We start from the raw sequence: 555,028 nt of genomic DNA, 5'->3' as shown, positions 1-555,028 counted from the left end.
CACTTCATAGGCTCTTGATGCTGTCAGTCCAATTACATCCCATCTCCCTTCCATACCTCACAGCGGCCTGGCTAAAGGGCGGGCACGTACGCAGCTGTAATATCCCTGCTCTCATTGGGCTGCATGCCTGCCAATCACTCCTCCGAAGGGACGAGGCGAAGGAGACGGCGAGAGCGAAGTCGGCTTTGACAAAACAAGCAAGCGTTTCCCCCCACCCCCAACGGCAGAGCGCTCTGCCCTGTGATTGGCTGCGCGGGAGGTGGAGAGGGTGGCCTCCCCAGGTAGCTGCAAGGGGAGACAGGGGTCGGAGAGGTGATGAAAAATGCCCGTATGTGCTCGCCCATTACATCACCGCCAGCCAATCAGCGAGCGAGCGGTTCAGCCTCCCACCGCAGCGGGGGGAGGGAATGCGTTTTGGTGCTTCGCACCTCGGGTGCCGCTGGGAGTACAAGCGGGGGCAGGGGCAGGGGCAGGGGCAGGGGCGGAGGCCCCCGGCCTCGAAGGAGGGACCGACCGCCGCAGCGCAGAGGCGGGGAAGGCCAGGGCTTAAGGGAGAAGGCGGCTGGGGCCCTGGGTACCCGTCATGCGGTCCAGCCCAGTGGATCATTGGCCTGCACATTGTCCGGCAGAGCAGGACTGGGCCCTGCCCCGGTCCCCGCCCTCGGGGTCCCGCGCTGCAGGCTGAACCCAGGGCTTTGCAATTGCAACAAGGACGAGGCGGACAGGGGAGGTACTTGACTGATAGCAGCTGCAACCAGTGGTTTTCAGTAACAGGACAGGGTGTGTCCTATGCCCAGTGAGCACGCCAGTGCCACCCTTTTAGACCATATTATAATTGTGCAGCTAGTATACAGCCAACGCAGCTGTTAATTTAACTCTCTCCTTTCAAATACAAAGTTGCCTCCGAAATATCTTTGGTAGCAGCATGTGATCAGCACAGTGTCCTGAGGCACCTGCCCTTCGCACCTCCCTCCTTTTTTCCATACTCCTTCTGGTTAGTGGCTCCAGGCTACCAGAAGGTTCTGTTGAATTTAGGTCTCTTTCTGCAGAAGAACCCATTGATGCTGGTATTTTTTTTAACCTCTGTAGTGTCATAGTCTTGTAGGAGTATTGTTGCCTATAATTTGACATTAGCCCTATTCATCCATTTTAATCAGAAAAGGAAAACAAGGTACATTCTCCCTCCTCCCACCCCCCATCATGTTCTTATCTACATAAATGGTGAAATCCAGGTCCCGCTGAAATCAATGACAAAACTTCTCTTGGCTTCAACTAAAAAAAGTTGACCCAAACTTCACACAAAGTTGGTGTTTTTCGAGTGCCCATGCTGTAATCTATTATCTCTACAGTAGCATAAAATATTTCCTTTACTAATAGTTTTTAGTGATGTAAACAATGTGATGCCCCGTCCCCTTTCATTAAATTGGTTTAAAGTTGCATTTCCCCCAAATTATATGCATCACATTTGTCAAGAACAGAACTCGTGATCATGGGCATAAAAGTCAGTTTACATGGCATTTTCCTTTTGTTCAGGTCTAAAAGAGTGGCTGCAATGGCAAAAGTTCATGAACAGTCCCTGGAAAAGGCTTTGATTTTTCATTATGGGAGAAGGCTATTCTCTATTAATCTACTTAAGTACGTGCTTGTAAAAAAGTGGACTCACTGCTGGAGTGTTTCCTGGTGGGTGGGTGTGGTGTAGCAGCTACCCTCTCCCCCACATCTGGCACCACATGATCACAGCCACTCTGGTTGTCTTGTTGTGGTCCGCCTCTTCCCCTGACTTGACCCTCTGGCCTGGTCACATTTTAAGTCAACCCCTTCTGGGGTATTAAAGTCCAAAAATAAAGGAATAGTATGAACTGTAACAACAAAATGGCAGATGAAATTCTGTGTTGATAAATCCCAAGTGATGCGCATTGGAAAACATAAACCCAACTGCACATACAAAATGGCAGGGTCTAAATTAACTCTTACCACTTAAGAAAGACATCTTGAACTCATTAGATAATTCTCTGAAAACATCTGCTTCAATGTGCAGTAGCAGTCAAAAAAGCTAACAGCATGTTAGGAACCATTAGGAAAAAGGATAGATAAGACCGAAAATATCATAATGCCACTATATCAATCAATGGTATGCCCATACCTTGAATACTGCAGGTAGTTCTGGTTGCCCCATATCAAATAAGATATATTTAAAATGGTACGGAGAAGGGCAACAGAAATTCTTAGAGGTATGTAACAGCTTCCAGATGAAGGGACATTAAAAAGACTGGGACTTTTCAGCTTGGAAAAGAGACAATAAGGGGGGATATGTTAACGGTCTATAAAATCATTAATGGTGTGGAGAAGCTTAATAAGGAGATGCTATTTACTCTTCACATAACACAAGAAGGAGGGGACACCCAATGAAATTAATATGCAGCAGATTTAAAACAAACATAAGGAAGTACTTCTTCACACAATGCCCAATAAAACATATATTGTCTCTTGTCACCCTAACATCATGGGACCAACATGGTTACAACTACACAGCATACAACAATAGAAGAGATCTCATTTAGCCAGCTGAAATGGAATCTTCACAACATGAAAAAAAGGAAGCAAAACTTAACAGCTACATTTACTCCTGGGAAAATGCAAAAAACAAAACATCATCCCCAGCAGTCTCACCATATATAATCCTCTGACCAGTACATACAACTCCAGATATGCTGAACAGCTCTGCAGACAGACTTCAGAGAAAACTGAGGAATCATTTACTGCACCTAACACACCCCAGAAGTGACCACCTCAAACAAGAAATCATCACATGCTGCCACACACTGGAGGAAAAAAAGGGAAAGTTAGCTGGAAATCATGCAAGAAATTAAAAACAACTAGAAAAAAACCCCTGATGACAGCCGTCCAACATGAAAACAAAAAGTGGAACCAACAACAACTACTCGACAACCCACAGAACACCACCTCCAGGAGAAACCATGGTACCAGTACTCACCACATGGACACTGTATGATACCCAAACATCATCAACTTAATCAAGACTACCTCTCACTGTCGTTGAATTATCTGTACTCTCAAAGTCTCAGTCTACGGGACTGAACTTCTGCCTCACTACAGAACCTGATACCTGCTAACATGTGGAGAACTAGAAGAATTCTTTCACTGTCGCTGCCTCAAAGAATTCTTTCACAACAATGATGACACCACTCACAATACCACATTCCCACCAACAGTCATAAGAAAAAAGAATCATCTGACTGGACACCACAGAATGGACGAAACCACACTCTTGATCATTACGTTGATTGCTTCAGGGGAAAAAATTGACTATGAAGTCCTTAACAAACATCGCATTCACCATAATCTCTCCACTACCAAGAAGACAGCCATATGGTCCCTGAAATCTAACCACCAGATAGTGATCAAACCAGCAGACAAAGGGGGCGCCATTGTAGTCCTCAACCATGATGACTACGGTTAAGTAGGCCAACTGACAACTCTCTGACACCACCTACTATAAAGAACTTAAAGAAGACCCCACATCAGAATTTATCCATGAACTTAAAGATATCATCAAATCCTTTCCCAAACAACTCCAAGAGAAACTCTACAAACTTATCCCCCACAAACCCACCACACGGACCTTCAACATGCTTCCCAAGATACACAAAAAGGGATCTCAGACAGACGCATCATATTTGGCCACGACACTCTTACTGAAGGAATATCAGGACCAGTGTTCCCTCTAATTTTTCCCACCCATGTGCAGAATGAACTTTGTTATGTACACGAATATGGAGGTGATGTGTGACATATTACCTCCATATTGGTGCGCATAAAATTCATGTGGTGGGGTAGGGCTGAGGGGTTCGTAGTGTGGGAGGGGGCTCAGGGCTGGGGCAGAGGGTTGGGGTGCTGGGAGGGTGAGGGCTCCAGCTGGGGGTGCAGGCTTTGTGGTGGGGCTGGGGATGAGAGATTTGGGATGCAGTGGGGCTCCCCCCCCCAGTTCTCTCTCCTTGCAGCAGCACCTGGGCTGAGGGGGAGGGGCACCAGTTCCCTGGCCGCAGCAGGTCCGGGGCTAGGCTGGGGAGGGGCCCCTGGCCATGGCAGGGTCGGGCTGGGGAGGGGCTGGGGGAAGGGCGCCTGTCCCCCAGCTGCGGCAGAGTCGGGCTGGGGGAGGGGCTCCTTTCTCCAGTCTGTGGCAGTCCAAGGCTGGGTTGGGGGACTGGATTGGGGGAGCGGGATGCCACAGCAGGTCTGGGGCTTGGGCATCTCCCCCCACCACAGCCCTGAGCACCTGCACAGTGCTTAATAGGCAGCTGGACAGCCACGCAGTTTAGAGGGACCTTAGATCAGAACTCATAGAAACTATCCTCAAACCACTCACCACACAAAGGTCCAGCTTCCTCCAGGACCACAACTGACTTCCTCCACAAACTCCACAATATTAACAACCTCACTCAGAACATCATCCTTGCCATGGATGTCGCTTCCCTATATGCTAACATCCCTCACAATGATGGCATAGCTGCCTGCCTCAAATATTTACAAGACAATAGACAACCCTCAGGTATCCAGCCCAAACACTTTGCCAGACTCATCCATTTAATCTTCACCCATAACAATTTTACACTGAACAACAAACATTGTATCCAAACAATGGGAACAGCCATGGGTACTAGGATGGCTCCCCAATATGCCACCCTCTTCATGGGCCATCACAAATAATTTCTGGACAAATGCACCACAAAATCAATCATATACCTGAGATACATAAATAATATTTTCATCCTCTGGACGGACAGCTCATAGATTTCCACCACAACTTCTAAACCACCACCTGTCCATTAAACTCTCTCTGAAACATTCCTACATTAACATCAATTTCCTGGACACCACAATCAGCTTCAACAATAAATCCTATAGATAACTCTATACAAGAAACTCACAGATCACCACACCTAACCTTCATAGATCCAGACCTCAAACACAATAAGAAATCTGCTATCTACAGCCAGACACTCAGATATTGCAGAAGCAAGGAGAAAGTCTGGGATATACACCTTAACACACTTAAATCTGCTTTAATCAAACAAGGACACTCCGCCAGAGAAGTAGATCACATCTTGGAATGGGCCACCCAAATACCCTGAGAGAACCTGCTTCAATACAGAAATAAACCCCCCTCCAACTACCACTCCCAGCTGTCACCTACCACCCCAGGCTGGAACTCATACAGGGTATCATTAAACAACTATAACCCATCCTTGATGGGGATCCCATCCTGAAAGAAATCTTTCCTAAACCCTCACTTCTGGCCTTCAAACAAACCCCCTCACCCCTCCCCAACCTTTCCAAGGTCATCAGAAGCAAGCTCCCCACAGACCAGGACACACCAACTCAAAGCAGCACCAGACCCTGCTAGAACAACAGATGCAAAACGTGTAGACTCCACTGCTCCAGGGATCAACACACCTTTCAGGGTCCATGGGTCCTACACAACATGTGGTGTACCTCATCCAGTGCACTAAATTTCCCAATAACAAATATGTGGGTGAAAACAAGATAATCACTGCACTCTCAAATGAACTCACACAGGAAAATGATAAAAGACAAAAACACCCTATCACCTGTGGGTGAACACTTTTCACAAAGCGATCGCTCTGTGTCTGACACACCTATATGTCATCCTCAAAGGAAACCTGCCCAACACTTACAAAAGACCCGCTTGAGAGTTTAAATTCATAACTCTGCTAGACACTAAAAATCATGGACTGAACAGAGACACTAGATTTATGGACTATTACAACCATCCGTTACCCACTAACCCCCTCTTTTTGTCTCTGACTGCAGAGGTGTTAACGGGGCCCTTCTACCTTGAATGGTCACTTAGAGTATGTGTTAGCTATTTATGCTAAACAATGTGTTCCACCTTGCATTTAGCTGTGACGCTCAGAGTGCCTTTCCCAGATGTAAAGAAGAGCTCTGTGTGGCTGGAAAGCTTGTCTCTCTCATGAACAGAAGATGGTCCAATAAAAGATATAACCTCAGCCATCTTATTTAGCCAGGGTGGCCTTTTTTTTTGGTCCTCTTACTATTTTTTTATTTTTATTTTAGTCTCTATTATGGTGTTTTTAAAAAGTTTACATGCAGCTTGCAGGCATTTCACTCTTGTGACTGCTCCTTTTCATTTCCATTGAACTAGCTTCCTTATTTTTCAGTAGTTTCCCTTTTGGAAATTAAATGCTACTGTGGTGTTGCTTCATCCTTGCCTGTATAGCACTTTGCAGGGTTTGTCGTTAATCGAGCCTCCCCTAGGGACTGGAGGACAGCCACTACCTGCTTCAGGTGTCCTCCCAATTCCAGCTATAAATATCATCAATAGAGGCTGAAGCATAATCACCATGGGGTTGAATGACCCTATCCATCAGCCACTGAAAAGTCACCAAAGCACCACTGAAGCCAAATGGTATGTTTTGGAACTGATATAGCCCATAAGGGGCTGCAAAGGCTGTCTTTTCTCCTAGATTCAGGAGTGAGAGGGATTTATCAATACCCCTTCATAAAGTCCAAGGTGGTAACATACCAGGCCTAGCCAAACCAATCCAGTAATTTGTCTACTTGGAGTGTGAGATATGTATAAAATTTTGAGATAGCATTGATTTTCCTTATGTCTATAGAGAAGCAGCTTGTACTATCCTGTCTGGGCACTGCAACAGTTGGGCTTCTCTAGTAACTATGATACTCGTCAGTCGCTCCAAGCTCTAGCATGGCCTGGAGCTCTTGCTTTATGATTAAGGCTACGATTATGTCCCGGAAGTCATGGATTCCGTGACTTCTAGCGACCTCCATGACATTTTTTGCCCAGGACTAGAGCTGTCAGCCAGTGGAGCTCTGCAGCTCTCAGCTGTTGCTGGCAGTGGCCCTGCCTGCAGCTGGTAGCCGCTGGGCAGCAGGCGGAAGCAGGAGCTCCCAGCCGCTGCCCTCCTCCCCAAGCTCCCAGCCACTGAGGGTGGGGGGAAGACTCCGCAGCTGCCCATGCAGAGCAGGCGGCAGGGGGACCCCCAGAGCTGCCCAGGCACTGTGCAGGGGATCCTGGAGTTCCCACTCACTGCAACAGCAGCAGGGAACTCCAGAGCCGCAGCAGTGGTTGGTGCTGAACCTGCCTTCCTCCCAATTTTGTCAGGGATATTTTTAATGAAAGTCAGGGACAGGTCACAGGCTTCCGTGAATTTTTGTATGTTGCCTATGACCTGTCCATGACTTTTACTAAAAATATCTGTGACAATATCTTAGCCTTATTTATAATCTCTCTCATCTTCCTGGGATGCATATGATGGGCTAAAAAGACTGTGTAGAATGTAGCTGCCAGTTGTCACGCTTGGGTCTTCTGGCATCAGATTCTCCCCAACACACATGGTCCTGATGGTCCAAGTGTTGTGTATCTGAGAGCCCTGTTCTGGCTCTGGAGCACAAGGGGCTATAAATAATCCCTTCTGAGCTTTCCATGGCTTTAAAAGGTTGACATGGTCGATCTATTTAGTCTTTCTTTTATCAGGTTTTCTAATTTCTTAATCTACTGGTCCTATCTGCTGTATAATTCATCAGACCAACGGTGTTGACTCTGTGTTAGAGAGCAATAGGGGCATCTATTCAGCAGGTTTGAACACTCTGATATGGGCTCCTTTATTATATGCACTCCAGTGCTTACCTTGTAATGAAAGAGGTGTAGGCATTCAAGAAATGACATGCTGGGGCTCAAGAATTTTTTTTACTTTCATAACTGATGCAGCAAGCCCAGAGGTGCCAGGACTATGAACTTCCGAGCCTAGACATGCCAGGGCTCAGCCCTGACACAAATTAAGCACTGACACACTCTCTTTGGCATTCAAAAAGCTCTCCCTTGCAAAGGAACTTAGACCTTCAAGCTCGTTGCGAAGTTTAAGTACATAGGGGACAACATTTTCAGTTTGAGAGCCCTGTTCCTCCCACATCTCCCTCACCAAGCCCAAAATCCTTTGAGGTTGCCTCCCATAAGAGTTCAAAGAGAAGCCTGTAGATGGCTTGGCACCTCTCATACTCCAAACAGGAGGGGAGTGAAGCATCTGGTCCACATGATGAAGATATGTGGTGATGAACGTCTTTAGCATGTTCTTCAATATCTGATTAAGACATTCCACCAACCCATCCATCCAGCAGTGTAAAGAGAAGTTCTGAGTCTTAATTTTTATTCTTTTATACACTTATCACATAACCTTCAATGTAAAGCTGGTTCCCTGGTCAGTCAAAATCTCCCCGGACAGTGCTATCCTGGCAAAGACCTCCATTAACCCCCTCCTTGCCTGCATGAGGCTTGTATGCCCTATCACAGCCCTAGTTTTATTTTTCCATTCTCCCCCCATAGGGCTTACGTAAGATACTTTCTAACAGACCCAACTAGTCCTTTTCTGCTTTCACTTAGGCCTGAATCTGGCAGTCTTTTAAATACAATTCATATATTATTCAAGTGATGGCACATCTGGCTGAAAAATGCTGTGTCTTTTGTGTGGGCCACTATAAAAATCATTCAGTCCTGATAATTCTTGCACCATACTTTGAATTGTGGCAAACAGAAACACTAGGATTGGGGGCAGGAAGGGATTGGTGGCTATCTGATTTTGCGACCATTTAAGCTAATGGGAAAATCTCCCATTGGTTTCAGTAGAAGCAGAATCAGGCAGATTGTCTGTAAAAACAGAGACATGATAAAACTCAGATTCCGCTTTACTCCATGGTTGCCATGGGATAATGACTATGCTCAATATGACTGAGGCACACTTAGCTGCTACTGCATCTTCCATTTATCTTCTTCCAGCATGCATTCTTTCTACAGTGAATATTACACCAACACAGCCATACAAAGCCAGGAAATCACTAGTTGAATTTTAAACCACCCCTGGAAATCTACAATCATGATTTTTGTTTTTTTCTGCCCAGATCAACCCCCACAAGGCTCTTTCCTTCATCTCCATACAAAACATGAAACCTTAACTCCAGCCATAAACATCAGCTTTTGAAAGAGACAAAAAACATCATACTTCCCCATTACATCACCTGAGTAATACTAGAAACATTGCAAACAGTAACTTCCCAAAATGATAAACACTACTACAAATGCTTTCCACTTTCAAATAAAAAGTTTTCTTCTTTATCATCTAACATAACCCACCTAAACATAACCATCATCTAAAAAGCAAGCACATTAACCATCTAACTCAATGCAACATCACTTCACCATTCCAAACAATTAGAAAATATAAATATCTAGCCACTCCACATGGCTTAGAATTAAAATTTGCACAAGAGGCATGTGTGGCAAGAGGCATTTGTCATTGTGGTGGCGGTGGAAGTGGATGAGGTGATAAGAAGGTGAAATAATGGCGGGATGTTGCAAGGGGAAGCTAATGACTTTTTTGTGTGTGTGGTTGGGCTATTCACTTAAGAGGTTTTCAATGAATTTTGTTTTAAAGAAAAACATTTTTATATATAAGAATATCAGTGTGTATATACATATAAATGCACAAACTACAATGTCCAGACTCCTTTTCTGGTCAGGAAAGTAAAACAGAATAATTAAGCAAAAATGAAAGCAAATTCCTAAGTGATCTATACAAATGCAACTGAATAGAAGGTTTGAAATGGACTCTATAGGACAAAGTTGTAAATACAAAGTCAATGGGTCATTTACAAGAAACTTCTATTTGATGCTGCTCTAAAAAGGATGAAAGGATGTTCTTATTAAATGGATTTTTCTAAGTCCCCATTTTGTATGTTCTTTTGTTATTGTGAGAATAGATTTGTCTCTTCAGTGATAGCTGTTGATGGATCGCCTCAAGAATTAAATCTGCTTCATGCTCAAGTCAACGAGCTGTGAAATAGGTCTTGACAAAATAACATCAGTCACTTCAGAAAGATACTGAAGCTGACAGCACTTTTACATTATCATCTCACCTTTTACCTTTGGTTTCTGAGCTCTGAAAATGTTAGCTGTTCACTTGAAACGTGTCTGCCTAACGTGTCAAATGGACTCCATCCTAGTTTCATCACAAGAAGCAGATACTCCAGTTTCACAGAACAGCATTTTACAGTCACTGAAAAGTAACATTCTTGATACAAAAATAATCAAAAAAAGAAAAGGAGTACTTGTGGCACCTTAGAGACTAACCAATTTATTTGAGCATGAGCTTTCGTGAGCTACAGCTCACTTCATCAGATGCATACTGTGGAAACTGCAGCAGACTTTATATATACACAGAGAATATGAAACAATACCTCCTCCCACCCCACTGTCCTGCTGGTAATAGCTTATCTAAAGTAATCGTCAGGTTAGGCCATTTCCAGCACAAATCCAGGTTTTCTCACCCTCCACCCCCCCACACAAATTCACTCTCCTGCTGGTGATAGCCCATCCAAAGTGACAACTCTTTACACAATGTGCATGATAATGAAGTTAGGCCATTTCCTGCACAAATCCAGGTTCTCTCACTCCCTCACCCCCCTCCAAAAACCCACCCCCATACACACACAGACTCACTCTCCTGCTGGTAATAGCTCGTCCAAACTGACCACTCTCCAAGTTTAAATCCAAGTTAAACCAGAACATCTGGGGGGGGTAGGGGGTAGGAAAAAACAAGAGGAAATAGGCTACCTTGCATAATGACTTAGCCACTCCCATTGGTCAAACTGGACAGTCTCTACGTAAAAGAATAAATGGACACAAATCAGATGTCAAGAATTATAACATTCATAAACCAGTCGGAGAACACTTCAATCTCTCTGGTCACGCAATCACAGACATGAAGGTCGCTATCTTAAAACAAAAAAACTTCAAATCCAGACTCCAGCGAGAAACTGCTGAATTGGAATTCATTTGCAAATTGGATACTATTAATTTAGGCTTAAATAGAGACTGGGAGTGGCTAAGTCATTATGCAAGGTAGCCTATTTCCTCTTGTTTTTTCCTACCCCCTACCCCCCCCAGATGTTCTGGTTTAACTTGGATTTAAACTTGGAGAGTGGTCAGTTTGGACGAGCTATTACCAGCAGGAGAGTGAGTCTGTGTGTGTATGGGGGTGGGTTTTTGGAGGGGGGTGAGGGAGTGAGAGAACCTGGATTTGTGCAGGAAATGGCCTAACTTCATTATCATGCACATTGTGTAAAGAGTTGTCACTTTGGATGGGCTATCACCAGCAGGAGAGTGAATTTGTGGGGGGGGGGTGGAGGGTGAGAAAACCTGGATTTGTGCTGGAAATGGCCTAACCTGACGATTACTTTAGATAAGCTATTACCAGCAGGACAGTGGGGTGGGAGGAGGTATTGTTTCATATTCTCTGTGTATATATAAAGTCTGCTGCAGTTTCCACAGTATGCATCTGATGAAGTGAGCTGTAGCTCACGCAAGCTCATGCTCAAATAAATTGGTTAGTCTCTAAGGTGCCACAAGTACTCCTTTTCTTTTTGCGAATACAGACTAACACGGCTGTTACTCTGAAAAATAATCAAAGTTTTTTTCTCCAAAGAAAACAAGCTGCTTAGTCTTTCCTATGCTCCTTCCCACAACCTGCTAAGTAATAGCCACCTAATAACCCATTTATTGAACAAATAGCATTAATAAAATTCATCACCCTTCTGCTGGGCAGTCCCTTCTTGATACACTACACCCACTATGTGGAGTGGAAAGGAAAGAAAGGTCTACAATTCTCCACTACTGACAGAATTCCCAGGTAGGTGGGAGTTCTATTTGAGACTTCCCTGCTGTATGACCATAAGAGAAGAAACCTTTCATAAAGGTTAAATTTATTTGCTGGTATTAATGTATCAGTTACAAAAGATCCCCCACTGTACTAAAGAAGATGGAATATCTAAGCCCCCTGATCCTGCCATCAATTTTGTGTGGGTGGACCTTTGTGGCCATGCAGAGTCCCATGGGTCCATCCACATGAATCTGATGGCAGATCTGGGGCCAAAAACAGTAACAGCAGAGTTTTTAAATTGTTGCAGATGTGCATCAGATTGCCTTCTTTACCATTAGATAAATTAAACTGCGAAATTTCTTAACTTTAAGTGACTTACAACCTCCTGATTCTTATGAGTAAGATTTTAGATTTATTTGAACAGTGTTTTACTGTAGTTCTTCCTTACATATGTGGAATAGCTGGCACATGATACTCCTCCCTGCGTAGACCATCGTACTAAGAGATTTGTCATCACCATGTATAAAATATCTTGGCTTTAGTAAAAAGCAAAATTCCCATTGATATCAGTGGAGCCAGGATTTCACCCCATTGATCTACTATTTACTTTATCTTGTACAGTGACAAATTATTGTACCAAATTCAAATAATATCACAAGCATGGTTAGTGTGTAAACTTTAACACATTTAACCTATATTTCTAAAATATGAATTTGCCCAATAGTCGAGCTAGGCAAATAATTTGTAAGAATTGGGGTTTTTTTCAATTAATTTTTTGGCTTATGATTTGTCTCAGGGCAGATTAATTTAAAAAAAATGTGAGAAAATAATTCACCAATTAATATTTTTACATAATTCTTGATTTTTAGATTGTTCATATGCATTTCATTCAGAGTATTTGAAATAGGAACAACGCAGGTTAATTTTGGTTGGACACAGAGGTCAGTTGTCATGTTTCTGTTCTGTGATTGGATGACTGAGAATCACGTCTTCAGTGTAAATATTTACTTTTATGAATGCAAAAATATGCTTTCCACATGTACTCTCCTATAGTATGTATGTAGAATTCACTTTTTCTGCAAAGAGTCCTACCAGTAAATTTGCTAGATAGAACGGTTGCAGAAAGCAAACACAAAAGGGATATGAATAAGCTCAAACCAAATTAGTTCAATTTTTAATTCAATTTGTTTTATTCAGCTCTGCCAAACAGTATGTTATATTGCCCACTGATACATAATCATATTATGAATGCTCCTAGTACACTGGAGAAAGGGAGCCTTAGCAATGAGGGCCAGATATTCAGCTGCTGTAAACTGGTGAAGCTCCATTGACTTAATTGGAGCTTTGCTAAGTTACATGAGCTGAGGATTGGGCCCTGGATTTCTTGAATGTTGAGTATTTAAACATCTCAGACTTAACTGTACATTAACATAGTATTTTGCATGGAAAATATGTATTTCTATGAGCAAAATAACAGAACAAAACTGTTGTTCACCTATACTTGAGTAGCAGTCATTAAGCCAACATTTATCATTATCACCATGAGTTGGCTTAATGTGCCCTACTAAACATTTGGGAATAACCCAAAGTATGTTTAAGATTGGTAAGTATTGTTCTAGATGGGGGTTCTGTTATCATCAGAAGGGACAGACATTGACTTGGGACTAAAGCCTTCTTACTGAAAAGTCATTTAAAACCAAAGATCAGAATCCAACCAAAGATGCTATGGTATACCAATTCTTTAGTTTAAAATAGTAGGCCAGATCCTCAGCTAATGTAAATCAGTGTTGTTGCACTGCTCTTGTTAGAGCTGTGTTGATTTATATCAGCCGAGGTTCTATGCCAGTAGAAGACACTTGCCTTAATCTTTGGCTAGTGCCATGATAGAGACATACCAAGGTAATAAATTTATGGGTTAAGAATATCCTCTACTAAGATGACTGAGATGAATCAAAAGGTGTTAAATCCACCTGCTTGAGTCAAGGCAGACTCCAAACTATCTATTACACACACAAAAAAAAGGAAAATAGATAACACAAGTAAATAGAATATATTTACAATGTTTTAAATTATTAACTAGATTTATGTGTGTCCTAGTTAAAATCTGGGTACCTCCGCTCTTCAGACTGGGCTCCATAAGACTTAGTGTGAGAATAGTTCTCAATAATATTAAAATAAGTATCAACTGTATTATGTAGATGGGAGAGACATCTTATAAAATCCTGGAGAACCAGTACCAACTGTTTGCCTAGGTAGTTGTATAGTTCTGCACTACTTCTGATTCACCTGCAGTAAATGTCACTTCTAGTTTCCTTTGTTAAGGATCCATTGAATAAGTTGCAAACAAAAATGAGGGAACATTTGGGGTAACCTCCCATCATCCATTGTCTCTGTAATCTCTCAACTTCCCATTCCAACTTACACTAACACTGTCACCAGCACCAAGGCAGAAGTTCTGCATCATTCTGAGAAGCAGTGGCCTACATTATTCAATGTTCGTTATGAATAAAGTTAAAGTAACCTATAGTCATAAAACTCACAGAAGTGTCAGTGCCTAGATAGGTTTCAGAGTAACAGCCGTGTTAGTCTGTCTTCGCAAAAAGAAAAGGAGTACTTGTGGCACCTTAGAGACTAACCAATTTATTTGAGCATGAGCTTTCGTGAGCTACAGCTCACTTCATCGGATGCATACCGTGGAAACTGCAGTAGACATATACACACAGAAACCATGAAACAATACCCCCTCCCACCCCACTGTCCTGCTGGTAATAGCTTATCTAAAGTGATCATCAGGTTGGGCCATTTCCAGCACAAATCCAGGTTTTCTCACCCTCTGCCCCCCCACCACACAAACTCACTCTCCTGCTGGTAATAGCCCATCCAAAGTGACCAGAGTGGTCACTTTGGATGGGCTATTACCAGCAGGAGAGTGAGTTTGGGGTGGGGGGTGAGAAAACCTGGATTTGTGCTGGAAATGGCCCAACTTGATGATCACTTTAGATAAGCTATTACCAGCAGGACAGTGGGGTGGGAGGGGGTATTGTTTCATGATCTCTGTGTGTATATAATGTCTACTGCAGTTTCCACGGTATGCATCCGATGAAGTGAGCTGTAGCTCATGAAAGCTCATGCTCAAATAAATTGGTTAGTCTCTAAGGTGCCACAAGTACTCCTTTTCTTAGTGCCTAGATAGAAAGTAGGCCATGGTTTGGCAAGTATTATAATGACATCTCCCCTAGCCTCAAACTACAAACAGTATTAACATGTTCCCATATTCTGGTTGTGACAGTCCCATGGACAACTATACAATTACTACTTACAACAAGAACCATCTGCTTAAGGGACTACACAGAGGCCATGGTATAGTCTGGGGGAGTAAGTATAGACATACATACTTTAACCCACTGGTTTGTGTGACTGCTGCCATGTTGGCCAACAAAGTACTGTTGTCCTATCTGACATCCGTGTCACCCCTCTACGAAGTACTAGCACTTGTCTGGGGCCTTGCAGGTCATCTTCCCAGTTGAGAAGAAATCAATTACATGGAGTCAGGGCATATACTAAATATAACATGGTTTATTTACACACATACACTAGTCCTGATATGAAATGGTCACATAGCATGCAGGGCAATTCCTTTGTTCAGGAATCTCAGTCCAACACCAGTGCCCAGTTCCCATGGAGTACCTCTGCCTCAAGAATTTACTTTAAAGAAAGCTCAAGGCAGAGAGCAAACTCTGCTGCTGTTTGCTCAGCACCCTCTCTCCCAAAGCTACCTCTACACAAAACCTTGAATAATTGACAACAAACAACGCTGCATGTCTTTCCAAGAGTCAAAACTTGTTTATATGCTAAGGAAAAGAACTCACAAGATTATGCGTAACAGTACATCCTGGTGATACATGCCATAACAATACAATACGCTCATCCCATTAAGCCCATGCAGTAATTGCCTTCCATGGCTTCTGTTGCAGAGGACCTACTGGAGTGGCCTCTCTGCAACATTCCTATGAGACTGTAGGCTGGTCTACCAGGCAGGGGATAGGCAGACAGCCACACCCAGATTAGGTTTCTGTCCCTTACTTCAGGGCTCTGTTTATTGTCTTCCCAAACAAAGCAAGAAGAATATACAATAAGCAGACTACACAGTCTGGTTAGGGGTTCAGACTGGGGTCCTCTGGCAGCTACCAGACAGAACCCTTTCTGACCCAGGGGCACTCCACAGGGCCAGACAGCCTGGCTGCAGTCTCCTGCTCTATTCAGCAATGTGTAGTGGGAACAGGAGGGGAGGAGGGGGGTCAAGTGCCCCCCCAGATTGGCCTGCCAGGGGCTGGGAGGGAGAGGGGCCTCTATCCTCCTTTCCCCCGGCACGTTTGGCCGCTCTCCCTGGCAGGTGAGTACGTGTGTATGTCAGAGCGAACCTCCCAGCCAGGCTCTCTCAGGCAGAAGTGGCTCCATCCCGCTCCCTGCCCAGCTGCCAGGGAGAGTGGCTGAAAGTGCAGCAGGGGAGGCATAGGGAGAGAAGGACAGAGATCCCCCTCCCCACAGGTAATGTGGGGCGGGGAGAGCATTGCAGCCCTGGGCGGGGCGCAGGGAGGGAAGGGTCACTGAGTGGGGAGATGTGGGGCAGTCACATGTCCTTCCTTTAGCTTGTGCCCCCTCAGTATGGGGAGGTGCCACTTGTCTACTCGACCAACTGCATGGCTGAGCTCTCCTTTATATTCCCGCTGAGAGTTTGAGCAAATCATGAGGTGCTGATCAGCTGTGTCAGCTGATTCCCAATACCTGTCTGCTGGGCTCCTCTCTGGGGTAGGGTCAGCAGATGCTCCCTGTCCCCCAGCCCCTAGGCTATTAAAGGGGCAGATCACCCTGTAACAGGGACCATAATAGGAGCCACCAATGTCCATTCTGTTTCCTCAGTGCTGATATTTCAGTATGCACCTTGGTGTAGTCTTGGTACTATAAAACTGGTTAAAAAGTAGAAGCTAAGTTGTCATAAAGCTTTGATATTTTCTTAAAATTCTTTCTACATATCTGCCTTTGCTAAGAGAGCATTAGTTTGATGCCTAGTTTACAGAAATGTGTAAGACACAACTAGATAAGTCAATGTACAATATAAACAAGTTTCTTACCTTTTCAAATCTGTGATCTTTGCAAATACAGCTAAAGAGGTGTTCAGCTAAGGTCATACAAGTGCAATTTTGGCTTACTGAATTAAAAATAGATCAACTCTGATTCAGCAACTACTATAACACCTGAAACTCCTATTGAGTAAATCCAGATACTTCAGTGGTGCTATAGTGCTCAACTTTCTGATAAAACTAAGTCTTAGTATTCAAGCAGCATATAATCAGATATAGCTACTTTGAGTATAAATCATTTAGGATCTTCTGTTCAGCCACAATATGTACGACTTCTGTGGCATGGAATCCCACTCCAGAAGTCTATTTTTTTTTAGTGGGGAGCAGATGTTTGATGGAGATAAAAGATTACACCTCATGAGAAGTCTCCAATGTCCTAAGAAGCTGCCTCTCCACCCCTTCTGTAGTCTGGTGCAGATTCACTTGGGTGGAAGAAACAAATAGATTTCAGTGAAAGAGGGTTGAGGCCTAACTGTGGTGAAAAGTTAGCTACGTGTACTAATCCAGTCTATCTGTAGTGGAGTATGTTTGGGAGTATGTTAGGAGTTTTTACTGCAATTTGACTTCTGCAGAGATGAGACTGAACAACAAAGTTTGGATCATAATACAAAATATGGGTGAGCGTTCCACATCTGGGCTTTTGCTCAGACCCCATCCTTAATGCTACACAGTTATTAAGGAACTTGGAGCACAGATACATGTCCAGTGTCACACGCTCCACAATGTCCAGGTACAATAGGAATGGGAACAGTATAAATGTTTAGATTGGTTTCTACATCAGCCCATTTGATACAAAGAGTTGCCTGCCACCCATTAGTTATTATGCTTTATTTCTTAGCAGTCCATCTTTGGCTTTAGTCAATGTTTCCATTCATCCATTTCTAAAACTTTCTAACATTAGTAGCTAGATTCGCTGGTTTGCCAAGTTCACTTTGTCCTGTTTATGCAGCACAAAGTGCACCAAAGCAGTCAGGGATTTCCCCTGAAGAATTTCCCTCATAGGATAAGTCACCTCCTGCACCACAATGCCTCCCTGTCCCAGAATAAGGGGAGAGAAGTGCACCTGGTTTTTCACTAGTGTAAGGTCCCTGCGGAAACCTATGTCAGTGGTGTAAACTCAAATTGCTGCCCTGAAGCTTTAACCTGCACTGGAGCTGTGCTGCTGTGAATCATGGAGCTGCAGTCAACTCCCTGACAACCCCTCCTTTCCACTGGGTTTGAGCAGAGCTTGGGCACAGTGGAGACTGAAGCCCTAGAGCAGGGATTCTCAAACTTTATCGCACCAAGACCCCCTTCTGACAACAAAAATGACTACATGACCCCAGGAGGGGAGACCGAAGCCTGAGCCCACCCAAGCCCCACAGCCCAGGATGGGGGAGTCAAAGCCCAAGCCCAGGCTCCACCATCCCGTGTGAGGGAGCCAAAATTGAAGCCCAAGGACTTCAGCCCCAGGCAGGGGGCCTGTAACCTCAGCCCCGCCACCAGGGCTGAAGCCCTTAGTCTTCGGCCCCAGATGGTGGGGCTCAGGCTTCAGCTTCAGCTCTGGGCCTCAGCAAGTCCAAGCCAGCCCTGGTGACCCCACTAAAACGGGGTTGTGACCCACTTTGGGGTCCTGACCCACGTTTGAGAACCGCTGCCATAGAGACAGCAGAGACCCATTAGTTCATCATCCTGCCAATTCAGGATTATCCTCTTCAGTACATTTATTAATATATTGTCCATTCTAGTTCTATGTCTCCCTAGGAAAGTAGCTTCCAATGCTTCCCTACTCCACAACCTTGTAGATTACACTGGACTAGATTGTGCAACTTTAACTCACATTAGTGAGCACTTATTCACACAAGAAGTCCCATTGAAATCAGTGAGAAAACCTTCCCCTGCAGTTTATCAAAACTTTATTTCATCCCACTACTATTCCTAGTTACATCCCTTTGTACCATGCTGAATAATTCCTCTTCTTCTTTGGTGTTGATACCCTTCAGATGTTTCTAGACAGTTATGTCCCACATCTTCCTTAGTCATATGGTGAAACTATGCATATGTTTAGCTATATTAATCCTGTCTCAAATCATTCCCTCTCATCCCCTGATCATTTTTGTTGCTTTTGTTTGAGCTCCTTTCCATTCATTAATTCCTTTCTGGAACTGAGGAGTCCAAAACTGAATGCACTATTGCAGCTATGGAGACAGAAAAGCTACATTAGCTGGACTTTTACCTCTCTGCTCCATGACATGATGAGTCTCAATTTCCAGCCCAAAATGTCACTGGCCTTTTTCTGCAATTCCTGTTTAGTTTTCTATCCACTATCACTGCTAGCTCTCTTTCAGCATTACTGCTGTCTTGGTTTCTCCCTCTTTGAATATCTGGACTTTAGATGATTACCCCTTCCCTTCAAGACAATTTTAATTCATTTTGAGTGTAACACTTCATGAGAAAATCATTCAAAAGCTCAACTGTAACCAAATATATTGCACCTTATTGTGTTCCTTTTCTCTTAGTTTTGTTATTTTAACCAAAAGCAATCAAGTTTGAGTAGCAAGGTCTGTTATTTAGACCTGTGCTATCCATTGCACTTGGTTATATTATCCTGTTAATTTTCAGACATTTTATTTTAATATTTGTTCCCGTATTTTGCTAGGAAGAGAAACTACAGTTATCAAAGATAGACTTCTGGCATACTGTAAAACTTATTTTGATTGTCGTCCCAAACTGACTGGCTGATGAGGATTCTGAGTTGTATAATTATGACAGCAACTGAGTCATAATAAGACAGTACATTAACAATAACTTTTAAAAAACAGTGATACTACCTGCTGTGCGATTAATGTGTCATACATTGGAGACTGCTTAGGTGAAAATCTGGTAGAGTGTGATTTTTAAAATTTTTTTGCAGCAAATTGCAAATCATCTTTTTGACACTTCCCAAGCAGTCGTCCTCTAAAAGAAAAAAATGTAACAGAATCATTGCCCTATTCTCTCACCATTTTAAAGTGAATTAAACAAGACCAAATTAGGGCCACTTCAATTGTGAAGGAGAGTTTCCATGCAGGGGTTTAATGCAGTTTAACTGAGCCCCTTTAAATTCACATGTTCAGTTAATTTGGATTAACTTTCTTGAGTGTCCCCTTGTAGACAAGCCCTAAAGATGTGATTTTAAACCAGTTTAGTTAAAACGGTGCAAGAGGCAGCATGGACACTCATATAATTATAAACTAGATTAAAATAATAATGATTAAAATAATAATTATTGTGGTTTAGCTTAATTTTCGTAGGAATTAGTATAAACTAAACCACAATAAGCCACTTACAAACCAAAATATGTCAACACATAGATTTGCACGTGTTTAACTAAGCTGTGTTTTTGTTAAATCACACTTTTAGTTAAGCTGATGCAATTATGTCATGTAGACAAGGCCTAAATAAACAGTACTAAGAGGTGGGAGAAAGGAAATATTGTTTCCATTCACGCTATACTAATGCTAATGATTAAAGAAAGTGCAGGGTAACAGTTAACTGGGCTGTAAAATGTATATTGTAAGGACAATATTTTTATTCGGATCTACAGACTTACAGCTCTTGTACCAAAAAAGAGTTAGGTAATGCCAAATAAAGGGCAATATTACATTAATTAACTTTATACCTACAGTATCCTGCAATGCTATTCAGTTATTTGTTTGGTGTTTTTGTTATTGCACTAAGTACATTTAAGTATCAGTGGCTTGCATGAAAACATTTCACATGTAGCTATAATAATACTAAATTGCAATCATGTAGCTGGTTCTATCCAGATCTGTCAGAAACGTCACGTCACATTACTAGGCAGCATTATCACTGTTTTACAGATGGGGAAAAATGGGGTCACCAACTTGCCATGGATCATAGAGAAACTTTATCAGAGAAGGAAGAGAAAAGTCCAGATCACCTCACCCATAGTACTGCCAGGAACTAGATGACACTCCTTCCAAATTGCCACTCTGGCTAGTGTGCACTAATGCACTGACATAGTAAAGGGAGGTATGACATCAAAATAGCCATAGAAGCTGTGGAAGCAACCTTCAATTTTCTGCTCTCCTCTCCTCTCCTCTCCAAAAAGGTCCACTTTCTCCTTCTGACCTCTTTGCTTTCTTATTAATACAGTAATTCAGAGAAAATGCCAGGTTCAAATTCACCATCACCTGACCCAGTCAAGAGCAAAAATCTTTCATGTGGAGAGTTTCTGCCCAAATTCAACAGCATTTTTAAAAAATAAAATGAAAAGACCGTCTCAAAGATATAACAAAAAAACAACAAATAGATACCCATACCCTGGTGTGTCAGTATGCTTATTCCTAGTTTACATTATCATAGAACAACTTCAGTTCTTCCATCCTTTACCCTCCATTGACACAGTTTTATGGAGTTCCCAAGTGTAAATCCTTAGCCCCTGATTGGCCTCAATAAGTCCTATTATGTTATCCCAACCCTTTCTGTGTGTGGTTTTGTCACTAGAGATTTGAGCAGGGAGTTAATTCTTTTCATGCTAGGTCCTCTGCATCCAGTCACAAAAGACTGGTAATTCACAATCTGCTTCATCTGCATATCTCTAGAGACTTATCTATGCCTTTCAGGGTTGGATCATGATTTCTTTAGTAAGATTATAATACCATTTGGTCTGTTCTACACAGGTAAAACCCAACGATATCAGAACATGATTAGGACACAAGCATGTTGCAAACAGGTTCCCTGACATAGCAGTAGTTGTTGTATATATACAAGACCCTGCAGGCTGTTTATATCACTGCTTGAGGAAACTGAAACAGCTTTAACTGGCTTTTTCTAATCTAAGAGTTAACCACAAAATGTTGTGTTTTTTTAAATTTAATGTAAATTGTTAAATCTAAATTTAACTATTTTAATGATTCACAGCAAATTTGATCTTCAGTTCATGAAGAAATGCACACGGTTCGTATGGATGTTTACAGCATAGAGGCAGAAGACACGGGGTTACAAGTTGTAAGCTATCTAATAAGGATCTTTTTTTTAGTAACAACAGCCAGTTTTCAAATACCTAGTAACAAGTTTCATAAAGATGCAATCACACCAACGTAAATATGCCTTTAATCTATTTTTTAAAATGCTGCTAAATCCCTCTTCACTTTATCCATTAGTTAAATCTTCCCTCAAGGGGACTGTATGTGTGCATTTCTAATTAGCATGTCCACATGAAGAATACTCATACTAAAATATTTCATTAATATAAACTATTCTTCTGGTGTTTATAAATGACATTAGTGTGGCTGGACAGATGAAATACCAAGATACATTCTCACCATGGTGACCTACAAGAGAACTGTCATAACAGAGGCGGCTGTTGCCACTACAGCTTCCAGAACTCCTGCTGTTGATGCTGCTGCTTAAGGAAAATCTGCTGCCCTTTTCTGCAGTTATTGGCTGAGCTCTGTCTGAAGATCAGATTGCAGCTTGAGGGCAATGTTCACTCCTTACTGTACATCAGTAGCAAAGGGAGCATAGGAGCAAACAATGTATGCCAACTGTATCAATGGCCCAAATCTGCAATGTGCTGAGCACTCCCTGGGAGGTGCTGAGTGCCCTGACCACCTTCTGTCTTCAGTGGGAGATGAGAGAATGTAGTACCCTTGCAAGATCAGCCTCTACAGGTTCCGTTCTGCTCTCGTTGCTCAGAACAAAATCTCCTGGCTTCAGCAGGAGTATGATCCATATAAAGCATGCAGGATAGACTCCAAAAAGGAAAATCCAATGGGTTTTTTTAAAAATGGGAATGAATGAATGTCACATGAAATTTATAAAATAAACAATGGGGATGTTGTTCCTCTGCACATTTAACAATGTTAATTCTGTTCCCACACTGCAACCCAGGGCACTGCCAATAAGATATATAGATGTACACTGTAAGGACACCTGTGCACCAATTTCAGAAGAAGAAAATGCATTGCATATAGTGCATCCCTTTAACAGGCTATGGCTGCAGCTACTCATTACCTAATTGAATAAGTGAATTTTAAAATTATTGGTAAAGATATATGTATTACAGGAGGGTCTAAGGCAAGTCTCAAGATGGCATAAGGTTATTTTTTTTCTTTTAGATGCATGTTAGGCTGAGAAAAAGAGCATGAGAGGAGCTGCTTTCCTGAGGTCTTTAGTCTGCAATACAAATGTGCAACAAGAAGAAGCCAGTCTCTCTGGAACAAGGGGGTCAGAATTATAGGACTTTGATATTTTAAAAGCAACATTTTTAGAAATGGAAGGGACCCCATAGGAGATCTGACTAACCTGGCCAGTACCAGATGCTATTAAATCTCTTTCCGAACCCAGAGGCGGTGAGTTATATAGGTCCGTGGTACCTGGGCTCCAGGAATATTCAAGGCCCGGGGGCCTGGCTCCACCAATTTTCGGAGCCAGGGCTTGTGACAGATTTATGTTACCAATCTGCCTGAGGCATTAGGTGATTAGGCTGAGGCCACAGGATTGTTTGGGGAGGGGATGAAGGAGCACACCAAGTGTCTAAGTTTTAAAACTTTATTAATAAAATAATAAAATAACAGCAGTGAGTGTTGGGACAGCTCCCACGTTACTTAAAGGAAGAAAGAAAGCATTAGTATCCCAGCCCTAACCCACTTCCATACTCACACACGCACGACCCGAGGCTGGCCAAGCCTGGGTGTAAAGTAAGAAGAAAATGGGGGGAAGGGTGGATGGGAGTTCTTGCCCCGTGCACGGGTCATCCACGGTCCGCTGTGATTTTCAACTTGTTGTGGCTTTTGGGAGGGTTTTTAAGTCCTGAATTCTTTTGGGGTGTTTTTGTTTGGTGGCTTCTGTTTTTGGTGCTTTTTGTACCAGTTTAAAGCTTGCTGTGGCCTCCTCAGCTTTCCCAAAACACACCGGCTCCAGATACTTTGTTTCCCCCCCCCCCCCATTGGCCTTTGCCATTTTATTTGTTTTTATTGTAATTTTTGCAGCCCTGCTTTGCTTAGTTTCTTTTTTTTTTTTTTATGGTTGGTGAAGGGGGTTGGGTAAGATGTAAATGCAGCTAATGACTTATCATCGAGCCCATGACCTTAAACCGGGGCCAGCATCTTATCTTCAGACAAAGCTAGCTGAAGTGTTAAGTTAACCCATTCTCTGCTCTCTTCCTTCTCCCCCTTTTGGCCTCTCGCAACCTGCAAAGAAATCTTCCACTCCATACTCACGCCTTTAATCCCCCCCCCAAATCCTTTCACATGCATATGCCTATATAGGCGTCAACAATATACAATGCTGGTGCTTACCCAGGGAATCCATAGGGGGGCAATTTTACTGTAACTGGAACATTCCCATGGGGCTATTTTATTGTAACTGTAATAGTCTCTCCCCTGGTCCTGCCTGCCGCCCCCACATGCCTGCTCTGGAGCATCCCCCGGCCCCTGTCTGCCTCCCCCACACACTTCCCCTGGGTCTTGGAGCATCCCTGCCTCAAGCGGATGGCTGCCCTGCAGCTTCACACTGCTTTCTTGCCACCGCCGGCGGCTGCTGCCTACAACACAAGAGCGGCGCCGGCGGCAGGCTGAGGCAGCTACTACACCTGCAGAGAGAGAAGGGGTGGGAGGGGCAAACATGGTTGGCAGCCCTCCCCTCCCCTGCACCCACCGGGAGGCGATGTCAAGGGGGCTTCCAGGAGATGGAGTCTGGACCTCATCTGAGCAGCTGTTGAGGCTTGGGTGAGTGTCTGACCGTATTATCTGTGTTCCCCCCCACCACCACTCGCAGCCACCACTCCTGCTCCACGCTGGGCAAAGGGTAGCCCCATCCCCCATGAGGCAACGGTGAGGGGCAACAGGCTGCAGCAGGGGAGGAGGCCACATGTGATGGCAGCCCTCTCCTCCCCCCCCAGCACCCACTACAGGGGAGGCGAGGGGGCTTCCTGGTCCTGAGAGGGGCCCGGCCCCTAGGAGCACATGCAGTGATGGTGCTGGATGAGTGTGCTGCCTGGGGGAGAGGGCTGGGGGACTGGGGAGTCCTCCTCTCTGGCCCCAGCTCTGTGGCAGCCTACCTGCACCCCAAACTCCTCATCCCCAGCCCTGCCCCACCCCAGAGCCCACCCCCACCCCACAACCCAACCCTCTGCCCCACCTGAGCCCCCTCCTGCACCGTGAACCCCTCATCCCCGGCCTCACCTCGCAGCCCTCACTCCCACACCCCAACCCTCTGCCCTAGCCCTGAGCCCCTCCAACACTCCAAACTCCTCATCCCCAGCCCCACCCCAGAGCCCGCACCCCCAGCCAGAAACTGTTTAAAAGGGAAACTGTTAAATGCTTACTGTTTCCAGTCCATTTTTACATTATTTAAAAATATATATTTCGGCTTACAAGACAGGTGCGTGTTGGGGGTGGGACTTGCACCCGTTCTGGGCACCATCAAAAATTATACAAACCTGCTGCCCCTGCCCACACCCAACAATGAAACAATAGTGATCTAGTGAAAAATCTAGCAGGAAATCTAGTGTGAAAGGGGGGTATGGACTGAAAATAATTAAAGAGACTTTGGGATTCTATTTTTCTAAAAGAAAAATAAAGCAATTTATATCTAAGTTACCAAGAAGTCAATGAAGCAGAAACCCACCATGGACTAGCCAGCACTTTTGGATTCCAGATGGGACAAGTCTCTGAGTCAGAGAGATCAAAGGACAGAAACATAGATGAATCACCGCAGGATAGGAGTGTGATCCATGACTGACCACAAGAGCAAGAAAAATGAAGCATGTAATCCAGAACTATAAAAGCACCATCAAACTTGGCATACTAAAGAGAGAAGTCGCAGTTTCCCAGAGAAGCTGCTAGCCTGGAGAAGGAGTGGGCAGCATGAGGGTAGGTAAGAATTGTTTTCTCCAAAGATATGAACAGTGTAGCAGAACAGTTTCTGGAGCCCCCTACTGACATGATGAAGTGCTTGATCCTACTCCTGTTGGGAGAAGGATCATTTTGTAGACCTGATTTTCTGTTGCCTGTGACTTGGGTAGTTATATACCACAAGAGGTTAAAAAGCAAATGGTTCCAGAACAAGTCCAAGCAACACAGAAGTCTAGACCTGTTCATTTTATACACTCTCTCCCCCCTCACCCCTTTTGAATAAATACTTGTAGATTCCTTACAAAAAATAAATAAATTACCTTGAAAGTGGAGAGCTGGCATGAAACCATTTATGTCATCATGATTTAATAATTATACCCAACTGTAGGGAAGATCAGGAAATTACAATGAAGTGGAATGCAGGGAAGTACCACTTACTTTGTTTCAGAGAGAGTTTCCATGGCATTCCCCTTTTTATGCCATTGCAATATTTGTACTGTTACAACAGAGAACTACTTGTAGGCATATACCAGCTCGCTACTGTAGATTTTCAGAATTACATCTAAACATGAGAGAGAGATTGACAATGGACTTAATATTCTTTCCTTTGAAGTCAATGGCAAAGTTCCCATTGACTTCCACTGGGCTCAATATAGTCATAGCAACACTTATTAGGAATTTATTGGACTTGATTCTGATCTCACATCAATTTTTATACCACTTCACTGGAGTGACTCCTGATTTATACAAATGGAAATGAAATCAGAATCAGGCCCATTATTGTCCATTCATTAATTATTTCAGAGTGCAAGACTAGAAACGTTTCACAACTGCGCCCTGCTTCTGCTCCCATTGAAACCATGGCAGAAATCCAACGGTAAAGTTTAAGGCCTTTGGTTTCCATAAACATCAGTAAATTATCACTGCTTATGCATAACTGGAACATGTATAAACAAACCTCTATGGCTGGACATAAGAATAGTTATGTCTATCCACACCATTTTAAAAGCTGGTTTGGAAATAATAGCACAAAACATCTTATGAATACACATTGAATAAGACAAAAATAAATAAATAAAACTAAAATCACAGAATTGTATGTGTCCCTGTGGCAAAAGCATGCTAAATTAAATTTTAAAGAAATCACTCTGGAAATCATATCACTGTAAGCCGGTATAGAGACTAAGTAGCTGAATGCTCACTTACTGAATGAGTCAGCATGAGTCACTGGCAGACATGCAGTCCTGTGGATATGTGAATCTTCAAGGTAAATTTAGAAGCATTTCATGGCAACAAAATGATGTCATCCTACTGCTTTTTGTCTAGCTGACATTTAATGATGGTCCCAACTTTCCTGGAGAGCAGTAGATATTCTTAACTTAAACACATGTAACCTTTTTTCCTTCTCTTTCTTCATTCTGACCTTTTAATTAGACAAAGCTAACACAAGTATGAAAGCACATAAGGAAGCCTCTGGTCGTAAATAAAACTGTTTCTCGCTTGCATTAAACTTACAGAGTAGAGCAACATTTCCTTTTAGAGTTTGAGTCCTGATTGCCTGATCAGATCAGAAAAGGTGGGTTTTCCCCCCTAATTTTAATTGTTTCCACTTAAAGTTTAGAAATGGATGAGTTGCTATAACAAACAAGTTTACTTGGCTGACATTACTCCATATGTAATAAGCAAAGAGGGACCATTTTGTTTTGAAGGATTTATTTTATTTGCTAGATTTTTCCAATAACATTTTGAGTGCTATGTGGAAGAGCAGGGAAGCATTTCTGGGGGCCCACCCATTCTTTCCGCTCTACTGTTATGTAAAATTTCAGCTGAGAAGCATCTGTTCTCCCCTACCTATTTCTCCTTAATTTTCCTCTCTTCCTGCTATTTATTGTATAAAGTACTTGTCCTGCACCTAGTTAAGTGCATGGCAGGACTCCTATTGACTTTAATGGTGCAGTCAGGTCCTAAGTTCAACTCTGTACATTGTTTAGAAATATAATTTGTATTTAAGACACTATACAAAATAAGCACCCAATCCTGCTCTCCGTGACATCAATTGGAGTTTTGCCATTTATTTCAATCAGAGAAGCATCAGGACCTAAAATGTATAGCTAAGTCCAATGCCCTACTAAGATTATTTTTGCACAGCTCTGGCATCACAAAGCAGCGGTAAAGCAGGTATAACTGGCCATTTGGGGGTCTCCTGAGTGGTATAAGGCAGTTGTGCCACCCCCTCTCAGTTTAAGGAGCATGTCTTGTGAAAAGGAGGATGAAGTTTAGGTTGCCCTTGCAAGCTGGTGATCGCCAACTTTGGGAGTGACCCGCAGGGGCCATTGGGAAGTAGTGCAACCCAGAACTGCCCTAAAGCTCCTTTAAGATGCTTCTCAGGACAAATTCAGTGGCCCCAGGATTGGGAGGATATAAAGGTGGCATAAAATCACCTTTACTTCCACCCTGAGCTGTGCCAGGTGACAAACAATGGAAAGGACTGCACCGTGCTGCCACATCTGCATCACTGGACGTCTTTTTTTTTCAAAGGAACATTTGTAGTTCTTTGTGACTGGCATTTTGTTTATTACTATATGTTTGTACAAAATGTAATAGGCTAGGGCTCTGGTCCCTGACTAGTGCTGTTATAAGAGAAACAGTAAATAACACTAAAAATTAGAGGAAGAAGAAAATTACATTTTATGCTCAGAAAATATGAAAAGGGATAAACTCTCTATAGTTGACCAGATGTTAAACCCCACATCTCCCTGCAGTGTAAGAGACCTGAGGATTTATGAAGGGCTTTGATCTCCCTTGTTTTCAGTCCCTCTGGCATTTCCACAGAATTTACAACGGCTCTTATTGCTCTCTGTACTGGTAAGATATTTCTTTGCCAGAACATCTTAATTCACTTTAAATATCCATTAGCAACCAAGGCTGTGCTCTATGTTCCTCCAAGGCTGATATAGTCTTATGAAACCCTAATGACATAACAAGCTTGCACATTATGAGCCAGGATAGAATCTGGTCCACAAGATTTAGAAGGAAGTTTTAAATTCTTCAACACTGACTGCATAATTTAAATATTAAAAAGAGACGGTTTCCTACATGTACAAAGCCACAGTAAATAAAACCGTCTTTTCTTATGTTTCATTCTGCCATGGGTGAAGATTTAATCTGATCTCTTCACAAGACAAAAAAGAACAACTAAAGTAAACATGCTCAGATGGAAGCGTATGTCCCAGAAAGAAAAACCTATTCTAAATGCAATATATCCAAAACGTACCAACTCCCATTTAAATCAATGGCAAAGCTCCCATTGACTTCATTGCAGAAAGGCTTTGGCACATAGTAAGTAAGCGGCTAAAAGATATTTTTTAAAACTGAGAAAAATAAAGCTTGTTGATTCACTTTCTGAGGGTTAACAGGCCCAATCAAGGGTAAGAGCCACAGAAGATTCATGTGAATCTGAGAGCTGCCTACCTCAAGTGTAATATCAAGGAGTATTCCATGCAGGTGCCTATGAGACTCTTTGGTTAGCTTATCACATTTTCCAGCAGCTATTAATGCTGAAATATCTTAGTAAGTACATATTTAGACAGCTGAAACAGACATTTCTGCCTAGGGTGGCCAGGCATCCAGTTTTCGACTGGAACGGCCAGTCGAAAAGGGACCCTGGTGGCTCTAGTCAGCACCGCAGACTGGGCCATTAAAAGTCCGGTCAGCGGCGTAGCTGGGGCCTGGGGCAAAGGCAGGCTCCCTGCCTGCCCTAGCTCCACGCGGCTCCCGGAAGCGGTTGCCAGGTCCTTGTGGCCCCTAGGCACATGGGCAGCCAGGGAGGCTCTACGCGCTGCCCCCACCCCAGTGCTGGCTCCACAGCTCCCATTGGCCAGGAACTGCGGCCAATGGGAGCTGTGTGGGCAGTGCCTGTGGGTGGGAGGGCAACGTACGGAGCCTCCCTGGCCGCCCATGTGCTTAGGGGCCTCAGGGACCTGGCAGCTGCTTCCTGGGCAACACGGTAAGCGCTGCCAGGACCCTGCACCCCAACCCCCTGCCCCAGCCCGGTGAAAGTGAGTTGAGGGTGGGGGAGAGCAAGTGACAGAGGGAGGGGGGATGGAGCAAGCAGGGGAGGGGCTTCAGAGTAGGGGCGGGGCATGGCATGACAGGGGTGTTTGGTTTTGTACCATTAGAAAGTTCGCAACCCTATTTCTGCCCTGTAACAAAGTGCCTTGCCCTACGGGCTGAAAGGCCTGCAGCCAGCCAACCCTGATTACTGAGGAGCCACACCTGGGTGAGATCAAGTGTTTGCCCTAAAAAGAGCAGCAGGAAGATGCTGGGAGAAGGGGAAAGTTCAGGAAATGGTATGAAGTGTTCTTGCTGTGATGAGCCTGAGTTCAGGGTTATCCTAGGCTGATCTGTGAGAGACCTTGACTAAGTAGGACAAGTCTATAAAGGCCTCAGGCAGGAAGAGACACTGTTGTGTTGTGTGGACTTTTGAATGGACTATATTTTGGGATTTTTTAGTTTTACATGGTTTATTTTGTGTGAGTTGTGTTTGTCCAGTCCCCAAGGAGGGGTGTCTTTGACCCCCCAAAAAAGCCTGGATGAAGTTTATCTGAATAGTGCAAAGGGGGAAACAAAAGTGGGGTGCTGTAGGGTGACCTCTGGCTATGAGGGCGTGCTTGAATGGTGGCTCATCCTTTATGTTCACTTTTTGTCATGGTATAGTTTTATGTCTCAGAAGATATGGCTTATGTGGGATATAATGGTGCATATACCATCTGCTGCCTTTCTGCAGAAAGGGTGGATATCACCCATAAGAAAAACTGAAACTTCATTTACTGTTAAAAAATGTTTCTGATTTCCATTGCCTCATGATACGCAAAGTTGAACAATAAAAAAGAATAGGCAGAAACCTCTGTTTGTGAGAAAGAGTAGAACCCTTGGCAGGAGGAATTCCCAAGCTAACTGTTCTTTGATCATTGTGTTTTATCCTCTGTTGGATGTATAACTTCCTAGTCTGTTTGTAATTTTGAACAGCTACATAGAAAATGCATTCTGTCTGCATTTCTTGTACTACTGCTTCAGCATCTGTTTATCTCTGATGTTTCTTGTTTGTTTTATAGAGTCCCATTAAAAATCTCAAATCAAATAATGCTGTCCTTACTGCTATATTTTGTGTTAATGCACAATAATTCTGCCCTTTTTCCAGTGTTATGAGCATCCCTAGAGATGTTTTCCCTTTTTATCCACTACATCAATAGCTGCATGAAAGAATAACAGGAGTAACAAATGTAGATGCTGAACCCAAAACAGTTACTCAGATGTACTACATTCACTGGGACTGCTCATCTTCATCCAGGACTCTACAGATGAAAAACAACAACAATTGTGCTGGAAAAGCTAAAAGCCATTTGAAAACTAAAACCTAAAATGTTCAGGTTTAAACTTCATAAATCACTTTCCTTAAAAACAAAAACTTCAGCAGCACTTAGCCTATTACCAGAGTGTGCTAATGTGCATAATCATCATTGCATGTTCCTTTAAGACCCCTAGTGGTTCTGCTCAGGGAAACGCAGCAGTGCAACAGCCAGGCAGTGGAACCTCTGCAAACTGTGGAGTGGGTCTCTGCTCCATCTAGGGAAGGTGAAGGGAAGGTCATAAAGTCGAAAGTTATGCAGATTCAGTGGACCTTATGCCTGTGCAAATGGTAGTGAGGTTCTGGAGCAGTGGCTGAAGAGCAAAAGCTGCCATGGATTTGCTATTGTGTATCCATCAACAATACAGCCAGAACTAGGATTTTATCCTTCAATGTCAAATAGGAAGATCCTGCATCAAGTGTTATCTTAGTGGATAGAATATGTTCCATTCAACTGGTTTTATATTCATTTTAATACCTTTGGTGACAAAGGTTAGAAGCGAGTTAAACAAATACAGAATTTCTCAAGCCCAGTTCTTATCTCCATTATCACAATGTCAATGGAGTTACTCCAGATTTACACAAGTGTAACTGAGATCAAAATCTGGCCCTTTGTCCTCATTGCTCCTATAATTTACCCATGCTGTATTAAACACATTGTATATTAAATCAATAGAGATTTTAATAGTTCATTGCCAAAATGTACAGTATATTGAACTGGAGTAGTCCATTAAAATTCTTTGTTCAGAGAGGAAGAAATTCATTAGGCTCTTTTGCAATTAGATAAGTTACTGGCAGATTTGTCCTACTTTTACCTATTTCCCTTTTTTTTTTACTTTAGGAAATCCAGAAGTGCTTTTTAAATAAATTTGCATACCATTTAATCTGCTGAGGGTATTGTTGCTACCTAGCTATTTTATTGAAGCAAATCTTTCAAAAATATGAAAAGCGTGGGTTTTATTTCCTTTCACATCACTGAATCATCGTCTGCTTCCTCCCCCAAGATGTACAGTACATCTGGATCAAAGTGAAGGAGTTGTCAGTCATATTTCCAGCTAATCAATGACCTACTTTATTAATACATTCCAAGCCTGGCTCAAAGAGAGGCGTTTTGCATTGACTGCTGGTCTGATCAATAACTGGCATGAAGGACATGGCAGGGTACAGTGCAGTGGAACAGAGAATAGCTTTTACTAAATGTCAGTTCATGACACCTCCCCTTGGTGGTCCAGTCTATTTTGAGTACAACAGGATGTCATAATTCAAATTATTTTTGAAGTACAGATGTGCAGATTGTGGAAATATACTGAGTGGTGAACTGCAAACTTTTCAAATAAATATTAGCACATCACAAAAGAAAACAAACTTTATTTTTTGTTCCTTGCCATTTTGTTTTATGCATTCTCCCAGCTACACTTGAAAGTACAATACAGTTTGGCTGGCCTTAGAAAGACACACAGTATAATAATTTTTAAACAAATTATTGAAATAGCATTACCATGTTATTGTTACATTATAAGAATGGCACCATCTTTCTCAACAGATCCGCTCCTTCTGTGTGCTCTGAATCATGTCTGCTTATTTTAGTGACAAAAATAAATGCTTACTACTTTTACTCCAGTTAGCACTGTAGAATCAGCACAATTATGGGAGAGTGAGCTGGATTCTGTTCTGTCTTGTGTATCATCAGCAGAATTGTTGAGTTCCTGCTGAAGCGCCAATGTTTCCACACACTTACACCTGTGCTACCTCTTTGGACCAGTAGCTTCAATGGATTTACTCCCAACTTACACTATTCTAACCAAGATCAGAATCTGACCCATTGGGGTTGCACAGATATAACTGAGGGAGGAGAATCTGACCAGCAGAATCCTTATTATGAGAGATAGTGCATGAGCCAGAAACATCACAGCTTGATTTTTAGATCCAGATTGAGTTTGTAGAGTTGATGACTAAATCATCTCTAAGTGCACGTATGGAGTGGTTCTGAATCTGAAGGAAAGGCCTTGCATTTTCAGTTTGTTCTACAATAAAAGGTAAAATTTACCTTAAAAGATCAGTGTGTGTGTGTGTGTAGATACATAGATTATAGTGATCAAACCTGTTCCAGCCTCACTTCCATGTTATTTTTAGGGACCATCCCTCAAACTAATAGATTCTTTCAAGACTTTAAGTGCTACCACATTAAATGTAATCAGAGGGGATAGGTGCAGGAGAAGCTGTGGTGAAACTGCCTCACATACAATGGGCAGGGAGAGTTCAAAAATCAAAGGACAGAACAAACATGAGGATTTTTTATAAAAAAAAGTCATGATTTTGGGGCCTAATTTTTGCACTTTTGAGGTTGGCAATACTGTGAAAATGGATTTTACTCATATATGTCAGACCTGTCCAGCTATTCAGGGTTATTTTGGGGGAAATCTGATTATAAATTGAGTGGCTGGGGTGGGGAGGCACAAGTTTTCAGAAGACTCCCTAGTAAATCTCAAGCTGATGGTGCTCTTCAAGAAAGCAGTGAGTTAAAAGACCTTTTACTCACAGCTGAATTGCTAAGTAGCTAATCATTATCCAAAGGAAGTCCTGTTACCTTAAATGGAAAAACTGAGTCACTAATTATATACCTAACTTAGGAGAAAAAAATACTATCACCAGCTATGCAATATTCAGATATGGTGAAATGCACTCTGTGCAGAGGGGTGCCACAGGGCCTAAAGTCTCACATATGCCCTTAAAATAGGGTTTAAATGGGATTTAATTGCTGCATACACCTTACGTCGCCCCCTGCACAGAAGTGAGTATCACCCACAGAGAACACTTGCCATCAAAGAAGCCAAAACATTTAAGAAACTTCAATGTTTATTATGCCAAATGTAGGTGCCTAAAATCAGGCACCTAAACCCATACATAAATACCTCAGTCAGTGGCCTACTTTTCAGAGGTGCTGAGAAACCACAACTCCTATGGACTTCAGTGGGAATTGCAGGTGCTTGGTGCTACTGAAATCAGGTCACTTATTTTACGTACCTAACCTAGGGTTGCCAGGCGCCCGGTTGAAAAGGGACCCTGGCGGGGCTCCAGTCCACACTGTCGACTGGACCGTTAAAAGTCCAGTTGGCGGTGCAATTGTGGCCTGGAGCCAAGGCAGGCTCCCTGCCTGCCCTGGCCCCATGTGGCTCCTGGAAGCGTGTGGCTCCTTGCAAGCCCCCCATGCATCTAGGGGTTGCAGGGATTTGGCAGCCACTTCCCGGGAGCCCATGGTAAGTGCCGCTGCAACCTCGCACCCCGAACCCTCTGCTGCACCCCAACTCCCTGCCCCAGCCCGGAGTCCCCTCCTGCACCCAAACTTCCTCCTGGAGCCTGCACCCCCCCAATACACTAACCCCTTGCCCCAGCCTGGAGCCCCCTCCTGTACCCCAAAACTCTCATCCCTGGCCCCACCCCAGAGCCCACAGCCCCAGCCAGAGTCCTCACTCCTGCACCCCAACCCGCTGCCTCAGCCCAGAGCTCTCTCCCGCACTCCAAACCCCTCATCCCCAGTCCCACCCCAGAGCCCACACCCCCAGCCAGAGCCCTCGCCCCTCTCCTGCACCCAACCCCCTGCCCCAGCCCAGTGAAAGTGAGTAAGGGTGGGGAAGAGCGAGCAACAAAGAAAGGGGGTCCCTTCTGACCTAAATATCTATGAATCTATGAGTGAGAAGGGGCGGGGCCTCAGGAAAGGGGCAGGGCAGGGATGTTTGGTTTTGTGCAATTAGAAAATTGGCAACCCTAAGTTAACCCTAGGGATCTACCTCGGCAAGTTTGGTCTTAGTCTACAGAGAAGGGCTAGGATGTAAAAATGCACCCATGACTCTCTAGTAAATGTGCTGTTGATGCAGAGCACTCTAGGCAGTGTTCCACGGCTCTGTGAAGGATGCATAGCTGATTGTTGCGCAAATAGGAAATAACCCTTTAAACCCCTTGATACCAAAAAGTTCATTTGTATACAAACAACCTGTGCTATTGGGAAATTCACATTATGTCATTTTTAAAATGACATTTCTAACAAACTCATATAAAAAAGAACTCATTTCTTTCTTGCAAAACGAATACAGTTGGTATAGAAATGAATAAGCACGGAGCCACATGATGCTATTGTTAGTCACTTTAAGGATAGCCTCATTTGAAGGACCCAGCTAACTTGATAAAAGCAAGGACATTCAGAACTGAGTCTAATAGCGTTAACAAAGCAATAAAGAGATGTAATGGCCAAAAGAGATCCACCAGAAATCCACTCCCATATCATATAGATCTTTGACAAGACATTCAGAAATTGACACTATCTGCTGGGTCCCCCTCATCCCTGACTGCTTAGTTAGACCCCCATTCCACACTGCTGTGGATTCTCCTAGTACAGAGCTAACGACCTTGGGAGGGAACTAAGGCCAGTCTGCCTGGCATTAATATCTATACCAATTTGCCATGGACATTTGGACCCCTTCCTAGGAAAACAAAGTTGTTATTTAGTTGCTCTGCAGAAGTTAAATCTTAGATTGTTGGCTCTTTGGGGCAGGGAGCCTCTCTTTGTTCCATATCACAAGGGTAGCCATATCATCTGACGAAGTGGGTATTCATCCATGAAAGTTTATGTGCCAATACATCTGTTAGTCTATAAGGTGCCACAGGACTCTTTGCCTCTCTTTGTTCTGTGTTTGTACAGTGCCGAGCACAATGGGGCCCTCCTCCATGACTGGGACCCCTCAGCAGTACCGCAATACAAATAATAACAAAGATGTAAAGTGTCTATTCCCTGATTTTGCTGTGACACAGATCACCTAACCCCCCAGGAACTTAGGGAGCCTCTCAACATAGTATCGATGCAGTAAGGCTTCGGTGGGTTTGGGGTCCTGTTCTGGAGACTCATCAGACCCATCTGAACAGCTAGGGGATATAAATGAGGACCCTGTTGCATGAGGTGGCTAGGGATCCAGAAGTGGTTATGAGTACTTTCTCCTATGGCTGCAGCAGAAGGCTGGAAGAGGGTAAGCAGGCCCTGTAGACAGTCCTAGAATGGAGAAGCACCTGACTGCTAAGCTGCTGGAGGCTAGAGAGCCCCACAGTCTCGGTTGGGAACAGGACTGTTACTTTGTGTTATTGTTCCATGTTTTCTCTTTTTATTTTGGAGACTAAACAGAGCTCTGAGGTTAGGGCTACAAACTGAACCGCACATGTCTGATTGATTGTCCCAGGCTAGTGCATGGATCCATTACCCTGTAAGGTACCTGCCACAGAGCCGCTGTTCCAAAATTCCTTCCACGCTCCCTGCTGCATTTCCATGCACTTTTGCTCCTCTGCCCCATGTAAGTAAAAGGGAATGTCTGTCTCAAAGCCCTCAATAAGAGCTTCATCTTGTAAGCTGATGAGCAGCTCCTAGAAGCACTCAGCACCCCCAACTCCCACTGGAGTCAATGGGCATTGAGAACACTCAGTATCTTGGAGTGCTGAAACCTAAATCCTGTCTTAATCCCTCAGTACAGAAAGAAACACATCTCTTTCCTGTACTACTAATGGCTGCACAATGCAGCTTTTCTGAGCTTCTGAGCATTAAATGGGCTCCAGCTTTGACAAAGACAGGTGGTGCGTGTACTATATGTGATATATCATGTGGTGGTGGTTTTTTTCCTGCTGAATCATTGTTCTGTACCTTCTCCCATTATGCATGAACATTCAGCTCTAAGAGGACAGGCACTTTTTCACACATCACAGCTCCATTCTGAACCAATTTCCAGATAACTTTATTTAATTACTGGGATGAACAAGCAGTATATTCACCGATATTGACTTACACCAGGATATTCACCAAGTCACAGAATACAAAGCACATTGAAGAGGACTGAGGTGTTTCCTCCCCCCGCCCTTATTTAAAAAAGCACTAGTGATTTGCTTTTGGAGTGGGGGATGGGGAAAATGTTAACACTTCCTAATTTTTAATCAACTGGGTGTGGAAACATTTCCATGCTGTGGCAATGTGCTCAGAGCCCAAACTAGCTGTTTATTTTTGTTTGTATCCTGGAGCCCACATTGCTGAGACAAGCCTGTCAAAAATAGCAAAACCTTTTACCATGTGTTTTTAATTGCTTTATTCTATGGAAATTAAATAACTTTTGAATTCTGATATAATGGTCTAAATCCTACTTTCCTTCCTCATGTGCAACCAAGCATTGAGCCTGATTCTCCTGTCCCAGTTTTATACTGATGACTTTCAGCAGGATTATTCCTGATTTACACAGGTGTAAATGAGGGGGGAAATCAGGCCTACTTGGGAAAACCAGGTAAGTGAAAAGTACAGGATCTGCCTTTTTATGCAAAACAGAAAGTCACTTCCATGCCCAGCAGAGGTTAATGGGGATAGATAGAACACAAGATATATCGAGCTTTTGTTATGGTTTATAATCAGCTGTGAGAGTTGAGGCCGTTGCTTTTGTAGCAGAAACATCAGCACTCCATTACTGAGTTTCACTCTGGTTGCTCTTACTCCAGTTTTATGCCAGCACAACTCCAATGAGTCGGGCTCAATGAGAGGAATTCACCCCAGTGCTGCAGCCACTTTGTTTTAGCTATTCTAGCATAAAGTGGCCACAAAGAGTCCAGAAGCCTTGCCCCATTCCACATAGGAAGCCTCCCTGGTAGATGAAGAGTGGACTCTGGGCTCATTCCAGAGGAGCCTGCACCGTGGAAGGGACATTCTAGGCTGCCAGGAGGAGAGTATGTTGGGAGGGTAGTAAGTTGGGCTGCTGGGATATTCTTATACTCTGGCTATTCCCTAGCTGCCACAAACTCAGAGGGGCCATGACAGCCAGGGGCACAAACTAGGGCAGTTTACCCTAACCCGTGTTGAGAACCTAGCCAAAGATTTAGGAAGCATAAGTTCCCAACAGAGTTATAATGGTGTAAAACTGGAGCAAATTAAATCAGAATTAGGACCTTGAGATTCTTTCCCGGGTGAGCTGTTTAAACCAAGAACAAAAGTAGCCACCACATTTTTAAAGGAGGATCACTGACCCAGGGACCAGTCAAGTTGGGATTCTGATTAGCTTGGGCTTATATCTGTGAAAGCTTCTAGGTGAAATTCATTCTGTGTCACTAGAACAATTCTACTTGATTTTGATCACACCCATCATAAAGTGATTGCAATACAGCACAATGAAAGGGGAGTTTTCCAATGTGTGAAGGCAGCTAAGGCTTGAGGCAGAGATTAAAAATGTAATTGGTTGGGGTGTGCTGATGATCTCCAACAATATCCCAGAATTAGAAACGGCATAAAGTAATACCAGGAGCCAGAGGTCACTGGATCTGTGTAACTGTGGACCCAGTGGCCCTGACCCAAAGCCCCTCTGAGTTGGGCTTCTTGAAGTTAGTCTGAAGCCTAATTCTATCACATGCCCACCCATGCACCCACCAGGAATGTTGCAGATCTTCTGTTGCCTCTGAGTCCATGGGTGGATTTCATCCTAGGTTGTGGTTTTTCTCCATGTTTTCCTGTTTTCTGAGAGGATTCTTTGATGCTGGAATAGGTGTGAGCTGGAAACAGACCTAAACATTTGAGCTGAGCTTTCCAGTATCTCACAGAGGCTGCGATGCTTTGTGATTAGAGCTGAGGTGAATTGGTGAAGATTTCAAAGAGCCTTACAAGTTTCATGAGCAATTTGTTGATCAAACATAGCAGTTCAACAGCCTGTAATGCTTGACTGCTACTTCAGAGTGAGATGCTAGATTTGTGAGAGATAGGTTGGATGGGTTGGAACCAAATTGAGCTGTCACTTCAGATAATTTTCTATTAGGAATGAATCTTTCCAGAGATTCCTTTAACTTAGTTTTTCAACAAGTGTATTTGCTTCATTAAGACAATTTTTCATCTTTTCAAAGAACATAGCCTGGGTTCTATTCACAGCTCTGCCATTGGCTTATTCATTGACACTGGGCAAACCATTTAATTTTTCTGCTCTTCAGTTCACCCATTTGTAAAACGATCTTCCCTTTCTCACATGGATTTTGAGACTTAACTGATAGTTGTAGAGTGCTTAGAGATCCTTGGACAGACAGCATGTCATAAGTGCAATGCACTGGTAATAGTTATTTACTATGCTGTTTCTCATACAGATTTTAGTCAAATCATATACTTGTAAAAACCCTAAAAATATCTAAAATTGTCCTCCTCCATGCTGACAATTAAGTCCCCTTCTTTGTCATCCCCAATCTGTTCCACCACCCTCAGTCTCCTCCAGTCCTGCTAGAGGAGAGGATTGCACAGGCTAAAGTAACTCTGTCATCCCTGAATCACGCAACTGAGCCCAAGATGACCAGTTCTGATCTCAGAACTACAGCCAAATGTTAAGTAGCAAAACAAAAGATATCTGGAATTGCTTGCTTGTTTTGCTTTTTAAATCAGACATGAAGATTTTTTACTTCCTCAGTAAAAGCAAGCTATTGTTCACAGTTACTCATTCAAAAAACATTCAGAGGGAGACCCCTTATGACGTGTGTACATCAAGTCTGTTCTGACATTGGACTCTTGGCCCACCAAGCCCTTGCCACTGCATAGGAATGGATCAAATGGCAAACGATCGTTATGGCCAACCATTCAGCTAAGCATGGAAGAGCTGTGGGTGTACAAACATGGCTGTGACACAGACGGAACCATATTCCTTGTAACTCATCAAGGGCACTGTATCTCTACCTGTTTATAACACTATGGTTGTAGTTGTGTGGACAAAGTCTTTGCATCAATGAGCAGCAGAGTATATGTGAGGGGGTATCAAGTCTCATGGACTGTAAGTGCATAATATTTGAAAATGAAAAGGAATGAATAGAAATGATACTGCCATCAACCATGGGTGAAAACAGTTCCCAAATTCTGCATTCATGTACGTCTGTATGAACCCAGAGCAATTCCAGTGTTCTCAGTAAGATGATTCCAGAATGACACTGGTAGGCATGTGAGAGCACAAGCTGACCTAGTATCTTTAATGCCCTTTCCCTGGAATCACATGACTCAAATCCCAAAGAGCTTCTAACTGTAGCATTATTGTTGCACTCAAGCAAACTGAAATAAAAGGCTTTTGTCCAGTCATATAAAATATCTTTAGATAGAGAGAGAATTAGTTCACTCCCCTTTTTCCCTTTATCTTTTGTCCTAGTTCAAATATTGCTTTTTCTATACATTTCTTCCCCCCCCTCCCCATACATTCCCTGCTCCTTGGGCCTATATAGACATTCAGAATTATCAAAGATCCACAAAACAGGATAAAAACATACAAGGGATATAAACCCATATGCACAGGGCATAAACCAATCATTAATTAAAATAAGTTAGTGAGAATTTTCTCTTAACAGAAGGTTATTCCAGAACTGTCCATTACAGAATTTCTTGCATCTTCTTTTGACGCATCTGTTACTGGTCAGTGTCAGAGGCAAAATATCACACTAGGTGTAACTACTGATTCGATACAGTATGGCAGTTCCTATGTTAAACACAGTCATAACATTTTTGCACAGTTCCAGTGTCAGACAGGCATGGTATCCATTTATAATATTTTATGTTTATAAAATAATACTAGAGGGATCACAAACTGCTTGATAATTAGTGCACATACAGAAAGCATCTCTGAAAAGCTACCTCCATTAGGGAGAAAGACAACAGCTAACTGGTGCTAGTAAATGGAGCACCCTCCATTACAATAAAAAGGAGTGGCAATTCTGGCCAAAGACTTGCGGCAAACTCTAACTCACGCAAAAATGGACATCAGATTTTTAGTATTCATTCGTAGTAGACCTCACTTCAGCTCTCATCTGGGACCCCCTTATACAGTAAACTGTAGAGTATGCAGGTTATCTACCTTTGAAGGATGAAAAGCTGAGTTTATAGCTAAAGACTTAGGCATGTATTCACATCCAGAAGTCATGGAGAATTTGTGACTGCTGTAACAAAGCTGTTGCAGCTGCAGCTGAGAGCTGGTGCAATAAGACATATAGCTGAAGGAAAGAGGAGTATGGAGCGTATAAAATTGCAGAGCTAAGTTCAGATGTATTTGTGGATCCGATCTATCTTCTTATATCAGTGCCCATAAGATAGTATTTGGTCTTCCTGTTTAACCCCAAGGAAGGCTCAAATACCTGCAATAGTATGTTTAGTAAAGGAATGGTGGAAAGGATAACTTAAGCATTGGGCACTTTTAATGAACTGTTATTTGCTGGTTTGGAGTTTGTTTGTTTGTTTGGTCAGAAATCAGGTGTTTATCACCAGCCTCAAGCCAAGTTACCTGAAAACAGCCAGAACTGCAATCTGGCAAGGATAACTTAATACAATAACCTTATTCATAAGCCTTTTCTGTTTTACTACTGATGTTATGATTTTCCCTGCTTTCAAGCAGAGCAGGTAGAGTATTTAACTAGAGATGGATCTGAACCAACCTCCACTTCTGAACACTTCCAAATGCACTATTCACCCAACTATCCTTATCTGTATAATTGTTTTCAGGTACTTGTTCAACTGTCATATCAATTATCATATAACTCAGGTCTGTCATTTTCTGTCTCTTATCTTTGCTTCAGAACCCAGTTGTAATATTTGACTAATTGTCTCAGGGGCCTGATTTTCGGAGACATCATGTCTATAGCACAGTATATGTGCTTGCAATTTACAGAATACATTGACGCTGAACAGCTTGTAGTCTCCTTAAAAGAATGTGATGCACAGGACAACAGTTTAGGCATGAGAAAGTGCAGAGACATTGTTGGTGAAGAGATCTCAGGGAGATTTTTTTTTCTTAGCAGACAAGGTGTGTTTTAAGGAGGGATTTGAAGGAGATGAGTGGTGTTTGCGGCCACGAAGTGGAGTGGGCATGGAAGAAAGTGCAAAGTCACATGTGAGAGAAAAAGACAAAAGGAAAATTTAGCAGAGAACACATGGAGGAGCTCAGGGATGATGAGTCATATGGCTCACAAGTCTTTACTTCACTGGAGGGCTGTCATAGAAATCTCTTTGTCATATGGATAAGTGACTCCTACATTCATCCTGCACAACTAACTTCTCTTCCTTCCCTCCCAATTTACTGCCATGAAAGTCTCAAATCTTCTCCCTTGCACAAAGCCCAAATACATGAGCTTTGCATAGGGAAATACTGCAGTGGGAATCTGCTGTGCCTCCTCGTATATGTAGGGCTACTGGGGTTGGCCAGGTTATCCATGCATTTATGTATTAATTGACCAAACACTCCACTCTTCTCCTCACCCTAGGAATCACCAACCTCTCTTGGCTACTATAGATAGAATCCCTGAAGAGTACAGATCCTGAGCAGGAGGGGATCTGTAGTGGGGTGGCTACCCCACTCCTAAAATAGAAGGGGTTAAAAGCAGCCCTGGAGAGGCCTGTGGCTGTGGCTGGCTGATTGGGGAAACAGCTGCAGCTGGGCCACGCCCCATCAGGCCCCAGCTAGCCTGTATAAAAAGGCTGTGAGCCAGTGGTCTAAGGAGTCTCTTTCTAGATTAGAAGAGAGCAAGGCCTTCTTGATAGGGTATTGTGGGTGGTGTAGTGCTGGGGAAGGAACAGGCTGAGCAGGAGTGCTCTGTGGAGGCTGGCAACTCCCCAGGCTATAGGGCCTGGTCCAAGGCCTGTAGAGGAAGGCAACAGGTCTGAACCCCCTGGCCTATGGTGAGTGGCCTTAAGACTGTAGTCTACCCCAGGGAGCAGGGGTTTGGTGATGACTGGCAGTAGCCCAGAGTGAGGCAAGGTGGGGATAGTGGGCTGGGGGTTCCCCAGGAAGGGGAGACCCAGAGGCAGAGTGTAGGGGTATTGCCAGGGGGCAGAACCCCAGAGAAAAGGGCACTGGGGTCTGTAAGGGACATGGGGGCCAGAGCTGTGCAGATCACTGGCCTGCAGAGGGCATGCCAGGCTGGAAAGGAGATAATTCCCAAGGATGACCAGCAGGAGGTGCCAGAGGGGTGAGCCTGCTCCTTTACAGGATCATATTCCTGCTCACTGCATAGGTGCACAGGGAATGTCTACGCTGCAATTAAACACTCACAGCTGACTCAGGCTTGAGCTATGGGGCTGTTTAATGGTGGTATAGATATTCAGGCTCAGGCTTGAGCCCAGGCTCTGAGACCCTGTGAGGGGGGAAGAGTTCAGCCCAAACCCAAACATCTACATAGCAATTAAACAGCCCCATAGCCTGAGCCAGCTGACATGGGACAGCCGCAGGTATTTGAGTGCAGCGTAGATATACTCTCAGTGGCCAACTCTGCATCCATCCCATGCAGAATAGCCACAGGGATTCTGTTGCCTTTCAGACTTCATGTGCCCTTAGAGGGGTGTCAAGTTTGGGGATTTAGTAAAAGAAGGTAAGGCAGTTGCAGTAGAGTTCTTAAATTAAACTTCGTACAGTCTGAAAACTTTGACATCTACCAGAATGCAATGCTTGTTTATTCAACTTCAGTTTACATCTCCTTCAAATCTAGCCATCTGCTACACTTCAGCTGTTGTGTTTTGATGCCAACCTTCTTGTAAGCAGTCTTACGTTGATTAAATTCCACCCAGCATTTTAGCTGCCCTTCTGTGAAAGGTTACCTTACTGCTCCCTCTCCTACTTCCCCATGTAAACATAAGGTTGCCATTCTGAGCAGGAATCTATCAGTTGCACTTGTCTATTCAATTACAGAAAATTCATATTATATTCCTTCATCTTTCTATGCCAGTTACATTGCTTCAGAGTATCATGGTAGAAACATTCAATACGTGCATACGTATGACAGATTTAGCAACTAGTACACATTGGGATGCATGCATTCCTTTCTTGCATCTTTCACTGGCATCCATCATAACCTATACAGAGGAGTCATTGGCTAAATTAGGCCTCTGTTACAGAATTATTTTTCTTGTTTGTACAGAGTTAAAAATGAACTAATGAAGACCTAGAAATGTGAATTGTTTTCCTTTTTCCCCTTTGTTTTTTCAGCTCTAGTTCTTGTTATACAGAGATTTTAAACACGTTAAAAAAATCACTAAATATGTGGCTCATACAAGAACATTATTGTGTATACCATATAAAAATCATGCAAAGAATTTGAATGAGGGGGAAGAAGAAAAGATAGGTATAAGAAGAGAAAAGCTGTATGAGTAAAAATACGTACTTTTGATATTCCTCATGAGACAGGTATGATCCCTACAAACAAACACATATCATGAACCATTTTTTATACTAGGTTTTAAGTCTCATTTCTTGGACCTTGAAATTATTATTCATTCATACGGTCATAAAAACTCCCTAAATACTCCTTGTAGATTATATGCATCACATAATAGAAACCATTCAGAAATACCAGGTATTCTAGGACTGGAAATACATTCACCTTTCTTTTGTACATTTTATCCATCTCACTGCCTTTCAGCCATTTAATGTGTTCTTTGTCAGCTCTGCCCTGTAGCGTGTGGGTGTTAACATTTAGCATATTGTAGGCCCATCCACAATACAAGTAAAGGGTACGACTGGGCTAGATTCTGCCACCCTTACTCACACTGAGTAGGCACCTACTCATCAACTTATGATGTCAATGGGCCTAAAACCCTAAACCTGCAAACACTTACACACATGCTTAACTTTACTACTATGAAAGTCTAATTGAAATCAGTGGGGCTACCCACAGCTGTTCAACACTTGAATAAGCATTTACAGGATTAGGGCCCAGATGAACAGAAAAGTACTATTCTCTTGGCATAAAGGTGGCAGAATATGGGCAATATGATTATTATTCATTACTCCTATTCAAAGAAGGTACAAAATCCTGTTCCTCTGAACACAAAAGGACTCAAATAGCAGAAAGCAGATTTTTTATCTTAGAGCACTTTATCTTAGAGCACTCTTTTCAACCTGCATCCCTGACCCAAAAGCCTCTCCCCAAATTTTCTGCAGGGTTACCCACCATGCTTTCAGCTGCTCCTTTGGGTTATGTCTCTGTCTTTCCCCACCACCACAATAGGCGCTCCTAACAAGACAATACTCAGCAAAAGCTCCTTGTTGGGTACACATACTCCTTTAGTCTTAGGTGGGGACTTACACTTCAGTTAATATAACTGTAAGGATAAGTGTACTCCTGTCAATCTCAGTGAAGTTTTAACTCAACCCATAACCAGGTTTAGGCCAGGTTGTATTGTTTGTAACAATACAAACTAAGCAACTTCTCCTGGCCTAGGCTTGAGCTTTTAGGCCATTTTAGGTTCTCCCGCCACCTGTCCCTTCCCACACAGCAGGAACTACAGACCACCTATCTCCTTAAACTCATCCCTGAGGCTGACACACCCTCTAGATGTAACAAAGTGGGGCAAATAGGGCTTTCAGACTCTAGTTAACCCCTTCTCAGCTGATGTGTCACAGAAGGCAGGGAGGAAGATTTCAGCAGCAGTAGAGTGAGGCAGTGGTATCCCAGAGTGTCGCAGATCATAATAGGCAGATTGACAGATGAGTGACATCAAAGTAAGAGAGTTTAGAGAAAAGGATGATGCCAAGATTAGACAGAGGAGACAGATGTAAGGCTTGAGATGTAAAAGGGGGTAATGGAGATGGGAGTTCTGGGTTACCACAGAGGTTGGCCTTCAGGCAGGATGTGAATGAGGAGGGGTAATGGCCTTGTGACAAAGGAACAACAAAGATAAGGAGCAGTTGGCCTGAGCAGTGGGACCTCCCAAACCATTAATGGGATGCTCACAGATAGGAGGATTGGATGTACAAAGGTCAATGCAGACTCAGGATTAATGAAGCTATTTCGTGGATTTCCTGGAGGGTTTGGGTGGGGGAGGCAAAAATAAGCATCCCCCTGGCTCGTCGCTGCTCCCTCTCCCCTTCTTGCATGGGATGCCCAGACCCACCATGCGACCTCCACAGGGTATGGAGGCAGGCTGGGGTATGGTACTATTTGCAGTATTGGGACAGGTGGATTTAGGCCTACCAAAAACTAAAGGCCTGACCCTCAACTAAAGGGGAGGAACCACTAAGCCCAGGCCATTATTGAGTACTGGAGCCAATGAAGGAGAAAACAGGAACAGAAATGAGGTGGGCTGGGGCACGGTCCTTGGGGACTAGGAATATCTGCATGCAGAAGGTGACCTAAGGTCACAAAGCCTGGTGGAATAAATCCACCTCCCCCTCTTCTTTGTATCTTCCCTGATAGTGCAGATCCTACATTTCTGCTGAAGGACTGAGAGGAATGTAATGCAACATGGCAACTGATTCAGAGGGATTCACAGTTTCTCAAACAGATCCAAAACTGTAATCCCAGCTATTTTTCAGTTAGCATTCCCTGCCTGCAAAACTCTATTGGCAGAGCCTTCACACAAACATTGCCTTTAAATGTCTGCATCTAGACATAAAAAAGGCATTTTGCCAAAAAGAAATTGAAAATCATTGGCCAAATTAGAATCGGGTGATCTTAGCTTTAAAATTACCTCAGTGCTTTATAAACAAGATTACGCAAGTGTTTAGAGGTATGTGAAGCAGTTTAATAGTGCCATCTTGAGGGAGGCTCCTAAATGTTACATGTGATATCAGAACAGAGTAGCTTTTTGCAGGTTTGCCCATAAACCTTGATTAAGTGGAAATCAAACACAGTGAGATACCAAAAAGGACAGTAGATTCAGAAACACATTACAATGTCCCTTTATTTAGCAGAAAAACATGCCAAAATCAACACTAACAATCTTCTATTACTATGGAAATTCTAGCCAGGAGTGTAATACTGAAAGAATGATTTGCGCTTCTGTAAGTCTCAAAGCCACTTACAAATATTAATTTAAGCCTCACAAAACTTCTGTGATGTAGGTTAGTATTGTTACCTTAATTTCACAGATGGGGAAACTAACGCCTGTACCTTATGTCCAAAGGTCCCACAGGAATTCTCTGGCAGAGTTAGGAATAGAAACCTGATATCCTGGCTCTTAGTCTGATGCTTTAATCTTTCTCTCTTCAGATCTGTACATTTTTGTTATTTGTATTCTCATCTGGTGTGCTGAATTGGATCTGTTTACTCCTGTCTGATTTTCAGTACAATTTTAAACTGTAGCTTGCATTTGAATTAGGTTAGTTTACAATATGACAAACGAACAAGACAGGCAAAGAGCATCCTTACAATAAAACTCCTAACAGCTTCATTTTCCACTGAGAAGCATTTTCCCTGTTGAACTGGTCTGTATATGCCATACAACAGTCAATAACTCATGATCTGTAAATATCAAAAGTGACTTTCATCTTTGAGCTCAGCCAGTTGGTGAGAACTGGCATGACTTAGAGGTTATGCACATTTCTTACTGGGGAGGCACTTTGTTTACTTCACAGCGCTCCCATGATTATGAGGATCCCTTAGCAAAGCCACAGGTGGTGGCATATAGTGGTTAGTAAATGCAGTTGCCTTTGAATTTCTTTATTCAGTTTCCTTCTTCTGGGACAAACAGATGGAATTTTCTTGCAGTTACTATGAACTTAGGATAATAGCTCTTAAGTCAGCACTGAGGAGGTAGAAAGACACAATAACAAACACGCAATCTGTAAGAGTCTGGACACTGACATAGACATGTGACTTGACACCTCTGACATGCAGAATGACCAGAACTGGCATATAATTTATTGATTACATCCTCTGATAAGATAGGCCAGTGAAATGGCTCATATTTTCAAAAAACATTTTGGCATTTCTTTAAGTATCAATATTAATGCAGCAATATCCAACATGTGACTCTACAGTGAAATACAATTGCTCTGGGCTCTCTACCCTATTTCTTGTGGAATCCTGGTGCTCACATGTGAGGCAGTATAGGCCACTGCCCTAAACATGTAAGTCCAAGCCCCCATGAGTTTTCCAAGCAACCAGGGGCCTGAGCTGCAAGATGCTGACCAATCTTCAGTGGCAATTAAGGGCATTCAGGACCTGCCACGAGATGCTAAACACCAGGCAAGATTGGGCCTCAGGAAGGAAAGAGAAATAGGGAAAGAGTATGAGAAGAAACACCCTTTTTCCAAGAAACAAGGAAGGGGCAGACAAAAGAATGAATATGTTACTGAATGGAGTTGCTGATGGTCACAAAATAAATGCAGAGTGGTGTCCTGACACTGCATTGTGATATCTATGTCACAATGCTGTGTCACAGCATGGTGTCAGTATGTTGTGACAGTGCAAATGCCATCTAAATGCAGTGACAGGACAGCTCTCTGATTATTGTGTGTCTCTCGGAAGCTCCATTTGATTCATAGATATTTTAGATTCATAGATATTTAGGTCAGAAGGGACCATTATGATCATCTAGTCTGACCTCCTGCACAACGCAGGCCACAGAATTTCACCCACCACTCCTACAAAAAAAAACCTCACACCTATATCTGTGCTATTGAAGTCCTCAAATTGTAGTTTAAAGACCTCAAGGAGCAGAGAATCCTCCAGCAAGTGACCCGTGCCCCATGCTACAGAGGAAGGCGAAAAACCTCCAGGGCCTCTTCCAATCTGCCCTGGAGGAAAATTCCTTCCCGACCCCAAATATGGCGATCAGCTAAACCCTGAGCATATGGGCAAGATTCATCAGCCAGATACTACAGAAAATTCTTTCCCAGGTAACTTGGATCTTACCCCATCTAAAACCCATCACAGGCCATTGGGCCTATTTACCATGAATATTTAATTACCAAAACCATGTTATCCCATCATACCATCTCCTCCATAAACTTATCGAGTTTAATCTTAAAGCAAGATAGATCTTTTGCCCCCACTACTTCCCTCGGAAGGCTATTCCAAAACTTCACTCCTCTGATGGTTAGAAACCTTCGTCTAATTTCTAATCTAAATTTCCTAGTGGCCAGTTTATATCCATTTGTTCTTGTGTCCACATTGGTACTGAGTTTAAATAATTCCTCTCCCTCTCTGGTATTTATCCCTCTGATATATTTATAGAGAGCAATCATATCTCCCCTCAGCCTTCTTTTAGTTAGGCTAAACAAGCCAAGCTCCTTGAGTCTCCTTTCATAAGACAAGTTTTCCATTCCTCGGATCATCCTAGTAGCCCTTCTCTGTACCTGTTCCAGTTTGAATTCATCCTTCTTAAACATGGGAGACCAGAACTGCACACAGTACTCCAGGTGAGGTCTCACCAGTGCCTTATATAACGGTACTAAAACCTCCTTATCCCTACTGGAAATACCTCTCCTGATGCATCCCAAGACGACATTAGCTTTTTTTTTTTGATGGTGTGGCTCTGCAGCTCTGCATGGTAGGGTTTATTATTGTATCAATACAGCGTGTAATAAATCAGTCAGTAAATGATAAAGTATGTAATTATGTATCACACGTGATCTGACTGTGAGTAAATAAATAAACAGCAGAATATTCATGAGTAAAAACATAAAACTAAAAACTGGTAAAAGATTAAAAACCACTTGTAAGGTTGCATCAATGAATTTCCCTGGGAAAGCAGAATAATACTTTTGTGTAAAGCCTTCTGAGAATTTGTACCAGGTATGCTGCACAAAAAACAGTTAGATTGTATTCCTGGAAGAATGAACTTTAAAGTAACTGCTGAATTGAGCCTTTAACTAAATCTTGCACACAGAGGCACAGATCCACAAAGGGATTTAGGCATTGTGACACACAGCATCTCAACACCTAACTTTTAGGCCTGGTCTACACTTAATTAGATCAACCTAGATATGTCACTCAGAGCTGTAAACATTTCACACTGTAGTTAGGTTGACATAACCCCAACTGTAGACATGGCTATGTTGACAGAAGAATTCTTCTGTCGACCTAGTTACTGCCTCTTGGAGAGATGGATAACCCCTTCCGCTGCTGTAAGAAGTGTCTACAGTACAGTGCTGCAGCATGGTAGCTGTGCTGCTGTAGCAATTGTAGTGTAGGACATACCCTTAGTCTCCTAGAAAATAACAATGGCAGTTTCCACGGTATGCATCCGATGAAGTGAGCTGTAGCTCACGAAAGCTCATGCTCAAATAAATTGGTTAGTCTCTAAGGTGCCACAAGTACTCCTTTTCTTTTTGCGAATACAGACTAACACGGCTGTTACTCTGAAACCTAGAAAATAACAGGAAGAATTGCAATCCGCACAGCCTGAGTTATTGTATAGGAAGCCTAGTCTCCCTATACAGTGAATGGGGAGAAATGGGTGCCTTAGAATCCAACTCACAAAACCATCCATGCTAGGCAGCTGTCTGCCTAAACTTGCCAATGGGAGATGTCGTCTAGAGGGGTGTGTCCTAAGCCCTGCCCCTCTCATGGAGAAAGGTGCCTATCTCTGCTAGCAATCCATAAACTGAGGGAAGATAGACATTCCTCCGCCTAAGTCACATGCAGAGGCTAAGCCAGTAAGCATGCTCAGAGGCCACGTAACTCCACACACAAAGTCGGGAGAAGGGGGAGGGTATTCTTTTAGCCCACTGGTTAGGGTACTTACCTGGGATGTGGGAGACCCCAGTTCAACTCCCCCCTCTGCATGCTGAGGAAAAGGGATTTGAACCCACCTTTCAGGTTAGTGCTCTAACCACTGGATTATAGAATGAGTCTCATTCTTTTTCGGGCCCAATGTAATTATGTAACATGGAACAACATCAACAGGAGAGATTGAGGGAGATCCAAATCAGAATATCCCATAGTCCAGCACATGCCATCGTCAGGAGAGGGGTTCCCAGTTGTGGATTATTAGCAGAGATAGGTACCTATACCCATGAGAGGGGTGGAGCCTAGGACACATGCCTCTCTTTGGTATCTTCCATTGGCTAGCTTAAATAGCTCCCCCACATAGTGTGCTGGCTTTTGTGCTTCCCATTCTGAGGTACCTCTCTCTCCCCATTCATTGTATAGGAGTATAGGCACCTAATTTAGGCTTTGCAGTGTCACAGTGTTGTTCCTATGATTTCCTAGGCTCTTAAAAGGTAGGCACTGTGACACTCACCTTTGCAATGCAAAGTCATTTTGTGGATCTGGGCCTCTATAGGTATGTCTATACTGCAATTAAATACCTGCGGCTGGCCCATGCCAGCTGACTCAGGCTCACAGGGCTCAGGCTAAGGGGCTGTTTAGTTGCAGTGTAGATGTTTGGCCTCAAGCTGCAGCCCAAGCTTTGGGACCCTCCCATCTTGCAAGGTCCTAGAGCCTGGACTCCAGGCCAAGCCCAAATGTTGCCACCACAATTAAACAATCCCTTAGCCCAAGCCCCATGAGTCTGAGTCAACTGGCATGCGCCAGCCACAGGTTTTTAATTGCAGTGTAGACATATCCTTAAACTAAGCTCAGACCTGCTGGGATAAACACAGTGGATTGCAGGGGGACTGCAAGCCTACATCCCCAGTCTGGAGGAAGAGGGATATAGGTCCCCACCCATACAGAGGTGATGGTTGGAAGCATGAAACCTAAACTGGCACCCTCAAGCAGACCACAGAGGCGACAGAGGTACAGTTAACCCCAGAATGTGACCAATCACAGTGTGGACCAGAAACTTCCCAGCACAGCTGTGAGAAACATCTGTAACAAACTGAATTTTGGGGGGTTTTTTTTTTTTGCCTTTCCATATGGAAATGAGTATATTTGAGAAAAGGGTCATGAACATACACAATATTTCTGAGTCAAAATGAGTCCAGTTTTCAAGCAAAAATGGCTTTTGTCTTGAAAACTCAAATGTTTCGCACATTTTCATCGCGAAGACAAGTAGTGCCACCAAAAATGCCAACAGACAACACTTGCGTTGGAAAGGGAAATGATGCAAAATAAAGTTAAAAATATTTTCATACAGAAACAAACAAAACAAAATTGTATATTTTGAAAGAGCTATCCTTCAGTTTACATTGTTTCTTCCAGAAACATCCCCCCATACTGCCCTGATGAAAATGAACAACATTATACCCATCCATACTAACAAGAGACTAACACATTTGACTTTCATGTAGAAATTTCTTTTTCTTCCATTTCCAAGGTTATCTGTCCATAGTTTAGCTGTTTCATTCTGCTAGAGTTCTCAACCTCTCCAGAAAAGCTAGTAGTAGAAATAGATCTTGCAAGAGCAGCAGGCTGTGTGTACATCAACTCCCGGGGGGGTCCTGTTTACCCTCCCATTATAATTTATTTGTAGTTTGAAAATTCCACTTTCAAGAGCAGTGGTTGGAGTGTGAATGAGCAGCTCTTAGCCTCTATAGACTGATTTCACATTAATTCAATTGCTAGTGTCTCAGAGTTCAATTGTGTGTCTGAGAGTTCACTTGTTAGTGGTTTAAAAACTGTCTGGGTCTCACTGACCTGCATCCCATAATCACTGCATGAAGGCCAGTGGTCACGTAATTTATAATTTTAGTTGCTACTAACACAGCGCTATCTCTCAGCAGCAAGTTCTGTAGTTATTTTAATTCCTCTAGGCACCAAAATCTGCATTATTCCATGAATAAATCAATTGAACAAAAAATAATCAAACACTAATTATATCGTAGAGCGAAATACTTTGAAGTCGAGAATTAATCCAGAAAAATCATATCAGGCTAGATTCACCATTAGTTTATGCCTGGACAGATTCCCCATTCTGCTATAGGTTTCCCATGTGACACAGCAGAAGTCACTATTTCTTTCTGTGCCTCAATTCACCAACTGCAATATGGCTATAATAATACTTACCAAATTCACAGAGATGTTTTATGACTTAATTAATATTTGTAACAAGTGCTGAGATCCTGCTGTAGGATAGAAAGCATGATACAAGTATTGCACTGAACTGGCTTGTGTGAACAAGTACTGCTGTTCTTCTCTGGGCAGCATCAGAACAGCTCAGCTGTATGTTATACGGCTTATATTGCTGCTAGAGACGATCTATTAGCCCAGATGGTAGGGTCCTATGCTTCGGAAGTAGGAGGATCATCTTACCATGATGTTCCAAGCAGCCAAGGTGTACATTGCTGTAACAGTCATAAGGTTTCTATAGTTGACCTCAGATTTATTATTTTAACCAACCCTGCAAACTCTTTTTGTAATATAGCAGAATTTTGTTTCAACTGTTATCTACAATAGAAAAAAGCTATTGTAAAGTTGTATTAGGACCTCCCTTTTCCTCCCAAAAGAGAAGAAAATTCCAGCTAGCACTGTCATTCTGTGCATTTCCATTATTATTTTTTGCCTATGGGGCAAAAATTCACACTCAGTAAGCAGGAAATTCACTTCCTTGTGTCGTTGTGCATTGCAAATCACCACTGCGGTGTAATTATGACTTTCCCCTTAAGCCTAGATAGCAGATTGCTTGCTTTAGAATGCCTGCTTCCATAGAAGTCTAGTTTTCCCAGCCCTTGCCAGTACTGTGCTTTACAGCCATTCAGAAAAAGAACTGGGAACAGATTTCAGAGCTGCACTATAATCTGAACCCTACTATGTACTCTGTTCCTAATGAAGTGAGCAGCATCTGAATGACCAGGACAACTTCTCAGGTCCTCACTTGTGTCACACTTTATCTGCAAAAAACAGAAACTTCAAAAGATTTTCTTTGTATCCCTAACAACATTTATGAAGAGACATCATGACTCACTGTAGGGAATATAGTAGACACAGGTGTATATAAATCTGAACAGCAAAATTACACCCATTTAACTGAAGACTTAATTAGACAGTGTTTTAACTATGTGTGAAATACTGTATGTATTTGATTTGTGACTAGATTTTAACATCAGTTATTTTTGACGCTACATACATTAGAGCCTTACTCATTCATGGCTGGCGACAAACTGGTAAATGTCAATGTTAAAACTATTTTCACGAAGTCTAAGAAAATGGGGCCATAATCCTTATTTGCGCTTCTAGTGGCTACCATATGAGGAATCATAATGGAAAGTTGTATTCTTTTATATCAGAGATCACCAAGCAGGATTCAAGAGACAGAAAGGGGCACGTAGCAGAGAGCTGGTAATCTGCCCTTCTGTGTTTTTTCTCATTTCCCTCTCAGCTGCTTCCAGAAGCAGAGGGGAGCATTTGTGAAGTGTGTGGCTATGTAACTAGAAGGCTGCTTTGTATGCATGGCACCTTCATGGGAAAAGTGATTCACCCAGCACTGCAGAGGCACTCTCCATGCGTTAGTCCAAGCTGGCTGCTCCTGCAGAAACACGTAGACTGTGCTGTCGCATGGAGGCCTTGAGGCAGATCCTCAACTTGTGTAAATTGGCATCACTCTACTGGCTGCAGCGGCAGATCTGATCCCTTATATTTGTTCTTTTCTTTCTTTACTCTTTCCTTCTGGCAAAGTTGTCCATACCGAAAGTAACCTGTTCTTTGTTTACGGAATAAACAAAAAATAGTACTATTTACCTCTGAAGACAAGGTCCTTCCTAGCCAATAGGATGGTGGTACCCAGATAAACTAAAGTGACAGTTTAGAATGCAAAAGATTCGTTGCTTTATATGAAAAAGTCAACAGACATCAAAACAAAGTTATAGCAAAATCCGCACTACAATTCATTAATTTTTTGTGACAGACTGATTAGTATGTTTCACGTGGATTTTGATCATTTCCCCTCCTGGTAAATCTTGACCTTAGACCTTGGCCAATACATAGTTTCAGTCACTACATCTGGGGATTGACCAAAAAGTCCACGTGAAATCATAGGAGTTAGAGCCAGAAAAGACCCATTAAGACTCGTCCATCCTCATGTAAATGTAGGATTATTCCCCATTATCTACGATTAATCTATGCAATCTAATTTTGACTGTCTCAGGCAAGTGGGCATTCACCACTTTCTCCTGTTATAATTTTTTCATACTGTACATCTTCTACTTCAGTTCGTTAATTCAACCACATTTTCTAGTCTCACTTTTAAATCAAAATTGCAGCATTCATATGTCAAGCTGCTTAAGTTATTTTTTTAACGGTAACATCTGTTTTTGAAAGGCACTATGGGCAGTTGGCAGCAGCTTAACAGTTCCCTCTCTGTGTAAATGATCAAGTGCTGATGACTGCCTAACATATGTTTGCTAGGAAACAAAGTCACTTTTCCTTGACTTGATTTAACTGCAAGCATGTTTATGTCTAAATTTGGGGAAACCTGCATGGTGAACAAACTTACTTGTTTTCACTATGGCAATTGGCACCCCTCCACCTTCCCTGCCCGCAGTGGGTGGGAGGCCCCAGAGTGGGTGTTAGAGCATGAGTCGACTCCCCACTCACCCTACAGTAACTTTTGTCCCACAGGGCTGGCGCAGCTCCCCCCACGCCAGCCCATTGGCTCTCACTCAGGGAACAGGCAGGGCCCTTCCCCCAAAATGGTCTGCTCCTCCCCCTTGCTGATCCTGGGTTGGTTTTGTGTGTTTGTGTGTGTGTTTGGAGGGGGGGTGTTGGGTTTCTCCTGGTAGTTGGAAGCCCCTGTGCAAATGCACCAAGTGCACATTGGTTAATCTGGGCCTGTGCTCAGCCCTCCTCAGTATTCAGCCCTGAAGTCACAATAAGGCCATCCGCACTTTCAGGATCAGGCCCTAAATGCTGTGATGCTCTACACCACCATAGAGGATAGCTGAGTGTGGAAGGTGGCAGGAGCATTTGTAGCTTTCCAATGAGCAATTCTGTGATATATTTTGGTTTCTTTGTTTACAAGATGCAAAAGCTGATCTATCTCCTGGGTAGACCAGAATCCAGCCATTTCCAGTCTATGCAATTCAGAAGGCCACAGAGACATTGTGCTGATTAGGAATCTAAAATGTAGTATTGTCACATCCACACTAAAGAGTAAAAGTCTTTTAAAAATTAGCTTTTTTGGCAAGTTATTTTGAAATGTTATAACCACTTTGGTGAAGGGAGAAATATCAGTGTACAGGTAGTCTGAGTAATTAAAAAACAATAAACAGGTCTGGCTTTAAAAAAAATCAAGCAGTGTTTACTCCTGGGGGAATTCTGAACCACTGCGCAATGCAGAATTTTGCAGAAATTAATGTGCGCACAGCATTTCCTTCCCTCCCCCCACCGTGAAATGGACTGCAGAGATGTTAGCCACCACTAGGGGCCACTGGACCTGGCAGAGCCCAGCTCACAAATAGAAGACAAGGCTGGGAGAAGGGGGAGGGAACTGGAGGGTTCCCAATGGCTGTAGTTCCCAACATGCCCTGAAGAAAGGAGGCGGCAGCATGTAGGAAACTCCATGCAAGCCTGGGATCCACTGTTTCTTCCTCTGGATCCCTGGGCTCTGGGCAGGGTAGACGGTGTGAGTGTCTTGGCTGGGGAGCCCCCCAGCTGGCCTCTGGGGGGTAGGGAATGTGATTGTCTGGGCTTGGGGGGTTGTGGCTAGGCTCTGGGGGGAGGGGAAGCTGTGGCAGCCATGGTTGGGCTCTGGGGAGTGTAAGTGTCTGGTTCTTCGGCTGGGCTTTGGGGGCAGAGAAACATGAATTGGATTGTCATAGAGGTTTCTTTAACTGTCTACTCCTGGGGGAATTTTTGTGTGTCTATATTGTTACAAGAAAAGGAGTACTTGTGGCACCTTAGAGACTAACAAATTTATTAGAGGATAAGCTTTCGTGAGCTACAACTCACTTGGCTGTAGCTCACGAAAGCTTATGCTCTAATAAATTTGTTAGTCTCTAAGGTGCCACAAGTACTCCTTTTCTTTTTACGGATACAGACTAACACGGCTGCTACTCTGAAACCTGTATTGTTACAGACATACTTGCTGACAGGTATTTTGAAATAAATTAACAAAATAATAGAAATTATTACATAGTGTTATTCTAACAAATAAAATGTGCAGAATTTTAAAATATTGTGTGCAGAATTTTTAATTTTTTGGCACAGAATTCCCCCAGGAGTAAATGTTATTTAATAAACTGAATGATATATCAGTATGATATGACCACCAGAGTAATAGATTTTGGTAGTGATGGACCCAAACAAATAAACAAACTGAAAACCACCAGCCCAGCTCTAAACTCTAAGTCAAGGTCCAGGCTCAGATTTGAGTTTGCAGCAAACGGTTCTCTAAAGGAGGCTAATTTGAACACCATGAAATCTGGGAAAGTTCAGAACCCAATGTGGAATTAAAATCTTCAAGCGTGAGAGAATTTGGATCTGGAGTTTTGGCTTGACCTACTATAAGTATAGAAAGTTTGGTCTGGATCTAGATCTCAGGTCTGGAGTTCTGTTTTGCCTCAGTCTAATCTTCAATTTCATATTCAGTCCCAAATGCACTAAATATGCAGAAAATAGGTTTGTTTGCTTGTTTTTGAAAACTGATAAACCTCATTAAGGGGGAGATCCTGCAAAATGCTGAGTGCCCTCAATTGTGGGGACTTCAGTGGGAGTTGAGGGTGCTCAACACCTCACAGGATAGGGCCCTAAATATGTTTGCCATAATTAGCTAATCTCTTCAAATGAAGTGCTGCTAATTTCTCTCTTTTCCTTGTAGCCTGGGAGAGCAGAGTGCTGCAGCTGTGCACGTGGGGAGCATATTAACCATTGCAGTGGGAACTATTTCCACCTGTTTACATCACTGTTCCCCTCTTAATGCCATCTTAAACTATGCTGAACAATGGAGGGAACATGCTGTGCCTACTGTTGTGAGAAAGGAGAAAAGAATGAGCAGGAGGACAGTAGGAAGCTCAAGGATGTGTGAAAATGAGAATATGACTAAGTGACTTACCATTCAAATAGCCTTTCACCAAATGTGCGTAATCAATTCAAGCGCAGTGGGGATGGTTAACATTACAAAGGGTCTAATCAGGGATTTGTCCAATATCATCTTTTCCAAGCAGTAGCCTCTGATGTCTGAAAATCATATTCATGAATTTAGTAACAAAGAGTTGAGGTTGGACCACTTTGTCTTTATAGAATGATGTGTATTCCAGATTTGAGGTGTCCCTGCCGTGGTGATTGGGTTCACAGGGAGCAAGTGACTTCTCAATACTGACAAAGCTATGCCTATGAATTTGACCGAATACAGTACTTTGCCACAACTGGGATAACGATATTAAATGAATTTCATGTTTTTTCATGTTTGAGTTTCATATGGAATGTAAAACATGATACTCTCCGTATGTTCTGAAAGGAAATAAAACAACATTTGGAAAAACCACTTTGAAAATGCACTATTCCTTTCCAAATAAATTCATTTCCTTTGCAAACATGTATAGGAAAGGGAACTGCTTAAATTTTTAGCAAAGAGACCACATCCTGCAGTCCTACTCGGGTATGCCTGTACCCCTCCAATAGAGTAATAGATTCCAAGGCCAGAAGGGACTATTGTGATCATCTAGTCTGATCTCTGATGTAACACAGGCCACAGAACTTCCCCAAAATTATTCCCAGAGCATAATTTTTAGAAAAATATCCAAATTTGATTTAAAAGTAATCACTAATGGACAGTCCTCCACAATCCTTGATAAATTATTTCAGTGGTTAGTTAACCTCACTGTTAAAAATGTATGCCTTATTTCCAGTCTGAATTTGTCTAGCTTCAACTCCCAGCCAGTGGATCGTGCTATACCTTTCTCTGCTAAACTGAAGAGCCCATTACTAAATATTTGTTCCCCATGGGGAACTGATAGACTGTAACCAAGTGACCCCTTAACCTTCTTTTTGTTAAGCTAAATAGATTGATCTCCTTGTGTCTATCACTATAATGCAGGTTTTCTAATCCTTTAATCATTCTTGTGGCTCTTCTCTGAACCCTCTTGTATTTACCAACATCCTTCTTGAATTGTGGACACACTATTCCAGCAGCAGCCATCCCAGTGCCAAATATAGAGATAAAATAAATGTTCTACTCCTCCTGGAGATTCTCCAGTTTATGCTACCCAGGAAATAGACGTATGGCCTGATTTTCAAAGGTGCTGAACATCTACAGCTCCCATCAACTTTAATGGGACTTATAAGTGCACAGCATCTCTGAAAAAGAAACCATCAGGCTCTAGTAGACCAGTGCAGAAAACAAATGCTAGAACTGAGAGCCCTCCACAGAGGGCTTCTCCCACTCACAATCTAGGTATAATTAGCTGGGGTACCTTAGCTGATGTAAGTGAGACAAGTATTAGGCCCTCATGGCATAAAGTTTAAAACATCATCGTACACAAGCATTTAGAGGAGAACTAAAAATGTAAATGTGGTAGGTGTAGAGCCAGAAAGAACTAACATAAGACCAAAAACAAGCCAAACAACAACCAAAGAAGGATGAATATAGTGTCACAAAACCAACCTAATAAAGTCAAGCACAGGAAGTTGTTCAGTAATAATAATTAAAAGGAGGACTTGTGGCACCTTAGAGACTAACCAATTTATTTGAGCATAAGCTTTCGTGAGCTACAGCTCACTTCATCGGATGCATAAAGTGGAAAATACAGTGAGGAGATTTATATACACACAGACCATGCAAAAATGGATGTTTACCATACACATTGTAAAGAGAGTGATCACTTAAGATGAGCTATTACCAGCAGGAGAGTGGGGTGGGGGGAGAGAAAACCTTTTGAAGTGTTAATCAAGGTGGGCCATTTCCACTTCATTGGATGCATAAAGTGGAAAATAAAGTGAGGAGATTTATATACACACAGACCATGCAAAAATGGATGTTTACCATACACATTGTAAGGAGAGTGATCACCGAAGATGAGCTATTACCAGCAGAAGAGTGGGGGAGGGGGGGGAATGGGGGGAGGAATAAACAAGGGGAAATAGTTTTACTTTGTATAATGACTCAACCACTCCCAGTCTCTATTCAAGCCTAAGTTAATTGTATCCAATTTGCTAATTAATTCCAATTCAGCAGTCTCTCGTTGGAGTCTGTTTTCCAAGTTTTTTTGTTGAAGAATAGTCACTTTTAGATCAGAAATCGAGTGACCAGAGAGATTGAAGTGTTCTCCGACTGGTTTATGAATGTTATAATTCTTGACATCTGATTTGTGTCCATTTATTCTTTTACGTAGAGACTGTCCAGTTTGACCAATGTACATGGCAGAGGGGCATTGCTGGCACATGATGGCATATATCACATTGGTAGATGTGCAGGTGAACGAGCCTCTGATAGTGTGGCTGATGTTATTAGGCCCTGTGATGGTGTCCCCTGAATAGATATGTGGGCACAGTTGGCAACGGGCTTTGTTGCAAGGATAGGTTCCTGGGTTAGTGGTTCTGTTGTGTGGTGTGTGGTTGCTGGTGAGTATTTGCTTCAGGTTGGGGGGCTGTCTGTAGGCAAGGACTGGCCTGTCTCCCAAGATTTGTGAGAGTGATGGGTCGTCCTTCAGGATAGGTTGTAGATCCTTGATGATGCGTTGGAGAGGTTTTAGTTGGGGGCTGAAGGTGACGGCTAGTGGCGTTCTGTTATTTTCTTTGTTAGGCCTGTCCTGTAGTAGTAATAATAATGGAATAGGTGCAGGGATACAATCTGGTCCTGGGTGAACAGAGGGTTAATGTCAGCTCAACTTTTCCCTCTCCTTGTTCTGGGGGAACTATATGACTGAGAGATAGACAGTAGATCCTTGGCAAATTCCCTGTCAGTGACTAGCTGCCTTCTTCTGAGGAAGCTGATATAGAAGCAAACAAAAAACAGCCTCTGGCACCACCTGTTAGCTGCCAATATCCTAGATCCTTCTCCCTCAGACTTCAGGACAAGGCATGGTACAGAAAGAGCACTTGTTGCTTTGGTGGATGACCTCCTTCTGTCCACATGCGACAACTACTGTCATGAGCTGTCACTGGAGCTTGAATGTGGGGCTTCCAGCACTAAAAGCATGAGCCTCCACCAAACAGATTAAAGGAATAAAAGCTTCCTAGTAGTAGCAGACATATTTTCTGTGGATTAGTCACTAGAGTGGTACATGTAACACTCACTGAAAATGGTTACAAATAAAACAGAAGTATAATTGTGGTTCCTGGTGACCAAAACACAACCCAACAGGCTACAGTCTTGACTAAGATGAGCAACCTTTCAGTATCACCCAGTCCACATAGGTGGGAATCCACTGTTCATGGAATGCAAAAAGGATTGACCTCTTTGTGCCCTCAGTGATGGATAAGAAAGGTCTCCCCCCTTATAGTCCTGTAAATGTTTGAAATGTGTTCTTTTGAAATGTATCCCTAGATAAAGTTCTTCTCTCCTGCTGTTTGTGCTCCAGTGAGCTGATGCCAGGCTGTTTTCTTATCCTCCCAATAACTTGCTATTTCTGTTGACTTAAAATGCAAATGAAGCATCTTTTGTGTTGGTTTCACAATACTTGATTCACAACAGATATCTAGGCATATCTAGGTAAATCGACATTCCTTGATGTGGGGAAGACTTGTTTATCACCCTGCTTGGTTACATGGTTTTAAAAGTATTTTTAGTATAAACATACAACTTTTTAATTATCACCCATACATACCTCACACAACACCTATGATGACCTGTACAACGTAAGTTTTCCTTTGCTATCTTACACAACATTCTTTATAGATAAATGTAGTGGGGTCGTTGCTGCACTGCAGCAGAACAGGGGTTAAAAGCAGCCCTGGAGAGGGCTGTGGCTGGGATAAAAGGAGTGAGAGCTGCTGAGTAGCTGGCCACAGCTTTGGTCAGCTCAATCAGGGTACAGCTGGCCCTGATAAGAGGGCTGTGAGGCAGGAGCTGAGGGAGTCTTACTCCAGCTTGGGAGTGGGAAGGACCTAGCTGCCTGCAGGGTACCTGAAGCAGGGCAGTGCTGGGGAAAGGCAAGAGGAGCTGGGGAGCTCCAGCCTGGCAACTCCCCAGGCTGAGGCCTTGTTTAAGGCCTAAAAGGGGTGTAGCCCAGGAATACACAGAGGCAGCTGGTCCTATCCCCTTGCCAATGATGAGTGGCCATTACCGACTGCAGTTTGCCCCAGTGAACGGAGACTAGATGATGACTGGCAGTAGCCACTGAGGCAAGGTGGGTGTAGAGCAGGGGTGGCCAAGTTGTGGCTCCGGAGCCACATGCGACTCTTCAGAAGTTAATATGCGGCTCGTTGTATAGGCATCGACTCCAGGGCTGGAGCTACAAGCGCCAACTTTCCAACGTGCCGGGGGGCTCACTGCTCAACCCCTGGCTTTGCCATAGGCCCTGCCCCCACTCCACCCCTTCCCACGCCCTCCCCTGAGCCTGTTATGTCCTTGCTCCTCCCCCTCCAAACCTGCTGCATGCCATGAAACAGCTGATCGGGAGGGAGGGAGAGGCGCTGGGAGTGCGGGGGGGGGAACTGATGGCGGGCTGCTGACGTATTACTGTGGCTCTTTGGCAATGTACATTGGTAAATTCTGGCTCTTTCTCAGGCTCAGGTTGGCCACCCCTGGTGTAGAGGGTTCGGGGTTCCCCTGGGAGGGGAGATCCAGAGTGAGGGGGTACTGCTGGAGCAGAACACTGAGGTAAAGGGCACTGGGGTCCAGGAGGGACATGGGGGCCTGAGGCAGGTGAGACACCAGCCAACAGGAGGCGCTCCAAGTGCTGAAAGAGCTAATTCCCGGAGGACCAGGAGGAGGTGCTGCGCCAGTGAGTGCTTGATCTGCTACAATAAATATCATAACAGCAATGTGTGAGGTGCAGGGAATTTGTCAGGTTTGTTAGGAGTTGCTGTTACATGGCAGTGGGCACTGAAGGGCTCTTAGGGAGGGTTATAGGTCTAGTGAGACAACACAGGGTGAAGTGGCAGTAGTATGTTGATGGTATCCAACTGTACACTTCATAGAATCATAGAATATCAGGGTTGGAAGGGACCCCTGAAGGTCATCTAGTCCAACCCCCTGCTCGAAGCAGGACCAATTCCCAGTTAAATCATCCCAGCCAGGGCTTTGTCAAGCCTGACCTTAAAAACTTCCAAGGAAGGAGATTCCACCACCTCCCTAGGCAACGCATTCCAGTGCTTCACCACCCTCTTAGTGAAAAAGTTTTTCCTAATATCCAATCTAAACCTCCCCCACTGCAACTTGAGGCCATTACTCCCACTTCCTTGACATCGAACTTAAACAGCATCTCCCAGCTCTCTCAGTGCTACTCAAAGTGAGCGTGTGGATGAAGAGCAGCTCGCTGAACCTAAATATAAGACTGGAATGATGCTAATAGGAAGAAAAAAAGCACTTCAACAAACTTGCCTTTTCTGTAACATCTTCTTCTATCCAGGGCCAGCCCTCAGATTTCTAAGTCAGTCTGTAACCTTGGGGTTCTTTTAGGCCCCGTCTACACTGGCATGTTTCTGCGCAGTAAAGCAGCTTTCTGCATTGTAACTCCCAAGGTGTACACACTGCCAAGCCACTTAGTGTGTAGAAACTGCACAGTTGCAGCATTTTAAAAAAACCACCCCGACGAGAGGCCTACAGCTTTCTGTGCCAGGAGTACAGCGCTGTGGTGCCAGCATGGACACCCTGGTTGATTACAGCGCTGTGACTGGCCTCTGGAAGGTGTCCCACAATGCCTGTTCTTGCCTCTCTGGTCATCAGTGTGAACTCTACTGCCCTGCCCTCAGGTGACCAACCATCATTCCCCACCCCATAAATTCCATTGGAATTTTGAAAGTCCCCTTCCTGTTTGCTTGGTGACACATACAGTGGTCTCAGCGCATCTTTCCAGGTGGCCATTCCTGTTCCACGCACCAAGCTATCCCCCACTTGGAGCACTGTTGAGCTGCTGGACTTCCCAGCATTTGGAGAGAGGAGGCTGTCCAGTTTCAGCTGTGCTCCAGCCGTAGGAATTATGATACCTATGGACAGAATTCACGACGCATGACAGAAAGGGGCCATGACCAGGACACATTGCAGTGCAGGGTCAAAGTGAAGGAGCTGCAGAATGCCTACCACAAGGCACCAGAGGCAAACCACAGCTCTGGTGCTGTGCCCACGAGCTGCCAGTTCTCCAAAGATCTGGACGCGATACTTGGTGGTGACCTCACCTCCACTGCGAAGGTCACTGTGAATACTTCGGTGGGTCGCATGCCAGTCAAGAGTGGACTGAGCCAGGAGGAAGAAATCTTGGACGAGAATGTGGAGGGGGAGAGGATGACTCAGGGGTCAGAGATGTATGCAGCCAGGAGCTCTTTTCTATCCTGGAGGAAGCTAGCCAGTCACAGCTGTCAGATCTTAGAGAAGCGCAATCAAGAGAGGAGGCCCCTGGTAAGTGGCTTTGATTTTGGAAATTGCTGAAGTGAGTTGTTGGGGGCAGGAGGGTTGCAGAAAGCAGGCTTGTGTCTGTATCATGCAAATACCACCACATGCCTAGTCTGAGTGGCGGAACAGGCTGTTGATTGACTTCCTCACTTCACGGGAATCTGCCTCAGAGATCTCCAGGAAACTCTCATGGAGATACTGGGCAATCCGCTGCCACGGGTTCTTTGTCAGAGCTGTTTTGTGTCTTGCCCCATTAACGGTAACTTTCCCATGCCACTCTGCCGTCACGAGGTGGGAGGGACGACACGACCAGTGCTGCAACACAGGTGAGCCACATAAGGGCCAGGGTGGAAACCACAGTTTTGGAGAACACCCTCCCTGGATTCCCTGCTCACCCTCAGCAGCGAGATATCTTCCATAATGATCACAGCCTGTGGAAAATGTGGGGACAGAAATGATTATCAGGCCCTCCATACAGTGCTGGCTTTCCCCAAGAGCCATGTGCCCAGTGTACAGAAGGTCTGGGAACACTGATTTACCCTGCCCCTGAGGCTACTCACCATTTTGTGGGTCTTGCGGCTCATATGTGCTTGCCTGGGATCAGCCAGTTAGTGACAGGTATGTGAATACAGATTGTGTTTTAAATCACTGAATCAGTGTTCTGTGTATTGCAAACAATACTGCTCCTATAAAATGTTGCGTTTTGGTTTCACTGAGATGACCTTGGGAGCCCAGCCTCCCTCTTTGTTACTGCCAGCTAAACGGCTGTGCAGAATTAGAAAGCCACGAAGAACTAAGGAGGACTTTCTGCATGTTGTCATGATGCACTCCGCGGCCGAAAAACAGGAATTGAAGGAGTGGCTGAACAGCGAGAAGAGGGACCAAAAGGAGAACACAGCACGCCAGAATGAAGCCATGGAGTGGCTCTCAAACGTTATGGAGAGCCATGTAGACACACTCCAGGCAATACTAGCTCTTCAAACTGAGCAGCTCTGTGCCTGCCCTCCCCTGCAGTCACTGGCACAAAACTCTTTCCCATGCTCCCCCCAGACACCACCAACACACTCTTGTCAACCTCCTGGCTCCAGTCTGTACCCGAGACATTCCACTCCTCCCCTGTCACTGTCCCGCACTGCAGACTGCCAGTACCCACTGCACTCAACACCCATCCCTCCGCAGTTTGTCCCTGCTGAAGTTCAGTTCCCACTGCACTGTACTCCAAAGTTGAAGGTTGGATATGATCCCTGGACATACACAAATCTTTAGCCATCCTGGGACCCCGCCTTCTCCTGGGACCTTCCCTTCCCCCAACCCCTCAGTGTGGATGTGGTTTTTTGTTTGTTTGTTTAACTCTTTCCTCCGGTTGTTGTTTTTTAATAAAAGAATTGTGTTGGTTTGAAAGCAATCTTTATTCTATTAATTGAAAGCAAACAGAGCCCTGCAAAGGAACAGACAATTATCTTAAACCTTCATATTGCATCGTCTGCACCAATCATAATCACCTCCTAGCATTACAAGCACTGCACTCCCGAGCATAGCAACAAATATTAGTGGCTTTCAGCTTCAAATTACTGCCTTGCCAATAACTTGATTAAGCACCTAGTTAGACAGAACAGATTGAAGGCCTATGAGAAGGATACATGCTAGACCTGAACAAAAAATGTGGTGGTGGTTTTTTAAATCAAGAAAAAAAGGGACTTTTTGGTTTTTCAATGAAAAGATAAAATTTTCTATTAAAAGCAGATGTTTTCTATGAAAATTTTTGTTTAATCAAATCCCCAATTTTCCATTGGAAAACAGTTTCAATGTGTAAATTTTTGACCAGGCCTACGGCACACCCTATCATGGGACTGTCTTGAATTCCTGTGACTGGAAGATTTTTGTATACTTTCTGATTGCGTTAACTTATTTGAATTCTACTCCTTGAAGAAAAGACCTTGCAGACTGCATCTGTTCTTTTCCACTGCATCATTCCACCAACCTATCGGAGTTGAAAATGAGATACGCAGGACTTTCCAAGCAATGAAAGAGCTGCATATGATCATTCTGCCTGCTGATAGCTAAGTATGCCGAAGAGAAAAGTGCTTTAGAAATAAGCTATTTTTTTGGAAGGCAAAAAGTAATGAGGTTGACTGGCCATAAAGAATATGTACATGGTAAAGGCTGATTTATCTGAAACTTAAAATTTCAAAGATTTTGCCCCCTGCACTCTGAATTAGACACATCAGACTTTCCGTTTTATCAGTATCAGTCTAGATCAACTCCAATGAAGTAAATGGAGTTATTCCAAATTGGCATCAAAATGAGAGCAGAATTTGAGAGCCGTATCCAGGATTGCTTCTGAGTTTCAGCACTTGCCACCAGCAATACATTCAGGGATCACAGCTCTCTTACACCAGTTTAAAATAAATGCAGTGCAAACTCTTATTTGCAGTTGCCTTAATAATTTCCAAGACTGGGGGGAAAATTAAAAGGATCTTGAGCTCCTTTTATGTAACCCTAATATTACCCTTCCTTTCATTGCCCTAAGTATGCTACTTTCCATTGGTGTACTACAAAAGAAAACCTCTTTAGACAGCTCACTGCTGACTACTTTCTTTATCTGTAGATGCACTCAGTGACTTGTTCACATATCTTCTTTTTTTTTCCAAGAAAAATAATCTTATATAGTCTCAATGAACCTGACAGTGGAAAGCAGTAAAGCCGGACTGCACAAGGTCAGATCACAGCTTATTGAGAAGCATACAGCCTCCAAGAGGAGATAAAATGCAGGCAGCACACAGGTCCAGGATGGCTCCTGCTTCAGTCCTGCCTGGAGGTAGCATCTCACAAGTACCCAATTCCTTTCCATTTCAGTAATCTGTCTTTGTATAATATACTTTTTGTTTACGGCCATCAAGTAACGCATGCAGCCCTCATCCCATTACTATTTTAGCCCCTGGTTAAGGCTTATTTTTCTTATCTACAAATAAGATATTCGGAAGCAGAACACATACACATAGCTCTCCATGGGTTTATTGTGTTAGTCCAACGCCCTGTCAATCATGCCATTTCTTTTTTGTTATCATATTTTTTAGCTTAGCTCCGTCACCTCAGGCTATGATCTCATCAGATCTCACAAGCTAAGTAAGGTCAGGCCAGGTCAGGATTTGGATGGGAAACTTCCAAGGAAAACTCAGATGGTTGCAGGAAGGGGTAGTGCTTTTTCAGTAGGTGACACACACTTCAGTCTCAGTCTGTGGTACAGAACCAGTGCCCAAGAACAGGGTTGGGACTATTGCTCTGTCGTCTTTCAGATAATATATAAAACTGTGAACCTGGCAACTTGTAGTCAAATATTCCACGGCTGTTTGGGTAGGAACAGAAAAGTTAACCCCGATATCCTGGACAAATTGTAGTTGGGTACATTCTAGCTAAAACCACCCCTGTAATTTCAATGGGACATTTTATTCTTCAGTTCCTGTCATTAACTAATATTGCGTTGCTTTGAATTGTTAAACAGCTGCCAAGTCCCACCTCTGAGGTGTCTGCATTTCTATGGTAAATAAAGTAATTCCCACAGAAGTATTCTGTAAAGTAACTAAGTAGGGACCCTTCTGAATGAAAGGCAAGTAAATTATTATAGTCATTAGTTTAACTGTAACACATTTTGCTTTGTGACTGTAAGTTACTTTTCTCATCTACGTAATGTTTTACTAGGTGAGGGCCCCACTGCGTGATTGGGTGGAATCAATAAGTCATGTGCCTTTCCTGGGAATTATGAATATCAAACTCTATCTCTACATTTCACTGTTCTGGCTATAACAGGGTTTGCTTCCGTTGTACCTTTCTACCTCAGCAGGACTAATTTAAGAGATGTTATGGTTTGGTCATTCTGTCTGAAGGAACCTAGGGGGAATCAAGAGAAAATCACTAGTTAAACTGCTGCTGCCACACCATTTACAAGATTGCTAAGGCATCTTGTGAACAGGCAGCTTGGTCACAGAAAATAAACTGCCTTCACAATTAGCACTCCACATGGCATATTAGCAAGGCCAGACAGCTCACCAGCTGACCAACTGAAAAGCTAAGGACATTGTTGACATTTAGCAGCAGGTTCTCTCTTTATTTTACTCTCAAAGAGTAGTATCTTATTCCGCCAGTTATCCCACTGAAATCAATGAGAGTACTCAGGCAGTAAGATACTATTCAACATGAATAGGCCTTCATGTACATCAAAATTCCCAAAATCTTACAGGGCCATGCCATGGAACAGGGGTTGGCTGACCCCTAGTCCCTACTACATTTAAAGAACACAGACCAGCCCTGTTACTTCTAGTGATAGAACAGGGAACTGGGAGTCAAGACACCTAGGGTTTTTTCTGTATTATTTAACAGCTCCTTGTGTCACCCTGGGTGAGTCACTAAGAGTATCAGATTGTGAACCCTTTACTCCCATTGGTCATCAGTTACTCACAAGTAGTCACTCGTGAGTAATTGTTCACCAGTCGAATATACTACCAACCACCTGATCAGGATGGTGATGGTGATTGTGAAATGTTCAGGGAGATGAGAGAGGCTACAAAAACAGAAAATTCAATAATACTGGGGATTTCAGCTATCCCCATATTGATTAGGTATATGCCACTTCAATGCAGGAAGCACAGATAAAATTTCTAGACACCATGATCAACTACTTCTTGGAGCAACTAGTCCTGGAACCACAAGGGGAGAGACAATTCTTGATTCAGTTGTCAGTGGTGCACAGGATCTGGCCCATGAAGTGAACGTAATGGAACCACTCAGTAATAGCAACCAAAATGTAATTAAATTTAACATCCCTGTAGTGGGGAAAATACCAAAGAAACGAACCACAGTAGAATTTAACTTCAAAAAGGGGCACTTCACAAAAATGAGGAAGTTAGTTAAACAGAGATTAAAAGGACCAGTCACAAGAGTGAAGTGCCTGCAAGCTGCATGGAAACTTTTAAAAAAACAACATAATAGAGGCTCAAACTAAATATATACCCCCAAATTAAAAATAAAAAAAAAACAGTGAGAGGACCAAAAATAGAATATGCCACCATGGCTACACAGCGGAGTAAAAGAGGTGGTTAGAGACAAAAAGACATATTTTTAAAATTGGAAGTTAAATCCAACAGAGGAAAACAAAAAGGAGCATAAATTGTGGCAAGTCAAATGTAAAAGTATGATTAGGCAGGCAAAAAAGAATTTAAAGAGCAACTAGCAAAAGACACAAAAACTAACAGCAAAAAAAAATTAAAATAAAAAAAATTAAGTACTTCAGAAGCAGGAAGCCTGCCAAATTATCAAAGGGGCCACTGGACAACTGGGGTGCTAAAGGAGCACTCAAGGAAGACAAGGCCATTGTAGAAAAGCTAAATGAATTGTTTGCATCGGTCTTCACTGCAGAGGATGTGAGGGAGATTCCCACATCTGAGCAATTCTTCTGAGGTGACAAATCTGAGGAACTGTCCCAGATTGCGGTATCAATACAAGAGGTATTGGAACAAATTGATAAATTAAACACTAATGAGTCACCAGAACCAAGTGGTATTAGTGAAGTGAAGGAACTTAAATATGAAACTACTAACTATGGTATGTAATCTATTGCTTAAATCAGCCACTGTACCCAGTGACTGGAGGATAGCTAATGTAACACAACATTTTTTAAAAGGCTCCAGAGGCAGTCCTGGCAATTACAGGCTGGTAAAGCTAACTTCAGTACCAGGCAAAATGATTGAAACTATAGTAAAGAACAGAATTATCAGACACATAGATAAACAAGATATGTTGGGGATGAGTCAACCTGGCTTTTATAAAATGCCTCACCAATCTTATTAGAATTCTTTGGGGGTATCAAGTAACATGTGGACAAGGGTGATCCAGTGGAAATAGCGTACTTGGACTCTCAGAAAACCCTTGGCAAAGTCCCTCACCTCTTAAGCAAAGTAAGCAGTCATAAAATAAGAGGGTAGGTCCTCTCATGGATCAGAAACTGGTTAAAAGATAGGAAACAAAGGGTAGGAATAAATGATCCATTTTCACGTGGAGGGCAGTAACTAGCAGGTTCCCCAAGGATCTGTATTGGGACCAGTGCTGTTTAACATATTCATAAATGACCTGGAAAAAGGGATAAACAGTGACGTGGCAAAGTTTGCAGATGATACAAAATTACTCAAGATAATTAAGTCCAAAGCAGACTGCGTAGAGTTACCAAGGGACCTTACAAAACTGGATGACTAGGCAACAAAATGTCAGATGATATTCAATGTTGATAAGAGCAAAGTGATGAATATTGGCAAATATAATCCCAATTATACATATAAAATGATAGGGTCTAAGTTAGCTGTTACTACTCAAGAAAGAGATCTTGGAGTCATCGTGGATAGTTCTCTGAAAACATCTGCTCAATGTACAGTGGCAGTCAAAAACACTAACAGCATATTAGAAAACATTACAAAAAGGATAGATAATAAGACTGTAAATATCATAATACCACTAAATCAACTCATGATACGCCCACAAATTGAATACTGTGTACAGTTTTGGTTGTCACATCTCAAAAAAGCTATATTATAATTGTAAAAAGTACTGTGAAGGCAACAAAAATATGTATGGATATGGAACAGCTTCCATATGAGAAGAGATTAAAAAGACTGGACTTGTTCATCTTAGAAAAGAGACATCTAAGGAGGGGAGGAGGAGATATGATAGAGGTCTATAAAATCATAAATGGCATGGAGAAAGTGAATAAGGTGGTGTTATTTACCCCTTCACATAACACAAGCCCAGGGGTCACCTGATTAAATGTATAGGCAGCAGGTTTAAAACAAACATCAGGAAGTACTTCTTCACATAATTCCCAGGCAGTCTGTGGAACTCATTGCCAGGGGATGTTGTGAAGGCCAAAATTATAACTGGGTTAAAAAAAGAATTAGATAAGTTCCAACCATCAATGGTTATTAGCCCAGATGGCCAGGGTTGCAAACCCTAAGTCTCTAACTGCCAGAAGCTGGGACTGGGCAACAGGGGATGGATCACTTGATAATTGTCCTGTTCTGTTCATTCCTTCTGATGCATCTGGCACTGGCCACTGTCAGAAGACAGGATACTATACTGGGCTAGACGGACCATTGGTCTGACGCTGTATGGTTATTGTGGTGGTTCAATACAAGACAGGACACGGCTTTAGGCAAGCAAGCAGGCTGGTCTGCTGACGGGATCGCCCCTGTCAGCTTTTCCACCTCTCTTTTATTTCTCTCCCCCCTGCGCATTACATACTCCGACCGCAAAAGGCATCAACAAAGGAAAAAATATGACTTTGATTAATATTCTTATTTACCAGCCTCTATCTACTACAATCTTTGTTCTCAGGCCTTGAGCCCAGGCCAAGGAAGCTTCCCATGGTTGATGTCCTTTAATTGACTTCCCAATGGTCCATGTTCCCGTGGTCCATGTCCTTGGACAGAGCAATGTGTGCATTGCTCCTACACAACAGTCCGGGTGTGCCCTGACTGTTTTCAGGTGCATGAACGCTACATGAACCCTTCATCCCCGCTTTTTTTGTTATTTGTGCTCGGCCATCTCATGGTAGCCATCAATTTGCTTTTGCAAGCGATTTAACTCCCGGACAGACAAGGACATAACTCGGGGAGCCTGCCAGGGCGGGTCTCTACAAAGCCTTAGCAAGGAGGGAATACATTATATACAGGAGCAGCAAAATATCAGCCCAACAATCACAAACACAGCATAACCGAAAAGTTGTTGCAGCCATCCTAGAGAGGGCAGCCAACCTGTAAGCCAATTCCAAAAGCCCTCAAACCCCAGATCTTGGCGTATGTGTGCCATAAGATTGGCCAATTCGGCCAGTCTAGTTTCTGTGGAGCGACTATTATCAGTTAAATTAAAACAACACATATGCCGAAACGTGGAACAGCCTAGATGGTGTTTCAAGAGCAAAAAATCAATGGCTGCTCTGTTATCCAAAATTGCATCCCTTAATTCGTGTTGCTCTGTGTTAAGTAGGGCAATTGCCTGGGATGTTGTATTAATTGCCTTTGCCGCAACACACGCCAGGTTATTTAAAGTTCTGGATGTATAAGTGGCAAGCCCGGGGACTCCAACAATAGAGGCCGCTAAGGCGGTATACTCAGCGTGGCTGAAAAGATCGACATCTGCAACACAGTCTTCTGAAAGGGGTACACCTCTTTTACTGTGCTTTTGGCTGGCAAAAGGCAGAATGAGTGTCATTCTACTGAGGCAGCAAAGGGTGCCATTGCTTAAATTTGCAGGAATATAACTAAAGGTGCATGAGCCGCAGGTAAAAAACTCCCTGATGGTAGGATGATATGGCCATAATTGTACGAAACATTCACAGCGTGGGAACAATTTAAAAGGGGTTGAGAAATTTGCCAACAGCCCAAGGGCACCTTTGTACTAGTGCAGTTAACCACACGCGCACAGGTGACATTGTTGGCCCCGGCCGGGTACAGTGTGTGGAGGGATATGGCCGTGTGAGGCAAAGTATAGTTGGCCGGGCCCCAATTAGCCATGCCAGAGTACTGGGAAGAGAGATTCGCGTAAGCAGTGAGCATCATCTCATTCCCTATTTCCTCAGGGTGATGACATACTGGAATAAGGCATGTACCTAACAATTCTCCGGCTGCTACAGAATCAGATAAACAAAAATGGGTAACATTTGCTATTGAAGCCAATCTTTCCCATAGGTTATATGTCATTCGGGCCCGTAATGGAGAAAGCGCTCCCGAGCCAACCCCTACAGGAAATAGCAGGCACAAAAGGCATACAATCAATACAGAATTAGCAGTAATTTGGGCGAGAATTGCCACAAACAAAGTCTCAGGAGTCTCTGGCTGTTGGTTTGCTGCCAGTTGTCGTTGAGCCGCGGCGACCAATGCTTTTACTGCTCCCCATGTCATGGGCTGGCTTGGGACGCTACGCCTCTTCCATTTCCGTCCTGTCATTGTTGACCCGGGAGGCACCGCGATCTCCTCCAGGGTCAGCTGAAACTCCGGTATGGGGTTCGATAGTCCCTGGAGCCACGCCATGCTGCTTCAGTGCCGCTCGCACACACCGGGCCGGAACCCACAACGGTCCTGCAGGGAGAGACACAGCAGCATATCCCCGACCCCAAGTGATTAGAGGTACTGGGCCCAGCCATTGCGGATCAGGCAGCTGATGGTAATAGACACGCGGTCTTTCCAGTACCTCGGATTTATGAAAATGCCGATCCGCGGGGGTCTGCTGATCAGCGTTCAGCGTTAAATTATTCAAAGTGAACAAAAGGATATGCAATTGCTGCTGAATGTCTCCTAAGGTTCGGAGACACAGCTCCCCTTGTTTTAATTGTTTATCAAGCAAGGTTTTCAACGTGCGATTTGCACGTTCAACAATAGCTTGGCCCGTGGAATTATATGGGATCCCGTGTTTTAGACGGACGTCCCATCGGGCACAAAAACTGGAGAGGGCTGTGGAGCAATAGGCTGGGGCATTATCTGTTTTTATCTGGCTCGGGCGACCCATAACAGCAAAACAGGCTAGCAAATGGTGAATAACTTTGGGAGTGACTTCTCCACGCTGTGGGGTCGCCCAGAGGAATCCCGAATAGGTATCAATGGAAACATGTAAAAACGAATAGGGGCGGAATTGTGGCACGTGAGTGACATCCATTTGCCACAGCTGATTACTGCGGTACCTCTGGGGTTAACGGCATAAGAAAAGGTAGGGGCAGCAGCGGCACAGTGGGGGCAGGAACAAACAATAGAACGTGCATCATCAGCAGGAATGTGAAACTGCCGGGCCAAAACAGAGGCAGACTGATGAAAAAAGGCATGGCTTTCGATGGGGTCAGAAAAAAGGGAATTTACCTCACCACGTAACGCGTGATCGGCGCGCGCATTGCCCTCAGTGAGTAGCCCAGGCAGAGGGGTATGACTGCGAATATGAGCAACAAAATAAGGGAAATTATGAGTGGTGATGAGATACTGTAAAGACAAAAACAGGCGAAGGAGGTCTGCATCGATCTGAGGGGTAATGAGGGCTAGGGGTAAATGATCAATTACCTGATAAACATAATGGGTGTCCACAATCAAATTAAAGGGACAATCAGCAAAAAGTTGAAAGGCCAAAACAACAGCAGCCAGTTCTGAGCGCTGCGCAGAACGCTGAGGCAGCGTAAAATGAGAATGCCAACGAGGGGGGTCACCTAATTGATAGGTGACCACACCTCGACGTGGAGAGCCATCAGTAAAAAGAGTGACAGCTGAAACAATGGGTTGAGAGCGGCTAAGACGATGTACGATTAGGGGCACCTGTTGGGTAATTACCAATCGGGGATCTTTTGGGGGATTATAAGAGATCTCTCCCACATAATCACAAAGAGCAACCTGCCAGGCCAAGGAGGCGTGGCACAAGGAATCAAATTCACTATGGGACAAGGGGAACACAATGACAACTAAATCGGTGCCCGTGAGTTGCACTGCACGGTGGCGGGCTTTACGAACAAGATCAGACAGGGCATCTAAATAAGGATAAATGTTCCGAGGAGGAGTGGATGACAAATATATCCACTCTATGATAGAGATGGCTGTGTCCGTACGAGGTACAAACAGAGCCGCAGTAGGCGTATGAGGGGTGGCAAGGAGAACCAACCGCCGGGGATGGACCTCAGTGAGTCTATCCACAAACTGCTGACTCAACACTGCATTGATCTGTTGAATGCAGGCAATGTGCTCCTCAGTGATGGCAATAACTGCGCCTGGTGCCCGAGCTCCACATAGGAGCTCGAACAACGGCTGCAGCATTGAAGTGGGGAGACGGAAGTAGGGTCGAATCCAATTTAAATGACCCAAAATCTGTTGTAATTTAACGAGGGTTAGAGGTTGAGGTAGAACCAATTCTGGGAGAACAGGGGCGGCATAGGTTTGTAAAACCTTATGCCCGAAGTAGTGGTAGGGATAAGAGCGCCGGATTTTTTCTGGTGCCACTAATAGGCCATTTTGGCCGAGAATCTGGGACAAGGATTCAAGCTGTTCTCCCGTGACCTGGGGACCACTAAGCAAACTGTCATCCATATAATGGTAGACCTTTAGTGTGGGGTATCGGGCACGAAAAGGGGCGAGGGCCCGATCCACAAAGAGCTGACACAAGGTCGGACTATTTTGCATTCCCTGGGGCAAAACCTTCCACTGATACCTATGAGAGGGTTGCTGATTATTATATTGTGGCACCGTAAACGCGAATTTTTCGCGATCTTGTGGGCAAAGGGGGATGGTGAAAAAACAATCCTTCAAATCTAACACACAAAGCTGATCGGTTTGAGGAATTAAATTTGGGTTCGGCAAGCCAAATTGTAAGGGGCCCATGGGTTGTATGCATTTATTTATTTCTCTTAAATCATGTAACAGCCGCCTTGCACCAGATTTTTTCTTAATAACGAACACCGGCGTGTTCCAAGGACTAGTGGAACGTTCCAAGCGCTGTGCATGCAAATGTTGTTGCACAAGCGAATGAAGCGCTTTCAGCTTCTCTGAAGGGAGGGGCCACTGGTCAATCCATACGGGCTCTAAGGATTGCCATACCAATGGTAACGCGGAGGGCAAGGTGGGTGCAGGAGGGTTTTGGGCCATTATATATTAATATCGAGGGTGGTGTCCAGCTTTGTAAGTAAGTCACGGCCCCAAATATTGAGGTGGACAGGGAGCACAAAAGGGCGGATCGTAGCAAGGGCACGGCCTCCTGGTTTAGAGACCGTGACCCAAGACAAACTTTGGCGTCCGGGTTTACTACCCCCGATCCCCCACAACTCTTTAGAAGGAACTGTTGGCCAACTGACCGGCCACTCCGGATTGCGAATCACCGTAATGTCAGCTCCAGTGTCCACCAGCCCTGTAAAAGGAACATTATTTAAGAGAAGTGTTAACTGAGGTTTCGAGGGGCGGACTGACATTGTTAGAACAACAAATGGAGAGGACATGTTGTGAGATGGCGACTGAGCCAGTGTCGATCCAAAGCCACCTCCGCCCCGGGCTCGATCCTCTGCAGCTGGCACCTGATAGGGGACTAAAATCAATTGCGCAATTGACTGTCCACGCGGGAGCGAATGTGGAAGATGGGTCCATACCTGAACCTTAATAACGCCGGTGTAGTCGGCGTCAATGACCCCTGGGATGACAAAAAAAACCCTGTTTCCCAGCGTGTGAGTGAGGGAGAACCAGACCCACAAATCCAGCAGGGAGAGGTCCCGTCACCTGGGAAGGTATGGCGCAAACCTCCCCCGGCAACCGAAAGTCAGCGTCCTCCTGCATAATCAAATCAAGCCCTGCACTTCCGGCAGTCGCCGCCTTCATGGAGTCTATGGGTTTTAAAGCAGAGGAACAGTTGTCTGAGTGGGAAACACCCCCGTTTGGCCCTGGGTTCGGGGGGGACCCGCTGTGCGGTTTCCCGACCCGCTATGGCACTGATTAGCCCAGTGATAGCCCTTCCGACACTTGGGGCACTTCTTTGAGGGGCGAGCGGGCGCCGCCAAGGAGCGGCACTCCCGCTGAAAGTGACCCTCCTTACCACAGTGGTAACAACGCTTCCCCTCCTTCCCGCTTTTCCGCAGGGCGGCGGCCATAACCCCAGCTTTATGTGCTTGGGTTCCGATGTTTTGGCACGCCCGCAGCATGTCCGACAGCTCTAGAATCCCAGAGGCTTGTGCCGCCTGGAGGGCACGGCGGCAATCCTCGTTCGCATTTTCAACTGCCATTTTTAACAGGATCTCCTGAGCTGCTGCAGGGCTATCCACCTGTCGGAGGATAGCCTCCTGCAATCTGTTGGTAAAATCCATAAAGGACTCTGACGCACCCTGACGGATACTGACAAAGCTTTTGGTAGGCTTGCCTGAATCCGGGACCTTCCGGAAAGCATGCTGGGCGCAGGTGGAAATAATGGGGAAGACGGCCGGAGGGAGTTGAGACTGCAGCTGGACAGTAGCAAACTGGCCCTCCCCTGCTAACTGCTCATAAGTGACACCTTGTGCTCTATATACCTGGGCTTGGCGTTCCGCCATCTGCCGATACTCACTAAGCCAAATAACATACTGACTGGGCGTCAGCATCATGTGCAACAGCGCCTGCCAGTCTTCAGGGACCAGAGAGTACCCAGAACCTAGCCCTTCAATGAGACCACGCACATACGTGCTAGTCAGGCCGAACTCACGAATCGCTTTCTTTACCTCTCTGATCACCGAGTAGGGCAAACTGACCCAGTTTGCAACCGGGTTGCCCTGGCCATCATCCTGCCAGGTCACTGGACAGACTGAGACCAGCTCAGCCAGCTCCTCTGCTGTAAGATCTGAGCGAGTCTTCGCTGCGTGAACCATTTGTTGCCCCAGCGAAAGCCCCTGAGCAGACGCGGATGACCCTCCGGGGGGCCCCGGAGCATGGGACCCCACAGGGGGAGAGTGATCACACACCGGCTCCGGTGGGGAAGGCCAGGGAGGTGGTGGTAATAGAGGCACTGGGGGCGAAGCAGGGGGAAGGATGGCTGCAGGAGCGGACGGGGGTGGCGAGATCGGCAGCCCCTCTGTTGGTGCGGGAGAGGGCCTTTCCGAGGCGACACACTGTGTCGCATCGCTAGGAGGGGGATGGCTGCAGGAGCGGACGGGAGTGGCGAGAGCATCAGCCCCGCGAGGGAGGGCCTGTCCGAGGCGACACGCTGTATCGCGTCGCGGCAGAGGTGCCAGGCATGTAAAGCCTGCACGGGCGCCCGAGGCTCCTTGTGCAATGTCTGGCCCAATCGTTCCCAGTCCGCTAGCTTAAGGGTTCCAGCTTTAGGGTACCACGGGCACTGGGCACTCACCTCCTGTAGCAGGAGAGTGAGTTCTCGAGTGGGGCAGTCATGCTGAGCCTTACGCAGCAAATACTGTAGCTCACAGCGGTGTTGCACTTGCAAAGCAGAGCGGGAGCTTCCCATACTTACCACAATGAAAAATACTCACTGGGATCCGCGAAGCGAATGAGTGACGCATCTGAAACCCTTGCCGGGCGAGGTGAGTGCTGAGGGAATAAGTGGTCAGTATCTGTGTCAGTGATTGGGATGTGAGCAGTCAGGCATAGTGGTTAGATCACAAGTCATGTCAGGCATAGTGGTTCAATCAGGAGTCAGTAGCCAGGAATAGGAGCATAGAGTCAGAGCCAGAGCCAGAGTCAGAAGCCAGGCACCAGAGCCAAGGGTAACAGCTGGAGTCAAAAGTCAAGAATCAGCACCAAACGTCACAGCCGGGTTATATGGAGTTAGGGAAGGCAGGAGCAGGGCTGGGTCCAAGGCTGGGAACAAGCAGGCACGGGAGCTACCACAGCCATAGGCAAATACTTTGAACAGCCACTGAACTCCTGCTGCTGGGCTTAAGAGCCAGTCTGCTGACTCTTCCAGCTAATCAGGTGGCATAGCCAATCAGGCAGCCTACTACACACCAGTTGCACACTTGTGAGGTTGCCAAAGACTGGCTCTGCTGCATGCCCTGATTCCTGCCAATCTGGCCCATGGGGCTCAATACTGTCACCCTTACTCATGAAGAGTAGTAACTTCTATTGATTCATGGGATACTCATGGGGTAACATAGCTACTCATTGTGAATAAGGGTGGCAAAATCAGGCCCTTAACTTTTGTGTGCCTCAGTCACCCCATCTATAAAATGAGGCTAACAGAACACCTTTACAAATTGCTTTGAATTCCTCAGACTTAAGGTACTATGTGGTCTGGTTTGTAAGTATATTATACCTTCACTGAGTAGACTCTTATCCTTTGAACATCCTCGTTGATTTCAGCTGAAAGAAAGTGGGACTCCATGCAGAGTAAGGTTCTATTTAAATGTGCAAAAATTAGACCAAAGAGATTAAGTGACTTGCTCAAGGTCACACAGAGTCAATGGCAGAGCTGGGACTAGAAGCAGGAGTCCCTTGATCTAAGCACTAGATGCTCTCCTTCCCTTTGAAGTTCATTTTTTGTTGGATTAATTTTCTTTTTCTTGACTGTGGAGTGAAGTCATACTGCTGAAGTTTCTTCAGTGTACAATCCCACCTAAGAAGTTGTAGCCTATTTACAATATGCTTTACACCAAAATAATGGAACTTTGCAACACAAATGACAATAGCATTAAGAGACACAGAAAGAAATGCCTTGGTTGGGATTTACAACTATCCTAAATTGTTATATACAAGTCAGTTTCAGAATAAACATGTCAACTTTTATCTATTAATAACTGTTGACTATTAAAAGGTGTCACAGCTGCTGGTAGCTTGCATGTTGCAAACATGCTTCCTCCTTTCATTGAGAAACTGTTCTAGATAAGAACATGTGGCAGATTATTCTGTTTCTCCTGTTCCTTCATCCTTTCTATTATTGATCTCAGCCTGTAGCCTTCATCTCTTTATAGCATTTCACAAGATCCTCTATGTGATGCAGAATTTCCACTTTACATGGAATAAACTACCCCATGACAATCCTCGAGGGACAAAATTCTCATCAGTTGACAACACTTAAACGTGAGACGCAGAATGGAGAAAACTAATACAGCTTCTGTCTTATTTTCACAGCTGGATTCTTACGATTTTTTGGCCTCAGTGTGTTAGACATTAACAGGCCTGATTTTTGTTTCAGAGTTTAAGCTTCACTTTGCTTTTTATTCCCACTGCCTGATGACTACCATCTTTCATCACACTATGAAAGTTTACCAGTCACAAATCTCCATAATATGGAACCTTTACAATGCTTTGATTTACATTAATCTGGTCTACCAACAAATGGACTCACCTGTTTTATTCTGACAAACCTGATTTATGTTGACTTTTGCACTGCATTTTCTTTATTGGGTTTCTGCCTTTGTGTCAGCTGGATGATGCTCTTTTGTGCGCTCTCTTTTCTTCTTTTTTTTGCAGGGAGGTATTTTGGAGGGTATTTTTAAATTGGTGCCTACTCCTGCCCCACTGATGTTAATGGAAGATTTGCCATTAACTTCACTAAGAACAGGATGAAATCCTTTATTATTTTTCTAAAATACTAATGGCTTAATTCTGCTCCCATTTACACTGGTGTAAATCAGAAATAACTCTACTGAACTAATTTATTGGAATTACACAGTGTAAAACTGGTGCATTAGAGAAAATCAGTGCCTAATTATTCTAAAACATTTTTGGGGTAAACACAGGTGTTAAGTGGAGAGAATAGGATTAGCACTCTACTCATAAACCACGTTCACAATCCCAGCATGCAACACTGGTCACACCCACCTTGTCAGGCACTCTTATGTTTATTAGAGATATACCAAGTCTTGCAAACTGAACTTATGTAAGTAGTCCTATAGAAGTCTAAGATGAGCAGGATTTGGCCCATGGCATATTATGAAAACAAACAGTTGAACGCAGCACACATTAATTTCATACATGAAGTGGTGAGTGGAGAATGTATATACCCAAAAGTATAAAAAATAAAGTTTTTTAAAGAATCAAATAAATGTAACAAATGAGTATTTTTATGGTAAAGAATTCTACTGTTTTAAACATTACAACAGGATATGTAGAAGATAAAACATTATATGGAGGGGGAAAAATACAGGTTTTAATGTTTTCATTTGTTAAAAATTGGTGCAACTAATATTCATTGTCCACTGCTTGTAAATATAAAATAAAACATTTGCATTTTTTTAGCTTCTCCATATACAGTCTTCCCTTCCTGTTTCCCACTATAGATATCACTGAGCCTCTAAACACTTTCCTGTGCCCTGTTGTCTGGCTCTGCTCCATGCCCATAGTCCCCTCCCTTGCACAGTTCATATCCCATCTCACCAGCCCTTCCCATATGCACATTGATAAAAGACCCAAGCTAGCTTGATTCTGCTGAACATTTCACTCAGAAGTCATGTGGCATCAGCGGTTGGTTAGTGTGAGTAAGGCCTGCAATACTGTGTACTGTCTGCTTCTCTTTCCCTCCATGGGCATTTGTACACCCCCACCCACATCACCAAATGCCTTTCCTGGAATGGCTTATAATGGGTTAGTGCCTTGTTTTTTCTGCACATTAGTTCATCCTCTATCCATCTCATTGCTAAATTAACTGGGTCTCAGTAAAGTGACCTGGAGTAGAGTCCCAACAGACACACTTTTCCCCTCCTCAGTTGTGCAATTGTGGAAAAGTAGAATTATTCATTGGCATCTTTTATATCAGAAGAGAACTTGGTCTGTCAAGTAGCTGTCACAGAATTGCTGCTGCAGTTAGAATCTATTGTGCCTGGAGACAGCTGGCAAAGCCTATTTTCCTATGTGCCCCTCTCTCCAAATTTCACTTTGGTCTGTACCCTTCAATAACAGGAGCTCAGCATTTTATCACCATAATTGAAATGTCCTCTGTTGACTATCTGACTCCTTTCTCTTTTTCCTGTGTCTCTTCGCCACATAGCCATTTATCTGTCTAGTTCTTAAATAAAAATCTAGGCATTCTTTACTCGAGGGCACTTGATACAGGTGAGTGATTAGTTGCTAGGTGCTCTTTCATAACACGTTGCTGCCAGTTAGCAAAAGTATCAAATCCCTTCTCTTCTAGCCTATTGCTGACTGGATTTAATCCAACCGGTGATGAAGATGTTTAGTTTCTACCAAGAGCCAGCATCTTCTCAATTAATGTTATCATTCCTGCACTCTCCTTATGCCGGAAACTCCCTCCTTATGCTGTGCCCCAAAGATCTTCCTTAAAATGCACTTCTGCAAAGCCTATCAGATTGAATCCACTTCAGAACTGAAAGTTATGTTACATATATTAAAAAGACATTTACATCAGCAGGCTCATACTGGGCTGTTGGACAACGGGGCATTTGCTTGGAGGGCCTGTCTCAGGAATGTACTACAGAACTGGTGCACAGCCCTTCTACGTAAGGGCAACAGAAAGTTGCACCTCTGCTGGTACAGCACAGATAATGTCCCAACTCTTCTCTCCTGTTAATGGTAAAACCAAAACTAACTGGGGTCCTCCTTCCCACCTCCCTGCCAACTGTGGATGGCAACAAGCCTTGAGCAATTCTGCCTCCCTCCCCCGCTTCTGCTGCTGTAGCTGAGGGGCCGGACATGCCGGCCACTTCTGGGAGCAGTACAGAGCCAGGGCAAGCAGGGAGCCTGCCTTAGCCCCACTGCACTGCCAGCTGGGAGCAGCCTGAGGTAAGTGCCACCCGGCTGAAGCCTGCACCCTAACCCCCTCCCAGACTCCGTCCCCCAAACCCTCTACTCCATCCCTGAGCCCCCTGGTGTACCCAAACTCCCACCCGGAGCCTGCACCCCCTCCTGCACCCTAATCCCTCCGCCCCAGGTCAGAACCCCTTCCCAAACCCTCTCTCTCAGCGCTCACACCCTGCACCCACTCCCACATCCCAACCCCCTACCTCAGCGCCCCCCTGCACACCAAACCTTTCATCCCGAGCCCCCCGCCCAGAGCCCGCAACCCCACTGGAGCCCTCACCCCTTCCTGGACCCCTGCCCCAGCCCTGAGCCCGCTCCCGCGCACCAAACCCCTTGGCCCCAGCCAGGAGTCCCCTCCCGCACCCTGAACCCCTCATTTCTGGCCTCACCCCAGAGCCCACACACCCCCAACCGCCTGCCCCAGCCTAGTGAAAGTGAGTGGGGGTGGACAAGAGTGAGCAACAGCGGGAGAGGGGCAGGAGTGAGTGGGGGATGGGACCTCAGAGAAGGGGTGGGATAGAGGCAGGGCAGGGGCGGGGCAATTAGAAAGTTGGCAACCCTCAGTGGATGAGGCACAAATACCACAAACGTGCATGGGTGCCTGATACCAGTGTAGAAAAGAGTGAGGCAAAGAACTGGCAGGGACCCTTTAGAATTAAGACAGGTAAGGGAGGGAGTTCACAGAAGCCTCTGTTCCCAATAGCATGGTGCACACACTTTCCTAGAGCTGGGTGACTGACTAGTGAAGTACAGAAAAACCTGCAGCTTGTGATCTGTCATGGCAGAGGGATGCTAATGTTGATGGTAGCAGAAGAAAAGCAGTTCTTCCAAGAACCTTGTGAGCGCTGTTGGAGGAACAGTTCATAGGCACTTTTCAGGCACAGCCAGCAAAGACTATGAACAAGTTTTCAATCAATGATTTATTGAGAAGCAACTTCGATAAAAAGGGCTGTAGTGCACTTCAGAGGGAGAGGAAAGACTGCTGTTCTCTCAAGTTAGAATAAAGTTCTACCTACATGCAATTGGATAGTGAACAGGGCACATTTCTGCTTGGCTGATAAAGACGGCCCAAGGTACATTTGTGGGAAAAAGAGCCGTTAGCTGTGGCTAATGAAGAAGTGAGGGTGTTGTGGTCAGGTAAGGTCCTTGCCTCAGGCACCTAGAAGAGAAGGTTAAACTTCTTCCCACACGGCGTAGAGATGGTATAGGGCTTAAATTCACTAGACCAGTGGTACTTGGATGGGAAGGTAGAAAGTTTTGGCTTAGCGCCTTGAGTAAAATCCTTCTGCAGTGTCGTCAGTAGTCTGGGTCCCGCTCCCGGGGGAAAAGGGGTGTGCACCAGAAACGATAGTCATAACTCACAGGACTAAGAAAATATTATCAGAAAGAGTATTACACATCAGGACAAGATGTCATGCTACCATTTTAGGTGACTGTTTCTTTATGCATTTTTGATTTTGAGAGATGGAGATTTTCCAGTTTGCTAAATTTTCAGGAAAATAACAAGCCTTGTAAAGGTTTCAGAGCAGAGATTTTAAAACCAAAGCACATAAGTGTAACAAATACTATTTTATTAGGTTGACCCCACCTTTTATCTATAACACCACCTATGTTGCTCATCATAAAACTGCTTCAAAGAAAAGAAAGAACAGTTCATAAATCAGAAACCTTAGAGAACCTAAAACATGTATAAAAAGAGGTTGTAATTCTGAGGGTAAGTGTGCCATCTAGTGTTTGAAACTGTTCATTAAGAGGGGGAAAAAACCTTAAAATACTAATTTTACAAAAATGACTAATGAACTACTGATCATCCTGTGTCTGTTAGGCATGTTATTGTTTGACTGATGATATTAGTCACTAAAGTTAGACATAGGACTAAATTTAGCCATCATTTCCACTATCCTAAACCAGTGTCGAAAGCTCCCAACAATGGAAAGTCAGGGGAAGTTTATCTCTCCACAAAACTGTCAGTGGAGGAAGGGGAATGCTCTGCAAAAGACGAGCACTGGCCAACAGGCTCTTAGGCTGATTTAATAGTTACTGTAAATCATCTTAAGACAGCCTTCCCCACCAGTGAGAGCACCATTTCTATTGTCAAGGAGAATTGTGTGGATCTAAACATATAAGTTAGAACTGAAGTCTTTGCTCAAAGCTAGATTTTCTTCCGCCCTCATTGCACCCCCCCAGGTAGAACTTGCAGGAGTGGGCTAAGGGAAAGGAAATCTCTGTAATACTTCTTAGGGCTCCCTGAAACCAGTGGGGAACCATGCATCCCCAGTTTTGCCAACTCTATCTTATCACTAGTCTTGCAACTTTTCAGTGTCTTTCTTAAAGCACCAGCTCAGTTCCTGGAATCAATAGATTGGTAGAGAATCTTGACTTTCATTTTAAAAAAAAGCAAGTTTCTACTCCTCATGTTTTCAGAGAAAACTTGAAAATGAGAAACAAGCACAACCTAAAGGCTTAGAAACCAGGAGGCAAAAATAAAGAACCCACAATTTATTGCTTTTTTTAAAATCTCATGACTTTTAACAGTCTTATAATTCGAGAGGACTGACATGATTTTTAAATGCTTGGGATTGACATTACTGCATCCCCCACTAACCCTACCCACACTTAACAAGGAGCCACCAATTCCCTGTCCCGCCCCTGCCAAACTCCTCCCCCTTGGATTCCAACCCTATGAAATAGCCTCTGCAGGGTCCTACAAAGCAGCACAGATAATGCTATGGAGGCAGTTGTCTCACACGCCCCACCCCACCTCTTTTCCACACAGGACGGGTAAGATCTGAACACAGAGGATTTGCAACGGATTGCGCAGGGGAGCATGATCTGGCACTCAGTAATTAATTGTGTGCCAAGGGGAGTTTTGAGTAAAGGACCAAATAAAGACTTTCGGATTTGCCCCTGGATGACAGCTGCAACTTTTACTAAACATAAGGTTCTGTTTGCCATATTTAAAAAAAGTGTTCATTCATGAAAGGTTGTTTCCCTTGTTCGGTTGCACATTTATCTGTGCAATGCTTTTTAAGATTATTATTTGTTATATCATTGACAACTAGAGCTCGTTGAATAGCCAAAAAATGGATTAGCAAATATTTTCATAGATAAAAGTAACATTCATTTCACTATGTTTAGTAGTGTGGCGGGAGCAGTACCCCATTTGGGCCCTTCTAGGTGCCTTGACAGGGATGGGGAGAAGAAATCTCTACCTCCAGTGGCCACTCTAGCAGGGCTCCAGCCCACCAGCTAATTGTCCCTTCAGTCTTATCCCCATTTGAGGGGGTTGTAGGTGTAGGGTGACCAGATGTCCTGATTTTATAGGGACAGTCCCTATATTTGGGCCTTTGTCTTATATAGGCACCTATTACCTCCCACCCCTGTCCCGATTTTTCACACTTGTTGTCTGGTCACCTATGTAGGTGCTCAGCCTCAAAAAGTCCCAAAACAAAAAGCAAACCCAACTCAATACTTGGGTCATCCCCTCCAGTCTTCCAGTGGGGTACCCAGTCATTCCATTCAGGCTTGTCTCCCAAACAGTCTCTCACATATGAGTTGCTCATTCCTGGAGTCCAACTGCTCCTCCTTTCCCCATTGGCTGCTCCAGTTAGTGCAACTCTGCAAACAAATTTCCCCTCAGGCAGAGAAGAGCTCGTCCTCCTTCTTGGCCAGCCAGCCAACAACTGAGCTATTTTGTCTCCTTTTATTCCCCCTCAAGTATACCAGGACAGGGCTAGCTGCGCCTATAGGCTCTCCTTAACCCCTTTCTCAGATGGTCTGTGGCCATTACACTATGGTTCATGGGATCATGTTCCTGTAGAACATTTGGGTAGGCATGGAAATATTCATAAGTCCTGAATGTTCCACAGATTTTAACACAAATGATTATTCATCTGAAAATTTGCATTCAGAGTTCACTATTCATTAAGCTATTTAAAAATTTCAGTCAACCAGTCAGGGAGTAGAGGAGACATGGTGTAACTTAGGTGAAAAACTACAAAGAGTGAATAGTGTAATTGAACAATTCATGAAGAACTCAGTCTGAAAATTATTCTTCCAAAATATTGACTCTACACACACACACACACACACAAACAGTCTAAGAACTTTAGGCTTAGTTCACAAACATTTTACTAACCCAAAAAGGAACTTAAATAATGATGTATACTTCAACTATCTCTGGTCAAAACTTACTATCGCAAACAAACCTTTTTTTAAAAGGTTGTTTTTAAAAAGTTTTTCTCAGGATTTTTGGCATTAGGATATTTTTCCATTTCACTTTTGCAGCTTGTTAGTCTGACCTCTGAGACATCATTCCAACTCACCACTGTGATGGACGTGTTTTCATTTTGACCGCTCTCCAGTCCAAAATATATTTCCATTAATGCCAATTTTGGAATATTTTGAAGCTTGACACATTTGGAACTTAATTCTAATTCAGTAAACTAAAATACCTCCTAAAGTGGCTGCAAATTATTAGCTATAGCTTTTTTCTACTTCTCACTTTCTCCTTACACAGATTTAGCTTTTCTTCCTGAATGTGCCAGTGTTGATTTCAGATAGGAATCAGCAGCAGTCATAAAGATGCAGTTCTCTTACAGTATGTACTTGACTCTCCTCTTACAGTGATGCAAATCACTTTAACTTTAATGACTTCAACTGAAGTCAATGGAGCTACTCTAGTGGAAAACTGGTGAAAATGTGAAGAGAATCAGGCCTTTTCTCATTATACTTCCATCTCTACACTATTATCCATGTTGTCCACCTCATAGCCAATGTCTTCACAATCCTTGTTGCCTCAATCACTAATTTCAGCTCATTTAAATCCCTCCTTAAAGATTCGCCCCTTTTATATTATCCATAAGAAGTGAGTTGTCCTATTTTAAAATGAAATGATAAATGTAATGGAAACAAGAAGTTGTGCACATGCCAAAAGTGAATGACTATGATATTATCATTGTAACCGCTGATCTCTACCCATTCCCCATCTATTGTATGTTACTTTTTTTTGTTGCATCACATCTAAAAGTAGACTGTAAATTTTGGGGGGCAGGGCCTATGACATGTCTTTCCGTTTGTTCTGTATAGTGCCTAGCACATTTTTTGTCCCCTAATAATGCAGGAAAGTGTAACATTTGAGCAGGACTGAAAGCAAGACAGGTATTCAGTAACCACAGACATAAAAGAGGCTGTCCACAAAAACTATACTGACAATATTACCATAGGCACTTCTAATGCTCTCATCATCTGGATATGGATGTACTTACTAAAAATAAAAATTAAAACTAGAGCTGGTTGCAACATGGGAAGGTGGGGAAATTAATGAACATTTTATCATGACTTATCCTGTTTTTTGTTTTGTTTTGTTTTAATTTTGAAGTTCAAAATTTTGTTGAAATTTTAAAAAATTTGACTAGCTCTAGTCAGGACCTTGCATCAAGTTTGTTTAAAAAGTCTTTGCTTTTGACCAGGTCTATATTTACCTGCTTTTAAGTATATTTCTTATCACCATCACCTTTTTTTCATCCTGAGTTATTGGGGGAAGGCTTTCATGGAGAGCAGTTTCTTACTGTGCCCTGAAAATTGTCCTGTTAGAGTTCACTTAGATTTCCTCACTGGGGTTTTGTGGCAAATACCCTGTACTCAGAGTTTGAGACTGGGCCCTTGCCAGCTTTAGCAATCCCATTGAGGCCCATTGTTTCAGTGGGCATAGATCAAATGTGTACTGCCTTTGATTAAAGAAAGAACAGGATGTAACCAGAGGTTTTGAAGAGTATTCTTATATTTTAGCCATTCAAAAACTGGCTGACAATCCTTGGGTGAAGATCGTGGCAGTTAATCTACCCTTTGGTTCTGTAGATATGCGGCTGATTTTAGATTCTACCAGTGTTGAATAAGGTTTAAAATTGTACAGGGTTTTTATGAGTTTATTAGAATAAACTTTATCAGCCTTCCTTTTATTAGGTCACTGCATAAGGCTCTGACCAAATTCAGGAAAAAACGCTTTCACTGGCCCAGAAATTCAGTACTTCTAGGTTATAGTCTCAGCTCTGCTACTCACTTGCTATGTGACCATCATCCAGTTATTCAGTCCTAGATTTTTTTAAGAAATAAGTGCAGAAAGATATCCTCCTAAACCCATAATTTTAAAAAGACTGAAATAAATGGGATTTCTATCAGTAGGAGGGCCTGAGTGCTCAGCGCTTTTAAAAACTGGGGCACTTAAATAAGTGCCTGTAGCCTGGTGCAGTCCCAGAGCATGCCCTGTCATAGCATAGTATGGCAGTCCTTCCTGGTTCCCTCAGTAAGTCATTCACAGCACAGAGAAGAAAAATAGCATTGAATAACATTCCCCCTTTGGGGTCTAATTTATGACTTTACAGAATGCAGTCCTCCTTGGCCTTTCAGGCCCAAACTCTTCCTTCTTGGGGTTTCCAATTCACTCTCGTTCCAGGACTTCAGGTCCCAGCTCTCACCAAATCCCCTTGTTCTCTCTGAGTCAGAATACTCTGCCAGTCCTCCTCCTAAACTCTCTGGACAGTTCTTTCTATAGGCCTCTGTAGTGGGATGGCTGCCCCACTCCTATACTAGAGGGGGCTCCAGCAGGCCAGAAAGGCTGTGTGGGTGGGCGGCCAATCAGAGAAGGCCTGCTAGGGAGCCAATAAGAGGTTGAGTAAGAGATAGCCAATCAGAGCCAGGCTCAGCCCTATATAAAGGCTGCCCAGGAAGGGAACAGGGAGTCTCTCCCAGGCCTTCAGAGGGTGGAGGTCTGTCTGTCTCTTGTGTGAGGGAACTAGCACCAGGGACAGTGCAGCGTGGGGGAGGTGAGGGGAGCAGACGGAACTCCAGCCTGGTATCTGCCAGGCTGCAGGCCCTGAGGGAAGGGCTGGGTCGGGCTGGTGCAAAGGGGATGAAGGTGAAGCGACCAAGGGAGAGAGGTGGACAAGGGGAGAGAAGGAGGGCAGGAAGGCTGCTGCCAAAGGGTCCCTGTGTTGGGACCCAGAGTAGAGGGTGGGCCTGGGTCTCCCTCTTGCACATATGCCCAGCCGTTGGATGTGGTGATAGTGGACTGCACCAGACCTCTGGCAAAAGGGGTTAGACTTTGGGCTGTGGTTGGCTGCTGTGGCTGGGCAAAGTGAAAGACTGCTGATAACCCCCCCCCCCCCCGAAGGGAGTGAATGAGGACTAGAGGGCACTGCTGGAGGGCAGTGTCTTGAAGAGGATGCTGCAAGAAGGGAGCAACATGGGTCCAGGTGCCAAGAGAGAGTGAGATGGAGGGGACACCACCAGTGGAGGGTGCTTCACACTGGACTGAGCTAATGCCCTGATGAGTTGGCAGAAGGTGCTGTGGTGGTGAGTCACAGCCTCCTTCTGCCTTAGTCCTTGACCTCGCAAACTTCTTCCCCTTGATTCAAGGGCTACACAGCCCTTCTTTCTGGGCAAGGCTGTGATTAAGACAGGTTTCTTCAGCTCACCAGCATCCAGGTTCTTGTTCTGCTTCGTTCTCCCAGAACACAGCTCCTTCTAAACAAGTGAGTTCTGCCAGTCACACTGCAGCCCCTGGCTTTTCTGAAGGGTCCTTTTTTAGGTCTCCTAAACTCCTTTCCCATAGTTCAGGGTCTCCACATCCCTCCTTCCTGGGCCTGTCTACAATTCAGGTAGCTTTTCCGCTCTCACAAGCATCCAGGTTCTGATACCACTCCAAGGTGCCTGCCTTGCTCCATCAGGTTACAAACAACTGCCCTTTAGTTCTGGGTCTATGCTGTAATTCATAGCAAGCTTCCTCAACATCCAGCATCAGGTCCTCATACCAGAGAACCTCTCTCCTGACTCTACTTCCTACAGTTTTCACTCTCCAGCCCATTGGCCTGGGAGTCACTTAACTCCTGGATTCCTTTCCCTGTTCTAGGATCTACTACAGGAGCCTATGGCAGCTGCTAAACATGGGCATGGAAGACTAGCTTTAGGAAGTTATTTTTAAAAAATCTAGGCATTAAGCCTTTCAGTTTGCTTATCTGTAAGATGAGCATAAAAAAACAGGGTTTTGAAATATAATTTACTTGCAAAGTGCTTTGAAATTTTAAAATACAGGAGACTATGTGAGAACAAAGTAACAATGAATGGATATCAGATATGACTTAAACAAGCCTAAAAGTTTGTACCAAGAAAGTAAAGGTGTAATTTGACCTATCAGTTCTAACATAATACCCATGTTTCAAGTCAAGAGAGAAAAGAGACATTCTTTTGAACACACAGACTAGACACTTTGAAATGAAAAAGCTCATTTCATTCAATTAAAATCAAAGCAGAGACATTAAACTTTAATTGTCTCACTACAAAACATGTTTTTGTTCATTTTAATACATGAGTAAATTTGTCACAGCCTGCAAAATGATATTTTTTTAACATAGCATTTGGAGAATAGTGCAGTCCTTGGCTTGGGAGGAGGTAGAGCAAAAAAATGTTGACTTTCTATTCAAGGTTGTTCTAAAAACCACTCATAAGACTGCATCTGAGGCTGAATGTAATTGGAAACACTGGGAGGCACTGAGTTTGCAACGAGACCCTCTTGATTCCAAAAAATACTACTTTAAGGTAAGCTAGGAAAGCAGCTACACTAATTGAAATAGTCAACCCCATTCTCCTACTGGAGGGGAGGCCAAATCGGTTCCTGAGTGGATTGGAAGTTTTCGTGTATCCATTTCTCAGCAGTGGTCCAGTTCTGAGTTCAGTTCTTCAACAAGCTTGAATGCTAAGGTCATGTAGGTGGTGCAGAACAATTTGCAATGTACTCCTGGCAAACATTCTTTGAAGCAAACTACAGCAGGACAGTTCCTAGAGCAGCATGGCTCGTGTCCAAAGCAGGCTTTGCAGAGTTTGATGTACAATATGGATATATGAGGATATACAAGGAATGACCTATCTCCTTCCCCCACCCCCTCAATTTCACTACCGCTAATCACAGAAAATCCATTTGCAGTGGATATTAATGTAGGTGTAACAGATATAACCTACCAGGAGCAGTTTTCTTAAAATGAAGCTGTAAGGGGGAGGATCTTGGAAATCAAGTCTAACTGTGCAGCTTCATGCATCCTGCTGAAAGGTGACTTGGAAAGATGTAGCTGAGGACACCAAAAGAAAACATGATACTCTTCCCTTTTATGAATTTGAGGTTTGTGAAAGATGCTAGTGGCAGAAGTCTGAAACCCTCTTTTTATCCAAAGAATAGGTACAGTACAAGATCAGAACAAGACTCTTCACAGTGCCCTGCCAACATCCCTTAACATTTTACTGGAGGGATCATAGCAAGTTTTAGAAAGTAGCTCCTTCTCCATGCCATTCAGCAGCTGCAAGCAAGGTTGCCAGTTGCTGCAAAATATAGCAATGTATTTTGTAGTGGGACTTGTCCACTAGACACAAAACTAAGACCTTGTAACAGCTATCTGATGGTAGTAACCAAAGGTTATCATCAACATACGCCTATAAAGAATTTGGCCCTAACTCCATTGAAATCCTGGAGTTCTGTGAGCAGAGAATTTTACTGGTAGACTGGATTCACAGTGATCTAAAAGCAAAAAGCTTTATATAGCCTGTTACCAGCCTTTCCACACAAATATTTTCATTAAACATGTGACTTCCTGAGCTAGATTTATTCACAATTTCTATTTTCATGTAATGACCCTTGTTCATGCAACAACATTTTCAATGTAACTATGAAATTTCAAAATCACATATTTAAATACCCAGAATCTCATCTGGTTGCCATTTTATGTATGGATCCTTTAAGAGTATGTGTTTAGAAGCATAATCCACTTTTTCCTGTAAAAAAAACAAACAAAAAAACCTCTGAAGCTCCTCTTCCTTCATTTCCTCTATTTTGATAAGAGTGCTTCATGTCCACTTGATTACGTTCATGCTTAATGGCATTGCAATGAAAGAAATGACACCTTACAGAATTAGGACCAGAGTAGCATCCCTTGGAGGCTGAATTGCAGATCATTATTTCTGCTGACACTGTGCAGCTGTTGCTGAATTTTTCTCTAGGAGCAACTTCGATTTCTATTTTTTTTGCACCACAGAAGTCTTTAGTGGGAACAGAAAGGCATGGCTTGTTTGAGCTGTGATGTAACACCCGCTGACAGGTGGGTTTCAGGGAACTCTCTGGGGCCATGGCCTCTTTAGTGGTTTCACCACTCTAAACTCAATTACAGTGGAGTTTCACGCTCCATAGCAAACTCCAGTCCTTTTTTGATAAAAACTCTACAAAGTAAATAAGTCATGATGATGATATGGGTCTACCATTTAATATTCATTGAAGTACATATGTTTGGAAATTGGAAGCAGAGTTTAATCCATTTTCATATTTATATCAACATGAAGCTTTAAGAAGGGTATCTCCCCTTTTCTCAGAGAATCTTGTCAATTTCTGGTCTGACAAGATAAATAAAGATGTACAAGTCTGACTCTGAATATAAGGAGAGGACCCAAGGAGATTTGAAACAAATATTGAAGTATGCATCTTGAATCTGTTTATTTTCAAGTGGGAGCAGATTTCTTGCTTCTGGCTGTAGTTTGTGTTACTGGAATATCACAAAGTACTTTTAAGACTTGGTAATTCTTTATAGCATTTGCACAATTTGATTTAATCTGTCTCTTACTGGATACTGCATTGGTGGAAGAACATAATGTTAAAAACACAGCCTTTGAAGAATGGCTGTCAAATTAAGGACCAATTTCTGCTCTCATTTACACTGGTATTAAATTAGCATAACTTCCTTGTTTTCAACTGGGTAACTCAGTATTTACTCTATTGTAACTGCTAAGACTTTGGCCCTTAGTATAACAGCCAAAAGACTGTAAATTTTCTATACTATAGAAATAAATTTTAACCCACTCCCCCAAACCCCTCTCCTCCCCCAAATCCCCAGGTACTTTCACAAAATAACTAAAACAAAATGGTAAGGTAATTTCTGTCAGTTATTTAAAAACCTCTCTAATTTAGAAGCTCATAAAGCATTAAATTTAGATAATCATATTATAATATCAGGCAATAAAGTGACAAATGAGATACAGCGAAGTTTTCTTTGTCCCTGAGTGTTCTATTTCAGATCACTTAAACATAAATGAACCTGGTAAAAAAGAGTTAACATAATGATGTAGTCTTTTATTTGACTGAATGCTTAAGCATGGTGGTATGGCTGATGGCATCTTGTTTAATAATGCAGCACACAGCTTCCTAAGGGGACAGGGCTTGATTTGAAAACTGAATATGGTGCACTCTAAATTTTCTTCCCTGAGGAAGGCTGACTAACTGATAAGTGCCATGAGCTAGCATGGGGACTGATTCTGTCAAATCAAGCTCAAATAGAAGGCACAATGTAGAATCTTCTCAAGTCTTAGTGAGGTAATTTGAGCAGACATTTGTGACATTAGACAGTGCATCAGCTATGGAATGCTGTAAAAGTTCACTGTCTTACTACAAGGTGGTCTTTAGATGACAGGATAAAGAAATCAGTGCAAATTTGTTAATGTAACAACTTGGAAAAGCATGCGAAAAAGTCACTCTATTGGGATATGTGGTAAAACGCATAAGGAAGCAATGGCCATTTGTATACACTTGTGAAACCTTTATTAGAATTTCATGTAAAGGGTATAACAAAAATGGAAGGGGAATACAATAAATACAATTTCTAGTTTTACACTAAATTAATATCACCGGATACCAGTTCACCCCCAACCCCATTTTTCCTGAGCTAGACAAATCCAGTAGACAGCTGGAGCAGGCTTAGAGTCTCAAGACTGAAAGTTCATCTTCCTTCCTAACGTGTGATTCCTCTAATCCCATTATTTAGCTATTTTTTTTTCTGTTGTGGGTTAAGCAGTAATTCTTTAGTAACTACAGTTCTAATCTTGAGCCCCAAACCTTCTGTCCTGAAGTCACTGGACAGTTCATCTGAAAAGTGATAGAGGATCAGGCTTTTCACTGAGAACATAGGATGGGGACCATAATGAATCTTTCATTTCAATAGTTTTAATCAACATATTCATCATGTTGCATAACTGGAATATCATGCCAGGTTTTAGGGCTAGAGATTGTGAGGTGCTTAAATCAAGATTTCAACAAGAGTTAAACCAGTCACTTAGTACCTTGCAGAAGCAGCTCAGAACATTTCTAGTTCATTTCCTTTGGTTTAGGCACGTGCTCTGACACTTTTCTTGGTACTATTAATGTTGAATTGTGTTTGGCTCAAAGTGGAACTTACATCTCTGAGCTTAGCTTCATCCCTCCACACAGTGATATTTTTATGATTGAAGAAGCATGTGTATCTCTCTTCTTGCACAACTCACATGTATCTTTTCATTTACAGCTCATTTTATCTGTAGGTGTGTGGAATTCTTTAACACCATTTTTACAGGTGAGGGCTCTGAGAGAAAGTGGCATGATGATACAATCAGGCCAGTGTACGGGGATGGGGGTGGGGTGGGGTGGGAGGCCAGTGGACTAGACCCTTCAAGATACCTTCTAGCCCTCCATTTCTATGATTCTCGATAAGACTACTGGTGCAGTATAAATGAGTACTTTAATAAATCTTACATTTAAGAACTGTGGTTTGGAATTTCAAAAGCACCCAGCAGCAGCCTTACTCTGCTTACCCTGATGTCAGTGGTACTGTATTACCTTTCATCCCCTCAACAGTGTAGGTCCAGATCCTCAGGCCCTTTGTGCTGCAGAAGTGGCACAAAGAGGCAGGAATACTGCCGTAGTGTGGTACTTGGGGACTCTTCTTGCATAGGCCCATCTCCAGTCTTAACTCTTGGAACTTTAAAACTTTTACAAACCTGTGCTATGCAACTATGTCTATTCCTCACGCCTCTGATGCTTCTGATTTCCCAAGGAAAAGAATGACGAGATCGCATATTCCCTTTAAGAGCAAGGTAGAGCCCTGCTTCCAGGCCACCAGTTTAGCCACTCATCTTAACAGCAGCTGGTTACCTTGGTGTAGGGCCACATGCATACAAATATGCTAAAAAACAAAGAAGTGATCAGCTAGTTGAGTAAGGCCATTAAAAATCTAGCCTGAAAAGCCTTCAGTACTGATGTTCTTAGATAGCAAATTAACATGCAAGGAGAGTAGCTTAATGAACCAAGATAAAGTGAGTCACTTCACATAAGGAAATCTATATTAATGATGTACTGCAAAACACTTTTTTTTATATATATTCCTTTGCTTTCATTTCACTGAACTCATGAGAAGAGTTCAGTTGTCAAAGCATTTTCAAGATTCCCATGGATTCAGCAATTGAATTATTATCACAATTGAATTGTGCGATTGAATTATTGCTCTTAGAAAAACTACAATTAATACCTTCATCATAACAAAAGACCCTTATTGAAACTGACAAAGATCATGAAATCTGATAAATAGCCTTCTTAATCTTTAAAGAGAATTAAACTGCTAACATGTTAAAACATGATCTTCAAAATAAGTCTTGTTAATAGTGAGTGTTCTTTACTCTCAAAGTTTGTTCTCTTACTGAAGTATTTGCTAAAGGGTAGGAGCACTGAAGTGCAGCAGTAGGTAATAATCAAAAGACAATATTGTATTTAAGGACAGTTCAAGCAAATATGGGGACATCTACAAATCCATTTGATTCCATACATTATCAGGCCAGAAGGGACCATTGTGATCATCTAGTCTGACCTTCTGTATAACAAATCATAGAACTTTCCTGAATTAATTCCTCTTTGAACTAGAAACCATTTAGAAAAAATCCACCAGATTCTTCTGTCATTTATACTAGAATTAATTCAAAAGTAACTCCACTGAAGTCATAGATATGTAAATGTAAAACCAGAATTAAGCCTTCAGGGTCTACCTCACTCACTCATTTGATAACAAAGGGTTCTTCAATCTAGCAAACAAAGGTATAACAAGATCCAGTGATGGAAAGAGAAGCCAGGCAAATTCAGACAAGAAATAAGTCTCAAGTCTTTAACAGTGAGGATAAGTAGCCATTGGAACAACATACCAAGGGTTATGGTGAATTCTCATCATTGAAATGTTTTCAACTGAAGACTGGCTTTTTTTCTAAATGGGTTGCTCTAGTTCAGATCTCTTACTGCAAGGGTCACTAGACTGTGGACTCTTTTGTTGTGGATTTTTCTCTCTTGGTGAAGCCATTTCATGTTAATTAAATATTAATTCAGCCAGAGACTGTCTAGTCCAGTAGTTAGGACGCCCACCTGAGAGGTGGGGGATCCCTGTTCAAATCCCTCCTTATCCAGCAGAGAGAGGAACTGAACCACAGTCTTTCACATCCTGGGTTAGTACACTAACTACTGAGCTCAAGGTTAGAAGGGAGGCTGCTCCTACCTCCACCCTGGCAGGCGAGTGCGTAGAGTTAGGTGGCTTCTGAGCAAGTCTATCAGATCAGGCCCTACAGGCAAGAGAGGTGGTGGAAATGCCTTTCCCCTGGTTTCAGGATCCCACTGGGGGATAGACATATGATAGGCTAAGCCCTAGCCACCTAGAGTTAGGGAACAGAGCACATGCCCGGAGTCAAAAACTTAGAACTTCTATAGTGAAAATTTAGGTGCCGAGTGAGTTAGAAGCCTACAGAATTAGGCTGCAACAAAGAGAGGGTTTTGTGGACTGCAGTGGCACCTAAAATTGGGACTTAGGCGCCTAAGTATCTTTGTGGTTCTGGCCCTTATTCAATACCATGAGATTCTGGATCATGAGCACAGAATATCACAACAGCCTTTCAACATCCCATGCCCTGGGGGTTGCAGCATTGTGTGAACCTGCTGGGAAGTCTACACCTCCAGAACAAAAGTCTGCAATGGCCCAATGTTTAAGACCCTAAATTTTCCTGTGCCTGAAAGGCTGGTGGAATAAATGATTAAATGGACATTGACCTTATTGAAACCCGTACTCTGTAAAATGTATTCTGATAAGCAGGGAAAGTATGGAAGTAAGTCAGACCTGACTGTAAACAGGCCCCTATTCATACTTTTCTAATTCACTGTCTTTGAGTAATGCATAACACAGTGTTGATGCATGAGAAGATCAATGCTAAATGTTCAAATTTAAAGATAAACATGACATTTAAGGTTGGTCATTCAGATTTACAGCTCTAGTGAAAAATCAAGCACTGTATTACCAGAGTGCTGCAAGACAGAATATAAATCATCCCATGACCATATATTTGAGTGTCCAATGTCTTTTAGTGACATTTGAAAGTTCACAGTAGGACAGTGATATTGTTAGTGTTCCATTTGTGAAGTCTACATGTAAATATTTCTTTGTAAATGGGTTACTTTGTCCCATTGGAAATGTGTCTAGCTCAAATAAGCGACATTATAAATTATGAAAAATATGAATTATTAAACCATAAAATAAGCAATTAAGGCACAATAAGACACATTTGTAAAAGACAAATTTATCATTTGTTTGGGAAAGTTGCAGAATATATTAAATATGAAGATGAATGAAAAAACCCTCTAGTATGATTGCAGAGTAGAAAATCTCACATAGTTCAGATAGAATTTTAAGGCTCCAAAGCTATAAGTGCTAAATACCTTTATGTAGAATGGCTAGATTCACCCCTGTGAATACCATTCCCATAAGTGTAGCTGTGCCAGAGCAGGAATACACCCCTAGGGTATGGTAGGCAACAGTGTCAATGCTACCCTTCACAAGGAAAGGGCTGCTTTGAACCCTGGCTACTTCAAATTCTATTCTAGGCCCTACACTGGCCAATTCTGGCTTTGTCTGAGCATGGAATTGCAGGCTCCTGATGCTGCTGTGATTCAGGCTATGCCTAAGGCTACGTTTTAGTCACGGGTATTTTTAGTAAAAGTCATCATGGGCAGTAAACAAAAATTCACAGCCCATGACCTGTCCATGATTTGTACTATATACCCTACTAAATCTGGGGTGCTCTGGGGCAGGATTGCAGCTGAGGAGTGCTGGGGTGCTCTGGGGGGGGGGGTGCAGTGGCGTGCAGCCTGAGACCACCGCTGTTGCTGGGAGGGAGGGGCAGCATGCAACAGTACATGGCCTGCGACCCCTGCTGCTGCTGTGGGAAGAATCATAAAATATCAGGGTTGGAAGGGACCTCAGGAGGTCATCTAGTCCAACCCCCTGCTCAAAGCAGGACCAATCCCCAAATAAATCAGGGGAGACAGGGGTGTGGTAGCCCAAGACCCCCGCTACTGCTGGGGGTGTGGCCTGAGACTGCCCCAGCAGTGGCTGGTGCAGCTGGCCCAGCGGCTGCCCAAGCTGCTTGGGCAGCCCCAGGCCAGACTCACCAGCTGCTGCAGAAGTCACGGAGGTCCTAGAATCCATGACTTCTGTGACCTCCCTGACAGACTCGCAGCCTTAGCTATGCCTACACTTAAAATGCTACTGCAGCTGTGTTACACCATTTAGCACTTCAGTGTAGACCCTACAGTGATGGGAGGGGATCTCCCCTCGCTGAAGGTAATCTATCTCCCTGAGAGGTGGTAGTTGGGTTGCTGTGTACACCAGGGGCTAGGTCAGCTTAACTATGTCTCTCAGGGGTGTAGATTTTTCACAGCTGAGGGATGTAGCTATGCTGACGTGGCTTTTCAGCATAGACCAGCTCTTAGCTTTGTGAGGACTTTCCTTCACAGGAGACCTGGATAGAAGCCGATAGAACCTAGGTGATGAATGTAACCAAGGGTATGTCTACACTACCCCAGTGGGGGTAGATTTATCGCATCTAGTCTAGACGTGATAAATCGATCCCCGAATGCTCTCCTGTCGACTCCTGTACTCCAGCGCCACAACAGGCGCAGGCAGAGTCGATGGGGGAGCGGCAGCAGTCGACTCACCGTAGTGAAGATACCGCGGTGAGTAGATCTAAGTACGTTGACTTCACCTATGTTAGTCACCTAGCTGAAGTTGAGTAACTTAGATCGATCCCCCCCCACTGTAGACCAGGGCTCAGTAAGGCCCTGATCCTGCAATCTGAACTGAATGTGTAGATATCCACTGAAGTCAATAGGGCTCCACGTCCATGTAGGGATCTGTCCACACAGATCAGCTGGCAGGCTTAGGGCCTAACCTTCTCAGATCTGAGAGAGATTGTTTATGGTGGACTCTATTATGTGGTTCTTTTCTCTTCTGAGGACTGTTTATTGTTCAGACAGATTGTAAGACCCTTTAATATCTCAGAAATTGTCTTTCCTCACCTTTTGTTTCTGTCCATTTAAATTAAAACAACTGAAGACCAACGGTAAGGAGAAAATATTTGTATTGCTTTTCATCTATCACACAAAGATTATGTTGTAAGTGTAAGAATATATGGGGCTTTTTTTAACAGTGCTCTGACCAGTTAAGATAATACATGCAAGATGCAATTTTTTACATGTGGATGCAAATTTTTAACAGTGAGGGTAATTAACCATTTGAACATATTAAATTCACCATAACTTTTAGCCTTTTAATTGAGATTGGATGACTTTCTAAAAGATATGCTTTAGTTCAACCACAAGTTATCAGCATGACTCACAGTGTGAAATTCTGTGGCCTGTGTTATGCAGGAGGTCAGACCACATGATCATAATGATCCCTTCTGGACTTAAACTTTATGAAACCTAAAGTGAGATTTTTGGAAGATGTCCTAAATCTGCACTTAAACTACTGAACTACAGTGTTTCTATCACTTCTCAAACATAGGAGGAGGCTGCAGAAGTTGCACTAACCCTGTAATAAGTTTTTCATGTTGCTTTCAGCTATTGATTTGATGACACTGTGGGTGGTTTTAGAGAATTCTCAAATTGGGTATTGAAGAATTGAGGCATACCAAAATAAAAATAAAAATCAGTGATTCCTCTTGAAAATCTGACTTTAATAACTCTGTGCTTCAGTATTCCCATTTATAAAATGTGGACAATGCTTGCCTACATTACCAAGACATTGTGAAGCTAAATTTATTATTGTTTGTAAAGTGCATTTACAGCCTCAAATGGAAAGGGCTATAGAAATGCAAATCAGAAGTGCAAGAGTCTCCTGTAGCTATTCTCCTCAGACAATTGTTCATCTGGGAAGACTGATGTACTACTCTTGCATTTATATAAAAAGGAATACTGATTTAAAAAAAATACAAAGAAAGCTGCTTATTGCCTTTAATTGCTAAATAATATGATGCCCTCACAAAACTCAATTTTTGCAAACAATAAGAAATTAAATTGAAACAACAACAGTTACAGCTACAGTGGGCCTCTACTAAGATGTGCCTGAACAGAATACTTTCATCACATTGGCATTGGTTACTTTATCACAGGACCACATGTTGTTGTCTACTCTTCTTGGCAGTAAAATATGTATAAGCTTGTAAAGGTTATTTTTTTTTAAATGCACAAGTTACAGAAAAGAAAAATACATAGCACAAGACATTATCTGCTGGCTTTTTATTTCTGATATCTAGGTTTGAATTCTGTTTACAGAATCATAGATATGTAGGGTTAGAAGTCATCTAGTCCAGACCCCTGTTCTGAGCCAGGACCAAGTAAACCTAAACCATCCCTGACAGGTGATTGTGCAACCTGTTCTTAAAAACTTCCAGTGATTGAGATTCTTTACAACCTCCCTTGGAAGCCTATTCCAGAGCTTAACTACCCTTATAGTTAGAAAGATTTCCTAATATATAAGCTTAAAGCTTCCTTGCTGCATACTTATTACCTCTGGTTCTAGCTTAGCGGACATGGAGAACAATGGATCCCCCACCTCTTTATAATAGCCCTTAACATATTTGAAGACTTATCAGGTCCTTCCTCAGTTTTTTCTCTCAAGACTAAACATGCCCAGTTTTTTTAATCTTTCCTCACAGGTCAGGTTTTCTAACTCTTTCATCATTTTTGTTGCCTCTGCTGGACTCTCTCCAATTTGTCCACATCTTTCCTAAACTGTGGCACCCAGAATTGGACACAGTACTCCAGATGAGGCCTTACCACTGCCAAGTTCAGGGGACAATTACCTCCCATGTCTTACGACACTCCTGTTAATACACCCCAGAATAATATTAGCCTTTGGTGCAACCACATCAAATTGTTGACTCATACTCCATTTGTGATCCACTATAACCCCCACGTCCTTTTCAGTAGTACTGCCACCTAGCTAGTTATTCCTTATTTTGTACTTGTGCATTTAATTTTTCCTTTGTAAGTGAGATATTTTGTACTTCCTCCTTTTTTTTAATTTCATCTTATTGATTTCAGACCAATTCTCCAATTTGTCTAGGTCATTTTAAATTCTAATCCCAGCCTCCAAAGTGCTTGCAACACCTCCCAGCTTGCTGTCATCTGCACATTTAATAATCATCCCATCCACTCCATTATCCAAGTCATTAATGAAAACATTGAACAGAATCAGATTCAGGACTGACCCGTGGGAGATACGTCCTCCCAGTTTGACAGTGAACCATTGATAACTATTCTTTGAGTATGGTATTTCAACCAGTTGTGTACCCACATTATAGTAATTTAATCTACTAGACCACATTTCTCTATTTTGTTTATGAGAATGTCATGTGGGACTGTGTTAAAAGTCTAGCTAACATCAAGATATAGCATGGCTACTGCTCCCCCCATCCACTATGTAACTTGCATTGGCAATAGTTTATAGAGTAGACATGGCCTTTGTCTATTTCTGGCTATTCCTTCTTTCACATTACCCTGCACACCTGTCAACCTTTTCATTGATGTTCACCAAGTGCTTTCACTCTGTTTCAAAAAGTCTCTTGAAGAACCATCTGTTCCAGAAAGTATACCAGCTATAGACCCCACTTTTTTGTTTGTTCGGTATTGTACTGACTCATACCAAAAGGTTTTATGACCTCTGGGGCAGGGACACTGTTTCTATCCATTATACCATGCCATGAACTTCCTTAGTGCTATATACATAAATAATGCTCTCCTGCATAATAATGTATTAAAGTTAAGCCACATCTAGCTATTGCTGTTTGAAATAAAAAGAGAAAAACAGTATACTTAAGATCAAAGATTAATCATCTTAATCTGATATTTATTGAAATGACCTACAATACTAGTCATTGTTGACAAGAGGACTGGATAACTCATTATCTATCACCTTTAGATTAATGCTTAAGATCTGGTCCAGGTTTAGTATGGACTAGAAATGGGTCTAAGTCAGTGTTGCAATCTAGACTTGAATTCACATTTAAAATTTTGGGGTGTTCCAGTTCAGGCTCCCTGTAGAGCAGTAGGACCAAACTGAAAAGTTCACATCCATACCACGTCAGGATCCAGAGCTAGAGCTTCCCCATGGTTCAGAGCTGGTGGTTTTGGATCCAATGTTCCAGGCCAGGCTTTTCTCTAGGCGTAACCAAAATAGTAGCCCCAGTACATTTCCTACTGGGTATGTATCTATGCCATAAAAAAGAAGCCTGTCTTCTCTCCACATGCCTCTTCTTCCCTCAATTTGGTGCCTACCTTGGCAAACTGAGAAATGCCACAAACTGGCATAGAGGCTGAAGTAAGTCTTCCCCTTAGAAATGGTCTCCAGAGCAAGGTTGAGGCACATTGGCAGAGAAACTCACTCGAAGGGCCAACTTTGAAAAACACAGATATATATGCACTTACCAGATTTGCAAATGCAGCTCCATAGTTTCAGATGCAGCTGACTGCACAAGCAGATACATATTCTGATGCAAAACTCTGAAGTCGTTTTTTGAAAATTTGGCCCTTAAAAACAGTTTAAAAAATTATAACCATTTCTGTACCTAACGATTGATATAAAAATAAACATTTAAGTCAAAGTCTTGTCTTCATCTAATTTCTTAATATTCTGTAGAACTTCTAAATTATACATTATGCTTGAATAAAAATAAACGAATTACACAAAGTATAATACTGAAAAAGCACTCTATCACATTAATTGTTGACATGTGATTTGTAAGTATAAAGAGGAGACATTTTTCCTGCAGCTGCACTGATTTGTTTCCCCCCTTTGGCAAAGAAGCAACTCATAGAAAGTTCATGAGCTTACTTGCAATTTTCCACCCCAGGTTCACTGTCCTGTGGGGTTCTGAGCATAGCTATTAGGCTTGCAAATGAATCTTGTAGTGGGGAGAAAACAAACCTTGGAAATTGCACAACTGGAAATTCAATCTTTTGTAAGGCCAGTAAGGAGCAGAGGTGCTGAAATGACAACAGGGAAATGGACTAAGTCCCAAAGTAACCTCATTTAAAAGAGCCTAATATATATATATATACACACCACTGTGAATAGCATGGTAAGTGTTTAACAGGATGAGCAGAAAGCCTGATGGTATTTATCTCTACTTCCCACACAAGTATCCATTTTCTAGATCTATAACTTTTGCTCATTCATCTGTCCAGAAGGGAGGCAAGGCAATTTGATCAAAAGTTGAGATTTACACCCAGTCTTCAGTTACTTATAGGCCAGTGTATGAACAATGAAGACCAATTTAGTAAACATAAATTAATGTGAATAACGTGTTCATGAATTTCAATAAACCCTGATCTAGATTGGGCCTCTAGGTGCTACTATAATACAAATAATAAAGAATAATAAAAAAATGTCTGGCTGCATGTATTTAGTTTATTGTTATATGTACATAAGAACAGCCATATTAGGTCAGACCAATGGTCTATCTAGCCTAGTATGCTGTCTTTTGACAGTGGCCAATGCCAGGTGCTTCAGAGAAATGAACAGAACAAGTAACCATCAAGCGATCCATCCCCTGTCACCCATTCCCAGCTTCTAGCAAACAGAGGCTAAGGACACCCATCCCTGCCCATCGCCATTGATGGACCTATCCTCCATGAATTTATCTAGTTCTTTTTTTAGTCTTGGCCTTCATAACATCCTCTGGCAAAGAGTTCCACAGGTTGACTGTGTGCTGTGTGAAGAAATACTTCCTTTTGTTTGTTTTAAACCCAATGCCTATTAATTTACTTGGTGACTCCTAGTTCTTGTGTTATAGGAAGAAATAAATAACACTTCCTTATTTACTTTCTCCACACCAGTCATGATTGTATAGACCTCTATTATATCCCCTCTTAATGGTATCTTTTCCAAGCTGAACAGTCCCAGTCTTATTAATGTATCCTCATATGGAAGCTGTTCCATACCCCTAATCATTTCTGTCGTCCTTTTCTGTATTTTTTCCAATTCCAATATATCTTTTTTGAGTTGGGGTGACCACAACTGCATGCAGTATTCAAGATGTGGGCATACCGTGTTTTATATAAAGGCAATATGGTATTTTCTGTCTTATTAGCTATCCCTTTCCTAATGATTCCCCCAACATTTTGTTAGCTTTTTTGACTGCCACTGCACATTGAGTGAATGTTTTCAGAGAACTATCCATGATGACTCCAAGGTCTCTTTCTTGAGTGATAGCAGCTAATTTAGACCTCATCATTTTATATGTATAGTATTGTTTTACATGTATATGTACAAATCAATTATCCAATTAAAAAATTTACTACACTAGGCCATAATTTGGAGTTGTGATACTTTGAAGAACACTGAGTCTATAACTTATGAATATCTTACTTTCATCTATATATGTATTTTTAATTTATAGAAGATAAATACTTATTAATAATCTTCATCTTATTTTTTAACCATCACTTGTAAGTGAGCACCATAGGATGGAAATTACTATAGAATGTTCTGAACTGTGTGCTGGTTAGGTAAAGTATATAATATTGCCAGATTATTTTTGTATTAAATCACAAATACATGTATCCTGTTAAATTGTAAGGTGTGTAGTTATATAAATACACACACAGAGTATTTCTTGTACATGCAGACTGTGGTATACAAAGAAGATGGCCACGCTGTTTGAATCTATCCATTTCATTCAAATACTGTTACACTAAAGCTTTGTTGTCCAGCATGCTGGGGGAATGTGGGGTGCTGGTAAGTGAAAAATTCCAGTTAACTAAGAGGGATGGAGTTTGGATGCAGGAGAGGGCTCAGGGCTGGGGGTTGGGATGCGGGGGTGTGTGGGCCGGGCACAAACTCTGGGACGGAGTTTGGGTGTAGGAGAAACTCAGGGCAGGGGGTTGGGGCGCAGGGTGCTGGATCCGGGCGCCGCTCACCTTGGGCAGCTCTCCCCAAGCAGCGACATGTCCGTCCGCAGGCGCCGCCCCCGCAGCTCTCATTGTTTAAAAATTAGATCAACCTAGCTACATTACTCAGGGTTGTGAAAAACTGTCAGTGGAAGAATTCTTCCATCAAGATAGCTGCCATCTCTCAGGGAGTTGGAGAGTAACTACATCAACAGAAAAAACCCTTCCCTCAATGTAGGAAGAGACTACACTACAGAGCTACATCGGCACAGCTGCAGCGCTGTGGGTGTACTGCTGGAGTTGCTGTAGTACGGATTTACCCAGAGAGATGCTTTTATTTGCTACTGGAACTGCTTAGGAAATCAACACCTACTGATGAACAGGGTGGCAAATGTGATCATTTAATTCAATAATAGCTGTTCTGTTCATGTTCTTATACTTGCCCATTACCAAGGTGTGTGCGGGAGTGTGTCCTTTTCTCTCCCCTCTATTGAGAGGTCACTTAAATGAGCGGGCAGCAAAAGTACCAAAAAAATAATGTGTGATAGATGGAAATCTTTCTGATTTATACTGCAGATATGTCCTCTCCAGAGTCCTCCATTTCAGAAATTAGTAGGGAAGCCAATAGAGAATCAGAAGAAAATTGAGAGTACTGTACCATTATTTATATTACTGTGGCACCCAGAGGCCAAAACACACTGTACAAATATGTAGTGAGATCAGTCCTTTCCCCAAAGAGCTTACATTCTAAACAGAAAAGACTGACAGAGGGTGGGAAGGGAAAACTAGCTCTGGCTCAAGGACTTCACTAGCTGAGTTGAGAAAGATTCTTTAGTACTCTCTTTGCTAGAACTGATCACTTCCATTCTCCGACATCCCAGCTCTCACTCATTCACTAAAATCCGGCTAGCCAGCAAGTCCAAAATCAAACACCTGTTCCAAAATTCACACTTGTATTTGTGTCAATGAAGACCCATCTGCAGAGTACATTAAATGCCAGCTGTGTTACTCATGATACGTTTGGGAAGGGGAGTCCTTTAAAGAGAGAGATGCTGCAAACCAATTAAAGAAATCTAGTTTTCTTTTGTTTTGCTCTCCTTTAAATCTCTTCTATGGTCCTCATTTTTGTGTGGCATGGATGGGCAATAAAGGCTGATGAAACCTTATAACGTGCCACCGCAGGCCCTCATTTTTGAATAATTAACTTGGCACCATACCAGTGCTTAAGAGCCTTAGTGGTCTTGAGGCCTAAATAAAAGGCCAGGAAATGGCAATAATAGCCAAAATGGAAATGGCAATAATAGCCAAAATGTTTGTGGTTTTGTTTTTGTCTGTGTTAATACTCCCACCTCCTTTCTCTTTCCTTCCCCCATGCTGTTTAGGTTACATTTCTTTTGGTCATGGGAAAGAAGATTATGACTGAGCTGGGAACTGAAGGGAATACAGTAAAGTACTCTAAAAGGGAAGGGGGAATATTTATGTCCCTGCTGGTTAAAGCAAGCAGCAATTGACCAAACATGCTTGTCATCTATACTCAGCTGTTACAGGATGGGTGAAAGGCCCTCTGTTGCCTCATTGCATTTCCCACATGACATTCCCTTTCCTTCACAGATTCCATCCCTTGCCTCAATTATGACTGTCATCTGGTCCCTCAGGCTGCTCTCTGGACTACATCCAATTGATCCACTATTTGTTTTTCTTTTATTTCTGGCTGCTCTGCTGTTGTATTTTTCTTTGCATTATGAATTGCATGGAGGGTTTCACAAAAAAAAATCAACCTAAGCTCAGGAAAATTTAAAATAAAAACCCAGCCATTGCAAACTAGCCATTGCAAATTTTCCAAAATTTCTCAGCTTTACATTTAGTCTACTTTAATGTTATTAAGCATTACATCTCTTTTTTCCCCCAGTAGCGCTGGATGACAGTGACTTTCAACCTCAGTGGCATCTACTGCAAAGAGTAAGTCAGGTAGCAACTGGTTTCAGCTGAAGTCTACAGTGATTCCTGCTGGCATTGCAAAGCTTCCTTTAATTCACATGGGGCTTAAAAAGCACTGAGATGGCAGAGATTGTTGTGGCAGAAACAACTGGAAAATGTCCTGAGATTGAAACACAGACATATTAACATCACCCTTGTGGATGCTAATGACTTGCACTTTGAAATGCCAGAGGCTCATAGTGCCAGCTAAAACAAAGAAAAAACACATTTTTAGTCTCCAAAGACCTTAGATCTTTCCAAACTCTCAGGGCAAATTCAGCCATAATGTATTTTTGCAGTAGAGCAGGGCAGCTCATGCATGCCACTGGGGGAATCATTGCCCAGAGTTGCTGTAGGCAGTGTATTCGGTATAGCTAAATAAAACAGCAGCTGAAAACCTTTGAGAGGTTAAACTAGTAATGATGCATTCTATAATGCAATGCAATCAAATCTAAACAGTTTCAAGGCAGGAAGCTTATCTTACTGACATTAGGCAACCCTCATCTTTCTCACTGTAATGTATTTAAGTGGCCAAATCAACAAAAGGATTTCCAAAGGAGCTTTGCAATTTACATTGACAGATAATTAGAAAAATATTTTTAATCTGTTGATAAATTACTAGTGTCTCATATGGACATTTCCAAAAGAGGAATTAAAAGAAAGAGGCATAGTGGTAGCAGCACATTGGAAGCTTTCTAAAATTGTAAAAGTTTAAAGAGCACAGAAGAGAAACAGGAAGAGGTAAAGGGAGGTAGGAGGGGAAGAAGGAGAAAAGCAGAGAATGTAAAGAAGAGCAGGATAAGAATTGGAAGCAAATTTATGGAGAACAAGGAAAGAGATTGGATTGAGTGGGAATAGAGATTTAGGGGTGGAGAATACATATAGGCCAAATTCATCCCAGGTGCAAAACCCATGAAATTTAAAAGTGATCGACAAAGGTAGAAAAAGTGAGTTTGTTCTCTTTTTTTCTTCTTGATAATGTATAAAAAGAGCCCTACAAGGATTTAAAAAACAAAATTAACATGGCTGCTTGGTTTTTTACATTAAAAATGTAAGTCACACCTACTCTGTCCTTCCTGAAAGACACTATGGATGACTGGAGAACCTGCAGGATTATGATATCAGTTACCATTCAAGTGAAATCTGATTAATTTAGAAAGGGAAAATGATTTATATTCAGACTGTTTAAAACTATTTGGTTGTTGTTAGCATTTATTCAATACGGACGCCTGAGGAATATGTAGGAGAAAAGATTTTACATTTCAGTCATCAATTTCAAGGGATGGGAAAATCTACAATCCATATTTGAGACCTTCACAAGGAGACCCCTACACTTCTGTGAGGAAAGAGGGAAGAAATAGGAAAAACATCTCATGATTTTTCTTTCCAAGTTACATTTAAGGCACATGGCCTTTTGATAGAATGTGTATGCAGTCAAGTGGGAAGAGATGGTAAAAGCAAAGAGGCACAGAAGATAAAAATGGAGCGAGATCTAGAAAAATGTGTTATATAAAGTTTGTCTGTCTGCAAATGTTCATAAATAAAGAAGGTTTTTTAGTAAGAGAAAGAAAGTTACTCAATGAACATCTAGGCTTTTATCCTATAAACATTTACACATATGTTTAACTTTATACACTTGAGTAGTGCTGGTATAGTTAAGCACAAGTGTGTTTGCAGGATAGTCACCAAAATTATCATGAGGCTAGGCAGAAGAAAGAAAAATGCCTTATAAAGTTTATAGACAAAAGTTAGAATGCCCCCCACACACAAAAAAACCCACCCCAAAACTATTGAAGTAACATATTGAACAACATTTTAAAGGGTAAAAAGAAAAAACCACTACTCTTCTTGACATTTATGCAAGTAGCAAACAGACAGACAAGGAGACAGCAGGGCTGCTGAAGGCTGACGTTTGGAAAATAAGTGACAAAGATGACTTTGCTGGGACGATAACTGTAACAGGCTGGCTGGGTGGTTCTGCTGATCTATCCCATGAGTGGTACTGGAACCCAACTGGGAAATCCTAATTTATTCCTGTTGATTCAGTGTGAGAGTTGTAGCTTAACTCCACCCTGCATGTAAAAGGAGTGGAAACGTCCCTCTAGGCAGAAGGAAGTAGTTACTCTTAAGGGAAGGATAATTGCTAAGTCAGCAAAGGTGAGTTGAGTTGGAATTTGCTTCATGTACAAATAGGTTGTTAAGTCAAATTCCAGGAAAAGGGTAAGTTCTGACTATACAATGAGTACTATGGTTCAATTAGGATGGAAACACCATGTGTTCACACAAATATAGTTTCTATTTGTCTTCAAATAAGAAATGTACCCTGCTATCCAAGACTGAAATATATCTTTGCTGGAAAAAATGAAATACTATATGATTTTACTATTGAACTGGAGGAAGTATATTAGTTTAGACAACTGTAATTATTAATAACCTGATCCCTGTATTCCTTGCATACCTGAACTCCCACTGACATTACCTTCAAGTCAAAGCAGATCAACGTGGGCCCACAACACAGCACTGGGCTAGCCTGAGCTGCCACCCAAGTTGCTACATCTACACTCCTATTTTTAAAGTGCTGGCTTGAGTAGAGCTAGCCCAAGTCTGTCTACCCATGCTGGGAGACTTGTCTCCAGCTGCAGTGTAGGCATAAAGGCCTGGGCTACACTGGGGGCGGGTGTCAAACTAAGATACGCAACTTCAGCTACGCTCTTTGCGTAGCTGAAGTCGAAGTATCTTAGTTCGACTTACCTGGCTGTCCTCACGGCGGTGAGTCGACCGGGGTGGCTCCCCCATCGACTCCGCTTACTCCTCCTGCTGAGGTGCAGTACAGGCGTCGATTTGGGGATCGATTTATCGCATCTAGAGAAGATGCGAGAAATCGATCCCCAATAGACCGATCTGGTGGGTAGTGGAGATGTGGCCTAAGGGAATAGGCAGTTATTACCCCTTTTCAACCCGCATTCCAGTTGGGAATAGGCACTGATGATGGAGGCTGAAATCTTATTTATTTACAAGGAATGTATGAAGTCCTGCTTCTCCGAATGCAGGAGGAGCCAAAGGCAAAGGGTGTAGGGCCTAGAACCACAAAAGTATTTAGGCTCTTTTCAAGGGAACTTAGGAGCCTAAATATCTTTGTGGATCTGGACTTAGTTTCTTACCTTACAGGCCCAAGCTTCTTTGCAGCCAGCACCCTGACCTAGAACCTCTCTAAATTTCTCTCAGGGTCACGCCCTGTTTACAGACTTTTGCTCTTGCTTTGTCTCTCTCTGCTCTCTGCCATCCCCTCCACTTTCCCAAACAATACTCAGCAAAAATCTCTCATCCACACAGTCCAATGCTCCAGGGCAGGTTCACATAAAATAATCCTTTTGTGTTTGGTGGAGGATTGCAATTAATTTATCCTTACTGTTCATGCCCATCAATCTCAAAGAGGTTTTAAATAGGGCTGTCAATTAATCACAGTTAATTCACCCGATTAGCTCAAAAAAATTAATCGCGATTAATCACATTGTTAAACAATAGAATACCAATTGAAATTTATTAAATATTTTGGATGTTTTTCTACAGTTTCAAATATATTGATATCTATTACAACAAAGAATACAAAGTGTACCGTTTCAGAGGGGTAGCCGTGTTAGTCTGGCAACACAGCGGCAAAGAGTCCTGTGGCACCTTATAGATGAACAGACGTATTGGAGCATGAGCTTCCGTGGATGAATACACACTTCGTTGATTGCATCTTCGTTTTTGCATCCAACGAAGAGGATATTCACCCACGAAAGCTCATGCTCCAATATGTCTGTTAGTCTATAAGGTGCCACAGGACTCTTTGCCGCTTTTAAAGTGTACAGTGATCACTTTATATTATTATTTTTATTACAAATATTTGCACTCTAAAAATGATAAACAAAAGAAATAGTATTTTTCAAGTACTATAGTGCAATCTCTTTATCCTGAGAGTGTAACTTACAAATGCAGATTTTTTTTGTTACATAACTGCTATAAAAAACGAAACAATGTAAAACTTTAGAGCCTACAGTCCATTCAGTCCTACTTCTTGTTCAGCTTATTGCTTAGACAAACAAGTTTTTTTACATTTTCAGGAGATGTTGCTGCCTGCTTCTTATTTACGTCACCTGAAAATGAGAACAGGTGTTCACATTGCACTTTTGTAGCTGGCGTTGCAAGGTATTTACGTGCCAGATATGCTAAGCATTCGTATGCCCCTTCGTGATTTGGCCACCATTCCAGAGGACATGCTTCCATGCTGATGATGCTCGTTAAAAAATAATGTGTTAATTATATTTGTGACTGAACTCCTTGGGGGAGAACTGTATGTCTTCGGCTCTATTTTACCCGCATTCTGCCATATATTTCATGTTACAGCAGTCTCAGATGATGACCCAGCACATATTCGTTTTAAGAACACTTTCACAGCAGATTTGAGAAAACACAAAGAAAATACCAATATCAGATTTCTAAAAATAGCTACAGCACTCCACCCAAGGTTTAAGAATCTGAAGTGCCTTCCAAAATCTGAGAGGGATGAGGTATGGAGCATGCTTTCAGAAATCTTAAAAGAGCAACATTCCGATGCGGAAACTATAGAACCTGAACCACCAAAAGAGAAAATCAACCTTCTGCTGGTGGCATTTGACTCAGATGATGAAAATGAACATGCATTGGTCCACTCTGCTTTGGATAGTTATCGAGCAGAACCCATCATCAGCATGGATGTATATCCTATGGAATGGTGGTTGAAGATGAAGGGACATATGAATCTTTAGCACATCCGGTACATAAATATCTTATAATGCCGGCTACAACAGTGCCATGCGAACACCCGTTCTCACTTTCAGGTGACTTTGTAAACAAGAAGCAGGCGGCATTATCTCCTGTAAATTGTAACCAAATTTGGTTGTCTGAGTGATTGGCTGAAGTAGGACTGAGTGTACTTGTAGGCTCTAAAGTTTTACTCTGTTTTATTTTTCAGTGCAATTATTTTTTGTGCATAATTCTACATTTGTAAGTTCAATTTTCATGATAAAGAGATTGCACAACAGTACTTGTATGAGGTGAATTGAAAAATACTATTTCTTTTTGTGTTCACAGCAAATATTTGTAATATAAAATGAATATAAAGTGAGAGAGATATACTTTGTATGCTGTGTTGTAATTGAAATAAATATATTTGAAAATGTAGAAAACATCTAAAAATATTTAAATAAATGGTATTCTCTTATTGTATAATAGGGCAATTAATCATTCGATTAATTGCAATTAATTTTTTTAATTGCTTGACAACCCTACTTATTTTTAAAAGAGAGCATCCCACAAGGTTTTATTCAGTGTACAAAATAATAATATTTTGTAGTGCATCATATAATCCTTTGTTTGATTTACTGCTGAAATATGGGATTTGAATAGGCACCAAATAAGCAGCATTTTCTTTGATGCCTCATATCCCTGATCAAGTCACATTTTATCCCATATTTCAGCAATAATAAAGGATCATACATAGTATGTGATACTTGTTACAAGGTATAAGATTAATGCACGAATTATTAAAAATACCATCTATCTTTGTGCTTATTTCTGATTTTGATTAACCTATTTTTTAAAGCCATGGCCTAATGATAAAAACAAATTAAGTATACCCTTGAGTCTTTGCTTGGCATAAAATACCGTATTGAAATACCTTTGTAGTAATTTATTCAGCAATTTGAAAAACAGCTATGTTCGTTGTTCCACTATTAAAACAAAAACAACATTTTCCCTCTCTGCTTTCCTAGGATAACTTGAGAAGGGCATTGGAAATCAAATTATGTTTGGCTGCTATTTTATCTTGATTTATCCGGACCCAATCTGCCCTATGGGAAGCACTTAAACATCACAGCCTTCACACATTACAGCACTGGGAAAATACCAACAACACAACCCATGTTTCTGGAACAGGTGATTCTCTCGAGTCAGCTGACACCCACTCTTGTCGTTCACTAGAAAGCTAGTGATTGTGAGCTTATGAAAGAATGGTTTGATAGGTCACTGCAGTGTTTAAGAATCACCTGTCTTACAATAAATTCATGCTTAACAGGTAATAAGAATCTAAGGGATACACAGAAACCAAGAGAGAGCCTGATCTGCTTGTTTAGAGAGTCTGGAATTCCACACATCAGTTAAACTCGATGTAAAAAATACAATCACAGATGTTGTGAGACTGATTCATTAGACGTGCTTTTTTGAGAAGACACATACACAGCCTGATTTAAAATTAAACATGAAAATCAAAGCTTAAAAAAAATCACGGCTCTGACAAACTGAGAAAGGCCAGGAAACTGAAAGTTAAGGCTGACACTCTGCCCCTAAATTATATTGTTGTGTGTGTGGTTTGGGGGCAGGGCACAAACAGGAAAGAACCACCCTATTTTTGACATAGCTAGACCCGCTAAATCGACCCCCGGTGGATCAATTGCTGCAGCATCGATCCACGGTAACTATAAACATGCCCAAAGTGTCCAGATGCCTATCTCACGATTAAGTCCCAGTGGGATCCTCAAACTAGGTGGAAATAGGCATTCTCCTGCCTATCTTAACTGAGGGGCCAGATCCAGTAGACTGGAGGAGGATGGGGTGGTAGGTGGTTAAAGTGGAGAATTAGGCACCTACATCCTTTTATGGATCTATGCTTTAGTATCTGTTCTTGACTCCAATGGACTTTAGATCAGGTCTTTACAGAGCATTTATCACTGCAGTATCTGAATGCCTAAAATAAATTTTAGAAGTGAGCTATGTTTGAATCTGTGTAAACTCAACAATTTGAATGACAGCCTTAAATTTGAGGTTCCAAGTTATCTCTAGGTTTGTCTTAAATCCAAACTTTTTAACAGGCCTTTATGGCCACAGAGAAACTCATATTTGGCAGAAAAAATCTGCTGGAGTGCTGACTGAGTGGAGACACATGAACATATTAGAACTGTTGCCCCAGAGCAAATGCAAGTTTGCAAATCAATTTCAGTTATAATTCTTTTTCTTGCTAAACTCACAATTTTCCAATTTTATTTTCCTTTGGGTCTGAAATGTTCTGTGCTTGATCTCAGCCAAAAGGGGAAGGGTGTGTGAAAGCCTGAAGGAAATCTATTACCTGTTTAATTACAGATGGCTGAGAAAAAAGTTTTGAAACTGGTAAAACTATATCATCTTACTATTGCTAGACAAATTGTTGAACTTTGAAACATGGCACTCCTCATAGGAGAGCATGTCCACAATTAAGTTTGTAAAACAACAGCAGGATAATAGAAAAGTACTGTGATGAGAAATCTCTTCCAAGCATGATCAATAAACATAGCATAAAACTGTTAGGAGAACTGAACAAAGCTCTACCCCTTTTTGAAGTTTTAGCCATTCAGTTTTTGAAAGTGAATTAAGTTCATATTCTGCCCAATTTGGTAGATCAAGGGCTGCTTCTCTCTGAATGACACTGGCACAACTAGTGTAAGGGTAGTTGTAAATGTCTTACTGAAACACACAAAGCATAGTACTCCGAAATTCCACTGCATTATCTTCATAAGCAGGTGGTAACTGTGGATGTGAAAATTGTGGATTATGTGTTTATTGGAAAATGGGAAGTCAACTTTTGGTTTTTGTAATGTTCTGCAAATGACAAGCTTTCACTTAAGAAAAGATTTCCACTTCACTTAAGAAAACTTTGCACTTCGGTTACTATTGACATCAATGAATTGCATGAATGTAAATTTGGCTCTTACTGCCAAGGTAGTGCAAATTGATAGTTACAATTTCAAAAGATCCATTTCTTTCAATATTTCTATTTCAAATTAAAATATTAAATACTTCAGATTATTCTTTATTTAAAAGGAATAGCTTCAAGCCACTGCATGGATGCTGTACAATTACAGACTCGCAGCTGTACAGTAGTTTGCTGGGCAGGCTTAGGGGAGCAGAAGAGAGCTCCGGCCCAGTTACCTGCCAGGCTGTGGCCCCTGCTAAGAAGGGTTAAGAAGGTGCACTGGGCCAAAGGGGAAGTAGCCCAGGGAAGATATGTGGACAAGAGGGGAAAGAAGGAGGGCAGAGGGAGGCTGCTGCTAGAGGGTCCCTGGGTTGGGACCCAGAGTAGTGGGTGGGCCTGGGTGACCCAGTTATGTCTCAAAAAATATTTAAATTTAGACTTTGTGGTTGGCCACTGAGGCAGGTGCTAGCTGAAGGACTGTTGTCCTTTCCTCCTCTCCCCCACCCCGTCCCGGAAGGGGGTGAGAAGGCAGTAGGAGGCACTGCTGGAGGGCAGTGTCCTGAAGAGGACGCTGCCGAGTGGAGAGCAACGTGGGTCCCAAACCAGCAGAGCAGATGACGGGCAAGACACCACGCGCAGAGGGCGCTCAGCAGCTGACAAGAGCTAATTCCCGGAGCAGCCAGCAGGAGGCACCAGCAGTGGTGAGTCATGACCCCGTGACACAGTACAATATATAACTCCTTGAACTTTGATTCACTACAGCTCTAAGAATACTATCCAACAAAAATGGCCACCAAAACGAGTCTTTTATCCAATTGAGAGAAAAGGAAAAATTTCAAATGTGACCCAGTTATGTCTCAAAAAATATTTAAATTTTCATTCTTTTCTGAAAAGTAACTGTGTAAAAATGGAGATTTCTTAGGCATATAGTCCACTCCCAGTGGGCATCCAGAGTCTATCTGCTTTCTTAGTCACAAAAAATCAGTTTACAGTAGTGTGGTTTTTTTATTCCTGTTAGCCCTGCAAAGATAACATAGCTAAGAAAGGTGGATTTTACTGCATTTTCAATGGAATTGTTCACTAAATTACGATCAGCAAACCCACTGAAGTCACAAAGGTGCTCACAGGTGTACCTGAAGCTATAATCTGAAGATCTGGGGGTTGAACAAGTGTAACTGAGAGCCTAAATTGCGACTCCACAACCCTTATTGCTGGTGGTGATATATGAGAAAGAAGGAACACAACTTCTTTCATTAGCAGCCAAATTATGGTTACAGGGCTGGCAGCCAGAAAGCAAAAACAAAAACATGTATTTATGTTATGGAAATCTCAGAGAACCTCAAGTGGCTTTTTCAGCTTAAAAACTGCACTTGCACACTGGATATTGTTCACCTTTATGCCCTCCCTGGGGTTTGCCTTTTCTGTTGAACTTAACCAAGAAGAAACCTAGAACTTTGCCTAAGTTTTCTCCCACAGTTAGCTGTTCCTGTGTTTTTTGCTAAGTCTCTTTCTGGTACCATTTGTCTGACTGTATCTCTGTACAAGAACCTAGAATACAGCAAGACAATGCAACATTGCCAAACCCAAAGCATTCAAAAATCAGCATTAACATCCTGAAACCTTCAAAATCAATAATACATTTGTAGGGTTTTTCCTTTAGCGTTGGGAGATGGTTTGAGCCTTTAGCAGGAAGCTATGCTTCCACAGTGTGAGAGCATCTCAGGTTCAAAATTCAACCTTAAAGGTGCATGAAAAGGTTTTGGACCTTTTTACTCCTTCCTTGGAAGGGGATTCCTCTTTTTTTTTTTCCCTTATGCCTGGGATGAGGAGTTGCCATTTTGTCCTTGTCCATTCCCCTCTTTTTACACCCCCATTTGGTCTCCTCCTCACAGTCCCCTTAGTCACCTCTGATCCCACACATTTCCTCTTTTGTGCCCTACATTCTTCTGCCTTTCTCCTTGGGCCTTCCGCTACACCTCTTCAGTCTCTCATTTGCTCCGTACCTTGCACTGTCTCAGCAAAGCATCCTACCTAACCCACTAAACTCACCTTCCCAGAGGGAACCTGGGTTCAGTCTCATTGAATACAAGGGGAACTGGAGGGTATTGTGGGGAAAACTGTCTTCAATGCTGGGGGGAGGGGGATATCACAAGGGGTCACAGACCCACCCAAAAAAATAAACCAAACTGGGTTGCTTAGGGGCACCCTTTAGGTATCATCTTACCAAAGCTACTGCTCCACATCCCAGTTTCCACTCCAGCATGGGACTGGCCTGGTCACCTCAACATCATACACATAGAGGAGGAACTGTACCACTATCCAACCCCACCCATCTCTCTGTGCTGCCTCCCTGCCCACAGCCCGAGGGAGGGCTGCAAGCCCAGTCAGAATCTGATTGACTAGCTATTTGGGAGCAGGCTAGACTGGGCTCAAATTGTAGGGGTTTTAGTCCTGGGGAAGGGTTAGTGGGCTGACAAGGGTGTGTCCCTAAGGCCAGGGAGAAGCTCCCACCTCTGTCAGACAAGAGCAGGAGCAAGGAAGATCAGTGTTTAACATAGGAGTTCTCACGACAAAATTGTTGGTGGCCTCAGAGTGTGGCCACCATGAACTCTTGCTCGTGGACGCTCTGACAAATTTTCCTAAAGTACTTAATTAACTTTAGGAAAAACAAATACATATGCACATGTCCAAATCACTGTAGTGTATTTATGTAGGGTTGGTGGGGGAGAGAGTCTCAATAATAAAAGTAATGTACAGCTGTATTTTGGTGCCCCTGGCCCTCGCTGCCTCCCTCTGCCCTCCCCCCCTATTGCCTGTAGTCCCTGTTGCCCCTTGCTGCCTTCCCCGCCCCCCCTGCTGCCTCTCTGGGCTGCACATCATCTCCTGAGCCCTGCTCCTTCCCCCCCCACAAGCTCTCTTCTGCAGCCTCACACCCCAGGTTCACCCTGCTCGTTGCCTCTTGACCACAGTGCCTGGTAAGGCCAGTCCAGCTGAAGCCCTGCCTCCCTGGGATGAAGCCAACAGCTGGAGCCCATGGCTGGAGCCAGGGGTGGAGGGCCTGAAGCCCAGAGCCCCGTAGCTGAAGCTGGAGGGGGTGGGCGGCTGAAGCCCATGGCTGGACCCATATGGCTGAAGTGGAGCAGGGAGAGGGTGAGCCTATAGTTGAAGCTGGGGTGGGTGGGTGAGGGGGGCATGTGAAGCCCACCATCGGAGCCTCTGGCTGAACCAGGTAAGGGGGGGCTGAAGCTCACCCCCAGAGCCCTGCAGCTGACAAGGGGGTGGGAGGAGCTGAAACCAGCCTCCAGAGCCTCCAGCTCAATCAGGGGATGGGGCTGAAGCCCACCCCTAGAACCCTGCAGCTGAAGATTGGGGTTGGGGGCTGAAGCCCTCCCCCGGAGTCCTTTGGGTGCTCTAGGGAGGGGCAGCTTCTTTGCCCCTTTCCCTATCTTTCCCCAGGAGACTTGTCGTGGCTGCAGGAAAACCCCTAGTAGCCTCATGCGGACGCAGTGGCCGCATTTGAGAAATGCTGACTTAAAGCATATGGGATTGAAGATCTGACAGAAAAATTCTAAGATTGGTGTCAGAGCACAACTGATGTGGGGAATAGGATTTTTGGGTGTAGAATTAATTGCTGGCAAGCAGATGTAGGGGTAATGAACTTCTTTCAGGCTACCTGAAGCAGCTACAGCCTGTGGAGAAACATTGGCCATCTTGCCAGGCTTCAGATACAGTGAAATAGTGGGAGATGATGGCCATTTGGGATTCAGGAAACTTTGCAAGAAGGCAGGAAAGGGGGAATTGCAATATGGCTAACTGAAAGCATTAGACAGACTGTAAAACCATGATTTTATCTTAAGTAAATCACTGTTAAAACAATGAATTTTGGCAGGTTTTTATTGCATTTTTTTTGTTTTTGGCCTTATAGTTTATGAGTCTTTAGGGGACAGATTAGGTTTTCAAGCTTTTCTCTGCAAATAAACGGGCTAGAAACTTTAAAACATTAAAAAAAAAGTCTGAGATTGTCACATTCACATGACTCTAGGAGCTTTGGATCATCAGATATCAAAAGATTCATTATAAAATTCTGAGATTTGGCAACAACACCCTGCTATGAGTCCTTTAAGGCTAAATGCTTTTGTCACAATAAAACCCACAGGGTGGAGAAGGGGGTGTTAAAAGTGGACAAAACTCAGCAAATGAAAATTTGCAGAGTTAGGGTCAGATTCCCTCTTCTGAGAATAAGGGGGAGTAGGATTGCATATCTATGTGGGAAGACATCTGCACCAATTTTAATTCCTGATCTTCACTATCCTTAGCAGCACATATCCCTCATGAGCTTTGTTACCACTGGCCCTCTTACCACTGAGCTTCGTCCTAATCCTAGCAGGGTCAAGGTAAGGAGCAAAAAGGTTAATGCTGTAGAAGTACTTCTGCCAAAGGAATTTCTTTCAGTTTTGGAGGGGAATAAGTAATGTAATGTGGCACTTCCTAGCTGCCCTCTCATGTCCTCTGCAGACTCATTGAACCACACATCTTTCATGACATTGCATACTTGAACTCCTTAAGTGAAGCATGTAGCACAGCTGTTCCACTTCCTGTTGGTTTTGGGGGGGTTATGACTTATCTTCTATTCATTGGCTCCACAACTTTTCCAGTGTTTGGTTTGTGGGGGGAGGGGAGAGATTTAAAGTTGAACTTCACATTTGGAATTTTCAGGCTCTCCAGAGGTTAGGGGTTTTGTTTTTTAGTTAAGTCTCTCCAAAAGTTCTGTTACATCTGCTGAACTCAAATTCTAGCTTTGGAAGTTTCCATGTCATAAATTTAGTTTAGGTTTTAAAGAATTTATTAATAATGTCTTGTCGATAAGACTCCCTGTGGAATTTCCAGCGACTCCAGCAGAGCTTGCAAAACCACATAAAATTGGGGGGTGTGTGTGTGTGTGTCTGTGTGTGTGTACGTATGTACGTACATACAGCTCTTTCGGTCCCCCTTATGTGGGTCTCACAGTTCTGATCCATTTACCCCCAGTGCTGCTCCTCAGAGGCCCTGCTAAATCAGAGAAACATGGGTGGTTTTTTTAGGCTAAATCCCCGGAAGGGTGTTACAAATCTAGCTGGCAGTGAAGAGGCAATCAAGTGCAGCTAAACTTAGTCTGGCTAAGAACATAAGGTGGTTTGGGCCCTCTTCAGGTGAGGGAGAAACAGGGGTTGGATTTTCTTTTGCTTACGAAGGGTCCTTCTATGATTCTTCTCTCTAGCTACCTTTGCCATGCCAGAATCCTGTTTCTCCAGACTGCTTCCTTTCTCCCAGTCTCTTGTGTGCACTCCTGGGGGAATTCTGCAACAAAAAATTAAGAATTCTGTGCACAACATTTTAAAATTCTGCATATTTTATTTGTCAAAATAACACCATATAATCACACCAGTTTCCATTATTTTTGGTCATTTATTTCAAAATACCTGTCAGCGAGTATGTCTGTAACAATACAGACAACAAAAGATTCAGGAAATTTTTTTTGACAAATAGATTCCTTACTAGACATATTAATACAGAACTCAAGAGTAATAATTCATTTAAACTACAATACAGAACAATATTTCCCACACTCCTCAGAGGCGGTGCAAAGGCTTGGGGGAGCCAAGGGTAATGGAGGAGCTGAGGGAGAGGGAAGTAAATTGCTGGGAAGGAGCCTGCGTGTGAACGTGGAGGCTTGTTGGGTATGGGTGGAAAAAGTATGGAACAGGCTTTTTTGGGGGTGGGGAGGGATTGTAAGGGAGCTTCCCCCATGCAGACCCTGGCTGACCCCTAGCATGTCCCATTCAGGCACATCTGCCCCTTTCCCCATGTGTCCTTGTTCCCCTGTCCACTTGTTCCTCTACCCCCACTCAGGCACTGCCTCCCCTGGCCATATGTGGCTCTGTATCTAAGTTCCCTGTAAGCTGCATGGCTGGGCGGCTGCCAAGCAGGCTATCAAGTGCCTTGCAGTTCAGGTGTCCCTCCCTCCGCCCCACTGCCATGCTGCTCCTGCCCTCTGTCTTGGAGCTGCTCCTTGGAGCCTCCTGGTTGCTGTGCAGAGATTTGGGGGTGGGGGGCAGGGGAAGTGGTGTTGATGTCCGGGTATCCTCCCCTGCCCCTGTACTTCATCTCCACAGAGCAGTGGAGACGGGACAGGACAGGGCTCAGGACAGAGCTGCTGCTATGTCTGAACTTGCTGATCTACTTAAAAGGGCAGCACACTTAAAGTGACGTCAGCGTACTTAAAGGGGCAATGCACATCTGTCTGTCACACATACACACAAGCTCTGTCTTTCACACTCACCTCCGAACACGTACTTACGTTGTTGTTACTACTTCACACTTCTTTCAAAGTGTGTTTTAGTTTTTTGACTAGTCTATGCATTTCATAATTTTTATTTCTCTTACTTTTAAATTTAATTCTTTGAGTAGTGAGTTCTAAAATGCATAACCTGTCCTGGCTAGAGTAATTATCCATATGGTAACTTTTAAAAAATATATTTTATCTAGGTTTTTGGTTTCTACTGGTGGTGCATATCCGCACATTACCTCAATATGGTGCACATAACAAAATTCATTCCACACATGGATGGAAAAAATTTAGAGGGAACACTTCTCTGTACCCGCTCCCTCTGTCCCCATGTGTCTGTGCCCCCATCCAGCCACCCCCTGTCCCTATGTAGCTCTGTAACCCCTCCCCCATCAACATGTAGCCCTGCACCTCCCTCTCCCCTGTGGTCCTGTGCCTCCACTCCCATTCGGCCCCTGCCCCAGGATGTCACTGGGGAACTTGTAGTAGAGAGTCTCAAATTTACAACATATTTCAGTGACAAGCATACAGCAAAATCTCGTAACTTCATACACACTAACAATCTACATATTTGAACAGAACAATAAATTTCAGCAGATCATGACTTTTAATACTTTACATGGCATGCTTTGTATGAAATATAACTATGACAGGGGTGAATATGGGGGTTCCAGGGTGCTGCTTTGAGGTACAGAGTGCCACAGGTGCTTAGGCTCCCTATGTAATGAATGGGGAGAGATGGGTGCCTGAGAATGGGATCCACAAAAGCCAGCATGCTAGGTGGGAAGATGCTTAAGCTAGTCAGTGGGAGATTCTGATCAGAGTATGTCTACACAGGGACAAAAGCCACTGGACTGGGTCAGCTGCAGGGATAAAAATCGCTGAGGCTGGAGCCTGAGCATCTACACTGAAATTTTTCAGTCCTGGAATCTGAGCCATGTGAGCCTAAGTCAGCTGACCCAGGCCAGCTGTGGGTTTTTATCCCGTGTAGTAGGGTTGCCAACTGTCTAATCGCACAAACCCAAACACCCTTGCCCCACCCCTTCTCCGAGGCACTGCCCCCACAGCTCCCATTGGCTGCAGTTCCTGGCGAATGGGAGCTGTGGAGTCAGCCATCAGTGTGCACAAACTCCCTGCGCCTAGGAGCCAGAAGGACATGCCGGTCACTTCCAGGAGCCGTGTGGAGCCAGGGCAGGTAGGGAGCCTCCCTCAGCCGCACTGCGCCGCTGGATGGACTTTTAGCAGCCTATTAAAATCTCCCAGATGGCTTTCAATAGCCACCCGGAGATTGATTCCGATTCCAGAAGACTCCCAGTCAATCCAGGAGCATTGGCAACCCTAAATTGGTCCCAAGCTCTGGCCTCTCTCAGAGGAGTTAGGCACGTAAGCTCAGGATGCAGGGAGGCACTGTTCTTTGCTTGTGATTTATTGCAGCTGTAAGGTGACTAAACTATTTGTGCAGCAGGTGCTGATGCCTCCCTTATATCTTTTAGTCCAGTGGTTAGAGCACTGACCTGGGATGGGGAGACCCAGCTTCAGTCCTCCTCTCTGCCTCACTGAAAAGATTTGAATGAGGATCTTGCACTTAAGAGAAAAATACCCTAACCACTGGGCAATGGATATTCTGACGTGAGATTCTCTCAAGTTGAAGCTATTCGACTTTGGATAACTTATTGTAGCGCAGCAGCGCCACTATAGTTAAGGCTGTACTTAAAAGTAGACCTTTCTACGTCTTCTACAATTGATATACTTAGTCTCATTTTGTTGAAATTTGATGTGCCTTAGAAGGGTGAAGGATATGGGTTAGTGACCCAGATCCGGAGTCCTTTGAAGGGTTCTGGACATATGAACCCTGAAGAGAGTCCTTTTTTAAAAAAGTTTCCAGGTGGGGTTTTTTTTTTGGTTGGTTTTTGCTTGTTTCGAGTTTTTTGCACGGAGACAGAGATTAAACTATTGACGTCATGGGGGTCAAAATGGTCTCAGTCTATCAAGTTTTACCCAAGGTAGCGCATGGCACCTGCTTAATCTTTGGGGGACCCAAACTGAGAACAGTATTTAAGAAAATGTACATTTTTACACTGTACATGCACCATTACAGAAAAATGCCAGAGTATCCCAACCCCCCTGCACCCCACAACTCTGCCAGTGTATCCCGACCCTCCTGCATCCTCCAAAGTCTTTGTGGGGCAAGTAGATATGTGAATCCTTCCTGGGAAGGGAGACCCATTAGAGGCTGGAGGAGTAGAGGGAGAGGGTTTGGGGCTTCAGTGAGTGGAGGGGTGGATGGGAAGGGTAAATAGGGATGGGCAGTAGGGGATGTCAGGCAGCTTGAGGGCTCGGGTGTGGGAGGTTTGGGGGGTAGGGAGACTGGGGGTGAGTAGAAGAGAACTAGGGAGGGGCATGTTAACCCCACATTCTTCCCTCCTATATGTGTATGCCTAGAGCTTGGGCACTATAGCTCCTTTTGGGAGGGGGTTTGAACCACCCTAACCACCCTCTGATATGAGCTAGGCTATGGGGGGGCCTTACTCCTCTGGGGGTGTCCGAGCTCATCTCACTACCCCATGATCAGGGAAGCCAGGGCCATCTGCAAACATTGGACCTTCTCCTACTCAAGTGAGCCAAGCTTGCCCTTTTGGGAGGGGTCTGAGACTCCCTTCTTTCCCCCCACGTGAGCCTGGATCTGGGGAAGTCCTGTCCCTTTGGGTGGGGAGCTGATAATGGTATACTTTATGCATATCACAGGCTCTAAAGCACTCAGGAGGGGGATGGGAACATGTCGCAGAGCAATTATTTCTCACTGCATTCATCTCCATGGAGTGACATTCAGTGTTGATAAATGCAACACTGGAAAACATAAGACAGGTGTTTCCAAAGACAGGTAGCACATAAGGTACTGGCACTGTCATTTCAAACCTGACTCCTGAGGGAAAAGAAATGTGCACTGCCAGGGTTGCCAACATGTAGGCTTCTGGGCAATTCCTAGATTGTGAAGTTGCAGAAGTTGTGGCATACTCCTTGCTCTCCCACGACACGGAGATTGCTGTGTCTGGTTCGAGATGTTAAGTGTAGGACATAGTGTATATAGCTGCCTAAATGACTACTCACATCACATCTTTTCCTGTTAAAAGTACTAGGAAATTCAATAGCAAAAAAAACTACATTAACACAGAGCTAGGGTTGCTTGGCTGTAGGTCATCCCCTTCCAGAATGCTGAGTTGAGCAAAACTCAAAGTTCAGAACACCAGGGCGTGCAGAGTTAAGGTTGCCCACGCAAACTTAACTGCACTCTTTCAGCAGTGCCCCACTATGCCCCATTAACACACATACCTTTACTCTGCCAACCCCACACTTGCTGAAATGTGCAAGCCTTTCGCCTCCTTTTACAACCCGTTCACTCTCATCTATAGGATTCCATCTAATGGTATTGAATGTCAATGACACTGCTGTCTGGTGGTTAGAGCACCCATGTCTGAGATGGGAGACCCAGGGTCCAGGCCCCCTGTTCTAATCACCACTACATCATTTAACCACAGTGGAACAGGAGAGACTGAGGAAGCCCTACATCAGAATATCCCATAGCCCAGAGGTTAATGCACTCTCAAGTGGTGGGGGGCTCCTGTTCAAATTCTTTCTCCTGCTCTGGCAGAGAAGGGAGAATTGAATCTGGGTCTCCCACATTCCAGGTGCGTGCTCCAACTATTGGGCTAAAAGTTATAAGGTGCAAGGCAGTGGTGGTTCCTCTTACTGCCATTTTGGGTGAAGCAAGGCAAGCACCTAACTCATTCCCACAAGAAAGGCCTTAGTCACCCAAACCACCTGACTCCAGATGGCTGGTTCCCATTTGTGGATTGCTAAGAAGAGAGAGCCACTTATCTTGGTGAGGGGCAGGACTTCGGCCACATCCCTCTTGTCAGCAGCTCCCATTGGCTACCTGAGCTTTTGTGGATTCCATTCTTAGCTGCCTATCGCTCCCTATTCATTGTATAGGGAGTGTAGCTTGACTTTATGGATTGCAGTGTTGTTCCTGTGACTTTCCAGGCACCTAAAAGTTAGGCACTGCGATGCTCAGCATTGCAAGGCTTAAGCCCCTTCATAGATCTCCTCCTAAGATACTTACTCATTTTAAGGGTTGCAGAATCAGGGCCTAATGAACATACAATGTATTAAGGTACTTGTCACTACCCGTGTTTTTATGGCTTGATTTTCAGAAATGCCGAGTACACACAACTCCATTTCAATCAGTGAAGAATGCAGGTGCTCAGTACTTCTGAAAATCATGCCTTTAGTCTCTGAACTAGTGGACTTAAGACTTATTACAGTACAGCACAACAGATAATGGCTGATTGTTAATCAGAACAGACAGGATTGTAATTGACTTGATAAATTCAATCTGCCCCCTGGAGCCGTTATAATAAATGACATATGGTGAAAATAATTATATGTATTTCTATAGAAAATAGTCATTTAAAGTTAGAGGTGTACTTTCTTGTTTAATTTGGCAGTTTATAGTTAAATCTCAGAACTATCTTTAACATGCAAAACTATAATATAGGAAGTGGAATGTACTAGATGCAAGATTATACCATGGAGCAGAAGCCTAGTTACAATCTTTTTCAGCTGTTCTAGGTTTTTGCATGCGTCAGGGGTGGTTTGGTAGGTTATCCTAGATGCTATCAGGTTTTGCTACTGCATCCTGGAATCCCAGATGGTGCCTACTAGTACCACACTGTAGAGTGAAACTCTAATAATCTTCATGTGCTAGGGCTCATCTGCACAGTCAAAACAACTGAAGCCATGTTTACACTATGGGGACCATAGGGGCACAGCTTGTGAGCACCTTAGCTATTGTCGACCTAAGTTTTAAGTGTAGATCAGGCCTGAGTTTAACAATGTCTGTTAATTTGATTTGGCCGTAATAGCATTTAACATACATTAACATGATGCATCTGAAGTGGTGGCTTTTTACCCACAAAAGCTTATGTCTGAATAAATCTGTTAGTCTTTAAGGTGCCACTGAACTCCTTGTTGTTTTTGTGGTTTAGATTGACCCCTTTGTATTATAAACAGGTAAGTGTAAGCTCCTTGGAGCAGAGACTGTGATTTCTTTTTGTTTGTACACCCTCGCACACTTCAGGTGCTACCAAAATAATTAGTCAATACAACTCGTGAAGAGCCAGATCCTGATCTTACACCATTCTTGCAGAAGTGAAACTTTTCTATCGTCTTTGGAGTTACTCTTAGTTACTGATTTAACTAAGTTCAGAACCAGGCCATAAATGGAAAAACTTTAAAAACCCAAACAAACAAACTACAGAAGAACCTCAGAGTTACAAACACCAGAGTTATGAACTGACTGGTCAACCACGCACCTCATTTGGAACTAGAAGTATGCAATCAGGAAACAGCAGAGACACCCCACCCCACAAAGCAAATACAGTACAGTTCTGTGTTAAATGAACTACCAAAAAAAAAAAAAAAAAAAAAGGAAAATTTAAAAACAGTTTTGACAAGGTAAGGAAACAGTTTCTGTGCTTGTTTCTGTTTGAGGGTTAAAAACAGCATTCTTCTTCTGCATAATAAAGACTTAAAGCTGTATTACGTCAATGTTCAATTATAAGCTTTTGAAAGAATCACCATAACCTTTTGTTCAACGTTACGTACTGCTGAGGTTCTGCTGTGCGCTTCTGCTCTACTCCGTCCACACAAGCTGGACCAAACGGTGTTATATGACCTGCTTTGACCACAGTGGACTCTAAGCAACTATTTTCCAAGTCGGTTACTTTTCTAGACAGAACCCTCTAAACACAGGAGGAAATATTTTTAAGCTCCACAGCCAGGGCAGAGAATTCTTTGGGGGGCGGGTGCCAAAGAGGAGCAGCACACTTTAATCTTTTAGACGTTACCTTGAGTCATCTAGTCTAGCTCACGCCTGCAAGAATTTGCATTAGTTTCCCAGGCCGGAAGAGTGCTGCGTAAACTCCAAGCCTTCGCTTTTTCCACAACAGCAGTTGGTTCAATAAACGGTATTACCTCACCCCCCCCCCCCCCTTGTCGCTCTAATACTCTGGCAGTGGCAGGGCTACCCTCCCGCGGCCGAGAACTCGCGCGAGCCTGTTTGCAGTGCTCGGAGAACCATACTAGGGATCGTTCACCCCTAGCCTAGTCGACCGTCTTCAGCCGAAGGCCACGCTCAGGCGCAAAGGTGCACACGTCGCTCGCTCACACCCACTCCCACGCCTAGGGCAAGGGACGCACAGCCCTACACGGGCACCCGCTTGCTTACGGGTCAAGGGTCGCTGCCCCGCGGGCCTGACAGCCCGCGCCACGCCCATTCCCCCAGCCACGCCGGGCCGGCACTGCGGGGGCGCCCGCGGCTGCGCTCCGCGGCCCAAGCCAAACGGGCCTGGGGCGGAGGGGGCGTCCCCAGCCTTCTGCCGGCGCTGGTTCATCGGCATGGCAACGGAGCCTGTCGCGAGACCCGCCACCCAGGCTCACAGCTCCCGTTCGCGCGCACAGGCCGGGCCGATGCCGTGGCGAGAAGCCTCTGCACGCGCCCGGCGCCGCTCGCTGGGTCTCTGAGCCCCACCGCAGCAGCCAAGCGCCTACCGCCATCCTTAGCTCCGCCCCCGGCCCGGCCCAGCGGGGTAGAAGGGCAGAGAGCGCGGCGCTGATGGGCGTGACCGCAGCCTCCCCCGAGGCGGATCAGGCTACAGCCACGTGACTTCCTCTCTCAGTCAGGCTGGGGCCTCCGCCCGCTGTGGGCCGACCACCAACCGTTCCGAAATAAAATGTGGCAGCTGAGGGACCGCTCGTCGGCCCAGCGCGGTGCGTTCTCCCTCTGCATCCCGTGCTTTTCCTCCCCTGCCCTGCGTCTGTGCTTGCGTTTCATTGCTGGGCCTTGGTTCGGAAAACTTCGGGCATGTTTCTGGCCGGCCCAGCGGACTGTTCTAACCCAGGGTTAAGGTCTACCGCGCGCCAACTGTGCTGGGGCTGTACCATTTGGGAGAGGGGAAAAAGCTGGCTGAACCAACAGAGAGAAAATTGACACCATTGGGGGCCAATTACAGGAGCCTAACACTGTCACGCCTCTGCGGTTAGTGGTTTCTCCTTGCGAGATGGGTTGGCCCGAGGGGCGTGCCCTCCTCCACCCCCCCCGACTCACTGTGGTTGAGTCTGGAGGAGTCACGTGCTCTTCCTGCCCGGTGCGTGTGAGGATGATGGCTGCGCTGTTGGGCTCGGCCTGCCGGCTCCGGCCTCTCTGGTCCCGCCTCCTCCGGCTGCCGTGGGGAGTCGCTGCCCACCGTCCCTCGCCCCGCGCCGCCGGGCTGGCGGGAGCCCCTGGCAGGTGAGTGCCCGCGCTCGCTCGCGGGGAGGCGCTCCCGCTCGGGAGGACTGGGGCGCCCCTGAGGGGAGCGCGTGGGCCAGCCTGGGCCGCAGCGCAGGGGACGGTCAAACGTACAGCTCTGCTTCCTTCTCTTCCCATCCCTGGGCCGTGGGGCCGTGACCCCGCTCCCCACCAGTCCGGGCCCTGCGGCAGCTCCGCCCCTTCCCTCGGGCAGCGCCCTCGAGACCTCGAGTCTCCTGTGCCCGCGCCTCGTCCCTTCCTTCGGGCGGGGCAGCCCTTATCTCGCCTCTCACGGGCGCTGTTGCCTCCTGGGGTTCCCTGAGCCCCCCGTAAGACCTTGGGTGGCTGCGAAGAGCTGGTCAAGGGCGGAGGGACCGGCCTCGTGTTGCATGGTGACCTCTTCGCCAGAGGGAAGCTTAGGACCCGGGGGCCTGAACAGGGCAGCTTGGCTTGTCGCACGCGGACAGTAAACTAGGTCTGCTGCTGGCACGGTTCTCTTCCCATTACAGGAGCAGCCGAGGGTTCCCGAGATATGGCTCTGTTGTGTTGGGAGCTGCACAGAGGAGGGGGCAGCTTCCCTACCAAATAGCTTATTTATAGTCAGACACAGGGAAAGCTGGCAGGGAGAGATGAAGTGATTCGTGCAAGGTCATGCAACAGGTCAGGGATAGGAAAAGAACCCAAGTTGTCTTTCCCCCCTTTTCATTCTAGACCATAAGACCACACTGCCTCTGTTCTGATTCTCTCAGGGATATTCTAATTCCCTTGGGGTGGTTCCAGCTTCCACCACTTGGTTGGATGGTGACTATCCCAGTTCAACTTCCGTTATTCTAATAAAATGTTGTAGGTACTGTACAGAAACAAGTAGAGAGATGGGACTAGATTTACAAAAGGAGTTAGGTGCCTATGTCAACATTTAGGTATTACATACCTTCCAAACCCCAGTTCAGCTTCCATCTCACATTGGAGGTGCCCGAAGCCCTTAAATTTCCACTTATAAAGTCCTCAAGGTGCCTAAGTTTGTGCTAGGGAGCATGCATGCAGCCATCTCATTCTATATGTCTGGGAACCTCTTTCTTATCTGAGTTCCAGTGGGGTCCTCAATGAGGTCTTCCCTCATCTATCTGGCCTACAGGGCTTGATCTGGGAGGTGTTCTGAACATGCAAAATGCAAACCCATGCAAAATGGCTGAGTAAGAGTCGGTCCCCTTACTATTTTTAGCCTCGTGGTTAGGACACTCCACTGGGATGTTGATCTGGCTTCAGTTCCCCCCTTTTTCTGGTATTGAAAAAGGGATTTGAACTTAGGGGTCTCACTTCTCAGATAGGTATCCCAATTTCTGGGCTTTAAAGTATTCTGATATGGCTCACTCAATCTCTATTGTTGGAGCTGCTCCACTTTGTATGACTAATTAAATATACGTTGGCTACAATGGTTCTCAAACTTTTGTACTGGTGACCCCTTTCACATAGCAAACCTCTGACTGTGACCCTCCCCTTATAAATTAAAAAGTTTTAAATATATTTAACACTATTATAAATGCAGGAGGCAAAGCAGGATTTGGGGTGGAGGCTGACAGCTCGTGATCCCCTCTCCCCCAGTAATAACTTCATGACACCCTGAGGGGTCCCAACCCCCAGTTTGAGAACCCCTGGGCTAGAGAGAGTGTGCGACAGTGGTCAGGGTACTCACCTGAGAGGTGGTAAAATCAAATCTCAGGAAGAGAGGGGAATCTTGGGTGAGAGCCTTTAGCTCAGTGATTAGGGCAATGAGGGTGCTGCCACTTTGCCCTCTGGTGTTTCTTGCAACAAGTTGCTAAGGTGCTGACGTAAATTCCCTCAAAGCTGCCTGGGGGAGAGGAGCCCCAGTCTAACCCTGACCTGCTGTGGCTGGCGGAGAGGCCCCCCCCAATCCCGGATGTTCTGCAGTTGGGGGAGAGGTGCCCCTCCCCTGGCCCCAGTCCAGTCCTGGACTGCCTGGGGGAGAGGCGCCCCTCCCTCGGTCTTGGCCCCAGCCCAGCCCCGGACCTGCTGCGGCCAGGGGAGAGGTGCCTCTCCCATCCCCAGCCCAGGTGCTGCTGTGGGGGGAGTCCTCTCTCCCCACCGTAGCCCTGGGGCAGCCTGCATCTCGAACGCTTCATCCCCGGCCCCACCCCAGAGCCCTCACCTGAACCCTCTATCCCAGCCCTGAGCCCCCTCCCACACTTCGAACCCCTTAGCCCCACCACATGAATTTTGTTATGTGCGTCAATATGGAGGTGATGTGTCAAACAAAATTCATTCTGCACGTGTGTGGGCAAAATAGAGGGAACACTGGGGCTGACCTGCAGAAGCAGGTTCATGACTGGGAATCCCAATCAGAGTTAGGTGCCTAACTTCCTGTGGGATGGGGCATAAGCCACACCCCTTTTCTCAGCTTTTCCTATTGCCTTGCTTAAGCAGCTTTGCACTTAGCATGCTGGTTTTTGTGGAGACTGTTCTCTGGCACCTAACTCATCTCATGCATTGTATATGGAGCCAAGATGCCCATTACAGGGCTGTGGATTCCACTGGGTGGCAAGGTGCCTAAAGGATATGCATGAGAACAGTTAAGTCCATTTGTGGATGTGTCTTACAGATGCATCCCTTAAGAGTTTTCAGTGTATAATACTACGAATGATGTTCATAAATGAACACTGAATGGGGAAAGCAAGAGATGCAAGACAAGGTACTGTTCTCATGTGGCTGTTCAGTAAGGCACATTCATATTCTTATGTTTCCAGGAGACCCATGCAGCATGTTGCACTTGCATCAGAAAGTAACAACTATCTCTGCAACTTTTAGACATTTTAAGTTTTTTCTCATAGGCAGCTAACAAGCCATTATCTCTGCTATTAAGGTGCAGCCTTGGACATCAGCAGGTTCCAGTGCTCATATAAATGGTTCATAGAAACTTTGATCTTAGTATGTTGTGCTCAACATGATCTGTGGACTGAACCTCTATTAAAAGTTGAGGGGAACTGCAGTTTTCTCTATTGTATGGGAAGAGTAGCTTTCCCTAAGTTGGCCTCAACTATTTTAGTCAAGAAGGGGAGCTGCTTTGGACAGGTAAAGAGAGCTATATCTCATGGTGTCGAGTGGTGTCGGTGACTATGAAACTTAGTTTCAACAGAGGGGTTCCTTCGTGAAACAGTGTCAAGGAATACTGTACCATCTGCAGACCTTTTAGCCATTTAAGAAGTAGGGGAGAGGGATCTATTCACAAGTTTCCTTCTCTGAGTCTGTTTTAGGCACAGGATCAGTCTTATCGCTTTCCTGTCAGAGCCAGTTTTTTGAGTTTGTAGAGCCAGTGGTCACCCAGTGAAATTTATAGGTAGCAGGTTTAAAACAAACACAAGGAAGTACTTCTTCACATAATGCGCAAGTAGCCCATGGAACTTGTTGCCAGGGCATGTTGTGAAGACCAAAATTGTAACTGGATTTGAAAAAATAAAAAATTAGACAAATTCAGGGAGGATAGGTCTATCAATGGCTATTAGCAAAGATGGTCAGGGATGCAACTCCATTCTCTGGGTGTCCCTAAGGCTCTCACTGCCAGATGCTGGGACAGGACACCTGGGGATGGATAACTTGATAATTGCCCTGTTCTATTCATTCCCTCTGAAGCATTTAGTGCTGGCCACTGTTGTAAGACAGGATACTGGACTAGACAGATGAATGGTCTGACTCCCTATGGCTCTTCTTATGTTGTAGTTTAGACAAATGCGTGGTCACATTAAAATCATACTTCATGAAATATTCATAGGCATTTCTTAGTAATGGCTACTTCTACCTCAACTTTCATCCTCCTGCCTTCTGCTCTTTTTGTACAGTAACACCTCACTTAAAGTCGTCCTGGTTAATGTTGTTTCCTTGTTAGGTTGCTGATCAATTAGAGAACATGCTCGTTTAAAGTTGTGCAATGCTCCCTTGTAACCTTGTTTGGGAGCTGCCTGCTTTGTCCACTGCTTGCAGAAAGAGCAGCCTATTGCAGCTAGCTGGTGGGGGCTTGGAACCAGGGTGGACCGGCAGCCCCCCATCAGATCCCCTAAGTTCCCTGTGTGGCAGCCGCCCAGCAGGCTATCAATTGCCAACAGTTCAGCTTGTCCCTCCCACCACTGCTGTGTGCTGCTCCTGCCCTCTGCCTTCGAGCTGCTCCCAGAGCCTCCTGCTTGCTGTGCAAGGGGCGAGAGGAAGAGGGGTGCTAATGTCAGGGTTTCCCCCTCCCCCCACTCCTGTACCCTATCTCCAAGGGGGGGACGGACATGACAGGGCTCAGGACTGAGGGAGCTTGCTGGCGCCATCTGCTGTGTCTGAACTTGCTGATCTACTTAAAAGGGCAGCACAGTTAAAGTGGGGGCAAAGCTCATCTCTCTCACACACAAGGTGTGTATTCTGTGTCTCTCTGCCGTGCTGTCTCCACTCCCTCCATTCGTGCTGTCTTGTAGAGTGTGAGGCTACATTAACAACAATATGTTAACCCTTGAGGGCTCAGCCGAGTGCTAGTTAATCATTTAGCAGTAATTAGAGTAGCAGCTGTGTTAGTCTGTATCCACAAAAAGAAAAGGAGGACTTGTGGCACCTTAGAGACTAACAATAGTGAGCTGTAGCTCACGAAAGCTTATGCTCAGATAAATTTGTTAGTCTCTAAGGTGCCACAAGTCCTCCTTTTCTTTTTTCATTTAGCAGTAAGGCATTCCCTGGGAAATATCCCACCCTCTGACTCCACCATCTCAACCAAGCTTCACAATCGTCATTGCTATGTTCAGTATTAAATTGTTTAAAACTTATTGTATGTGTGTGTGTGTATAGAGAGAGAGAGAGTGAGTCTTTTGTCTGATGAAAAAAAATGTCCCTGGAACCTAACCTCCCCTATTTACATTAATTCTTATGGGGAAATTGGATTCACTTAACATCATTTCCGTTAAAGTAGCATTTTTCAGGAACATAACTACAATGCTAAGTGAGGAGTTACTGTAATAGATAAAGCTGGTCAAAAGCAGGGGCTCTCCATTTTTTCATAATACTGGAAGTACTTTTGGTTTTGTTTTGTTGGACAACCTTTTCTGAGTGCTTTGAACTTCTCTCAAACTTTCCTTTCGTGCAGTAGAGGGAGGAACATTTTTTAGCCAGTGACAAAGCCTGGAACTCTTTTTTAGTAAGAAGTGAAAGTTAAATAAATTCTGTTAGCAATTCAAAAAAATTAGATTAGCATAGAAATACTTGCACAACTGGACTAGCGTGCTTGCTGTCACTCTTGCTCTCATGTTCTGCCAACCCATTTTTAAGCACTTGAATGAAAAAATTGATCCTCTAAATAAAAACATTGAACATCAAGATTCCGCTCCCACTGAATTGTATTACAACATTGTATTCACTTTTGAGTTAAGGAAATAACAGAGCAGTAGAATAGCTTTATTGGATGAAAGTATGCGTGTGTGGGATTCAACCCCAGGTTTGTACCTTCTTTGAACTACAAAATGCAGCTAGGATCTTCCTGAGACTACACTATAAGAAGAGAATAAATGGGACGCAAAGTATGATAACACTAGTTTAGTCTGGGCAAAAGTGAATATAACATAAGAACAGCCATACTGGGTCAGACCAGAGGTCCATGTTGCCCAGTATCCTGTGTTCTGACAGTGGCCAATGCCAGATCCTTCAGAGGGAATGAACAGAATAGGTAATCATCAAGTGAACCATCCCCCATCACTCATTCACAGCTTTTGGCAATCAGGGGCTAGGGACACCATCCCTGACCATCCTGGATAATAACCTTTGATGGGCCATGAATTTATCTAGTTCTTGTTTTGAACCATGTTAAACCTGCTGCCTATTAATTTCATTGGTGGCCCCTAGTTCTTGTGTTATGAGGAGTAAATAACACTTGTTTACTTTCTCCACACCATTCATGATTTTATAGACTCTATCATATCCCCCCTTAGTTGTCTCTTTTCCAAGCTAAACAGTCTCAGTCTCTCCTCATGATGTTGGTGTGGACCCCCTACCTCTCAGCAAAGATTTAATATATATGTAGTGCTAAGTTGTTGTTACTATAAGTTACAGTTTTTGTGTGTGAAAAAGTATTATCTGACATTAAAAACTAAACTGAAGTTGGAAAATAATAAACTAACAAATCATTTAGGAATGTATTATTCCTTTTGTTGTGTTTAGTTCTTGATTGGCTAAATTCAGTCACTTGGATTGTAGAATATTCTATTTAGCTTTTCATTTAATGGATCATTAGTTGCCACCTGCCTTCATGCCCTGAAACAAACGTCTGCATTTCTGCTGAAATGTTTATTTCCTTATTGTCACTGTTGTAGAGGCATTCAGCATTCCCAGCATATGTAAGGTAGAAGAGTAAAAGTGTAAAACTGAGGGTCCATTTAGGTTCATAAATGTTCTTACATCTCTGGCATGTAATTCTCTAGATTATGTTTTGAGCTCAAGCATAGCTTGTGCTTTGGTTGTGTACTGTACAAGCCTTAACTTTTGGAAATGGCCCTTTTTACTAAGAAAATTGTGTGGTTTTACACCACATTGGTGATGAGTACTCTTCTTAAACTTGTTTGGGTCCTAAGTCTATAATTCAAAGTCACAGTAAACTCACAGTGAGATCTAGTACAGTATGGAATAGATTCCAAAGAATATTGTTGCAACTCTATTGCTTGGGATAGCTAAAGATAGGACACAGGTCTAGCAAATACACAGTAAGCAATATTCTGCACAAGCAGGGCATGGAATAGATTTCTTTTCTCTCATATGTTTACTGAACGTTTTAAAAGAATGACTTGCTATGTAACATCTTAGCCTATAACACCAATTTAAATTTCCCATTCTGCCTTAAATGTTCCTTAATACATGCATTTGTAAGATTCTTGTTACTATAGTATCTGGGCACCAAATAAACACTAGAAAGGGGGAAAAGTAGCTCACTCCCCCCCCCCCCCCAAAAAAAAAAAACAAAAGAAAAAAACCAAACCTGAAATAGGCAAAGGCTTGGCCAAAATATGTATTGCCCTGAAAATCAGCCAACTGGGCTGTTCAAGAATGGAAGTAGTACACTTAGTTTTCTAATAACCATACTGTACTTCAGAGTAACAGCCGTGTTAGTCTGTATTCGCAAAAAGAAAAGGAGTACTTGTGGCACCTTAGAGACTAACCAATTTATTTGAGCATGAGCTTTCGTGAGCTACAGCTCACTTCATCAGATGCATACCATGTCCACGGTATGCATCTGATGAAGTGAGCTGTAGCTCATGAAAGCTCATGCTCAAATAAATTGGTTAGTCTCTAAGGTGCCACAAGTACTCCTTTTCTTTTTGCATACTGTACTTCCAGTTCTTGCTTCTGAATCTCTACGGGCGCTCAGAAAATGTTCCTTATCTTCTCTAAGCCATCATTGTAGTAAATGGAAGGAGAGAGACAGCCCCTAACAAAAGCAGAGTTCCAAACTGTACAGAATTTAGAGCCACCACTTTGAATTGCACCCAGAATTATAAAGGTAGGAGGAAGCCAGTATAAGTTATAGAATGTCCAACATATTGACTGCCCTACTTGGTGATTAAGGCCTGCCTTCCTAAGTGGTAACTGAAATATCTGCATAGCCATCCAGGGCCATTCCAGATACATCTTGAAATAGCCGAGCCTTGAAGAGCTTGAATGAAAATATAGTAGCCCAGGCACAAATTACTTTTCTGCCTTCATTCTTAGGGGAAAACTGTTCTTTGATGTAGTAATAAAAAAACCACCTTGTATTTGCTCACTCACTTAAAACAGTATTGCAAGAATGCAGAAATTCACCCTGCAGGTGCCAGGTGTGGATGACTGGCAAAATCTGAATCATCATGGAAAAAGACAGCCTTCAGGCCAACTTCAGATTGTTGGGAAGGTGGGTGTGGGGAAGCAGAATGAGCCAATATGGCTAACTGGGAGTCCAGAATTGCAAGCCACTTTGGCAAGAGGTAGATGCACTCCAGCACTAGATGGAGCAGTCACGAATCCCTGTAAATTTCTGTATAGTTTCTTCTTCCTGGCAACCAGCATTATCTGACTTCATAAGCATGCTAATGGCTCTGTGATCCCAAAGATTTAGCACTCTAATAACCTCACATGTGCACTGACCAGCAGTGGTGATAGAATGGAATCTTGTGAGACCACATGATAAGCATGTAAGGAATGAACAAGCGTTTACACAAAACCTTTCAAAGGAAGGAACAGTGCCACTGAAACAACTTCATTCATTCCTGCCAGAACCTGTTAGAGTGTAAGCAATGCTTCACGATCCACTGTCAAACTGCTGATACATATAATAAAATCAGTATCCATACTTGATGACTTCACTGTTAATCTCCTGACAACGGAAAGATACTAATGCAGTCTACGTTCAAGGTGGTGGTTGGTGGGGTGTTCTTGAAGAAGGGCCTAATCAGTGCTTGTTTGAGCGTTGGCACTCAGAGGAGGCATTAACCATTGATAAAGGAATCAGTTTTCCTGGTGCTGTTTTTTTATGTCTTTAAGCTGACATCAAAATGATCCAAGCAGCTCACTCCACTACTTGTATGAAATTGTTACGAAACGTGTCTGTAGTCCAGCTTTCATTCCAAGGTTATTTGAATGTCTAGAGACTTGGATCAAGTGTATACACAATATTGGAAGCCTGATCTTGCTCTCCTTTCGCATGCAAAACTTGTATTCGATTTAGTGCTCTTTTTCCATGAGAAATGACTGGAGAGTGGATTAATCCCAGGATGCGCACTAAGCAAGTACAAGGAAACCATTTCACATTCAGTATATAGCAAATATACTGTGATTCCTTTTTCTCCAGCCAATATATAGCAAAAGCCAATATTGGCAAAACACTGTGACCTTGTTTTACATTTTGTCTCCGTTTTACTTTGTAAATTGTGCTGTGACGGGCCATTTTTTGTTTGTACAATGCCCACAATGAGGTTTCAATCCTGAATATAGTCTTTAGATGCAACTATAATATAAGTGAATAATTTCCGTTTTCTTTACTGGTATTTTCTTGTACTTCTGTTTTTAAGCTGTATGTATAAATTGTGTATCTATGGTTGTAAGTGAATACCAACAGTAACTATTTACTGGATTTCATATTGACATGATTGCCAATTATAATGCAGTTCAGGAGAATTTTTGTTCTAATTGAAGTACATACTCAGCACTTTAAATATAATTGTATTTGTGAACCATTTGGTTAAACACTAGTAATTACAGTAATGTCAAGGGGTACAACATTTGTTTTTCTGTAGTTAATTAAAAATGTCTATTTAGGTTGACAGAATGAATACAACTCTTAATTCAGGAATGGATGCTAATTCCATTCGCTTTAGTATTTTATTTTTAATAAAAAGTGCCATTAATTTCCGAAGAGCTTTATAAACCTCAATGACGCATACTACTTGTATGGAAGTGCTTATGTTTTATGTGAGGCAAACATAAAACAAGGCTAGGCCAACATTCAGGGAGGAGGATGTGCGGTTTATTGATGATGAAAGGCAGAAGAGTTGCGCATTTTAGCAGAAATATGGAGAAGAATAGTAGGATCCTGGCAGTGTAGGTTATCAAAGCTGTTCCAAGCATACGTGACAGCACAAAAGTGAAGGAAAGAGAATCCAAGGGAGCAGTGAAGGAAAGAGAATCCAAGGGAGCAGTGAAGGAAAGAGAATCCAAGGGAGCAGTGAAGGAAAGAGAATCCAAGGGAGCAGTGAAGGAAAGGGGACTAGGGAAAGAGAAAAAGAGAGCAAACATTTTGATGGTAGCAGGACTGCAGAGGGTCTTGTAGCTGAGAATGAGAATCTTGTATTTTTATATTAAGAGACAGAACTATTGAAGGAAGGAGTGGTGGTGCTAGGGTCAGAATGGTGGGAAAAGACTTTGGCAAAAGCATTTAGTACCATAGTCATAATTCATGCCATTGGAGCAAAACTAACTAAACTAAAACTAACTAATCTTTTTAATTGAAGGTGTGTAGACTAATGCGCCTATTTTATGCTGTAGAGCAGTTTTGAGACTTACAGGAAAAAAATCAGTAATGGTGCATCTGAAAAGTTCAAGCTGAATAAGTTAAAAGTGTAACTTGTCAGCATTATCAAATCTAGGACAAACATGTCCCTCTCACACACCCGACAGTGGTTTAAGTATTTGAAATAAAATTAGCCATATGCTTTCAAAAATACCCCATCCCACTTTTCGCCTTCAATTGTTATAGAATAAAGTAAATAAACTGGTGAATCAAGATAAACATCTTAGGTCTACAAAAAAACATAACCCTCAGCAACTCCTTTTATAGTGCAAATATATACATTTTTTGGAGAACTTAAAAATCGCACATTACTGAAGAAAACAAATATGGTTGTAAGTCAGATAACGTGAACGTTCAAAACACTAAGAAACCCTTTCAAGTGACAAATCTCTAGGTCTGGGTGGCTTTCAAAAGAAGTTCTGTATATCTTTTTCAGGAGCTTAGTGCTTCAAATTCTTCAAAATCTTCTATTATTTCCTTGAATGGGGAAAATTGGCCAATTCCGGTTTTGGAGGCCAGCATAAGTGTATGCACAAATGATGAAAAATCCAGAAGACCATAGAATGTACTGATAAATATCATATATCTAGTCAAACTATTAGCTTAGTTACTACCAGTTCACACCAGTTTTGGCTCTGTCCCAGGAATGGACACTAATCGTAATAGGTGGAACACTAACATTGAATTAAACCAAAGGATAAAAGTAGTTTGCTAGCTAGCTTTGAATGCCTTCTCTGCATCTAGTGTGATTGTTTTGATACTACTGGAGAAACTTAATTTCAAACAATGTATAGCCTGTACTAAACTGTCCTACTATTCTTCATGTGCATTTTTTTATTTTCATGTCTTCTTATCAGAGACTTTGTTCTTTTAAAGAGATAATGATGTCCTTTGTCACTTTGGGGATAACAGGACAGAACTTGTAGTAGCTTTCAGATATTCTGCCTGAAATTTAAAGCATCACAATCCATAATAAAGAATATAAAATTTTTCTCTTTGCAAGTAGTATCCTGCCTTATCTCAGTGAAATAGTAACCCTTACACAGGGGCACATCTCTGTAGTGTGTGGAAAAAGCATATCTTCGTTCTGACTGAACCACTAATGTCCCAATTAGAGATGTGATAATGTGAAATTCCGACCTTTCTTATTGGCATTATGTATTGAGACTTATAATGAAAACTAGATGGGTGTGAAGGAAGTAGGGCTGTCAAGCGAATAAAAAAAATTAATCGCAGTTAATCACGAGATTTAAAAAAATCATGATTAATTGCAGATTTTTAATCACACTGTAAATAGAATACGATTTATTATAAATATTTTTGGATGTTTCCTACATTTTAAAATATATTGATTTTAGTTACAACACAATACAAAGTGTACAGTGCTCATTTTCTATTATATTTGATTACAAATATTTGCACTGTAAAAAAGATAAAAGAAATAGCATTTCAATTCACCTCATGCAAGTACTGTAGTACAATCTCTTTATTGTTCGCATTGCACTGTTGTAGACGGAGTTACAAGGTATTTACATGTCAGCTATGCTAAACATTCATATGCTCCTGCATTCTTCGACCACTATTCCAGAAGACATGCTTCCATGGTGATGATGGGTTTTGTTCGATAACGATCCAAAGCAGTGCAGACTGACGCACATTCATTTTCTTCATCTGAGTCAGATGCCACCAACAGAAGGTTGATTTTCTTCTTTGGTGGTTTAGGTTTTGTAGTTTGTGCATCGGAGCATTACTCTTTTAAGACTTCTAACAGCATATTCCACACCTCATCCCTTTCAGATTTTGGAAGGCACTTCAGATTCTTAAACCTTGGGTCAAGTGCTGTAGTTGTCTTTTGAAATCTCACATTGGTACTTTCTTTAGGTTTTGTCAAATCTGCGGTGAAAGTGTTCTTAAATTGAACAGCATGTGCTGGGTCGTCATCCGAGACTGCTATAACATGAAATATAAGATGAATGCGGTTAAAACCACAGAGCTGTAGACCTACAATTCTCCCCCAAGGAGTTCAATCACAAATTTAATCAAGACTTTTTTAATGAGCGTCATCAGCCTGGATGCACGTCATCTGGAACAGTGGCTGAAGCATGAAGGGGCATATGAATGTTTGGCATATCTGGCATGTAAATACCTTGCAATGCCAGCTACAACAGTGCCATACAAGCGCCTGTTCCCACTTTCAGGTGACAAAGTAAATAAGAAGCGGGCAGCATTATCTTCCATAAATGTAAAGAAACTTGTTTGTCTTAGGCCTGGTCTATAGTACACGGTTATTTCGTAATTAGCTGGGTTACTTCGAAATAAAACTGATTCCATCCACATGACCAAACCAGTTTTTTCGATATAAAGGGCTCTTTACTCTGATTTCTGTACTCCACCTCGGCAAGTGGAGTAGCGCTAAAATCGAGATTGCAGTTCCGGGTTACAGGTACTGTGGATGCAATTTGATGATATTGGCCTCCGGGAGCTACCCCAGAGTGCTCCCTTGTGACTGCTCTGGACAACGCTCTGAACTCCGATGCACTAGCCAGGTAGGCAGTAAAAGCCCCGGGAACTTTTGAATTTCCGGTTTGGTCACCATCAGCACAGGTGACCATCAGCACAGTCCACCATCACAGGCGACCACGCAGTCCCGGATTCGCAGACGAGCTCCAGCATGGTACAAATGGATGTACTGGATCTCATTGCATGTTGGAGACAAATCTGTTATGGCAGAACTACGTTCCAAAGAAAGAAATGCTCAGGCAAGCATGCCAAAAAGCCAGGGAGGCGAATGGGCGCTCTGAGTCACAGCCCCATACATGCCACTTCTACCATGAGTTGCATACGATAATGGGGGGTGATGACACCACTACCCCACCGCTGTCCATGGACACCTGCAAGGGGGGAGTAGCACGGAGGATGAGTTTTTGGAGGAGGAGAAGGACAATGCACATGTGGCAAGTGGGGAATCTGTTTCCCCCCCTAGCCAGGAACTGTTCTTAACTCTGGAGCCAATAGCCTCCCCCCACTCCCAAAGCATGCTCCCAGACCATGACCCTGGAGAAGGCCCTTCTGGTGAGTGAGCTTGTTCGGAGTCACACGGTGGGGGTTGGGGGGGGAAACCCAGCCACACTGGGCTGTTTGTGTTTAGTTTAAAGGGCTCATCCCTGCTCAGAGCCTCATTGGAGCCACGCTGGGTGTGTGTGGAGGGGGGGCGGGGAGGGTTGTTGTGTGAAGCAATCATCCCAGAGAGCCCGCAGGCTGCCTGCAAGCTGAATTCTGTTGCATGGCCGCTGACTGCAAGCTGAATTCTGTTGCCTGGCCGCATGTGTTGGCTTACTTATATCAAAGTGGCAGGCACTTCAGTATAAGAGGCAAAATGAGACCATGTAGAGAAAGAATATGTGCTGTGTACTATGAATTGCCTGTTTACTGAGAAACAGTGTCCCCTTTGTTCTCTAAAACGTATCTTTTAAAATACTACCCTCCCTTTTTCTCCTCCTGCAGCAGGTGCAAATGTTTCAACGTGGCCCCTATCTACTCCATCCCAGAGGCTGGTCCAGATTAGAAGGCGGAAGAAAAGGAACTCGGGACGACATGTTTGCTGAGCTCATGTAGTCCTCCCACACTGATAGGGCCCAGTTGAATGCATGGAGGCAAACAATTGCGGAGTCGCGTAAAGCGTTTCGTGAATACAAAGAGAGGAGGGACGTGCGCGATGAGAGCAGGCAGGATGCTATGGTCAAACTCATGGGGGAGCAAACTGACATGCTCCGCTGTATGGTGGATCTAATGCAGGAAAGGCAGCAAGACCACAGACTACTGCTGCAGCCCCTGAATAACCACCCTCCCTCCTCTCCAAGTTCCATAACCTCCTCCCCCAGATGCCCAAGAACACGGGCAGAGAGGCTACGGGGACCCACACAGTCATCCCGAGAGGATTGCACAAGAAGCAATATGGCAATAACAATTTGGCATATCCTAAATTTTGATTTGCTTTCTGGACTTGTCCTCCCCTCCTCCTCCACCCCCCCAACCCAATACCGCCCCTCCCCCGTCTAGCTTCTGATTTCTCTGTGTTTTGTGCAACAAATAATAAAGAATGGTTTTTAAACAATTGTGACTTTATTTCCTTTTTTATATATATATATATATATATATATATATATATATATATATAGGGGGTGGGTAACTTTAAGAGAAACAAACACAACTCTCACATTGTACCCTGGCCAGTCATGAAACTGGCTTTCAAAGCTTCTCGGATGTCCAGCGCGCCCTGCTGTGCTCTTCTAATCACCCTGTTGTCTGGCTGTGTGAAACTGGCCAACAGGTGAATTGCCTCAACCTCCCACCCCGCCGTAAATGTCTTCCCCCTTACTCTCACAGATATTGTGGAGCACAACAAGCAGCAATTACAATTGGAATATTGGTTCTGCTGAGATCTAACAGAGTCAGTAAACTGCGCCAGCTCGCTTTCAAACATCCAAATGCAGATTCTACCACCATTCTGCACTTGCTCAGCCTATAGTTGAACTGCTCCTTACTCCTGTCCAGGGTGCCTGTGTATGATTGCATTGGCTAGTTGCAGCACAGCAGTCCCTATAGTACGTTTCCCCACTCCAAACTGATTCCCGACTGACCGGTAGCTGTTGGGCGTTGCAAGCTTCCACAGGGCTATGGAAGCTTCTCAACTGTGAGGGCTGCTCTCATTTCGGTGTCTTTGTGCTTCAGGGCAGGGGACAGCAAGTCACAAAGTTCCATGAAAGTGGTCCTACTCATATGAAAGTTTCTCAGCCACTGGGAATCATCCCATACCCACAACACTGTGCAGTCCCACCAGTCTGTACTTGTTTCCTGCTTCCTCGCCCGGTTTTGCAGGTACTGCACATACTGCTGGATAATGCGCGAGGTATTTACAATGGTCAAAACTGCAGCGGAGATCTGATCGGGCTCCATGACTATGGCGCCTGCATGGGTAATCCTGGAAAAAGGGCGCGAAACGTAGGAGAGCAGAATGGCAGTGGAAGCTGTGCTGTTCGGTTCACGGTAGCTGAACAAAGGCTGAAAATGGTTGTCTTCTGTGGCTTTCACAGAGGTGGGAGCCCAGGACAGACAACATGGAGAAGCCCGCAAGTGTGGCAATAGCGGGAGAGCAGAGTTGGCGGCGGAAGCGTTTGATGAGGAAGAGAAAGAGTAGATAGTAGAGATTACAAAGGAAGATGAGAGGAAATGAGAGGTGGATTCATAGTAGCAGGAGAGTAGTGGTGCACCGTCTGCTGAAAGCAGTATGGCGTTTGCATGCCAAAAAGGCGCGAAACGATTGTCTGCCGTAGCTTTCTGACGACACACACCCAGAAACACCCGCGAGAATGTTTTTGCCCCATCATGCACTGGGAACTTAACCCAGAATTCCAATGGGTGGCAGGGACTGCGGGAACTGTGGGATAGCTACCCACAGTGCACCACTCCGATATTCGATGCTATCCTTGATACTGTGGATGCAATCCGCTGAATTCACACGCTTTAGTGGGGACACAGAAGGCCGAAAGTATAAAATAGCTTCCGAAAATTCGAATAGAATAATTTCGAAATAATTTCGTACTGTAGACGAATCCTTAGCAATTGGCTGAACAAGAAGTAGGATTGAGTGGATCTGTAGGTTCTAAAGTTTTACATTGTTTTGTTTTTGAATGCAGTTATGTAACAAAAACAAATCTAAATTTGTAAGTTGCACTTTCACAATAATGAGGTTGCAATACAGTACTTGAAAAATACTATTTTTTACAGTGCAAATATTTATCAAAATAATATAAAGTGAGTGCTGAATACTTTGTATTCTGTATTGTAATTGAAATCAATATATTTGAAAATGTAGAAAAATCTAAAAATACTTATAATTTTAGTATTTTTACTAAGTGTGATTACAACTGTGATTAATCGCGATTAATTTTTTTAATCAACTTAATTTGTTTTGAGTTAATTGCTTGAGTTAACTGGGATTGACAGCTCCAGAAGGAAGGTTTACTAAGAATTTGTAATCGCTGTGCTAAATACTAACTTGTAAAAAGATCAAACTAAGCTTTCCTGTGTAGTGAGTTGTTTATAACCGAGAGAGTTTTAATTTTATTTTTTATCTGAGATAACATTTGACACACTCTGGTTCCTGTATAACAGTTCCTCTTTCTATGATGTCAAATGGAATTATTTAAAAAAAATCAGGTATAGTTATTTCAGTGTAAAAATGCTTTATTTGAGGTAAATGGATATGTAAGAATCCTTTATTTGAGGTGAATGGGTTACTCCTGGGGACTTCTGTGCCAAAAAATTAAAAGTTCTGCACAAAAATATTAAAAATTCTGCATTTTTTTTGTCAAAATAATGCAATCTAATCCAGCTAGTTTCTGTTATTTTGGTAATTTATTTAAACTACAATACAATGGATGGCGAATGGGAGTGGGGAGCATTGGAGGAAATCTCCAAACTCCTTCTGGGTAATAGTAATGTAGCTAGTATTGACCCTTACGTCTAATTATTAGTCAACAAATATATGCAGCCATATGCTCAGTGTTACATCATAAGCAACTGAAGAGCAAGTGAGGGCTGTGGACTCAAACTCACAATTTATACTGGCTACTGATCATCTTCAAAAAGGTCAGTAGCAAACAGTTCATGGAGTACATTTTGAAAGGACATTTTTGCAGTCCAAAAATTTAGACCAGTTCTAATCACTAAAGCACCATAAGAATTTACAAGGCCATGCTGTCCTTTACAATAAGTCTCATTTATACCACTCTGGCAATGTAAAGGAGCCTTAAAATTTTATACCTGTGTTATCCTCCTGGGGGAATTCACTAAGCCGGCAGACTGCTATGTTCTCCTCTGCCTGGGGAAACAGAGCCTGCCTCACACCTGTCTCTTCAGAAATACCCCAAAGCCCTGCCCCTCCATGCTGAGCATGCTGCAATAGCCAGCGAGAGGGACAGAGTCTCTCTCTCTCTCTCACATACATGGATACCCATTCCCCTCCTTTCCCCAGGCGGTGATTTACATCTCTACCAGCTGCTCTGGGTGCCCAAACCGACCAGTCTGCACTGCCAGGGAGTGGGCACGTGACTGCTCTTGTGGCTTCCCTTTGCTTCCCCATCAGAAGTCATTTTTCTGCAGGTGAGCGAAGAAATCTGCAGGGACCATGAATTCGGCACACACGCAGTGATGCAGAATTCCCACAGGAGTAATGGGTTTTATCCTCTGCTGACTAAAATGTTCAAATCTGTGCAGTTTTTAAATTGACGAGTTAATGCCTGAACATGGCTGTCAATAAATACTTTGATTTTTGCAACATTTATAAGCCTGTGTCTGTCAGCCAAATGTACTAATTGCTTTCTTCCTGACTGCAGAAGCAATGCATTCTGCTTTATAGTAGGTCAGACTTGTGCCAAGTCTTGGTTTTTCCCTTATTTAAAAAGTGGACCATCAGGCTATATTTTGAGCAAGGATAGTTCAGTAATAAATTATATTCTTTATTTTATGGCAGGTCTGAGTTCTAAATTTGACAGTTCGTCATAGGCAAAACTCTACTGCAGATGTGTCAAATTGAATCTTCCTTGATGATGCTATAGAAAAGCTTTAAAGTGCTAGCTGCTGTTTAAAGGCAAGGATCCTTGATAGGATTGTTTGCAAAGGCAGTGTATAAACCAGAGGTCCCCAAACTCTGGGGTGCACCCCCGTTTGGGGGGCATGGGCCAGCTGCTATGGGGGGGGAGGAGGAAGGGAGCGCCACCCAGCTCTGCTCTACTTCCAGCCCCACCGCCAGCCATTTCCCTGACTCCCGGTCCCATGCCTGGCCCCAGCTGCGCTTGCCTTGTCCCTGTCCACATTCCCTCCCCGCCCACCTCCCCCCGGCTCCTAACCCCAGCTCCAGGGAGAGGGGGTGTGACCATGAAAAGTTTGGGGACCACTCATATAAACTGTAGATATGAAATGAGGATACAAAATATTTGCAGCCATGGATGAGCTGTCTGGCATAGGAGTTAATGTAGCATAGGCACAGCTGTGTCACTAAAAGGTGGGTAGTGTGGACAAAGCCTTACTTGTGCATCTCCCATTAATGGTAATGGAAGTTGCAAGCATAAATCCTTGTGCATTAGGATGATAGTATACTCGTATGTTGCTGCTTACTTGTGAAGAGTATGGTCACTCATTATATCAACCTTGACTTGAAGTAGTGTGTCAAACTTTCAGGTAGCATTCTGAGCTACTAGTGCATACCATTTTCCTTGGTTGTTTGTGCCCTTTTGTTCAGGTAGATATGGAAAAGAGCTCGGGGTGAGAATAAAAATGTAATGGCTTATAATTGTTGTCCGGCAATTAGGTCACTGATAAATAAGTTGCCTGGGCAGAAAACTCTGCTTCTAGGATGATTAATCATTTTAATGGTTGAGATAACAACAACAAGCAGCTTTATTATACTGTTGTTCCTCTTGTCTAACTCTGAAAATATTTTGCAATCTTATTTCTCCCAAACTTGACTGACTTTAGTTTTAAATCAGTGAAATCTGTATATGGTCACAAATGGATAAGACCTTTTTTCCTTTTAGCTCAAAAGAATTGATTTCAGATATTTTTGACTGTATGCAAATGTCATTACTAAGATGGTGTGAATTGATATAGCACTAGTTGCTTTGTGGCCACATCAGCTGTATAAAACTGCAGTCTGGTGGTAGGAGGACAATTTTAAGCTCCCAAACGTTGCTGAATTTAAAATTTTTTTTTCTGTGTGGATTTGAAAGTAAACGCTTTCTTGACTGTCTTTCCTCCCCCCTGCCTCCACTACAATTTATGGTGTTAAACCATCCTGCCTGTGAAAAAATCTGCTGGTGGGTGCTCAAGAGGGGTTCCTCAAAGAGATTCCTCACACTGTCTGTTTTGTTGGGTGGAATTTTGCTGGAAAATGACACATGGCTTGTCCACAAACCTGGTGGAACTGCACCGTCCCCTGCTCCTCAAATGTTATTTACAGTCAAGCTGGCCTTCCAAAGTCTCTTTCAGGTTGCCACCAAGACCCCTTTGTGGAGGGGTACATCAGAAAAGATATTGCACCTCTGTCTGTGTTGCCTCTTTCACCTAAAGTTCCTGGGGCGCCTGGCCTGCCCAGTTATCACTCTGGACCCAAGAGTGCTTTTTGCAGAGTTTAGAGGGAGGGGCCAGAGTTGTAGATGCCACTGAGCCCCTCTTCTCTCAGTATGAATAGTCTGTTTTTTCCTCTGTGCAGGGGATCTAGAGGAGACAGATTTGGGCCAATCTGTGTACCTGAAAGAATGACTTTAGCACACACTTCAGAAAACATATGCACACAATGAGGACCTGCCCAGTTACAGTTCAGTGCATACTTTTGTCTGTATATTGACTGTTGACCACATCAGTATAATTAGGGCCCTACCAAATTCATAGTCCATTTTGGTCAACTTCATGGTCATAGGAGTTTAAAAATAGTAAACTTCATGATTTCAGCTATTTAAATCTGAAATTTCATGGTGTTGTAATTGTAGGGGTCCTGATCCAAAAAGGAGTTTGTGTGTGTGTGTGGTGGTGGTGGGGGTCGCAAGATTATTTTGGGCGGGGGGGCGGTACTGCTACCCTTACTCCTGTGTTTCTGCTGACAGCAGTGCTGCCTTCAGAGCTGGGCAGCTGGAGAGTGGCTGCTGGCTGGGAGCCCAGCTCTGAAGGCAGAGCCGCCACCAGCAGCACAGAAATAGGGTGGCAATACCATGCCATCCTTTACTTCTGCACTGTGGCTAGTGGGGGTGCTGCCTTCAGAGCTGGGTGCCCAGCCAACAGCCGCTGCTCTCCGGCCACCCAGTTCTGAAGGCAGCACAGAAGTAAAGGTGGCAATACTGTGAGTCCCCTAAAATAATCATGCGACCGCCCTGCAACTCCCTTTTGGGTCAGGACCCCCAATTTGAGAAATGCTGGTCTCCCCCGTGACATCTGTGCAGTATAGGGTAAAGGACATAAAAGACCAGATTTTTCAGTCCGAGACATGTTTTTCATGGCTGTGAAATTGGTAGGGCCCTAACTATAATTTAGGGTTTATCTACACTTGAAAGTTAGTGTGGATTAAGGTAGGGTGTGAATTTAAAACGCAATAGCTGTTCCTGATTAACACTGTGTGGACCATTCTGATTCCAGAACAAGAATTTCTAACAGTTAAGAAATTTTATGAAGAATTTTTTTATAATTGTCGTATTTCCCTAGTCCTTAGTGCTGTGGAAATAAATTTTAAAAAAATCTTTGATGGTTGCTACAATGTAAGTTTTTTTTATATCCATTTATCTGTGATGTAATAGTGTAATTTTATAAGATGAAAAGGTATTTTCTAGGTTTACGAATCTTTACATTGTTCAGCTCTCTCTGTTAGTACTTTAAATTGGTTATAAAAGTTATTGTTGCTTGCCGCCTCATTTATTGTTCTTCAGAAGAGATGTCTACAACTATTCATGGGGAAATCTTATTCCTTGCTTCAGAACTTTGTTTGTTTTACAAAAATACCATTTTGAACCATTTTTAGGCAAAGCTATAATCAGTTTAGCTGGACATCCCAAATAAGCAAAATTTGACCATATGAGAAATATACACAGTTTTATGCATTTCTTAGTTGACTTCCCACCCCCCAAACCTCTTGAAATGATACAGCGTGTAGTCTGAATTGCCTACACTGGTTTAAACCAGCATTGCATGTCGTCTGTAAAAGGTTTTGGCTTTTTTTTCCCTTTGGTGTGGGGGGGTGGGGGATGTTGGTAAAGGGGAATTAACATTTTGTGGAAGGAGGTTTTTAAGTGTTTGCTCATTAACTGACATAAATGGCTTTTGTTTTTGTTTAGCACACAACTGATCTACCATGCAAGGCTCTTTGCAATTGCACCTCATCAGAAGGGGAAAGTTCAAGAAGAACCTGTTTCAGGTATTCAGAATAAGCAAGCACAGCATTTTGACTGGGCCTTAAATAAACTGGATAGCTCTGTCAGAAGAACTGGCCGCATTACTAGAACTCTTCTACAAAGAATCTTCCATGACATGTGCAGAACAGGTAAACCTGCTTTTCATTCATTGTATGATAAGTTGACGTTTCATTTTAAAGATTTTATCAAAACAAAAGAACATAAACGAAACTAATTTGTTGGGGTTTTTTTTTGTTTTTTAGGAGTTACTAAACTTACCTCACACCTCGGCTCAAATTCTTATAGGCAATTGTGGAAGTTTAGCTGTATTAACTTGTATGTAAGAGACCAGTGACCATGATAAAGCAACAAACCTTCATTCTTCCACTTTTGTGGTAGAGGGGGGTTGCAGAAAAATCTGGTGCAAGTTCAGGCAGATATTCAGTGTGCTTTTATTATCTCCGAATGAGTTGCCTGTACTATTTTACGTACATAAGAGCAACAAGCTATCTTTCCCTTTGCTGAACATCATCGTTCACTGTGTCATATCTAAGCTTGGTTATAAAACTGGAACAGGGATTGTGTCTTTTTTCTCCGTACAGCACATATAAAAATTATGGCTATAAGGAACGACACTGTATCTTTAAGATGCTGGTTATTGCTGAAGGTGAACTACAAAGGGAAAAAAACTGAGATTATCCCAGATTCCCTTGTAACTAGATTATTTATGCAGTGAATGCTCCAAACAAGTTAAGTTTCAAAAGTTTTCTTCACCCTTCTTTCCCAAAAGTGGGTTTATGTTATTTTAAAGTTAAACTGATTTCAGTGTTGAATTGCTCCCACAGGAATTTTTTGAGGACATCGAGTACACATAGTTTTGCAGATAACTGTTAACATACCTAGGGGCTCGGTTCTTTTCCTTCTCTCATTAATACTTTCTAGCTATCTTTTTAGAACATTTATTTTTATTTATTTTTTTTTTTTAAGCTTTAATTTTGTCTTTTCTCTGGGTGTCCCCTCTCTCCTTGAAAACTCATGTTATTGCAGTAATTAAGTGGCTGAGGCCAGTTTAGGAATCATCCCTTTCAGTTCTGTCAAGAACTCAGATATTCTCATGGTTTTCTATAAGATCCAATCCTACTCTCAACCGAAGCGAATGCAGAATCCTTCTTGATTTTTCTTGAACAGGATCCAGCCTATTATTCATTCAAGGTTAGGGTCAGAGGCAGCCTTATCAAAAAAGATCTTTCCCACTAGAAGAGTACTGTTTTTCAGTCAAGGGTTTTAAGTCCTCGGTCTCAAGCACAAGTTATTCCTTTTTGATCTTTAATTAGTTATAGTAATGAGCAGATTAATTACAGATACAAACTGAGGGTTTTAGTTTGGCTGTGTAAATAAGTTCCCCATTGCTAATATCTTTAAACTTGTATTATTCGTCCTGCAACATCAAAGATTACTCCTTCTTTGATAGAAGGAATAGCTTTAAAGTTGGCATGAAGTAGCTGCAGCCACTCATTTACACTTGAATTGCACTGATGCAGTTTGCCCCAGCTTTTATAAAAGAGTAGACTCTGATTTGAAACTGGTCAAGGTTTGCACCAGTGCAGGACAACTCCATCTGTGGGTTGCATTGGAGCTTTATCTTTCTTCTCCTGTGTTTGATTTATGCCTGCCTTCTCTTTCTTTGTCATCTTGTCTTCTCTTTCCAGTTCACATTTCTGCCTTTATTGATATTGGATTTTCATTCTCATTTTCCTTTTTTCTCATCACCTCTTTGCCGTTCTCCCTTTCCACCTGTCTTGATTCTCTGTCCTCCCTTCCTTCCTGTGAATAGCTTGCCTGCATTAGTGATCCTTTCCCATAAACATTGTTTGCAGTCATTAGTGATGTAGCATCTTGTATACATGGTGTCATAAATATAAAGGGAAGGGTAAACACCTTTAAATCCCTCCTGGCCAGAGGAAAAACCCTTTCACCCGTAAAGGGTTAAGAAGCTAGGATAACCTCGCTGGCACCTCACCAAAATGACCAATGAGGAGACAAGATACTTTCAAAGCTGGAGGGGTGGGGGTGTGGGGGGGTTGGAGAAACAAAGGTTCTCTCTGTCTGTGTGATGCTTTGGCCAGGAACAGAAAAGAAATGGAGTCTTAGAACTTAGTAAGTAATCTAGCTAGATATGCGTTAGATTCTGTTTTGTTTAAATGACTGATAAAATAAGTTGTGCAGAATGGAATGTATATTCCTGTTTTTGTGTCTTTTTGTAACTTAAGGTTTTGCCTAGAGGGATTCTCTCTGTTTTGAATCTGATTACCCTGTAAAGTATTTACCATCCTGATTTTACAGAGGTGATTCTTTTACTTTTTTTCTTCAACTAAAATTTTTCTTTTAAGAACCTGGTTGCTTTTTCATTGTTCTTAAGATCCAAGGGTTTGGGTTTGGGTCTGTGTTCACCTGTGCAAATTGGTGAGGATTTTTATTAAGCCTTCCCCAGCAAAGGGGGTGTAGGGTTTGGGGAGGATTTGGGGGGAAAGACATTTCCAAGAGGGCTCTTTCCCTGTTATATGTCAGTTAGACGCTTGGTGGTAGCAGCAATAAAGTCCAAGGGCAAAAGGTAAAATAGTTTGTACCTTGGGGAAGTTTTAGCTTAATAAGCTTAAAATAAGCTTAAATAAAAAATAAGCTTAGGGGTTTTCATGCAAGTCCCCACATCTGTACCCTAGAGTTCAGAGTGGGGAAGGAACCTTGACACATGGACACTTTAAAAAAAATTTTTTTTTTTCAAGGTGTTGGTTTAGACTCCATCCATCTAAAAGGGATTTCTTCTTATGCTGCAAGGGATTAATTGTTTTACCTTGTAGTTATTTTATTCTATTTTATACTTCCTTTTTTACAGTTTCTGTACATAATTTATGGTGACTAATTTACATTATAAAGCATTAATGGCATTTTTGTGGGTTGCATGACTAGCTCAAGAATTTGGTTATTCTTCACAATGTTGAGTAGAGAGAGGCCAGCTTCTGTTTGATAGTATTTAACAAAACCATAATATAACCCATGTACACCAAAAACCCCAGCCCATCACAAACAGCAATTATCGTCTCTCCTATATTTTATTTTCTGTATCTGATGTGCTAATGCAGCACTTACTTTCTGTCACAGGAGTAGTCCATCTGATGTAATGAGGCCTCCGTATTAAGGTGGTACACTAGGAAAGGGGTACAGGTACATGCTGCTTCAAAGTAGGTAGACTTTTCAAAGAGACTTGAAGATTTCTTATAAAACTAGAGTTTGCAGTTTGCTTGCTTGTACAGTGCACTCAGGACTTTACCCCTTCCCTCTCTTAATCCCTCTCTTGCAGGGGTCCTGCTACAACCTTCCCCACTGGTCCACCTGGGGGAGGCCTGAGAAAGCCAGACCGGCTGTGGTTATTTTTCTCGGGTACCCCTGGGGCTGAGTATTAGAGTTGGAGGAACTCTAGAGGTAGACCTTGTCACAGGGTTCTTTCCCAAACTGTAGACCAATGTACAGAGTAATCACCATATTCATATTTAGATGATACTTGAGTAACCTTGTTAACAAGGTAATAACTCTGTCTTGGGACAAATGGATGCTGAGGGTGAAAAACCAAGCGTTCATTATCTCAGGATGTATTGGTTGTTCAAGTTAGTATAACGTTAGCTCATTCTGAAGTATCTTGGTGGTAATCTCCAACCATGTCTCAAATATTTGTCCAAAAGTTTTTTCTCCATCAGCAGCATAAAATGAGAAGATGAAGTGGTAATGTTTGTCGATTTATGGATGGAAGAATTCAGGGCAGTAGCCAGTCTGAGTTTGGGGACTTGTATACCTTACATTACTGAAACTACCAGATGGTTGACTTAGCAACTGTACAGCATCCTTGCATCCTGGTGGAAATCATTATTTTTCAGTGTAATTATGAAATACTGTCACCTAATTTTCCCTACATGTCTTGTTTACCAAAAAACAAAATTGTGAAAAAAGCTTCATGTGTGTATTTCAAAAGGACACTGTCAAGATTTTTAGGTTCTAGATTTAATTTATTGTAGCTTTATCAAGTTTTAGTTGTTGTACATATATTTGACTTAAATTTAACATTTTCCCTCTAAATCTTCACTTTTCAATTAATAACAGCAGAATTTAGTGTGGTATGAGTCAATCAGACATACGCTTAGGGAATAAGAATCCATATTTCTCAGCATCTTCACTTTGTACAACCGTAAGCTTCAGTCAGCTTGCTTTATGAACAAAAATTGGAGATTAAGTCGTTTAAACAATAACATAGCAACAAAATAACAACCTGAGTAAATGGAAAGGCAAACTCAAAAAGATTATAGATTCCCCCCTCCCCCCAAGTGAATTTAATGCTGATTCAAGGCACTAGATGATACTGCTAAAAATGAAATTCTCTCTGTGAAGAAAATGCCTAAATTAGAGGCAACTGCATTGTGAGGTTCTCCATGCTGCTTTGTCTATAAGCCTCAACCCTGACTTGGAATGATAACTTTTAGAAGTTGGCAAATAATTGTCTTCATTCTCATTCAGTTGTTGACCTCCTTTTATGAGAATGGAAACATGAGTGCTAGCTGGAGTGGTGGACGTTCCATGGCATGGATACTTGTTCACTAGGAAAAGTAGTGAAACCAACACGTTTTGCAATAGTCACTATACAGGAAAGATTTATATTTTAAGATTTTGGGGCATTATTAGAATATTGGCCAATGTTTTCAAAAGTGGTTACACTTATTTAGGAGTCCAAATATGGATTTAGAAGCCTAACTTTAAGCATCTGAGTTTGAAAATGATGGTTATTGTGCTTAAAAATTACTATGTATTTAAAATCTAAAACCATTTTTTGTATTGTCCTTTTTATATTAATAGATCAAGGGGCAATGGAATGTACTCATTCTTCTGTTATCATTTTTTTTCCAGAGACTCCTGCATATTCTTTTCACTCATGGTGTACCAGTTCCTTTTGTATATTTTTTGCAATGAACATTTTTGTTTCACTTGTGTTTGGTCTTTAAGTACAGCGTTGTTTTATTGCAGGGTATCCAAGTAGTAACCAGGCCTTGCTTCTGTTGCGAAGTTGTGGTTCCTTGTTGCCTGAGGTCCCATTATGTGAAAGAACAGAACTAGCCCATATGATATGGGGCAAGTTGCAAGACTTGGGTATGTCTTTTCATATGTTTGACTACAGTAAGGCATGTACATATTATAACAGTATATTCCACTTGCTTTCTTGGAAACAAAAAGTAGAATGCATTTTAGTAATGTTAAATGCTGAATTTTTATGTTTTACTGCAGGAATTTTTCTTTAAACATTGGCAAATATAACCTTATATTTACCACCCAGGTTTTTTGAGGCTAGAAACCTGTTTGTCATTCTGAGAGTTATACTGACATCTAGGGGTACTAACAGTAAACCTGAGGGTTTTTTTCCCCCATTGCTTATATCAGATAGTTGCTTTTGTTTGTTGTTGTGACAGATTCTAGTTCTTTAGTATTGTAAACACTGAATCTTGTATTGCTAAATAATTAGTTATTTATTAATTGCCTCAACAGCTGGCAGTCCAGTGTTCTAGTGTTAAAAGCTAGATATAGCCAAATTGCTATTTCAGAAGAGACCATATCTGATAACCATTAGAATGACAATTTATGATCCATTAATGTCCATCTTCAGAAACAAATGCATGATAATGTGTTCTTAAAAGTTGAGATTGGGTAAGGGTTGAAGGAAGCCACATTATTTTTCAGAATTTAGCAATTCATGTGTAGAATGCAAAATAACACACAGGATAGCATTGATGTTTCTGTACTCTGCATATTTAACATTTTAATTATAAATAAATGCACACTTTATAGAGTTACTCTGTTAAACAGTTGCGACATACACCATAGAGATGGATAAAATTAATTGATTTGTTTGTACCATAGTTTCTTTTGCATAATAAAGTTGATCTATCAAGAAATCCAAGTAATTTTCATATGACACTTAAAGATTTTTAACTTGTTGAACTTGAAGCAAGCTGCTTTATTTCAGTAACTTTGTAACATCTTGTTTAGGTGCTGTGTATGATGCAAGTCATTATAATGCTTTGCTTAAAGTCTACCTTCAAAATGAACATAAATTCTCTCCAACTGAATTCTTGTCCAAAATGGAGCAAGCTAATGTGCAGCCCAATCGAGTAGGTACTACTTGATGGCATCCTTTCTCCTTCTAATGCCACTATTGAATAAATCCAGACTCTTAATTTTTTATTTTTTTTCACAGGTTACATACCAAAGATTGATTGCTGCATATTGCAATGAGGGTGATATCGAAGGCGCTAGGTATTACTTTGCACTTAAATTTTTTTGCTGCAAATTATTTAAATACATATGCTTCTCATCCCTCCTCCCCTCATTAATATAAAACCTACTTCAAGTTCATTAAACTTTGGAGCAAAGAGGAGTCAAGTAGGTGATGGCCCAATTTAGTGTGTTTGTTCAAATGTGTTGCCTTCTCACTGGTGTAGAAGTGGTAGATTGTCTTGTCAGTTCCATGGTCATTGACAAAGAACATAAAATTATGAAGGAAGAGGTGTTACCATGCAGGAAAAGTGTTCAGCCACTGGGGAAGGGGCAAATATGTTTTTTCTCCCCCTGTATGGTGCTTGTTGTTAGCCGATCCATCTAATGTGAGTTGTTCATTTTAATTCCAGAAAGAATTGCCTTTGGTAGGTTGTGACAATGTGATTGCTGGGCACAAGAGGAATATACATGTATGGGAGTGGGAGGAAACTGATAAAACTTGTAACTGATGTTAAACAGAATTATGTTTATATTTTAAATGACTAAGATGCAACATTGGAGACAAGGTGGGGGAGGTAATGTCTTTTATTGGACTAACTTCTGTTGTTAAGAGACAAAACATCCAAGGTGTACAAAGTTCTTTCACCAACAGAAGTTTGTCTGATGAAAGGTATTACCTCACCCACCTTGTCCCTTTAATACTCTGGGACCCACAGGGGTACAAAAACACTGCAAACAACATAACATTTCAGGAGTAACAGAATTGTTTAAATTATTAACATTGTGTGCCACATCCCTAAATCTGATCACTCAAACGTATCTTTCTGTGTTTTGCCTGATGATCTAGTGCAGCACAACAGTACTTCACCAGTTTCTATACAAGGAAAACACAACTGTAATTATTATTTGTATCTTGCAGTAAGATTCTTGGATTTATGAAGATGAAAGAACTTCCAATCACTGAGGCAGTATTCAGTAGCCTTGTGACAGGCCATGCAAGAGCTGGGTAACAATATACCAATGTTGTTTGTTTGTTTTTAAATCTTCCTCTGCTTACCCTGTACATTGATAATTAGCTGATTCAACTGCATAAATCACATCCATGTGCTACAAAATGGTTGGCAACTACAATAATTGTGAATTACTGCATATAAAGACTCTATTTATTCTGAAAATAGAAATATATTCTGGTATTATCGGACACTGGGAGTGATAAAAGAGAGCCCATTTACCACTACTTCCAGTAAGCTTAATTTTAAGACAGATATTGTATTTCAGTTATTGGAATGAGAAGTAGTTGGCTGAACTTCAAAAATTTCTCTTCCGTTGAAGTAAAATGAACTGTCCTAAATTATGTGAATAATGTGAATGCATTAGTCAATATGTTTTCTCTTTAACTGTATTTGTATTTATGTCTTAGACATTTACAGCTGTTATTAACTTAATACCAAGAAGTAAAACGTTAGTTTTCAGTCTAGATTTTGCCATGTGCTGTATCTAAAATATTGAAAAAAACCCAAAATTATGGTTAATGTTATATTGGATGATTGTAATTAAATCCATTGATTTTTTTTTTAAACATCTGCAGCGATATGGAGAATGCAGAAAATATCCTTTCAGTGATGAGGGATGCAGGAATTGAACCTGGTCCAGACACCTACTTAGCATTACTGAATGCATATGCCGAGAAGGGTGACGTTAACAACATTAAACAGGTATTAATATTTCATGCATAGGTAAAGCTTTTCCTAAAACTGTTTGTTTAAAAGGGATTGCATGATCTGTTTAATATTTACTGATTTATTTGATACTGAAATTCCCTTTTTTTCCTCACACACAAAAATATACCAGTTGGTCTCTCTCAAATAATTCCCTAGTGGTCAGCGGTAATTAAGGAGAATATTTTTTTCAACTAAATAATTGTGTATTTCATTAATTGAAACCTGTCTTGCTAGTATTATAAATTTTATAAAACTCTATTTTATCTTTTGATAGGTGCCTTTCATTTTATATGTAGAAATGGTGAATAATGCTTGCTGATTCATTCAGTCTCATCATAAATGTAACTTTTTGAAAGTCAGATGAAAAGAGTATTGCACAGTATTTTATTTTCATCAATGGAAAGAGAACTTTTTTAGGGCCTGATCTTGCTCCCAGTGAAGTCAGTGAGTTTTTGCCATAAGATCCTAATTTTTGTAAGAGCTCCATGGATTTAAACTTACGTGCCCAGAAAGAGCCCCACTCGTTTCAGTAGAGGTTACATCCTGGTGCAGGGGTCCACTGACATGGAGCTCCTTTGCAAAATTGGAGGCTTCAGTATCTGCTTATGTCATAAGGTCAATAAATAAATAAATACTCCCTTGTGTAGGAGAAGGGGAGTAAGGACACTTACTGTAAGGCTAGGGATTTGCTGTCAGGGAAAATGGAGGGGACTCAAGTTGGGGTGGGGACTGTACGGAGGAGAGTTTAATTTGTTTAACTTAAACCACAGAAACAAAACTCATCTCACTCCCACCCCCCAAACAATCAAACAAATGTAACTAATAAGATACATCTTATCACTTTGGGCCAGATTTTGCAGTCCATTTTCCTGTAGTATTTTATGTCGCAAGTTTGAAATTAATGGCAATACTCACAGCATAAGAGATTACTGAGCGGGAAGAAAGGGTGTCAGAATCTGATCATTGTATATTGTATCACTCTCTCTTTCCCCCCTTTCCCTCATATGTCTCTTTAGAATTTAAGCTCTATGGACCAGAAACGGCATCTGTGCTTGTTTTGGGGAAATATGTAGCAAATTTGAGTGCTACTTCAGTGTAAATACTTTTTGGGTTTTTTAATGTACTGTGTTTGAGTCAGAGTGTAGATTTTTCATTAACATTACACTTATTCTCTGGTTTGTGGCTTTTACTTACAGATCCTGGAAAAGGTTGAGAAGATGGAAGGCTATTTTATGGACAGGGATTTGATGCAGGTTATTTTTAGCCTTGCTAAGGCTGGATATCCTCAGTATGTCCAAGACATTTTGTCACACATGAGATATGAAAGGGGATATATTCCAGGTAGTACTTTTAGTCATGTGTCCAAAATCAGGTTACTGTAGCTGTGCTTTTGAAATAGTACTGTTACTCAAGGTTAAGAAGGAATGCATTTTCAGTTGGTTGCAATGAAGGAAAAAGATTTGTCACTTAGTGTGATATTGTGTATAAGGCTTTGTGAAATCCTACTGGGGCAAAATAATGCTTTGTATTAATTTTGTTTTCTAAAGATAGCAGATGTGGATTAGTCTGGGTCACATTTTAAACCTAAGGGTTTTCAGAATTTAAAAACAGATGTAAGCATTTTTGATAATTTTTTTTTGTATTTGCATCACCACAAACTTCTAAAGTTTATTATTTTGCCCTTCAATCCATGATAAGCTCGCATTTTTCTTAAAGAAAATTTTTTTTTTGTGTCATTTCGGTTGTGGCAGGTATGCATGAACACAGTGAAGAGAGGTTACAAACACTGAATATAACTTTCTGTAACAATGGTTAGAGGCAATTTTGAATCCTGATATGTTACACCTACTTGACAGTACTTCTACATATACTTCAGTAGCCTTTCTCAAAGATTTGTCTTTCAGTTGTAGTATTTGGGATGTTTCTGGACCACTATGAAGATGATACTTCTAAAATATTTGGCATGGGTCTTTCAGTAGTAAAGGAGATGCTTGTAGCACTACATAACCTATGCAAATAAAAAGTTTCAAATCTGAGTTCTGTAGCAGTTAGTCCCACAAACAAATTATGTTATAAGATATTTGTAAAACAATTTCTGCTTTCTTTCCATAAATACAAAGTCAGGGACCATGCTAATTTAATTTGTAATTATTATTAAAATGTTTGGTGATTATTTCATTGGTAGTCTAATGTCAAAATAGTTTGTTCCAAACTCTTAATAAATATTGTCTTTGGTGTTTTAAATCTCTAGATGCAATGAACTTGTCTCTGAATTTGATAACTCAAGGTTTGGAAGATACAGCTTTCCAAGTTTTCAAATCATTTCCTACCTTACCATCTGAAAATCACAGTGAAAGCAATATGGACTATGGTAGCTTCTTCTTACGACACTGTGTAACTACAGATAAGGTATGCAAGATGTTATCATCTTACCAGACCTATAACTGTATGGTCGGTGAGATTAAGGGAGTTATGAAAATGTGGAAATTGTAGTTTTGTTCATGCACTTATAGTTAAAGAGTAAAGATGGAATGCATTAAGATAATCACTTTAATATTTCACCTACCAATTTACACAGTAAGTGGAATGTTTATGAGCAAAAATGCTTGTTGGTGTCTGTAATAACTACTTTATGGGAAAAGGATCTTTTCTTTAATTGCTAGAAAGGAGTTCAGAAATTTAGAAGCTTTATGTGTTCATTACAATTTATTATTATAGAAATAAATTCTTAAATTTCTTTCCAGCCCTTGAGCAAGCTGAAACAGTTCTGTGATGAGTTAAAAGAAGCCAATATGCACTCAAGTCCCCTCCAGTTTACTTTGTATTGTGCGTTGGAGTCTAAAAAAGCAGGTACTTATTTATTTGCTTATTTTAAACATCAGTTTATTTATACTATTCTGTTATTGTCTTATTAATAGTCAATTGCCTTGTGGGTGTTTTCAGCTTTGGCAATTAACCTGATGAAGACAATGAAAGAGGATGGTTTGCCTCTCAGACCTCACTATTCCTGGCCACTGCTTATTGGGTATCAGAAGGAGAAGAATGTTCAAGGTTAGCTTTCTGATACATATTGCTGTTGACTTATTCATAACTGAATGTACAGATTGACATTTAAACCCTATTTAGAAATGTGCTTGAAGGTGAGTGGAGGCCTGGAGGCGTGAAGTTCTTGCTATCACAAACATTTTTACAATTTTTTCAGAAGTGCTTTTCACTCATTTCCCATTTAATTGTAACACAGTCTTGTTAGTTTAAATAAAGAATTCAGTTTTTAATAGAAAGCAGAGTGAAAAACACTATTTGAATGGGATTTTTAACTCTTTGGATTCCTGGCTTCACAAAGGTTCTCTGCTGCTTTGTATCCCAAACAGTAGTTCTCTGATCTTTTACTCTTGGAGAGCCTTATTGAGACGTATGGAAGTAGGAAGCCTTTAAAAGTAAGGTTGTATGGTAATGACTCACTATAACTACTGAAAAGCTGAATCTTTCTTTTTGACCATTTTTTAAAATTTCTGTTCACTGATAAGTTAAATGTGAGCTAACTTACCATAATAAGAGAGGCAAGAAAACTTCCATTGCTGAATGAGTGATCATGACCTGACAGCATACTGATTGAAGGACAGAAATGTTCAATCTTTTGGATTCTTAAGTAGGCTTAAGCATTTAGCCCACTTTCCCCTGTTACACATGGGGATGTCTATAGGATATGAATAAGAATTGAACAAATATTACATTTTAGAGTACAGTATCTAATTCTTTGGTTTGCGTTATTGGTAATTCAGAAAGAGTGGTCTCATAAAAAGATGCTTTTAACAGAAGTACTTCCCCCTTGGGAAACAAAAAACTGTCTTTTTCATCTTATCTCACAGTATAATGTGCTTTAGAATGAGATGCAGAGTTGTTAGTGTGACATTGGGTGACAAACAAAATGCACAAACAAAAAAAAAGTGCTTTTAGCAGACTGTTCATATTGCAATTTTATTTTAAATATACAGTCACATTCCAGTTTGGAAGAAATGCTGAAACAAGTATTCCCTAATTGTTTCTGGCTATAAAAGTGTCTCAATCCTTTTTAGAAAAGCCTTTATGAAAACAATATTCAGTTTTTATTAACTCTTTAGCTCCGTGCTGATGCTAGAACACATGGCAGGTTGCACTCCGACACACTCTTTCTGAATACTGGAAAGTTTTCACGATCACATAAGAACTCTTGAAACTTACTAAACAGGGCAGGGCTACTATATGATTCTAGTTACTCCTGCTCTGAACTGTCATCCATACTTGTGTACATGCATATTTTGATCAGTTAATACTGCTGTGTTGCTTTATCAAAACTTGGCTCTACCTACACAATAGCAAAATATGCTCTAAGTGTGCTATATTGCAAAGGCTCCTGCATATTTCTAGAGCTGAAAAAGGTTGTTGTACCTAATTGTTGTGAGAAGAGTAACTTTTGTGATCTGAGCTGTCTTGACTTAATTTGAAATTGTAGCGTCTTCAAAAACGTGCAATACTTTTACTTGGCTGTCAGTAAGAACTGATAGTAAGCATCAGAATAAAGTCATGCCTTTTCTTCCCACAAAGACATCAGAGGGTAACTTCTTGTTGGTCCTGTGGTAATACTGTGCATTCACAAAGTTATTTTGTGAACCCAGATTGGCATCTGGTCCTTCACAGTTATGAGTTGTTAAGTTTAGTGTGAAGATTCCTGGTGTGTGTGTACTTATAACAGGCAATATGTGAGCAAACTCACAACTCTTAAAGTTAAACTTCAAATTAAAGGAAGATTTTTGAGCGCTCCCTTCGGCACTGAATTATCAATATAAATATGTTAGCTGTAGATAGGTGGAATAAATGTTCTTGGCCTTTGCCATGTAAAATCTCCCCTGCATTCAGATTTTATTTTTTTGGGGGGGGGGGGGGAGGGAGGAGGGAATGAAAGAGATGCAACATTATATTAGCTTGGTTTTTTAGATGTGAGGAAAAATAATATATGGATATTCATTTGTGATAGACGATAGGGAAAGTAGTGCTGAAAAGAACCTAAAGATGACAGTGAATAGTAAATTTAGCTGAGTTTTCAATGTTTCCTAGCAGTAAAAATTTATCAGGATGTATCAGATAAAGATGGATATAGATAGAGTACAACATCTCATACCAGAGTGGAGACAATGGTTCAATTCTCCACAGTAGTCAGATGTGGCATACCACATACGCTTCTGGGCAGCTATCTCCATACCAGAAAAGTATTGACAAATTTAACAGAATTTGGGGAAGAGGCAAAACATATTGAGAAGTTGAAAGGATGGACTTTGAGGGAGATTAAAGGTTAAATAACAACATGGAAGAGAAAGAGGTGGGTGTGTGTTATAACTGCCTATTTGAAGGGTGTAAATACCAAAGGAGGAAAGGAATTATGTAGGGTGGCCCAAGGGGTTATAACTAGTCGAAGGGAAATAAAAAATGAACATTGGGGAGAACAACTTATTGCTGACATTAAATATTCTACGGACTAGTCTTCCAAAGAAAGTGAGGAATGCCCCATTGTTTGAGTCATATAAAACTAGAGTGGACAAATGGTTGAATATGCTGCAGACAACTGTCTGGATTACAAGAGTGAGTAGCAGATTTCCACAATTTCATTAACTATGCCCATTACAAATTAGACACGTTTTTATTTTGTGTGCTGATAAAGCTAAAAGCAAGTTCAAGCTTTTTATTTTAATATTTTCCTATAGTGAAATAAATGCAAAGTTACCCTTTTTCAAGAAGAGGGCATGCTGCAAGGATTAAGGAAAAAACAAGACGTAGGAGGACTGCAAATATAAAGAGCATTTGGACACGTTGTGTCAATAGACCATACAATAAAATATCTTTGAAAGTGGAGGACGGTTTGGGGTAATGTTTTGCTTACATCAAAAGTTGTATAGCCGTGTTAGGTTTTTGCTTAGCATCATTTAGCCACTTTCTTGAAGCTTATTTTTAAAAATACTTAGCTGTGCTTTTTATTTTTGCTTTTTATAGAGCACTTCAGTACCACATCAACAGTTACTTACAAAATACAGTATGCAAGGTTCCCTTTGCTAGTAGAGAATATTTTCAGTTTTCACATTGACCCAGTATAAAAAGGCTCAATAAATGAGCTAAATACAAGATAATTTTTTGGTTCCCTTGAGGTGGGTAATGGTGTTCCCCAGGAAAAGTTGAAAATACTAATTTAAAATATTTGTCAGAATTTTGTCTTTAAGGTATATTATTCCACTCGAAATTTTTTTGAGTGCACCTTTAAATTCAATTTTTGACTGTACATTTAGCAGCATTACACCATTCTCCTGAATATGACCTCATGTTTCAAAATGAAAACTCCATTATTTGATATCTGAGCTAAATAAACACTTTAATCCATTTTCAGCTGCCTGTAATTGTGCAGAATTGTACCTAACTCAATAAGAAGTTTGATTGATTTCAGTGGGGCTACTTGAGGAATAAGGTACTGCTCAGTGTGAGAATAAGTGGTAGAATCTGTCCCTTAGTAGAAGAAGAGCTGGAGTCAGCCAGATGTGGGGAGGAGAACAGAAGCTGTGGCTCTATCCACTCCCTCTCCATCCTCTCAGGCTTTTACTAGCTCAGTCATATGAATTAGGGCAGCGGTTCTCAGACTTTTGTACTGGAGACCCCTTTTACATAGCAAGCCTCTGAGTGCAACCCCCCCTTATACATTAAAAACACTTCTTAATATATTTAACACCAATATAAATGCTGGAGGCAAAGCGGGGTTTGGGGTGGAGGCTGACAGCTCACAACCCCCCCATGTAATAACCTTGTGACCCCCTGAGGGGTCCTGACCCCCCAGTTTCAGAACCCCTGAATTAGGGAGAGAGCTGCAGCTGGACATCCAGTGTCTGAACCCAGGAGCCTAAGGGCCCTATAAGATCAGGCATAGAAATGGTCGGAGGTGTCTTACTCCTCTGCACAGCTATGTGGGACCAAAGAACAATTTTGTCTAGGGGGTATGTTTTTTTTTTAAAAAAAGGGGAGGGTATTTAAAACTTGTTTTAGACATAACTTTCACTGTTGCAGAATCTCCATTTAGGACACAGGGTTATTTCTTCAGTAGGTGCTGCCATTTTAACACAGTTTCCAAGAGGGTTTGATTCTCCAAAGTAGAGCTTGAAAAATTACCAGTTTGTGGGGGGAAGCGGCGCACTTTCGGAATAGTGTAAAGCAGCAAGTCCTAAACTTAATAGAGAGAGCTTTTTTAATGGATAAAAACTGGTTCAGTTAATCTTCTACAGCAGATTGTCCATATGTTGAATAGTTTCCTGTTTAACATTAATACTTAAACAATAAAAATAATGTTTTATTATTTATTATGATTTCCCCCTTACACTCCCCAGTAATTAGAAATAATGATTAGGATATATTTTGAAGTGTGCTGGAATTTTTGTTTAATAACATTCATCCTGCTTCGCTTGGGACAGTTAAAACCCACCAGACTTCTGCTGAAGAATGAGACTTGCCAGGATTAAGTCTGATTGACTTCTATGCATTGTTTGTACACAATATATTATGAAGATTATATATGTAAATTGTGTCTCAAGGTCTGTTTATGGACCAGTCCTGAGGCAAGGGAGTGGAATGGTCTAGCATGCTTTTGGGCACATCAAAATAATTAACAGAAATATCAATAACTTGCTATATTTCACTGAGTTTGATTGCATTGTAAATGTGCATTCTGTCTTAAATAAAACATATGCATTCAAATTTGTTATATTTTAAATACATTAATTTTAAATTAGAACATCAGCCTATTTTGAATAGTGAAATTATATTTAAAATCTCAATTGAATATTTTTTTTAAAAAAACCATGCTCACTTTTTATTTTCTGAGCTTCAAGAAACCTCATTCTTCAACTACTTATGCAAGTGCTTAACTATGAGCATGTGAGCTACTCACATGTTTAAAGTTAAGTGAGTGTGTACTTTTTTGAGGATTGGGGATTAAAAACCATTACTAAAAAGGATTACTAAAAATGAAAGATCTTTAAATTAATTTGCTGATCACTTTACAGGCTGTCTGACTTTTGCATTTTTCTCAATTTAGGAAGTTAAAACCAACTAGCCTATTTTTCACTTGTATTTATAGTAAGTTTTTGGTAATTCATTTTGACATTCTCAGGAATATCAAAAATAGTAAGAGGAATCTTACGTAGTAAAGGGATTTTTTTTTTTAAAAAAAAAAAGGTGTTTGGGGAATTTAGCAAAATGAAGACATTTTCTTGGCTTTTATTTTTTTTTAACTAGGTTCTTATAGCTTAAATTTGGGCAAAATTTGACATGACAGCATCCTTCTAAATGTTTTTTGCATGGTCTCTTAACAAAAGTTATCCATTTAAGAAACTCAGTCAGAAAACTAAGAGCATAATGATTTCTTAATTAACAAATGTTGCTTACACATGATATGTAAAGTACTGATACACAAGTATCTTTATGAAGAACATGTTCACTGTAAAAGACTTCTTTTGGGACAACGCAATAAAATGACTTTTTTGTATTAGCCAGTTTCCATCTTACTAAACACATATCGTTGCACTGTGTATGTCTTGACTTTTGTCTGGTTTTATGCCCATTGGTTAGGTTTGAGAGATAAAAGGCTGAACAGCCCTGATATCCTTGTGATGTCCAAAGAAATTCTAAAGGCAGCCATAAGATGCAGATATGCTGGTCTTAATATATATTCTTTTGATTTACACATTTTAAAGTGTTATGTGAGATGACGGTATCTTGTAACTTCATATTGAGAAAACATTAATATACTAATTAATAAAGCTGTGTGTCATGGAACAAAACTTAAAAACATAAAATTGTGGACTTCTTTTGTGATGATAAATTAGTGGTTTTCTGGTTTTTGCTGTGCAGATATTAACTTGACTGTGAAAGCTTTTAAAGAAAACCAAAAGAAAATGAATAACCTTCATTTTCAGAAAAAAGGGGAAGATGAGGCATATTTTGGATTTTTAAAAACTGGGGCAGGGAGGGGGAAGTGGGAGAACTTCATGAAAGTTAGTGTTAATACCACTAATAGTGACCAAACATAGGGCAACAGATACTGTGGAAGCTTTCTCACACCTTTGCCAGTTAACCTTAATCTTTATCTGCAGCACCCTATTCTAATACTTACGCTTCCTCATCTCTGCTCGAGAATTGTGCCAAACTGAGTGGTGGTTTTGTGACAGATGTCTACTAGGGATTTGGGAGAGCCCAATAAACTAATCCCCTCTGACCTAAGTAAGAATTTGAACCCAAGTCTCCTGCAGCTAGAGTACATAATTCAGTGTGGTATGTAGCTCCCTGTTGAAAACAGCTATTTCTTGTAATATTGACTTGAACTCTTACAATGGAACAGTCTTTCTGAAAAGTAACATTAGCTGGGCTCTATATTAACGTTTTCTACATCTTGCAAATATAAAATAGAAAGTTGGTGTCAAGATCTGAAAGGTATCAAGCAGGATTTACTGTAATTAATTTTTTGTTCATAATTTTGCAGATTCTCAGCCAAAATCAGACAGAGTTTTGTTTAAGGCAGACTTGAGCAGATGATGCGACTTTAATTTAGTGTGACTTGCCTGCATGTATTTTTAAGTGCTCAAAGGGAATTCACATTTGATTATTTGCACCATAGTGCACTGCATAAAATATTCATGGAAGTGTCACTTTTCCATAGGTGGCACTCCGGGGCAAAGTCAGGGACTTTGGGAAACTTTACATTTTTAAAGTAACAAATACGAGAGGCAAGTTAAAAAAAAACATATGCTACTTGCAGCATCTGACAAATCATTTTTGCCAGCAAAAATTCCAATACCTGTATAGCTTGTGACATGAGTGGAGAGTTAGCTAACTAGGCCTGATATAATGAAACTCAGGAAGTTCTTGCAAATTTGAAAGAAAAGCCATTAAAGCATTGGAATGCTCTTTTTAGAATAAAGCTGTGTTTGCTAAAAATTTCAAAATTCAATGGCATAATATCAGTTTTTATTATTATTAATGTTTGTATAATACCAGCAGTATTTCTTTCTCTCTAGGAAAAAAAAAAACAAACAAAAAAACAGCTGATGTATTGGTGTAATAGCTGTGTGGTCAATTTTAAGAAAACGTTTAATGTTTCTTAAAATTTATTTTTTACTGTATGTAGCTTGTGTTGGTATTGATATATTTTCAAATAAATGTCTACGCTGAAAATTTAGGACTTGATCTTGTGAGGTGCTGAGAGCCTCATGCAAGTGCAGAGCGATTTCAGTGGGTTTTGAGGAAACTTGGCACCTTGCAAAATTGGTCCCATTATCCATGTACAAACTAGGCCAAGGCACCCATTTTGCACATGTAAATATTTATTCAATCTTGTGCAAGGTTAGATACCTGTTTTGAAAGCCTGGACCTTAGCAGTAGAGTGGGGGGGGCGAGGACCAATGCTAAGTGTGTTTCTTAATACATGTTGATCACAAATGTCTTGAAGCTGGCTATATGCATTTATTTATGCGGGTCAAATTAGTTTCTATATTCAGCACATCAGATATATGGACATCTTCAATGTACAGTCTTAAAATTTGTATAATGAAGTAAAAATAATAAATTTAGACACAATTCTGGGCTGGCATCTCATCTCTAGGTATAGGTGCTAGTTCTTTAATTACAATCCCAATGCAGTATTTCATCTTCACTAAGCCAAAAATATGCTTTTCTGAAACCACAGATGCAGGATGAACGAAGAGTTTTCAGTCTTTGTTAGTTTACTGTGGAACAAGATAAAGAATGGTTTATCTATTTTTGATTTCAGAATTAAGAACTTGATTATTGAAATGAAAAAAAAAATGCCCAGCTTCTATGCAGCAGGAACTAGAGAGGGGAAGAAATGTTCTGAATAAGCATGGAGATTAATGTTTATATCTTTCCTTTTATAAAAAGAATTGAGCTTTTAGTTATCTGAAATTGTTCAGCATTCTGTACGCTTTCTAATATTGCTTCCTTAGGTACTATTGAGGTCCTTAAAGCAATGCATGAGCTGGGAGTGGAACCTGATGTGGAAACATACACAAACTATGTTTTGACAAATTTTGATGACATTCAGACTTTTCGTGCTCTGCTACAGGTGAGTTTAAATGAATAATTTTTTTATGTATTGCCATATTATGGCCCGATTCTGCAGCTGCTGTGTGTGTAAGACTCTCATTGACTCTGGGGCATGGTGTTCTGGGGCATGCAGTTGCCACACAAACAAGCTCATTAATTGTCTATGGACTATTTTTTGAAAGTTATTTTCTATTGTTTGCCCACCTTTTCCCCTCCCCATTCACCAAAGAGGATCTTAAAATCGCCATACCATGTGATGTTTTTCAGTAATGCATTTTTCCATTTCTTGAAATAAAAGACTTTAAGTAATACCATGTAGCTGATTCAGTAGCTTTATTTTACTGTTTTCCAGTTATGCAAAAATCTCGGGTTCTAGTTATTTTTCCCAGTAATTTTCTTTCCTACTGGTGGTGGTGCATGCTCGGCCTTTGTAGAGGGGTTGTACCTTTAGGGGTCAAGAGTGGCTCTTCTGGCCAGCTAATTAGTAGCACCGATGGGCTTTTGTAAGCTTGTCATTCAGTCCTCTTGACAAGTAGAATTGTGTCAACAATTTGGGGCTCCAGAGTATTTGTAGAAAGGGGACATTGTTCAGCAGAGACGTGGGGAGGACAGTGTTTAAAAATATTGCTGAGTATCAGGATTTTGTGTGTGTGTGTAGTGTAATGCTTTTTATCCATAGGAAAATGGCTGTCCATTTGAAACTGAAGGACTCTCTGTAGCGGAATTAAGACATGAAGCAATTTATGGAACATTGGAAAACGTTTTATCATTATGTAAGTATCTTCAATGTGTTTAGCAGATGTCTTTTTAACAGAGGCAGATATGGAGTACTTAAGTTGATGTGTATTTGTAAATATTCAGACATGGATTTTAAGGGTGATATAGATAGTGGTTGGGGTTATTATGAAGTTTGTTCCGTATGGAGGAATTGTGGCATTTGTGGAAAGGATCTCAAGGATATCTTCTGAAGCTGCCAGTTTTTGGCAATGGGTTTTTACATTTGTTATAAACTGCTTTTTTTAATATGAACATGCCTCATGGACTTTGCATACATTTTTTTTATTCCTTCATATTACATTTATTAAAAAAAATATTAACGTGGTACAAAAATGGCAAAGTGATATTTAGGTTAATTTTAGGTCCTCCATAAGTCTCTTTTTGTCAATAGGAGCTGCAAGTGTACAACTAATGGGATAAGCAGGCCCTAGGTTTACAGTACTGCAAGTTAAGTTTTTTAAGGACCTGATCTTTGTCAGAAGACTTTGCAGTACTCAACAGGCCCTAATCCTGCAAAGATTCTCACACGCTCTCGCTCTTTCTCTCTCTCTTTATTAAATTAAAATCAGTGGCATGTGCTTAAATCTTCTCAGGATTGGCACCCAGATAGTTTTCTTTAGTTTGTCTAGTATAATTAAATATTTCACTAAAAACAATTTTATTTAATCTAAGGTTTAGTACATTACTTAAAAGGGACGCAAGTAGGACAGAAATTTCTGATATGTTTTTAAAGCAAACATCCTCTGCAGTTTGCCTATACCCTGCAGCATTGTGCAACTATATGAAAACTTGAAAGTAAAATTCACTAGAAACTTAAGAGAAATAAAAATGGAACATAGTAGTCTGTTTTCATTGTCTAATGTAAAAAACCCATAAATAACAAAAACTGTAAATCAGAGACATAAAACGTTCAGGTTTCAAATCTAATTTGGTATTAATTATGTTTTTGACCAGTATCCTTGAAAAATTAAAGTTCAACACTGTTTTGTTTAACTTTATTTAATATGTAATGCTTATATAGTTGCACCGTTGCTGACCTGATTATTTATGGTGGTACTTTAATATATGTACTTAATTATCTCATAAACAATTACTAATTCTCTAAAATTTACTCTGAATTCTGCCATCTTTTGTTCCTGTTACCCCAGTCAGTAACACCATGAAAATATAATACTTTCAGACAACAGAGTAGTAGTTAGAGCACTAGAGCACGGTAGCTAGAGCACGGTAGCTCTGCTAGAAATGAAACATTTTGTAAGGTTTCTGTTACTTGAAGAAGCAAAACTAAGTGTCCTTTATTTTTTTTTTTTACTTTGGCTAGAGTGATCAGCTTTTGGTATAGCCAGTAACAGTGGCTTTGTATTGTCACTCTTGATGTAGTCTTACATAGGAGATTATTTAGCCAGAGACAAATACATTACATGAGCAAATATCTTTTGTAGTAGTACTCCATATAATAAGGTTTGTAATTGAAGAAAGCATGGAAATGTTTACCTTACAAACATTAATTTAAAAACAAATTACTTTTGTAAAATTAATACTGGTCCAGTGTTCACTAATGTCAGTTAATCTCGTCAGCACCCAAAAAATAATAAGGCACAGACAGTAAACAATATAAACTTGTTAATGCAGTTGTATAGGGAAAAATCTTTAAGATTGTCTCACCAGTGTAGTCAGTGGAGGTGAAGCATTAATGTTGGCTGCTATCAGGGTCTATTGATTCTGCTTCTTATCCCCTATAATGTATAGATTTCTGTTACTGACAAGATGAAAACTGTGAAGCATCAGTTGAGGAATCTAGGCTCATAAGGCAGCAGAGATGAGAGCTATTTTCCCCTTTATCATGCCATTCCATTCCACTTCATTGTCAGCTTCTTTTGATTTTCTCAGACTTGTTTGTTGCTAAGGAAACCAGGTTGCCGATTGTCAGCAGCAGCTGAGCATACTGAGGTGTTTTATGCTAGTCTTTTTATGAGTAGAAAGTTTAATATGCCATTGGAAAAATGTTTTGCTTGGGGATTTTGTAAAATCAACTGTAAAGGTTATCTTAAAAGCTAAACAAACATTTCAGATTTTGGATATTGTGTGTGTGTAATAATTTCTGCTCAGATCAGCATTCCTGTTTTCACATCTTCTACCTACCTATATCATATAGCCCTCCTAATGGTGGTTACCCTAGCCCTCATTGAACAGTTGTGATGCATTCAGCCTTTGCATGGGGTTAATTTCATTATAACGTCAACCATACACCATTTGAACAGGTTATTAAAAAAACGGCATATAAAACAGCATGTTTTGGAAAACAGGACTTGCTTCATATGAAGTCTAAATGCATCATTGCGGTTCAGTGATTGCAGGGGTGTTATGCTGGAGTGGGAACCAGCATTCTGGAAAGATTGAAATATAGGATTGCTCAGCTAAGGACTCAAGAAACAAGGGGTTATGAGGAATACATTAGAATTGTAAATGAGCTTTAAGGGATACCTAATTTCACAGTTTTCCTTGAGTTTTTCACCCCATATTGATAAAAGTAACAACACTTAAGATTGCTATAGCTGAATGTTATTAAAGCAAAAGTATTTTTCTATGTCACATTCTGTTGATTTATTTAGTTAATTGGATGGCATTTGAGAGAGAATCAGTTTCACTGTTTTCCTGTACACTTATTTAGTTTCCCTTGTTTGTTGGTAATTTACTCAGGAACAATGGAAAGAGAAAAATTTTTAAAAGCTAAGAAAATCTGATTGTAAAACCACCAAAATTTGGCAAGCATACTTTAGGATCTGAAACAATTTTTAACTTGTTTAAAATGTACTGACTTTCAAGCTGTTTCCCCTGAAGCTTATGTTCTCTTTTGTGACGAATGCCACAATCCTAAACTTTTTAAGCAGTTTTTTAATTTGTTGCATTTTTTAGGAAGAGTGCTAACTTCTATAACGCTTGGGCGTATCTCCCCTATATTATCTTGTGTACAGGACTAACATGTAAATTGTTAGCATTAATGAGATTTAACTGAGTTGAAATCTCACTGTCACTTATGGAAGAGTAGACCCCTTTTAAAAGATGGCAAATTCAAACAGAAATAATACCTTTTTCACATAAGATGTAATGAAACCACAGAACTCATTGCGCCAGGATACCGATGAGTCTGAAAACTTAACAAGATTCAAAAGGATGTTTATGGATAACAAGAATATCCAAAGTTGTCAGATAACGGCCATAAGAAGAAAAAAATTGGATGGGGTCTTAAACATAATGCTTTTCAGGACTGAGGCCTTGTCTACACAACAGAAGTTTGTCAACACAAGTTATGCTGACAATCTAAAACAGTATAATGACATTGTTTGTGCATGTTCACACTACGCTGCTTGTGTTGGCAGAGCTTATTCACACTTGGTACTCTAGCATTGACAGTGAGAGCAGTGCACTGTGGGTAGCTATCCCACTGTGCTACTCATGGGGGTGGGCTCACCATCCCATGATGCAGTTCTTTCTGTCCCAGCATTCCATGGGCTTCCGACTGCTTTTCATGGCATTTTCCAACAGTCTCTGTTTACTGTGCGTCCACCATCTCTGTCTGAAAGGATGGATCCTACGCTGCTCTCTACTGCTGTGGTCACTGTTATACACATCTCGCGGGTGGTCATGCTGTATATCATGAGCTCCCAATCTGAACAGGAATCAGAGTTGCCTGACCTGCTGTGTGCAGTGGAAAGAAACAACACCAGATTTCTTTTGGCATTCACTGAGCAGCTGAACATGGTGGAACATCACTTTTGGGCTCAGGGAACAAGCACTTAATGATGGGATTGCCTCGTTATGCAGTCCTGGGATGATGAGCGGTGCCTGCAGAACTTTCAGATGAGGAAAGCCACCTTCCTGGAACTGTGTGTGGAGCTTGCCCCCAGCACTGTCAGTGCAATGACATCAAAATGAGAATTGTGCTCTCTGTGGAGAAGCGTGTGGCAATCACTGTGTGGAAGCTGGTGACTCCAGACTGCTACTGGTCGGTCGCGAATCAGTTTGGAGTCAGGAAGTCGACCATTGTGGGTTATGGTAATGCAAGTCTGCAGGGCCATTAATCGCATCCTGCTACGAAGGACTGAGAGTCTTGGCAATGTGCGTGAAATAGTGGATGGCTTTGTGGCAGTAGGATTTCATAACTACGGAGGGGTGATAGATGGCACTCATATTCCAATTTTGGCCCTGGACCGTCTTGTGACGGAGTACATCAATAGAAAGGGGTACTTCTCTAAGATATTGCAGGTGCTTGTGGAGCACGATGTGGTTTGGGAAGTTGCATGACACATGCATCTTCAGGAACACTGGCCAGTACAGAAAGCCCCAAGCAGAGACTTTGTTTCCAGACCAGAAGATTCCAGTGTGGGATGTTGCAATGCCCATAGTGATCCCTGGAGATCCAGCATTCCCCTTACTCCCATGGTTCATGAAGCCTTACACGGGAAATCTGGACAGCAGCAAGGAGCACTTCAACAATAGGCTGAACAAGTGCAGAATGACCGTGGAATGTGCCTTTGGCAAATTAAAAGCATGCTGGTGCTGCCTTTATTGCATGTTAGATGTAAATGAGGAAAACATTCATAGTCATAGCAGCCTGCTGCATGCTCCATAATCTTTGTGAGGCTAAGGGTGAAAAGTTTCCCCGCGGTGGATCATGGAGGTAGATCACCTGGCTGCAGAATTTGAGCAGCCAAATACCAGGGCTGTTAGAGGGGCACAACAAGGGGCTATTTGAATCATGGCAGTTTTGAGGCAACATTTTGATAATGAGCACCAGTAATATGTTTTTCTATACAGCACTCTGCCATGCTTTAACTTGCCACTTTGCATGAAAATTGTGATGATTCCTGACCGGGATTTGTAGTAGTCAAATGATCAAACTGCCACTATGTATTACTAACAGCAGCAACCACCACGTGTAGGAGACAAATAAAGACTGGTTACCTTTCAGAGATTTTGTTTTTGTTAAATACCAATTAACAATACACACAAAAGGCTTGATGGGAAAGGAGATAAGAGTGCAGGGCAGTGTAGGCTGTCATAGCTATGTGTAAGTTCAGCTATCATTTTGGAAGCTGTCAGAAGGGGTGGAGTGAACTGGGTACTGAGATGTTCTGAAGAGTTGCAAGGAATGTGTGGGTGGAGTTTTGGGAGGGCATGCAAAGCAGTTCTGTATTGGCTGTAGGGAGGGTGTTGGCGGGGGGGAGGAAGCACGCATGTGTTCTGCCTGGAGCATGAGTAGGGACTTCAACATCTTTGTTTGCTCCTCCATCGCTTTTATCATCCATTCCTGGCCCTTTACAATGTGCTTCTCACTCTCCTTTCTGTCCTGCCTTTCAATTTTAAAATTTTCCTTCAGGATCTCTCTGCTCCCTGCCTTCTTTTTTTTTTTTTTTTTTAGCCTCTGAGGATTGGAGAACCTCTCAGAACATGTTCTCCTTGCTCCACTATGGTCTCTTCCTTATCTGCCTACTGCAGGATTCTTACTATCATAGTACAGTGGTTCTCAAACTTTTGTACTGGTGGCCTCTTTCACATAGGAGTGCGACCCCGCCCCCCAAATTAAAAGCACTTTTTAATTTATTTAACACCATTATCAATGCTGGTGGCAAAGCGGGGTTTGGGGTGGAGGCTGACAGTTCGCAACCCCATCCCTGTAATAACCTCGCGACCCCTAGTTTGAGAATACCTGATCTCGTACTTGCCACCGCCAGGGACAGGATACTGGGCTAGATCGACCTTGCTTTTGGATTAAGTGTGTGGGAATTACTGTTTCTAATGGTGAGTTACAAAGATGATTAATATTTACTAGATAAGGAACAAATGTTACTTCCATTAGGTCCTATTCTAGTTGAGCAGATAACTTTTTTTAAAAGAATAAATATTTAGAAGAATATCTATCTTTACAGTGTCTTCACCAAGTATGCCGTCTGTGGATTTGTTTCATTTTAAAGGCTGTCTCATTTTGGGCTTTAAAAGGTAAGTTTTCATAAAGTAAACTCCTCCCCACCCCCCGTAACTGGTCTAATCTCCCCTCCCGCACCCCACCCTTATGTAATTTTCCCCTGTGGTTAAGTCTGAAAACTTAAACTTAATAAAAATTGGTTTCCATCAACAGTTCAAAAAGTCCAGAGCACTCCTGCCTCTCTCTCTACACCTACCTCCTTCAAAGTGACTAGATTGCTGTAACCCCCCACAGTCCCCAGCCTAGTAGCAATAACACTAGCTGTATGATGCTGGAAGGTGTAAAATTGACCTGAGACCATGACCAAGGCTATTTTATTTCTAGTCACTTTTTTGCATTTCTGCTGGTACTGTAATAGAAAATATAGGTGTGTAGGAGCAAAGGAAGGTTTACAGCCCTTTGTATCATTTACCTACTCTGGTGGGAGGAAATCATGAGTTTTAAACTTGATGAAATTATGGCTTAATGTAATAGAAGAAAATTACTTATTTCTTTTCAAACTATTCAGAAAGTGAGCTAAAAATGCTAGGTGTCATCTTGTGTGCTATATTCGTGTCTGTGATTATTGAAGGCAGAACTGTTTGGCTGCTAGCCACAGTCATTTAGCTGGGAGGCAGCATTATCCAGTGGAGCACTGGAATGGGAGAAAGCAGACCAGGGTTCTTTTCCCAGTTCTTCCTTTGACTTACTGTGTGACTGCACAAGTCACTTATCCTCTGTGTGCCTTGTTCTCCCTGTCTGTAGTATGAGGATAATTATATTTGCTACATTAGTAAAATACTCTTAATTCTAGAAACTAAAAGCAGAATATGAGTGCTAAGTATTTATAAGGTGTGCTGTAGAAATAAAATACTAGTTTTTGGTGTTCCTTCTCTTTTTTTTTTTTTTTTTTTCCAAGCAACTGTTTCAGGAAGTGTTCTGTTGCTTTATTTTGTTCTGTCTTTGTACTCTGTGTTGGAAATAAGAAATTGCTTCAAAATCTTCAGATTTTATTTGAATTGAAGAGGAGGTTTGGTTCTTTGGGCTGGGTCAAGGACAAATTCATCCAATGGTAGATTGAACCATAGCTGGGTTTCTGGTTAGGTACCATTTGAGATGGAGCATGGAGCAAATGCTTTGTAAAAGGAGGCTTGATGTCTCAAAATAGGAGCTGTGTTATATGTTTGGGGGGGTGGGTGGAAAGGGTTGTCTGTCTTTTGAGACTGATATCTCAAGTTCAGGGGATCTGTTGCTTTTGTAAAAAGGCACCTAATCTCAAAATTGTGAGCAAACCTCTCCAAGTGTAAGACCTGGCTTTTGTGAAGGAAAGAATTCACTTCTAGTGGCCACTTACCCCTTCCTGAGAACCTGCTGCTTTGAAGGCAGTGACTATCAGCCTCGTCACAAAATCTCTTGTGAAATAAGATAGTAGTGTACTCCATCTCCTGTAGTATTGTAGTATTACCTTAAAAAGAAAAGGAGTACTTGTGGCACCTTAGAGACTAACAAATTTATTAGAGCATAAGCTTTCGTGAGCTACAGTTCACTAAGATGTAGCTCACGAAACCTTATGCTTTAATAAATTTGTTAGTCTCTAAGGTACCACAAGTACTCATTTTCTCTTTACGGATATAGACTAACACAGCTGCTACTCTGAAACCTGTAGTATTACCTTATCGTTTATCTTAATTGTTCTCCAGTGTCTGTCCATTTGTAAGCTTTTTGAGTCAGGAATTTTGTCTTAATTTGTGTTTGTAAAGCACTATGTAAATGATAATCCCAATAAATTACAGCAGAACCCTGTTTGTCTGATCTAATTGGGACTGGGATCAGATCAGTAAAAATCTGGATAATGGGAAAGGGCAATGCTGCAATGCCATCTAGTGGTCACAGAAGAGATCACTGGCTTTTGGCCCTGGAGTCCTGGTTGTGCCTTTAATGTAGAGAGCTGGATAGCGGAGGGTCAGATAAATGGGGTTCTACTGTACTTTAAAATTTGTAATGTCAGAGCTTATATAGTGAAGACTTACAAGCACTAATGTGAGCTAGGTAGGTTCTACTAAAGTGCCCCATACATGCATGCATGCATGAAACACATCACTATTCTGCTATGCTAGTCCTGGGGGTCTCCTGCTCCTGGACTGCCGCTCTTGGAAAAATGTGTGGAAACCTATTCATGTGGACAACCTTATGACGTTAGCCAAATTTGAACTCCTTCTCAAAACTTGAATATCTAATGTAACAAATTTTAAAACGCTATTACACCGAATACTGTATTCATGTTCAGAACCTCCTCTCTCTTTTTCTCCAAGAACCTTTTGCCAGTCTGTTCCCTATGCTAAACACGAGGCGAGCCCATCTCCAAGCAAACAACTCATTTTCCTATCCAGTTATCTCAACTACAACTTATATTTCTTAGTTGCTCTTACTTCCTTCCCCAGTTCCATCCTGACCTGCTGATGCTGATTCCTTGGTCAACAGCTAGCATCATGGGGAAGTGGGTCACATTAATAGTACAGTCCACGGGAAGAGGGAAGGTTCCTGGCATAACCAGTCTGGACAAGCTGCACACTAGTCTTGCTCTCCTCAAAACCTTATCCCTTATGTCCCCTGGCAATTAATCAGTTCCCTAATATCAAGCTGAGAGTTAATCAACTGTGCCACTTGGTCCCAGTATGGCTCTAAGTAATGGCTTCAAAATATTTTTGGTGTCCAGATATTTTAGTATGTTTTTAAAATAATATTTGGAAACAAAATATACTTCTAGCCATATTCTTAGAGTAATCTCACCGAATTATACTAAGGCTTGTGATAAGAGATTTTTTTTTAAAAAGCTGAACAGTACCACTTAAAGAAATAATTGTTGAAGCAGTGACAAGGACAGTTAGTTGAGCACATGTGAAAGCTTTCTGTGCCCTGGAGGTTCACATAGCTCTTGAACACTGGCAGTTCAATCCATAGTAGTGAAGGTAGTTCATGCTGAGGCATACTGCCATCATTTATTACCTGCATCCATATATTTTAGTCCTTTTTTGTAAAAGGGGTCTGTAGCATCTGACTGCACACAGCCTTCCTCGCCTCACAGGTGTCTTTGCCAAGGGGCACTACTCTCCTCATGAGAGATGGAGCTTCTTGGGGGGAAAAGAGAATGGAGGTTCTGAACACTCAGTTCTCCATTCAGTGTAAGAGTGTTTTAAAGTTCGTTATATTAGAAGATATTCAGCTTTTGAGAAGGCATTCAAACATAACCTATTAGAGTTAAAGTGATACGGTTTTTGCCCTTACCTTGATTTTGGGCCACTGTTTAACCCTCCTGTATAACATGAATCCCACCTTCACCACCAAACAGATGTTCATATTGTACAGCAAAAACTGCACTTAGCTGTTTGATTGTAAGTGGCAAGCAACTGGTTCTAAAATTTCATTTTAGTTTTCCATAATCAATTATCAGAGACTATCAATGATAGGAGACTTTGGGAGACTCAGAGGACGCCTCTGCAATGTTCCAGGTGTTCCAGAGTCCAAAGCTTGTCTCTTGTGATAGCACATTGCTATTCACTGCGTCTTTTTCATGATTAGGAAATGTCATGTTTAGGTCAGGCTTAGCCAGCATGTTAGGTAAACCTGACTTCTTCTCTACCTTTTTTCCTGGTAGAGGTACAGGGTAACATCTCCAGCTTGATCTTTATTACATTTAATTTTGTTTATTATGATAGTGCCTAAAGCCCAACCAAGAATGGGATCCCATTGTACTATGTATTGTACAAAAACGAAGTAGTAGATGGTCTCTGCAGTGAGGAGCTTACAGTCTAAAAAGATAAGACAGAGTGGGTGAAAGGATAGAACACACAAGCACAGTGAACAATGTGATAGCAACAAACGTCATGTTCCACTTTTTAGGAATGTGGTGGTGGTGAGAGGGCTTGGTTAGGAGGGGATAAGCTAATTGGAAGCAAAGGGAAAGGGAACCAGTGGATGGAGCAGGGGAAAAGAGGGGAAGATATGTAGTAAAATTGAGATGAAGAGACTTAAGGAGAGGGTGGGAGCAGACAGCAAGTCAGCACACAGCAAAGAAAGTCACATGAAAACTGAAGAAAGTTCCAGATATCAGCTGGTTATACAGGCTACAACTCAACCAGCCAAATTGAGCTACAAGGTGTTACTCTCTGCCTCCACCAGGAAAAAGTAGAATTTATTTTGGGCTTAACTAGCACATGTTAGGTGGGGGTTGTCTAAGCTGTATCACTCTTCCTAGTCAAGACAAAACTTTAAGCCATCAGGCTAGCATTAGTTTCTTACAGAATTATTTATTTTTCTTTGTTAGAATTGCATATGCTCCCAAATGGTGAATTAATTAAAAGCTCTAGATAAAATAATGGTATATTACTGTTCCTTCTAAGTCTGCCACAATATCATCCAATTTAGATCTACTAGTTGATTGATTAATTTCTACTTTTAAAGCCACGTACTTGCTATCTGCAAGTATTGATACACAATCAAATCCAACCAGGCCCCAGAGTGGGAATGAAAATAGTGGTGGAACTTTCTACCCATGTGGAATGCCAATATGAAACTGCTTACAGTAGACTGCAAATGTTCAAAATACCATCAAATGTGTTCTGCTGGGCTCCTCAGTCTCCACCTCAGTGGGGCTTGGGATAATCATGAGTGGGGCTGGGTTAAGGCAGACGCACAATAAGTATGTGCTCTGGACCTCTGCTCCCAGAGTAATGTGAAGATATTGGAATTTCAGTTTTACATTAAAAAAAAAAAAAGTTGGGTAGAAAAGCTTGAAAACATGAAGTGAGTCACTTCTGTAGTGGTGTCTGCAGACAGTCCTCAGCAGAGGGAGAAGTAGCAGCCATTAAAGCCTGGAAGGAAACTATACAAGAGCAGACTGCCCTCCACTGCCTGTTCTGAGAGAGCCTTGGCTGATTGGGTAAGAGAGTGGAGCACTGTATGATTTATTCCCCCTAGAGGAGTTCTTCAGATGCCCCTTCCGTTCTTCCCTTCTGGGCTTTTGGGTCCAAGGGTCAGATTGGCTGTTGGGGATGGTATCTTCTAGGCACCATCCACTCTTAGCACCAAAATGAGCCATAAGCAGATTGTTCAGATCTTCATAATAATTCTGTCAGCCATTAAATAGTTATCGGTGTTGACATTTAAATTGTCTTTGGACAACTCAGTTCACTACCCATTGAGATGTATGGGGCAGTTCACAATGGAGAGTATTGTTTCGTGGTCTCTCTAAATTGGGACAGACATTGCTATGCCGTTTACACTCAATTCATGTATTCAAGGTTTTGTTTGCAACTGTCATGGCTAGAATTTTTTTATGAAAGTTGAGAATGTAGCAAACTCAGATGAAAAAATTCCAGATCAGCAACGTGGCATCATTGTGTCCATTTCCAGCCCTGCACCCCACGAAATACTTTGGAACTAAATGTCCAATTTGAATCTTTACGTAAGTAGATTTTAGGGCTAGAATCTTCATACAGCTCTAACCCCTCACCCTCCTCCCCCGATACCTAAGAGATTTTATGTAAAAGAACCACCAAATATTGGCCTGGACATTATTTTGGATTTCTGCACCTTTTTGTTTTGTTTTTTCAGAGTTAAGTGATCTGAGAATATCAGTTGGTTGACATCACTATGAAGAGACATGGTAGATCAGTTATTATTCTGAAAAGTTCACTAAAGCTCAGAGACAGCATTTTGTTTTCTCTGTAAACTTGTGTTTGACTCATTTTTAATTTAACCTTTTGTGCCACTGTCAGTCTAAGTGAAATACAAGTTGAATGTGCTTAAAAAAACAAACAAACCACCATGAATTTTTCTGAATGCTTTATAATAGTTTCCATGTTCCTGTTTAGGCTGAGAGCTTGATATCTTTGTATGGGGGGTAAAAGAGCATAAAATACAAGTTACACCTTTGCTCTTTGGGCTTATCAGAATTACTGCTATTGTGATGTCTCATCGTTCGGATGCAGTGTTGGTGGTGTGTGTTTTGAGCTCTACTTTCTGTGTAGTGTTTTTATGTTGTATAAAACATAGGAACTTAGGGTTTGCTATACCAGTTTGATTAACTGATTTGCAGTCTGGCATCCTGCTCCCATTTTTGGCCTGTGACCAATACCTGATGCTGCAAAGGAAAAAATGAAAACCCCCAATAATGCAATTACACCATCCTATTTGTAGGAAGGGAGTGAACTCTTTTTCACAACCTTTGTATAATCAGATTTACATCAAGAGCATGAGATTTGATTACTTCATTTTTGCATGTATAATTACAAATGTTCGAAAAAATTATTCACCCCTTTTTAAAATGTAGTTTTAATATTTGACTCTGTGGACTTTGCAGTAGTAAATTACACATGTTAACTGCATGAAATGTGACCTCCTATTCTGTATTTGCCTGAAATTGATGTGAAAGAAATACTGAATAGATTGAAGTACAAAATATCAGTACAGTTATCACCTGATAGAATAATAAATTTGTAAATCTCACTCTAGTCTTAATGGTAGCTGTATGTATAGTGACTCAGTTTTAAACAACATGGCAAACAAATGAATATGCATGTCAGAAACAGAAATATTTATGTGAAATGTATATCTGTTACGTGGAAAGAGAATGTCTTATGTAAATTTTAAAAAAAAAGTCTGATAAATAATCCAGTGTAAGATGAATATTTACTGTGTACAGATGCTGCGTGCTTGTTAATGGTAATACTCTTTGCTTTTAAAAAAAAAAATAAACACAAAGATTATTTTACTGCTGTTAATTTTTTATCCTCTGCTGCCCTCTTCAGGTCCAATGATGTAGATCTTTGGAGCAAGGTAAGTGAAGATGGTAACGCTGAAATTTATAAATAGAACTATTTGGAATGCATTCAGAAACAAAATCTCTAACCACTACATGTTTAAAATGCACTACTGTGAATTTGAGTTCAGTTGCTGGTAACAGGCAGCCCTGACCGTAACTTCTGATCATGACATTTGTCATTAAGAAATGACTTAATCTGGTCATGCCTAGGAGTAGTATTGGGTTTGTATGGCAGGCATATTAAAGAAAAAACTGATGTGTTAGTGCCACTTTATTTAGTTTTTTATATGATACTACTATGAATTCTCAGTATAACAAGTATAACAACTTTTTTTATTGCTTATGCAGTCGCTAAACCCAATATACGATTTTATGTAGATTCAGGGGCCAATTCCTATGACTCCTTTCCCTTCAGATGTTTGCTAGGACTTAAAAACAAAGCTTAAGGTGAAAAAAATTGCACTGTGTTACTACTATGTTGTAGTAATATGAAGGATCTGATGTAAATGAACAAAAGCAAGGAGATTCCAGATGAAGGCAGTCACCCAGCTCAAGTCACAAATGGAAATTACTGTGATCATCTTGTCCTCCCAGTTGTGGTCCACGTTACATACCACCCCACAATGTAACACATTTGGTAATATCTGCAGAGTACTGGATAGTGAAGTCGCTGGTAGATCAGGACTGAGATGCATTAATAGAGCTGTGAGTGAGAAGCTTTCACTATGTTGAGTTCAGCACCTTGCTTTCAGGAGTTTACTTAGTTTTGTTTTTAAAGATGCTATCCTGTACTTGTTTCACTGTGCCACTCTGAAGTATTGCATGGATCATAGCATGTTTTCATGATGATCTTGTATGCTTCAATCTGCCTGTGAGGAAAACTGAGGACAAAGTAAAAATTGTAACTTAGAATGTAATATATTTGGGTTTAAGTCAGCTAACATAAATGATAACTGTGAAGCAAAAGTAGATTGTTCTTGTGCTTCATTGCCTTTTTCTAATGTGGAAGGAAAGTCTTAAACTTTTTTCAAAAGGAAGTTTTTGGAGTGTTTTGGGTTTTTTTGTTTTGCTTGCTTTTTTATATTTGAACTATCAAGAATGTCACAGGGGAAATTCGCTCCCATTGCTGGAGGAGCCTGGCAAGATCTTTGGCGATATCAAATAGTGATGTCACAAGCATGAGGCTATAATCTGAACTGCTGCTGCTCTTTCCCACAACTGAGAAAGAGAGGATGCAGTTTCTCTTGTGACAGTAGTTGAGCTGAAGTTGTTTGCTAAATTTACAAGTAGATACATTTTTTTTTTCTTAAGGCATCCAATTTTAGAAAAAAGCTGTCTTGCAATTCAGAAGTCAAGTATTGAAATTGAAAAATATCCTTATAATGAACAAAGATTGCGCTTCCAAGGAGTCTCAATTTACAAGACTTCTTACAATGTTCAGTTTTTAAGACAAGTAACAGTCACTCTTTTTGGTATTTCTTCTCATCCATTCCTCTCATGTCATTCTGGGGTTTGATTTCTGGAGCAGTGGGCTGTATGTTCTTGTGACTTTTCTGATATATTTCCAACTACGAGTAAGAAGGGGGTGGGGGCAAAAGCTGTAGTTTAACTGTCCACATCTTGTTTTCTTCATGTAACTGAATGTGATGTAGGCATCCCAGAGCACGACAGGTGTCTGGCTTTGTTTGTTTCTTTCTATTAGCAAGTGAAGATGCGTGGCTTTCCTCCCCCTTTTCCATTACGTAAAATAGAGCTTTGTTCCCTCAGATTTAGGTAACAGCGTGTATACCTTTCTCACCCATTTGGTTTAGCTTTGGTACTAACATCATAGTAGAAAAAGCCCAAATATAGAACACTGACATCCTTGAGAGAGAATGAAATTAGGACTTTATTTAATGGCTGTATCTTCCCGTACTAAGAAAAAACAAAGATGTTTTAAAGTTTTTTTGTATTTAGGGTGAGCATTTATCATATCTGTTTGGGGAGAGAAGGAATATAGGGAGAATACCTTTTCTAAAATAAAATATTAGCTACTCCTTCAGTTTTATAAGACTGATTGGACCAATGTCAAATTAGTTAGTCTTTATACACTTCTATTTAAGACTCAAGAACTAAATGTTTTTGTTTGGTGCTTTCTATGTATGTACAAGGTGTCATTAAAAGTGAATTTACTTGTTTTCAACCAAGGTTGCAACTGATATGGAATATCTAAATTATAGAAATTTTCAAATTAACGTTGTAGGATATCACTTTTTCTGCACAGCTTCACTTTTTTCAAACTGTAAAAAAATAAAAGCTCTATGGTCCAGTTTCAGGCTTTTCAGCAAATTGGAACATAATTTTAACAACTCCACAAGTGACATTGGTTAATGATTGCTGTAAGCAGTGTCTGTCTTATGATCACTTACTTTGTAGGATGATACATAAACAGAATAGAATAGAGTCTAATTGCCATACCTCAGAAAATGTTTCAGCTGCAATATATATATATATAATTTTTTTTTTTGAGGAAAACCTATTATTTACAAAAAAACTTCCTTGTATTTTATTTTTTCCTAGTGAATTACTATGATGTGGTATAGAATAATACCTTAGTGGAGAGGTACTTTATTATTTGGAGAATTCAATTTCAGATACTATTTGTCCTTTCTTGCTTCTGTTGACTGCAATGTACGATTATTCTGTCTTACCAGATAACTGAACTGTTGTACAAGGATGGACGTTATTGCCAGACGCCTCCAGGACCAACTGGTAGAGTTTCAATTTCTATGATTGTAACTTATCCACAAATCCGTTCTTCTGTGTAATGATGGGCTTGAGGGATTACAACAGTAAACACTGATTGCTTCTTTTTGAAAGTGAAATTTGAAAACATGTTGGGTAAAATCTTTATCCTGATAACCACAGCATGTTTTATCAGATCCAATGTGATCTTTCATTACTCTTTTTAATTAAAAATATATTTCATATTTAGAAAAATGAGCAGTTTTTAAAGCAAAATAGATATTTAGAATAAATCCGTCTGTGTCAATATTATTCATGTAGTGAAAATGTTTAAGTAGAATCTTTTCCAACTAATGTTCATTTTGATAACCTTTTCTAATTTTATTAAACAAAATGGTACCTATCAATCCAAATACATTATTTTGAAACAAATTGACTCTGTTTTCATTTAATCTAGAGAAATACATTTTCTATTTTTTGTTTTAATTCCTATTTTTCTGAGTGTAAGTTTCGTAGAGGAAACCGAACCTTTTGGAAAGTCCTTAGCTATTTCTTGAGGCTTGAATACAAGGCTATATAAATTTTTATGCTTGAATGCACAAGAAAATTAGTGCTGTTAGCTAAGCCATCTTTGTTAATCTTGATTTTCATTGGCTAATAGGCAGCTCTTCACAGGATTATTGGATCTACTTGTTAAAATTATTTAATATTCTTTACTCTGTATTTATGTTCCACTAGCTGGCTGTAAAAAGCATTTTAATATAAAAATGTGTAAAAGATACAGAATAAAATATGCAAACCTTTAGGAAGCTATTTTTTCTTTTGAGCAATGACAAAATATTTGTGGCAACTATTTGGGGTAGTGGGTAGGAAAGGGGGGGAAGGCCTTGGGCAGTACCACTTCTGTCACACAGTGGTGGAAAAAATAGATTGAAGTAAGATTCTGTACTGAAAAGCTGTCACTGGTTCTGAAAATAATTAATATTCCTTTCACTCACCAGTTAGATATGTGCTCCCAAACCACATAATCTCTATGCCTCAGTGATCATTGTTGCCATTTCAGAGCCTCTCATCAGGGTGACATCTCACACCAAAATGATTTCTTATAAATTAATCTTGATAACATGACAGTCTCAGTAATTTTAGTGGAATGCTTTCTCTTGTTTTTTTCCACAGAAGCTGTTGGCTATTTTCTTTATAACTTGATTGACAGCATGAGTGACTCAGAGGTACAGGCCAAGGAGGAGCATTTGAGACAATACTTCCATCAGCTGAAGAAGATGGTACCATTTCATTTTTTGCTACATAATGCCTGTCCTGCCTGACATGTATCTATTAGATTTGAAATTGCTGCTTTTAAGTACAACAGACCACTTCTCAATGACATGGAAGAGCTGGAGACTTAAATTATGTCTGAGATAATTTCTGTTAGACAAATTTCAGTTTGGTTGTGTTTCAAAACTCATATAATTTTCCCCCCACCTCTTGATACAGAATGTAGTAATCCCTACAAATATCTACAGAGGCCTTCGCAACCTGCTGGACGCCTATCATGTTCCTGAGTTAATTAAGGTCTGTGGTTATATAGTAACTATTTTGTTTCTTCAAAATATAAAATATATATGTTGTGTGTTCCAGGAATATAGTCTTGCCAAAATAGATTTATTTGATTAACTGTGTAAAACCATCATCCTTTCCCGAAATCTTCTTTGCTCTCAAAACCCAATTTAATTTAGGATATTTGTGAAGAGCTACATTTGATGAAAGTATTTTAAAGAATCAGTCTTTTCCTTTTAGTAAATCTAATAACACTAGAAAAAAGCTATTGTACTTAGAATTAACTTGCCACAACATTTTAAGCATCATTTTATTCATATAACTTTTTGTTTTTATTTACTGATAGTTTGAATGTCTTATTAAATTCTAGGATATAATTTTATTGGCTGATAGAGAAAAGTTGTCAGTAGCAGACATTCCAAAAGTAAGTAAATTCACTAATAGCTGGATTTCTTCGTGGCATGGTAATCAATTTTTTTTCAGATAATGCATGATAGGTATTAACTAGTTCTCAGTGATATACTTGTATAGTCTACAACTAAAAGTATTCCCATTTTGGGAGGAGTTTGGGGGCCATGTGGAAGGAAGCACAGTCTAGTGACTAATATACAAGATTGGGAGTGAGAATATGTAGGTTCTTCCTCAGATTTGCTGATTGAGCTTGGCGATTCACTTAGGTTCTGTGCCTCAGTTTCCCCATTTGTAAAATTCAGCTCATAGTGGTGGTGTGAGGCTTAATCAGGTTATGCACTCTGAACTCCTTGAATGACAGGAATATAAATCCAGTACGGTGGTGGTTGTGTGACATCAAGTCTTTTTTTAATCTTCAGTGTGCCTAGATCTGAGAGGTAAAGAAACAGACCTCTTTTCTCTACTTCTACCATTAAAGAAATGAGCCTGAGAGAAGCTGATGTTTCCACACTGTAAAAAGCTCCCATGGCTTCAGTTTTTATTATGCTGTTGTCTCAAGTTCTTAACTAGCATCAGCTCCTTAATTAGCTACAGCATTCTTAATTGTTACAAATTTTTCTTTTGACTTATGAATGAACAGGTTTCATCTTCCTTTGGCAAAGTGACCTATTAATTTTATTTTTTTTAACTTTTGTTTTCTTTTTATCACCTGTTTTTAGAACGCTGAACTTGGAGTGTCTGCTTTGGAGGAGGAACTGGAAAAACTAAAAGCTGAAAAGCAACCTATTGGAAATGTCCTAAAACAGCTTATAGTTGCTCTCTGTGCAGAAGAGGTAACTTGAGCAATGCAGAGATCGTTGCAAATGCTGAACAATATTTAAAACAAATGTAGATGACTGTATTATGGATAGATGTAGTTAAGCAGGACAAGCGCAGTGCTTGAGGTTTCAAGGTTTGATGCTTATAAATCAGACATAAGGGCAAAAAAAACAATTAAATAAAAAGGTTAACTAATTTCAGCTACACCTTGAATGACATGTTTTGGGGTTGCTGAAGTTTGTTTACAATAATCTGCAAAGTGAATGATAGTAACAGCTGTGATAGGTTTATCATACATGCCAAATGTCCTTTCAAGCCATGGCTCCGGTCTCTTATATCTCTAGATTGTCAAGCAACTGATACATGCAGTAGTCATTTGCAAGTCAAATATTACTAGGTTGTTAATGCAGGGATTGAAATTCCATTTTCCTGCTGGAGGAAAGCTCTTTCTGAGATAAAGAGACTCTTGCCTTCATTCGGCGAGCGTCCAGCTGTAGCTCATATTCATTTTAGTGTGTCTGCAATTCGTGGGATATCATCAGACTTTTGTCCAATTTCTTGTTCAGTATGATTTTGTCATATACCCATGGTTTTACAAAGAGCCATAACCGTGTTTAAGATTATAGCATAGTATTCAGTATTGCTGTAAATCCAGCCTTTGGAGAGATTCTGTTTCTCAAATGACTGTCTGTTATAATGTTGTACCTGAGACTATAAGAATAGTCTGATAAGTCATAAGCTTTAATATGGCACCCATTAAATTGCATAAACAGCAATGCAAAATACATATTTTAAAAGATTATGGCAAATGCTGAAGCAGCCTGTTTAATTCGATTATGAATCGGTTTCTTGTCTTATAAAGTTTTTTCAGTTTTATGTTTAGGATATTGGTGCCTGATAAAATTAAAGCATGGCATTGTACATAAAAATTAGTCCATATTCCATAATCAATCATGTTTGTAGTTCTATGTGTGACAACAAAAATCTGTCCGTAATAAAGCATTGTAGACACTTCAGTTAAAACAGGTAGACTAACACCTAAAATACACCTTTCAATTAAGTTGAACTGAAACAGTTTGGGAACAGGTGAATTTATTTTTAAAAATAACTTTTATTATTAAAATCAGTTAAAGCAATACCAGCTTTGTTTCACAAACATTTTTTTTGGTATTAAAACACTAAAGCTATTCATATAGCTACACACTGAACCTAGCATTCATAATGTCGTATTGACTTTTTCTGTGGTTCACATCTTTGCTCTGTTCCTCTTTTTTTAGAATATGCAAAAAGCCCTTGAAGTGAAAGCCAAATACGAATCGGACATGGTTGTTGGTGGCTATGCAGCCTTGATAAATTTGTGCTGTCGACATGATAATGTAGAAGATGCAATGAACCTGAAAGAAGAAGTGTAAGTACACCGGCACTGAAACATGTCACAGAGATTTATGCTGATACACAGACCTTGTTGAATTAAGTAGGTTGAATATTAACCCCTTCATACATTTTTAATTAGTTTTTCCCCTGTGTATAATTCTTAAGAAAGATCAGGAATTGTTGGCAGTTCATTAGCACACTTTGAAAGTGTGTGTGTGATGTATTATCTTAAATAAGTAAATTATGATGTTTTTGTCAACAGCCTTTAGCGTTTAAATTCAGGTTTGTTTTTGAAAAATGGTAATATAACTGCATTTATATTGCATCAGAATAGCAATGCTTGTAAGTGACATTATATTTTAAGACCTGTCAGCAAACATTTCCTTTTTAAACCTCCATTTTCAGAGATTATATCTTGGTTGTGAACATTAGCTCCCAGCTAAAATGTGTTATGCATGATTTGTCTGGGAGCAAATTGTTTTACAGAGCATCCTCCTTTCTTGTACCTTTCCCTCCTCACCCCCCCAAAAAAATTAAAATTCAATTTTAATGTTACAGTGAATCATAATAGTTATGTATTACTTTTGCATACTTTTGATTCTCCCCCTTCCCTTGCTAAAATTTACTTGGCTTTTACAGTGGAATTCAAGTCAGGTGTCCATAATGTGGAGGGAGCTCTGTCAGTGTTGAGAAAGAGACAAAATGGCTCACTCGTTAGCACTGGGAAACTTGCTATTGTGTGTATGTAGTAACTTTTTCCATGCTGGTTTTTTTATTTAAATGTCTCATCGTGAGATTTTACCAAGTAATGATTTTGAGTTTTATAGTAGTGCTTCAAAGGTAGGTCAAGACTCAGTGATCTGCTGTGAGCTTATTATGGGAGCTGCTAACAAGTGCCTTAAAAAGCACCTTCCTGCCTTCCTTCCTTCAATATTCTTGGGAAAATGACTAAATTAAAGAAACAGTACTATGAACAGTAGAAATTGAAGGCTACAAAAGGTGGATGACTTTATGTTCAGTACTATTTGTACTGTAATACTCAAAGACGGGGTGCTTGCAGGAAGAAGTTTCTGTCCTAAATATGGGAGAAGTGTGCCTTGTTCTTCACTACTGTCAAATTGATAAAGACATATCTTTCGTAAACTCTCTGAAAAGTTTCTTTGCTGCCTAATATCCTTTTTTCAAAGAGAAAAAATGTACTTCAATAGCAAACTTTGACTGTCAGATTCTCTCTCAAATATTTTAATCTAACTTCTGTGTAACTAATTCCATACCTTTGTTGCTTTGTCTGTAAGAATAAACCTTCATTCTATATACATTAAAAAACTGAACTTCTATTAATGCAGTTTTTAATATGTTCTAATTTTTAGCTTCCGTAAAGATTCATCTGTTGCTCTTGACACAAATAAGTACTTAGCCTTGGTGAAAGTCTTAGGAAAGCATGGCAGACTAGAAGGTAAGCCATTTGCTTTCAGTATAAGTTTCTGCTATATAATAAAGGTATCTTGCCACTGGACTAAAAATGTGAGTTGATATTAATGGTATATCATGTCCTGCAAAGTGCTTGAACATTTTGCATACAAATTTGCATGTGAATTCAACCAGAGATGCTTGGACAGTACAGGCCATTAGTTTTAATGGATTGGCAAGCTTGTCATTTACATTTGCACAGCTCAGTGCTTTTTGCATTTCTGCAGCTAGTTTTTATTAGCATTGCTGTTTGGATTGAGTTTGAAGATCATGACTTATGGCACAAATTGCGTATGTGCCTAGACTAATGGCTTTGTTTTTCTTTAAGAAGGTCTGAAGGCTGAACATAGAACCTATAAACATAACCTTCTTGTAAGGGTCCAAACACTGCAGTAAAAATCCAGTAACTTGTTTTATGAAGTATTTTAATATTTTTTAATGTTGGCATTTGTTTATATTTTATTCACATTGCAGTTTAAAGTCTGTGTGATAGATTGATTTGTAATTTTGGCATTAATGAGTATATTGTATTTGATACCCAAACTGGATTCCTAAGTCTTTGCTGTAAATGATATGGACTTCATGCCTAATAATGTAGGAAGTTATTAGGCTGATTATTATAACCTACGGGATATTGCCATTTGTTTTAAAGCAGATCTACAAAATCTAGCCAACATAACTCAATCTTTCAGTTTTTTAATCTTACATTATGGCTATTTTCTTTGTTAATGTAAAATTATACCTTTTTTTCTTCATCAGATGATTTCATTGAAATTTCACTTGATCACTTATTAGAATTATATTCAAAACACTTCCCCCTTCCAGGTGACATTAAATTAGATCCTGGTCACCTCTACAGTGAAGAAGTATGGCTACATTTTCTGAGTAGCATTATTTTCTGTGGTACATTTGTGATCTGCAAAGCTCTTTTAAAAGATTAGGCAGCTTTATTGCTTTTATGTAAAGTGGTCAAAACATTTTGCCTGTGCAATAATTACGAACATTATAAAAATGCACTTATTCCATATACCAAAATGTTTGTTTCTGCCTTCCTAATGAAGCTTAATGAACCTAATGTTTTAACATGCAGTCTGTTAGAAAGCTTTCATTGGCTCTCCTTGGCTAATTAGTATCGACACAGCAAACAGGCCCTATCGGTATCAGACCATTAGTCTGGCTGTATATTCAGTGTAAACACATCTTTATTATCTGGCCTCGTGACAAGCCATCTGCTAAAGAAACAATGGTGTGATTTAGCAGATGTTAGCACTGAACGATAAAAGCATCCATTTGGTGGGATCTTACAGCTATAGGGCAGACTGTACAGGGTTATGTGGTGCAAAGTGGGCACACAGTTCCTATCTATAATTTGTAGTCAAAGTTGCAGTGAATGATAAAGCCATGCTATTGTGGATTTATAATTGTAGTCTCGTTTAGAAATGCAAGTAGTAATTAACTTGAAATCGGCATTATACACCAGAATTTACATTCCTGCTGGGTTTGAAATGCTGTTTTAATAGCAGTTTGTTTTCCCTACATGAAATTACCTAAGGGTCTTTTGTGTTGTTTAATTGTAGATGCTATTAACATTCTAAAGGAGATGAAAGAGAGAGATATTCCTATCAAAGATACAACAGTCACATCCTTTTTCCACATCCTTAATGCTGCAGCCATGCGAGGTGAAGCTGAAATGGTGAATCGATTACATGAGTCCATTCTGATGCTGGGCTTAGCAAAGCCTTCTGCTAACCTCTGTTCCCCTCTGATTACTGTTCACCTTGAAAAGTAAGTTTTCTGAGGCTTGGGATTAAGGGTAGGGTATGATCTAATATTTGTTCATATTACATGATTTATTTATTACACACACACACAGACACACACAGATGTAGTGTATTAAAGTAAAACTTTTTGTGAGACTGTTTTAGATGGAACACTGAAAAACAGACCAATAGGTTATTTTTTGTTAATTATATTTTATTTCATGGTGCCTACATGAGAGCTATGATTATGTCACATGGACAAATTTAACACAATCAAAATTTGCTCACAAATTGGTTGTTTCAGATTTTAAGCCTTGCAATTGTGTTTGAATAAGGGATATAGGGTCATCGTATGCTACATACATTCCTAAGTTATTGAGATAAGAAGTATGTGTTCCCCACCCAAAAGATGTATATATTTCATTGTAACTGCACATCTCAATAACACTTATGTAGGTTGAAGTTAGGTTTCCTTGTGCACTAAGTAATTAAGTGAAAAGATAAGAAATCTGATACTACTCCCAAAGTATCACCGTATAGTCTGGGTACTCCAGTCCAAATATTTCCCATTACTTTTCCGTTTGTACCTGTAGTATAATTCAACAAGAGAATGAACTCCATGCATTTGTTCCGGCAGGAAATAATTTTCATACACTATGTGGCATATTTCCTTGCATGGTCCTCTTAATATGAGACACAATTACTTGAGGAAAATTCCACATTTGAACTGCATATAATTGGTCTTTGTGACAGGAGTGTCAAGAATTAGGTCCCCACACCCCTCCAACACACAGTCTTCAGTGTTCAATCTATTTCAAGTTTTCAGTGCTTCTCTTCTATCCATTGGTGCTGGGGGTGCAGCAGCACTCCCTGGCTTGAAGTAGTTCCATCAAATACAGGGTTTACGGTTTGGTTCAGTGGTTCTCAGCACTCCCCCTATACAAATTATTCCAGGACCCCTGCTTCTATCCGTTTTGGACTCTGTCTCAATTCTTCAACAGTCTCTTCCAATTTGGTCACTTATTTATATTAAATATGTTCTTTTGTTTCTTTTTAAATAAACCCTATATAAAATATTACTGATGTTTTCACAGTGCCATCTATTGAACAGTCAGTCAGCTTTCAGGAATATATGCTTGCTAACACTGGAACATCCAGTTGTTGTTATATTAACTACCATTAAAAAAACTCAGTGTTTGCTCTCATATGGGAAAAAATCTGTGTCTCTAACCTCGTACATACGTGTATGGTTTTGTAATATTTAATTTTATTATTTTGTATATTTTAAAAATTGTCATCATTAGCTTATTTTTAAAGAGAGAGAAAGTGGGACTTTCCATAATGTGGAAATATTTGGCTAGAAAGCATTGGAACACACTATCCCAAATAACTTAAAAGGTCTGCAAGAGTTAGCTCCTTCCCTGCTCCTCTGAGGAAGGTTACGAGACAGAGTTTCTTCCCTTATTACGATAGGAAAAGCCTTGTTACCCCATCCTAATGTTTCTTCTTAAAAAGGAAGGAACAGTTTCTGCTCAGACTTTGCAAAAAGTTCACCTTCAGGATTTGATCAAGCCTGAGAAATTTCTTCCTGGAAGGTTATAAAAATTTTGGAAAGTTATGATTGAACTGAACATAGTGTTACAATGGGTATGATTATACATGTCCGCTATAACATTTGCTCATCACTGTGGTTCCGCCCCCAAGTGATTTGCTACTTGCCATGCTACATAGCTCCATGGTAGCACACATGCAGGTGCTGAACTGCTGAAGTTAAGTGTCTGGTACAGTTTTGTCACTTCAGAAGTTCGGCAAGCCAGTCAGATGAGCTGCAGGATTTTCTAATGTTCCATGGAACTGGCTCTGCTGGTGCCATTTAAAAAAAAAATTATTATTCCTGACATTGGTAGGAGGGAAAGGAAACCCCTGTGATTGTTATGGAAGACTTCAACAATCATAGTTTTAAAATGCTTACTCTTGCCTTACCAGTCTTTTTGGAGTAACAACTAAGCTTTTACATTTTCCAAATCATTTTCAGAGACTTGTTTCTCCTACAGAGAGCATGCAAGATAGGAAAGATCTTCAGAGTTTTCACATTCTTAACACTTTTTAAGGTGACAGTTCCCAATAAAATATTTTCTTAACAAAATCTGGTGAAGTAAAAAAGAGGCGTTCATTAAATGGACGAATGTGGGGTGGTTGGGGACTCCTATATGATTGGAACAGCAGGGAGCCCAACCCCCCATTCTTACAGCCCACCTTAACCCTCCTACGGGGCGGGGGGGGGGGGGGGGAGAGGGGCGGGGTGGACGGTAAGTTCCCAGCAGTGGATTTGTTGGAGGGAAAAAGAGAGTGAGCTGGTAGAAGCCCCGCAGGTAATTACAGAATAAATATGGGATTACCTGCACTGTACATTGTTGTCTGCTGGGTAGTCCCAGATATCTAATAATAAAGTTGCGGCCTGATTAAACCCATGTCAAATGTCTCCTGTCCTTCTTTTGGCATAGCCAGAAAACCCATTTTTAATACCACCCCACCCCGAGCCCTTTTATGAGTAGACAGGGAGGAAATTTTACTAACTAGTTCAGAAATAGATTATCATAGAAATAAATTTAACTTAAATAATAAAGATGGTTTTGTTTTCCCCAAGATAAAGCAATTATCTCAATTAAAGTAAAAATCCTTTTAAGTGATCTTAAAAGGTATTAGCTTTATTCTTGGTGTGAGCACTGTATTAACTTAAGAAATGTAAATTCGCCAGGAAAAATTGCAAAAAAGCCTACATATCTGATCTTCAATCCCTCATTGAAGATCATTCTTCTTTTAATGGTATGGCAAAATATCCTAATCAGGATATTGACTTTGGATGTTTTTAATATTGAGCAATCTGTCAAAATCTTCCATAGGAATATAATAAGCTTGAAGATTGGGCTCAAAACTTGTCTTACTTTTGAACTGATTCTTCCAATTGCTGATAATGGGGAGAGGTTAATGTTGTGACAGTGTGTGTGTTACCTGTATAATATGAAAATCCTTGAGGATTTAGAGGGTAATTTTTTGGGGTTATTCTTTGCTCTCCTCTATCAACTGTCAAGGGAAACCTATTCAAACACGAACAGATTTACAAAACTATATAGAGGTTTGTGAAGCTAATCTGCATCTGTGCTATACAGTGCTTTGATAATCTCTATTTACAGGAGGGGAAATAAACCTCTACCACAGCTGCTGATTTTACTCTTACTAGATAGTTGCACAAGCAAATCTTTAAAATATAAATGTGAATGTTGTGTAAGGTAGAAACTTAGTTTCATTTGATTTATAAAGTTTCTCTAAAAATGGAATTATTTCAGATCTCAATTTATATTTTATCTTCCCAGATTTAAAGAAAAATATACTGCTAGTTAATTTATACATCATGGACAAATACATACTTAAAACCCTTATCACATTTGCTAAGAAAATTTCCAGGTAGCTAAATATAAAATGTGCATTAAATCTAAACTATGTAGGCAAAATATGTAACTATTTTGTCAGCAGAGATCAGTGAACACAACCTGTTTAATTGGTAGAGTCATTTGAAAATATCCAGAGGGTATAACTGGATTGTATTTGTTTAAAAATGATCAAAATAGCAGTTTTAATTCATGCTGTCCATTAAAGGGCCCTGTGGGTTAATTTGTTCTGCAGTCTGTATGAACACACATGCATTTCATTGGTGTCTCATATAGCAGGTGTGTTGATGCAATCTGAATCCTCTGTTTGTCCATAGTTCTTGTCTAGGTTTCATAGACTTAAGTACATGTGCGGTTTTGTGTGCTAGGGATGATTCCTTTGTAAATGCGATACGTTTAATGACCTTTTAACTCATTATTTTTAAAAATAAGTAATATTTTTAAATATTGCTTATCTTTAATTGATGACAGTTTTTTCTAATTTTCAACATCTTTATTCCAAGTATTTATATTAGTTCTGTATTATTCCTCCCAGTTTAAAACTCTTAAGTGCTGCAAGGAAATTAAGGAGGTTTGGCTCTTTTACTCCATTATTGCAATTAGGAATTTAGCATCATCAGTGCCAGAGGACAAAAGTGGTTCATTTGCCCTAGGGGGACAGGACAGTGATAAGATGATTTTTCGTCAAGGATCATTGGGTCGTAATTAAGTTACATTCATGGCTATTACTTTTTGAAGGATGATTGGTAAATGACAGGCTTCATGTGCTTAATACGGACAGTGTTCACTAGGGTTTTTTCTCCCTCTGTCAGAAAATCCTGTTGAGCCTGATAATGTAAATGTGGCATTTTATTCTGAACAAAAGAGCAGGGAAATGAGCTATCTTGTCTAATCATTCAGTTGTTTAACACCGACTTCCAGTTTAGACTCAATTGGCTGGAAAGCACTTGACATGTGAAGTTAGTGCTGTTCGGAACGCATGTTTGAGTAAATTTTAAAGTAAGTGACAGCTAAATTGTACCTAGGGAAATTACAAAGCCTTCAACACAGTTAATTTTTTGGGGAGGATTAGTTGTAATTGCAACACCAGTCTCCTTGAAGATTCCTCGCTGTAGCTGATGAACAGAAAAAAACATTTAGTTCTTTCAAGAGCCCGTTTTCTTAACAGAATAATTTTTGTAAAGCTGATTGTACCTTACTGAATTGATTTGCCTCCATGCTAACATCTGCTTCAGATTTGCAGAGAGGGATTTGTTTTAAGAGTTTTCTTTTTTTTTTTTTTTCTTCCAGAGTCCCTTTTTTCTTTCTCCTTCTCTAGTGATTTCAGGTTTGAGAGCTTTTCAATCAGTAAACCCCTTAGGTAAATTGCCACTTCACTAAAGCTTTATGCATAACGTTGTAGCACTTCATTCCAATTAAAATCAATATTTGGAGTCTTTTTATCAAGCAGACTCTCTGGTTTGGAAAGTTGTTTATTACAAGTAAAAGGGTTAGGTTTAGAGCTTCATGCTTGAAGCAAGAGGGGAATGGTTTATATAATTTGAAATAGGTATGAGAGAAGAATTAGATAGTGTCTTGTTACAGAGCCTGATCCTGCAAACACTTGTTCTTGTCAGTAACTTTATTTATGGAAGTAGTCTTTCTTAGTTGAGTGAAATTACATGTATAAGTGAAATTACCCACATGGGTGTTTTTGCAGGATTGGGGCCACATTATATAAGAATTCACAAGGGCCCCAAGCAAAAATAACTTGCCTCAGATTCTTACAAATAGAACAGTCTAAATTGCAGTGCAGTGCTGAGTTAGAGCTGTCTTGTATTTATGAGGGGGTCAAACATAATACGCTCATGCCTTAGGCTGCTTCTGTCATTTAGGTTATGATAGCATACCTCCTTTTTTTAAATGAAGAGATTGCAGTGAGAAGTAATATCGAAACTGCTTATGTGAAGTGTTTCTTAAAAGAGAAATAGGAGTTTGCCCTTTAGAAAGAAGCATAAATGGCATTTGTCAATACCAATAAAAAGAAGTAAAATTTTAGTAGTAGTTCACGCATAAAAATAAAACTCTCATTCTTTTCCATGATCCATAGATCATGTGAATTTATATTTAAAAACTTAGACCCCTACCTTGCATTGATGACCCCACGGACGCACAAGTTTGCTAGCCAGGTTGTGAATGCTGCATCACTGGACACACTAACTAAAACGTGTTTGGGATCAGGCACTTTATCCATTATATGAACCTTTGAGATGTAAATATGGATATTGATGAATATATAAATTGTATAAGAAGATTGTGTCCAATAAGATTTTCAGACGTTAACTTGGACCTGTCTGGTTATTTGCACGCACATTTTGTTCTAAATGTAACTGATAAAAAATAATATTCATACAGTTCAATTAAAGTGCAAAACTGTTGTAAGATGTAGCAAAATGTGCATTCAAAACATTAACATAATCTTAAAAATAAATTAAATGTTAAGGCTGTGTTGTGAGTTCTTGTTTTGTCAGTGGGGTTTTTTTCTACTGAATTATTAACAACTCTCTTCTCACAAAAATACTTGCCAGTACCCACCAAAAAAAAAAAATTATCTTTAAACAACTGCATTTTATATAACAATTCAAAGGTACTATGATTTATTCTGCAAATTGTAGTAACCCAAGCACAAAGTCATTTAAGCTTCCCAGGTTTAGTTTTTGCAATTCCAGTAGTGTTAAGTTCTGTTTGTATTATAAACGTGTATTCTGGAGCTGTTTTGTTTTCCTTTATTTTGCATTTTATAATCATTTGGCAACCAACCCTATGCATTCACCTTATAAATGTTGTCTTACAGTAAGTTGTGGTTGGGCAGCCTTATAAAACAAAAACTCCCCAGCAATGTGGCTCTGAGGAAATTTGAGACAAATGTAGAGGATTTTTATCACTTTAAGGTGATGGTCTGTTAAGCCAGGTTATAATGTACCAGTCTCATTATTGAGATTAAATTTATTTTGGGGGCCTGAGTATGGAAACATTTTGTATGTTATACGAGCAGCAAACACCATAACACGTAAGTTATTTCCATTATCTTTTTATTGGATTTTTTTATTCTGCACACACAGTATAAATATCTTCAGAATCATACATTTAGAGACCAATAACTATTAATGTGTCTGTTTGATTGACATTCTAGTTCATTCATTTATTTATTGATAGCTTTGACCTAAAGCAGTCACTTTAACGCTGTGGGTATACAGCTGAGACAATACTATTGCAGTTTAAGAATCAGTCTGAGCTGAATTTACAACTGAAAACTTTAATTTGTATGTGTAAGTGCTGTTGTGCCTCACAAGAATTTGAGAGCAGTTTTCAATAAAAACTGATTTTAAAGGTGTTAAACTGAACTTGCATCTAAAGCAGAAGAATTATGTGATTATATGAAGCTTTATATCCATCTATATTTCATCCATAGTATTTCTCTTGTATGACAGTAATCTAGTCTGCAACATCTACTTACAGTTTTGAAATTAACCTGTAATTTAGTCTTCACCCCAAATGACAAAAATTCAAATGACTCTGTGGGGTGCCAGAAGATGCACTGTAAACAGGGCTTAGTAAGGGGATAAGGTAGAGATCTGTCAAGTTAGGCTCATTTTCACAGTGTCAGTAATATTATAACATTAACATTTCTTCTACTTTTATATTTTACATTTTAAAATCTTAATATATATGAAATAGTAATAAAATCAAGGGCAATGTAAAATCTTGATTAAGAAACTAGAATGATACAAAACTAACATGGCACATGTTAAATGGATTAAAAACTGGCTAACTGATAGGTCTCAACATGTAATTTTACACAGGGAATAATTACTGAGCAGATATGTTTCTAATGCGATTCCACAGAAGTTGGATTTTGGCCCTATGTGATTTAACATTGATCATTGACCTGGAGGACAACATAAAATTATCACTGATAAAGTCTGCAGACTTTACAAATATTGAGAGGGGGTAAATAATGAAGAGGACAAGTCACTGATGCAGAGCAATCTGGATCAATTAGTAAGATGGACAGAATAAAACTATACATTTTAATACAGCCAAATGTGAAGTTCTACATCTAGAAACAAAGAATACAGGTTGTATTTACAGGATGGGGGACTCTATCCTGGGGAGCAGTAACTCAGAAAAAAGTTTGGGGTTACATGGATAATCAGCTGCATGTGAACTTCCTGTGCTATGCTGTGGCCAAAAGGGCTAATGCAATCCTTGGATGCATAATCAGGGAAGTCTCAAGTAGGAGCTGAGGAGGTTGTTACCTATATATTTGAGACTGGTGTGACCACTACTGAAATATTGTGTCCAGTACTGGTGTTCACTGTTTCAAGAAGAATGTTGATAAATTGGAGGGGGTTCAGAGAAGAGCCACGGTAATGATTAAAGGACTGGAAATCATCCCATATAGTGGAAAAAGTAGACTGATCTCCTTGAGTTCTCTTTTGAAAGAGAAGGTTAAGGGGAAGCTTGATCACATGTATCTACATGGGGAACAGAAATTTGAAATTAGAAGCGTCTTTACCCTATCAGACTAAGGTATAACAAGATCCAGTGGCTGGAAGTTGAAACTAGACAAATTCAGACTAGAAATCAAGTGTACATTTTTTAACAGTGAGAGTAACTGACCTTTGGAACAACTTACCAAATGATATGGTGGATTCTCCATCCCAGGAAACTTCAAAATCAAGATAGGATGTTTTTCTAAAAGAGATTCTGAAGTTCAAACAAAAAATAGTTCAGGGAAGTCGTAGGGCCTGTGTTAGGCAAGAGGTCAGAGTAGATTATCACAGTGGTCCCTTCTGGCCTTATCTATGAACATTTGTGTAAGAGAAAAAAATATGAACAATTTGGAAATGAATTAACTTTCAATGACTACGTCATTTCCTCAATTCACGCTTATGAAATACTGTTGAGGAGGTGCTCAATAGAAGTTGTTTCAAAAATTATTATTACTGTGTCAAGCGTACAGTATGGATTTACCACCTGTTGTAAACAGGCTTCAAACATACATGTTTCGTACCCGTCTATTCCTACCCACTTTCACCAGCCTTTATCTGGTTGTCTTTCAAAATATAGAAAGGATCAAAATATCACACAACAAATGTTGATTTTTGCTCCACAGATTATTTTTACATATTTTTCCCATACCAACCCTCTACTCTCCAAACTTTAAACCTCCGAATTCCATATAACTTTGCTACACTGGTCTCTCTAACCACTTATTTCTCCACACCCTCTGCTATATTTCAGCTGTTGTCCTATGCTTTGTATGTTATTGTAAGCTCTTTAGGAGAGGGACTGTTTGATTTGGTTTGTGTTCTCTTTTAAAAGACACTATTTCCGTTTACAGTGCTATACAAATTCTTAATTATTTTAAAACTCCCTTCTGGTTGATTTCAGAGTAGCGGCCATGTTAGTCTGTATCCGCAAAAAGAAAAGGAGTACTTGTGGCACCTTAGAGACTAACAAATTTATATGAGCATAAGCTTTCGTGAGTCCTCCTTTCCTTCTGGTTGAGTATATTTTAAAAAATATATTGGTGTTTGAAGTTACTGTGACTATTGCATATAGAGCATATGTAGTTCAGCATAAAGACAAAACCTTTGCATACATAAGTCCATGACTATAGTGTGATTCTGCTTGGAATCTGTCCTTTTTGGACAAATATACTAAAAAATAATAAGTTTTCATTTAAAAGAAAAGGCTTCTAGTCCTCATAATTGTGAGGATAACTTTGAAAGTGTAAACCAGTGCAGTGATTTGTACCCAAATGTGCAAGAGATGTAACTGAGAGGTCTGAAGTGTTCCATTCATCTTTTTGGGTTGCTAACTCTGTAACTTTAAAAGTAACATTTTAAATACTAGTGCAGAAATTTGAAGCAATGGAAATTGTGGGAACACAGTGCAACAATTAAACTTACTTAATTGAAACTGCCACAGAATTTCCAGTCCGCTGCAATACTGTGCTGCAGTGTCCAGGAATTTTGCTGCAAAAATTAAGTCCAGCTTTCAGCAGAGTACACAGACTCTTGAACGTTAATCCCTAGTGAACAGTATTCACAATCACAACGTTATAAATGTTCTGCTACTTGTAAGAGGTCTGAGGTGAAGATCTAGTCATATGATTGATATTTCTATAAGATGTTTTTCCATCTGTGGAGAAACTGTCTGTATTTCCAAAACAGGACAGTCTACCATTAAATATGTTAATTTGCAAACTTCTGTACCTGTTACTTTTAAAATATAAATTAGGGCTGTCAAATGATTAAAAAAATTAATCATGATTAATTGCACGATAAAAAAATTAATCTTGATTAATTGCACAATTAATCACACTGTTAAACAGTAATAGAATACCATTTATTTAAATACTTCTTGATGTTTTCTACATTTTCAAATATATTAATTTCAGTTACAACACAGAATACAAAGTGTACAGTGCTCACTTTATTTTTGATTACAAATATTTGCCTGTAAAAAAACAAAAGAAATAGTATTTTTCAATTCACCTAATACAAGTACTGTAGTGCAATCTCTTTGTCATGAAAGTTGAACTTACAAATGTAGAATTATTGACAAAAACGGCCTGCATTCAAAAATAAAACAATGTAAAACTTTAGAGCCTACAAGTCCACTGAGTCCTACTTCAGCCAATCGCTCAAACAAATTTGGTTACAATTTAAATCTATTTCCCTAAGTTAAGTATCCTCACACCTTCTTGTCAGCTCTCTAAATGCGCCATCTTGATTATCACTACAAAAGTTTTTTCTCCTGCTGATAATAGCTCATCTTGACTAATTAGCCTCTCACAGTTTGTATGGCAACTTCCAACTTATTTGTATGTGTATATATATCTATCTTCTTACTATATGTTCCATTCTGTGCATCCAATGAAGTGGGCTGTAGCCCACAAAAGCTTATGCTGTAATAAATTTGCTAGTCTCTAAGGTGCCAAAAGTACTCCTGTTCTTTTTGCGGATATAGACTAACACGGCTGCTACTGTGAAATGTGTCAATTTGCAGGAGATAATGCTGCCCGCTTCTTATTTACAGTGTCACCAGAAAGGGAGAACAGGCATTTGCATGGCACTTTTGTAGCTGGCATTGCAAGGTATTTATGTGCCAGATATGCTAAACATTCGTATGCCCCTTCATTCTTCGGCCACCATTCTAGAGACATGCTTCCATGCTGATGACGCTCATTTAAAAAATAAGCGTTAATAAAATTTCTGACTGAACTCCTTGGGGCAGAATTGTATGTCCCCTGCTCTGTTTTACCCGCATTCTGCCATATATTTCCTGTTATAGCAGTCTCGGATGATGACCCAGCACATTGTTCATTTTAAGAACACTTTCACTGCAGATTTGACAAAACGCAAAGAAGGTACCAATGTGAGATTTCTAAAGATAACTACAGCACTCGACCCAAGGTTTAAGAATCTGAAGTGCCTTCCAAAATCTGAGGGATGAGGTGTTGCGCTTTCTTTCAGAAGTCTTAAAAGAGCAACATTCTGATGTGGAAACTACAGAACCCGAACCACCGAAAAAGAAAATCAATCTTCTGCTGGTGGTATCTGACTCAGATAATGAAACTACTTTGGATTGTTATTGAGCAGAACCTGTCATCAGCATGAATGCATATCTTCTCAAATGGTGGTTGAAGCATGAATGGACATGTGAATCTTTAGCGCATCTGGCATGTAAATATCTTGCGACTTCGGCTACAATAGTGCCACGAGAACACCTGTTCTCACTTTCGGGCGACGTTGTAAATAAGAAGGGGGCAGCATTATCTCCTGCAAATGTAAACAAACTTGTTTGAGCGATTGGCTGAAGAAGAAGTAGGACTGAGTGGACTTGCAGGCTCTAAAATTTTACGTTTTATTTTTGAATGCAGGTTTTTAGTCAATAATTTTACATTTGTAAGTTCAACTTCCATGATAAAGAGATTGCATTACAGTACTTGTATTAGGTGAATTGAAAAATACTATTTCTTTTGTGTTTTACAGTGCAAATACTTGTAATCAAAAATAAATATAAAGTGAGTACTGTGCACTTCATATTCTGTGTTGTAATTAAAATCAATATGTTTGAAAAATTAGAAAATATCCGAAATATTTAATAAATTTCAATTGGTATTCTGTTGTTTAACAGTGTGATTAATCACGATTAACTTTTTGAGTTAATCGCATGAGTTAACTGCGATTATTCGACAGTCCTAATATAAATTTAAAATGCAAACTGACTCTGGGATGTGTAAAATTTTCTGAATGGACAGATTTCTTAATGGCCTGTTATTAAGGAGTCTATGTAAAAATCCTTATGCGATTACATGAATTTTAGTTGAAACCCTAAGCCATACTGTACTGTTCTTGTGCAGACTTTGCTTATAGGCTGTTTGCATCGTTTTAACTTAAATTGTATACCCTTTTTTCATAAGGGATGATGTACCTGCTGCACTGGAAGCTACCATTGACTGTTGTAAAAAGTATGGCAAGATCCCTAGGCTCCATGACATCTTGTGCAGGCTAATAGAACAAGGAAATACTGATCTCCTGCAGAAAGGTTAGTTGGATATAGTCAAATATTGCATGTTGGGTTATTTTGGCTTCTTTATGGAGGTGGTGGTTTGGTTTAGTTTAGTTTAGTTTTTTGCTATCTGTACATTAGGCTGTGCAAACAGTGGAAGGATGCGTAGAGTATATGGGCATAACTTTAAAGCTTTCAGCAGCATCTAGGTGTCCTTTTTGCAAATTAAAAAAAATGAAGCTTACTTTAGGTACGAAGGAACCTAATGTTTCCGCAACCAAATCCCTAGCTATCAGCAGAAGGCTGCTATCATGGAATATGTGTCAGTCTATTGGTGTTGACACACCATAACTTGTTCTATATGTCCCTCCCTCAACATGTTTAAGAAATCCTAAGTCCTCGTAGTCTGCAGCAATATAGAATGCCAATTTATGATCTGTTAAAGCTGTTGAATTTAATTATTATAAACTATAATGCAGATTAGCAAAAGCACTTGAAATACATTTAACCTTGAGCTGCGAGGTATCTTGAAATATTGTGTCCTCATTCTTAGTATCTTTTTCCAGAAAATTATTTCCCCATCACTTATTTAGTGTTTTGCCAGGTGTGGGGAATCTTACTTGTTTGATTATTTTTGACATCTGTTTTTAAAATGCTTCCCAGTTATTAAACAGACAATTAAATGAGTTTTCTTCTCTCTATAGCCATGGACTTTGTGAGTCAAGAACGAGGTGAAATGACGATGCTCTATGATATCTTCTTTGCCTTCCTGAATACAGGAAAATACAAAGAGGCCAAGAAGATCATTGAGGTGGGATTTTAACTACAATACTCTAATCATGCGACTATTTAGACTCTTAATTAGAATACATTTAAAATTTTTAACCTTTAATTAGTCTTGATCTGATTCATGTTAATAAATAATGAAGGGCGGGGGGGGAAGAACTCGGCCAGCTTCTTAATTATGTATAATTACAGTTCAATATGCAACCAGACTCTCTCTTCTGAAGTTGTTTTCTTACTCTATCAAATTCACTGTTATATATCAAAATGATATTTGCATATTAAATCTTGGATTGTGAAACAATTAAATTAAACTGGCATTCCTGGGTGTAAAGTTACTAATCCTCTTTCCCAAGGAATTCTTTGTTCTTAAAAGCACTGGAATTTAATTTGCTGCAGACCATACTCAGATTTATTTGTAATGCTTGTCTACAAGTTAATCAGCCAAACAAGTGCTGTCTGCTACTGTTTGGCATTTAATTTAAATTTTTTTAAACCATGGTAAGCAGCTTATAGAAAGTGGTAGGTGACAAACTTGGTCTATTTAGGATTAGTATATTTTATCTAGACTTGATTGAAATTTTGCTTACTGAAATTGATAAGTCAAAAGGGCAGCTGCAGAGTCTGCCCAGATTGTGATATTTTTTCTTAGCGCTGTGTGTGTGTGTGTGTGTTTAAACTCTGCATTACTTGTCCAGTTAACATTGTAAAGGGGAGGGTCTTTCAGAAAATGAAACTTTGTTGTCTTCTTTCTTTGAACTTTCTTTTCTGAAACACCTTTTTTTCCTTTGGGGTAATCTCCTGAAGAAAAAAATACATGAGATAACAGAAATCCTCATCTGAATCATGAGACATTAAAAATCTTGCATAAAAATTATGTTAACTGGTTTTCTTTTCTTTTCTTTTTTTTTTTTTTAAGTCCTCTGATGGTAGGACAAAACTGTAACTTTTTAGAAAATGCTTTGCACTTCAGTAGAAAAGCAGTAGTCCTAAATGTAGTGAGTTTTTGGTGCTTTAATAGCTTTATTATGATAATACAGAAAAGAATACAATGCAATTATTATCAAGGGCTGAAGAGGAGTTTATTTTAAGAGTGTGACTGAAATACAAGAGAAAAGAAAGGTGTAAGGAGGAAAAAACTTGTTGTGGGATGTTTAGAAGTGAATGCTAAAGGAAATATAAGACATTTTGCAGTTTTCTGTGTTTTTACTAGCTGTTTCTTTGGATTTAATAGACTTTTCTTTCACAGTTTTTTCAAAGGTGCTCTTGAGTTTTCTTTGCACTGATGGTAATTTCTTTATCTTAAAGACTTTTTTCAGAGACTAGTTTAGTCATATTTTAAATTAATCAGACAGTAGACAAATTAATATTGTTTGATTTGGTTTGAAAGCCTACTTCCCTGTATAAATTAGCTGTTGCCAATTTACCTCTCCTGTTTCTTTAAGAATTAAGAAGTAATGAGTAAGTTAACTTTGGGGTGATGGACCGTGAAATGTTAAAACCAGCAAGAATCAGAGATTCTGACATAAACCCCGATGCTGTTATCAAAAGATCAGATGGACATCTGGCTGTCTTGCTTGTCTTTTTATGCTCATTGGGTTAGGATTTCCAAGTCTTGTGTAACCTTTTCAAAGTCTGATTTGGTCCTTTTGTATATGTGGGTTACGTTTCTTCTAAATGAAAGTTTATTTTCAATAACTACTGAACTATTCCTCATTTTGTGTATAGTAACAAAGGTAAATTCTAAACATCTCTGTTTGTAATGAAACAGATAATCAGGGCTATTTAGTGTTCCCTCTCTAAAAACGTTGACTGAAACTGAAGGTTACCATAGAATGCCATTGCCTTGGGAATTGAGAAAGTGATGAGCAAAGAGAATATAATGCCTCAAGCTATTATTGCTCAGTGGAGATCACTACATCAGCCTAGTGGTGTTGTGTTACTTAGAGAGCCCAGATGTGTGTTAGACACTTTGCAGACATATATACAGTAATGGCTTTGAAAAACTTGCAACCCAGGGCCCCGATCCTACAACTGGTTTGGGGTCTAAACCTTCAGCAATATGGGTGAATAATAATAGTAGTGAAGGTGTGAGGGGAGGAGATGAGAAGGGATACAAGAAGTCAGATCATGGAGTTGCAAATGTTTATATGAAGGTATGTAATTACATTTTAAATGTAGGTAGCTTGCTTATTAACCAAGCTAATTTAATTTTGTGGTGGTACAGAGATGAAATCATGGTTAGAGGAATGAGGGCATTTAGTAGCAGGAGAGGTTGGAGGGGCAGCAAGACTGAGATAGGAATGGTAGGCTAAAGGTAGATGGAAAAAGGTAGAGGTAAGGATCAATTGCAACAAAACAAGAACAAGAGTGAAGGGCACGGTGAGGCAGTGCAGATGCAAAACTGACTAGTTGCATTGCAACAGGTACATCTGAGGAAGTGGTAGCAGAGTCTGTTAATGATTGCTGGAGGATTCTGGTGTTGTGAGATTCCTGATGATGTTCTGTTGAAGATGTGCTGAGCAGAATAGAGTACAGGTTCTGGTCTTGAGATGGTTGAAATAACAAGTCCAGTAGTTTTGGTTTGTAGTCCCTTTGGGACTTGGTGGTGCCAGGTGAGGTAGTTTTGACACCTACACAGGGGGAGGAGAGTTGGAAGGCCTAATTTAGTCCAGCCTTTCCCACTGCTGCTGCTTGTGGTCTTTGGGGAAGCAGGACTCTGAAACTGTGTTGCGGGCAGGCCATAAGGTGTTAAGTTGCTACAGTCTTCAGGCAGGGAATTTTAGGGAAGGAGGAGGAGGGCAGTAGTTGCTGCAGTGCAGGTCTAACATCGCTCCAGGGTTCAGTCTTTTGCTGTGCACCCACTGACAACAGCCAGGTTCCTCACGGTACTGTCAGAGGAGGGGTTCTCAACACGTTTGTGACCAGATATTTAGACAGGTGCCTTTCTCTCACTTCCTGATGTCCAGGGTGCCATACAGTGAATTTCCCCAGTAAGTCACCAGTTCAGTTCAGGTTGCCTTAGGAAAAAAACATTGTTGGAGAAAATAAAGGCAATTAGAGACAAAATAAATATTAAGTTGAGTTTAATACTAAAACTGAAGATTAAAAACATAGAAGTGTAGTGAGCTTGCCCCAAAACTTAAAATATACTTATTAAACAGGGTGAAAAAATATACATCTTAGAAAATCCTTTTGCTTAACTCTTGTAAAAAAAAAAACAACAAAAAAACGAAAAAAACCACCTTTGTCTAGCTTCAGTCTGTGTGTGTCTAATCAAAATCTCATTCACACAGGGGTTTCTCAGGTAGTCTCTTGATTCTCTCCAGAGCTGGTAGATACAGTGTTTGGTTTGGGAGTGTGATGTGGTCATTGTGTGCTGCATTACTAGTATATTCTGACAGTAGGCCCAGTGTAACTGGGCAGAGAAGGATCACCCTGTGTAGCAATCCTTCAGTGACAGAGGGCTGTTGCACCCTCTATACTACAGAGTCTATAGCATCCCTTCTCTCTGTTGCCAAGGTAGCAGATGTGTCTAGAGCAAAGGATGCATGTTTGGGGTTTTGTTACATCCTGCCAACCACTGGTTGCCATTTTGGTCTTTGTCAGTTGGCATAACAGCATCCTTTAGACTACGCTAATTTATGCTTGGGGACTAGACTGCCACACAGTTGACTTAGGACCAGGGGAATGGAGGAGGGAACTTTATACCACTTGGGTATCTCTTCTCCCCCTCTCATCCCCCAACACATCATCCTACCATGTGTGCTCCTTGGATATAGTATGTGGGGGCTTATCCTTTAAAGATTCTGTTGTTGTGGTGATGTTACATCACCTCATGGTAGTTTGAATACACTTGCTGTGACTGCTGCTTTGTTCTAGCCCCTAGCTTAACTTGTTAGGCCAACTCCTCTTAATTCTTCATGTGCAGTCCTGCATACACAGCAATTAATTTGAAAAGTTCTTCAGTTACATTTTCAGACTGGCCATTTCCCTCTGATAATCATGCTCAATGCTATCATTAGAAATGTGTGGTGAAGAATTGTCTAGCTAAGCCACTAATTTGGCCTGGTCTACATTAGAAAAAATTACCTGTTTTTTAACAACAGTTTAAATTGCAACTGAAGACAAACTTTCTTCAGCACTGGTTCAGAAAACAATGGTGTAAATCTACTCAGAGCAAGTCTTAACCATAGTTTTCTGGAACAGAGATGAACAATGTGTTATAGACTATACCTACAGCTAAGCCATGTGCAGTTGTGAACCAGTGCTAAATCTATTAGCAGCAGCAGCGTGTGCTATTTCTAGTACAGACAACTTTCAGTGAAGTCACCACTACAGATTATTCACGCAGAAATTTCCTTGGTTCAAAATTATAAGATGAAACTGCCAGATATATAATTTTATGATTCACATATGATACCTTCTTTGAAGAAGATCTTGTGACATCAGAGCCTCAAAAGTAAATGTCCATAGCTCATTGAGAAAATGAGTGTCTGCTGAAACATACAAGTTGGAAGTTGCACAAGGGAAGGAGAAAGAAATGGGTCGCTAAATGAAAGCGCAATGTTGTCAAGTGAAGTAGCTTAGTCCATTGCTCTTTGGTCAGTCCTTTCAAAGCAGAAACAGTTTGACCAGTTAGGAGAATAGTGATGCAAAACTTTCCAAGCAAATTGATTGGCCATTGAAGGGTGTAATAAAATGAATATGAAGATTAGGTACACACTTATTTTAGGGTACGTACTTGGATAAAATTAGGTCTTTGAAGATATGGAGTACAATTCTCAAAAGTGCCCAAGTCCCGTTTTCAAATGTTGAAAGTTAGTGGGACTTAGGCTCCCAGTGCCTTAGTCACTTCTGAAAATGACTTAAATTCCTAAATCAGTTAGGCACTTCTGAAAAAATTACTTATACATAGTTAAGAAAATATTAAGTCATGTTTGAAAGTGCTAGCTGAAACTTATTTGAAAGAGAAAACCTCTTCAAGTGTATGTGAACTCATCTCATGTTTGAGTGCTCTGAAAAAAAAAACACCGTTTGAAAGATACAGGTAATTGAGCACAGATGAGCAAAACTTATTAACTGCCTCCTCCCAAGTGAAAAATGGAGCTGTGCCAGTTGTAATCTGACCTTTTGTACTTGTTTTTCAATTATTTGTAAACACTTGCAGTTGCTGAGGTAGATAAGTGCAAGAGTGTTTTTATGTAATTAAAGACTGTGTCACAGTGCATACACACAAGGGGGCTCAATTAAAAGTGTACAGACAACCATAATTCTGGCATTTTCTAGCTTTTGAGTGCTTGCTTTTGCAACCTTAACATACATTTGCTAGTTTTTTGGATGTTATAGATACAATCACAGTTAAACAATAGAATACCAATTGAAATACATTAAATATTTTTGGATGTTTTTCTATATTTTCAAATATATTTATTTCAGTTACAACACAGAATACAAAGTGTACAGTGCTCACTTTATAATATAATTTTTATTACAAATATTTCCACTGTAAAAATTATAAACAAAAGAAATAGTATTTTTTCAGTTCACCTGATACAAATACTGTGGTGCAATCTCTTTATTGTGAAAGTGCAACATACATATGTAGGTTTTTATTTTTTACATAACTGCACTCAAAAACAAAACAATGCCAAACTTTAGAGCCTACAAGTTCACTCAGTCCTGCTTCTTGTTCAGCCAATCATTAAGCCAAACAAGTTTGTTTACATTTACAGGAGATAATGCTGCCCGCTTCTTATTTACAGTGTCACCAGAAAGTGAGAACAGGAGTTCTCATGGGACTTTTGTAGCCAGCATTGCAAGGTATTTATATCCAGATATGCTAAACATTCGTATGACCCTTCACTGCTTTGGCCACCATTCCAGAGGACATGCTCATGATGCTTATTTAAAAAAAAAAATGCATTAATTACATTTGTGACTGAACTCTTTGGGGGAGAATTGTACGTCTCTGGCTCCGTTTTCCCTGCATTCTGCCATATATTTCATGTTATAATAGTCTTGGATGATGACTCAGCATGTGTTCTTCATTTTAAGAACAGATTTTGACAAAATGCAAGGAAGGTACCAATGTGAGATTTCTAAAGATAGCGACAGCACTCGATCCAAGGTTTAAGAATCTGAAGTGCCTTCCAAAATCTGAGAGGGATGAGGTGTGGAGCATGCTTTCAGAAGTCTTAAAAGAGCAACACTTGGATGCGGAAACTACAGAACCCGAACCACCACAAAAAAAAAAATCAACCTTCTGCTGGTGGCACCTGACTCAGATGGTGAAAATGAACATACGTCGGTCTGCACTGCTTTGGGTTGTTATCAAGCAGAATGTATCAGCATTGATGCTTGTCCTCTGGAATGGTGGTTGAAGCATGAAGGGACACATGAATCTTTAGCACATCTGGCATGTAAATATCTTGCAACGCCGGCTACAACAGTGCCATATGAGCTCTTGTTCTCACTTTCAGGTGACACTGTAATCAAGAAGCAGGCAGCATTATCTCCTGCAAATGTAAACAAATTTGTTTGTCTAAGCGATTGGCTGAACAAGAAATAGGACTGAGTGGACTTGTAGGCTCTGAAGTTTGTTTTGTTTAACAGTGCGATTAATCGTGATAAATTTTTTTAATCGCTTGACAGCCCTAATGTTTATATATTTCTTCAATGCTGTTGCCTCCCGCTCTCTTGTCCCTCCTTCTCCCCCCCCCCCCCGGCTTAATGCCACAATGTATGACAGCAATTTAAATTAGATACATCCTCAAGACAGGAACTTGTTGTTATACTTCGAGTGCTTGCTCATGTAGATTCCATTTAGGTGTGTGCTTGCCCACATGCACAGTGGTCGGAGATTTCTGCGATATCCGGAGGGCTGGCTGTGGCGCCCCCTGGAGTGCCACACTTATGTGGCAGCATCTCAGGTGCCGCCAGCCCTATGCCCTCTCAGTTCCTTCTTACTGCCTGTGATGGTTGGTCAGAGCGCCTTGTCTTGCATCACAAGAGCAGTAGCGGTTTTCTTTCATTGTCTTCTTCATAGACTTGGTTCTAATGATTTGTTTTATATAGTTCATAGTAGTTAATTATAGAGTTAACTTCGGGGCTTCATGGGGGTACTGCGGAGGTCAGATTCCCCCTCCCCCCCCCGCCAGCCCAGGCAGGTACTCACCCACCACCCTGGGAAGTGGCAGGGGCTCCCAGCCTATCATGGGGCCTTCAGCGCCAGAAGCAGTCCAGGCTGTTAAAGAGCAAGGCCAACTGGCTCCGCAGGTGCCGTATCAGGTGACTGTCACCAAAGGGCAAGCCCACTGGGGTGCGGCAGAATGGACTGACAGAACACCCCGAGCTGCCAGACTGCAGGCACAGGTCTCCATCACTGCGACTTCGGCCCCCAGCACCACACCCCGTCTCTCCAGCCAGAAGGCTTAGGTCCCCAATGAGATCCCCACCTACTGAGCACGGGACTCAAGGTGCTGTTCCCCATACCGCCAGTACCAGTGAATGTCCAGCCATAGGTCGACCAGGTGCCGGTCACCCTCACCAGGCGGTCTCCTTGACGTAGGTTGCCGTCCTGGAGGGGTCATTCAGGATCTTGGCACAGGTCTCATTCTCCCTGTTACTGTTCCTTGGGCAGGCGGTGCTACTCAACCTGCCAATCTCCCACCAGAGTGAGCAAACAGAGGGAGCCCTTCCCTGTCAAGGAAGGCGACAACACCCTCCCACAGGCGGTGCAGTCATCGTCGTCCCCCGGATAAGGCAGTAGCCGGGCCATCCCAACATAGGCCCCCAGACGACTTCAAGGAGCATCAGTTCCTCCTTAAACGGGTGACTGAAAACCGTGGCCTACAAATTGAGGAGGTTCCTGAGGAGGCTGACGACTTCTTCAATGTCATCTCGGCCACCACCCCAGCATGGGTGGAATTGCCTGTCCACCCTGGGGTCCTCAGAATACTCAAATCGTTGTAACAATCCCCCTCCTCTGAGGGCTTTGAGTATTTGTGCGCTCGTCCCCCTGCGGCATCACTGGCTGAGTCCACAGTAAACAAGCGGGACACCAAAAAATAAGGATGCCAAGACTCGAGGTTCCATCGGCTTAAGGACTCCCAAGGCACCCTCTGCTCTTGGGGGCTGCATACTCCTCAGCAGTCCAGGAAGCCATTCTGTCCTCTTCCTTCTCCTCCTCCACCGCAGTCCAGGTCGTGGGGGGCTCCCAGATTGGGCTGCTACCGGAGGAAAGACAAGGAGAAGGGGCTTAAGAGACACTATCCATCAGCATCCCACTTGGCGACTCAGCCTGACCGTCCCAGAAATCAGGGAGGCCAGAAGCAGCTGTTTTGAGGGTGTGCCTAAGGACAATGGCCCAGCCAATTCACCAGATCTATCCCCCTCCTTTCTCAGTCACCTCCGTCCTTTTCGGTCAGCCTGGTCCCGTATCACATCGGACCGCTGAGTGCTCGATACGGTTTCTTTGGACTACACCCTGCAATTTATAGCCTACCAACCTTCCCAGTCCCTCTTCCCTGTCCCTCTTCAGGGTCCCTTCTCACAAGCATCTCCTCGTTCAGGACATCTAAAATCTCCTGCACCTGGGGGCAGTGAAAGAGGTTCCTTGGAACATGAAAGGAAGAGCATTCTACTCCTGCTAATTCCTAATTCTGAAGGCAAAAGGGGGCCTCAGACCTGTCCTAGATCTGTATCACCTCAACAAGTCTGTCAAGAAGTTGAAGTTTCACATGGTCTCCCTGGCCTCCAACATTTCCTCCATGGATCATGGAGACTGGTACGCCGCTCTCGATTTGAAGGACACATATGTGCATTTCCATCTTTCTGGGGCACTAGCACTTCATCTGTTTCATGTTGGGCCAGCACCACTTTCAGTTCACGGCGATGTCCTTTGGTCTCTCATCAGCACTGAGAGTGTGCAGAAAGTGTATAGCGCCAGTGGCCGCTTACCTGTGACATCGGGGAGTCCAAATTTACCATTACCTCAACAACTGGTTGATAAGGGGCCGGTCCCTAGATCAGGTGCAGACGCATATTGATCTGGTCTGTTCCACCTGTCATGATCTGGGACTAATAACGAATGAGAAAAAGTCAACCTAACCACAGTACAATGCATAGAATTGATCGGAGCAGTTCTCGACTCCACTCAGGCCAGAGCCTTCCTTCCCAAGACTCACCACTGCCTACACGTGCCGAAGACTTTTGAGTCTCATGGTAGCATGTACTTACGTAGTCTGGAATGCACGGCTCCACCTCAGACCACTACAGGCATCAGTCTGTTCCCAAACCGTACAGCATGGACAGGGTGGTCAGGATTCCGAACAGCATACTGTTGTCTCTCATCTGGTGGCAGGATCCCACATTGGTGCAGGAAGGAGTTCCCTTTACAGGCCCAGCATAGTCAGTGACCCTTGTCTCTGACGCTTAGGACCTAGGATGAGGAGCCCACCTGGGCAATCTCAGAACTCAAGGTCGTTGGTTCAGTCACAATCGTTCCCTGCATTATCAACGCCAGGGAACTCAGGGTGGTTCAACTAGCCTGCCAAGTGTTTCTACCTCATATGGTGGTCCAGGTCCTGGTGGACAACATGGCTACAGTCTTCTATATCAACAGGCAGGGCAGAGCCAGGTCATCTGCCCTCCACAAGGAAGCGCTCCAGCTCTGGGATTTCTCCCTGCAGCACGACATCCATCTTGTGGCTGCTTAGCTCCCAGGAGCCAGGAACACTTTGGGAGATCGCATCAGGAGAACGTTCTCATCTCGCCATGAGTGGTCCCTTCATCTGGAGGTGGTCAGTTCCATCTTCCACAGGTGGGGTACTCCCCAGGTCGATCTGTTTGCTTCCAGGCAGAACAGAAAATGACATGTTTTCTGCTCGACTGGGGGCATGGACAGAGGAGCCCTGTCAGATGCCTTTCTGCTCCCATGGTCGGGGGCTCTGATCTACGCCTTCCCTCCAGTGCCATTACTGCCCAGGGTCCTCACGAAGATCAAGCAGGACAGGGCGAAGGTCATCCTCCATAGCGCTGGCTTGGCAACGCCAACACTGGTTCAGCACTTTGCTGGACCTCTCAGTGGCAGCCCCATTCCAGCTATTGCTCAGGTCAGATCTGTTTTCCCAGAACCACAGCAGTCTTCTGCAACTGAACCTGGTGGCTCTACATCTGACAGCTTGGCTACTGCGTGGCTAAACACTCGGCTGAGATTCAGCAAGTCCTGTTGCGGGGTAGGAAGCCCTCCACCAGAGCGACCTACCTGGCCAAGTGGAAATGACTCACCTGCTGGATTGCGGACAAAGGTGTCCGTCCCGAGTGGGCTTCACTGCAGCTCATTCCGGATAACCCTCTGAATCTCAAGCTCCAGGACTTGTCCCTCCCTTCAGTCAAGATCCATCTAGCGGCCATCTCATTTCCACCTGCCGTTTAAGCTCAGGATACCACGGACAGATTCTTTAAGGGCCTGAAGCACCTCTACCCACACGTCAGGGATCCCGTCCCTCCATGGGACTTGAATCTGGTGCTTTCGTGCTTCACAGGTCCCCCCTTCGAGTCTCTGGCTTCCTGTTCTCTTCTTTTCCTTTCCTGGAAGGTCGTGTTCCTGGTCGCGGTGATATTCATTTGTGGGCTTTCCTCATGGAGTCTGCCCTTTGCCCAGCTTCCGAGCCATCCCACCAAGATTCACCTCGTACCTCAGCCTCGGTGCGCAGTGCACCCCGGCACCAGGCTCCACCCGGCACCATTCCCCATTGCCGGTGCCCAAAAAGAAAACGAGGAAACGCGGATCCCCGGCTCCAGGCAAGAAGGGCCATGGATCATTGGGCAAGGGACCCAGTTCAGGCCACCCGGCCCCTCCGCAGCCACGTGTGCATGCCTCCCCAGTCAGGGCCCTTAGCCCCTTAAAAGTCCACCACCAACTTTCCGGAGTGGTATGGGATCGAAACCCCTGACGGCACCGACACCTTCTCAAGCTCCCCCGGCACCAAGAGAGCAGAGGCTCGCTCAGAGGTGGAGGCAGCGGAGCCTGTAGCCACCCCATAAACCTCCCTCCCACATGGTGGACAATTCCTCAGCGTTTACCCCAGTGGTGAAGTCTTTGTCTTCGTCCCCGGACGAGGTGGTTGCAGAAGCCTCAAGGCGCCTGCCGGACGATTTTAAAGAACCCCAGGCCCTGCTTCAACAGGTGGCTGAGAACTTGGGCCTAGAAGTGGAGGAGATGGCCGAGGAGGCAGACACCTTTTTCAGTTTCCTCTCAGCCTCTACCCGTGTCACACTACCAGTGCATGACGGAGTCCTCAAAATTGCCAAGGCCCTCTGGCAAACACCGTCGTCCATCGCTCCCACCTCCAAAAGGGCTGAAAAGAAGTACTTTTGTCCCAGCCAAAGGGTTCGAGTATCTTTATACCCACCCTCCCCCAGGCTCGCTAGTTGTCTCAGCAGCCAATGAAAAAGACAAGCAGGGGCACACCAGCTCATCTCCCAAAAACAAAGAGGCCAAAAGACTGGACTTGTTTAGGAGGAAAATTTATTCAACTACCAGCCTGCAATTCCAGGTGGCGAACCATCAGGCCCTCCTGGGCAGATATAGGAGTCCCATAAGTTAAAATTGTAAGTTCAAGGAGTCCCTCCCACAGGGTTTAGCCCAAGAATTCGGCACCCTGGTGGAGGAGGGCACCATGGCAGCTAGGTGCTCCCTCCAAATGACGTGGGATGCGGCTAACTCAGTAGCTAGGGTGGTTGTGTCGGTGGTGGTTATGAGGTGCAGCTCCCGGCTTCACACCGCTGGCTTCTCACAAGAGATGCAGACCTCAGTCCAGGACCTCCCATTCAATGGGAACGGGGGTTTTTTGGAGCAGAAGGATGCAAGGCTGTATGGGTTAAAGGATACTCAGGCCACCCTTTGCTCACTGGGCATGCAAGCGCCGCAGTCTGCACAGAAGCAGTTCTGGCCATCCCCACCAGCAAGGCCTTGGCTGTCTCATCCCGGGCCTGCAAGGAGAAGGGATAGGGACATATATTTCCACCTTCCTCCTTGCTGCCACCCTTCCTCCGCCCGTTCACCTGTGCAGCCCGGCCTGGCAAAGCATCTCGGGAACTAGAAGAGCTCATTTTGAGGGCACATTCGAGAGCGACGCCCCAGTCAACTCCCAGGATCCACCCCATTCTTTCCTCGTCTGTCTTCATCCCTACCGTTCGACCTGGTTGCGGGTCACCTCGGTCTGCTGGAAGCTGGACATGGTGTCACAAGGCTACACCCTGCAGTTTTCAGCCACCCCTCCCTCCCTCCCATTCCCGCTCTTTCCCATCTCTCTTCAGTGACCCTTCTCATGAGAAACTCCTCATTAAAGAGGTCAAGAATCTCTTGCACTTTGGGGGCAGTGGAGGAGGTCCCTCGGGACATGTCAGGAAAGGGGTTCTTCTCCCATTATTTCCTAATCCCCAAAGCAAAAGGGGGCCTCAGACCCATTCTGAACCTGTGCCGCATCAACAAGTCTTTCAAGAAATTGAAGTTTCACATGGTCTCCCTGGCCTGCATCATTCCCTCCTTGGATTCGGGAGACTGGTACGCCACCATCAACTTGAAGGATGCTTATTTCCGTATTCCAAGATCACAGACGTTTCCTCCTTTTCATAGTGGGTGAACACCATTTCCAATTCACGGCTCTCCCCTTTGGCCTCTCATCGTCCCCAAGGGTCTTCACAAAATGTATGGCACCAGTGGCCGCTTACCTGAGACCTTGAGGGGTCCAGGTCTTCCCATATCTTGACGATTGGCCTATTAAGGGTAGGTCTTGGGAACAAGTGCAGAGAAGCCTTGATCTGGTGCATTCCACCTGCAACAACCTGGGCCTGTTGGTAAATGAGAAAAAAATCCACTTTAAGACCAGTCCAAGTAATAGAGTTCATTGGGGCGGTTCTCAGCTCCACGCAAGCCAGAGCCTTCCTTCTGGAGGCGCATCTTCAGGCCACGTCGGACCTGATCTCCCATGTGAAGAACCACCTGTTCACCATGGCTCACACCTGCCTGCAGTTGCTGGGCCACATGGCTGCCTGTACATACGTGGTCAGTCCATTTCTGGCCTCCGCAAGTGTGGCGGCTGTCGGTTTATGTCTCCAACAGGCATGACCTAGACGAGTAGTCAGGGTGCCAGACCATGTCCTATCATCCCTGGATTGGTGGATGAACCCCAGGTCACAGTTGCAGGGAGTTCTCTTTGCGGCCCTCTCCTCATTGCTGACCCGGTCTCTGATGTTTCGGACCTGGGCTGGGGAGCCCACCTGGGCGAGCTCAGCATGCAAGACCACTGGCTGTGAGACGATCTGGCCTCCATATGAACGTCAGGGAGTTCAAAGCGGTTTGCCTGGTCTTCCAGGCTTTCTTACCCCAACTGAGGGATAAGAGGTGCAAGTCCTCACAGACCATACCACTGCGATGTATTACATCAAGAGGCACAGTGGAGCTAGGTTGTTGGCCCTTTGCCAAGAAGCTCTCTGCTTTTGGGACTTTCGTGTGCAGCAAGCTATTCATCTGGTGGTCGCACATCTGCCCAGGACTAGGAACGCGTTTGCAGATCACCTCAGCAGCACTTTCTCGTCTTGCCATGAGTGATTGCTGTATCTGGAGTCAGTCAGTGTTATCTTCTGGAAGTGGGGAACTCCCCAGGTGGACTTGTTTGCATCACATCAGAATAGGAAATGCCGAGTGTTCTGTTCACTCCAAGGGATGGACAGGGGTTCCCTGTCAGATGCTTTCCTGCTCCGGTGGTCTGAGGCCCTGATGTACGCCTTCCCGCCAGTGCTGTTGATCGACAGAGTCCTCGTGAATATCAAACAGGACAGGGTGAAGGTTATCCTGATAGCCCCCGAGTGGCCTCGCCAACACTGGTTTGGTAAGCTGCTGGACCTTTCAATAGCTACCCTGCTGCAGCTACCTGTCTGGCTGGACCTGCAGTCCCACAGCCATATGCTGGGCTATGGAATGACATATCCGGGCCAAGCAGCCTCGCTGCAGATGATCCTGGATTATTTTCTACACCTCAAGCTCCAGGGTTTGTCCCTGTCATCGATCAGGGTCCACCTGGCCACTATTTCGGCCTTCTACCCTCCATTCCAAGGCAGGTCGGTCTTCATTCACGACATGATGGCCCGGTTTTTGAAAGGTCTGGGGTGTCTCTACCCTCGCATCCAGGACCCTGTCCCTCTCTGGGACTTGAATCTCGTGTCGTCGAGGTTCATGGGGCCTCTCTTTGAACCTCTGGCTTCCTGCTCTCCTCTCCTGGAAGGTTTAGTTCCTGGTTGCAGTAACGTCTGCCTGCAGGGTGTCTGAGATCAGGAAGCTTAATTCAGGACTGCTCTATACAGTATTGTACAAGGATAAGGTCCAGCTGCAGCCGCACCCAGCATTCCTGCCCAAGTTTCCCAGTTTCCTGCCTGTCAGGACATATAGTTATCTGCAGGTTGCACGCCCTGGACATCAGGAGGGCATTGGCCTTCTACGTAGACAGGACAAAGCCATTTTGCAAGTCAGTGCAGCTGTTCGTTGGGGTGGCAGACAGGATGAAAGGTCGCCCAGTGTCTGTCCAAAGGATTTTGTCCTGGATCATGGCCTGCATCTGCTTACTACCATGAACTGACGAAAATGCCTCCACCGGCAGTAGTCAAGGGACGCTCAACTAGAGCGCGAGTGTCATCAGCGGCCTTCCAGGCTCAGGTGCTACTCCAAGAGATCTTAGAGTTGGTACCTAGTTGTCTGTCCGCACGTTTACGTCCCATTATGCACTTACCCAGCAAGTCCAGGGCGATGCTGGCTTTGGCAGAGCAGTGCTGCACACCACAAGACCATGAACTCCAAGTCCCCTCCATTGACACTGCTTGTGAGTCACCTAGAATGGAATCGATATGAGCAAGCACTCACAGAAGAAAAAACGGTTACCTACTTTTTCATAACTGTTGTTCTTCAAGATGTGTTGCTTATGTCCATTCCATTACCTGCCCTTTTGTCCCTCTGTCGGAGTTGCCGGCAAGAAGGAACTGAGAGGGTGTAGGACCAGTGGTGCCTAATATATCAATGCATGGGCGTGCCACTCAAAGGGGCGCCACTGCCAACCCTATGGATACTGCTAAGGCAAAAAATCTCCAACGACCACGGATGTGGGCATGCACACACACAGAATGGAGCAGACATAAGCAACACATCTCAAAGAACAACAGTTACGAAAAGATAGGTAACTGTTCTTTCATAAGCTTCCATTAAACCAAGGCGAAGAGGGCCTTACAAGAAAATGGGAAGAGAAGACATCAAAATTTGGGACAGAGACTCATCCTTTTAGAAAATCATTCTTTTAGTAGAGATACAGGGAACACCTAGTAAAAGAAATTCTATCGTTGAAATTTTCAACATATAATACATAGCTTTTTTTAAAGTCTTTTTTTAACCAAGCTTAAATTTTATTGTATGAATACTCTTCTGTCTTTGGACCTAGTTAAATCTCATGCACTAAAATATTTTTTAATATTTTTGGGAAGGATGCTTTTTCTGCAATGCATAAGTTGTACTAGGACATGAAGAAATACTTGAAAATGCAGTAGCCGACAAAATTCAAGACCTGACAAGTGAACTATTTTCGGTTAGTACATAATCAAAAAAAGTTTGGTGTGCAGAATAGATATATCAACAGATGTCTAGTAAAATTGTAATAGTAAATTGATTAAAGCACAGAATTGTGACATGCTTTACATTGTGAACAGACTTCAAGATACCGATTGCCACTGGTTTTAGATATTCTTAATCTATCATAAAAACAATGAAAATATTTCTAGGTTTGAGATTGAGAGATTACAACCCTCTTTCATCCAGATTGCTTTTTGTATGAATCTACATTATAAAATCAACATGAAACTCAATTTTGTGTTGGACATAAAAGTACTGGAGAAAGATGTTACTTGATTTGTAGCAGTGTAATTTGGCCTTTTTAATATAGGTGGTGCAAGAATAATCTAGGGAGCTAAATTTCTGATGCCAGATACAGAGAATCAATGTTGTGACCTGCTGAGAAGATTCTTTCAGTTTGGGTGACAATGGGAACAAAAATAAAATGTGTGGGTACTTGTTTAAATATATTTAAAAAGTGTGTGTGTGTGTGTGTGTGCGCGCGCGTGCTTACCTACTAGGCCAGGACACACTATTCTCATGTTTTAATATTTGGTCACTTTAAAAAGTAAACTGATATCTTTCAAATATAGCAATCTCCAGTAATTTTTAATTAGCTGCTGCTAATCCAAAAATGAGTGAGATAATATTGGACTGTAGTTTTTTATAATATACTTTGGTACATTGGGTACTGTACATAGTGGAAACAATAAAATTTGAACATAAAAGTTTGCTTCCTCTCTTAGCACAAAACTACAATCTTGAGGGTCAGGGTTGTTTCTCTCTCCCCTCTCCCGTCACTTTTTTTATTCTTAGGTATGCTTGGAGGAGGTTGGTTCCCTTGAACTTGTAGATTATTAGTTACTTGAAAGGGAATTTTTCATTAATTTTTAATAAGGTTTCATGTTCAAGGTGTTGGTAGTTTCCTGTTGGTAATGTATAGGGAAGCAGTTATTCCCACGTTTGTATGTTTGGTAGATTGGTATTAGTTTACAAGGATAACATATTATCAGAACTCAATTTCACTCATTTTGAATGGTTATTAGTACACTTGTTATATTTTCTTCCACTTTACAGTACTTTCTTAATTTGTTTTTTCCCTTACTCCCTCAAGTGATTTTTCCCCCTAAGGTGTGACTTCTTAAGGTGTATAAAATTGCTAATGTTGTTGGATCAGTATGCCAATTTCTGATGTGCAAAATAAGTATTCTAGATGCCAAAGTCTCCTAGATTGCTACTCACCATGTCTTCTTTGGCTGTCCCTCGATGCGAGGATGATGTCTGCCAAGGGGGTTCATAGGTGGGCTTCTAAGTGGCTGAGGAGCCCAATTCTTGTCCTGCAGATTTCCCCACAGAAGTGACAGGTGTAATCTTGGAGGAGACACAGTTGTTGGCTGGTCTGTTGTGCCCTTTCTTTCCTCCTTTGTCAATTCTCTGTCTCATGAGCACATCTGTTCTCCTCAGAGTGAGCTGTGGCTTAGTGTGTGGTGTGGCGCCACTATGGTCTGTTCCATGCTGAGTCCTCATAGTTTGTTGGGTTGATGCCTCTCTTTTTAAGGTGTACTTTCAGTATGTCTTTGGAGTACTTCCACTGCCCTCTGCAGGCCCTTCTTCCCTGACTTAATTGAGAGAAGAGTACTTGCTTCGGAAGGCAAATGTCAGGAATATGTACACAGTGGCCAGCCCAGCAGAGCTGGTGTTTCATGACTTGCGTTTCTATACTGCTGATGTTGGCTTCAGAGAGAATGCTGATGTTAGTGCGTTGTTTTTTCCAACTGATCCTGAGAATCTTTCTGAGGCAGCGCTGTTGGAACCGCTCCAGCTGCTTGAGATGTCATCTATAGGTTACCCAGGTCTCAGACCCATAGAGAAGGGTGGGGATGACAACAGCCTTGTAAACCAAGATCTTGGTGCCTGTTTACAGATCCCTATCATTGATGATTCATTTGAATAGTCTTCCAAAGGATGTGCTGGCACAGCGAATCCTGTATTCAATTTCTGTGTCAATGTTGGCTGGGAGAAGTGGATGCCAGGGCATGGAAAATGGTCCACGTTTTCCAGGTGTTCTCTGCTATTGGTGATTTGTGGAGTACGGAAAGTAGTTTGTGCAGGTGAGGGCTGGTAGAATACGTGGGTTTTCCCGATGTTGAGAGAGAGACCCATGCTGTGATAGGTATCTGCAAAAAGATTTAGGGTACTTTGCAGGTCAGCCTCTGCGTGGGCGAGAATGACATAGTCATTTGCATAATGGACAATGATGCCAATTCTCGTGATCTTAGATTTTGTTTGGAGACGTTGGAGATTGAGGAGTTGGCCATCCGTATGATACTCAATCCCAATTCCATCAGGAAGGCGGTCATGGATGAGAGTCAGGATCACGGCAAGGTAAATGGGAAAAGTGTTGGGGCAATGACCCAGCCCTGCTTGACACCAGTGCGAATGATGAATGGTTTGGTCTCTGAGCCGTTGCACAGAATGGTGGCAGTCATCGCATCGTGGAGTAGACTGATGATGGAAATTTAATTTCTGTGGACAGCCAGACCTATACGGCGCCTTCCATAGGGCATCACGATTGATAGATTCAAAGGCCTTGGTTAGATTGATGAATGCCACAAATAGTTCCTTATGTGCTCTCTGTAATTCTCCTGAATCTGTCATACCATGAAGATCATGTGCTTCGGGATGGCCTGAAGCCACACTGATTCGGGGAGGAGTTCCTCGGCAAGAGGGAGAAGGCAGTTTAGTAGGATCCAGGCAAGGATCTTCCCTGTGATGGAGAGGAGGGCAGTAACCTCTCTAGTTCCCTCACAAAGATCTGTCCACTTTCTTGAATATTGTAACATGTTCACATTCTTAAAGTCAGGTGGAATTTCTTTGCAGGTCCAGACTTTGTCAAGGAGTTGGCAAAGTTTGTGCTGGAGCATTGTTCCACCAGCTTTAAAAACCTCAGCTGGGATGCTGGCTCTGCCTGGTGCCTTGTGATTTTTTTGTCTGGGTGATGGCATGCCGGACTTTCTCAGAAGATGGGGGATCAGCAAAGTGTTCCATTGCTGAGTGTTGTGAAATAGGCTTACCATCTATTCATTGTACTGAAGATGTCAAGAACCATCAAAAAGTTGAAGGTTTGAAAACTTCTCTCCCTTTCCTGAAAGGAGGGTGACTAAAGTGAAGGCAGCATTTCTTGTTGTTCATTTTTGTCTGACCATAATTTGCTGTTACTAGCAACAGAACTACTTTGTCTGCTTCATTGGTCTTATTGCATCTTCTGGCTAGCAGCCTGTTTGGTCCCCCTAGCTTCCAAAAAACTTCAATTGTCCAGCTATACTGAAAGAAGGACAGGAGACATTTGATATGGATATAATCACACCTCAACTTCATTATTAGATGTCTGGGACTTCCCAGCAGATAAAAGCGTACAGTGCAGGTAACCCTATGTTTATTCCATAATTACCCTGGGGGCTTCCATCAGCTCCCCTTTTTCCATCCGGGTGCCCCCAGCCAATCCATTGCTGGGACCTTACCATCCCACCCACTCCTCCCCTTGTAGGAGGGTTAAGGTGGGCTATAAGAAATGGGGGTTGGTTCTCTGCCGTACCAATCATAGGAGTCATCCCCACCCATTCCACATCCTTTTTAAAATCCATTTCCAATCCATTTTTCCGGTCACTGTATACCTTCCCTATGGCTACAAAAGGATCTTTCAAAACTGGGTGACTGGGCAACAAAATGGCAGATGAAATGCAATGTTGATAAATGCAAAGTAATGCACTTTGGAAAACATAATCCCAACTATACATATAAAATGATGGGGTCTAAATTGGCTGTTACCACTCAAGAAAGAGATCTTGGCGTCACTGTTGAGAGTTCTCTGAAAACATCCACTCAGTGTTCAGTGGCAGTCAAAAAAGTGAACAGAATGTTGGGAATCATTAAGGAAGGGATAGATAATAAGACAGAAAATATCATATTGTCTCCATATAAATCCATTGTACGCCCACATCTTGAATACTGCATGCAGATGTGGTCACCCATCTCAAAAAAGATATATTGGAATTGGAAAAGGTTCAGAAAAGGGCAACAAAAATTATTTGGGGTATGGAATGGCTGCCATATGAGGGGAAATTAATAAGACTGAGGCTTTTCATCTTGGAAAAGAGACGGATAAGGGGGGATATGATAAGGGTCTATAAAATCATGACTGGTGTGGAGAAAGTAAATAAGAAAGTGTTGTTTACTCTTTCTCATAACACAAGAACTAGGGGTCACCAAATGAAATTAATAGGCAGTAGGTTTAAAAAAAAACAAAGGAAGTATTTTTCACACAATGCACAGTCAACCTGTGGAACTCCTTGCCAGAGGATGTTGTGAAGGCCAAGACTATAACAGGGATCAAAAGAGAACTAGATAAGTTCATGGAGGATAGGTCCATCAATGGCTATTAGCCAGGGTGGGCAGGAATGGTGTCCCCAGCTTCTGTTTGCCAGAAGCTGGGAATGGGCGACAAGGGATGGATCACTTGATGATTATCTGTTCTGTTCATTCCCTCTGGGGCACCTGGCATTGGCCACTGTCAGAAGACAGGATACTGGGCTAGATGGACCTTTGGTCTTGACCCAGTATGGCTGTTCCTATGTTATGATGCTTTTATGCTTAAGCCAACTCTCTGACATTTTTCTGTTTCAAGTCTTCTAATACTTGGAATATTAAACTAATTTGTTATAGTAGGAGCAGAAGCTGCTTTGTTAATGATGTGAAACCATTTAATAAATCCCTGTTTTCAAATAGTTTGAATTCTTTTCCAAGAATTGTTTGCTTTCATTTCCATCCTTGGGTCTCTTCCCAGAGGAGAATTTTTAATGGTAGTGCATAAATTTGTTTCCAAAAATGGTCTTTCATTAGACCAAATGATGAGCATTTGAAAAATCACATGCTGAATCTGCACAGTGTAAAGAGTTTTGCTAAACTAATAAACTTAGCACTGAAGAGAGGATTTTATATGTATGCGTATATCAACAGCTAAATAAATACTGAACTCCTTATTCCCCCTTGAATGTTCCAAATCAGTCCACACTCATGTTTTTCTCACAAATAGGGCAACTAGGTTCCACTGACTTCCATCAAGGATAGCAATGTTTTGGTGCTGTATAGCCAAATAGTTCCAAAGATGGAATTTTCTTTCCCAATATTCTTCAAGCCATTAGTTGAGACCCTGGAAGCCCTGGAGACCGGAAGCTCCCTTTGAATTTTCTCCTTTTGAATTTAATTATCTTAGGGTTTTCTTAGAGCAAAATATTACTTTTGTGGAACTACTGTTAAGTGATTTACCTATGTGTTTAGGATCAGACCAAAAGTTAAGGAAACATTGGAGTTACCTAGTAGTCACTCAAAATAAGGAAATACTGATACTAAGGTTTAATACACAGTCTTAACTGTGCCCTTTGTGTTTTTCTTTTACTAAATAATGATCAAATAATATGTTAAATATTCTGTTCTCATATTTTTTTAAGCTACAACTTTAAGGTATCACCTGGTAGCCATGTTAGTCTGTATCCACAAAAACAATGAGGAGTCCGGTGGCACCTTAAAGACTAACAATTTTTTGGAGGCGTAAGTGGCAGCAAAATCCACTATAACTCTTTGGCGAGTTGTACAGAGCTATTTTTAAGATTGAGTCGGGTTGCTGAGGGATTTGCTGTTTTAGTAAAGTTGCTGCTGCCTCATACTTCTCTGCTCAGCTCCGCTTCCCCATCAGCACAGGCTCTGACTCTGTCCCATGCCACAGAGCTCCAGTTACTATCTCCCTGTTGGCTGACCGTTCAGGAATTGAGAGCCAATCAGGTTCTGGCCAAGCCCCACTCTCCTCCCAGCAGTGGGTGAGAGCAGGGCACACCGCCACCAACTGGGAGGAAGTAACCAGTGCTGGGTGGCATGGGATGGAGACTGAGCCTAGGCTGATGGGGGGCCTGGTGCAGGGGCTCTCTGTGTGGCCAAACCTGTGTCTTTGGGGGAGCAGAGTGGAGGCAGAGACCAGGAGTAGCAGGACCCTGTGTGTCAGGTCGCAGTGCCTCTAAAATTTGGCTTAGCTTCCCCTCTGTCATGCCAGGAGGGAAGGGGTTCCACTGCTACATCACCCACCTCTGATTACTGCCTTCCCATTGTCAGAGATGTGCCCTGACCCACCTACATTTAGGGGGCTGGTCTGGTCTGGTCAAAGTTATATTGGCTGTAGGAGATGGGAACCAATGAGAAGGCAATAACCGGAGTTGGGTGGCTTGGGGCAGAGCTCCTCCATTGCCTGAATGACTCAGAGGTGTTTGGACCAGTGAGTAGTGGTGTGACCCAGTGCATAGACTCCTACTACCAATCCCGTACTCAGCTCCATACTGCCCGCAGCCCCCGTCACTTTAAGCACTGTGTCTGCTGTCCATATTTGTGTGGGCCAGAGTGGTAATTGGGTGGACTGTTGCCCACTCAGGCCCAGCCATGGCTACACCCCTGCCATTTATGGGCAGGCCAAATAAAATGATCTGATAGGTTGGATGCGGCCCATGTGCTGCCATTTGCCCAACCCTGACGTGCACAGAACTTGGGTATCTCTACCGCCATCTTGTCAAAACCTACTCTTGCTGAAATCCAGGAAACTCCTCTTTGTTTATATAAAAAGATCCTCTCTCCAGACCGGCCAGTATTTCATTAGATAGGCAATTTTCTTCTTACCACATTATAAATTGAGGCTAGGCCAGCTAGAAAATACAACTCTCGGGTAAAGAATTGCCTCCCTGAGGTATCTTTTTGAAGGAACTTTTCATTTTGTGAGGAAAGACAGATATCCAAAGACTGTTTCCAATGGCTGTTACCTATCCACTCCCATGTTTTGAATGCATCATTAGCAGAATTGTGACCTATGATACAGAAGATGCTCCCGAGGAAGCTTTTTTATGTTCTTCTGCTAGTCTTTCTCATTCAAGTCATCTTTCTTTACATACATACGCAGAATTAGTGAGTGAATTTCCATAGCATTTCAGTAATTCGTTGTTTAGGTAACTGATTTCTAAACCCCCTTTTCCACTCATGGTATGTAAAACTGGTGTGGGGATATACAAAAGCACATATCCTAGCCTTAAAAAGCTTTTTAAAAATATGGGGCTAATGAGAAATAACATATCTTGCTAACATAGTGCATTAACTTTTTCTACACTGCAAAATCAGGAGTAAACCGAATTATTTTTACTATTGCTTGGATTCCAAGAGTAAAATTTCAGGAAAATGGCTCTATTAGATTTACGAATTCTGTATTTTGGGATGTAAATTGCTTGACACTGACCCTCTTTAATGCAGAACATTTCTTAAAAGAACAAAGAGCAAAATAAAAGGTGATATTCTTAGCCAGAAAAAGTATAATCTGAAACCCAAGATAGCATAATCTCTTATAGATGCCCTTATTTTTATCTGCATACTGTAAATTACAAGAGAATTAATGGTGACCTCTTGAGTATTTTAACTGGGATTGGGGATAGCTATTCAGCGTAATTGGTGTTTTAATAAACTTTATACGAGGTTCCTGCACTAGGATTCTGTGTTTTAGTTTGTCGCATTGTAGAATGTTTCCTTCTAAATACACTGTTTAAAATTCAGTAAAATGGTAAGAGATAAGCCACAAATATGGATTTTCGTGCAAGCCCTAGAGATTTTGTTAATCTGACCTAGATGTTCTTTTGATGATTGAGATCTGCTGTATGCGAAAACACTTCTCAATTTCAAAATGAAACATAAGAATATCCGTGGTATAACTCAGCTGTCCTTGTAGTGACAGGCACATCAATCATTGCTGAACAGGAAAGGATTTACTATATAAAGTTTGCAGCTTTGGAGCATTTAGATCATTGGCATTGAGATCAGCAATGATATTGGAAGTTGTAAGTGAATGCAGCATTTGCATTTTGCCATGTCACAAAGAGGATTAACTACAGATGAAAGTAACATACTTTTTTCTTTTTAATTTTCAAGGGCTTGTTGTATAAGATGTTAATTCTTATTGATTCAGTTTTCCATGTATTTTTGCATGAAACTGCCCAGTAGATGTTTACAGTAGAAAAGCACTGAATAGAGGCATATTTATCAGCGTAATTGTTGCTGTTTACAACATAGTTTCATTGTGTACACCTGCACTTCATACACTGAAACCTATACAAGAGACCTCTGTTTTTGCATAATCTCTTGCCTTGAGACCATCCTACAGTATCACCAAACATCTTGAGAACAATAGTGCTTTATCTCTACTGGAAGACTACGTCGTTACGCAACTGATTTTTATTCATCCTTGTAAATAGTTACATTAAACAGTTTGCATTATTGGCGGGGCTGGAAGCACTGCCTGTTATTAAAGTTGCCTCAGACCCCATTGTTAGACCCTTTTTTCAGTAGTTTATAAATTTGCCAAACATTTTTGGTTTGAAATTTTTCTTATCAGTTTTCTTCTTTGAACAGTACTTGAGTCCCTATGCAATGGAGCTGGAATTTTACATGTGTCAGATGGGTGGCCTTTTTATCATGATGTGCCTTTTGTCGTTGTTAAAATCTACCCAAATTGGGCCTTTGAAAAATCACAGTTTGCACATTCTCAGTAAAGACTTGTTAGATTTTAGCAGCTAAACTCCATGAAGATTCTGTCCACACAGGGCATGTTCCGTCTTCAGGCTGAACAGGACTTTCCCTGCAGTTGCAGCTCTGGGCTGCTGCAGGCTGAACTGGAGCTGTGACCCTGAACTGAGAGCAAAGAGAATCTCTCTCCTGTAACCGCAATGGCCTCCAGCTGGGCCCAGGAGGAGGAAGCTGTCTGATTCAAATGTGGAGGGGGCAAGGAGTCGGGTAGGCATGGGGAAATAGATAGGGACAAGGAGCATGGGGCAAGGGACTGAAGGAAGAGAAGGGGAGAAGGAAACTAAGACTGGTGTGGGAGACTGGGATTGGCTAGGCAAGGAGACTGGGACTGTGAACCATTGGGGTGGGGGGTAGAAATTGAGTGGAGAGAGGAGATGGGAAGAATTGAGACTGGATGGGAATAGACTGGGACAGGGAGCTGATGGGGTGGGAAAAAAGAACATTGAGATTGGATGAAGAGCCCAGTAAAGGAGGTTGGGATTAGGAGTCACTGGGAACAAGGAACGTGGGTGGAAGGGGCAGGCAATGGAGACCAGTGTGGAAGAGAGAGAGACTGGTTGGATGAGGAGCTGGGAGGCGGGACGGGGACTGGGAATGGCTGAGCAAGGAAATTGGGACTGGAATGAAAAGCCTGAGAAATGGAAAATGGGACTGGAACATGAAGTCAGGAGGCAGGACTGGGACCTGGACATGTTGGAGATTATGGGGCAGAAGGGATCAAGCTTGGAGGAAGTGGAGAGAAGTCTGTGCCCACTAGAGAACACCCACCATCTGAGCGGAAATCGAACCCAAGGTTCCTGAATCTCTCTGACCATTCCTCTGCTGTCAGTAAATATCTGTGACATACCCAGTGGCTACGTGTCCCGTTCCCCTTAATGCTTGTTCCTCATAAAGGATAACAACCTTCTCCTGCTATCAATTATTTCAAGTGGCAGAGGTCTTTGTGGTGGATCTAAAAGCTTCATCTCTGCTGATAAACCCTGCAAGTGTCAATATGATGCCACATGATGAAGTTTCAGGTTTTTCATTTTGCTTTAAAAAAAAAAAAAAAAAAGCCCTAGGAAATTATACACAAACAGTCTGTGTTAAAAGAGTGTTAAGGTTGCAAAATCGAGCACTAAAGAGTCATTTTTTACAGAAGCTGGAAGGTAAGGGGGGGAATTCCTTCCTGACTCCAAATTTGTTATTCGTTTAACCCCCTTTATACCCACGATGCCACTGATGCCTAAGTAAGTGGCCATTCTTCTTCTTCGAGTGCTGATTCCTGTGTGTATTCTAGTGTGGGTGTGTGCACGTGGCAGGAGTCAGAGAATTTTTGCAAGCACTGTTCATTGGGTCTGCTCGTGTGCCCTTGTCTTCCTCAGGCTTCCAACTGAAGGCATAAAGAGTGGAGCAGACAATTGCCTCTCCAGTTCCTTACCGCTGCATGGCTTGGGTCAGAACTTCCAGTGTCCAGAGATTTTCTTTGATTTCTTAGATTTGTAACTATTTCAGAGTTTGCCTTTAGTGCCTTTTGCATGTAGTTCTTTGTAGTTTAGTTTCATAGCTTTTTAGGAAAGTTTTCTAGTTGGATATATTTTTCACCTCAGAGACCCCTCCTCCCCCAAAATAACCTATTACAGGTATTGCAATGTGCCCCAAACTTCAACTGTCAACAGTTGTGTGTCCTGCCCTGTTCTTTCTCAGTCAGTGACAATCACCAACACAGTTTGTACAGTCTCAAGGAAGCACATGTCGCCAGTAGGTGTAATGTATGCCACATTTTCCTAGCAATACCTGTGAGGCGAGGGAACTCGGTCTTAGAAAATGCCTTGTGGAGAAGGCCGTGAGGCCACAGTTGGCCTAGGCTGAGGGATCTCTCCTGTAAATCATCCTGAGTCAAGACTGAGCATACTTCCTGTTCTTCGACTGATTGTCCCTGTTGTATTCCACTGAGGATTATGAACCTGGAGCCGGAGCTTTTCAAAGTAGTAACGTCTGTCGGTCCATGCATGCGCCTCGTGGTTTTATGTGAAGCGATATAGGACAGACTGACTGCATCTTCAATTCTTTCTCACCACTTCATGGTCAGTCGGAGCTTCTGCCTTCTCTCTCATTCTTCATGGTGCACTTTCCAGCAAAACTGTTTTTATTCTTGTATATAGTTCAGATTTTACTGATTTTTGGGGGGGGGGGGGGTAGTAGTTTTAGTGTTCTCAGTAATTTTTGTAAGATTAAGGACTTTGGAATGCTGCTTTGGTGGTTTCCTGCCACCCCCTCATGCCCCAGCACCCATGTTTGGGTACTGGATTATGCCAGAGACACCAGGATTCAAGGTCTGCACTTCCTGCCCTCGCTTGTTTTCGCTCAGCAAAGAACACCAACGCTGCTTGGGGGGAGCCCACATCACATCCAGGTGTAGTATCTGCAGTATCTGCCTTTCCTTCCCTGCCCAAATCTGGGAAGGCTGGGCCCTACGCCTTAAGAAGCACCTCATGGAGGTTCCCATGGGGCCGCAGTCAGATGCTGGCTGTGGAATGGGGGGTTCATGAGCCAGAGCAGTTCAGTAGTGCACCTCCTACCATAGAGTCCCATTCAGGACCTGCCAGAACCAGCACTATGAACCCCACACTGGAGCCTAGCCATGAAACATGGAAGCATGCACATAAGAATGGCAGTAAGTCTTCCTTCAGATTCAGAAAAGAGGCTGCACCATTTATGAGTTCTGGCCATGGAGGAGGGGCACATTCCAAGGCCCACAGGAGTGAGAAGAATCATGGAATTGTAGGACTGGAAGGAACTTCAAAAGGTCATCTAGTCCAGTCCCCTGCACTCATGGCAGGACTAAGTATTATCTAGACCATTCCTGACAGGTGTTTATCTAACCTGATCTGAAAAATCTCCAGTGATGGAGATTCCACAACATCCTTGAGCAGTTTATTCCAGTACTTAACCACCCTAACAGGAAGTTTTTCTTAATGACCAACGTAAACCATCCTTGCTGCAATTTTAAGCCTGTTGCTTCTTGTCCTATCTTCTGATGTTAAGGAGAATAATTTTTCTCCCTCCTCCTTGTAACAACTTTTTTATCATGCCCCTCTCAGTTGTCTTTTCTCCAAACCCAGTTTTTTCAGTCTTCCCTCATAGGTCATGTTTTCTAGACCTTTTAATCATTTTTGTTGCTCTTCTCTGGACTTTCTCCAGTTTGTCCACATTTTTCCTGAAATGTAGCACCCAGAACTGGACACAATACTCCCGTTGAGGTCTAATCAGCATGGAGTAGAGCGGAAGAATTACTTCTTGTGTCTTGCTTACAACACTCCTGCTAATACATCCCAGAATGATGTTTGCCCTCTTCCGCCCCCCCCCCCCTTTTTTTTTTTTTTTGCAAGTATTACACTATTGACTCATATTTAGCTTGTGATCCACTATGACTCCCAGCTCCCTTTCTGAAGTACTCCTTCCTAGGCAGTCATTTCCCATTTTGTATGAGTGCAACTGATTGTTCCTTCCTAAGTAGAGTACTTTGCATTTGTCCTTATTGAATTGCATCCTATTTTCTTCAGGTCATTTCTCCAGTTTATCCAGATCATTCTGAATTTTGGACCTGTCCTCCAAAGCACTGGCAACCCCTCCCAACTTGGTATTGTCCGCAAACTTTATAAGTGTGCTCTCTGTGCCATTATCTAAATCATTGATGAAGATATTGAACAAAGCTGGACCAAGAACTGATCCCTGCGGGACCCCATTTGATATGCCCTTCCAGCTTGACTGAACCACTGATAACTTTTTGAGAACAGTTTTCCAACCAGTTATGCAACCACCTTATAGTAGCTCCATCTAGGTTGTATTTCCCTGTTTTTTTATGAGAAGGTCATGTGAGATAATATCAGAACCTTACTAAAGTCAAAATATACCACATCTACTACTTCCCCCCACCCACAAGGTTTGTTACCCTGTCAAAGAAAGCTATTAGGTTGTTTTGACACAATTTGTTCTTGACAAATCCATGCTGACTGTTACTTACCATCTTACTATCTTCTAGGTTTTTGTAAATTGCGTAATTATTTGCTCCCTTATCTTTCCAGGTACAGAAGTTAAGCTGACTGGTCTGTAATTCCCCAGGTTGTCCTTATTTGCCGGGTCATTCACCAGATCCGCCAGTCCCAGTTCCCAAACCACACAACCCTCCTGCGTCAACTCTGTCAGTGCAGCATGAATTTAGCAAGGCAGGCCCCATTACCAGCCCTGGGTCCTTCCATGGATTAGCTGTCATTAACACTGGGGAGAATCGGATGTGCTCCTGAGCCTTATGAACTATTTGCCCTGGATCAGATGACGTCTCCTTAGGTTCATTTGCCTGCTAAGAGGGCTCCCTCTCCTCTGTGGGATCCACTGCCCTCTGGCTGTGTTCCTACAGCACACCTGTTCAGTTGGTCCTGTCAGCAACACCATGTGTATAGGCCTCCAGTTCCACTGAGTCTGAGGTTTCAGCCACTATGCGTGCTGTTCCAAAGGTATGCCTACCAGAGGGTTCTGATGGCTCCGTCTTGATCTACCCAGGAGGTGCAGAACAGTCAGACCCATCTACTCAACATCTTGCATGCATCAGTACAGGCCAGAGTTGCCTTACTGATCAATGATACCCCATTCTCCAACTGGCATGCACCATATGGCATACCTTAGCCATGTGCACCCCTACCCCAAAGGGAGTGGAAAGAGGTACTGTGTCCACCCCAAGAGGTCTGAGTTTCTGTTCTCCCACCCTCTGCCTCATTCCTTTGGTGATCCAGGCTGCTATGGAGGTGGCCGAGCAACAGCATCCATGCTCCAACCCCTCTAACAAGGAGGGCAAGAGGTTAGACCTGATGGATAGAAAGGTCTTTTCCTCGGCCAGCCTCCAATTCTATATCTTGAACTACATAGTAATGATGGCCAAATATGACTTTTTGAACTATGGGCAGATGGCGGATTTTGCAGATAAGCTACCTCAGGATTGTACCTGCTTCCAGGCTATTCTGGGGGAGGTCAAGTTGGTCTTCAGGACCATACTTCAGGCTGCAGTTAATTACGCGAACAATGGTGACTGGAATCATCATGAGAGGATATTCCTGGTTACATTCCTTAGACTTCCCTAGAGAGGTTCAGAGCACAACTGAAGACCTTCCTTATTTGATGAATCACACCTCTTCAACCAGAAGACGGATGATTCTTTGCAGTCACTGAAGGACTCTAGAGCCACCTTACAATCCGGCACCGAAATGAAAATTTTACCATCCACCACCTGCACAACACTATTGAACTCCCCAGTTGTACCACCAATGAGCCTATGAATCTTCACAGAAGCATCTGAAGATCCACAGGTCTTGTCTGCCAGTGCCGCCCTCTACACAGAACACCTAATCTTTGCATAAGCATTATTTCTGAGTGCATCTCAATACTCTTGTTGACCACTCCCTTTGAGGGCTGTATAAAACTTTCTACCAGCATGGAGCGCAATAACAGAGAAGTGGGTTCTGGATGTTGTTCGACATGGCAGTACGATCAAGTTTACAACACTATCTCCTTGACACCCACCCAGCCGGAGCTGGTTTCAGGAATCACTCTCGCAGCAGTATTCTTACCCTAGAGATAGACTCCCTGCTGCAGAGAGGAGCAGTGGAACTAGTCCCTGCAACCTTTCAGGGTACAAGGTTCTATTCCAGATATTTCCTGGTAACCAAGAAGAAAGGAAGATGCAGACCTATCTTGGATCTCCGACACCTCAAGTGTTCCATTCACAAATCAAAGTTCTGCATCGTCATGCTTGCGGCCATCATTCTCTTGCTAGAAAAAGCCATGCAGTTTACAGCTCTCGATATGCAGGACGCTTACTTCCATGTCAACATCCGCTCAACCACAGATGGTTCCTGAGGTTCACGGTGGATCTGCGACACTTCCAATACAGGACTCACCACTGCTCCACAAGTCTTCACAAATATTTTTTCCGTGATAGCAGCTTACCTCCGACAGCAAGGAGTCCTCATCTACCCTTACCTGGCCAACTGGCTACTGGCAGTGCAATCCAGAAAGGAAGCTCAGGAATCAACAAACTCCTTCTACTCCTCTCCTCCCTAGAGGTGAGTGTGAACATTGGAAAAATCAGCTTTTCAACCTACAAGGTCCCTGGAGTTCATTGGAGCACGCATCAGTGCGACCTCCAGATGTGCTTACCTGCTGAAAGACACCCTGGAGTCTACTGGACCCTGATTGCTTTGGTGACATCCAACGCCTCAGTCTCAGCCAGAGCTGTTCTTTCCCTCCTCAGCCACAGAGCAGCATGTACCATGTCACAGCATTTGCTTGCCTGCACATCTGCTTCCTCCAACTATGGTTGCAACCAACCCATGGACACCATTCTCATTGTCCCACCAGAGATCATCGCTTCCCTCCGATGGTGGACAGACCCCTTCCAAGTATGCTTCAGAATGCTGTTCTTCCCATCCTCACCGAGCATGTCAACCCTAACAGACTTTATGGCTGTGGAGCACACATGGGATATTGCATGATGCAAGGAACTTTTGCATCCTGGCTTCTCAAGTGGTCCATCAACATCCTGGAACTTTGGACAGTACACAAGGCATGCAGCATGCTTTTGCTGTCCATCCATTCTTGTCATGTTCTCGGCATGTTGGACAACACCATTACGGTTTACTACATAAACAAGCAACGAGGCAAAAGTTCCCAGCGCTGTGTGCAGAAGCTATGTGCCTCTGGAAATGGTGCATTGTACATTGTATCCTCTTGTCAACCGCCTGCCTACCAGGGACCCAGAACATGATTGCCAATGCTCTCAGCAGGAACTTGACAACCAACTGTGAATGGGACCTGCATGACCCAGAATTGCAGATGTTTTTGGTCAATGGGGGACCTCTTTGCATCTCACACCAATGCCACATACATTCAGTACTGCTCAAGGGGAGGAGTCTGTCCATTTGCAGGGCGATGTGCTGGTTGTCGCCTGGTTGGACTGGGTCAACTGTGCCTTCCCTCTCCTACCACTTGTGTCATCCGTCCTTCAATCACTGTCTCCCATCTGAGTTTTTGGTCATCCTGATCGCTCCATTCTGGCCTCGCCAGTTCTGATTTCCTCTGCTTCTCTGCATGTCAAAACATCTTCCACTCCTGCTCCCAATGTTCCTGGAACTGCTCTCTCAATGTTATGGCAGGCACCCCGATCCATAGATGCTTCAGCTCAGACTGGTTTTCGGATGGACGCCCCTGCTAGCATGAGAGTGTTCGTTGGCAGTATGAGATGTCCTCTCCAATATCAGGAAGGACTCCACAAGATGATCCTACTGAGCTAAGTGAGCACATTTAATGTCCTGGGCCCAACAGAAACGTCTTGCCCCCAAGGCTGTTGGCATCCCAATGTTCTTGGACTATTTCCTCTATCTAATGGCTTCAGGACTAGCTCTCAACTCAGGGTGCACTCAGCAGCTATTAGCGCTTTCCAGCCTCCGGTGGAGGGTCATTCAGTTTTTACCCACCCTTTGACTGCCTGGTTCTGGAAAGGCCTTGTACATAAATACCTGCCCATCCAACCTATCGCTCCTCAGTGGGACCTCAGCCTAGACCCTATGTCATTAATTAACTCTCCCTTTAACCCCTAGTTTCTTGTTCCCTCTTTTTTCTTTCCATGAAGGTCGTCATCCTGGTGGCTATCGCCTCTGCAAGGAGGGTTGGCAAACTGGGAGCCATGATGGCAAACTGCCCTTTCACCACATTTCATAAGGATAAAGTTTCACTGTGCTTGCATCCCAAATTTCTACGAAAAGTGGTTTCCTGCTTCCTCTTCAACCATCTCATATGTTTGCCAACCTTCTTTTGCAAACCATATACCTCAAATGAGGAATGTCGACTTCACTCCCTCGATGTCCATAGGGCCCTGTCCTTTTACCTACAGTGGGCAAAGCCCTTCCGGAAGTCTCCTAGACTATTCGTGGCCACAGTGGAGAGACTTAAAGGGCAGGCCATTTCCACTCAGAGAATCTCAAAGTGGGTCTCAGATGCATTACACTCTATCAACTATCAGGGCAGTCCCCATTCAGTGGGAGCACCAGCATCAGTTACTGCCACGATCATGACCTGTCCCTTGCAGACATATGTAAGGCAGCCATGTGGAGTTCGATACATACCTTTTTTTCTTGTTATGCTCTAGTGCATGATAATGCAACAGACGCCTCATTCGGTGCAGCGGTTCTCTGTTCCATGGTTCTGTCATCTTCCTTGTATCTTTCTCCTAGCTACATACTGCTTGTTAATCATCCTCAATGGAAAGTAATAGGGACCATCATTCAAAGAAGAAGGGAGGTTACTTACCTGTAACTGGAGGTTCTTTGAGATGTGTGGTCCCTATCTGTCTTCCAGTCCCACCCTCCTTCCCCCATGCTGTGGATCTGGTAGATCTGTGGTGAAGAAGGAAGTGAAGGTGCAGTCAGTCTCCCCATCCTTTATCGCCATGAGTGAAACCATGAGGCAATGCAAGGGAGCATGCCGAGACCGATGGACACTATTACTTTGAAAAGCTCTGGGTCCGAGCACATGCACATAAACCTGTGTGGATAGAATATTTCCCTTATTTGAGACTATCTGCTGACACAGGAGATACATGTTTCTGCAGTGCTCAGATGGAAAAATGCTTCCTCTTGGCCGAATAGTGTTTCCTACTTGATTCGTTCTTTTTCTCAAAACAGCTTGGCTTTTCCTCTGTTTTATTAATCCACCTGGTAGTAGTCAGTGTGTGCCATCCACTATCAGAGGGTTATTCAGTTTTCACTCACCCTTTTGACTAACATTCTTAAAGGGCCTAATCAGAATTTTCCTGCCTGTAAGGAAACTGCGCCTCATTGGGACTTGTACGTTCGGCACTGCCTAAGCCTCCCTTACAATCACCAGACACATGTTCTGTGCCTCAGGTGTCAATGAAAGTTGCATTCTTTGTGGCCAACACCTCGGCCACAAGGATGGGTGAACTGGGAGCCCTAATAGTGGATTTGCCATACACTATATTACATACGGACAAAGTCCTTATGACGACACCCGAAATTTACCACTGAAATAGTTTGTGAGTTTCACATAAACCAATCAGTCCATGTATCTGTGTTTCTTCTGAAACAGTGTGCATCTGAAGAGGAGACGAGACTTCACTTCTACTATGAGCTCTCACCTTCTACCTGCAAAGGACAAAACAAATTAGAAAATCTAGCTTGTTTCTCACTATAGCAGAATGAGTCGGAGGACAGGCTGTATCCTCCCAGAGGATCCCTGATTGGATCTCAGGCTGTATCCTGCTCTGTTACGAGTTGTTGCATCTTCCTCCCCATCATGGGGTAAGGGTTCTTTCTACACAAGCATCTTCAGTGGCATCACTTCAGGAAGTACTTTTAGCTGATGTTTGTAGAGCAGCTACATAAAGTTCCACCCACGTATTTGCAAGACATTATGCTCTAGCAGAGAATGGTGCTGAATCATCCTTTGGGATATCAGTTCTCCAACAGCTCTGCTGCCTGCATCCGTGCACCCTCCTACTGCAGTACTGCTTTTCTGCCAATCATAGTGGAAGTCATACAGGGACCCGTACTCCAAGAAGAAGAGCCTTGTGGTAACTAAGGTTCTTCAAGTTGTGTGGTCCCTATATGTATTCCACTACCTGTCCACCTGCACTCCTTCCCCTCTGCTTTGGACCTTTACTGGCTTCACAGTAGAGAAGGAACTGGATAGGCTGTTGCTTCATCTCTCAAGATGGCAGAAGCGGAGGGTACTTGAACTGGGGAGCCTTCCACATCCCAGGTGAGTTTCCTAACCATTGAGCTAAAAGTTATCATAATATCGTAGAAGTATAGGACTGGAAGGGATCTCAGTAGGTCATCTAGTCCAGTCCCCTGCACTCAAGGCAGAACTAAGTAATAACTAGACCATTTCTAACCGTTGTTTGTAGAACCTGTTCTTAAAAACCTCCAAGATTCCCTAGCCAATTTGTTCCAGTGCTTAACTATCCTGACAATTAGAAAATTTTCCTAGCTTCCAATCTAAACTTCCCTTGCTGCAATTTAAGCCCATTTAAATTATGAGGTAGTCTCTCCCTCCCCCCGCTTCTTACAAAAATGGCATAGTCGCCTAATGCCAAGAGAGTGTTTGCAGCTGATAATCCCAAGCAGTGGGAGGCACCTCTCTGCAGCCAAGGCTTAGGTACCTATTTCCCTAAGAGAGTCTGACTTAGTACAAATCCCTCCCCGTGGCATCTCCCATTGGCTAGTTTGGGTAAGAAGCTGCATGGTATACGCTGGCTTTTGTGAATCCCATTCTGAGCTGCTTATATTTCATGATTCACTGTACCTAGGTGCCTAACTCAGGCTTTGTGAATTCCAGGGATTTTCTAGAGACCTAAAAGTTGGACAACACTAAGCATCACCTAAGTTCCTTTGTGAATCTAGCCCATGCTATCTAAATGGCTTTCAGTTCCCATAAATGTCTTTGAGACCGTTCTTCCATCTTACCATGGCAATTAGTAGCTTAACAAGAGAGCTTGAGGAGACCCTCTTGACTTGAGTACTTTTAACCTAAACAAAGTTCAAAAGTGTCTCTCTACTTGGACTTTTTTTTTTTTTTAAATTGGCAGATTTCTAATAGCACATCCTCTTCTATAGCACATCCAGAACTCTAAAAATTCTTCTTATTTCAGACTTTTTACAGGGTTTTTCCTGCTCCCCTCACAAAATTTATAAATGTCTTTCAGATAATCTCAAGAGGAACAATACCAAATATTCTCATCCCCCCTCATGTTCTGTGTATGTGCTACCTTCTGCCCATTTGGTTTCACATTTGCTCCTGCTGTTTGATAAACACACTCTCTTAATAAGGCCTGGTGAAGAGCAGGCATGTAAAGTCCCTCCAGAGTAATGTTTGAGAGTTTGATGGTATCGTGTTAATAAATCAGACAAGAAGTGTGACTGAGCACTGAGAAAAAAGTGAATCTAACTATCCACTAAATGCTGGAAATGCACAAAGTAAATTGAGACACAAGAGAGAAATGTTTTTTCTAATATATATTGTAGTAATCTTTAGTTTTACTCCTGGGGACTTCTGCACCACTGCGCATGCACAGAATTTATGTCCCCTGCAGATTTGTTTGTTTCCCTGCAGAAAAATGACTTTCTGATGGGGAAGCAAAGGGAAGCCACAAGAGCAGTCATATGACCCTCCCCAGAAGTATGTTTCGGGTGCCCAAGGCAGCCAGCAGAGAGGTAAATCACTGTGGGCCAGTAGGCAGGACTGGGGAACACCCGGCTGGTGGCTCCTACCCTGTGCCAATCTCAGTTGCTAGTCCTGGGTGGGCTGGGGAGGACAGGATTTCCTCTTCCCCTGCACGGCATCCGGGGCTGGGTGAGACCCGTCCCCAGATTTCTTCCCCAGCTGTAGGAAGCGCTGCAAACTCCTCCTGGCGCTTCCTACGTCCATTGCTCCTCAGGTGCGGGAGGAGGGATCACTGTACAGGGAGCTGCTCCCCCATCCACCCAACCCCCATGCATCCAGGCCCCCTCATATCCAGATCCTCCTACCGCATCTCACCCCTCTCCCGCACCCAGAACCCCCACTGATGAGTCGTACTCCCCATGCACCTGCACCAACCCAGTGAGCTACCTGCACCTGGGTCTCCACCCTACTGAGCCCCAACCAGCTACACCTGGATCCCCACCCCACTGAGCCACACTCTCCCAGCATCTGGACCCCTCAATGAGCTCTGTTCCCCCACACACACACACACACACACCCCCGCATGGAGTCCCATTACATGAGAACGGCCATACTGGGTCAGACCAAAAGTCCATCAAACCCAGTATCCTGTCCTCTGACAGTGGCCAATGGCAGGTGCCCCAAAGGGAATGAACAGACAGGTTATCATCAAGTAATCCATGTCCTGTCACCCAATCCCAGCTTCTGGCAAACAGAGGCTAGGGACACCATTCCTGCCCATCCTGACTAATAGCCATTGATGGACCTATCTTCCATGAACCTGTCTCCCTCCCTTTTGAACCCCATTAAAGCATTGGCCTTCACAACATCCTCTGGCAAGGAGTTCCAGAGGTTGACAGTGCGTTGTGTGAAAAAATACTTCCTTGTGTTTGTTTTAAACCTGCTACCTATTAATTTCATTTGATGGCCCCTTGTTCTTGTATTATGAGAAGGAGTAAATAACACTTCCTTATTTACTTTCTCTATACCATTCATGATTTTATAGACCTCTATCATATCCCTCCTTAGTTGCCTCTTTTCCAAGCTGAAAAGTCCCAATCTTATTAATCTCTTCTCATATGGAAGCAATTCTATACCCCAATCATTTTTGTTGCTCTTTTCTGAATCTTTTCCATTTTCAGTATATCTTTTTTGAGATGGGGCGACCATATCTGCACACAGTATTCAAGGTGTGGTCATACCATGGATTTATATAGAGCCAATACAATATTTTCTGTCTTCTTATCCATCCCTTTCTTGATGATTCCCAACATTCTGTTCGCTTTTTTGACTGCTGCTGCACATTGAGTGGATGATCTCAGAGAACCATCCACAATGACTCAATGACTTCTTGAGTGGTAACAGCCAATTTAGACCCCATCATTGTATATGTATAGTTAGGATTATGTTTTCTAATCTGCATTACTTTGCATTTATCAGTATTAAATTTCATCTGCCATTTTGTTGCCGAGTCACCCAGTTTTGTGAGATCCTTTTGTAGCTCTTCACAGTCTGCCTGGGGCTTAACTATCTTGAGTAGTTTTGTATCATCTGCACATTTTGCCACCTTACTGTTTATCCTTTTTTCCATATTGTTTATGAATATGTTAATTAGGACTGGGCCCAGTATAGATCCCTGGGGGACACCACTATTTTACCTCTCTCCATTCCGAAAACTGACTACTTATTCGTACTCTTTGTTTCCTATCTTTTAACCCGTTACCAATCCATGAGAGAACCTTCCCTCTTATCCCATGACTGCTTATATTGTTTAAGAGCCTTTCGTGAGGGACCTTGACAAGGCTTTCTGAAAATCTAAATACCCTATTTCCACTGGATCTCCTTTGTCTGCATGCTTGTTGACCCCCCTCAAAGAATTCTAGTACCATTGCATTCAGAATCCCCCAACAAGCCCCTGTGCATCCAGCTCGCACCTGGATCCCCCACTGAGCCGCCCTCACCCAGATTGCCCCACACAGAACCCTCTCAACTGCACCTGGATCCCCCCATACTAAACCCCTCCACACTTGGATCCTGCCTTGCTGAGCCTGCCTGTCCACACCTGGTGCACCTGGCATGGAGTGGCAGGGCCCTGGGGTGTTTCTGGGGCAAGCGTGGTCCTGTGCTGTGTAAGAGTTGGGTGCAGCCTCACTGCTGAGTCCGTGTCCCAGTGGGGAGCTGCACACTGACCTCCCACCCTGTGCAGCCAGTGGCCTGTGCTCCCCAATGCCATGTTGGAGCCTCCACATTTATGTGACAAATAAAATTTGCAGAATTTTAAAATATTGTGTGCAGAATATATATAGATATATATTTTTGACGCAGAATGCCCTCGGAGTATTAGTTGTTGCAGTGTGAAAACGGTAGAGCCACAATTTTCAGATTTAGATGTGATTTTTTTCTTCACTTAATGATGTCCTTTTAAGTTTAAAACAATTACTTTGATTCTATTCTGAACTATTTCTGGTTCAAAATGACCAATTTTAACACTGTAGAATCTTAAGCAGCTAGATTTTTAGCAAAGTCAGGAAATGTAAAGGTTAATTAAGTGATGATTTATCTCAGTATTCCACAAACTGAATGTTTTATGCTATATAGTTTACAATAGTAAAAGGAATGTATTAAAGTAATTAACTAAAAAATGCATAAAAATAATAAGTCAGTATGTGTAATGTCTGAATTAACACAGCTGTTGGAACAGTTTAATTTTGTATTTCCTTACTTACAGTTTTAACTGTGCAGCTTAGTGTTGCATTAATAAGTTTTTTCGCCTTTAATTGGTTAGCCTTTAAAAAGGGGGAGAGAGGAAAAGAGAGAGATGCAAAAGTTCTTCGGTTTTTGGAGTTGGTAAGCTGTTTGCTGTATAGCTTATACAGCTTGCAGAGCTTATGAAATTTACCAGTGGAACTTTGTCCTTGAACCATGTATTTCAAATTTAGTATGTACATGTAGATTTGAGCAAATCTTCTTCAGCAGAATGTTCTTGGTATGCAGTTTTTGAACATTTTCTTACTTTAAACCAACTTTTTTCCAACCAAGCAAGGGAAATAAAACCTCATTGAAAATTATGTTCCTACCAAGTTTCAAAATTTAGACATGGTTGCTGTACTCCAGTTCTTGTTTGAAAACAAAACAAAAAAAAGTAGTTAGAATTTTTTTATATATTCCCATAACTCAAAACAACTGAAAAAATTTGCCTGAGACTAAAAAAAAAAAAACAAACCTCCAGGACTCAAGCCTGGTCTACATTGTGGGGGGGGGTCTATCTGAGTTACGCAACTTCAGCTAAGTGAATAACGTAGCTGAAGTTGACGTACTTAGATCTTACTGCGGTGTCTTCACTGTGGTAAGTCGATGGCTGACACTCTCCCGTCAATTCCGCCTGCGTCTCTTGCCCTGGTGGAGTACCAGAGTCGATGGGAGAGCACTCGGCGGTCAATTTATCGCATCTAGACTGCCCATCGATCCAGTGGGTAAAGTAGACAAGCCCTAAGTATAGAAAATCTCACCTGAAAAGGGAGAAGTTCTATCAAGTTATGAGGAAGTGAAAGCAGGGTTATAATGTAAATTGTTTTACAACCTTAACTATACCCTTAACCACCAGTATTCTGTGATTCAATACCCACAGATTTCAGTCCTTATTACAGAATAGTACTGCAGAATCTCAGCTTTATTTTAAACAGTATATCTAGACCTTAAGATTTTGAAGAGGATCTTGAAAACATGAAACAAGTTTAAACTGATGCAGTGGATCTTCCTCCTGAGTCTGTAGAGAGCCTGAAAAAATAGCTGTAAGATGAATTTGTAGTGGAATTTGTGCTATGGCGTATATGTGCCCTGAATAGAGTGGGTGCTACCTGCAAATGCTGTAATGCACACTGGATTAAGCTTGTCTTCTGGTGAGGGTGTTGCAGCTGGGACAGAAGCTGGCACTACAAACTAATGGAATGTAGTAGGAAAATTTCTGGTACTAGATGTTGATGGAGTAGGGATGTAAATAGATGCTGCAGTTGAAAAAGTGTCTGAGGCCTGGTGTTCCAGTTAGTGAGTAATTGCTCCTGTTCTGGACGAATGTTTCATGAAGACGACAATTTGTGAACATTTGGCATTCCTCTGAAGGGGTGAGAGAGATGACTGGTGTGTATTTGTAGTCCAGAATATATGAGTACACCGCAACCTCGCTAGAACGCGGGATTTGGGATCCATGCGCGGAAGCGCTTTAATATGGGGACTGCATTAAAATGAATTCCAATTAAAGTAATTAAATTTGGGATTCATGGCCACGGCCATGTTATATGCGAATTCGCGCTATATAGACGTGTGGTCTAGCGAGGGTCATGTGTATTTTGTAATGGGAAGGAATGAGATCAGCGGAGTGGCTTGTTGTTTGTTTTGATCTATCAGAATATATAGCGCTCTGGTCGTCTGTAGCTGTGTGTCTCTGTAGATTCACGTTGGGTGTGTGTTGAAAATGAAGGCAGGAAAAGTAAAGTTGCGTTGCATGCTCAAAGAGTTTTCAGTTGTTTTTACTTACATTATGAACCTTATTTCTTCAAATATCAAAAGCTCTTGAGATTGAAAATCAAGGCAGGCTTGTGGTCTTTGAAACAAACCATTCTTGAACTATGTGATTTTTTTTTTTAAAATGAATTCTTGTTTCAAAATGTGTGTCACTTTTTCACTTTTACTTACCCAAATGGATCAACTAATGTCTGAGACTTCAAAAAAAAAAAAAAAAAAAAAATCACATTCAATCAGAGAAACAGCATAGCAATTTTCAAACCAAAAGTACTGTTGAATGAAAAATATATTTAGAATGAAACATGGTTATTGTTTCTATAGAGTCACCAACACAACCTTTGAATTTTTTAGGATAAATGTTATTTAATTATGAATGAAGTTGGTTAGTTTAGAATTGAGAACTAAGTCGTCTTCCATTAATAAAAATCAACCATAAAATACTTCATTATGACAACATATAATTACTTTTACATTTTAAGAAAATACTTTGGCTAAGTAAACTGACATTTTTGTTTGTGCGGAAATACTGTTTTGCAGACACCAGGCTTGAGAGCTCGTCCTGGGAGGCTGCAGTGGTTTGCCGAGAAGTGTATTGCAACTAACCAGGTACATCTATTGCATCATGTCTCCTGTCTGTTTGTGATTAGTACTTTAGTGGTAATACACACATACGTTTTGAAGTATTGCATGCATATCACAATTTACATAAACAGTAATGATGTAAATTGATACTTTATATTGAGTGAAAAATTATATGCAGTCTTATATTTACATTCCCAAATTTTTGGACTGAACATGTGTGTGTAGACATATTTCTGAGCTGCATATATGATTATACATATAAAAATTAGATTAAACCATAGTCTGATATACAGATATTTTATGTTACATCACTTTTTTTTTTCCTCCCAAAGATGGAAACTTTAGAAAATATGGTGGAAATGACTCAGAAACTATTTGAGTGTGATAGAGATCAGATGTACTACTACCTCCTAAATTTATGCAGTAAGTTAACTGAAAATCTTTTCTTTTGCTCTATTCGGAACTGTTATTCCAGTGATAGCTTTGTGGGAATTTTAATTTTTTTTATCGTATTTGAAAAAGCCTTAAACTGTAATGGGAACAAAATGTAATTTGTTGAACTTGTTTTGGATTTTTCAGTTAACCAGTTAAAACTATATATCTGAAAAGGGCCATTCTCAGTGTAGCGCAGCTCTTGCTAAGAGTTTTCTGACTTAAGTTTGCTTTGCTAACTACCAATTCTGTTTAGGCTACTCAGACAGTAAACTGCATTTTTGCCATGAACTCCTTCTCTGCAACCCAGAAACTTTTCCTTTGGCTCTTAACGTGATCTTTTATGAGATCATGGAGACATTTTTTCCTGGCTTGTGAGGTGGCCTGAAAAGTGCCCTTTGTCCTTACTTTCACTGAACCATTTGCTTTGTCAGCTCTCCTAGTTTCTTTTTATATCCAAAGCAAATACCAATGTTGCCAAGTTTCAAAACTCTGATTCTACTTCATTTGTCTGAAGTTACATCCATAGTTGTAGCCAAAGATAGAACCCCTAAAAGTTAAACCTTGTTGGCTTTTAAATTTTTCGGTTTATTCCATTTTTATAACCCAAGTAAAATACTTGAGAAATGGCTTCGGTTTTATTTATCATGGATTCCATGTACTTGTAACATGCTCTAAAGTTTTACCAATAACTTGTTTGTTGCTGTGGCCATGATTTGTGCTTTCAGATGAGAGTTTCGTTTTGTGGAGGCTTTTTTGGGAGGGGAGAGAAAATGGTTTAAAATATAGAATTAGTTATATGATCACTCTACCAGTTTAATTTTGAGGCCACTTTCTGTAGCAGAGATTAGATTCCCGTTTTCTTTATATTTCACAACATTAATAAAAATTGGCCACAAATATGTGGACTGCCTGCAAGCAGTTATAACTGGGTGAGATCCATTCCACTCACATAAAGCTGGTTCAGGCTCTGTATGGGTGTGTTGGGGAGGGATAAAATACAACTCACTACTGCAACCCAGGGCTAGGGCTGCAGGATTGCTGCAGAAACCCGCCTGGCAGTGGTTTCTAGCCATGATTCATAATAGCCATTGCACTCCCGTTGTAACTGTTGCTGAGTTTACTGTGTCCACTGGATCTGGAGGCGCTGTGTTACTCCACCTTCATGCCCAACTATGTGGGATCGGCCTAGAGACCATTTCCATGACACACAGGGGTGTAGAGCCACTCCACCAGCATAGCCTCCACACAGTAGCTATGTAGAGCTTTGTGGTGTAGAGGGCCTCGTACTGACTCTCCGTTCCATGAGTAAATTTCATCCAGTGTAATTGGCCTACATACCAGTCGGTCAATTTACTACCTTTCAGTTTTAAAATAATTTGAAGAGGGAAAACCCGTGCTAATTTCTGTTACAATTCTTTGTAGTTGATATTGATGTGAAGTTTCTGTAGCTAGATTTGTTTGGTTGAAAGATTATAAAAATTTCCATTATCCCCGAATCAGCCTGTTCATAATTGGTATTTATCTCTTGTGGTATCTGAGCAGGATTTTTTAAATAGAAGGTCCCTTTCCCCATAATTACATAGCCCAAAACCCTATCCCATAAATCTGGAAATCTTTAGTCTGATTTTTCAATGTAATTTGTCGTGGCTTTTTTCTGTCTACAAAGGGGTTGAAAAGATACTCTAATAAAAATGTGATCATTGCCAAATAATTTTTTTTAATCTTCTATTGAAATTTTTAAGTATCCCAGAAATACTCCCAAAACCATTTGTAATCCACTAGAGATTATATTGACTAGCATTGTATTGGAAACCTTTACTGGGAGGTGTGAAGCTTTTTGCTGAATCCAGTGTTTCTGCTGGCAGTATCAGATCTCTGAAACAGACAGTTTTTTCGTTTTCTCCACTGCTTCTCCTCTCCCCATTTTTCAGGACATTTAACTAAAAAAAAACTTTTTATAAGATCGGGGACAGAAGAAATGTGATTAATGTGACAGAATTAAACTGAGTATCATTATCATCAGAGAAATTCCATTATATAAGAATGTAATTACTACATTGTCTGAAAAATGTTATGGAAAGTTCTGAGTCAACCTTCAGGAAAGAAAGCATTTTTCCTCATCATCAGTGACTCAGAATGCCCTCCTAACGTCTTTCATAAGCTTCCTGAGTGCATGTCCCCAGGTATCTGTACAACTGTTCTACACACACTGGCTGTGATTTGCATTAATAAAGACAGTACTTCTCTGTCCACATAAAAGAGCATGATCATATTTTTATTTAGTTTGTGTCTGTAATGGTGGGTGACCAGAGCAGAGGTGGGCAAACTTTTTGGCCCGAGGGCCACATCTGGGTGGGGAAATGGTAAGCAGGACCGGGGCAAGGGGTTGGGGTGCGGGGTATAGGAGGGGATGTGGTGTGCAGGAAGGGGCTCAGGGTAAGGGATTGGGGCAGAGGAGGGGTGCGGAGTGTATGAGGGGGCTCAGGGAAGGGGGTTGAGGTGCAGAGTGAAGGAGGGGGCTCAGGGCAGGGGGTTGTGTGCAGGAGGGGCATGGGGTGCGACGGGCTCAGGGCAGGGGGCTAGGGTTCAGGAGGGGTGCGGCAGGGGGCTCAGGGTAGGGGTTTGGGGTGCAGGAGGGGTGTGGGGTGCGGCAGGGGGCTCAGGGCAGGGAGTTGGGGTGCAGGATGGGTGCGGGGTGCAGGAGCGGTTCAGGCTCTGGCCCGGCACAGCTTACCTAAAGCGGCTCCGGGGTGGCAGTGGGCCATAGTTTACCTGAGGGGCTGGATCCGGCCCACGGGCCATAGTTTACCTACCACTGGACTAGAGGATACATGTGTAGTTTCAATACTTGGATGGTCAGCGAGTCATTTTGATGATAGAAAAAAAGATTTGCGAACTTGTAAAGTTTGGGAAGTCACATTATATTGTAGATGTTCTTGCCACATCTGTTGTAAGATGTAGTATGTATAATTTCTTAATAATATGCTCTGAAATAACAGATTTTCAGGAATGATTTATTTTAACATTGATTTTGCTGTTTAGTGCAGAAAACATTATCATTGCCAGAAATTATACCATATACTTTCAAAAATGCTACTCATTCTGGTTAGCTGGAAGCTTTGAATACCTGTTTTTCATGTTCTAGAGATTAGATACTGAACATTGTGTTTGTATCAGGACATTTAGAAAGTTAGTATTATAAAAATCAGCAAAAAACTTCAGGAAAGGTCAAGTAAAATCTGTTGGCATGGATATTTATCAAGAAACCTTTAGAACACTTAGTTCTAATTGTGCAAGGGAAAACTTATCATTAAAGCCTGAAGTAGTATGACACATTGTTTAACAAATGTGCAGGTTGTTTTGTTTGTTTTTCCCCCAAGAATGTAAGCTACATGTTAACAATTCCATATACAAAGGAAGATTTAGCCCCGAGCAATCCACTGACTTCAAAACACAAACATATGAGAAGATAACCACAATATATCCTTTTATTGTTAGAACTAGAGATGGTGAGTTATTATTCAGATTAAGTAGTGCTCTTTCTGCAAACTATTAGAAACGACCTTTTCACATTATATAGCAAGAAGGTAGGATGTTTCCTGCCCTGATTAAACTTCCTGCAAGCAGAAGAGATGAATAATACAACAAAAAATAGCTAAAAGCCTATTGTACATCTTTCCTCCATGCCTTTAATACCTTTCATTTTCTCAGCAGCCTCAAAAAGCTTTAAAACCAAGCTATATTTGTATCTCCATTCTGGCTTTATAAATACTGGTTCACCATAATAAAACAACTGGGCCTAAAATATAATCTTGCTTCAACAGGAGGTAGTCCTCCTACTTCCGAACAAGCAACCTGTTCCCTCCAACAGTTGCTTGGTCTGACAGCATGTCTGCTGAGAGGAGAAATCTAAACAGATATAATTTATCAAACTCTGCCACACAAATTCTTCAGTCTGCAAGAAAAGTCGCAACAAATTCCATCTACTCAAATCAATGGAAAAGGTTTGTAGCTTTCTGTCACCTTAAAAGACAAAAACCATGCACTTGCCAGCTTTCAACCATTTAAGACTAAGTATCAAAACTGTTTCACACAGGAGTATGCTTGAGAGTTCTCATGGAAAACCTAGGCCATAATTCTGTATCTGCTTTCAGATTTTAAGAAGAGCTAAATTAGTAGCCCTCAATCTAATCTAAAATGTGATTCTGGGGATGAAAAACTAACCCATAACTATGTAGAACCAAGAGATGACAAAACTGTTAAAAGAAGATTTCTTAAATATCGATCTGAACTTCTGAAATAATCTAGCCCATAAAATTCATCTTCAGATTTTGACAATTTCAGATAACAAATGTGTTAACAAACATGTGGACAGGGGGGATCCAGTGGACATAGTGTATTTAGATTTCCAGAAAGCCTTTGACAAGGTCCCTCACCAAAGGCTCTTATGTAAATTAAGTTGTCATGGGAGAAGAGGGAAGATCCTTTCATGGATTGAGAACTGGTTAAAAGACCGGGAACAAAGGGTAGGAATAAATGGTAAATTTTCAGAATGGAGAGGGATAACTATTGGTGTTCCCGAAGGGTCAGTCGTAGGACCAATCCTATTCAACTTATTCATAAATGATCTGGAAAAAGGGGTAAACAGTGAGGTGGCAAAGTTTGCAGACGATACTAAACTGCCCAAGATAGTTAAGACCAAAGCAGACTGTGAAGAACTTGAAAAAGATCTCACAACTCTTAAGTGATTGGGCAACAAAATGGCAAATGAAATTTAATGTTAATAAATGTAAAATAATGCACATTGGGGAAAAAATAACCCCAAGTATACATACAATATGATGGCAACTAATGTAGCTACAACTAATCAGGAAAGAGATCTTGGAGTCATAGTAGATAGCTCTCTGAAGATGTCCATGCAGTGCACAGCAGCAGTCAAAAAAGCAAACAAGATGTTAGGAATCGTTGAAAAAGGGATAGAGAATAAGACGAAGAATATCTTATTGCCCTTATATAAATCCATGGTACACCCACATCTTGAATACTACTTACAGCTGTGGTCTCCTCATCTCAAAAAAGATATACTGGCATTAGAAAAGGTTCAGAGAAGGGCAAATAAAATGATTAGGGGTTTGGAACAGGTCCCATATGAGGAGAGATTTAAAGAAGCTAGGACTTTTCAGCTTGGAAAAAAGGAAACTAAGGGGGGATATGATAGAGTTATATAAAATCATGAGTGGTGTGGAGAAAGTGAATAAGGAAAAGTTATTTACTTGTTCCCATAATAGAAGAACTAGGGGCCACCAAATGAAAGTAATGGGCAACAGGTTTAAAACAAATACAAGGAAGTTCTTCTTTACACAGCACACAGTCAAAGATGCTTTTGCCACTGAGTAATCCCTCTCGTGGTTCATAAGACTATATTGCCTTTATTGGGAGATAAACGTTGCTTGGAACCATGAGCTCACCAGAAGCTGACCCTGAAGAAGGAAGCTGTTCTAACTTGTGTTGCTCAAGCTGAGAGACCACAGAAAGTCCCTACAATCTAACATATTCAGTATACTTAGATTTGCACATTATTTTGTGATACTGCTTGGTTTTTACTACATTGTTGCAGAAATACACCTTGCCAATTAGGAGTAATCTTTGATTATTTATTTATTTATTTATTTATTTATTTTAACTTTAGGGTGAACAACTGCAAACTTAAGTAAAGATTATTTTATTTCTTGTGCTGCATAGTCCACTACCTCTAACGGGATCTGTCACTAAAAGCTGAACTGTTTTTTATAATTTATTGTCATTACACAAGATTGAGAATGCTCTCCTAGCTAAGTTTTCTAAAATAGAGCAGTCTGACTGTGAATCAGGGTTGCTTCTGAGTTATTTTTGGAGCTGCAGGAGTGTATCCCTAATTTAGGTTGTAAGATAGTTTCCTTTTATAAACTCAGTTTGCTCCTCTCTCACTTTCTGAAAAAAAGAAAATCTACATTCCACCTGAAACTTATCTTCTGTAGTATCTAACCAAAGAAGAATTTGGGAATGTATCTCAAGAATAAAGAGACATTCTTTTTCAGCTATGTCAGTGTGGATCCTGCATTAGATGTGCGTGCGCTTTCACGTGCACAGGACCGTAGTCTTTTTAACAGTAGTGTCCATTGGGCTGTGCCTAGGCTGCACATGTCCTTGTGCTCTGCTCCTCCTACCCTGGGGCACAAGGGCAGAGTAGCCACAATTGTTCCTCTGTTGCCTCTTACTGCCCATGGCAGTGAGATGAAACTAGTGGTGTTCATCTGCTGCCACTTGACTGTGATTATTCAGGTCAGATCAAAATCAATTTTCTCTATCCTTATTATATTTCTATTTTTTATGACTCTCAATTTGGAACTTTTTAAAAGGCCTTTTCGTTTCTCTTGGTGCACTGCACTCCTGTCCACAGCCAAAGGTCACAAAAAGGCTGCAGGGTTTAAGCCATCTTGCAACAGCTCAATCCCTCTCTCACCGATGGCAATAGTCGTGGTCTAGTCTGCCTCGTGGAGAGTAATATTCTGTATCGGTACACTGTGTGCTGATCATTCTCTACTCAGATGTGGAAGTTCTGGGGCACCTGCCTCAGGTTTTATATCCTGGAAAAATCCATACGGTTACCTTTTATCCGGAAGAGGAGATCAATCTAAAAACACACCAGATCCTGTTCAAATCCTCCTCTTAGAACATCCTTACCAGTTGGCAGGTGACCCCAAAGACTGACATTGACAAGAAGTTGGCATTGGGAAGTTGACTCTGTCCCTGAAGACTAGTACTGCCTCTCCCCAGAAGCGAGGAAGATTGGCACAAAGAGGCAGACATGACCTCTTTGTGGGAGAACTAGATATCAGCCTTCCAGGGAGAAAACCACTTGGAGGCTAGCAATGCTGGATTGGCCTCAAGCTTTGTGCTTAAGAAAAAGGGCTTCGCACCAGCCTTGATGTTGGCTGCAGTGCTGGTGTTGATGTTGGCACCATCTACAGAATTGCTTATGGTACCTGATGTTTCTTTAATGGAGGAGTCTACCAAGGATGTCACTGGGGGATACAGAGACCTTTTTCAGCACTGGTGCATGCTTCCAGCCCAGCAGCAAGGTTCCGATATATGTCAGTTCTGCCCCTTGATGAGGTCTATTCATCATCTTTGTCACCAGGGTATACCTTCTCACTGATGTACAGCAGGGAGCCTTCTCCCCTGTGATCAGAATGGAACCCTACGGAGCAGACCAGAGGCAGCCCATCACATGGATAGCAATGAATTGGCCAACCCCAGCAAATCCAGCCATATCGGTATAGTGTGCCACTATGGCCCTACTGGAGTTATTAGGGTACACCATCTCACATCTCCATCTGTCTTCTCTGAGGGACAGACAGAGATGTGATACCTGTCATTTCCATCACTGAGGAAGGACTCTTGGCACCGTCAGGCATTTCTGGTACAGAGGAGATCCACACCTCAACAGGACTCTCGGCACTGGTGCTGAGGAAGAAGCAGCGGAAGACTGGCTGGGCACTCACCAACTCCAAGGTCTGCCACTCACAGGGAAGCCAGGAGAGTGCGACCTGTGCCGAGCCAATCAGATTCAACAGCTGCCGCCATAGTACCATTGCCTCAGGCTGTGGGAAGGGACCCATTGAGTCTGTTACCGTTGGACTCTCCACCAAGGGAGAGCCATTGGGATACAGCCTTGGCACTACCATCTACACAAGAGACATTTGAGACAGCAGGGGAGCTACTATCATTCTTGGTATCGCCATCCCCAGGTGCAAACTGGCACTGAAGGCAAAAGCTCCTGCAGCACCAAGGCCTCAGGTGCTATCGAAAGGGAAACCAGTGATGATGGTCGCAGAGTCAGTCGCCTTCCTCCTGGCAGCGCTCTCCGGCACTGGTAGGTACTGCTCCGTGGTGGTCACCAAGAAGCGACTCCTCTCAGTTGATGCATCATGCATCCGATGAAGTGAGCTGTAGCTCACGAAAGCTTATGCTCAAATAAATTGGTTAGTCTCTAAGATGCCACAAGTACTCCTTTTCTTTTTCCTCTCAGTTAGACTCCAAGGCAGAGTCTTCTGCTTCCTACAGGAGCCGGCATTGATCCGACTGCTGTTACCCAATGGCTGACATAAACCAAGGGTTCCTGCCAATGGCTTGGCCAGCACAGTGGTAAATGCCAGTGCAGTGGCCCTTTTAGACCCCCTGGACATTTCAACCAGTCCAGGAGTCACAGTCGAGGAGATCATACTCTGTTGTTTCGGTGCCTAGAGCTCCCCCACCACCTTCTTCAGTGCAGAAACCTCGAGTTGGTACCAATCCTAGCACCAATCCCCAGGACCTGGTACTGCAGGATCCTTCCAGGCCCGAGGGAGAAGAACAAGGCCCTGTACGCATGCAGGCATCTTCATCTTCCTCACCTGATGAGACTGTAGCAGGGACATCGGTTGCACCCTTTGAGGACGATTACAGGGCTCACCAAGAGCTCCTCAGAAGTGTTGCTCAAAGCCTGGGGGTTCAGGAAAAGGAAATATCTGAATCCTCTCACACCTTGGTGAACATCTTGACCTCTTCTGGTCCGTCACGAGTGACATTTCCTCTGAACAATGCCCTTCTAGAACCCATTAAGGCTCCCTGGCAGTTTCTAGCCTTGCTACAACTCTCCTCAAAGAGGATGGAGAAAGAGTACTTTGTTCCTAAAAAGGGGTTTGAATTTTTATATACCGATCCTCTGCCGGGGTTGCTAGTGGTGTCAGTGGCCAACAAACGGAAGAGACAAGGACAGCAAGGACTCCCCCCGCGTCCCCAAGCCAAAAATGCCAAAAAGTTGGTTCTCTTTGGCGGGAAGGTATATTCTATCAGGGGAGGCGGGCCCCAACTCCAGATCATCAACCAACAGGTACCTCTGAGCTGCTACAACTTCAACTCTTGGGGCATGATGTCCAGATTCAAAGAGTTGTTGCCACAGGTGTCCAGGGTCAAATTCTCAGCTCTAGTCAAGGAAGGGAGAGCGGTGGCAAAAGCATCCTTCAGACAGCCTTTGACGTAGCAGACTCTGCTGGTCAAATCATGGCTTCCACTGCAGTCATGAGAAGAAACGCATGGCCTCAGGCCTCCCCTACGAGGTCCAGCAGACTATCCAGGACCTCCCTTTTGAGGACACATTGCTCTTTTCAGAGCAAATAGATTCAAAGCTCCACAGCTGGAATGATTCTAGAGCAGTGGCAGGCAACCTGCAGCCCACGGCCCGCACGTGGCCCGCCAGTGGATTACCCTGACGGGCCGCATGTAGCCCACAGGTTGCTCACTGCTGCTCTAGGGCCACTCTAAAATCCCTTCGGTTGCACATCCCGGCTTCTATAAGGAAACATTCTTAGCCCCAGCCATGGCCCTGTTTCTACCAGCCTCAGTCAAGGTAGGACTACAGTAAGAGGCGGGGCTGTAAGAAGAGGCCTCATCCCCAGTCCTCGTCAGCCCCAGGCCTGGCCATGCCAGACAACCGTCTGGGTCTAAACAAACCTTTTGAGGGTACATTTGAAGATGGCATACCAGGCCAGTGTCTGGATCCACCTTCCCCAATTAATGTGGACTAGATATTACACTTCTGTCAAACATGGGCCCATACCACCTCAGACAGCGGGTGCTACACACAATAGGACTGGGATACACCCTGCAATTCAGTTCTTCCCCTGCTCCCTCCCCCCCACTCCCCCACCTCCCGGGACCCTTCACACAAGCAACTTCTAATCAAGGAGGTGCAAACACTTCTGCAAGTGGGAGCAGTAGAGGAGGTTCCTCCGGAGCTAGGGGGCAGAGGTTCTTCTACTCCTATTGCCTAATCCCAAAGGCCAATGGTGGTCTGAGACCCATCCTGGACCTGTGAAACCTTAACAAATGCATGAAGAAGCTGAAGTTCCACATGGTCTCCTTGGCCTCCGTTGTCCCCTCCCGGGTTCCAGGGGAATGGTATGCCACCCTTGCCTTGAAGGACGCTTACTTTCATATCTCAATATCCCAGGGTCACAAGGAATTCCTCTTGATTCATTGTGAGCCAGGTACACTACCAGTTTACCCTGTTCCCATTCACCCTGTCAGCAGCCCCTTGGATATTTACAAAGTGCATGGCAGTTGTCGCAGCCTTCTTGAGGAAGCAAAGGGATAGATTTACCCTTTAACCTCAATGACTGGCTGATCAAGGGTCGGATGAAGGCCCAGGTGCAGGCAAATGTAAGTTTAATACTGTCAGCCTTCAAGAAGTTAGGCCTGTTGATAAACATTCAGAAATCAACACTCTCTCCAGTTCAAAGATTAAAATTTATAGGGGCCGTCCTTGACTCCGTCCAAGCCAGAGCCTTCCCTCCGAAGACCCAGTTCCAGGCCCTAGGTATGTTCACAGAGAGCCTCAGAAATCAGCCCACCACCATAGCAAGAAACTGCACATATGGCTTCATGCACTTACGTGGTACAGCATGCAAGAGTACGACTCAGACCTCTCCAGACTTAGCTAGCGTCAGTGTACAGGCCAGGATCGCTTGGACATGGTTGTCACTCTTTCCCACTTCGGTGATCGCCACTATCCTTTGATGGTTGGACTTGAGGACAGTAGGTGCAGGTGTCCCATTTTCAAGACCACATCTGTCAATATCTGTAGTCTCCAACTGCACCTGCAGTGGGTTGGGTGGCTCATCTGGAGGTACTCAGAACCCAGGACCTCTGGTCCCAGGCGGAGCTCTTGCTACACATCAATGTGAGGGAACTCAGAGCAGTGCGCCTTGCCCGCCAAGCGTACCGGCTCCATCTGGAAGGCAAGTTTGAGCTGGTACGTGCAGACCACACAACAGCAATGTTCTATATAAACAGACAGGGTGCAGTGCATTCCTCTCACCTATACCGTGAAGCTCTTCGCCTGTGGGAATTCTGCATAACCCACTCAATCCACCTTGAAGACTGCTATCTTCTAGGGGCTCAGAACTAATTAGCTGATTGTCTCAGCAGATCCTTCTCCAGTCACAAGTGGTCCATTTGCCCAAATATTGTGAAGGACATTTTCCAGAGATGGGGAGCTCCCCAGATAGACATGTTTGCGACGAGGCACAACAGGAAGAGTGTGCAATTCTGCTCCTTCCTGAATCACAGCCCAGGCTCACTCACGGATGTGTTTCTTCTCCCTTAGAAGGACCATCTCATTTATGCATTCCCTCCCATTCTGCTTATACACAAGGTCCTGCTGAAGGTCAGAAGGGGAAGTATCAAGCCTGATCATGATTGCCATAGCCTGGTCATGTCAACAATGGTTCACCACACTTGTGTTCCCACCGAGAGGTCCAGCAGTCAGTCTGCCTCCATTTCCAGATCTGAACTCCCAGGACCACGGCCGCCTACATCATCCGAACCTCAAGTCCCTTCATCTCATGGCCTAGAAGTTCCATGGCTGAACTCCTTGGAGCTAGCATGCTCCAGACCGGTCCTTTCAGGGAGCAGGAAGCCTTTCACTGGAGCTGGCAAAGTGGAAAAGGTTCTCAATCAGGTCAGCACAAAGATGTGTTTCACCCATGCCGTCATCATTCATTCTGGACTGCTTACTTCATCTGAAGCAGCAAGAGCTATCTGTGTCATCGATTAGAGTCTAATTGCTGCGATTTTGGTGTTTCACCCATGAGTAAATGGCCAGTCCGTCTTTGCAGACTTGATCTATAGTCATTTCCTCAAAGGCCTGAACAGCCCTTATCTCCAAGTATGACAACCAATCTCACCTTGGGATCTAAACCTGGTATTATCCAGGTTCCTGGGTCCCCCATTTGAACCCTTGGCAACATGCTCTCTCCTCTGCTTCTCCTGGAAGATGGCCTTTCTGGTGGCTATTACTTCATCTAGAAGGGCCTCAGAGAATAGGTCCCTTACTTCAGAATCTCTTTACACAGTATTTTTTAAGGACAAGGTCCAGCTGTGCCCTCACACAACCTTCCTCCCGAAGGTGGTTTCATAATTCCATCGTAACTAGGGCATTTTCCTGCCAATCTTCTATCCGAAATCACATGCCAATAGCCAGGAACAGACTTCACTCACTAGATGTCAGACATGCACTTGCCTTCTAATAGGACTAAATCATTTCGGAAAATTATTCAGCTTTTTGTGGTGGTGGCAGACGATGAAAGGTCTTCCAGTATCAGCCCAGAGAATCTCATCATGGATCACTTCTTGGATCCACACATGCTACGACCTAGTGAATGTCCCTGCCCCGCCCGGCCCTAATGGCACATTCCACGAGGGCACAAGCATCTTCAGCTATGTTCCTGGCACAGATCTCAATCCAGGACATCTGTAGAGCGGCAACACTCCTTCGGTTCACACTTTTGCATCGCACTATGACATCATTCAGCAGGCTAGAGACAATGCTGGATTTGGCAGAGCTGTGCTACAGTCTGCTAGTTAATGAACTCCAAACCCTTCTACTACATCTGCTTGGGAGTCATTTACATTGGAATAGACATGAGCAAGCACTCGAAAAAGAAAAACGGTTACTAACCTTCCATAATTGTTGTTCTTTGAGATGTGTTTCTCATGTCCATTCCAAACCCCTTCTCTCCCCTCGCCCCCCCACCTCTCTATCGGAGTTAGCTGGCAAGAAGGAACTGAGGGGGCGTTAGGGCCCTATGTACTGGCTCTATGAAGACGCGACTCCAGGAAGCACCAGAGCCGACCTGACAGATACCACTGAGGGAAAACTTTCCGGTGGCAGTGCACATGCCATATGCACACCTATGTTGGAATGGACATAAGCAAAACATCTCAAAGAACAACAGTTATGGAAGGTTAGTAACTGTTTTTTTCTGGGATTAGTTCCATCTTGTATCTAACAGCACTGCTGCTGTTGTGAGGAAAAGGTTATTCTTATAGCTGCAGAAATCCTTCTGTTCAAGGTAAGTTTTTTGCTTTCCACAAGTCCTGGGAAATAGTTTCCCCATCATTTCGTTCTAGCGCTCAGCACTCTTTTGGAAGGTTGTTGAATGCATGGGCATTCCTAGCACTCTGGGGTCCTAGTCCAGTAAATGGAGCATGCACACCAATTGTAGCCTGTTCATTTCATACCTCAAAAGTGCCAAAGCCTTAGGGCCACAAAGCTGCTGCAGGCAAGATGTTAAAATCCTGCACCAGTTGGCATCTTAGGCATCTGCAAAACTATTCACAAAAGTCCCTGGGGGCATTGGGGAAAAAGTATACAAGTCTCATCTGAGGCATATTTGTTAAGTAAGTTTCTATTCCCCTCCAGAGTCATCCTCAGTTTATAAAGTTCTTGTTTTATTGGGGGAGGAGGGCAAGACTTTAAATGCCTGCCTATTTTTCTACTTTTACAATAACTAAGCTCTTCTTATCATTCCCCCCCCCCTCCCATTTCTGTGATTTACTAATCACTACTTCCCATTAGTGGTGAATGAGGGGAGAAGCTGCTAACAAAGAAATTATCAGGTAAGAAATTTCTCCTTCTGTTAACAGCTTCTCACCTCATTCAACCTACCCTAGTAGTCTGGTAAATGATCAGAATACAAATTGATGTTTTTCTCTAAAGGGAGACTTGGGTATAACTGTCTTAAGGTTAATTAATATATTAATGCTAATAATTGGTTGCTGGAGTGTTTTTAAAGCTTTGGAAAAACTGTTCTGGTGGCCTAAGATGAAGAGCAGGGCTTAGTTCTGGAGCCTCTGGCAACAACATTGGACTGCCTCCAAATTACATAGGTAGGGGACACTAACTTGTTAGTTATGAAGGAGGAGAGAAGCTGCTAGCAGAAAATTATAAGGTAAGAAATTCCTCATTCATTCGGTTCCATCACGGTCCACCTTGCAGAAATCTACATTTGTTCCACCTGTTCAGTCTTGTTCAGTCTTCTCACATCCCACGGCATCTAGATTCCTGAAAGGATTATTGCATACTTGCCCACCTATCAATCCTCCTATAACTTTCTTTCCAGCCACTTTCAGAATGGCGCTTGCACTATCTTACCCTCAAGGTGGGTTGTCTTAGTCATCATCACATAGGCTATAAGGGTCAGTTATCTCCAAGCTCTAACTCCCTCCCTCGCCATACAGTATTCCACAGAGATAGGGTGGTGTTGAGACCTTATCTGAAGTTTATTCCTAAAGTGGTCTTGAAATTTCATTGAACCAGTCCATCAGTTTATTCCTGTTCTTCCCTAAACCTTGTTCTGTTCCGGAGAAGAAAAACTCCATACTCTGAATGTTTCAGGAGCCTTATTATACTACATTGATAGTTTGAAGGGCTTTAGTCTGTCATCTTGGGTACGTCTACACTGCCCGCCGGATTGGCAGGTAGTGATCGCTCTATCGGGGATCGATTTATCACGTCTAGTGTAGACGAGATAAGTCGATCCCCGATCGCTCTGCCGTCGACTCCTGTACTCCACCGCAGCGAGAGGCAGAATTGGAGTCAACGGGGGAGCGGTAGCAGTCGACCCCGCACTGTGAGGATGCAAGGTAAGTCGACCTAAGATACGCCAACTTCAGCTACACTATTCTCGTAGCTGAAGTTGCATAGCTTAGGTTGATCTCCCCGCTTCCCCCCAGTGTAGACCAGGCCCGTGTCTCTTCATGGCTATTGTCATAAATATAAAGGGAAGGGTAATCACCTTTAAAATACCTCCAGGCCAGAGGAAAAATCCTTTCACCTGTAAAGGGTTAAGAAGCTAAAGGTAACCTCGCTGGTACCTGACCAAAATGACCAATGAGGAGACAAGATACTTTCAAAAGCTGGGAGGAGTGAGAAAAACAAAGGGTCTGTGTCTGTGTGATGCTTTGGCCGGGGACAGAACAGGAATGAAGTCTTAGAATTTAGTAAGTAATCTAGCTAGGTATGCGTTAGATTATGATTTCTTTAAATGGCTGAGAAAATAGCTGTGCTGAATAGAATGAATATTCCTGTCTGTGTGTCTTTTTTGTAACTTAAGGTTTTGCCTAGAGGGATTCTCTATGTTTTGAATCTAATTACCCTGTAAGGTATTTACCATCCTGATTTTACAGAGGTGATTCTTTTTTACTTCTATTAAAAGTCTTCTTGCAAAAAAAAACTAATGCTTTTTCATTGTTCTAAGATCCAAGGGTTTGGGTCTGTGGTCACCTATGCAAATTGGTGAGGATTTTTACCAAACCTTCCCCAGGAAGTGGGGTGCAAGGGTTGGAAGGATTTTGGGGGGAAAGACGTTTCCAAACAACGTTTTCTGAGGAACCCAGATAAAGTTTGGTGGTGGCAGTGGAAGTCCAAGGGCAAAGGGTAAAATAGTTTGTACCTTGGGGAAGTTTTAACCTAAGCTGGTAAAAGTAAGCTTAGGAGGTTTTCATGCACGTCCCCACATCTGTACCCTAGAGTTCAGAGTGGGGAAGGAACCTTGACAGCTATCTTTGGTACTTCGAAGGGGTAAGCCCTCTCCTCTCCTTTGAGAGGATATTAAAACAGATCATGCCGTGCATATTGGTCTGCTACCAAATGGCTGATGTATCTTTCCTTCCACAAGTTAAGGCTTACTCCACTGGAGCGCAAGCTACGGCCACTCTGCTTTAGGAACGTACCCATATCTGGAAACTGTAGCCTCTTGACTTTCTTTAAGTATTACGCCCTTGATCTAATTGAAATGCCAATTTCAGAAGAGCAATATTGCAATCGTTGTGTTAAAGCAAGACTCTTCAATCCCACCTTCCAGATTGGACACTAATCAGTCACCTAGAGTGAGATCCACACTGACCCATACTCAAGAAAGAACATTGCGTACCTTACAATAACTGAGGTTCTTTGAGATGTTGTTGTCAGTGTGGATTCCATGACCCTGTCTCCATCCCCACTTTTCAGAGTCCTCCACATCTAGGATTCTGCATTAGCTAGTGAACTGTGGCTTCCGTGCTATTTTATGCCCTCACCGGGGGCAAACAGTATGACAGGACTTTCACAGTGCAGGCACAGCCCAACATACTGCTATACCAGTTTCCCACACTTGAGGCACATGCGTACCTAAAGTGGGATTCACGTGCTGCTGACCGCACCCTGAAGAACCACAGTTCATATATGGATAATTAACTTGGTTTTGGTTTTTTAAGATGTGGGATTTAGAAAAAAGGGATTTTTTTCCATTTGAAAGCATGTGCTAACATTTTTGCACAGTCATTCACTGTCACGAATGAGAGCAATTGCACAGGACTATAAGTTGGGTCGAAAATTTTGGATTTGTTCCTTTTTGAAAATTTGAACCTCTGAGAGTTGCTTTGGATCTCTATAGATATGCATGTCTTCTTAAAAAGCTCTTAATTTACTGGCATAGCAGCTTCCGAGCTTCTAAATTCCTTTGGGGCAACCTCAGCGAGACCTCAAGGAGCTTAGAAGTTCCTTTGAGAGAGTTTAAAAGTTATCTGAACAAAGTTGTTTTTTATGGAATCTGCACCAAATTTTAAATATAGCAAATTCTTCAGAGAAGTGTTTGTCAGATAGTCTTCAGAGAAATTATTAGCACCTCAGATTTTGTAGTGGAGATTAAAGGAAAAACATCAATGTAAAAATCACACTTTTGTCAGAACATATTTTACATACTGTTGTTTCTTTTTGGTTTGCTTACTTTATGCACTTAATAACTTTTTGTGTAGTCAGCTTGTGTTCCTGTGTATACTTACAGTTTTCAATATTTTCTGTGTGTTGCAACAGTGAAAAGGAACATTTTTTAATATGGGGGAATGTGATTTAAAAAGTTACAAAAACTGGTGCAGGGTCTCAGAAGCTCATGAAACACTTGCATTTATATCAACATAATTATCCAACCTTGGATGTGACATTTCCAGACAAGTCTTTTAAGAGTTATTTTGGGAACTATATTCTGTAAACAAAAAGGAGCTGAATGTGGAAGTTCAAAAATTATTAGAAGTCAAGTCATTTTATGTCAATATTTGCATTAAAGAGAAATAGCAAGTTCTTGGTTCCTAACCTTTTGTCACTTGTGAAGTTTCCCAGTGTTTCATGGCTAAAGTCCAAGTCCCTTGTTCTTCAAACACTTAGGGCAGGTCTACACCATGGGGGAAAGTCGATCTAAGCTACGCAATTTGAGTTATGTTAGTAGCGTAACTCAAGTTGACATAGCTTAGATCTACTTACCACGGGGTCCACACTACACTATGTCGATAGCAGACGCTCTCCTGTCAACACCCCTTACTCTTCTCGTTCCATTGGCGTACCGGAGTCAACGGGAGAGCGATCTGCAGTTGATATAGCGGGTCTTCACTAGACCCGCTAAATTGACCCCTGGTGGATCGATCATCGCAGTGTCGATCCACTGGTAAGTGGAGACAAGTCCTTAACCACATTACAAACATGAAGTCAGTGGGACTACTTGCATGTGTAAAGTTAGGCATGCACATAAGCATCTTCATACACTGATGACACAAATTGATTTATTTTTTTTAATGTGGGTGCTTATAAAAATAACTATCTTATATATTTAATATTTGATTTCGCTTTCTTTTTCATTATACAGCTTTTCACTGAAAATGTAGGATTAGTATCTGGATATGTATTACATGTGAAGACTGAATCTTGTCTTTCAGAGATCAGTAATGACTGGCAAAAAGCTGATGCAACTTGGACTAAAATGCAGGAAGAAAATGTTATTCCTCGTGAGAGAACTTTAAGGTTATTGGCTGATACTCTTAAGAACAATGGTCAAGAAGTACCATTTGATGTGCCTGAGGTAATTTGGGTTTAACTTTACATACAAGTGCAACATATTTGTTCCTTTTGTTTGAATCATACTTTTTTTTCATGTCTCTTCATGGTGTATGTTTTTTATTAAACCATTTACTTTGTTTTAAAGATTTGGTATGAAGACCGTGTAGAATCAACTCCTGTTTCAGAAAATAACCCTGAGAAGAAAGTGTTGATGCTCTGCAAGAAGGGCAGTGTCCAAGGTAAACTGAAAACACGTTTTTAATTTTCTTTGGCTTTAAAAAAGCAAGGTTCTATTAATCAACAAAAGTAACCAATACTCTCAAAAACCTAATGCAATACTAGAGTCTAGAATCCAGGGTTTAAAATTGCAGTAGTAGTTTTGGAATCTCTTCCAGGCAAGTGTGTGATGAGTGCAGCATCCAGTTCTGCAGCATCCTTTGTGTAACTTTCATTTCGGAGTTATTTTGTCAGATTGTATTGATCGAATATCCAGGGATGATAATTTATGTTGAGAACAGTGTTAAAGACCACTGTGAGGCCACACAGCACTGATAGCTGTCCAAACATCTAAGCTTATTTAAAAAGAAAAAGTATAGGACAGGAGAATTTATCAGTAACCAGTTGAACATGTTGTATTGTTATATACAGGTTGTTCATTTTCATATATTCTATATCTAATCCTTGGATGCAGAAGCAATGAAATATCAAGTATGAGTAGGGAGGCAGTATTATCTGTGTATACAGCATTGGTGAGGCCATTACTGGACTACGGTGTCCATTTCTGGTGTTAACACTTTGAAAAAAATGTTGATAAATTGGAAAGGGCTCAAAAGAACAAGAATCATTTGAGATCTGGAAAACATGCCTTACAGTCAGAGATATAAAGAGCAGAGTCTATTTAGTTTATCCAAGAGAAGGTTAAAAGATTTGATCATGGTGTACAAGTACCTACTTGAGGAAGAGATTTATAGTTGACAACTCTTCCATATAGCAGCAAAAAGCATAATGAGATGCAGCGGTTTGAACCTGAATCTAGACAAATTCAGACTAGAAAATAAGGTGCAGGTTTTTAACATTGAGAGTAACTAGAAGAACTTTGGATGTCCCAGGGACATTTTTGAATCTCCAGCACTTAAGTCTGTAAATCAATTTGAGATGTCTTTTTAAAAGATATGTTATAGTTCGGTCCCTACCACATTCATGGTCCAGTTGGGTCAATTTCAGAGTTATAGTATTTTTAAAATCATAAATTTCATGATTTCATCTATTTAAACCTGAAATTTCACTGTGTTGTAACTGTAGGGGTCCTGACCCAAAAGGCGGGGTTGGGGTTGATGGTGTTGCAACGTTATTGTAGGGGGGGGTCACAGTATTCCCACCCTTACTTCTATGCTACTACTGCTAGCAGCGCTGCCTTCTGAGCAGGGCAGCTGGAGAGCAGTGGCTGCTGGCTGGGAGCCCAGGTCTGAAGGCAGCGCTGCCGCCAGCAGCAGTACAGAAGGATGGAATGGTATGGTATTGCTACCCTTCTGCACTGCTGTCTTCAGAGCTGCCCCTCTTCGGCCAAGCAGCTACTGGTCTCAGGCTGCCCAGCTCTGAAGGCAACTGCGCAGAAGTAAAGATGGCATGATATGGTATTGCCGCCCTTACTTCTGTGCTGCTGCTGGCGGGGCACTGCCTTCAGAGCTGGGTGTCTGGCCAGCAACCACCACTCTCCAGCCACCCCAGGGTGGCAATACCGCAACCCCCGCTACAATAACCTTGCTACCCTCCCATGACTCCCTTTTGGCCAAGTCAGAACCCCAGATTGAAAAACGCAGGTGAAGTCTCTATAGTCTAGTACACAAAAGACCAAATTTCATGGTCCGTGACATGTTTTTCACAGCCGTGAATTTGGTAGGGCCCTAGCTATAGTTCAAACAGTAATTGTGGACTTAATGCAGAAGTTAATAGGTGAGATTCTTTGGCCTATGTTATGCTGGAGATTGGACTAGATTATCACAATGATCCCTTCTGGCCTGAATTAAAATCAATGCATGATACAAAGTTAAGAAATCTCTTTTACTTTAAAGGTAGACAATATATAGGCAGTTTTTTGGCATTTTAGATAATCTGAGGCTGAGCACTTTTCTTATCTGTATCCAACAATGAATTTTAGTTTATCGGTGCACACTGAGAATGGATGTGCATTTTTGTTATAAAGCATTGTGGAAGGTGAAGCATGCCAAGTGGTCATTTATACCCAGTCATTTTGGACTTCCACTTCCCTAGTTCTGAGGGCATTTCTTCTACAGCACTCACTACCTGGAACACATCATCATCATCATTATTATTTTTGTATTTACGTAAAGCTTCTAAATTCAGCATTCCCCTACGGTGCTCGTTGCTTTGCAGGATCAGATACTTAAGGTAGGAATCAAACGTGAGTCTGCCACATCACAAACATAAAAGGCCTATCACTGGGCCTCAGAGTGGTCCAGAAGTTAATTAGAAAGCGCTTCTAAAATATTATTAAACTTGCATCTTTTTTTTTTAAAGCAAAATGTTAAAACAGAAATTACCTCCATCAAAGCAAAGGTAGAGCCAGTAATGAAGATTCATAGACAATTTTTAAAGATGCTGGCAAGATGAAAATGTTTGCTAAAATAATTTCAGAATGCATTTTAACCTTACTCCTAGAGAAATGTCTTTGTGTAATCTCTGATATTTTTTCCTCTGACTTTCTCTTAATATTTTGAAAAAGATGTTTCAGTATGCTGGGGAGAAACATATTTCCTCTTTTCATGTAAAAGAACTCTCTCCTTAGATGGAAATAAGACTTTGTTAGCTGGAGTGGGAGTAAGACAAGGGAGACACAGATTTCTCCCTCCTATCCCCCATATATTAGTAGTGATATGTCGTAGCATTTAAAAAAAAACAATGCTTCGCCCCCTTCCTTCTATAGAGTACTGTCTCAAGGGTAAATTGTACCCTTCTACAGAAGTACCTGACATGAGAGAGAGCCAAAGGAGCAGTCTCCCTGTCGTCATGATCTGCAGGGAAGGAAATTCCTAGTCCCATGGAGGGTTCTCTCTGCCCTCCCTTCCCCAACTGATCTTATACTTCATTCTTTCCAGTATTGGTGCTGCCAATAGACAGGTGTATTTCCCACCTATGCAAAAGCCCATTCTCTGCTGCACAGCAGCATTAATTTATGCTTGGATAGCTGTTGCCATATGTGGAAAGGAGGAATGGAACTGAGTATAGTTATTCCATCCCTGCCATTCCCTTCAGAGGCGTGTGTGAAGAATCCCAAGTAGTGGGGACAGTGAAACCAAACTGGACCTCTCCTTTTCATCCTCTTCAATGCTCTTCACGGAAAACATGCATGAAACAGAGTTGTTACTCATTAAGGCAGCGGGGTGATTGGGTCTTAGCTTTTGAAGACTATTTGCATTCCTTCTTTTCTTTGCCTAAACACACATGACTGGTGGTCATCTGACACAGGGACTGATTAGAAAATCTAATTGGTTGGGTTAAAGATGCCAGCTCCATTTAGTGTATAATTTGTTGGATGATTAAGTCCTACAAATATGTTCTCTTGGAGATCTATGCCAGCATTAAACTGCGCAGGATGGAACTGCGGACATCTACGCCTTTTCAGTGTCTCCGCAGTGGGTCAGCATACGCTATAATACTCCACAGAATTGTTTCGCTGTTACTGGAGAAACTGTTGTTAAAGCACCATCGAACTCCTGGAGCCCTTATTAGGGGGTCATGCATAAGTCTGCATGTACTGTGTACACATATGTAAGCATACATCTTATATGGCATATGCATATATCTTATATTTTGTATGCATATCACTTTAATGGTAATCTCTGTATTATGACAGATTTAAGAGCTTCTTCAGAATGTTAATTTTTATACCAGTAAATTTGGGGGATGAAAAGGCAGGCTTGAAAATGGATATACCTTAAAAGGATCAGGTTCTGAAAACAGAACTAATTAATTTTTCTTTGGAAAGTGTTGAGAATGAGGTAATATTGATTTAATGTCCTCAAATATCATAAATGATAGGATTGAAGTGGGGAGGGAAACAAAATCATAAAAATTTTACACCTATTTATGAATATGGTTTGAATACCAAAGTAATTTCCTGAGGTAGGGTCATGCTTCTAAGATTTAAAGTTCAAACAAACAAAAAAAACTGCACCAATTTATTACTGATAGCCCTGACACTTTGAGACTGAATTTACTGATAGATTGGTATTGCACATCTTACTATTACATTCTGTAGTGATCCTGGTAGATGATCCAGACCTGCCAGATATTAAGAATGAAAATTTTGTAGGAAAATATTCTGCTGAAAATACTGTGAAATGTGCCGCATGCATGTGTGTTTAAAATCCTGAAAAATTCACTTGTCAACTTTATGTAAACAATGTAATGTAATTTTGATATGAATACAATAGGATATTGTAAACAATTTCGTATGAATGCAATTTTTTTTATTTGAAGGAAGTGAACTTAATCAGTTTAGAATATTAGTTATATAATTAGATTAATTCCTTGGCAGGGTGCTGTTTTAAGAATCCATTCTTTGAGGTTTTTTATTTATGAAAAACGATATATTAATTTTACTGACTTGATTCTGCATTGTTATAAGTTGGCCTTTGGGTAGTGTGTGCATGTGTCCAAGCAGTGGAAATTGCTGAACCAAATGTGACTGTGTTGTGAGAATTGAGATTTTGTGTTGGCAAGTTGTCACATTTCTAACAGCTCTCTCTGCTTAAAGTGGTAATATAACATGATATGATTTTTATGCCGGAAACTCTTTTGAATGCTAATATATTTGGGTAGTTTGAGTACAGCTTCTCATAAAAGGATGGCAGTTTGAGAAATAGTAAACTGATAATCCCTGTTCGGGGATATGGTCTCCATTTGAGAACCCTTTAGTCCGCTTCAGACCTGCAACTCAAGTGGAGTTCGTGTAAGATAATGCCAGTTTATTTTCAAAAGGTAAGTGGTGGAGGCAGTTATGAAATATTTTGCCATTTGGGAGGAAACAAATAAAATATTATAGCAGGGATGGCCAAACTTACTAACCCTCCAAGCCGCATACGACAGTCTTCAGAAGTTAGAGAGCCTGGGTGTGTTTGACAGGACTCAGGGCTTCAGCCCTGTAGCAGGGTGGTGGGGCTAGACATGAGACCCTCTCCCTACTGTTCAGAAACCCTTAGTTCCACCACCCTGCCACAGGGCAGAAGCCCCAAGCTCCCATAAACAGTCTTGTAGGCAGAGAATGGGGAGGGAGATGGGAGGGCTCCGCGAGCCACACTTCCACTGTAAAAGAGCTGCATGCAGCTCATAAGCCGCGGTTTAGCCCTCCCTGTATCATCGAAACAAGAGTTCTGAGGGTAGGATACAAAGACTAGTTAAGATTTTTAGTACTGTGTTTAACTAGCCACAACCTGTGGAAGGCTCATATGTGTAGCAGTAATATTAAGGCTTACCATTTGTGGGCTTACAACTATTGGTGAATGATGCGGTCATGCTCTCATGAGTTGTCCTGGTATTCCAGTCACCAGATGGCATTGTTATACATACTGTATACATCCATGGATAACTGACATGCAAACACAGGGTTCTGCCATTGACTTCAATGTAGGGTTGCCAGCTTTCTACTTGCACAAAACTGGACACCCATGCCCCATCCCTCCTTTGAGGCCTCACCCCCTGCCCCACCCCTTCTCCGAGATCCTGTCCCCACTCTCTCTATTGCTCACTCTCCCCACGCTCACTCACTCGCTCATTTTCACTGGGCTAGCTCAGGGGATTGGGGTTTGGGAGGTGATAAGGGCTCTGGCTGGGAGTGCGGGCTCTGGGGTGGGGCCAGAAATGAGGAGTTCAGGGTACAGGAGGGGGCTCCAGGCTGAGGCAGTGGATTGGGATGTAGGAGGGGGTGAGGGCTCCGGCTGGGGGTGTGGGCTATGGTGTGGGGCTGGGGATGAGGGGTTTGGTGTGAGGGATGAGGGATTTGGGGTGCAAGCTGGTGCTCCAGGCTGGGACCCAGGGATTCAGAGAGTGGGAGGGGGATCAGGGCTGGGACAGGGGGTTGGGGAACAGGAGGGGGACAGGGGTGCAAGCTCCAGGCAGTGCTTACCTCAAGCAGCTCCTGGAAGCAGCAGCATGTCCCCTCTCCAGCTCCTACGCGGCCAGGCCCTTTGCGCTGCCCTGTCCACAGGCACTGCTCCTGCAGCTCCCATTGGCCGTGGCTTTCAGCCAGTGGGAGCTGCAGAGCAGGCACTAGCAGCATGCCAGAGCCCCCTGACTGCCCCTATGCCTAGGAGACGGAGTGGGGACATTCTGCTGCTTCTGGGAGCTGTGCGGAGTCATGGCAGGCAGGAAGCCTGCCTTAGCCCCGCTGCAGCTCCTACCAGACTTTTAACAGCCCAGTCAGCAGTGCTGACTGGAGCTGCTAGGGTCCCTTTTCGACCTGGCATTCCAATCAAAAACTGGACACCTGGCAACCCTACTTCAATGGGGCCAGGAGTTTATCCGTAATATATTGATGTACATTTAATAGCTCTTGGCAACCACTTTAGGTAACAAAAGTACTTGAGATCTTACAGTGCATCTAACATCTCATTCAAAAGGTTTGGATTTCACAATAAAAGCAAGCATATTTGGATCATATTCTTGAAATAATTTAGATAGAAGAAAAAGATTATACTTTTTTTTTTACTCTGCTCACTTCAAATTTTTGTTTGGAATTTTGAATAATTTGTACATTGTTTGCTCACATGATTAATCTTTAAAACTGCCAAATCTTAATTTTTGTGATGAGGAAAATAGATCCTGGAGTGAGTGTTCGCATTTATGATTTGCCATAGAAATCTTGGGAAAGTGGGGAGCATTCTTTTAGTAGTTTCCTGTTCAGAACTTTACTATGCAAAAATCCACCTGCAGTGCCAGTTGGTTGAATTAAGGAGTTTGAACTTCCTTTGCCTTGAATTGAATAGCATAGGGAAAAGCACAGTTAAATGTTTTGTTTTCATTACAGTGACAGACATTTATAGTTAGCAACTGTAATGTAAACACAACCATTGTACTTGAAGTAGGGCAGAGGAAAAGTAGATACCCTCTTCTGGTGTGTGCCAGAGCTGCTCGATGCAAGAATGTGCTCGTAATTGTTTTCAGATACTAATCAGAGTTTGTTGCACTTGTGTATTGAATGATTCTTCCTTATCATAAGTAAGCAACCTTATTTCATGGAATGATATTTACTGGTCTAGTGGTGATTTCGTCACTTTCACAGTTGAAAAACTTAGTGGAAATTTTTTTTTTCCAATAAAGTTTTCAGTGAAGTGAACACCTTCTGTAAATGCTAGCAATTAAAATTTGTTTGGCACATAAGTGGGCAAGAGAACCCTGTAAATTGTGACAGGAAGTACAGTATGTCTGGCCAATTAGATTATTTTAAAATCCTACCTCATGCTACTTGACTATTTTTTCCCCTCTCCTTTTATTTGAGTATTGATCCAGAGAGTGGTGATATAATTAAGTATTGTAATTTCAGACTTATGTCATAACACACACACAGTGGCTGTTTTAATTTTTATCATAGGATCTTCTTTTATATCTGTAAAAAGAAAAGGAGTATGAAGTGAGCTGTAGCTCACGAAAACTTATGCTCAAATAAATTTTAGTCTCTGAGGTGCCACAAGTACTCCTTTTCTTTTTGCAAATACAGACTAACACGGCTGCTACTCTGAAACCTGTCATTTTATATCTGTGTTCATAGACCTGTGCAATGTAAAGTGTCTGTGTATAGATATAAGATAACTATACCGGAATATTCTCACAATATACTACACATTCACAATTTTTGCATACCTCCTTAAATAGACACACATTCATGTTTATATGAATACATCTTTTTAAAAGTCCCAATATTTAGTCTTAGAGTATGTCTCCGCAGCAAAAATTGTGCACAGGCCAGCCTACCTGAGCTAGCCTGAATCCAACTGGCACAGGTAACAATAACAGTGAAGTACAGTACCGCTTCCGCGCAGATAGTACAAGTCCAGCATAGGCCTTGGACGCATACTCTGCTTTCTATCTCATTCTGAAGCCTGCACTGCACTGTCTTCAGTACTGTTGTGACCCATGCTAATTAGATTCAGGCTAGCTTGGATAGGCTAGCCTGTGCACAGCTTTTGCTGGGTAGACATGCCCTTGGACTCAAGCCATCCCATGGTTCAGACAAGATGGTACAGTAACACTGGCAGTCTTGAGAATGTGCATTGAAAACTTGTCTGTCAGGGTGTGCCCTGAAGTTTCACTTGTTCATATTGTATTTCCTTTGAGGTTAAAATTCAAATACAGATTATTTTCCCATTCACGCCAAAGGTATAAGCCAAATGTTTACAGCTCCGTAATCTTGTTTCAAAAAGTAAATGATTGAAAAGTGTGGTTATCTCCCCCCCCCCCCTTTTTTTTTGGTAACGTCTTTTCATACACTGACAGTTATTGTGAATGTGTGAAATAAAACTGCTAATCAGTCAAACAAATGCAGCTTAGTTTACTTGTTAAATATCTGTATATTTGTAAATTGTATGTTTTTATATAAATCTTGTTGTAGCCAAACAGTTTGATCTCCCAATACTGGAATCAGTGCCTATATTTGCTGAATGCTGTTGTGATGATGCGCCAAACATTGTAACCATCTACCCCAGAATTAGGTGTTGCTTCAAAAAGCATTAGTTCTCCCTTTCTCATGAACTGTTGTATGGTGGTGATTTTTATTTTAAATGAATTATGGGAAGGGAATTCAGACACTTTTTTGGAGTTAGCTTATCTGACTCGGTGTTTTTTTTGAGGGTGGGAAAAAATGTAACTTACCTGGATTTTAGAAGAAACAACATTTTTATATATATAATATATATATAAATTTTAAAAACCCTACAACTTTTGGCTCCGTGGATAGGAGCATTCATGCAAACCTGGGCAAACCAACAATTTTCTAAAATATAGCTTTAGACTAAAAGATTTAAGAAAAGGAGGAATAGATTTATGTTTAAGATGCAGTCTTTTTAAATAAAAAGAGATGTGAATGCTCTTTATATGCCACTTCAATGCAATGTGACATCTCAATTGTTTTTTTTTTTTTCATTCTCTTTGTAGAGGCATACAATATTTTACTGGAAGCACAAAAGAAGGATATTATGTTTCCTCCCTCTGCTTATTCCGCTCTTATAAAAGCATTGCTGGCTGAGGGTTGTCTTGAGGAAGCCATCAAAGTGAAAAACATGTAAGTTTTTGTTTGTTTGTTTTTCAAACCTGTGGCTCTGTTCTAAAACTGTGCACTCAGAACTTTGCATGGAAATTATCGTGAGCATTCCTTTAAGGTAAAGTCCTAGTTTCCTAACAAAAAGTAGGCCCCAATTGGAAACACGATGATATAGTGCAGGGATCGGCAACCTTTGGCACGCTGCCCATCAGGGAAATCCGCTGGCGGGCCGGGACAGTTTGTTTACTTGCAGCATCTGCAGGTTCGGCTGATCGCAGCTCCCACTGGCCTCAGTTCCCCGTTCCAGGCAAATGGGGCTGAGGGATGTGCTGGCCTCCGCTTCCCGCAGCCCCCGTTGGCCTGGAACAGCGAACCGTGGCCAGAGGGAGCTGTGATCAGCCGAACCTGCGGATGCTGCAGGTAAACAAAGCGACCCGCCTACCAGCGGATTTCCCTGATGGGCTGCGTGCCAAAGGTTGCCGATCCCTGATATAGTGAGTAATGCATTGGTCTTTCATAAATCAAATGAAAAAGAAGTGTGCACGGTATCAATATTTTATTCACCTTTCAAGGCTAGCTGGTCCAGGAATATGACATTAAGGCATCAAGTTGTAATGTGTCTTTCTACAGTGTGTATTAGTAGAATATTTGGGGTTGGATTGGGTTTAACTTCAATGAATCATGTGGTTGTACCATGTGTTTTGACTGCTGCATGTAAAACTTGTCCCAGGGTCATATGCCAGTGACTAGTATACTGAAATAGGGTAAAATCTTAAAGCACCTAAATCCCGTTTTCAAAAGTGGTTTAGGCACTCTAGTGACTAAAAGTATAGACCAGCTCTCAATGTCACCAATGTAAATCAGTTGGGTTATTAAACAGTCTGGCAATCTGATTACGTGAGGAGATTACTATCCTTTTTACACTGATAAAAAAAAAAAAAAAAAGAAGAGTTGCATAAAAGGTTGAAATATTTGGGTGAAAAGCTGTTGTGTAGTAAGGAGAACTGATTTTAAAATTCTTTTTAGTGGAAAGTGGGAAGGAAGTATCTTCATTTTAATAGGTTATGTACTGTAAAGAAAACCGAACTAGTCATCAAAGGAAGATTGAGGAGAGTAGGAATTTAAAAACAGAGAGTGGTACGTTATTTGGTTAAAACAAGAACAGTGGAGAGAACTGCAACATGTTTATTCAAAAGAAAATTATGAACTGGATACATATAATACTTGTATGTGATTTTAAACAATGTGTAGGTCACCACAAAACTTAGTTTCGAGTGGTTCATGAAAATACACTATATTGCTCCCAAATAAAATAATTTTTGTGATTGTGCCTTCTTAAAAACTTCTTGGTTTTAGGGAAGATGGAAGTAGTATCTAGCCAGAAGCTCCATTCTTATTAGTCCGTCTTCTAAACCTAGAATAATAAAAACTACATTGTTTGGCAGGGCAGTTCAGAAAAGCATACAGTTCAGAAATATCACATGATGGCACTCTAATGAACCAATGCTGGTTAACTCTTGCTGGTTTTTCTTTGCAAGATAATAGAGAGTACACTTGATATCATCAGTACTCATGACTTTATTTGACAGTACATGGGTCTTTCAATAACAAATGAATAAAATTATAAGTACTCAGACTTCAAAAACAATTTTATGGAAACAAACTTTCTTCTAAAAATGCCTAAATAGTGTATTGAAGTAGTGAATGGAATCGAAAAAGTATCTGTGGTGTGAACAATTTAGAACAAGAACATTTTGTGCATGCTTAACAAATTTCTGTATTCTGGAAACTTTGGGCTACATAGGAGTCAATCTTACCAACCTCATTTACTGAGAGATTACTTCTAGAAGCCTAAATATGTGCAGTGGCCTGAAAATTACATCTCTCCTAATATTTACAGTAAAAGATATGAAAGGTAGTTTCACTTGTGTAGACTTACATATTTTTCTTTTGTTCTCTGTTTGAAGCCAAATTTGAAATTTAAATAATATTTAGAGAATCTTATAGTGTTTGTATAGTAATAGTACAGCATAAAAAGCATTTTTTAATCTAAAAAGACTAGTTTGTTTTTTAAATTAATATCTTGGTATCAGGTCTGAAAAGAACTAATGTTGAATTGAGATGATCATGGAGGGAAGCAGCATGCCAGCTGAGACTCTGGGAAAGTCCAGGAGTTTTCTGATACCTTGGTCAGACCAAAGTGCTGCTGCCTTATAATTCTAGTGAATTTTAGGTATGTTTATTGCACTTAGTTCAAGAGTTTTAAAATAGAAATTCAGTAGTATTGGAATGAGGGATTAGTTCTGTAATAGTGGCTAACATCTATTTAATCACACTAAAGATTGGAAGATTGGAGAAAGTAAATCCTTTGTTATATGTAATTTACAGTCTCATGCATGAATTGTTGACTTAAGGGCTTTGACAGATGGGACAAAGGGAAAAAAACACGGAACTGAGCAATGGGTGCTTAGGCAGGGATTAAGAGGATTGTTTGGGAGAGTAAGAAAATTCTGAGTCCAGTGACTGCATTTGTGAGCCCTAGAGGCTGAAAGTGACTGAGAGGATAGTCATATTGTGTACTCTATGAAGGATTTTCTTGGGATTGATGAGAATAATTTAGCAATGACCCTGCTTACCTCCCAATCCGCTCAGCTCATAAATTCAAGTAGGTAGGCTGCTCAGTTGTTTGCCACAAGATGATCAGTGAGGTTTATCTTGATTGCTGATATGGCAAATGGCAGTGCCCATTTTTGTGTGGGGAGATTTTGTAATCTAGAAATGAACCTCTGTAAAGTTATCCTTATGTATTAAAAATGTGCCTAAATTTCATTAGAAGTAGGGGCATTTTACAAGTATAAAATAGATGTGATTGCTGGGTAGTCTGAATTAAAAGCATACATGTTAGTTTCTTAAAAGCAGTATTATTAAAGCAAAGTTCTCTTTGCTGTAGATGTATGACTTTTTTGCATTGCAAGGGACTCAGAATTGATAAATTAAATATAATTTTAACATGGCAAAGGCAGCAAATGAAGTATGTTCAGTTTTAAAAACTGTATACATGTAGATGACAGAAATTTGAAAATTAATCAACCAAATAATATGGTGTTAGTTCATAATATGCTTTAGTTTATATTTAAAATATACTGTGCTGAAAATAAATGTTTCATTTTTATTGCTGAAAGAATAGTTTTACATTTTATAATTATGGTGACTTAAAGAAGAAGAAAAAGTATCCAGCTTAGGATACAACAGAACAATGCAGGGCATGCAGTTATTTTAGTCATCTAATATGTCAGCATTCAAGAATCTGAACCGATTGTTTAAAAAAAATCTTGTACTTTGTTTCTTTTGTTGCTCATTTCCAACTTTGTCATCTGTCAGAATGCAAAAAAAAATTATCCTTCTATAACCATTGACAGGATAACACAAAAGCTGTCTCCAGGTCGATATTTTGCAGCAATATTTTTAACATACGAACAGTAGTTTTTATAATTTCACCTTGGTGCTCAACCATTTATTATCGTATCAGAAGCATGTCAGTAATTCCTTTCTAAATGTCTGCTTCTTTTAGCGCTGAGACCCACATCAAGGGCTTCACACTGAACGATGCTGCCAGCAGCCTCCTCATCATAACGCAAGTTAGGCGGGATTATTTGAAAGGTATGTCACAATGCTTGACCTTTACGTCACATTAATGCCTCTGCAGATTTTTCTTGTAACGCCCTTCGAATACTTGGATAAAGGAGTCCATTTAGCAAATTACCTGCTTATCAAGAGCCTTTTGTGGTAGCTGAGAGACGTAAATTACTGTACATGCATTTATAATACAGCTTGAATATGAATGTACTTGTCATTTGACCACTTAGTCCAGTTTCCATTCCATTTAACACAAGATGGGTTTTCTTAAGATGAATCACAGCTCTTCAGACATGCAAAATTTGTGCTCCAGAACGAGAGAAAGTACAGGCTTTCAAGTGCGTTAAAATTCACAGCACAAGTCATTTTGCTTTAGAAATTAACATACTTTAGAGCATCTGAAACAATTCCCAGCAGTTGCTTCTTTCATATTGTGTTGGTTGTGTGAGATATCAGATGAGTTAAATTGAGTGTTAAATGTACGTGATTGTGCACTAAATAATTATAATATTGATTTAAAAACTAATACTTTTTAATAGTTCACAATACCAATAGCATTGAAACATACATTGTACTTTTCTTTTCTTTTTAATTTTAATATTATAACATAACAGAAATGGTGGCTGAGAGTAGCACATGCGTGGGACAAGGTGGTGGAAAACTGTTATGCAACTTTCAGCTCTTTAGTATCATTTGTTTGCAGTTTGATGTCTTTGTTTTAGGGGAAAGTGAGTGATGCATCAAGACTGAACAATGCTAGTAAAGTTAGAGGTTCCAATCTTTCTCTGAGCACTTTTGAAAAATCTGACCCTACGAGTATGTGTACATCCTCACGTTAATATTTTTATCAAGGTTTTATCTACTTCGTTACCAACCTTTTCTACTGCACTGCATTATTTGGGACTGGAAAACCCTGCACAAACAGGATTTTGAATCAGTGCAATTGCCTATACAGTATAAATATTTTCCTATTAATATATTTGAATATTACTCTAAAACACAAGAGAAACTAAATGTAAACAAAAATATCAAATTGGGGAACGGTTTGATTTTAATCTGACAAAAGCAAGGAAATTCAGATTTGTACCTGCTATATCATCTTTAAATTAATTCACTTCATCGTGCTTTGATGTTGTACCATATATGCATGTAGCATTGCCTATGTTAAAATGCTTCTGCAGTAAGTGAGATGCATCATTTCACTGTGTTTTCTGTTGCCAGTAAACAAACATGTTTTCTTTCAAATTCCTTTTCCATACAGTCTCATGTCGATTTTTTTCCCCTTGACATGTGCATGCAAGGATCCTAACACCAACTCAGACTCAGCATGGTGAAATGGAACTCCTTTTCTTCCCCATCTCCAATTCATCTCTTATTGTTGACAGTCCTCTATTTTTGCAGTCACACAGGCCTGCAACCTGTCATATTTGATTTCACTCTCCCTTCTGCTTTGTCCTCAGTCCAGCATGTTGCTAGGTTTTGTAAGTTCTTTCTTTAGTACTATCTCCAGAATTCTTCCTTTCCTTGTAACCCACTACTGAATCCTTGGCCAATACTCTGGTCTATTTTGACTATTGTAACTTTTTTCCCTTGGCATTCCAGATTCTCTCATTGTACCACCTCAATTCTATCCAACATGTGCTAAAAAATCCCTCCTCCTTGCATGCCTCTCACTCTCTTTGCTGCTCCCTTGAGATCTGCATTGGTTTCCAGGAATGACTCCCATTATGCTTGGAATATCCTCCCTGATCTTGTCCATTAAACAATTTCTGTCCTTCAAAACTCACTGCTTTCAGTCACTGAAACCATAGCCATAGACCTTCTTCCTTTGCCCTGATTTTGGTAACCTATAAATAATAAAGAAGTGCAGCTTCCATCAACATCAACAAAAGCAGTTTCTACCCCTTTCCCTGCAGAGAAGGCCTTGAAATAGTAAACTGAGAAGCTTTCAGTCATAGTTACGATTTAGTATAGGTGTGCCTGAAAAATGTTTCACAGTTCTTCCCCAAAATGCAAAGGCTTTCTTTTTATTTTTGCCCCCTCCCCTAAAGTCCTGTTTCTAACTTCCACTCTGTCCTGCTTCCTGGATACTTCCCCCAAATTTAAATATACTAAGTAATTAAAAAAAAAAAAACTAAAAAGAGCTAATAAGATGTGTGAGTAACAGTAAGCGTATTGTGATTTTTCACTGTTGTAAACTTTGTTCCAAGTATCTCTTTCCATCCTTTAACTGTCATACCTTTCTGTGTGACACACCATGTACACTTGTAGTGCTATATAAAAAGATTTATATCCTTTGGAGAGCTTAACCCTTCTTAAAAGATGTATGTTCCTTAATAGGAACTGGTTTGTATTGGATAAAAGGTTTTAGAACTTTGTTTTGGGGTTGCAGGCTGTAGAGAAAAACATGGTCAGATATGAGGGTAAACATTGGTTTATGACAAACATTCTAAAAATGTAAATTCACATTAGGAATAGTAAGAATTTTAAGAGTTTTTATAGGTGTAGCACTAAGAAGGACATACAGAATGCATTTGTTGTTGCCGTTAGTAGTTTTTTGCAGTGTTGCTGGGTTTGTGTAATGTTGTCTAAGACTCTTCTTATAGTGTCCTGTTCCTGAGAAGGCCAGTCAAGCAACATCTGAACTGCTAATGGGCAACACGTGAGATAGGGAGGAAAATTTGAAAGTGGCAGGTAATTCAGTTTAGTTTTCAGGCTATAGGAATCTTGTCCCGCATGTCTTTGTTAAGACTGTCAAAACAAGATAGCAAACTAAACCAGGGTTGGGAGTTTGCTGTGGGGATTAGGCATACTGTACAGTATTTTCTTGTCCTTCTATAAAAAAATAACATTTGGATTGTGGGGTAGCAGCCTGTACCTGTATAGAGAACCTAAATGTTAATGCTACAGAGTTCAAGAATGTGTATGTGTTATGTTAGAAGTGTTATCCTTTGATATTATAATTATTACCTTTGATAAATCCTACCTGTGCTGGTAAGCAGTGAGAGGTTTTTACAAGAGGAGTATGTCTTTCTTTTTATGCTTGCTTGTGTATAATGTAAATTAAGAACAATCATAGTTTAGAGGAATGTTTAGTGGAGAAGATTTTTTTTTGTTTTTGTTGTTTTAAATTAGTGCCAGCAAGAGGATTGATATTGAAGCTTGTAGTTAATGTGGTTTTACTGCTTTATAGGTTGGCAAGATTGCTCTTCAGTTTTCACAAATAACTGATGTCTGGTTATTTATACTTGTGTGTAAATTCATACCATGTAGTTTTATCCAATATTGTATTTTTTCTAAAGCCTATTGAAAAGAAAATTAGTGATATTCTTGGATTCCAACGATTTTACTCATTTGATGCACTTTATTTTAAACAAAATATCTTAGCAAGGGTATCCAATATCTCCAATGGCAAAGGCTTCATAACAAGGAAAACTGGGTCACAATCTGTTTTAGAACAATAAGTTAAATACTTCCAGGCTTCAGTGAGGAGTATGAGGGGAAAACATTCATAATATGGCTGCTTTCCTTGGGTGTGAAGTGTCAAAAATATTGTTTAGGAATCCTGTCAAGGTTTTCCAGTGAACAAGGTTTAGAAGATTTTATCTTCCTGTACTTAATTGTTAAACATGAAAAAGCCCTGCTGAGACCTTCATTTATATACTCGTTTAATATTGTATTTAACTGCAGCTGTTTTAGGGCTATTTTTCTGTGTATTTGTTTTTTTTTAAATAGAACAAGTAAGGCTAATAATAATGTCAATAAGGTCTGCTTCTCTACTGAAATCTTCATTTTCTTTCTCCCTTTTCATCCTGACTAGATGCTATGTCTACTCTAAAAACAGTCGTTGAAAGTGACATGGTACCTATTCCACTAGCTGTGACTCGGCTCGTTCAGGCTCTGGCTATGAAAGGCGATCTGGAGAGCATATGCACAGTTGAGAAGATGGTAGAAAACCTGGCAGCCTCAATTGGTTTATCTCGCATGCTTTTTATCAATAACACTGTATTGGCTCACATCAAGAAGTAAGTACTTGCAAGATTGGTATGGCTTTTTTTGTACAAGGAGGGGAAAGTGTACTGTTGCGCCTTACTTCACTTGTTTTCCTTCATTAAGATTGATTGGATACTAGAGTTCTGGCCAAGTTGGCTGCTTTTCAGGTTTCTTTTACATGCACAGTGGAGCCTGAAAATCATTTAATGAAACATAGGGTCTGACTTGCAACTATTAGTTGGGAGAACTTTGAATGACATAATGATGTAAAAATCTGTGTACTTACCAAACCCTGCCTACCCATAGCTTCAGCTGATTGTAATACTTCCTGTCCTCAACAGTTGTGCATATTATAGTTCTCATTTAAGGCCTGATGCAAAGTTTATTGAAGTCTGAATGCTGAAAATTAGGGACTTAATCATGTTAGTTACTCTTTTGCCAGAGGTGGGTGGGTGGGTGGGTGTGTGTAAATATAGGACTTGAAAGTTCACCAGACATCAAAAGTTCTAACTGGAGAACTGAAACTACTAGCCATTCCAGAGGTAGTTATGAAATGTAGAGGTTGAGTGTGCACTTTCCAAAGGTACTAGTTAAATAACTTGCCTACCAGCAAGTTGCCTACTACTGGTCTATTTTTCATTAACGTAAAAGCTATAAGAAGAGTATTTAAAAAAAAAAATCCACTTGCCATACTACTGTATGACCACAATTTCCATTGTGTTAATTGTCCCCTAAAGTCATCCATATACTTTGACTCAGATTTATAGCGTAATGGTCTGGCATTTTTATTTTAACTTTCATGTTGGTTCTTTGCTTACTCATCCTCTTTATGTAACTTCAGTAGGTTCCTGTGAATTGACTTTGATTTTTTTTCTTTTAAACTTTGAGTTTCTCAAGCTACCTCTGTTGGAAATAGTCCTCAGGAGTCTCGCATTCTGTTATTTTCTTATTTATTTGTATTTTTTATTTCACGCCACTCTCACAAGATAGAGCCAACTCTGTCCCTAATTCAGCAGGAGAGCTATAGAAATATGTAAGACATAGTAGATATCTACGATTGCCTCAGGCATTTAGGACCAGAAAAAATACCCAACTAAGGTATTTGGAACCGTAAGATCATTTCAATTGAGTGGGGAGAGACAAGCAGGTCTGTTCTAATAGTGAGCTTAAGTATGATATCTAGTAGCTGAAAATACTGTTACTTTAAGGACCCAATCCTGCAAAACCTTTAACTTTATGAGCAGTCTTTTTGTACAGGAGTAATTAATTTAAAGTGATGTGAATTGATTATTTGCATAAGAAATGGGAACTCATGTGAGTAAAATTTTGTGGGATCAGTCTCTTAAATAGCATATTATACTATATTTCCATGTTCTGTCCATGGAGGAGTGTCAAAGCCTTGTCATGTAATCACTCCAATTTAGGATAAATACAAGAACTAGATAGATCAGATTATACAGAGGTACTTATTGCATAAAACAGTGTAATCAGTTTTCTTTCTCTTATCACAACTAACTTCATGTTAACATAGCAGGCTACATGCAAAGACTTCTGTTTTTCAATAGCAAAAATCCTGTGCCCTTGCCTTTTCAAAAAAAAATTGGTCATCAAGTTGTGGCATTCAGCAACAATAGACCCTTATGGATATTTAAATATGCTTTTGTGTTTTCAGTAGCTTATAAATGCTGAAATGTGCTGTATTTCTAATTAACCAAACATTTGTTTTGCTCAAATTAAAGATTCCTTTAAGTACTATTATAATAATTATTTTTAGAATGGACTGAGGCAAGAGTATGGTCATTTAAACTTTTAGAATGCTAAATGTAGACATGGCATTTTATGAATACTGTACCTTGTGCCCATGATTTTATAAGAGTATGCTACAGTGTACTCCTTCCTAAGTTAAAACAAACCACAGACAAAGCTGCTAAAGAAATTACGTTTAATATCATTTTTCACATCCAGAAAGACATCTATGAAAAATTCAGGTAAATATTAAATAAAATATTATAAAAAAATACTCCTTGAGTTTTCTGTATTAATTATTCAAATACCATCCCTTAATGTTTTATTTTTACCTTTTAGGTTTGCAGAACACCCTCTTTAAGTAGCTAACCAGCAGTCATCTTTAATACTTAAATAAAAATTTTTTAAAAAGTCAGTTACTTTAGCATTGTACAGGTCAAAGTTCATTCCAGAAAAATATTGTTACTGGTGATTTTATCCATTCAGCCATAAATTTGTTTCACTTTGTGTTGTTACAATATCTGCATGAATGGAGTCATAGGTACTTTTAACATTGCTACTGTGTGTAATATTAATGTAGAAAAATAAAACATTCATGTACCTGCTTCTTTTAGTTTGAGTTTTAATGTTAGAAACTAAACCAATGCACCTTTTTTTTTTTTTTTAAGCAATAACCTTGATATGGCGGTGGAATATATTGAGCCTTTGTTTATCTCTGGAATGCAAAATCCTGATTCACCAATCACAAGTATGTCCTATGTGTTTAGAAAGGTGATTGAGGAAAGATTGGAGCCAGCTTTGGAAAAACGTAAGTTATTTGTAGTGAAATTAAATATGCTCGTTAAATAGAAACCTTATTAAACATAATTACATATAAAATCCTGTCTTATTCAACAAAAACCATGCCAGTAAAGTTTCTAAAAGTGACTTTTAAAATGAAATATATTCCTTACATACCTGTCATTTTGCAGTAAGTACCATGGCAGAACGATTGGTCAATCAATTTGGAGTTTACAAACCTGCCACAGATCTTTTCCTTCAGTATGTGGATGCAGGAAGAGTGGATGATGGCAGATTTCTACTACAGGTAATAATATACCAGGAGAAGAATAGTAGTGTTCCGAGCTTGTCATAAGTAAATTGAGAAATTATCAAACGTAGGTGTGTGTGTTAGAGTGCAGTGTACGGAGTGTGCTGATGCTAGTGCACCTAAATTACAATGTGAATTGCAGTAGCATGGCCTGGGTAGATAGTCCCAAATTATAGACTCGTAGTTTTATGGGTGCCAGCGTGGGAAAAGAATAATGGTTTGTTTTCCTCTAATGTGAAATGCCCTGAAACAAGGGAAGGAGAACTCGTATCTCATTTGAACTCCTGTCGTAGGCAAGTGGTTCTGCACGAATGCTCAGTTATATAGGTTTCAGAGTAGCAGCCATGTCAGTCTGTATCCGCAAAAAGAAAAGGAGGACTTGTGGCACCTTAGAAACTAACCAATTTATTTAAGCATAAGCTTCCGTGAGCTACAGCTCACTTCATCGGATAGCAGTCTCTTCTTGCAAAAGAACAATTTCCCTTTGATCTCTCTAATTTCTGTAATACTTTAAATACCATGCATCTCTATAGCTACACAGTTTGCAAACAAAAAGTGGACAATGTTTCCTTTTTAAATGCAGCATCTCACTTGACTACTCAAATGTTGTGTGTGCTTTATTCAAGGTTATTAAGAGCTGAATTTGCTTTCTATTCACTTGTGTGTCACAGACGCATTAAATGACAAATGCAGGTCTCTGTGGCCTACAGTCTCAGTTAAATTAGCAATCTTCAGCGAACGAGACAACTGCATTCATGCCATTTTAACAGAGCTAAATATAAAGCTGAGCCAAATGCAGAAAGAACTGTGGGTGATCAGAGCTGCCACTGGCAGTATACACAAACAGGCTCAGACAGGGAGTCTCTTCCCAGCAGGTGGCAGTCAAACAATCACAGTGATCCTGCAGATTGCTGTGTTTGTGTAGACTCCCTGTGTCAAATTGAGGCCTGTTACCAATTTCTGATAGTAAGCAGTACTGTATTCACTTCGGTTTTTACTGGTTGCTAAGTACTTTAAACAGTAAAAGGAATGGAAAACCTCCACTTTATTCATTCTCCTTTTTTTTAAACCTTCAGGAACAGTTTTATTTTATTAACAGGAATGAAGATAGTGAAATTTCATCAATGACTATTGCTATAGGATTAAGCATATTATTTGAACATTACACACTGTGGAATCATTTTCTTTATTATTGTTTGCACTGATATATTGGGTATCTGCGCGTTATTTTAAATGGGCATGGTCAACTTAAAAATGACATCATAAGCAAACCTATTTCTTCACTCATATTAGTCATAACATCATAGATGTTTAAAATTCTTTCCATTTTAACTATCCATTTTACATTTCACTATTTAATTAGCATTTATCTTGGATTAAACAATGAAAATCAATTGTTAGTTTAACTTTCAGGTTCTCACTCTGGATTGCAAATGCAGCAAGAGAGTGTTGATTTAAATTTTTTTTTTCCTTTGTACTTTCCATCTGTACTTTGTGTAAAATTTTATTACTGCAAAATTGGAATTTACTGTCCTGTATAATATTAGAAATAGCTTCTTGGGTAGATTTTGATTATGTCCCACAAAATGTTGATTATTTTACAGTGTTGGGGGGGTTTAAATATGGACATTATCAGGTAGTTTAGATGTTAAATTCAGTGTGTGAAAGAGAAAATTATTTTTGGGGGTAGGGGAAATGTGAGTTGAAACCATTTATATTTGGGTTTAAACACTCCCATACAATGCTGTAGCTCAAGTAGTGCACTAATATTTGGAAAGAAGAAAGTGATATTGACCAGCTTCTTTACATTATCCAAACTGTATGAAGTGCAAAAAATAACCCAACAGCATAAATGTTGAATCCTTTTCATTGTAATAATCTAAAATGATATTAGTAACACATGTGAGGACATAATTTTTAAACGTGGTCTTTAAGATGTCACTGACATCTCTTAAGAAAGCATTGTGTAGTTTTTATGGTGGTACAACATAAATTATATGCTGTGAAAAGCTTTTCACTGTAACTTTTACATTTACCATTTTGCAAGTGAAGGTGTTCCTTACCTTTTTAAAAATATAAAACTTTGAAAAAGACATATTTGTGTTGATATCTTAGCCTGTGAAGGGGATATGCAAATATATTCCTTTTGTAGACTATGTTCCATTCCTCTTAAAAGAACTGAATTCCCAGAGTGACAGTAGGTGAGGATGGCAAGTACCAGTAGCAATAATATTGTAAGTTTCCCCACAAAACGCTTTTACACTGTCGTCATAAAGCAAATATTTGACAGAACATTTGGGCTATATGGATTTCCTTGATAGAATGAGGTGCCAAACAATAACCTTTTCACCTGGACCTTCAAGAACTTGTCAAACAATATTATATACATAGTATATTCTTAATGCAGTGAAGAATTATTTATTGTTCACACATGTCTAAAATATCAGTTTATATTATAAATTCATTTTGTGTGTGCATGTGTGTATATACATTCCCCAGTGTGTTTGTTCCTAGTGCATTTTAGTATTTGTAGTTTGTTTTAAAGTTATAAAAAACAATGTGTATTTTAAAATGTATAAGAATGACACTTCCACTGAACATAACTAAAATATTGTCTTGCATATTTGATTTTACTATAGTTTCTAAGATGGGATAGACACTTGATTTATCTGGTCTGTCACATAAACTTTTTTTAAGTTTAACTTTTGTCTCTCTCAAGCACTGGCTGTCTGTTGCAATGAAAGCCTTTTATAAAATAGAGAGATTGAAATCAGTCCTTTTGTATGCATAAGTGTAGGTAATTATACTTTAAAGAGAACTTGCTTTGTACGTTTTAATTTTTATAAAGAAACGAGCAGTTATCTCCCTGACACCTTATTAAATGTATAATTAACCTTATGATCCCTAGCTCACTTGTGAATGCTTGGCAGTATAATTGGAGAGGAACAGTGTTTCTTTTTACCCCCTCTTTCTTTTGCAGTCCTAAGCCTCATTTCTCTGGGATGTTAAGGCATTTGATTTTTTCTCCCTTTTCTTTTAAACAAACTTCATGCTTACCATGCCAAGGACAGCATTTACAAAAGCTTGGCGTGGCGTGCATTTGTTTTTATTTAGGGGGTATTTTTTAATTAATGGTCTTTTATTAGGCCCTACTGCTAGCTAATGATATATTACTGTATTATTGTGAATCTTTTTAATTGGAAATGTTCACCTTAGCCAGTTTGTTTATCAAGAAGCTACACTAACTGATGCTATTATTTTAATTTTTCCTTTTTTTTTTTTTTTTTAAAGAGGTGTGGTGGAATAGCTGAACAAAAGGGAACTCTGATGGCTTTCATAGCTAAATCTTCACAGAAACCAGGACAGGTATAATATTTGCATGAATGTAATTAAATATATTAGCAGCATTCTTATTTAATCAGTCCTGGATAACAACTTTTGGATGAGTTTGGAATTTAGAACACTTGCATATTAATGTGTTGCAAGAAGGTTTGTCAGCCCAGCAAGAAAGTTGAGCCAAAACATACTAACAAGGTTAATTACTGTGGTTTTCAAAGCTAGTTTTGATCAGACATTGCTTTTTCTTTTTCCCATCCAAAATATCGACAGGTTTAACATTAACTTCAGATTATATCATTAATCTATAGAATTCGCATCAGGAACCCAATTTATTTTATAGTGAATATTCAGTGTGCTTGGGTGTTTACAGAATACTATAATTCTGTTTCTTTTTTAGTTCAACAATTCCTGTTCTCCATACATAATAGAGAGTCCAAACGTCACACGTTTTTATGCAACTTCCTCTTACTCAGTCCACTATAACTGTCTGCTTTCTGTACTACAGTAAGCATGCACATATTTTCCAATATGAAAATTTGAGCTTATTTGTTAACTGCATTGTAAGATCACAAACCAGTTAGCCAGGCCAATCACTGTATAATGAGGTTTACATTGGAGGGCACATTTCAAATTAGGGCGTATCAGTTTTATGCACATATACATGGTTTGCATATGTGTGCAGGTTCTTGCATACACCCTGTTTCTACATAATTTGAAATCTGTCCACATATTAAAAAAACATGAGGAAAGAAACTACTTCATTATTTTTAGATACATATTTAATTTAATTTGTATCATTATTTTGTACTTGCAGGGCAAGAGTTCCAAAAATTAGAAACTAAAATTAGTTTCTTACATTTATATTTAGGTACCTTAATTAATGGCCTGATTAAAAAAATATGGGGGGGGGGAGGGTACTGACCACCAGCTGGTTGTTCTGCATTTTTTAACATGGGGGAGTGAAATCCTGACACCATCAAAGGCATTGGCAACACTCCCACTGACTTTAAAAGCCTAATAATGGATTTGGGAAACTATCTTTAATATTTTGTCCCGTTTTTCATGCTGCATGTGAAATAATGAAAAGAAATGTGAAGATCAGCTGTCAAATTGAATAGTCCAGTCCTCTTATCAATTTCATCTGAAAGACTCAGCCATAATGGAAATATAAGTGCCCAAGTTGTATAGCCCTGTTCTTTAAGACTTATTGTAAGCACTGTTTCTGTTGTATGTATTTAATTTCCTAGGGGCAGAAAATCAAGACACTGCTTGATCTGGTTCCTGACTTCCCAGAAATGGAAATTGTATACTCTTACCTCCTGAAATGTCATGGTAACGTATTAAATTCAGAGTTGCTGTTTAGTAAGGAGCATATCTTGAGGCCTTCAGAAGGGCCATGGAAGGTCTCAAAAGCAGTTGAACCAGAAAGGTTCTGCTTTGCAGGAGGTTCAAGGTGTCCCGACGTTGAGGAGAGCCACCTAGGAGGACTTCACTTCCTCCTCATGCATTGATGTGTAGTGTACCACAGTAGTTGTCACATTGGCTGTGGCTAATGTCATGGATGGGGGAGTGGCTAGTGGATCCCTGGCCAGAACTCTGCAGAGGATACTGCAATAGTATTGTTTCCATGCCCTGAAAGGGAAGAGAACTTTTGCCTTAATTCCAGCAACATTTTGCAACACTTAAGTGATCTCATTAGTCCTATTGGGAACACACCATGAACACAGTGAATGTTGTTTTATATCTCTAGAATTAGTATGTATGGGTGCTACAGTCAGGCTCTTGGGAGCCTAAGTATGGCTATAACTGATTTTCAGAGATGCCAAATAACTCTTCCTTTTGTAGAAGTCAATGGGGAACTACAAGTGCTCAGGACCTCTGAAAATCAGGCCACTTATTTGGATGCCTGACTGCAGCATATCCAAAGTTGAAATGCCAGGACATGCAACCCCTCTGACAGCACACAGCTAGAATCTTACATGCCTCTGTGTCCTGAGCCTAGCTTGTTGTGACATGGAGCTCCAATTTTATTTAAAGAGTGATAATGTAATCTTCTCCATGAGTATACAGTACAAGCAAAAAGGAATAAACCTCTCAGCAAAATGTGTTAAAAATGCAAAATCAAAAGACAAACAGCCACCATTCTCCCCACCACAGCATAATATAATGTTGTTTTAAAAAAAAAAAAAAAACACCAGAAAACCTTTGAGAGGAATTGTAGATGTTCTCACACAGTAAATATGCCATCTATCATTGCAACACTAGTAACCCCGTATTATTCAAAACCATCAAAACAATGCAGTCACTAACAAAACAAACCCCCCAATGATTCTTTAGTTCGGTGCTTCCTTCACTGTTCGGTAGACCTTACCATATCGCCATCCAGAACTCTGCTGCTTTCTGTTCACTGAAGATCACCTAACTGACAAGACACCAATAAAAGTTAGCTCCATAAGTGAATGACCATCTACTTGAAAATTCCCTGCTTCTTTGTCCTATAAGGTGGTATGCCAGGAATAGACAGCAGATGCGTTTTAACCGACCTAAACTGCTGACACCTGTACATAATGAAGAGCCAAAAATAACTATCCCATAAGCAGCACCATAAATTATTCTTGGAAACAAATGGGTAGCCTCTACAGAGCTTGGAGCAAAGATGTACTGTGCTCACAGTAACCTGCCTTGCTCTGAAGGTAGCATTCTGAACCAGCATTGTGAGTATTTGTGTTTGTCTTCCTTTAGAACTTCATGTAGTTGCCTAGTTCCGTGTTTACCAGTTTTAGCAGATTCCTGGTACACTCCCCCATCTGATCTGCTGGGTATCTATTGGGACTTTAGGGTTATGGGGAAGGGAGAAGTGTGGGTGCACATGCCTTCTCCCCAAATACATATACATGTATGTGTCAAGGGCTGTTATAAAGAGGACAGTGATCAATTGTTTCCCATGTCTGCTGAAGATAGGAACTAAGTGACCAGCTTAATCTACAGCAAGGGAGATTTAGGTTAGATATTAGGAAAAACTTCCTAATTATAAGGATAGTTAGGCACTGGAATAGGCTTCCAAGGAAGGTTGCGGAATCCCTGTCATTAGAGGTTTTTAAGAATATGTTAGACAAACAGTTGTCAGGGCTGGTCTATGTATAGTATAACTTGGTCCTGCCTAAGTGCAGGGGGCTGGATTAAATGAACTCTTGAGGTCCCTTCCAGCCCTACAACTCTATGATACTCCAGCAAACTTTAACAGTAATTAATTGCCTTGTACCAATCCACTTCCAGTATCTGCAACTTTTGTACTTTCAACAATGGATGGGTAAGCACACCAACTTCATGTTTCTGCTAAAATGGACAGCAGTGAAATAGTTAACATGGTTGATATTTAAACCTTTGCCCTTAGATTTCAAGTATTTCAAACCTCTGAGGTTGTCTGCAGGCTCTAGAAGAAAATACTTCATGGTAACATTCATTTCAGCTAGAAGACTGTCTTTCCAAATACAAGGACTAGAAACATGACTTTATTTAAAAAAAAAAAAAAAAAAAAAAAAAAAAGCTTAGATTCTTCACATTTGCGCAGCAACCTTAAAAAATAGCAATAATTTAGGTGAACAGTTTTGCAGTCACATAATTTTGTTATAAATGAGGTCATCTTATAAGATAACACAGAATTACCTACAAAAGGGGAGGTTCTTTTGGCATGAATATGGAAGCTAAGTCTCACTTCTAAATGTTCAAAGATTTTTAAACAGATGAGTCATGTCCAGTTGGTGAGTTCTTACAAGTAATCTAGAAGGTCTGAATTCTTTGTCCTACTAAATGTCCTTTTTTGAGTGTCTGGGTCTCTCCCTTTCTTTATAGGGACACTTTTCACAAATCATTCCATAGAAGGTGATTCAATCTTTGCTGAATTTGACCTTATATTATTGACATCCTCTAGTCTTCCCTGAATCTGAATTGCTCATCCATCTGTCGGCAGCCTTGTGAAATTCTACTCATCCAGAGTAATTGTTTGTTGGGCAAATAAAATATCATTAGTTTTCTCTTACTGTCAGTCATCATAATAAATTGTAGGCAAGTCAATTTTGTACTAAGGCAAATACTTTCATAAGAGTTTTGCAAGCTTCTGGTAGGAACACAGGCCACCTCTTCCCACAGAGGAATTATTTTCTATCTGAAAGGAAAGTGAGGATTGATTATTGCAGACATCTCCAGCTATGGACAAGTAAGGGGACAGTCACTCTCTTTTTTCTTATCTGAAATGTCATCCTCCTCTGGGACTGGATTCTTGCATGTGGCAAAATAATTTCTTCAAACTGCTTTTCTTTCAAGAATGGAGAATTATCAAGTGAAATTTCAGTTGTGTGGTCCATAAAACGTAATCCAGGTGTTAGCTCTTTCTCATTTTTGTTTTTCATACAACATAGATACAACATAGATACAACATAGATAGATACATAGATACAACATAGATAGATACATAGATACAACATAGATACAGCATAGATACTTCTAGTTTAAAGAAATGGGAGGTTAACAATTCTGTTACACTTTCTTTAAACCATCACATTGTGCAGGTTCTGTAGCCTCCCACATTGAAAAAGAAGTTCACCCACTCACCAGGTGTGAGTGGGAAACTTTTTTCTGGGGTCTAAACTATCAGATTCTACAGAATTTAAGCTTTCTTTTTTTAAAAAAAAATTAAGTTTGTAACATTTATAATTTATAAGATAACTTCCAAAGGTGAACAAAATGTTAAGCAATACAGCAAGGTCTTCCTGAGCCTGCAGAGAGGCCAACTCCAGTTCTGCTGCTGCTTCTGAGTTTGCCAACCAGCAGCAAAATTAACATAACAGAACTGGATGGTTTAGTGCTGTTAGAACTCTGTTGGCAGCAGCAGATCTGTCAAGGGTCATTTCAACTTCATGCTGCCTGGGGAAAGCTTTGGATAGTAGCAAAGTTAATCATGGGCAGGAGGAGGGGGTGCAGTCAAAGGTGTAAGAACAAATGAGCAACGACCACTTTCTTTCTGCTTCGACTTCTATTTTGGAAGAAAGAGAAATAAAGCTCTTTCCTTCCAATAGCAAAAGGTGAGTGGAGTTTTATGTTTGTGAGAAATCTATTAGCTAGAGGCTGATACAGATGATGAGCCCTGTGTTCTATATCTAGAGAAACATTGGCAATCTCCAAAACAATTAAGCTTTAAATCAGTCTCTCTTTCTTAAAGGTTAATATCTCAGCAAGAGATTTGCTCCTGGTTGGTAAGGTGGAATGGACCTACTTCAAAGCATTCAAAGGAAAAACTTGTTTGTAAAAAATATAGAAAAATATACTGGGGATATTCTGGAATGTGAGTCTTCCAGCAGGTTTTCTAAAAGATTCTGTGTTCTCCTTTCACTAGCACAACTTATAGTGTGTGTTGGTGTATCATTCCCCGCTAATGACTGACCCACAGAAGAAAAACATTCTGCTGCTATAGTGACAGCTAATGGAGAGAGTCTCCTTTCGTTAGAACTGTAGAGGCTTGTATCTTTGGAGCTGAAGATGCAGGAGTTTATCCCTCATTGCAGATGTACAGTTTTAACATCTGAATGTGATGTGATGCCCCTGTGTATAGAGATTTGTTGTGCATTTTGTGCAAAAGGGATTTCTGAGTAGGTAACTTTCAAAGTGAGCAACAAGCTCAGCACAGAGTTCTGGATCATGCCATGATTATTTGAAAGGGAAAATGAGTCTGCAAGCCACAGACCTAGGATTCACTGATTCTGAACTGCAGTACAGTTGGTCTCTATCGTTCACTCCAGTAAGAGGCCATTGGCTCTACGGCTACGTCTATGCTACGAGGTAGGGGTATAATTGCCAGCTTGTGTAGACATGTACTGGCTGTCCTCAAGCTAGCATGCTAAACACAGTATAGCCAGGATAGCATTAGCAGTGGTGGCATGCACTAGCTATGCTGAATACATACCCACAGGGTTCAGGGGGCGGAGGGATAGCTCAGTGGTTTGAGCATTGGCCTGCTAAACCTAGGGTTGTGAGTTCAATCTTTGCGGGAGCCATTTAGGGATCTGGGGCAAAAAAAAAAAAAAAATTGGGGATTGTGCCTGCTTTGAGCAGGGGGTTGGACTAGATGATCTCCTGAGGTCCCTTCCAACGCTGATAGTCTTTGAGGTGGGTTTGTAAGCAGGATAGCCATATTATTCGGGCTACACTACTATTTTTAGTATGCCAGCTCGAAGAGAGCTAACATGGGTATGCCTTCGCAAGCTGGGAATCACACCCTCTAGCTTATAGTGTAGATGTAGCCTAAACATCTCAAGCCTTAGAATGTTTTCCTTCTCAATGTGCAGCTCCTATCTCTATCTAGCAAACACCAAAGGAATCTGCCATGCAACCTCATTGCAAAAGAAAAAAGAAATTTGCTTTGTGGACTGGATTTGTTTTTTATCAGTATTGTGATGGTCCTAAAGAATTGGCCTTAAGAGATAAAGGAAACTAGAAATCTATTTGTTATGAAGTGTACAGCTAAAGAGAAACTGTTAACAGACATCTCCTGTAACTTTTATTTTTTTCCCTTAGTATTAGACAACGACGTTGTTTCTGCAAAAGCTCTGTTTGAGAACATGAAAGCCAAGAATATTCACACGGATGAGATATTTCTAAAACGTTTGGCAATTCTGCTGAAGAATGCAGGAGAGCCTGTCCCGTTCACTGAACCCCCTGTGAGTGTTTTTTCTGATTAAAAAGAAATCGCTCCGTAAACTTGTATATGTTCCATGTAAATAAAACAAGTTGCATACTTAAATACATAGGGATTATATCTCCATGGAGAACCCTCAAAGGAGTCAATGTATGAAGTACTGAGTTTTGTAGGTACAGTATTCATCTTGCATTGGGTTTGACTTATGGGAGAAGAGAACCTTCTGAGGCTTTTTGTATTTAAAGCACAGGATCCTTATCAGCACTCATCGACAGGTGTGAGTTTATCAAATATCCTTGGGGCATTTATCTCAGTGTTTCAACTTAAAATGATTTTTAGAATGTGTATTGCAATGACAATTAAAGGATTTCAGAGTCCGGTCATTGCTTGTTTTATTTCTAATGTACATTATTTTATATTGCAATGATATGATGGGATTTTAAAGCTGTAGAATTAATTTTCCCATTGCAGCTTGACTCTTACTGGCTTTACTAAAAAGAATTTGTAGCTTTGCTCCTTTATAAATGCCCCTTTCCTTAGGGCAACAGATGCATGAAACTGTTTTGGGGAGAGTGAAAATATGTTTCCTTCAGTGCATTCTTTTGGCGGATAGTCTACAACAGGGGTGGGGAACCTTTTTTCTATCACTGGCCATTGACCCACAAAAAAAATCAATCACTGGCCACACATGGGGGAAGAGTGGGGGGCACCAAGGCTCGGGCTTCCCGCCCACGGCAGGGCAAGCTGGCACTCATGGTTCCAGCCCCACAAGTGGGGGGGGGGGGGCGAGTCTTGGGGCTTCCCGTCCACGGCGTGGCGAGCCAGCGCGTATGGCTCCAACCCTATGGGGATGGGGGGGGAGCGGGGTGTGTGCCAAAGTCCAGGCTTGCCACCTGTGGTGGAGCAAACCAATGCTTGTGGCTCCAGCCCCATAGGGGGGGCGCCCAGGCTCAGGGCTTCCAGCCCACAGCGTCAAGACTTACTATGGGCTGAATGAAATTAAGCAATGGGCCAGATCCAGCCCATGGGCCATAGGTTCTCCACCCATGGTCTACAAATACCCGAGTCTGAAAAGTTAAGATGCTTTCCTTCCCTTGATCTATGCTTTTTACAGTACATATTTTTTATTAGTTGCTGTTTCCAGCCATTTGAAATTTTTGAAATCAATTTTTTCTGCCCTTTTTCTAAGACTTTGTTACATATAATTTCTCTGTATGTTTTTCGTTATGGTACGTAGCAATAAGAAACTGTTCTCTCCTTCCTTTTTCAGTTTTGTAAACTGGATTAAGGGCTAAATTCTGCCTCGAGATACTTGCACTAAACTGCCCTAGAGTTTCAAAGGAAGATGTGCATTTTTTAGGAGCAGTTTTACTCAACTTACTGTAGTTTAAACCTCATTTGGGGTTCTTTAGTTTAATTTTAACACACGATATCATTTAATACCTTTTTTACCTCCCTACTAGCAGTGATTATGGGTTTTTTCCCTAAGTTAGTGGAATTCCTACTTCAATGTTCTAATGTTCCTTCACTCCATTTTTTTATTTCTTTTCTCATTTAATATGACTGGATGCTTCTGAGATGCTTCCTTTATTTTATTCATTTATTCTCAAACACACAATTGCAGATTGAGGTTGGGAAATATCTTGATTTTTATATAAGTGAAAATTTTTGATGGTATTTTCTTAAGCATTTCATGCAAAATTTTCTTTTACTCAACATAAGTATTTTTCTTAAGTTATTCTATGAACCCTGATGTAGAATAACTAGTGTATAGCCTAGAACAATAAATAGATTTGGCATTTCGCAGAAAGTGTGGGGTTTTGTTCACTATTAGTAACTTTCAGTGCAAGAATATTGATTTTTTTTCTCTCTCTCCTGTATTTATAGGAGTCCTTCCATTTCTACGCAAGTAAATTGAGGCAAGAAAGGCAAGAAACCTCATCACATGATGTATAAATATTTTCATGCTTTGGTTGTTTGTGACTATGAAAGATGTTGAATGTATTTAATATTGTTAGAAAAAATAAAACGAAATTGAATATGTAGTTACTTCAGTGTAATATAATTTACTCAAACATAGTATGTCTTTTTAAACCTGGCCTTCAGTGACTAAACTGTAACTGAGACATGCAGTAGAAATACAGTTTACTCCTGTAGAGCTGCTGGCTCGACAGTGAACAGTCACTTATAGCTGTCATTTTTTATGTTTGACCTGGTGAAAGCTGATTACACTCTGGCTCCCAGTTCCACTGAAGTTTACTGTAAATACCCTATATGTAACTCACTTTTCAGTATGGCTCTGATCCAAAGCCCAGGGAAATCAGTGACCCTTTTCAATGACTTCAGTGAGCTTTGGATCAGGGTTAAAAACAGCAATTTCCATGGCTCTTAAGAACCACCAGCTAGTAGCTGGGATTGCTTTTGAGAGAAATTGTAATTCTGATGTCCACTGCAGTGTGAAGCTATACATCAAATTCACAAATATATTCTTGATAGTAAATATACACTCTATACATTTGTGGAGAGGTAGCAGCTGCTTGGTGATGCTTACCTATAACTGCTTTATGCTGCCTTCCCTACCTTTGCTGGGTCTCTGGACCATGTTCTGTGATTTGTTTGTTTATTTTTGTTTTTTTTTTTAAGTTCACTTTCTTTTCAATTAATTTGTACCTACTGTGTAGATCAAATAAAACTGCACACATTTCAGTTTTGTTTCTCCTTAAGTATGTTCTACATGCCTTAAATATTCCTCTTGTTAACCAGTTGGGTGGTAGAGGTAAAAGTGGGGTCAATATTTCTACCTCTTACATTGGTGAATTGAGCCATGTTGTGTTGCAAGCCATTTCATAACTACATGTTGCCACTGCCACGAGTCCACTTAATTCCATGCTGTGTGAAAATCAAGGACAGAGATGTCTGATACAGCAATGGAGGGGAGTGGCCGTCACTTCCAGTAGCAAGGGCAGCATTGGTAACTTGCCAGAAGACTGAGGGATGTGTTTTATTTGCATAAGTATTTGTAGCAATTTGCAATTTGTAGCAATTTATCCAAATCTCATGGTTAACAGTGCGAAGTCCCAAAATCTTGAAGATAAGCATTGTGCTGTTAGCTACTAAAGGGAAAGAAGGCATAGAGAATAAAACATTCCTTTTACCGTTGTGAATAAGCAAAGAAAACCCCAAAATCCCTGCCTGTGAGTATACCGTACAGCACAGAGTGTGTCTGTGTACAGAATGGAATAGCTGTCAATGGATGGCTGATGGCATAAGGGTGAATCTTTTTTATTTTCCAGATATCACTAGCAAATGCACTTCAGACAGAAAACAATACCGGTGTAAAGTAAAATACCTAATGGCCTCCATATGGCCTCAGATTTAAGGCCTGGAACTGGGAGGCTTGACATACAGACTGCCACTGACTTACTGAGAAATCTTAGACAAGTCACTAAACCCCCCTAGTACCTCAGTTCTCAATTTGGCATGATGAAGATTACAGCTCTCTGAGGGAAAGATAGGATAGTATAAAGCCAGTTAAACATTTTGGGATCTTTGGCTGGAAGGTGCTATAGAAATGCAGGAAGAAACTATATATATGATGGTCCTTATCCGAAGCAGTCTTTAAAACTGTAGAAGAATTATGCCACTGTTTTAAATACCCAAATCGAGTTAACAAAGCACATTTACTAACAAATAGAAATAGAGCTTCAATCTCGAAGTTGGAGTGAGATCTATTTAACCTTTGTCCATAAATATTGTAAAATGCAGAGTCCCAGCGCAAGGTTTATTCGTACCATTAAAATAATCATCCAGTAATAAATGAACAATCTCTCTCTGTGACTGTTAGAGATATATAACATGATAACATCTTGCACCAAGGTTGTGCATAACATCGGCTGATGGGGTGAGGTTACTATCAGGTAATTATGCCAGTTAAAATACAGACACGGTTGTGCCAATGGATGAAACTGACTGTTAGATACATTAGATTCCTCCTCACAGTTTTACTGCAGGGCACATGATGATTTTAGTTATATGAAGAACGAACCTTAAATTACTACTTGTTTTTAATTGTCTGTGTACACCAATAGGAGCATATGGGCCCATTAAGCTGTGCTTACACTGCTTTGCATTGCCAGAGCAGGGTAAAACCACAGTGTACACACCCCAGTTTACCTCTACATCCTGTCCTCCAAATTCCCCATTTCTTGCACATTCCGCTGTATGTGGCATGCACCAATCCCCCTCTCCTTCACCACATGCATAGGCTTCCCTCTTCTTGAGTAGATCTGGTGCAACAGGTCTGTTCTGGGAGATGATACGTATGTGGAATTAAAGGTTTACTTTACAGCAGAGGATGATGCAATTCAAAATTGGCTGCCATCTCCCATTGATCTCAGTGGGATCAAGACCAAAACTACCTTAATTCTAAGGTGCCCTTTTTCAAAAGGGCCACTGCCTCCCATTATTTCCTGTGAAAATGAGGCCAGCACCCATCTTTGTTAAAGAGCAGCCTGTGGCCTCAGTCCTACTGAGAATAAATGAGAGATGGTCATCTCAAAATGGCTACCTAACTGTGGGCAAAGTATGACCTCAGTCTTATTGATGATAAGGCAGAGGCAGTCATTCTGAAAGAGGACAATTCTATGTGGAATTTTCTGAAGTACAATATTGATCAGTCTCACTGAAGAAGAAACTTACATGAATGAAGAATAATGGGAAGGTGAACATTAATCATAAAAAAATTGCTTAAACGTAACATGGGAAATGTTTTGGTGAGTTCTAACTATAAGAGAACTTGGAAGCATCTGCATTATTATTTAGATTATTCAGGAGAAAAGTTTGACATTGAAATTTTGTAAAGGATAAATTTTTAATGAATTTTAACTCAAACTAATCAGTTTAATCTCAGAAAATTCATCCTATACTCAACACATAAATTTGGGGAAGGATAAGCTATAATGCATTATATAATTTTGGGGGATGATAACATGCATTCTTCATCCACAAAACGGGTGAATGTGTGCTTCAAGTGCAAAACTGAACTTGGTTTCATTGTGGAAATGGTACTTCCATAGTTAATTTTCTTTTTTATACTTAGAATTCTTTCATCAATAAATAGAATTTTGGGAAAGCTAAGGTGATGAATGTGATTAAAATAAGCATTTTGTTATACCTGGCAAGATGAATATGTTTATTGCGCTGGCAGTGTGGATTTATGATGTCCTTAATTATTCATTTCCTGGATTTTAAGTGGAAAGTAATATGATAGGGAAGTATATTTTTTGCAGAATTAGCTGATTATCTTTTTAACCAAGTTTTTTTATTTAGGGATTCTGCAAGTAATTGTATAGTCTTTTAAGGACATTTGTGTTGTTTGGATGGGGAGCGGATAGATTCTGGCAACCAGATTGTGATGGATGTAGAGGGCCTAATGTTGGAAACAGACAGAATATACAGTTTGATATACCATACCCAGTTAGTTCTAAGTATCTGGCAGCCAGTGCTTGTGTATCATCAAGATAACTGAATTAATAGCTGAAATTTCAATCACAGCTCAATGGTTGAATGCCTATCTGCAAGCAAGACTAAGTATTTAGTTTATCTCATTTTAAAATGGAGACATTTCTCATTTCTAAAGCTACAGCTACAGTAAATGTATGTCAGTATAATATCAACATAATTGAAGACTCGGTCTGCTAGTTTGCAACCCTTTCTGAAATGCCACAGCTCTTATTTTAGAGGTCATCTTACAAATCTCTCTCAATTTCATAGTCTTGTGTTCCAGCAAGTGAAGTCAAAACAGCATAAGTGAGGGTTAGGCCTGTACATTTTGAAGTCTGGGCCACCATTTGAAGCAAATTGAACACACCCACAGAGCAAGCTGCTACACACCAAGCTGCTGGAGCTGATGGGGAAGGTGGCAGTGATGATCATCTGCAAATAGGGATAGTGGAACTCACACTTGGCTGACAGGTCCCAAATCCTGCCTGGAATTGGACCCTCAATAGATCTGGTAGATTGTCTCATGGAAGGGTAAGAGTCCCCTTAGTTCTCTGGTCCACTGAACCAATTTTCTTTCAGCAGGGGGCTGACACTTGGAGAAAGAACATCTCATTGGGTAGGGTTTAGATTTAACTGGTACTAATTCTGTATTTGTATGTATAGGTCAAACATTCCAGTGACCTGATACCATCACTTGGGTCATGTACATTGTAACATACCATTATTTGTTTTACGATCACAACTGGAGGTGGCCAGACGATGGGCCATCTGTTACCAAAGCAAATAGTTTAATGTACTCAAAGTGAGAGATCCTCTAGCTCTGAAACTGTCTGCATTTGGGGTGGCTGCAGATTGGTATGACCCAATCAGTCCATGACTGGTGGCTGCATTTTGGTGGTGAGCCAGCTCAACACTAGAGAGAGCCACAGCTGGAGCATGAGGGGAGGAAACAGTACTAGGATTTTTGTGGCATCAGTACCAGGTAGGTAGAGTCAGGCCTGTGTTGCTCAGTCAGGGTGAGATGGCAGGGGCCTCTAGATCCTCTTGAGCCAAGGTAGCCCATTGCAGAACCTGGAGGCCTGAAAAGAGGGATAATTAAGAACAGGCAGGCCCAGGCCCACTGCCTCTAATGATTGTTATGAAATTTTGGTTTTCTTTCCAAGTAAACGTAGTGGATGCAATTAAGGAATTATTACTTGGGAATTAGATGTTTTTCTGTCCGGTGTGTTGTAGCATTCATGTCATTGTGGAATGTGATCTTCTCAATCCAAATCAGTGTTGTGCTTGAAAGGTTCAGCTTTCCTACAGTATGCTTGAAATTACTAAGCAGTTCATCTTTGTGTTGGTTTTACGTATATATGCCTAAGAAACAACCATTTAAAGCACAAAGAAATACAATATAGAAAATTTAAATTTCTTTGCCAAATATGTGGGCAGTTTCATAGGTTTTGTATATTCAAAATGAAATACCTACAAGATGATGAAATACAGAACAGCAGCCTTGGAAACTTGTCAGGTTAATTTACCAGTCCAGACATAAAACTTACTCTGTCACACTGACCATAACATTTTACTTACCCATTCAAAATAGAAAAGAATATTACTTGCCTGAGGCAACTGGGTCACTAGAATTCTGCAAGATTTTAGTACAAATACAATATACCGTAGGTGTCCATAGATCTCTTCTGCAGCAGCTTCATGGAAGACTGATAAAAGACTGATTTGAAAAGATCTGACATTGTTACTGTACAAAGCAAATTGTGAGTACATGTATCAATATGCATAATATTATACCTTGACTGGAATTGAGATGTCTGGTAGAAAAATTGCTGTCTGAGTAGAGGAGATGACTGACAGTGACCTTCCATGCTCTAAACCACATACTCAGTGTGGTTAGTTTTTAAGCCTGTTGGATGATGGGCCTTGTGAGAGGAAGGAAGAGAAGGGGTTTCTCTGATTTCATCTTTCATGCAGGGGCTTCTATTCCAACCCCCTGCAAACCAACCACCAGGAATCCAAACTAGTGTCCAAACTCCATTACAAAGTGACCTCTTCAGGATGCCTTAAGCTTCTGCTTAGCCTGTCAATAGTTTTTTATGTCAAAAACCACTAAGATATGCACCCTATCTTAGTGACCCCATTGAGATAATGGGATGGTATCTGACTTCAAGAACTTCACACTTTGGTCTCATATACAGTAAGAGAAGGTGCTGAGTTTCTCCATTAAAGTATGGAAGTAAGATAATTAAGAATTGAAGCTTGGTTTCCTCCAGTGTTTGCTGTAAGTATCAAAAGCAGTTCAGAGTGAATGTATCCATACAGCACTTAGTACAATAGGGCTCCACCTTGGTTAGTACTGTTAGGTACAACTGTTAATTCAGTGGTACTTATGTAGGCCTTATTACTGTAGTAACTGAGCAACTCTCAATCGTTAATATATATATCTTCCAAACAGCCTATGAATGAGGACAGTATTATTATTAATAGTATTGTACTGTTTTACAGATGGGTAACTGCGGGACGGAGATTAAGTGACTTTCCTAAGGTCACACAGGAAATCTGTTCCAGGCTCAGCCTCTCAGATTTTAGAACAACTCTAATAAAATACCTTCTTATAGCTGTTTATCATGCTTTTGGCATTGCAAATGTTACAAAGCAGCTATAATAATAAGGTACAAGAAACATAACTCAGATTAGTTTTAAGGTCAGCAGCTGACCTTGGAACACCCTTTAGCTGTGCTGTTGCATGATTTATGTAGGGAATTGCTGACATTTAACTTTCTTTTTCAAGTTGTAGAGATAAGAATAATTTGTTTCCAGATATATTATTGAGAAAGCACATACTCTGAAAAACTAGCCAATTTAGCCTAAAATAAATAGGATTACCCTTAGTATCTGTGGTATTGCCTTGTGATTCCCAATGTGTACTATGGAAAATACCTTGAATACCTCAAATACTGAGGTTAGCTTAATTTTAAATCTTCAGCTATCTAAAGTCATTATCAGTTTTTTAAAAATAGCATTTTTTTTAACATAGCATAATGGATACAGTAAAAACTCACAATATGATTAGAAATGTCTGCTCACTGCACTGCACTCCCTTATGAGCTGTACATCTGCAAGCTTTACTTACACAAGGTTTTTGATTTCCTTTGTGATTTTATTGACCTAGCCAATACTGCAAATATTATGATGTTCATAGCAAGATCACTAGTAATATTTCATGTTACACTCGATTGTTACATTCCATTGTCAAACAATTAACAGCTTTGGTTTAATAGTCAAATATACGTTAAGACATTAGAAACATAAAAATTAACTGTAGTTGTTCCTTTCTCTATATTTTTTTAATGACAATCATAGTCTTTGTGTCTATATTATAAATACTTCAGGGAGCACAGTATCTCATGCCTGGAAATACGATGTCTGCATTTGTATGTCTTTCTAGCAGACACCAATAACAGGATAAATTTGTCTACACTCAGCAAATGAAAACAAGGTTGAAAAACTGTGTTGTACTACTAGCAGCAGGGGGCATAAAAATTATGGTAATTTACAGCTTTACTATTGTTAGTCATGCACATTAATGTTTTCAGTGGTAATGTATCATGCTTCTGGCACTGAACATATTACAAAGCAGCAATAATGTACTCTTACAATATGGAAGCATTGATGAATTCCCTATGAAATGCACAAAGCTAAATATTCATATCCTTTCATTTTATTCTGTTTTTTAAAAGGAAAAGTCTAAGCCATGTACATCCAAAACATTTGACAGTATTGAGACCTACTTTAATCAGAAATGTGCTTTTCTCAATAAAGATAATACTTAGCCAAATACTTAGCCACAGCAAATGATTACAAGAAGGGGACGCTTTGTTCATTCTGGAGGCAGGGGAACGGTTATAATATTCTGTGATTCAAAAGGCCACTGTCATTTTGCTCAGAATAAAACAAATGGTGTGAAATGTTGGCTTTCTTAATCGTTCCAAGTGGCCTCAAATTCCCCTGCAGAGCTCAATCGGAGGCCTCGACTTGGGCTGGTACAGTTAGGAATTTAAGAAGTGTATTTTTATTACTTTTTTATTTGATTATTTATTATATTAAACATAATTATAAGAGAAACAATATAATTAGCTCTTTTCTTTTCTCAGCAATGATCTGATTCCCTTGTGGTGATGACTGCCATGCTTTTGACCTCATGAATTATCCTCTCCTGAATCTGATTATTGTCTTGTATAACAGACAAGCAATCATATGGCTCTTAATTAGAACAGCAAATGCCATGTGTTTCAAAGTTTGTTTATGTACTGCCTGTTCTCTGTCTCTAGCCTGGTTGTCATGCTATTGGGCTTTAGAAGGCCTTCCAAACAGCTGCTTAAATTTTATATATTTCTATGGACTAGCTGATAACACCATTAATGAAATGGCTGCTTATTTTTCAGAGTACAGTATATTACTAAAAGTGATCATTTTAAGCTACAAAAAGGAAACCTTAAGTGATTATGGTTTTAATGGCTCTCACTTTCTCTAGATCATTGGTTTTGGCACCATGGCTTGCATTGCTAGCTGGAAGATCCAACTTTAGACTAGAACACGCGACATCCCCTTGCCTCTCCTCTAGTATACCATAGACTTGTGGACACGAGAATGGGATGCAGTATTCCAGCATCAGTCTTACCAGTGCTTTGTATAGAGGTAAAATCAGGTCCCAACTCCTACTCGCTGCTCTCTTGTTTATATAGTCCATGCTGAGGCTGAACTGGTCACACAAAGGTTATATATTTTTGCTTCAGGACTCTCCCCCAGATGAAGCATGGAATACTATTGATTTTAGATCAAACTATAAATAGCTTAGAAAACATTCCCTCCCCTCCCTCCCCCCCCAAACACAGTATCATGGAGAACAAAAGTAGTGACTTGAGGAATGCTACAGACCAAGCCCTAAAGTGGCTGGCATGTAATGAGCATACTGGATATTGCTGTCAGGCACTGGGCCAGCCGAGGTAGCAACTATCTTATCAGATAATGCTAGCACAGACATTAGAAAAGAGCATAGCAAATAATTCATAGTAGATAATTTGTTCAGTTAATTTAGCCTGTATTTATTTGTGAATTGCCATGGTTTTACAATTTTCATGCATTTATTTTCACCTAATAACTTCAATGATTAAGTCTTCATCTGTGGATTGTTCATAAGCAAGTCATTGAGAGTCTTCTCTGCATAACGTTTGAGCTCTCTTGGTCATGTGGCATTGTTTCTGTTTCCTCATTGGACGAGTATAACCCTTAGAATCAGATTTCTATTGTTCTGTTGATTCCCTGAACATTCCTGCCAGTAAACTCATTCACAAGAAAATCTGTGGAAAGTGAAAGCACAAATGAGGCACAAAGGATGCTGAAGTGAATTAACTCTTATTCAAGCAAATATTCAAGGTGCAAATCACGATGGTAGGAATGGCTTTGGTGAGATGAGATAAAAGCAGCTAAAGGTGCATAAGAGTATGTGTGTGCTGGGGAAATATAATATGCATATACATAGATACATTTTTTGTAAAATCTGTTAAAGTTCAGTATTTTGTCAGAAGGAGGAACAGAAATCTGAAATGTGCTGTGAACATGCAAGTCAAATAACTTCAAGCTGAGCTGCAGCCCAAAGTAAATATGTAAGAGTTGTATTTATTGGTGAAATCCACACAGATGAAGAGCTTTGCTTTGTAGGAAACTACATTTAAGGCTATATTATTAAATAGGGAGCCAAACTGCAATTTGAAATAATCACACACAAATTAAACTATTAAGATATAATAGAAATTTATGTTCATGCAAGAAAGATAGATTTTTTTAAAGCTAGTTAGGCCTTGAAAGGGATTCAAAAAAAAAACCAAACCTCAACCGACCGACTGCTTAAAGGTTATTGCCTTAATGAATAGCTACTAATGCTGTATGAACTGTTTATCTTTGGCTTTCAGGTAAAAAACAAAAATACAGCATGTCACAGCTGCATGTGTTTTATTGTTTCTGGTCTACTGCAGTCTAAAGGAATCACTATGGCTAAAGCCTGAAAGGTTTGTCATCTCCACCACACGTGGCCCAATGAGCACCTTTAATTTTCTTTCTATAGTGCACTGCGTAAAGGCTGCCATCTGCAAGAAACTATTTAAGCTTCTTAATAAACTGAGAAATTGATGGCTTTTTTTTTAAAAAAAATTGACTGAGTTAGCACCATTAATACTTAAGCATTTTTCACAGTGCATAAATATGGCGTGGCATTTATTATAGACATTTATTAAAGCGACTGTCAACTTGAAATCAAATGAGTTAAAAGTAGTTTGAAGGACTGTCTCTCCCCCAAGTCTCAAAATTGCTGAAAATCACACTTCTCTATTTTTAAAAAAATGTTTGCCTTCCCCAGTTGCTATGTGAAAGATCCACAAAAACAGGGAAAACTGCTACACAAATTCTGTCAAATACACGAAGTAAACAAAAAATAAAATTTCTTTCAGTGATACTGATCTTAGATGGTGCTTGTAACAACACAGGAAAATTTCATACAAGATATTTTAAGTGTCCTTTTAATTAACAAAGCATCCTTGCTTCTAGGCTTTGATATCTATTTTGTTTATAGTCAGTTATTGGTGCTCCATGTATTTTGTGCCATGCTTCTTGAAACTCTCACACCCTGAGTTGTTGTGTCTGATACAGTGTGGTCTAAACTGAAACATGAAAGCAGTTTGCAATTAGCTCGTCCACTGGCCAATTCCAGTGTCTGCAAAATGTCTCACTGGGAGCCACTTTACATGTTATGTCATTTCAGACACTGTCAGTGATATGGAGATATTCAAAGCCTGCATTTAACAAGTGGGTGCTTTAATCAGGAAATATAAATTAATAAATGGTGCTCTAGTACCACAGTTATGAGTGTTGTGAAAGAACAGATTGGAGGGTGGGGGGAATAGAATAGATTGGAGGGTGGGGGGAAGATAAGCAGGCAAATCCCTGGAAAGAGTTTTGGAATAATAGCAATGTCCAATCTGTAGGTGCTAAAGTAAAAGCTGGCTTCACAAGTTTCAAAGCCATGAATGGATTAAGAAGAGCCATTGTAGTCATACATAGTGTATTACAAATTGGATCACAGCCCTTACACTACATATAATATACATCACTTGTGTTACATGAAGTTTTTCTAAGTTACTAAAATTGTGGGGTGGGGGCTGAGAATTAAATTAGGTCTGTCACATGCATTTTTCAGAATGCACTATATTGCTTTTTTATGACATCGCAAGACATTTTTCCATCTTTCTCCAGCACCACCATGACATGTGAAACCTGTCCACTTGTGTACAGCTAGAGTTAAATGGCAAAGGACGTTAAAGACAATAAAGGGCTCAAATAATTAGATGCACATTCTCTGCTTATCCTGGACAGTTAGTTGATGCAGTGGGAGATTTCATAGTAGACAGTCCTGCATATAGAAATGTAGCTTGAGCATAATCTGCTCCCAGATTCACAGGCTGGATCTTGACTCTGATATTCTACTCTGCACATGTATGTGTATAACTCCCAATGACATCAGTGGAAGTTTTGCTTGTTGATCATTCTTGTAATTAAATTAGGAGGTACCTGAATACTATGAGGAGGGCCAGATAGGGAATTCTGTGCATAGAGGAAGAACAGACTTATCAGATTTGAAATCCATTGCATGGATGTTGCCCTTGATCTACCTAAGCCAAATGTAATTCAGCTTTTTTAGAAAGTTATTCCCTCAGTTAATGTACAGTGAGTTTAATGCCTTATAGAACAGGATACAAGCTACAGTGCAGCTATCCATATATTCACTACCCCATGCAATGAAAGCCACCCTGGGTCCCATTACCCATCCTATAATAAATCCTGCTGGATGGTGGTGAAAGATGGAATCTGCAGGAGGTTTCCCAATTGCACATTAAAGTTAGGGGGGAAGTGAATGTTTCCCACCCCTCTTCCCGCACTGTACAGGCCACAAGAGACACTCACAAACCCTGTGGGGGTATCTGCAATAGAGGCTTTATGCCCCCACCAGATCCCTGCTCATGGGGTAACAGAGCACAACAGAGGGGACCTACAAGAAAAATAATTCTTTCTAGTGCTGTACGATCTTCCCACTTTGATCTCCACAGGGCCAGTAAGGCCAAGCTATATGTCATCCACCCACCTTTTCCCCTGGCCTGTCCTTTCCTCTCTTCTGGGCACAGATTCAGGGTGTGGGATCGCTAGCAATTAAAGTTAAGTGCTGCCAGGTCAAGACTACTTTTGGGGGGGCGGGGGGAGAGGGCCCTGTGGTCTATAACAATGGTCACAGACTATTTCCCCCTTTTAGTATCTCCAGGCATTAAGGTCCCATTTCTGGAGGGGAACAAGATCTGATCATATGTAATTGTAGTATATAGAATGTGAGCCTTTTTAATAAAAAGAAAAGGAGTACTTGTGGCACCTTAGAGACTAACCAATTTATTTGAGCATGAGCTTTCGTGAGCTACAGCTCACTTGAGCTGTAGCTCACGAAAGCTCATGCTCAAATAAATTGGTTAGTCTCTAAGGTGCCACAAGTACTCCTTTTCATTTTGCGAATACAGACTAACACGGCTGTTACTCTGAAACCAGCCTTTTTAATGTAAACATACATGCTGGCTACCTCCTGTGATCGCTCTCCCCCAACATGCCATAAGGCAGCTGTTCCTAGGCTCACGATTCGAGTCCCATTATGTATACATCTACCCTTGTCATAACACTACCGCTAAAATACTCACACCGCTTGGTCCCCATACAGACTGTTAAGAGGGTGGAATTTAAAATGAAAAAGACTGTTTAAATAATGTCAACAGCCTGCCTAATTTCACAAAAGGAAGGAAATTCAAAGTTAAGGCTATGGGTATATTCTTATCTAGATGCCTGAGGATTTTTGTTCATGACAATATGCCCCTAAAATTCAGAGCTGTCCCTTATTGTCTTTAATTTCTCCCATTGTCTCTCTCCTTTTTTTATTAAACATCAAAGTGAATTCACAACAGAGAGTCAGCCTAGAATTTAATCCTCTAAATACCTTAGGAATAGAGGTTTAGAATAGAAGTACCAATATACACCCTTAAAATTTCAATGTAATATAAAAGAGATTCTAATCACAACAGATCATTACCAAGAAGAGTAAACCACTTTAAAAAAATTAAGTGTCTTAAATATAATAAAAAGGAATAATTAAGAATCAAACAGGAAGCTGCCATACTGACAATTTAATGATGCTGAGTAGGACTGAAAGAACTGGCTTTGCCATTAGAAAGCAGTAGAAATCTGACATTTTCAATATGGCACTAGGGTAAGTTCTGGTCATGTTTTTCAAGAGCAAAGGTAACCGCAGAAGCAATAATGAGGAGTAGAGGGCTATTTGTTTTTTTTAACAAGAAAACTAAAAAAAAAAAATGGTAGAACTCACCAAAAAAGAACCTCGACATGTTTTGACTTCCTACTTCTGTCTAATGGTGAATCTGGTTCATTCAGTTCTACTTTACCTCATCAGGCTGGGCTTTGTCCGGGAGTTGATTACAGTGCAACCCCCCAGTGACAGCCCCATTCATTGAACGGAACTAATGAAACAGTGTCTGGTATTTCTTTTTTAAATTATTTTTTGAGATGTTCCCTTTTTTAAAAAAAAGTGTATTTATATCACGTCCACTGCATTATAACTAATTAAAGTATGTTTTCCAAGAACTGAAGTATTACAATGATTGAAATGAGAACAGGAGATTTATAAACGTACAGATATTTAGGAATGCATCCAAATCATGTCCTGTTTTTTGAACAAAGTTAAAATCTAATTTATACATGCACTTAGTATGACTGCACAGGGAAAAGAGATAATTTCACGTGGAAACTGCTAAGTGCAGCCACTTGCACACACTGTGTCTAATCTGTGTGAGCAGTCATGGTCGTTGCATAACCTTGTGTGCGTTACATGTAAGCGTGTAACTAGATGCACAACTACAGGCATTCTTTGAATGCACCATCAACCTGTTAAAAAAAAAAAATAAAAAAAAAAAGCAGGCCGGGAGTATTCAGCACCAAGAACGTGAGGATACAGACTTAGTAAACTGCTAAAACACTGACTGTTTGCATGCGGGGGGATGATCATTGGTTTGTTTTTTTTTTTGTAATGACAGTTTATTAATATTGTCAACTATAGACAATGGCAGTATAATACATAGTGACACGTTGAGTTGTAACAAGGAATCATCCATACAGTCAACAAAACTGCATCAACAACATGCAAATAAAATACAAATGCAGAATCTCTGAAACATTGAACAATTGTTCTGAGTTATTTTTAACTCCTTTACACTGGAATTCTAACTCTCTGGTTTGGATCATTACCTTCTGCCTACATAAAATGCTTCCGTAGCTTCAATGAAATCATACGCTTAATCTCCTGTCCTAAATGGCTTTGTTACAAAGTTACCATTCTCTCTCTGCTCTCTTGCACTGATGAAGTGATTTATATATAGTGTATATACTGGGATCTTTGTGGGTGAGAGATGTTGAAAAATGTAGATCATTATTTTCATTATACTGTTACTCTGAGTCTCCAAATTAAGTATATGATCAATATTCAGAAACTATGGGCCAGGTCCTCAATTGGTGTAAATTGATGTACGTGCATTTAAGTCAAGGGAGCTACACTGGTTTACACCAGCTGAGGATCTGCCCCATATTCTTGAACTAAAACATATATCTGAGTGACATGCATCTTGTCACCTATATAATGATGATGTCAAAAGGAAAAAATGTTGAAGGCACAATTTTTAGTAGGGTTTTTTTCTTTTTTTTTTTTTTTTTACCACTTACAGCACAGAGTCAAAGATTCTGAAGCTGGCTTTCAACTATCTGTATTCTGCTGCCATCCAGTGGTTTACATAAAACAATGTGATATTAAAAGAATGATTTTTTACAGTATATCTTTGCTGTAGGGTATTAATAAAACATATGGACATTGTGAAGTATAAAAGGTGAGATCCCTTTTGTGGTGAGGGAGTGGACAGGTGTTTTACAAGAGTCACAATAACCTACCACCCACTAGCGCTAATATTTTACTTCATTTTTACCTGTTACCAATTTTGATTTGATTTCTGCTTGATAAACCTCAGAGATAAGTAGTATAAAACCATGAAACCACTAATAATACCGACGAGGATGAGGTAGCTTGCATAGAGAGGATACGAGTCCAGATTCATAGCCTGAATTACCTGTAAGCACAGACATCACAAAATAGTAATTAAAAACCTCTTTAAAATGGATGTGCAAAGTGTCACATCTCCTTAGTTTTGCTCCTCTTCCTGCCTTGCCCCTGGTGGCTTTTATGTTCTTATTTTCAATTACAGCAGGATCAGCTTTGTCACATCTCTCAACAAGTGTATCATTAGGAGGAACACAGCTCTATTTCTAAACGTTGTTTTCCAACAAATGTGTAGCTGAGGTTTGTGAAGGGAATTATTGCTTTATTTGCTCTTTAAAAATCTATTTCATTTTCCCCCTCCCCAGATAGCAAGGCACCATGTAAATATTGTGACACAAATCTGCCACTGCATGGACCTGCCTCAAGCAGAGGCTGCCATTTGTGCTGTATGATATGGTGTCTTCAGTATATGAACACACATCCATTGGAGGACCAAAGAGAGACCACCAGACTCTTTCCATTTAGCATCTACAGTAACAGGCATTCCAAAAATGAAATGCCAAGACATTCAATCACTACACCAGTGGCTCTCCACCTTATTCTTCCAGCAACCGGCACCCATCCTGTTGTACTGCTTCAAGCACGCTTTGACGGTTCCCTAGTAGAGGGGGAAACAATCTCTTTCCTTCCCTCCTGTATGCTGGGATGGGACTAATTTAATACGGCTCTGTCAAACTCTGACCACTTCATTTCCCACTTGGCCTATGTAGGAGATCAGATAGCGAGTTGGCAGGGAAAGGGAGCAGTCGTATAATCCTACCAAACCATGGTGGTGAGGCAGCTCAGGCTTATGCCAAAGGCCAAACAGCATGCACCACGGCTCCAATTTAGCAAAGTCAATGAGCATAAGCACGCCCTGAGAGTGCTTTGCGGAATCAAGGCATATATCATTTAGTCAACTACAATAATCAGTGCCTTAGTAGCTATTCCTCAAATTATTTATCAAATATAAAAATCTCTCTGGGAGACTGACTTACAAGTTTCCCTGGGATTTGAAAGGTAGCATTTCCAACGGTCATTTGGTATGTGAGTTCAGTGAACTGAATTTGCATCAGGCTTTCATAACTCCATCTGACAAAAGATATTTTAGAAATCCAAAATGGAACTGGAAAAGACGGTAGGAGGGGTGGAGAAAGAAAGGGAGGAATCTGTCTTAATATAAACACACAAAATGAACCTATTATATCTAACGCCATGTCTATGTAGGTTGTAGGAATCAACATCCTCATATCAGCTAAGTCTTTGATTCGTTTGTCCACACAAATTAAATATGCATAGAAATGTGATACCCAAAACTGGATGAAGAATTGAGGATGGCAAAAAAAGGACTGAAGCTCTTCTGGAAGGCTTTTTGCACATCCCCAGTTGCTATAAGGTTTTTTGATTTGTTGGTTTGTTTTTATTTTATATATTTTACAGAGCCACTTTGTTCCAGTAATAAAATTATAAAAGAGGACAGACTCAGGTCAAATCTGACTAAAATTTTAAGTTTTGTTTTAAAAACAAACAAGACTTTATAAAATGTAAAACTAATAGAAAGGTCTCCGTGATTTTTGAAAATATTCCAATAAAGCTTTATTTAAATTGCACTCTAACAAATGTTTATTATGTCGTTCAGACATTGGAGTTCTGTCCTTGTGCTTTGAGAACCTGATATTGACTAAAACTGACCATAAACTGCTACTCTGAAACCAGTACAATTGAGACATCTATATTCATTGTACAACTCGAGCTAAAACTAAATAAGCATTATCAGTAAAAATAATTAAACTATTTTTCATTTAAGTTTTTAGCCTAAATTTCTTTTCTTTAAATATTTAACTTGACACTTCAAATACTGCAGTAGCAAAGCAACTTATATTCTGTTGCTATCTGTTACATGACAGTGCTAAATTCTGTGTTAAAGGCTTTCTGAATTACACTTATAATGTAGCCTTGAGTGTAATTTGAATTTTTCAGTGAGACAGGTTTTGTACTCATCTTTGAATTAGTTATATATTTACAAACCCTAGAAAAGAACAAAAATAATGTACAGTACATATAATACATTCTTAAATAGTGCTTTTTATCCATAGATCTCAAAACATTGTAGATATTATTCCCATTTTATAGATGGATAGGGAAACTGAGGCACATAGTGACAAACGGTATTATCCAACACCACCCTATAAGACAACAGAAGAGTTGTGATTAGAACCCAGGTTACCTGAGTTCCTGTCCAGTATTCTATCCACTAGGCCATAATGCCTCAAAAACATTGCCTATGATTTACAAAAGCTGTAAGTAGTTGCCAGTTATGACTGCACTTGCCAGTCTTACCTAGCCACAGGCTTTCTAGGCTTACCACGAAACCGCCACTCAGGAAGAAGGTTGTGAAAAGCACATTGCCAAAGAAGGCTGACAACTGCAGTGTTGGGAGCAGTGCTGCCATCCATAGTGCCATTGCTCGGGCACAGAAAACCACAAGCCAGACTGCCAGGAAGTTAAGGAGGAAATGTTCTGGTTCAGGATTGAGATTTGTCAGCCAGTAGATAGGAACTCCATAAATTATTACAAAAGCACAGTGTTCTGGGAGCTCCCCCAAAATCTGTTAACAGGAAAAAAACCACTGAACTTTCTCATATTAATATATGTATTTTTTAATATTTTGCAGGAAATAACCTATTAAAATGTGATCACCTTCGTCAGTGACACACTAAAAAAAACAGAAAAAGGAGGATCCTAGCTAATTTTCCTTCTGTTTCTAGTTGTGACATTTTCTATAACTAAAACCTAAAACTGACAGGCTTCTTGTTAAGGATTATATGCCTTGTTTTCTTACAGTTTGTCAGTTTCTGGGAATCTAAGACATTTCCCATAAAAGCTCATAAACCTGATGGCAATAATGCCAGTAATGAGTCTCTGCAAATGTATTTTAGTTCAAATTCTGTTGAATCTTTACGATGAGTACACTTCAAATCCTCCACTAGGAAGATCATTCGTCCCTTCTTCCTCGTTTTTGCCTACAGTTGGGGCAGCACGTTTTGCAAACTAGTTAATCCAGGGGTTCTCAAACTTCATTGCACCGTGACCCCTTTCTGACAATAAAAATTACTGCATGACCCCAGGAGGGGGGACTGAAATCTGAGTCCACCTGCCCTGGGGTGGGGGGGGCAAAGCCAAAGCCCAAGGGCTTCAGTCCCAGGCTGGGGGCCTGAACCTGAGCCCCGACTCCCGCGGGCTTCAGCTTCAGCCCCAGCTGGTGGCACTCAGGCTTCAGCTTCAGGCCTGGGCCCCAGCAAGTCTAAGCCAGCCCTGGCCACCCATTTTAAGGGGTTGCGACCCACTTTGCTGCGCCCGACCCACAGTTTGAGAATCACTGAGTTAATCCATTGGAAAACAAAAATATTAAATTTTTCATACATAAGTAATAAAAGGCATATGTAGTGATGTAATCACTTTACCCATGGGAGTTAAGTAGGAGTGTACTTGAAGGTCACTTAATAGTATACCTCTACTGCTACGATTCATAAAAAATTGATATAATTTCATTGTGAAAACTGTGTTGTCTATGAACTATAAAGAATATTTTTTCCCCCAGAACCACTCATGGGGGTTTTAAATCTTGTTTGGGAATGGAAACCTAAATTACAGATGCTGTGGCAAGCAGAGCTTTCCTAAAGGAAGGGGCTAGCCTCAGCTCTGGCAATAACAAAGCATATTTTAAAAAGTATCTTTGTAATGTTTTTTTCGGAAACAGTTGTGCTCCATACATTTAATATGGTGGTTTTCTCCAATCACTATTGGGTCAAACAAAATTTGGCCCTCAAAGGTGAAAGATGAAATTGCCACATTCTATGTCACTTTTTTATGCTACATACTTCTCAGTCAAAATGATGAGAAGGTGTCTAATGGATGCATGTACACCTAGCATTGCTATTTTGCGTCAGACTGCAGCATTTACAAAGATTCTTCTGTAACACGCGCCTCTTCATGTTACTAAACTCACAACAGCACTTCAACAATGAGGTATGCAGAAAAAAAGGTATGTAAAACTATCCAAAACAACACATTTCCTTTTCAGTATTCCCAAAGTTGGCACCAAATTGTGCTTCAGAACCAGCTCCAGGCTTGTTATTTTAGAGACAATTTTTTTAAAAAACCACTTTGGGAGCCAAAACTATGTATAGAAGCTCTTGAGGGAACAAATAATAAAACACTTCCGCTGTCCAGCATCTGGAAATCATATAAATGCCATTTGTGTTCAGACATGACTAACAGCAAAACTGGGTCACAAATAATTGCAACCACAAATTTATGCCACGGTGACACCCCTTTAAAAATGTATCCCTTGCTGAACACCAAGTCAAAGACGCATTGTGAAAGCAATCATCCAGTCTGATTTCTAGGCACGCTCTCTAAATTATACACTTGAGTCACTGGACTTTGCCCCACCACCTCAACCAGGGACAACCCGAAGTGAAAGTGATGGTGCTTGCCCTTCAATGATGTCTGTTTCCTATGAAACAACTATTGCCCATTGAAAACAAACATCTCTACCTTGATTGCCTAAATGGTAATGCTGACCTTGTTCTCTCACCCATTAGCACAGAGGGCAATGATAAGCCACAGCCCTCTTTAGTCAAAGACCCACTTTTACCATTTCTCTACTCATGGGACTGGCCAGTGAATGGTGGAAGATTACACCTGCACCTCCAACAACACAAAAGGGCTCATTTTCCTTAAAGGGGGCAAGTGTGACAGCCCCTGCAGTCTGACAGCTCATTGGTTAGACAACAGAGAATAACTCCCCTAGTTTGATCTGACCTAAGACTTTTCCATCTCCTGCCCTATCCCACCCAGTGAGACTTACAAATCCCCTTGTCCCAGCAGTCTAAGAGTAGCCAGTGAAAGGATCCTCTTGGACCTTGACTACTTTCTGACCTAGGACCAGGCTCATGGTTTATGGAGACAGATGCTTAAGAGCATTGTGAGGCTTAATTAATTAGTTAATAAATGTTTGGGAAGCATGATGACTGCTTTAGATGACAGGCATGATAAGTGTGAAGTCTGAACAAAATTTCATCACCCACACACAAGGCTTTTACTTTTCATGTTAAAACCAGATATACACTTTTCTTGACAGCTGAAACCAATTACCTTAGCAAAGAAGTAGGGAGTAACAGTATACATCCCATCTTCTAAATCATGATAAAGCATAGCTCTTTCTGAATGACCTACAGTATAAAACAGAAACAGACAGGTATATTTCATGCTAGAACTGCCCATAGTCAATACATTTTTCATTAGCAATTTAAGTATTATTTTGTTTGATTGTCTTAAAGCATTATCACTAAAACTGACAGACACTTACATTTTGCAATAACATCCAAAAGCACTGTGAAGGGGATTAGTGCACCTATCATAAACAACAGTGCTACTGTGTCCTGAATAGATAGCTTGGTTTTCTCATGACCATAGTATAAGAATCCAATTAATAATGACATTAGAAGGGCCTCAGATCCATGGATTAATAACGTTGAAAGATCTCTGAAGTCACTGGAGATTTGACGACTAAGAAAAACAACAACACTGACCGTAAGACACTATAATAGCTAATAATGCCAGTTAAACTACATTTAAATAATTTGGCCTGATTCTCTTATCATTGACACATATGGAACCACATTGACTTCAGATGGGACGAGAATTTGGCCTTTTAGACAGGAACATGTATAGTACAAATCAAAACTATTGTAACAAATCTCTGGCCAGCTAGCACTTCATGTTTCATCATTCTAGATAGCATGGTCATTGGGAAATTCATGGTAGAAGTGAGGATAGAAATCAGATCCTCCAGCTCCAAAATATAGATCCAATCGTGTGAGCTAAAGCAGAATCCCTGTTTACAGATAAATGAAACACCGTTAAATAATTCTGGCATGATCCAGCACAGAGGTGGGCAAACTATGGCCCTCAGGCTGAATCCGCCCCGTGAGCCACACCACGCAGCTTGGCCCCGCTCCAGCCGAGGTGCAGGGTCAGGGGCTGTAAAAACGAGGCTCCCGGAAGCCGCAGCATGGCCTCGCTCCAGCTTCTACGCATTCCAATGGGAGCTGCAGGGGCAGTGCCTGCAGATGGGGCAGAGTGCAGACCCGCCTGGCAGCACCTCCGCATAGGAGCTGGAGAAGGGACATGCCACTGCTTCCAGGAGCCGCTTGAGGTAAGTGCAGCTCAGAACCTGCACCCCCTAAGCTTCCCAAGCCCCAACTCCCTGCCCCAGCCCTGATCCCCCTCCTGCTCTCCAAACCCCTTGATCCCAGCAGCCTCCTGCATCCCAAACCTCTCATCCCCAGCCCCACCCCAGAGCCTGCACCCCATCCAGAACCTGTGCCCCTGCCCCAGCCCTGATCCCCCTCCCACCCTCCAAACCACTCAGTCCCAGCCCAAAGCACCCTCCTACACCCCAAACGCCTCATCCCCAGCCCCACCCCCAACCCCAATTTTGTGAGCATTCATGGCCCGTCATACAGTTTCTATTCCCCAATGTGGCCCTCGGGCCAAAAAGTTTGCCCACCACTGACCCAGCAGATAGTAGTGGTACTCCAGACACATTAAGCCAATTAATTAAAATTTTTTGAGTAATTGTGAAAGTACTAGTGAATGTCACAGCCAACTACAGCAGCCACCACCAGTAACAATCATGCTAAAATAAGGATAAACAAATCTCATGCCTCATGCTGTCTTAGTCAAAATGAGTTGATGAAATTTCTTGAATCCCCTTGCTTGGGGGAGCATGGTGCAGTTGGCTAGATTTATCAAGGAAAGGTGTGGCTGCCTTTCTCTGAAGAATGAAGTAAGAGTGGCAGGATATGGGATGGACGTATGGTCAGATCTGATATAACAACTGCTACATTCCAGTGTGATACAAACCCATGACCAGCTTTTTCCAGACTTTCAGCCTATGTTCAGCTTGCTCTTCATGCTTCTCTCTTAACATTCATTTCCTTTGCACTTTTAAATGTTATTCCTGCAAGACATCAGTTTCTTTTCAAAATAAGATTACCTGAATAATACAGTAAACTGCTTTAAGCCACCTGGTAACTGATCAGTTGAAGGGGAATGCATGTTAATCACCTCTTCTGGAGTGAAAAGGGAACTGTTCAAAAGCAAAGAGAGAGAAAACGGGAGTAGCTCAATTTCAGAAACTGTTTCAGATCAAGCATATCACCTTCTTTTATAAATAACATTATTATTTTACCTTTGTTCACTGTAAACAGTTGTCACACAGTCTCCTTCATTAGCTTTCCATAAGAAATCATCAAAATCTTTGACCTTCTCCCAGAACAAGGTGGCAAGTGACCTTGCCCTTTTCTGACTTTCCATCTCCTTCTCTTTGCTCCGGTTATCAATGCTGGTCAAATCAACTGCAAGACATTATCTGATATGGGTCTACATACCTAAGATATGATAATTTACTCATATATGTATTGCTAGTAATAAATTTCATCGTCAATAGAACCTACCTAATTATAGCACATATGTATGATATGGTGCGACAGTGGTCACTCTTAAAATGTTTGTCAATTGCTCTACATAACTCAATACCATTACTTCAGTATCTGCACTGTGTTCCCTAAGTTTTCTATAGACAACATGCAAATCCTGAATTAACATTATCAAATTTCTGAAGGAAAAAGTGGATGCTTTTCAGGTTGACACTACAACATTATATTTTACTATTATGGTATAAATACTTTTTTTTCTAGTTTGGGAATGCAAGCTAGTGGCTAGAGGGCTTAGTCTGCCCTTGCATGCCCTATTTGTCACATACAGGGGCTCTGAGTGTCTCCAACAGCTCCCTCCCCCTCTACCACTGTACCCTCTTCTTCCCCATTTCAAGGGCTCCATGTGCCTCCCTTCCTCCCGTATAAAGGTCCCCCATTCTCTTCTCCACCAGGATTCTGTGTGTGCTCCTTTTTTCCCTTGCCCCTCAACCATCCTTATTTATTTATTTACCTGTCTGGGAGCTAAGTCATTCAGGGTGTCAAAATTTTAAACTGAGATGGGGAGATATATGTTAGTGGCTGCCATCAACAGGTTCTTTGCTCTATAGACAATTACAGAGGTGGTTGAAGGGGACAAGTCTGCTAACCAACTATCAGGACTCTGTGTGTCCCCATTTCTTCCTTCCAGTTTTCCAATTTTCCCCCAAATCAATAGGGTTCTGCCCATTGATACATAGAACATTTGCTAAAATTTTGGAATTGATCAGATGCAGTGTTCAAATGTTATCCCATCCCATCACATCCAAGTGCCCAAACAATCACAGTTCAACAATCAAGTTGAGCATAGGGGCATACAAGCTTGGCCAGCTACGGTTTACAGAATGATAAATTACACTGCATAAACAGATGATCAAGGCTCAGGCAAGGAGCAGATAAACTGCTAATTTGACCATGATTGTTCCATGAGTCCACAGGCAGTCTAAACTGATTATTCCATGAACGAAGACACAATACATTACATTTAGGATGTGATCTCTCACTTTAGGATGTGATCAGCTAATTTACAGTATTCAGATTTGAGACAAGTAGCACAAAATATCTCCAGTGTGTCCTGTACACAGGACAGGATGAAAGACAAGCTTTTGAAAAATCTCCACTAAAACACTATTTTTTTCTCTGCTATAGCACCATTTTCCCCCAAGTAGAAGGGCTGGAATCCTTCAGACACTCCATTTCTCCATACACATTAAGGCTGACGGATCAGAAATCTGGAGAATTTAAGCAAACATACAAACCGTTAGTTGCATATTAATGAATATGCAACCCATTGTTTAAATAATTCGCAGTAAATATCCTGGTGTAAGGCTAATAAGGTCGTCGCATGGAGTGAGCTGCTGGAATAGAGGAATTGTTGTGCTCCTGACTGCTTCTGGCAAACCCCTGGTTGGTGGCCAGGTAAGTCTGGTTACTCCTTGTCCTGGACTAGATGGAAGGTTCTAATTGGTCTTCCAGTTAGGGTTCCAATTTTGGTTGGACATATGCCTGGAGGTTTCATCAAATGACATAATTTTTAATTAAAGACTCATCTTTAATTGCTGGAGACTCCAGGACAATCCCAGAGGGTTTGCAACCCTACTTCCAGCCCCTGCTACTGAACCTGAGCTGGGGAATCTGGCTGCTACCAGCTGGAGAACACTTCGGGTGCCCAGCTAAGGAGGCTGCCCCAGGCTAATGGGAAGGGGGTTCTGGCTGCTGCTATTTGGCTGCTACTCACAGGCCCTTGTGGCCAAGGAGAGAGGACTAGAGACGTGCCCAGTGACACTCTAGCCATAGTTCTGCATGTGTGGACACCAGTGTGTTTGGAGGGCTACACTCAAGGAAGGACACTAACCACAAAGATCTTGCCTAGAGAAGGCCAAATGACAGGGAGACTTCCCAGAGTGCCTCTGAGACAGCGTCTCCCCAGGTGGAGGTGCTGTTCACCCTGGGCGCAGCCCTGGGGTGGGGAGAGCCTCATTGTGCTCCAAGTCCAGGCCTCTACCAGTGACTGCAGCTTTCCTTCCTTGAGTGCTGGAGCTAGCTCCCCCAGCACAACTCCAGACACACCTAGAGGGGTCACCCTGCAGCAAGGCTGCCTAAGTCCGCTGGGCCCCAGCCGACTGGGGACCACAGGATTGAGCATCTGCCTCAGAGTCCTGCAGGGTAAGATTTTCCCTGAGCTGCACATAGCCCTCTGAGCCACTGGGGCATGGGCCAGGCAAAGCCAGGAGTAACACCTCCAAGAAACTGGCAACTCCAGGGAGGAACCTGGGACAGTAACTTCAGATTTCTTTGCCAAGAGGAACAAAGTACTGGCAGTTCGCTCCCCCCGCCGCCAAGTATCCCACAACAGGAACAACAGGGAACTCCTATAGCCCCCATAATGCTCCCCTGCCCAGGAAGTAGTGAAGTTACTTACCTTAGGAAACCAGTTTCCCACCCTGGAAACCAGAAGGTAAAGAGATCTCTGAAGAAGAGCAACTGATTGGGTCCCTTACTTTGTACTAGGTGCAGAAAGCTCCAGAGCATGTAAAATGTGGGACTAACAGTGTGTGAAACAAAGCAAGTACAAACATGAGCCATACTTTGCAGGGGTGGATGGATTGTCACATACACAGTTACTTAAGGTTGGTTTTGCCATACAGTTCCGCTTATTTTTAAACTGTTACTCCAGCAAAGAATAACAAAAGCTCTGATACAGCATTGGTTTATAAGTCACCTATCGGACAGTAACCACATGTAATTCAATAAAAATCAGTGCATTACATAAGCTTATGAAAATAAATGATTTCATGCACCCCATTTGTATTTGTTTAATCACATTTGATACTAACCATAGAAATCTGCAGGATTGCTGAATTTTGGGCAGGGATAGCCTATTTCTGTGAAATATTGGACCATGCTCCGGGCTGTTCCAGAATAGATGGTAGTTCCAGAGGTCATCAGAAGAACTAAATCGAAGAGTTGGAAGATATCTGATCGGGGCTGGTGAACTGAAAGGAGAACTAATCTGTTTCCTCTGGCAAGCCTGGATAGTGTAATCACAAGATTGTGAGCAGTAAAACTATCTAGTCCAGATGTGGGTTCATCAAGTATCAGTATTCCTGTCAAAGAGAAAAGGCGATGATGGGAAGCATTGTAGGATTTTGTGTTGCATGTGAAATGGTACCAGTACGTAAAATCTTATTTATACATTTTTAAAGATTTTTTTTAAAGCAGCAAGATCAAATATTATTTAACAAGGAGAAAATTCCCTTCCCTAAAGTTCTTTCTCCACATTACCAAACCATTTTCTGTAGTCCCAATCCTGCTCCCACAGAAATCAATAAGAATTGGCATTGACTTTCACTGGGAGTAGATTTAGGCCCCATATTTTAATTTCCAATGTTTTTCTCCTAACTCCAGCTTTATATAATAGAAACAAGAACGTAACAGTAGTCAGTTCTGTATCTTTCCATGTACAATAACTTGTCACTTAAAGTCGTCCTGGTTAACGTTGTTTTGTTGTTACGTTGCTGGTCAATTAGGGAACACGCTTGTTTAAAGTTGCACAATGCTCCCTTATAATGTTGTTTGGCAGCCGCCTGCTTTGTTCACTGCTTGCAGGAAGAGCAGCCCGTTGGAGCTAGCTGGTGGGGGCTTGGAACCAGCCTGGACCAGCAGCCCCCCTATCGGCTCCCCTAAGTTCCCTGTGCAGCAGTCGCCCAGCAGGCTATCAATTGCTGGGCAGTTCAGGTGTCCCTCCCCCCCACTGCCGTGTGCTGCTCCTACCCTCTGCCTTGGAACTGCTCCCGGGAGCCTCCTGCTTGCTGTGCAGGGGTGTGGGGAAGACGGGGGCTAATGTCAGGGTGTCCCCCTCCCTGCTCCTGCTTATCCCATCTCCACTGAGCGGGGCGGGGGGGAGGGGGGCAGACAACAGGGCTCAGGAAGGAGGGAGCTTGCTGGTTGCAGCTGCTTTCTCAATTTCCTGATCTACTTAAAAAGGCAGTGTACTTAAGAGTGCGGTCAGCATACTTAAAGGGGCAATGCTCATCTCTCTCTCCCACACACAGGGTGTGTGTCTCTGTCTCTGTCTGCCATGCTGTCTCCCCTCCCTTCATTTGTGCTGCCTTGTAGAGTGTGAGACTACATTAACAACGTGTTAACCCTTGAGGGCTCTGCCGAGTGCTAGTTCATCATTTAGCAGTAAGGCATTCCCTGGGAAATATCCCACCCTCTTCCACCCTCTGACTCCACCACCTCAACCAAGCTTCACAATCACCATCGTTGTGTACAGTATTAAATTGTTTAAAACTTATGCTGTACATATATATATATATAATATAGTCTTTTGTTTGGTGACAAAAATTTCCCTGGAACCTAACCCCCCTATTTACATTAATTCTTATGGGGAAATTGGATTCGCTTAATATCATTTCTCTCAAAGTTGCATTTTTCAGGAACTTAACTACAACATTAAACGAGGAGTTAGTGTATGTTACATGAGAGGTAGATTCAGTGTGGTTAGAGTTTACGGTAATACTTCTACTCATATTCTATGTGTTCAGACCACTTGCATCGAGTCACACAGTGTCAGGGTGTGTAAAGGCCTCAAAACCAGAGAGCCAAAGTTATAAAAAATAAAATAAAAAAAAATAGGAGCATGAAAGTGAAGAGAGGAGAAATAAGTTCTACATTAATATTTTCTATCTGAAGGTTTCTTTGCAACTGGTCGTTGAAAACTCAAGTGAGATAATGTCAAACATTTTGAGATCTGGTATTATTCACTATTTATATTACCATAGCACCGAGTGGCCCCAAGTAGTATCAAGTGCTGTACAGGCACACACAAAATCATGGACCTAGATCCTAAAAGATATTTAGGCACGTAGCTCCCACCTAAAACCCTTTGAGGATCTGGACCATGGTTCCTGCCCTGAAGAGCTTATTATGAGTAAATATAGAGTTTGAAGTGCTAAAAAGGAAAAAATTGTATTTAATTTTTCTTTTCCTGGAAACAGAAAATGTTTTGCATTAATACATACCTCTTTTCCTGAGCAGCACATGCTGAAAAACATTTTTTTGCCTTTCCTGTAATTGTGGAAAAAATAGCCTTATCTACACTGGGAATATTCAGACCCATGTTTCCTAAAGAAGGCAAGGGTACTGATAGAAACTTCAGTGTACACATGGATTAGGCTTTATTACAACCATGTTGGCTGGTGAGAACAGGTGTAAAGAACAACTGAGCCTGCCTGAGTTTTCTCTGCATTGCAGTTTTCACTGCCTGGGGTAATTTACAAATCTGAAAAATCCCAGTGTAGCCACAGGCACTGAGATTACCATCTAGTACCCTGATCCTACAGATTGTTACTAACATAATCTTTACTCTCACAAGTAGCCCAGCTGAAGTCAACAGGACTACTAGTGTGCACAGGCGTTTGAAAGACTGGGCACATAACACTGGAAAAGAGATTACAAGATATAGGTTCTGATTCTGATGCCACTGAAGTTAACAGAAATTCTTATGGTGACTTAAATGGGAGCAGATTAGGTCAATAAACTGCATAATAAAGCCACTAATGTCCAAGTAAATAATATTCCTTGCTTGTATTTAATGTAAATAGGCACAATTGCTGCAGCCAGTGGTGGGGGGGGAGGGAGGAATATTTCCCTTACTAATGTAAACCCCCTCCTCCCCCATCTGGTTTTGTGGTTTAATTAAGATGAATGACTTTATGCTCACCAGGGTTCCACAGCAGCTGCACTCCAATGCTTACCCTTCGCCTTTCTCCCCCCGACACACCTCGGATGTATTCATTCCCTACTCTTGTGTTTGCACACTGTCGTAACCGCAGTTCTGCTATAACATCTTCCACCTGGTGGTTCCAGGATAAAGCAAGGGTTAGTTGTTTAATCATTAAGTATAATGCACAGTCCAAAATTACGTTTGGCTTTAATCGTCATTCAAATATTACTGTGCTATCTGATCAATAGCCATTTAAAACAAATCTTGACTTTCTCAGAGGCAACATTTTCTAAAAATTCAGCAATTCATTTCTCATTTTAGCTCCCATAAAGCTTTCCCTAAATTGCCATTTGGAACAACTGCAGCCTTCTATCTGGGAGCAAAAAAAATTAAAACCTATTTATAAGCAAAAATAGACAAATCAAACTTTAGACTTTATGACTTACACAACAAATGCCCAGTTCAATTTAGCTGTTCTTACCCCAAACATACTTGGATAATTATGTCAAATGCATTTTTGACAACTTTATTTTTTCCCCAGCAGCTCTAATTACCCTTTTTTCCCTTTGTGAGTCTGAAAAAGTCTTCGGGAGCCGCAGTTTTGCAACGAATAATAATGTTTCTTTGACAGTTAGGCTGGGTAGTAGTCGATCATCCTGCCGCACATGTGCAATGCATTTCTTAACAAGCTGGTGAGTACTGGGTTGTCCATTGATTATGATTTGGCCAGACTTAATTTTGCCACCGTGATCTCGACAGGTTATCACATCAAGTAAGGATGTTTTTCCACAGGCTAGAAAAATCATAATTTAAAAAGTTAAAAATCTCTCTGGGTCAAATTCTAGAGCAGTTCCATTTGGTCACAAAAACGAGGCAAATGTTTTTGCCACATTCATGTGCCTCCATATTCACCCCTATCCTAAGCCCTCTCTGTAGCTTATTTCAGAACCCCTGAAGGAGAACAGCCTGTGAAGGAGACCTGAGTTCAAGTTTGACTGTTTGTTTTGAGCCAAAGGTTTAGGACATCTTTAGAAGTTATAATGTGAGCTCTTAGGCTAGAGCAGTGGTTCTCAGCCAGGGGTATGCTTTCCCCTGGGGGGTACGCAGAAGTCTTCCAGAGAGTACATCAACTCATCTAGATATTTGCCTAGTTTTACAACAGGCTACATAAGACACTGGAAAAGTCAGTACAAACTAAAATTTCATATGGGCAAAAACTTGTTTATACTGCTCTATATATTATATGCTGAATATTCCAATTGATTAATTTTATAATTATATGGAAAAAATTAAAAAGTAAACAATTTTTCAGTAATAGTGTGCTGTGATACTGTTGTATTTTTCTGACTGATTTTATAAGCAAGTGGTTTTTAGGTGAAGTGAAACTTGGGGGGTACGCAAGACAAATCAGACTCCTGAAAGCAGTACTGTACAGTAGTCTGGAAAGGTTGAGAGCCACTGGGCTAGAGGACTACCAGCGAGACTGCTGCCTCATAAGGAATGGCACTAATTGAATTCCAAAGATGCCTGAAATCTTAAAAACCCAACCCTACCCCCCCCCATAACAAAGTTATGAACTGAAGTTTACCACATATGTAATTACACATATTTTTGGCTCACCATGGTCTTGATCGTGTGGTGACTTGAGAATTCTGTCCCTGATCCAGCAAAACACCTTTTACACAGGCTTAACTTTAGGCACAGGAGTAGTCCCATTGGCCTCAGGGTGTTCTGCATGGACATAGGGTCCACACTACTGGATCTGATTGCAGGACTTGGCCTAAATTTGTATTATAAGCTTGCTTTGTGGAATGAATTGTGAACATGAATAAATATGGTGTTTTTAAACAATGCAATATTGGCTCACACTTAGGGGGAACAAGACTAAAATAATGGAAGCAAAATGACATTTGGAAATAACAAATGTCTTGTTCTCTCATGTTGTGCGATATAGTTTGTAAACATGCACACAGTTCCTTCATTATTAATTATTATTATTTTATTATTTCATGTATTGCTGCTCTTCATTTTAGAAGATTAATTCCCTGCTTGATGATTTGAGGGATTTTTATGTAGGTGTTTTTTTTAAAGAAATCCATCCATTTGCAAACCATATATCAATCCACTTGTCACTGACACAGTGATTACTAACAATAAAGCGAAACCCCTCAGAAATTTTGACCAACCTCACTAAAGTATTTGATAAAATAGTTAATAAACTTTTTTTTAAACTGTTTAAGACCAGTTAGGTGAATGGGGTTTGTGCTCACTGTAAGCTACTTAACAAATACACAGCAATACAATATTGTTCCATCCAAAGCTCTTTTATCAGGGAGGATTCCCAAGGTACAACTTTGTTTTGAAAGCAAATCTCAGACCCAGACAACTCCAGGAAGCAGGTGAATTATGGAGGAAATTCCACTGACCTCTGCAGTAAGACAGGCTGTGGACATAAGGTGGTAGTACTGCCATGGCACACGCTCAGCGCTGGCTGAGGTCAGGGTAGCTATGTATTCTGGTCAGAGCTGTTGATCGCTCACTTTTGGAGGTGGGCCAGCCAGTGCAAGGCCCCTTCACTCCCAGCAGCTCAGGGACTGCGGGCACCTTGCATTGTTCCAGGCAGACCCAGGAAATCTGGCCCATAAAATCAAATGATGAAAAACCATCCTTTAAGAAACTGTGTGGCAAGCATATGTACAAATCATGACAAAAATTCTTTCCCAAACAAAATCTAACTGTCTTCTGCTGGGGGCCCACCGTATATTTTTTATGAGCATACTGCAGCGATGTATAACATATATTTCTAGGGAGTGTTTCTCTGTTGGATGGTTATATATCCTTTGGCATTCAGTAGTGCTGTTGTCATCTATTGTATATTTTATTGTAAAGGCTTGGTCAATGCAGTAAAGCTTTCAGTCCTACCAGAGCTTCCTATAATAGCTAGCATCTGGCCACTTTGAACTTTAAAGTTCAGATTCTGGATTGCTGGCACATGGGAATCTGGGCCTGTGTTCCACATCCAAGGCATTTTCATGTCTGCTAGGTTCTCATACCAGGGAATCTGAGATGCCATGTTAACCTAATGTAAATAAATAGAAAAAAAAGCCCTCCATTCAGAAAGTCAATACTGTAGCAATAAATATTTAAAAAAAATTAAGATATTACAAAGTGGAAAATGCATGAAAATAGCTGCAACCAACCTGATGCAAATTCTCAAAACTATGTTTTAGCTAATTCCATTTGCCAACCATGCATTGTTTCCATATATTCTTTCTTATCATTGATTGATTGCCAAACTGGTTGATTACCAAATATCTGTCTGTCTCTCTAAAATAAAAGATACTGTGTATTTGTCTGTTTGAAAATGCAAATACTGCCCTGCCCTTTACCAAATATACACAAAGCATTAACCCTTTGCAAACTGAATTTCTTCTTGTTAAATCAACGGGCATGATTTGTGAGGTCTGCGGCAGCTATTTAGTATTTTGCAACTCTCTGTCCAGCGTAGGGTATGTTCCTGAGAGAAAGGAGACATAACCCTTCACACTGGTGATCCCCAGCTGCCACAGTAGCCCCCTGGATTTTGGTCATCTAGGCGTAACTTCAAGCTGCCCTGAGTCTGCCCAGATCAGGAGAACACTAAGGTGGCTGTCCCACCCGTTAGCGGTGTGAAGTATATCTCATCTGCAACTGAGGATCTTTCTAGCCCACTATTTAAAATGCAGTCAAGGACCTGATCCTGTATTTACCATGCACCCAAAACTTCCACGGCTTCAATGATGTTTGTGTGTACAACAACTGTAAGATAAGGTCCCAGTTGCTATATGTAATTTAACTCACGTTACTTTTTACAGTGTCTAAATGTTACAAGCAGGAAATTGTTGTATACATTAGCAAGATAAAGTAGACCTTGTACCTGGTAGTTGAGCTCTCTGACCTCTAGGACATTTGATTTGCCACTGTAGGTGAAATACAGATTGTTATCCTCTTCAGAGCAAAAAATACTGTCTCTGAATCTCCTCTTTGCCTATAGGAATTATTAGAAAATTAATTACAACTCACTTCTCTCTCTCTAAACAGCATTTAAAAAATGAGAGGCAGCAAGGGAAATGCTTTCAATGTGTAATAATAGTACAATTGCTTTAGTTACTATAGCACAAAATGTAAAGAGTTGAAATGAGTTACCTCTGTCTAGTACCTGGAAAATTACTCTGCACTACGGGGGTGTGAAAAACTCAAAGTGCAATTCAAAGGAATATGTGGCGAGTTTTTTGTTCATTTGTTTGCTTGCTTGTTTGTTTTTTGTCTGGACTTAAACATGTCCACTTTCAAAATGAAAATGGACCCAATTTCATTCAACCTTGGTCCTATTTCTGAGCAAAAATGCACAAGAAGTTTTGAAATTTTTATTTTTAGCTTCTTCTTACATAGTTAAGCAGGTCCTGTTTAGCCCAGGCAGTCTTCAGCCTTAAGTGGGGGAGAACCTGCATACCTGCAGTTCCTACTTCTAACTCCCTGTCCTCTTCCAGAATCTTCCTTTTTCCTTTGAGCCATGGGCCCAGCTTTCATCCAGTCTTTATTCCTGATTTCCCCCTCCTCCACCAAGACTATCCTCTCCACGTCCCTTCATTTGCCATGATCTGGACAGACCGGTTTATTCCCCTCCAATCTATCCCTGTTCTGAGCCAGACATTGGTTGGAGGTGAAGCTTCAAAGGAATTCACACATGTATTATCTTTGGAATATGTTGATTGGGCTTATCTAAAGTAACTGTCTGCACTTCCTGCATACAGCCAAACTTCAGATCAGGTCTGACTTAACCCTTTGAGTCCAGATAGATAGCACTGCAAAACTGAGCCCGTAAATCAAGGCACATACTATTCATAGAAACAATACAGAAACCACCCACAATTGCTAAAACAATTTCAAACAGCAGCTTCTCATAACAGAAAAGTATATTAAAGTCACTTTCTATATAGTAACACTCCGCAGCAAATGCATTTAGTTAATTTTAGTATGTACATGGCCCCTACCACTGATATCTGAGTGCCTTTTGCATGTTAATGCATTTATCCTCCCAGCACTCCTTTGTGTGGTGTGGAAGTTATATTATCCCTTCTTTACAGCTGGGAGGACTAAAACACAAGTTTGCACCGGAAGTCTGTGGCAAAACCCAGAATAGAACCCAGATTTCATGTGTCCCAATCAAGCGCCTTGACCACCAGCCCATGTTGCTTCTCTAAGGGCTATATATTGCCTTCATTCCACATTCACATGCAGATGGAGGACACTATACGTCAAATCCAATTTGCTGTTTCATATATCTAGTGCTAAATGCTGTCTGCAGGAGTTTCCCCTTCAGTTCTGTATGAGCTCCACTCACCGACAAATCCAGATCTGTATCCTGGCTCCCAATGGCATGCTCCGATGGGACTTTTTCAGTCATTTCTTTCAGATTTGTGATGGAGCTTTCTCTCCGTATTGCCACTTTCTTTTCTGTTTTTAAATACTGTGCTTACTGTGGAAATCCTTCTCCTCTTGGTTTTGAGCTTGATCCCCTTCCAAGACCCCTCTACACGAATATAGCTGGTGTTTCTCCTGACACTCCGGGTCTCTCTGGTCTACATGTCTCTGTAGATGGGGTAATGTTCTCCTTTTCTGGGATAGTAACAGCTCAGACTAAAGGTTAATCAGATAATAGTTATGGCTAATCTGTCAACTGTGCTTGGAAAGGAGAAGAAAGGAAAAGTGAACTGAGAGCTACTCAGCTTTCTGTCGAGTAATTTCCTGGGTGTAGAAATAAGGCTGGGTCCATGACTGATCCTGTGGACTACTGGCAGAGTGAAGCTATACCCTCTTCATTAATGAGGTAGCAACTTGGTGATTCAAGCAACTTACCTGAATTAGCGGACCTACCAGCTGGTTGAGAAGGTGATTTAAGTAAAGTGTCCAGTCTGCCTGAGGATGATGCAGCCTACTGAGATGGAAAGGAGCAGCTGGGGTTCCAGAGCAGAAGAAAGGATGTCTGTTGTGATTCCACATAACAGTGTCAGCGTCCATGGAATCTCCTACACAGTCAGGTAAAGCTAGTAAGGATCAGCAATGTAAGCTGGGACTCTGCAATAGTACTAATCCTCAGACCACAGGGATAAGACTTCCCTTAATTTATAGCATAATAGTAACAGGGATATAGTTTGAAGATGATGGACCTTACTCTTAGTCCAGTGAAGGGAGACACCAAGGATGAATTTGGTCCTCTCTGTCTTGTAATTAAGACTATATTTTCCTGAGAGTAAGGAGTGATTCTGCTTTCTGAAGATTTCATAAGTGATTCTTTAAAGAAGGTATCCGAAGGATATATAAAGAAAGCCTGAAAGGGTTGTGGTTTCATTTCTTTTGCTTGTTTTTAGACATTTAACTTCTGTCTTGGCTGGAAGACTCTGATATGACTGGAGAGCTCGTGAACTAGGGACGCCAACAGAGCCAATACGGAACAAAATGAGCTATTAAAAGGGGAAGGGATTTTTAGTCAAGTCTGTTTAAAACTTTGTTTTTTTGTTAATTTCTATTTAATTTCAGTGGTTTTGTTAAAGGTCTAACACCCTCATCCTTACAATTAAAGAGCTCACAATAAATATTACTTATATTTCCCCTTGGTCCTCCAGCAAAACCAGGTTAGATCAGGAAGGTTAAGTCTGGTTCTACTAAGATAAAAAACAAGCAGAAAAAAAACCTTTTAGAAATTATTTTTTTCCGATCCTCTTTATACATCAAAGCAGCAAAAAAGGGCACAAGCCCAATTTTTGAAATGTTTCTTACATGTTATTTTAAATTCTTTCAAATGCCACATTTCAGCCTTTTAACCTTCTTTTTTTTAAAGAGAACGTGTTGGACTTTGGTGGGATATCCCATCATATCATAAAAAATACACACGGCAGATCCTCAAAGATGTTTCATTTCACATAGAGAGTGGCCAGATTATGGCAATTTTGGGAAATTCTGGTAAGTAGTTCAAAACTTCCAAATCTAAAACAATACTACTTTAAAAAAAATCATGCCAAATGAATTTCGTAGACTGTTCTGAATGTGGGCACTTCTGTAATAAGGTCACAATGTGGATAAGCACTGGTTTACTTAGATTAATAATTTACTTTTCAATTATTGTCAACAGGCTCTAGTGAATGGCCTTCTTGGGGGCATTACACTGGTGAGGATTACTGAAGCACACTGCCCTAAGTCTCCACAACCTTGACACCAGAATATCCCCTCCCACTGCCTACCCTGAAGGGGCTGGGAGGGACGCTGGTATGGAGCTAGCTATTCTGGCTTTACACTACTTGTAGATTCTCATGCAGGGTGCCTTTAAGGTCATTTTGCACTGCACAAGTGACCTTAGCAGGGTCAAGGATCTAGCCAAAAGATTTGTATTTTTAAATAATGGAACCCTTGCAGACTATCAAGACTTTCTGAAAAAGAAAAGCTGTATCAATGCATACATAGTCACCATCAACCTGTACTCTTTAAAAAGGTGGCATTTTCAGTCGCAGTCTCAGTAGAATATATGTGTGGTGGTTCTCAGGGTACCAGGGACAGTAAGTCACCTTGTTTCTCCCTGCCTCTGGTGAGAGAGAGGGTCTTGCCCATAGTAACTTTGAGTTAGTGCCCTGACACCACCAGCCTTTCAGCCATTCAAGCACTCTCCTCCAGGCTATGCCAGCCCGGTCTTTGCCTTGCATGTTAACAATAGGTGCATCCTGGTCTCCAAGTCATTTTGAAGCATTCCCCTGTGATATCCAGCCCCTAAACTGGCTACTCACAGAAACTCCAGATCCTCTGCCCCCACAGGTTTATTTAAGAAACAATGAAGAATCAGTTAGAAACAAGATAGTGATGGAAATGAATGGTCACAATATGAAACAAAATCATAAAACGCAAGCTTGGGCCTATGCTTATTAATAGTTATCTTTCCTATCTAATAAAGTAGGTTTTCCCCTGAAAGTTCAATCTGTTGTAGAGCTGGCTGGCTTTGCAGGAACCAAGATCCAAACTTTCATGAAAACATCCCGTGCCACAAGATGTTTACTCAGTGAATGGATCCAGAGTGCTTTCCCCCACTCTGTATTATGGTGAAACAGTCTTTTGTCTTTATTCACAGATAGGGTGGTCCCTCTGTCTGTTATAATGGTCCTTTTTCACCTCCAAGTTGTTTCAATTGTTTGCAGTTGTCCCATCGATAGTCTTGGGAAGCAAGGCTAGACAACTGAGCCTCGCCTTACCTCACTAGCTAACCAGGGAGTGTTGACAATTCTGCCTGAATGATCCATCACTGTGATGAATCATCCCCTGGTGTCTAACTTTTAATCCAAGACCAAAAAAGCATCCTTTCAATATAGTTATATTATTTCTTCAATATTACCCATATAATCATTGTGAAAAAATGTATGTGAGTCTTGATAATTTACGAGCTTTCTGTAGATACCTTACATTACCCATTATGAATAAATACCCTGCAAGATGTGTTTGGTGTAGTGAGTTTGTCAGACCTGAGATGAGTTGTTTGCAAAGAACAGGGGATCTTTTTCCAAAGGGCCTCTGTGTCACAATATGGTTTCTTCCAAACTTGCCAGAGTTTTTCAGGTCTGTGTATGTGTATGGTTTCCTGGGTTAATGTTTTTCATCTTTTTTTCATCTTGGATGAAATTTAACCTTGTGCAGAGGGCCAGCACAGAGCCTATTCATCACTTAAGTCCTACTTAAACACGTTTTTGAGCTTCCAGTGATACTTAAAAGGTGCATAGGCCATGTGCTGCACAGGAGTTAGGCCCTCTCAAATCCCCCATTATCTTCCTCTTGCATTCCAAATGTGGTTCAAGCTACCTGCCCCTACCTACAGCGCTGCTCTTGACTCTTACTACTGCTCCTCTTCCTCACTATTCTGTTCAACCTTCCTGTCTCCCTGCTACCTTCATGGCCTTCTCCCACTCTCATCTTTATAACTTCTCCCATGTTGCCCCTTATTCCTGGAATTCCCTCTTGCCCCTGGAACCAAAGGTGAAATCTCTTCATTTACATTTCTCCTCAGAACTTATTTCTCCCACAAAACCTACTAGTCTCCTATAAAAATTCTCCTAGAAGAAGAAGTGCTCTTGATGCTCTGAGGCAGAACCAGTCCTGGTCTTCCATCCTTGTCTGATCTGTTTTGTCTTTCTGTTTAGATTGTAAACAGGGACAAATGGGACAGGAATTGTAGTCCTCAATGTTTTGTATAGCATCAAGCACAATGAGGGTGCTTAACAAGTGATGAGAAATAAATAGAAATTTACATAGACCCTAACACTCCATTTAACTTTCATGGGCTGCTTTTTCACACCATTGTTACTGATAAAATATATATCTATTTTTTCATTAGACGTGTGCACAGTGTCTAGAACAATGGAGTCCTGGCCTCTGATTAGGGCCTATAGGTGCTGCTATAGTAAAAGTAAGAATTAATCTGAATGAAAATTTTTGTAAACTGTCTAACAGGCTCTGGAAAAACAACTCTGCTGGATGCAATATCAGGAAGACTGAGACAAAAAGGAAATTTCTTTGGTAATGTGTACATGAATGGGCATGAGCTGAAGAAAGAACAATTTCAGGACTGCTTCTCATACGTTCAACAGGTTGTTTTTTAATTTAATTCATATCTATGGACCTTTTTGTTATTACAAAGTTGTAGTGATAATAATAATAGAATCATATGGCTTGACTGTGATTTCACTAATCTTGTTGTAAATCAGGAGTAACTCTACAGAAGTCAATGGAACTATGCTGGTATGAAATGTGTGTCAAAGCAGAACCACGCCCAGAGTTACTACAATACTGTTGTTCTTTTCCTTTTCTAGAATGATATCTTATTAGGTTATCTCACCGTACAAGAATCTTTGACTTACACTGCTTTACTCGCACTTCAGAAGCACTCCAGCGACTTCATTAAAAAGAAGGTCAGTATGTTCTATTCTTCCACGGAGACAAACAGGGGAATCTTTTCAGATATGTCCAGCAGATCAGATACCCTAATTTTATAGACACTACCTTTTAGCAGATTTGGATTCCCAAGTTCAATTCATGCTCTCACATTATCCTTTCATCAATGGCACTTTTAATCTATAGATCTCACAGTGCTTTACAAAGGAAGCCAAGTATCATCATTCCTATTTTACAGATGAGGAAACAGGCATGCACAAGTGAAGTGACTTGCTTGGGATCACAAAGGAGTTCAGCAACTGAGCCAGGAATAAAACTCTCTGATCTCCTGAATGCCAATTCTGTGTCATGCTGCCATCTTGGGAAATAATGAATGTGTTGGAACAAAATTCGTGTTGCTGTAGCTGTATCAGTTCCAGAACATTAGAGAGACAAGGTGGGTGAGAACATCTTTTATTGGACCAACTTCTGTTGGTGAGAGAGACAAGCTTTTGAGCTTACACAGAAGAAGACCCGAAGAAGAGCTCTGTGTAAGCTCAACGGCTTGTCTCTCTCACCAACAGAAGTTGGTCCAATAAAAGATGTTCTCACCCGCCTTGTCTCTTTGGAATGAAATTGTCATTCCTGAAGCAGTACCAGTTGCTATTGCATGGGAGATTGAATTTGATACCAAATTCAGAACTCCTGAAGTGGCCATCCCCATAGTATCTGGGCACCATTACATACATTTAGAACTCCATCATTTCCCTCCTGGAAGAAGAACAAAGCTTCTATATCCTCCTCACTTACTGCTGCTTACTGTGAGGAATTGAAGATGTTATTATTTATTTATTAACCCCTGACAGAGTTATCAGCCCTGCACCATGCACAGAAGAAACACAGCCCCACTGAACTAGCAATCTGAATAGAGACAAGAAAAATAAACACCAAATGGACTGGGAGACCCAAAAGGAGAGGTCTATCTCTGTCGTTAATTTCTTAGTTTCAGAGTAGCAGCCGTGTTAGTGAGCTGTAGCTCATGAAAGCTTATGCTCAAATAAATTTGTTAGTCTCTAAGGTGCCACAAGTACTCCTTTTCTTTTTGTTAATTTCTTAGTGTCACTTGTGTCCATCCAGGTGCTTTATTTCATACAGCTGGCAATGGATGCCATTTTTACAATTTTCTGGGGGGAAGGGGGGAGATGAATTCTACTTGTGCCCTAAAGCTGGCAAGATACAGGTACAGCCAGCTGTCTGGTAGAAGAACATTCTAGCAAGAGGGCAAATGGCTGCTGCCAGGGGTATGGAAGTCTATGAAGCTGTTTGTGAGAAGTTGCCTAGGATAGTGGCCTCTAGACAAAGATGATTACCTGTTCTGATTTTGGAAAAGAATATCTGTCCAAAGTGGCCAGACATGAAGACAATAGCCAAACCAGATAAAAAGGCAAAAAGAGATTATGAACAATTTTACAATAGATGTCACTCAGTTAGAGAACTGCTGGGTCTAGAATCTTATGAACCATTTGTGTCTTTTTAAATTGTAACTATTTTGCAGGTAGATGCTGTTATGGCTGAGCTGAGTCTCAGCCATGTTGCTACTAATGTAATTGGAAGCAGTATTTTGCGGGGAATTTCTGGTGGTGAGAGGCGTCGCGTTTCAATTGCAGCCCAGCTATTACAAGATCCTAGTGAGTACTGAACAGCTTTTCAGAATAAAACAAATACCTTGTCCTTTTCATTATGCTGTCACTTTGCACACACTCCCACCACCCACCTCTAAATAACATTTTAAAATATAATAGCACTTTTCTTCTATCACAGATCCACATTCCAAACTGCCATTGATTTCAACATGCAGGCTCATTGCACAATCAGCTCTGCAGAGAGGCAGAAATGTCTAGTGACTAGAGCATAGGCTGAGACTCCTGTTTTGTCACTGACCTATGCTGTGGCCTTGGGCAAGTCACGTAGACCCTGATAGTTAAGTTTAAGCACATGCATAGATCTTAGGGATTTAAGCATGTGTTTAACCATATGTTTAAATTCAGTCCTTTACAACTGTCTGTGCTTCTGTTTCCCATCTGTAAAACAGAGCTAATAAAATGTACTTATTTTAGGGGGGAGTTGTAAGGATTAATTTTGTAATGTTTGCTCAGCACTTTGTGTTTTCAAAGTGCTATGTAAGTGCTAAATATTATTATTATTATTATTACTTAGTCCTTCATATTTATTTATTTGGATATAAAACAGAGCCAAAAAAGTAGCATATACCCAAGCTCTACTTGCCTTGACAATTACTTAAATTTGCAATTCAGTTGGAATAACCATTTAGCAGTATAGCCGTGCTCATACATAAGTTAATGCAACCAGCCAGTGAATGAAGCATACCCCATACCTTAGCTAATGCAACTTTTAGAGCACTGATATGCTGTATCCACTACTTTCTTGAACATTTTTGTGAAGACATTTATGATTTCTGTTGGGAACTTAAAAGGGGCAATATAATACCTATGTTGCAATAATTCAAAGAATCAACATTTGTAGTTTGCTACATTAATTCAGCCAGTGATGAAATGAGATTTGAATTTCCCTTGATGAATGATGTACACTACATTATACACTGTATGAACTCTGGTGCAATGACAACAGTCATAGATACTAATAAAATTGGTTGACTGGTCAGAGTGGGAATTGTCCACGCTGTACCTCTTTTGTGGAAAAAATAAAATAATTCATTTTCCAGGACTGTATCTCTCTTCCTCCATCTCCCACCCCCCAAATTCTTATGTATAATAAAATACACATTAAAATTACAAAGAAAATAATGCACTAATAAGACTGGTTCATGTACAGAACTACATACTGTACTACAGGATAATTTTAAATAGTTCATTACATAAAGCACAGTTGTGTATACTGTGTACATGCAGAATACACACTTTTAGCTAATTTTATGTAGCATCCTATCCTTAAAAGCATCATTTTATAATGCTAATTCTAAAAGCTGACAAACACACTGAATCTATTTTGGTAGCTTCACTGAGAAAAAGTCAACATGAAAAAATGATCAAGTTGTAATTCTGAGTATCAAAGAGAGGACCTGATCTTGCACTCTATATTCACTGTGGTTGAAAATGGACCACTGAATCAAGTAAAGGCTGAAGGATCAGACCAGAGAAATAAATGTGTACACAGGTTTGCATGGCTGTCACACTTCAGAGATAATTCTACAGCATGCATTGAATGACCTATAAAGGACAGAAACTATACAATTTGCTTACCATTTAACTGAGTTTTCAGAAATTATCCCTGTTATATTCACAGAAGTCATGTTACTTGATGAACCAACTACAGGACTGGACTGCATGACTGCAAATCAGATTGTCTTGTTGCTTTCGGAACTTGCACGCCAAGACAGAATTGTGATTATTACAATTCATCAACCACGGTCAGAACTTTTCAGGGTAAGGAATATTAAAATGATAATAGATTCTTACTGAGCATCACTCCATGCAGTTTTTCTTGAAGATGAGAACTATTTAGTACAAAATTAAATACAGTCTAACTTCAAATCCCAACACTAGTTCCCATTTTCGACTGCATCAAATTCAAGCTGCTTGTCCTCACCTTCCAGGCCCTTAAAGCTCTGCCCCTTTCTGCTGCTCTAGTCACACTTCCCATTGATCCCTCTGCTGTACCACTGATGCTAACCTCAACTGCTCATTTGTCCACAACCGCCTTCATGCCTTCCTCCTTCCTGTCTTTCTGAACTTATAACAAATTCCTCTCCAGATTCCTTCAAATTCCTCTCCAAAACCCATTTCTTCTGTAATGCAAGAAATTGACCAACTAATAACAGATAGGTTGAGGCACAGTTGGGTGACAGTTGAGGCACAGTTTGTCTTTATTTTTTTAAAAAAGACAATGTACTTAATGGACAATCTTTTTAAAAGTGTCTGGTGATTTTGTGTATCCAACCTGAGACACCGTTACAGGGACCTGGCTTTCAGAAAGTGGTAAGCATGTATGTCGGACCCTCCTGAGGCAGATTAGTATTTTTGCACCCATTTTACAGATTGGGGTTACTGAGACCCAGAGAGGGTCAGCAACTTGACCAAGGTCACAAAGCAAGGCTGTGTCAAAACTGAGAAGTCAAGAATTCATGGTTCCCATTCCTGTGCTCAGACTGCACCTTTCTCTTCATACCCGGTAGGATCCAATACCTTTAAGAAGGGTCAGTTCTAATAGTTTATGATTAAAAAGACATTTGGCAGTGCAGAAATACAATAAGGAAATGTAATGACAGGGCAAATCTACACTTCTTGCTAAAGGGCCTTTATTTACCAAATTATAAAGTACTATTCCAATATTAATGTTTTCCTTGTTAGTAGTAAGTTGATCTCATTAATATATGTTGTGTTGTCCAACCAGTTATTTGACAAAATCGCCATCATGAGTTTTGGAGAATTGGTTTTCTGTGGGGACCCTTCAGAAATGATCACATTTTTTAGTGACTGCAGCTACGCCTGTCCTGAACAATCAAATCCTTTTGACTTTTATGGTAAGTTTATCCAACTCATATTAGCAAAGATGTTGGCATTTTATTCTAGGCAAACAGGTTATGCCAGCATAACTCATTCTAATTCTTCCTGTTCTTTGTAATTGTGCTGAGCTAGTTTGTTCCATTGCTTCTGAGGGGATCAGTGCTATAAAATTATGTAACATATTCAACAGAACAACTGGTCTTAGATCTGAGAATAAAAGTAACTGTGGGATTAGCAACAAAATAGTTTAGGTCAGTTTTGAAAACATGCTGCTTTTATCTAGTACAATACTTATTTTAACCTGTAGGATATAGAACATTCAGATGCCTGAATGATAGGCAAACTAGAGCCGGAAAAGAAAGAGCAAACTGATGTGAACTTTACTCTGGATAAGGGAACAATGAAAATACACAATTTAATTGCAATAGAGCAATATGAAATAATAAGGCACACTAATTCCACAACCAGAGTTCCAGGTTCGGGGATCCTCTGGATTCATGATGCTCCTTTGCTCCTAGGAAATTAGACTTGATTCTCCAAAGTATGGAGTGCCTTTGATTCCTATTGACTTTAGTGGAAGTTGAAGATGCTCAGAGACTCTATAAAGCTCCACAGCATTATGTAGTATTTGGCTCTTACTGCTGATTTAAAACAAAACATTTACTTACCTCACAGTAATTATGGTTCTTCAAAACATTTTGTCTGTGTGGATCCCACTCTAGGTGCACGTGCCCCAAGCACATGAGACTAGCATCTTTGATTTGCAGTGTTTGTGTGGCTGCACTTGCACCCTGCATGTCCTTGTGCCCCACCCCGGCCAACGGCATATAAAGGGCAGAGAAGTCTCGAACACCCATCAGTTCTAGTGCTAATTCAGAAAATCAATTTAAGAAAGACTCACCAAAAAAAAGTGTGTATGGAGGGCAGGTCATGAGATCCACACTGTAGGACAGCATCTTGAAAAACCACAGTTATTGTGAAGTAAGTTGCTGGGGTTTTTTTCTCTGAGAAATTGTCCATGTGCATCCCACTCCCCACTCTAGGTGACTGGCAAGCAATGCCCCGTCTGGATGGTAAAACTAAGGAGTCCTAGTTGCCACTAATTAAACACTGATTGTAACACTGACCTCCCAAATTTGGCATCCAATCTTGCGCCCAAATCAAGGACAAAATGTTTAACAAAAGTGAGGGGATTGCTCCAGGTAGCACCCTGGCACATCTCAGACACGGTTATATTTCTGAAATATGCAGACAAGGCAGCCTGAGCCATAGTCAAATATTTGGCAGAAGAGGTATATCAACCATGTAATAACAGACTGAATACATGGCATAATCCATTTAGACATTCTCTGGGAAAAATATGGATTCTCTTTTAGAAGTGCTACTTATGGAAACAAAAAGACTGGTTGTCTAAAAGGGCTTGTCCTATTCAAGTAATATAGCAAGGCCCTTGAAATGTCTAAGTATGAAATTTCTTCTCTGACGGGTAGGAGTAGGTTTTGTAAAGAAAATGAGGGGATTAATGGATTGATTTAAATGAAAGTCTGAAACAACTTTGCAAATAAATTTAGTGTGAGATGTCAGCACCACCTTATCTCTGTGGAATGCTGCGTAAGGAAGGTCAGCCAGGAGAGTTTGGAGTTAGATGACCCTACTGACTGATGTAATGACCGCCAAAAAGGCCCTTTTGAGAGTGAAATGGTTTAGAGAGCAGAAAGGCATTCAAAGGGGGAGGGTCCATGAGTCCTGAAAGGACAATATTAAGATCGACAGATAAGTGTGAAGCAGCGCTGGATACAGTAGAGTGGGAAAAATTGAGTATGACTGGCTAGGAAATTGGCATAGTGAAATTGTTGCAAGGAAGATTTTAGCTGAACTGAATGAGAGTTCAGAGAGCTGGAGGGCTTGTCTACATGGGGGTTTTAAACTGGCTCAACTCAAGTTAATCTGGTTTGAAAATGCTTACATACACATGACACAATCCATCACTGCACTCTAATTCTGCATATGTCGCCAACTCTGGAGTCATCTTGCAAAGTGGACACAGTTTCCTCCAAATTGAATTCGTTTGCATCCACATGACCAACTGCTACACAATACTTTTTGCATGCTTTTAATGGCTACCCCACAGTGCTTTGCAGGTTGACAATTACTAACCTGTCCGGTTACCTGTGTGCCCTCCCTGCTCTGATCAAGTTCCAAGCACAACCGCGCACCCCCCATAAGAAGCTGGTATGGAGCCAGATGTTCCCCATTTGCTCTTGGATCTCAGGATACAATTGTGATAGCACTCCCGAAGCCAACAACATGTCTTGCACAGCTGCTTGGAGCCATGCTGAGACCATGGATCAGATCGCCATCTGGGAAGAAGCATTGGTTCAGGAAGTTGTTGTGGCTAGATACCGGAAAAAAGATGTTTTTGTGGACATCGCAAAGCAGATGTCCATAAGGGATCATTACCAGGACATCAAGCAGTGCCAGATATAGCTGCAGTCCTTCTGGACTTTACATATCATCAGAACTTGATTCTGTGGTATGAGAAAAGTGTCTTGCATGGATCCTGGGCTCAGGCTCCTCCTGGAGCAAAACCTGGGCACTTTGTGCTCTCTTTGATGGCAAATGAGTCTATAATGGGATTTCCTACTGTTGAAATATCAGGCTGAGGATGTTGCTCTTCAGAGACCATTGGTGACAGATTGTCTGCTATGTTATTGTTGACTCCTGGAAGATGAAGAGCAACTGGGGTTATCCCATGGAGTTGACCATGTCCATAATCTGATTTCCTCTTGGCATAGAGGTGATGAACAATATATAATACAATGCAGATGTGTTGTCTGTGAAGAGCTGTGCAGTGGAATTCTTTAAAATTATAAGGAATGGTTTGCAGATAATCTGATTTTCCAGAGTTCTAGGATGTTTATGGGGAGGCTCATCTCCTTCTGGGACCATATCCCATGTATCTGAAGGTAGTCCAGGTGAAGATCACAACCAGTTCCTGATGCGTCTACGGTCAGTGTCTTTGTAGGCAGAGGGGTGGAGAAGGTTATGCCTTTCCGAATGTTCTGAGCATCCCTCCACCAATATAGTGATAACAAGATATAATAATAATAAGAAGAAATACCCTAGCTCTTATATAGCACTTTTCATTCATAGGTCTGGGTGCTTTACAAGGAAGGTCGGTATCATTATCCCCATTTTACAGATGTGGAAATTGAGGCACAGAGAGGTAAAGTGACTTACTCAAGGTCACCCAGCAGGCCAGTGGCAGAGCTGGGAATAGAATGTAAGTCCCTGAGTCCCAGTCCAGTGCTACTAGGCTACATTGCCTCTCAGTGGCCTTTGATGTCTCCCTGATTTCTGGAGGAAGCTTGTTCACAAAAGGAAACACTTTGTCCCACATCAAAAAATCATACTTGATGAATAATGCATGGTAATTCAGTATGTGTAGTTGGAATGAAGTGCAGGAGTAAGCTTTCCTTCCAAAGAGATACAGCTTTTTGGGGTCTTTACTTCAGGAGTAACTGTTGGTAGACCATGCAGGCGTGCTTTCTCATGAACCACAGAGATATACCCAAGAGTCAGGGATTGAATGTGTATAGAACTTCTCAAAGCTTTTCCGTGGAACTTTATTTTTTTTCTGCTGGTTTTGTAGTGATGCAAGGGTAGTGGTGGTCTTCCAGAGATCTGTAGCTGGCTCCAAGATGCCTTCATTTATAGGCATTGGCAACCTGCCCACAGTGGAGGAATGGAACATATCAAATAAGTTATGGACCTTTCATCAGTCACTGAGGCTTCAGTTTCAGTGTGACAGCAATTTGAGACAGCAGCTCTTGAAAAGTCCTGAAATAATCCAGAGCCAAAAGAGGCACCTTGTCAGGAGGAGGAGAAAATGATGATGATGAGTCTTTGGGAGAAGCTAGTGGCTCAGTTGCCAGTGCTGGCTCAAATATCAGTACCGTGATGACTGGCATTGAGGAATTGGTATCGGCAGGAACCAGGGTAGCTGACCTAAAGCTGAAACCATTGTCGCTTGCCCTGAAGCATAAGAGCACTTTGTGCTCAGTCCCTGGGAGGAGAGTTGAGGGGAACAGCTCTTCTTAGACCTTTCAACTTTCCTATTCTTAGGGGAGAAAGACCAGTGCCAGGAACTATGCTTAGTCTGGGGCTCTCATCTACCTTGCCTCAGCATGGAGGAGACAGTACTAGTCTTCGGTGCTGGAGCAGCCATTGGTGCCAAGCTGATCTTTGGCATGCTATGAATTCTATTGGGCTTGTCAGTGCTGGGCCAGATTCCTTACCAGTTCCATCTTCGGGAGTCATATTCCAGTCGATGGGGGTGCTGACAGTGTAGGATTTAGAGGTGGACGGTTCCATCTTGAAGCTTGATGCCTGTTCTTCTGGGTCCTAAGTGCCTCTGATAAACTCCTCCAGATGATATAATTTTAGATGCGTGTCTCTAGATTTTTCTCATTCCTGAGGAGAATGACCATCAAAGCAATGGTCAGGCTCATGGCTCTTGTTGAGATGAAATAAAGAGCTATGACGCTCTGTAAGGAGAATGAGTCTGTAACAAGATAGGCAGAATGAAGCCCAAAGGCTTTGAATTTGCTATTTTAAGTGGTTGTGGCAAAAAGTGTTGAGAGAAAATAAGTATTTGTTTTAAAAAAAACCCAAACAAAGTAAGTTTAAGTAAATTTTTAAAGGGAAAAAAAAAGGATGGATTTCTGTGGAAATAACCCTTAAGTAGCCGGGTAAGGATAGTCTTGAAGAATGTGGTAAGGGGTAAGAAGCAGACACAGCCTAGTTTCATTTTGATGCCACTGGTGATAAGAAGGAACCGAGGAATGGTTTCAGCCATTCTGCCCTTGGGTTTGGGGGCAGAGCACAAGGATGTGCAGGATGTAAGTCAGTAAGGAATTCAGATTTCTATTCTAGTGTGTATGGGGTACATGTGCACCTAGAGTAGGATGTACATGCACAAATACTCAAAGAACCCATACTTCTAATCTAGTATATTTGGGTGGCTGATTGCTGATGCTGTTTGAACGCTAACTAGTGAATCCAGAAATGTCCAAGACATTATACGAAGAAGCATGGTACATTCAGAGGGAAACAGTATTTTTCTATTGTTTTGGTGGCATTCTGCCTTCAATTAGGAGAGAGAATGATTGTAGATGTGAAGCTGGAATTGAAAAAAGCTGAAAATACTAATATGACAGTAAGGATAATTTTGTCATCATGAATTTGAATAGTCTCAAAGTCACAAGTCTGAGATTTAGACTCACATTTTAAAACATTCAGTAAACACAAAGTGCTACATTCTTCAAGTGTCAACCTTTGAATGTGAAAATAAAGAAAAAAGTTTAGATCAAAGAATTACAAGTGTTCTGAAAATTGGTAGCTTCTGTGCATTTTGACTATATAAACAGGGGGTCTGAATCTGTTATCCCTGAGGTCAGTTTTCACTATTGTTACTCCTAATTTACACCAGTGTCAGAGGAAAATAAAGCTCTATGTTTCATAGAATGGATTGTATTGATTATGGAGTCGAAGTACAATGTTTGGTATTTGTCAAACATGACAGTAAATAAAGAACAGAATGTTAACTACAGGGCCTAGTGGTTAGTGCAGGGATTAGATTTTAAAACTCTCACATTGCATTGACTTGCTGTGTGACCTTAAGTAAATCACTTAGGGCCAAATTTTCCAATGTTACTTCTGGGTTTGGGTGACTAAATGTTGGATCCCCATCTTTAAAGACATATGACCTGATTTTTGGAAGTACTGACCACTACAGCTGAGGACAATATTGCTTATTTCAGTTACCTCACAGAGGTGCTCTGAAACTTAATCTTTTGTAAAGTACTTTAAACTCCTTGGACAAAGGAGTTTAAAGTACTTTATGGTTTAACTCCCACCTTGTTATGGTTTAACTCCCATCTGACAACATTTTAGGGAATGTCTACACTGCAATTAAAAACCCGCAGCTAGCCCATTCCAGCAGACTCAGGCTGCTGGGGCTTAGGCTACAGGGCTGTTTCATTGCGATGTAGACTGCCAGGCTCTGGCTGCAATCTGAGCTCTGAGTCCCTCTAACGTTTCAGGGTCCTAGAGAGTCTGGGCTCCAGGCTGAGCCTGGACGTCTACACTACAATTAAAGAGCCCCATAGGCTGAGCCCCACGAGTGCAAGTTAGCTTGCATGGGTCAACTTTAGGTATCTAATTGCAGGGTAGACATACCCTTAGAGTTTAAGCATACACAACACTGAAAAAACAAAACTTATGAAGAGAAGGTGTAATATGAACACTTTATGTAGCCAGTTTAGCAGGTTCAGAGAAGTAAGTGATCTGTTAGAACACATGCTTCTGAGAACTTTAATCTAGGTTCTGATGCTATTGGTCAAGTTAGATGATTGTTTGCTTCAAAAGAAATGTGATTTTCCAAAACTCCACAGCATTAGCATTTGATCATACAAGGAAGACAACCAGAACCCAAGGTTCTCATCTGCTAATAATAAGAAACAGCTGTTGGTGGCAAGACCAACTTATAGGTGAATTTATTAATATGGAGCATCCAGCTATGCAGAATTTTTATCTTCTGTAAGTTCCACTGCAGTAAATAATTTTTGCTTTACACGGGGCTTGGAACAGTAATGGGTAATTTGACCAGCCCAGCATCATCTATTTTACATTTTTAAAATGGGTGGGGGCGGGGTTGTTGAGATTGGAAGTTCCCCTCCACCAGAAGAGGGAGCAAAAACCAGTGCAACAGGGCAAAGCTGCATTGGCGAGAGAAGAGAAGTAACTCTGGTAGCATGTTATCCCCCGAGACCAATATTTCACAAAATGAAGCTCCATGGGTTAGGTTGGAGTATCTCATAGTAGAGAAGGGGTAGGAGTCAAGGAGAAGTTGTTCTGTATGGTGGGCAGTCCTCAAAGCCTGGTAGATTTCTGAGTGGAAATCTGATCATCCATCCATCCTAAGCAGCATTAGCACCTTCTTTTCCCTGAACAGGAGTTAGGGCAGGGGTGGCCAACCAGAAGTTAATATGCGGCTCCTTGTATAGGCACTGACTCCGGGGCTGGAGCTACGTGCGCCAACTTTCCAATATGCTGTAGGGTGCTCACTGCTTAGCCCCTGGCTCTGCCACAGGCCCTGCCCCCACTCCACCCCTTCCCGCCCCCTTCCCCTGAGCCTGCCGTGCCCTCGCTCCACTTCCCTTCCCCCCCCCCCAAGCCTCCTGCACGCCACGAAACAGCTGGTCAGAAAGTGCGGGGAGGGAGAGGGAGGTGCTGATCGGCAGGGCTTCCAGTGGGCAGGAGACACTGGGAGTGGGGTGGGGGAGCTTATGAGGGGGCTGCTGACGTATTACTGTGGCTCTTTGGCAATGTCAATTGGTAAATTCTGGCTCCTTCTCAGGCTCAGGTTGGCCACCCCTGAGTTAGGGCATAGGCAATGGCAATATGGTTCTTTGTCAGTGGGGAACAAATTTAGAGGCCCTACCAGTGAAAGGCAAGTCCATTCATTTCAGGATCTAGGACTCCACAGAGTCAGGGTTCCACAGAAATGACATTCCCAGAGGCTGAATTCCCCACACTGAGAGAATGGAGAGGAACCTTAACAAGGTGAAAAGTTCCCAGTTTCCAGCAGATTTTTCCTCCTTCTCCAGATTTTTCTACAAAGACTTTGGTGAAAGGACAGTAGGAAGGGGAAATGATCAGGCCCTTGATAATGTCTGTAGTTTAACACTTGAGTAAATTTGCAGTGGATCTGACATCTGTGGACACTCAAAGCAAAGAACGTGAACTGGAAACCTACAGAAGAGTTCACATAATTACATCTGCCTATAAAAATTCAGAGATCTTTCACAAGACTTTGGAGGCCATTGAAAGAACAAAACGCATGAAAGACCTGCCAGCAATACCATTCAAAAGCAAAGACTCACCCAGTGCAGTCTCCAAACTATGGATTCTCTTACGGTAAGAACTCACTCTAAAAAAATAATAATTTTGAAGCTCTCTAATAACCTTATTTGGATAATCTTATTCACCTTGCATATAGGCACATACGTTATTTCTTCCTCTGGGCTTCCCAGTGCATACCATTTTCCTTATGCTGCCTTTTACATTGAAACCTCTTTGGGGCAGAGTGCCTTTGTTTCTTTTTCAAAGCTGGACACATTATCAGTCATAACGAACAAAAATAGTACTATGATTTTGTTTCAATTTCAGGAGGACAACAAGAAACTTCTCCAGAGATAAGATTGGCATAACCATGCGTCTTTTTCAGAATCTGTTGTTTGGCCTGTTTTTAGCATTGTTCCTTCTCAGACTGAAGAGTGATGTTCTAAAAGGAGCACTGCAAGATCGCGTGGGACTCCTTTACCAGTGTGTGAGTGCTCCACCTTACACAGGAATGCTCAATGCTGTTGCCCTGTGTAAGTTATTCGTTCCTCCATATTATGTGCAGCAAGTACTGTATATACTATGAAAAAGGCCTTTAAGAATGCTAATTTTAAGGGCTACACAATGTCGCACAGGGAAGCAATGGGAGGTACAGTATAGTGACACAGACAAAGACAATATAACTCAGAGCAACCTGATTGTGCTGAGTGAAGTAAGTTATTACACTTATTTAAAGAGTATAGCATGCTCTCCTAGCATGGCCCCCTAGCTGAGGTGGCAGGGAGTATGGAACTGGGGCTCCAACTAATCCCTGTCCTTCCTTGTCCACTTTCTGCCTCTGTGCTGGGGCTGCATTTTTGGCCAGCTCTTATATGAATTATGCAAGTGGGGAATAGTCCTTACTTCCTCCTATGCCCCTGTCTGGCTGTGTAAAGGTAGGACAAAGTCTAGCTGCAAATTTGCACTCTGTTAATTGAGATCACAGTTATGGGCATGGAAAGGTTGAAAGGGCATATGACATGGGTGGCTTCAACAGTGATTAAGGGTAGAAGTCTTTATTAGACTTTTTTATCCTTGAAAGTATTATGTTGGTATCTTATACTTCTGAGAATTGTTATTTTCAAATGTTCTTTCTTTCACAAGTGCCATATTTTGGCCTCCCATGTAGTAACAATACCTCTGTTTGGAGGGTGAAAACTGTTCTTTCAATCAAGGGCAAATATGTGACCCCCATCATCATAGAAGATGGACATCTCCATAAATTGACCATCAAAGACAGTTCTTATGAGTGGTGTTAGATTCTTACCTGCTAGAGATGAAGCTTGTATCTCCCACGCCGCATCTGGCCACCTCTGGTTCTGTGTATAGACTATCTGATCTACTAGTGAACATGGTTTTCACATGCAATGGCCAACCAGATGGGTTCAAACAAAGTGTTTCTGAAATAGTCTAAGAGTTGTCAAGTTGCCTTGTCTAAGCTTTGCGAGCCTCAACTTCTGCATGGTACTTTTGGTCAATGGTGGTTTAATTCCTATTGTACCTTCCACTCCAGTTCCTCCATTACGTGCTGTCAGTGACCAAGAAAGCAAAGATGGCTTATATCAGAAGTGGCAAATATTGTTAGCATACATACTACATTTCCTTCCCTTCAGCATCATCAGTATGGTGATTTTCAGCACCTTTATATACTGGTAAGCGCTGAGACAGTTATACCTTCTTAAAACTATATTCTCATTATGGTGCTCTTAAATTCCTGTGTCAAGAACAGGCCTCCAGGAATAGGCTTTAAGATATTGCCTTTCAGAGAGATCAGAAAAGCAAAGAAAAGGCATAGGGATGATATAGTACTTACCCTACTCTAACTCTTATCTACACTCAAAACTTATGCCAGCATAGCTACACTGGTCAGAGTGAGAGAAACCTACACCCTTGACTGACATAGCTGTATCGACAAAACTCCTAGTGCAGACACAGCTATGCTGACATAAGAGCACTGCTGTTGGCAAACCAGTCTCTCAGGAAGGTGATGTTTCCACATCACCATAAAAATGTCTCCTATCGGTGTATGCTGCATCCACACAAGGGACTTATGACAGCATAGCTATGCTGACATAAGCTATGTAGTATAGACATAGCCTCGGTGAGTTAGAATTTTGGTGAAAATGTTCTAATAAACGACACAAAAATGAGATAAAAGGCTTGTTTTGGCCCTTAAAAACCTGTGAATCTAAGACAAATAGATGATCTCAGTATTTGCGGTATTGCTTTGTACTTCTTATAGGAAATACCCTAACCTCAATATTTGGAGTGTTCAAGGTAACTTCATATACTTATTTAAGGCCTAATTCTGCCATCCTCACTAATATTGAATAGTTTCTTACTCAACAAGTGGTCCCACTGAAATCAAGGATTAAGGTATTGCTCACCCTTCATTATTTAAGGGATTTGGCAAGTTCTGAAGGGTTAGGTCATATATCATTTTCATGGCATGCACAAGGGTAGAGAGGCCCACAGCCTCCAATCCTGTGGAAGCCTGTCTGTGCAAACAGTTTGAAGCTGGCATTCTGAGAGTTTTTGGGGAGAGTGGCTGCTTACTGTGGCATAGTCTCCCTTCAATTCTCCAGAGTTTCTTGCAGAAGTTAATGCAGAGTACAGCTAATAATTGTATCTTTTGATTATGTGATCATTGTTTCTATTAATTGCTTTCCATTTCCCCAAAAATTTATTAAATCCTTAAATCCCATGATGTATTTTTTTTTAACTATAATCAATCTCACAAAAAGATCTGAAGTTCAAAAAACAGGCAGGCAATTTCCAGTTTTAAGCAACACAAAAGGCTCTTAAATGTCTCTAGATAATCTTTATAAAGCTAGTGATAGCTCCTAAGAAAGTAACGATGCTTACATCAGACATAAAGTAATTCAGCGTTTCCCAAACTTTTTTGGCCACGGAACACTTTTTAGCCTATTACGAAACACTTATAATATTATTTTGTAGTTGTTTGGTTTTCAAATAAAAAATTGCATGATTTATGCTTAAATATATTTTATTTTATAAAACAAAGCAAAAATACCAATTTAAAATAACTTGAACTAACAATTTCTAACTGGAAAGCGTGTATAAAGTAGTACAAAAATCAAGTGCAAGAGTCAAAATTAAATTCTAGATTTTTTCACGGAACACCTATTCAGATCGAGTGGAACACCAGTGTTCCGCGGAACAAAGTTTGGGAAACGATGAACTAATTAAAAGCCCTGAGACATATGTAACTAGGTAGATTTCTATCCAAGGTTATTCAGCCTTATCATTCTGTCTGCTTGTCTAAGTTATAAAGGATGGGGAGTGTGGTACACTGAAGATAATGTACTGTCATTTTTCCTGTGACAATTGATAGCAAAATTACAGTTACTTTATGGTCTACAGTAAAATGAACACAATGATGAAAGGCACTATTACCTTGGGCTTGGATCTACCAAAATATACCTACGTCCACCACGTGTCCTGATGCATGCTCAGTCGTCAGCCTAACTGCCACCTCTTCCCTTCAGTTCCTCAAGAGGGAATGGTGGTGTTACTCCAGAGAGGAGATCATTTTCTTAAGTCCTTTTTACAGAGGATTTCAAATTACTGCAAGCCCCCAAGTGAAGAGATAGAGGCGACTTTGGCAAACAAAAACATTTTGAAAAAAATCTTTCCTTACAGAAAAAGGAGAAGAGTTTCTGCTCCTAGTGTCAGTTGGAGGGACCTGCTCACATGATTAGTCTCCTGCTTACTCCATTTTAGTATTTAGGGAAGCAGTCACCTTCAGGCAACGTTGTCCCTCTCCTTATCATTTTGGCATAGACCTAAAAAAACAAAACAATAAACACCTGCCAGCCAGGGAGGTCCTGTGTCAGTCTGTGCCCCAATAAAATTCCCCCTTGATTGACATATATAAAAAAACCTTTCTCTCCACTAAGATTTTTGTTCCCTATTGCAATTCCCATTACACCTACCCAGTGAATTGATTCCCTGAGAAGGGGGATGTAGAAAACATTCTGTGACCATTGCTGAGGTAGACTTCCTTTTCAGGAACAATGGCAGGCAACTTATACAGCTTCTGAGAGCCAGCAACTGCAAAGACTCACTCTGTCTTCTCTACAGTATACTTGTTTTGTAGACTGTAAACTCTTTCAGGCAGAGACTGTCTTTATCTGTTGTTGTAAGCCTCTTTTTTTACCTTGAGCTGTGCTCCATCTCTTGCTGCTTATCCTGACCACTCCTTCATGCCAGCCGCACAGGAAGGCCATGGAGGCCTTATTGAGAGGTCAAGTTAGGGAAGAACCAGGATGGAGCTGGTAGTATGAGGAGATCAGATTTGTTAGCAGGTGGGTTGAGCAAGGGTGAGAAAAATAAGGATATGTTTTGTTTCGTGGAGAGGAAGTAGGAGCAGGAAGGGGGTTAAGACTCCTTCTGTGGAGTGAGGAAATTAATTTAGATGCCTCTTAATAGAGGGTACTAAGGATGTGTACACTCTTCTTTAGGACTATAACAGCCTGATTTTAAGCAGGGCCCCAATCCAACATCCTTTTTTGCACCCAGAATGTGCCTGTATAAAATATTGTGGTACAAAATTCTATCTGTAATTATCTGCAGACAGTACTGATGTTATTTAGACATCCAACTACATGATTGTACCTCCATGACTAAATGACAAAATATTAGTGCACCTGTGGGTACAAAAAGGGAGAATGTTTTTTAAAAGTCTGATGCCATAATGTTTATTTTTATATTTTAAAATGCTCTTTTGCCTGTATTTGCACAGGACTGTAGGAATGAACCCTGATGTTTCCAGATTTGGATGTTTCTTTGCTGTTGTGTTAGTACCTCATATAATTGGTGAGCTACTAACACTTGTTTTGCTTGGTGTGGTTCAAAATCCAAATGTAGTCAACAGTGGAGTGTTGCTACTTAATGTAGCAGGAGTGCTCGTTGGAACTGGGCTTGTAAGGTAAGGAAAAGTATTACTAAATAATTGTGGTTTTAATGATAAAATAATGTAACTATAGAATAGTCTCAAGAATCTCTGTTGCTAAAGGTGAGTCTATGCGTGTGTACGCAACAAGGTAACAACTAGATAAAGTGCACCTGTAGTCTTTGGCAAGGCAACTATCTAATCACTGATCTTTTAAACCTTGTACTAAATACATGGGACACACTCAATCCTGACTTTTCCTACAGAACTGAAATAAGCCTAATGATAGTTAATGCCAAAGCCACTTCCTCACTGGAATGGCTACACCTGATAAAGTGGTTCTCAAAAAAAGTATCACTCTGTGCCATATTTGACAGTGCTTTTTCTCCTGTAAACAGATTTCAGCTAAAGCTTGTTCTGCAAAGTAAAACTACATTAACACTCTCTTCAGTGCCCTTTTAGTCACTGCGAAATTTAGTGAAGGGTTGTAGTTTTGTTGTGAAAGTATTTCCCACCACCTTAGTTCTGTGCCTTACTGATCTTTTTGAGTGAGAATGTGTGGGTTTTTTTACCATGTTTTTTAGTACACACAATGCTAATTAAGACTGTGAATCTCTTCATTGTCTGTGAAGAGAGTCAATATTGCCAGTGGGTCTTGGATTGCTGGACATTTCTGCTGCATTTGCTGTGTTGGATGATAAGGAGTTGGTTGGAATCTTTGTATGAGAGACAGGAAGTGCATATATTTGCTGAGTACAGTTACACTGAGCTGATTCAAGACTGTGTTTTGATTCACGTTATTAATTCTTTGTTTTGCAAGTATCTTTAGTGGTCCTCCAGGCCTTAATATTCATTTTGTGTCTACTTTAGAGGAAATGAATTGAATACACATGGTAGACTTTTGTTATGCAGATAACACTGATCACTCCTAATAGTTCTTCCATTGTCATTTTATTAGCTTTTTTTATGACACAGCAACATGAATATAAATAAGTTGTAAAATTAATTGCAACCATACCCAAACAATTCATTACTGTATATCCTGACACTGTTAATAGTCATTGGTCTCCTTAATAGGTCCTTCAACATTTGTCACATTTGTCAAGTACAGTTTGTACTTGAATATTGTGCAGGCAAATTAAGAACACCCTCTAAAATGTGAGATGTTGTTGTAAGATGCTGAAAGGAGCAGTGCAGTTATTATAAATTTGGATAGTATTGGTTCTTGAAATAACAGAAGCCCAATTTAACTAGTTTTTGTTTGTTCAAGGCACACAGAAAACATGCCTACACCTTTTAAAGTTCTAAGTTACCTTACATTCCAAAAATACAGCAGTGAGGTTCTTGCCGTCAATGAATTTTATGGATTAAACTTCACATGTGGTAAGTGTTCACTGAGCCCCCTTAAGCCCTTTGTAAATCAATTTAATGAAATATATGTTTAAATTTATAAACATGCTAACAAAGAGCACTTGCCTACACCTTTCTAAGCAACCCATACAACTCACAAATACAACATATGACCACTAGGCTATGCTTCCCAACCGGACCCCAAGTGAGGCCCATTACAAGGGGTGAAATTCTCCAACTATGGAACACATGGGACCCTGTTTATAAGTGAAAATCAACACCTTTAACATCTCCTTGAAACCCGCAGACAGACAGGGCAGATCATGGCAAGATACTACATGCTCTAAGCGGACTAACACATTATATGCTAGCTTCAATTTTGGATGGTTCTAAAATGTAGTCCCATATAGAGCATATTGCAGTAACGCAACCTTGAAGATGTCAAAGGCATTCATCACAACAATGAGGATAATACCTTGCACTTTTATGTAAGGATCTCAAAGTATTTCATAAATATTAATAAGCCTAAGTCAAACCACTTCCCAGTGCTTATGGGTCCTCGCAGACAGCATATTTGATGGGCCTTAAATCTTCCATTTGGTGTGAGTGAAATGGAAGGTTCTAGTGACACTTCATTCTTCTCTTCAGAAAATGCAATGCAGGTTAGACACAGAAACATGAAGAATGCCCCAATTTCCCATATACAGAAGATTGGCTGGGATGGGCAGTGGGGAGCTCCTGGGACGCCTGTAAGGGAAGGAAATCTACCTGCCCAGCCACGCTGTGGGTATTACTCCAGTTTCAGGACCACAGTAACCATTGCAGCAGCTGTATGAGCTGTGGTATTTGTATCGCAAGAGATCTGCCAACGTGCTCTCAAGCTTCTACGGTGAAGCAATAAGTCATTGCAGAGCTGAGTTCTGAACATACAATAATTGTACAGCCTCTACCCAGAATCTCTGGAACAACACTGTTCTCCACTACGGACAGTGCCCTCCAGACCCACAGGGGAACAGGAAGGAGTTGTGAACATATATGTTATATTAAAATAAATTGTAAGGCCAAGTATATTAAATAAAATTGAGTTAGAGTAGAAGTTGGAATCCAGATGTTTAAATCAGTGCACCACTTACAGTAACCAGCCTGCATGCTCTATAATACAAAACTTTTTTTTTTTTGCAGGTGGCTCCAATGTTTCTTCTGGAGTTGGCGCATCATGTGTTTTCCAGCAGGGCATTCAGTTCATTGAGACAACCTTTCCTGATGCAATGTCCAGATTCACAACAGATTTCTTAATGCTATATGCTTTCCTACCTGCACTTGTCATTCTAGCAATTGTGAGTTTTAAAATAAGAGATATAATTATTGTCAGGCAATAAAAATGTTAGCAGTTCTAAACTGGCTATACAGTACTATATACCAAACCTTGCAGTAATTGAAAACATTATTTGGGCAAAGTAGTACCCATCGTTTTGTTGTTTTTCTAAATTATAGCAAGTGAGGAGTGAATTACGTCCACACTATTCATATCTTTTTCCTTTCAGTTAACAGTTTTAACTCATGTTGGAAGCAACATGTTAAATACTATGAACAAAACACTTAACTAAAAATTTCAGTTTATGAAGTACACATTTTGGGTATTTTTTTAATTCATAAAAATATTTTAACATATTTGTAAGTGCACTTAATAAAGAGGTGCAGACATGGGAACAAATGTAATTTGCTTTGTTAGGGATTATTCTTGCAAGCTTGATGACCAAGGGGCACAACAATATTTCCTCTAACAGCTGTACCTCACCTTCCCCACCCCGTCCCAAAATAAATAATTTAAAAATATCAAAGCATAATGTAATAGACATGGTAATTCGGTTGTATGACAGGACTTTACTTTCTTCGGTTTTCAAGTTATTAATGCAAAGGGTGAAACTAAGATATTACAAGTATGAATTAAAGTGAATATATGTGAATCTGTACATAAATTTGAGCTCTGAAATTGCTCAGCACCTGTGACCAAATATGTTACACATAATAAACTATAACATTCAGAGAAGGAAAAATTCATGTTAGATCATCCTGCCCAGTCCCTTTCCAGTTCAGGATAGTTCACCAAGGAATTTTCTTATGTGCTCTAGCCCAGTGGTTCATCTGTCCATTTTCGTGGTAAGATGACATACTGCTCATAGGCCACCTCTTGTCTCAGTACCTCAATAGTCTATTGCTTGGTTCTCAAAATATTTCATCCTGCTGATGGACAAAAGGCTGAGCTGTACTGGTTTATGCTAAGTTTGACTTTCTCTATCAATGACATTTCCATCTTTTCTAATTGCACTAGAAGACTATGACACTGAACATTAGGAATAATTTTCTACCATTAATTTAAATTTCCTTTTATTAATGCACACAAATATCCCACAATGTGTGTATGAAGGGGTGGGGACTTATATTTACTGATAGTGTAACACCTTCATTAAATTAGAGCATTAAACTTGACAACCATAACAAACTATCACTTCCAGGATGGGTAGCAGAACGGTTCTCATTGTCCAGAAATCATAACAGTACTCAATCTTATTGGTGAGCAGGAGCCACAACATAGCTCTATGCAGAATGGGTATAGTCTTTGGGAATGTTCTCCTATACAAGATTAACAGAACCTGGTTTTAACTACATTATATCAGGCAGCTTGTGTGAAAGTCTCTCTCTTATAGCACTTATCAATTAATGGGTTAATTAGTATGTAAAATATGTATCTGCAAACTGGGAAACATCTGACTCTGTACACATTATATTTTGTGTACACAGGTACAGCTCTAGGCTTGCAATAATCTGTTTATGCCCTTAAATGTCTATTTTATGTAGGAACTTAAAAAAAACCAACAAAACATATAGCCTTAAGAGTCCTGTTCTTCATATTTAAACCCATCTATGTGAATAATCTTTTTTAAATTTTCCAAAATCTACTTGAGTCTGAGGATCCAGGTTTATTTTCTCACCAGAAAACACCTTCAATTCACATGATGTTATAAATTAATAGTTAAATTCATGTACTAAGTTTTTTATAATTTAATAATAAATGCAATCATGCTATATTAACTGTTTATTGTATGTTTGCAATTTGGTATTACATATTTTTCCAGTTGTATAAAACACCAGTTTCAATTACTTTGTATAATACTAAAAATGATGATTGATCTTAACATGTACAAGACATAAAATTAAAATCAGTGTGAGAGCTAAACACTTATCTCAATCAAGATTCAAACTCCATTTCTTTCCAGGATTTAGAGGCATTTCTCTTATATTGTTCTAGTTCCTAAAACACAAACATACCAAAACACTTAGCATAACATTCCCAGTAAAATAATAATAAAATGCATACAGCTGTAACTTTCCAATCTACATGCAGTTTAAGGCTTCTAGCTATGTTTCTAAATCATACATTATCAAATTCTGAAATAGTACACAAAGAAATTTTGATCACATCTTACTAAAATTAAATAAGTTTAGCACTAGAGGCTGACTAAGTTGCTGTCAGGAGAGAGATCTAGATGTGATTTCCTCTCCTAGCTATTCACTTGCCAGGCCAGGACAGGCCAAGCCCCAAATTGGAAGCACTATGGAAACATGGAAATTTGCGGCTATTTTTGAATATACTTTAACTTTATTGCTTTGTTTGTGTCACAGAGCCCTAGATTACAATGGCAAAAATAGTTTCTTATGCACAATGGGTCAAAATTCAGGACTTTGTCCATTCCAAGCGGTCAACTCTATACAAGGTATTGTCCATGAGACTCATATGGGGGAAGGAAGCCATTTCACAGAGATTACTTTAACACATGACTGAAGTAATCCCTCCACAGCCCCAAAGACTTCAATTGGCCGGGGGTGGGGGGGCGGCAGAGGACCAGCTGAGTCACAAAACTGTGGATCCATTCTGTTACCCATGCTAATTCATCAGGATCCTTTACAAAGCTGAAGCTTCACAGGGGGGGTGTGCATTCCATCCAAATCAAGCCCTTGGCCCTCTTGTATGAGTTGTTCTACTAGCGGTAACTCTGGTGGCCAGGGAGATGAAGCTAGATTTCCCTCTTCATTAGTATGCTCAATTTTGGCCAGAAAGTAGTAGCCTGAAACATTTCTTAAAAGATCACAAAGGGTTTATTTGACATGTACAGGAAGATTCTTCCCTCTACATTTATTTGTTTTTAATCAGCTATTCTGAATAATCCCTTTATGAGCTATATTTTAGTTGAATGAGATGTGTACATCTGAATGTAAATATAAGCAAAAACTAAAGATGTAGCATTTCAGAAGAAGTTAATCCCAGTGAGTACTGGGAAATCTTTAGGAAAAAAGCTTTGAGGAACAGATTATTAAGAACAGCAGTAAAGGTTGTTACTGTGAAGATATTAAAAAGGCAGGCACTCAGAGGCAATCACCACTATAGCATAAAGAACAATAGCCGGTTAGACAAATGGACCTACATGACTTTATTCCATCCAAAAATATTACTATGAATTTTGATGCATATAAAAAGCTTTAGAAACATTAGCAGATAACAGTTTTTATCTTTTCGTTTCATGCAGTGATGCGTACCGTATGGCATCATAGTTCTTAAAGATTTATGAGCAGAGTTATTTAAAAGTCACTATGTCTTCTTTACATAAACATGACTCCAAGTTAGCTAAAGGATTGTATTATTCTAATTACAGCCATATAATTTTAGGTCTATCGTTATCTACTGTTTGCAATTTCAAAGATCAGTTATCCACCTGCTACTGCATTAGAGTAGCATGTTTAGCTATACCATACATATAAAATTAATTATGCTGGAAATTCCCATTTGCATTCAATTAGTTTACATGAAATTTTGATATAGCACAGTTATAACTCACCAAACCACTTTAGTATTAGTTTTTAGCTACCAAAAAGACCTTCCTGCTATATTTTCAAGGAAATACACACTGTATCTGTGTTTTATGTTACAACTCTAACCTGAGGCTAGCTGCTTGGAGACTGAAGGAGGAAAGTCAGTGTGATGGCTTCCCTTTCTTGACCAAAAAGAAATGGAGTACTTGTGGCACCTTAGAGACTAACCAATTTATTTGAGCATGAGCTTTCGTGAGCTACAGCTCACTTCATCAGATGCATACTGTGGAAACTGCAGCAGACTTTATATATACACAGAGGATCTCTTCTGAAACTAAATGCTCAAGCAATAAGGAACCAAAAATCTATTGAGCCTTACCTCCCATGTAATCCTACTGCAATCAATGGGGTTGAATGGGCTGCAAGTCAAAACAGAATTTTGTGCAAGCTCTTGTCATAGCTTAAGAATTCATGCAAGGGCAGTTGGTATGGCAGTCTATTAAAGGCAGCCATCAAGTAAGATTCTCAAGTGATTTAAACTGGCATAGCTCCATAAACTTCAAGAAATAGATGTTGATTTGCTGAAGAGCCAGCCCTTCTATTTAAGTGAATAAGGGAACGTATTTTAAGTCTAGCAGGCCTGTTAATAATCAGGACTCATTACTTTATCATGTTTTAAGAAGAAAAACAAAATAAGGCAGAGAGAGACAGAGAATGCACTGGATTTCAGGCATCCTTTCTAAAACCAGACAAAGGGATAGAACAACAGTGCTAGAAACCTTTGCAAATTCCAGAGCCAGTCTGGCAGGAACCACAGTTCAGTAACTCTTGTAAATGTGACTGGCGGCAGGGGAGTTCCAGTAGCTTGTGAGGATGGGGTGGGAAATCAGAGAAGAAAAGGTGAACACAAACCAGTGATTAGTATGAGGACTGAGCAAGTGTCATATGAGTGCTATCTTGATTTTAATGGAATGGACAAGATAAAATAATAGATATTTCACAGGAATTATTCAGGCAAATTGACATGAAAGCCACACTTGTTTGCGTTTAATAGAAATGATGGTCATGAGGCTTGTGGAGAATAATGGGAGGCATAAGCTAAAACGATATAGGAATGAAGAAGATTTCTCCTAAAAAGTGAATATGGAAATAAAATATGAAGTAAATATATGCCCCTTTTGAGAAAAATGTACAACCTCAGAGTCTTGAATCTCCTTTTAATACAGATTTAAAGCTATTTTTAGTGGTTAAATCAAATGTTATTTCAGTACAACCTAACTAATCTGTACACCTGATAAAGTCACACAACGAAAAATTCTCTCTCCATACTTACCAAAGCCAGCATCTTTCATTATCAAGGGAGCCAGCATGCTGGCTGATGCAGATTCTCCAAACCCTTCGTTTTCCCGCAGGTTTGAGGCATTTTCCAATATCTTCAGGAAAATAGGTTTGTAGTAGTATTTTACAGTGTTTTGTAAGAAGGGGTGCTGCCATTTGCTCACCGAAAAAAGATTTTGAAGATAGTGTCTGATTTTCAGGGAGGTGTTGTTTTGTGTGTCTGTCTGATCTTGGTTAAGTCACTTGATCTCCATTTGCTTCAGTTAATCACTGCAGTTTTTTTAAATCATATTCTTCCAAGAATCAATGGTTCAGATCTATTTATCATTTAGGCACATTGGCCCTAATCCGTACAAGGTATTTAGGTGCCTCAATCCCTCTTTAGGCACCCAAGTCTATAATTTAGGTGCCACTGACATTTTCAAACCTACTGCTCAGCTGCTGCCTTAACCCTGTACCTTGGCTGAAAATTCTACTGGGCAGCAGGCTGTCTATGGGCTAAGGGTCTGTATTAAGAGGAGCTACACCTAAGTATCTTTAAGGAACTGGGCCTCCCTGCCTCCCTGTCTATTGGTTTAGTCACCATGCCAAGGTGAATAGTAAAGTGATAAGAAAAGGAGTACTTGTGGCACCTTAGAGACTAACAAATTTATTTGAGCATAAGCTTTCATGAGCTACAGCTCACTTCACTGGATGCATTCAGTGGAAAATACAGTGATGTTAACTGTAAAATATTATTTATACAGATATATCAAAATACAGCTTGCTAAAAAATTAAAAATCTCAGAGTCAAGTGTTAAGGCCCCTGTAATAAGACATTTCATGATAACCTAAGCACCTTTCCAAATAAATTAATGGGAGTCCTCAAGATGCACATTTGGAAGAAGTCCCTTGAATACAAGCAAACATTACAATATAAACTTAAAAGCTATTAGCAATTTAAAATTCTAAGTACAGCTAACACACGTACACAAGTCTCCATTATGATGGCACAACACTAGTATTTAGACACTTACTACCTATTCAGGAAGTACAGCAACAGAAAATTCAGGGTACCGCAGGACCTTCAAAGAGATCAATCCTATACCCCACACCTGGGGTGACCTTGAATAACTATACTGAGGTAAAAATTATAGTGCTTTTCTGCACTAGGATTTTACAGAGATGACTATCTCAAGTTACCTATCTTGATGTAAAAAAACCACCATTTTTGCGGTGAAGAAAAAGTCTTAGAACTTCAAATGTTGTTAGGTAACACATGCCTCTTCTATTACGAAGAATTAAAATCCCATGGAATATTATAACAACCAAACTAATGCAACAGAACCTTGCTAATTTGCACTAGTGACAAAGAGACCCATTGCAAATGTAAGTCAGTTTTGAAAACTAGCAAGCGAACAAATTTTAAAAATACTCTCTTCCGATATTTTTGTCAACAGATATTTAGCTTTACCTAATTATAACTACAATTAACAGTAAACTTAATAAATGTAAAGAATATTTTGTGAAACTAATGAAATACATCAGTGCAGAATCTGCTACTAAATCTTTGATGAGTTGTGAGAAGATTCCACCAATGGCTCAGTGGATATGGGGAAAGCGGAGGATGTGATATACCTTGACTTTAGCAAAGTTTTTGATACAGTCTCCCACGGTATTCTTGCCAGCAAGTTAAAGACATATGGATTGGATAAACTATAAGGTGGACAGAAAGCTGGCTAGATCGTCAGGCACAATGGGTAGTGATCAACAGCTCGATGTCTAGTTGGCAGCCGGTATCAAGCAGAGGGTGCCAGAGGTCGGTCCTGGGGCCAGTTTTGTTTAACATCTTCATTAATGATCTGGATGATGGGATGGATTGCACCCTCAGCAAGTTCATGGATGACACTAAGCTGTGGGGAGAGGTACATATGCTGGAGGATAGGGATAGGGTCCAGAGTGACCTAGACAAATTGGAGGATTGGGCCAAAAGAAATCTGATGAGGCTCAACAAGGACAAGTACAGAGTCCTGCACTTAGGTCGGAAGAATCCCACGCACTGCTACAGGCTGGGGTCAGACTGGCTAAGTGGCAGTTCTGCAGAAAAGGACCTGGGGTTACAGTGGACAAGAAGCTGGATGAGAGTCAACAGTGATCCCTTGTTGCAAAGAAGACTAATGAGATATTGAGCTGCATTAGTGGGAGCATTGCCAGCAGATCGAGGGAAGTGATTATTCCCCTCTATTCGGCACTGGTGAGGCCATATCTGGAGTATTGTGTCCAGTTTTAGGCCCCGCACTACAGAAAAGATGTGGACAAATTGGAGAGAGTCCAGCAGAGGGCAGTGAAAATTATTAGGAGGCTGGGGCACAGGACTTAGAGGCTGAGGGAACTGGGCTTATTTATTCTGCAGAAAAGAAAAGTGGCGGGGGGAGGGGGGATATTTAATAGGAGCCTTCAACTACCTGAAGGGGGGTTCCAAAGAGGATGGAGCTTGGCTGTTCTCAGTGGTGGCAGATGACAGAACAAGGAGCAATGGTCTCAAGTTGCAGTGGGGGAGGTCTAGGTTGGATATCAGGAAAAACTATCTCACTAGGAGGGTGGTGAAGCACTGGAATGGGTTACCTAGGGAGCTGACGGAATCTCCATCCTTAGAGGTTTTTAAGGCCCAGCTTGACAAAGCCCTGGCTGGGATGATTTAATTGGGGTTGGTCCTGCTTTGAGTAGGGGGTTGGACTAGATAACTTCCTGAGGTCTCTTCCAACCCTAATCTTCTCTGATTTTTTGTGCAGATTAGTGATGTTCCAATCTATTTTATAAAATCAACATTAGAAAAGGAAGTATCTGATTATCTGATGAGAGTTTCAAACATATGGCTATCTGGTATAGTAACCTAGATTGGAGCACACTTGGCAGGTTACTCTCCGTCATATCTTTCACCAATGGACAGGCAGAAAAAATATTAGGAAAGATATCTAAATTATTGTTTGCCACACCACTTTTTACAGTTTGCATGCTAAATGCTGGGATCCTGGAGCCTGTCAATGCAGTTAGCACAGAGGCAGCTCAAACAAAGTCTGCTTTTCTACTTCTGTGTGCTTTCTCACTATTCCATCCTGCTGCCTGATGCTACCACGAAAACAGAGATCATTTTTGTCAAAAGGGTTCTAGTAGTTTAAATTTAATCTTTGTTTCAAATTTGTAAATAGAACAGTTATTTACACTATAGTAACTGGATCTTTGAGATGTGTTGTTCACATGTATTCCACTTTTAGTGCATATGTGCCCCATGCACATGAGACTGGAAACTTTCTAAAAAGCAGTGTTTGTTGGGGCTGCACCCTCTAGCACCCCATAGCCACAGGCTTAAAGGGGCAGGTCAGCCACCGGCGTTCTCTAGTTCCTATACTAAGTGTGGGCAAACTACGGCCCGCAGTCCACATCTGGCCCATCAGACCTTTTAATCAGGCCCTCAAGCTCCCGCCGGGGAGCAGAGTCGGGGCTTGCCCTGCTCGGGTGCTCCAGCTGCGGAGCAGGGTCGAAGGCTTGTCCCGCTCTGCGCGTGCTGTGGCTCTGCATGGCTCCCGGAAGCAGCAGCATGTCCCACCTCCTACGCATAGCAACAGCCAGGGGGCTCTGCACGCTGTCCCCACCCCAAGCACCGGTTCTGCAGCTCCCATTGGTCAGGAACCGCGGCCAATGGGAGCTGCAGGAGCGGCGCCTGCAGATGGGGCACCACGCCTCCATGTAGAAGCTGGAGGGGGAACATGATGCTGCTTCCAGGAGCTGCGGGGGCGGTGCATGTGGATGGGGCAGCGTGCTGAGCTGCCTGGCTGTGCCGCTGTGCCTCCATGTCAGAGCTGGAGGGTGGACATGGCACTGCTTCTGGGAACCGATTGAGGTAAGCGCCTCCCATAACCCACACCCTCGCCCCCTCCTCCCTGTGCCCCAACCCCCTGCCCCGACCTCAATCCCTCTCCCTTCCTCCAAACCCTTCAGGTCCCAGCCCGGAGTACCCTCCTGCTCCCCAAACCCTTCATCCCCAGCCCCACCCCAGAGCCCGCACCCCAACCCCCAATTTCATGAGCATTCATGGCCCATCATACAATTTCCATACCCAGATGTGGCCTTCAGGACAAAAAGTTTGCCCACCCAGTCCCATTCTTAAAGGATATAAATTGACAATGACTCAATAGTAGCAGGAAGGAGCACGGGGGTTGAGGAATACATGTGGACAAAACATCTCAAAGAACCATAGTTATTGTAGGGTAAGTAACTGTTAGTTCTTACAATAACTGTTCATATGTATTCCACATCTGGTGACTGACAAGCACTAACTCATGTCCTGGAGGTAAGTCTACCAGAATAATTACTTCAGGACAATTCGACCAAAGAAGGCATTTGACCTGGAGCCCCTTACCAAGGAGTAATGCTGTGTGAAGGTGTGAACTGAACTCCAGATAGCAACTTTAAAAATCTGTGAAATTGGGATCCCTTGCAGTGATGCACCAGAGGCTGCCTAGCTTCTGGTGAAATTAGTCCTAACCTGCCAAGGCAGGTCTAAAAGGCCCACCTAGTAGTACCTCAACATGTTCCAAAACCCATTTTGATAATCTTGGAGTGGAGATAGGTTGCTCCTATACTCTGTCAGCAAAGGATAGGAACAGTCCAGAAAAATTCCTGAACAGCTTCTTTCTGTCCAGGTAATATGAGAGACACTGGACAATGTCCAAGGTATAAAATTTGGTTTCTCCCCCAGTAGTCTGATGCTTGGGAAAGAAGACATGTAGGTGAATCATGTCTTTAAGATGAAAGTCAGAAACCACTTTAGGTAAGTGACGTCTCAGCCACTTTGTCCTTGTGGAATACTGTGTATGGAGGCACCATAAGGGCTTGAATCTCTGCTATTCTGGTTAAGGTAATGGCCACTTATAAAGACTGTCTTCACAGACGGACTGTACAAAGAATAGGACACCACGGGTATGAAGGGAGGATCCATCAAATTTGTTAAAACAATGTTGAGGTACCAGGAGCATGGGGTCTCTCTCATTGTCAGGAAGCCTTGATCAAGCCCATTGAGAAACCTAGGCATGGTTGGATGGGAGAAGACAATATGCCCTTCCACAAACAGGTGATAAGTGGAGACAGCCAATAGTGTACTCTACTGAAGCGATCTGAATGCTCTAAAGTGAGCAGATAGTCAAGGATGGCAGCAAATGGAGCTCCTAGAGGGGTTTGCTGCTTCTCTATAACCCAGATAGGGAATCTCTTCCATTTAGCAGTACAGGAGCTGAATCTGTGATGCTTCTTGTTCAGGTCAGATGTGAACAAGTCTATTCTAAGGTCCTGCTACTGTCACGGATCAGGGTGTAGAAGGGTCAGGTCTAGCGGTCGGAAAAAGGCAGGCAGAGGAACAATCACTGCTGTGGGCATAAGCATAGACCAGCCAATGGCCAATTACACTGCTAGACTTAAGAGCAGTCATGGCAATTCCCCCCAGCCAATCAGGTGATCTAGCCAATTAGGGTCTCGGCTGCAGTTAGCTAGCTGATCCCGGGCCCAGCTGCAGCCCGTCATTCCTGACACTACCTCTCCCAGCATCAGGGTGCCTCCTAGCAGGTCTAGGGCCTGGTTTCTCAGGGTGAGCCCCGTGGAAGTTCTGCAGCAGGTCCAGGATGTGAATGTTTTCAACCAGTTCCCAAGATTGGTCGTTTACCCTGCAGCTCTCCCAGTCCACCAGGTACAGGAATTTTCCCTGAACTCACCGGGAGTCAAGGCATTGTCGGTCTAAATATTCTTCTTGTCCTCAAATGGTTATTGGTGCTGGTGGTGGGCTGGAACATATTCTCAGGTTTGTGCTTAGGGAGGGAAATGTGAAATACCAGATGGATCTTGAGCTAAGCGGGTATTTGCAGCTTGAAGGCTACAGGACCAACTTATTCCAAGATTATGAATGGGCCCAGGTACTGGTGATTGAGTTGGCTGACAGGCGGGCCAATGTGAGGTTCCAGGTAGACAGCCAGACATTGTACCCCACGGCTAGGCTGGGGGAAGTCCAACTACCCTGGTCAGCATGATGTTTGTAAGTTTCCTTTGTGTATTTCAATTGCTCCTTGAGCTTTGGGTGTACTTGGACCAGGTGGACAGCCCAGTCTGCAGCTGCATGTACTGAGGCATTTGTGGGTACATCAGGATCAAACCCAGGAAAGAAAATGTAGGTTGCCAAGAATGGACTTTGTTGGGTTGAGGCATGGGTTGCATATTTATAGGTGAATTCCACATAGTGGAGCAGAGAAAAACAGGCATCCCTTTTGGAAATTCAAGAAACAACATAGGTACTGTTCTAGAATCTGGTTGACTCATTCTGTTTGCCCATTAGTCTGCAGGTGGAAGGAAGACTAAGAGAGGGATTCTCTTCCACCAAAAACAGAGGGCATCAGTCTGACATGATGCCAATTGGTAGCCCACAGTTGTGGAAGATATTCTACAGAAAAAGGTGTGCTGTTTCTGGGGCAGAAGGGATGCAGTGGCATGGAACAAAATGTGCTGTTTGGCTTGGGAGATCGACCACAACTAGAATCACTGTGCACTCATGATAGCAAGGCAACTTCAAAATAAAGTCTATATATTAATTAGGCCAGGCTAGAGGGGGAATGGGCAAAGGCTGGAGATGGCCACGCGGTTTTGAGCATGGGCTCTTGGTTCACGACCAAAGATCACAAGCCCTTACATACTCCTTGGTGCATACCTGTAGGCCAGGCCACCAGAAACTCTGCAATATCATCAGGTCCCGCATCTTGGATTTGCCAAAGTAACAAGTGAGCAGCATGTCATGACATAGTTTCAGGAACTGGACTCAAGGCTGACCTGCCAGAATATAAATACAATCCTTGTGATAGAGGTGATCCTGCAGTCTGAGTTAAGAGCCCGACTGGGCATCTATGTTATCCAGGTCTGGCAGATCATGGTAACAAAGGAGTCATGGGGCAGCTGAGAATGGATGGATGGATGACATTAGATTGCTGTCAACTGAGCCACTGACAAAGTTGGACCCTTTAAAGATTGTGGAGGGAAGTTCCTTGCCAGGCTCAAGGTCCTCCTCTTTGAAGGACAGGGGATCTACTTTCTCATTTCTAGCCCCTGAGTGATAGATTACAACAAAAGGACAAATTGGGCAAAAAAGGAGATACCAGTGGATCTGACATTGATTGGGGGAGCTGGCTGACTGGAGGTACTCTAGGTTCATGTGGTCCTTGAGAATTTGGGCTGCGAATCAAGCTTCTTCCAGGACATGATGCCATTTTTCCAGTGCCACCTGAACTGCCAATAACTCCTTGTCCCTGACATTAAAAAAAAAAATTAAGTCCAGGGTCATCGATACCAGCCTCATTAGTGGCATTCAGAAGTTGAGTGAGGGTCTTATGGTGGCCTCTTACTGCCAAAGCGTTGGTGGAACCATTCTTGGCCTTTAGCTGCTTCCTTTGCTGGACCTATTTAGTGCTGAGTATGAAGGTTTGCATCTCCAGTCACTGTGTGATGAGTGCTCTTTGTGGGCTCTCACCTCTGACAACTGAGCAGAAGATGAGGGAGGCTCTGTCTGACTCTGTAATGGACAGTGGCATTTCTTCAATGCTGAATAATCTCTGCAACCTGGAGTGAACCATCAGCTCATGGAGCATTCTGAAAGCAGTAGAATCTGGTTGGGTAGACCTCTCACCCTCAGGAGTTGATGACGCCCACATGGAAAAAGAATTTCAGGAGAGATTCCCTGGAATTTTGGGACCTTTTAGGAAAGGAGCAATATATAGAGTATTTACATGGTATGTATATGTATGATATGTATCCCTGACCATAAAAATGCAATCTACGTCAGTCAATATAATGGAAATACAAAACTGAGTACACAACTGCAAACAATATATACATTCCAGTATATAGCAGAATTATCAACTATCCCAATAATCAGAGAAGTTCAAGACAAAATCGGAAACAGTGTTTCAGAAGTATGTCACAGTAAGACAACATTCAATCAACATGAAAAAAAGAGAAAAATGTACAAAATAGGGAACAAATTTATAAAAATAAAGGTCTTTAAGAAAATGCAATGACTCAGGAGGAATACTATAGTCAGAAGGTCTTTCTTAAAATGTTAGTGTATAATCAAGAAAGTAAAATAAGTTAATATAATGAGAAATGTAATGGCAAATTTTATTTTAGGGTAAAATTCAGTCTTAAGACCACCAACACTCCTACTGCCCACGTGACCTACCTGTCTCCTAAGCGACCACTCATATAGCCCCAAGCTACAAACATGTGGCAGAATTTAGAAAGACACTATATCCCATTACAATCACTTGAGCTATCCAATCCCCAAAACTACTACACCAAAACACACAAGATGTTATAAAAGCATAATACACCTCCTAGCTGCTTTATTATCTTCACTCTTGCAGATAGCTACTCTTCTTCCAACTTTGGCCTTCCTTCTTCAAACTTTGCTCTCTGTATCTTAAAGTATCTTAAAATTGCTGCTGCAAAAATATTTTCTCATCTGTCCTTCCAATCATGTACTTCTCTTTTAACTCCTTCATTTGTTTCCTCCTGTCTTTCATGTAAAATTCAAACTTCTTGTCTTTACCTTCAAGAATATGCACAATTATATTCCTGTTTACATATCTGCTCTCATCTTTTCATACTTTTCCCAAGCCTATTTTCCTTGGTTTCCCTCTGTTCTATTGTGCCCTCTTCCATGCTGCCTTCTACACTTTGATTGGTATGTGGCAGATAAAGCATGAGGCTACACACTGAATGAGGACAATAAAAAGAAATATTGAGCAACTACCTATTCACTGAGGCAGAAGGGTCTTGGGGAAAAAAGCAGTATGTAATCACATGACTAAAATCTGTTGTCTTGTTGTCAATTAGGGTGACCAGCTAATAACTGTGAAAAAACAAGACGGGGTGGGGAGTATTAGGCGCCAAAAAACGGGACTGTCCTTATAAAAACGGGATTTCTGGCCACCCTACTCATAATGCATATACACATAATACATGTATTTAGTGTAATTTCCTAATTTAAAAAACCGAAAGCCATCTATTCATGAGTAGATTTCTCCCTGATTTCTACAAATCTGATAGACTCAGTGCTTAACGATGAAAACAAGTCTATCATGATCATGCATCAGTGAAAATACAATTTTCCCCTCCCGGACAAACTGGACTTGTAAAAGATGGAGATTGAACTCCACTCATTTGAAAGATAAACATTTTCAGAACTAAGCCACAGAAGACATTTGTTTTTTCCCCCCTAAGCAAGTGACACACTAGATATATCCCAAGGGGTGGATCGGGATATACTAAAAGCCTTTATTAGGGGGCAAAACCATTTTCTTCCCAGAAGGTAGAAAGAGGGATAGACAGTTCCTGGAATTAACCGAACAACTTAAAGCTATGGATTTAGAATGTACAAGCTACCCCTCCAAATAAAAAAAAAAATCTATAAAAATTAATTATTGTTGGTATGAAATAAATGGACTTACTTCTGCACAAGCTGAATTTGCACTTTTTAGGCTTAAATAAACACACAAGTCAGGGGAGAGAGTGGAGAAAATTCTCACATACAGATCAAAAGTGAGAGGTCAAAGGTCCCAAATAGCGTCACTTAAATCAGAACAAGGGCAGGTTATTACTAATCAGAAAGAGATCAATGATCAATTTTTGAAATGCTACCAGGCTCTATACAATTATGATTCACCACCTGCCCCAGAAGAACTGAGTACTTTTATTAAATCTCACAAATCTCAGAAAAGCAACAGCCCAGGATGGCCTCTCCCTTGCAATCAAAGGAACTAATCAAGACCATGGGGAAAATGAGTCCGAGCAAGACTCATGGCCCTGATGGCGTACCCCTAAAATTCTACCAAAGTTTCAAGGAAACTCCGACTCCTATGCCATTATACATTTATGAATATCTTTTAAAGAAAGGTACCTTACCTCCTATGATGAGGGAAGCCCTAATTACTGTACTGCTTAAACTAGGTAAGGATGAACAAAAGTTTAACAGCTAGATCCATTTCTTTAATCAATACTGATATAAAATGCTTGCTAAGAGGCTTGAAAAAAAGCTATACCTTAATTTCTTGAATATCAGAATCTAAGAAAGAAAGAAAATTAGACTCCTACAGCATGTAATATTTTGCTGTTAAGATAGGAATGGTTTCAGTACTCATTTTCACACAGTTATGGGAAATCCTCAGACATTTAAAAATTGAATGTAGCCAGAGCACTGTTTTCTTTTAGTTGTATACTGCTATCTTACTGCATTTAACATCAAATGAAATTCAATCATAAAAGGTTATTTTCATAAAAACAGTGTAAATGTAGCAATAATCTTATAATAACTGAACATAAAGATAGAAAATTTTAGGAAACAGCTGCAGTTAACTAAAAGTAATTTTCTTTTGAACGAAACTTCTCATTTAATGCCTCGATTTTTCTTGTAACAGTACCACTAAAAGAAGCTGTGTTGACTTCCAATACCCTTAAAAACAGATGGAAGTCTTTTAAAAACCAGTCTTTTTTCCCTTAAAACCAGAAAAATAATTTTCAGTATGATTTAATCAACACCTACCAGTATCTTGTTTTACTAAATAAAAAATACTATCTATAATAACAAGTTTAATATAATTGTGAGCTAAAGATATTTAGTACGAAATTACCCTATAAATTCCATATTAGCATATAGATTAAAAATTGCTTTGATATGCAATGATCTCTGAGACAACTGTTAACATAACAGACATACACAAAAACTGTATTGGGTTAACAATTAAATACAGATAATATGTAAGTTCATAGTCCATAAGGAATTCTTTAAACTCATTTATTTTTGATATCATACAGTGTGATTTATATGCACATTCTTGGACAGGTAACTGCAGGTTAATTGCCTTAAGTAACCTAGCATACCTGAGGTAGTCTGCAGTGTGCATATTTACTTACAGGTTATTCCTAGGTCAAACGTAAACACTATATAACTATGATAGCAGTATTAATATAATCATTAGGCTCATCTTTACTGGCATGCGAAAAGATTAAATTAGCTACAATAAATGTGGGATTACTTTAGATTAGTTGCAGTGCATTTCTGTAAACGTGCCTTTCATTTTAGGAGGGGTTGCTGGAAAAAATATGATGTCTAGGCTTTTATAGTCATAGCCTTTCAAAGGTCTTCCACATCTACCATCTTAGATGACTGTTATAAAACTTTGTTTGAACTAAAGTAACCTACTTTAAACCAAGTAACCTCATCTAGTTTTGTGAAAAGAAGGTGCCAAAGCTGAGTGAAACAGTCTTCACCCATCTAAACAATAGTGTGTCCTTGTAAAGTAATAAACAGAACTGCATGAAACACATTATTTTCACTATCAAAATGTGAAATTGTACTAAATAAAAAAATTACAATGACAAGTGACGTGCTCCCATCTCCAAGTAGAAAATATTATACAAGGCCTGAGCTTTCTAAGTTTAAGAGACCCTAAATAATGAGTGGGACTGGATGGCTCAGGACATTGGTAATAGGATACAAAGCCAGCCCATGTTAACCAAAATTTATTACCACTGATGGCTGTTTGGTGTCCTATAGGCAGAGTCCCACATTTTTCGCAAATGTCAACTAACACAATATAAAATGAAAAAGAATGAAAAACTCACCCTGCAGCTCCTGCCTTGCAAGACTGGGCCTGGCTCCCTAAGCGTTGTGACCTGGCACATGGGGTCAGAGTGCTACTAAGATAGGCACGTGCAAGTCACAGCGTCCACAGAGGGGAGCTGGGGCCAGTCTTGTGGTACAGGTGCCACTGCTGTGGGATGAGTGTAGGGTGGGCTCACTCTCCAGGTTCCCCTTCCAAAACAATCTTTTCCGGAATTATGTTTTACCACCGCAGGAGTAATAAAACAAAATTCCCCCAAAATAAAATGAAAAGGTATAAAAAATAAAAGGAATTCTAATGAGGCTCTACCTACAGGAAGAGAGCTTGGTAATCTCAGGCCAATTTCCAGTGGACAGGTTTCTACATCATCAAATCCAAATGGCAAACTTGTTGGCATACAGAGCAGAGATGCTAAGGAATAAACGTGAAACAGACTAACCTATCCTTTCACACCTACAGGTGGTTCCTGTAATTCAGGGCTTATGCAAAATGTCAGGATAGAGTGGAGAAACTTATATTGTCAATTCCCTTTCCTGTTAATCAAGAACTTCAGTCACCAAGACCATCAATCCAGAACCCTTCACAAACACCAACTTAAAATAAAAAATGTAGAACTCTCACACCCCGACACCATTTCCTGGGTTCTTTTGCCCGTGTTCTATAATTAACGCCTCACTGGGCTTGGGTGGACCAAACGAGGAACCATTTCTGCAATCAAGGGTCCCTCATAGAAAGTGCCCAGTTTTTCAATGTCAGCAGGCCCCTCCTTTTAAAATCAGAGTACTGTCAGCTTGGTTAAACGTGCACAATCAGACGGATGAGCAAAGCTCGTCTTTAATCAGACTAGTGGATGGAGAGAACTTTATTAGCCCCTGATCTTGTACTAAAGAGCATGAAGTGAAAACAGATAGCTGTAGGACAGGATTCCTATTCCCTCCTGAGAATTATTGCAAGGCAAACCAACATAAATGAGACTGAACATCTCAGTCTTGATTTACAATTTTTGCACAATTTATTTTCCTGCCTTATTACACCCTTCCCAGCAAAAGAGGATCAGTGAACCCAAATGTTTGCAACCAATTTCCTCATTTCTCCAAAACATGGTAGAATTGAAGCCCAGATCTAGGGGAACAGACTCTACTGCCTCTTATGCTGAAAGAAAAGGGTTTTTTTTTTTTTTATAACAATACTGTTAGAAGCAAACCTGAAGAGGGGTCTCGGAAGGTAGCAAATGAACTGTTCATGTCTGAACCAACAATAAGACACAGGACTTTTAGACAATGTCTAAGTGCTGGTCACGATCAGATTCCAAGAGTGAGAAGAGAGGAGAAAGATCAACCAACTAGGGTGAGATGGTTTCAATTGGTTCTCAAAAGCCAAATGTAGATTCTATGAGTATACATACTAACTGCCTTAGAAATGCTGATGAGTAGGGACAGCTGACTGTAGTAACATGAGCAGCAACACAATAATGTATAGGTTTCAGTATGCATCTGATGAAGTGAGCTGTAGCTCACGAAAGCTTACGCTCAAATAAATTGGTTAGTCTCTAAGGTGCCACAAGTACTCCTTTTCTTTTTACAATAATGTACCTGATTCTTCTGAGCTCTCATTGCATCAACTTCATACTCAACATACTGTGGATCCTGCGCAGGGTCACTGACATCTTTTAAATCTCTAGTACTCTGAAATTTGAAAAAAAGGATAAAAAACACCATAAGTTGAACTTTCAGTGCTTTAACAGAATACTTACTAAAGAGTCTGAGGAACATAATACAGGTCATTCAAATGCATGCAAGAAAATAAGCATTTATCATCCATCACTCACATAATTCAATGCAATATATTCATTTGCGAAGCAGCAAACTTAGTATTTAGGGCACAAGAGTCATCCCCAACAGTTTGGTCTTTTCTGCAGGTGCAATGGAGGTTCCTTAGTGGTCTATCAAGTAAAAAAACCAAACAAACATACTATCTGGGCCCATGGAAGACAACCTCAGCTCTCTTTTCTGGATCCTGTATGCGAACAGTCATGAAAGACAGCAAATTCTTCTCTGCCTGTGACATTCTTTCTATCACCTCAGATTAACTCTGCTCACTGCTTACTTCCTGGTTTTGGAATGGATATAAGCATTCATGCTTCAGAGCACAAGCCAACCTCTAATTATGATGAATGAGGAAATGTCCACCGTGGACAAATTATTCCATAAATGTTCACTACAGGGTTTCTTGCACCTTCCTCGGAAAGAGCTGGTATTGGCCACAATCAGAGACAGAATTCTGGACTTGACAGATCACTGGTATTGATCTCATATGGCCATTCCTATATTGGTGTTCAGACACACCACTGACAGACCTGTTAAAGCAAACTAAAAATATATGCAAAAAAAACAATTTATTTGAGCATAAGCTTTCATGAGCTACAGCTCACTTCATCGGATCCGAAAGCTTATGCTCAAATAAATTGGTTAGTCTCTAAGGTGCCACAAGTACTCCTTTTCTTTTTGCGAACACAGACTAACACGGCTGCTACTCTGAAACCTAAAAATATATGTACTGTGAGATTTAGAAAACTGTACAGCACAAAGTGTGCACTTAACAGAATTGGATGTTTTCCTTTTCCTGAGTGAGGGACCATGACCTCTGGGTCATCTTGTCTTCCAGATTTGCTCCCCACCTTGTGAAGTTTGCTTCTGTACTGAGTATGCAAGGGTATAGAGTGGTTGGGTTAGCTTTCTGCAAGTTACTTGCATTTACCTGTCCCTAATGGGACATCTGGGAATGACACTTAATTTTGCACTGCATCTGGTAAGGTTCTATGTCTTCATGGGCCCATAATTCTGATGCATGGCACCAACCATTCGAATTGCTGGAGACAACTGGCTATAGTTGACAGCTGCCAGGAAATGGCTAATACGATTCTCTGCACTGGTCTCAAAAGTTCTTGATTTTGAACACTTGGTATGTCTGAATCTTTTCCGCCATCTGGTAAATTATGTTAGTCAGTTTCTCTGGACAGAGCACTGACTGGGATGTTGTCCGTTAACGAATATACTTGCAATCTGAACTTTGCTGTGACTACTACAAGTCATTTCTTAGGACTCTGGGTGCAGAGGGTAGATCAAAAGTAACATTTCTTGTGTGGGAATTGTAAGTTCTCATACACAAATATCATTTTGACTTCCCCTTGCTGAGAATTCTGTTGATTTGGGAAGAAAGTGTGCCCAGTCTTCATTGGAAGTTTCCGCTCCATATAGATCTTATTTTTAGTAGAAGACTAGTCTCTACTTGAATACCTTTGGTATGGGTAGCGACTAACAGATTGTGATGCTGGCTTTGATAGTGAGAGTTAGTAATTGAGAAAGCAGGGAGGCCCTATTTTTTTTTAATTTTCCCCCCAAAAGCCTCACACCTGCAAGTCTGGATGCAAAGGGTATCTGCAGGGATGACTGATTGCTATTCATGGGTATGAACATGGGTGCTTTTGTAGCTACTGAGCCACTGTTCTTGTCACAAACACCAGGGCCCAAGAAAAATTGCCAGATAAAAGACACTTTGCATACTACTGCAAGGACTTGACCAGAATATGAACCCAAGACCTCTTGCACTCAAGCAAGTGCCTAGATGACAAGCCACTTGCTTGCCATTGGCTAGATTTTCCTTCTTAAATACAGGGAATACTTGTGGCCTTAATGGCTAGTTAAGGTTTTGAAATTTCATTGTACTTTCCTCACTCTTATGGTCTATGGGATCTTTTGGAAGGAAGTCCCCTTCCTAAGGGAACTATGTCTTAGTTCAACACTTCATTTTAACCAGAAGTACCCATCTAGATTTTATGAGGTGTCCTCACAAGGAGGTGAATACGGAAAAACATGTACCTCATTCTGCTTGAAGGGGAAAATATTTATTACAATTATTGTTATTAATGAGTTCCTTTTGAGTCATTGTCTTCCTGTCCTAGGAGAGGTTTTTGCCTACTTGTTTATAGGAAGGACGTAGCATACTACTCAATCTGATCTCATACTATTTAACTGAGGAGAGATACTGGGACAAATACCCGGTTGTGGATACAGCCCACTAGATTGCACTGGGTGCCTGAATGGAAGCCTGCCTGCTTCCCCAGGATGACCCGCACCCATTTGTGTACTTCAGGAGAGACTGAGTACCATTCTGGGTTTTAAATCACTAAATGAGGAGTTATTGTGAACATGGGAGATTACTTATTTACCCCTCTCTCCCCCCAGTAATTCCATGATGGTGAAGCTGCATGGGGAATTGAGTCCTATTATACCTCTATTTTGGGTACACACTTCCTAGAGTGCATCATATGCTTTAATGAGGAGCCAGCCTATAGAAAGGTGAAGAAAAACCCATTCCCATCCTTCAGATTCTAAGCCTCTTTCCCTAACAGAGTAAGGGTCCATGGACTGAAAACCAGACAGGCACAATTCTTATTACGCTGCTTCATGGGACAGGACCTCACAGATATAAGATACTTCTGAGGGCATTCTGCGCCAAAAAAATTAGTAAGTAATTGAGAAAGTAGGGAGGCCCTATTTTTTTTTTTTATATTTCCCCCAAAAGCCTCACACCTGTAAGTTTGGATGCAAAGGGTATCTGCTGAGATGACTGATTGCTATTCATGGGTATGAACATGGGTGCTTTTGTAGCTACTGAGCCACTGTTCTTGTCACAAACACCAGGACTCAAGAAAAATCCTTGCACAATATTTTTAAATTTTGCAAGTTTTATTTGTTAATTAATAAATGCAAAGGCTTCAGCAAGGCAGTGAGGAGCACAGGCCACTGGTTGTATGAAGGAGGGAGATCAGCCTTCCCATCCCTCAGCCCCCAGACAGACTCAGTGGTGAGGCTGCACCCGACCCTGACACAGCACAAGGCCTGAGCCTGCCCCAGAAACACCCTGGCACCCTGCCCCTCTGCGCCAGGCACACCAAGTGTGGGGCAGACAGGCTCTACCAGGCAGGACCCAAGCATGGAGGGGCTCAGTGCGGGTCATCTAGGTATGTGGTGAGAAGATTCTGTGTGGGAACATTTGAGTGCAGGAGGCTCAGTGGGGGGATCTGGATGCACAAAGGCTTGTTGCGGGGGGTCCAGGTGCAGGGGCAATGGGACTCTGTAGGGGCTTCCAGGTGAAGGTGGTTGGGGCTCAGAGGAGGGGTCTGGTTGTGGGGGGCTCAGCAGTGGGGGTCTGGATGCTGGAGGAGTGGGGCTTGGTGGGGTGAGGGTCTGGGTGCCGCTAGTTGGGAGTCAATGGTGTGGGGGGTCTCGATGTGGGGGCTCTAGGTGGTGCAGGGGGGTGGGGCTCGTTAGAGTGGCGGTCTGAGTGCAGGGAGCTCAATGCAGGGTGGTCTGGGTGCAGGGGGGCTCCAGATGCAGGGGTTGAGGTTCAATAGGGTGAGCTTCGGGTATGGAGAACTAGGGGGGTTCTGGGTATATGGGGTAAGGCTTGGCAGGGGTGTGTGGGTATGGAAGGTCCAGATGCAGGGAGGCTGGACGGAAGGGGGAGAAGCTCCCCGTACAGTAACCCCTGACCCTGCAGTGGAGGAGCGATGGGAGAGGAAGCAGTGGCAGAGGGAGGGCTTGTGGCAGCAGGGCATAGTTCAACCTGGGAGGCTCCAGAAAAGCTGCCTATAGCATGTCTTGAATTTGAGTCATGCTTGCAGGGCTTCTCTACTTCTGGGGGATGGGAGGAGACGGAAGCCCACTTGAGGAGTGCTATTTCAGATAAACGAGAGGATTAAAGCCTCAGTGTTCCACTGATTCTTCAGCTGAGAAGAGGGAATGAGGAAGTTGAAATTAAGTCACTACTACACAAAAGCAAATAAAAATTAAGTTATAAATAAAATGCTCAGGAGAAATCAAACTGCAAACTGGCTCTGCTGCCAGCAGCAGAAATTCTGATGGCCTGAGCTGAAGGCAGACCTTTAGTCCTGCAGTTTCCAGCAACAGTACTGGACTGCCTCTGAATTCCACAGATGGAAGTCATTACTCATCTGTTCTGAATGAAGAAAGGAGCTGTTAAGCAAAAATAAAAATACATACCTTAGGTGGAAATGTTTTCTCATATATTTTTTTCCACAAATCCACAGGTGTATGTGCATGGAGTTTTCCAATATCACTGTCAGAGGCGGGTGGTGGTCCTAAAGATCACAGCATGATATAGAAGGACATCAGCATGTTGTCCCAACAATACTGAAATTACCATATCATGTCAAGCCAATGATCCTTCTAGTATAGTATTCTGTATTCAACAGTGACAAGTGGCAGATGAACTTGAAGAAGGTGTAAGTCCCCCATTATGAAATTAACTGTGTAAGACTTTACAATAAGGTATTTTCTTCTTGACCCAAACCAGTTATCAATTCACAACTAGAATTATGAAGCCCAAAAGCCCTTAAAATTTTTATCTTAACTAGTGTAACTGCAGAGGCTATTCTTAGGAATATAAAATTTTAACCTTTCTTTTAAGTTTGCTAAGCTATTTGCCTCAATAATGTAATGTAGCACTGAGTTCCACAGGTTAAATCAATTTTGTATAAATTAGTATTTCTTTTTATCTGTTTTAAACTTGTTTCCTCTCATTTTAATAAGCTATTTGAGCAATAAAAATGTTGGACAAGAAGTTCACCAACCTATTTGATTTAGAGAATCCAGTCCTGCTGGGATAAACAATGGTTTATTCTGATCCACTGATACGGATTTGCTAAACAGATTAAAAAAAAAAAAAAACCAAGTTCATATTAGTAATCAAACTATTGTCAAATAGTTACACTATATAGGCCAAAGCTAAGCTTTATATTTGGCTCCAAATACACCTAAAAAACATGATCAAGGGTGGTTGGTGGTGGCTTGTGGTCCTCTCCACTACTAGTTTCTTTAGGGACCAAAAATCCTTAAGGACATAGGGAGTTCCATCTGCCTTGTGTTAAGCTGCCAAGACCCAAGAGTAAGACTTCAAGAGTGATAATCTTCTACAGATGGTATCTTTGGAGAAAATATATTTTGATGACTTTTAGGCTGAAAACCTAGCTTTGAAAAGACATTTACAAATAGCCAACAATAAACTCTGTGCAAAACTGTCAATAGTAGGGGAGAGTAGTTGTTACCTTCTGTCAAAGCCAAATGCCAAATGATTAATAAGAACACGGGCTTTCAGCAGGAGGGCCTCAGATTTGCTGGTAAACTGAAAGAAATTAAAGAATAAAGCACGTTATGCTCTTTCCTCACAGAAATTTGTAACGTAAATTAGGTTTTGTGCAAGTGAGGATTACAGCTAGAGAAACTGGGCTACAGTCTAACATCAGGGCTTCTCTATACCAAAAATACTACAGCAGCAGCGCTTCACCATTATAGTGCTTCAATGTAGATGTTACCTACACCGATGGGAGGGATTCTCCTATTCATTTAGGTAATCCAACTCCTCGAGAGGCAGGAGCTAGGTCGCTGGTAAAATACTTCCATCAACCTAGCACTGTCTATACCAGGGGTTAGATCAGCATAGCTATGTCTCTTGGGTTTGGATTTTTCACACTCGTGAGAGATGTAGGTATAATAACGTAAATTCCTAGTGTGGACCAGGCCTCAGTTACAGTAGTGCAAATTAATTGCTTCATTAGAGTTACTCCCAATTTACACTGGTATTTGACATACAAATCTGCCCCACTTTGTTTAAAGGACTAATGTATTTGTCAGTGACTACAGATGTCAAGAAAGACAAAATGAAAACCTACATTCAAGAAAGAACAGAAGATGGAATTCTGTAATATCGTATGGGCTCACATTTTTGATTTATACAGTTTAAACTAAGAGAGACAGACCTTTTGCAAAAAAGACTAATGAATTATTAAAACTTTCAACTATAGTGAAAATTGTCCAGAATGCCATGAACATGGAGAGCTGTAATGTAACGAACAACTACAAACATGTTCTCTTGGGACTTAAATCATATGATAAAAAGCAGTTTTACAGTCAGTGGCAGGATAAGGTTTGATAGTACAAATTACTCGGAAGAGGGTTCCTAAAATGCTTTTTCAAGCAGCATCCTCTCTCAGCTTCTGACTTGTTTTTCAACAGCAAACCTTTATCTTCTAGGGCCAAATCCTATTCTAATGAAGAAAAGAAACTGTTACCTACCTCTCTGTAACTGTTGTTTTTCAAGATGTTTTCTTTCAACTGTAGGTGTGCACCTTCCTCATGTACAGATTTGGGAGAACTTTTTCCCTCAGCGATACCCCTCGGGACAACTTGAGAGCCCTTCTGTCACCATATGACGCTATATGCTGGTATAAGAGGGTGGAGACCCTTCCAACCCTTGCAGTTCCTTCATACCAGATAGATTCCGATAGAGAAAGGAAGGGGGGGCCATGGAATGCACATGTGCAACACATATCCAGGAACAACAGTTACAGAAATCTAGGTAACCATTTTTTCTTCTTCAAGTGCTTGCACATGTCTATTCCGCTGTAGGTGATTCATAAGCAGACAAACATGGAAGTGGGCTTGGAGTCTCTTTGAACAGTGACTGTAGGACAATGCATCTGAAATTGGCTTCATCCCTGGACTGATGGGAAATAGCATAATCAGAAGCAAAAATGTGCGCTAATGACCAAGTTGCTGCTTTACTATGTCTATGATCAGCTCTTGCACCAAAAAAGCAGCTAAAGTTGTCTGTGCTCTAGTAGAACGAGCCAATACTCTAGCTGGTGGGGCTATATTAGCCAACTGGTAGCATGTACAAATTCACAAAGAGATCCAGGATGAGATTTTCTGAGTGAAAACTGGCTGGCCTTTAGCCTTGCCCGAAACCGCAATGAACAACTGCATGGAAGATTTAAACGAGTTAGTATGCTCCATGTAGAAAGCTAAGGCCCCTCTCACATCCAGTCAGTTAAGTCTATCCTCATCTCTATGCACATGGGGTTTTGGGAATAATGTTGGCAAACTGATTGCCTGTTTAACATGAAAATTAGAAAGTACCTTTGTGAAAAAATTTGGGTGAGGGAAGAGATAAACATTATCTTTATGGAAAACTGTATAGGAAGGCTCTGACACTAAGTATCTCAACTCACCCACCCTTCTGGCTGAGATAATGACAACATTGAAAGAGGTGGAACAGAGAGCAAATTTCAAGGGGTTCAAATGGTGGTCCCATCAGCTTTGCTAGGACCAAGTTCAGATCCCAAAGAGAGACAGGATCTTGCACATGCAGGTACAATCTGATCAAACCCTTCAGCAACTGGATAGCAACAGGGTTGGAGAAAAGGGATCTACTATACACCAAGATATGGAAGGCTATGATAGCTGCCAGATGTACTCTTACAGAGCTAATTGCCAATCTCTGATTTTTTAGGTATAGGAGATAATCCAGCATGAGGTTCAGTGGTGCATGCTCTGGGAATACGCCTTTCTGCCGGGACCAAATGGAGAAGTGCTTTCACTTAGCCAGGTAAGTGCCCCAGCTGAGGATTTTCTACTATTGAGAAGTTTCATAGTAACAGCCGTGTTAGTCTGTATTCACAAAAAGAAAAGGAGTACTTGTGGCACCTTGAGGTGCCACAAGTACTCCTTTTCTTTTTACTATTGAGAAGCAATTCCTAGACATCGTTAAAACAGGATTTCTCCGAACGCATTAACCATGTAGTATCTACGCCATCAGGTGGAGGTCTCATAGGTTGGGATGGAGCAGGCAACTATGGTCCTGAAAAATCAAATATGGCTCCAGCAGGAGAGAGAGCAGAGGCTTGATTGACAAGGTCTGTCTTAACCATACAGACAAGGGTAGCCTAGAATTCCTCCTTACCTGTAAGGGGTTAAGAAGCTCAAATAACCTGGTTGGCATCTGACCAAAAGGACCAACGGGGAAAGAAGATACTTTCATATCTTAGGGGCGGGGCGGGCTAGGCTTTGTTGGTATGTTCTCTGGGGAAAGCAGAGAAGCATCAGGTCAAAAAACTCCTTCTCCTATAAACCATCCTGTACAAGTCTCGGATATTACAAAAAGAGTAAGTAAATAAGGCAAGGTTCATTAGATTACCTTTTGTTTTCAACTTGTGAATTTTCCCTTTGCCAGGGGGATGTTTATCCCGTTTTTTTGTAACTTTAAGGTTTTGCCTAGAGAGGAATCCTCTGTGTTTTGAATCTGATTTCCCTGTAAAGATTTACCATCCTGATTTTACAGAAGTGATTCTTTTCCCTTTTCTTTAAAATAAATTCTTCTTTTAAGAACCTGATTGATTTTTTATTGTTCTTAAGATCCAAGGGTTTGGGTCTGTGTTCACCCGTACCAACTGGTGAGGATATTATTCTCAAGCCTTCCCCAGGAAAGGGGGTGTAGGGCCTGGGGGAATATTTTGGGGGAATAGGACTCCAAGTGGTCCTTTCCCTGGTTCTTTGTCTAAATCACTTGGTGGTGGCAGCATACTGTTCAAGGACAGGGCAGAATTTGTGCCTTAGGAAAGTTTTTAACCTAAGCTGGTAAAAATAAGCTTAGGGGGTCTTTTCTGCGGGTCCCCACATCTGTACCCCAGAGGTCAGAGTGGGGAAGGAACCCTGACAAGGTCAATAGAGCCAAGTACAATTGCTGTTGAGGCCATGCCGGTGCTAAAGGGATGAGACGAGCATGGTTTGTTTGACTCTGAATTGGAGGGAAGACATATGGAAGTGGGGGGATCCTTTCAGGGTAGCAGAAAAGCACCTGTCAATGAACCTGGCTGAGACCTCCCCAGGTACAAAACCGATGGCATTTTCTATTGGACTTTGTTGCAAACAGGTCTGCTTGAGGAGTCCCTCAGAGTTGGGAGATTGATCTGGCAATGTCCAGGTCTAAAGACAACTTGTGGTGATAGAAGAAGCTCCTGCTCTGTTGATCTGCCAACATGTTCTACTTCCCTGGAAGGTAAGCAGTGCTGAAATTTATTGAATTGTGTGACAAAGCTCTGACCTTGTCTCAGTGGGTCCCACGCTTCCTGGCAGATTACGCTAGCCTCAGAGGCTCACTGTGACCCTCCATGTAGCCCTTTTCTCGCTAGAGGCAAGGGTCGCAGCCTACTGAGCCATTTTCATCATAAGCCAACAAGGGAGGTGGGGAGAAGTTATCCTCCCTCACACAGTCTCTGTTGTCTCCCAGTCTCAGTGATTAGTCAGGGAGGGGAGGGGGGAGCCTGGGCCCGCCCTCTACTCCAGGTTCCAGCCCAGGGACCCTGATAGTAGTAGCTCTTGGTAGCTGACTTTTTGGAAACTGGATGAGTACGATTCCCTGGGCCACTTCCCCACAGCAACCCCCACTTCCTCAATATCTTCATCACCCTTACCTCAGGGCCTCCTTTCTTGTGCCTGATAAGGTTTGTACTGCTCCATTTCTCCAGCAGCATGGCTCCCTTCTACAGCTCCTGATACACACCCCACCCCCACCTGACTAAGTGAGAGGCTTTTAACTAGTTTCACTAGTTTAACTAGCCCCTGATTGGCTTCAGGTGTCCCAATCAACCTGCCTGTCTCCACTGCTTTTTGGAAGGAACTTAATTGGCCCCAGGTATCTTGATTAACCTGGAGCAACTGCCATTTGGTTACCATGGTAACAGGGATTTGTTTAGCCTGGGGCTAACTTATCTGTTTCTCACTACTTTCCTATAGCCATCTGGCCTTGCCCCGTCACAATTGGTTATCCAAAAGTCCAAGAGGTGAATTGCCTCCTGGCATAGCTGAGTCGACCACGCTTATTGGAATTATTAATAATATTTGAAATGATTAATATTAATATGGGAAATTGCCAAACCCTAATTTAACCACATATTCCTTTACTAAATCCAAAGGCCAAATGATATTTATACAATTGCTCTAAACATGCCTAAATAGCCTGTAGCTGTGCCTGGAAACAGCTAGCTCACCGCAGCAGAAACCTTTGCATGGCCAGATCGCCTGACTGACTAAGAGGCATTGCCAGGACTGCTCAATGCTTATGCCTGCAGCTGCGATCTCTCCTCTGCCTGCCTTATTCCCAGCCTTGCTTCAGACCTGTTCCTATCCTTTAGGCGGCCTTTCTCCTGCCCTACTCCAGTTCTCAGGGGATCCCTGCTCCCCTGCTCAGTTTCTATTTCTGAGGACTGGTGCTTCAAATAATTTAATGGATCTGGAGTTTGCCCAAGCACATGGCAAGCTCTTCCCGACTTCATGTAGGCTATTGATAGATTGCTCCTCTTTGAGCCCGGTCACCCACCAACAACCTCCTTAGAAGTCATCCAAACAGTAACAAAACATTTATTTACAAATGGGCTAAACCCAGGGATGTTTAGACCCGTATTGGTTGGTTCCAATGTGGTCAGGCAGGTATTAACAATGAACCCTTTAAGAGTTTACTTTTTATATCGTTCAACAAACAACTGATGTCATTGCCAATTGCTGACTTCAGTTAAAAACCAATTTGAGACCGTTCACTCTTATTTCCAGTCTTAATCTACATAAGATTTATACCCTCCTTTATTCCCAAGGCCTTTCCTCCCCTCCTTCTTGCTGTTCAAGAGTTTTCCCATTGCATAGCCTTGAACACTGGTGTGTGGGTTGTGGAAGGGCTGTCTAGTGAGGCAGAGTGGTCTCCCTCTTATGCAGACAGAGAGGAACTACTCCCTGCCCCCTGATGGGCAGAGCCAGGCCAGGCCAGGCCCACCCCTTGCACGTGAAGCAAAGAGTCAGAACAGGAAGTATAGGAGGCGGGGCTTCCAGCTCAGTTGAGGGAGAGCCAGGGAAGGAGTTGGACTCTGCTGCCTTGCTGCTGGTTCCTGTACCACGAACTGGAACGTATCAACCCCTGCCTCTGGAGGAACTGCCTGGCAAATTTGCAGCTGCCTGGCAAATATCCGGAGGTGCTGCCACACAGTGAGTACCCCGAGGAGCTGCTGGAACTGCCATCTGCTGAGTACCACGAGGGTGATGAAGCCATACGACCAGCTAGGGATAGGAAGTAGCCTAGGGAAACCAGACATTGGTCCAGTTGCTTTTGCTGAAGCCACAGTCAGCATGTTTCAGCAGGATCCCTGCTACTGTTAGGGCCCTTGGGTGGGACGCAGTGGGATAGGGTGAGCCCAGGTCTCCCTACCCCCTGCCAACCCCACCCCTGGGGTGGCAGCCTACCCACCTTAGGCCAGACAGCCTGTGTTTGTTTGCTGTCTGCCCAGCCAGGGGACATGAGCCTGACCATGCTAATTCCCCTATTGATCGGCTTTCAGCTGCTAGGTGTCATAGCGAGACAGAGTGGCCTCCCTCTGATACAGACAGGGAGGGACAAGTTGCAGTGGGGGAGGTTTAGATTGGATATTAGGAAAAACTTTTTCACTATGAGGGTGGCGAAACACTGGAATGCATTACCTAGGGAGGTGGTAGAATCTCCTTCCTTAGAGGTTTTTAAGGTCAGGCTTGACAAAGCCCTGGCTGGGATGATTTAACTGGGAATTGGTCCTGCTTCGAGCAGGGGGTTGGACTAGATGACCTACTGAGGTCCCTTCCAACCCTGATATTCTATGATTCTATGAACCACTCCAAGCCACTACAGGCTGTATTGGCTCATTTTAAGAGAGAGTCTCTTTGTTTAAAATTTAAAACCATCTGCAGTCACCCCTATCGGTCAGAGGTCTTCTTTCTAGAAACTTCCCCTTATATCATTAGTTATTCTTTGAACCAGACATCCTCCCTACTTTATTCTTTCTGGCCTTATCACTTATTAGTCCTCCCTTCTACTTGCTAGTCGGAGCCTTTCTTTACAACACATATATATTTCCTTAGCCAAACTTAAGATAACTTTAATTCTTTAATTTTATACTTATCCTACATCACTCCTCCCTGTCTGTTGATATAAAAAACAGTGAGTTATCCATTAGAATTAACAAGTTCTTTCCTACTATAATGTGGGAGGAAAACTGAACAGGCTAGTCACACGGCAACTCCCTGACAAATACATGAGCCATTAGATCCCAAGGTGCCCAGAGACCTTGAGTCTGCAAGGACCTCCTATGAGTCCCCTATGATGCTAGCCACGTTTGAAGCTCTCTAAGATGCATCCTGGTGAGTTGAACCATGTGGGTACATGCTGCCATACGACCCAGGAGGCTGAGGCAGCTGCATGCTGTGGTGAGACGATATGTTTTCCATCGCAGCACCAAGCTCGGTAGTGCTTCGAACCTGGATTGTGGTAGCAAAGTCTTGGCCTTTGTGGAGTTCAAGACCACGCCAATAAACTCTATCCTCTGTACAGGTTTTAAAATAGATTTGTCCCAATTTACTAGGAGCCCCAGCGCATCAAATGTGGACAGGACAGTTGATACACTGGATAACACCTGAGCTTTGGGCTGACCTCCAATCAACCAGTCCTCTAGGTACGGGAACAAATGGACTGCTGATCTTTGTAGATGTGCTGCCACCACCACCGTACACTTTATGAACACTCGAAAAGCAGCTAAGAGACCAAATGGGAGCACTGTAAACTGATAAAGGGACCTATTCAGCACAAATCTGAGGAACTGCCAACGGTTGTGAAGTAAAGTGTTCTTTAAGCTAAGGGCAGTGTATTAATCACCCTGTTCCAGGGATGGAATAATCAAGGCTAGGATAACCATGCGCAATTTTATTTTCTTCAGAAATTTGTTCAATTTTTAGATCTAAAATAGACCTGAGATCTTTTTTTGCTTTGAGGATCAGGGAGTAGCAGTGCCTTTCCCCCTGAGGCCCAATGGGACTCACTCTATGACCCCTTCCTGAAGAAGTGACTGGACCTCCTGCTGAAAGACTATCTTGTGAGAGTGGTCCCTTAAGAAGGACGAGGAAGGGGTGTGGGGTGGAAGAGTAGAAATGATCTGGAGGGCATTTCCCAGACCCACTGATCCAATGTTATGTGGGCCTGCACTTAGGAAATGGGATAAGTGATTTGTAAACAAAAGGTGGGAAACAGCTGGAACTACAGTAACTGGTACACTGTCCTTGATCAACACATCAAAATGTCTGTTTAGACAAGGTGGCTGGATGGGATGAGCCTACTGATGCTGAAGAGGAGGGTGACGGATATAATCTCCTATAACTCCTGCCCTTTCTCCTCAGTGGATCTTGAGATTGGGGAGGAAAGCCTTGGTGTCTGTATGGCTGATGAGGATGGAACTGTTTCCTCTTTGTCACAGGAGTATAGATTCCAAGAGATTTTAATGTCACTCTTGAATTTTTTATAGCTATGGAGCTTATTGTCCATCTTATCAGAAAACAAAGAGGGACCTTTGAAAGGGAGGTTCTGGATGGTCTGCTGGACTTCTGTAGGCAGCCCACATGACTGTAACCATGAACATCTTCTCACAGAAATAACTGATGCTATGGTTTGAGCCACCACATCTGCTCCATCCAAACTGCCAGAATTGCTCTCCAGGACAATCAGCTTGCCTTCATCCACAATTACTGTGAATACCTGCCTACAGTTATCTGGTAGCTTATTTTTAAATTTTATAATTTTCTCCCAAAGGGTGAAGTCATAGCAGCTCAGTAGTGCCTGTAGGTTTTCAATCCTAAACTTCAGACTCCCTATAGAATAAAGTTTGAGTCTAAACAGTAGTCTGTTCACCTCTTTGCTTTTCAGCATTGATGTTTGATGTCCTTGTCTCTCCTGTTTGTTAGCAGCTGCCACCACCAAGAGGCAGCTGCTAACGAACAGGAAGAGGGTGAGAGGACAAATACTCATGGCCCTTTCAAGGGACATAGTACCTCCTTTAAACTCACTTTGCTGTGGGAGGTAAGGAGAATGGTGTCTGCCACAGCGCCCTGACCAGCTCCAAAGTGGCTTCATTAATCAGCAGAGCCACCCTGGCAGGGGCTGTCGATTCCAGAATTTCCACCAATTTGTGTGAGCTTTCACACATCTCTTCTGCCTGAATGTCAAGAACAGAAGCCACTCTTCTCAACAGATCTTGATGAGCCATTGGGTGGTAGTGACTCGCTTGTTGCCTCAACAGCCTCATCTGGAGATGAAGAAGAGGATACCACAAGATTCTGAGTTGGTGGCTACTCCATGACTTGTGGTGGGGAAGCCGCTTGAGTAACTTCTGAAAGCTCGGTACCGATCTTGGTACTGGGAACCAGATAATGATGCTCTTGCTGCCAACATCCCCATAGCAGTGTTGATGACAAAGAATGAGAAAGTTACAGGGAGGTCCAAGCCAGAGGAGGGATGCCCCACAGTGTCCAGAATAGACTCTCATATGGGACTCAGTCCCAACTTTGACCAGCCCATCACCCTTAAGAGGATGAGGCCAGTGCTTGACTGTTGCGTAATCCGCAATCCTCAACTCTTAAGATGGACAATATGCCCTCTGTCTTGGATGGGACACAGAGGAATGCACCTCTAAGTGCAAAGAGGAAGAATCTGAAATGTCTGACATTAGGGGGTCAGAAGCAGTTGGGACTGGGGATAGGTAGCCTGAGCCTGAGCATGGCAGTACTGGAGATATCATTGGAGGCTTGCCCTTTGACTGCAGTAGCCTTTGTGGAAACTTGGAAGGTAATGGTACTGTGAGTTCCTGACATGGAGGTGCTGCAAGCATCAGTACCGACTGTAAACCTTCTTGTACTACTGGGGATGGTGGTACTGAGAGGCTAAGCTAGTCCCTTGGGGATGCATACGACTCTGGGGTGGTTGGGAGAGGCAATGACTGATAGTCTGCCACAGAGATCTTTCAGGAGATGCCCTCAACAGACCTGGAACAGGCTCTGAAGGTGGCAATCCCTTCTTCTTAGCTGAAGACTGCTCCAGCATATCTTAGAGTCTCCCTCCTGAATGTCTTAGAGTCTCTGCCTCTACTAGGCTTCGGCACCGACATCCCCGATTGAGGTACTGAGCCTGAGAAGCGTCTAAGCCTTTTCTTTGACATCACTGAATGGGAATGAGGAGTTGCGGACATCTCTACTGCACTGTGTACTAAGGCTGATGTACTTGGGGCACTCTTTGCATGAAACAAGTCCTATAGGGGACAAAGTGCTGCCTCCATGAGCAAACATTTGAGCCTTGCCACTCTATCTTTCTTTGAGTGGGGCTTAAATCCCTTACAAACCTCGACATTTGTCACATATGTAGGATTCTGCCAAACATTTCAAATGGCTGGGTGTGGGTCACTGATCAGCACAGGCTTAGCATATGTGCGGCAGAACTTAAAACCTGGTGAGTGTGGCATCATTTTGGTATCAATACCAAAAGATGAAAACTAGTCCAAAAAGACCTAAGACTAAAATCTGTTGCTAAAACTAGCTAAAACTAACTTAAACTTAACTAACTACCTTCTAACAATAACAAGGTATATATGCAAAGGAATGAGGGAAGCTTATGCCAACAAGTCTGAGATCACTCCGACAACTGTCACTGGCAGTATGAAAGTACTGGGGAGGGGTGGGGGGGAGTCAGGGCAGCTCTGTCCCCTTATACCAGTATGCCGGGGCCACCCCAGCGAGTACCACTGAGGGAAAAAACTTGTCTGACAACTGCACAAGGTACACACAAACCTACAGTGGAACGGACATGTGCAAGCATGTGAAAAAGAAACTTCTGCCACGTATTTCAGTAGGATGAGGATTTGGTCCCCAGACACCAGTGCAGGGGGGTCAAATGTTTTTAACTGACATAGGCCACACAGAGGCTTAGAGGACACCTTAACATTCTTCTAAATTTAGTGAAATCTAATCCTAAGGGTCAAATTCTGGTTTGGAGTGCACATATGCACACACCATAAACCAGAACAAAAACCTACCCTCTAGCTCTGGTACACAGTGGAGGATGGCTGCCACTATGATGGCCCTTCTGAGAACTCCCCCATTCTTCACTGAAACTTCACTTGTGGAGGACCTAAAGTACAGCTCTCAAGCCTTGGCTACATGAGAAAGTTTGCACTACCCTACCTTAAGGTGTGATGCTAAATCAATCCAAAGGGCTGTACTGACATTTTTATATCAGTTTAAACCAAGTTTATTTCATTATACATTAAGTCAATTAGGAATCAATTTAAGTTAATCCAAAATAAGTCACTGGTAAAATTAAATAAGAGTGAGTGTCCACTAGCTTTTTGTACCAGTTTAACTACATCAATTTAAAATCACATCTTAAGCTAAACTAGCACAACTTTCTTAGGTAGACAGGGCCTGAGAGGCACTCTCTGTGGCTCTCGACCTGCAGTATCAAAGTGAATGGAAATTTTGCCATTGGCTTCAATGGGATCAAGCCCTAGGTCCCCCACAACCCCTTCTTGTCAACTGTTGAGAATAGCCCACTTCCACCTTAATTGAATTGGCTCGTTAGCACGGACCCCCCACTTGGTAAGGCAACTCCCATCTTTTCATATGCTGTGTATTTATACCTCCCTACTGTATGTTCCACTCCATGCATCTGATGAAGTGGGTTTTAGCCCATGAAAGCTTTTGCCCAAATAAATTTGTTAGTCTCTCAGATAGGGCTGTAACTACTGTGACTATTACTTTTGAAGCATGTATGCACACTCATTTAAGCCAATTTTCCTGCAGTAGCTAGCATGTAGCCCAGTCTATTTACTTAATAAATACCACAGAGTATCTACAGTACATGGCACAATAAAATAGTGAAACTCATCAAAATTAACTAGATTTTGTTAATTTGGTTTTCACTACCTTTAACCAGAGTGATTTTATTCACTATGAGGAATTTTATTTGTAACAATTCCAGTAGCAAAATAAAGTTTTCCATTTATGCTAAGAAAATGTTATTATCCCCTTGATGGAAGAGTGATCTATGCCTTTTATCTGTATCACCTCTTAAAAGGATCCAAAGTTATGGGTGTAAGAAGTTTAATACTCTAACATATCTGGTAGAGGAGACAAGATATGAAGGCACAAATGGTGTCATCCTAACATAAAGCTTCAGTAAAAGGACCTTGCACAGAAAATCTATAGGGAAAGCCGTCCTCTTTTGGAATACTGCAGCAAGGTGCAGGACACCTATGTTGTTGGGGGTTGTTTATACCATGTTCTGTGATGCGGGGCATAGCCCCTGTGTGTCCTCTGCAGGGATTCTGACTGGTGGACTCTCAGAGCTGGTTTACTCACTGGATATACCCCACACTTCCTCTGCAGACCCCAACATCCCTATTAACAGGTTCACTCATGGAGAAAGCCATCATGAGCCTTACTGATTTGTCCCAATCATATCATGTTTATCTAAATGTTTTATATATCTATTTTAGTTATTGTTTCATCTCACAAATAGTGCCCATTCCTCTCCTCCCCCAACAAAAAAAGACTATACAAACCACTAGTGATGCTCCGTAATAATGCGAAACAAATCTCAGTGTCTTGCACATTATTTTCCTCATCTCAGAGTCAAACTCCTGAAGAAGTACATATAAAAAAACATTTTTACACTGAGAATATTATTTTTTTTAATATAAACTGCATTAGATGGTTATGCTACAATGAAGGCGTTTAGCTATCACTTTTTATTTTTAAGTGAAAAGTTGTATAATATAATTATCTCTCAATACAGAATTCAATAACCATCTATTGTGACTTAAAAGAGTAGTTACAATTTTTATTTTTCTATAGAGGACTCCTATTACAGGCAATCTGTTACTCCAGGCTCAAGCTTAATTATTGCCTGAAGGAGCCTCTTAACTGGGGATGTGTATTCAATTTCCAATGAGTCATTGTTCTCTCCTGCTTTAAAATTTAAAAAGTAACAACATTGCCGTACTATAAGGTAATCTTCTCTTTTTACGTCACAATATTTGACTGTCTTTGGACCTATGGCTGTATACCCTCTAAACTCCACCAGTCATACCAATTAAGGTATATGCATACAAATACACACACACACACCCCCCTTTTAATCAGTAACTGTGCCTGTTCAGTATATGTACAAGATCATATAATGACCTTTCTTGGAAAAACTGTGGGTAACATCCTGGACTTCAAAGGGACCGGGATTTCATCCTGTGTCTATTATGTTCTGAATCATTTACTGAGTCAAGAAAATCATGATTTTTTTTTAATAAAGCAAAACCTGGGTATGAAAGAATGCATAGTACACTGCTAGTAAGAATTAAAAAGCTCAAATAGTTGGTCACACAGCAGTATATTGTACTGCCAGCTAAAGGACTCAGTATGGAAGCTGTCACAATGTGTCAGTCCAGGCCCAGGAGGATCAATTGCTTCATGAAAATGAACGGTGCATTTCTTGAATTTTTTTTTTTTAATAACAGAGGGAACCAACTGCAATGCTCTTTGACATTGCTTATCAGTTAATTTACAGAGAGGCATTAGAAGATGTGACCACTCACTTACCTGTCCTTTCTAAATCAGATGATAAATGACTGCGTAAGCAAGTTTCAGAGTAGCAGCCGTGTTAGTCTGTATCCGCAAAAAGAAAAGAAGGACTTGTGGCACCTTAGAGACTAACAAATTTATTTGAGCATAAGCTTTCGTGAGCTACAGCTCACATCATCGGATGCATTCAGTGGAAAATACAGTGGGGAGATTTATATACGCAGAGAACATGAAACAATGGGTGTTACCATACACACTGTAAGGAGAGTGATGAGGTAAGGTGAGCTATTACCAGCAGGAGAGTTGCGGGGGGGGGGGGGGGGGAGGGACCTTTTCTAGTGATAATCAAGCTGGGCCATTTCCAGCAGTTGACAATAACATCTGAGGAACAGTGGGAGGTGTTTGTCTCTGTCTCAGGGGTTGAAGCAAATGCGGTTGTATCGTAGAGCTTGGCTGTAGACAATGGATCGTGTGGTGTGGTCTGGATGAAAGCTGGAGGCATGTAGGTAGGCATAGCAGTCAGTATGTTTCCAGTATAGGGTGGTGTTTATGTGACCATCGCTTATTAGCACCGTAGCGTCCAGGAAGTGGATCTCTTGTGTGGACTGGTCTAGGCTGAGGTTGATGGTGGGATGAAAATTGTTGAAATCATCGTGGAATTCCTCAAGGGCTTTTTTTCCATGGGTCCAGATGAAGATGTCATCAGTGTAGTGCAAGTAGAGTGGGGGCATTAGGGGGAGAGAGCTGAGGAAGCGTTGTTCTAAGTCAGCCATAAAAATGTTGGCATACTGTGGGGCCATGCAGGTACCCATAGCAGTGCCGCTGATTTGAAGGTATACATTGTCCCCAAATGTGAAATAGTTATGGGTGAGGACAAAGTTACCAGGTTTGCCGTGACATTATTGAGGATACTGTTCCTGACGGCTTGTAGTCCATCTTTGTGTGGAATTTTGGTGTAGAGGGCTTCTACATCCATAGTGGTTAGGATGGTGTTTTCAGGAAGATCACCGATGGATTGTAGTTTCCTCAGGAAGTCAGTGGTGTCTCGAAGATAGCTGGGAGTGCTGGTAGTGTAGGGCCTGAGGAGGGAGTCTACATAGCCAGACAATCCTGCTGTCAGGGTGCCAATGCCTGAGATGATGTGGTGTCCAGGATTTCTAGGTTTATGGATCTTGGGTAGCCGATAGAATACCCCAGGTCAGGGTTCCAGGGGTGTGTCTCTGCGGATTTGTTTTTGTGCTTTTTCAGGGAGTTTCTTGAGCAAATAGTGTAGTTTCTTTTGGTAGCCCTCAGTGGGCTCAGAGGGTAATGGCTTGTAGAAAGTGGTGTTGGAGAGCTGCCTAGCAGCCTCTTGTTCATATTCCGACCTATTCATGATGACGACAGCACCTCCTTTGTCAGCCTATTTGATTATGATGTCAGAGTTGTTTCTGAGGCTGTGGATCGCATTGTGTTCTGCATGGCTGAGGTTATGGGGCAAGTGATACTGCTTTTCCACAATTTCAGCCCGTGCACAACGGCGGAAGCACTCTATGTAGAAGTCCAGTCTGTTGTTTCGACCTTCAGGAGTCCACCCAGAATCCTTCTTTTTGTAGTGTTGGTAGGAAGGTCTCTGTGTGCCAGTATGTTGTTCAGAGGTGTGTTGGAAATATTCCTTGAGTCGGAGATGTCGAAAATAGGATTCTAGGTCACCACAGAACTGTATCATGTTCGTGGGGGTGGAGGGGCAGAAGGAGAGGCCCCGAGATAGGACACATTCTTCTGCTGGGCTAAGAGTATAGTTGGATAGATTAACAATATTGCTGGGTGGGTTAAGGGAACCACTTGTGGCCCCTTGTGGCATGTAGTAGTTTAGATAGTTTAGTGTCCTTTTTCTTTTGTAGAGAAGCAAAGTGTGTGTTGTAAATGGCTTGTCTAGTTTTCGTAAAGTCCAGCCACTGCATTTGCTCCAACCCCTCAGACAGAGACAACACCTACAAGATCTCTATCAAGCATTCTTACAACTACAATACCGACTTGCTGAAGTGAAGAAACAGATTGACAGAGCCAGAAGAGTACCCGGAAGTTACCTACTACAGGACAGGCCCAACAAAGAAAATAACAGAATGCCACTAGCCATCACCTTTAGCCCCCGACTAAAACCTCTCCAACGCATCATCAAGGATCTACAACCTATCCTGAAGGATGACATATCACTCTCACAGATCTTGGGAGACAGGCCAGTCCTTGCTTACAGATAGCCCCCCAACGGGAAGCAAATACTCACCAGCAACCACACACCACACAGCAGAACCACTAACCCAGGAGCCTATCCTTGCAACAAAGCCCGTTGCCAACTGTGTCCACATATCTACTCAGGAGACACCATCACAGGGTCTAATCACATCAGCCACACTATCAGAGGATCCTCCACCTGCACATCTACCAATATGATATATGCCATCATGTGCCAGCAATGCCCCTCTGCTATGTACACTGGACAGTCTCTATGTAAAAGAATAAATGGACACAAATCAGATGTCAAGAATTATAACATTCAAAAACCATTCAGAGAACACTTCAATCTCTTTGGTTACTTGATTACAGACCTAAAAGTGGCAATTCTTCAACAAAAAATCTTCAAAAACAGACTCCAATGAGAGACTGCTGAATTGGAATTAATTTGCAAACTGGAAACAATTAACTTAGGCTTGAATAAAGACTGGGAATGGATGGGTCATTACACAAAGTAAAGCTATTTCCCCACGTTTACGTCCCTCCCCCCCGCTGTTCCTCAGATGTTCTTGTCAACTGCTGGAAATGGCCCAGCTTGATTATCACTACAAAAGGTCCCTCCCCCCCCCCACACTCTCCGGCTGGTAATAGCTCACCTTACCTGATCACTCTCCTTACAGTGTGTATGGTAACACCCATTGTTTCATGTTCTCTGCGTATATAAATCTCCCCACTGTATTTTCCACTGAATGCATCCGATGATGTGAGCTGTAGTTCACAAAAGCTTATGCTCAAATAAATTTGTTAGTCTCTAAGGTGCCACAAGTCCTTCTTTTCTTTTTGTGTAAGCAACTGTTTAAAACTAAAATTGCAGAATTAAGAAGAGAGCATAACTCATTTTGTTGCCTAGGCTGCCCCAGCTCCCCAAATCGGCGACCAACCTACCAGAGGGATCGTCTCTCTCCCTCTGCTATACTGCCACAACTGCAGTCAGCATGGACACCAAAGCTGGATTTCCCTTATTATAAAAAAGAGGTTGTGTCAGACAGGGCATTCTTTGGGAGTACTCTGGAACTTGCTACCCTCCTTTGTCTGAAACAGATCAAATCTGGCGATCTTCCAGGCATGCGAGAAAAGATAAGTGTTTGCAAAGGTTTTTGGAGAAGGATGAGGGTATGCTTCCCATAATGATGAAGGGATGAAAAGGAGTTACTGTAGGTGGCTGAGTTCCTGTTCTAACGATCATTTTACTGGAATTTTATTGCATTATTAATCATGTGTTAGGGCTCATAGAGCTTTGGCTAGATGTCTTAATTATTTTTATACCTAAATAAATAAAACCAAATGGAAAAAAATATATATATATATATATAAAATATCACTTACATGAAAAATATCATATTTGCTTCCAATTATCACCAGAGGGATTGGAAAAGGGTCAATTAATTCATGATCCTGTTAAACAACATAATATATTTAGAACCTCAAACAAGTCACAAAAGCACAATAAAACAGCTAAACACCAGAAAACAGGATGAGAATGATTTTTAAAAGACATCAAAATCTTAGACACAAAAGTTTATGCAGTATAATTATTTTCTAATGCAATCGCTCCACAAATGTCCAGGAGGGGGAAAAAAACACCTCTTGAGGAAGGGAACTCCTTTCTGGCATAAACCTGGTGGAAATGGCTCCTGCACCAGACATTCCCACCCAACACAGAGGGCATGTAAATGGAAGGAAGGAAAGGAGTACGGTAGAGAGTATAAATTAGAGAAGCACCAGGGCTGGGCCAGCATGGGATCAAGGAGCCATAACTAATGTGGCCCCCTCAATACCAAGCAGAGTGCTGAATAGGGAAGAAATGAATTTTTTGGAGAGTGTTGGGGACAACTTCCTGGTGCAAGTGCTGGAGGAACCAGCTAGAGTCTGTGCTCCTCTTGACCTGCTGCTCACAAACAGGAAGAACTGGTAGGAGAAGTAGAAGTGGGTGGCAACCTGGGCAACAGTAACCATGAGATGGTCGAGTTCAGGATCCTGACAAAAGGAAAAAAGGAGAGCAGTAGAATACAGACCCTGGACTTCAGAAAAGCAGACCTTGACTCCCTCAGGGAACTGATAGGCAGGATCTCCTGGGAGGCTAATATGAGGGGGAGAGGAGTCCAGGAGAGCTGGCAGTATTTTAAAGAAGCCTTACTGAGGGCATAGAAACAAACCATCTGGATGTGCAGAAAGAATAGCAAATATGGCAGGCGACGAGCTTGGCTTAACAGAGAAATCTTCAGTGAGCTTAACACAAAAGGAAGCTTACAAGAAGTGGAAACTTGGACAGATGACTAGGGAGGAGTATAAAAATATTACTCAAGCATGCAGGGGTGTAATCAGGAAGGCCTAAGCACAATTGGAGTTGCTGCTAGTAAGGGATGTGAAGGGTAACAAGAAGGGTTTCTCCAGGTATGTTAGCAACAAGAAGGTGGTCAGGGAAAGCATGGGACCCTTAATGAATGGGGAAGGTAACCTAGTGACAGATGATGTGGAAAAAGCTGAAGTACTCAATGCTTTTTTTGCCTTGGTCTTCACTGAGAAGGTCAGCTCCCAGACTGCTGCACTGGGCAGCACAGTATGGGGAGGAAGTGAGCAGCCCTCAGTGGTGAAAGAACAGGTTAAGGACTATTTAGAAAAGCTAGACATGCACCAGTCCAAGGGGCCGAATCTAATGCATTCAAGGGTGCTGAAGGAGTTGGCTGATCTGAGTGAAGAGCCATTGGCCATTATCTTTGAAAACTCCTGGTGATCGGGGGAGGTCCCGTACGATTGGAAAAGGGCACTATATTTGCCTATTTTTTTTAAAAAAAAAAGGAAGGAGAATCTGGGGAACTACAGACCGGTCAACTTCACCTCAGTCCCTGGAAAAATCATGAAGCAGGACCTCAAGGAATCCATTTGAAGCACTTGGAGGAGAGGAAGGTGATCAGGGACAGTCAACATGGATTTACCAAGGGCAAGTCATGCCTGACCAACCTGATTGCCTTCTATGGTGAGATAACTGACTCTGTGGATATGGGGAAAGTGGTGGATGTGATATACGTTAACTTTAGCAAAGCTTTTGATATGGTCTCCCACAGTATTCTTGACAGCAAGTTAAAGAAGTATGGATTGGATGAATGGACTACAAGGTGGATAGAAAGCTGGCTAGATCACCGGGCTCACCGGGTAGTGATCGATGTCTAGTTGGCAGCCGGTATCAAGCGGAGTGCCCCAGGAGTTGGTCCAGGGCTGGTTTTGATCAACATCTTCATTAATGATCTGGATGATGGGATGGATTGCACTGTCAGCAAGTTCGTGGATGACACTAAACTGGGGGAGAGGTAGATATGCTGGAGGGTAGGAATAGGGTCCAGAGTAACCTAGACAAATTGGAGGATTGGGCCAAAAGAAATCTGATAAGGGGGAGGGATAGCTCAGTGGTTTGAGCATTGGCCTGCTAAACCCAGGGTTGTGAGTTCAACCCTTGAGGGGGCCATTTAGGGATCTGGGGCAAAAATTGGGGATTGGTCCTGCTTTGATCAGGGGGTTGGACTAGATGACCTCCCAAGGTCCCTTCCAACCCTGATATTCTATGAACAAAGACAAGTGCAGAGTCCTGCACTTAGGACAGAAGAATCCCAGGCACTGGTACAGGCTGAGGACCAACTGGCTAAGCAGCAGTTCTGCAGAGAAGGACCTGGGGATTACCGTGGACGAGAAGCTGGATATGAGTCAACTGTTGCCCTCGTTGCCAAGAAGGCTAACGGCATATTGGGCTGCATTAGTAGGAGCATTGCCAGCAGATCGAGGAAAGTGATTATTCCCCTCTGTTCGGCACTGTTGAGGCCACATCTGGAGTATTGCATGCAGTTTTGGGACCCCCACTATAGAAAGAATGTGGACAAACTGGAGAGAGACCCAGCGAAGGGCAACGAAAATGATCAGGGGCTGGGGCACATGACTTATGAGGAGAGGCTGAGGGAACTGGGCTTATTTAGTCTGCAGAAGAGAAGAGTGAGTGGGGATTTGATAGCAGCCTTCAACTACCTGAAGGGGGGTTCCAAAGAGAGGATGGATCTAGACTGTTTTCAGTGGTGGCAGATGACAGAACAAGGAGTAATGGTCTCAAGTTGCAGTGGGGGAGGTTTAGGTTGTATATTAGGAAAAACTTTTTCACTATGAGGGTGGTGAAGCACTTGAATGGGAGGTGGTGGAATCCCCTTCCTTAGATGTTTTTAAGGTCAGGCTTGACAAAGCCCTGGCTGGGATGATTAGGTGGGGATTGGTCCTGCTTTGAGCAGGGGCTTGGACTAGATGACCTCCTGAGGTCTCTTCCAGCCGTAACCTTTTATGATTCACTGAAGCTAACAGAAGGGCTTATCTAGGATCCTGATGAAGGTCAAGTGTATGATGTACAGTATACTTTTTGAAAAAACTTGAGATTTAAAAATGTGAAATTTAAAAATCTGTAATATAAACAGAAACCTAGCTAAGAGGTGCATATATTATTTATTTGACATTTGTACAGAAAATTATTAACATGCAAGTACTATGTGCTCAATAAAATAGGATTAAGTAGACGGCTCAGGGGATGAGTAACAGGCTAAGTAGTTTTATACCTGTAGGTAATTGGCTTACATCAGGTCCAGGTTGGTAGTTACTTAAAGCTATTACCATCTGACAAAACTTCAGTGATCTATGTTAAATGAGATGGTCAGTTTCTAGTTTCCATCACAGCTGGCTGAAACTGGCATGGCAACCTTCTTGGCCTTTCCAACTTACTGAATAAGGAAAAAATGATCCTAAAGAGTGAACTAACTTCTCTGCTTTAGTGAAGGTTCCTCCAACTAAGGGTTAAGGCAAAGTATCAGTGTATTAGGGGAAAACTTGAACTGTTGCCTATCCAGTACTTTGTGGGGGAAAATAGAGGGTACTTCGTTCATTAGCTTTGTCAAGCCAACACATTTCGCTAGGCTTTACATTTACTTAAAATTTGATGTGTGGACCCCAGGGGTTGGGGAAGCATTACAGTTTCCTTAATTAGAAGAGAAACTAAAAATTAATTCAGGACAACAAATTACATACAGGGACTAGTGCTCTTGAACTCTACTTGTCTGATTTTCCTCACTGCCACCAAGAAAGTACTTAATGCATACCCCTCAGCCTTTTTATTTTTAAGAGATTCTCCCGATGCATTCATGCTCTCCCATTCCCACTCTAAAACTCCTTGTTCAATCCTGTTCCTTCCAGTGAAATGCCCATGATCATTCCCCCAGTAGAAACCCTATATGAACCCAATCTCTAATCTGCCCTGTGCTTCCTCCATTCTAGGAGACAAACCTTGTTTACCTCACAAACAAGTCTGCTTTTGAATTGAGTTGATATACATTTGAAAAATAATAGTTGTATGTGAAGTGATTAGTAAGATGTTTGCCCTACTTTCTGTATTCAGGGGTTGAATTAATACACTAGTTTAGCATGTGTGATCATGTCCCCTTTAGAGGCCGGCCTCCACAAGGATAAAAAGCCTGTTTCTTACTGACAACTGATGCAGTTATTACCATTTGAGCTAAAGGACGAGTCTGTGCTTTTAAGGTGTTGAAAAAACCTGCATTCTAACATCGCTGGCAACTGGGGCATCAGTATGTTTGTGATCATGGGTTGTAGCCAGCTGCATTTTAAATGCAATATGTTATTTTCAGAAACTACCTTTTCTAAAAAAGTTGAATATCAACCTTGGAAGTCCTTAAGAAAGTCATATTATTGAATCTAATCCTGCAAACCTTTACATACATTGAGGTGAATGGGATTGCTCACATGAGTAAGGGCTACAGTACTGGGACCATACACTGTAAACAAAGCTGCTAAGCATTGTATGCATTTGCTTTCTTACTTAATATATCTTTGCTTTTCACTTTTTGGAGCCTTATTAGCATTTTCTTTATCATATTGTGTTACATAAATTACTGTAGCAGAATTTATATTCAGAGTCTGAACTGTAGAATATTTGTTTAGGAATTGCATACACATAACATTTGTACAACTTGAATGCACGTTGTATACACATACACGTTTTCGGCTGTATTTCCCACAATCTATTTTAGCTTCTTCAAGAGATTACATTAGCAATTGCATTTAAGGGTCTGGTGTTAACATCTCTGAAACTTTATAATTTAATTAGTTGTCAGATTATCAAAAGACACTGAGTTTGTGATAGACACTTGAATAAATGCAAAGTATATAGTTGTGTTGAAGGCTGTTATAACTATACTCTGCTTAAATTTGTACCTTCATCTAGTCTCTTGCCAGATGACTTCTTCTGTACATTCTAGTTTTCATCTTCATTTTAAAAAAAGATAATAAAATCAATATCAAACTGCTTCTCTAAAACTCTGTTTCTTGTGATTGGTGTAACATGCCATAACAATCACATTAGATGTCTATGAAGAAGATATAAGAAACTGTCTTTCCTTGTTTCTGCTCTTACTGAATTTTTATTAAAATTGCTATAATTTTCCAGTGAACAGGTTCATCTACATAAAATGGATATTCAGTCATGCATAAAAATATAAAAGAGTTATTTATGATTTTCACAAGTATTATCCTTAACTATATAAAGGCCGATGACATCGGCAGAAAATACTAGAAGATTCTTACTGGGTGATCCTTCGGCATATTGTTCCACATCCTCTGTTTAATTTCAGTAGCTACTTTAGGATTTGTCTTTCCCAGTTTAGTTATAATTTTATCCACATGGTTCCTGGTGACCTGTAGGAGACTGTCCATGGTTGGCCACAGTTCATTAGGTTTGGAAAGGTCCAAAACAAGAATTATAGCAAAAGTCCTATAAAAAGGGAGTGGGGGGAGAAGGGAACAGAAGAGTTCTTACTCAGTTTCATCATTGGTACATAAGACCATTACATTTTTCATAAACAACATTTTTCCCAGTAAAATTGCTGAAAACAAATGTGAAAAAAACAACCAGAGAGGAAGCTTATATTAAAGGTTGCAGAACAAGCGATGGCCCTTAAGCATACTCTGAACTCTGCTGAAACGTTTAAATTGTCTTTGTAGCTGAATTTCTGAACCTTTGATTTTTCCACTCCTCACCACTTATTTGTGGGTGCTTTATTGTTGAACTTTATTTCTGGAAATTTTGTTTGAAGACAAGTAGTACCTGCAAGTGTCAGTGACGCATTTTGCTCCTGCCTGTTGTATGACAAGGCATTTCAACATAATCTCTTCATTCACCCCAGTCATCTCTTGCCTATCTGAAATCCCTCTTTAATTTATATCAAACTCCTGCTTATGAAGGTTCCTGACTTTTAGTGATCACCTGCATGTCCCAGAAAATCAGAAGAGTAACCAAAGTGCAACCTTCCAACCAGGAAGTAGAAGAAGGTAGTAAGGAGATTTATTCTGTGCCATGGCTTGTGCCAGTTAGAAGGGACCTCAGATGACAAACTGAGGATGATGCTCTGGGTGGTAGACCAGGAGATGTGAGGTTAATGATCCTTGGAAGAATGGAACCCTATACATACTAAAAGGTTGCATTGGTTGAAGGTCGGCCCTGAGAGGAAGAGATTATTAAAATCCAGTGAAACACAGAACACTGGAAACACGTGTCTGAAACAGAATGCCACTAATAGCAGAGGACTGACTGCTGGTTTTAACCAGGCTCTATAGCAGGGGTGGCCAACCTGAGCCTGAGAAGGAGCCAGAATTTACCAATGTACATTGCCAAAGAACCACAGTAATATGTCAGCAGTCCCCCATCCGCTCCCCCTCCCTGCGCCTCCCACCCACTGGCAGCCCTGCCAATCAGTGCCTCCCCCTCCCTTTCTGCGCATCCCACCCACCAGCAGCCCTGCCAATCAGTGCCTCCCCCTCCCTCCCCGCACCTCCGGATCAACTGTTTCGTGGCATGCAGGAGACTCTGGGGGGGAGGGGGAAGCAACGACGGCACAGTAGGCTCAGGGAAAGGGGGAGGGAAGGGGTGAAGGGGGGCAGGGCCTGTGGCAGAGCCAGGGGTTGAGCAGTGAGCACCCCCCGGCACACTGGAAATTTGGTGCCTGTAGCTCTAGCCCTGGAGTCGGTGCCTGTGCAAAGTGCCGGAGATTAACTTCTGAAGAGCCGCATGTGGCTCCGGAGCCACAGGTAGGCCACCCCTGCTCTATAGGAACACCATGTTTAACTATGTGGATTCCAGATTGGAAGGAAATCAGAGGAGCTACAGAGCAAGATAAATCTCTAATTTCACCAAGTAATGCTATGAAAAATCTAATGGAAAGTGTCTTGGCTAAACTAGATCTAGTTTAAGGTAGGTTAAAATAAACAAGCTTCTTTATTACAGGTGGACACAAAAACCACTGAAAAAGTATTTGTGCTGGTGATGAAACAAAATGAAAATATTGTCTTTGCAAACTATGACAACTGCACTGGTGCATTGTAATGTTGTCTTATTGACAGGGCCAGGCTTAGGAGGGGCAGAGAGAAGATTCTTTAGGCCTTGGGTCATCCAAATTAAAAGATTCATTTACCGTAAAGACAGGGGAAGAGGATCTTCAGGGGGCTACCAGCCTCCTCCATTCCAGAAGAAGTGGAGTTCAGCAGTTAATGCTGGAGTCCATGCATTGAGGGCAATGTTTGAAAAAAATTCAAATGATAATTCTCCAAAGTAGCCAAAGGTCTTCAGGAGCAACTAGGCTCCCAGCGGCCACAGCAGTATTTTTAAAATATTTTTTCTCATTATGCAATGACAGAATTCAGAGTAGCCAGTACAATAATATACAGACAATAAGTGCTCAAATACCAACCCATCCCATTGCTTTCTACAAAAACTGAAGATATGGGACATCTGCCAATGGAATAAAGCAATAAAATATCAGAACATAAAAACACTAAATAAAACTTACTAACCCAAAAAGTCTTTTATTGCTGTTTTCCCTTCTTTCATTTAATCATTTTTCTCTTTCCATCTCCAAATCATTCTATTCCCCTTTCTTTTTTCTCCTATTGTTTTCTCTTTTATAATCCTGTCTCTTTACTCTTCTCTTGTTCTTTATATGAAAAGCTATCTCTGTTTTCTCCTCAGTCATTTATTCTCTTCCACTCTACATTGCCTCTTCTTGCTGCCCTTAGTCCATTTTTTCTGATCCATTTCCCCCCCATTATTTTCCCTCTGCTCTGCCCTGTATTCCAGTATCTGTCCCCTGCCTCTCTCAGAAACTTCATCTCTCATCCTCTTTCAAGCTGCACAGGGACCTCATATCTTTTTTCCTCTTCCTCTTCCTTAGCTCTATGAGGTCTACACTACTGCATCTTCTCCTTCATTAAGGTCCTGTTTTTCTCTCCCCATGATTGATTTCTCTCTCCTCCCTCAGTGAGGTACACCTTTCTCTCCCACTCTAACATGCTGTTCTCTTAGGCCTAGTCTACACTAAAAAGTTAAGTCAACCCCTGAGCAGTGTAGTTAAGCTGACCTAACCCCTGGTGTAGACAGCGCTAGGTCAACCTAGCTACTGACTCCTGGGTGAGTGGATTACCTACACCAATGGGAGATCCCCACCTGTCAGCAAAGGTAGTGTCTATACAGAAGCGCTACAGCGGCACAACAGATTTTTAGGAAAAACCACTCTGATAAAAACTTTCAAACCTAGTAAACAGTTTACATTTTGGAAGATTTCTCCACAACAAAATGGCCAGAGATTTAATCTCAGTTTTCATTTAAGCAAAATTAACTCTAACATTGTAAGGTTCTTTACCACTTACCTTATGTTGTCATTAGTTATTGGTATATGAATCAAGTCCAATAATGAGGTTCCACCACCTAGTTCCCAAAAATGTGCAATGTCTTTTGGCTGCAAAACAGTTTCTTAGCATTAGAAATTTATATTTCCATGTAACACCATCAGAAGTTCCCAATTGTTGTAACAATGGCAACAGACAGGTCCCTTATGTGCAATGAGTACAGTACAAGAGCACAGCATAGCACATGAGGTGTGTCCCATAAGTGACGTGGCAAATTAGAAGTTAATTATGTGGCCCCAATCTCTTAGGGCTTGTCTATCGAGCGAGTTAGTGTGGAGTAGCTACTTCACTTTAAATTCACACCCTAGCTTATTCCGTACTAACTTCCCATATAGACAAGTCCCTATTTATGCAGCATAGATATCCTGCCCCCCCAACCAAAACCTTCTTTCCTCACTGCCATGCCCAGTTTTCTTCTCCCTCCCCTCCCTACTACTTTAAGCACATAAAGACCAGAGTGGCATGGAAGGATCAAAGACAGCTGAACACCTTAGGTGGTGAATAGGAGGAGATGTGTACACCTGTGTGAGGAGGAAATTGAATGGTTAGAAGCACATAGGACTTTTAAGCACATAAAACCTGATTCTCTGTTGCCCTTGTACCATGCACATTCATTTACACCAGTCTCAAGTAAGTATAAAATGACTTTAAAACACTATAGGAGTGATTTAAACCCACTTTGTATGGTGAAAATAACTAAAAATACACTTCAATGGAGAATCAAGTCTATAAGGTGCCTTAACATTTCAAAGAGGGTCCTGAATTCCTTAGTCCCCACCCCCATGACCTGTGTTCCCTCTAAGCTGCACAGTCGGGCAGCCGCCCAGGAGTTATTCAAGTGCTACGCACTTGGTTAGCAGAGCCATGCACATCCGGCAGCGTGTGTTCAGGTGCCCCGCCCCTCACTGGCTGTGCAGAACGGGGTGTGTGTGCTCTGATGTCAGGGTGTCTCCCTCCCCCTATGTATCCCATCTACGCAGAGCAGGGGAGTGGGGATAGAGCTCAGGAGCAGGAGAGCTGCTGTGGTCTGAATGAGCCTTCTGGGGTTGAGTGAGTGCGTTAAAGAGACAGTGCAGTGTCTCTTAGAGACTTCCCCAGCAGCCAGCACACACACAGAGACAGTCTCTCTCTCTCTCTCTCTCACACACACACACTCACAGTCTCTGTGTGTCACACACATACAGTCTTTCACACTCACCTCCCAAAACATACTTGTATTAATGTTGTTGTTGTTATTTCTTGGAACTTCCTGCAATGCACATATATTCTCTGTAAATTTTATTCTTTCAAAGTGTGTTATTTTAGTTTTTGACTGGTCTATGCATTTCATAATTTTTATTTCTCTTACACTTAAATTTAATTCTTTGAGCAGTGAGTTCTAAAATGCCTAACCTGTCCTGGCTGGAGTAATTAACCCTATGGTAACTTTTTAAAAATATATATTATATCTAGGCTTTTTGTTTCTACTGGTGGCACACATCTGCACATTACCTTGGTGCACATAACAAAATGTATTCCACACATGGACGGAAAAAATTAGAGGGTACATTGGCCACAACACAACAGCAACTAGCTACCCCATTGTCCCACTATCTGTCAATCTGTCATGCAATAAAGGACAAGCACATTAGCTCAGTGTTTCTACTAAAACAATCAGCATGAAATAGTTAACATCCTTGATACTTGAACTATCATTAGATTTCAGCGTTGACACCCACCAAGACTGATAGAACAGTTCATACTTCCCCCCTGGTTATGGCTGCAGGCTGACCATAGTCAGATACCACTACATTGGTTTAAATTCAGTTCATATTTTTAAGATTACCTTTAGAACCATGAGGACAAAGTTGTTGTTGGAGGTGTTTGTTTTGTTTTGTTTTTTGTTAAATTTGAGGACTTCAAGGAGCAGAGAATCCTCCTGCAAGTGACCCGTGCCCCATACTGCAGAGGAAGGTGAAAAACCCCCAGGGCCTCTGCCAATCTGCCCTGGAGGAAAATTCCTTCCCGACCCCAAATATGGCGATCAGCTAAACCCTAAGCATGTGGGCAAGACTCACCAGCCAGACACCCAGGAAAGAATTCTCTGTCGTAACTCAGATCCCACCCCATCTAACATCCCATCACAGGCCATTGGGCATATCTACTGCTAATAGTTGAAGATCACTTGCCAAAATTAGGCTATCCCATCATATTATCCCTTCCATAAACTTATCAAGCTTAGTCTTGAAGCCAGATAGGTCTTTTGCCCCCACTGCTTCCCTTGGAAGGCTGTTCCAGAACTTCACTCCTCTGATGGTTAGAAACCTGCATCTAATTTCAAGTCTAAACTTCCTAATGGCCACTTTATATCCATTTGTTCTTGTGTCCACATTGGTACTGAGCTTAAATAATTCTTCGCCCTCCATGGTATTTATCCCTCTGATATATTTATAGAGAGCAATCATATCTCCCCTCAGCCTTCTTTTGGTTAGGCTAAAACAAGCCAAGCTCCTTGAGTCTACTTTCATAAGACAGGTTTTCCCTTCCTCGGATCATCCTAGTAGCCCTTCTCTGTACCTGTTCCAGTTTGAATTCATCTTTCTTAAACATGGGAGACCAGAACTGCACACAATATTCCAGATGAGGTCTCACCAGTGCTTTGTATAATGGTACTAACACCTCCTTATCTCTACTGGAAATACCTTGCCTGATGCATCCCAAGACTGAATTAATTTTTTTCACAGCCATATCACATTGGCAGCTCATAGTCATCCTGTGATTAACCAATACTCCGAGGTCCTTCTCCTCCTCTGTTACCTCCAAATGATGCGTCCCCAGGTTATAACAAAAATTCTTGTTATCAATCCCTAAATGCATGACCTTGCACTTTTCACTATTACATTTCAGCCTATTACTATTACTCCAGTTTAAAAGGTCATCCAGATCTTCCTGTATGATATCCCGGTCCTTCTCTGTATTGGCAATACCTCCCAGCTTTGTGTCATCTGCAAACTTTATTAGCACATTCCCACTTTTTGTGCCACGGTCAGTAATAAAAAGATTAAATAAGATTGGTCCCAAAACCAATCCCTGAGGAACTACACTAGTAACCTCCTTCCAGCCTGATAGTTCACCTTTCTGTGTGACCCGTTGTAGTCTCCCCTTTAACCAGTTCCTTATCCACATTTCAATTTTCATATTGATCCACATCTACATGCAAAATGAAAGCTAGCCAAGTATTCTGAAAATGGAAGTAAATTGAATAAAATTCAAACTGAAATACTTTCTGTCTCGCAGATGATTGTTGAGTTAAAAGAGAAAGTCACTACTTAGGTTTTACTAACGAATGAGTGATACAACAAATATATTATAGTACTTTTGCCATGTACTCACTCTGTTATGACCTTTTGCTCTTCTTCCAAAAGTATATTCCAAGGCTAACGTTGGTTTTGGAATTTCATCCCTATCCAATGAAGATACAGTATATGTCACCTGCGTATATTCTTTCAAGATCTTCTGAATTTAATTCACATACAATAACTTTTACCATTACCTCAACTCAATTTATTAACCAAACAGTAGAGAATTTATATTGGGAAAACAGGAACATAAAGAGAACAACTCAAGACAGACAGACAGTTCCTTAATGGATATCAAAAGGACACAGAGGACCAAATTTTCAAAACTGTGCACACGCATACTGTGACTGAGCACTCAAACTACCAGTGACAGCACTCTAGAAATCTGGCTCCAAATGCCAAAATGTTTTACTAACACGTTATAGATATTTAGATATCATTAACCCTTCACAAATCATGCATCAGGTCATTAGCGAGAAAATTTAATCTACTTGCCATCCATAATTTTACACAATGATTTTGTTTTACTGGAACATAATATTCTCTGTAAGACGACGAAAAAAATATTGTTGATATTACTCCCAGAGATGCAAAATACTTTTCAAAATTTAACACATACCTGTCAAGACACCTCAATATAATAGTAGTCTTTCCCTGGAAATTAAAAACAATGAAGAAGACTATTGTAATGTCATTAAAGCATAAAAGTTATATAATTGTATATAATGTAATGCTTTATTATTGGAATGATTAAAAGAATGCATCTGAAAACTGTAAACTTATGCAGTCATTTGTAGTCTGATTACTAGAAAGTTAAGTGCCTACTTTCTATCAGAATGTAGCTACACTGCTATTAATATAATTATAATAAATTGCTGGATATGACAAACACAGTAATACCAACAGGATACCTAAAATCAGACAATACATTAGTGATCAGTCTGGCCAACTGTATTAAACTGTTTAACTGTTGTTAATTGCTAATAACAAGTTAATCTAATGATTGGTTTCCAGTGAATATGTGTAAATCATAACTGAGATGGAAGTAAAAAGAATGCATTAAATAACACAGTAAAACGGCATGTTTCTGCACTATTCGGATTCAGATTCCAAGTTAGGTCAGTCTAATTTTAAAAAGGTCCTAGCACTTGTAAAGTTTCTTCCCTATTTGTAATCACACATTGGAATTTCAGAAACCATTTTTTTTATAAATCTGCAAAACCCATTTATCTATTCTTAATGCTTATAGAAGATTACATGTTGCACAATGCCATGCTTCTCCGCAGTAATAGTGAAACACTTACATATATGCTTCAATTCACTTACAAAGATAAAAAGGCAGGTTCTGACTTATTTACATTTACAACAAATAGTTATCAAGAAAAAAGTGGGGAGAGAGAGGAGAAGCCATTGAGTAAGCATAAGAGACAGTGGATCGATGTTATGAACTCCAGTATCCAGTCTAAGACCCTGATTCTCCAAACTCTTATTTACATGCTTAAATTTATATCCCACTGGAGTCATAGAGACTACAAAAATGAATAAAATTAAACGTGGACATAAGTTTTATCAGGATCCCAGGGCCTATATAGTTTCACAAATTCCAGAAGGGGTGATTGTGAAAATTTAGTCTGGCCTCCCATATAACACAGGCCATGAAATGTCTCCAAAATAATTCTTAGAGCATATCTTTTAGAAAAAGATTCAATCTTGCTTTAAAAATTGTTGGTGATGGAGAATCCACCACAACCCTTGGTAAATTGTTCCAATGGTTAATTACTCTCACTGTTAAAAAGGGACGCCTTATTTCCAGACTGAATTTGTCTAGCTTCAACTTTCAGCCATTGGACTGTATCATTCCTTTCTCTGCTAGATTGAAGAGCCTATTATTAAATATTTGTTCCACATATAAATACTTATAGACTGATCAAGTCACCCCTTAGCCTTCTCTTTGTTAAGCTAAATAAACTGAGTTTCCTGAGTCCATTACTGTAAGGCATGTTTTCTAATCCTTTTAATCATTCATTCTCTTGCCTCTTTTCTGAACCTTCCACAATTTATGAACATCCTTCTTGAATCATGGACACCAGAACTCAATATATTATTACAGCGGTGGTCACACCAGTGCCAAGTACAGAGAGGTAAAATAGTCTCTCTACTCTTACTCAAGATTGCCCTCTTCAGGCATCTAAAGATCGCATTAGGTCTTTTAGCCACAGCATCACACTGGCAGCCCATGTTCAGATGATTATCCACCATAACCCCCAAATCTTTTTCAAATTTACTGCTTCCCAGGATAGAGCCCCAATCCCATAAGTATGGCCTACATGCTTTATTCTTAGATGTGTACCTTTAGCTGTATTGAAACATACATTGTTTGCTTGTGCCCAGCTTCCAAGTGACCCAGATCACTCTGTATAAGTGAACGTTCCTCTTCATTATTTACCACTTCCCCAATTTTTATGTGATCTGCAAACTTTATCAGGGATGATTTTGTGTCTTTTTCCAGGTCACTAATAAAAATGTTTAATAGTGTAGGGATCAAAAACTGATCCCTGCAGGACCCCACTGGAAACACACCTGATCAACAATGATTTCCCATTTACAATTACATTTTGAGATCCACCAGTTAGTCAGTTTGTTATCCATTTAAGGTGTGCCATATTAATTTTATATCTTTCTAGTTTTTTAAACAAAATGTCATGAGGTATCAAGTCACATGCCTTACATAAGTCTAAGTATACTACATCATCACTGTTACCTTTATCAAACCTGTAATCTCATCCAAAAAAACAAACCAAATTTGTAATCTCATCCAAAAAAAAAAATCATCAAGTTAGTTTGACAGGATCTATTTTCCATAAACCCTTGTTGATTGGCATTAATTATATTACCCTCCTTTAATTCTTTATTAATTGAGTCCCATATCAGTCACTCCATTATCTTGCCCAGGGTCGATATCAGACTGACAGGCTTATAATTATTGGGCATCCCATTTACCCTTTAAAATATTGTATAGCAAAGGGGCATGGCCTCCCTCTGGGCCTGACGGGGAGGAACCACAACCCAGTCCCTGGGGGCAGAGCCAGATAAGCCATTCCTACCCTGTCGGAAGCAGAGAGGTGGGACAGGAAGTTTAAAAGGCGGGCCCTGCAGCTCAGTGGGGCTGGAGCCTGCAAAGGAGACAGATGCTTCCTGCCCACTGCTGGGGCCTGCAGCCAAGAGGGATCTCTGGAGCACCGAGGACTCCAAGGGACTGCCAACCGATAAGGATGCTGAAGAGCTACTTTGATTGGCGCTGGCAATGTACCCTGGGAAGATGGAGGAACCCCACGAGATAAAGGTATATGGTGAGGGGTTTGTAGGAAGTAGCCCAAGGAAACCAGACAGTAGTCTGGTTGTGGAGCCCTCTGCCACTGACAGGGCCCTGGGGTGGGACCTAGCGAAGTAGAGTGGGCCTGAGTCCTCCTACCCTCCTATGGCCATCCCACCCCTGGGGTGACTGACTACCCACCTTGGGCCAAGAGGTCTGCATTTGTCTGTCATCTGCCTGAGTCAGGACATCAGGTGTTAGACTGCTTGGCACTCCACCCTGCCTGAGGGCCTGAGCCCCTAGGCTGCTAATTCCCCTTTAAGGCTGCCTTATAGAAATGTGGAAGCAATGATCTCCCCCTGGGCCTGATGGGGAAGGATGGACACGGGCTTCTACATACTGGCACACCATTAGCTTTCTTCCAGTCTTCTAGGACTTCCCCAGTGTTCAAAGACTTATTGAAAAGCAGCATTAATGGCCCAGTGACCTCAGCCAGTTCTTTTAACTACATAATCTACATAACTACATAATCTGTCTTTTCCCAAATACAGAACAAAAATATTTATTGAACACTTTTGCCTTTTTTCCATTATTATTTATAATTCTACCATTTCCATTTAGTAATGGACCAATACCTTTGTTAGGATTCTTTTTATTCCTAGTATACTTAAAAAACTCCTTATTGTCCTTAACTATGCCGGCCATAGATTTTTTTCCATACATCCCTTTGCTTCTCGTATCAATTTTCCTCAAGTCCTAGCTTCTGATTTATATTCATTACTATCAACTTCCCCTTTCTTCCATTTGTTTTTACAATTTTTATAGCTACCTTCTCTTTCCCTCTAAACCAGGTTGTTTTTTTAATTAATGTAGCCTTTCTTGACTATAGCTTTTGGGGCACATAGGAATGTGTTCTTAAACAATTCCCAATTATCTTTCACATTTTTCGGATTAAGTTCTCCTGGCTGATTTGGCTCATGATTGTTTCTGGCTTTGTGAAATTGGCCCTTTTAAAGCTCTATGTATATATTATTGGTCTGGACTTTCTTGCACATTATAAATGTGATCAAGTCATGATTACTTGTACCTAAGTTACCATTAATTTTTTAGTGCTGTGATCCGTTCCTCTTTATCTGACAAGATGAAGAGCAACATAGAATTCCACTATGTTGGATGCAACACTTTTTGAGTTATAATACTGATTACCAATGCAACGGAGTTAGACTTTTACTAATTAACATGGTGTGTTCAATAAAACCTTTGCATGAATGTGTTATATGACCAGATTTCAGGAGCTAAAAAGTAGGACTGTATTTCTGTCTGCTGTTTTTTGGTTTGTTTGTTTTTTTAAATGAAACTACACCTGCTATGTTAATTAACTGATGAAGAAGAATGGTTGAAGTCTGGCTTATTTCTAGCACAAAAGTGAGCTTCTGACAGAACAAAAAGGCATAGAACAGATACTTCTGGGGGAATTCTGTGCCACTGCGTGTGCGCAGAATTCATGGCCCCCGCAGATTTCTTTGCTTTCCCACAGAAAAATGACTTTCTGACACGGAAGCAAAGGGAAGCTGCAAGAGCAGTCATGCACCACTCCCTAGCAGAGCAGATACATTATTTCAGGCACCCGGAGCAGCTGGCAGAGATAAATCACCCCGAGGCTGGGGACACCAAAGCCAGTGGCTCCTACCCTGAGCTGGTATCAGCTTCTAGTCCCGGCTGGGCTGTGGCAGGAGAGAACAGGCCTTTTCCCCCGTAAGGAGTGTCTGGGGTTTTGTCAGACTCACCCCCAGAAACCTCACCCAGGAATCTCAGCATCCTCCCCTGCTTCCTGCCCCCATCGCTTCTCAACTGTGTGGATCAGGGTCACTGTACTGAGAGCTGCTCCCCTATCCACCCAACTCCTGTGCATCCGGACCTCCATTACCCAGACACAGCTGCCAAGCCACACCGGGTACATTCAGAACCCCCCTATCCCTCCATACTCGAACCCCACCCCACTGCACCTCAACCCCTGCATCTAGGTGCTGGAGGAGTGGGGCACTCGGCACCTAGAGCCCCTGCCTCTGGACCCCCACCCCTGCACCCAGACCACCCCCTGAGCTTCCTACACTCAACCCTCCACCGATGCCCCACCCCCTGCACAACCCTGAGCCCCCACATCCAGACTCCCACACCACTAGCTCCCAACTACCTGCACCCAGACCTCCACCCCACCAAGCCCCACTCCTCCAGCACCCAGACCCCCCACACTGAGCCTCCCACAATCAGACCCCTCCACTGAGCCCCAACCACCTTCACCTGGAAGCCCCTACAGAGTCCCATTGCCCCTGCACGTGGAACCCCCCAATGAGCCTCTGTGCATCCAGATCCCCCCACACCTAGACCCCCCACTGAGCTCCCTGCACCCAGATTGTATCACACAGAATCTTCTCACCACACACCTGTGTTAGGATATAGATATTCAGGTCTGCCTGTAAAGGCCTATACTCTAAGAATTTAGGTGTATTCTTATCGCTTGGCTAGTTATAGAGGTATAAAAGAAAGAATCAAAATCACTGTCTGCCGGTGTAAGGGCCTTCTCTTACTGTGACAGTTTGTGGCCCTGTGCTTAGGCTCAGGCCTTTGGCTAAGCAGCAGAGGCAGCCATAAGCTGGGAAGCGAACGGTCACATCCTCACATTCCAAACTAGTCACATTGAAATAAGGTGCTATTGGGCTGTTAGGCACTATCAGGACAGGATTGTATTCCTATCACCTCCAGAGAAAGGGAAGTGCCTAGAAAATGTAAAAGGAAACTTAGTTTGATAGCATCCTGTCTGGCAAGAACTCACTTATCAATACTGGGATGTGAAATCCTCACTTCTGTATTGTTTTGTCATTATAGTACCCACTTTGCTATTGTTTGTCTGTATAATCTCTGTCTGGTTCTGTGATTGTTCCCGTCTGCTGTATAATTAATTTTGCTGGGTGTAAACTAATTAAGGTGGTGGGATATAATTGGTTACATAATCATGTTACAATATGTTAGGATTGGTTAGTTAAATTTCAGGAAAATGATTGGTTAAGGTATAGCTAAGCGGAACTCAAGTTTTACTATATAATCTGTAGTCAATGAGGAAGTGAGAGGGTGTGGGTGTGGGGGGGAGTGGGGGTGGGTGTGGGAGATGGGAATGGGGGTAAGGAAACTGCAATCATGTTTTGCTAAAGGGGGAAATGGGAATGGGAGTAAGGAAGTTGGAATCATGTTTGGCTAAGGGTAGGAATAGGAACAGGGACACAGGTGTAAGGCTCTGTGGTGTCAGAGCTGGAAAGGAGGATACTAAGGAAGGAAACTGGAATCATGCTTGCTGGAAGTTCACCCCAATAAACATCGAATTGTTTGCACCTTTGGACTTCGGGTATTGTTGCTCTCTGTTCATGCGAGAAGGACCAGGGAAGTAAGTGGGTGAAGGAATAAGCCCCCTAACAACCTGGATCCTGCGTGGTTGAGCTGTCTGCCCCAGACCTAGTGCAGAGGGGCAGGGCCCGAGGGTGCTTCTGAGGAAAGCCTAGGCCTTGTGCTGTGTCAGGGTCGGGTGCAGCCTCACCGCCAAGTCATGTCCCGGGAGTTGGGAGGCTGCAGGGTGATCTCCCACAAGTCAGTGGCCTGTGCTCCCCCCTGCCATGCTGGAGCCTCTGCATTTATTTATTGACAAATATAACTTGCAGAATTTTAAAATATTGTGCGCAGAATTTGAAATTTTTTGGTGCAGAATGCCCTCAGGAGTAAATAGTATGAACATTTCTAATTGTTCTGCACATGAACGCCAGCCCTCTGCACAGATTCATATTGGGGAAGATTTCTTGTTTCTGCAATGGATATGGTATTGCATATACTCTTCAGATGTTTTCAGTGGGATACAATCTTTTCAAGGAAAGCACAGTAATCACGTAAAATAAAGCATAATATCAGTGTTACCCCATTTTTGTTTCCCATAAAGAGTAGTGATTTTTCCCAAACTTCCACTCCATCGCCTTCAAGATTTTCTTTTTTCTCCACTTCAGCTTTAGCAATATCCCACAGAGTATCACTAATAGAGAAAACAAAATAAGATGTCTTCATAGAACCTATACATATTTCCCACTAAGGTTTGAAAGGACAAGTGAAGATTTTGAATACTACATTCCCTCTGCATATTAATACATCCTTGATCAGAACTAGTTATGCTTCAGTATGGAACCTCCCCTTAGAAATCACAAATAAATCTGTGGACCAGAGAGGCATGATAGTGAATTCTAGACCTCCAAAATCTCATAATTTATCTCCTAAAAGTCTCTCATTTTGGAAGCAATTTTAAGACAGTTTAATAGCAAAATCTTTAATTGTCAGAGAAACAACCTATGTGTTCCAATGCAACATGTACCATTTCACTAATATTTTGTAACGTCCAACGTCAGTAGTAAGTGCACGAAGGATATGTCTGTCAAGCACAAGTTGTGCACACCCAGTGGGCCAGCCTATATTCGACCCTGGTTCTGAGGCCCATCAGGGACGTCAGCTGGCGGATACTTCACGGAGCCGTAAGCACGGGCATGTACTTGGTGCGGTTCATTCCCCTCCTAGACCCCTGCCCCTTTTGCGGCGTGAGGGAGACCCTGGTGCATGTGTAACTGGAGTGCGCCAGGTTACAGCTCCTATTCCGGCTCCTCTTGGATATACTATTACATTTTTGGTTGCACTTTTCCCCTCACCTTCTCATCTATGCACTCCCTATCCATGGCCCCACGAAGTCGTGGGACCTCCTTGTCAGCCTCCTTCTAGCCCTGGCCAAAATGGCCATCTACAAAACCAGGGAGAGGAGGTTAGTCGACGGGGTTTCCTGCAACTGTGGGGCCTATTTCCGTTCCTCAATCCGTTCACGCATCCAGGCAGAGTTTCTCTGGGCAGCGTCCGCTGGCTCCCTTGTCACCTCCGAGGGCACTGTCCGGGGTTCTCTGCTCGGTGTCCCCGTCTAGTTCCCTTCGTTTAGCCCTGTGACCACACTCCCGTTCCTGTTATCGCCTTAGTTTTCCCACGCACTTATTTGGTATCCCGGACCTGTGGATCCTCCCCTTAGGCTGGGGGGAGGTCCTTTAGCAGTGGGTCGGCAGAAACTTCCTGGACCCCCGTCCACTTCCTGGATCCCAACAGGACAAATTGTGCGCAGGCCCGTCTACCCACGCTAGCTTGAATCAAGCTAATGTAACAACAGCAGTGAAGACAGTGCAACATAGGCAGTATAAGCCCGAGTTTGCTAGCCCACTCTGAAGCCTGTGCTGCACAGTCAGCTCCCTGCACTAGCTGGATTCAAGGCAGCTCAAGAAAGCTAGCCTGGTCACAGCTGTGCAGACATATCCCTACACTAAGTAATTGAAGACACTTCCAAAAGCAACTGTGGCAGTCTGTCTACATATAATGCTGAAGTTTGGGTTTCCTCAAAGTCCTCCAGGTGTTCTAGCAGCTCCTACCACAAAGTATGAAGTCTGGGGTCAGGGCACTTCCCCATTGGGCCTTTACATGGAAGCTGGCCGCACAGGGTGATGATGGTGACCTTAACATCTGTGAAAGGCTCACAGGCCTACATTTTCAAAAGATTAGCGATTTCTGAGGGTCTGTCCTAAACTGCCCTAAAGCAGCCTGCGTTTCAGGAAGTGCTGAGTACCCGTCCCACGCCGGGACCCCCACGCTGTTCGCTTTGAAAATGTGGGCCGTGACGGCAGAGCCTCTTCACTCGGATTTCACTGGCCCGCTGTGTCTTCCTGAGCCTGCTGGCGGAGAAAACAAGCTCCCAGAAGCCTCCCTCCATCCCACCGCTGTCACAGCCCCTCTCGCCGGACGGGAGGGGCCCGGCGGCGGCTCCATCTCTGTACCTGCAAAGCACCAAGCTCCCCGGGGGCCCGGGGGGTGCCAGCTGGGCGCCCAGAGGGGACGGGCGCAGAGGGGGTCTCCCTGCAACCAGCCCCCCCACCCCGAGCGGTGCGAGCCCCCCGGCTCTGCCGCGGGCAGGAATAGCGCGGGGGAGGGGAGGCTGGCGGCGAGGACCCAGCCCCTCACAGCGCGGGGCAGAAGGTGCTGGACGGAAGGGGAGGCAGCGGCTGAATGGATACAGAGGCGCCGAGCCCCCAGTCTGTACCGGGGGTCCTGGGGGGAGTAACGCGGCCGCCGCCGCCTAGTTACCTGGCTTTGGGCATCGCTGCTCAGGGGCCGCCGGGGGTCTGGGGGCGCTCTGACCTCGGGCCCAGCTCCTGGTCACCATGGGAACCACGCAGCTGCTGACATAGGACGCAGGAGCATCATGGGAGTTGTAGTTCGGGGGCGGTCGTTGCCTCCCTCAGCCCTATGGGGCCCCTCAGAGCCTGGGAATACAGGCAAGAGGCAACCCCCCGCTCTCTGACACACACACACACACACACACTTCCCCTGCTTGAGTCCAGTCTCTCCCCAGCCCTGCCTTCGGGGCTTGGCCACCTTTCAGCCATGCCAATCAGTGTGGGGGCTGGACTGGGTTGGGAGACCTTCCCTCGGGCTGCTGCAAAGAGGGTTGGTCTACATTAAAATTTAGGTCGACCTAGCTAAATTGCTCAGGGGGTGTGAAAAATGTCACACCACAGCTGGGCAGGATGATTGGGTCCACCTAACTCCTACCCTAGAGGCAGCTAGACAGACAGAAGAATTCTTCCATTGCTCTAGTTACTGCTTCTCCAGGGGCTGGATTTACTATAGCAATGGAAAAGCCCCGTCTGTAGCTGCAGTGTAGTGTAGCCATGCCCTGAAACACTCCCTTCATCTACCACACACACGTTGTTTCCCTTCCCTGTGTCTTTTTTCACATCTTCCTGACTCTTCATTTGTGTTTCCCCCTGGGAGCCAGGACTGCCCTAAACAACATCCTTGGAGACAAGGGTGATGTCATTTTAGCTACCAGAACAGCTGAGAGGCAGAAGAAGACAGACATCCAGGATTTACATTAAAGCAAGGATAAATGCTGTAGATCAAGGCCACTGTTTACTCTACTCCTGCTGTTGTCTTATTCAATAACCTTTATCTGAAATTTTTACTGAATAAAGTTAGCATTTTAAAATTTTACTTTTTCTGTTTTTAAAACATATTTTCACTGATTAGAAATGAGCTGCACCTGTTCCTCTTCCTCAAAGATTATGCAGCTCACTGAATAGTGCTTCTTAATTATTATTAGTCTTTGACCCATCTGATCACTCAAGTATCTTGCTACTGTAAATACCCTCGTTATCAACATAATCATAGATGACAGGTTGGAAGAGACCTCAGGAGGTCATCTAGTTCAACCCCCTGCTCAAAGCAGGACCAACCCCAACTAAATCATCCCAGCCAGGGCCTTGTCAAGCCAGGCCTTAAAAACCTCAAAGGATGGAGATTCCACCACCTCCCTAGGTAACCCATTCCAGTGCTTCACCACCCTCCTAGTGAAATAGTTTTTCTTAATATCCAACCTAGACCTCCCCCACTGCAACCTGAGACCATTGGTCCTTGTTCTGTCATCTGCCACCACTGAGAACAGCCTAGCTCCATCCTCTTTGGAACCACCCTTCAGGTAGTTGAAGGCTGCTATCAAATCCTCCCTCACTCTTCTCTTCTGCAGACTAAATAAGCCCAGTTCCCTCAGCCTCTCCTCATAAGTCACGTGCCCCCGCCCCTTAATAATTTTCATTGCCATCCGCTGAACTCCCTCCAATTTGTCCACATCCCTTCTATAGTGGGGGGCCCCAAAACTGGACGCAATACTCCAGATGATCAACATGGTCAAACTCTTCCTCTGTGTTTTGTTTTCACTGAAGATAGCACAGTGATACCAATCATATAAAAAACTTTACTTTCAGGGAAAATTTGACCCACATATCTATATCTATAAAAATTGGTAATGGAGCATAGAAAGTGTTTGCTGTCCAATGTCTCCTACCTGAATAAGTAGATGATGCGATAATTTCTATGCTCAGTTTCACTTGATTCACAAAAATCAGCCGCTATTGCTGTTGGTGATAGTAATAATCTGTCTGCAACTATAGTGTGAGACAGTTCAACACTGTGTAGCATTCAACAATTTTGGTTTTTTAGCCATTTATTCCTGTGAAGTTACTTCTTGTAAAAGGTTCTGAACTGGACAGCCCTGAAGACTGGAATTCTCTTTAAATAGAAAACTGGTTCCGCACAGGCAACATTGAGAATGAAAGCTTCCTGCCAGCAAGAGCAATGGTTTTTTTTCTTATGTGAATTAGTTAGACCACTAAATTCATGTCATACAGAGCACTGAATAGACACCAAATGATAGGAATTTTTGATCGCTATTAAACTGAACTGGCTTTGAACTGACAACTTGGAGGTGAAAGGTTCTCTGATTAGGCTGTTAGAAAAGTGTAGACCAAGAATTTAAAAACTAGTGTGATGAATGTCCAACTTGATATGCTTTATAGGGACTTGATCTTTAGAGGGGGATGCTGTGCATTTTCTGCAGATCAGTCCCCTTTGAGCTGTTTCAAGTTAGGCACCCAAAAACAGAAGCAGACAAAAATCACAAGTCACTTTTGAAAATCATGGCTATAATCCATGTTTCAGAAAAACAAAATAATTAAACTGAAGAAAAGGGCAGGAATGAGTAAGCAAATGCATCAATATAGGCTTGGCAGAATTCAATTTTTATCTTTATAATTTTGTTGGCTAGTATCAATGTTTATTTTTAAGCACTTTTTTCTATTTTTATTGATTTTAAATTTCAGAGTTGTGGGAAGTTAGCGGGGATGAGACAATGAGAGTTCAGATAATTAATGACTGTGTAGATAGTTGGATTCAAAGAGTTAAAGCTTTATAATCATTAAAACATAAACTGTCAACATCATATGTCAAAATATACAAACTAAATATCCTTAAATAAAACTCTTTAAGTTCTCAGAAAGCATTTTTCTTACTTTGCCTATCTGTAAATTACAATTATCGATGGAAATATTTTGTTGGTTTTGTGTGTTCAGTGAAATCCATGTTTACTGACATTTACTTGATAAAAATCTAATCCTCCCAAGCCTACATAAATACCAGTAGCATTGTTTTTAGCTTAATGTTACCTAAGCGTTAGAAGTGTTTTTCCCAGATACTTAAACCTCCTGGTTCACAAGATAACATCCTAACAGTGGAATGAGTGAAATAAGCAGGTTTTTAGATAGAACTATATTTATTGCAAAGGAATAAAACATGATTTGAACGAACATGAGAAAATGTTATAACTATAATTCTTCATACAACATTGTTCTCTAGAAACAGATATATACAGTACTTCACTTTTTAACAACAACCAAAAAACAAAACAAAAAACTTCCCTAGCAGTTGCATAGAACTAGCACCATTTAAGGAAATACTTGCTCTTTCTTAAACATGATTAGATCTGTGATTTACATAGTTATTTAAAACATAAACATTGTTTCCCTTACATCAAAACTATATTTTTAGTGTAATTTTACCAACTTTAGATGACGTGTAAGATTTTGTAGGCTTAGCAAAAGGCTTCAATAGTTTAAATTTCTTTGTTTAATATCCACTATATTCTTAGGACCCATAAAGCTTATGTGACTTGATATTTAAAAAAAATTAAAACCAGTATGAAACAAATGTCACTCTAACATTTTGTTTGCCTTCATTTTGATGGGTTTGTATAAGAATCTGACCGATCTCTTTGGTAGTTCCCTTATTTTTAGAAGGCTTTAAAATTTATATAAAAATACCTTATACAAAAAGTGAGTGCTAAATATACTTAAGAATAAATACAAATACTCTACACATAAATTAAATGTGCTGCAATTACTAATTCATGGTCAGAGCTACAAGTTACATTTCAACATACTGGTAAATTACACATACAATTATTGTTTTTCCAGTAGGTTCAGTAAGATATACTAGAGATTTTTAGATAGCCATGTTATTCCCCTCTCCTTTTTAAATGGCTATTTTTGTATTAAATAAACTAGTCTCTGACACAAAAAGCTTCAAAAGGAGCTACAATGAGGTTACCGTTAAACTGTGCTCTTGAACCAATACTAAGTGTTCAATAGTGTTTAGAGGAGTGGGTTAGAAACCACTGCCAATGGTTATGCTTGTATCATGTAAAGTTACTCCAGTGAAATTGCTCTGTCATCTGATAAATATGTGGGATTCCCACTGAAGTCAACGGGACTTTTGCCATTGACTTCAATGGGGCCAGATTTTTACCCCTGAAGTAAGAAAACACACGGATGTAAAATGGTCCAAGCTGAAGGATTCCCATAAAAATAACAATACCTTCTTCCCCTGAGAATGTCTCAAGGTTTTGGAGTCTGTGTACACACCCAAATCCAAAAAGAAAGTTCACCTACATCCTGCATAAAAACAATTTAATCATGCCTGTGTGGCTGAAACCAACCTGCATTATAGCTATATTACTAATATATGTTACTACCATGTACATCTGTAATATGTTGAACCAAACAATGATATAACACAGTTGGCACAATTATTCCCCCACGCAGCATATTTAGCTATACAGATGACCCATATAATATTTGGCCAATATTGATCTACAATCAATGCTCAAAGTGGGGAACTATTGTGGAGCTGCAGCACAAGTCTGAACTGAGAAGCAGGATGTAGGGGTATGGACAAAGGTGAAAGTAAGCCGGTCCAGTCTGGCATACCAGTAAGAGTCGGTACACTGCCAACCGTACCAGCAGGTCCCTGGGCTGTTCCGTGGGCTGGGACTAGGAGTAGTGGGGAAGTGGCTAAACAGTAGACTGTAGTCACCACTAAGAGAAGTGGCCTGACAGGGACTACAGAGACATCCCGTGGAAGTGGGGAAGCACAGAGTGCAGCACAGCCAGAGGGCTGTATCACAAAGAGGACACCTGAGCGTGACATGGTTCCCTCGAGCAGAAGTGAAGAGGGTGCACTGGCTAGAAGAGCTGATCCCTGGGATATCCAGCTGGGGATGCCACAGTGGTGAGTCGCACCCTGTCACACAGGGTAATACAGAGGCAGGAGAGGTACTCCAGATCCATTCAGTGAGGAGACATCTTGTTGAACAGGTGTATTTTTCATGAAAAATTAGATCTTTGTTCTGTAAAGCCAGCCAGCTTTACAACTGACTGTGTTTTGGGGGAAAAACCTACTTTATTAGACAGAAAGGGTAACTATTTATAAGTGTAGGCCCTCGTTAGTGTTTTATGACATTGTCTGTATTGTAACTATTTGTTTCCATCACTTTCTCTTATTTCTAACAGAATCTCTATTCTTTCTTAAATAAACTTTCTTTTGTATCAGTACAAGTCCTGTGTATTATACAAGAGTGGTGGTTTAAGGTAAACTGGGGTAACGCTGTTCCTTTGGGAGCAGAAGATCTGAGCTTTCTGTGAGTAGCCAGTGTCAGGGGTTGGCTATCATAGGGGAATGCTTCAAGGAGACTGGGGGAGGGGGCACCTCAACCTGCAAGGCAAAGACAGAGCTCACATAGCCCGGAGGAGAGTGCTTGAGTGGCTGAGAGGCTGGTGGTGTTAGGTAGCTAACACCCAGTTACCACAGGCAAGACTTCCTCCAGCTAGAAAGAGGGGTAACAAGGTGACTCACAATCTTGTTACCCTGAGAACCATCACACCCTGAAAGGAGAGTCATTTTTGAAGTTTGGCTGGAAGGCTGAACTCACCTAACCAAGCAGAACTCACCTAACCAACCACCTCTTGTGGTAGTAGCTACCCCTGTACAATGATAAATAGGTAAATTACTGCTTGCAGGGGGAGTCAAATATTAAACAATATAGATTTTAAGAGTGGTCTTTCAAAAGACAGAGAAGAAGAGAAATACAGTAACTCCTCACTTAACGTTGTAGTTATGTTCTTGAAAAATGCGACTTTAAGCGAAATGATGTTAAGCTAATCCAATTTCCCCATAACAATTAATGTAAATGGGGGGGGGTTAGGTTCCAGGGAAATTTCTTTTTGCCAGACAAAAGACTACACACACACACAATACAGGTTTTAAACAAACAATTTAATACTGTACACAGTGATGATGATTGTGAAACTTGGTTGAGGTGATGGAGTCAGAGGGTGGGATATTTCCCAGGGAATGCCTTACTGCTAAATGATGAATTAGCAATTGGCTGAGCCCTCAAGGGTTAACTCATTGTTGTTAATGTAGCCTCACACTCTACAAGGCAGCACGAATGGAAGGAGGGGAGACAGCATGGCAGACAGAGACACACACCCTGTGTGTGAGAGAGAGAGAGATGCGCATTTCTGCTTTAAGTACACCGACACCACTCTTAAGTACACTACCTTGTTAAGTTAATCAGCAAGCTGAGACCGCAGCAGCTGCTGCCAGGAAGCTCCCTCCATCCTGAGCCCTGTCGTGTGTCCCCCCTGCTCTATGGAGATGGTGTAAGCGGGGTGCAGGAGCAGGGGGGCAGGGAACAACCTGACATTAGCCCCCCTCCTCTCCCTCCCTCCCCCCCCAGCAAGCAGGAGGCTCTGGAGAGCAGCTCCAAGGCAGAAGGCAGGAGCAGCACATGGCAGTGAGGAAAGAGACAGCTGAACTGCTGGCAACTGATAGCCTGCTGGGCGGCTGCTGCACAGGGAACTTAGGGGAGCGGGGAGCTGATACGGGGGCTGGCGGTCCACCCTGGTTCCAAGCCCCCACCAACTAGCAGCAACAGGATGCTCTTCCTGCAAGCAGTGGACAAAGCAGGCGGCTGCCAAAAGACATTATAAGGGAGCATTGCACAACTTTAAACGAGCATGTTCTCTAATTGATCAGCAACGTAACAACGAAACAACATTAACCGGGATGACTTTAAGTGAGGAGTTACTGTATTATAACACTGTTCTTCAGATGTACTAAGACATACTGACTAAGAATCTGTATGAAGGTTCAAAATGCTGTGTAAGGACAAAGTGGAGAGACCAACTGGTTGGATATTGTCACTGGAGTGTGACAGGGATGCATCTTAACACCTCTCCTCTTCTGCACTGTGATGGATTATGTGGTATGAAAAGCAACATCAAAGGAAGATACAGGAATTATATGGAGTAAAGGAAAACTTCAAAATCTCAATTTTCCAGATGACATTGCTCCATTGGACATAGAAGATGATACTATGTAAAAGACCACTATTAATATCAAATGTGAGACCACTGAAGTAGGATTAAGAATAAGCCAAAAGAAAATGAAAGTCATCAAAAGACAAGTCGGTAACGATAGTGCCTAAGTGATCAACAGTGAAGAATATGGCATGGTTAATGAGTTTTTGTGTATCTTGGAAGTACAATTAGTTCTAATGGCCGACTCCATAAGGAGGTGAAAGCAAGAACTGGGAAGACAAATGGAGCCTTTTTGAGACTGGCAAATATCTGAAGAAAAAAGGAGACTGATACAAGAACCAAGATAAAGTTATACAATGCCGTTGTGATACCCACATTATTATATGCTTCTGAAACTTGGCAAATGCTAGGAACCCAAAACAGAAAACTTAAAACATTCCAGCAGAGAGGCTTGTGAAGAATACTTTGTGTCCACTGGTGGGATAAAGTAACCGTTGCTGATGTGTTACAAAGGACTGGCCAGCAAGCTGTAGAGAGACTGATGTGAGACAGAAGGCTGAAGTGGTTTGCACATGTAGAGCCCTGTTTTGCGGTTAGAATAGAGCTCTGGATTTCTTTAATAGGTTCTATCTTCTCTTCAAAATAAAAAAATTCTCTTCTTGCATAATATCACTAACAAGATGAGAGGAATTCCTTGACATTCATTACTAAGACACTGATCCTAAAAACACTTATGGTTATGTGTGGCTTATTGACCTCAATGAGACTATTCACATACACAGAATTAAGCATGTGTTTCCTTGTAGAACTGGGTTGCAGGGGGCCGATCCTGCACTTTTTACTTAATGTCAATACGGGCTTTGCCTGTGTAATGACTCAGCTAGTTATTCTCAATTAATAGTTTCCAGGTCAGAGCTTTAACCTTCTACAGTATTTTGTTAATGGTGTTGAAGCCATGGAGACCAGTGGATTTAGCAGGATTTAGAAGATGTTCAGAAGAATTAGGTGTCTTATTAAGTGCTTTGTAGCACCCATGCTATGAATTCAGCTTTCAATCTCTTTCTCCAGTTTTTAAAAATAGAAGAATGGAAATTATGTCCTTTATAATCTGGTCTCAGTCCTTCAGGAATATAAACTCTGCCTTGTGTAAGGGGCAAGCACCATGAGATGGATTCCATACTTTTTTAAAGTGATACCATAAACAGAGATTATTAATCTTCAGAGGTTACAAATACAGCATTATAACATTACTCCAGGTTCTAGAATAAGCCATGAGGGATAAAACTCATGTTTAAGTGATAAATGTCCTTGATAACTAGCATTAGTGGCAACAGAAATTAAGAAATATATCTACAAGGTCAATGGCTTGTTTGAATTGAATCTCTTAAATGTTTTTAATGGGCAATGGGCTCTCATACTAATATTATGGTGTGAAATGCATGGATTAAATATGAAGAACACTAAAACAATGACAAGTAGAACACTTTCTTGTATTAGGCTTATATTTACAAAATACTATGCTATACTACTGATATGTACAGTATACACATCACACATTTTATGAAGTCTGTCTCCAAGTTTACATGTACCTATTCATGTAAGTGCTTTATATATTGTGTTTGTGGTTTGAATTCTAACTTACTCATTTCTCGACTACGTTATTTAAAGAAGGGAAAAAATTAGCAGGCCAAACTGATTTTTAAAAGAATATATACACTGTTTTTTTAAAATATCCACTATGTTTTGTACAGCATATGCCCAATTTAGATTTAGAAAATCAAAAAGAAGAATTGTGTATAAACTATCAGCCCATTGCTGGGGATCACACAAGTAAACTGTTGTATAAGAGAAGACATTTATAATAAATTATAAGATGTATGATCAATGATGTGCTGCCAATACTTTTTTAAAAGGGCTTTCACAAAAATGTCTCCTTTTAGACTGTGTCCTGGGGTGCTTGTATTGCAGACAAGAAGGCATGAGGGAGTGGAAAGTACATGTATGCTTTCGCATAACCAAGGTTATGCAACTTGCATAATTTGAAAAATAAGGGTGGAGAGGTGAAGACATTGTCCTCCCTGGGGAAATGTCTTTAAAATCCCTGACACTTACTGAAATCATTTCAAAGACCAACTCCCCACCCACAAAAGAACCCTCTTCAGAAGTATTTTTGAACCCCTGTGTTCAGAAATGGGGTGAGCTTCATCTGATAGGGTAATCGCCCCACCTGCAATTTGTTTGCAGAGTTTTAACAGGGAACTCTAACTAAAATGAATGGAAACCAGTCCACCTTTCTTGGCTTGTGTTACAAACTAGCATATGATGTATATCTGACACATCCAAAGATGTTCAGTCAATATAGGAAGCATACCATAAGCATACATTTTCACAGGTACCTGTTCCTTTCATAACAAAGTAGGACCTTTGGTTGGTCTGCTGTTCGAAAGAAGCGGTTGACTCCCCGATTCCTTGGTTTTCTGTCCTGTTTGAGGTGAGAGTAGTGCTGGAGCAGAGAGATGATGAGCAGCCCCCTTTTGCTGAGGGAAGTGGTTAATATAGCTGGCAATCAGTAGAGTGATCTCAAGAATCTGTAACAAGAAACATACTAGAATATTTTTCCAGAAACAGATAACTTGTGTTTTGACCCTGAAGAAACAGCTAAGTTTTTAGTGAGCGACTGACATTATCTTTTTATAAAAGTTCTTATATTTTATCAAAGAAATTATAGATGGGAAAAATACTTGTTAGGGTTATGGTTACCTTGCCTATCTCTCTGCCAATACAGGATTACTCCTTAGAGTAAGTACATGGAGTGTTTTGTCCTGAACAATTTTAAATGATTCAAGCAACACAGTTTCCACCGCTTCTTTAGGAGAAAGTTTTACAGACTAATACATGTCTCTTAGGGAACAATTTTACTTCATGCTGCCTAACTTTTCCTATGCAGTGTTGTATGTCTCCTGCACAAATCTTAAAGAAGCAGTCCAGATGGGCTGACGCTCAGGTGGCTGTGGGGTTTTCTTCAAAGATCTGGGAGGCTGTGCACCATGCCTTCTCCATGGAACCGCCAAAAAACTCCCCTTTAAAGGGATGATTTGATAGAAAATCACTGTTTCTTGAACTGTTTGACATACACCTGTGCATATTTCTATGAAGAGACACAATTTTGAACTGAAGTTATATGCAGGAAACTGTGATCCTACTGGTAGGTTGTTCTGGCTTATAGAAACTAGAGTTTCACTCCTTAGTCATAGCTGAAATTCTGGTTTTATTTGTTTTGTTCATGCTGGTAGGCAATATTAGTAGTGAGAGAGAGTCTAGACTAATATTACCAAAAGAGTTCCTTAGTCCTAGAATTTTGGAGAAGAGTATAACCTTTTGGAAGGCCATCATAAAATACAGACATTGCTTTAATGGGGACCCAAACATTTTTTTAAAATTGCAGCTATACTGATTTTTAGGCACTGTATATACTTCCTGTCTTTTATCTCCCTAATTGTCCTTGTCTGTAAAGTCTGGAACTCTGGGGGAAGGGTCATTAAAACAAGAAAATTGACTTTTATGTTTTTAATTGCTTCCCCCTTTAAATTCAGTATGCAAAAACTAATAACCGGAGGATGTTTTGAACAGCAGGTGCTTCACCTTGTGCATATACACAAGGGTACTTAAGTACAAAGAGGCAACAGATACTGGAAATGATTTCAGCTAGTGTACCAACCTTTGGTTTTGCCATGGCAAAAAGGAGTTTTTCATTTGGCTTGTCTTTTGACTGAGCATTGTTAACTACCAGCATAAAGTCATCTTGGTAGCCTCCAAAGGTCATCAGACTTTTGTGTACATATGTAACTATTAATCGCTTTAAAGAAAGAACAAAGGAAAAAACAGTTTCATGTATACAGAAAAATACAGAGAAAAAGACTACAGTGAATACTTCTTCAAACATAATGACTCATCTGATTTCAAAATACTGTTTTCAGCCCCTTTTGTAGAATTTTTAATCTAATTGCAAATTTTGTGCCTGTTTCTCTCAGGTCTTCATTGTGAGAGACTTCTGCTTCCATGAGTGGCCCTGTTTCTAATTAATGTAATATATATTTAGTTTAATGGTTACAATTTTTGAGTCTGGACTCAGGCACACAACTTACATGAGAAATGAAAGGCCCAATCCGACTCCCATTGAAGTCAATGTTAAGAGTCCTATTGGGAGTTCGATCAGGCTCTAAAGAAGTCGAATCTCAGGGCCCATACTTTCAAAAAGGATTTCAATCCAATCTTTGTGAGTACAAGTGATACAATTCACATTGGCAAAACCCTTTGTGCTCACACATGGGGATAAAATCGGTGGTTTGTTCACAGAACTAATAGTGCACAAAACCTTCTGCATGGAGAGAAGCAGCACACTTTGAATTTTTGGCCTGTATTATTCAACACACAACACTGGACATGTAGCTGTTGAGTCACTGCCATTGTTGTGCTGATTCAGACCTAATATTATATCAATCAATATGGATAGTGTTTCAATATAGATATCAGAGTAGCAGCTGTGTTACTTGTTGCACCTCAGAGACTAACAAATTTATTTGAGCATAAGCTTTCGTGGGCTACAGCCCACTTCATCGGATGCACAGAATGGAACATATAGTAAGAAGGTATTTATACCTACAGAGAACATGAAAATATGTACTGTGATACAGCATGGCCAGAGGGCAGTAGGAGAGTGTTGGAAGGGAGCCTTATTTCCTGTCAAGGGAAGAAAGTTTGCTATAAATTAATTAAAGCACCTGAAGCCAATTAGAGCACCTGAAGCCAATCACATGATAAAACCTCTCTGCTTCAATCAGATAAGAGGAGGAGTTGAAGCAGAGTGGATTGGTGTTAGAGCAGAGACCAGTTTGGAGGAGTTGAAGCAGAGTGGATTGATGTGGGAGTAGAGAGCCGTTTGGAGGAGCTGAAGCGGAGTGGATTGGCGTTGGAGCAGAGAGCAGTTTGGAGGGAAGCAGAGGAGAGTTTGGAGAAGTGCTGTGGTGGGCTAAGAAGACTAAAACCCTAGGTAAGGGGACACCTGCTTTGTGCAGAGGGAGGGCAGGGGAGGGAAGTAGCCCAGGGGAAGGAACCGCTAGTTCTAGTGGTTTACTGCTATCCCTAGGGCCCCTGGGCTGGGACCCCGATTAGAGGGCAGGCCTGGGTCCCTCCCTCTCCACTCCCCTCCTCTAGGACATTAGTGCGGCAGTTAATACCCCAGTTGAGGGGCAAGAAACGGTGCCCTGAACCACCACCCCCCCCAGAAGAGAAAGTACGAGACCCATCATAGTAGTGCTGGCAATTTGCCACAGTACATTTTAAATTATCATGAGAAAAATATCTGTACAGTAACTTATTTTAATCTCCTGGGTACCAAACTCTTTTTTGTCCTTGTTTTTCAACTAGCAAAAAGGACCTCATCCAAACTGTAAAAGACAGGATTACCCTAACTTTTTCCCCATTACATTTTGTGTTAGGTTTGTCTGCATTTTCCAAGAAGAGGTCAGAACCTCCATAGTGAGACTGCCCTCAGCTGCACCTGTTCAATACTGCTAACATCCTACTGAGCCAGCCAGGCTGCCTGTTGGACCATCCTGCCTCACTGGCTGAGGAAACCTGCAGGCTGGTTCTGAAATTTATTAGCAGTAGCTCCCTGCTGCTCTATGCTCACACCCACAGTTTGTCTCCCTGTGTTTGTCTCTCCAAGCCCTGCTCCTGCTCTGCTCCTCTACAGCTCCAGCCCAAGGCCGGGTGCAGGACAGGTTCTGTTCCCATCCTGTTCTAGCCTCACTCCTGCCTCAGAAGAGAAGATTATTCACCTTGTGAAGTAACTGAGGTTCTTCGAGATGGTTGTCCCTGTGAATGCTCCACTTTAGGTGTGTCTATGTGCCCTGCACTTGTAATTGGAAATCTGTAGTAGCAGTGCCTGGTTGGGTCACGCATGCACCGTCGCCGTCTCGTGCCGCCTCAGTTCCATCTCTACCACGGAGAATCTAGCATAAAACGCCAAAGTAGAGGGGAGGAGAGAAGGTAGTGAAGCACCCATAGGGACAACCATCTCAAAGAACCTTAGTTACTGCACGGGGTGAGTAACCTTCTCTTCTTCTTTGAGGAGTGTCTCTGTGGATGCTCCATTTTAGGTGACTGTCGAGCAGTGCCTCTCCATGGAAGGGAGCGGTTTTGGAGTTCTGCTCATGATTGACCGTGAGTCCAAATAGAATGTCCAAAGATTACTGTTGCTCTATAGCAGATGTAGTCAATAGGCAGACCATGAGCCAAATCCGGCCCGCCAGATGCTTTAGAACAGACCCTGAAATCTTTTCATTTACTTATTATCATTACTGTTAGGGCTTTTTATTAGTAGTATCTCTGGAGGCTGGACCTTGATGATACCTTTGGCCAAGAAATTTGGACCTTTACAAAAAATAGACTACCCCTGCTCTATAGCATAGTGCTTTGTGAATTTGTGGGCAGATGCCCAAGTTGCTGCTCTGCAAATGTCCATAATGGGGACATTATTGAGAAAGGCTATGCATGTTGAAAGTGCTCTGGTGGAGTATGTGCAGGCTCCCAATGGGGCTTGTAACTGATGTTTTTCATAACAAAAGTGGATGGGTCCTGATTTCCATTTGGATAGTCTCTGTTTTGAGATGATGGCTTCCCCTTTTGATCATTCTATTAGAGACAAATAGTTTTGGTGATTTTTTTCAAAAGGCTTTTGTTCTTTCAATGTAGAAGGCTAATGATCTTCAGATGTCCAGGGTGTGGAGTGATGCCTCTCTTGTCTGCATGCGGTTATGGAAAAAACGCAGGTAAATGGGTTGGCTTAAATGAAAAGGAGAGGCAACTTGTGGTAGAAATTTGGGGTGTGGTTTTAGGGTAACTTTATCTTTTAAAGAAAGTTGCGTACGGAGGGTGTGCCATTAGGGCACCAAGTTCTCCCACACATCGAGCAGACATAATGGTGATGAGGAAAGCCACCTTCATCGATAGATGGAGTAATGAACACGTGGCTAGCGGTTCAAACAGCATTTTTATAAATCCACATAAGACCAGGTTGAGGTCCCACATAGGGGTCCTTATTTTAGGGTAAGTGTTCTTAATGCCCTTGTGGAAGCATTTGGTTGTTGAGTGGGTGAATATGGTGACCCCATCCACCTGATTGTGGAAAGCTGTGAGAGCTGCAAGGTGTACCTTGATAGAGCTTGTGGAGAGTCCCAGTTTTTAGTTCTAATATGTAATCCAATACTCTTGGTAAACAAGAGGTTGTTGGTATGATTTGTTTGCTCTGGCACCATATGCTGAACCGTTTCCATTTATGAGTATACATCTGTCTTGTATTTGATCTATGGCTGTTCAGTAAGATGTCTTTTACTTCCTCCGAGCAGGTTGTTTCATTTTCTCTCAGCCATGGAGTAGCCATGCCTTGAGGTGAGATATTGTCGGGTTGGGTTGGTGGATGTGTCCCACGTCTTGGGAGAGGAGATGAGGTATTAGAGGAAGAGTTTGGGGTGGGCATGCCATAACCTTTAATAGGTAAGGGAACCATGTTTTTCTGGGCCACGTAGGTGCATTAGGATGACTTTTGATTTGTCCCTCCTGATCTTGTGTGACCTGGGTTAGGAGCAGGGTCAGAGGAAATGCTACTCCTGGGGGAATTCTGGGCCACTGCACATGCACAGAATTTGTCTCCCACAGATGTCTTTGCTTCTCAGCAGAAAAATTGCTTTCTGACGGGTAAGCAAAGGGAAGCTGCAAGAGCAGTCCTGCAACCCTCTCCAGCAGTATATTTCAGGTGCCCAGGGCAGCCGAGAGAGAGGTAAATCACTGTGGGGCAGGGGGCGGGACTGGGAAAGACCCGGCTTGTGGCTCCTACCCTGTGCCAGGCTCAGCTGCTAGTCCCGGTTGGGCTGGGGAGGACAGGACTTCCTCTTCCCCTGCATGGCATCCAGGGCTGTATCAGACTCACCTATAAATTTCTCCCCCAGCTGCAGGAAGCTCTGCAAACTCTCCCCTTCCCCCAGTGCTTCCTGAACTCATAGCTCCTCAGCTGCAGGAGGACGGATCACTGTTTAGGGAGCTGCTCCCCCATCCACCCAACCCCCCTGCATCCAGACCCCCTTATATCCAGACCCGCCCACCGAGCCTCACCTCCCCACCGCACCCAGAACCTCCCCCGATGAGACCCACTCCCCCTGCACCTGGACCACCTTGACGAGCCACCTCCACCCTACGAGCCCCAACCAGCTGCACATGGATCCCCACCCCACTGAGCCCCTCTCCCCCAGCATCTGGAACCCCCACTGAGCCCCCCACACCCAGACCTCCTGGCCGAGCTCTATCCCCCCACACCTAGACACCCCCTCACTTAGCCTCAACCACCTTCAGCTGGACCCCCCTGTAGAGTCCCATTACCATTGCATCCAGAACCCCCCAACAAGCCCTTGTGCTTCCAGATCCCCAGCACCCAGATCCCCCCCGAACTGTCCACACCCAGATTGCCCCACACAGAACCCTCTCAACCCACAAATGTCGAAGGTTGGGTCGGGGTTTGTCTTTACCTGTGGTGTTGGTTGTATTGCCTCTGTGGTTGTGTGTATGGTGGTGACCTGAATCTCTGCGCATTATACCTGCCCTGTTTCTTCTTATTTGCAGGTGTATAGCTGTCCAGGGATTTTAGTGTTGCCCTTGAATCTTACAGGGTATGAAGGGACTTATCTATTTTGGCTGCAGATAGTTTTGGGGCTTCAAAGGACAGGTCCTTGACCGTTTCCTCACCTCTGTCAGGAACCCTGAAAGAGGGAACCATGATGCACGGTGCATGACCACCGATGTTGCAATGGAGCCTGCTGCCATGTCTGTGGAGTCAAGTGAGGCCTGCAGTGCTGTCCTGGCCATAGGCACTGTCTCCGTGGGTGCTCTGGGGCTGGAGCACCCATGGGGAAAAATTAGTGGGTGCTCTGCACTAACCAGCAGCCAAGCTCCCCTCCCTACCTCACCTCCTCCTCCCCTGAGCACACCGTGTCTCCGCTCCTCCACCTACCTCCCAGTGCTTGCTGCTGCCAAACAGCTGTAGCAAGCTTCAGGAGGGAGGGGGAAGGAGCAGGAACATGGCATGCTCAGGGGAGGAGGTGGGGCCAAGGCAGGGATTTGGGGAAGGAGTAGGAATTGGGGCAGGGAGGGGGTGAAGTTGGTGCGGGGACTTTGGGGAAGGGGTTGGAATGGGATCAGGGCAGGTCTGGGAGCAGAGGGGGGTCAAGCACCCACCAGCACCAGTAGAAGTCGGCGCCTATGAGTCCTGGCAATGAGATGACCTTCAGTAACGTTGGCCTTGAATTGCTCCTTTTTGTTTTCTGGTAAGCTATCAATAAATTCTGACATTATGGAAAATATTGTGTGTATTTTGATAGCAGGGCTTCATAATTAACTATTTGAAACTGCAATGTTGCAGATGACTATGCCCTGCAACCAAAGAGGTTTAGCCTCTTCCATTCCTTGTCATATGGGGTTGTTCTGGTGTGGTGTTGCCTTCCCCTCTCATTTACTGTGTCCACCACTAAAGAGTTCAGTGTGGGGTGTGTAAACAAGAACTCCATTCCTTTACATGGTATATAGTATTTTTTCAGATCTTTTGCATGATGGAGGTGCTGTTGCCGAGGTCTGCCAGATGGATTTTGGCAGGCTCCATGATAGCATCATTAATCGGTAGTGCTACCTTTGGCAAGGTAGATGTTTGAAACATGTCCAGTAATTTAAGTGGTGACTCAGGTACCTCTTCTAAGGATATAGTCAGATGACTCCAGCCACCCTTTTGAAGAGCTCTTGGAATTGCATAAAGTCATCCCCGGTGGTGGGGGGGGAGTGGAGGCATTATAGTTTCGTCCGGTGATGAAGATGATAGGTTCATCAGTGGTAAGGCTTCCTGGTCTGAAGTTTCCACAGTTTCCTCCTGGGTTTCTGAGGATCCTGGTATGGGTGATTGTCATAAATGTAAAGGGAAGGGTAAACCCCTTTAAAATCCCTCCTGACCAGAGGAAAAATCCTCTCACCTGTAAAGGGTTAAGAAGCTAAAGGTAGCCTCGCTGGCACCTGACCAAAATGACCAATGAGGAGACAAGATATTTTCAAAAGCTGGGAGGAGGGAGAGAAACAAAGGGTCTGTGTCTGTTGGTATGCTGCTTTGCTGGGGATAGAACAGGAATGGAGTCTTAGAACTTTTAGTAAGTAATCTAGCTAGGTATGTGTTAGATTATGATTTCTTTAAATGGCTGAGAAAAGAATTGTGCTGAATAGAATGACTATTTCTGTCTGTGTCTTTTTTGTAACTTAAGGTTTTGCCTAGGGGGGATTCTCTGTTTTGAATCTGATTACCCTGTAAGGTACCTACCATCCTGATTTTACAGGGGTGATTCCTTTACTCCTATTTACTTCTATTAAAAGTCGTCTTGTAAGAAAACTGAATGCTTTTTCATTGTTCTCAGATCCAAGGGTTTGGGTCTGTGGTCACCTATGCAAATTGGTAAGGATTTTTACCAAACCTTTCTCAGGAAGTGGGTTGGGAGGATTCTGGGGGGAAAGACGTGTCCAAACTATGTTTCCCAGTAAACCCAGTTAGAGTTTGGTGGTGGCAGTGGTTATTCCAAGGACAAAGGATAAAATTAATTTGTACCTTGGGGAAGTTTTAACCTAAGCTGGTAAAAGTAAGCTTAGGAGGTTTTCATGCAAGTCTGCACATCTGTACCCTAGAGTTCAGAGTGGGGGAGGAACCTTGACAGTGATGATGGAGAATGTGGTGCTCTCAATCTTGGTGGGCTTGCAATATAAAGGGCCCTGTATGCTGTCCAGGGGTCCCAGTGGTGCCAATCTGATGGGAATGGCATGGGAGGTGGCACCCATGGGTGCCTGTACCAGCTAGGTGCCTCTGAAGATGAGTGGTGTCCTGTTTGGTGGGACTGTCCTGCTATTGGTGAGGAGGTGCATATATTTCCCCTTCATTCTTCATCCTCCTCATCATCACTGGAGAGAGGCAGAGCAGACCTAAGTGGAGTGGTCAGGTGTCTCAGTACAATCAAACTGGAGTGCTGTCGGTACCAAGGAGTGGGGATTTTGGTGCTGAAGAGACCAGTGGGTCTGTATCTTAAACTGCTGTAATAAAAGAAATGGCGGTACTTATGTCAGTGTTGCTGGTGGTACTCGTATGTGAATTGTAGCCATCGGTGCTGAGAGTCTTGTGCTATGCAGTGTAGGTACCACAGGCAGCACCACTGCATCACTCAGTGCCGAGTATCTCTTTAGCTCCATTGGTACCGTGGCAGAGGGTTTTACTTTGCCTTTTGAGCCTCCGGCAGAGCTTGCCTGCTTCATGTCTTTTTTGCTCTCTGGGTACTCATGGTACCGGATGGTCCTGGTGTCTGAGTCCAATGTACCTGGCGCCGTCGATACCACTGTGGTCTTGGCAGTAGGGGAGTGTTTTTTCTTAGCTGATTCCTGCGAAGGTGAAGTCTGAGCCCTCTTTTTTGTAGCCTTCTTGGGAAAAGGCTCTTTAGTAGGGGCTATTGTGGCAGGACCTTTATCTGAGGCAGCAGGAGAGGTGATGGTGCATGTGCGATCCAACCAGGCATTGCTACAAACAACAAATCTCTGATTGCAAGAGCAGGGTGCATGGACATACCTAAAGTGGAGCACCCACAGGGACACTCCTCAAAGAACCAGCCCTGCTCCTGCCTTCCCTGACTCCTGGTAATCCAGCTCCGACCCTCAGCTCTGACTCTTGACTCCACCTCAACCCTGGACTCTGACTTCGGTCCTGACTGTTGGCTCTGATTCCTGACTTTGACTCAGTCTCGATCCTTGGCTTTGGTGTTTGAACTCTAATCAGTAGGCCTCACTCCCAAGTCCCACTCTGACCCCAAGGCCTGACGGCCTGTGACCTGGTCCATTGACAGGCCAACCTTACAGGCTGAGGTACATAGTTGTATGTTAAGAAAAACTGAGCTGAACTTAAATTGGAGACCTTCAAGGATTGAGAAGAGTGTTGATGTAACACCACGCTGCAGCCTCTATTTCCTCTCAATCTGCTTGATTGCTCTTCTCCCTCTTTCCATCCTTTAATATTTGTTACATTTGTCTAATTCCTCTATACCAGGGGCTTCAGCCCCAGGCCTCAGCAAGTCTAAGTCAGCCCTGGCAACCCCATTCAAATGGGGGTAGTGACCCACTTGGGGGTCCTGACCCACAGTTTGAGAACCGCTGCTCTATACCTATCTTTAAATACAAAGGCAGGTTTAGAGAAAAAGTCTACATTAGTGCTATGTTATGTTAGAAATTTTAATTAAACAAGTAAGGAAAATCAGTGTTAACATTCTGATAGCAACATTTAATTCTACACCTTTGGAAATTTGAATTAAAACAGGGAGCCTCTCAGGTACACAAGATTTACACCAGTGCCACTCCATTGATTTCAATGGAGTTACTACTACTTTACACAACTGTAAGTGAGAAAAGAATCAAGTCTTTAATTACATGATTGAACAACACAGGGCAATATGACTTACACAACAAATTGTATTCAACAAATACAATGGGAATAATCATTATGTAACTGTAAATGCATTTTTGTATCCCTTTGCATTAGTGCATATTGTCTGAGTGATCATTTAAATGAAAGCCTCAAGTGGGAAGAGTTCAGGTTGTTGTAGGAATCTTATCTATGATTTTCCTTTATCATTTCATTTACTAGTTTGATAGAATATAAAATGTTTCCCTGAGAAAGATGATAAATACCAAGCAAAGTAATCAAGAGGTACTTCCACCATCAGTACTAATATAACAATGGCAGTAACTTTAAAACATTTTATAGTAACAAACTTATGCTTTGAGAGGGACTACACATCTAAGCATACAGGACCAATTTCAGCACTGGTGTAATTTCATTTAAATCAGTGGCAATACATAAGGAATGAATTTGGCCAATATATTCACTACTGAAATATATTTAAACTAAAACTATTTTTCTTTTACCAGAAAGCTGTATTCTAGAATGCTTATGCCATCTTCATGTACAACAAGCCATACGAAGGAACTCTCAAGTGTGGATGTTAGAGGCTACAAAAAGAGAAACATTGCATTACATGTTATAAATGGGGTTAGCTTTAAATAGTAACTTAATTAAAAGACTCAGACACTTTAAAATTTGTCAGTTATCACACCAAAATATAAGGAAGCAGAAGTGATGCAAAGAAGTTAGGGTATATATCTTAGGATTGTCTGAAGGGAAATAAAATGATATCACATCTTATTTACCAGACCTGTGTTGTGATTTGTGTGTCCAAGGGTGACACATGACACGAACATTTATTTAGCTTATTGATTTTTAGGTAAATGGAGCCCAAAGTTCTGAAGCAATAAAAACCCTATTATTCATGTCTCAATCAATACTGTCTTCTTTACTAACGAAGTTGTGGGATGTTTAACAGTAACTTAGATGCCAGTAAGGGAGAATCTGCTTGAAATTTATTCTGTACATTTAATTTCTATTAATGCTTCTAAGGACAAAAACCCAACTCCCATTTAAGTCTTTAATAGGAGTTGAAGCAGACCCAAACAGTATTAATTTAAAAAGGCTGCTTCAAAACAAGGTGAAAGGTAGCGAGAGGATGCTGTGTGGAGTGACATTAGAATGCAGGGGAAACATGGGCTAGATATTATTAGGATTTACTTATTATTAATCCAAGCAGTAATTGTTTGTTTGAAAAGTGTGAATTAGGAGTGCTTTGTTCCAGGTGGGCCTTGAATGATTGACAGGGAAGGCTTTGAGCCAGGGCAACTGCTTCAAGCCAGCAGCCTTATAAAAAAGCAGCCAGTTGTGAACTGAGTGAGCTGTGAACAGAGGAGAGGCAAACAGAGGGATTTTGCCTGGGGAGAGTTCCCAGAGATTTTTTGCCTTTCAGGCTTCTGTGAGCAGTAATTACAGCACCTGAAGAGGCTCCAGAAGGAAGACAATATGGCTAGTGAGCAATCAGCTGTTGTGACCTGCACAAGATGTGCCATGTTTGTCTTTCTTCCAGAGGATAGAAGCAACTTCATCTGTACAAAGTGCAAGCTGGTCTCCATATTGGAAGAGAAGGTTAAAGGACTAGAGACCCAAGTATCAACCCTGCATTGCATTAGAGAAAATGTAGACTTTTTGGATTGAAGTCAGCCTTTGGTACTGCTGGCCCAGCATGCTGAAGAATCGGAGAAGGCATTGCAGAATGGGGAAGAAAATTGGCAGCATGTGACCTCCAGAAGAAGAAAGAGGAGAACGCGTGTACCCCCAATGCAGATAGAGGTAAGAAATCCTTTTCAGGCTCTCTGCACAGGTACTACAGTGAAGCATGGTTTGGAAGAGTCATCTGAGGAAAGGGATCAGAAGGAAGCCCCATCTACCAGAAGGCATGGGATGCATTGCCCTAGGGATGGGGGTTCCATGATCACTACTCCAAGAGGAGGAGATGGGTGGTGGTGGTCAGGGACCCCCTCATAAGGGGGACAGTCACCCATCTGCTGCCCAGACTGGGAAACTTGAAGCGTGCTGCTTGCCTGGAGCTAGAGTTCAGAATGTGACAGTATGTCTGCTGAGATTGATCAAGCCCTCCGACTGCTACTCCTTCCTACTTCTCCATGTGGGCACCAATGATACTGCCAAGAATGACCTTGAGCGGGTCACTGCAGACTACATGGCTCTGGGAAGAAGGATAAAGGAATTTAAGGTGCAAGTCATGTTCTCATCCATCCTCCCTGTTGAAGGAAAAGGCCCAGGTATTGAATTGTGGAGGTAAATGCATCATTGCACAGGTGGTGTCAGAGAGAGGGCTTTGGATTCTTCGACCATGTGATTTTCCAGGAAGAAGGATTGCTAGGAGGAGATGGGATCCATCTAACAAAGAGAGGGAAAAGCATCTTTGCAGGCAGGCTTGCTAACCTAGTGAGGAGGGCTTTAAACTAGGTTTGCTGGGGGTTGGAGACCTAAGCCCTGCGGTAAGTGGGATACCGGGAGGAAACATGAGGAGGAGGAGGGTGCAACAGGGGAGGCTTCCTGATTCATATTGAGAAACTAGGGCAATTGGCTAGTTATCTTAGGTGCCTGTACATGAACGCAAGAAGCCTGGGAAACAAGCAGGAATAATTGGAAGTCCTGGCACAGTCAAACTATGATGTGACTGGAATAAGAGACTTGGTGGGGTAACTCACATGACTGGAGCACAGTCATGGATGGCTATAAACTGTTCATGAAAGACAGGTGGGGGGGGAAAGGTGGAGGAGTTGCACTGTATGGAGGAGAGCAGTATGATTGCTCAGAGCTCCAGTATGAAACTGGATAAAAGCCTGCTGAGAGTCTTCGGGTTAAGTTTAGAGGTGAGTGCAACAAGGGTGATATTGTGGTGGGCGTTTGCTACACACCACCAGAATGGGAGGATGAGGTAGATGAGGCTTTCTTCAGACAACTAAAAGAAGTTTCCAGATCACAGGCCCTGGTTCTCATGGGGGACTTCAATCACCCTGACATCGGCTGGGAGAGCAATACAGCAGTGCACAGACAATCCAGGAAGTTCTGGGAGAGTGTTGTGAACAACTTCCTGGTGCAAGTGCTGGAAGAACCAACTAGGAGCCATGCTCCTCTTGACCTGCTGCTCGCAAACAAGAATTGGTAGGGGAAGTAAAAGTGGGTAGCAACCTGGGCAACAGTGACCATGAAATGGTCGAGTTCAGGATCCTGACAAAAGGAAGAAAGGAGAGCAGCAGAATACGGACCCTGGATTTCAGAAAAGCAGACCTTGACTCCTCATGGAACTGATGGGCAGGATCCCCTGGGAGGCTAATATGAGGGGGAAAGGAGTCCAGGAGAGCTGGCAGTATTTTAAAGAAGCCTTACTGAGGGCACAGGAACAAACCATCTGGATGTGCAGAAAGAATAGCAAATATGGCAGGCGACGAGCTTGGCTTAACAGAAAAATCTTCAGTGAGCTTATACACAAAAGGAAGCTTACAAGAAGTGGAAACATGGACAGATGACTAGGGAGGAGTATAAAAATATTGCTCGAGCATGCAGGGGTGTAATCAGGAAGGCCTAAGCACAATTGGAGTTGCTGCTAGTAAGGGATGTGAAGGGTAACAAGAAGGGTTTCTCCAGGTATGTTAAAAACAAGAAGGTGGTCAGGGAAAGCATGGGACCCTTACTGAATGGGGGAGGCAACCTAGTGACAGATGTGGAAAAAGCTGAAGTATTCAATGCTTTTTTTGCCTCAGTCTTCACTGAGAAGATCAGCTCCCAGACTGCTGCACTGGGCAGTACAGTATGGGGAGGAGGTGAGCAGCCCTCAGTGGTGAAAGAACAGGTTAAGGACTATTTAGAAAAGCTGGACATGCACCAGTCCATTGGGCCGAATCTAATACATCCAAGGGTGCTGAGGGAGTTGGCAGATGTGATTGCAGAGCCACTGGCCATTATCTTTGAAAATTCGTGGCCATCGGGGGAGGTCCCGGACGATTGGAAAAAAGGCAAATATAGTGCCCGTCTTTAAAAAAGAGAAGAAGAATCCGGGGAATTACAGCTTCACTTCTGTCTCTGGAAAAACTATAGAGCAAATCTTCAAGGAATCCATTTTGAAGCACTTGGAGGAGAGGAAGGTGATCAGGAACAGTCAACATGGATTCACCAAGGGCAAGTCATGCCTGACCAACCTGATTGCCTTCTATGATAACTGGCTCTGTGGATATGGGGAAAGCAGTCAATGGGGATATGGGGAAAGCTTTTAATACAGTCTCCCACAGTATTCCTGCAAGCAAGTTAAAGAAGTATGGTCTGGATGAATGGACTATAAGGCGGATAGAAAACTGGCTAAATCGTCGCACTCAACAGGTAGTGATCAATGGCTCAATATCTAGTTGGCAGCCGGTATCAAGTGGTCTTGGGGCTGGTTTTGTTCAACATCTTCATTAATGATCTGGATGATGAGATGGATTGCAGCCTCAGCTCCTCAATGACACTAAGCTGGAGGGAGAGGCAGATACACTAGGGGATAGGGATAGGTTCCAGCATAATCTAGACAAATTGGAGGATTGGGCCAAAAGAAATCTGAGGGTCAACAAGGACAAGTGCAGAGTCCTGCACTTAGGATGGAAGAATCCCATACACTGCTACAGGCTGGGGTCAGACTGGCTAAGCAGCAGTTCGGCAGAAAAGGCCTGGGGATTACAGTGGACAAGAAGCTGGATATGAGTCAACGGTGCGCCCTTGTTGCCAAGAAGGCTAATGGCATATTGGGCTGCATTAGTAGGAGCATTGCCAGCAGACCGAGGGAAGTGATTATTCTCCTATTTGACACTAGAGAGGCCACATCTGGAGTACTGTGTCCATTTTTGGGCCCCCTACCACAGAAAGGATATGAACAAATTGAAGAGTCCAGCAGAGGGCAACAAAAATGATTAGGGGGTTGGGGCACAAGACTTATGAGGAGAGGCTAAGGGAACTTGGCTTATTTAGCCTGCAGAAGAGAAGAGTGAGGGGGGATTTGATAGCAGCCTTCAACTACCTGAAGGGTGGTTCCAAAGAGGATGGAGCTAGGCTGTTCTCAGTGGTGGTAGATGACAGAACAAGGAACAATGGTCTCAAGTTGCAGTCGAGAAGGTCTAGGTTGGATATTAGGAAAAACTTTCACGAGGAGGGTGGTGAAGCACTGGAATGGGTTACTTAGGAAGGTGGTGGAATCTCCATCCTTAGAGGTTTTTAAGGCCCAGCTTGACAAAGCCCTGGCTGGGATGATTTAGTTGGGGTTTGTCCTACTTTGAGCAGGGAGTTGGACTAGATGACCTCCTGAGGTCTCTTCCAACCCTAATTTTCTATGAATAGAGGTTCAAGCAACAAACACTTCAAACCAACTTTCAACTTAATTTGTTTTCCTCCTGCATACTACATTCAAACTTAAACCACCACCCCAAAAACCCAGACTTAATAAAGTTCCTTACTTTTGCCATAAACATTTTAGCACCAAAGAATGACCACTTTCTGGCTACTGTAAGATAAATGCGCACACAATCTGCAGCACTGTGCCCCCGGAGAGCCATCCATCTCGTTGATAATCGCTGACGAAGCTGTCTAGTGAAATGAAACACACAATGAGAACATACTTTTGGATTTTGTTGTGGAAAAAACAGTAAAAACCCAATCAATTTTTGATTTTGTCAAAACGAGTATTTGATTTATATGCTATATTCAGTCATATCAGATATGCTGTATAGAAAACTTCAAACCAGTCATTGATATCATTTGTGTACAGCAAACCTTAGGTACCTTCTTGTTTCTGGAACACCATGATTAAATTTAAATGATCTAGGATGGTCCCCTTCACCCTTTTAAATATAAAAAGTACTAGCAGCACAGAGTGAAAAAGTACAGCGCAGCTTGTGATATACATCTACAGGTATCCCTGTGTGACAGTAGAATTAAAAGGACATCTGTGAGGAGATGTATAAGCTCCACACTGGAGAGCCAAGGGTTAACAAGCAACTCTGGACCCGGAAGGCCCCAACCCAGCTGCACTAGCTGGGCATGCTCAAAATGGAGCAGTCCTGGTCATCAGGGTGACAGAGGAAGGGAGCAGTTATCTGCTGTTTAGCTTCTGCAGAGAGGCCACAAGAGCACCACACCGCCTCGACCAGACCCCACTGCTGAACTGCCAAATGCCCCCTGGAGACTCAGGATCATGGGCTGACAAACTGGAGAAAAACAGCCTCTGGATCACAGGCAGGGAGAACCCTGCTCCTTTGTGAGTGAATAAGTAGACCCTGCGGTGACTTTGGAAGAGTAGAAAGTAACCCAGGGAGCAGGCTTGGGTGGTGTCCACCTCCAGGCTGCATACCCAGCCTGCCAGTTGCAGAGCCCTGGATTGGAACCCGATGTAGCAGGGAGGGCCTGGGTTCCCCTGCGGCTGGCCCTGCAGACTCTTGCTGCTGGATGACACAGCTCCAGACTCTTGCCACTGGGCTATACTACCGAACCCCCTGACAATCCGCAACATGAAATATAGAAACTTTTTACCAAAAAATTAAAGTATTTTCAGGTACTATATCCTGCTCTTGACTAACTGTAGGGAGCCAGGGTGGCTCCCCTCCGAGCCAGAGGGTAAAGAGCCACCCTTTCAACCTGAGTGGGCAGGGCCAGGCCAAGCTTCCACCAATCCCTGGAAGGGGAAGGGTGGGACAGGAAGTACAAAGGGCGGGGCCCTCTGCCCAGTGAAGAGATCACCAGGGAGGGAGACAGACACAGGCTGCTCCCTCGTGAGCCTGCTGCTGCTGACCCAGGCGAAGCCTGACCAGGAGGAAGGCCTGTGGCAACCAGGGCTGCCAGCCGCCGAATACCCAGAGGACCTGGAGGGGCCTGACTGCAGCCCGGGCCAGCGTGAGTCCGACACCGAGGGGGAGCGGCCAGCAGCGGAATACCCAGACGAGATGGAGGGACCAGAGCTGCCCGCAGCGGAATACCCGGATGAGATGGAGGGACCGGAGCGACTCACCTGAGAGACTGGGTAGGAAGTAGCCCAGGGGCCGAATTACACCTTGGGGTGGGTGTGTTTGGTCAGCGGGTGCGGACAGCCCCGCTGACCCAGCGGCGGGACTCTTGCCTCCTGCCACTGTCAGGGCCCTGGGCTGGAACGCAGTGGAGTTGGGTGGGCCTGCGTTCCCCTACCCTGGCGCTCCCCGGCCTGGGGGGCGCACGACTGACTCTTGCCGGCGCTCCCCGGCCTGGGGGGTGCGCGACTGACTCTGGCCGGCGCACCTTCCCCGCTAATTCCCCAACGCCTGGAAGGTGTGGCTGAGGCCTGCCACGGAGACCATAGCTCTCCATCGCCCCTAGGGGCTCGGAGGACCGACCCCTGTCACACTAACCTAGCTATACTTTGGTTTTACAATAACATTTTCCTGTTTTTCAAATTTTTTTCTTTTCCTGTAGCTCTGTTTGCCAGGAGCCACAGGAAAACAGTTGCTATAACGTTAGAAGAAATTAGAAGATACATTATTTTTGTCCGAAATATCTTAAATTATGAAATAGCCAATGTTTGACTAAAACAGATACAAATCCTGCAACGTTTACTTATATAAGTAGTTCTTACTCATTCAAACGGTTTGGTTGAGTTCAATGAGTCTGCCTGCTTGAGTAAGGACTACTCTTGGACCAGACTGTGGCACCGTTACTCAACTTTAGTAATACCTTAATCGTCTTGTTCATTTCAATGGGATTATTTTCTGAGTAAAATAATATTCCAGGTGAGTAAGAGTGTCAGAATCTGGTCCAATGTGAGTAAAGGTTATAAGATCCTAATTTGTGTATTCTGAGAGCATTTTGCTAAAATACATGATTAATAATCCTATTGTATATTTGGGTAACAAAGATTCAGAGGAAAGGGGTTCTCCCTAGGCCATTTGGTAAAAAGAATTTCAGTTTCATATATAGCTCTAGACAAAAATTTCTCATAATTGTATATCTAAATCTTCCAATATAACTGAAAGCCTGCCTTCGTCCCTAAACATAACAGAACACTAAAAGTAAAAACATTCACATCTTGTCTATCATAATACTTTCCCCCTCTCACCTTAACTGTTCTTCTGAACAGCCATGCCTATACCTCTTTGGGTAAAATCTTTCCACAACTTGTTTCAATGTCTGATTGGACTTGGAGGGAGAAGTAACTTGCCCTGCTGGAGTTGAGAAAGGTCTTTCGAAGTCCCCAATCTCTACCTAGTGGAAAGGCCAGGAAAGAGATCTTTGTTTGTACAGAGTCATTTTAGAAATTAAATACCTTTTATGCATTGTCTTGTTGATTAGCATACTGTAAAACTTAAAATGTTTTGTCCATTAAATTTTATTTTCACTGATGTAAAAATAGTGTAAGTTATATTTCACTTCTAATTACATTAAATTCACCAAGCAAAAATTAGTTAGCACAAATCAAGTTTAAAGTACAAAACCTATTGTATAGCATTTTCTTGCATTTCACAGTATTTCATATAGAGGGACAAATCTTCAGCTGGTGTAAATTGACAAGATCTAATTAAGCCAATCCATAAAGTAACTCTCAAACTTTGTGATCTGAGTTTTTCTTCTTTATGAAAATAAATCTAATTCATAGGTATATCTACTGAAACATCTCTAAGCTGTATTATTATGGTATATATAATTTTCAGAAGTTATTCATGGCACGGTGAATGGGGAGACCTGTTCAAGGATCCCTGTAACAAAAGCAAATGGCTATGCTATGTTTAATTAACTAGGACCTGATCGTGCAAGGTGCTGAGAACCTCCCTCCTTAACACTGATGTCAATAGGAGTAGAAAGTGGTCAGCACTGGCCCCTTAATGTACAAGCTGACTGTTACCATAAACTCATAGATTACCTGAGCTAAAAGAGCCGCCATTTCCAGTGCCAGTTCTTTGTTGACAGGAAAAAGTCCATTTACTATCTGATCGTTTGTTTGATACATTAACAGCAGCTTTTCCCGGTCTGTTTCCCCACGGACTTGAGCTGAGAAATAAAGCCTACAAAAGAAGAAAGAAAAGTTATTTAAAAATGAAAATAGGGGTATTAAATGGACCCTGGTGATTAGTAATGAGACCTATGACCTTGCACCTCTGGGTCACTAGTTTGAAGTCAGCTCTGACCAAAAATTGTTACCATCTGATGGCTTACATTGAATCATGTGAAATGAGTTGGTGATATCAATCCAGTTCCTAATGGATAAGTGTTTCTATCACAAATGGTAGCCTCAGCAGCTAGGACAAAGAATGAATGTGCACAGAGACTTATTAACACTTCAGCTCTGAAGGTAACCTGTCCAGAGCAGAGTTGAGGCACAGAGGAAGGGTAGCACTTAAAAGCTTTTACTGCCACTGTACTAAATCTGTGGACAAATGGAGGAAATCAACCTCCAGAATTGTCACTCTAAACCATTTTGCTAGCTATACATTCACTACTTCTAAAAGGTGGGAAAAAGTGACCCTCTAGTATCTTGTCATTTTAAACTTTTTTGCTCCAGTTAAGCCCATTGCTCATTTCCATAGAACAGGGACAGCACAGGAGTAAAATCCTGGAAATCTATAATGAAATTTGAAGGCTAGCTACTCTGCTGTTTAAACTGATTACTTAATACATGCCCTTAGTTTTAAAATTTTAAAAAAAGTATCATTGCACACATACTGGTATCTTATTTAAGTGAATGATAAGAAATCAGACTAAAAAGTTTAAACATGAATAGAATTTAAATGCCACTTTGAAAGTAATTAAAGATATAAATACCCACCAAAAGATCTGTAGCTTGTTGAATCTAAATGAATAAAGTTTAATGATTTCACAATTAAGCATTGATTTATATTTTGCTTTCATGAAATTCAACACCACTTGACAACTGAGGAATCACAGACCTTCCAAGTACATAATACTGCAAATTAGTACAGTGGTTTTTCACCTCTGTAGAACTAGGGTCTTTAATTTGGTAGTGTCAGCCTAGTCCCCATGTATCCAAAACTCAAGTTCCAGCAAAGTTTGGCACAATTAGCAACTAATGCTCAGGAGAGACCAAGGACTGAGCAAAGGGGATGTTGTAGGTCAAGACAAGTGCTCCTCAATCTCATAAGCTTCACCTACAAATTAAAAAATGAAATACTGGTACACAACATAATCTATTCCATTTTACTGGATATAGACTGTAGACAAAATTGGACATTAGTTTTCCAAGCTAAACAGAGTAAGAGAAAACAACTTTTGACAGAAACTACTATGTGTTGTCCTTTTTACTACTAAATTATGAAATGTCAACCTGTGGCTGTTGCTTATTATGCACATAATGTTAAACTCACTATTATCTCATCCTTCTCCTACAGATGTACCCCTAAGACCTCTACTTTTAGAGATCCCATTAATCAAAACAGCCTGCTCTTGCTCTCTTCTTGTTAGGTTCATGCTATATGTTTAAAATTCCATGCACATCGGATCTGCATGCTCCTTATTTTATATTTGCGCAGGTGGAACCCACATGAAAGACAAGCATAGCATCTAAACCTCAACAAATGAGATCTTGCCAGGTGCAAGATGCTTGGAAGGTGGGTTCATCAAGGGAAAGATGGCCTGGTGGAGGATGTGGGAAGGAGCCACAGCCTTAAGCAGGGTCATGGGAAGGGGTGTCCAATACGCCAGCAGATTGACTAAGGAAAACAAACCAGGATTTGCCTGCCTAGCTTACTCCGTACTTCCCAATCTGCTAAATTTAAGAAAAATAAAAATCCAAGGTTTATATGAAGGTTTCCAAAATATTGATAGTAGTGGAGCTAATTTATTTAACAAAGGTTGCAGTCTCTTTCTCTATTTTAACATTTTGGAGTAAGCTTTGATTCAGCTAATACCTTTCTAGATAATAAACACCATACAAATTAAAGAAAATCCCTAGGACACAATAGTGGAATTATATTCAGTATTATATACCTGTTTTTATACGTAAGGCGCACAGTTCTTGTGCCTTCACATTTCCCAGGATGCTGTTCTTTGGAGGCCTGCTCCCATTTAGAAATAATGTCACAGATCTAAAAGGAAAATGAATGTGTGGAACTGTCAGTTCTGTAGTTTCTTGCCAAAACAGCACTTTGAAGGAAACCATCTGTTTATTATGAAAGAATTTCAATTACTGTAACTCAGAAAAATCATGTAGCTTTAATTTTTAAACTTGCAAAAAGTACCTGTACAGGCACTTTTTAGTTGAGGATTTAGTAGTCAGATTTTGTTGTTGTTATTCGCTTATCCTACCAGACAGACCTTGGTTTTGGAATCCAGCCATAAAATGTTTATACAGAAAGGACAGGTATATAATTTAGCAGGAGCCAACACATATGTAATTATCCAAAACTAGTTGTTTTATAATTAATCAAACTAATGACTTTTATAAAGAGGATAATTAAACAACTATACTGCATGCTGTGGATGATTCTCTTTCTCACCAGTGTTTTGTGCAAGTTGGAGACTCACTTGGTCCCTTCTTCCCAGACCAAAGGAAGAGAGTGTTGCAATGGCAGCACCCTAATCCATTCAGACTAGATGGGAAGAAACTATTTAGTGACCCCCTTGGAAAGACTCAGCAGAAATGTTAACAGAATCCAAAGGGCGTCAAAATCTCATGTTAATAGAAAACAGAATATGAGGATAAGTAAACCGTGTTTAATAGATTTTTTTTTTTTTGCCTTCCATGTTATGGGTTTTTGGTTTTGTTTTGTTTCGGAAAGAGAAATCCTCCATGGCCCTATTTACCTCCGGTTGCATCATGATGACCCTTCTTCCAGCCATAGAGGGCTCGATGCAGAGCCCCCTGAAGCCAGTTAATACTTCTCTGAACAGGGCAGAAGGGTGTAATAGGGCTGCCTGATGGTAGTACCCAGCATTCCTTACTCCCCAGGGCTGAGGGAGCAGCTTCAATAGTAGTCCCAGTCCCTAACTGGCCTTGCGAGGACAATGATGTAACATTATAGTAAACCGTTGATTATGCTGTGTCTTCCCAACCCTGCTGTAAATACCTTAATCCTGAGTTGTAGGGATAACTACATCCCTTCAGAATCCATATAAATAACATTTCAGTTCAGTAGGTTGCAGTGCTCAATGTACCTAAACCTTTTCCTCCTCATATTGGATAGGAAAACCTCTGACATTCTTTCCAGATCTGTCAGCCCCTTTCTTTGATTCTCAAATACATCCCTCACTTGAGCAACAAATTAGAAGAGATGTTTGTATTTTGGTATTTTAGGAGATGGATTTATATTTCTAAATTTATAGTAAATCTAATGTTATGACAGGTACCAGGTTACCAGCACTGGACGCTGAAGTCTTGTAACCACAGGACTTGCAGAGCACAAGATACGGTAGTTCAATCTTCATGTCACAGCCCACATCTGGAGACTTCTACTCCAGTATACTTCACCTCTCCAGCTCTGAGAGCTCTCCAGGACTTCTGAGTATTCAGACCTTTGTTGTCCACAGGAGTTGGACTGAGAATACCAACTAAAGCCACTGAATGAGCATTAGACTGTAATCACTTTTAGTCACTAATAACCGTCCTCATGTAAATTGGTGTCCTAGAGGTGAAAAGTTCCTTGTCCCATCATCAATTCCCTGAGCCATTCTAGTCTGCCCGGCAATGCTTTTAAATGTATTCCACTGAATGAATTTCAGAGTGAAAAATTAGAGTTTGTTTTCATCTTTCCTTTGATGTATGTCAAATGAGGAAAAGCAAAAAGCATTTAATGAGGAAATAATTTTCCCTTAAATTGTTTGTTTGAAAAGGCCTCTGTAAAATTAAGATATTTTTGTTGTTTAATATGTGCAGCTCATTAAAGAGTTTTGTTTACCTTGATGTTTCCTTGAAGACAGTGCTCTATATCCTTGCCAGAAGGATCATCAGTAAATAATGCAAATCCTGACTGGACTGGTTTTCTCATTCCTGTGTCCTGGTTAAGGGTGTTCAGAAATTCTTCCACCGTGGTGGAGGCATCAAACCCAACAACCTGAACAGAGGAAAACAAAACACTTTAGTTACAAAAACTCTCAAAAATATTAAATGTAAGATTTTGAAGAAGGACAAGACACTTTCTAGAACATACATGGAAAGAGAGTGCCCTGTTCCATCCTCCTTGGATAGCTTATTGTCATTACAGCTTGATAAATTCCACTATAGATTAGACAAAAATTTAGTCAGGATTTAAATTTGTAAATTCTGGGAAAAAATAAGACAGTTTGGTGGTCTTTATTCTGCCCTATTGAGCAAATGTTATGTCAAAAACTTTGCTTACCTGTTACAAGTCATTGCATTTTGTTTACCAAATCAAAGACTATTATACATAGCATGTCAGACTGTTATTAAACTGTTATTTTCCTTTTTTTGTTTTCCAGCCCAAACTTAATCTCTAGATAAATGCTTTTCTAGGCTTTTTTTATTTACTAAACTATAGATTTGAATTAATCTAAATGTTTGATTTAAAAAGGCAACTAGATATGTTCCTCTGAGGAAAAATATTATTAGAAATACTGTAACAAAAAATTATGACAGGGTGACTCAGCAGGTAAGATTATAGATAACTTAACAGGAGGCTTGATTAGATTAAAACTATATGTCTGAAATACATTTTATATTGTATTTCAGGAGCAGTAATATAGTGGAAAATTGTCCAAAGATGTATCTTTTACCTCCCACGTCTACTGGTGTAAATATTTATCAAGTTTCCTGTTCTGTCTTTGGTACTAAAGAATTTTAGTAACAGGTGGCTAATTGTCTCTACTCAGATACTTGTCTCTGGCACTTCCCTGAACTTCATGTTTGTGCTTAAGGACAGAGGTATCTACCAGGCTCTGCACACAAAAGAAACCACACCGCTTTTATTAGTAACAAAATGTCTTAGAAAAACTGGCTCATGGAGTCCCACTGATTACAATGGAAGCTAGGAGCCTAAATACCTATGAGGATCTGGGCCCAACTAACTAACCAATTATAGTGACATTTAAGACTTTATTGGTTTTATTTCATATCTCTTGGGAGCATGTCTTGGGAGCATGGCAGCCGGTATCAAGTGGAGTGCCCCAAGGGTTGGTCCTGGGGCCGGTTTTGTTCAATATCTTCATAAATGATCTGGAGGATGGTGTGGATTGCACTCTCAGCAAATTTGCGGATGATACTAAACTGGGAGGAGTGGTAGATACGCTGGAGGGGAGGGATAGGATACAGAAGGACCTAGACAAATTGGAGGATTGGGCCAAAAGAAATCTGATGAGGTTCAATAAGGATAAGTGCAGGGTCCTGCACTTAGGACGGAAGAATCCAATGCACCGCTACAGACTAGGGACCGAATGGCTAGGCAGCAGTTCTGCGGAAAAGGACCTTGGGGTGACAGTGGACGAGAAGCTGGATATGAGTCAGCAGTGTGCCCTTGTTGCCAAGAAGGCCAATGGCATTTTGGGATGTATAAGTAGGGGCATAGCAAGCAGATCGAGGGACGTGATCGTTCCCCTCTATTCGACATTGGTGAGGCCTCATGTGGAGTACTGTGTCCAGTTTTGGGCCCCACACTACAAGAAGGATGGGGATAAACTGGAGAGAGTCCAGCGAAGGGCAACAAAAATGATTAGGGGTCTAGAACACATGACTTATGAGGAGAGGCTGAGGGAGCTGGGATTGTTTAGCCTGCAGAAGAGAAGAATGAGGGGGGATTTGATAGCTGCTTTCAACTACCTGAAAGGGGGTTCCAAAGAGGATGGCTCTAGACTGTTCTCAATGGTAGCAGATGACAGAACGAGGAGTAATGGTCTCAAGTTGCAGTGGGGGAGGTTTAGATTGGATATTAGGAAAAACTTTTTCACTAAGAGGGTGGTGAAACACTGGAATGCGTTACCTAGGGAGGTGGTAGAATCTCCTTCCTTAGAGGTTTTTAAGGTCAGGCTTGACAAAGCCCTGGCTGGGATGATTTAACTGGGAATTGGTCCTGCTTCGAGCAGGGGGTTGGACTAGATGACCTTCAGGGGTCCCTTCCAACCCTGATATTCTATGATTCTCTTCAAACCAATATATAAGCATCATGGATGGTTAAATTCTTTTTGATCTCAAGCATTTATCTTTGAAACTTTAAGGTGATGACTTAATGGAGATCCAAGTATATATATATTTGTTTGTTGGATATATATTGAATACTTTTTTAGTTTTATAAAAAAGTTTTGAAAGCAGAGTTTTTCTTTATACCAGGAAATAAAAATGATATTCAGTGCACAACTACATGATTTTAAAATTATTTACATTCCATAATTCACAGAAGGGATACTAGATCAAATACTGATCCTATACTGAAGTTAAGGGGAGTTCTACTATGTCACAGGGTGACATGGCCCCTGTAAAGGGCCTCATCTGTCTTTCAGAGATGGGAAGGCGTTAGCCTGGGCTGTGGCTAATAAGGGATTGATGATAACTGAGACATGAGGATCAGCTGAAAGGGTTAATGAAATTGATGACTGTCACCTATGGAGGGTGTGGTTCAGGAAGAGAGAGCTAATAGGAATAGGAAATACTGCAGTTTAAAAGAGGGGAGGAGGCTAGGCAAATGGTAATCTGCGGTGGTGGTGGGAGTTTAGAAGAGAAAGATGGGCTATAGGAGAAGGAAACAGTCAGGGCTTTAGGTCCTGAAAGAAGGGTAGGATGAAAGGAAAGCTGGGCCTTGGAAGAAGGGGCAGGACTAAGAGAAAACTCAAAGATGCCAGATATCTGGTGACTGAAGGAATGTCCCATGCGTTGCTGGTATTTTGAAAGCCTTTAAAGACACTTGTGGCACCTTAGAGACTAACCAATTTATTTGAGCATAAGCTTTCGTGAGCTACAGCTCACTTCATCGGATGCAACATCGGATGCTGTAGCTCATGAAAGCTTATGCTCAAATAAATTGGTTAGTCTGTATTCGCAAAAAGAAAAGGAGTACTTGTGGCACCTTAGAGACTAACACGGCTGTTACTCTGAAACCTTTAAAGACACTATATCCCTAAAAGAGTCTTGACCAGGAGTGGGCAAACTTTTTGGCCTGAGGGCCACATCTGGATGGGGAACTTGCATGCAGGGCCATGAATGTAGGGCCTGGGGCAGGGGGTTGAGGTGTAGGGGGCGTGCGGTGTGTAGGAAGGGGCTTGGGGCAGGGGGTTGGGGTGGAGGTGGGGTGTATGAGGGGGCTCAAAGCAGGGGGTTGGGGCAGAGGAGGAGTGTGGGATGTACAAGGGCACTCACGGCAGGGGTTGGGGTGCAGGAGGGGGTTCAGGGCAGGGGTTGGGGTGCGGGAGGGATGTGGGGTGTGGCAGGGGGCTAGGGTGCAGGAGGGGTGTGGGCTCTGGCCCGGTGCCACTTACCTTGAGTGGCTCCGGGGTGGTAGCAGCGCACAGCGGGGCTAAGGCAGGCTCCCTGCCTGTCCTGGCCCCATGCCGTTCCCAGAAGCGGCCGGCACCAAGTCCATGCAGCCCTGGGGGAGGGGAGGGATGAGGGTTCTGCATGTTGCCCTCGCTTGTGGGAACCTTCCCCGAAGCTCCCATTGGCCACGGTTCCCAGTTCCTGGCCACTGGGAGCTACGAAGGGCAGTGCCTGCAGGTGAGAGCAGCACACGGAACCCTCTGTCTCCCCTCACCCAGGGGCCGCAGGGACATTGTGCCAGCCGCTTCTGGGAGTGGCACGGGTGCCCGCAGCGCCACTGGGGTGGCAATCCTGCAGGATCGATCCAAAGTCCTGACAGGCCGGATCCAGCCTGCAGGCTGTAATTTGCCCATCCCTGGTCTAGACACTGGAGGGAGCCTGGCTGGAGGGTCAGAGGACTCTGTTGCATGTGTTTATGCCTGGACAGCATGAAAGGCCACTGGGGAACAAGCGTTATTCATGACATGATGTTTTTCAGTTGCCAAAACTAGAAATTTTTTTAAAGAAAATTGATCTTTATTTATTTGATTTAATTGAAAAGCTATTTTCTGTGAAAAGATATATTGACAGAAAATTCTGACCAGCTCTAATCATTAGGAACATATTTAGGCACAAAGGGCTGATGCAGTTCCGAATGAAGTCAATAGAAAGGTCTCCTCAGACTTCAATGGGATCTTGATTGGCCCCAAGAGACTATGGAGCATATTCTGCCTGTAATGATCAGAGTTACACATGTGCCTCCATGACCTTCCACGAGCTACCCAGCTTCCAAGGTGCTCAGTTGGAGGGAATACCTCTAACACTCTGCTCTCTTCTCCAGACTGCTCCATTCATGTGGTTGATTGGTTAAACAAGAAAAATCAAGTGGATACTACTTCGGCAATAATGGGTTTTTAATTTTTTTTTAAAGATGTTTTGCTCAAAACTTTTTCTTTTCCTGAAACACTGATCAAATCTGATCAAATTTGCCTAGTCCCTTGCCAACTACCAGCAAGGAGAAATTCAAGCTGTATTTACTTTAATGCTCATAGTTCTCCCTCCTTCATCTTGGCTATCATACATAACCACTTTACGACGGTGCAAATAAAATCAGATTGGGCAAGTTAAATATCATGCTTATGAACCGTACCTGGTATATACCATTCATGAAATGCACTGGAATACTGAAGGGCAACGAGTGGTGGTAGGGATTTCTTAGAAGGGTTGAAAGGATTTCCATCCTTGATGGCCTTGCTTCTCGGTCCCCATTCTGCTGGGTTCTCTCAACACATCGCTGACAGTAAATTGCATATTTCCCAAATTCAGTTCTGTGACAAAAAGAGAAACAGGGCATGGCTCATGAACTGATCCACTATGTGCTAAGCTGTGAGTAAACCCTCTGAAACATCCAAATGGAAGGAGAACTCTGAGGTTTCCTTGCAATGTTTCCAACAGATTTTTCCATCAAAGGTGAGAATATAAAAGGTGTTAATCCACTGAAACTAACAGTTTTGTCAGAAATGAATTTGCCTCAGAATGTTTTGGGTAACAGCTATATTTTGCGCTTTTCATGCTTTTACATCATGTGTTCAGAATACTGTAGTGCAATTTTCAAAACAAATGATAAATTTTCCAAGTGATGCACACAAGTTATGTGTACAAATTATACTTTTGTAGCATTTGTCCACAAATATGTCAATGTTGATTTTAAAATGTATCCTAGAAGTTCCATGAGTAGGACTTGTACAGCTAGTAATACGTAGGCACACCTGGAATCGGCATTCTTCTTTAAGTGAACTTTGAGGAGCCAAAGGAATGGGTGCTGAGGAAGGAATAGTCCAACACAGAGAGCTAACAGCTGCAAACCCTGGAAAAAAGAAAAAAACATTATTTTGGGCATCTTACAAAGTAGAATAACTTCCTGCTGTGGTGACTGATCAACAGTGCAGTTCATTGTGCAAAATGCCAGATAAAATGACAGACAATTTTATATTGGAAGGAAAAGCTCAAAACTACAGGTAAAAAACTTAAATGAATTGGGATACCACCTCATTGGAAGCCCAAGATGTCTTTATCTCTATTTCCATGTCTCCCCCTCCCTGTAACTTTTTTTGGTTCAGTTTATATAAAATTCCATACAAAAAACTGCATTAAAAGAAAACTAAGTTGCAAAGTCAATCACTAAAATGTTGGGAAATACCTGAATCAAGGTTGCCTGTGCCACCTTAATTTGGCTCCCCTGTGAGTATGCATTATACATAGTCTTTAATTACATCCCTTTTCCCCCCACAGGACCCCTGCCTCATTCAGTGCACAGGATGAATAATGCTCACTGAATGAGCAGCTATTTGACTTTTTTTTATCATTGTTCAATGTGTAGACCCAAGACTTATTTATTGCATACTATTCAAACCTACTCTGAATACAGAATTATTAATTTCCTCAGGGGCTTTTTTAAGGGGCTCACCACTTCACCACTGATTTACAAATATTAATGAATTTATTTTCACAACACCCTTGTGAGGTAAGTGATATTATTATCCCTATTTTACATATGGGGAACTAATGCACAAAGACATTAATGTCAATGAAGTGTAAAATAATTTTGGTGCCCACTTTGAAATGTCTATAACCTGACTTTTTTTTTCCAGAGAATGTAGCATTTTATTTGTTCAGCTTTCATGGATTCCAGGGGCAGTTATGAGTGCCTTCACTTCTGCAGCCCAGAGGTATCTCAAGTGGGGCACCCAGAAATGAAGAACTACATAGTTAATGAAAAAATTGGTTTAAATAACTTGTCCTGCATCAAATAGGAATTAAATCCATTTAAGGTGGCATTCAATTCCCTAAACCACAAACCCATTCCATCTCTGGCTGCTGTCCCCTCCCTCCCTCCCTACGCAACCTCCAACATTTGCAACAAATAAAGCAGGGATCCTACAGACCACAGTCTCATTCATGACACATCCTGATCCATTCCCAGATCACTAGTCATACTGTGCACTGAATAAGGCTTGAGTACTGTGGAAAAAATAGTTTGTGACCATGTAATTAAAGACTATATATATGCATACACTCAAGGGGGCCAAATTACAATTGCACTGAGAGTGAAAGGAAGATGGCCTCCCTGCTCTCAGGTCCTGTGCATGGCAACACAGCTACCCATGGGTGGTGGAAGGAGCAAATGCAAGTGATGTTCACCTCCTGCATGCCCACATGCATGGAATATTCAGAGAATTTAGCTGCCAAACTCTAATAAGTCTCTACTGAGCATGTGCAAACAAAATTTTAGAGTCTTGTAATTTAACCAGATTTGGGGGAAAAGGCACAGCCCCAACACCAAGGCAACCAAATAAATTTCAAGTCCCTGCTCCAAAGCGTGCAGGCATTAGAGCATCTCAACAAAGCATTGCAAGAATTTTTTAACTTGGGTAAAACATATTTTTCCTTGGCCTCATTCTGAGAAACTGCTGAACATTTTTACTGTATATTTCCCACAATAAATCAGCCTGAGGCAAACACCCTCATGTGGAAAATTTCAGCCCAAATGGTTAAAGATGGCCAAGTTATAAGCAACTGAAAACAGGGACTTATAATGGAAAATATCAGGAAACCTCAACTATAGATCTACCTATAATACATTTTTCCCCCAGATTTCATTTGTTGATGCTATCCTCCTATCCACACTCCTCTGGCCCAGGACAGATGCTGAGGATGACCTATGTGGCAGCTTCACACCTTGCCTGCAGGTTAGGTGGGAATGTTATTATTTTATCCCTCTAAGCATTTGCAGAGTTTCTTTCTCAAAGCCCATTTAGGGCATTAAATTAATGGAAAAATTAATGGACTTCAATGGGAGATGGATCAAACTTTTATTTGGGACAGATAGTGACATGAAAGTGTTTGAGAGAAAAAAAACATACGTTCCCGTAATGATCTGGGACCTCAAAACATTCTCTCATCCCATTATTTTTATTTTATTAAAGCACTTTAATGTACTTTTAAAACCATTATGGAAGATTATAACAACACTTTTTTCATCCATAAAGAAAGGCCCTATCAATGAATGGTACAAGAGTGTCAAAAAAGAAAAAGGTTAAATTAAAACCATCAACTGCAGTATGTGTCAACTTAACAATGTTCCAAATATAAACTCAGGGTAATGAATAAAAACACATGAAGTCAATGTATTAAATAAACTTTTTCCTCATTAAATTCTCCTGTGTCTTTCCTAGCTCTCTGTGTACTGCTACTCACATGCACTACTAATCCATATCTGTACATATCACTTAGACTATAATCCCTTTTCCCCCCTCAGTTTAATTTTTTTTCCTACTTACTAATTTGAAGAACAATGAAGTTCTCCTAATAAAGCAGAGTGAAGAACCACAATTAGGTTCTACATATACATTATTTGTACAGTATGTGTACAAGATCGTGTGGGAGGTTGTAAGGTCAGGCAGTGGAAAGAGGATACTTGTCTTGAAAACAGGTATATTGAAGTGCATGGCCAAATGTAGGGAATTAATTGCCTCTCCTCAAGCACATTCTAAAGACAAATGTGCTGTGTGAGTTAGGGGCTGAATCTAGAATTAACTCAGGAAGAAAGACAGGCTCTCAAGGAAGCATGCAGCAGCTGATAGGAGAACCATAGGGGTCTCTGTGTTACACCTTACTTTAGACTTTAGCTCAAGTAAACCCACTTGTATTTGTGTTCAGCCCTTAAAAGAGATGGGGATGTTCTTTACCCTTATTCTTCTGATTTACAATAAAGCATAGCACAAAGATGTAAATTTTACTTAAGCATGCAGAGTTCTTTCCTGTACTCAATGGTCTGTCAAAGCTCTTCATTGCTCATGTGAAGGACATTCCATTAACAGAAGTTATTCATACCTGTATTGGTCCTGCCTGGTTCTGCGGATGTCGTCGTCTTGTCTGCTTAATGAGCTGGCAGCAGATCTCATTTTGAAGCTCGGGATGTGTGAGGCAGATCTGCAAAGCACTCTGTGCCAAAGATACATGGTAATCAATGGCAGGAGAGTCAACTGCAGCATTTATAAACAACTGGCAGGTCTGGATATAAAATAATAATATGTAAGTTTATATTATCAACCTCCACCTAACCCCCTCACAGAGGTGCTTCATAACAAAAGTGCAATAATATTTAAAGCATCATGCATTGAATTAATTAAAATTTAAAAAACAAATAAGATGCTATCACTGGAAAAATATAAGGAAGGAAGTGGGGTTCTCTACATGGCCAGATTTAAGATAAAAATACCTCTGAACAGTCTATTTTCAAATGCTTTTTTAAAATTGGGGAGGGATAAAATGAGGCAGATATCTGCAGGATGTGAATTCTACTCACTAGGAGCTATGACAGCAAAAACACCATCACCTACTGAGACACGATGAGGTGATGTCAGGCAAGTTTTCAGAAGGTTCTGAATACAGCCAGGACCTATGTACATTGTTCAGGACTTTGAAACGCAAAAGGGAAACCACAGAATCAATCTTCTACTACTGTAAAGGCAGTCAGTATAAAAACAAAACATGGGCAAAACACAATCAAGGCTGGTTTCTTCCTGTGAGCAGTTGCGGCGTTGCATGCCATGGCAAGGCTGCTGAACCAAGAGCAACAAACTTTAAAGGCCTCATGCAACAAACTACTAATTGACCAGAACATTAGGATTTTTTGTTTCTTGAGTTGTATTATTTCTACATTGGGAAAGCTGTCAATGTGGGAAGGGGAGAGGAAATAAAGAGGAGAGCTATTAGATGGCACAATGGGTCAGTGCAATAGTTCTTTAGCTCAGGAGTCCTAAGTTAAAATCTGGGCTCAAGTCCCATGAGTTTGATGGTCTCATTCTGTCTCCACTTGTTCACATCACAAAAGAAGCATAATATTTTGTACTACTGGTAGTCTCTGCTCAAGCAAACTCCACTGCTGGAATAGCTAGGAGCTTCCATAAAGCAGTGGCAATGCTGTCCTAGAAAGTTTGCATAACACCTGCCCCAGAAAGGTGGGTTCCAGTTGGTCTACATAATTAGTCCCTTGGTTACATGATCACTAAATCCACTTACAAATTTTAAACATTAATCTTGAAGGAATTATTTTAATGACCAAGACAGAAGGGAAAAACTATCAACAGATTAGATTCCTTCTATCTAGAGATCCATAGATATATTTGACTAATTTTGATTAGCAGGAGAATAACTGAAAATGAACCCAAATGTCTTTCTTTTGATTGATACATTAGTTCTAAATCAAGTTGGGAATTAATTTAGAATCTCCAACACTAAGTTCTTTATAATGACAGCATCATATAAGTCATCCCTTTCTAGCAAAATAACTACTTCCTGTGATAGATGTTCAGATTTGCCAAATGTAATTCAGAATGTCATTTTTCAAATAAATGTGTTTATTTGTGCTGAGGAAAGTTCATTCCCTTTTAAACTTTTGTGCCATTGGGATGAACAAAATAAAATGGACATTTTTCTTTAAGATCCTCCTGACATTTCAAACAAACAAGCTGGATATGCCAGTGACAGGGACTGAACAGATGGAATGTATACAATTCCTTTCTACATCTAGCCAAAAACTATCCCATATGACTTCTCAAGACAGTTTTTACTGGAAGGAACTTGGTCTTGGCAAAATTTATAATGTTAGGATAAGGTCCATGGAGAAAGAGCATTTATCCATGGAACTTGCTTTCTAACTCTTAATATATCCCTCAGCGTGCAAAGAAATGGCAGAAAAGTACTTTTTCTCTGTAATAATCATTAGCATATAGTCTGTAGCAATCTTTAGCTGCGAAAAACACATTTTTACCTATCCAACTTGAGGAGTGAAATCCAGGGGAGTTTTGTCATTGACTTAAATGGGGCTGGGCTTTTACCCAAGGACTCTGTTCATCAATCACCTGTGCGCAAACACTGGGGTCTACCTGCACATAACAGGATAAAGACCTATCTCTTGAATTCTCTTGTCAGAGCTGCATCTTTGCAGAAGGGCAGTTGCTGTGTACTCTTTGTACTATTCTTAATAATATGATATACTTTTTTTAGGTCTAAATATTTTGAAGAATCTTACTCTGTAGTCTTCACATACTTTTTATTTTATTATATATTATTATTAAAACACGTGTACTTTTCATTTGTTCACTAAACTCAAGAAGTGAAACACAGGTCCAGCTTAGATATGTATATGAAAGTCTTGATAATTTTTTTTTATTTTTAAAAGAAAAAGGACAATAGAAACTTTCCCTCCTAAATCAGCACTTTGAATTCAGCCAAGGTCCAAAATGAATGACAATTGTTACCATATGATTAGAGTTAGTTCAAAAATTAAAACAAAAATGTGCAAAAATGATGGTTTGGGGTTTATTTGTTTTTTTGCATTTTTTTCCCATCAGAATTTTGTAAAATGTCTTCCATCTCTAGAGCTGGTTGAAAAACATGAAAAAAGCCACAACAATTTAATTTACTTTTTGTAGTTGTTGTTTGCTTAAAATTTACTTGAAACACCAAATTTCAGAAAATTTCAACCAGCTCTCTATCTGATGGATGTTTTGTAGCCCACGAATTTGATTATCTTAGTCTCAGTCCAAAAATCCACTATCCTCCTGGGCGCTAACTGGCAATTTTACTGATAATCTCAGCAGAAAGGCCATAAGTTAAACAGGGCTGGAGACTGAACTGCTCTCTCAACTCTAGAGATGATCTCTTCAGATTAGGGGGTGGGACAGTGTGGAGAGGCTTCAGCTAGCACTGTCCATGCCTTATCTGTTCTGAAGATAAAGACATACCTTTTCTTTCCAGGCTGTGATGGGTGTACCAACCTCACAGTGGGCCAGAAGGGGTTAATGAGAGTCTGTGGGCTCAATAAACTTCATCCTGCTACACCTGCAGTAGGTGTCAATCCTGGAGGGAAGAGTTAAAAGGGCTGAACCCAGCTCAGCTGGGGGCTGACCAAGAAGTAGAGCAGATTGTTGGCTATTACTCAGCGAGAGAAGCTTGGCTGGAGTGAGGCTGTTGAGTTGGACTGCTGGCAGACAGCGCCTCCCTGAAGGAAGGTAGGTAAACCTGCATCAGGCAGCCCAAAGCAGTGGTGAGGGAAAGCTAGACAAGTAAGTCTATCCAGGATTCTCCATGCTGGTGAAAGAGCCTGTAGGGAGCAGGGGCTGTCTGCCAGAAGAGTAGAGAAAGCTCTTCTGCAGCAGAACCAGCTCGGTGGCAGAAAGTGCTAAGAAGCTCTGCCATAAGACTGTGGAAGAAGCTTAAAGAGAGAGCGGCTTATACACTGTGAGCCTGGGAAATATCTGTGGGAAAGCCCCAAGAGGGCAAGGTAAGAACTAGTCCAGCGAGAGAGCAAGGGGACTGTGTAGGCAGGCCTTGACTGCTTATTAAAGGGTCCCTGGACTGGAACCCAGTGAAGTGGGAGGGCTTAGGTTCCCCTACTGGCCCAATGAGGAAGATGGAGTAAAACCCCCCTGGCAAGGGGTAAGGACTGTTGAAACCCCCTGATACCTGAGATAAGAACTACTGATTCTGGAGTTGGACTGAATAAGAGGTCAATGGACTACTCTTTGTTGGATTCTTGGCTCACCCCAGAAGGGGTGGCTAGGGTTGCCAATTTTGGTTGGATGTATTTTTGGAAGTTTCATCACATGACATAATCTTTAATTAAAGATTAATCTCTAAAGTCTCCAGGAGACTCCAGAACAGTCCTGAAGAGTTTGCAACCGTAGAGGTGGCATTATTGTGACCCGGCTGGAGGGCCAAGTTTCAAGAATCTGAACATCACAGGTGTCAGTGGAGGAGAGCCTCCTACACCACACAGAGCCACAAGGGGATGTGCTAGCTGGTGAGTCACACTCATACACAGGCTTGTTAACAGAACACCTTTAGTGAGCGAAAAAATATCACTCTCACACAGAAAAAAAACACAAACATTTCCCAGGATTTTACCTTAAATAATTTAATTGCTTCAGTTTGTAGGGCCTCTGATGGCAGTGTTGTAAGAGGGGAAGCAATTCCTTCTTTGCTGTGACAAAGAGTAGGGTGTCTCCAAATTTGAGAGGCTGAACAGATAATACATGGTCACTGCTTGCAAGTAATCATTTAAGATAATGACTTTACATAATATCTTTCATCCAAAAGGAACATAGCTTATAAACTCTTAATAACTGACTTTACATATGGGAATCATTTTGGACACCAATAAAGTGCAGCCAACTCCTAAAAATGCATAGGAACACTTTTAATAGTAAAATAAGAGTCTCTCATTTGTTTGAAGTTTCAGGGCAACTGAAGTAGGCAGAATCCAATTACCCATGTTGTAAAAGATCTTGGGGGGGAGGGGGGGAGTCCTGGTATTTTTAATAACTGCAGGTATCATCAGACCTAGGTGTTGCATCTCACCTGGAAAAACATTGCTTCCCTAGCACAGTACTCCCTAACACCTTGCTAGATAGCGATTCAGCAGAAAAACAAACTCATCTGTCTTTATGACTGAATATCAATCACTACTTTTTAAGCAAAATATGTATTTGGTTTCCATTCTGACCCTCCAAACACCTAGTACAATGTATCACAGTTGAGTTGAAAGGGTCTTCCCTATGTATTTTCCCACGTAGCCATGTTTATGGCTTTCAAATTCTGACAGGTATGGGAATGATATCACCATTCAATGCATCAAACTATTTCTTACAGAGCTTGAGTTTTTTCCCTAGAAATCTCCCATTCAAGTATTGAACTACCTCAAATCTGATTAGTTTGAGATCACTGTTTGAAGTGGTATGCTCCATTGTGTGTCTAATCAAAACAGTACATTCAAGGTAGGCAAGTCTGGTACAACTCCTGTTCACTTGGCTCATTGTTTCCAAGGTTCATACCCCAATGATAAGTTCCTACATAAAGTTATTTTATTTTAGAAAAATCGATACCGTAAGGATCTGCTTAGAAGAGTTTCAGAAGTCACATTTCTGGCCCAAGAGGCTCAACAAGACCAACTGCCAGATTAGTTCTGAACACCAGAATCTAGCCACTAGTATGATTTAACTTGCCTGGACTAGTCGGGCACAAGAACTCAAGCATCTTCTTACCTTATGTGTGGGAAGTGACTTACACTCAGGAGATGCTAGGGACTAACTAAATGAAAAAGTATAGCAAGCTATGCTACTGTGACATACTATGGACAAGAGAACAGTGCTGACATATTGTAGAGGACTCAGAACATCGCCACTTTCCTTGTTGATTGCCTTAAGGGCAGCACACACATTCTCCTTTTGCTTTATAAGACTCTGCTAAAAGCTATTTTTTTAGGCTTTAACTAGTTAAGTGTAGACACCCAACATACATTCTCGCTCGTGTTGTCTAATATCAGCAAGTTTAGGGCCTGATCCTGAAAACGCTAACTCACATGAACTAATCCTTATTCCCATATATAGTCCCATTGATTTAAATGGAACTACTCACAAGGATAAGGTCCGCAGATCAGTCTCAGCATTTGTAACAGCAGATGCCCCAGCTAAGAACATTCTTCCACAGACTTTAGAGCAGCGGTGGGCAACCTGTGGCCCATGGGCCACACGTGACCGGTTGGTAATCCGCTGGCGGGCTGCGAGACAGATTGTTTACACGGACCATCCGAAGGCACGGCCGCACACAGCTCCTAGTGGCTGCAGTTGGTTCACTGTTCCCAGCCAATGGGAGCCGCAGGAAGCGACAGCCAGCCCGCATCACTTTCCGCAGCTCCCATTGGCCAGGAATGGTGAACCACAGCCACTGGGAGCTGTGGGCCACCGTACCTGCAGTCAATGTAAACAAACTGTCTCGTGGCCCACCAGTGGATTACCCTGACAGGACACATGTGGCCCGCAGGTTGCCCACCACTGCTTTAGAGACTGAGTGTCTACAGCTGAGCTAGAGATATTTAAATAAATTAAAAACTCTGTTGTATTTGGAAATAGAAACTATGTTTTGGCCATAAGGAACAAGATGTAATTCTGAATTTGGGCAGACAGACACATATCATAAAGCTTCAGCTCATTTTTGACTCTTCATGGGAGACTATTGTGTAACTTGCTCATGCCTGATCCTGCTGCAGCAGCACCGTGTGGGGGCAAATGGCCATTTCTCCAAAATCTATGTCTACCCCAGTTTAGTGCAGGAGTGGGTTTATTTTGGCAAGGTGAAATTTCTGCCAAGAGTACTCAACGTGCTTGCTTGTTGGCAAGAAGAGAAGTGACTCAACAGTCCTTTGTTTAATAAAACCTACTTCTTTTATGGCACTTTCAATCAGTAGATATCAAAGCACTTTACAAAGGACGTCAGTATCATTATTGCCATTTTAGAAATGGGGAAGCAGAAGCACCAAGAGGGGAAGTGACTGGCCCAAGGTCACCCAGCAAGACAGTGGCAGAGCCAGGAATAGAATCCAGGTGTCCTGTGCTTCCCTTTCTCCCTGTACAACACCTCAGAAGAGCCTCACATTTATTTTAAGTCTCATAGAGGAAACAGGCTGGAATGGGTACTGTTGGTATGATGTTCAAGGGCTGAAATAGTCCTATCTTTGTAGGATGCAAGTTTGCCCCTGCTGCCCTTCTGTTTAGCAGAATCATCATGCTATTGTCTGTGTCAAGACTAAAACTTTAATGACTTCAATGACCTATAATTTATGTTATGTACTGTTTTGTAATTCTGACTGGCAGTAGCAGAGCCAGGTTTTGAGCACTTGGAGCGTGGGTGGCGGGGAAGGATAGGTATTGGTGGTGCCACCTTCAGTTATACCTACTGGCTTGAAAATGTACCACACATTGACCTAAAGGCTGCTGGGGAGGCACTTGCCTCTCCCATTATCTCCACCACTTCGAAGAGAAAGGGTGCTAGTACTAAATCATCTACAGAGTTGTAGCCCTGGTTTGCATTTACAAGGCCTTCTGTGTTCAGACCCTGATGTAAACAAACAAGTAGCACTTCTTACTGGGCCAAGAGATCTCTGAAAGATTTGGAGCCCTTTGATCCTGCAGGCAGCACAGGTAGTCTAAACCAGCCATCTCTACTAGTCACCTAGATAGCAGTGTCCTAACTCATTAGCAACCAATAAATATAACCCCATCAGTAGCACATTATAAGAATGTCAAGTACATTAAAACGGATGGAAAGTTCTAAGGGGTCTTGGCCCCTTTTGTGGTTAATTCACTTTTGTGGTTAATTCATATTAAAATTGGAAGACAAAAGGCCCAAAAAAGCCTACTATGGAGCTCTTGCTTCTCTGTGAATAAAGTGTTTTGAATGTCTGTAAATGTCTAAGGTCTTTTCTACTGAAACCTAGTGACTAAACATTTACTGTTCATGAAAAACATGTTCTGAATTAACAAACTGACTATATCAAAACACAAGTATTAAAAGCACTGGAAGCTCTGCCTACAACTATAACTTCACTTTTGATATGTACAAAAAAGAGTGACAAATTTGGGACAAATACACTTGGAATATAGTTGATCAGATAAGTATTAAGATTATGTGGAACCAGAAATAAACTTACTGTGCTCCCCTTCCACATTTAACAGTTTGCAAACAAGCTGTTCAAATTCTGATCCAACATTTACATTGGTGCTCCCAGCAGCCACAGTCAAATGATAAAGCCAAGTGTCCTATAAGACAAAAACAAACAGAACCCAATCATCATTCCAAGCAGATTTTTGAGAGTTTAAAATATTAAATATTTTATTGAAATTTTCCAAAACAAAGAACTTCAAAAATATTTATTTTCAAAAATTCTACAGATGAATTTGGCACTCATGAACAATATCAATTGCTTCATACACACAGATTCTCAAGAAAGCTTAGCCAAAACATCTTAATCCTGACTTGCAGCAAGCTTTCTAGTCTACATATAGGTGTCTTTTGAGCAGAAAGTGCACTCAAGCCAGATGTGATGAATGTTCAATAGAGACTAGGAAGAGGGCACATACCTTTATTTTTTTCACATGTAGTTGAGACAGAATTTAAATGACTGAAAACTGAATTGCGGGGCACTAACTCACTAAACCACTGAGTCATCTTATAAGAAAGCTTTTCTCCCCACCTCAGAGTAGTGTTATACCTTCCTGTGAAGGCCCAAGGATTTCCCCTTATTTTACTTCCCTATCCCTGATCAAGGCCTTATATTAAAATCACCATTCATTTTAGCCAAGGAGAGCAGAACTGAGTCAGCGATCATCAAGAGATGCAAAGTATTCCCTCCTCTCCTCTCTAAGAGGCAAATATGATGTCTTTGTATTAATTATTGCCCTTCCCACCTGGGGAATAAGATCAGGAATCAAAATGAGGTCTACAAGACTGTTAAAACTTTTATTTTATAATGCTCTGAAATAATCTCTCTCATATTATTCCTGTTAGTCTTCCCCTTAGTGTACACTAGTTACCATTACTGCAGAAAATGGGCAGTAAGGATAGGAGTCCACACAGGAAAATCTACTGACATTTTCCAGATACCTTAAATGGGGTCAGTTAACTATAGTGATCACTCAAACTCTGATAAGTATGTGTAAAAGTGTGACCATTTGTCTGTTAGATCAGACCACCTTCTAGATGGTCTAGCAAAAAAGCCCCTTGTCTCTGACTGTCCACATCTTACTCACTGTAGAAAATGTTCATAACACAGTACCATAATTACAGCTGTCTTACTGAAACTTAAGAGATAGGGTACATTTACTACCTTCTCATGTTTCGATCCTATAAGAAGATAGGTAGGTCCTTGCTCTTTAGGATGGATAAGAATGGTATAATGTGTTGATAATAGACTGCGACCACTGGCCTCATAATCTTCATCTGAATCACATGACCTGTCAACTTCTTCAACTTTAGCCTCCCAAAGCTTGATTTGACCCAGAGGAAACTAAAAGTAAATATAAGAAATAGTCAGGGAGCAAATATACATCTTGGATAACATCAGTTTTACAGTTCTTGATCTACAAATGAAGAGAAACTGATAAACTATAATCAACATGTTTTGAACATTTGACATTGGGAAAGTCCATAAAATTCTATTCTTTTAAGGTCACTAAGAACTGTAGCATAAGCCACCTTCCCAGTTTACAATCCCGGAGGAGAGGAAGCGTGATCTTGTCATTAAAGCACAGTCCTAGGAATAAGAAGACTTCAGTTCTATTCCCACCTTTGCTACAATATATCTACAGGAGATATTGTTCTTGATTGTTGCACATGGAATGCGCAACCTATCTGACACAATAGGTCTTGTCTCTGGGAGAAGATGCAACCCTTGAGATATCCCAGGCCCAATCCATTTGAGGATTCTCAAGCTCAAGACCAGGATGCTGAATTTAAACTTAGGGCATCTCTACATGTACAGTGCTGCAGTGGCGAAGCTGCACTGAAGCAGCTGCGTCGCTGCAGCACATCTGGTGAAGATACTCGTATGTCGACAGGAAAGCTCTCCCCCGTCGGCATAATAAAACCACCTTCGCAAGTGGCAAAAGTTCTCCCACCGACATAGTGCTTTCCACACCGATGTTTATGTGGTGTAACTTATGTCACTTAGGGGGGTGGCTTATTCACAGCCCAAGCAACGTAAGTTCTTTCAACATAAGCTGTAGTGCAGACATAGCCTTAATCTCGTATTTGATGGGGCGTCACTGTGGCAACTGGAGCATCACTATTGCTGCCATTGGATCCTTTTCAGTGTCTTCAGTTTAATTCTCAGGTATAGTGGATTGCAGTATTTAAGCCTGGAGGTTACAAATGCATATATGACTATGGTCAAGTCCTCCTCTGTCAGGATGGATCTAGTCTATCAGTCAGCTATCAGTGAAAGAAGCAGTTTTTCATAGGTGTAACTATGTGGGCATCCACTATCAATGAGGAATACCGAAGGACACAAATACTACATACCATTTTCACAATTAGCAGGTGGGCTTATGCCCTCTAAAGAGGATGATATCATCATGCTGGCTAGTTTCTTGAAAGATCTCCCTTTCCCTACCTTTGTCTGGAGTATCATTTGTGTACTGCTGTTTATCAAGGCTGTGGTATCTTAAGACCATATATTTAATATGATGGGTGAGGGAAATGAGACTTGAGGAACTTGAGGAGCATCTTCCCATCACTCTGAGCTGAGTCTGATAGAAAGGATAGGAACCATTTCAGTGTGCTGCCACATACACCCGGTAAGAATTTGAGATAAGCCAGCACAACTTCATGGTCTATGGTGTCCAGTGCTGTGGAGAGATCCAGCAAAAAGAGAAGGGATATTTGTCCATGACCAAGAGCAGGTTGTGCACCATATTTATGGCACATTATTGGGTGGGAATGTTTTTTAAATATCACCAGAGACCAGGTGTAGTTGATGCTGACTCTTTGCCAGCTTCTCAATAATCTTGTTAATAAATTGGAGATTAGGTACTAGGAAGTAGCTGGCAAGTTTGATTGCATCAAGAATTGTCGTCTTGGATGCTGATTGGAAAATGAGTGTTTTAACATGAGTGGTAAGGTACCCCCTTTGAAGAAGGCATTGACTGTTAGTGAAGGATGCATATTTCTTGGTTGTACTTCACTAACCAGAATGGACATGGGTCAAAGATACATGTGCTGGCTTGCCTTTCCTGTAGTGCTTCTTAATTTCTTCCTTTATGAACCGGCCAAATTCTGAGAAAGGGGCTGTTTAATCCTAAGGTTCAGAGATGCCATCTCAGTTCCAAGAAACCTTTGCTATGAAGTACTTGTGCTAAACAGTATTTTTATTAAACTTAAATTAGGTTTACAAGAAGCTGTGTTGACAGATGATTTCAGTTAGTGTAATCCTTCTCCATTGTTTGGCACATGGTTTTCAAAACAATAATGCTATTTTGAATCCTTTTAACCAAATGGACTCCATTAATGTAACATATACAGCAGTTTACATTACTGAATACCTCACAGGCTCTTTATTTCTATACACACATTCCATTGTAATATAAACATGTTTTCAGTTAGCAACTCCTCGAATATTGAAAAATAAATCAGTTTTGTCTTTGCATATGCAGTATTTTTAAAGTACATTCTGATTATAAAAGCTGCACTTCTTCCACATTACCATTTAATAAAATAGTTGTTCATTTTGGTTTAAAAAACTGCAGTAAAACTTACCCAAATGTTAGACAACTATTTATGATGAGCCAGCTAACTGCCTATGTATTTCTAAAGGGCCTGCTCACAAGGAATAATTTTCAAAGATAAGAACTTGAAAATGCTTGTACTTTAAACATACAGATTTCTTACTATAATTGAGGTGAAAACCAATTTGTCATCAAATCTCAGTCAATGTTTACACTGAAAATGTAAACATACCTTTTCTTAGTAGCTTCTCTGTAAAATGAGTTAGAAATTAATATTCTGAAATGAAAGTTTTACTGGATTTTGGAACATTATAGCACTGGTATACTTTCAAAAAGTAATATTAAATAAACAAAAATCCTGAAGTATGGCTTATTACTACTTGTTACAATGTACAGTACCGTAAATAAGCACTACTTTACTAGTTTAAATTTTCCACTTGCCTTCAATGACATTACTCACACTGCAAAGTTACTCATATGGCTTAGTGTTGCTAGGATCTGGCCCTAAATCAAGAACAAACAGCAGGAGGCAACAGGGAGAAGAAGAAAAAGGGAAGGATGATGGAGAAAACAATATGCCAGATCTAAAGCCCAGTGAAATCACTATTAAGCCTGACATGGTTACATGCTTGTTTAGAAGGATAATGTATATGTACACCGAAAGTAACAATGGAGGTTCTCTGTGCTGCTTCTACTATTATTATTTTAATGATTTAATGGAGTCAATACACAGTCAACTGGCTATTGAGTTTAACTTTAATAAGGTTTGAAGTGAGTGAAATAAAATATACTAAAACTCAGCGGTTAACAATAAGACTGCTCAGATATCACCAAAATCCCCATTTTCCATCTCAGCAATGGAGACGTTTGGTCAGAGCAGTGGGAGAATGCACTGCCCAGAACGAGGGGGGCGGGGGGGGGGTGGCGTGGCATATTTCTGAGAAATGCTCCCCCATCTCAACAGGCGATGAGCTGCAATACTGGTTGGACCAGAAAAATGGATGCATCACTTTCAGAATGCGGGAACGGAGTAAAGCATGTCACCACAGATGGAGGAGCTGGGCCCCTTCTCTTCCTTGGGTTCTTGCATCCCACTGGCTGTTTGTGGGAGCTGACTGGCCCCTGCACTCCCCCTCCCAACAACCAAAACTTTCCCCCAGTCATTCTGAGTCCCTTGCCTCTTCAGCTGCCCTGCCCAACCCCAGGAACTCAATAGGTGCCCTGCCCTCCCTTTAGTTGTAGACAGTGAACTATGCTCCCAAAAAAACAGACAGACAATCAGTCAAACCTACAGCATCTTGGAATCAGGAAGGATTTTTTCCCCACTGGGCCAAATAATTGGCAGTGGTCCAGTGGATTTTTCACTTTCCTTGAAGCACTGTGAAGGCACAAGTGGGGTAAAGAAGACGACCTGGATGACTGTATATTGCGGGATAATATAGGAAGGTTCAACTTGTTGCAACATGAGGCTGAAGTACAGGGCAGATAAAGGCTAAAAGGGCCAGCTGCAGAGATCAATGAGACTGAAGATTTATGCTGGTGGACCTGTAAGGAGAAGAGGAGACCTGAAGTCTTTGTAGACCAAAGTTCCCCCTTTAGTACCCTGAACCCCCCTTAGGGGTGAAAGGTGAGAGGACTTTAGAAGTGAGCTAAGTCCAGGGGGATAGGCTGAAGAGTCTACCCTCAGTTATTTGTTCTATGGTAGGAGCCTGCAACCCTGCACTAGGCTCAGTTAAATGCCTGGCATGAGATGGGTAGGCATATACTATTCATAACCAGTGTTAGTTAATAAAGTTGCAGCATCTCGATTAAAAATCCACCCTAGTGTCTATCTTTCATACACCTGAGAGTCCTGAGCAAACAAGTCACATTATTTTAACCATTAGAAAGACATACCTTATCTTCTTGACTACGGAAATAGTAAAGAGTTTTTCCAACCAGAGTACACCACACTCTTTTGGAGTATCCATGTTTCACCTGAAATTACAATATAGTTAAGTACAAATTATTTTTAATGTAAAACTTTTTTCTGAGATGGGCCCAGCCAGTGAAGCTTAGATACATATTTCAATTTCTCAGAATTCTGATGGCTGGAATAAAGAATTCCTGTAAAACATTACTATAAATATAAAAATTTGAAGCTGCATGACTTTCTGTATTACAGGCATTACAATTAAAACATAACAGGCCTGATTCAAAGCCCATTCAAGACAGCAGTAGTCTTTCCATTGGCTTTGGATCAGGTCCTACACAGAAAAAGCTGAGGAAATAAAAATTGGAGGGGACACTCAAACTACTACAACTAATGGTAATTAAAACTCTTATAGTGCCTTACACCCAAGAATTTCCAAGCACTTCATGAAAATTAAGTATCAAAACCCATATGAGGAAGGTAAGTCTTAACATCCCCATTTTACAGCGGAATAAAAGCAAAGGCACAGAGAGATTAAGTTATGTCATACAATAAGTCAGCAACAGTCAGGAGTAGAAGCTGAGAGTCCTGATCACCGAGTTCTCTGCTTTAATCACCAAATCAGATTCCCGCCCATGCTAACTTTGACTAACATCATTCCTTTGAAGAGATGAAAACTAGCTGGTGAATGGAGTGGGATAACTGAGAGTAAAGTTGGAGAATAACTGAGAGTAAAGTTGGAGTAAAGAATGGAGTGGGATAACTGAGAGTTGCCTGCTTCCCCCAGGTCCGTTGAGTAAATTAGCACAAGGTAGTGCTAAGTGAGTGGATCTAGCACTCAAGAAGTCTGGTTATAACACAACAGCCATGGGAGCTGAAATGAAGTTCCCCTTTATTCCCCACTTATGAAGTGGCATCACTAGCTTTTTGAATGGGGAAAAACATTTTAGAACAATCTCTAGCAGTAAGGTTATTGTCCCATAACTGCACAGATTAGGACAGATAGTTTCCTCATTCCTACCTATTCTTCAATTCTCATTAAACCATTGTAAAGAATAAAACAGACACCAATACAATTTTTTTCAGAGACAGCTGTGAAACATAATACTTTCTCACTGACATCACTGAAATAAAGGGATGCTCTTTCATTGATGTGACCTAGCTGGGAAATCATTACACTGGCTCAATGGTTAACTTTTTAATTTATTAAATATTTCAAAACTTTGTATTTCTAAATAAATAAGGTAAGACAGTTTTGTATTCACTCATAAGTATCTACTGTAATTGATATTCTATTTATGACCAAAAACAGCTGGTTTTAGAAGAGCATATGAAGTGACTGTATTCATGAAACCATGAATTTGAAAATCTTCTTTGTTTGTACCTAGTATAGTTATAAGACAAATACACCTGAAAAATAGGTAGAGAAAAAAGTTGTTCATCTCTATTTTTTCATGTTTGCTTTGTGAATTAGATAGCATTTGGTCTACAATCAATTTAAAACGTTAAAATCCTAAAAAATCTGTTTTATATAAATTTTAATGGAAATATTAAAAGAATCTATGCCTTACTGTAAAAGTAAAGGTAATTAAACAAGAATAAAAAAAGCTACAGTTTAATTTAAACCTATAAAAGCAAACCAATTCCTCTTGTTCTGTTAATGCTTTAAAATTACAATTATAAACAAATTCCACCACCACCACAAGAAAACCCTTAATGGATTTAAACAAGCCTTGGTAAAAGTTAATTGCTGGAAGGCTTCATTAGGCTGTCGTAGCAAATCAACTATACTCGTAAGTACAAAATACCGATGACGCTGAGGAGGAGGTGGCACTTTGCTGTGAAACAGCTATTGTTAAAAGCAACAGAAGAATTGATTCATCTTTAAATTTAAGCTATTTTAAATTTAAGAATGGAAAGTGCAGTTTGTACCACAGTGTAACACCAAACTGAATTCAAACGGGGTAGAGAATCTGCATATCAAGTGATAAAAATAAGGAAGGTCTAGAATACATTCGTATAGACCAACATTACACTTTCATTGACTTTGCTATCTTAAAAACAGAAAGCCCCTTCCTGGTACTTCAGGCACTAGGCTCAAAATTTTCAAACACAGGTGACTAACATTACCTACATCCATGTTTAGGGTACTTAAATGAGCAGTCTGATTTTTTTTTTCCAGAGGTGCTGAGTGTGAGACCCAGATTTTAAAAAATTGGCCTAATTTTCTGATTACTAGGTAAATAGATTGGGTCAGATTCTCTGCTGTGCCCCAGCCCCTTTGTGCTGCTCTGGAGGTGCAAAGGGACAGGAAAACAGATCGATCTGGCCAGCTGATCACTTTCCCGGCATAAAGGTATACACAGCTAGTGCAGAACTAGGTCCTGCACCACATTCCCACCCAACCCTGATACTGGTGGCATCAGGAGCATGTACATGACGGGATCATGCTGAGCTCTGGCTGTCCCCACCTCATGTATACTCCCTTGAGACAACTGTCAGCTGAATCTCTGCCATTAAGGGCTTTTCCATTAGTACTGACACAATACACAGACATATAGCATATTTAATAAGAAGCTGGAAGATGTTTCATTCTTCACAGATCAGAGGAGACTCTAAAGGTGAAGCCCCTGGTAAACTGCAATAGTTTCTACATTCCTGTGAATACATTAATGATACACAGTCAAAGAGCAACATCTAAATCTGATGAGTAAATTAACCTTAACATAGTATATTCCCTCACTCTACACACCATCCTCATTATCTTGAAATATCTTTTGACTGCTGATGTTGGAAAAAAGAGAGTGCCTCTTACACAAATGTTTAAATTGAGGCATGTGCTGAATCAGGGCCCTAATGATGTACAAACAGAATTCAGCATGGAAGGTAGTGAATCAAGTGGCCAAATGAAAAAGACTTGCCAACTTAGATTTTTATTATGGTATAAGAGGAGTAGGCAGTCCTTCTGGTTTATTCACATTGTAAGAGACGCAAACCTAATAGCACGTCTACTTTAATCTATTTACTCTTATGCTAAATATTTATAGTACATGTACTTTTGGACTTTAATTTTGGGTGTCCCTCAAACAGCACTTTTGCAAAACCACACAAGGGTCAATGCCAAATACTGCAGCCAACTTAGATACTACTGTACAAAGTCGTCCTTGTTAAAGATCCAATTATGCTCCTGTTGAAACCAACTGGAGTTTTGCCACTGACGTCAATGGAAGGACTGGTTACTAAAATTAGTTTACTACAGGTGTTTTATACAGTTCTTGTTGCCTTTCTTCACTTAGAGATATTAAGCAGAAATATTTTTAAAAATAAAACCAGAATAAAAATACTTTGTTAGGGAAATAAGCGTCCCTACCTTGGTCAGCAATCCTTTCATGGCTGGCTTCACATCAGGCTGTATGAAAAGTGGACTAGCAGCCTGAACTTTAAGAACATTCTGCAGTACTTTGATCCACTCTTCTAAGATGTTTGGCGAATCTGCAGTCAGGTAGTATGTTCTTTTTTCTGTGATCAACTAAATAGTGACAGAAAAGATGCCTTCAGTTCTAGGAATATGATGCATTTCAACTTATTTAAAATAATACACATTTATAAATACAAAATATTTGCAACATTTTTACTGTCAATTTTCAGAGTAGAAACGCTTAATGGCCATGCAGAGCAGGCAGCCCTATAGTTGAGATCTCATTTGAAAGATCCCCCTATAGTAAATTACATGGAATTCATTTTACCTAAGTTGGAATCGCAACTGGTGGCATGTGAACCTGTGGTTTCAGAGTGCTTGGAGCACAAAGCCATTCCCTCTGGGTTACATGTTACAGGTAACAATCTTACCTTGACAAGAATATGAAAAAGATAATCCTATATAGTCTTTTCCATCTCCAGTTTCTATGATTGAAACAATCCCTCCCCCCTCAGATGGAGGGCACTGACTGCCTCCAAAAGGAAACATATTTGGAGGAAGTGTCACTTTTAGGGGTGGAAAGAGACGACCCTCTAAAAATACAAGGAGACAAGGAAGCACCTGAACTGTTTGTTTTCCATCACCTCTTACAATGTGGCTGGATACGCTTAACTCAATTTGACCTTGTGGCTTTCGAATTACATCACTCTGTGTGAAAGAATGGGGAAAAAAAGGATTATTCATCTGTAATAGTAATACAATACTGGTATAACACATTTAATACTTGATCACTGGAAGCATCCAGCACCTAGGACGGGGCAGGCAAACAGACCATTTAATCCAGCCCTCAGCTCCTGCCGGGAAGCAGGATCAGGGTTGCCCCGCTCCAGCCGGAGAGCAGGGTCAGGGGCTTGCCCCACTCCGCGCAGCTCCCAGGAAGCAGCCGGCATCACTCCTCCCTCCAGCTCCTACATAATATGTGGAGGCATGGCCAGGTGGCTCTGCACGCTGCCCTGTCTGCAGGCACTGCCCCCGCAGCTTCAATTGGTTGCGGTTCCCGGCCAATGGGAGCTGCAGGGGTGGCACCTGTGGACGGGGCAGTGCACAGAGCCGCCTGGCTGCACCTCTGAGCCAGAGGGGGGACATGCCATTGCTTCCGGGAGCCGCCCAGACCCTGCACCCCTGAACCCTCCCCCCAAGACCCAATCCCCTGCCACAGCCCTGATCTCCCTCCCGCCCTGCGAACCCCTTGATCCCAGCCCAGAGCCCCCTCTTGTACCCCAAGCCTGTGATCCCCAGCCCCATCCCAGAGCCCTCATCCCTCCTGTGCCCCAACACCCTGATCCGCCTCCAAACCCATTGGTCCCAGCCCAGAGCACCATCCTGCACCCCAAACTCCTCATCCCTGGCCCCACCCCAGAGCCTGCACCCCCAGATGGAGCCCTCACACTCCTCCCCTGCAAACCAGCCCCCTGCCCCAGCCCTGATCCCCCTCCCACCATCTGAATCCCTTGGTCCCAGCCTGGAGCCCCCTCTAGTACCCCAAACCCCCCATCCCCAGCCCCAACTCAGAGTCCTCTCCCCCCTGTACCTGAACCCAGAGCCTCCTCCCACACCCTAAACTCCTCATTTCTGGCCCCACCTCAGAGCCCACACTCCCAGCCAGAGCCCTCACCCTATCCCGCATCCATACCCCTAATTCCGTGAGTATTCAAGGCCCACCATACAATTTCCATACCCCGATGTGGCTCTCAGGCCAAAACATTTGCCCATCCCTGACCTAGCAGGTACAGTGCCCTGAAATCCCATAAGATAAAAGTTGAGGGTGTTCAAAACTTTGAGGAACTGGGCTCTTTATTATGAAATGTTTAATTTAATGTATTCAAATGAAGAAATTTATTTTTCCATCTGGCAATTTTAGAGTCATTTAGAGGAATCAGGAACTAAACAGCAAACACATTACTCATACTCACCGGAGATTTGTAGTACAATAACTCACCGCCTTTGAGCACAAACCATCGTCGTTTCCAGGTTTTTACTTTGCCACCCATTTTTAACAAATATCCAGATTTTTCCAATGGCTCCTGATTATTTAAAATAAAAAATAAGGGATGTAATATATTATAACAAGGTATTTTGCCAAAGAAAAAAATGCCTGCATGGTAAATGATAATTATTACAATACTTTAGCTTTTTACAGTAGAAAGATCCAGTTTTTACATGCATTAAGATTCATGAGAGAAAGTATTTTTCCTATTTTACAGCTAGACAGAGGTACAGAGATTTGATGCACAGTAAGAGCTAAGAACAGAACCCAGGACTCTTGTTGCACAATAAGAGCTAAGAACAGAACCCAGGACTCCTGATTCCCAGACCCAGGCTCTAAGCATTATACAACATTTTAATTAAATAATTATAAAAACCATTCCACATAAAGCTTGTCATTTTAAAAATATATATGCTCAACCCCTAACTTCTGGCCTAACCGACTGAACAGTCCCAGAGAATTGTAATTCCGCAGCTGCACACCAACACATCTTTAGTGCAAACACCAGCAAAACAAAGCTCAGGGTTTGCTCTCTGAGAAAAGTGTCAGGAATTGAGGGATATGGTTCTCATCCCCAATCAGCCAAGCTGCATGAATACCCAGGCCACCGTCATTAATACAAGCGGTAGTGAGGAATACAGTTGCAACCCGTTACCCAACACTGTGAGTTTGGATTCTGTGATCTGTGCAGCATGCAGACCCACTGACCACACGTCTGATATGCTCACAGTCCCCCACATCCTATGTGAGGAAGTTGCAGACACCCCATCTATGGACATCTTCTGTACTGTATACAAGGTGGTACGTAATTCTCCCCACCCCTGACCCTCTAGTGGGGTCTCTACTGTTGCTGGTGCTGAGGCTGCTCCTCTGTACACCCAACCTGGTTCTTTTACACTGTGTTTAGATATTTCACACACAGTAGGTCACCCCAAGTCAGCATATGGGTCATTTAATGAATCTGAACACACTGCTACTTGTAATCATTACACTGTGTGCCAAGCAAATTTAGTACTGGGCTTTGTTAACATTAGGTGTAGAAGAAAGAAATACTATTATTCTTTGCATAACTTTGGTACTCACATTTTTTCCATTATCACTAGATGAGGAACAGGTTTTAGGGAGTTTCTGCTCTGGCTCTGAATAGTCTGTATCTGTTGAGTAGGCATCAGGGGGAATAGCATAGTCACTTTCTGAGGTCATAGAAGACAAAGACACACCTGAGCAAAAAGGCAAAAAAGATGCCAAATGTATATTTCTTTGCCATCGTATTTTAGATATGAGAAATCGGGCACGGGTATGGAGGGAACAGCTGAGCTGGGAGTTGTTGACAAACTAAAATATTAATAGCATTCCAGGGGAATTAAATATTTTTGATGAGAATATCAAGCAGTGCAAGTAAATTCCTTAAAAGTAATAACAAAGTGTTTATTTAGGAATTTGGCAATGCTCCTGCCACATAAACATAAAGAATGCCAAGCACAATGTGAAAAATGTTATGTTCAAGAACATGATTAAAAGCAATTTAATATTTACTGGTTGTAAAATATTCTTAAATTTCAACTTATTATCTGAACTCAAAGCAGAAGATATATTGGGAAAAATTAAACTTTCTCACATGGTCTACAGTTTTCAGCTACTGGAAAATAATTATTTAAATAGACTACTGTAAGTCATCAACTTTGGAAGGCTTATTTGACTTTCAAGTGAAATCTGCAGCCACTGAAATTTACAGGGATTGATTCTTGATTCCTCTGTGCAACTGCAGCAATGTAAATGGTCCTTAGAATGCTGTAGAAACTCCTGGACAATACTTTACAGCATAAGTGGATTTCCAAATGATGTAGAGTTGCTGCAAAAACTTTATCCTTCCATCTCTACAGCCCCCAGCATAAGGGGCAAGCCAGAGCCACACTTTAGCTATTCTCAGCTGGTGGAGAGAAGCCAGAGCACAAGTTAGAGCAGTCCTAAGGCTGCCAGCAGCCCATCATTAATTTCTTCACTTCCATAAATCAGGTTCAGTGTATATGACAATGTCTCTTTGTCATTCTTTAATCTTCAAAAAGAAACAGTGTTCTCTAACTCCATCTCTCTCTGACAATGTGCATAAGAGAGTGATCATCAGCACCTCAACAATCAAATTGAATTAAACCATGAAACGGGGATTCACAATATGAACAGGCTGTTAGTTATGAATTAAAACTAAAATTATTCCAAACAGGTGTGCAAACACTCCAGTAAGAAACAAAAATATAATACTGCCACATCCTGTTGTCACTACTTCATCTAAGAGCAAGATATCAGGAGAATCAATCTTTCAAAGGAACAAAATTCCAAAGGAAATAATTCAGTGATTCCATAAAGTCTCCAATTGACTACACTTGCCCATAATTTCAACAGCCATAGATCAAATATTAATTTTCTACCCAAAACGCACCGAAGCCCATATTCCTTTCAATCAAATGGGGCTACTTAATGACTTATGAATGAAGGAAAATATTTACAGTCTCTTGTTTAAAACATTTGTTTACATATATATATCTTTTAAATGCCATCAGATTTAATAAGTTCTGTTAAATCACCACACTTAAGAGTTCTGCAGTAGATCACTAGCATTTCTGTACATCATATTACGTCTGTCTATTTTTTGGTGATCAAGTGTGGGATCTTCATGCTAAAGTATAAATGATTTTTCTTTCCTTTTTCTTTATCATCTGGTTCTCTCAGGTAGTTAGTTGCCTGTATGGCAGATGAATTGCCCAAAGGTCTGTCATGTGCTTAGATTATAGATGAGCTGTCTAAATTGCCTTTCCCTGCCACTCTTATTTTCTTTGACTCGCAATGAATGTGGGGAATTTTTGTACTGTCAGTTATGAATAAGAGCCTGTGCAAATTTTTTCCTGTCAACAAACTGTGTATTCAAATCCAGTTTCAGAATAAAAACAAGTTTTAGCCCATGTCAACCTGTTTCTATCAAAAACCACATCCCGTTTTTGCCCTGAATGATTCACTAATATTAAAACAAACTCTTTGCTTATTCATCATAATGGGAAAAAAACATTTCCAAATGTGAAACAGTTTCCTTTTGAAAAGATTTACTTAAAACTACTGTTCAACTTGGAAGAGTTACTGTGTAACATTTTTCAGAGTAACAGCCGTGTTAGTCTGTCTTCGCAAAAAGAAAAGGAGTTCTTGTGGCACCTTAGAGACTAACCAATTTATTTGAGCATGGGCTTTCGTGAGCTACAGCTCACTTCATCGGATGCATACCGTGGAAACTGCAGAAGACATTATATACACACAGAGACCATGAAGCAATACCTCCTCCCACCCCACTGTCCTGCTGGTAATAGCTTATCTAAAGTGATCAACAAGTTGGGCCATTTCCAGCACAAATCCAGGTTTTCTCACCCTCCGCCCCCCCCCGCACACAAACTCACTCTCCTGCTGGTAATAGCCCATCCAAAGTGACCACTCTCCCTACAATGTGCATGATAATCAAGGTGGGCCATTTCCAGCACAAATCCAGGTTTTCTCACCCCCCCACCCCCATACACACACAAACTCACTCTCCTGCTGGTAATAGCTCATCCAAAGTGACCACTTTCCCTACAATGTGCGTTTGCACTGTAGGATTCTGTTTATTTTGTTTGATTAATTCCATAAAATATTAGCTGATTTTACAAATAAAAATATTGTTTTTGTAACTTCCAGACCTGTAAATTCATCTGGGTTTTGAGAGTCAAGCTGGGCTCTTTCCTCCTAAAATAATATCAGTAATTATAATACCATAGGCCAATATACCCTTAGTTTTACCTGTGCAATCCCACTATCTTCAAATTATGCATTATAAATAAGAACACATGCTCAAGGCTGTGAAGAAAGACTTCTGAATGTGAAACAATGCAGGGCTATCTTCTTGAGTCTCCAGAGACAGCATGAAATAATAGGCCAGATTCCATGATTGCCTACAATATTGTAAATCCGCAGTGATTCTAATCAATTCAATTAAGATAGATTGGTGTAGAAACTAGTGTGAGAAGCAACTCAGGCCCAAAGCTTCAACAGGTATCAACTTAACTATCAGCAAAGATAAGTCTGGCAGGGAAGTGGGAGAAAGACTTAAGCCCTTTTACACTAGTGCAATCCAACTGCAGCATGGATTTGCACTGACACAGCTTAGGTGTAGCTACATCAATATAACTACATCAGTGCAAATAAGCCCTTACATATCTTAGCGGGCACTTGGCATGGTAGAGAAATTGGGTATGAGAGAAACAAATCCAGTCAGGGAGGGCTTCAATACTTCCCACAATAGGAGCGCTTTAACAATTATGTTCTGTTTCCCCTATCAGAGGGCCAACCAAACCAAATTGAGGAGAAAGAATTAGGTTAAGGACAATTCTAGAAAACAAGAATGTTGTATACATTCTATGCAAGGCAGAGTTTATTGGGGAAACTTAACAGGGGCCTGTGGTTGGCACTCAAATTCTGCTAATCCATTGACTACATGTGCCTGAGTATTACATAAGTGAAACTCTAGTTAGTTAGCAACTGACCTTGTCCAATCAGAGTAAGTAAATAACAATAATATTTTGATATCTGTAACACTATACTATCAGAGCATCTCAAAGCAATTTACCAACAGAAAATTAAGGCTCACTTCACCCCTGTGAGGTAGGTAAATGCTATTCCCTTTTTCCAGAGGGGGAAAACACAAGCACATGGAGGGTAACAGACACTTGTGTGCCAGGGACTAACTTCAGTTCAGCCTCTTCCTCTCTTGGCACAGGTCTCATGGGATGCACTATAAAACTGACTGCTTTAGAGGCAGAGAGGATGGAGAATGCCTTTAAGAAGGTGGGCTTCACACTATGAGATCAAAGAACTACACTGAATTCCTCTGCTGTCTGATTAGGTTAAATTATTACCTTATAAACTTAAGGAAAAGATTTTGCTGACTCTCACTATTTTTTTCTGCTCAGTTATTCCATCTAGTTACAGTCAAAGGTCACAAAAATCCATAACACTTCAGGGAACAGAACCCAGATCCCCTGACACCCCACCTTGTGCTTTAATCGCAAAATCATCTTTCCCCTCAAATGACAAGAAGATACTACAGCAATACCTTAGAAATACATATAAGTATTGGTAATCAAAAAAAGGAAAGCTGCCCATTCTCCTGCCAGGTTGCTTTGGTTTCAGCTTTGATATGTGAAAAGTATAACAAACGAGCTAGATCCATGTTCAAGGCAACCATATTTTAAAAATGAGAAATAAATTGATATGAAGAAGAAACAATGCACGTGCTCCAAAATCATATTAAGCCTCTCAAAATATTTGTTTTTATGGTTTTTGCCCACCTCGTTTCATGGCCCTGGGGCTACCTGGGCCACTTCTACTTCGAGAGTCTGATTCTGAGGTCCGCGAGCTGGATCGGGAGCTGTCTTCTTCCTCTGATCCCGAAGAGTCATCTAAGAATGGGCTGTTGCTTATTTGAGTTGCTTTCTACAGAAATTAACATACATTCTTTGAAACTTTATGCAAAATATACTACTTTATGGATGTATTTATTTTATTGGCTTTTAAAACAGCCTACTTCTGCAACAGGCACTATAGATGCCTACCATGCTAAAGATTTAATTGCAACAATTAAAACAAAGCAACACCAAACCAAACCACTACCACCGATTATATACATCACCCACAATAGAGGGTGGTATAAAAACTAAAATTATTGGCACTAGCATTGTTGCCAGGAAATCTTGCCAGGACAACTACCACCAAGAGATGTAAAACGAACCCAAAAAAATGCAAATTAATCCAGCTTAAAAATACCTAAACTTTACCTTGTGCCCCAATACTCACCAAACTTTCTCTCTGGTGCACCAACAGGGAAACATGAGTACGAGGATGAGTATATTTCACTTTACAAATAAAACTCACAGGGCATGATTTAGCAGCCACCTATGGTCTAAGTTCTGGCTGAAGGTGTGCACTACTGCCTGTTGGAGAACCTGTGTTCTGGCAGACTGAGGTGGAGGTTGGCTACCCCAAAACTATGGTGAGGCTGAAATTAACACTGAGGGAATGTTCTGAGGCAGGGCTAAAAGTGAGGCAGCCACTGATCCAACACTAAACATCCATGTAGGGATGACTCCTGTTCTTGGCAGGAATCATTTGCACAGCAGGATGTGTGGGGGGTCACTCCTTGACAGAATACAGACACACATTAATGCTGCCTTTGCAGCATGCGTGCTAGGGTTGCCAACTTTCTGACCAAACAAAACCAAACGCCCTTGCCCCGCCCCTTCTACGAGGCCCCACCCAGCACATTCCATATCCTCTCCCGCTGTAGCTCACTCTCCCCCACCCTCATTCACTCATTTTCACTGGGTTGGGGAGGGTCCCTTTTCGACCAGGTGTTCAGTTGAAAACTGGACACCTGGCAACCCTAGTTCTGACAGTTTCATCAGGAAAGGGTACTCTGTTCAATTACAATATTTGGCTTTCTATGATATGATCTTGTACATTCAATAGTTACACTGCAAGTAATGGGCTTTGTGCAGGGGGCAATCAGTTGCAACAATCTGTAGCAATCAGCCCTCCTTGTCCCAGATTACAAAATGCCAGTGGAGACACTTCAAAGATCCTACTGCAGCCTTTCATGGAGGGGGAGGGTTTGGCTGGTGGCTCCCATTTACCTCAGGTCCACGAGTCACATAGTCACATCCCAGCAGTCTGCCCTGCCACACCCCAAATTCCTCCGCATGCTACAGCAGATAAAGCTCTCATGCAGCACAGCTCCATGGCATATGGAGGATGGAGATGGCCTTTATGGACTCTTAGCATCTGCATTACCTCTGCACAGCACTGGAACTGCATTTAGATTGGAGTGCAGTTCTTTCTTGGGCCCCAGGATTCAGCACATAAGTAGCAATATACAACTGAAACCCCCCCAACACCTATCTATTACATCATTTCTGTTTAAAAACATACATCTCTTCAAATTACAAGAGGTTGCCAGGAAACAAATAATGTTCTGATTAGATTCTGCAAGCTTCTGAAAACAAATAGCTTTGGGGTTGACACAAAGACCCTTCCAGATCTAAATCTGTAATTACAGCATTGCAACCAATGCAGCTCTTTCAATAATTAACAAGCCCTGGGAAAACCAGTAAGGGCCACAACAAAAATTGACACAGGCTTGTAACACTTTATAAGCAACAACAATTTATTTTCAGGACATTTGACATTTCCATTACTTCTGGATTTTTTATGGTCTCTAAACATGATCTTATGACAAATTTGGCAAAGTGCCATCAAGCATAAAATGCCAAGTTCTTGAATGTGGAGCTTAACAGTATGGCTTTTCACACAACTTCATTTTAAACAACAATAAGATTACCCCTTTCAGAGTTGTGTAGACTGGAGTGGTCATGTTCTTGTATATCAAAGAAGTGTATAGTCCAGATATGGTATACGAAGCTATAGAAGCAGTACCTGAAATACATAGCATAAAACACATTTCTTTAAAAGTGCCCTCCAAAATTATTTAGAGCATTTGGTTGGATTCTGATGTCACAGCACTGTAGTGTTATTGTCTTCACTACAGTTACTCCTAAATTATACTGGAGTAATGGCGTATGAGAAAATCATAATTAGGACCACTAGTCTTTTTGTAATGTAAGTACATTCTCTCTCTTTTGATGTCTGGTTATATAATCATCAAGAATTCCAAAGAAAGTTATAGTGAATTAAGGACTATAGTGAATTTGTACTTAAGAGGCAAGTATTCAAGAATAGGTGATAGAAATAATGAAAAGGTTAAATCTGTTTGACCATATCATAAAGAAAAAATCCGAAGAAATCTTCAGAGGCATATTTTAGAGGCACCTGGGACAACTGGCCCCTTATTAATTACAGTAAGCAGAGGATTTTGGCTGTTGGTACAAAGACCCACTTACTTTTGTTAAAAGAGTCCATGTTGAAAGCTTCAGAGATTCGTAAACCTGACTTGGCTACAGCATAAATTCTGCTTTCCTAACATAAAAGCAGAGATGTTTGATTGTAGATATTAGGAAATGAAAGGTATTTCTTCCTCAAACCTCCCCTTTGCCCTCACACTGCTATAAATATGTGATATAGCAGAGTTATCAGCAGCAGCTGAAATGTGACGTTGTCTACACCATGCACCAGACCAGTGGTCTTTCAACCTTTTCTCATACAACTGTTGCCTCTGTACTAGGGAGTTCTTTGTTTTGAATACAAAAATCAGTTCCTCAAAGAATAACTGGGAGAGAAAATTCTATACTAGAAGAAGACTAGAAGTTCTCTACAAAGGGAGGCTACGGAAGTAGCTTTTCACCAAAAACTTTTCAAACTATGGTAGCAAAAACCCGTAACGAAAAACTTCACATGCACAAACTGTTAAAGTAACATTAAAGTATAGTTCATCTCTGACCTAACCCCACAGTACCAACAGGCCAGGTACTTGTATTACCCTATGATTTCAGATTCTGCACTAGGTGGGCATAACAAGATAAATCATTGGCAAGAGAAGACTTTACATTCTCAGGCTGGAAGGAGCTGGCTCAGAACTAAATAATTTTAAGGAGAGGACTAAAACAAATTATTAAAGTCTGACCCCTTGTGTCATGATGTAAAATTTGTATATTAATTCTCTTACATGTTAAAACAATTTGTTTTAAATATCTCAATGGAATTGTAAAATTCTTCTGTAATCAGTGAATTACTACTACTACTACAGATTGAGAAATTTCTCCGAACAACTAACAGGACTAAAAACTTCTTTAAATATGGTCTGTTGTGCCAAACTATATTTACAATTATCTAATTCACAAATTATTGGCCTGGATTGTATTGCCTAGTTTTTAGAGCAAAGGACTTGGAACCAGGACTCCTAGGTTCTATAGTCATAAAAAAAAAGGTCAGTGGTTAGACTCATTATCTAGTTGTGTGTACACAAATGAACACATGAAAATTAGATATGACTTTTTCAAAAATTGGTTCTCTACATACAAAAAATGGCCATACATTTTTATATGGCATTTTAAAAGCAAAGAGCTCATTAGCCCATGAATAGGAGAATGGCTGTTGAATGTATGCAATTTAAATATCTCACTGATATGATTTACTCCATATTCTTCTGCAAGAGGAAAAAATACAAGATCCTAGAATAGTTATTAAAATTGAACTTGCTTCTGAGGAGTAGATAATCTCAGTTGGTATTAAAACAACAAATCATATTCCCACCATAGACACAGGTAATGAGAAAGGTAAAGGAGAGAAAAGTGTAATAAAAGCAACAAGATGAGTTAATTTAAATCAGTAAAAAATATTTAATTATATTTACCCAGGAGGGGAATCGATGCAGAGGAGGAGTAGGGGGTTTGTTGCTAATTGCCTTCCTTGTTATATCACGGGACTCCTGGTCTTCTGCACTCTGTGCCTCAAAAGAGTCATAGGTAAATGCTCCATCATAATCAATCTCCATTTTCTCTAAAATGTCAGTATTTTCCCCATCCACCAGGTCGATGTCTGTTTCCTGAGGTCTCAAGGGCCGTACCATGCTTATAGCATTTCTATTTCTATCAGACACTCTGTCGGAACTCAGCTGGGGTTGGCTTAAGTGCTTTTTTGCCAGTGCTGCACTTACACTGAAAACGTTGGGAGTCCGTAACTTTGGAGGGGGCAAATTTGATGGAGAATTTGATTGTGTCACACACTGAGAATCTGTTGAAGGTGTCAGGACTGGATGCTTAGGTATTAGAGCAGGGGTTAAAATTGGACTTGGGGTATTTGCTTCACTGGATGAGGATGAATAATCTAACCTCTGAGACTGAAACTTTTTATTCAGTTCATCTGAAGAGCTATCTTGGCCTTTTCTATCGAAGGCCTCAGAATTGCTCTTTCCAAGTGGATTGGACTGACTTTTCCGCTGAGATCCTTGCTGCCAGGAATACAGCATTTTGTGCTCGGATCTCTGAATTGCAAAACTCTCCTCTTCAAATAGAGAACTACTGTCGTCAGATGCTGTCAAATACATTTCACTCCCAATTCTGCTGTATCTTGTGCTTTCTTCAGATGTCTGACTTGAAACGGTAGATGCATGCCTGGATTTTGGTCTTTTATTACCTCCTTCATCCTCATCTGAGCTCCAGTCACTACCTGTAATGCATGAGTTCTTTGATATATTACTATCTATATCTTTTGATGAATAGCTTGTTCTTGCATTTTTATTTTGTTCTGATCCACAGGAGCTTTGTTGCAATGACCTCTGACCTTTATTGCTCTCATGTGCAAGAGTAGCACGGGATATTTTCTGGATTTTTTTCTCTAGAAAAGAAATACATGAGTTTGACAGAATTACTTTTAATAAAATTAGCTGTTAAAGCAATTTATAATCAGAACTGCAAGTTTAATGTAGTTAAAGTTAAGTTCATTTAATTTTTGGTGGATGTTGTAAAAATAAACAAAAATATTTGTAGGCAAATACTACACATATTCTGGAATGTCAATAGGGATAGTGATGAACATATACTTGAAAGAAAGTAGAAATGGCATTTACCAAGGAACTGTAACAGAAACCATTCTTATATTTAGTGGTCTATCCAAAAAACTAAGAATACTAATGATGAATGTAACAAAAAGGGAGAGCAAGATGTGCCAAACTTTAAAAGAAACCAGATATGCCAGAATTTTTATGCTGAAGAGGACATATGCACTTACCCACATTAATAAATCTTAAAGATTATAAAGCTTTTCAAATGTAGGAAGGAAAAAGTGTGAAGATTAGACTGAGAATCAAAATATTCTGAGTTTCTATGTTATAGTTAGAAATCCCTTCTGCATGCCACTGTTTCACTCCCAGTGCTGAACGCTTAAAACCCACTGAAGTCTCATGAAAAATGTTTAGAAAAAGACATTCTGTTCAGATATAACTCTGCTTGTATTGTCTGTAACTCTTTCCCCCATTTTTGTTATTACATTAAAACATGATCATTCAGAGTTAGTGTATAGCACTGTTGTCTAGAGGTTAGAACAGGATACTTGGACTCTGGGGAGTAGGTTCTGTTTCTGACCCTGACACTTAAATCTTTGTCCTTCAGTTTCCTTATCTGTAAAAATGAGATACCTATCCACTTTTGTAATGCACTTTAGGATCCTTGAATGACAGCATCTATATAAATATTATCTGTCCCAACTGCTCATTTCCTATTTGGGACATGACAATTAGCAGCTGTAAAGAAAATCTGATGTCACAAGCAATGTTTTAAGACTTCATATGGGGAATAAGAAGCAGGAGTAACTATCCTGTTTTCTCAGGGAGTCACGGTCTCCCTGCTGCTACAAAGAGGAAGTAAACTACACTGTGTCTATATCTGTCACAGCGTACTCACCCCAACATGTTGGCATATCTATATCACTGGGCACATTGCGGTGGGGAGAGAGTGCAGAATGGATTCAAGATGGTGCAGTTGCAGGAAATGGTGGTAAAGTGCACAGGCACAAGGGGAAGGAGGTGTCTTATGCTACTGCTTCTTTGCACTAGTATTCAGGGTAAGCCATTATCTCACCCATTTTAATTACAATACGCTGAGTTTATCTTGTGGCACCTTAGAGACTAACCAATTTATTTGAGCATGAGCTTTCGTGAGCTACAGCTCACTTCATCAGATACATACCGTGGAAACTGCAGCAGACTTTATATATACACAGAGAATATGAAACAATACCTCCTCCCACCCCACTGTCCTGCTGGTAATAGCTTATCTAAAGTAATCGTCAGGTTAGGCCATTTCCAGCACAAATCCAGGTTTTCTCACCCTCCACCCCCCCACACAAATTCACTCTCCTGCTGGTGATAGCCCATCCAAAGTGACAACTCTTTACACAATGTGCATGATAATGAAGTTAGGCCATTTCCTGCACAAATCCAGGTTCTCTCACTCCCTCACCCCCCTCCAAAAACCCACCCCCATGTAGAAGCCCTCTACACCAACATTCCACACAAAGATGGACTACAAGCCGTCAGGAACACTATCCCCGATAATGTCACGGCTAACCTGGTGGCTGAACTTTGTGACTTTGTCCTTACCCATAACTATTTCACATTTGGGGACAATGTATACCTTCAGATCAGCGGCACTGCTATGGGTACCCGCATGGCCCCACAGTATGCCAACATTTTTATGGCTGATTTAGAACAACGCTTCCTCAGCTCTCGTCCCCTAAAGCCCCTACTCTACTTGCGCTATATTGATGACATCTTCATCATCTGGACCCATGGAAAAGAAGCCCTTGAGGAATTCCACCATGATTTCAACAATTTCCATCCCACCATCAACCTCAGCCTGGTCCAGTCCACACAAGAGATCCACTTCCTGGACACTACAGTGCTAATAAACAATGGTCACATAAACACCACCCTATACCGGAAACCTACTGACCGCTATTCCTACCTGCATGCCTCCAGCTTTCACCCTGACCACACCACACGATCCATCGTCTACAGCCAAGCTCTGCGATACAACCGCATTTGCTCCAACCCCTCAGACAGAGACAAACACCTACAAGATCTCTGTCAAGCTTTCTTACAACTACAATACCCACCTGCAGAAGTAAAGAAACAGATTGATAGAGCCAGAAGAGTTCCCAGAAGTTACCTACTACAGGACAGGCCTAACAAAGAAAATAACAGAACGCCACTAGCCGTCACCTTCAGCCCCCAACTAAAACCCCTCCAACGCATTATTAAGGATCTACAACCTATCCTAAAGGATGACCCAACACTCTCACAAATCTTGGGAGACAGGCCAGTCCTTGCCTACAGACAGCCCCGCAACCTGAAGCAAATACTCACCAACAACCACATACCACACAACAGAACCACTAACCCAGGAACTTATCCTTGCAACAAAGCCCGTTGCCAATTGTGCCCACATATCTATTCAGGGGACACCATCACAGGGCCTAATAACATCAGCCACACTATCAGAGGCTCGTTCACCTGCACATCCACCAATGTGATTTATGCCATCATGTGCCAGCAATGCCCCTCTGCCATGTACATTGGTCAAACTGGACAGTCTCTACGTAAAAGAATAAATGGACACAAATCAGATGTCAAGAATTATAACATTCATAAACCAGTCGGAGAACACTTCAATCTCTCTGGTCACGCAATCACAGACATGAAGGTCGCTATCTTAAAACAAAAAAACTTCAAATCCAGACTCCAGCGAGAAACTGCTGAATTGGAATTCATTTGCAAATTGGATACTATTAATTTAGGCTTAAATAGAGACTGGGAGTGGCTAAGTCATTATGCAAGGTAGCCTATTTCCTCTTGTTTTTTCCTACCCCCCCCCCCCAGATGTTCTGGTTTAACTTGGATTTAAACTTGGAGAGTGGTCAGTTTGGACGAGCTATTACCAGCAGGAGAGTGAGTCTGTGTGTGTATGGGGGTGGGTTTTTGGAGGGGGGTGAGGGAGTGAGAGAACCTGGATTTGTGCAGGAAATGGCCTAACTTCATTATCATGCACACTGTGTAAAGAGTTGTCACTTTGGATGGGCTATCACCAGCAGGAGAGTGAATTTGTGTGGGGGGGTGGAGGGTGAGAAAACCTGGATTTGTGCTGGAAATGGCCTAACCTGACGATTACTTTAGATAAGCTATTACCAGCAGGACAGTGGGGTGGGAGGAGGTATTGTTTCATATTCTCTGTGTATATATAAAGTCTGCTGCAGTTTCCACGGTATGTATCTGATGAAGTGAGCTGTAGCTCACGAAAGCTCATGCTCAAATAAATTGGTTAGTCTCTAAGGTGCCACAAGTACTCCTTTTCTTTTTGCGAATACAGACTAACACGGCTGTTACTCTGAAACCTGAGTTTATCTTGCTGCGCTTGGGTTTAAAATTGACATTAGGACAGCAGTGCTAACATATAGAAAACATATGGAAAAAGTGAATGCAAAACTTTGAATATTTAATTTAGCTCATTCCTTCATGAACTTTAAAAAGAAATCTTGGGAAGTCAGATCCTAATCTTGCAGTTGAAACCAAAGGGGTGGAGCCCTGCACCTGTGCAAAGCCCAGAGACCTGTGAAATTCTGCAAAGTCATAAAGGTCAGCCACAGCAGATCAAATTGTAAGACTGGGGCCTTAATACTGTTAGATGCTCTCCCTACCTAGAGTATGTTAATTAAGAGTTTAAGCTGAAAAATTAATAAAATGAAGTCTTAAACCAAGTAATATATATCCATTTAGAAAAAGATTAAACATATATTTAGATGGATTTCATTATTTTTTCTTGTCAACTAACAGCTCTGAGTATATCCCCTCATTACAGTTTTACACCCTCTTTTGCACTACAGGGCTGCATCTTGTTTTTTGATATTATTGAAATTAATGAACACTATAGAATAAATGGGGATAATCTTTTGGGCAAGGCCCAAAAGCAACCTCCTCTTCTAAAGGCTACAGCAGTGATCCATCAGCATATGCACACAGCAAAATATTTAAGCAATATACTAATGCTACATCAGAAGATTTCTAATAATACAGACGGTCTTGTGAGACAGATGAGTGCGAAAAGCTGTAGCTCACAAAAGCTTATGCCCAAATAAATCTGTTAGTCTCTAAGGTGCCACAAGTACTCCTTTTCTAAAGGCTACACAGTGTCCTATCTGAAAGTCCTTTAGTCCTATTTTGAAGAAGACTATTCCTGAACATAGCTATGTTTAAAGCAATTTTAATTTTCCACTAATTTCTTCCAGAATAAAATTAGATCAGGGTTAAATACCTAATATGTTATTAGCGTCACTCAATTCTGATTCTTTACTTGATGATTTGCTTATTTCATCAAATTTAATAGCTTGCTGAGGACTTCTTGCTCTGTTCAAAAAGCATCCAAAAGTCAAACTGCTTAGTTGCTGGCCTTCCCCAGGTTTACGTGTTGAAGGGACACTTTTCTTCCCCATAATTTCTGCAAGTGTAATAATTCATAAATTTAGTGTTAACATGGCATATGCTAATACGTTTTACTCTTACACAGTCTTATTAAGTAATATTATCATTTTTAAAAACCATAATAAAACTAAATATTTTGATATTAGAAATAAAAACCTTCTTGAAATCCTCTCCATACCAAACTCGCAAACTAAATTTCCACTTACTAAAGAAATATGATTCTCCTTCTAGAAAGTAAAAAGGGGAGAAAAACTATTTCTTTTAAAATGTTTACAACAGAAAGGTGTGTTCTGAGAGACAGAGTAAAAAAGATAGTGACTATAAAGTCACAGCAGAATAACCTTGGGTATTATGTTTGCAGTTCAGCCTACATATCAATCCAGTATACACCTAAACATGATAAAAGCAGACCAACTTTAAACATGCGAGGATTTAAATGGGTACCATATTTCTTCAGATTTTCAAGGGATAATTGAGAAGGATAGGTCTAAAGTTAAAATTAGGCTCAACCTAATGACACTTTCTAAAAATAAGTGGGGTCACTCTCTTCTAGAAAAGGAAAATGTTCACTAATCATAACCAGGAAACTCTTTGTGACAAAAACTATAAACTGATAGCTTTAAAAAAAAATGTAGCAACTCCTGCTCTAAACACAAAAAGAGGAGTAAAAAGAGAGAACTGTCAAGATCTTTGTGATAAGAGTCCTCCCAAAATGGCTGGATAAAAAGGCAGAACTGGATTAGATGCCCTATGGTACAAAATATAGCCACAATAGTAGTAACCTAGGAAATACACATAATGGATCTTCCGGATCACCAGGGGATAAAGAGCACAATTAAGGAAGACAAGGACATTATTAAGAAGCTACTCGGTTTCTTTGCATCTGAATTCACCACAGAGGATGATACCTACCCCAGACCTGCTCTTTTCTGGTAATAAAGACAAAATACTATCAGACATTGAGATGTTAGAAGAGATGCTGGAACAAATTGATCATTTAAAAAAAATAAATTACCAGGCCTGAATGGTATACATCTATGAGTACTGAAGGAGCTGAAGTATGAAGTGGCTGAGCAGCTAGCAAAAATGTGCAAGCTCATTAAAAACAACTACTTTTGCTAGAAAACTGGAATATTTTAAAAAGTTCTATGGGTGATCTGGGAAAACAGAGATCAGTAAGCCTTACATTATTACCTGGTAAATGGGTTGAAACAATAATTAAAAATTATAATAAAACATCTGAAAGATCATGATCATTGATATGATAGGATCTAACCAGAATGGTTTCTGCAAAGAGAAATTGTGTCTCACTGATCTCTTAGAGCAGGGGTGAGGAACCTACGGCCCATGGGCCGGATCCAGCCCGCTGCTTCATTTAATCTGGCCCACAGCAAGTGTCCGTGCTGTGAGCCAGAAGCCCTAAGCCTCGGCGCTCTGCCCCGCCCCCCTGCGGGGCTGGAGCCGTGAGTGCTGGCTTGCCCTGTTGCAGGGGGAAGATGGGGTTGCCAGGCTGTTAAAAGTTCGGTCGGCTCTGTGCAGCTCCCAGAAGTGACCAGCATGTCCCTGTGGCCCCTAGGCAAAGGGGTGATCAGGGAAGCTCCTCATGCTGCCTCCGCCCCCAGCGCCAGCTCTGCAGCTCCCATTGTCCAGGAACCACGGCCAGTGGGAGCTGCAGGGGTGATACCTGTGGACATGGGCCGTGCACACTTTGCAGAGCCCTCTGGCCCCTCCGCCTAGGGTTTGGACATGGCGGCCACTTCTGGGAGTAGTGCAGAGCCGACCGAGAGCTGCCTGAGATAAGCGCCACCCGGCCGGAGTCCGCACCCCAAGCCTCCTGCCCCAGGTCAGAACCCCCTCCCGCACCTAAGCAACCTCTCAGATCCTGCACCCCGCATCTCCTCCCGCACTCCAAACCCCAATCTTGAGCCCACTCCTGCACTTCAAACCCCTTGGCCCCAGCCCGGAGCCCCAACCTGCACCCTGAATCCCTTATTTGTGGCCCCACTCCGGAGCCTAGGGGAAGTCCCAAGCCTCTGCACCCCCACATTGGGCTGGAACTGCAAGCGCTGGCTCACCCCTCTGTGGGGGGAAGCCTTGAGCCTCCACGCCCCCCCACAGGGCTGTGTGGCCCGCGACTGATTTTTTCTGTGGGTCAGTGGCCCCTGATAGAAAAAAGTTTCCCCACCCCTGTCTTAGAGATCTGAGGATGTCAGTAAAATAGTGGATAAAGGAGAACCAGTTAACATAAGTTATTTAGAATTTCTAATGGCCTCTTACAATGTCCTTCACAAAACACTACTAAAGAAACTAAGTAGTCAGTGGTTGAAAGGCAGAGTATTGTCATGGATCCAAAACTAGTTAAGAGACAGAAAATTACGGGCTGGAATAAACAGTCAGTTTTCATCATGGCAAAAGGTTAACAGTTGGGTGTCTCTAGGTTCCATGCTAGGTTGTGAGTTATTTAATATGTTAATTAAACATCTGGAAAGGGAGTTGAGTAGTAAAATAGCAACATTTGCACATGACAAAGTTATTTAGGTTAGTCAGGTCCAAGGAGGACTGTGAGGAAGCTTGGTGAGACCTAAAGAAGGTAGGTGAACTGGCAACGTGATGGCAAATAAAATACAGTGTTGATAAATGCAAAGTAATGCACAGTGGAGGAAAAAAATTAAATACTCAGACATCTTGCAGGATTCTTAATTAATTGTATCAACTCAGGAAAGGGACCTGGGTGTCAATGTAGACAACTCAATGTGTGAAGCTGTGGTTAAAAAAAAAAACAAAAACTGATCAGAACTCTGATCCTCAGCATGGCATAGACTGGTGGGACAGTTCCACAATGATATCCACCTATCCTTAAATGTTTCAAAGTCTACAAATCATACAATTAAACAAGTCAAAGGGAGGATATGAAAGAATCCAACCCAATCAGATTATTTGAAAACTTATTTAAGAAAATATTGATACATTCAGAAACAAATAACTATAAAGGTCCAAATACTTCTTGCCTTACTCATTCACATATAGTCCCAGCAAAGTCTGAAGTCAAAGGGTCCATGGGACAAATTCCCACTGAAATCAAAGTATTCCATGAGACTACTATGCATAAAGTGAGCAGGATTTACTCCCAAGCATTACTATACAAAACTTAGAGCAAATTTCAAAGGACGTGTGCTATTTACCTTGCAGTTTAGACTGCATTGTTCTCATCTCTTCATTTTGGTTTTGGTTGATCAAGCGAAGGTTCTGATTTTCTACCTCTAACTGAAAGGATATAAATTTAAGCTCCTCCATTAGTGAAACAATTTTTCAAGTCGTTACATTGTCAGGGAAGACACAATTTTCTTGCCATTTCCTTTTGAGCTAAATAAGAGCAGTAGCAGGGCTAATCTTAATTGAGGCCTAATATTATGGATTTGTTTCTTCAGAATAGTATGCGTTTTCTATGATAAACATTCTTCCCACTTTTGTACTTTAAGTATATAGCCATTTAACTAGCTTTATATGTATACAGAAATGTCAATATATAATAATTCACATATTAGGTACTAAAATATTTCACTTTATGCTAGATTGGCTTTTTACTTTTAATTGCAATTCAAAATGCATAAACATGAGGGTAGGAGCAAATGCTGGGTGCCAAAAATGGCAGCCTGTGGCCCCAGAGGGCCTTTTATTACCCCAAGTGAGAGGCAAGGAGAGACAATGGGTCCCCCTTGGGTCTTCCAAACCAAGGAATAGCGAGTTCTAAGCAGAGACAGTGCTACCCCAAAGCCACCCAATACCGCATGCTCTGCTCACATGAGCACTTTGTGCAACTGAAGGGGGAAGAGGGAAGCACAGCACCTGTCCCTACGAAGCCCAAGAGTGGCCATCCCCCATGCTAGCCTAATCAAATCCCCTTTTCTCTCATGCCTTTGCTGAGACAGGGAATTTTGAGGGTTTTTTCCCTTTTAAGACTAATAAATATAGGACCACAGGAAAATGGTAGACATTTTTCACTGAGATCTCTCTCCTTGTATGACACAGAAACTCTGTCCTGTTACATTATGTGTTCGCTGTACTGTAAATATCGTAGGAGACATACCTCATGGAGCTTGACTGTCACCCATTCTTTTATTTTAGCTGCTTTTTCTTCTATGATTTTTGCCTCTTGTATTCTGATTTGCTTCTGAAACAGTAAGACAAAATATATTTTCCAATGTGTATATCATACCATCTAAGGAGCATCTTAGGATGCAAATTCTGTAGATTACTTCTAGCTATGTTTCATCTCAGTCTCTTTGCCACTAGCATACAACACTTGGTAAATTCTTTGAACAAACCCTTCATGGGATTTTTCACATGGGATGCTTTCCTACTAGGTAAAGTGAAAATCTCTCTCAAAGGGAGACCTGGAGGAGGAAAAATGTCTCTCCAGAGTACATCCTACTTACCAATCAAATGTTCTTACAAAGGAAATCTCATCTCAGTTTGAAAATCTCACTCCTATGACCCACCACAACAACTGAAAAAAAAAAAACTTCCTGTAGACAACTACGTCTCAGCCCCACCTCCTGTAGGAAAGATCAGTTGAGTTTGCTCCTCAGTCCAGACTTGTAATTTAACATGTGATGTATTACCTTTACAGCATCAGGCCATTTATCAATAATCAGATAATGAAAAAGTTTTAAACTTTTCTCACTTATACCATTCTTTACTTTTTTATACGCACAATTAAGAGTCTATGAATAACATGCCTTTTGGTCACCGAATTATTCCTAACCTGTTCTTCAAGTTGTTGCTCCAAGTTTTGTATAATGTCATCTTTCTCCTGTACCAGAGTCTCCAGATCTTGACACCTCTTATACAATCTGGTCTCCGATTCGCTAGTCTGAACATTAGCTGCTTTCAACTTCTCTTCCATAATCTGTACCTGTTCAGCAGGTGAAACACAACACCCTAAGTAAACTTTAATCATTTAATCATAAAAGTCATAATAAAATTTACCATATATTAAAGGCCCAACCCAGTGCTGCAAAATGCTAAAACAGATCAGAGATGAGAGCATTTTGTAGATCTTTAGCCAATAGTACTGCAAGGGCACTGCTAACACTTAGAGGTTTTGTTAACATCATTTCTAACTTCTGCGTCCATAACAAATAAAACTATTGGAGATAGTAAAAGGGGAAGAATATGATGACTATCTTGGGAACACTTACCTCCCTCATATGATTGTTATGAGGCTTAATAAAGGTCTGTGAAGTCTTTTGAAAGTCTTGCTTAAACACAGCACACATGAAAAGAATTAGTATTATTTTATTAAAATTATGACTCTTATAAAGATCTTGCTCATAGTCAATGAATGCATTCTGATCCAAGTCACCAAGATCCTGAATGAGAAAACACTCAGAACATGCTTAAATCCATTCCAAATCAAGAGAGCATTAACCATGTGCTTAGAGTTACACATAAACTGAGATGCTTTCTTGAACAGAGGCCAGAGACCATATCCAGGATTTGTGTCTAATTTTCAGGGTTATTGCTTAAACGGTTCTTGGATTATATGCTCTTCTAGGCATAGAGACTGTCTTCTTCTGTGTCTGTAAACACCTGGCACAATGTGGCCCCACTTTTGATTGAGGCCTTTGGGTGCTTCTGTGACATAAAAAAAATCAATGCTAAATTCACTCAAATATCAAAATGGGAAAGAAATAATTGTGGTACATATAGCCTTTTAAGGCTTGACTAGACCTATCTTTGCTCCACAGAAAACATGCCTAAGTCAGATGTTTAGTGTTTATACTAATTTATAAACAAAGAGAAACAATTTACAAAACCCAACTGCAGAACTTGCTCACTTTCAGCAGACCACTGTGTTCAGCCTTGAAATGCTCTTCCCACTGCTCATATAAACATAATTCAAATTCTAGCGTGTGAGAGAAGAGCTGAACTTGGGCAACAGACACTTTTCACCAAAGAAAATGAAACCATAAATCCTTTCAGCACTGTTAAAGAGAAAAGACAGCACTCACTATCGATGAATCACTAATATATATGTACAGACAGACTAGCAAAGGCCAGGAAACAGTGATTCATGCTGCTCCCAATTAACAATTCCTGTGTGCTTTTAAACTGATTTTTTTAAACAGTAAAGCAAATTGGGAGATTCATTAGTGGAGTACAACAAATTGAAGCTGAGAACATATAGCTTCTGTGCAAACCAAGGGCTTGGTCTTGCAATGCAATGGAATACCCTCAACTCCCACTAAGTTCAATGGAAGTTGATGGTCTTGGCAAAGCTCACAGGAAGTGGCCTCACCTTGTAGGCTTAGACTCCTACTATTTTGTTTGAGGAGATCTATGTGTGTATTTTAATTACTGCAACAATTAATGCATGCATACCATATGAAGTGATTTTTTTATGCTTTCACACTTTATATTACTAAATGATTTCATTTAATTTTTGATGCACATTCTTATATGGCATTGTTTGGGTATCCATCAGGGACACTGGTTTAGTCACTAAAACATCTTCATTTTGGGACAGCAGAGACAACCTAAATTTCATGTGTGGACTACTTAATCCCATGGACTACCAAAACTTTAAAAGAGGGCTCAACACTGGAGAATTCTCCTATTTTTACTTGAGAATATGGCTTTAAGGCACAAATATGTTAATTTTATATTTTTATGGTTTTGCTACTGTCAGGACTGTTTTCTCTCCCTTTTGCTTACATGTTAGTTTTACATTTGCATCACTAGAAAAAGATACAGAAGAAAAATACTGAACAAACAGAGAGATTCAAGACATGCACTTAATATTTGGTTTGATAGGTTTGACTATACGTTAAGACAGACCCATAACTGGGTGGCAAACCAAGATGTTACAACATCTATTAGGAAACATCTAGAGTGGGACATTTTAAAATATATTATCCTCTCCTTCTTAATACTAGTTAAGGAATATAGTAATATTTCTGAGTCACCTTTGCTAACACTGCTCTAATATGCCCTCCAGCAACAGCTATCAGACATACTGTACTTCTTCAATTTAAATGTACCTGTTGAAAAGCTCTCTCTGCTTGACGATCTGCATCAATAACTTGTCTCTCAAGTTGCTGCATCTGTATATACATATAAAACAGCATGTCATAAAATGTGCACTCCTTTTATAAGCTGCCACCAAAAGCTCCACAATGTAAGATAATTTCATATCCTATTTAGAACAAAAAATCTAATATGACCTAAAAAAATAAAACAAGTAAAAGTTAGGACAAGTTGCATTTGAGACTGGGGAAATAACCAATACATGAGCATGATATCAAAATATTCTTGAGGTTCTGCTAAAGTAGGGAAATTCAGTAAAAATTATCTTTATAATAGACCCTTGTGGCTAACTTCTGTACCATAATGGCTCTTCCCTGCTACCATGTAGTAGAAATGGTTTTGATAGTTACCCTTAGACCCTTAGCTCTTTTCTGTTCTTGAGGCCCAACCCTGCAAAGTGCTGAGCTCTCTTAGGTCCTATTGACATTAATAAGAGTCTATGGTACTTCACACACTGCAGAATCAGGTCCCTAGTTCCTAGTAAAGTTGAAAACTCAGTCCTCAGGAAAGACCGTACTGGATGCAACATTCAAACACCATCTGACCGAGAGAGCACAATGGACACCAGAAAAATCTGTGACCTACTACAAGATAGTAGTCAGGTACTGCAAAGAAAAGTCTACTAATAACTGTGCTGAAATATTATTTTTGCTAGAACCCTTCTATCATTGTTTTCCTGATATAGGAATTTTTTTTTCTGAGAACCAACTTATAAGAACAGGCTACAGAGTACCTGGGAAGACAAATATTTTTCAGCATGGTTTCAGGAGCTTGCTTCTGCAGAAATATTAAACTATTATTCCATACTGGTTGTCACTAGGACAGATGTGAGCCACAAGTGGACATGGCTTAAAGGTCATGCATTGACCACATGGGTCACTGTTCCTATATTATAGGTTACAGTCAAATATTTATGAGGATAATGCGCAACCTCAGAATTCGCAAAAAGAAAAGGAGTACTTGTGGCACCTTAGAGACTAACCAATTTATTTGAGCATGAGCTTTCGTGAGCTACAGCTCACTTCATAGAAAGTGAGCTGTAGCTCACGAAAGCTCATGCTCAAATAAATTGGTTAGTCTCTAAGGTGCCACAAGTATTCCTTTTCTTTTTGCGAATACAGACTAACACGGCTGTTACTCTGAAACCTCAGAATTATGACTTGAAAAGACTCATATACAAGTGCTAAATATTTGAAGAAGGGTTTATTCTTCCTACAGACAATGTCACCGTGTCTTGCTGGTACTCTATTTCTCTCATTTTCCAGATTCTTGGCTTTTTCAGATGTCAATCCATACCACCAGTAACAGATTTGTGTAGTTTCAGTACTTCGTACAGACAAGAATACACACTTGTCACTTGCTGTCAAACAAAAGGCAGGGAAATGAGAGAAGAGAAAGTTTGTACTAAACTAAGAAAAGCTGTCATTAACCTCTTAATATCTCCGCACTTTAATAATATTTTAAAAAACTTCACACAATCGCATGTAATATGAATCAAGGATTATAAAGTTATGATGGTTGGTACAGTGCAAATAACCATAACTGTGCTCCCACATAAGCTCTTTTGAAGGAACAGGATTATGCACTAAATGTTTAGACAGAGAGGTGAGGAGTTAAATACCAATTTGGAACAAATTGTGTTCCTTTTTGTCTGTGTAATTAAAACCAAAACCAAAACCCTGTTTGTCATTAATCTTGAGTTTTTTATCATTAGGTTTTAAGTTTTATAATTTTGTATCCTAAATTTATTTTTCAGCGTTGTGGTTTTAGAATGTCTATTGAAGTATGAGATTAGTTTACAAAGCTTGCTTTAATAGGGCTGTTTAACATTTGCTTTCTTAATAAATTTGTAGTAAGGATTAATTTCAATGTTTGAGTACATTGATAGCTAACATCATGCACTACACTAACCTTTCAGTGATGACACACATTACATTACATAGTAAGGAACATGTAATAAACATCTAACATTCTATTGGCAGTATGATAGAAAAATCTTTTAAGTATTCATAATGTGGCTTTACTGCAGATGAGTGGCAAACTGTCCAGAGTTTTCAAAAACTTGTAAACATAGGTGGAATACCAGTGTCAGTGTTTTGTGAACCACTAATACATATACCATAAGTAGAGGTTCCAATTTGAACTTTAAACTAATTTTTACCAGAAAGAACCAGCCAAAAAGACTGGCACACATACCTACTGATTTATATATGGAAATAAAACCTGGAAGTTTTGCTAGCCAGTTCCAATCACGCATATCAACTGTCCTTCATTACAAGGGAAATACCTCATTAAATGACATCCATGCCACACAAACATGGCATGATTTCACTTTATCCTTTTGTAAATTATTCGTATCACAAATGCAAATTCACGAAAGTGATGTCATAGGAAATGTTTGTGATCAAACTAATCCCACATCATTTTGAGCTTCCTGTTTTATTATTTTTGTATCCCTGCTTGAGTTTATGTCCTACATTTGGAAGTTGGCAGGAACACATCACATCAATGTAACAGATCTTCTACGTCCTCTTCCTTCACAGGATAGCTATAGCTGGGGAAGAAGCCAACATTTCACAAGTTGAGCTGTCTGATCACTTAGCCAGCCTTTGGCTTACCACCATTCCTGTCTAGGAAGCTGACAGACCAGAACAAACACATTGCATATAGTGTAAGCTGCAAAACCCCTAAGTTATACTGAGCTTTGCAGGTTCAAATTTATTTCTTGAACAAACTCCCACTCAACTTCTCAGAAAATAAAAGGCCTCAAGCCCTGAAAACAAAACACAGCCTCCTTAGCCAATGTCTAATAATAGTACCATTATGTAAACAGCTAGACAATAGAACTGCTCTTCTGCACAGCACTTTACCATGAAATACAGGAATTATTCCCGCACCTCCATGCTGTTTCCAAGCATATGTAACACTATGCAGTGCTGGCTAGAGGACTATAAATACCTAGACAGAAGTTAGTGACATGAATAACATTACTTGAATAAAAGCTTTAGGTGTTAAACTATAAATAACAATCTGATGGAAATGACCTGACAAATTTACCGAGAAAAATAACGCTGAAAGTGTTAAGAATGTAATACTGTGATTAATATTTGCTTTTTGTAGAGCTGACTGAAGAAAATATGTTAAGTAGTTTTGCATGAGCTCACAATATAGATAAGTCAGCCAGCTTTCTGGCAGCAACTACACTTTGTTTTTGTAATTTGGAAACTTTCTGAAGGCTCTCAAATGTATGTTTGGCTGCTCCCGTGAAATAATACAACAATATATTCTGTACTTGCTAAATAATATACCACAGTGACCAAACTTTAGTAGTAGTTCTATTATATGGAACTGGCTAATGTTTCAATAGTTAAGGGCCAGATACCATTTCCTCAACAAATCCTGTTTTTTTTTTCCTTCGGGGTTTATTGACTTAGGTTTATTTTAGAGAATCTACCCCAAACTTCAGGCATTCATATAACAATTGCAATAATAGTCATATAATAGGTACAATACAAATGTCAAAATTCAAAGTTCACACAAATAATCTGCTCAAAAACAGAATATCAGATTCCACTTGGAAGCTAAACAGAAGCCAGTGCAGACTCCGGAACAGGAATATACTGTGCTCTCTGCATGAAGCACCACTTATGGAGACACAATCTGCTCCAATTTAGCTTATGGATGTGTAAGCGGGGGAATAGTCCCACTCTTGTGGGGAACTTTCCTGGCTTCTGCACTATCCTGGTGAAGTGGGCTAGCGAAAGGATCTCAGTCCTCGCTCCCACTTCCTTTACCCAGTGGCCTCCCTGCCCTTGAGGACTCCCCTTCCACTCTCCTGTCTGGCAGAGTCCTCGTAACCCCAACCAGGCTGGGCCCAGGATTCCTGGGAAGCTCGACCCCCAACCCTGCTGTGGTCACCTAGGACAGGGGCTAGGGTGTCCCCACTCCGGGGTACTCTGTCTGCACTGGGCACTTCTCTGACCCACTGACCATTACATACAAGTTAAAGCAAATGCAAGTTATTTAATCAACAATTAAATTTAAAAAGAATAAGGAAAAATGGGAAAGGTTAAAGGAAACACATCAACCTGGTCTGTGGGAGGAAACATCACAAACAGTGTCTCTGGAATGTCCAGGCAGTTCACAGTCTGCTCCTTGTAAGTCCCAGGCCTTCTTCTCAGGCCCTGGCTGTGCTGCAGGGATGCTGCGGGTTGGACACTTGCTCTGGTGGTGGCCACACGCTTTCAGGCTCTAAGTGGTAAGACCCTTCTTCCCAGTGTCGTCCCCGCCCAGTCGGGGTTACAATCCAAGCCTGGTCTGCAGAGCCTCTTGGCTGAGGCGTCTCCCTGTGCTGGGCCCCCTGCCCAGGGTCCTCCTCGCTCTCCCCAGCTGCTCACCGCACCCAGCTCCAGACTGCTCCTGCCCCAGCTGCACCTCTCTGTCTCTGCTGCTCTGCCTCCAGTTCCCTGGGCTGCTTCTTTGGCTCCTCTGCCTCTGGTTGCTACAGCGCTGCTCCCAGGACAGGTCTGCTCTGCAGGCTGCTTCTGTGACTCTGCTCCCAGCACTGACCTGCTTCCTGGGCTGCTTCTCTGGCCCCTGTGGCTCTGGTTGCTGCAGCTCTGCTCCCAGGGCAAGTCTGCTCTCTCTGGGCTGTGCCTCTGGCTTTGGGGCTGCAGCTCTGCTCCCAGGACAGGGTCTGGTCCCTCTGGATCTGGCACAGCTCTGCTCCCCAGCTTAGCTTGGGCCCCTGCTTTCTCCTTAGCTTGGCCCCACTCTGTCTGTCTCAGGCAAATCCCGCTCACACGGAGGATGGGACCTCCCTAGCCTCCTGACTCCCTGATTAGCCTGCCCGCCCTGTCATTCAGGCTGACCTGGAACATTGGCCTCTCCCCATTGTTCCTGGGGACTGTCAGTCTCAGGGTCCTGATTTCCCATAGACCCTTCCCCTTTTAGTACTGGGAGCTAGCCAACCAAAACATCCCCACTGACTGTTAGCAAGGGGGCAACAGTCCCCTTACAGATGGATGGCCTGAAGATGTAGCCCCACACACAGGGCCATCCTTACCCATACACAAATTACGCAGCTGCGTAGGGCACCAAATTTCCTGGTGCCCTACGCAGCTGCATGCTGCTCCAGCCCCTGCTCCGCCTCTTCCCCATGCCCCTGGCCTTGCTCCGCCCACACCCTGCCTCTTCCCGCCCCTGCTCCGCCCCTACTCCACCCCTTCCCCTGAGGACTGCAGCAGGGGTCGGGTGCCCTACACTCACCAGACAGCAGTAAGTGGAGCAACCTGGCCCCAGCCCGCTCCGCGCTGCCGTCTCCCAGCCGCGCCACCGGTAAGTGCTGGAAGGCAGTTTCCCTCATTTCCCAAGGCTGGGAGCTGAGGGAGCGGTTTCCTCCCTGACCCCCCAAACCTTCCCACACCCTCCGGAGGAAGCCTGGGGCCACACACCCCCTGCGGGGGGCTGCGTAGGGCACCAAAATGGCTAGGGACAGCGCTGCCCACACACAAGAACATACAATGTTCTAATCTCAAGGTGACAAAGACATAGATAACTACAGCAATGTCTGCATTCGAAAATAAAGATTGATGTGTTTCACAGAGGCAGATGGAAGAAAAAAGCATTCTTGGCTACAGCCTCCAGGAACAGCTCCGAGTCTAAGAAGAACTTTATATAGATAAATTGTTTAACAAACAGGCACTGGCCCTCAAGCAGGAGTGATGATTTAGGCCTGAGTCTTGCAAGCCTTTTTATGCAGGGTTATCCCTGGACCTATGCAAAGCCCCAGTGCCTTCAATGGGATCACGCCACACAGAACAACTTGTGGGATCAGAACCACAGCCTTCATCAGCTCTTTTGTAGTCTTCCTTAGAACGAAAGAGCATATGCAAACTGGTAGCCCAGACCATTCTTGGATTAACAACAGTTTGTAAAATCTCACATACTGTTTATTCAGATCTATCCCTTTATGATAAACCTGGGGGGAAAAGGCCAAATGGTATTCACAGGATTCAGCATAAGTATATAGTTAAGCCTAATTTCCTGTCTAGCTTCTGACTGTAAATGCACCAGGGACCAACTTGAACCAAAGCCTCAATTCAACAAACTCTTTCTGAGGAATTCATATCCATGTATCTCGACAGTTAGTCTGGGCCCTTGTTAGTTAAACTAATCTGAAACACTGTCTCCAAATTTGTTAAAGATCTGGAGATCTCCTAGGATTCTTTAATTTACTTTTATTTTGTATTTTTAAATATGAAAATGTATATATTATGAATGTGAACAGAAGATATCTAACTACTGTACATGTCCACAGACACACAGGAATCAACTGAAGCTTTAAATAATCTATTACCCACTTCTACATGAATGAGTAAAAATCCTCTCTTAATTTTCAGATAATGTATGGCTGCACACTGAATCAATAATCTGAACTATACACAAATGGTTTAATGGAAAAAACCTATGCAAATAAGAGAAAAAATTCAGAATTTTAACATATAGCAGACAATTGCTTAAACTTAGTGAATAACTTACAACTCTACATCTGACACAAGTCACATCACTCTAGCTAAGCTCTTTTTGTTCAAACAATGCCACATGTGAATAAATATTGAATGCCTTGAGGAAACATAGCTGAAACATAAACAGCAAAAACCATGTGTTGCCCTTGAGGTCTGGTCAGTGCAGCACTAACAATGTGTTTTTGGTTTGGTTTTCCTATTACAACAAAAACTTATGTGCTCAGAGGCATTTTTCAGAGTTCATCTGAAAGTCTCTTGATTGTATACAGAAACACTTCAGTGTTCATTCTTGTGCAAGTCAAAGAACGCTTCATCACTTTAAATCTTTCTAGTTACATAAAATCAGACTTACGGTTTAGTTCTGAAAATATATATAACCAAAAAGCCATCTCATTATTAAATTAAAGTATTCCACAAATTCATTCTCGTTTCTGCAGTATATATCATCAGCGGGGGAAAAAAGAAAACATTTTGTATTCTGTGCTTTTTCTAAAAAGCAGTGGCCAGTGCCCATAATTTAATCCTCAGGCATATTTTATAAGCGCCATTAATCATCAGACATATTTTGAATTTAAAGTTATGAGACAGCAGCTAATATGACCGTTCTGTATTGTAGATCCGAGAGGAATTTACTGTGTCTTAAATAAAATAAAATACTTAAATGGATTTAGGAATAAGTTTTGCAGAACACAAAAACAGAGATGGTTCTAAGGATAAATAAAACAAAAATGTATAGTGTAACTCAAAAAATTAGGGTGGACATAATGGGCTAAATTCTGTTGTTACATCATCCCTATTTAAAGATGATCTTCAAGGAAGAAAGAGTGGAAAGAAGTGGAGCTGACTACTAATATTTAGTGCAAATATCTGGCTTCACTCCACATGCTGTTATATCAAGACATGGAAATATAAAATCAGTAAACTATATGAAAATATAAATGATGTGCAGAGTAACTGGAAAATAAGTTATTTTTAATATTAAGGACATCTCCCCAGACTTCTGCTGTAATTTATTGCTGTGAGACTTTGCTCCATTCTGTCTTGCCTCTATAGCCATGATTAGATGAGGAAAACAGGTCAAGTTTTAAAACATGTTAATTAATATGTTTTAAGTAAAATAATTTAAATAAGACTTTGTGCCTATTCTGGATGGGGCAAATCATGTTTAACTATCTTATCTGGTTGTACTTAACCTTGATCACAACTAGTTAACATATTATTAAGCATTCACAGACCTTCTAGTCTGACCTTTGGTATAACACAGGTCATAGAATTTCCCAATACTAATTCCCAGAGCATATCATTTACAATAAACATCCCATTTTGATTTTAAAATTACTAGTGATGGAGAATCCACCACGACCCTTGGTAAGTTGTTCCCATGGTTAATTATTCTCACTGTTAAAAACTTAAACCTTTTATCCCATCTGAATTGGTCTAGCTTCAACTTCCAGTCACTGGATTATGTTATATCTGTCTTTGCTAGACTGAAGAGCCTATTATCAAATATTTGTTCCCCATGAAGTACTTACATACTGTAACCAATACACCTCTTAACCTCTCTTTGTTAAGCTAAATAGACTGAGCTCCTTGAGTCTGTCACTGTAAGGCATGTTTTCTACTCCTTTGGTAATTCTCATGGCTCTTCTCTGAACCCTCTCCAATTTATCAATATCATTCTTGAATTGTGGACACCAGAACTCAACAGAGTATTCCAGCAGTGGTCACACCAGTGCCAAATAAAGAGGTATTGTATTTGATGTTGATGCATCCTAGGATTGCATTAGCTCTTTTGGCCACAGTGTCTCACTGGGAGCTAATATTCAGGTCATAGTCCACCATGATCCCCAAATCTTTTTCAGATTTATTGCTTCCCAGGATAGAGTTCCCCATCCTGTAAGTATGGCCTACATTCTTTGCACCTAGATGTATACATTTACATTTAGCTATATTAAAATGCATATTATTTGCTTGTGCCCAGTTTACCAAGCAATCCTGATTGCACTGTGTCAGTGACCTGTCCTCTTCATTATTTACCACTCCCCCAATTCCTGTGTCATCTGCAAACTTTATCATGGATTATTTTGATTTTTCCTAACTCATCGACAACATTGTTACATAGTGTAGGGCCAAGAACTGATTCCCTGCAGATCCCCTAAATAATATACCCACTTGATGATTCCCTGCTTACAATTATATTGAGAGCTATCAGTTAGCCATCTTTTAATCCACTTAATGTGTGTCATGTTAATCATATATTGTTCTAGATTTGTAATCAAAATGTTGTGCAATACGAAATCAAACGCCTTACAAAAGTTATATTACATCAGTATTATTACCTTTATCATCCAAACTTGTAATCTCATAAAAAAAATAAGTTAGTTTGACAAGATCCATTTTCCATAAACCCGTGTTGATTGGCATTAATTATATTATATTCCTTTAATTCTTTATTGAGTTCTGCATCAGCCACTCAATTGATTTGCTTGGGATCATTGTCAGACTGACAAGCCTGTAATTCCCCAGGTCATCCAGTTTACCATTTGAAAATGGCACAGCATTAGCTTTCTTCCAGTTTTCTGGGACTTTCCCCAGTGTTCCAAGATGTATTGAACATCACCATTAATGGTCCAACAAACTCCTCAGCCAGCTCTTTTAAAACTCTTGGATGCAAGTTATCCAGACCAGCTGACTTAAAAATGCTAACTTTAGTAGCTGCTGTTGACCATACTCCTGAGATACTAGCAGAATGGAAAGAGTGTTATCATATGTGACTACATAATCTGTTTTTCCCCCCAAATACAGAACAAAAATATTTATTGAACACTTCTGCCTTTCCTGCATTATTGAGACTTGTACCATTTCCATCTGGTAATGGACCAATATCATAGAATTTTTTTGTTCCTAATATTCTTAGCCTACACGGAGTATCTTTCAGGGCTGACAGAAGGAATGTATGTAATTGGAGATGCAAGACAAGTTGGGTTCCTGTTGTGAAGTCCTGTAAAAAAAAAAAAAAAAAACAACCCACCCTCTTCTGGTGACTTAGCTTAAGACAACACTTAAATGATCTTCAGAAATATCAAACACATTATTTTATAAAGTGGACTACATACGTACCATCATATTTTCCAATATGATCTTTACTTCCCTATTTACCAATTTTTCTTCTACATATCACACATTTCCCATAAAGCCATGTAAAATCTCTACAAACTATAGCCAGCATTAAAATATTAACTAACCAATAAAGTAAGCTATATAAACAAATCACAGATGGCATGGTTTTACATCACTCTGTCATCAATAAACATTTCAAAGTAAAATAAACACTAAGAAAATTTGTAAAGGGGAAGCTAGCACATACATTTATTTGCAGGCACTTTGCTCTTTACCAGATCATTTTTATATAATTGCAGAGATGGTACATTAATTAAAAAGGTTTATCTTGCCAATGGAATGTTGCATTTTATTGGTGTGGAAACCCTTTCTTGTCCCATAAAAACTATGGGACAATACTAATATTTATCTATATTCACAAAATGAAATATACTCCTGTAAAGAAACTGAGATCCCAAGTTAAACATTTTAGCACAAAAGCTTTCCCTTGGAATAAATCCAAAACTTTAAAAATAGTTAATGTTCATGCTGTAGAGTTCCTTGCTGAATAATCTCCAATAAAAAAAGCTTAATGTGTTATCCAGATCTTGAAGGATCCTCAGGATAGCCGGATAGACCAAAACGTGGTGAACTTTCTTCTCCTTCTTCCTGTTGCATAACAAAGTGGAATTCTACTTATCATATCCTAGGTGAAATTCTTGAAAAAAAATTTTATGTTCTCGGTTGGCAATACGCCCATGCATAGAGACCCAGTTCCAGGAGACCTATAATTAATTAATCGAAGCTCATATTTAAAGAGAGAGAAAAAAGTAAGTTTCTAGTCATCATGGGTGCAAAGAAAAGCTTGAAAGCAGTGTAACTAATGCATTAGTTACACTGCTTTCAAGCTTGTATATACACAATAGCTCTGAGAAGTCTGAATTGCCCCATGCCTCTTATTTTGGTGCTAACTTCAAGATCAACTGCTCTGGGTGGCCCTGCCAATACCGACTCACAGTGAACTCTGTTTTGGCAGGAGGAGAGGGTATAGCCTATTCTACCACAAACTTCCTGTGTGACCTTGCACAAGTCACTTAGTTTCATAGAATCATAGAATATCAGGGTTGGAAGGGACCCCTGAAGGTCACCTAGTCCAACCCCCTGCTCGAAGCAGGACCAATTCCCAGTTAAATCATCACAGTTTCTCTGTGCCTCGGTTCCCCATCTGTAAAATGAGGATAATAGTACTTCCCTCTGTCACAAGGGAGCTGAGATAATAAATACATTAAGGACTGTAAGCAAGTAACTATAATGAAGGCTTTATAAGTACCTAAGATAGCTACATAGGCCCAGCCCACTTACCCAAGCATATACAATGCAGTTCCTGTGGTAACTACTAGAGGCCCTCCTGCTGCCACTCCTGTCTCTCCAGATCAAATTTGCTCAGTTCAAAGGTTTAAAAAAAAAATGCTTTCTAAAGGCCAAACATGCAAATTCAGCTGACCTGAAAATAAAGCTCTTCTCCCCACACCCTTGTCATCACTGGTAACAAAAATTCTGCAGGCTATATTATGCCAGCTGTAACACTAATGCAACACTACTGTCTCCAGATTCTGTCCTCAATTACAGCTGTGCAATCCATAGAACATTCTCATACATCCTTCTCCTGGAAATAAAGGTAGCTAGCAAACATATCCTGTTTCTGCAAGAATCTAAATTACTGGCTTCAGCTACAAAACCAAGACTGCTATCATGCCTCCATTTACTCCATGAGCATTTCCTGCTTTTACCATTCACCAGTGAGCTTCTCCCTTAACCGCTTCTATATTTTCTCTCATGCTGGCCCTTATGAAATCCCTGATAAAATCCGAAGAGCCACTAACTTATCCTCCTTCAAATCCCTCCTTAGGACTCGTGCCATGAATGCCTGAAAAATTCAGCTGGCTGATTATGGCTAGAAAGGTAACAAGCTGTCCCTTTTCATTTCCCACTCCTGTTCTCCCTACCTCTAAACTCAGTTAATAGAAAAACTTACTATACATGTGTCATGCTGTCTGGAATGGTTCAAGACCGTGAGTACCTACCTCAGGGCAGACTGTCAAAAGTAGGGCAGACACCCCAAATGGATGGTATGTTCCATAATTAGATTTCACCAATCCAGTAACAAATGTGAACTCCTGAAGTGCTATTATAGTCTTACCATGAGTTCAAGACAGTCCCCTTGGGCTCACCAGTCTATCTTGCCACTCGGGGAAGCTGGACTTAGTAACTTACACCAAAAATCACAAAATATTCAGGTTGCTTCCAGTCCCAAGAGACCAGTCACTCACCTCAGATATCAATTTGTACCTTAGATCTCTCACCAGAGACAATGCCATGTTGACAAGACAATCCAATACTATAGCAAACTAATTAAGGATTTATTAACTAGGAAAAAGAAATGACAGTTATATACAGGTTAAAGCATGCAACATACATGCACAAATGAGTTCAGTCTATGGTTCCAAAAGGTGAAAGAGATGTAGTTATCTGTCAGAACGGAATGTCTTCTCAGGTTTTAACCCAGGTTGACCTGGGGATCTCTGCTTTTTTGTTTTTTAGGCCAGCCCTTGTAAGAGTCCAAAGAGCAAAGAGATGAAAAATCTTCATGTCAACTATCTTTATTTCCCCTTCCAGCATTCAAACCGATGGGAAGAGGTCTTCTGCTCATCTTTCTCCATGGGTAAATGGGGCAACCAACAAAGCTTTTGTCCTAAAATGGCCCACTTAATTTTGATAATCCTCCTGGATGGGCAGAGGGACACACTCTTCCTATCTGAGTTCACAATTTCAGAGCAGGCATTTTTACAATTATAAGACAAACTTATATTTTACCTTGTAGCATGAAATACAGACATTACAAGTATTATTAATGCATGCAGCAGTTTACAAGCATTTTACAGAGTCTAAACACTAAACACATTCTTACAAGTCTAACACCTGTCTTCAACAACAGCAACATACAGGTGATCTGGTCTGGTTTCCTGTGTGATGAATTTGTCTGTGCGATGCCTACAGACTTGGCAAGAGCTGGCACCTGGTTTACCAGTGTCACAGCATGCAACTAACAAAGCTCTGCCATTTCTTCATCACATTCATTTCCTACCCTACCCCATTACATCCTCTGCCCATTATCTGTTTGTCTCCCGATTGTAAATGTTCAGAGTAGGGATTATCTTTTTTCTGTGTTTGTATAGTGCACAGAACAATGGGGGCTTAATCCCAAATGGGGCCTGTGGCAAATTGCCAGCACTACTATGATGGGTCTCGCACGTTTTCTTCTTCGGGCGGATGGGGGCAGGGGGGAGAGTTCAGCGCACCGTTTCTTGCCCCTCAACTGGGGTATTAACTGCCCCACTAGTGTCCTAGAGGAGGGGAGTGGAGAGGGAGGGACCCGGGCCCGCCCTCTAATCGGGGTCCCAGCCCAGGGGCCCTAGGGATAGCAGTAAACCACTAGAACTAGCGGTTCCTTCCCTTGGGCTATTTCCCTCTCCTGCCCTTCAGCTTGTGGGGCTTCCTGCCCTCCCTCTGCACAAACCAGGTGTCCCTTTACCTAGGATCTTGGTCTTCTTAGCCCACCACAGCACTTCTCCAAACTCTCCTCTGATTCCCTCCAAACTGCTCTCTGCTCCAACACCAATCCACTCTGCTTCAACTCCTCCTCTTATCCGATTGAAGCAGGGGGGTTTTATCATGTGACTGGCTTCAGGTGCTCTAATTGGCTTCAGGTGCTCTAATTAATCTATAGCAAACTTTCTTCCCTCTACAGGGAATAAGGCTCCCTTCCAACATTCTTCTGCTGCCCTCTGGCCATGCTGTATCACATATCTCAACACCACTTGGGACGAGAGGCAATGCTTTCGTGACAAGCCATCAGCATTGCTGTGTTGGTTTCTGGCCGTATGCTATACCTGGAAATGGAAGGGCTGCAGGGATAGGAACCACCTAGTCACTCTTGCGTTCTTCTCCTTGTTTCTGTGCATCCACTGGAGTGGGGCGTGGTCTGTCACGAGGGTAAACCGCCGCCCCAATAGGTAGTAGCGGAGAGTCTCCATAGCCCATTTTACCGCCAGGCATTCCTTTTCAACGACAGCGTACTTTTGTTCCCTGGGGAGGAGATTGGGTGTTCCTCCTCCCCTACCATCTGCGAAAGGATGGCTCCTAGCCCTACCTCCAGTGCATCTGTTTGTAGGATGAATTCCTTCTCGAAGTCTGGGGCTATGAGTACTGGATGGCAGCAAAGGGCTGTCCTTAAATCTGCAAATGCTCCTTCTGCCGCATCAGTCCACTTTACTAACTCGGAGCCCCGAGTCTTTATCAGATCCGTCAGTGGCCCTGCTCTTGTGGCGAAATGAGGGATGAATCTCCAATCGTATCCTACTATCCCTAGAAATGCTCTGGCCTGCTTTTTTCGGACTGGTCGAGGCCAACCTTGTATTGCCTCCACTTTATTCCATTGGGGTTTCACCAAACCTCTCCCTACTACATACCCGAGGTATCTGGCCTCAGCTAGTCCTATCACACACTTGAGGGTTGGCAGTGAGGCCGGCCTTCTGCAGGGCGTCTAGCACCGCTTCCAATTTTCCAAGGTGTGTTTCCCAGTCACGGCTATAGATGACTGTTGTCTAAATAGGCGGCGGCATACTTGGCATGGGGTCGCAGCAATTTGTCCATAAGTCGTTGGAATGTTGCAGGGGCCCCATGGAGTCCGAAAGGGAGGACAGTGTATTGGAACAGGCCATCGGGTGTAGAGAAGGCAGTCTTTTCCTTGGCATCCTTGGCCAGGGGAATTTGCCAATATCCTTTGGTCAGGTCCAGAGTGGTTAGGTATCGGGCCTTGCCTAACTGATCAACTAGCGTGGTATCGGATAGGCATCGAATTGGGATACTTCATTCAACTTCCGGAAGTCGTTGCAAAACCTCAGGATGCCATCAGGCTTGGGGACTAGAACGATAGGGCTGGACCACTGGCTGTGGGATTCTTCAATAACCCCGAGTTCCAGCATCTTCTTCACTTCTGTCCTAATTTCTTCCCTTTTAGCTTCCGGTATCCGGTACGGTTTTATCGTCACCCTTACTCCGGGCCTGGTGATAATATGATGTTGGACCAGTGTCGAACGGCCTGGCTGTGTACAGAACACGTCCTGGTTCCGTTGGATCATATCAATGACCTTTGTTCATTGTTCTGGAGTTAACTCAGGAGATATCTTCACCTGCTCCTGTGGGTCGTCAGTTGTCACTTTGGATGGGCTATTACCAACAGGAGAGTGAGTTTGTGTGGGGGGGGGACGGAGGGTGAGAAAACCTGGATTTGTGCTGGAAATGGCCCAACTTGATGATCACTTTAGATAAGCTATTACCAGCAGGACAGTGGGGTGGGAGGAGGTATTGTTTCATGATCTCTGTGTGTATATAATGTCTGCTGCAGTTTCCACGGTATGCATCCGATGAAGTGAGCTGTAGCTCACGAAAGCTCATGCTCAAATAAATTGGTTAGTCTCTAAGGTGCCACAAGTACTCCTCTTCTTTTTGTCTGGGGTGGAGCTCCCCGAATGACCAGGCACGTCTCTCAGTCACACCAGAGCTTCAGTAAGTTGATGTGGTAGATTTGCTCTGGCCTTCGGCAGTCTGGTTGTCTGACCTTATAGTCCACCTCCCCAATGGCTTCCACTATCTCATATGGTCCATGCCAGCTGGCTAGGAGTTTGCTTTCTTCTGTCAGCACTAGCACCATCACCCGTTCCCCCGGCTGAAATCTCCATATTTTCGCCCGATGGTTGTAATATGTACGCTGGGCCTCTTTTGCTTTTTCCAAATGTTCTCGTACGATAGGAGTTACTTGAGCTATTCGCTCTCTCATCTGTGTCACATGCTCAATGACATTATTTCCTGGGTTAGGTTTGTCTTCCCAATCTTCCTTGGCAATATCTAATATTCCGCATGGGTGGCGTCCGTATAGTAGTTCAAAGGGAGAGAAACCAGTGGACACCTGGGGGGACTTCCCATATAGCAAACATTAGATACAGTAGAAGTGTATCCCAGTCTTTTCCATCCTGAGCTACCACTTTCTGGATCATACTTTTAAGGGCGCTGCTAAACCGCTTGACCAGTCCATCTGTTTGTGGATCATAGACTGAGGTCCGTATGGCCTGGATGCGCAGTAGGGTACATAAGTCTTTCATTAATTTTGACATGAAAGGGGTTCCTTGGTCTGTCAGGATCTCCTTAGGGATGTCCACTCTGGCAAAAACCTAGAGTAGTTCTTTTGCTATTGCTTTGGATGTGGGGTTTCTTAAAGGAATGGCTTCTGGATACCGCGTGGCATAGACAAGGATGACTAGTATGTTTTGGTGGCCCCATGCCGATCTTTCCAATGGGCCCACTATGTCCATGGCTATCCTCTCAAAAGGGACTTCAATAATAGGCAAAGGTACTATTGGGGCCCGCAAGTGACGTCGGGGGCTATGCAACTGGCATTCAGGGCAGGAGGCACAATAGTGCTGGACCTCTGCACGTATTCCTGGCCAATAAAACCTCTTAGGACTCTATCCAGTGTCTTGTCTACTCCTAGATGTCCCCCAAATAGATGACTGTGAGCTAACTCTAGTACTGCCCTTGTGTGTTTCCGTGGGACTAAGAGTTGCTCTACTTCTTCCCCTCGTATTTGCACTATCCTGTACAACAGAACATGTCTGAGCACATAATATGGCCTTGGGTCTTTCCTTCCACAGATACGCCATTTACTTCCACTACCTCCTCCCTTACATTTGCTTATAGCGGGTCATTGGCTTGGTCCTGCCCAAAATTCTCAAGTGCAGTACCAATGTGACCTAATTCCAGGGGGCCTGTTTCTACTCCGCCACCTGGGTTGCCCCTACTTGGGCTAGGAACCGCTTCAGAGTCCTCACTGGCCTGAATTATCTCCTGGCCTCCTGAATGGGTTCACCTACCAACAGGGGAGGTTTTCTGGTTCTCTGCTAGAATTCTGGTCCCCAATCTTTTATCTTCCCTCCTTTCCCGCCTAGACTTTCGGGGATTTCCGGGGGATGAGAATAACTCTGGGGCAAATTCGGCAAACACTGGGGTGAGGCTATCTGTAGGTGCCTCCGTCTCAACCCGGGGGTTGCTACCCTCCCCTGGCTCTATTGGGGGGAGTAAGCTCTCAAACCCGGGGAAGTCCTTACCAATTAAGACAGGGTAGGGAAGCCTGGGAACCACCCCTGCAGTCACCCTGGTAGTATTCTCCTGGATCTCAATCCGTACCGGGATTGTGGGGTAGCAATTTACGGTGCCAGGAGTGCACATTACCCCTGTGGTTTTGACCCGGGTTAGTTGGTCTTGCACCACCCACTTCCCCGAGACCAGCATGACAGCACTCCCAGAATCTATTATGCTATGGTCCCAATACCATTCATTTTTACTGATCTTGTATACCCATGCGAGGTCATTGCAACCTCTACCAGGCCGATTAGGCCACATTGCTCCCCGTGATCCCCCAGATTACATTGCATAGGCTCTTCCCTGTTGGGACATTGGGCTGCTATATGCCCCAATTCCCCACACTCGTAACACCGCCTCCTTATTCCAGTTGCCACCCTCTGCCTGGGGCTATTTGGCTGGCCCCCCCAGTCCTCTCTTCCCAAACCGCCAGGTCCCTTCTTGGCCTCAGGCCATTCCTCGGTGTCTTTCCTCCCAGTTATGGTTCTCCTGGAGTTCGACAGTCTGGGGCCTTGGGTTTGGGACTTGCTTCCTGGTTTGTGTCTCAGCCCCTGGGGTCTGGAACAGTTCGTGGGCTGCCAGCTGTCTTTCCATGAGGGAGACCAACTCATCATAGGTGGAGGGGCATTTTGGCCAACTGAAGCCCAGAGGCCTGGTGGTAGCCCCCTCATATACCGGTCCAGAACCAGGGGCTCCATCATCTTCTCAGAGCTGAGGGCCTCAGGGCGCAGCCATTTCTGGGTCAGGTGGATCAGGTCAAACAATTACGATCGGGGTGTCTTGTCCTCTGTATACTGCCACTCATGGAACCTCTAGGCTCGCAACACCATCGTTTCTCCGGATCTGGCCATGATCCCTGCCTTCAGCTGCGGGTAATCTGCTGCAGTCTCCGTGGCCATATCATAGTAGACCTTCTGGGCCTCCCCACACAGGAACAGGGCGAGGATATGAGACCACTGGGGCCAGGCCTCCCGCAGGGCTGCTCTTTCAAAAGCCAGGAGGTATACCTCCACACCATCCTCCCGTGTCATTTTCTGTAGGCAGTGGCTGGCCCGTATGGTCCGGGTCCTGTCGCAGTTGCGGTTCAGCTCCATAAGGGCCTTCATCTGGTTTACCAGCTCTTGCAACAGGGCTCGGTCCTGGGCAGCCTGACTCATCAACAGACGATTAGTCTCCTTCTGCATCCGAGTCACCTCCTGTTGGGCGGTTGCTTGGACCCGGGTAGCCGCCTGCTGGGCTGCGGTGGCTTGTGTTAGGGCCTTGACCACGTCGTCCATCTTAGGGACGGGAGGGTTTTGGCTAAGCCTGGTTTAAGTCCCCAGCATGTAGATCCTACTACTCACACCACATGTGGCAAATTGCTGGCACTACTATGATGGGTCTCGCACTTTCTCTTCTTCGGGGGGGGGGGGGGGCGTTCAGGGAACCATTTCTTGCCCCTCAACTGGGGTATTAACTGCCTCACTACTGTCCTAGAGAAGGGGAGTGGAAAGGGAGGGACCTGGGCCTATCCTCTACTCCGGGTCCCAGCCCAGGGGCCCTAGGGATAGCGGTAAACCACTAGAACTAGCAGTTCCTTCCCTTAGGCTACTTCCTTCTCCTGGTTGTCTGCTTGTGGGGCTTCCTGCCCTCCCTCTGCACAAACCAGGTGTCCCTTTACCTAGGGTCTTGGTCTTCTTAGCCCACTGCAGAATTTCTCCAAACGCTCCTCTACTTCCCTGTAAACTGCTCTCTGCTCCAACACCAATCCACTCTACTTCAACGCCTTCCCTTGTCTGATTGAAGCAGGGGTTTTTTATCATGTGACTGGCTTCAGGAGCTCTAATTGGCTTCAGGTGCTCTAATTAATCTATAGCAAACTTTCTTCCCTCTACAGGGAATAGGGTTCCCTTCTCACACCCTTCTGCTGCTCTCTGGCCATGCTGTATCACAGGCCTTTAGTGATTACCATAGCATAATGTATTAATATACCGCTATGACTAATAATTCTACAATCTTGATTTAATAACTATCCAAGCAACCCCCCATCCACAAAAACTCATCACATTGGTCCTCCAACTAAGCAAAACTGGTTTCTCCATTATGAACTATAACTGCTTTTAACTTTAATCTTTAGCTAGTTCACCCGAACTATATGCAATGAGTCGTCTACTTAATCAGGACAGGGAGATGAATGAAGAAGACACAGGGATGGATTTAAACGGCAGGCAGCAACTTTATTCACTTTATACTGGCAAGAGACGCTATCCACCTCATCACCCCAGATTCTACATGGAAGACAGGGAATACCCACAGGGGACCTCCGTTTGCAAGATGTTATGATTACTCTTCTCCCATACACCAGCAAATTCTCACGTCTCCTTTACTTCTGGTGCTGGCCATGTTGGCCTTTTATCCACACTTGACACAGGCCACAAGTTGCAATGAATTAAAATATTCTTAAAGTTACTAATAATGTTTGTCTTACTCCTCTGTTACCTATTATGCCTCCATGATGCTGTGAGGAAGGCAAAAAAACCCACCAGGCCCCTGCCAATTTGGCCCTGTCATAAATATAAAGGGAAGGGTAACCACCTTTCTGTATACAGTGCTATAAAATCCCTCCTGGCCAGAGGCAAAATCCTTTCACCTGTAAAGGGTTAAGAAGCTAAGGTAACCTCGCTGGCACCTGACCCAAAATGACCAATGAGGGGACAAGATACTTTCAAATCTGGAGGGGGGGAAAAAGGCTTTTGTCTGTCTGTGTGATACCTTTGCGGGAACAGATCAAGGATGCAAGCCCTCCAACTCCTGTAAAGTTATTAAGTAATCTAGCTAGAAAATGTGTTAGATTTTCTTTGTTTTGGCTTGTAAATTTGCTGTGCTGGAGGAAATGTGTATTCCTGTTTTTGTGTCTTTTTGTAACTTGAGGTTTTGCCTAGAGGGATTCTCTATGTTTTGAATCTAACTGCCTGTAAGATTATCTTCCATTCTGATCTTACAGAGTTGTTCTCTTATCTTTTTTTGTTCTTCTAATAAAGTTCTGATTTTTAAGAATCTGACTGGTTTTTTTGGGTCTTAAAAATCCAGGGCTGGTTTGTGCTCATCTTGTTTATTCTCAAACCTCCCCAGGAAAGGGGGTGTAAGGGCTTGGGGGGAAATTTTGGGGAAATAGGAACTCCAAGTGGTCCTTTCCCTGTGCTTTGTCTAAATCACTTGGTGGTGGCAGCATACTGTTCAAGGACAAGGCAAAGTTTGTGCCTTGGGAAAGTTTTTAACCTAAGCTGGTAAAAATAAGCTTAGGGGGTCTTTCATGCGGGTCCTCACATCTGTACCCCAGAGTTCAGAGTAGGGAAGGAACTTTGACCGGCCCAAACAGGAAAAATTCCTTCCTGACCCCCAAAACAGGAAAGCAGTCAGACTCACAGTGGGGCACCTAAAGAGAATGAGAGGCTCCAACAGACCCAGGAAACAGTTTAAATTAATGGAGGGAAGGCAAGGGGCTAATCAGTTCCCATCTCCCTCTGGCTGGCCAACGGGAGCTGGAGAGCCTTTGGAGGGGGATGGGCCCATTCTGGCACTCACCACCTTGTGATTCCCTTTCCCCTCACTCCCATGCAGGGCTGTCTACCACTGTGCAGGTACAATCATGTTTTTCCCCATTGATATGACGGGGTGGCAACTTCAGAGTTATCTTCAAAACATAATGAATGCCAGCAGTCTTACCATTGTGTTTTATTTTAGGTAATTTCTTCCTCGTCCTTTAAATAAACAATTATTTGAGCTTGAAATATTTGCTAAGTGCTTAAAGAAAGGGTAGTTAAAACTGTGAAAAAATGCAGGTGGAAAAAACAAAAGGTTTATATCAAAATATACCTGTTGTATATTAGCCAAGCTCATTCTATTAAAATTACTACTTTTTGGAAATATGTATTAGCAGTGGTTTTCAACCTTTTTTCATTTGCGGATTCCTGAAAACTTTCGAATGGAGGTGTGGAAATCTTTGGACACAGTCTTCACCCACACACCCTCCCCACCCTCAGGGGTCTGTGGAATGCACGTTGAAACCCACTGTTCTGTGATAACAACAACCTTTCATTGACACATTAGACATAATCTGCGGACACCCAGGGGCCCACAGATCACAGCTTGAAAATCACTGTATTAGAGACATGAAACAGGCTTCTGAAAAGCAACCTTAATTGCCTGGATTTTCTCTGAATGGGAGGGAGCTCCTACAAAGCAAACAGCCTCGGACTTCTGCCAATACCTATGTAGACTATATAAGTTACATTCAGCTGTTGGACTTGCAGAGACAATGTACTGAAGGTCATAATGTTGGCTGAATAATTAGCCGTGCTTTTATCGAGTTCAGTCACAGGACTTTCCTACAGTTTGTAAGTTTTTATGAATGCTCTCTCTCTTTTTCCACTTCAAGCTTATCTTTCTAGTAAAGATATTAGGATAGAAAGGAAAAAATAATCACATACCATTTCCTGTTTTTAAAGTAATCCTTCAATAAATAGATCTGGTTTAAAATAGATGCCAAAACCTCAAGAGCTAAAAATGTTCTCTTAAGCAGACTGTAAAGTGTTTTTGTCCCATTTCTTACAAAAAGCTGTGCAGGTTAAAAGAGAGATTTCAGGTACTACATATAGTTATCCAAGAAACCTTAAGGTCAAGCTTGTGGCCTGCTCTGTGGTCAAGGTTTAGTTAACTGGTGATTTTTCTAATATTGTAGAATAACTGGATATTATGCTTGGTTTGACCTGCTGAATTGTGGTGGACCTGGCAAAAGGCCCAAACTGAAGCCAAATATGTTAGGAAACTATTCAGAGCCAGGGAGTGAGTCTCCAGGAAGATGATGGAACTTCTGCCTGTGCCACAGTTTTGAGAGAGAATGGCTGAGTGTTAGGAGTACAGAAGATCACAGCTGAATGTTTGTGGGCGTAGGCCATGATTTGGAGAACTACTGGCTGCCTAAAGTCTGAACTTATTTACAAAATGACAAACAGTTTATAGTTTGCAGTGTTGATGTACCCATGTTGGTCCCAGGATATCAGAGATACAAGGTGGGTGAGGTAATATCTTTTACTGGAATAACTTTTATTGGGCTCACCCAGAGAAGAACTCTGTGTTCGATCAAAAGCTTGTCTCTTTCACCAACAGAAGTTGGTCTAATAAAAGATATTACCTCACCCAACTTGTCTCTCTAAATATTTTACGGGACACATTCAGGATAGCAAAAAATAAAAGAGCATCTCAGGAAACAAGACATTGAATATAGTTATTTATATAATAGCTTACTGTACTTATTCATACAGTTTCCAGCTATTAGGAAAAAATTTAAAAGCTTGAAAATACACGTGGTCATGGATGAAGTGGTGAGTAAAGCCAAATTAGTAAGAAGTGAATGGTCAAAGCCACTGAGGGGCAAAAAAAGTAAGAGAGGAAGGATCTTGCAGCTTTATGAATACTAGATAAGTTACAGATTTGCTGTTTTTAAAATCTAATTCTCAGTTGGTCCTGCTAGCACCACCTATAAGGCTCCCTGCTTCGAGTGGGTAGGGGTGAGTGCAGGGCCTTCTCATGCCTCATCTGAGCCAGGCACTCCAGCCTGAGGATACTGGATTCCAGTGGGTCTGTCCACCACCAAGAACCCCCACCACCTGTTTTTCTACTGGCCTTTTGGAGCGGATTTCTAAAGCCCTGCTCCCCACCCTAGCAGTGAGAATATACTTTTATGGCTTTTGACTATTCCCATCACTTTCATGTAATGTCTAAGACTACATTTCCTCCTGGTTCAACTCTATTCCACCATCTGACTCCTCCAAGAACAAAAACAGCTAATTTGTTGCCGTTTGTTTTCTGTTCTCTTACGTTAATGCTACTATTGTTTTTACTTGTCTGCTCTCCCTTACCATACCTCCTACCTTCTTCCTTCTCAAAAAAACAGGTACAGGTATTAAAAAAACAAAACCAAGAACAGTCGAAAAAATCTGTATAAAAAGAAATACATAGAAGAATAAAAACAGTAAAAGGCAAAAGATTGAAATAAAATAATAGAAATAGGCAAAACTATTAAAAACAAGTAAAATAGTTAGAGGTATTAAAATGAATACTCCCAAACAACCCCAGTATTCACACACTGTAACCACATGAACTCCTCACTTTTACCCTCATTCTCTGTCTTCACGTTCTTTCTTTTTTTACCATTTACTTGTTGCATGTTACCTTTAATAAGCCTCATTCTTGCCATCAGATCCATTAGTGTGGATCCCTGTGTCCATGCAGAGCCTCACTAGCTTGGAGTTCTGCACAGGACCACATGGGGACTAGATGTCGATCCTGCAAGCACTTTATACACATTTCATTCTGAGCCCATGACTAGTCCCAAAGAAGTCATGAGTGAAAGAAAGCCTCACCCTACAAAAGTCAATGGGAGTTTTGCCACTGACTTCAGTAGGGTCAGGAGTTCACTTAGTGGAACAACTCACAAGTTTAAATTGAAGCAAGTGCAGAACTTTTTGCAGAATTGGGGCCTTGGATTGTAAATTCCTCAGAGCAGGAATCTGTGTTTGTACAATTCCTAGCACAAAGGAGACTTGATCCTGGCCATGGCTTTTGGACACTATTATACAAATAATAACATTAAATCTCTAACTGGAACACCCTCAACTGTGTTTGTGATCCGTGCCCTGGGATTCTGATGGTAAGGGAATTATAGAAATAAGAGAATGTTCTTCCTGAATTATTTCCAAGATAGGAAGAATGAAATGTTTTAGAAAAAACTTCTCCAATATGAAATTTTATTTTTCATCTGGATTTGAAATTTGCACTATAAACTCTGCTAAACTTCAGGTCATGTATACCAGCCAAGTCCTTACTTGCAAGCATTCTGAAAGTGCAGCCAATGTTTTCCAAAAAATAGGAAACTGAGCATGTGGAGGGATCAGAATTTTAAGCTTACATTGTGCTCTGAATTTCTGTATAATGTTCTTTAATCCAACAAGGCTGGAAAACTGACTGGAATTTAAAGGAGTATAAATAATACAAACTGTTTAAATTGCTTGGGAACCATCATATACTATTATGTTTATTTCTAGCCTCTGTTTGAGTTTGTTTTAATGGCATAGAGAGCACACTTATAAAGTTTGCAGATGATACCAAGCTGGCAGGGGTTGCAAGTATTTTGGAGAACAGGATTAGAATTCAAAATGATCTTGACAAACTGGAGAAATGGTCTGAAATAAATAGGATGAAATTCAATAAGGACAAATGCAAAATACTACACTTAGGAAGGAATAAATCAGTTACACAAATACAAAACGTAAAATGACTGCCTCGGAAAGAGTACTGCAGAAAAGGATCTGGGATATGAGAATATGAGTCACCAATGTAATACTGTTGAAAAAAAAAAGGTAACATTATTCTGGGATATATTAGCAGGAGTGTTGTAAGCAAGACACAAGAAGTAATTCTTCTACTCTACTCAGCACTGATAAGACCTCAGCTGGAGTATTGTGTCCAGTTCTGGGCAACACATTTCAAGAAAGACGTGGACAAATTGAAGAAAGTCTAGAGAAAAGCAACAAAAATGATAAGAAAACATGACCTACAAGGAAAGGTTGAAAAAATTGGGTTTCTTTAATCCGGAGAAGAGAAGACTGAGAGGGGACATGATAACAGTCTTCAAGTACTTAAAAGGTTGAGTGACAGGGTGTGCTTGCCCTGCACTGGACAGGAAGGGGTTAACCCCACACTTTGGGCAGAGGAAGCCACGCCCCCTCGCCCTTGCTGGGTATGCACCAACCAGAGCACCAGTATAAAAGAGAGCTGCTCAGCTCAGTCTGGGCTCACTGCTGAAGAGGGAAGATATATGCTGCAGGTACCAACCTGGGAACTGCTAAACCAACAGACTGTGGAAGCCAGAGGTGCTGAGACCCAGGTGGATACCCAAGTACCTGCGGATGTCCAAGTGTGTCAGAGCTGCCAGGAACAGCACAGGCCAAGAAAACCTGAGATGCCAGACCACTGCATTGGAAGATATGGTAGAAAGTGTTCCAGGGGAACTAGAGACAGTGGACCGGTTATAGAACTGGGCACTAAGTCAATGTATTTCACTCAGATCCCCTCTGACTCAGTGGCAAAGCCATTTACCACTGACAGGGCCTTGGGATGGGACCTGGTAGAGTAGAGAGGGCCTGAGTACCCCTACCCTGGCCACTACCTACCTCTGGGTGGTGGCTCACCTCCATAACAGACCACTAGGCTGCACAGCCCAGAGAGGAGGGGCAATCACATTGACTTTGACTGCTGAGCTACACAGCCCTGTAAGGAAGGGCAGCCATATTGACTCTGGCCATTAGGCCATACTGCCCTGAAGGAGAGGGTGGCCATATTGATTCTGGCCAGTGGGCCCTACAGCCCTGAAGGAAAGGGTGGCCATCTTGGGCCACACCACCCTGAGGGGAGAGCAGACCCATTGATTTTGGCCCATAGGCCCTACTGCCCTGAGGCTGAGGGTAGTCAGGGGAGAGTAACTGCAGAGCTACAATGCTCTTACCCTGTCCCAAAGGGGGATGGGATGTGCTTGCCCCGTGACAGGTAGTTATAAAAAGGAGGGTGATAAATTGTTCTCCTTACTCACTGAGGACAGGACAAGAAGCAATGGGTTTAAATTGCAGCCTGGGAGATTTAGGTTAAATATTAGGAAAAACTTCCTAATGGTAAGCACTGGAACAAATTACTTAAGGAGGTTGTGGAGTTTGTCATTGAAGATTTTTAAGAACAGGCCAGACAAACACCTATCAGGGATGATCTAGGTAATACTTGATCCTGCCAAGGACTGGACTAGATGACCTATTGAGGTCCTTTCTAGTCCTACATCTCTAGGATTATTTCCTATGACAGTAAGTTCTCTAAAAAGCAAATCAACAAATACTGAAGCAGAACCATCTATTTAATTTTGATACAATTATATTTTCTGCCTTTTACACTTATTCATTACGACCCACTAGAAGAAATACAAATATTCATCATGCTTTCTGCAAACATTCCATTGGCAAACAAACCCTGCTCCGAAGTAATAAACATTTTTCATGTTTATTACTTGCTCGCTGAAGATGAACAAGAACATCAAAAGTGAAAGGTTAAAACTAAAAGCAAACAAATCAACCTGTCTATAAAAGTAACCCTGTATCTTTAGCATGCTGATCACAATATTTAGTTCAAAATCATTCTGAGTATGAAATAATGATTCAGAGCACTCAAGAAAACAAACCCAGAAACATGTCTACTTTGAGTTTTATTGTTTGGGCCATAATGCAAGACTTGGACCAGTTCCATAATCAGTCCTTATAGGATATGACTGAAAGAAATACAAATAGAAAGTTTTTAAGAGAGTTAGGTAGTTCTTTTTGCTAAAACGCTGTTAGTGATAGAAACAATGAACACGTCATTTGAGTAGTAAATGAAAAAAAATGAGGGGGGGAAGAGAATGGATTTTCCTCTTGGCATTAAATGCCAGCTACTGCCCAACTCACAGTAAAATACTGCAGTTGTTTACAGAAAGGATTTTTTTAAAACTTCACACTCAGAAGACTAAAGCAGTAATAAAATAAATGCTTCTACTTCAAGCTCAGTCTCCTCAGACAGCCTAAATTTGGCGTACTAGGGACACTTTTACACCATTCCTCAAATTCCTATAAAGACTTCTCCCACTTACAGCAGCAGCTTCTGCTTAAAACTCCAACAAGGTCTCTTTCTTTGCATGTTGGAGTTATAAAAATACGCTCTTTATTACTTGACAAAATGAAAAAGCAAACAAACAAAACCCCCAAACCAATAAAAACAATGAATGAATGATTGACTATGCTGAAAATATTGTGTATTCCTTTGCCCCCTCAAAACACCTTTTGTGTCTTCCAATCTCCCTAAAAATAAAAAGTTGTAGTAGTCACACTTTTATAGCTCTTTAAAATTAAAATATGAAAGCTCTCAAACTCACATACCACTAAAGTTCAGAAAGATTTTCTGGTTTTACAAAATGCACCAAATATTTGCATTTCCAAATTTGAATAAACATAGTAGTAATTCAGTGTAAAGGAATAGATATACATCTAGGTTAATTTTAAACTAAACATTTAATTTCCCCTTATAAATATGGGGGGCGGGAGGTTGGCATAGAGTTGTTTTTAATTTAAAAAACAAACAAGCAAAAAACAGGTTACTGGATCACTAGTTGACAAAGAGACAAAAAAAACCCCAAATGCTGGTTTTTGAATGACATCATGTACATCAAAATCAGCCCAAGTCTGCAGATGACCAACATGGTGTCTTCTCTTGTTGACTTTTGGCCACTCTCTCTCTCATGGACTTGCTAAATGTGTGGGGGGAACTCCAGCTCACATGTAGAACGCATATATTTAAAAAAAAAAAAAAAAAAAAGGCAAGAAGTAGGACAGTGGAATAGGCCCATTTCTAATAGCAATAATAATTTTTTAGTCTTCCAATATTGTTTGGAATAATAACTACTAGGGTGAAATTTGGTTGATCACAATAGTGTTACAGAGCAATGTTAAGTTGCTGTGAGTTTAAATGTTAACACAAAAAGTCCTAAATGTCTTAACTCACAATGCCTAATGCAACAAGAACTACACTTCTTCATTTTGATGTCAGAAAGCTAATGTTCTAGGAAAGTAAACTATGGCAAATTATATAGCTTGATAAAGAATACAGAAGGAAAAAGTCAACTGGAATAGCAAGGCAAAATAGCAGCTTATCTGTATAACTATATGTTATGAAGCTAAACTAGAGAGAGAGCTCATTCAATATAAATGTGACAAAAAATACACCTCAGAATCATTTAGCAATAAAACAAAAAAACCCCATACATTTAAGTTTTCTCACAGGCTCAGGAATGTTAATCTTACAACAGGCTACCACAGGAGCACAGAATTATATTTTAAAATATTTTAAAACACAATGTTTTGGTATTGTTCTACTATGTAGAGTACTTTTAATATAAAATAGGTATCATGGGTTAGCTAGCCTTTTGAGGCAAGCTGGATTCAGCCTTACTTCTGATTTAGCAGCTATTCCTCAGCTAATTGATAAGCTATATCCAAGGTAAAGGTTATTAGTAACCCCAGCTGGGTATCACTAGGCTTAATTAGAAAGACTGACCACCCACTCGAGCTGCGGTGAAGCAGGGACAGCACTATTTATATAGAGCTGGGAACTCAATACAGGGAGAAAAACCCTAGAGAGAAGAACAAGGGTAGTTCCTAGCTGGGAAGAGCCTCAGGAAGTCAGGCTGAGTCACTAACAGGGACTAGAGTAGACTTCTGTGGTGGGAGCCATGAGATAGAGGCTACAAGGAACAGGGAGATCCTCAGAAGTAAACTGCTGGAGTCCCTCACAAAGGGAAGCAGTGGGAGAATCTTGCTGGGGAGTAAGTGGTTGAAGACCATCTCTGTAGGGGCCAGGAAGCAGCAGATTTCAGATGAACCTAAGAGTGGTAGAGGAACTATAAGTTTGGACATTTTGTGAACTTTCAGTTGGACCTCCAGTACCCTGGGGGAAGGGAGTGAACTCTTATGTGATTAGGCCAGAGGGTGGAGCCAACAAAAAGCCACAGAAGGAGTCAAGAAAAGATGCCAGGTGAGACTGGTGGCCATTCCAGAGCCAAAGAAGTGGCCCCTCAGGGCAGGTATGTGAGATGAAGGCCTCTTCAATACCATGTCTGGGCACAAGGGGCTACCTAAAGGTGAGGACACATGCTTACAATGGGTTTACTGATAAATTCTTAAATTAGGGTAGTAGGGGGGACCCAACCTTCCAAGAACCTTTAATCCACTATGTCAGTAGTAGCCATCTGACCCTCAGCTACAACTTGCTTGAACTGCCTTCATCCCACAGGGACAACAGCCACTACATGTGTTCATGGAGAAGTTTAGCCTTTGAGCTGCATAGTTGTGGACCTACTAGTCGTGCTGCCACCTTAACTCTGATGCACTGTTATGGAAAAGGCCATAACTCTGTGGGGACAGAGGGATGTAGCCCTACCCTCCCACTTCAGCCTCTTCTTGGCCTGGCCAATGTGTGCATTAGAAACATGATGGTTCCTGGTAGATCCTCTTGCATGGAGAACACATTTGGCCCTGTCAGATTCCAACAAAAACTGATTTACTGTGGCATATCTTTGTCTGAGGTGGTGAGCCTTATGGCTTAGGGAAGCATTTAAAAATTGCAATGATTCTATATGGGTTTCATTTTATTTGGATTTGTGTCCTATGAAAAGAGGACTCGCTAAGCTATATTGTGATGCATGACCAGAAAGTGTTAAGCATCCTGCAAAATAAATTACTCCAATTCAACCCTTAAAAAGATATGGGGAGATAATGTTTGTGGTATTGTGTATTTACATATACATCGGTAGAGCTCAACAATGTAATCTAACAGTCTGTGTTCTGTTAATTCAGAGATCAAAAGAACTTCTTTACATTTAAATGAACTGTAAACATAGGTTTCAGAGTAACAGCCGTGTTAGTCTGTATTCGCAAAAAGAAAAGGAGTACTTGTGGCACCTTAGAGACTAACCAATTTATTTGAGCTCACGAAAGCTCATGCTCAAATAAATTGGTTAGTCTCTAAGGTGCCACAAGTACTCCTTTTCTTTTTGTAAACATAGGATATCTACTGTATTCATCTCTCTTTAAAATGTATAGCAAATCATCTGCAAATGGTGGAAAAATAAGCAATTGCTTTATGTTAATTAGTGTAGCTAATTGCCGTGATGCTTGGGGAAATTGACCTACTTCAAAGTTGCCCTAATTGCCGATTGTTGGCCTAAGGACTCTGATCTGTCAAAGAAGGCCTGGAATTGTACCCTTGGGTCCTGATCCTGTCATCTCAGATCTGCTTGAGGATTCAGGCAGGGGAAGCCTAAGCCGCAAAGACTGAGATCCCAATTCTAACTGGAACGCCCTGAAATATAAACATTAGACTATAACCTATGGACTATTTCTGAAAGAACTCTTTGCAACTGAAAAAGCTCACCATCTCTGCTATGAATCTGAACCTCAAGAATTGAACTCATGTCTATGCATACTCATAACCATACTCTCCCTTTTCTTTTTTAATAAATGTTAGTTTAGTTAATAAGACTTGGCTATAAGTGTGTATTTGGGTAAGATCTGGAATATTCATTTACCTGGGAGGTAAAGTGTCTGATCCTTTGAGATTGGTAGAACCCTTTTCGTATGATTTAAGATTTTCATTAATCCTCATCATAACTGACTTCGTTGACTAGGTGGAGGCCTGAGGCTGGGTTACTTTAAGGGAACTGCATTGTTGACTTCTGAGTAACCAGTGAGGTATAATAGCTTTACTAAGTCAGCACAAGAGAGCTTCTAAGTATTGGACTATCCACCAGTTTTGGGGATTGCCTGCCCCATTCTTTGCAGTTCACCCTAACTGACCTCACCTGGCTCCCCTGGGATTCCTGTCACACACACATTTAGTACAAAATTTAAGAAATAATTCCCATTCCAAGATTTTTTTTCTTACAAAAAGACACACACTGTATGATGTTAAACAAGAGTCTTGTTTTGGCCACTACTCAACAAGAAACAGAGCGGGTCTGGGGGTGGGAGAAGAGTGATGGTACTGTCAAATTCCATTTGCTTTTAACTTTGTCAATTATATAAAAATGGCACCTTTAGCCATTGGCTTGCACTGTTGTTCTATATTTCTTTATTACACTTTTGACTCCTCCCTAGAACTAATTATTCCTATCTTATTGTTAAACCTACAAAAATCTACTCTGTACCCAATTCGGCAGTGGAGCTGGTAAGAACAATTTTATTTCACAAAGCATGCTGTTTTGTCAGAGACTGAACACTGTTTCAGAGAAATGTACTAGTTCCAAAACTTTCATCTGCAAGGTTTCTTTGTGGGGGAGGGAGTGACTGACTGACTTTACTGCTATGTGGTTAGGGTACTGGCCTGAGATGTGGAAGAGACAGGTTCAAGTCCCTGCTCTGATTCATCTGAAGTGATGTGGGATGGGAAAACTGTTTTGAATCAGGCAGAGCAGCAAGTTGAACCTGCATCTCCCACATCTCAGCCAGTACCCTAGCTACCCACAGTTCCATTTCTGCAAAAACTTCTTAAAGTTCTCAATCTAATGAGAAACCTTGAAGTTGCCATTAAATGGAATTGTCGTTGTCTGGTCAATTCTATTCAGCAGTATATTTTAGCTACATTGAACTACAATGACACTGTAAAGCAGACATAAATCTGAGCTAGCCAGCCAGGTTTACAGTTGCTTTGCATCATTAGAGCAGCACAACATAGCTGCAGCGTACCAGTGAATTTGGCCTTCTGTAATAATATGTGCCTCCAATCTGGTGCAATATCACAGAACCTTTTGGATAAAGAATTAGAATGCAGACACACAGAGACCACCCACATTATTTGCATTCTAAGACTTTGTTTCTAGAGCCATACACTACTAATTTTTAACATAGTATTGATCTGCATGGTATTTCTAGTACAAGGAAAAAGTAGTGTATTTCTCATGGACTGAGTGCTTGGTTTCAATTTTTCTTCTAAAGGCTATAGCAACCTGAAATTCATACCTGCTAATTACTTTTCCCATTTGCACTGTATGTTGTAAAACACTAGAAGTTAATATGGTCAAAATTTACTTTTCTGTCTACAACTTGTTATATCACATATAAATGTAAGCCTGATTGGCCTCTAATATAGGGAAATTCATTTGAATCCTACATTCCCTTTGTCATAAATATAAAGGGAAGGGTAACCACCTTTCTGTATACAGTGCTATAAAATCCCTCCTGGCCAGAGGCAAAACCCTTTCACCTGTAAAGGGTTAAGAAGCTAAGGTAACCTAGCTGGCACCTGACCCAAAATGACCAATGAGAGGACAAGATACTTTCAAATCTGGAGTGGAGGGGGAACAAAGGGTGTCTGTCTGTCTGTGTGATGCTTTTGCCGGGGACAGATCAGGAAGGCAGCCTCAGAACTTCTGTTAAGTTAGTAAATAATCTAGCTAGAAATGCGTTAGATTTCCTTTTGTTTAATGACTGGTAAAATAAGCTGTGCTGGATGGAATGTATATTAAGGTTTTGCCTAGAGGAATTCTCTATATTTTTGAATCTGATTACCCTGTAAGGTATTTACCATCCTGATTTTACAGAGGTGATTCTTTTACCTTTTCTTTAATTGAAATTCTTCTTTTAAGAACCTGATTTGATTTTTCATTGCTCTTAAGATCCAAGGGTTTGGGTCTATGTTCACCTGTACAAATTAGTGAGGATTCTTATCAATCCTTCCCCAAGAAAGGGGGTGTAGGGCTTGGGGGGGGATATTTTGGGGGAAGACGTCTCCAAGTGGGCTCTTTCCCTGTTCTTTGTTTAAAACGCTTGGTGGTGGCAGCATAGGGCTCAAGGACAAGGCAAAGTTTGCACCTTGGGAAAGTTTTAACCTAAGTTGGTAAGAATAAGCTTGGGGGGTCTTACATGCAGGTCCCCACATCTGTACCCTAGAGTTCAGAGTGCGGAAGGAACCTTGACACCCTACTTATAAATAAAACAGCAGGCAAACCTAGGATAAAATACTGATTACAATGGAGGGAAGGAATTGTTCTATTTTTACTTTCCTCTGAAGGAGGTGGCTTCCTTTTAATTTTATACCCCTTTATAATTTTCTTAATTAAAAAAAGCCCCCACCATCTCCTATTGTTTCTGGATCCCTGTCTCTGCATGAATTAGTAAGTCCCAAGGTTGTGCTTATATTCACTGGCAGTGGACACTTAAAACGCTGCATTGGTGCAGTGAGATAAGTGCGGAAACTTTTCCACTATCTTCAGTGAGCTTTGGAGCAGACCCTAAATACTTAGAAAGAAGTGTTAATTACAATGCTGATACATATTTTTTTCCTCTACAGCAGAATCTTTTCTAAATTGCTACTATAAAATGAACATTTCTGGTGGGAAATTAGATATGCAAAATTCTTACATCTTCAACGGTAATAATTCTTTAGATTTGTGGTTTTTTTTTTTTTTTTTTTAAAAAGCAGTTTGTCCTAGAAAGAGCAAAGTGAGGTAGTCTAAAGCAAGACTAGTCTTATCCCCTATTATCAAATAAAACTGTCTCTATAAATTGTTTATTTTAATATAATAAGACCTACCTTCTCTGCTAACAGCTCTCTGATCTTGCTTGCCTGGAGACGAAATTTCATCAGCTGTGACTCCAGAGTTACACACCTTTCTTTCCAATTTCCAGCTCCTTCTGACTCTGAAAAATCTGCCATACTTATGCTGGGGAGAAAAAAAAATCAGATTGCCTTTAATATGTCTGGGCCTATTTTTTGTATACATACTAACCTTGATCTTAGGGGATACTTAAAACTTTTGTACATAGCTGTTTTATAAAAGCAGGGGAAAGTATGATGGCCTACACAGGCACTTAGAATAAAGGGATGTTTCATACTAATGTTTACTTGTATGTATTTTCTAAGTTATTACAGAGCTGCAAAACATTTTCCATTGATAAATGGGGAAACATCAACTGTCTTAACCTTTAGCTACTGTACACTATTCTCATGCATAGAAGAAATCTGCAGAGAACTAAGCCTCTGTTAGGAAGGAAAACTCCTTATGGGGGATAGTAGCAGCAAAATAGTTAAAGTGGAAGCTAGCTTACTGGTTTAAAAACACAGCTGTTAAAGTCCTCTAAAATCCAAATGTTTACTGGGATTTTCTTGGAAAGTGCTGTGCCTCATGAGAGCTGAGGCAGGCCCAGTGGTCCAAATTTGAAATCAGTTGAGCAAGGGGATTCTGAGATACAGGTTTGTTTTTTTTAATTAACATTAAAATGTTACTGGTGGGTGGTTTGTTTGTTTTTAAACACAAACATCCCGAATAGAGAGCCCTAGTCTAAGACTGACACTGACTAAAGTGGTGCTCTAGCCCCTGCCCCTACAAATACACCATCTCCCAACACTTCCTCCCCACGTCTACACCATCAGGCTGAGGGAGTGGGATCCAGGGCTTCCCTTCCCTCCACTGTTCACTGAACAATGGAAAGAACCAGAACTCCACTCTTTCCCCAGGCTTCCTGCAGCAGTGGGGAAGGGGCTCCACACTCCCCCTTCCTTCTCATGCTGCTGTTCCTTAGGAAAACAAAGGTCAGAGTAGTGCAGGAGGCTGGGAGGAGGAAAAGGGGTGGGATCAGTTATACAGTAAGGGGGACATAGGAGGGGCTTCAGTTCTGCCCCCAAAAAACCTGCACTATCCATAGCCACCCTTTCTGTCCTCCCTTCTAAAGTACTCACCTTGCCCCAACCCCTTCACTATTCCTGCATTCCCTCCCCACCTCCTCAATTAGTGGGAAACCTACTGATGCCTGCCCCTCTGCAGTACTGACAACCCCAAAAGTTCAAAAATCATGAGTGTGATGGGGGGAGGGCTTCCCACACTGGCCCTGAGAGGGCTGAATTAGGCCACACAGGCCCAATCAACCAACTAAGCAGCAAACAGGATGTAGGCTCTGAGGAGGCTGCTGTTTGGAAGCAAGCTCACCTGTGAGGGAACAGGTGAGGCTTATATAAAGCCAACAGACTAGCAACAGATAAAAATTGCAGGGTGAAGAATAGCAGTCACTCTCCTTGAGGCAGTGTGTTCCCCAGGAATTGAAATGGGGGGAGGGGGTGTTCGAATTTACTCGGGGGGGGGGGGGGTCAGGGCCGATGAGGGGTGAGACCGTGAGGGTGAAGGTGGGCTGTATGGCACGATAGTAAAAACTGAAAAATGTTTCATGACCATTTTATTAGATTTAACTCATGTTTTAAAATCATCACAAAAATTAAAGTTGTCTACTCGAGCCTTCTATGAAGCACTACATCTACATCCTTCTTGGTTTCTTGTTATAATTTTGAACAACTCTGTTAATGAACTTCTTGAATGCAATGCGTTCATCTTTGGTGGCTTCTCATAGGTCCGGTACTTCCATTCTTTCATTAGTTCATTCACATGATCCAGCAGAAGGTGACTTCTTTCAGAACACAAAATTCTATTCAGTGATGAAAAAGAACGCTCAACCGTAGCTGTTGTGACTGGGAGTAGCAAGAGATTAATTCCTACTTCTTTCATCCCAGGAAACAAAGCATAAAGATCAGGTCGAGCCACTAGTGATGATAAAAAAGAAGTTGAAGTGAAATCTTCATTCGTTTGTCGTATGATATTCCACTCTGTGTTCAAATTCTCTATTCTGTCCTGAGCACATGGCAGTCCCATTGCTGGTAGTGCCATACTCCATTCAACTGTCGATGTTTTATGGGACAGGGATCTGTAAAAGCTACGTAGAGGTTGAGTAGAATCTAGATGTCACTGTCGTAGATTTTTAAGAATCAAGTCTGTGTACTTTTTCAGTTGTCTTAACAAATACTACTTGTCCTCTTCACTTAAGAAAGCAATATAAATGCCTTCATTAGTCAACTTCTGGACTGAAGTCTCTGCTTCTTCCGGTACTTTTTCAAGGGACAGATCACTGATTATCCAGCAATAGAAGCTACATTTGGATCAAAGATCTACTACTGTTGTAGCAGATGCCTGAATGGCATTGTTTAATGACCCAAGTGTTTCAACAGTAGACTTACAAGTGAGAGAATGGCAGTAGTCTTCTCTGAACGTAGTAGCAAAAGTAATCCACCAGCCTCACTACTTAGATCCATCCCATCTTGGTAGATACTTTCCAAAGCCAGTAATAACGGCTGGAGAAATTTTAAGACAACAGCAAAGGATCACTCTTGAGAAAGCCAGAGCGTTTTCCCAGGTTGGCCTAATTTGAACTTCATACCCAGTGTATCTTCTATATTTTCCAGATATTCAGTCTTTTTGGACTCTTGCTGAAAAACTAATATAAAGACATTAAATTTATAGCTTTTAAATGTCTTTTAAAGAATCTGCAGCTCATAATGGCGCTAGTTTGGAGTAGATGGCCTCTGCAGTGTGCACTGGAGAGATTAGGGTCACACTTTTCTCTGAGCAAAGCTTGTACTCCACCATGTCTTCCAGGTTTCAGAGTAACAGCCGTGTTAGTCTGTATTCGCAAAAAAAGAAAAGGAGTACTTGTGGCACCTTAGAGACTAACCAATTTATTTGAGCATAAGCTTTCGTGAGCTACAGCTCACTTCATCGGATGCATACTGTGGAAAGTGTAGAAGATCTTTTTTTATACACACAAAGCATGAATAAATACCTCCTCCCACCCCACTCTCCTGCTGGTAATAGCTTATCTAAAGTGATCACTCTCTTTACAATGTGTATGATAATCAAGGTGGGCCATTTCCAGCACAAATCCAGGGTTTAACAAGAACGTCTGGGGGGCGGGCGGGAGGGGAGGAAAAAACAAGGGGAAATAGGCTTGAATAGAGACTGGGAGTGGCTAAGTCATTATGAAGGTAACCTAAGTTAATTGTATCCAATTTGCAAATGAATTCCAATTCAACAGTCTCTCACTGGAGTCTGGTTTTGAAGTTTTTTTTTGTTGTAATATCACAACTTTCATGTCTGTAATCGCGTGACCAGAGAGATTGAAGTGTTCTCCAACTGGTTTATGAATGTTATAATTCTTGACATCTGATTTGTGTCCATTTATTCTTTTACGTAGAGACTGTCCAGTTTGACCAATGTACATGGCAGAGGGGCATTGCTGGCACATGATGGCATATATCACATTGGTGGATGTGCCGGTGAACAAGCCTCTGATAGCATGGCTGATGTTATTAGGCCCTGTGATGGTGTCCCCTGAATAGATATGTTGGCACAGTTGGCAGCGGGCTTTGTTGCAAGGATAGGTTCCTGGGTTAGTGGTTCTGTTGTGTGGTATGTGGTTGCTGGTGAGTATTTGCTTCAGGTTGGGGGGCTGTCTGTAGGCAAGGACTGGCCTGTCTCCCAAGATTTGTGAGAGTGTTGGGTCATCCTTCAGGATAGGATGTAGATCCTTAATAATGCGTTGGAGGGGTTTTAGTTGGGGGCTGAAGGTGACAGCTAGTAGCATTCTGTTATTTTCTTTGTTAGGCCTGTCCTGTAGTAGGTGACTTCTGGGAACTCTTCTGGCTCTATCAATCTGTTTCTTCACTTCCGCAGGTGGGTATTGTAGTTGTAAGAATGCTTGATAGAGATCTTGTAGGTGTTTGTCTCTGTCTGAGGGGTTGGAGCAAATGCAGTTGTATCGCAGAGCTTGGCTGTAGACGATGGATTGTGTGGTGTGGTCAGGGTGAAAGCTGGAGGCATGTAGGTAGGAATAATGGTCAGTAGGTTTCCGGTATAGGGTGGTGTTTATGTGACCATCGTTTATTAGCACTGTAGTGTCCAGGAAGTGGATCTCTTGTGTGGTCTGGACCAGGCTGAGGTTGATGGTGGGATGGAAATTGTTGAAATCATGGTGGAATTCCTCAAGGGCTTCTTTTCCATGGGTCCAGATGATGAAGATGTCATCAATATAGCGCAAGTAGAGTAGGGGCATTAGGGGACGAGAGCTGAGGAAGCGCTGTTCTAAGTCAGCCATAAAAATGTTGGCAAAGTGTAGGGCCATGCGGGTACCCATAGCAGTGCCGCTGGTTTGAAGGTATACATTGTTCCCAAATGTAAAATAGTTATGGGTAAGGACAAAGTTCAGCCACCAGGTTAGCTGTGACGTTATCGGGGATAGTGTTTTTGACGGCTTGTAGTTCATCTTTGCGTGGAATGTTGGTGTAGAGGGCTTCTACATCCATAGTGGCCAGGATGGTGTTATCAGGAAGATCATCGATGGATTGTAGTTTCCTCAGGAAGTCAGTGGTGTCTCGAAGGTAGCTGGGAGTGCTGGTAGCGTAGGGCCTGAGGAGGGAGTCTACACAGCCAGACAATCCTCCTGTCAGGGTGCCAATGCCTGAGATGATGGGGCACCCAGGATTTCCAGGTTTATGGATCTTGCGTAGTAGATAGAATATCCCAGGTCGGGGGTTCCAGGGGTGTGTCTGTGCGGATTTGATCTTGTGCTTTAGATAACGTACACAATGACAATACTTGATGCCCATTTGCATCAATGCATCATCAGCCCTGTATGCAAATTTTTTGAATGTGGTGAGAGTTCTTCACTTTTTCAACTGTTGAATCTTTCACTGTTGCACCACATGCTTCTAGCCAGTCAGCTGAGCTTCTTGCAGAAAGATAGTGAGCATTTGCTGGTCTTGTTCGGAACCAGTGTTCAACCTAAGGATGAACAAGTGACAATGCACTTAACATTGGCCTCCAATTTGTAGTATCTCTTGCTTAAATAGAAAGTATGATGCCACAGCCATGTTTGTTCGCATGAACTGTGTTGTGTCTCCAGCATTCTTAACAGCCTCATTAACGCTCACTGGTGTTGTCCTTGGTCAGTGGAGACTCAGAGGTGCTTTCACATGAGTTCACCTCCCAGGTGGGGGGCAAGAAGGCACCTTGCTCGTTCCTCCAGCTGCTCACTGTTCGCTCTGGCTATTGTTTGTTGTGCCACCATTTGCTCTGTTGCCAATGGCCCTGTGCCATCACCTTCTGCTGCCGCTGTGACCTCTGCGAGTTGGTCTCTTGAGATTCCACACAGCTCTCGGTGATTTCAGATGAGCTCTCAGTGGGGGAACCTCACTCTAGTACAGACTGGGCCATCTCTAAACACTGTCCCACAGCAGGTCTAAGCACTTAGACCTGATTATCAGTGATTTCAGCTGTAATGGTCACTTAACAAAACAAGACTATCTATGGAGCCTAATCTGCTATGTCTTTAAACAGTGGAGAGGGGCAGGTCAAATAGTACTTGTGACTCAGGCAGACAGACCATCAAGCAAAACACCTGTCCCCACCCTCTCTGTTGATGCCCTCAATCAGCACAGGCTAAGTACAGTTCTACTGCCCTTTACTCCTACAATAAGAAAAACAATATTTCATTACCTCCTTCCCCCCCCACCCCATTCAAGTGATTTGTAACCCATCCCCAGCCAAAATCTATCACTTGGCAACACAGCGCTGTTTGCTGGATACCTAGGTAGATTAGGTGTGAATGTAAATTCAATCTGGTCCTGAAACCTTTCCCACCCCAACCCCCAGCTCATTACTAGGTGTCAGGGAGAGTTCATTTAGACTTTGATTACAAATCATAATTTGAAATTATTAGGTTGGCCAACATCACCAAAATGAACTGCACTGACATCATAAACAGCTGCATAAGGAAGCTAGTCTATGTTCACACTTTTCAAATCTATTATGCTTTTTCAGATATATGTATTTTATCATACACTTTATATGCTTTTAAAGTGGTGTACTAATGTTTCAATTTCAATTCAAATTTCCAAACAATCGCTAAATGGGAACACTGCATGTAACTAGTTGACAAAACGGTGGACGGGTGTTGGGGAAATGCAGACGGGGTGTAGGGAACTCCCTGCCTTGAGGTAAGGAAGGATAGGAATTCCTGAGATCTAGTAGACAGGTGCTGAAGCTGGGGCTGGAGCACTCATGGGGGGAAAAAAAAACATAGTGGGTGCTCAGCACCCACTGGTGGGCCCCTTCTCCCCTTGTTTCCCACCACCAGCAGACCCAGCAGATCTGCTCCTCCCCCTCTGCAGCAGGTGGGAGGCACTAGGAGATTAGCTGTTCAGTGGTGTGCAGGAGGCACTGGGGAATGGGGAGAGGGCGATGTTGGGTGACGCATTGCGGGGGCATGGGGGCAAGTGCTCCAGATGCTGGAGAGAAGAAGAAGCGGCGGGGCCAGAAGCAGAAGGGGCAGAACTAGCCTCTTCTGGCTGCTGAGATGCTGCTGAGCAGCATGGCAGACTGGCAGCTGCCTGAGAGCACCTGGCTGGGGAGGTGGCTTCGCTTCCCGTTTGGGTGCTCAGGATCAGGGGCAAGCAAGCCAGAGCCCCGTGGCATGTTTCCGGCTCGCTCCGCTGCAGTCCCCAGCAGCAGGGCCAGGCGGGGAGTGGAAGCCACCTCCCCAGCCAGGCTCTTTCAGGTAGCTGCAGAACAGTGACCTGGGCTCCCTCCTGCCAGGGAGAGCGGCAGAACGTGCCAGGGGTTGGGGGGTCAGGCCCAGAGGGATGACAGAGTGCCCCCTCCCACAAGTAACGTGGTATGGGGAGAGCATGGTGGCCCCATGTTGGGTGTGCGGGGGAGGATACATACATGACCTCCTCTTTAGGTCGTGCCCCCCACACCCCCATTGGGGAAGCATCAATTGTCCCTTGGGGAAGAGGTGGGGAGGAGCAGGGGCGGGAAGAAGCGGAGTGGGGGTGGGGCCTTGGGGGAAGGGGTGGAGTGGGGGCAGGGCACGGGGTGGAGCTCCCCCCCGGCAAATCACACAGTTGGCACCTGTGCTAGTAGACCCTAGGAGAGAGAAGAATTTGAGTAGGAAGAGTGAAAGCAAGATAGGAATTAGTCCAGGACTGAGAGCAGTAATGTGACGGAAACGGCAGACCTTGGCTGCTTGGTAAAGGGCCCTGGACTGGAACTTGGAGTAGAGGGTGGGCTTGGGTTCCCCTACCAACCACTGCCAAGTGATGTTGTGACTCAGGCAGTCTGCTGGTTCCTCACTGCAGGAATGACAGGGTCAGAGCAGCAGGCGTGAGGATTGCTGAATGATACTTGTCCAGAGATGTGTCCCCACCCCCCACCCCGCCCCCCTACACACACAAAGGGGAAACCATGGTGTGACCTGGCAGGAGGGCTGAGTTGTGAAGTAGCTGCACTGCGATTACTTGAGAGGACGAGAGCGGAAAATGGTGAAAGAGAGGGAAGGAGTGAGTGAGTGGGATGATGGGCCGTGTGACTGTTGGAAAGGGATGCTAAACTAATTTTCCTGAAGGGGGTGCTGCTCAATGGTGAGTAGAGCACCTCCGTCACAATGAGCCACACACATCCCAAAATATTATGTGGTTTTTTTTAAGATTAAATGTTTCTGAGCTGTCTTCTGACTTTTGAACTCCCCCAATGTGTCTGACAATTAGTGTTGCCAGTCTACAGTAAGAAGTAAGTTTTGGCTACTGCACCCCTACATCAATCAATTTTGTGCCCCAGCCCCCACACTGACTCTGTACCCTCAACCCCAAATCAGTTAATTTTGTGCCCTCCCAGCTCTCACATCCAACCCAGTCCACCCCCCTACTCATACAACTCTGCACTCCCATTGCCTGCAGTCTCACATCTGCTCTGTGCTCCAGAGCACCTTTCCTCCTCATGGAGGTGTAGCGGTTCTTCACCCATTCCCATGCCTGGTGGGAGGGCAGGTCTAAGAAGGTTCTCCTTTCTCCTGTCATACGCCTGGGATTGCAGCATTAGAAAGGAAGAGGGACGAGCAGAGAAGAACTTAACCTGTTTTTCACAAGAGAGGTGGCGGGAAGGAGCCCTAAGATAAGGGGTTCTTTCTGCTACCTCCTTTCCCCATCTCTCTTGTGAAAATTTATTGCCTTCTCCATGTCTTTTTCTTTCCCTATCCAAAACCTGCCCTTAAGGAGAAGGGGGGGGAGGGAGAGAGAGAGAGAGTTCTGCCTGCCTCCTGAAGCAGCTGTCATTAGCTGTTCTCCAGGAGGCAGAAAAGTAGGCAAGGCAGCCAATTTAAGGGGGTTTTCCCCTGTATAATCTGAAAATTGCATGAATGCTGGAGTGTCTCCTATCACTGTGAGACTGGCTCCAGAAGAGGCCAAAATTGCATCATTTCCAATAAATTTGTGAGACTTGGCAACACTGAAAGAGGGGGGACTCATCTGTGTTGCAGAGGCAGAGAGATGCGGGGACAAGGAGACGATGCAGGGGGATTGAAGGGACTAACATGCATATGTCAGTGCCTTCTGTGACTGCAGTAATCTATGTGAATGAGTCGGAAGCAGTGAAGGGGGAGACCTGAGCTGTGGGACATTGGGGGTGAGTGAAATTAACTGTCCAAAACCATAATTAATGCAGAGTCAAGGTTGCCTAGTGCTGAGACATGCCCTTCCAGCATGTGGAGTGTGGCTAAACTTAAATTTCTGGTTTTCAGAGGTTTAAATTTGTGTTACCTTAACTTGTCTTTGCTTGGCTTTCAGAGGATAAAGTTTAGCCACCCTTCAGATGCTGGAAGAACAACATATGGCACCCCTGGGCAACGATAACTCTGTGGTAACCAAGTTTTTTGGGCAGTTAATTCAAGTAGATGTTGAAATTAAATGTTCTGTGTGTTAATTATGGATCTTTTTTTGAACTCGTTCACATTGGCAACTTTGGCTAATACTCACATACCTTCATACTTTTTCCTATTTCATAAAATCTGTACTACCACTGCCCTCTACTTTCAATCCCTATTTAAGATTCATCTCTGCTGTGATCCCTACAAAACCATTTGCTGATCGTGGATAGGCAGGTAACAAACTGATTGTGCCTCTTCCTTTTCCCACTAGCTTGCTCTTACTCACTCCTTCGCACTTACTAACTTACGTATTCCTTCCCTGATCTGTACCTTACTTAAAAAATTAGAAGAACGGAAGAAACAAAAACAGTCAATAACCAGATGTGATTGTCAAAGGCTGTGTCAATTCTTCACCATATTCATTTGCTTTCATGTTACATCCCCATACCCAATCCTTCAAGTGTCTCTTTTAGGCCCCAAAACAAGAAAGCGGTTAGGCGTGTACTAAAAAGTCCATCCCTGCCCAGCAAAACACTTACACATGTACCTAATTCCCCACTGAAGTCAATGGGACTTAAGCATGTGCTTAACTTTAATATGAATGCTTTACTGAATCAGAGCCTTAGACTTCAATCCTATAAACATTTATGCATTTTCTTAACTTTAAGCACACAAACTGTTCTATCGACTTCAATCTGACTACCAACATGAGTAGAGCTAAGCATATACATAAGTGTTTGCAGAACTAGGGTCTTAGACTGTAAACCTTCCAGGTTTCTAATTTCTTCATTCTTCACCCTACCTGATGAACCTTTGGAAGGCACTGTCTCTAACCCCCATTATCCTTTCTGATACTGGGGAGCATAGCTTCAGCAGGCATGCTACTAGGGACTGAACCTCATGCTGTATTAGCTCTTCACAGGATTCTCTGCAGAGCTGCAAAAGGCACAATGTTCATTCCTTCCCAGCCTGCCCATAACTGTCATTAGCTCCCCAAGTCTCCACTCTCACCCCTTATGCAGAAGCAAGAAGATGGTGCCACAGAGACAACTAATCTGCAAACTTTGTGTGGGAAGAAGCAGATCCAAACAAGGAGAGTTCCATCCGTGCACAAATCTGGGGGGACAATATGGGGATTGAAGACTTTCTTAGGGCTATTTGTCCAGTTAGGAATTTTTATAGCAGTGGGGTTTGTTTGTTATTTTCCCCCCTTTTGACCCAGTATGGCCACAAAGGATGGAGTCAGCTCAGACAATGTTGATTAACAGTGCTTGTGGTTACTGGAAAGATGAAAATGTATATAGTTACGGTTGTCATGGAGTTTTTGCTTCTCTGCAAGTGTACCACTGAAAGGTAGAGTTAAGGCTATTTGGGTGTTGCACAAACACAACATTTCAGTATATGGGTATATGTTAATGACCAGTGTGTAAGCTAAGTGGAACTTCTCAGTGCACAAGCTAATTAATATCCAGTTACTGTCTAAATATCACTGATGTAAAGAGTGAAAATAAATTATTTCCTATTATCCAAAAGGCATAAAGGGTTCTGGAAATGTTTATTGGCACAAAATAAACTTACAATTGTGGAGTGAATGATCTTCCTTTGAATCAATGACTTCCTGTTTCTTGTTTGAGTCCTCAAGGGAGGGGGAAAAAATGAGTTCATCTCTTGGCTTTAACCAAGTGTTCTGATTCAGCACTATAACCTACATAAGTTTCCTGTTCTTCCCCTCCTCACTGTCTCCTACTTTTTTTTTTATCAAGATCTTTTGTAAACTAACAAACCCCCATAAAAAGTGTAAATTATAATTATAGCATCAGACATTATTTGAGACAAATTTGACAAGTCTGGGATGATTTAAACCCTTTTTAAAAAAAAAGTTTTTGGTAAGGTTTTTTTTTTTTTCTCCACACATTTCAAGGAGCCAGAAAGAATAGAGAGTTTTCCTTTCATTATTTAAACAATGTTTTGATTTTTATATCACCAATGTTATGATGTTTTTCATTGTCTTTTTAATACAACATTGTTTTAGTTTAACAATTCATATAAGCCTCAGGGTGGGTAGCTGGAGAAAGTTGGTTGGATAGGTCTTTGTGTTTTACCAGGATTGTGCAGTTTTCAAAACAGTTTGTAGAGGATTTTCTCCCAGCTCCAAAAGATATAATCACTTTGAGATATTAATGTTTGGTGATATGTGGACCATATGTGCCTAATCTCAGGGACCCCAAATTTGAAGGATTTTCAGTGCTGTAACTGTAAAAATGATGTTGCATAGAGAGGATGACTGGAGAGATGGCCCCTGTCTGGGAGTTCTCCAAGAAAGACATTTTTGAGCTTGTCACCGACCACTATGCTGAGCTATGAAGGAACACTGTTAACTTTGGTGGTGGTTTTTTTTATTGACTCCTTTAATATAATTCCAAGTTACGATAGAGAGAGGTCCTGAATTTTAAAAAACCCTTTCAAAAATTGATTTATAAAGGGTTTTTCTGTTCCCTTGTAGATTTTTATATGGGTAGTTTCACGAGAGGAGAAATCAACTATGCCCCAATCCTGCAATAAGCACTACATATGTGAACTCCTAAAGAGCTCTACTGGCTGCAATGGAGAACTGTGAGAGTGCAGAGGTTTGCTCACAAAGAGCTCATTGCAGGATCAGGACCTAATTGATTTTACAGCCATAACCCATTGTACACAAAGCACTGTCAAATAAGTAAATGCTAAAAACAAGACTATTTTCACTAACTTATACTTTAAACTGGTATAAGGTAAAACTCCTTATTACAGTAGGAACAAGCTTTGCACTCACTAATGGGATTTGCAAGTTGATGGTGCCAATACACACATACATTTCTTTCGTGTTAAGTGTAGGGGGGTTTTCTTGGGAGAGGGCATATGGCACAGAGAAGCTTTAGTGACTGACAGGTGTGCAAGAAGCTACTGTATCACCATGCAGGTCTCCGTGTTGTCACTTTTCCACTTTAGGCAGGTCTTGTATAGACACACAAAGCTGCTCTGGTGCATCAGTATGTTAGCCCAGTGGATGACCTCATTATCACAAGGCAATGACATCATGACCTTTGCCACGTTATGAGGACCTGATCCTGACTCTCTGACATCACAATTTAATGTCCTACGATGTCCCCTTTGCCACTGCCTGAGGCCGGACGGGGCTCCACGGCGGGGGCCACCCCGCTCCCCCGCACAGGCCCCGCTGGGAGCTGAGGGCACAGGCTGAGGAGCTCTGCTGCTGAGCGGCCAGGCTCATGGGGGTGGGGGGGCGGTCCCGCCCGCAGGAGGAGGCAGCCCCGGGGTCCCGGCCCCTGAGGGAGGAAGGGGGGGAAAGAAGTCGCGGCAAACCTGGCAGGGCTCCGGCTGGCTGCTGAGCAGGAGGCCGGTCCTGTCTCTTGTCTCGCAGCTCCGGGCTCCGTTAGGGTCGAAGCCGCCGCGGCTCTAACCGCTTCCCCCCGCCCGTCCCACCATCCCCGCGGCGGGCAGCCAGGGGCCTGAGCGGCAGCCGCGCCGGCCACTGAGGAGCCAGAGGCTGCCCGGCCACAGGACGGCGGGCGGGGCCACCCGACCCCTCCCGCGGCTGCGAGGAGGGGAGGCAGCTTCAGGGCACTGCTGGGGGGAAGGTCCCAGTTCCTGCGGCTCCCTCCCAGCCAGAGCGCGGGGCTACGAGGGCGTGAGACGGCTCCCTTTGGCCAAGGCCGCCAGGGGGCCCCGTCTCGAGGCCCGCCAGGAGCGCCCGGTTAGGGCGGGGCACATGACCCCCTTTGTCTGTGTCCGTGGGGGCACGGGGATCTCTGTGTCGGTGCCCGTGGGGGCACGGGGATCCCTGTGTCGGTGTCCGTGGGGGCACGGGGATCTCTGTGTCGGTGTCCGTGGGGGCACGGGGATCTCTGTGTCTGTGCCCGTGGCGGCACGGGGATCTCTGTGTCGGTGCCCGTGGGGGCACGGGGATCTCTGTGTCTGTGCTGTGGGGGCACGGGGATCTCTGTGTCTGTGCCCGTGGGGGCACGGGGATCCCTGTGTCGGTGTCCGTGGGGGCACGGGGATCTCTGTGTCTGTGTCCGTGGGGGCACGGGGATCTCTGTGTCTGTGCCCGTGGCGGCACGGGGATCTCTGTGTCGGTGCCCGTGGGGGCACGGGGATCTCTGTGTCGGTGCCCGTGGGGGCACGGGGATCTCTGTGTCGGTGCCCGTGGGGGCACGGGGATCTCTGTGTCGGTGCCCGTGGGGGCACGGGGATCTCTGTGTCGGTGCCCGTGGGGGCACGGGGATCTCTGTGTCGGTGCTGTGGGGGCACGGGGATCTCTGTGTCGGTGTCCGTGGGGGCACGGGGATCTCTGTGTCTGTGCCCGTGGGGGCACGGGGATCCCTGTGTCGGTGTCCGTGGGGGCACGGGGATCTCTGTGTCTGTGCCCGTGGCGGCACAGGGATCTCTGTGTCTGTGCTGTGGGTCACGGGGATCTCTGTGTCGGTGCCCGTGGGGGCACGGGGATCTCTGTGTCGGTGCCGGTGGGGGCACGGGGATCTCTGTGTCGGTGCTCTGGGGGCACGGGGATCTCTGTGTCGGTGCCCGTGGGGGCACGGGGATCTCTGTGTCGGTGCTCTGGGGGCACGGGGATCTCTGTGTCGGTGCCCGTGGGGGCACGGGGATCTCTGTGTCTGTGCTGTGGGGGCACAGGGATCTCTGTGTCTGTGCCCGTGGGGGCACGGGGATCTCTGTGTCGGTGCCCGTGGGGGCACGGGGATCTCTGTGTCGGTGCCCGTGGGGGCACGGGGATCTCTGTGTCGGTGCTCTGGGGGCACGGGGATCTCTGTGTCGGTGCCCGTGGGGGCACGGGGATCTCTGTGTCTGTGCTGTGGGGGCACGGGGATCTCTGTGTCTGTGCCCGTGGGGGCACGGGGATCTCTGTGTCTGTGCTGTGGGGGCACGGGGATCTCTGTGTCAGTGTCCATGGGGGCACGGGGATCTCTGTGTCTGTGCCCGTGGGGGCACGGGGATCTCTGTGTCGGTGCCCGTGGGGGCACGGGGATCTCTGTGTCTCTGCCCGTGGGGGCACGGGGATCTCTGTGTCTGTGCTGTGGGGGCACGGGGATCTCTGTGTCGGTGCCCATGGGGGCACGGGGATCTCTCTGTCGGTGCCCGTGGGGGCACGGGGATCTCTGTGTCGGTGCCCGTGGGGGCAAGGGGATCTCTGTGTCTGTGCTGTGGGGGCACGGGGATCTCTGTGTCAGTGTCCGTGGGGGCACGGGGATCTCTGTGTCTGTGCCCGTGGGGGCACGGGGATCTCTGTGTCTGTGCCCCTGGGGACACGGGGATCCTTGTGTCTGTGCTGTGGGGGCACGGGGATCTCTGTGTCTGTGCTGTGGGGGCACGGGGATCTCTGTGTCTGTGCCCGTGGGGGCACGGGGATCTCTGTGTCTGTGCCCCTGGGGACACGGGGATCCCTGTGTCTGTGCTGTGGGGGCACGGGGATCTCTGTGTCTGTGCCCGTGGGGGCACGGGGATCTCTGTGTCTGTGCTCTGGGGGCACGGGGATCTCTGTGTCAGTGCCCGTGGGGGCACGGGGATCTCTGTGTCTGTGCCCGTGGGGTCACGGGGATCTCTGTGTCTGTTCCCGTGGGGGCACAGGGATCTCTGTGTCTGTGCTGTGGGGGCACGGGGATCTCTGTGTCAGTGTCCATGGGGGCACGGGGATCTCTGTGTCTGTGCTGTGGGGGCACGGGGATCTCTGTGTCAGTGTCCATGGGGGCACGGGGATCTCTGTGTCTGTGCTGTGGGGGCACGGGGATCTCTGTGTCAGTGTCCATGGGGGCACGGGGATCTCTGTGTCGGTGCCCGTGGGGGCACGGGTATCTCTGTGTCTGTGCTGTGGGGGCACGGGGATCTCTGTGTCTGTGCCCGTGGGGGCACAGGGATCTCTGTGTCTGTGCTGTGGGGGCACGGGGATCTCTGTGTCAGTGTCCATGGGGGCACGGGGATCTCTGTGTCTGTGCTGTGGGGGCACGGGGATCTCTGTGTCTGTGCCTGTGGGGGCATGGGGATCTCTGTGTCGGTGCCCGTGGGGGCACGGGGATCTCTGTGTCGGTGCCCGTGGGGGCACGGGGATCTCTGTGTCTGTGTCCGTGGGGGCACGGGACTCGCTGTGTGTGTGTCCGTGGGGGCACGGGACTCGCTGTGTCTGTGTCCGTGGGGGCACGGGGATCTCTGTGTCTGTGTCCGTGGGGGCACGGGGATCTCTGTGTCTGTGCTGTGGGGGCACGTGGATCTCTGTGTCTGTGCCCGTGGGGGCACGTGGATCTCTGTGTCTGTGCCCGTGGGGGCACGGGGATCTCTGTGTCTGTGCTGCGGGGGCACGGGGATCTCTGTGTCGGTGTGCGTGGGGGCACGGGAATCTCTGTGTCTGTGTCCGTGGGGGCACGGGGATCTCTGTGTCTGTGCTGCGGGGGCACGGGGATCTCTGTGTCGGTGCTCTGGGGGCACGGGCATCTCTGTGTCAGTGCCCGTGGGGGCACGGGGATCTCTGTGTCTGTGCTGCGGGGGCACGGGGATCTCTGTGTCGGTGCTCTGGGGGCACGGGCATCTCTGTGTCAGTGCCCGTGGGGGCACGGGGATCTCTGTGTCTGTGCCCGTGGGGGCACGGGGATCTCTGTGTCGGTGTGCGTGGGGGCACGGGAATCTCTGTGTCTGTGTCCGTGGGGGCACGGGGATCTCTGTGTCTGTGCTGCGGGGGCACGGGGATCTCTGTGTCGGTGCTCTGGGGGCACGGGCATCTCTGTGTCAGTGCCCGTGGGGGCACGGGGATCTCTGTGTCAGTGCCCGTGGGGGCACGGGGATCTCTGTGTCTGTGCTGCGGGGGCACGGGGATCTCTGTGTCGGTGCTCTGGGGGCACGGGCATCTCTGTGTCAGTGCCCGTGGGGGCACGGGGATCTCTGTGTCTGTGCCCGTGGGGGCACGGGGATCTCTGTGTCGATGCCCGTGGGGGCACGGGAATCTCTGTGTCTGTGCTCTGGGAGCACGGGCATCTCTGTGTCTGTGCCCGTGGGGGCACGGGGATCTCTATGTCTGTGCCCGTGGGGGCACGGGGATCTCTGTGTCTGTGCCCCTGGGGACACGGGGATCCCTGTGTCTGTGCTGTGGGGGCACGGGGATCTCTGTGTCTGTGCCCCTGGGTACACGGGGATCCCTGTGTCTGTGCTGTGGGGGCACGGGGATCTCTGTGTCTGTGCCCGTGGGGGCACGGGGATCTCTGTGTCTGTGCTGTGGGTCACGGGGATCTCTGTGTCTGTTCCCGTGGGGGCACGGGAATCTCTGTGTCTGTGCTGTGGGGGCACGGGGATCTCTGTGTCGGTGCCCGTGGGGGCACGGGGATCTCTGTGTCTGTGCCCGTGGGGGCACAGGGATCTCTGTGTCTGTGCTGTGGGGTCACGGGGATCTCTGTGTCTGTGTCCGTGGGGGCACGGGGATCTCTGTGTCTGTGTCCGTGGGGGCACGGGGATCTCTGTGTCTGTGCTGTGGGGGCACGGGGATCTCTGTGTCGGTGCCCGTGGGGGCACGGGGATCTCTGTGTCTGTGCCCGTGGGGGCACGGGGATCTCTGTGTCTGTGCTGTGGGGGCACGGGGATCTCTGTGTCGGTGCCCGTGGGGGCACGGGAATCTCTGTGTCTGTGCTGTGGGGGCACGGGGATCTCTGTGTCTGTGCTGTGGGGGCACGGGGATCTCTGTGTCAGTGCTCTGGGGGCACGGGGATCTGTGTGTCAGTGCTCTGGGGGCACGGGTATCTCTGTGTCAGTGCCCGTGGGGGCACGGGGATCTCTGTGTCGGTGCCCGTGGGGGCACGGGGATCCCTGTGTCTGTGCCCGTGGGGGCACGGGGATCCCTGTGTCTGTGCCCGTGGGGGCACGGGGATCTCTGTGTCGGTGTCCGTGGGGGCACGGGACTCGCTGTGTGTGTGTCCGTGGGGGCACGGGGATCTCTGTGTCTGTGCCCGTGGGGGCACGGGGATCTCTGTGTCGGTGCCCGTGGGGGCACGGGGATCTCTGTGTCTGTGCTGTGGGGGCACGGGGATCTCTGTGTCTGTGTCCATGGGGGCACGGGGATCTCTGTGTCTGTGTCCATGGGGGCACGGGGATCTCTGTGTCGGTGCGCGTGGGGACACGGGGATCTCTGTGTCTGTGCTGCGGGGGCACGGGGATCTCTGTGTCGGTGCTCTGGGGGCACGGGGATCTCTGTGTCGGTGCTGTGGGGGCACGGGGATCTCTGTGTCTGTGCCCGTGGGGGCACGGGGATCTCTGTGTCTGTGCCCGTGGGGGCACGGGGATCTCTGTGTCGGTGCCCGTGGGGGCACGGGGATCTCTGTGTCTCTGCCCGTGGGGGCACGGGGATCTCTGTGTCTGTGCTGTGGGGGCACGGGGATCTCTGTGTCGGTGCCCATGGGGGCACGGGGATCTCTGTGTCGGTGCCCGTGGGGGCACGGGGATCTCTGTGTCGGTGCCCGTGGGGGCAAGGGGATCTCTGTGTCTGTGCTGTGGGGGCACGGGGATCTCTGTGTCAGTGTCCGTGGGGGCACGGGGATCTCTGTGTCTGTGCCCGTGGGGGCACGGGGATCTCTGTGTCTGTGCCCCTGGGGACACGGGGATCCTTGTGTCTGTGCTGTGGGGGCACGGGGATCTCTGTGTCTGTGCTGTGGGGGCACGGGGATCTCTGTGTCTGTGCCCGTGGGGGCACGGGGATCTCTGTGTCTGTGCCCCTGGGGACACGGGGATCCCTGTGTCTGTGCTGTGGGGGCACGGGGATCTCTGTGTCTGTGCTCTGGGAGCACGGGCATCTCTGTGTCTGTGCCCGTGGGGGCACGGGGATCTCTATGTCTGTGCCCGTGGGGGCACGGGGATCTCTGTGTCTGTGCCCCTGGGGACACGGGGATCCCTGTGTCTGTGCTGTGGGGGCACGGGGATCTCTGTGTCTGTGCCCCTGGGTACACGGGGATCCCTGTGTCTGTGCTGTGGGGGCACGGGGATCTCTGTGTCTGTGCCCGTGGGGGCACGGGGATCTCTGTGTCTGTGCTGTGGGTCACGGGGATCTCTGTGTCTGTTCCCGTGGGGGCACGGGAATCTCTGTGTCTGTGCTGTGGGGGCACGGGGATCTCTGTGTCGGTGCCCGTGGGGGCACGGGGATCTCTGTGTCTGTGCCCGTGGGGGCACAGGGATCTCTGTGTCTGTGCTGTGGGGTCACGGGGATCTCTGTGTCTGTGTCCGTGGGGGCACGGGGATCTCTGTGTCTGTGTCCGTGGGGGCACGGGGATCTCTGTGTCTGTGCTGTGGGGGCACGGGGATCTCTGTGTCGGTGCCCGTGGGGGCACGGGGATCTCTGTGTCTGTGTCCATGGGGGCACGGGGATCTCTGTGTCGGTGCGCGTGGGGACACGGGGATCTCTGTGTCTGTGCTGCGGGGGCACGGGGATCTCTGTGTCGGTGCTCTGGGGGCACGGGGATCTCTGTGTCGGTGCTGTGGGGGCACGGGGATCTCTGTGTCTGTGCCCGTGGGGGCACGGGGATCTCTGTGTCTGTGCCCGTGGGGGCACGGGGATCTCTGTGTCGGTGCCCGTGGGGGCACGGGGATCTCTGTGTCTCTGCCCGTGGGGGCACGGGGATCTCTGTGTCTGTGCTGTGGGGGCACGGGGATCTCTGTGTCGGTGCCCGTGGGGGCACGAGGATCCCTGTGTCGGTGCCCGTGGGGGCACGGGGATCTCTGTGTCGGTGCTGTGGGGGCACGGGGATCTCTGTGTCTGTGCCCGTGGGGGCACGGGAATCTCTGTGTCTGTGCTGTGGGGGCACGGGGATCTCTGTGTCTGTGCCCGTGGGGGCACGGGGATCTCTGTGTCTGTGCTGTGGGGGCACGGGGATCTCTGTGTCGGTGCTCTGGGGGCACGGGGATCTCTGTGTCGGTGCCCGTGGGGGCACGGGAATCTCTGTGTCTGTGTCCGTGGGGGCACGGGGATCTCTGTGTCTGTGTCCGTGGGGGCACGGGGATCTCTGTGTCTGTGCTCTGGGGGCACGGGGATCTCTGTGTCAGTGCCCGTGGGGGCACGGGGATCTCTTTGTCTGTGCCCGTGGGGGCACGGGGATCTCTGTGTCGGTGCGCGTGGGGGCACGTGGATCTCTGTGTCGGTGCCCGTGGGGGCACGGGGATCTCTGTGTCGGTGCCCGTGGGGGCACGGGGATCTCTGTGTCGGTGCTGTGGGGGCACGGGGATCTCTGTGTCGGTGCTGTGGGGGCACGGGGATCTCTGTGTCGGTGCCCGTGGGGACACGGGGATCTCTGTGTCTGTGTCGGTGGGGGCACGGGACTCGCTGTGTCTGTGTCCGTGGGGGCACGGGGATCTCTGTGTCTGTGCTGTGGGGGCACGGGGATCTCTGTGTCGGTGCCCGTGGGGGCACGGGGATCTCTGTGTCGGTGCCCGTGGGGGCACGGGGATCTCTGTGTCTGTGCTGTGGGGGCACGGGGATCTCTGTGTCTGTGTCCATGGGGGCACGGGGATCCCTGTGTCGGTGCGCGTGGGGGCACGGGGATCTCTGTGTCTTTGCGCGTGGGGGCACGGGAATCTCTGTGCCTGTGCTGTGGGGGCACGGGGATCTCTGTGCCTGTGCTGTGGGGGCACGGGGATCTCTGTGTCTGTGCTCTGGGGGCACGGGGATCTCTGTGTCTGTGCTCTGGGGGCACGGGGATCTCTGTGTCGGTGTCCGTGGGGGCATGGGGATCTCTGTGTCTGTGCTCTGGGGGCACGGGGATCTCTGTGTCAGTGCCTGTGGGGGCATGGGGATCTCTTTGTCTGTGCCCGTGGGGGCACGGGGATCTCTGTGTCGGTGCCCGTGGGGGCACGGGGATCTCTGTGTCGGTGCCCGTGGGGGCACGGGGATCTCTGTGTCGGTGCCCGTGGGGGCACGGGGATCTCTGTGTCTGTGCTGTGGGGGCACGGGGATCTCTGTGTCTGTGCTGTGGGGGCACGGGGATCTCTGTGTCTGTGTCCGTGGGGGCACGGGGATCTCTGTGTCGGTGCTGTGGGGGCACAGGGATCTCTGTGTCGGTGTCCGTGGGGGCACGGGGATCTCTGTGTCTGTGCTGTGGGGGCACGGGGATCTCTGTGTCGGTGCTGTGGGGGCACGGGAATCTCTGTGTCAGTGCTCTGGGGGCACGGGGATCTCTGTGTCAGTGCTCTGGGGGCACGGGGATCTCTGTGTCTGTGCCCGTGGGGGCACGGGGATCTCTGTGTCGGTGCCCGTGGGGGCACGGGGATCTCTGTGTCGGTGCTCTGGGGGCACGGGGATCTCTGTGTCAGTGTCCATGGGGGCACGGGGATCTCTGTGTCAGTGCCTGTGGGGGCACGGGGATCTCTGTGTCTGTGCCCGTGGGGGCACGGGGATCTCTGTGTCTGTGCCCGTGGGGGCACGGGGATCTCTGTGTCGGTGCCCGTGGGGGCACGGGGATCTCTGTGTCAGTGCCGGGGGGGCACGGGGATCTCTGTGTCTGTGCCCGTGGGGGCACGGGGATCTCTGTGTCGGTGCTCTGGGGGCACGGGCATCTCTGTGTCAGTGCCCGTGGGGGCACGGGGATCTCTGTGTCTGTGCCCGTGGGGGCACGGGGATCTCTGTGTCGGTGCTCTAGGGGCACGGGGATCCCTGTGTCGGTGCCCGTGGGGGCACGGGGATCTCTGTGTCGGTGCCCGTGGGGGCACGGGGATCTCTGTGTCGGTGCCCGTGGGGGCACGGGGATCCCTGTGTCTGTGCCCGTGGGGGCACGGGGATCTCTGTGTCTGTGCCCGTGGGGGCACGGGGATCTCTGTGTCAGTGCCTGTGGGGGCACGGGGATCCCTGTGTCTGTGCCCGTGGGGGCACGGGGATCTCTGTGTCTGTGCTGTGGGGGCACGGGGATCTCTGTGTCGGTGCCCGTGGGGGCACGGGGATCTCTGTGTCTGTGCTGTGGGGGCACGGGGATCTCTGTGTCGGTGCACGTGGGGATACGGGGATCTCTGTGTCTGTGCTGCGGGGGCACGGGGATCTCTGTGTCGGTGCTCTGGGGGCACGGGGATCTCTGTGTCGGTGCTGTGGGGGCACGGGGATCTCTGTGTCTGTGCCCGTCGGGGCACGGGGATCTCTGTGTCTGTGCCCGTGGGGGCACGGGGATCTCTGTGTCGGTGCCCGTGGGGGCACGGGGATCTCTGTGTCAGTGCCCGTGGGGGCACGGGGATCTCTGTGTCTGTGCCCATGGGGGCACGGGGATCTCTGTGTCGGTGCTCTGGGGGCACGGGCATCTCTGTGTCAGTGCCCGTGGGGGCACGGGGATCTCTGTGTCTGTGCCCGTGGGGGCACGGGGATCTCTGTGTCGGTGCTCTGGGGGCACGGGCATCTCTGTGTCAGTGCCCGTGGGGGCACGGGGATCTCTGTGTCGGTGCCCGTGGGGGCACGGCGATCTCTGTGTCGGTGCCCGTGGGGGCACGGGGATCCCTGTGTCTGTGCCCGTGGGGGCACGGGGATCTCTGTGTCAGTGCCCATGGGGGCACGGGGATCCCTGTGTCTGTGCCCGTGGGGGCACGGGGATCTCTGTGTCTGTGCTGTGGGGGTACGGGGATCTCTGTGTCGGTGCCCGTGGGGGCACGGGGATCTCTGTGTCTGTGCTGTGGGGGCACGGGGATCTCTGTGTCGGTGCGCGTGGGGATACGGGGATCTCTGTGTCTGTGCTGCGGGGGCACGGGGATCTCTGTGTCGGTGCTCTGGGGGCACAGGGATCTCTGTGTCGGTGCTGTGGGGGCACGGGGATCTCTGTGTCTGTGCCCGTCGGGGCACGGGGATCTCTGTGTCGGTGCCCGTGGGGGCACGAGGATCCCTGTGTCGGTGCCCGTGGGGGCACGAGGATCCCTGTGTCGGTGCCCGTGGGGGCACGGGGATCTCTGTGTCGGTGCCCGTGGGGGCACGGGAATCTCTGTGTCTGTGCTGCGGGGGCACAGGGATCTCTGTGTCGGTGCTCTGGGGGCACGGGGATCTCTGTGTCGGTGCCCGTGGGGGCACGGGAATCTCTGTGTCTCTGTCCGTGGGGGCACGGGGATCTCTGTGTCTGTGCTCTGGGGGCACGGGGATCTCTGTGTCAGTGCCTGTGGGGGCACGGGGATCTCTTTGTCTGTGCCCGTGGGGGCACGGGGATCTCTGTGTCGGTGCCCGTGGGGGCACGTGGATCTCTGTGTCGGTGCTGTGGGGGCACGGGGATCTCTGTGTCTGTGCCTGTGGGGGCACGGGGATCCCTGTGTCTGTGCTGTGGGGGCACGGGGATCTCTGTGTCTGTGCTGTGGGGGCACGGGGATCTCTGTGTCTGTGCTGTGGGGGCACGGGGATCTCTGTGTCTGTGCCTGTGGGGGCACGGGGATCTCTGTATCTGTGTCCATGGGGGCACGGGGATCTCTGTGTCTGTGCTGTGGGGGCACGGGGATCTCTGTGTCGGTGCCCGTGGGGGCACGGGGATCTCTGTGTCGGTGCTGTGGGGGCACGGGGATCTCTGTGTCTGTGCCCGTGGGGGCACAGGGATCTCTGTGTCGGTGCCCGTGGGGACACGGGGATCTCTGTGTCTGTGTCCGTGGGGGCACGGGGATCTCTGTGTCGGTGCCCGTGGGGGCACGGGGATCTCTGTGTCGGTGCCCGTGGGGGCACGGGGATCTCTGTGTCTGTGCTGTGGGGGCACGGGGATCTCTGTGTCTGTGTCCATGGGGGCACGGGGATCTCTGTGTCTGTGTCCATGGGGGCACGGGGATCTCTGTGTCGGTGTCCATGGGGGCACGGGGATTTCTGTGTCTTTGCGCGTGGGGGCACGGGAATCTCTGTGCCTGTGCTGCGGGAGCACGGGGATCTCTGTGTCTGTGTCCATGGGGGCACGGGGATCTCTGTGTCGGTGCCCGTGGGGGCACGGGGATCTCTGTGTCGGTGCCCGTGGGGGCACGGGGATCTCTGTATCTGTGCTCTGGGGGCACGGGGATCTCTGTGTCGGTGCCCGTGGGGGCATGGGGATCTCTGTGTCTGTGCTCTGGGGGCACGGGGATCTCTGTGTCTGTGCTCTGGGGGCACGGGGATCTCTGTGTCAGTGCCTGTGGGGGCATGGGGATCTCTTTGTCTGTGCCCGTGGGGGCACGGGGATCTCTGTGTCGGTGCCCGTGGGGGCACGGGGATCTCTGTGTCGGTGCTGTGGGGGCACGGGGATCTCTGTGTCTGTGCCCGTGGGGGCACGGGGATCTCTGTGTCGGTGCTGTGGGGGCACGGGGATCTCTGTGTCGGTGCCCGTGGGGGCACGGGGATCTCTGTGTCGGTGCTGTGGGGGCACAGGGATCTCTGTGTCGGTGCCCGTGGGGGCACGGGGATCTCTGTGTCTGTGCTGTGGGGGCACGGGGATCTCTGTGTCTGTGTCCGTGGGGGCACGGGGATCTCTGTGTCGGTGCTGTGGGGGCACGGGGATCTCTGTGTCTGTGTCCGTGGGGGCACGGGGATCTCTGTGTCGGTGCCCGTGGGGACACGGGGATCTCTGTGTCTGTGCCCGTGGGGGCACGGGTATCTCTGTGTCGGTGCTGTGGGGGCACGGGGATCTCTGTGTCTGTGCCCGTGGGGGCACAGGGATCTCTGTGTCGGTGTCCGTGGGGGCACAGGGATCTCTGTGTCGGTGTCCGTGGGGGCACGGGGATCTCTGTGTCTGTGCTGTGGGGGCACGGGGATCTCTGTGTCTGTGTCCGTGGGGGCACGGGGATCTCTGTGTCGGTGCTGTGGGGGCACGGGGATCTCTGTGTCGGTGCTGTGGGGGCACGGGGATCTCTGTGTCGGTGCCCGTGGGGGCACGGGGATCTCTGTGTCGGTGCTGTGGGGGCACGGGGATCTCTGTGTCGGTGCTGTGGGGGCACGGGGATCTCTGTGTCTGTGCCCGTGGGGGCACAGGGATCTCTGTGTCGGTGCCCGTGGGGGCACGGGGATCTCTGTGTCGGTGCTGTGGGGGCACGGGGATCTCTGTGTCTGTGCCCGTGGGGGCACAGGGGTCTCTGTGTCGGTGCCCGTGGGGGCACGGGTATCTCTGTGTCGGTGCTGTGGGGGCACGGGGATCTCTGTGTCTGTGCCCATGGGGGCACAGGGATCTCTGTGTCGGTGCCCGTGGGGGCACGGGGATCTCTGTGTCTGTGCTGTGGGGGCACGGGGATCTCTGTGTCTGTGTCCGTGGGGGCACGGGGATCTCTATATCGGTGCCTGTTGGGGTATTGGAACCCCTGTGTTGGTGCCCATTGGGGCATGGGATTCCCGTGTTGGTGCCCATTGAGGCATGGGGATCTCGGTGTTGTTGTCCACCGGGGCACCCCCATTGATGCATCGCGGTCCCTGTGTTGGTGCTCACGTTGGAGCATGGGGATCTCTGT

At 42.2% G+C, this 555,028-nt stretch overlaps 5 protein-coding genes across 11 annotated transcripts; 2 read left to right on the top strand and 3 right to left on the bottom strand.

The window, feature by feature from the left end:
• Positions 1–78,056: 78,056 nt before the first annotated feature.
• Positions 78,057–128,171, bottom strand: LOC144263144 (uncharacterized). 4 transcript variants are annotated; one of them, XR_013345738.1, is made up of 5 exons: positions 127,501–128,171; positions 127,259–127,395; positions 120,531–120,606; positions 103,083–103,184; positions 78,057–78,283 (listed from the first exon to the last, which is right to left on the bottom strand). XR_013345738.1 is itself a non-coding variant. In XM_077813851.1 (4 exons), exons 1-4 carry the CDS (start codon positions 128,050–128,052, stop codon positions 78,157–78,159), a joined length of 477 nt encoding a protein of 158 aa, XP_077669977.1. In that variant the 5' UTR covers positions 128,053–128,171; the 3' UTR covers positions 78,057–78,156. The 4 variants fall into 4 exon arrangements, 1 of the variants encoding a protein (XP_077669977.1); XR_013345737.1 differs by having other exon boundaries at positions 127,259–128,171; XR_013345739.1 differs by lacking the exon at positions 127,259–127,395.
• Positions 128,172–128,357: 186 nt separating this feature from the next.
• On the top strand, positions 128,358–296,898 carry LRPPRC (leucine rich pentatricopeptide repeat containing). 3 transcript variants are annotated; one of them, XM_077813850.1, is made up of 38 exons: positions 128,358–128,422; positions 149,889–150,094; positions 155,013–155,135; positions 156,030–156,151; positions 156,238–156,296; positions 157,177–157,263; positions 157,846–157,972; positions 159,175–159,319; positions 160,230–160,387; positions 160,723–160,828; positions 160,922–161,029; positions 169,006–169,124; positions 169,785–169,878; positions 175,813–175,882; positions 182,657–182,684; positions 185,364–185,421; positions 186,571–186,677; positions 186,889–186,966; positions 187,322–187,375; positions 188,082–188,195; positions 189,459–189,589; positions 190,926–191,011; positions 192,603–192,810; positions 204,711–204,835; positions 205,504–205,610; positions 246,213–246,281; positions 246,590–246,680; positions 264,303–264,445; positions 264,569–264,662; positions 273,592–273,718; positions 277,269–277,357; positions 281,154–281,358; positions 283,741–283,880; positions 284,044–284,159; positions 287,454–287,528; positions 288,749–288,833; positions 294,072–294,214; positions 296,080–296,898. In XM_077813850.1, exons 2-38 carry the CDS (start codon positions 150,082–150,084, stop codon positions 296,146–296,148), a joined length of 3,873 nt encoding a protein of 1,290 aa, XP_077669976.1. In that variant the 5' UTR covers positions 128,358–128,422; positions 149,889–150,081; the 3' UTR covers positions 296,149–296,898. The 3 variants fall into 3 exon arrangements, with proteins under 3 accessions (XP_077669976.1, XP_077669974.1, XP_077669975.1); XM_077813848.1 differs by lacking the exon at positions 128,358–128,422 and adding an exon at positions 128,784–128,942; XM_077813849.1 differs by lacking the exons at positions 128,358–128,422; positions 187,322–187,375 and adding an exon at positions 128,784–128,942.
• Positions 296,899–304,951: 8,053 nt separating this feature from the next.
• DYNC2LI1 (dynein cytoplasmic 2 light intermediate chain 1) lies at positions 304,952–416,127 on the bottom strand. 2 transcript variants are annotated; one of them, XM_077811968.1, is made up of 26 exons: positions 416,031–416,127; positions 413,793–413,904; positions 407,139–407,173; positions 406,554–406,623; positions 403,143–403,231; positions 400,029–400,215; positions 396,555–396,701; positions 394,731–394,799; positions 390,119–390,196; positions 377,936–378,012; positions 377,462–377,532; positions 376,872–376,969; positions 372,399–372,491; positions 328,128–328,238; positions 327,134–327,290; positions 324,766–325,004; positions 324,209–324,341; positions 321,318–321,587; positions 318,198–318,363; positions 318,003–318,095; positions 316,311–316,510; positions 316,097–316,173; positions 313,277–313,544; positions 311,935–312,062; positions 310,827–310,967; positions 304,952–305,054 (listed from the first exon to the last, which is right to left on the bottom strand). In XM_077811968.1, the coding sequence occupies exons 1-25, from the start codon at positions 416,042–416,044 to the stop codon at positions 310,830–310,832; spliced, it is 3,120 nt and encodes a 1,039-aa protein (XP_077668094.1). In that variant the 5' UTR covers positions 416,045–416,127; the 3' UTR covers positions 304,952–305,054; positions 310,827–310,829. The 2 variants fall into 2 exon arrangements, with proteins under 2 accessions (XP_077668094.1, XP_077668095.1); XM_077811969.1 differs by lacking the exons at positions 304,952–305,054; positions 310,827–310,967; positions 311,935–312,062; ... (9 more) ...; positions 328,128–328,238; positions 396,555–396,701 and adding an exon at positions 355,994–356,222.
• Positions 330,176–354,288, top strand: ABCG5 (ATP binding cassette subfamily G member 5). Its single transcript, XM_077811445.1, has 13 exons — positions 330,176–330,291; positions 331,092–331,213; positions 333,737–333,873; positions 334,096–334,194; positions 335,712–335,844; positions 337,481–337,620; positions 338,588–338,717; positions 346,467–346,680; positions 346,933–347,138; positions 348,158–348,296; positions 351,410–351,595; positions 352,830–352,942; positions 354,092–354,288. Exons 1-13 carry the CDS (start codon positions 330,176–330,178, stop codon positions 354,286–354,288), a joined length of 1,932 nt encoding a protein of 643 aa, XP_077667571.1.
• A 6,237-nt stretch (positions 416,128–422,364) lies between the features above and the next one.
• On the bottom strand, positions 422,365–543,143 carry PLEKHH2 (pleckstrin homology, MyTH4 and FERM domain containing H2). The gene is made up of 30 exons (XM_077813847.1): positions 542,951–543,143; positions 530,604–530,733; positions 497,478–497,540; positions 495,200–495,349; positions 494,522–494,605; positions 493,617–493,698; positions 490,268–490,450; positions 484,816–485,798; positions 483,407–483,482; positions 482,848–482,942; positions 480,803–480,947; positions 476,523–476,659; positions 475,366–475,476; positions 474,014–474,100; positions 473,345–473,503; positions 469,959–470,039; positions 465,668–465,847; positions 464,492–464,600; positions 460,912–461,024; positions 456,832–457,011; positions 453,708–453,805; positions 453,089–453,266; positions 448,379–448,534; positions 446,472–446,569; positions 444,391–444,532; positions 443,590–443,735; positions 440,966–441,095; positions 435,980–436,063; positions 426,657–426,794; positions 422,365–425,526 (listed from the first exon to the last, which is right to left on the bottom strand). Exons 2-30 carry the CDS (start codon positions 530,724–530,726, stop codon positions 425,344–425,346), a joined length of 4,494 nt encoding a protein of 1,497 aa, XP_077669973.1. The 5' UTR covers positions 530,727–530,733; positions 542,951–543,143; the 3' UTR covers positions 422,365–425,343.
• Positions 543,144–555,028: the final 11,885 nt, after the last annotated feature.

This window comes from Eretmochelys imbricata, chromosome 3 (assembly GCF_965152235.1).
Source record: "Eretmochelys imbricata isolate rEreImb1 chromosome 3, rEreImb1.hap1, whole genome shotgun sequence".
NCBI classification, from domain to species: domain Eukaryota; kingdom Metazoa; phylum Chordata; order Testudines; family Cheloniidae; genus Eretmochelys; species Eretmochelys imbricata.
Note: the sequence above shows the minus strand (reverse complement) of the source record. Positions and strands in the feature narration are given on the sequence as shown.

Coding starts and splice junctions, on each gene's coding strand:
- LOC144263144 (XM_077813851.1), bottom strand. CDS start 128,052: ATGCCGATGAACCAGCGCCGGCAGAAGGCTGGGGACGCCCCCTCCGCC. Junction 103,185..120,530: donor AGGATTCTGGCATGGCAAAG/GTAGCTAGAGAG, acceptor ACTGTTTTTAAG/GGCCAAATTTTCAAAAAACG. Junction 78,284..103,082: donor GAGCTGCATTTGCAAATCTG/GTAAGTGCATAT, acceptor TTATTCCCTCAG/CACTCACCTCGCCCGGCAAG.
- LRPPRC (XM_077813848.1), top strand. CDS start 128,812: ATGATGGCTGCGCTGTTGGGCTCGGCCTGCCGGCTCCGGCCTCTCTGG. Junction 186,678..186,888: donor TCCATCAGCTGAAGAAGATG/GTACCATTTCAT, acceptor CTCTTGATACAG/AATGTAGTAATCCCTACAAA. Junction 246,681..264,302: donor CTACCTCCTAAATTTATGCA/GTAAGTTAACTG, acceptor CTTGTCTTTCAG/AGATCAGTAATGACTGGCAA.
- PLEKHH2 (XM_077813847.1), bottom strand. CDS start 530,726: ATGGCAGATTTTTCAGAGTCAGAAGGAGCTGGAAATTGGAAAGAAAGG. Junction 444,533..446,471: donor CGCCTTACGTATAAAAACAG/GTATATAATACT, acceptor CTTCTTTTGTAG/GCTTTATTTCTCAGCTCAAG. Junction 436,064..440,965: donor CTAAAATGTTTATGGCAAAA/GTAAGGAACTTT, acceptor CTCTTTTTGTAG/CCTCTAACATCCACACTTGA.
- DYNC2LI1 (XM_077811968.1), bottom strand. Junction 394,800..396,554: donor TAGACATCGATCACTACCCG/GTGAGCCCGGTG, acceptor GTTGTTTAACAG/GATCATGAATTAATTGACCC. Junction 321,588..324,208: donor GCAGCTGCTGTGGAACCCTG/GTGAGCATAAAG, acceptor TCTCTTTGACAG/GAATACTGATACTTGATGAA.
- ABCG5 (XM_077811445.1), top strand. CDS start 330,176: ATGATGCAGCCTACTGAGATGGAAAGGAGCAGCTGGGGTTCCAGAGCA. Junction 347,139..348,157: donor GCTCAATGCTGTTGCCCTGT/GTAAGTTATTCG, acceptor CTTCCACTCCAG/TTCCTCCATTACGTGCTGTC. Junction 348,297..351,409: donor TTCAGCACCTTTATATACTG/GTAAGCGCTGAG, acceptor GTATTTGCACAG/GACTGTAGGAATGAACCCTG.